We start from the raw sequence: 576,716 nt of genomic DNA on the forward strand, positions 1-576,716 counted from the left end.
CAAATTATTGGGTTTGCGGGATGACAAATCCCCTGGTCTAGATGAACTTCACCCTAAGGCCTTGAAAGAAATAGCCAATGAGATAGTTGATACATTTGTTTTTAATTTTACAAAATTCCCTAAATTTGGTGATTGGAATACGGCAAATGTAACTCCTTTACTCAAAAAGGGAGGGAGACAGAAGTGGGAAACTATAATGAAATGAAAAATGAAATGAAAATTGCTTATTGTCACAAGTAGGCTTCAAATGAAGTTACTGTGAAAAGCCCCTAGTCACCACATTCCGGCACCTGTTCGGGGAGGCTGTTACGGGAATTTAACCGTGCTGCTGGCCTGCCTTGGTCTGCTTTCAAAGCCAGCGATTTAGCCCCTGTGCTAAACAGCCCCTGTTAGCCAGTTAGCCTAAGATATGCCATAGGGAAAATGTTAGAAGCCCTTATTAAAGATGTTCTAGCAGGACACTTGGAAAAATTCAAGGCAAACAGGCAGAGTCAAGATGGTTTTGTGAAAGGGAAATCATATTTAACCAATTTTGGGAGTTCTTTGAAGGAGTCACATGTGCTGTGGAAAAGGGAAACTGATGGATGTACTGTACTTAGATTTTCAGGCGGCAAATGTGAAATTGTCCAATTTGGCATGATGAGTAAAAAGGAATCTTTTTATCTAAATGCTGATGGATTGCAGAGCTCTGAAATGCAGAGGGATCTGGATGTCCTAGTGCATGAATCACAAAAAGCTAGTATACAGGTACTGTAAATAATTTGGAAAGCGAGTTGAATTTTATCATTTATTTTGAGGGGAATTCATCACTAACGTAGGGAGGTTATGCTTCAGATGTGCAGGGCATTGTTGAAACACATCTGCAATATTGTGTACAGTATTGGTCTCCTTATTAAAGGAAAGATGTAAACGTGTTGGAAGCAGTTCAGAGAAAGTTTATTAGACAAATACCAGGAATTGACAGGTTGTCTTATGAGGAAACGTTACAGAGGTTAGGTTTATATCCACTAGAGTAAGAAGCGACTTGATTAAAATTTTAAAGATATTGACAAGGGTAAGATAAGGGTCTTGTAGGTGAAGCTAGAACTAGGAGGTCACTGTATAAAAATAAGGGATCCCTCATTTAAGACCGAGATGAGAAGAATTGTTTCTCCCAGTGTTGTGAGACTTCGGAATTCTCTTTCTCGAAAAGTGGTTGATGTAAAGTCTTTGAATATCTTTAAGGCAGCGGTAGATGGATTCTTGATACGCAGGTGATGAAAGGTTAGCAGGGGTAGGCGGGAATGTGGAGTTGAAGTTACAATAAGATCAGCAATTATCTTATTGAATGGTGGAGAAGGTTCGACAGGTCAAGTGGTTTGTTCATATGTTTATATGTAATCAACATTCCTTAATTTCCCTACATGTAAAATAAAACACCAAAGAATCCTTCCCTCCTTATAATACAATACATTAAATTTCCTGTGAGCAAAATTGTTTATGAAATGCAAGTCAGCACCAAACCTTTGTGCTTCATATTTTATTTTGTTGTAAATAAACAAATTACTTATTTTAGTGGGCAATTTGTTATGTATTTAATATCTATCAGAATTATGGCTGTTACATAAAGTGAGACTTTTGGGAAAATAGTGATGCATTCTAAATAGGAAGCTTAACTGCTGACAGTGCACATTGGAAATGTCGACAGCCACTGTCCACTATTTTCCAACACTTATTCTCATTATTATCTGCTTGCAGTTGTGAAATGTATTGTCAATGGATGGGGCTTCCTCTTGAGTAGCATTGTTTATAAGGGGATTTAAGTAAGATTATTCCAGCAAATGGGGTAACCATTAATCAATGAATCACAAAACTCTGCAAGAGAAGATGGGGTGATAATTATAGATCTTGGATTGTAAGGTATTAGATCCAGTTAGGGGCAACTGATGTGTAAAAAAAGCTAATGAGAACTAAAATTCGTAGAGTACTGCGCTCATACATAATTATTGATTGAAACAACTGTAATGATCTATTTTTAAATCAGTGCTTTTATTTTTATCTTCCAACTGCTTTCCCCGAGATTTGCAGTGTAAAGTCCTTCAAAAGGTTTTCTTGATGCAATGTGTAACATGGTTAGATAATCATAAAGGCCAGGAAATCAGAAAAAAATATTCCTCGCAACCACAGTGTTTTTGCTTTGCGGTATAATTGATTTTTTTTCTTTCACCAGTGTCTAGACGCATCGCATATTGAATTTCGTACCATCTAGTCCCGCGCTCCTGCGTTCTACTATAATGGGGTGAGGAAGGGAGGTGGCCTGCTCCAGGGTGTTCCCGGTGAGTTTGAAGAATGCAAGTGGCTCCTTAGTTCAATAATGTCCATTGTTAGTGTAATAAGTGCACGGAGGCAGATGTCCCATCACCAGAATTCCTTTTATTTACAAACCCAACAGCTGAACAACCATGACCATTCAGTCTGCAGTCTACACCGGGAGTCCAGAAGATCTGACACTCCCTGTTATATACACAGTAGGGGTTCCCTGATTGGGCCACTAATCATGGAACTTGTATTTTAATTGGCCAATCTCAAAGGCCTGGCCTGAGTCATTACACCCCTCCCCCCCTTCCCCCAAGTCCGAAGAGATCCCATGGTCCTCGTGACTCACGGGTCTCCTGCTTTGTTTTTACGCCGGGTCCGGCTCCTCCACTTCGGCCTCCGACGTAGGGGGTTATAACGGCGCCCGTCTTTTTCGATGTGAGCGCCTGAGGGGCAGTTCGCCCCTTTCCTCCAGTGGCAGGGGTACAGCTGCGGCATCATCCACAGTGTCCATATCCAAGTCCGATGTCCTCACCAGTGCTGTTGGAGGGGTGTGAATAGTTTGTCGGGGAGGACGCTTGGTATGCTGGTTTGAGTCAGCTACAGGAGAGGAAACTAATCTGAGGCCCACCCCTGATCCACATATTTATTACATATTTTCCCACACATATCTCGTACGACACAGGTCCTGTCCTGGCCTTGACTGTTCCTGCTACCCATCTGGGGCCATTCGCATAATTTCTGACCCAGACATTTTCACCCGTGTTGAACTGCCTTTCTCGGCGAGTGTTGTTGTGGCCCCTGCATTGGGCCTCTTGGTGTCGCTCTATTCTGCCACCTAAATTTGGGAATAGTAGACTCAGCCGGGTTCGGAGTCGTCTGCCCATGAGTAGCTCCGCCGGTGCTATTCCCGTTGTGGCGTGTGGGGTTGTTCTGTAGTCAAGTAGCCAGCGCGACAGTTTGGTGTCCAATGATGCTGCTGACTGTTTCTTCAACCCGACTTTTAAGGTTTGGATGGTTCTCTCCGCCAAACCATTCGATGCCGACTGGTATGGTGCCGTCCTTATGTGCCGAATGCCATTCGACGTCATAGATTTTGTGAAGTCTGGTTGGTGAAAACCGATCCATTATCCAAAACTAACACCTCTAGGATACCATGAGTTGCGAACGAGATGTAGAGTTTTTCCAGTGGTAGTTGTTGAATTGGCAGAGTTCATTTTGTAGACATCCAGCCATTTGGAATGGGCGTCTACTATTATAAAAAACATTGAACCCATAAATGGACCTGCAAAATTGACATGAAGTCACGACCATGGTCTACCTGGCCATTCCCATGGGTGCAGCGGGGCTGCCGGTGGCACCTTCTGCCCTTGTTGGCATTTTTGGCACCAACCTACTGATGCCACTATGTCTGTGTCCAGGCCCGGCCACCAGACATAGCTTCTGGCCAGCATCTTCATTTTTGAGACTCCAGGGTGCCCATGATGTAGTTCAGCCAGTATGGCTCGATGGCCTTGACTTGGAACTATTGCTCGAGCCCCCCATAGCAGGATCCCGTCTTCCATGGTAATCTCCTCTCTTCTGCTCGAGTAAGGGTGGAATTCCGCCTAGACCGGTCTTTCCACCCCCCAGTTAGCACCATGCGTTTTATTTTTGATGAAACCGGATCCCTTTGGGTCCACAAACGAATGTTTTGTGCGGCCACTGGAAGGGTGTCGAGGAAATGTAACGTCATTACCGTTTCCTCTATTTTGGGTACTAATAGCAGGGCATCCGGTAATGGCAGCATGCTTAGCGCATTGCCGTTTGCCACCCGGGTTCCTGGCCGATGCTCCAGTTGATACTGGTACGCCGCCAGTAGTAGGGCCCAGCGTTGGATTCGGGCCAAAGCTATTGGTGGTATTGCTTTGTCTTCTTTCAACAACCTCAGCAATGGCTTGTGGTCTGTAATTATAGTGAATTTCCGACCGTACAAGTACTGGTGAAATTTCTTCACCGCGATGAACACAGCCAGTCCTTTCTTTTCGATTTGGGTGTGCTTCCGTTCTGCTACTGCCAGTGTTCTGGAAGCAAACTCTATAGGTCGTTCCTGTCCGTTTTACCCTCTGTGTGCCGAAACTGCAGCAACGCCATATGGAGACGTGTCGCACGTGAGCGCCAACTCTTTTCTGGGGTCGTAGTGTGCCAAGACGTTCTCTGAGGAAAGCTGTTCTTTTGAAAGCCCTGTCTTGGCGGGCAGACCACTTCGAGGCTTGCCCCTTTTTTTGTAATTGTTGTAAGGGGTCCAAGATGGAAGCTCTGTTCTGCATGAACTTTCCGTAATATGTCACCAGTCCTAAAAAAGACCTTAACTCCTGGATTGTGGTGGTGGCCAGGATCCTCCAAAGGGTGTAGCCCTGATTTGTCAACCTTGTACCCCAGATAGGTTACTTGAGGTGCTAGGAAAACACATTTCTCCCTCTTTAGGCGCAAGCCTGCTGCTGAAAACCTCCGAAGGACTTCCTCCAGGTTTTGCTGGTGTTCTGCCTTTGTTTTTCCTGTAATGAGGACGTTGTCTTGGTAAATGGCGACTTGTGGTAGCCCTTGCAACATATTCTCCATTGTCCTCTGGAATATTGCACAAGCTGACGATACTCAAGTCTGTCAATTCCTGGAAAGTTTTCGTGTCCGGTGCCTCCGGAAAGTGAGACTGCGCATAATGGCAAAGGCTGCCAGCCCACATGTGGTCAACAGAATGACCCGTTGCTTTTCATCTGGAATTATATCGTTTGCTGTAAAGAAGTATCTTATCCGTTCTACATATTGGGCCCAGTCTTCCACTGCATAGTCAAAAGAGTACAACCTTCCACAGAAAGGCATTTTGCCTATCATTGGCTTACCCTCAATATGCGGTAGCTGCTGACGAGCAGGTTTCTTCGGGTCGTTCTGCTTTCTTCGTCGCCACTGTAATAAGTCCACGGAAGCAGAAGTCACGTCACCAGAATTCCTTTTATTTACAAACCCAACAGCTGAACAACCATGGTCATTCAGTCTGCTGTCTACACCGGAAGTGCAGACACTCCCTGTTATATACACGGAAAGGGGTTCCCTGATTTTACCACAAATCAGGGAGCTCGTATTCTAATTGACCAATCTCAAAGGCCTGGCCTAAGTCATTACAGTTAGCTCCTGAAAAAGTTCCAACATTGAGAGGTTGCAGGGCAGAGTTCGACTTTTCAGACTATCTCATTTTTGACATGTGCTTTATTGGCCTAATTTGAGAATAGAGTGGTGTATGGGTGATCGTTTCCTCAGGTCTATCAGAGCTGATACCGTTGGGCTGAGCATTTTTCCAAATGAGAGTGCAAGAACAGATAGCAGATAACTAGAGTGCTGAGATTGACTTTAATGGACTCATATCCAGCATCAGTAAAAGTGTGCCAGATTGTAAAATTAAGTGCCCATCTCCTGTGATTGCGCAGTTGACAAAAATGACAGTGAATGTCTGTATTACAAGCAGGCTGAGCATAACTGTGCTTAATGGCAGCATTATAACCTCCAAGTCAGAAGGTACAGTGATTGAACCCCACTCTACAGAGTCTTGACAAATGGAGACCAAAGTTATTGGTTCTGAATTCTGCATTAACATGCAGCAGAGAAACTTCTAATGAAGTTGGTTGGTTCCATATAGATTGTGGAAGTCCAAAAAACGTTTGCACTGTATGAGACTAAGTACCATACTGGCTGATATAATGAAGGGTATGGCAATGTAAGAAGTGATTGACCTTTGAGACAATTCATCTCTCTGTGAATCCTTCCACCACTCTCCAAGAGAAGGGTCTGAAAATAAAAAAGAACAGGCAAAGCAGTAGAAATAAGTAAAGGAATCAATTACCTCAGTAACAATATTAAAGTTCTCTTTTCCTCATCTGGAAGTCTCTACCTTTAACTTCAGAGACTGCATGTGCCAGAATTTCACCCACCTTGAAATGCGGACAAGGCTGGCAGGGCAATGGCCAGGATGTTACTGCCCCTCCAGCCTGGCGGGATATTACAGTCCTGTTGAACTGAATGGAGTTTATGACTCGCCACGTCCACTGGGCTGGGACAGAGACGCACCATGGCGGGTCCTGAGGGAATTAAGAATCACCCACATAGATTATGGGTCAACAAATTGGGCTTTTGTGAAAATCTGACAAGTTCCAGGTCACAGATCTATTCATTGAGATAATTTTCACAATTTACCACAGTGTGAAGCAGCCGACCCTCCGAGGTGCAACACCAGAGCGGCAGAGGCATCGGAACCGCATTTGAAGGAATCCAATGCACCGTTCAATGACAGCCTGGGTGGCCACATGGGCCTCGTTGTATCAGGTCTCCACATCGATCACAGCCTCCATACTGTCCGGCCAAACAGAGCATCCATGATTTCACGGATGCACTTGTGGGCTGTAGCTTGTGAGTGCCACACAGATCACCGCCCGAGCCCTGGAATGATCCTGAGGCATAGACATTCAGGGCTGTGGTACCTTGACGGCCACAGGTATCCGACTCCTCCACATGGTGCCAAGTCCGCGTGAAAATGGCACAGGTGCCGCACCATCCCTTTTTTGAAGCGGAGCCTCCTGTGGCAGGCACGGGCTGTCATCTGTTTGAAAGACTGGTGACGCCGTACAACTTGGGCTGCCGCCAGCCTCCCCCTCTGGGTCCCTCCCTGGCCTGATGAGTGGCCGAGTCCTCGGTGTGGGGTGCGGCCCTGCACATGGGGCGCTGCATCGAGTCTCTGTCAACACTGCTGTCACCGCCTTCTCCGACATCTGGCCGCGTGGCCTGCCAGCAGCACCATTAAGGCAAGTTCCGCGGGGTCTAAGATATCGTCAATACAGTGTAATATCTGTCAGGAATTGAGAGAGGGTGTGAGACTGACAGGCAGCGGTGTCCCCCACCCCAGGACCATCCAGCTAGATGTAGCACTTTGGGCGAATGGGATCAAAGGTTATGAGGAGAAAGCAGGATTAGGTTATTGAGTTGGATGATCAGCCAAGCTCATGATAAATGGTGGAGCAGGCCCAAAGGGCCAAAAGGCCTCCTCCTGCTCCTATTCTCTGTATCTATGTATCCAGCACCATTACCTCCCCCTCCTCCAACATGCACTGCCGAAGAGCCCAGGGCGCCGCGGAGGCCCCTGCTCACTGGACCCCACACCCAATACCCCAGACACTTGCTCAGAACCTAAACGGACGCTGGTCCTATCCCCGGTGCACAAACCCACCCTCTGGTTGCGGAAATGTCTCCGGTGCTCAGGCCCAGCCCCTGGTTGTTCGAATGTTGGTCACTGCATCCATAGTGTTGCTTCCTGCAGTGCTGAGGCACAGTGTCCAGGCATCATTGTCTGATTGGGATGCTAGGCAATAACCCCCACATGCTACATGGCACGCACACCCACGGGAATCCACTTGGAATATGTGAAGTGCTCACTTAACCACAATTGCCTTCAGTCATGCGGCCAGAGGCTTCCATGGTCAGTGAGAGTTAGAGATGGTCAGTCGGGCAGGGGCTGGGGTTGCCGTCAGAATGAACCACACAGCCCAGGGGCTGGCATGGCGGACTCATGTGCATTGAGACAACCATTCCCTCCCCCCTCCCCAGAGCCCAGGCCGGGCCATGGGAGGCTACCCCCCCTGCCCCACAGCAACCACCCCCCCCCCCCCCCCCCCCCCCCCACGGCAGCCCACCCAGACAGAGGCTGAACCTGTGAGTGCAGCCCACCCAGACAGAGGCTGAACCCCGTGGGGTTCCCACAGCTAGCTCCGATCACCAGGGCAGCAATCCCAGTGCGACGCTCCGGTGAGATCCTGATTTCACCAATAGGAGCGGGTTGGTTCGATGGAAACAGACTGACACCCGCCATGGTTCTCGATTCTAGACTGTCCCGCGATTTAACGGCCTAATTGTGTTCTCGCTTAAGAGCATCAAGGCCATTACATTGCGCCCTTAGTCACATTTTTGGGCCCTGAGGTGTTTCTCACTGGTTTAGCCTACACTTAGAATTATTTTTAGCTTTGGGGAGCTGAATTCAGAGATCGAATCACCAGTTTGAAAAAGTGAGCCGGTGGGTCCCCCCACAACCCTCCCACCCACAGGCAATGTCACCCCCCCCCCACACACATGGGCACTACTCCAGACGCCCCCAAGTAAGGCCATCCCACAATGGGGGTCTCTGGGGTCCCCCCTCTTCAGGCTCCCCCACACCTCCTTATAGCCCACCCCCTCCAGGACCACCACAAGTCAGCCCCCTCAACCTTCCAGAGCCCCCTGGTTACCTGCCGGGCACCTCCACCCTTCAAACACCCACTCCACCCTCCTTTCATGGACATGACTCCCTTGGGACCTGACCTTGGTGGCACTGCCATGTGGCACTGAGAAGTGGCAGGGCCTGAAAGGGTGAGCATAATGGTGCCAGTGCTTGTCGCGGGGGGGGGGGGGGGGGGGGGGACTGCAGCCCCAATACTGACACTGGTGGTGGGGGGGTGCACTAAAGCCCCGATATTGGTGATGGGTGGGGAGGGGGTGAAGCACTGTTGTGGTGGACTTCTTCGAACTAACTACAGGAACCCCAGGGACAGGTTACAATAGCTTATTCATGATTCAAGAATGGAATGAACTGCCCTGGATAAATCTCTGCATGGGCACCCTCCTCTGATACAGCTCTAATACAGCTCTCTAAGACTGCAATCATAGGAGAAATATCTAATACCATTCTCTCTATCAAGTCACAGATAGAGATGCTATGCAGTTATTCAGTGCACAGAACATTGTTTTAAAATTCCGATCTTGCCTATGTCGGTTTATTATTAACTCTTCATGCAAAGACGTGTCTATAATCTAGCTAGAAAACTGTCTGTTCTTCTAAAAAATAAACAGCCTTGTTGACAAGTTCTGCTGATGTTTGGAACTTGACACAGAGCATTTGACTAGCCTGCGACATTACTCTAATGCAAAGATGTTCAATCTATTCCCCTCTTACTCAACGTATCAATTCACTCTTACATCCCCCTTTTTGGCCCTTGGCCTAGCCCAAGGCAGTCAATTTCCTCTCCCCTGCACCTCTTCTCATAACTAATTTTGAGCTAAAATTGAAGCAGTGTAATTGCATATTCAAGCAGTGATAACATATTATTGCAGCATCATTGCACAGACTTAAAAGATTCTCAAGTTCTATCTTCACCTGCACCCATTTTGTACTTAATTCTTATTAAGTATTATATCTCCCCAGCCTTCACTTGTTCCAATCCAAAATTTCACTTTAATTTGGTCTTGAAGTCAATTTTTCTATGAGTGTGTGTTGGTTACAAGTTACAAACCACTTCTTCACTCGCATCAGTGTTCCAGTTCCTTCTTTAATCCTCTGTTGGAATCTCACATTCGTCAGCCACCTTCATACATTTCCCTATCTATTGGATGTAGTCTCTTATGTTTCTTGGAACCAGACTGTGTTCTTTTGTCATGCGTGTTGGCATTTCTCTGCCCTCTCCCGCAAATCCTTGTTTTGCATTTGTGGAAGGTTTATCAGGTCTATCGGGATTGTGCTTTTTATTTTATGAATCAATTTCATCATCCTGGATTCTACTGTCTTTAAAAGAATGCATGGTTCAATAATTCTTTCAGAAACTTCTCAAGAAATCAAGGGTCAAAGGGGGTCTCTGTCTCAAGATCTTTGCTTCTTCCCCCCTGTGTGGTTGCCAGATGATCAATTTCATTTCTCTTAAAAATTCAAAGGCAAAGACACAAATATCTCCAAGGGTCAGCTGGCTTCTCAATCACCTCATCTGTACTTTCCTTTCACTGGAATGTTTGTACAATACCCAAATTCATGCATTCCATTGAACTACACTTTCAAGAGTTCTGCGAAACCTTTACAGTCAAATAAATATTCTCACATATCTTTAAAACAAAAATCAAAAATTTCTGTCTGATTCCAGGCATTAACAAATTTGCTTATTGGTTCTTTCCCCGAACCGGCAGGTAAATTCCATTTTAAATGCTTGAAATAGCAACTCATGTCCAGATATTTAGCAATTCCAATTTCAAAATCAGGTCTGGTAGTTTTCTGACAGGTTAAGTAATGTATCCTGTGCTTTCATTCTCAAAGCTGCTGGCTTCATTCGGAGCTGAAAACCATCATCACCTGTTTAAAAAAACCCACAAACAATCCATCTGACTATGGTAACGGGCCCCAATGAGTTAATATGTCAAAACGTAGGTTACATTGAAAACAAAAGCTGCGTGGAATTTGTTTTTAAATAAACTGTTTGCTGAAAGGTTTAACTTTCTGCAGAACCTAAAGAGGCGGGGAATGGCTGGAGAAAACCTGGCATGCAATTGTGCCTCTTTACATAATTTAAGAAACTTTTCTGGTTCTATTTTCTTCAATTTTGCGTAAACTTCATGGGCGGGATTCTCGGTTGCCCGACGGCGATATCATAATTGGTAATCAGGCGGAGAATCCCTGCTTACGACTGAACCGGGGGTGGTGTCTATTTTCAGATGCTCCGTCCACTCCAGAACAGCATCATTGGAGAGTACGCCGCACACCGTGGGTCGGCCTCGCCTGAAGGCCATCCCCCGATACTCTGCCCCTGACAGGCCAAGTTCCTGATGGCGCGGGACACATGTGCTCTCAGTTTTTGGGAACCAGACTGTGTCCAGCGCCGCCACAGTTCGGGTGGGGAGGGGGGGGGTGAGCCGTGCTGCTGGCCGGAGGCCCTTCAGCGACAGCTGGGGGGACTGGTGGGGGATGGCCCGAGGGTGGGAGGGGTGTCCAGGGGGGCACTATCTGCCAGGTTGGGTTTGCGCGTGGCCGCGCTATGTTGTACAGGGTGACCCCTGCAGGTGGTCGGTGTGCACATGCCCGGCTACGGACCCAGCAATTCTCCAGGCCTTTGTAACGGGAAGGCCGTGCCTTTTGCCAGGCGCAACTGCTAGTCCCTCACCGGTCAGAGTCTAGCAGTGGTAAAACTAGACACTTCCTCCGGACATAGATTAAAAATCGGAGAATCCATACCCATTTATTTTGCCTATACTTTTTCTCCTTTTAAACCAATTAAATTTTCCCATATTTGCTACTTAATCATTGTTGCAAGAAATACGTTGTGAAATGTGCTGTTAAGCAAATGTCAACAATTTTTTTTAACTCAAATGTTTTGGAAAGTTCAAATTGGTTTGCTGCCAAACTGCAGTCTTATCTTTATGTTTTGGGAACAAACTGACCTTCACAATTCTAAATTTGTACAACTTAATTTCAAACTCAAACACAATCCTTTCAAATTCCAGCACAGTTTGAATTTATTTTGAACAGAAACTCACAGCATTTCGAATTAAGTGAATTTTAGTTCCTTTTCCAAATTAATTCTTTGAACCTATGATGCTTGCGAACAACATCCTGCTTCAACAATGGATTTCCTCAAATGTACAGTATTCCTTCAACTGGGTAAATGAACTCGGAGTAAGGATTGTGGGTCATGATGGTGCAGAAGTCATGACTAACCTCACATGCCGGAATTCCCTTATCACGCAGGAGAGGCAGAGGAGAGGGAGGAATGCTTTCAACTTTATCAACTGTCATGGTTTTGGAGACAACAACAATTGCTTACTGATGACTGATCTGTGTCTCAGGGTGTTTAATTTTAACTAAACACAGGGCTGGTCTGCTTCACGGGAGTTGACACTTTGTGGCTGAATTAAATTCCTCAAAAGGTCTCCCCTGTATCTTCTAACTCTTCACTTGGTCTGGTATTTTTTGAATGTAAATCATTATCTTGTTCCACATGTTGGTCTAACAGCAGTAGTTTTTTCTCAGCACAACGCATCCTATCAGCTGCCCCCGTTCCCAATATACCTGATTGTTCAGGACAGGTGTGCTCTCCTGCAAGTGATCCATTCTATCTGCAGTTTAACTACCAGTTCCCTAAACACTTTGCACCTTTTGCACAGCTGTAAGGCACACAGATGTGTACTGTGGGCTAATTTATTCCAGACTTTCGCCAATTTACTGTTTCCTTTCTGAACCTCTCAAAAATCTACCAAGGATATGCTTGTAATCTCCATCACATTTGTCTACAGTTCCCAGGGCATTGTTTGCTCCTGATGCTCCTGTCTCTGTTGCTAAACTGTCGATCAGTCACTTTCTAGCATATGCCAAAGCCATTGTTATTTTTTGTTTTACTACTTGACAATCTGGGGTGTTGTTCGGCTATAAACCTCGTGATGGAGCCCTCAGATCACCAATCTAAGTTCATGGTACTTTCTCTTTTCCTGATGACATTCTATCACTACCTGTCTCTGCGCAATTTGGTTTCAAATCTGCCTGGATCTTGTCAACTTGATTACATGCAGTTCCTGTTAGGCAATTGGCCTCCCTGCATGGTAGGCTACTGTCTTTTCTGATTGTAGCCCGCCAGCATGGCTCTGCCTCCTCAACTTACACCTTCTGTCCTGAGTTCTCATTTCAGATTCTTCTGATACTCGACTAGACTGTCTTCGAGGAGGTTTGCTGCACTAACTATGAGTGGTAAATACAATATACTTGCCCTCCTTGCAGAGCCTTTCTGATGATCCAATCCACATTTCCTGCCGACTACACTAAATTGTTGTGGTGGGCATCTTCCAACTGGCCACAGGAGACCCAGGGACAGATTACAATAGTTCATTCATGATTCAAGCATGGTGGGAACTACCCCAGAGAAACCTATGGAGGAGCACCCTCCTCTGATACAGCTCTAATGCAGCTCTCTAGCATAGCAATTACAGGGAGAGCATTCTAACACCACTTTCTCTCCCAAGTCACAGATATAGACTACTATACAGTTATTCAGTACAAAGAGCATTGTTTTAAAATTCTGATCTTACCTACATAGGTTTATTATTAAATGTTCACCCAAAGGCTGTTATGTAGCTAGAAAGCTGTCTGTTCTGGCAAGTTCTCCTGATGTTAGTACCTTGACACATTTGACTAGTCTGTGATTTTACTCTAATGCAGAGGTGTCAGATCTATTCCTCTTTTTACTAAACCTATTAATTCATTGTTACAGGCACTAAATCCCCCATACCAGCACTGGTGATGGCGAGCGGCCTTTACTGTCACTTTGAGATATCTGCGAAGCCAGGCTTGCTGGAGTGTTTAGGCCCCACTCTCAGTGCCAGTGCAAAACTTGCTCCCCTCCAAAAAACATTTCTAAGCCTAGGTGAATTGTGAACACTCAACCACCCAGTGGGAATCACACCTCATTTCCCACTGGAGACCACACTGAGAAATTATTTGGGAGAATTGCGCCCTCTGTCTCTTTAACTTTTGCCCAACTCTGATCTTATTTGCGAGTGCATGCTTATGTTTGTACACCTCTTGTCGTTCTCTGGTTTTTATTACCCATACCCTGTCCTGCACAATTAACCTGTCCTTTCTCTTTAACTTTACAAATCTCCCCTCTTCACCCCCACACTAATTAGTTTAAAGGCCTTTCTATAATCTAAGTTATACAATACACCAGGGCACAGTAAATTATTGGAATAAGTAGGTGAAGCTGGGGTTGTTCTCAGAGAAGACTGAGATGAAATATGATAGATGCATTCAAAACTGTGAGGAATCTAGACAGTGTAGATAGAGATAAACTGTTTCCATTCGCCGATGGGTGAAGAAAAAGAGGACACCAATTAAAGCTGATTCGCGAAAGAACATAGAACAGTACAGCCCAGTACAGGCCACGATGTTGTGCCCACCATTTATGCTAATTTAAGATTAACCTAACCTACACCCCTTCAATTTACTGCTGTCAATGTACCTGTCCAAGAGTCGCTTAAATGTTGCTAATGACTCGGTCTCCACCACCTCTGCTGGCAGTGCATTCCACACACCCACCACTCTCTGTGTAAAGAACCTACGCCTGACATCTCCCCTATACCTTCCTCCAATCACCTTAAAATTATGTCCCCTCGTGACAGCCATTTCCACCCTGAGGAAAAGTCTCTGACTATTCACTCTATCCATGCATCTCATCACCTTGTACACCTCTATCAAGTCATCTCTCTTCCTTCTTCGCTCCAGTGGGAAAAGCCCTAGCTCCCTCAACCCTTCTTCTCCAGTCCAGGCAGCATCCTGAGTAATCTCCTCTGCACCCTCTCCAAAGCATCTACATCCTTCCTATAATGAGGCGACCAGAACTGGAAACAATATTCCAAGGGTGGTCTAACCAGGGTTTTATAAAGCTGCAGCAAAACCTCGCGACACTGAAACTCAATCCCCCTGTTAATGAAAGCCAACACACCATACGCCTTCTTAACAATCCTATCAACCTAGGTGGCAACTTTGAGGGATCTATGTACGTGTTCCTCCACACTTTCAAGAATCCTGCCTTTAACCCTGTACTCAGCATTTAAATTCGTCCTTCCAAAATGAATTACTTCACCTTTATCTAGGCTGAACTCCATCTGCCACTTCTCAGCCCAGCTCTGCATCCTACCAATGTCCTGTTGTAACCTGCAACAACCCTCGACACTATCTACGACTCCACCAACCTTCATGTCATTGGCAAACTTACTAACCCACTCTTCTGCTTCCTTATCCAACTCATTTATAAAAACCACAAAGAGCAGGAGTCCCAGAACAGATCCCTGTGGGACACCACTGGTCACCGATCTCCAAAGAACAAACAAAGAACAAAGAAAAGCACAGCACAAGAACAGGCCCTTTGGCCCTACAAGCCTGCGCCGACCATGCTGCCTGTCTAAACTAAAATCTTCTACACTTCCGGGGTCCCTTTCCGTCCTATTAATGCATTTGTCAAAATGCCCCTTAAATGTCACTATCGTCCCTGCTTCCAGCACCTCCTCTGGCAGCGAGTTCCAGGCACCCACTACCGTCTGTGTAAACAACCTGCCTTGTACATCTTTAAACCTTGCCCCTTGCACCTTAAACCTATGCCCCGAGTAATTGACCTCTCTACCCTAAGAAAAAGCCTCTGACTATCCACTCTGTCTCTGCCCCCCATAATTTTGAAGACCTCTATCAAGTTGCCCCACAACCTTCTTCATTCCAGTGAGAACAAACCAAGTTTATTCAACCTCTCCAGTTGGAATACTTTCCATCCACTACCAATCGCTATCTTCTTTCGGCCAGCCAATTCTGTATTCAGACAGCCAAATTTCTTTCTGAATGAGCCTACCATGGGGAACCTTATCAAATGCCTTACTGAAATCCATATACACCACATCCACTGCACGACCTTCATTAATGTATCTCGTCACATCCTCAAAGAATTTAATGAAGCTTGTGAGGCATGACCTGCCCCTCACAAAGCCATGATGACTATCTCTAGTCAAACTATGTTTTTCTAAATAATCATAAATCCTATCTTTCAGAATCTTTTCCAGTATTTTGCTCACCACAGACGTAAGACTGACTGGTCTGTAATTCCCAGGGATTTCCCTATTCCCTTTCTTGAACAGAGAAACCACATTTGCCTCTCTCCAACCATCCGGTACTATTTCAGTGGAGAGTGAGGACGCAAAGATCACTGCCAACGTTGCAGCAATCTCCTCCCTCACTTCCCATAGAAACCTTGGGTGTATTCCGTCTGGCCCAGGGGACTTATCTATCCTGATGCTTTTCAAAATTTCCAGCACATCCTCCTTCTTAATATTAATCTGTTCAATCCGATGAACCTGGTTCATGCTGTTCTTATGAGCAACAAGATCCCTCTTGCTAGTGAATACTGATGCAAAATATTCATTTCGGGCCTCCCCTACCTCCTCAGACTCTAGGCACAAGTTCCCTCCACTATTCCTGATCGGCCCTACTCTCACTATGATCATCCTCTTATTTCTCACATAAGTGTAGAACGCCATGGGGTTTTTCCTAATCCTTCCTGCGAGGGCTTTTTCATGCCCCCTTCTAGCTATCCTAAATCCATTTTTGAGTTTCTTCCTGGCTACCTTGTAACCCTCTAGAGCCAAGTCAGATCCTTGCTTCCTCAACCTTATGTAAGCTTCCTTCTTCCTCTTGACTAGAAGCTCCACTTCTCTTGTCATCCAAGGTTCCTTCACCTTACCATTCCTTCCATGTGTCAATGGGACAAAACTACTCAGCACTCACAGCAAGTGCTCCTCAAACAACCTCACATTACTGTTGTGCATTTCCCTGAGAACATCTGTTCCCAATTTATGCTCCTCAGCTCCTGTCCAATAGTGTATAATTTCCCCTTCCCCAAATAAATACCTCCCCATACTGTCTGTTCCTATCCCTCTCCATGACTATGGTAAAGGTTAAGGAGTTGTGGTCACTGTCACCGAAATGCTCTCCCACTGAGACATCTGACACCTGGCCTGGGTCGTTCCCAAGCACCAAATCCAATATGGCCTCCCCCTAGTTGGCCTATCTACATATTGAGTCAGGAATCCTTCCTGTACGGACCTGACAAAATCTGCTCCATCCAAACCATTTGCACTCAGGAGGTTCCAGTCAATATTAGGGAAGTTGAAGTCACCCATGTCAACAACTGTTACTTCTGCACCTTTCCAAGATCTGCCACCCAATCTGTTCCTCCATCGCTCTGCTGCTTTTGTGGGGCCTATAGAAAACTACCAATAAAGTGACTGCTTCTTTCTTGTTTCTGACTTCCACCCATATGACACAGTAGATAAACCCTCCTCAACTACCTCTTTTTCTGCAGCTGTGATGTACTCTCTAATTAACGGTGTCACTCCCCCTCCTCTTTTACCTCCCTCCATATTCTTGTTAAGACATCTAAACCCCGGAATATCTAACAACCATTCCTGCCCCTGTGAAATCCATGTCTCTGTAATGGTCACAACTTTGTAGTTTCAAGTACTGATCCATGCTCTAAGTTCATCTCCCTTATTCTTGACACTCCTTGCATTGAAACAGACACACTTTAAGCCATCCCACTCTGTGCAACTTTGCTCTATCAACTGTTTATCTTTCCTCACAGACTCGCTGCATACTTTTTCTGCCCGTTCAACTGCTACCCTATCCTCTGATCCATAGCTCTAGTTCCCAGCCCCCTGCCGAACTAGTTTAGACCCTCACGAAGAGGTCCAGCAAACCTCCCACCCAGGATATTGGTGCCCATCCAGTTTAGGTGCAACCCGTCCTTCATGTACAGGTCCCACCTTCCCCAGAATGATCTACATGTCTGAAGCCTTCCCCCCGTACCAGCTATGTTGCCACATGTTCAGCCGTGCACGCTCTCTGTTCCTTGCCTCACTAGCTTACGGCACTGGTAGCAATCTTGATACTACTCTGCACGTTCTGCTCTTTAGCTTCCAACCTAACTTCCTAAAATCACTTTTTAGATCCTCATCTCTTTTCTTAGCTATATCGTTGGTGCTAGTGTGCACCACGACTTCTGGTTGCTTCCCTTAAGAATCCTGTATACTCGATTCGAGACATCCCTGACCCTGGCACCCGGGAGGCAACACACCTCTCGTGAGTCTCGTTTGCAACCACAGAATCTCCTATCCATTCCCCTAACCATTGAGTCTTCTATCACAATCGCTTTTCTATTCTCCCCCTTCCCTTCTGAGTCACAGAGCCAGGCTCAGTACCAGAGACCATAGGCAAATTGAGGAATTTTTAAAAAAAGCAAATGGTGATAATCTGCAATGGACTCACTGAAAGCGTGGTGGAGGCAAAATAAATTAAAGCTTTCAAAATGGAATTGCTTGAACGGAAAACAATCACGGCTCTGGGGAAAGGCCAGGGAAGTGTGATGAGTTGGCTTTCTCTTATTGTATGCCAGCATGAACTCAATGGACCAAAAGCCTCCTTCTCTACTGTAACCATTCTATTAAACAAAATGCACATGATAGACACTGTTGTTTCAATCACTTACACTATTAAAAAATTAGTAATAATTATTTGTTTTGATAAATTATGGGCTGGGACAGTGGGCTGGATTCGGCCCTTCCCCAGCCATGTGTTTCTTGGCAGTGCACCATTCGCTGGTGGAGGGATTCTATCCTCCCGCTGCTTATCAATGGGATTTCCCATTGAAATCAGTCCATGCCTCCGGGAAACCCGTGGGAAAAGTGAATCGCAACAACCGGAGAATTCCGGTCAGTGTTTTCTTAAGTCGGAGATAGTTACCTGTAATGGATCATAAACAATGTGAGTACAATAATTGCAAGACAAATTCCTTGTGAGCTTGCAATTGGTAGAGGTTTTCCTCCTGCTGTAAGTAGCTGCAAAACGATGGTTAGGCCCACAGTTAATTTAGTGGTCTCGAACACCGTTGTCCAAAAAGGCTGGATGGTGAAAGAGAAGAATGCGCAATTGAATGTACTATGAGCTAGACTGAGTATTGGAAGCACTTACATGTCCTGGTTCTGTAGATTTGTAGAGGATGAGGAATGTGTATTGACTTGATTCAGTCCCTTATGTGTATTGATTGTGAGAGCCAGCCACTGCACCTCCTCCTATCTATTGAGAGCAGATGTCTCATTCATATTTCCACGCTTTACGTATGATTTTTCATTTAATATATATATATTTTTTTTAACTATAATTTTTATTGGAATTTTTTACAGAAAATATAAAACATAACGACAAACAATGAAATGCAACAAAATAACCCATAATAACTGTAACACCCCCCAGACCATATCGACGCATGTATCACATCCCCCACCCCCCCCAACCCCAATGAACAACAAAAGAACTTAAAAATAAATTTAAATTAAATAAACAAACATAGTCATCGTCTGTCCCCCACCCACCTTTTCCCTCCCCCTTCCCCCCCTCCCCCCCGGGTTGCTGCTGCTACTGTCCCCGTACCCTATCGTTGAGCCAGAAAGTCGAGAAAAGGTTGCCACCGCCTAAAGAACCCTTGTACCGACCCTCTCAGGGCGAATTTGACCTTCTCTAGCTTAATGAAACCCGCCATGACATTGATCCAGGTCTCCACGCTTGGGGGCCTCGCATCCTTCCCTTGTAGCAAGATCCTTCGCCGGGCTACTAGGGACGCAAAGGCCAGCACACCGGCCTCTTTCGCCTCCTGCACTCCCGGCTCCACCCCAACCCCAAAAATCGCGAGTCCCCATCCTGGCTTGACCCTGGATCCCACCACCCTCGACACCGTCCTCGCCACCCCCTTCCAGAACTCCTCCAGTGCCGGGCATGCCCAGAACATATGGGCATGGTTCGCTGGACTCCCCGAGCACCTCACACCTGTCTTCACCCCCAAAGAACCTACTCATCCTCGTCCCAGTCATGTGGGCCCGGTGCAGCACCTTGAATTGGATGAGGCTAAGCCGCGCACACGAGGAGGAAGAATTAACCCTCTCCAGGGCATCAGCCCATGTCCCGTCTTCGATCTGTTCCCCCAGTTCCCCCTCCCACTTAGCTTTCAGCTCCTCTACTGACGCCTCCTCCACCTCCTGCATAACCTTGTAGATATCAGATATCTTCCCCTCTCCGACCCAAACCCCCGAAAGCACCCTGTCGCTCACCCCCCTCGTGGGAAGCGAAGGGAATCCCTCCACCTGCCGCCTAGCAAATGCCTTTACCTGCAGATACCTGAACATGTTCCCCGGGGGAGCCCAAATTTCTCCTCCAACTCCCCCAGGCTCGCAAACCTCCCATCAATAAACAGGTCCCTCAGCTGTCTGATTCCCGCTCTGTGCCAACCCTGAAATCCCCCATCAATGTTCCCCAGGACGAACCTATGGTTCCCCCTTAACGGAGCCTCCATCGAGCCCCCCACTTCTCCCCTATGTCGCCTCCACTGCCCCCAAATCTTGAGGGTAGCCGCCACCACCGGACTCGTGGTATACCTCGTAGGAGGGAGCGGCCACGACGCCGTTACCAGGGCCCCCAGGCTTGTATCTCCACAGGACGCCCTCTCCATCCGTTTCCATGCTGCCCCCTCCCCCTCCATTACCCACTTGCGCACCATCGACACATTGGCCGCCCAATAATACCCCGAGAGATTGGGTAACGCCAGCCCCCCCCCCCATCTCTACCCCGCTCCAAGAAGACCCTCTTCACCCTCGGGGTCCCATGCGCCCAAACAAAGCTCATGATGCTGATAGTCACCCTTCTAAAAAAGGCCCTAGGGATAAAGATGGGCAAACACTGAAAAAGGAACAAGAACCTCGAGAGAACTGTCATTTTGACGGACTGCACTCTACCCGCCAACGATAGCGGCACCATGTCCCACCTTTTAAATTCCTCCTCCATCTGCTCCACCAGCCTGGTAAAATTAAGCTTATAGAGAGTCCCCCAACTCCTGGCCACCTGCACCCCCAGGTATCTGAAACTCTTCACTGCCCTCTTAAATGGGAGTCTCCCAATTCCCTCCTCCTGATCGCCCGGGTGTACTACAAATGCCTCACTCTTGCCTAAATTTAACTTATAGCCCGAGAAGCCCCCAAATTCCGCTAACAGCTCCATCACCCCCGCCATGCCCCCTTCTGGATCCGCCACATACAACAGCAGGTCGTCCGCATACAGCGATACACGATGTTCCTCCCCACCCCGCACCAGACCCCTCCATCTCCCTGACTCCCTCAACGCCATAGCCAAAGGTTCAATCGCCAGTGCAAAGAGCAAGGGGGACAGGGGGCACCCCTGCCTGGTCCCACGGTAGAGCCTAAAGTACTCCGATCTCCTTCCATTGGTAACTACACTTGCCATCGGAGCCGCGTAGAGCAGCCTCACCCATTTGATGAATCCCTCCCCGAATCCGAACCGTTCCAGCACCTCCCACAGGTACCCCCACTCAACTCTATCAAACGCTTTCTCCACATCCAGCGCCACCACTATCTCCGCCTCCCCCTCCACTGCCGGCATCATAATAACATTTAGAAGTCTCCGCACATTCGTGTTGAGCTGCCGTCCCTTGACAAATCCTGTCTGATCCTCGTGTATCACCCCTGGCACACAGTCCTCTATCCTGGTGGCCAGGATCTTCGCCAGCAACTTAGCGTCAACATTGAGGAGCGAGATAGGCCTGCATGATCCACACTGCAAGGGGTCCTTATCCCGCTTCAGGATCAGAGAGATCAGTGCCTGCGACATTGTCGCGGGCAAAGCCCCCCCCTCCCATGCCTCATTGAAGGCTCGCACCAACAGGGGGCCCACCAGATCCGCATAATTTTTATAAAATTCCACCGGGAACCCGTCCGGCCCCGGCGCCTTACCTGACTGCATTTGTCCAATCCTTCTGACTAGCTCCTCCAACTCTATCGGCGCCCCCAGCCCCTCTACCAGCTCCTCTTGAACCCTTGGGAACCATAGCCTGTTCATGAAGCTCTCCATCCCCCCTCTCCCCATCGGAGGTTCTGACCCGTACAGTTCCTCGTAGAAGTCCCTAAAGACCCCATTTACTTCTGTCCCCTTCTGCACTACATTCCCACCCCTATCCGTCACTCCACCAATTTCCTTAGCCGCATCTCGCCTGCGGAGCTGATGCGCCAACATCCTGCTCGCCTTCTCCCCATACTCATATACCCCTGCGACCTCCTCCACTCAGTCTCCACCTTTCTGGTGGTCAACATGTCAAATTTGGCCTGCAAACTGCGCCGTTCCCCCAGCAACCCCTCCTCCGGTGCCTCCGCGTATCTCCTGTCCACATCCAGGAGCTCCCCCACCAGTCTTTCCCTCTCCTTCCTCTCCCTCCTTGCCCTATGGGCCCGGATGGAGATCAGCTCCCCCCGGATCACTGCTTTCAGAGCCTCCCAGACCATCCCCACCCGGACCTCCCCCGTGTCGTTGGTATCAAGATACCCCTCAATACTTCCCCGGACCCTCCTACACACCTCCTCATCAGCCAGCAGCCCCACATCCAGGCGCCAGAGCGGGCGCTGGTCCCGCGCCTCCCCCATCTCCAGATCAACCCAGTGCGGAGCATGGTCTGAAATCGCTATGGACGAATACTCTGCATCCTGCACCTTCGGGATCAATCTCCTGCTCAGGATGAAAAAATCTATTCGGGAATAGACCCTATGGACATGGGAGAAAAAGGAATACTCCCGTGCTCTCGGCCTCCCAAACCTCCAGGGATCCACCCCTCCCATCTGGTCCATAAACCCCCTCAGCACTTTGGCCGCCGCCGGTCTCCTACCCGTCCTTAAACTGCACCGGTCCAGTGGGGGATCCAGCACTGTGTTAAAGTCTCCTCCCATGATCAGGCCCCCTGCCTCCAGGTCCGGAATGCGGCCCAACAAGCGCCTCATGAAGCCGGCATCATCCCAATTCGGGGCATATACATTAACCAGCACCACCTTCTCTCCCTGCAGCCTACCCTTCACCATAATATATCTGCCCTCCTTGTCCGACACCACTCAGCCGCCTCGAACGCCACCCTCTTCCCCACCAGAATCGCCACCCCCCGGTTCTTCGCGTCCAATCCTGAGTGAAAAACCTGCCCCACCCACCCCTTCCTCAGACGAACCTGGTCCGCCACCTTCAAGTGGGTCTCCTGGAGCATAGCCACGTCCGCCTTCAGCCCCTTCAGATGAGAAAATACCCTAGTTCTCTTAACCGGCCCATTCAGCCCCCTCACGTTCCAGGTAATCAGCCGGATCAGAGGGCAACCTGCCCCTCTCCCCCGCCGGCTAGCCATAGCTTATCGACTGCTCGCCCCAGGCCAGCTTGCCCCGCCTGACCCGTTCCCCATGGCGATAACGCCTCTCCTCTACCCCCCCCCGGCCCACACCAGCTCCTTCCTGGCCATTCCAGCAGCAACCCGGTATCCCCCCCCCCCCCCCCCCACCTCCCCCCCCCCCCCCCCCCCCCCACCCACCCAGGCTAGGACCCCTCCTAGCCGCGACGCACCCTCCGTGGTACTTCCGTGAGTCAGCTGACTTCTGCTGACCCGGCAGCTCCTGCCAAAACCCATCTCCTCCCGGCATGGGGTCATCCCCCTCTTGCCACACCTCCTTGGCACCGCTTCAGCGCGGGAAAGAAAACCAGTAGAGGCCACGCCCCCACCTCCAACTCCGCCCCCCCCCTGCCCCGCAGCACGGACAACCAGAGGAAAGCCCGCGCTTTCACACTGCCACACCCCACCCTTCTGACGCAGCTCCTCAAAATCCAGTTTCACCCCAACCCCCAGCCCCGTACAGAAGACAACATATAAAGCACATACCCCCAACGTTCCCCACATACCCCACACCCATTCCCAACAGACAAACCCACCCGGAAACAGAGCAAAAAGAAAACCAGCATAAAAAAAACACGTGTCAAAATTGAAGAACAGCAACAGCGAAAACAGCAACAGCCATAGTGTGTCCCCAGACCCTAGTTCGAGTCCAGCTTCTCCGCCTGTACAAAGGCCCACGCCTCCTCCGGGGACTCGAAGTAGTGGTGCCGGTCCTTATATGTCACCCACAGACGCGCAGGCTGCAGCATTCCAAATCTGACCTGCTTGGCATGCAGCACCGCCTTCGTCCGGTTGAACCCGGCCCGCCGCTTTGCCACCTCCGCACTCCAGTCCTGGTAGATTCGCACTACCGAATTCTCCCACTTGCTGCTCCTCTCTTTTTTGGCCCAGCGCAGCACACACTCCCGGTCACTAAATCGATGGAACCGCACCAGCACCGCCCGCGGGGGTTCATTTGCCTTAGGCCTCCTAGCCAGCACTCTGAGCTCCCTCAAGCTCCAGGGGCAAATGGAAGGACCCCGCTCCCATCAACGAGCTCAACATCGTGGTCACGTACGACGGGAGATCCGACCCCTCCAGCCCCTCCGCCAGGCCCAGGATCCTCAAATTCTTTCACCTCGTGCGAACGTCCAGCTCCTCCAAGCGGTCTTGCCACTTTTTGTGAAGTGCCTCGTGCAACTCCACTTTCCCCACGAGGACCACGGCATCCTCCTCCCGCTCAGCGGCCTGCTGCTGCAACTCCCGAATGGACACCTCCTGGGCCGCCTGGGCCCCAAGCAGCTTGTTGGTAGTCGCATTCAGGGAGTCCAGCAACTCAGCCTTCAGCTCCGCAAAACAGCGCAGAAGAGAGGCCTGCTGCTCCTGCGCCCACTTCCACCAGTCCTTGGGTGTTCCGCTGGCTGCCATTTTGTCCTTCTTCCCCCGCTTTTAATATTTTTATTTCATGTTAGTCATATGTTATTTCATAAAGTTTGCTGCATTATAGCAATTGTCAATTTGCTGATGCATTTATTGCTGTATGGGGACAGCAATAAACATCATAAACTACTTCAGATCATGAGTACCCAAGAACACCACAAGGAATCTAGAGACTAGAGTTCTAAAATGAAAAAGAATCTTTGCAATAAGAACATAAGAACTAGAAGCAGGAATAGGCCATCTGGCCCTTCGGGCCTGCTCCGCCATTCAATGAGATCATGGCTGATCTATTGTGGACTCAGCTCCACTTGCCGGCCCGAACACCATAACCCTTTATTCCTTTCTTCTCCAAAAAATTATCTATCATTATCTTGAAAACATCTGATGAAGGAGACTCAACTGTTTCACTGGACAGGAATTCCATAGATTCACAACCCTTTGGGTGAAGAAGTTCCTCCTCAGCTCAGTCCTAAATCTACTTCCCTTTATTTTGAGGCTATGCCCCCTAGTTCTGCTTTCACCCGCCAGTGGAAACAACCTGTCCACATCTACCACATCTATTCCCTTCATAATTTTATATGTTTCTATAAGATCCCTCCGCATCCTTCTAAATTGCAATGAGTACAATCCTAGTCTATTTAACTTCTCCTTGTAATCCAACCCCTTCAGCTCTGGGATTAACCTAGTGAATCTCCTCTGCACACCCTCCAGTGCCAGTACGTCCTTTCTCAGGTAAGGAGACCAAAATTGAACACAATACTCCAGGTATGGCCTCACTAACACCTTATACAGTTGCATCATAACCTCCCTAGTCTTAAACTCCACCCCTCTAGCAATTAAGGACAAAACTCCATTCGCCTTCTTAATCACCTGTTGCACCTTTAAACAAACTTTTTGTGACTCATGCACTAGGACACCCAGGTCCCTCTTCACAGCAGCACGTTTTAATATTTTATCATTTAAACAATAATCCCTTTTGCTGTTATTCCTACCAAAATGGAGAACCAAAATGATAACCTCACGTTTGTAATGTGGTACGCAACAACATTTTCAAAATTGAGAGAATTCTAAATGTTGCATTTTTAACTCAATCGTGATGGGGTGCTTGTGAATTATGTAGCCCATGTTGCTTGGCTGTTTTCAAAATCCACCGCTTCTCAACATTTGTCCCCAAATAAATTACTGAGATGTGAAAGTGATCTCCATTCACTTCAATAGAAATTAATTAACTGCAAATCTGCTTAGCTGTATATAAATATTCAATGAAGGAGGAAATGCTGTGTATTCAAAGGAGTAAGTAGAAGGCAGGGTGAAAGGGCAAACCCCAAAAAGGAGGAATGAAATGATACTTCGTGACGTCCTGAAGAAAGGCAGATCATTTGGAGAATTGAAGCGAGAACCACAACACTTATTCGGCGGGATTCTCCGATTCTGTGGCTATGTCCGGAGGATGTATGTGGCGACCACAAAGTCGCCGCCGCCCCCACACCGATGCTCAGTCCGGTGGGGCGCTAGCAGCCATGCCACGTAAAGCCCTTTACCTGCCGAAAGGGATGCAGAATGGCCGGGTCTGTGGCCATGCATGCGTACGTCGGGGGCCTGTGGCGGCCACGTCGCACAACATGGCGCTGGCCGTGCACGGACAAGGCCTGTCAAAAACTGCCTGCCTGTAACACTCCTCACTGCCTCCACCAAAGCCGCCCCTGCCAGCAGTACGGCCCACCCCTCCTCCCCGACTGTGGTAGCACTGGACACAGTCCGCAGCCGCCTCGCCATGTTTACGAAATTTGAGAGGACACGCGACCGATGCTTTCGGGAAGTCGACCCATCAGGGGCGGAACATCAGGGGAGGGCCTCAGGTGACATCCTGAGGCTGTCCCAACAGTGTGCGGCGTATCCTCAAGTGCACCATTTTTGAGGCTGGTGTGTCATTGGAAAAACAACGCTGCCCCCCGATTTCGGCGTAAAAATGGATTCTTCAGCCGCTTGCCAAACGCGATTTCGGCGTCGGCAATTGGAGAATCCCGCCCTAAGTGTTGACGCCAACGCAGAATCCGTGGACATTCACAACAGAAAAACTGGTGCCGTACCTGGACCAAATCTGCTGCTGTAAAGGGGCTAACACCAACGCCACGTGGAACACAATCGATTCTAATGAGAAACGGTGCTGGATTCACGATTGCCACTCAGGAGGCTGACAAGCTGCAGCCACATATACACACTTCACTCCCCACACACACCATCCCAGCCAGGAGAGCGTCACCCCGTTTCACTGACGCTGAGCTGGAGACCCTCCTGGATGCAATGGAGGAGGGGAGGATGACTCTGTACCCTGGCCCAGGAAGGAGGATGCCAGTTGTTGCTGTTCGTCGTGCCTGGATATAGGTGACAGAGGAAGTCAGCGCCTGGATTGGCCAGCAATGCCGGAAAAAACTGCACCAACTCCTCAGGGCGGCCAGGGTGAGCAGGCAACGCTGTGCCCCTGGCACTAACCCTGGGCGCACAACCCAGAACCCTACTCCCCCCCTCGTCCCCCCCCTTTCCCCCCGCCCCACCCCAACTGAACGCCCACCCTGCCCGACATGCCGGTACCCAACCGACCGCCATGGACGGGTGCCCTAGCCACTGAGGCCACCAGCTACCTACCCAATGGGCTGCATGAGTCGGGCTGTCTAACACTGTCACCTTCTGAGTGTGTGTGTGTGTCTGTCCGAGGAGAAGGCTACGTACAACTGCCAGGAGCGGGAGAAGACAGGAGGGAGACAGCCCCTCACCATGGCAGAGCAGAGGGCCCTGGACATGGATGGCGGACCGAGGTTGCTGAGTTGGAGCTTGGCCACGGGCGAGGAAGTGAAATCCCGATTCATTGCGGTTCCCTATGAAACAAGTGTCAAGCCCCCTATCAACCCTCACTCGACCCAACCCTCACCCTACACTACCTGCACCCAGACACCATCCTCACCCTCCACCACCCTCAGCCTAGACCACCTACATCCCCACACCCCCACCCATACGCCCACCCCCACTCCTCCCCCAGCCTGTGATCTAATTATGCCTCTTGTCTCGTGTCTTGCAGGGCCTGCTCGGGATGGGGCAAATCCATCTGGCGGCCCCCGCCCCCAGCCAGTGCCACAGCTGGATCCCCCCGTGAGCCGAGCAGTGAGACTGAGAGCAGTTTGAACACCAGCCCTCGCCCAAGACTTGGGACCCCGGAGCTCGGGTCGGAGGATGACAGTGATTTCCCGTCACAGCAGTCCTTCCAGGGACCTGTCTGGGATCTCACAGACCTCATGCACAGGTGCATCCATGCCATTACCAATGAATAGACACTCACCTCGGTTGTGCACTTTAATGAAGAGGCTGCTGGGACACTATCTGGTGTGCAGCACACAATTGACCTGGTACAGCAGCTAGAGGTAGGAACACTCAAAGGGGCAGATGGTCGGAGGGCAGGCCGACCACATGAACTAGCCATCGTCCAGATGGGTTTCGGGCTTCTGGAATGCACCGTTCCATCGATTGTGGAGATGCAGTCGCAAAGCCAGGTACTTCATGAGGGGTTGTCGGCGAGCATCCAGCACCTGTAGGTGCAGTTGGAGGAGTCCAACCACATGCAGGAGCAGGAAGTGGTGCCGACAATGCATGCCATCCAGGCTAACACCACAGTGGAGGCATTGGCGGCAACAGTCGTGGCCATGGATCAGCATGTCCAAGACCTGGGGAAACCTGTGCTGGCGCTGGCCGAAGCCCAGGCAGGGTTCCCAGAGGGAGATGGCGCAGCCACTGGCTGACGTGACATAGACCCAGAAGGTGGTGGCACAGTCAATGAGTGATATGGTGCAGTCCCAGGCAGAGATGGTCCACTCCCTGTGTACCGATGTACAGTGAAAAGTATTTTTCTGCGGCCGAGGGAACGTACACTATACGTTCACAGTGGACGAAAGAATAATCGACAAAGTACAAGGACAAATAGTGATTGGTTACAGTGCAGACCCTGGTCGAGACCAGAGCGGGCCTCCAGGACTGGCAGTGCCAGGTGGTGGGGTGGGGCCTCTAGGGTTAGCTCTGCCCGCCCCAGGTCCGATGGAGTAGCCTGGGGACCACCGAGCACCCCAAGGGAGGATGTGGTTATGGGGCCCTTGCCGGTGACTCCCACAGAGAAGGTGCCGGAACACCACAGCATATAGCACACTCCTCACTCTCCTGTCCCTGGTGCATCGGCTAGGCAGCGGGCAGAACATGTCACCTGGAACACCCGAGCAGCAGCTGGGCCCATCCAGGCCCGGTCGCCCCAGAAGACGCTTGCCAACGGGGACCCGGGTCACAGGGCAGGGATCACAGTAGACTGCCTCCACTCATGCTGCACTGTCTGGGAAACTACCTAGGTGCGACATATCTGTCAGATGATGACACACCTGGCACCATGGGGGTATGGGGGAGGACACCCGCTCCCGGTGGCCGTCAAGGTGACGGTCGCCCTAATCATTTACGCGACGGGGTCCTTCCAGGCGCCGAGTGGAGACCTGTCTGGGATCTCACAGACCTCATGCACAGGTGCATCCGTGCCATTATCAAGGCCCTATATGCCCAGGTGGCTCAATACATCCACTTCAATGTGGACCAAGCCCACCAGGCTGCCCGGGCAGCGGGGTTCGCCACCATCGCCGGGATGCATGGCCCGCTACAAACCAAAAGGGTTTGTTCCACTCGATGAATGTGCAGCTGATATGTGACCATCAGATGCGCATCATGCAAATCTGCGCCCGAAACCCGGGCAGTGTGCATGATGCCTTCTTCCTGCCACACTCGACGATTCCTGACATGTTTGAGACATCCCTCCTGACTGTGGGGGTTGGCACCTTGGTGACAGATGTTATCCACTGTTGCTGATGACACCTATCAGGAGGCCACAGACCAATGCAGAAACACGCTACAATGAAGCCCATGCAGCAACCAGGAGTGCGATGAGCGGTGCTTCGGCCTCCTGAAGATGCGGTTCAGGTGCCCGGACCACTCTGGAGGGGCCTTCCAATATGATGCTGAGTGGGTCGCCCGCATCTTCATGGCCTGCTGCATCCTCCACAACACTGCACAGCAGAGGGGCGATGTGCTGCTGGTGGAGGAAGAATGCCAGGCCTAGTCTGATGAGGAGGATGCTGAGGAGGGTGAGGGTGGGTAGGACATGGGGCCCAGGCAGGCACGGGAGGCCGCACGACGTGTGCGCCAAGGTCAACGGACACAGAGCGCACTGATCGCCTCCAGGTTCACCAACTGGGAGGTGTGGGCGGGGGTTGTGGTAGGGGGGGGACTGGTGAGGGGTGCGGACACAGCATCCAATTCCCACACCCCCCTCACTGGCGCCCGCCCCCCCCCCACAGCCATTCCCCGCCTGGAACACCCTCCGTGATACATACCTGTCGCTCTACACGGTGGGAATCTTGGGTTGGTGGTAACAGCGGCTCTGGCCCATGGGATGGAGGATGATGACAACCCCCTCTGCGATGACTCTGGTGCTCCACATCATTTGGCAGCATCTGACCCCTACCTATGGCAGCACTTTCCAACATCCACCTGGGTGATCCCTGCATGTGAGCTGCCCATTCCAACAGCCAGTGTCATCAAATCCCTGGCGTGACAGTGGTGAGGACGGTCAGGGTGGTGGGGGGGGTGGGAATTGTGGAGCCCAGGCCCACAGGGTCTACCCATGGCCCCCACTCCCCCAATGTCTGCCCATTCCACCCCCCCCCCCCCCCCCCCCCCCGGGCCGGGCCAGCCCAGACCGGCTCATCCCTCACACCCATCTGACAGAGCACCGGGGCAGGTTGTAACAGTGAACAGGTGTTTAATGTGACAATGTATATTCAGATTTGTGCCCTAGCCCCTATAACTAAACTAAGCCCTGCCAACTCAACTAGTGTCTAACTATCTAGCCTTACGGCCCTAATGCTACACCTGTCTCCCTGCTCTGCTGGAGTATTCGATGACATGCTCAGTCTGGCATGTCCTTGAATGACAGACGGTGCCGCTGCACACGAGGCCTCATGTGGCACCTCCTTGCCACCTCCTTTCATTGGCTGTCGAGCTGCTAGCTAGGCAGCTACCCCCTGTCATTCTGCGCACGCCCAGCTGCTGCAGCTTCCTCCTGTTCCTCAAGCAGTACCCGTTCCTTGAACCGCAGGGCAACCACCAGGGCTGCGGTGACTAGCAGGAAGGCCACCATTGCTGGTTGGATTCCAATATCCATTGTCTGCAGGGGGTGAAAGGCTGACATGTTAGCATGGTGCATACCCCCCGTGCCCAACCAGGTCCAATGGGCTAAATGGTGGCCCTGGTAGGCAGTGTGGACTCTGCCCCCGCATGTTCCCCCCCCCAATTCTCGCCATCTCCAGTGGCTGGCACCGTGGAGGCCCTTGGCCCTGGCACCTGCCCCTGATGCCAAGGGTACCATTGGTTGGTACTGCCCTCGCTAGGGGTATGCACCGCAACCCCTGTAAGGGCTACTGTGCATGTTCCCCAGTGTCTGGCGCAGCAGCCCACAGTCACTCCTCTCTGTGTCCAACCTCCTCTCTCTCACTCAGCAACCACCATGCCAGTTTCACGATTTTTAAATGCACAAGTGAACCGCACCGTCGTGAACTCAGCCCATTGAAGGAGGAGGATCGCGGCGGCCTCGGAGAGTACCACTAATAATATGCAAACGGTGTGTACTGTACGTGCGTTCTGGTACGCACTGATGCCGTTGTCGTGGTGATGGAGAATCGCGATTCGGAGTCGGAACTTTTTCTCCGCCCATTTGTGTTTCGCGATTTCGGCTTCGGCAAACAGAGAATCCTGCCCAGTGATTTTGGAAAAGGGAAAAATGAGCCAGATCTTAGGCAGGACGCTGACAACGAAGAGTTTGTTATGACAGTGAAAGTAAAAAGAAAGCAGATAATAATAATAATCTTTATTAGTGTCACAAGTAGGCTTACATTAACACTGCAATGAAGTTACTGTGAAAATCGCCTAATCGCCAAATTCCGGTGCCTGTTCGGGTACACAGAGGGAGAATTCAGAATTTCCAATTCATCTAACATAGAAATGTGAAATAAAAACAGAATATTGGTGGAAATAGACAGCAGGAGAACATGTATCTGAAAATATAAATGAACATTTCTAGAATGTCTCTACTCAAGCATTTATTCCCACTTCGGTGGGTGGCATGTTCTGATATGTGGAGAGTTGTGTGTTGCCGAGGGTGCAGCTGGGGGCTAGGGGTGGGGAGGAGGGGGGGGGGGGGGGTGGTGGGGGTGGAGAAACGTGTGGTGGGGGGGGGGGAGAGGCTAAATGGTATATTTGACTTGCATTTGAAATTGACAAATGTCAACAAATCAGCTCTGCCGCCTGTTTTGACTGCTAACACGGGTGCGTTTACAGCATCAAGATGTGTACAAATTAAAGATAGCAGCTAGCTAACCAGTGTTAAAATGGAAATGTTCTGATTTTGTCAGCTACTATTACTTCACCACATTTCAGCCTATTTTGGTGTATTTTTACCATTGCAGTTTGGACCACATACTTGAGGAAGCTAAAATGACAGCAGGCATTGGCTGACTGGCAGGGGGCCTGACTCAATTACCATGAGGAAACGCAATGTCAATATTTGCCTTTCATCCCGCACTGAAGACTGTGACAATTTTTGACTGCTGTTGTCTGTTTGTTACTTAAAAAGTGATCAGCCAGAAATTGAAAATCCACGAGCAGCGCTAAATCTTCAATATGCAAATATGCACACCGTGTGTGGGCTGTATATGCATTTGCAGGCATAAACTTTACAGTATTGACATTGAGCATGCTCCACCTAATTCAACCGAACATTGAGCAATCTGACCACCAGTCCTTAAATTCATCTTTGAAAGCTACATTATAAAAGAGCTGCCCACCCATGCCCAGGATCACTTCAGACCCCTCCAGACCCAACCTGCTGGCCAACTGCGCATAGAGGTTGGCCAGTTTTCCTCCCTTGTGCTGGCAATGTGCTGCACTGAAACACCAGTATGCCATTCACAGCTTTATCTGGCACATGCAAAACCGGCCTGGACTTGAATATTGTTTGATCCTCCCATTACCGATTAAAACAGGAGACAGAGCTGATTTGCTGAAATTCGTCAATTTCAATGTCTCCGCCCCGCCCCTCGCCAATACACGGCTCTCCACATTACAGAAAGTGCCACATACCAAAGAGAAAGAAATGCTTGAGTAGAGATATTCTAGAAATGTTCATTTATATTGTTAGATATAGATTGTCCAGTTGTCTATTTACAGCAATTGCCTTTCTACAATTTCACATTTCTACAATCTGTTTTTTCTTTTTGGTACCATCTGGAAGCCCAGAAAGTACCAAGTAAATATATTTTACAGCGGAAAGCACGTCTTAATGATGGATGGACCAAGACATATTAATCAAAGTTATAGATCCCTGGATTGGTACCAATGTTTAAATTACTAGATTATGTGAAATTGTTTAACGTGCGAGCGGTCCTAATTGGCATCCAGTTTCTTGGAGAAAGAGACTCTGTTGGATCAGATGTCTGTTGCCTAAAGTGAAGTTCCATGGGAAACAGTCATTCCCTTCAGCATTCGTGGAACAAATGAAGTATTCTGCTGTGACACAGAGTGGAAGAAATTATAGTTACCAGGTTTTGAAATATTCCAGACACCAGGAGCAGGCATCAATGTAATGAACATATTAAAGATAGACAGCGTGGTGATGAAAGCATCATGGTATAACACATCAGGGTATATCAGCAGGAGTTGAAATTGGAATGTAATAATGGGTAAATGAATTCCAGAACTGCCCAAGGAAAAATTAAAAGATGCTTTCGATGTGACATTAAGAACCATTATGTGACGAATTACCCAGAGCAAAGAGGCACAGTCTTGTAAATGGTGCATGCAGAAAATAGTTTTGCGAAAGAGAATGAAGGTAATGATGAATATGAACAGATTATGCAGCTTATAAGTCTTGTGATGAATTTATTAATCATGGTCTCCATGATATTTATCCTTTAAATATATTAATCATTGACTCTCATAGTTGTGCAATGTTAGCTAGTGCTTGTACTTCAACAGTGGGTATGTTGGATTGGTTAAAACATTATTTTCATTCACTAATGGGCATCAACACAGGGTCACAAAAAAGTGCTACGTGCTTCAGGTTTGGTGATGACAACACATTGCAGCCATTCAAGACAGTGGTAATTTCATGCAAAATGGCTGACTTTAGCCATTATAAATACGGACGTCATTTCTTCTGAGATACCAATGCTGTTGAGGAAATCCGACATGAATAAGGCACAAATTGATGACGGAAGAGAGTTGGATGCTGTTTACTTGGACTTCAGACTGGTACACGAGGTGAAGTCACAAGGGATCAGAGGTGAGGTGGGAAAATGGACACAGGACTGGCTCGGTCACAAAAGGCAAAGGTTAGCAGTAGAAGGGTATTTTTCTGAATTGAAGTTGTGACTAGTGATGTTCCACAAGGATCTGTGCTGGGACCTCTGTTGTTTGTAGTATACGTAAACGATTTGGAGAAAAATGTAGCTGGTCTGATTAGTAAATTCACGGATGACACCAAGGTTGGTGGAGTGGCAGATAGTGTTGAGGATTGTCAGAGGATACAGCAAGACATAGATAGGTTGGAGACTTGGGGAAAGAAATGGCAAATGGAATTTAATCCAGACAAATGTGAGGTAATGCACTTTGGTAGGTCTAACATCGAGGGAAAATATACCGTAAGACGACAAAACTCATAGGAATATAGAAAGTCAGAGAGATCTGGGCATGCAGGTCTACAGAATTCCACCCTATCCCCGTAACCCAATAACCCCTCCTAACTTTTTTTTTGGACACTAAGGGCAATTTAGCATGACCAATCCACCGAACCTGCACATCTTTGGACTGTGGGAGGAAACCAGAGCACCCAGAGGAAACCCACGCAGACACGGGGAGAACAAGCAGACTCCGCACAGACAGTGGCCCAGTGGGGGATTGAACCTGGGACCTTGGCACTGTGAAGCCACAGTGCTATCCATTTGTGCTACCGTGCTGCCTAGGGTGACCTGATAAAGTTCTACATGATTATGAGGGGCATGGATAGAGTGGATGAACAGGCACTCTTTCCCAGGGTGGAGGGGCCAGTCAGCAGGGGGCATAGGTCCATTGGGCAAAGTGTAGAGTAGATGTACAAGGCAGGCTTTTTAGACAGAGTGTGGTGGGTGCCTGGAATGTGTTGCGAGGAAGATTGTGGAATCAGATACATTAATGGTGTTCAAAAGGCATCTTGACAAATACATGGACAGGATGGGTATAGAGGAATACAGCACTAGGAAGTGCTGAAGGTTTTGGCCAAAGGTGGTATCATGACTGGTACAGGCTTGGAGGGTTAAGGGCCTGTTCTTGTGCTGTATTGTTCTTTGTTCTTTGTTTGAAATGAAACTTGACATGGAATACAGTAAGGCAATTATGTTTGCAAAATGAGTTAGAATTATAGAAGTTACAGTGCAGAAGGAGGCCATTCGGCCCCCCGAGTCTGCACCAGCTCTTGGAAAGCGTACCCCACTTAAACCCACACCTCCACCATATCCCTGTAAACCAGCAACCCCACCTAACTAAGGGCAATTTAGCATGGCCAATCCACCTAACCTGCACATCTTTGGACTGTGGGAGGAAACCGGAGCACCCGGAGGAAACCCACACAGACACGGGGAGAACGTGCAGACTCCGCACAGGCAGTGACCCAAGCCGGGAATCGAACCTGGGACCCTGCAGCTGTAAATCAACTGTGCTAACCACTGTGCTACCGTGCTACCCCTGATATTTGCCCTTTAGTTTATCCCATCAGAACTATACTGTATCTTTTTTACAAAATCTGGGGTGGGATTTTCCGGCCTCCCCTGCGGCAAGTTTTGAAGTGCCGGAGGTTTGCACCATCGTGTAGGGATTGAAAATCCCACCCCTGATGTTTCACAACAGACTGTTAGGCAAGTATTAATGACATCAAATTATAATAAGTTAAAAAAAAACTATGTTCTTAAAGTTACACAGACAATTTACCAATCCGACTCATCAACTCAAAACTCCTGCTCAAATGTGCAGGTGTAGTTTATCAAAAGTATACAAGGCTAATAGAAGAGATTAGTGAGAAGTGTGAAATCAAGAAGCATCAAAGAACATCCCATGTCCTATTGTGAGCCTTTTATTGGCATGCGATTTCAACAATGCAGTTTCCATGGATTTAAAGATATGAGACAAAGATTTTTTTAAAATCACCTTACATTTTATTGAGCCAGTTATTAGAAAGGCCCAAATATTCCAGTATCCGTATCATCGAATATTGGACTTAAGTTGGGAGATGCACTTAAGGACCCCATAGAAGCGCTGGCGAACACACATGTGCTCAAATTTCCAGGGAAGTTTAAACTTCCGATGCGCTGATTTCCTCAACCTGGATCTTCCGCAAAACTGTCCACCATTAAGCTCAGTGCCAGAGACTTGGATCAGATAACCTGAATACCCTGGGAATGTTCCTCAGGATGATACCTAGTCTAACTCAGTAATTAGCGTAACTGAATTGAGCACCCTCATCGATCCCCCAATCAACACCCTCCCTGACCTATTACCCCCACTAGGCTAACCCCCCAAACCGAACGACTAAGCCCCTCCCATCCAGCAACCCCACTGACCCAATTATCCCCACTGGACTAGCCCCCCAACCCAACCTGACTACTGCCTCAACCTGACCTGACTGGGCCCCTCCCATTCAGCAACTCCCACACCAACCTGAGCAGACTAAATCCCCACCTGACTACATTACCGACATGGCCCATCTATCACCCCAGCCAACAACCATCAACACAACTATTGCTCCGATCTGACTATCGGAACACTCCCCCCAACATGGCCCAACTATACCCAATCACAAGACTACTCTCCAACCCGACCTGATTACCTTTCCCAACCCACTGCCCCGATTTGACCCAACTAAACCTCTACCTGACTCAACTACCTCCACAACCAACTAACCCTGACACAACCTGACCATACCCCCTCACCTGATTAATCCTACCTGACTACCCCCCAATTCACACACACCCACACTCCTATACTTTCTCACTTATCCACTCACAAACTGACTTGAGATCTTTAAAAACTTACCTAAATAAGGTAGCTAATTTTGTGGAAAGGACGCACGTCCTCTTCCCTTCCTCATGATGTCTGTGCTGACCCATCGATTCTGTAGCTGGAATTGGAAGTCCTGCCTGAAAAATCACAAAACAGCACTTTGCAAAGAATCTTCGCAGGCGGTGTCAATGCGCATAACATTGATGCTGACTGGAATATCTGGAAATTCACTGTTTGTTAGAAGAAAAATTATATTATCGATAAAATCATGGGAAAATTGATACGAACAGCAGTGAAGATTTTAGTCCAATGATGGTGGTGAATTGGCTAATGAGGAGTTCAGAGCTCTTTATGAGAATGTGATTATCGTGTCATGCAGCTGAAAGTCCTTTTAGCAATGACCTTTGTGAAATAAATCATCCTGTGATTGATGAAATGGTGCTTAAAATTTGGCTGATCAATCAGTGTAAATTGACAACTGTGCGCATGGGCAGTTTATGCAAAGAATTCTCTTCAGATGGTTGAAGAATACAGTCCTTATCAACTAGTCTATAGGCGCAATCATAAATTACTTTCTGTTTTTTGCAATTATCCTCTTACTCCAGAAGGTACCAGAATTAGTGCCATATTTTCTGAGCATTTCAATGCTCTGCATGGCCAGAGATAGGCTTTTATCTAGGCTGAAGTACCGGAAAGAATTTCTGAGTACTGAGGCACCTTTTAGACAGAGTTCAATTCAGTATATTTGGTAAAGCAGAAAGAGAGGATCATATGGAATGGAAAGGCCATGATAAAATAATAATAGATAATGATTATATGACAGTAATCAGTTCATCCCTCATAATTAATTTGGAGAAAGTTTAAAATCATTCTGAACAGTTGATAGAAGTAAATGAGGCAACTTGTGTCTCACATGGGCAGCATTGTGGAGTGGCGGTTCCTCCCTACATGTAGGTTTCATCTCCTCTTGGCCAGAACTACACAGCAGGTCACACATTCTACTTTTCTCAGAGGATATCGCACAGAAACAGGAACAGGCACAGGTGAGCAGGGGGCTTGTACAAGGTCATCTGTCTGAGTGCCTGCAGAGGTAAACAGATGTGGAGATCAGCTGATGAGCAACCTGAGAGAAAATTTGTTTAACTGGCATTTATGGGGAGACAGTAGACTAGCAATCCAGAGACCCAGAATCATGCTCTGAGCACCCGGCTCCGAATCCTGCCATGGCAGATGGTAACATTTGAATTCAATAAAAATCTGGAATTAAAAGTCTAAAGGTGATCATGAAACCATTGTCGATTATCGTAAAAAACGATCTGGTTCACTAATGTCCTTTAGGGAAGGAAATCTGGCTTCCTTACCTGGTCTTGCCTACATGTGACTCCAGACCCACAGCAATGTGGTTGACTCTTATGTGCCCTCAGGGATGGGCAACTTATGCTGGCCCAGCCAGCGAAGCCCACACACCATGAATGAATAAAAAAAATTGAGCTTTGTGCGACCTTGAATTGGAGTACAAACTGGGACTGGTTGAGAACTCGACTCTCGTAGGACGTCAACTTTCCGAACACTAAGAGATTCTCTTTGTTTTGGTTTGACTGCACCAGTAAATAGATGAACTATCAAGTTAACTATGTGGGGAAGATAATCAATGTAAAGATAACGCTCAACAAAGTACTTGTTTTTTTTGTTTTGTTTTACAGCATGGTAGCATAGTGGTTAGCACAGTTGCTTCACAGTGTCAGGGTCTCAGGTTCGATTCCTGTCTTGGGTCACTGTCTGTGCAGAGTCTGCACCTTCTCCCCGTGTCTGCGTGGGTTTCCTCCGGATGCTCTGGTTTCCTCCCATAAGTGCTGAAAGATGTGCTGTTAGGTCATTTGGACATTCTGAATTCTCCCTCTGTGTACCCGAACAGGCGCCACAATGTGGCGACTGGGGGCTTTTCACAGTAACTTCATTGCAGTGTTAATGTAAGCCTACTTGTGACAATAAAGATTATTGAACAAATGATTAATTTTCTTATTATTTGAAACAGCTCGCATTTTTGAAACAGATTTTGTGGCAATAAATATACACTCATCGTGCTGTTCTCCTGAACTCCCATATTAAAGTCTGTTTGAACTCCCTGCCTACTAGATCCCAGCACAACACCTTTGGCAGTAGCCACACACTCCGTAGCCCATGATGGATCTATGACACAAACCTATGCAGGCTAATCTCACATAGCAAGCAGCAAACCAACAACAGGCTGAAACAAACTTACAGCTGATAGAAGAGCAGCAGAAGGACAGCAAACATTGATGGCAGAACTGCAGCGGCTGTGAGCAGAGCTGGAATCGGCAAAGGAAAGCCGACCAACGACCACGTATCCCGTTGCAGCCAGACTACACATGCAGAAAATGGTTGACAGTGGCGATGTGGAGGCTTTCTTAAAAACCTTTGAAAGAGCAACTAAAAGGGAAAAGTGGCAATAAAGCAGGTGGGCTACAGTTCTAAAAAAATATTTTTATTGGCATTACTCATATTTCTAAACAATTATGTATATATACATTTTTCTTACCCGAGTTAATTTATTTTATTATACAGAGAGGTTTATTTTGTCTTTCATTTAATTGACTTTATATACATTTTGACGCCCTCTGCATGAGTCTATAGCACCCCCTCCCCCCCCCCCCCCCCCCCCCCTTTGGCTTCAGCTGTGTTTTGCTTTTATTTTCAGGGAAAGCTCCCTCCTCTTCTCTTCTTTTGTGGGCTAGAGTTCTGGCACCATTTCTCAGCGGCGAGGGCCAGACAGCATTTTCCGACCTGGAGCCGGACAATGCTGACGACTGTGAAAGACCAAAAGCTGAAATCCTCACATGTCTTTAAGACGGTGTTAAGAACGCAGTGCTTTCATGCTTGGACTTTTCAAACAGCAAGAGCAACCTGCTCACAAATGTATGATCGAATACATCTAGCCAAAAAATGGCTACAACCCAAGTTCTTTCCTCTTAAAAGTAATTGATAGAGGAGTATTGGATTATTTCATGTGAGGATTTCCCTTTAATGTAAAGAAAGCTATCAGCCAAGGCAACACAGACAATGCAGAAGACCTGGTTGATCTTGTAGAAAGATATTATGCTACAGCTGAGCTCCTGAAAATCTCCAGGCCTAAAAGGACCGTGAGAGAAAAGAAAGCCCGCCAGGAAGCTGGAAAGAAAACAGCCCCCCTGGTCTCCACAATCAGAGTGGAGGGAAGGAGCCAGTGGAGATGGGGACCTCAGCATCAGTAGGAGGCACCAGAACCCATTGGAACTACAAAGGGAATTGATCGACACAGACAGTCAAACCTGTTGTGCATGTGGAGAGCCAGGCCACATTGCATGAAACTGTCCTATCAGAGATGAGCCTATGCAGGCAGAAGCCACCCCTATGTAATGTCATAACAAAGAACAAAGGACAAAGAAAAGTATAGAACAGGAACAGGCCCTTCGGCCCTCCAAGCTTGCGCTGACCATGCTGCCCGTCTAAACTTAAATCTTCTCCACTTCCGGGGTCAATATCCCTCTCTTCCCATCCTATTCATGTATTTGTCAAGATGCCCCTCGTGTCAGTCCAGTCCGAATCCAAGACCGAGAAGTAGAAGCCGTGCTGGTCTCCAGCAGCAACGTCACACTGGTTACTCCTGGCTTACACCTCCCCACCCCCCCACCCCCACTCCACCCTCAGCAATTCCCCGCCTACAAGATCCAAGCACAACACAGCTCCTTTGGCAGTTTTACAATTGGTTAATCGAAAAGTGGTCATTGCACACTTGACTTAGCTACCACATCCACAGAATAATTATCACAGCAGGTGTATGGTGATTTATGTTCCAGAAAGGACAAATCAATGGGGAGATGTGACGACTGTGGGATGTACAGGAAAAAAATTAAATTTGGTGGAATGAAGACATAAAAAATATAGTAGTTCCAGCTTAAATAGATGGAACAATTAAATAAAAACTACAGAACAGTCAAGTAACAGAACTAGAAGTCCTCATGATCATTATGTTATGGTGAGTCAGAGCAACCAAATGAGAAACAAGGCAGAATTTAGAGTTTATTCTGAGTACCAGGTAAGGATAAACCAGCTTTGCCGCATACATGGATTTATACTGATGTATATTGTCATGTGGGAGTACCTTTAAGAAATGAGTGTTTACTACTGCAGTGATGTCAGAGAGTGGGTGGAGCTGGGCTGTCTGTCAGCTTTTTACTTTTGTTTTAGGCTGTTTGCTGCAGGGTGTGTTTTAGTTTTGTTTTCAGTGCTGGAGCTGAAGCCAGACAAAGCAGGTGTACTGTTGATCTCTCTGCCATGAAAAAACTGTCTCTTAATTATTTGGTGAATTCAGAATTATAAATGTTCTCGGTAGTGATTGTAAACCTAATGTGCTTCTGTTAAAAGGTGTTTCTTTTGTCTTTTGGATGTTGTTTGGAAAGTTATTAAGGATTACTTAGTGTTGTACACTTTGGGGGTTGTATTTGAATTGATGGTTGCTAAGATGTTCACTGTATGTTTTAAAAAGGTTAACTTGAGTTCATAGAATAAACATTGTTTTGCCCCATGTATGTCCTGCACACAAGAAATAGGAAAAATCCAACCCAGTCAATTCCTACCCTATCAGTTTATTCTTCATCATCAGCAAAGTGATGGAAGTAGTCATCAACAGTGCTATCAAACTGTTTTGGTTCCGCCCCCTTCCAAAGGACGTTGGCTGAGGCTCTCCCCATGATGCCCCGCCCCTGACCGGCCGAGTTCCCATCACCATTGGTTGCGTGTGCTATCATCCGTCGGGAACTCGGCGTGGCAGCTGCGGACTCAGTCCAGCACCACCACAGTTGGGGGAGGGCCGATGGCAGGGGGGAAACTAAGTTAGTTTCTTAGGAGCTGGGGGGGGGGCACTGTTGGGGGGGGTGGTCCGGGGCTCGCGAGCCGGCCAAAAGGGGGGCACTATTTTGCAGGCCGGGTCCGCGCACGGCTGATGCCATATTGCATGGCACGGCCGCTGCAAGCTGCGGCCATGCGCGGCCACGGACCAAACAATTCTCCAGGCCATATTGGCAGCTAGAGCCGGGTGCTCGACGCTGCCGGCAAGCTAGCCTCCAGCCAACCAGAGGATCAGTGGCTGTTTTGCACTGAATTTTCATTGCAAAATGCCACTGTTTCAACGCCGGCGTGAGGACATAGCCTCAGAATCAGAGAATCCAACCCATTATCTTTGCTGAGAGATTTGGTATGAACTTTCCAATGAAGTTGATCATACTCTTTTCACACTTTTATCAGTGGTCGAGGCTTATTTATGGTGGCTTGTATCTTCATGTCATCAGGCTCTATACCTTGACCAAATAATCTGTATCCTAAGAATGTTATTTCCTTTACGCCAAACTGACATTTGACCTTATTGAGTTATAGCCCGTTTCTTCTGATATTTTGTAATACCCTAATTAGCCTCTCATTGTGTTCCTCCTGGGTGGGACCCCAAATTATGATGTCATCGACGTATACCCGAACACCCTGAATGCCTTCAATAATATGTTCCATCGCTCTGTAGAATTGAACTGATGCTGAGATTATGCCACAGGATTTATGAAGAAGGCAATATTTGCCAAACCTTTTACATCTAGCTTGAGTTGCCAGAATCCTTGCAAAGAATCATGTTTGCTGAAATATTTAGCATCAGACATCTCACTTGTGATCTCCTTCTTTTAGATATTGGATAGTGTTCCCTTTTTAGATTCACATTTGAATCGTTGGGATCCATACATATTCGAAGATCATTGTTTCTTTTTTATACACATACCATCGAATTGACCCAATCTGTCAGCTCTTCAATCTTTTTTCTAATGCCAAGATGTGTCATCCTGATAATTTTGCCTTTAGGTGGTCAAATAATAGGGTTGCACGGTAGCATGGTGGTTAGCACAATTGCTTCACAGCTCCAGGATCCCTGGTTTGAGTCCCGGCTTGGGCACTGTCTGTGCGGTGTCTGCACGTTCTCCCCGTGTGTGCGTGGGTTTCCTCCGGGTGCTCTGGTTTCCTCCCACAGTCCAAAGATGTGCAGGTTAGGTGGATTGGCCATACTAAATTGCCCTTAGTGTCCAATATTTCCCTTGTTGGGTGGGGTTGCTGGGTTATGGGGATAGGGTGGATGCATGGGCTTGGGCAGGGTGCTCTTTCCAAGAGCCAGTGCAGACTCAATAGGCCAAATGGCCTCCTTCTGCACTATAAATTCTATGAGTAATGCTGCTGGAAATCTTCCCGGAGCATGTATCACCGGTTGAGCATCCTTTTTTAATTGAATCTTGTAAGTGAAAGGTAAAATACCAAATCCTTCTGCACTGTAAATTCTATGATTCTAAATTATATTTCTGGACAAGCCTGCACAATGGACTGCACTGATCCACCTTGTGTGCTCAGTGTACAGTCAGTGCTATACGCTCTTCTCACCAGCTCCAGTGCTTCACACGTGTCATCACCTAATAACAATTTACGACCTTCAGCAACTATTGAGAATTTTAATTTGTGCACTTTATTTTTTGCTTGTACGTCCAATTAACACATTCCCAATGTGTCAATTTTCTGACCATTATAGTCCTTCAACAAGACTGGTTTATTCAATATTCTCAGTTTTAATTGCATAGTCTTGCTATCATTGATGCTTATGGGGTTTGCTCTTGCTCCTGTATCTAACTTCACAGTAATAATCAATTGATTTATTAGCAAAGAAACTGTCCATTTGTCCTTTGTCACTATTCCAGTATTACTTCTATCACTTTTTGTTCTTCTAGGCAACATTTTGTTCCTTTTGGCTGTGTTTGCCCTGTCTTCATTCGACACTACAGCTGCACTGTAAATTCTATGATTCTATGAACAAAAAATGTGCCTTCCAAATTAATGTCATTGATTGTACTAATTGACTTCCCTGCTTGTCAAACATTGTTTCGCAAAATGTTTTTTTCCTTTGCACATTTTGCCATAAGCTGGACATTGCCTCAGATGGTGCCTGTTTCTTTTTGCATGTAATGGCTGCTTCTGCCGAGTGTTTAAAATAGTAACGGTGCTGAGACCACTTTTTATTTTTGAGTGCATCACAACATCTATGGCATCGGCATCTAACTAAGTTACGTCTTCTAACTGAAGCTCATTCTCCCATAAGAGACGCTCACGCACCTTATCATCATTTACTCCAAAGGCAATTTGATCCTGAATCATTGAGGATTTTAAATTCTCGAAGTTACACGTCTGTGCTTTTAACTTGAGGTCGGTAAGAAAGTTTTCAAAGGACGCGTCCGTCTTCTGTGTTCGCGTTCTAAATATATATTGCTCAAAGGTTTCGGGCGAAATTCTCCCCCCCCCCCCCCCCCCCCAACGACGGGTGGGAGAATAGGGGGAGGGCCTTCCCGACTTTTTTGACGCCCTCCCGCTATACTCCCCCCCCCCCCCCGAAATCCCGACAAGAATCGCTGCCGCCGTTTTTTTACGGCCGGCAGCGATTCTCAGCTGTTAGAAGGGCCGAAGTCCCAGCCCTTTACGACCTTTTTACGAACGGCAAACACACCTGGTCCTGCCGTTCGTAAAAACGTCGTGACAAACTCGCAAAAAATAACCATGGCACCGATTGGCACGGCAGTACCACGGCCGTGCCAAGGGTGCCATGGGCCCGCGATCGGTGGGCACCGATCGCAGGCAGCGGGCCCGATGCCCGCGCACTATTTGTCCTTCCGCCGCCCCGCAGTATCAATACGCGGGGCGGCTGAGGGGCAACCCGGCCCGCGCATGCGCGGGTTTCGCGCAAAAACGCGATGACGTCACCCGCGCATGCACGGGTGGAGTCTTCCCACCTGCGCATGCGCGGCTGACGTCATATGACGCGTCAGCCGGCGCTAACTCCGGCAAGCGGGCTTAACGATTTTCGTTAAGCCCGACTTGTCGGAGCCTCCGACGTCGGGCTGCTAGCCCCGACGGGGGACCAGAATCGGTCCCCCGTCGGGAAGGGGCGCGCTGCCGTAAAACCCGCCCGGGTTTTACGGCAGTTTTACGATTTCTCCCGTTTTGGGAGAATTTCGCCCGAATCATGCAATGCTCGTCAAATTTTTATATGATGGCATCAAAGCTTTTACTATCGTCCTCTTGTTCATAAACAAAGGTGTTATAAATCTCAATCACCTGCGGGCCTGCTACCATTAGCAATAATGCTATTCTTTCATCTGGCTGCGCCTGCAATCCTAGAGCTGCTACATGCAGTGTAAGCTGTTGTTTAAATGTGCACCAATTGCCATCAACAATACCGGTTCATAGAAGTTGTTCAGGAGTTTTAAACTATCCATCTTTTTTTTGCACTGGCTTTGCGTTTTCAGAGATATCCTTCGACATTCCACATTTTCCTTGCAGCACCAAATTTGAAGACTATGTCCTTCAAATCTTCACACTCCTGATCTTTTAGTTTTTGATCACCACACCTGGTACTATGTTATGTTCTTGTACAGAGACAATTACTGAGTTGGCGTACTAAAGAACATCTAGTTCAAGACTAGTTAATTTTATGACAGTATAATAAACTGTGGGTAGGAAATTAATGCTATGAAACTGGAACAAATACAAACACGACTGACCAAGATGATTTCTCCTCCAGCCTCCCTCCAGGCTACAGTGTCACGTGCTATTACTTGCCTGACACCTACTGTTCAGAGGCAATACATATTTACACATACACTTGTTTATGAATATCACAACAGCGTGTTGGTATCGGGCGAGGTTGGGGATTTGTGGTTGTTGGCTAAGGTTGATGTTTTGATATTTTATGTATGCATGTAAAAAGCATTGAATAAAAATATTTTCAAAAAATAATACAAGGTACAAGTCAGGGGTGTGATGGAATACTCTCCACTTGCCTGGATGAGTGCAGCTCCAACAATACTCAAGAAGCACAACACCAATCAGGACAAAGCAGCTGCTTGATTGTTATCCCGTCCACAAATATTAAATTCCTCCATCACCGATGAACAGTGGCAGCCGTCTGTACCATCAACAAGATGCACTGCAGGTTCTGTAGGTAGCACCTTCCAAATCCACGGCCACTGTCATCTGGTAGGACAGGAGCAGCAGATGCCTGAGAACACCACCACCTGGAGTACCCACTCGAAGTAATTCACCAAATATATCGCTGTTCCTTCACTGTCGCTGGGTCAACATCCTGGAATTTCCTCCATAACAGCCCTGTGGGTGTACCTACATCTCAGAAACTGCAGTGATTCAAGAAGGCAGCTCACCACCACCTTCTGAAGGGTGACTAGGGATGGACAATAAATGCTGGCCTAACAGTGTTGCCCACATCCTGTAAAATGAATCATAAAAAAATTAAATATATTGCTTTCCATATTGAGCAATGTGGAACTGGTATAACTTTAAATCCATAGTCCTATTTAGAGAGTGTTATTCCTATTTTAGTTAATCAGGTTAGATTATCATAGAAAAGTGATGCATCTGAAGAAGACACAAACAATTGCAAAGCTTAATTGGTCGATGGAACTGATTGTGCTCTCAGACTAGACGAGATGCTAGTTTTGATCTGTTCACATTCAGCATTTAAATGAAATCCATCAACATAGAGAATATTTTAAGGATAAATAAATCATTATGAAAATTAAATATGAATAAATACAGACTTCAGTTCCTCTCCTTCGCGAATATAAAGAACATGAAGCTAATATATTTTGGCAATGCTTCACATTTATATTCCTGGGTATTCCAGTACAGTTCACTTCAAGGTATTCTTATAGGTGAGAAAATATATATATTCTTCTCCTGCTTTGGAAGCTAAAAAAATAAAAATGATTGTTAAATATATGCTGGCTGCTGAAACGCTGGGTCCCGAGTGTGTATTTGCCTGAAGGTAGACAGGCACAGTGATATTCCTACATGTGGCCTCCTAATTGACTGACTCTTAGCTCACCACCTACAAAGGATGGCGGGTAGGAGTTACATGCTGCCAGTGCAATCAGAAGGCTGGCAGCTCTGAAATTTCAGGCAGCTCCACTGGGAGAGATGGATGCTGCTGAGGCCGTTCAGAGAACCCAAGCGTGCTTCAAAATGGAGACACCTTCAGAGGATTGGATTTGATTTATTGTCACGTGTACCGAGGCACAATGAGAAGTATTGTTCTGCGTACAGATGTTCCATACATGAAAAATTATAGGACAAACGATAAATACACTTTGTAAATACATAGACACAGATATCAGGTGAAGCATGTGGGGCGAAATTCTCCCAAAACGGGAGAAATCGTAAAACTGCCGTAAAACCCGGGCGGGTTTTACGGCAGCGCGCCCCTTCCCGACGGGGGACCGATTCTGGTCCCCCGTCGGGGCTAGCAGCCCGACGTCGGAGGCTCCGACAAGTCGGGCTTAACGAAAATCGTTAAGCCCGCTTGCCGGAGTTAGCGCCGGCTGACGCGTCATATGACGTCAGCCGCGCATGCGCAGGTGGGAAGACTCCACCCGCGCATGCGCGGGTGACGTCATCGCGTTTTTGCGCGGAACCCGCGCATGCGCGGGCCGGGTTGCCCCTCAGCCGCCCCGCGTATTGATACTGCGGGGCGGCGGAAGGACAAATAGTGCGCGGGCATCGGGCCCGCTGCCCGCGATCGGTGGGCACCGATCGCGGGCCCATGGCACCCTTGGCACGGCCGTGGTACTGCCGTGCCAATCGGTGCCATGGTTATTTTTTGCGAGTTTGTCACGACGTTTTTACGAACGGCAGGACCAGGTGTGTTTGCCGTTCGTAAAAAGGTCGTAAAGGGCTGGGACTTCGGCCCTTCTAACAGCTGAGAATCGCTGCCGGCCGTAAAAAAACGGCGGCAGCGATTCTTGTCGGGATTTCGGCGGGGGGGGGGGGAGAATAGCGGGAGGGCGTCAAAAAAGTCAGGAAGGCCCTCCCCCTATTCTCCCACCCGTCGTGGGGGAGGGAGAATTTCGCCCATGGAGTGTAGTACTACTCAGTGGACAAGATGCGTGAGAGATCAGTTCAGTCCATTTGAAGGTCATTCAGGAGTCTAGTAACAATGGGGAAGGAGCTGTTTTTGAACCTGTTAGTGCATGTTCTCAGACTTTTGTATCTCCTGCCCAATGGAAGAGGTTGGAAGAGTCACAGTCCTTAAGTTAACTACCTTGAATTTGGTAAGAAGTCTTACAACACCAGGTTAAAGTCCACCAGGTTTGTTTCAAACACTCACTTTCAAAGCACTGTTCCTTCCTCAGGTGAAATCCGTGGACCCCAAGATCCCCCTGTTCCTCCACACTTCCAAGAATCCTGCCTTTAACTTGATTAGGGAATTTAAGATGAAGGGACCCTTCAGGGGCAGTGACCACAATTGATAGAATTTACCCCGCAGTTTGAGAGGGAAAAGCTGGAGTCAGATGTAATGGTTTTACAATCGAATAAAGGTCAATACAAAGACATGAGGGAAGAGCTGGCCAGAGTTGATTGGAAAGGGAGCCTAGCAGGGAAGACAGTGGAGCAGCAATGGCAGGAATTTCGTGGGTGTTATTCGGGGGGCACAAAAGAAATTCATCCCAAGGAGGAAGAAACATGCTACAGAGAGGACAAGGGAAGTCAGGGACAGAATAACAGCACAAGAAAAAGCATACAAGGTGGCGAGGATTAGTGGGAAGCCAGAGGATTAGGTAACCTTTAAAAGCAAGAGGACAACTAAAAACGCAATAAGGGGGAGAAGATGAAATATGAGTGTAAATTAACTGAATAGTTAATTTGCAACAGTCTTCGCGGTGGAAGACACCAGTGGCATATCAAAACTTCAAGAGAGTCAGGGAACAGAGGTGAGTGTAAAGGCCATCACTAAGGAGAAAGTGCAGGTGAAGCTGAAAGATCTGAAGATAGAAATAATCACCTGGACCGGATGGACTTCATCCAGTGTTCTGAAGGAGATAGTTGAGGAGAATGTCGAGACATTGGTGGTGTTCTTTCAGGAATCACTGTCGTCAGGAAGGGTCCCAGAGAACTGGAAAATTGCTAATGTAGAACTCCTGTTTAAGAAGGCAGGGAGGCAGAAGATAAGAAATTGTAGACCAGTTAGCTGACTTTGATCGTTGATAATATTTTAGAGTCCAGTATTAAGGATGAGATTGTGGAGTACTTAGAATGCATGATAATACAGGACTGAGTCAACACAGATTCGTCAACGAGAGGTCATGCCTGACAAATCTGTTAGAATTCTTTGAGGAGGTAAGGAGGAAGTTAAATAAAAAAGAATCAGTGAACCAGTGAACCTGATCTATTTTGATTTGCGGAAGGCCTTTGACAAGGTGCCATACAGGAGGCTGCTCAATAAGATAAGAGCCTGTGGTGTTTGAGGCAAGGTGCTGGCATGGGTAGAGACTCGGCTGGCTGGCAGAAGGCAGAGAGTGATGATAAAGGGGTCTTTTTCAGGATTGCGGCCAATGATTAGTGGTGTTCTGCAGGGGCCAGTTTTGGGACCACAACTATTCACGATACAAGGAAAGTAGAAAAGAGCTCAAGCAGGGAGTTAGGAGGGCAAAAAGAGGTCACAAAATGTCCTTGGCAGACAGGATTAAGGGGAATCCCAAGGCATTTTATACATATATTAGGAACACCAGGGTAGCTCGAGAAAGAGTTGGCTCACTCAAGAACAAAGGAGGGAAATTATGTGTAAAACCAAAGGAAGTAGGTGAGATCCTTTATGAGAATTTTGCATCGGTATTCACAAAGGACAGGGACACCTTAATTGGTGGTGTCTCAGAGGGATGTGTAAACACTTTGGAACAGGTCGTTATTATGAGGGAGGACGTGTTAGGTGTGTTAAAAAGCATTAAGGTAGACAAATCCCCAGGCCAGATGGCATCTATCCCAGATTACTGAGAGAGATGAGAGATGAAATCACTGGGCCTCTAACAGAAATCTTTGTGTCCTCATTGGCCACAGGTGAGATCCCAGAGGATTGGAGGATAGCAAATTTTGTATCGTTACTTAAGAAGGGTTGCAAGGATAATCTGGGTAATTGTAGGCCAGCGAGCTTGACATCAGCGATAGTGAAATTGTTGGATAAGGTTCTCAGAGATAGGATCTATGCATATCTGGAAGTGAATGATCGTATTAGCGACAGCCAGCATGGTTTTGTACGAGGAGATCATGTCTCATTAATTTACTTGAGTTTTTTGAGAAGGTGACAAAAATGATTGACGAGGGAAGGTCTGTGGATGTTGTCTATATGGAATTTAGTAAAGCATTTGATAAGGTCCCTCATGGCAGGCTGGTGCAAAAGATTAAATCACATGGGGTCAAGGGGGAACTAACTGGATGGATTCAGAACTGGCTAGGCCACAGAAGACAGAGGGTAGCAGTGGAAGGGTGTTTTTCCGAATGGAGGTCTGTAATTACAGTTCTGGGACCTCTGCTCTTTTGAAATATATATAAATGACATGGAAGAAAGCGTTGCGGGTCTGATTAGCAAGTTTGCGGATGATACTAAGATAGCAGGAGTTGTGGATTGTGATGAAGATTGTCAGAGAATACAACAGGATATAGATCGGCTGCAAAATTGGGCGGAGAAATGGCAGATGGAATTTAACCTGGACAAATGCGAGGCGATGCATTTTGGTAGATCCAATTCAGGTGGGAGCTATAGAATATAGAACATACAGTGCAGAAGGAGGCCATTCGGCCCATCGTGTCTGCACTGACCCACTTAAGCTCTCACTTCCACCCTATTCCCGCAACCCAATAACCCCTCTTAACCTTTTTTGGACACTAAGGGCAATTCAGGATGGCCAATCCACCTAACCTGCACGTCTTTGGCGTGGGAGGAAACCGGAGCACCCGCAGGAAATCCACGGAGACACGGGGAGAACGTGCAGACAGTGCCCCAGCGGGGAATCGAACCTGGGACCCTGGCGCTGTGAAGCCACAACGCTATTCACTGTGCCACCGTGCTGCAAAAAATAAATAGCAGAACATTAGGAGCACAGAGACACAGTGAGATCTGGGCATGCAGGTTCACAGATCATTAAAAGTGGCAGCACAGGTGGAAATGGTGGGAAAGAAAGCATATGGCATGCTTTCATAGGATGGGGTATCGAGTGTAAAAGCTTGAAAATTATGTTATAGTTATATAGAATATTGGTTTGGCCACATTTGGAATGTTGTGTCCAATTCTGGTCACCGTACTACCAGAAGGACGTGGAAGCTTTGGAGAGAGTACAGAAAGATTTAACAGGGTGTTGCCTGGTATGGAGGATATTAGCTATGAGGAGAGATTGAGTAAATTGTGATTGTTCTCCGTAGAGAGACGGAGGTTGAGGGGCGACCTGATAGAAATTTATAAAGTTATTAGGGGTATAGATAGGGTAAACGGGTGGAGGCTTTTTCCCAGGACGGAATTAAAAATTGCAAGGGGGCACAAGTTCAAGGTGAGGGGGATAGGTTCAGCGGAGATGTGCGGAGGAAGATTTTTACACAGAGGGTGGTGGTGGCCTGGAATGCACTGCCAAGTGAGGTGGTTGAGGTAGATACGTTAGCGACCTTTAAGACTTATCTGGATAGGCACATAAATAGACAGGGTGTAGAAGGATACAGGTGGTTGGTCTAGATAGGACACTTGATCGGCACAGGCTTGGAGGGTCGAAGAGCCTGTTCCTGTGCTGTATTGTCCTTTGTTGTTTTGATATACATTAATGATTTGGAAGAAGGAACTGAGGGCATTGTTGCTAAGTTTTCAAATGACACAAAGCTCTGTAGAGGGACAAATCGTGTTGAGGAAGTGGGAAGGCTGCAGAAGGACTTGACAGGCTAGGAGAGCGGACACAAAAGTGGCAGATGGACTACAACGTTGAGAAGTGTGAAGTTATGCACTTTGGGACGAATAGAGGCATAGACTATTTTCTAAATGGGGAAAGGCTTCAGAAATCTGAAGCACAGAGGGATTTAGGAGTCCTAGTTCTGGATTCTCTTCAGGTTAACATGCAAGTTCACTTGGCAGTTGGGAAGGCAAATGCAATTTTAGCATTCATTTCGAGAGAGCTGGAATACAAGAGCAGGAATATACTGCTGAGGCTGTATACAGCTCTGGTCAGACTCCATTTGGAATATTGTGAGCAGTTTTGGGCCCCATATCTAAGGAAGGATATGTTGGCCTTGGAGGGGGTCCAGCGGATGTTCACAAGAATGATCCTGGGAATGAAGGGCTTGTCATATGAGGAGCATTGAAGACTCTGGGTCTGTACTCTATGGAGTTTAGAAGGATGAGGGGTAGGGCGATCTCACGGAAGCTTACAGAATACTGAGAGGCCGAGATAGAGTCAACGTAGAGAGGATGTTTCCACTATAGGAGAGACTAGAATTGAGTGCACAGCCTCAGACTGAAGGGAAGATCCTTTTAAACTGAGGTGAGGAGGAATTTCTCCAGTTGGTGAATTTGGGGAACTCATTGCCGCAGTAGCCTGTAGAGGCCAAGTCACTGAATGTCTTTAAGACAGAGATAGAGAGGTCCTTGATTAATAAGGGGATCAGAGATTATGGGGAGAAGTCAGAAGAATGGAGATGAGAAACATATCAGCCATGATCAAATGGCAGAGCAGACTCGATGGGCCGAGTGGTCTAATTTTGTTCCTATACCTTAAGGTCTTATGGGTTGCAGCTTTGCTACCAACAAAATGTCAGCAAGCCCTTTGAATCATCCCTAATGAAGAACACCTTTGTTCAGTGGGCAGCCATCAACATCTTGGTTGGGCTTCTCTAATCCCACGGCAGAGTGTCCATGCCGTCGTAAATGCATTGGCCGACCCGACGACTAATTCTGTCCCCTACAGGGGGCCAGCACGGCACTGGAGTGGTTCACATCACTCCAGCTGCTGATCCCAGCGCAAACGGGGCGCCGCGGGATCCGCGCTTGTGCAGTGGCACGGCACCAACGCGCACGTGCCCAGTGTCATCCTTCAACGCGTCGTCCCCAAAGCAACATGGCGCAGGACTACAGGGGCCGGCGCGTAGGAAAGGAGGCCCCCAGCCAGAGAGGCCGGTCCGCCGATCGATGGGCCCCGATTGCGGGCCAGGCTACATCGGAGGCCCACCACCTCAGGGTTGGCGCCAACCACGCTCTGTGGAGAATCATGTGCCAGCACAGGGCGGCGTGGCGCGATTCGTGCCGGTCGCAGGGTTTCGTCGGCCGGGCCCCGCCCATTGTTCTGCTGCTGAAAAACATCCCCAGTGGCAGGAAGTAGAAACCATCCAAAGTGGCTCCCTGCTATTTTTGAAAAGAGCCAATCAAAATGAAGGACTTCACCTCCAGGCGATTGATTGCATATGGATAAATGCCAATATTTGATTTGAATTTAAAAGCCATGGCCCAATGATTGCTGATTTGGATTGGGGGTAAAGGGATTCACAGAACAACTTGTGCTGGAGCAGTAAATGACAAACTGTAACTTCAGGATTTCTGTTTTAATCTCCCCATGCATTACAGCAGGTTGGTCATGGGTGTTTGTTGGGAGGGATTGGTCAATGCGTTCCTGCGGTGGTCCCGATTGCTGGAAAAGTGTCCAGCAGCCGCTACGACATTTAGAATGTAGCAACAGCTACTGAAGCAGCAGCAGTGAGCAGGCCACGCGCCCTGCATGTACACTTGACGCTAAATGCCCTGTACATACTTTTGGCGGGAAATCACGGAAGTGACCTTGTTCCATTTTCTATCTGCTAGCAAGCAAGGCAAGAGGATTATGAAGGTGGATTGTTTTGTTGCAAGAAAGAGATGGCCAGAGACACAAATAGGCAGTGTACCCATTGACCCTGATCTCACACATGAATGGCTGAGGAGAGATGCTCAGGAGAGTTCTCGGCAGTGCTAGTATTAGCTCTGCACAGGGCTCCAGGGTCTCTGGTGAACAGCCTACAGAAAAGAAACTTAATGCTGGAACAAAGCTATATAAAGATGATTTCCTGAAGTATTGTTTTGTCAATTGTGTCAATGCAAATCAGGATGCAAAGCTCATCTGTGTTATATGCAGGGAGGTACGGTAGCACAGTGTTTAACATTGCTTCCTCACAGTGCCAGGGACTCAGGTTCGATTCCAGCCTTGGGTAACTGTCTGTGTGGAGTTTGTACGTTTTCCGGTAAGTTGCGGAGGTTGCGGTAAGTTTCAGGTGGGTAATGATGATAAATGCTGACAGTCGGCTGTCAAAGGCCCCAGCTAAATTCTGGCCATATGTTTTAGTACAAGGATACATTGGGTCGTAGCATTGATTTTAATTTTACCTGTAATTTTTCTTTTTTTTCTAGTATCTTGGAGCTGTGCTTGTCCATTTTATCTGTGATTGGCTCAGATATTGTTATCAGATCCGCCAAGTTCTTGATTTTTTTGGAATCTCTATTTGTGGATTACAACTCTAGATTCTTCAGAATCGTCTGTTTTTATGATTTGTAGAGCAATAATATTGATTTAATTGCAACTTCAGCTGCAAGAATTTCTGCCATGGGCACCTCCCAGATTTTGTGATTTATAATTCAAATGATTAAATGCCACAATGGTTTAATCTTGATGTAATGATTCAGCAAATCTGTGTACTATCTTGCTTTATGTGCTTTACCTATGATGAAAAAGCTCAAGGAATCTTGACTGTTTTGAAATAGTGCTTTATCTGAACATTCAAAGCAGATCGCTGCCAAAATCTAGCAAAAGCATTGTAGTATTAAATACATTATTTCCATCAAAGTATATTAAAAAAGCAGTAGATGGATTTTAATCCTTGCTTCTATTTTCTTGCATTGAAAGCTGGTAAACTTGGCTTGTCTTCGTTAGTAAACTATGTTATTCTCTTCTAAATAACTCACATAGCTCTGCTATTGTCTGCCACACACCTCAATTGGCATCAATTTATTTTTTGTAAATGAGGGCCACGCTAAAATGTAGAAACCAAGCCCTTTAGCAGCAGATGCACCAACAAACTGCTCAACGTTTGAGTGAATTGTTATTAAGTATTCTGTACTGAAAGTATTTAAATCTAATGGATCAAATGTGCTTTTGTGAGGCACATTTCCCAGTTTACTTTTATTGTCTTTCTCTCAGGTACATTGCGCAGTATTTATTAGTGTATAGATTACATATGTTGCATAGAATTTACATTTTTGAACTGTCTTTCTAAGATACTAGTTATGTTCTTTGCCCTCTGTGGGTTTTATTAGTGTTTCATACTTTTGTTTAAATACATACGAACTAACTATATTATATTCTAATCTCAGTGAGTGGTTTGTTTAACCGGTCACATTCAATTTTCTGCCAAGTTAATAACAATATTTGCTAAAGCTTACTGAATTGTAGTTTATATTCTGTGGGATATAATTTTTCCTCAACATTCTCATATTCCTCATTCAAGATCTTTTGCGGCCTGTGCCCCTTGAGGTAACACATATTCTTGAATAAGTGAGCAGGAGGCTTCCTAACAGCTGCTTAGCTAAGTCTCTGTAGATCTAAATGGAATGCAAACATGCCTGGGCCCTCAGGTGGTGCAAAAAGTGTTCAACTCATAATGGACATGTTTGAAACTGCACCTAAATAATCCTGTCTATGCATAGTTAATTAACACCTCTGAACAGCAATGTCATTTAAAATTAACTTCACAGGCTGCTGGCTTCTTGTTCAAAAAACATGTCGCCTGCAGTCTGAGGAGTTAATCCCTTATGACATGACTGACGCACTATAGTTCAGCTCAGGCAAAATCCAATTCAACCCAATTGTCTTTTTCATAACTTTTTCACACCCCTTTCCCGATTCCACCACTCCTGCTTTTTCTGAAGCTTTAGGTCCCCTTGTGCTAATTATTATTATACCTCTGTGTCTTCGGAGAGAAGCTCTTTGCTTACAAGTTTGAACATATTTGGTGATATGTCAAGTCAGAATGTAACGGAAAATTTGCATTTATTCAACTTAATTGCTAGCTTTTTGAAAAAGTAATTTTGTGCACTAACAAATTGCTCACTGTACCCATGCCCATGTTTTGCCAAATATTACTGAACCATTCTTCTGCAGATTCTTACAATTAAATTTCAGAAGGCTGATTCTCCACTATAATAGTTCATTAACTATAACAATCATACCAATTAACCCTGAAATTAAAATGAAATTAGGAATCTATGGGCTGATCACTGTGCAACTGAGCTCAGCAGCTTTAACATGAAAACGTCCACAGTCTTCACATCATCACATGTGACTTCTTTCAACAAATTTATGTATTACTTGTATCATCTAGGACTCATTCCTGGCACAAAGATATACTCAAGGCATCGACTATCCTAATAGCTTTCCAGATATGAAAATATAATTGGTGACATAGACTTGCATATCTAACACTATGACCAAGGAATTCCATGGTTCTACCTCCTATTCCTCTGGTGTAACTTTGCTGGAAGTGCAGCCGAGACAAAATTTACATGCATTAACGGATTTCTGCTGCACTTCTGACAAGGCTTCTGGCAGTAAACCAGCATCAGCTCAGAGGCAAATCCATCTATATTTTCTCATTCTACAACACTTGCAAAGATCACATAGGTATTAGATTAATCATCACAAATAGTATGATACAGTTTGGAAATCCCAATGGCACAACATTAGCTGGGTCTAACTTAATATGATCTGTCTCTGTTTGCATTGTAGACTCACAGCGATTGCTTTATTCAACAAATCTAATGGACCTGTTCAGAACTTAGTTTTGAAAATGAGAATGCATATTGTCTGTAGTCTACTGAAGTTTTGTAGTGGTATAATCAACAGTGATTATTATTTGCCCTGTATTTTCATTTGAACAGGGTTTGCATTTCCTATTTTGCATGGGAAGTACAGGAAAATTAGATTAGGGTTATGGAAGAGTGAACTCGGGTGTCATAAAGGCAACAGTTTCTTTGGAAAACTTGTTAAAAAGCGATTGGGTGTGGAAATTACCTTTGCAATCACCGATAATTTTCCCCAACTAAACAGGTGAACAGGGAGTGGAGAATTAGGGTTCCAGCCTATTAATCAAATGTAAACACCTGCAAAGCATGGTTTTGCCTGGTGCTACTGGCATGGGGCATGTAGCTTGCTGCTGCTAACACAGGTGGAGGATGGGAGCATCGCAACCTGTTTGATTATTCAGCTTTGACAAAGAGTCTTCCAGACATGAAACGTTAGATCCCATCTCTCTCCCCAGATGCTGTCAGACCTGCTGAGATTGTCCAGTATTTTCTGTTTTTATTTCAGATTCCAGCATCTGCAGTAATTTGCTTTTAGCAACAGGTTTAGCGCCTGGAACTGATCCCATTTTTCAGGCAAGGCTCCATTCTCCGCCCGATTGAGAATCCTCTTCGCCCGATCGGGAATGCGATACTGGTGTCGGGCAAAGGAGAATCTGCCATCAAAATTCCATGGGCGGGATTCACCGTTCTCTGACGCCGATTTCGAAATTGGCGATCGGGCAGAGAATCCCTTCTAATGCCGAAATAGGGGGCGGCGCCTGTTTGATGCAGGCTTTGTATCCTCTGCCCCCTCCGAAATAGCATCATCGCGTCGCTCGCCGCACGCGTTACCAGAAGGCCCTCCCCTGATGCTCCGTCCACGATGGACCGAGTTCCTGATTGCACGGTTGACGTGTGGTCTCAGTAATCGGGAACCCGTCATGGCGGCTGTGGAGTGTGTCCAGCGCCGCCACAGTCGGGCGGGATCTGTGTTTTTGGCTGGGACGGGCTTCCGAGAGGGTTGGGAGGACTTGTGGGGGGTGGCCATGGGATGGATAGGGGGGCACTATCTGGCAGGTCGAGTCCGCGCACGGCTGCGCCATGTTTTACGGTGCAACCACTACAGGTTGTCACCATGCGCATGCGCAGCCATGGACCCGGCCACTCTCTGGCCATTTATATTGTGCGAGCTGGGAGATGTACTCGCCTTGGCTGCTAGCCCCTCATTGGCCGCAGGATCAGTGACGAGTTGCCGCCGATTGTTTTGATGTAAAACGCCACAGTTCCTCCGCACTTTGTCTGAAAACGGTGAATCCAGCCCCATGTTGCGAAATGTATTAGATATGCTACTATGATGGGCAACATTTTGCCTGCTGATTCTCTGTTGAGTCAATCTCACCATAATTTGCTGGACAGCAAATTTAAATATCCATTGCGATTCTCTAAAAACAGAAATACAAAACATAACCTCAGTATTTCAATATGCACACCTGCACAGCCTCTTCAAGAAAACTGATTAAAGGAGAAAGAGAAATTGTTGGGACTCTATAAGAGGAAGCTATGAAGAATATTACCCATCCCATGTTGTGGGAAGTGAGCAGAATCCTGATCCCAGGAATTGGGAACTAATCAGTGATGGGGAGGGGGTGCTGCTGATACGACGGTGTTTGCCTTGTCCCTGATACTGGGGCAAGAGGTAGTTTCACTCCCGATTGTGGGGGGTCTTTGGATAAGAATGGATTCCCTTGCCAAGTAAACTTGCGAGATGATCGGGAAACACTCCTGTTCCCTCTGGCCCACCAGCAGTGCTGTAAAAGCATTTATCATTCCAACAAAGTAGTCTTCACATCTCTTTATCTTCAGGTTTCCCAAGACCAGGATTAATCCTGAAAGGGAGGCTAAATCTGAGGCAAGTAGCCAATCAGAATGTTTAAATGGTCAGCTAGCCTCCTGGGAGTGGATTAGTCACTCACCCCCTTTCTTACCTCTGTGAAACTTAGAAGTAATGAGGTTAGAGTCAGGTTTTCAACTTTTCATTTTTTTTATTAATCATCAAAACCCCCAACCCAGCCGTTTAGGGGATTGAAATTGTCATACATCCGACTGACTATTCGTTTACAACCTTGTCTAATACTGCTTTCTATTGAAGTCAACTGAGAGTTGCAGTCAGTTTCCCACTATGTAAACTCCCCCTGGAATGTCATCCTTCTAACAAATTTATAATGCAGTTTGCTATCCTCCCCTTAATTCCATATCCCTTACTTTTCTCATTCATTGCATTTCCTTTGTTTATCATGTTTTCATTGGGCTCTCGGAGCATCAGCCCAATTTAGTCTCTAAATGTAAGAGATTAACAAACATTCCTTCACATTGTGATCCGGTTTAGAGGAGCATTAAGTTGGGATCTTTTGATCTGTATTATGATCTCTTTCAACATCAATTATTTGCATGGAGTCTGTGAAAAATCATTTCCTCTATAGAATGATACCAGCAGACCTCCTATGTTAGCTGCTTGATGCTAAATGGGGGACAACTGTCAACTGCTGATTTGCATTCACTCAATCTTGCTGCGGAGAAAACTGCACACAATGCCCATGACAGCACATCTCTTACATTAAAGAGGACTTTTATACCACTATCCTTTCTGCAGTCCCTTCCCTCCAGATACCTAGGTCCACTCTTCAGTAATCACCCAACACCCCCTCCTGTTCCTATAGCACATATCCCTGCAAGAGCAGAAGAAGCAACACCTGCCTTTTTATCTCCTCTTTTGTTACCGTTCAAGGCCCCAAACATCCTTTTCAGTCAATGAGTGATTTACTTGTACTTTCAATGCAGTACACTGTATTCGCAGCTCATGATGTGGCCTCCTCACGACCATAGTACCAAATGCAGACTGGTCGATCACTTTGAGAATCAACTCTGTTCAGTCTACAAATATGATCCCGAACTTTCAGTCACATGCCATTTTAATATTCCACCTTGCTCCTACTCTGACCCTTCTGGTCCTTGGCTTGCTACATTTCTCCAATGAAGCTCAATGCAAGCTCGTGGAACAGCACCTCGTCTTTCACCTGGCCAGTTCAGCAACTTTTGTTTGCCCATATTTGTTTTGGTGTTTCTGTAATAACTTCAGCAGAGGCCAGGCTAGGCAAAACAAAGGTTTAATTCTCAATAGAAATAAAGCTGCAACCATGGTATATATCGCTCTTGACCCAACCTGTGACCATGGGAAACTGCCGTTCCATATCTGGGTGACAGAATTGAAGCACCCGTTAGGGAGCCGAATTGGGCGGCCTTCGTCTGCACAATACAGGAACTTGTACTCCACGAACCCCACAGGGAGATCAAGCGATGATCCCCCATGGTCTTCGTGGGGGTTAGAACATCCCTAACCCCTTAGGTCGGTTTCATCTCTGTCACTCCTATGACAATGGGGCCTCTTCCACTTTTTTGTACTCAGCCTCAAGTCTGAGGCAGGTGGTGTCAGATTGGGGAGGGCAAAGCAGCCAAGGGACCTCTGCTTCTTCAAGGAACACCTGAGGATCACTGATGCAGGTTCGTCATCTGCACTGGTCACCGGGGGGGGGGGGGGGGGGGAGATCACTTTCTTCAGCCTCCATATCAGACCCTGAATCTTTGCTGTTGGGGGAGACAGCACTGCGATCCCCCGTGGCCAGTGGCCCAACATCAGAGACAGTTGCGACTGGAGTTGGAGATAAGGTTGCCCTACACCTCAGGTGGCCCAAGTGCTTTTGAATGACTTTTCTTCGAACCTTAATTTATAAGAGACAGGCCCTGTCTTCTCTAATACGAATCCAGGGACCCGTTGTTGCTCACACGTATGGCGTCCCCTGCCTTGACCGCTCTCTTGGGCCTCCTGGCGTCATCATTTCTCTTCTGACTCTCTTATTTAGACTCCACCTTCCTCACCAAATTGGGAAATAACAGGCTCAGTCGTTCCATCAATAGTTCTGCTGGAGCTACTCCCATCATGGTGCGTGGTGTGATAATTGAACAGGAATTGTGCCAACCTTGTCTGCATGAATCCAGTCGGCTGTTTCATCATTCCATTTTTGAAGGTCTTTACCCTGCCACGATGATGGGTGAAATGGGGCAGTTGAATGTGTTTGATGCCATTCAACTTCAGGAACGCCTAGAACTCCCTGCTTGTAAAGGCTATACCATTATTGGCGAAGAGGACCTCCGGTAAGCCGTGAATACTAAAGCTCTACCAGAGTTTCTCCATCATGGCATGAGAGGTTGTAGAGGCCATGCAGTGTAATTCCATCCATTTAGAATCATGATTAGGAACATATAACCTAAAAATGGACCAGGCAAGTCGACATGCACCAGTACCCATAGTCTCCCTGTCACTCCCATGGGTGTAAGGAGGCTGAAGGAGGGATTATGGGCAGCATGGTAGCACAGTGGTTAGCACCGTTGCTTTAAAGCTCCAGGGTACCAGGTTCGATTCCCGGCCGGGTCACTGTCTGTGTGGAGTCTGCATGTTCTCCCCATGTCTGTGTGGTTTTCCTCCCCGTGTGTGCGCCGGTTTTCTCCCACAGTCCAAAGATGTGCGGGTTAGGTGGATTGGCCATGCTAAATTGCCCTAAGTGTCCAAAAAGGTTACGTGGGGTTACTGGGTTACGGGAATAGGGTGGAGGTGTGGGCTTGAGTAGGGTGCTCGTTCCAAGAACCGGTGCAGACTCGATGGGCCGAATGGCCTCCTTCTGCACTGTAAGTTCTATGATTCTATGATTCAGTGATGTTCTCCTGGCCTTGGAGCATTGCTTTATTAAACCTTCAATATCTGAGTCAAACCCAGGCAGGAACTCACCAAGGTTCCTTCGGCAGCACCTTCCAAACCCAAGACCACTACCATCGAAGAGCAGCAGATACCTGGAAACCCCAACACCTAGCGGTTCCCCTCCAGGTCACTCATTACCCTGACTTGGAAATGTATCACCATTCCTTCTCTGTCACTGGATCAAATTCCTGGAATTCCATCCCTGACAGCACTGTGGGTGTACCTACACTTCAGGAACCGTAGGGGTTTAAGAAGTCAACTCACCACCACCTCCTGAAGGGCAACTAGGGTTGGGCAATAATTGCTGGCCTAACCAATGACGCCCACATCCTGTAAATTCATTTTTAAAAACCAGACAGCTCCTCACGAGAATCTTCATTTTGGAGACCCCAAGGTGACTTGTACAGCTCCATTAGGATGGGCCACTGACCTCGAGACGACGACTGATGCAATGAAGTCTGCTCTGAATGAAAACTCACACTCTGTAATGTTGAGGGATGGGAGTGGTTGTAGCAACGATAAGCCATCAAAGAGCTTTCATGGGACTTCTGTTGGCAGCCATGGTATGAGTGGTCATACACAAGGCAGCTCTTGCTCGAGGGCATATGAAAGAGCTCTTTTTACCTATTTGATCTGACCGGATGAAGTGGCTGTACCTGTTCGAGGTCCTTGAAAGGTTCAGGTTTGGGCCGAAGTTTGTGGCATGGGTGCGCCTGTTATATGTGGCACTGGTGGCGAGCATACGGACCAACGACATGAACTCACAAAGTTTCGGGTTACACAGGGGAACAAGGCAGGGTTGCCTGCTGTCGCCGCTGCTGTTCGTGCTAGCAATAGAGTCCCTGGCAATGGCCCTTAAGGGCCGGTAGTGTGGCAAGGGATTATGAGGGTGAATAGGGAGCATCAGGTGTCACTATATGCGGGCAACCTGTTACTGTAAGTACCAGACCCGCTGGAGAGCATGGGGAGATTATGGGTGTATTAGAGAGGTTTGGGGTGTTCTCAGGATACAAGTTGAATGCAGGAAAAAGTGAGGTGTTCCCGGCCAACGAATTGGACCAGAGAGCCAGCCTAGCAATCTGCCATTCAAGGTAACCAGAGACAGGTTCAGATACCTGGGTATCCAGGTAACGGGAGAGTGGGTGACGTTGATTAAATGGAATTTAACAAAGTTGCTAGAGGAGGTTAGTGAGATTTTAAGAGGTGTTTGTTGGGGCCTGTTGCCTGGTTCTTCTTTGGCATCGGTATGATAGTGGTCTTCTTGAAGCAGGTGGGAACCTCAGAACCTCTGTGGTGCTCAAGATCACAACGGCTTGGGACTTCCGGTTGCGGCTATGACCAGCTAAGTCGCACATTTGGCAGCTCCTGCGACAAAGGTGTTTAAGGGCCGATTGGAGGGCCCCGACGGTACTGTAAAGACGATTCCCGGTGGGGGAAGGCTCCCTGAGGAGAGTGAGACCAACTTTATGGTCGGTACGCGGAGAGGGGCGACAAAAAAAGCGGCAGCAGCTCCCCAAAAAAAGCGGGGGAAGAGGACCAAAATGGCGGCCGGGGGCGCACTAGAAGATTGGAGAAAATGGGCGGAGGAGCAGCAGGCCGCTCTCCTCCGGTGTTTTACGGAGCTGAAAGTGGAACTTTTAGAGTCCATGAACGCGACGACCACAAGGCTGTTGGCAAAGGTCCTGGCAACCAGAATAGAGGATTGTGTGCCAGGGGTAATCCATGAGGACCAGACGGGTTTCGTAAAGGGACGACAACTTAATACAAATGTCCGGAGGCTGTTGAATGTAATTATGATGCCAGCAGTGGAGGGGGAGGCTGAGATAGTGGTAGCACTGGATGCGGAGAAGGCATTCGATAGGGTGGAGTGGGAATACCTGTGGGAGACGCTGGAACGGTTTGGGTTTGGGGAGGGATTTATCAAGTGGGTGAAGCTGCTGTATTCGGCCCCGATGGCGAGTGTGGTTACAAACGGGAGGAGGTCGGAGTATTTTGGGCTCCATCGAGGTACCAGGCAGGGATGCCCCCTATCCCCCTTACTATTTGCATTAGCGATCGAACCGTTGGCGATGGCACTGAGGGGTTCAGGGGGTTGGAGAGGACTGACAAGGGGAGGGGAGGAGCATCGGGTATCACTCTATGCGGATGATTTGTTGTTGTATGTGGCGGATCCGGAAGGGGGAATGCCGGAGGTAATGGAAATACTAGCGGAGTTTGGGGACTTTTCGGGATATAAATTAAATGTGGGTAAAAGTGAGGTCTTTGTGATACACCCGGGAGATCAGGGGGAGGGAATTGGGCGGCTCCCCTTTAGGAGAGCAGTAAAGAGCTTCAGGTACTTGGGGGTGCAGGTGGCAAGGAGCTGGGGGACCCTCCACAAGCTGAACTTTTCAAGGCTGGTGGAGCAGATGGAGGAGGAGTTCAAGAGGTGGGACATGGTACCGCTGTCGCTAGCAGGGAGGGTGCAGTCAGTTAAAATGACGGTCCTCCCGAGGTTCTTGTTTCTGTTCCAGTGCTTGCCCATCTTCCTCCCCAGGGCCTTCTTCAAGAAGGTAACTAGCAGCATTATGGGCTATGTGTGGGCGCATGGCACCCCTAGAGTGAGAAGGATTTTCTTGGAACGGAGTAGGGACAGTGGAGGATTAGCGCTACCCAATCTTTCCGGATACTACTGGGCGGCGAACGCATCGATGGTGCGCAAGTGGGTGATGGAGGGGGAGGGGGCAGCTTGGAAACGTATGGAGAGGGCGTCCTGCGGCAATACAAGCCTGGGGGCGCTAGTAACGGCACCATGGCCGCTCCCCCCCACAAGGTATACCACGAGTCCGATAGTGGCGGCCACCCTTAAAATCTGGGGGCAGTGGAGGCGACACAGGGGGGAAGTGGGGGGTCTGATGGCGGCGCCACTGAGAGGGAACCACAGATTTGTCCCGGGGAACACTGGCGGGGGATTCCAGAGCTGGCACAGGGCGGGCATCAGGCAACTGAGGGACATGTTCATAGAGGGGAGGTTTGCGAGCCTGGGAGAGCTGGAGGAGAAATTTGAGCTCCCCCCGGGGAACACGTTTAGATACCTGCAGGTGAAGGCATTTGCCAGACGACAGGTGGAAGGATTCCCCTTGCTTCCCGATGGAGGGGCGAGTGATAGGGTGCTGTCTGGGGCCTGGGTCGGAGAAGGGAAGGTCTCGGACATCTACAAAATAATGCAGGAGGTGGAGGAGGTACCGATAGAGGAGCTGAAAGACAAGTGGGAAGCGGAGCTGGGAGAGCAGATAGAAGATGGGACATGGGCGGATGCCCTAGAGAGGGTCAATTCGTCGTCGTCGTGCGCAAGGTTGGGCCTCATCCAATTTAAGGTGCTGCACAGAGCCCATATGACGGGGACTAGGATGAGTCGGTTCTTCGGGGGTGAGGACAGGTGTGTTAGGTGTTCGGGAAGCCCTGCGAACCATGTACATATGTTCTGGATGTGTCCGGCACTGGAAGAGTTCTGGGAGGGGGTGGCGGGGACGGTATCGAGAGTGGTGGGAACCAGGGTCAAACCAGGGTGGGGGCTAGCGATTTTTGGGGTTGGGGTGGAGCCAGGAGTACAGGAGGCAAGGGAGGCCGGAATATTGGCCTTTGCGTCCTTGGTAGCTCGGAGAAGGATCTTGATTCAGTGGAGGGACACAAGGCCACCAAGTGTTAACACCTGGTTAAACGACATGGCAAGCTTCATCCAATTGGAAAGAATCAAATTCGCCCTGAGAGGGTCGGTACAGGGGTTCTTCCGGCGGTGGCAGCCCTTCCTTGACTTTCTGGATCAGAGATAGGAACTGGAGGCCGAAACAGCAGCAACCCGGGGAGAAAAGGGGGGGGGGGGGGATGGCAATGAAGGGAGCACGCCAGCGGGGGGTCGCGGGCAATGACTGCCCGAGGCCATCGGCAGAAAGGGAAAAGCGGTTTGGTTGCTAGACTGATAGCGCGGGGGGGGGGGGGGGGGGGGGGGGGGGGGGGGGGGGGGGGGGGAGGGAGGGTGGGGGGGTGCGCGCGGGGGAGGGCGTGGGGAGGTTTTTCCAGGGGGGACTTGTAGTGTTATAATTTAAAATGTAATAGGGGTAAATGTTTGTATCGAAAAATTTCAATAAAAATTATTTAAAAAAAAAAAAGATCACAACGGCTTTGAACTTCCTCACAACCAGCTTCTTTGAAAGTTCAACTGGGGACTTGTGTGGCTTCTCCCTACTGGCCACCCAAAAGTGCATTGAGGGAGTTTATGGATGAGTTTGTGCAGTTCATCATTGACATAGAGAGCCAAACTGCCTGAGTCATGGGGTTTTGTCCAATGTTTGGTTGGTTCACTTAGGTCCAAGGGGCGATTGACTGATCACATATGGTGCTCAGAGCTTCCTGGCATCATCCAGCCAGATCCATGTACAGGAAAGGATTTCACTCCTGAATGCCCAGCTTGTGTATGATCACAGGCGATAATTCCAGCAGGTGTGCGCCTGGTATTCAGAGAGCTCTCATCTGCAAATATTCTAAACAACCCCCTAGTGCCACAACCATTTGTTCCCCCACATCGTCTCCAGGGCATGGGTGATGAGGGTCACCCACATTAGACCTGGCTAATGAGCCCAGTTCAGAAACTCCAAACTGACACCAAACAGTGATACAATGTTGTCCATGCATCAACAAGGGTCGTCATTGAACAGACAATTAGACGACTGAAGATGGGTTCCATTGCCTGGATTGCTCAATGTACAATCCTCCATTTGCTGCTGAATAGCAAATCAAGCTACTTTCTAAATTACTTCTGTGCTATTTAGGCTCTGAGCAGCTGACCAATGTGCATTTAGCAACTAATAAGATTTTAAAGATCATTCTGAGCTGCATATGCACCTTAATATCAGGGTCCCTGTCAGGTTTGTGATACCCTGCAACTGTAAGATTCACTATTCTGTTGGGGCAGCGCTGAAACAGAGTGAGGACAAATTTCAGTCATAAACGGAGACAAAGATAGATACGTCAAGATTGCTTTGACAGTCGGTTTGCATGAATGGAGTTTTGAACAATTTTCAACACCTGATTAATTTTTGTATCATTTTTTAATACTCAATTCATTTCATTTTCCAATTAAATGGCAATTTAGCGTGGCCAATCCACCTAACCTGCACATCTTTTGGGTTGTGGGGGCGAAACCCACACAAACATGGGGAGAATGTACAAATTCTACACGGACAGTGACCCAGAGCCAGGATCGAACCTGGGATCTCGGCGCCGTGACGCCACTGCGCCACGTGCTGCCCTAATTTTTGTATTCAACTTGTGCTTCAACTTTGGCCTTTTGTACAGAATAAAAGTGACAAAATCTTTGGAGAATATTTTCTGGGTAAGGTGGAGACTGTCTGTTCAGCTACCTCTGTTGCCTACCTACTACCCCAACCCACTTGTTGTCCACCAACTAAATCCCAAACTGATTCTCTTTTATTTGTTCCTTCTCCAAACCCAAATAAGGCTCCTTCCATTTATGAGACTAACCTCTACGTAACATCGAGGCGCTCCTGGACACAGTGGAGCAGAGGAGGGAGGCCCTGTACGGCCGTAGGGTCGCACCACACCTCAGTCGGCGCCTGTGGCAGGAGGTGGCCGTGGCCGTAACAGCCAGGACAGGCATCCAATGCCACAAGAAGGTCAATGAGCTAGTCAGGGCAGCCAGGGTGAGTACCCTCCCCCCTCCCCACCCCGCGATGGCGGGACAGCCCTAACTGAAACCAACATGGCTGCACCCACCTATGCAGGCTGCATTGGCAGGTTGGGGTGTTAACCTATGCCAACATACACACAACCGCTGCTCCGCATGTATATGTCTGCCTAACACTGTTGCCCATTATCCCTGCCACTCTCCCCTCCATCGCAGGAGAAGCGCGCTCATAACAAGCAGGAGCGTGAGAGGACTGGAGGGTGTCCACCTGAAGTGTGCCCCCTCACCGTTCATGAAGAGAGGGCCCTGGACCTTACAGGCAGACCCGAGGATCGTGAGGTTGCGGATGCAGAGGTTGGGGGTGCACCACCAAGTGAGACACCCCACTGCCTTCCCCCTTTCCCCCTTCCCCCCTTCCCCCATCCTCCCTTTCCCCATCCTCCCTTACCCCCTTCCCCCATTCCCCCTTTTCCCATCCCCCTGCCCCATCCGCCCTTTCCCCATCCCCCCGTCCCCTTTCCCCATTCCCTCTTCCCCTTCCCCCTTTCCCCTTCCCCCATCCCCCCTTCCCCCATCCCCCATCCTCGCCTGCTTGTCTAACCATGCATGCTGTATTGTGTATTGCAGGACCAAACGTCGACCCACCCATCACTGCGGATGCCGACCGCCCCAGGACGTGCCAGGGCACCCACGAGACAGGAATAGACCCAGCTCGTCAGGCATACAACGTCTCCACCAATTGCCAGGGCGCCGACGAGACACGGATAGACCCTGCCCGTCAGGCATACGACGCCAAGGCCCAGTGCCAGGGCGCCCGTGAGCCAGGGATAGATTGGAGCGTCAGGTGTACGACGCTCCCTCCCAGTGCCAGGGTGCCCATGAACCAGGAATAGACCCGGAGCGTCAGGCGTACGCCACCCCATCTAGTGCCAGTGCAGCGACGCCGGTGGGCCACACCCAGCGATGAAGAGGGCAGCCACTGCAGCAGGCCCCCATTCCAGTCGACCCGGGACACTGACACACACGACACAAGCACCCAGGAGACCCACATGCAGGACACACTTACCAGGACACAACCACTCAGGACACTGACACGCAGGACACTGACACACAGGACACCCACACACAGGACAGTGACACACAGGACACTGACACACAGGACACTGACACACAGGACACCCACACACAGGACACTGACACACAGGACACCCACACACAGGACACTGACACACAGGACACTGACACACAGGACACTGACACACAGGACACCCACACACAGGACACTGACACACAGGACACCCACACACAGGACACTGACACACAGGACACTGACACACAGGACACCCACACACAGGACACCCACACACAGGACACTGACACACAGGACACTGACACACAGGACACCCACACACAGGACACTGACACACAGGACACCCACACACAGGACACTGGCACACAGGACACTGACACACAGGACACCCACACACAGGACACTGACACACAGGACACCCACACACAGGACACTGACACACAGGACACCCACACACAGGACACCCACACACAGGACACTGACACACAGGACACCCACACACAGGACACTGGCACACAGGACACTGACACACAGGACACTGACACACAGGACACCCACACACAGGACACTGACACACAGGACACCCACACACAGGACACTGACACACAGGACACTGACACACAGGACACCCACACACAGGACACCCACACACAGGACACTGACACACAGGACACCCACACACAGGACACTGGCACACAGGACACTGACACACAGGACACTGACACACAGGACACCCACACACAGGACACTGACACACAGGACACTGACACACAGGACACCCACACACAGGACACTGACACACAGGACACCCACACACAGGACACTGACACACAGGACACTGACACACAGGACACTGACACACAGGACACCCACACACAGGACACGGACACACAGGACACCCACACACAGGACACTGACACACAGGACACCCACACACAGGACACCCACACACAGGACACTGACACACAGGACACCCACACACAGGACACTGGCACACAGGACACTGACACACAGGACACTGACACACAGGACACCCACACACAGGACACTGACACACAGGACACCCACACACAGGACACTGACACACAGGACACTGACACACAGGACACCCACACACAGGACACTGACACACAGGACACCCACACACAGGACACTGACACACAGGACACTGACACACAGGACACTGACACACAGGACACCCACACACAGGACACTGACACACAAGACACCCACACACAGGACACCCACACACAGGACACCCACACACAGGACACTGACACACAGGACACTCACACACAGGGAACGGACAGGAAACACCACTACAGGGGAGCCCGGACTTCATTTCCGATGAAGACCTTGACATTACGCCACTGCTATCTCCTACACCCTCCACCATTGCAGAGACACTCACCTCGGTTGGACACTTTAGTGATGAGGCCTCTGCTACACTAACTGGTGCGCGCAATACAGCCGTCCCGGTACAGCAAGTGGAGGAGCAGCTGAGGGGCTGGACGGTCGGAGGGCAGCACGGCGCAAGCATCCATCTGCCGCCCAGACAGGTCCCGGGTTCCTGGAGTTGCCACACCCACCCATAGACACGATGCAGTCACGGACCCAGGGACGATCAATGGGAGTGACAGCCGGCTTGCAGCAGCTGCAGACGCAGGTGGAGGAATCCACCCGTGTCCAGGAGCAGGGAGTGGTGCCGGGCATGCGTGCCACCCAGGCTGACGTCGCACGGGTGGCGTCCGTGGTGGAGGCAATGGGGTGATGGTGTCAGACATGGGGAGCAGTATGCAAGGCCTGGGGCTTTCCATGCAGGCAGCTTCTGTGGCCCAGGACATCGCTGCCGTCTCACAGGAAGCCAGCAGCAGATCGCAGAGGCGCTCAACGCCGTGGCCCAGTCTCAGCAGGCCATGGACCAGTCCCAGCAGGCCGTGGGCCAGCCTCTGCAGGCCAGGGCACAGTCTCAGCAGGCCATCGCTGAGGGCATCGGCGCCATTGCCCAGGTGCTCGCCGGCCGCCCAGACACAGATGGCCAACTCCCTGAGGTCCGTGGATGCAAACCTGCAGACCCTTGCAGCACCAGGTGCCGGGGGTGCTTTGGATGCTGGATCTGTTCACACACCCAACCCATGGAGAGGCCCGGGGGCCATCGGGCACCCCGAGGGAGGAGGAGGTGCTGGGGCCCGTTCTGGGTCCCCCTGCAGGGGAAGTCCCAGAACACCGCAATAACTTGGACACCACCTCTTCCGTCCCGGGTGCATCTGGTGGACAACGGGCTTGACAGGCTGCCAGCTCTCCATCCCATCCAGGCCGGGCTGCCCTAGGAAACGGCCGCCAAAGGGGACGCTAGTCACAGGGCAGGAATCACAGGAGTCCACCTCCAGTTCTGCTGTACCGTCTGGGGAATCATCTAGATGTAATCATAGGGCCTGTAAGGCCAACAAATTAGACACTGAGTAAGTTGGCACGGGTGCAGGGCACAGACTAGTTATAGGGGCGAGGGCAAGTGTATGAACTGTTTCATTAAAATCACTTTCACACTTACAGAAGCTGCCTCTGTGCTCTGTCCGATGCGTGTGGGGTTGTGGTGTGAGATGTGTGTGAGGGGTGATAGAACGTCGGCCTCAGCTGAGCGTGCCCCCCCGCCCCCCGGGTCACCCTCGCCATCCCCCGGGCAGACGACAGGACCGTGCGCTGCAGTGTCACGGCCGCATGCAGGGATGGTCTGAGTGGAGGGTGGTATTGTGGCCATGAGTCAGACATTGTCTCACGATGTAGAGCCCGGAGCTCATCGCAGAGCGGGTTGTCATTATCCTCCATGGCCTGCAATAGACATGGTTCCACCGGCGGCCGTGTGAGCCCTGCCCAGTGTGCCGCAGGTGAATGTGCAATGGAGGGGTGGTGTGCATGCGGGTCATGTGGGAGGTGGGGTGAGGGTGGTTGTTGCTGGGTGGGTGGGTGAGGGTGGTATGCTGGTGCCATACTGTGCTGTCTGTGCCCATACCCGGTGATTCCCACACCCCTCTAGTCTGTGAACCGGGCGGCTATCAGCCCGTCCCGTGCCCGCTGGCCCTGCCGGTAACGGTGGGCAGCTTTCCGTCCATGTCTAGCTGGTCTTTCCTGTACATTGCCCCCATCTTCCGCGTCTTGGGAGGCCTGCCCTTCATCGTGTTGCTCCTCCCCCCTCCTTCTCCCCCTCCTCTGCCTCCAGCACATCGCCCCTCTGCTGGGCTATGTTGTGCAGGACACAGCAGACCACAATGATGCGGCCGACCCTATTCAAAGGATACTGAAAGGCCCCTCCAGAGCGGTCCAGGCACCTGAAGCGCATCTTCAGCAGCCCAAAGCACCTCCCGACCACACCTCTGGTCGCTGCATGGGTATCGTTGTAACAGTTCTCCACGTCAGTCTGTGGCCTCTGTAGAGGCGTCATCAGCCATGGCTGCAACTGGTAACCCTCGTCGCCCAGCAACCAGCCCCTCAGCCGGGAGTGGCGTCCCTCGACTATTGCGGGGATGAACGATTTCACCAATACGAATGAATCATGTACATTGCCCGGGTACCGGTCGCAGACGTGCAGGATCCTCATGCGGTGGTCGCAGACCACCTGAATGTTCATGGAGTAGGTCCCCTTCCTATTCATGAATACAGCCATGTTATCAGCTGGTGTCCGCATGGCTACATGCATCCTATCAATCGCCACCTGGACCATGGGCATCCTGGCTACGGCAGCGAAGCCCGCTTCCCGGGCATCCTGGCTGGCCCGGTCGACAGGGAACTGAATATAGCGGTCAGCGATGGCCGACAGGGCGTCCGTCACTGCACGGATGCACTGGTGCACCAATGCCTGCAAGATGCCGGACAGGTCCCCATTTGGCGCCTGGAATGACAACGTCGCATAGACGTTTAGGGCCACCATAACCTTGATGGCCACCGGGAGAGGGTATCCTCCCCCAGTGCACCTGGTGTCAGGTGTGCCATCAGGTGGCACATATGGGCGACAGTTTCCCGGCTCATCCTGAGTCGCCTCTTGCATGCCCGGTCCGTGGGGTCCTGGTACGACGTGCGGCGCCGGTTCACACGGGGCTTCATCGCCGTCTCCATCGCCGTGTCACCACCACCTCCTCCTCCTCCTTCTCATTCTCCTCCTCCTCCTCCTCCTCGTCCTGTTGGGCAGGCGGCCCTCCAGCCTGGGGGGTTGCCACCTGCCTCTCTGCGGCACGCTCCTTTGCGGCAGCCTCCGCCGCCTCCCTGGCACGCTCCTGCCCCAGGTCCCCAGGGCAATGTGTTAAAGGGTGGCTCCCACAACGGCGGCCAACATCGCTGAGTGATGCCCAAACATTACGGTCTGCAGGGGATGGGGGATAGACGACATATCATCATTGTACATTCCCTCCTCCGCAGCCAGGTGCCATAGGCTGCATGGTCACGACGGTTGCCACCTGGCACCTGGCCAGGCAACCCCTCCCCACCACTCACCCTCCCCAGCCCCCCTCTCCCCAGCCCCCTTCCCCCGCACTCACACTCCCTGCCACTCACACTAACCCCCCCGGCACTCACACTCCCCGGCACTCACCCCCCCGGCACTCACACCACCGGCACTCACCCTCCCCGGCACTCACCCTCCCCGGCACTCACCCCCCCGGCACTCACACCACCGGCACTCACCCTCCCCGGCACCCACCCTCCCCGGCACCTACCCTCCCCGGCACTCACCCCCCCCGGCACTCACACCACCGGCACTCACCTGTACACCCTCCTGGCACTCACACTCCCCGGCACTCACCCTCCGCAGCCCCCCCTCCCCGGCACTCACCCTCCCCGGCACTCACCCCCCCGGCACTCACACCACCGGCACTCACCCCACCGGCACTCACACTCCCTGGCACTCACCCTCCGCAGCCCCCCCCCCTCCCCGGCACTCACCCTCCCCGGCACTCACCCTCCACGGCACTCACCCCCCGGCACTCACACCACCGGCACTCACCCCACCGGCACTCACACTCCCTGGCACTCACCCTCCGCAGCCCCCCCTCCCCGGCACTCACCCTCCCCGGCACTCACCCTCCACGGCACTCACCAACACACCCCTCTGGCACTCATCCTCCCCGGCACTCACCCTCCCTGGCACTCACCCACACACCTCCCTGGCACTCACCCTCCCCGGCACTCACCCTCTCTGGCACTCACCCTCCCCAGCCCCCCCACCCCCCTCCCCAGCGCCCCCCCCCCTCATCCCCAGCTCACACCCTCCCCAGCAGTCACCCGCTCCGGCACCCACCCTCCCCGGCACTCACCCCCACCCCCGGCACCGACCACAATCACCAGCACGCACTCTCCACCGGCACGCACCCTCCACCTGAACCCGCACCCCCCCATCTATGACCGTGCCGTCACATCTCCGGCGGCCACCCCAAGCGACCCCTACCTCCGCGCTGGCCAGCGCAAACCAGCACGACTGGTTTACACCTTTAAAAAGGTTGTTTGATTTGCACCAGCGTGACCCATGGTCATATCGGCGGGACTTTGGCCTGTCCTGCCCGGAGAATTGGAGCAGCTCCAGGGACCATAGCGTCGCACTGGCCCTCACTATTCTGCGAGGCGCACGGCGCGATTCCCTTCGGTGGGAATTTTTGGCTGCCGGAGAATATCGCGGGCAGCGTCGGAGCGGCGGGGCAGGATTCACACCGCCCCCCCGGCTATTCTCCAACCCGGCGGGGGGGACAGAGAATACTGCCCCATATCTGTAACCTTCCAGAGTCCTACAATTCTCCCACAACCCGGCCGGGATTCACCGAAATCCCAACCCAAATGTTGACGCCGGTCTCAAAGCCTCAAAACGAGCAATACCGGTGTCAATAAGCCTCCAGGCCCAGGCATTCACCCCTTATTCAGGGGCTAGTACGGCACTGGAGTGCTGTTGCCTCGAATGGCGGAGCGCCACGGCCGACACGGAACCTTGCATGTGCGCCACGGCCGGTGCGGGTCTGCACATGTGCGCCACGGCCGGCATGGGTCCGCACATATGCCCGGGTTGCTGTCTCCGCCCCAGCCACCGGGCAATATGGCGGAGTGCTATAGGGGCCTGGCGCAGAGGAACATAGGCGCCCTCCCCGCCCCAAATTAGCCCGCCTGCAGATCGGTAGGCCCCGATCACGGGCCTGGCAACCATGGAGGCCCCCCCCGGAGTCGGACGCTGCTGCCCCCCCCCCCCCCCCCCCCCCCCCCACTAGGATGGCCCCCGCAGCCAGAACTCCGAGGTCCCGCTGGGTGGGAGCATACGTAACCCTCGCTGGTGGAACTCGGCGAGCACTCGGCCCATGAGCGCGGAGAATCGCTGAGGGGGCCACTTTCAACGGCCCCCAACCAGCGCAGCGGCGACCGGAGAATCGGCGGCCTGGCGTCGGAGCGGCGTGGCGTGGTTCTCACGCCTCCCCCTCGGTGATTCTCCGACCCAGTGCGGGATCGGAGCATCCCGGCCCCCATCTTCCAAACTCCCCATTCATCTGAATCTGATTTTTTTTTTAATCTCCCCAAACATTACTGGAGACCATTATTTCATCTGTTTGAGTTTTGTACTCTGGAATACCTCCTCCCTATCCCTTTGACTCACTTCCTCCCTCTGCTCCTTTGTTTAACCAAGCAAAACCATCCCTTTTCCTAGTGTTTACTTAGCTCAATGTCTGTTTTCTGCTCATGCCTCTGTTGAGCACTTAAGATGTCTTTCTATATTAAAGGTGTTAAATGCAATTTGTTGTTGGTTATGACAGGATTGCACTATGCACTTTGTTTGCGTTCCGTTACTTTTCAGTGCAGGTTCTGGCATTTCTTTGAGTGTTAGAAACAGAGGGAATGTTTAAGTAGAAACAGAAGTAGCTAAATATGCTCAAATCACTAGAGAGCTATCTTTAATTGAAGCATCTACAAAATTTCAGTGGAAAAGAGAAAGCATAAAAATAGAGTACCTTTAATTACACTGTTTCACTGCAGCTCAAGGAAAGAAAAGACATCTAATTACAAACTAGAGTCCCATGTCAGTTTGTAAGTCAACAGAAATTAATGATAGGACTTGTTTTTAAAAGTGTCCCAATACAGCATTTCATATTTGAACAAAAACATGAGGTTAAGATCAGCTGATTCCTCTTTGGGTTAAATTGTCCAGTGGGCAGCATCTGGTGATGATATTGGACTCTTTGCAACATCTCAGCTGAATGGTGCAAACAATGGAATTGTTGCTTTAGCCTCTTTATGGTGCATGCAACAAAAACTTTGGTGAGTGGCAGGGGCCTCATTGTATCTGCATTTTACTGCTGACTGGAGTTTCCAGTTGTGATCATCAGCCATTTCAACAAAGATAGCCATGGTCTCTCAACAGCTATCTGTTCATTGCTTCAGGACTTTTAAATAATATAACCACCATGGGCTGCTGCAGAATAATAGCACCATGGATGCCTTCTATAGTCAGCTTCTCCCATTTTACTTGGGGTTGTCCTCCATTCATCTTCAATTTGTACTACTCATCATCTCTCATCATTGATTCTTTGATCTGATCTTAGGCTATCCACTTCTTCTTCCTGGCAGTTCCAACTCCATCGCTGATCACACCACATGTTCTCACCCTCTCTGCAATAGATGACCAGTCCATTTCAATCTCTTCTCAGTTACTTTCTTTGACAAATCCACAATCTTCAATGACCTCTGAAGTACTTGTTTCTGAGCGTGTCCTTATTTTTGTCACTTTACATATCATTTCAGCATCCACGCCTGTTATGGGCCAGGGTTTAGAGAACCCCAAAGTGCATCATGGAGTTCACCTGACCCACAACTTTTAATAGATTGTGGTATGCGGAGCAAATGGCCCACTCTACAGGTGTGGTACAGCAGAAATGGAAAAGTATTTTTTAAAGCAAAACAATGTTTATTCTATGAATTCAAGTTAACCTTTTTAAAACATACAGTGAACATCTTAGCAACCATCAATTCAAATATAACCCCCAAGGAATACATAAGAACATAAGAACATAAGAACTAGGAGCAGGAGTAGGCCATCTGGCCCCTCGGGCCTGCTCCGCCATTCAATGAGATCATGGCTGATCTTTTGTGGACTCGGCTCCACTTTCCGGCCCGAACACCATAACCCTTAATCCCTTTATTCTTCAAAAAACTATCTATCTTTACCTTAAAACATGTAATGAAGGAGCCTCAACAGCTTCACTGGGCAAGGAATTCCATAGATTCACAACCCTTTGGGTGAAGAAGTTCCTCCTAAACTCAGTCCTAAATCTAGGGGGCCTCACGGTAGCATGGTGGTTAGCATCAATGCTTCACAGCTCCAGGGTCCCAGGTTCGATTCCTGGCTGGGTCACTGTCTGTGTGGAGTCTGCACGTCCTCCCCGTGTGTGCGTGGGTTTCCTCCGGGTGCTCCGGTTTCCTCCCACAGTCCAAAGATGTGCGGGTTAGGTGGATTAGCCATGCTAAATTGCCCGTAGTGTAAGGTTAATGGGGGGATTGTTGGGTTACGGGTATTCGGGTTACGTGGGTTTAAGTAGTGTGATCATTGCTCGGCACAACGCCGAAGGGCCTGTTCTGTGCTGTACTGTTCTATGTTCTATGTACTTCCCCTTATTTTGAGGCTATGTCCCCTAGTTCTGCTTTCACCCGCCAGTGGAAACAACCTGCCCGCATCTATCCTTTCTATTCCCTTCATAATTTTAAATGTTTCTATAAGATCCCCCCTCATCCTTCTAAATTCCAACGAGTACAGTCCCAGTCTACTCAACCTCTCCTCATAATCCAACCCCTTCAGCTCTGGGATTAACCTAGTGAATCTCCTCTGCACATCCTCGAGTGCCAGTACGTCCTTTCTCAAGTAAGGAGACCAAACCTGAACACAATACTCCAGGTGTGGCCTCACTAACACCTTATACAATTGCAACATAACCTCCCTAGTCTTAAACTCCATCCCTCTAGCAATGAAGGACAAAATTCCATTTGCCTTCTTAATCACCTGTTGCACCTGTAAACCAACCTTCTGTGACTCATGCACTAGCACACCCAAGTCTCTCTGCACAGCGGCATGCTTTAATATTTTATCGTTTAAATAATAATCCCGTTTGCTGTTATTCCTACCAAAATGGATAACCTCACATTTGTCAACATTGTATTCCATCTGCCAGACCCTAGCCCATTCACTTAACCTATCCAAATGCCGCTGCAGACTTCCAGTATCCTCTGCACTTTTCGCTTTACCACTCATCTTAGTGTCATCTGCAAACTTGGACACATTGCCCTTGGTCCCCAACTCCAAATCATCAATATAAATTGTGAACAATTGTGGGCCCAACACGGATCCCTGAGGGACACCACTAGCTACTGATTGCCAACCAGAGAAACACCCATTAATCCCCACTCTTTGCTTTCTATTAATTAACCAATCCTCTATCCATGCTACTACTTTACCCTTAATGCCATGCATCTTTATCTAATGCAGCAACCTTTTGTGTGGCACCTTGTCAAAGGCTTTCTGGAAATCCAGATATACCACATCCATACTCTCACTGCAGATATTTATATGCATACCCATTTCTAAACACCCATTTCTTAAAGGTACTCTCACATGACAACACCTTTAGTATTAGTTGCTGTTCACCTTAACTTTAGTCATAGGTTTCTGCAACATACAACAAGGTGGAGCTTGCAACCATCTTGTAGATCAGCTCACTTGACTGGATAGCCAAATTTGCAGATGACACTATGATAAGTGGGCCAATAAATTGCAATGTGGAAATAAGAACCCATCCAGTGGGCCAAAATGTGGCAGATGGTGTTTAAAGTGGATGAGTGTAAGGTCATCCATTTTGGTCGGAAAAATGGAAAGGCAACTTACCATCCAAATGGGGAGAGAAATGAGTGGTTAGTCTTATGAGGAGAGATTGAGTAGTTTAGTCCTATACTCTCTGGAGTTTAGAAGAATGAGGGGAGATCAAATTGAAGTATATAAGATGATAAAAGGTATGGAGTGGAATTCCCCCTCCCGGAATGCCCGTAACTTGTTCCCTGATGGGACAGAGAATTGGACGCCGGTTGAAAATTGGGATCGGCGCTGTAATGCTCCGACCCCCCGCTGGCGATGTGAACAAGGTCCACAATGCACACAGGTGGTGGGGGTGAGGTGATGTAAATAAATGCAAATAGATCTTAATGATCCATTTGCATTTATTTAGCAAGCTGGGCGCCCTGTGCTCCAGCCTCCCATGAATCTCCAGTCCTCGTGGCTGGAAATCACGTGGGCGCGGATCATTTTTGGGCGTAGCAATCATGAACTGACGTGGGGTACCTTGCAGTGGGACCAGTAGGCAATGGCTGCTCCCTTGGCCACCGTGAGGTTCAGTGCCACAGTGGTAGAGACCATCTGAGCCCATTTGAGGATCACCCCCGTCAAACAATGCACTGCCTGCTGACACCTCCTCTAGCAGACCCCCCCACCCACCCTCCCTACAGGGGCCTCTATAATAGGGGAATCCCCCAGCGACCCTTGTAATAGGGAGATTCCCTCCAGGGAACCCTGTAATAGGGCGACCCACACAGAGACCCCTGACGAAAGGAACCCCCTCCACAGACCACCCCAACACACAGAGAGACCCCCCACCCCTTCAACAGAGTACCACCCCCTCCAGTAAAGGGATCCCTGTCTGGAAGTTAGAGGGCAGTCCAGACAGGTGCAGTGGGGAGCATTATAGCTGTGATACTTACCTTGCAGATCCACGTGCCCATTCGTCTAAAGAGAGCAGCTGTTCCTGCCTCTGGTCCCCACAGATCCATTATCTGCAGGCTATTCACAGCTTTAGTCGTGGTCTGTGATTGACAGCTTGTGAAAACCATCGGCAGGACTTCAGTGACCTTTGAAACCCCAATGTTTATAAACATTGACCAGAGCAAAGAGAGGTAAGTGCATTCCAAGCAATAAGTGCATTCCAATCAATCAAGCATGAGATTTCACTGCACTTACCTCTCTTTGGTGGCATGATAGCATTGTGGCTAGCACTGTTGTTTCACAGTGCCAGGGTTTTATACCTGGCTTGGGCCGATTTCCATGCGGAGTGTACATGTTCTCCCTGTGTCTGCATGGGTTTCCTCTCGGTGCTCCGGTTTCCTCCCAGGAGTCCCGAAAGACGTGCTTGTTAGGCGATTTGGACATTCTGAATTCTCCCTCAGTGTGTGTGGGGGCGGGGAGGCTGTGTGTGAGGGGGAGTCTGTGGAGGGGTTCCCTTTAGATAGAGGGTCCCTGTGGGGGTTCCCCATTACACGGTTCCCGGGGGGGAGGGGGGGGTGGCAAGGCAGGTCACCCCATACATGGTGGTGGGGAGGGCACCCAGGCAATCTGGCGGGGATTGACTTGAGGGGGTCAGGGTCAATTTGCAGTGCTGGGGGTGGGATGGCCAGCCGCAGGACCTCGCTATTGGGCCACATGCTCAAGATCGCAACCATATAGTGGGATTCCCTGGGAATCCCTCATATTCCAGGCATACATAAATTGCATGGGGTGGAACACTGAATTGCATGCCGCTTTGCGACTGCAAGGGGTTGTAAAACTGTTGCAATTCAGTTCCGGCGGGAGAACATAGGGCTGGATTCTCCGATTTTGAGGCTATGAAAGGAGGAAGTGTCTAGTTTTACAATGAAAAAGTCAGTAGCGCTCCTGCACTGATGCTCCGCACAGTGGGGGGCTAGCAGCCGCGCCATATAAAACCCCCAGCGTTCTTGACAGAAATGGCTGGAGAATTGCCGGGTCCGTGGCCGTGCATGCGCATGGTGACGGCCTGCAGCGGTCGCGCCGTACAACATGGTGCTGGCTGCGTGCAGACCCAGCCTGCCAGATAGTGTCCCCCGTAACCCCCAGACCAGTCTCCCCCCCCCCCCCCCCCGCCGAAGCCACACCGGCCAGTGGAACAGTTTCCTCCCTCTGACTGTGGAGGCGCTGGACACAGTCCGCAACCACCACGCGAAGCTGACAAAAACTCAGACCACACGTGTCTCATGCCAGCGGGAAGTTGGCACATTGATGGCGGTGCATCAGAGGAGGGCCTTCAGGCCATGTCCTGACGCCGTTCCAATGGCGTGCGACGTACTCACCGGTGTTGCCGTTTTGGAGGAGGCAGAGCATCCGAAAACAGGCGCCGCTCCCAATTTTGGCAACAAAAGGGATTCTCCGCCCGATCGCCGAATACGATTTTGGGTCGGCAAACAGAGAATCCCGTCCAAAGTCTCCCAAATGGAGTACCCCGCCCATGGATAAAGTAGACGTGGAGCGAATGCTTCTTCTTGTGGGGCATTCTCGATTGAGAGGTCATGGTTTCAGGATAAGGGGTAGCAAAGGTGTCACTGTCTGGACGGAGTCTGCACGTCCTCCCCGTGTGTGCCTGGGTTTCCTCAGGGAGCTCCCGTTTCCTCCCGCAGTCCAAAGATGTGCGAGTTAGGTGGATTGCCCTTCGTGTCCAAAAATGCTAAGTGGGGGTTGCTGGGTTGCGGGGATAGGGTAGATACGTGGGCTTGAGTGGGTTGCTCTTTGTAAGGGCCGGTGCAGACTCGATGGGCCGAATGGCCTCCTTCTGCACTGTAAATTCTATGAAATTTAAAACAGATGAGGAGACACTACTTCTCCCAAAGGGTCGTGAGTCTGTGGAATTCGTTACCCCAGAGTGTGATGGATGCTGGGATAGTGAGTAAATTTAAGGAGAAATTTATCAGATTTTTAATTCGTAATGGGTTGAAGGGTTACAGTGAATGGACAGGATGGTGAAGTTGAGGCCATGATGAGTTCAACCATGATTGTGTTGAACAATGTAGCAGGCTCGAGAAGCTAAATCACCTACTCCTGCTCCTAATTCTTCTGTTCTGAGAAATATTGTGTCCAATTCAACCTTCCACCTCTTAGTCTGTAGCCCTGTAGTTGACAGCACCTCAAGCCCAAATCTGGTGTTCTTGATTAATAAGGAAATTTCTTGATTAATAATGGGATCAGAGGTTATGGGGAGAAGGCAGGAGAATGGGGATGAGGAACATATCAGCCAAGATCGAAAGGCAGAACAGATTAGATAGGCCGTATGGTCTAATTTTGCTCCTATATGCCATAGTTTTATGGCTGATTCATGATGCGGTGCAACACCAATAGTGTGGGTTGAATTCCCGTACCAGCTCAGGTTATTCATGAAGACCTTTTCTTCTCAACTTTGCCTGTGGTGTGGTGACCCTCAGGTTAAATCACCACCAGTCAATTCTCCAAGCGGACAGCATTTTAAGGTCCGAGCACTACACTCTGTATGCTTCACCCAATGTCTATGTCTATGTATTCACTTTGTATATTTATATGTTCTATGTTTTTCATAGAACAATTGGTCTGGACTGGACGCAGAACAATACTTTTCACTGTACTTTGGTACATGTGACAAATTCAAATCCAGTCCACTGGGACTGCGGCAGCATTTATTACATTTGTAGAGTGTTCATTTCAGTGCTTTTCTATCACACACCGTGCCACTGCACTTCTCCAATTTACATCAGCCAGAGCTAATCCATTGCTTAATTTTCATTCCCACACACAGATACTTGAATTTACTCACCAGGTCTTCCTCCATAAAAGAACCATAGTTATGGCTTGAATAATAGGTATTAATTAACTTACTGGGTCACACTTCTGCAGTCTGAAATTATCTGACCAGTGAATCTCAATAATTTCATGAATTGCACCAACAATGAGGCTGGTAGGCAACCTGCGGCCCAAGGGCCATGTGTAGAACCATCAGGAGCATAGAGACACAGAGAGATATGGGTGTGCAGGTCCACAGATCCTTAAAAGTGGCAGCACAGGTGGAAATGGTGGTGAAGAAAGCAAATGGCATGCTTGCCTTCATAGGACGGGGTATCGAAAAGCTCAAAAATGATGTTACAATTATATAAAACATTGGTTAGGCCACATTTGGAATACCATGTCCAATTCTGGTCACTGCACTACCAGAAAGACGTGGAGGCTTTGCATAGAGTACAGAAAAGGTTTACCAGGATGTTTCCTGGTATGGAGGGTATTAGCTATGTGGAGGACTGAATAAACTGGGATTGTTCTCCCTAGAGAGATGGAGGCTGAGGGGCGACCTGATAGAAGTTTATAAAATTATTAGGGTTATAGATAGGGTGAACAGTTGGAGGCTTTTCCTAGGGCAGAAATGACAATTACAAGGGGGCACAGGTTCAAGGTGAGGGGGGAAAAGGTTCAGTGGAGATGTGCGGGGAAAGTTTTTTACACAGAGCGTGGCGGTGGCCTGGAATGCACTGCCAAGTGAGGTGGTTGAGACAGATACATTAGTGACCTTTAAGACTTATTTGGATAGGCACATGAACAGTCAAGGTATAGGATACAGGTGGTTGGTCTAGATAGGATATATGATCGGGGCAGGCTTGGCGGGCCGAAGGGCCTGTTCCTGTGCTGTATTGTTCTTTGTCCTTTGTAACCCATCTGAGTTCTGAATGCGGCCCACGAGACGTTTTTCTGGCCGTTACCTGTGAACAGGGTTACCACATTCTGCTGATTTCTGTCTGCATAGTTCTTTTTCTTACTGATATGCGCGTAAAGCGAACTGAAGTGAGGTGCATGCTGATTGTACACAGCATTGAATGGGAGACCTGTGCGCTCCCTCTGTATCCAAAGTCTAAATATTCATTTTGTCTTTATCATTTGACGTTGACAGTTCTATTAATATGTGGTTGATTAAATATAACTCATTATGAAATATTCTGTTGTATGAAATGTATTTAATCTTATTCATGGGGTCATGGTTAGTAAACAAGCCTGATTTCAATCTTGCAGCTCACTGAGGTGAAGGAGGGCCACCCATGCAGTCCACTCACTCACTAGCCGAGGTTGTCCATCACTGCTTTACACTGTAAGCCAAGTTTTTATAAAATCCCCTTTTTACAGCAGGTATGAAAAAAAGAATATTTGAAAATGAAATAATCCTTTGCACCCATAAATGCAATATTCATTCCTGCTAAGGTGGCTTTCAAGTGGTCACCTGGAGATGATGGCAGCTCACAAAAATTGAAATAAACTCTGGAAAACCTCTATGAAAAGCATTTGATGTAAAAATTGCAACTGAAACTATTTTCTGAAAACCCGATTAACAGAATGGGCGATGGGAAAGAGCTGATTGTTTTACTCCAATTGTAATGGTCTCTTTTCTCATCAAAATTGGCTGATGCTCCCCTGTGTTCAAATGGCCGGTGCACATTCTCCATTTGTCTTTCCTTTCAGTACTTGAGAACTGTCTGAACACAGATCCCTCCCCAACATTATGTTTTGGCTGAAGTAGAAGCACGCGTTCATACACATATATATATATTATATATATCTATACTCACACACACATACATATACACATATATATATTTGTACATCTTTTTCTGTCGGCTTTAAATAAACCTCAGGGTTGCCAGGTTAAAAGAAACTCTGAATTCGCCCACGTGTACCATTCACTCGCTCGCCCGCCCACGTGCGCGCGCAGCGAGCAGGCATCGGAGCGCGCGCCCGGAGTGGAATGTGCGCTGCGCGTGGGGCGCGCGCCGAGCGGGATGTGCGCCGGGGGCGCGCCGAGTGGGCTGTGCGCCGGGGGCGCGCGCGGGGAGGGGGCGAGCGCGAACCAGCCAGCCCCGGGGAGACCCAGTGTGCGCGCTCTCACCTGCAGCACGAGGAAGCGGTCGGAGCCGCAGCGCTTCTCTCAGCCGCAAGCTGCCACCTGAAAGACGGCAATACCCGCACCGGGGCGGGAAGAGGTGGTGGAGGAGGAGGGCTTCACCTGCTGTGGGGATCGCAGGCGAAAATCACTACATTCAACCTTCATCGGCAAGAAGAAGACGAGCTAGCTGAGTGAGAGGGCGAAGTGGAGCCTGCAACAACATCAGCGACTGCGAATGCTTCATTTAACTTGCTTCAAGCATCAGGCACGCGGAATCTAGGCTCAAACAAAAAGAAAAGTAAGACGACAAGACAGGGCGGTAGAAATGTTAGAATCTGGGTAAACTTTTGGGGGAGATCGGAGGTGGTGTACTTATTAAAATAGAGACCTCTTCACAAGAGGAGCAGGGACGCTCCGGTCCCACTGGGCAACCTGCGGAGAGGAGGGAGGTTGGAGGACGATCGCCTGTGAAACGGGGCTTGCTGCAGATCGAGAACTAGTCGCGATGCTCTTGTGCGCATTTTCAAAGGGGCAACGAATCGGAGTTTCTTTGTTTGGCTCACCAAGCTAATTCCCTTATTTTATTTCATTTTTTTGTTGGGCAGGTAGTGGTTGGCTGGGAGCTGAACCACGCCAGGTGGAGAGGAAAGCAAGTTAAGGCTGTCAGAGTATTAATCTGGCCAGTTACCCATATTATGTCCGCACTTAGAAGAAAATTTGGTGACGATTACCAAGTAGTGACCACCTTGTCCAGTGGCTCTGGATTTACTCAGCCACCCAAGAAAAAGAGGCAGAGGTTTGTGGACAAGAACGGGCGTTGCAATGTGCAGCATGGGAACCTGAGCGGCGAAACCAGCCGTTATCTCTCGGATTTATTTACCACATTGGTTGATTTGAAATGGCGCTGGAATTTGTTCATTTTTATTCTCACCTACACGGTGGCTTGGCTTTTTATGGCGTCGATGTGGTGGCTAATCGCTTACATCCGCGGCGACCTCAACAAGGCTCACGATGAGAAGTACACCCCTTGTGTTGCCAACGTCTACAACTTTCCTTCTGCCTTCTTGTTCTTTATCGAGACGGAGGCCACCATCGGGTACGGATACAGGTACATCACTGACAAATGCCCAGAGGGGATCATTCTGTTCCTCCTTCAGTCCATCCTGGGCTCCATTGTGGACGCATTCTTGATCGGTTGCATGTTTATAAAAATGTCTCAACCCAAGAAGCGAGCAGAAACGCTGATGTTCAGCGAACATGCGGTGATTTCCATGAGAGATGGCAAACTGACTCTAATGTTCAGAGTAGGAAACCTCCGCAACAGCCATATGGTGTCGGCACAGATACGCTGCAAATTGCTCAAAGTAAGTGAGACACACTGCAAGAAAACATTTGTTTCAATAATCAATGCGTATGTTCCAGACATCAAGGCATCTTAACGTGTTTATGTGTTTTCACACATTTACCACAAGGATTTTATGCACAATTTAGGCAAGGGCTTGATTTATTGAATTGTGTGGATTTCTTAAAGGTTCTTTTGAAACCAAAGGACATAATCTTGCCAAGGGCTGTTTTAATGTGGGTGAGACTCCAGCACACATTTTGTGTAATATGCGGGGGCGGGTGTAGGGTCTTCTCGGGAATGATATGCTTCAGTTAAAAATGTCATTTAGCGGTAGTTCATTGGATCATTATTTGCCACATTTCCGCTTTACATTTATGCCACATTACTATTGGGCTAATTATTTTCTCTCCAAACCATTAATCACTTGCCTGCCAGTTCATTTGTCCTGGCTGGGGTGGAGGTGAAGGGGGAGGGTAGCGGGGGGGGGGGGGGGGGTGGAATCGGCGTCACCCACACAAAAAATCATGCCTGCACGATCAGTTAAATCCTTCAATTGAGGGTACAATGGAATTCTCTGGGACTATATGTTGCTCGGAGCAAACAAAAAGACTGGCAAATTAAAATCCACCCAAACCTGAGATTCCACCCTGAACCCCCGTTGGCTTAATTTGTGTTACATATACACACATGTTCCATGCATTTTGTACACGGATTTCAGAAACCACTTGGCTAACGGTCTGTCCCTATGGATCCAAATACCATAGTCATAATTATCCACATTGAAAATCTCGTCTTTTTACCCACCATTATTAAACAGCCTGTTTGAAACACTATCGGGATTCCAATTAAGAATTACAAATAGACCCATCACTTGAATGTGTATAATTCTGCCTGTAAGCATCGCTACTGAAACTGATGGAATAACAATTACATTGGAGACAGTTTTTGCATTTAGATTAAGTTGCGGTGTTAACACAGTCGTCATTACTTGGAATCAGATTTGGTGTGTTTAAGGGGGGGGGGGGGGGGGGCGGCGGTCAGATACTTAAATTGGACGCCTCTCCAGTGTGTAATTTCTAGCACAAATTTAATTCCACTTGTTTGAATCTTGCAAGTTCTAAAATTTATCGTTACAAGTGCTGACGGTCTTTTTTTTGATCTGGGGAGACAATTTTGACAGTATTTTTCTCCAAGATCTTCTTACTTTGCCCTACTGCCTAAAAATATGAACTAAGGAGCGATCTTTGGAAAGGAGCGCAGGTTAATGGGGTTAGAAAATGAATGGATATTTTTTGATCAGCTAACGACTTGTTCTCCGGATAGGGTGGGTGGGTAAATTTACACCTGTTCATGACACAGCAAGTGGCGACACCACAACCGTACGCATAATGGCCCTTCCCAACGCCCCCCCCCCCCCCCCCCCCCCCTAAGGAAAACACTTTCAGGAACGGGAAGGGTGCAGAGGAACTGATTTCAAATCCTGTAAGAGCTGGGCATTGCAGAACAGAGGAACCATCTGTCTCACTGTTTGGGATCTTGCTTTTGACTACAGCCATTGTAAATCAAACTTTGAAGCAGTTAATTGTTAAAGATGTGGTTGGAAACTTTTCCAAGGGACGGGATTGGGCGCTATATGCACAAGGTACACAGTTGATTAGATTGATGTTTGCATTGTCGGACCATTCTGACCCGACAGGAGACTGCCACCCTGACGCGCTTTATTCTAAACACTCGACTACAAATCCAGTAATACAATGACGAAAACAGAAAACCAGGTCATTGGATCAGCAAACGTATTCAGTAAAGAATTGAAAACTTCCACAAATTAGCCTTCGAGCGACCAGTGAATACATTTATATGCTGGCATATTAGTTAAACAAGATTTACATGGGGAGTGCCTCATGCACAAGCGAAATGCGAGTTAACATTTTCAGGACTGAATAGATGCCAAAGTAGTTCGATGGGGATTCCTCGATGGTGTTGAGGCGCGATCTTTTATGATAGGAAATGTTCCGATCCCTATTTAAATATATATAATTCATTCGTGTTATACACAGAGCCCACTCCTTAATCTGGGTCATCGAACCTGAATAGAGAATATTTTCACTCATTATTAATTGTTCAGCGGGTTGGCGGTGATGTAAAAGGGCTTTCAGGATGTCTTGACGAGTAGCTAGCCCAATGTTGATGTCTTCTCTCCACGCTTGTCTAGTCCCGGCAGACGCCTGAGGGTGAATTCTTGCCCCTCGATCAACTAGAACTGGACGTGGGATTTAGCACAGGGGCAGATCAGCTTTTCCTCGTCTCCCCACTCACTATCTGCCATGTGATTGATAGCAAGAGCCCTTTCTACGACCTCTCTCAGCGATCAATGCAAACGGAGCAATTCGAGATAGTCGTTATCCTTGAGGGAATCGTCGAAACGACTGGTGAGTAAAACGACCTGCACTTTCAGCAAAGCTTAAGTGCCAACGTGTCCCCTTGGGAATCGTACTGTGATCAAGTAACTGTTGAAGGAGATAACATTTTGTAATTGAACCTCAGAGAAATCAGTGTGGAAGCGCAGGGCGTTACATTAGTTGGAAGATGGGTGCTGCATATGTCATGAATCAGAAAGGAAAACTACAAATTCCAACTTGCTGTTCTTTTTTATAAATGCACAGTCAACCAACCTTTTATCATTGCGATTAATCAAAAATAATTGCAGTGTGTCATCAAATTCAGCCTCTTAAAAAGGAGTAACGAATTTCAATTTTAATTGAAACAGTGCCGATGGCATGGCCCTCCCTGAGTATCTTCATCAGTTATTATCTCTTAATATGTTCTTTTTTTGCCAAAGGCTGTGAAATACATTCATTCTCATTAGCGGAGGTTTCAATTAGTTACTTTTCCAGGAAAAGCAACGTAGTTCTGAATATGTTGAAGCATTTTTAGAACAAAATTAAATAAATAATGCAGTTGATGGGGATCATTGGTGTTTGTTTTTAGCACTTCCACTCACTTATTAAGTTATACCAGCGGGCATTGTTGTTTGCTCTTGGATTGTAAATGCAGATTGTTTTTGAACATAACCTCCATTATCTATTTCTTAGAAGCATTTACTGCCATTTACTGGGAAGCTACAGAAATGCAACAAAATGGACAATATGTGGGATATTGTTTCATTCGGAGAAGAGAACAAATACACTTGGGGAATTGAACTGGCAATGTGTGTTTTAAAGCTTATTAAATGTCACTTAAAGAACCTTTTAGCAGCCTCCAGGGGAAACATGTTTTATTTCTTATTCAGCAGGTCAAAAAAGTGACTTTATGGAACCTTAATTGTTACCTTTTAAAAATGGAATGGTATTAGCAGAATTAATCTTAGAAAAATACATCCAGGTGTGCTGCACAGTGTCAGTGAAAGGGACTTTCGAAAAGATCTAGTTATGGTCATGCACAAAAAAACTGATGCACAATAATGCATGGGATTTATGTGACAAATCAATTAAAAAACCATAAAGAGATATTTACTGTCGAGAGTTATTAAAGTATGACTTCTTCACATAATCTTTTCTGAAAAAAGCATCTTTTAATTATTGTCGTCAAAATATTGATCCATTTAGTTTTCAGTGGGATAATTCTTCTATTAGAATAGTGTTAGAGTGGGATGCTGGCAAATTGTATTCAACATTTGAATCCCAATAACCAATTCCTGCTCTTCTGAAAGTCAATTATTTTTATTGGAAGAAATGAAAACTATTGTGTTGCAATGATATTACATATAATTTTTGAAATCGTTTAATGTAAGAATTGTAATATCAGCAGGAAAAAACATATTTGCCTAAATATATGATAATGGCATGGCACATTTTAGGGAGCGTGGCTATCTGATTCTGTACTTTATAAGATACACCATCAGGTTACTAAAGAGAGTGCACAATGACATCAATGTTCATGCAATGTCTATCATTACTTTGATTCCTATGTTGCTAATATTGTACGTTGCTGATATCTTAAAATTTATATATAGTTTATTAAATAAAGTGTCTGCAAAAATGCACATCTGCACCATGAACTTTAGATGATACTAGCTTTCTGAGTATGAAACATAAAGTTTAGAGCTGTTTGTTCTATTGATAGATGCAGGTGAAAATGCTCCAATGCAGTAGCAATGCTCCTGATATGGTTTGATCATTTATTATTGGTCACCTTGGAATTATAGTGATAATAGCTGCTGTAAGTAGTTCATTCCATGCTAATATAATAAGTGTCTTGGAAACTAATATCTATAGTGACATGAGCATTAATTTACCTCAGGAGCTGTATAAAGAATTAGATTATGTGCCCTTCTGTATCTTTTTAATGCCTAGGTGGTTGACAGCATCTTTCTGTCCAGAATAGCGGTGAGGTTATTTTTTGATAGATATTTGGGAGTCAGTTGTTCATGTGAAGTGCCAATTTATGCATTTGATGTTACAGCTGAGCAACCAATTATGTGGTCCAGTCATCCAATTCCAAAGATATACATCGGCCATCCACATCAGCCAATACCATGTTTATGCAATGCTGCATTTATTTTCCTTGGTTTTTATTTTTGGAAGCTTATGCATCCATGTTGTATGACACCTAATTTAATTTGAGTATGAATTATGCCACAAAAAGTGAACTGATGGGCTTACTATTAGTGGTTACCATTGAATTTGTGGGGGAAGCGTGGATTTCATCTCAAAGGTTTTTTTGGGGCGTGTGAGTGAGATGTATCAAGAAACTGCAGAACAATTGATTCGCCATTTTGAAGATAAATGCTTTGTTTTTTGTTGGCTGTTTGATCCATATCTTGGTATTCCAACACGCCAGATGAATTCAAAATATTATGATTTCCAATGTGAAAAAGTCTATTACTATCCAGGATGCAAGTTGCTGCCACCGGACAAGTGATTGTCCTGGGTCTTGGAATCTCTGCAAGGAAAGATTTTGAAAAAATGCAGCTTCCGGACAATAGGGAACAGGATTTACTTCAGGATAACTGTGGAGTAAACTAAGAATGATAATTGGACAAAGAACAATCATGTACAACTTCAACTATTGCACAAGATAAATTAAAGGCATGTATATTACATGAAAAAATGCTGTCTCATGTTAAAATAGATCTCTCCAAGCCATTCTTAATTATCAGATTGAAGGAATGCCTGAGTGTTTTCTCAACTCAATTTATTCATGGACACCAATGTATCTCTATTGTACAACAATTTGGAATGCACCTTGTAGCGCACAAGCAGGTTGCACACAAGCAAGGTTCCCTTTTTGATATGCTCAAACATGGTCATATGGCAATATTAAAAGAACCACAAAATGGAACAAGTAGTCTGGACACAACATAGGTAAACAAGAGGGAACATTGACAGGCATTATGTACTGTTCTATGTCCAAATATCAGAGCAGAGCCTCAGTTCTATATATGTGGATCCTGTGAATCTGCTTGCATTTAAAGAGATGTGTAGGGCACACTTTTCTTTGGATGTACAAGTGATGCCAGTGCCATAAATCCAATTAATTTCATACTTCTCAAATTCCATAAGTTTTCTGTTATCTAAATGTCTCTCTATACCACAGAAATATATTGTCTACATTGATCTGCACCTAGGGCTGGACCAGTACCAGAAAGAGGCATCTAAGACAATGACTTTTCTTTTTATTCTCATTTTTTCCCCGTAAGTCCAAAGATGTGCACATTAGATGGATTGGCCATGGTAAATTGCCCCTTAGGTTAGGTGATGCTACAGAGTCAGGGCATGGTATGGTGCTTTTTCAGAGGGTCGATGCAGACTCGATGGGCTGAATGGCCCCCTTCTGCACTGTCTGGATTCTATGATTCTAATGCCTAGTGTGTTTTTTATGCTCTTATACGTTGTTTTGTGAAGCTTGCTTTCAGTTCAGTACTTTCCCTGCTGTAGCGTTATGTAGATTAAGAACTTGTGGTGGGAAATGTTGCAGTAAGCTTAGATAGCTCATTGTTGTAGCACGGCGTATCCTTGATTCCGTACATCACTGCATCACCAAGCCATATTCAGTTTTTAAGGTTGCACAGTATGTTCTGGTGCTGCTGTTTATATAAGTACCAGGGCATTAGAAAATTACAATGGTTATCTCATCAAATAAGTGACAGCATTATATTTGCTTCAAGCCTTTTTATAAACATTTACTATTTATGGAAACCACATGTTGATTTTTCAAAATAATTTGATGCACCTCACAGCCTTTCAAAATACTCCATTTCCAACAATTATATTCCAGTAAGATTTCTCACTGGTATTTTATAATATTGATTTGGGTTGGTGTGATAATTATTCACCTGATCTGATTTCTGTTTAATTAATCTGTCATCACTTCGCACTGGTACCAGTAATGTTCCAACCAGGTAAAACAGTTTGTTTCTTTGGTTTGATTGGTCAGCAATGGAGAACTTAATTGTCTCCCCCACCCCTCCATCAACTATGTTTTGTAGGATGCTTGGTTTGTTTGAAGAAACTGCAAAGAAAGAATATACTCTACATTATAGAGTGGTATGATAGTGCCCTTCAGTTCAAAGCCCATGTTCCCCTGTGCCATCTGGAAAATTCTGAGTGGAGATGAATAACCTCCTTGATCACTGAAGAAAGCTTCAGGATGCGTTGACATTTTACACACTCTCATCCCATGGCAATTGGTTTGTACATAGCTAGTATGTAGAGGCCTGGGAATGTATCAGCTGTCTTCTCTTTTAAAAAAAATAAATTTAGAGTACCCAATTCTTTTTTTTCCCAATTAAGGGGCAATTTAGTGTGGCCAATTGACCTACCCTGCACATCCTTTTCGGTTGTGGGGGTGAGACCCACGCAGACATGTGGAGTATGTGCAGACTCGACACGGACAGTGACCCGGGGCCTGGAAAGAACCCGGGTCCTCGGCGGCATGAGACAACAATGCATCAGTTGCCTTCTCGAACTGGAGAATAGCATGATATTGTGTGAGAGGGAGATTGAAGATTATAAAATGAGGCGGATTGTAATACATATCAAATGTGTGAATGATGTTCATTAATACAATTGGAAATTTAAATACATAATATAATACTGTTGCACTAATTTATTAGTTGAGCTGTACATCTTAGAACCTGCGACAGCTAATTAGTCCAGCGACGTGTCAATATTGCCGTATTGAATTTCTAAAATGCAGGATTCCTGAAATGAAATAATATTGTAAGCTTGCTCTTAAGTTTAAGTATCCAAATATTTCTGAAAGATTTAGTCACTATTCAATTTCTTATTGGGATTATATAAAATTTTAATAATTCATGTACAGTTTGGTGATTTTTCAACATTGCATTTTACTTATTATTTTATACTCATTATAATCAGTAACCAAATTGAAGGATTATCTGTTCCTCTTATGTGCTGTTTGGTTCAAGTTTAAAGTCAAGTACAGACCTTGACTGTGAATTATAATAAAGATAAATCTTTAAAATTAATTGCAACATTGAACAAAAAAGCTGTGAAATTCTTATTTATAAAGAAAGATTCTGATTGGATAAAATTGTTGTACAGCACAGAATAAATACATAATAGAGAGCCTGGAAACCTTTCATTACTTTATGTTCCAGCTATTGACGTCTTAGCAGCAACTCTACGATTGAGTGGTGAAAGTTTCCAAGTCTCTAAATTGTATATTCATTGTGCTTTATATTTTTCATTCAAACAGAATGAAATCCTTCAGGTTTTGGTTAATATTTTGTACCTTTGAATTTTAAATATATAGACTCTCTCTGAAGCTAAAGACATATCTAACTCCAGGATCGTTCTGGTGGATGTATAGACTCTCTCTAAAACTAAAGACATCTAACTCCAGGATCGTTCTGGTGGATGTATAGACTCGCTCGAAAGCTAAAGACATATCTAACTCCAGGATCATTCTGATGGATAAAGAAAATCTCAGTCTTACCTACTCACTACAAACTGACTTCAATCATAACACTCTCCTTCCTTCATCTTACTTTTGACACCTGATGCATGGGACTCACAGACTTGTCTCCAAGTTCAGGCAGTTCAGTTAGCTCTGTCTGCATTTGGTCCTGATTTGTTTAGCATTCCAACTCACAACTCAGTTGTTTTTACCCATCTGCTCTTCAGCACTCATTTTTTAAAATCAGATCCACTGACTTCTGTATCAATTCTTTTTCAACTCAGGTCCTCAGAGCTAAAGAGCCAGCTTTGAAAGCAGACCAAGGCAGGTCAGCAGCACGGTTCAATTCCCGTACCAGCCTCCCCGAACAGGCGCCGGAATGTGGCGACTAGGGGCTTTTCACAGTAACCTCATTTGAAGCCTACTTGTGACAATAAGTGATTTTCATTTCATTTCAACTGAAGTTCAAAGTTTGTTCACATCATCAATCTGTCCCTTTCTTAATGTACTGATTTCTCTCCTTCAAAACTGCTATCATTACCAGCACTTAAAAAACTTACCAAAAACCTCTAAAATAAAAGGAAAATATTGCGGATGCTGAAAATCTGAAATAAAAAATGAAAATACTGGAAAAAGCTCAGCAGGTCTGGCAGCATCTGTGGAGAGAGACACTGAGTGAATGTTTTGAGCCTGTATGACTCTGCTTCAGGGCTCTTGTATTGAAATACAGTCGACAACCTTCCTTTTAAGGTCGTAAATTCTACCATGACTAACGAATATCAACTTGTGGGAGACAGCCAAATTCAATTTTACTCTGATTTGATAAGTTACTATAGTCATAAATAACTAGCTATACTCTTTTTTTTAAAATTTAGATTACCCAATTATTTTTTCCAATTAAGGGGCAATTTAGCGTGGCCAATCCACCTACTCTGCACATTTTTGGGTTGTGGGGGCGAAACCCACGCAGACACGGGGAGAATGTGCAAACTCCACACAGACAGTGACCCAGAGCCGGGATCGAACCTGGGACCTCAGCGCCGTGAGGCGGTTATGCTAACCACTTGGCCACCGTGCTGCCCTTACTAGCTATACTCTTAAGGTTAATTGCTACATTACATCTGCCTTTTGTGCATTACCTACATAACGCCCAACGTGAATTAAACAAGCCATCACGGTTTTTAAATTTTTGCTGTTATCCAAAGTTGTGTTGAAAAAATAGACTTTCCAACATGTTTGTTCTTGGTTCCATTCAATTCCACAACATGTTCATAGCTAAATCAGGATGAGTAATGATGAAGAAGACATGATGTGTAAGTGCGCTTTTCTCTTTCTGGATTTCCTAATTTTCTTTTACCACGTTCTTAATCTCAGACTGCCCCTCTTACATTTGTTGTTTGATTAACTAAATTACCCTTCCGTGACATTAACCTCACTTTGCTCTTTAACATAATTGACCATTCACTCTTTTTTCATAGCTTTCCTCTGTGACACTGCCTTCTCCTCGTTTCATTAGTACCTAATCGAATGGTTGCATTTTCATTTTAATTCCAACATAAGGGTCGTCCTCTCTTTACTCCTTACATATATTTTTCCCATGGTGGCAATGCTCACAAATATAACTCATTTACATGCTGACGGTACTACCTTCCCACATATAGATTTGAGTCCAAAAATGTTAGTATACTGTTTAAATAACTGTTGGACGCCAATTGCTGGATGAGCCAGAACCTAAGCTCAATACTGGCAAGAGTGAAGGTAACCACGTTTGTCTCCTGCCAGAAATTTTAAACATTGAATCCATCTGTTTCCAGGGCTGTTCATTCAGTTTGAAATCATTGTTATGCCACTGAGATATTAGTGTTGGGATACTCAATTCCAAAATTCCATTCACCATCCAGGTAGCCTGAAAGCCTCATGCACACAGTGTTTGTTTTCTCCAAACCTTCCCAGCATTACAGTATTGATGGTAAAACGAATCCAGAACTCTACAGGCCTTATTTTCATCTGCATAAAGTACATATGGAAGTATACAGGAACATAAGAAATAGAATCAAAAGAAGGCTTTGTAGCCCATTGACCTGTCTGCCATCCAATAAGATCATGGTTGATCTGAACCTGGCCTCAATTCCACTTTCCTGCCTGTTCCCCATAATCTTTGAGTATCCTAAAATTCAATAATCTATTGATCTTAGACTTGAAGATATTCAATGACATAAATCTCTGGGATAGAGAATCCCAATGATTCACTGACAGGCCAGGAAAAGAACTTCCTCGGGCGGATTCTCCGTTAGCCGATGCCAAAATCAGGGCTTGCAATTGAGGGGAGAATAGCTCCCGACGAATCGTGATGCCCCGTCTCCTCAAAAACGACGCCAATGTGATGCACCCCATGTGCAGTTTAAATACCATTTGAAAAAATTAAAATGAAAATCGCTTATTGTCACGAGTAGGCTTCAATTAAGTTACTGTGAAAAGCCCCTAGTCGCCACATTCCGGCGCCTGTCCGGGGAGGCTGGTACGGGAATTTGCATATCATTAGTGGATCCACCCGCGATTCTCTGCTACTGATGGTCTAAGTTCCCGTTGGCGCGGTCCACATGCGCTCTCAAACATCATGAACCTGGCATGGTGGCTGCTGAGAGAGAGAGTGTGTACAGACAGTGTCCAGCTCTGCCATACTTTGCTGACAGTCATGTCGCTGGCTGGGGGGCTTCTGCCAGGGCCAGGGGAGTGGGGGGGGGGGGGGGGTGGCCAGGTGGGCTGTGGGGTCGGGGTGGATGGTACGCAGCACCATTACCGCAGCCGGCAAGACAGCCATGCAGCTGCGCATGCCGCTGACAGCCCGGTTTAAAAATGGTGCCCTGGGTCATATAGGTGACCCCCCGGGGCACTCCCTGGGTGTCCTCTGGCCCCAGCCAACTGATCAGCTGTATGGGCGCTCCAGCACAACCTGTCCCATCTTTCAGCATCAATCAGTGTATGTGTGGGTTGTATTGTTTATGCGCGGCTGCAGCTTGTCAGCCCTGCGAATGTCCATCAAGGACCCGGCGTATACTGCACTGTTTTTCATGGGATTCGATGATGTTCCATGCGGCACCGGTGCTAGCCCCTCAGCAGTAACAGAATCGGTGCAGGTGGGGTGCTGGTTTTCCTGTCATAGAAGTCCACGGATTCTCCGCTGGCGTCAACATTTAGTTGCAGAAACGGAGAATCCGGCCCCTCATCTGTGTATTGAATGAGCGACCCCTTACTCTGAAATTATGCCCCTTAACTCTAGACTTTCCACACAGAGAAACATACTTTCAGCTTTTATGCTATAAAACCCCTTATAAACAATAAGAAATAGGAGTCGGAGTAGACCATTTAGTCCCTAAAACCTGCTCTGCCATTTAATGTAATCTTCTACCTCAGCTTCAAACTCTTGCCCACTTAACTCCATGCGAAATCAAAACTCTATTGATGTTAATTGTAAAATACTCAATGAAGAAACACCCACAACTCTCTGAGATAGACTATTCCAAAGATTTACAACCCACTCAGGGAAGATAGTTCTCCTTATGTCATTTTTTTTGTTGTGCTTTTTAATAAATCTAGAGTACCCAATTCAATTTTTTTCCAATTAAGGGGCAACTTAGCATGGCCAATTCACTTACCCTGCACATCCTTGGGTTGTGGGGTGAGACCCAGGCAAACAAGGGGAGAATGTACAAACTCCACACGATTTCTCCTTATTTTAGTCCTAAATGATTGACCTCTTCTCCTGAGGCTCTGCCTCAGCGTTCTAGATTTCTCTGCCTGACAAACAACCTCTCAGTGTCTATCCAGTTGTGCAATGTTTCCTTACTTGGACTTAAAAGATGAACACTCATTAACTATTGGAGGTAAAGCAAAAAAAAAAAAGCATCTCCTTCCCCTCTGCACTTATCTTTGAATCTTAGGTTTCAATAAGATCACCTTTCATTCTTCTAAACTCCAATGAGTATAGGCCCAACTTGTTCTTCATAAGACAATCCTTCATTCCAGGAATCAACCTAGTGAACGTGCTCCATGAACTGCTTGGTACTGTACATGTCAAATTTTTTCCTCATTCACTTAACCTATCAATTTTGCTTTGATTTGATTTGATTTATTGTCACATGTACTGAAGTACAGTGAAACGTATTTTTCTGCGGCCGAGGGAACGTACACAGTGTGTACAAAGTAGACAAAAGAATAATCAACAGAGAACATTGGCAAATTGTACATCGACAAACAGATTGGTTACAGTGTGGAACAAGGGGCCAAACAAAGCAAATACATGAGCAAGAGCAGCATAGGGCATCGTGAATGTGTTCTTACAGGGAACAGATCAGTCCGAGTGGGAGTCATTGAGGAGTCTTGTAGCTGTGGGGAAGAAGCTGTTCCTATGTCTGGATGTGCGCGTCTTCAGACTCCTTGGGCAGGATTCTCCAGCCCTTCCCGCGAACAAGATCTTCCAGTCCTGCCAAAGGTGGGAGAGGGTGTAGAAAAATCCAGCCTTTGTGTCCTCACAACATACCTTCCGAACTGTCTTTGTATTGGCATAAGCATTAGCCATACACTTGGTCACTTTATCCAATTTGTTAATATAGATGGGAAATCTTTAACCCCTCAGTCCTGATCTCTGTGGCAACCTGAAAATGATTCATTTATTGCTACCCTGTTTTTTGTCAAATGGTCAATCCTCTATCCATGCTATTATATCAACACCACAAGCTCTTATCTTGTGGAGTAACCTTTTATGTGGAACTTTAATAAATGCATTTTTGAAATTCAATGATACTATATCCACTTGTTCTCCTTTATCCACTCTGTTGGTTACATCTTTAAAGACCTCTGATAAAGTTATCAAACACAATTTCCTTTTCATAAAAATATGTTGACTCTGCTTAATTGTATTATGACTTTCTAACTATCCTGCTACTACTTTCTTAACAGGGGATTCCAATATTTTCCCAAAAGACAGGTGTTTGACTAACTGGTTTATTGTTTCCTGCTTTCATGGCTTTATCCGTTCTTGTGTAGAGGTGTAACGGTTAGAGTTCCCAATCCTCTGGAACCTTTCCAAAGCTGAGAGATGTTAGAACGATTACAACCAATGCACTCGCCATGTCTGTTGTCACTTTTTATCATATCCTAGGATGCTGAGGAGTTGTGAGCCTTTACTCCTATAAGTTTGCCTAAAATGTTTTCTTTTGTGAAATTGACTATTTTAAGTTCTTCCACTTTGTGCCCTGTTTTTCTGTGATTATTGGGATGCTTTAGTGTCTTCTACTGTGAAAACAGATATAAAATATTGTTCAAAGTCTGCTCTTTCTTTGTTTTCAATTATTAATTCCCCCAATCTCACCCTGCAAGGGGCCAACATTTACTTTAGCAACACATTTGCCTTTTATATACTTGTAGAAGGTTCTATTTTCTTGCAAGTTTACTTTCACAAATTATTTTTGAAACTTTTATTATTTTTTGGTCATCCATTTTATTGGGTCTGAAACTGGCATCTTAAACCTAAATAAAGGCAGTTACAAAAGTAGGAAGAGAGAATTGGCTAAAGTAAATTGGAAAAACAGATTAAAATTTAAGACAGTAGATAAATAGTAGCAAACAGGTGTGGAAATATTTTATAATTCTCAACTAACGCATATTTCCAATCCTCTGGAAGCTTGCCAAAGCCGAGTGATGTTAGAACGATTACAACCACTGCACTCAGCATCTCTGTAGTCACTTTTTATCATATCCTAGAATGCTGAGGACTTGCAAACCTTATCATCGCAACACTTAGAGTCTTTCCTTTCACTTTGATGCCATTTTTAACTTCTTTCATTAGCCATGGATGGTTTGTCCTTCTTGTAGAGTCTTTATTTCTCAATGAAATACGCCTTAGTTGAGAATTATAAAATATTTCCACAACTGTTTGCTACTATTTATCTACTGTCCTAAATTTTAATCTGTTTTTCCAGTCTACTTTAGCCAATTCTCTCTTCCTACTTTTGTAACTGCCATTATTTAGGTTTAAGATGTTAGTTTCAGATCCAATTTTAAAACACTCAAAATAAATGTGAAATTGTACCATATTATGACCTATGCCACTTTTATTTGTCTAATCTATATGGAGATTAAAAATGGCCATGATGAGGGCAGCACAGTGGCACAGTGGTTAGCATTGCTGCCTGCGGTGCTAAGGACCTGGGTTCGAATCCCGGCCCTGAGTCACTGTCGTGTGGAGTTTGCACATTCTCCCCGTGTCTGCGTGGGTTTCACCCCCACAACCCAAAGTTGTGCAGGTTAGGTGGATTGGCCACACTAAATTGCCCCTTAATTGGAAAAAAAATAATTGGGTACAATAAATTTTTTAAAAATTGCCCATGATTATTGTTATATATTCTTACAAATCCCCAATTGTTTCTTCATTCATCCTGTGCCCCACAGTCTCGCTACTGTTAGGGGGAAGACAAGGGAGAATCACCGGTAAGTTTCCCTTCACATTGCTTACTGGATTGGGCAGTATATGCTGGCCTTGCCAGCAACACTCACATCCCATGAACAAATAATAGTAACCTATAGAATACCCTCATCATAGAATTATTTCTCCTACTACTTATTTCCACCGAAACTGATACCTTGATCTTCTGAGCAAAGGTCATTTTACACCACTGTACTGATCTCACATCTTATTAACAAAGCTATCTCACCTCTTTTTCCTGTTTGCTTATCTTTCCGAAATGTCAAGTGTTCATGAGTATTTAGTTCCCAACCTTCTTCCACCTTATAACCACCACTTTGGAATGGCTATCAGGTGATACCAATTTCTTAATCTGTGCCATCAATTTCTTCAAACGTGCATATGTTCTTCAAACATATTAATAGTAAAGATTAATGAAGGATAGAGTGGGGTTCATAAGGGACAAGCAGGGTAAGCCGTTCACTGAAGCAGAGGTCATGGCAGAGGTAATAAATGAGTACTCTGTTTCTGTCTTTACCAAAATAAAAGATGGTGACAATGGCCCAGTTGAAAATGTGGGTGTTGAGCAACTGAGTAGTAGTATAGTGATAAAGAACAGGTGCTAAAAAGACTAGCAGCACTCCAGGTAGAGAAGTCGCCAGGCCCGGATGGATTGCATCCTAGATTTCTGAGAGAGGTAAGGGAGGAAATTGAAGAGAAATTTTCCAGGCCTCTCTGAACACGGGATTAGTCTCGGGAGACTGGAGGATTGCAAATGTGATGCCGTTGTTTAAGAAAGGGGCAAATGATCACCCAAGAACCTACAGATTTGTCAGCTTGAAATCAATAGTGGGAAAACTGATGGAGGCCATAATACAGGATAAGATACATTTACACTTGGAGAAAAATAAGTTAATACTACATAGTCAACATGGCTTTGTTAAGGGCAGGCCATGGGCGGGATTCTCCGGTCCGTTAGCTGTATTTTCCAGCACAGCGTGCCCCCGCCAGCAGCAGGATTCTCCTTTCCTGCAACCGGCCAATGGAACTTCCCATTGTCGCCACCTCACGCCATCGGGAAACCCTCGGTCGTGGGTGCACTGCCGGTAGATCGGAGGATCTTGCTCACGGAGAATTCCGCTGCATGTCTGTCAAATTTAATTAAGTTCTTTGACGAGGTAACATAGGCAGGGGAGGGTAGTGCCATTGATGTTATATATTTGGACATTCAGAAAACATTCGATACGGTGCCACATGGCAGCTTGGTGAGCAAATTAGAACTGTTTGGAATTGATGGGTCCTTGGCAGCATGGATTAGAAGTTGGCTAAGAGATAGGAAACAGAGAGTAGGTGCAGCTGGCCACTTCTCAGGTTGGAGACAAGTTGAAAGTGGTGTTCCTCAGAGCTCAATAATGGGGCCCTTGCTTTTTCTGATTTATATAAATGATTTAGAGATGGATGTTGAGGGCAAAATCTCTCAATGTGCAGATGATACTAAGTTAGGGAGAATAGTGAATTCAGAGGGACATTGAAAAGTTGGCCAAGTGGGCAGATGAATTTCAATGCAGAGAAATGTGCGGTAACGCATGCTGGGAGAAGAAACATGGGGAGACAATACAGGCTCAATGGTGCAACTTTGACGGGAGTACAGGAGCAGAGGAGCCTCAGAGTTCAAATGTATAATTCTCTGAAGGTGGCCAGGCAAGTTGAAAAAGTTGTTAAGAAGGCTTATAGGATCCTTGAGTTTATAAATAGAGGCATAGAGTGTAAAAGCAAGGAAGTGATGCTGCACCTCTGCAAATCATTGATCAGACCACATTTGGAATATTGTGTTCAGTTCTGGGCACCTTGGGCGCGATTCTCCGCAAATGCGGAAAGTCGTAAAGGCTGCCGTGAAACTGGCCGTGTTTCATGGCAGCCTCCGCGCCCCCTCCCGGGACCCGATTCTCCCCCCCGGGCGGGGCTAGCAGCGCAGCCCCGCGAAGCATGGCATCGCGGGATTAGCGACCGTCGCTAAGCCCGTCGCCAAGCGTCACGGCGGCTGACGCGCACGATGACGTCAGCCGCGCATGCGCGGATTGGATGGCTCCAACCCGCGCTTGTGCGGATGACGTCATCACGAAAATGCGTCAAAGAGGCATAGAGTGTAAAAGCAAGGAAGTGATGCTGCACCTCTGCAAATCATTGATCAGACCACATTTGGAATATTGTGTTCAGTTCTGGGCACCTTGGGCGCGATTCTCCGCAAATGCGGAGAGTCGTAAAGGCTGCCGTGAAACTGGCCGTGTTTCATGGCAGCCTCCGCGCCCCCTCCCGGGACCCGATTCTCCCCCCCGGGCGGGGCTAGCAGCGCAGCCCCGCGAAGCACGGCATCGCGGGCTTAGCGACCGTCGCTAAGCCTGCGCGCCAAGCGTCACGGCGGCTGACGCGCACGATGATGTCAACCGCGCATGCGTGGATTGGATGGCTCCAACCCGCGCTTGCGCGGATGACGTCATCACGCAAATGCGTCACACCCGCGCATGCGCGGGCCGTAATGCCCCTCAGCCGCCCCGCGGACTGATCCTGCGGGGCGGCGGAGGATCAAAGAGTGCGCGGGTATCGGACCCACTGCCCGCGATCGGTGGGCACCGATCGTGGGCCCATGCCACCCTTGGCGCGGCCGTGCCAATCGGTGCCATGGTTGTCCGGAACGGTATTTTGCGGCCGTTTTCACGAATGGTGAGAGCAGGTGTGTTTGCGTTCGTGAAAACGGCCGTAAAGGCCTGGGAACTCGGCCCATCGGCCAGGGGAGAATCGCTGTTTGCCTTAAAAAACGGCGAGCAGCGATTCGTGTCGTGGGGGGGGGGGGGGGGGGGGGGGGGGAGGAGAATAGCGGGAGGTCGGGAAAAATGTCGGGAAGGCCCTCCCGTTATTCTCCGACCCGTCGTGGGCAGCGGAGAATCGCGCCCCTTATTTAAGGAAGGATGTTAAGGCCTAAGAGAGAGTGCAGATGAGATTTACTCCAATAATACCAGGAATGAGGAATTTTAGATACAAGGACTGATTGGAGAAATTGGGCTTGCTCTCCTTGGAGAAGAGAAAAGTAAGAGGTGAACTTACTGGGGTGTTCAAACTTATGAACAATTTTGACAGGGTAAAGAAGGATATTCTGTTTCCAGTAGTTGGGGATGGTCAAGATGGTCAACAAGAGTGCTAGCAGTGAGATGAGGAGAAACGTCTTCACTCAGTTGTTGGGATTTGGAATGCGCTGCTTGGGAATGGTGGAGGTAGATTTCAAAGGAAGTTTCAAAAGGATATATATTTGAAAGTGATGAATTTACAGGGCTACAGAGATAGGGCTGGGGAATGGGACTAGCTGGGTAGCTCTTCCAGGAGACGGTGCAAACAACCAGGGGCTGGTTTAGCTTGCAAGGCTAAATCGCTGGCTTTTAAAGCAGACCAAGCAGGCCAGCAGCATGGTTCAATTCCCGTACCAGCCTCCCCGGACAGGTGCCGGAATGTGGCGACTAGGGGCTTCTTACAGTAACTTCATTGAAGCCTACTTGTGACAATAAGCATTTTTCATTTCATTTTCATGATGGGCCGAATGACCTCCTTCTGTGCTGTAAAACTCTCGGATTCTAATTTATTGATCTTATTGTGAATGCTGCAAGCATTCAAATCAAATGCCTTTAATTTTAAATAACAATAGAAAATGTGGGTCAGGCAACAGCTGTGGAGAAAAATTGAATTAATGGGCTGGATTTTACAGGACGCTGTATTTGCTGTACTCGACTAAGAAGCCAGTTAGAAACCCACACACCAAAACACCGGATGCCCCGTATCCATTATGCAGTGGGAGCAATGTTGATTGTCTCAGATGGGGTCTTCTGCCCACATCTGGGGGTGTACCCCCCTCCCCACTGGAACCTGTACAATCTCACCAAAATGGCCTTTTCATGAGGCAAAAGGATGCTGGCAAAATTTGGAAGTGGCTCTTAATTGGCCTCCTATGTGGCTCATTTGGGCTCCTTCTGGGCAGCTCATCTGCCATCTTTCTCGCCACTGGCAAAAGTGCTGGGAAAGATCAAGCATGCCACAGATATTCCTGTCTCCCAAGCCATCCATAAAGAACTGGTAAAATTCAGCCCTTTTGACCATGACTTCAGTCATCTAAGGCGGAGTTTTCCTGAAAATGACAAGGTGTCATTTTGGGCGAGAAAATCGGTGCGATTTCCATTGGCACTGGCAGTGCAGTCCAGATCATGATCATGAGCCACTTATGATGTGGAGATGCCGGCGTTGGACTGGGGTGGGCACAGTAAGAAGTCTTACAACGCCAGGTTAAAGTCCAACAGGTTTGTTTCAAACACGAGCTTTCGGAGCGCAGCTCTTTCCTCAGGTGACTCAGGGTTTAAATGGTGTGTCATTATCACGAGTCACATAAAATCTTTTAAAGTTCAAAGCCTTAACACCATACTGCCTTTGACACCTCTCCCACTGGGTAAAGTCATCACCCCATTTGAACTCAGCTCTTCCCACAGGCCCTCAAAACTGAACGAATGGTAAGACTCAATAACACCCACAGTGACAGATTTCCTGGAATGACTGTGCCATCACTCAGTGAACCCTTCACGTTGCCCCTTCTCCACCTTTGGAGCTGCAGAATAAAGGAATGTGTTCCTGACTCTCACTTATACATGAGATTGGGAATCAGTGTTTGGTTTGCAGACAGACAGAAATCAGATATTTGCAGAAACTTGAGGAGCATCACAGCTTTCCTCACTGCGAGTTATCATCGCCCTCTTGCCTTGACATAAGACTTAAGAACATGGACAACCCAGGCCCAGTACCTGATCAATTTTAACTGACTCTTTGGTGGGGTGGGGGTCATGAAATGGTTTGAGACTGTGGGGGGGGGGGGGGGGGGTGCGATGTTTGTGGAGCTGCCGTTCAACAATCCTCCTATTAAGAGCATCCCTGGTCCTCCTGCCCATGCTCTCCTTGGCCGCTGCCTGTTCTCCATCCTCCAGGTTCATCTCAGGCTCTCCTTCCACTTAGACTTCTCCTAGTCCTCCTCCAGGATGTCACCCCGCTGCTGTGCCAAGTTGTGGCCTCAGGACTCCGCACTGGCATAATTAGCCTGGACCTCAGCGTGTAATGCTTCTCCCCCATGAGCCACCATGGCAGCCTAGGGTGGCCCTCAAAATCCCTGTGATCTGTGATTGTCTCAGGCCAAAACTGTTAAGCACGTTCCCAGGGAATTATCCACTGACGTGCATACAGGTCATACAGTCATTCCACATGAACTGAACATTAAGGGAGTAGAAGCCCTTCTGATTGATAAAGGGGACTCCACGATGCCAAGATGCCTTAACGTTACATGAGTTTCATTGATGGCTTCCCTGTAGGAGTCCAGCGATGGCCGCAAAGCTCGCAGCACTCTCATCCTGATGGGCCTTGTCGAGTTTGAAATTGACGTAATCTGTGGTTTGGGCACACAGAGCATCCATAACCATGCAGATGCATTTGTGGGCTGAAAACTAGGTCACCAGTTAAGCCCTGGAGTGAACTGGTGGCAAAAACGTTCAAGGCTGCCGTGACCTTAACAGCCATAAGGAGCAGGTACCCTCCTCCATGTGGCATGAGGCTTGCTAGATTGTGGCACAGGTGCCGCACTGTTTCCTTGTTGAAGCAAAGTCTCCTGCGGCATATGGTGTCCGACAGCTCCATGAAGGACTCCCGAGTCCTGTAAACTCTTGGTTTCCTTCTCCTACACCTTCGAGCCCCCTCTTTGCCCTGATGGGAGGCTGGTCCTTGAGCCTGCCCAGCAGCCCCCTGGCCTCCTGGTGTTTTATCCTCCCTGGGTTAGGCATCTTGTAATTACTGGAGACTGTCCTCTTCCAGCGCATGGAAGAGTATAATGGCCAATTCCACAGGCTACATCCCAAAATAATTCAAAACTCTGGGAGGGATGGGTGAAAGAGAGAAAGATACTCAGGTTGGTGTTCCATCCCTTTACCCTCAAACCCTCCCAGCAACCTTTGTCCTCCTGGTCCTGGAAGCTGTCAAATCTTCACCATCTCCGACGACCAGCAGTAACTCAAATGTCTGCAGCCCATCCGACATCGTCACATGACCAGCCACGGTCTCTGCCCCCGCCCCTTCAGAATCACATATGGGTTCATGTCTGATTACTATCCCTTTATGTGGTCTCTGGCAGGTGAGTTCAATGGCCACCCATGCTCAGGGTCAACTGAACATCCATTTGAGGGGACTTCCAGTGGGGATGTCCGCCGCCAGACGGCAACAAGGCATGCCAAGTCGTGTCTGGGCAAGGACAAAGAGGTGAAAGATGTGCAGCAGCAGCCCATTAAGGAAAGCCCCCTGTGCAGTGCGAAAGGGCACAGAGGGCATTTCCGTGTGGCAGGTAGGATTGTGGTGCTCCAGTGCCCGAGGGAAGATTCAGGGCTTGGGGCCAATGTGAAATTTTGTCCGAGAAGGGGTCTGCTGAGTCAGGAGTCGACCGAACACTTGTGCATCCTCAAGACCACGGGCTGGATTCTCCGATTCTGGGACTATATCCCCATGCGGCCAGGGAACAGGTGCGTTTTACGACAGATAAAATGCCGTAAAATGGCCACCGATCCTCTGTTTGGTTGGGGGCTAGCATCAAGGCAGCGTAGAGCACCGGTTCCCGCTGCCGATACGGCTCGGAGAATTGCCGGGTCTGTGGCCGTGCATGTGCACGGCGGTGGCTTGCAGCGGCCACCACTTGCAGCAGCATGGTGCCGGCCGCTTGCGGACCCAGCCTGTGAAAGAGTGCTCCCTCTTTGGCTGGCTTGTGTGCTGCGGACAGCCCCCAACAGTGCCCCTAGCTCCTATCAAAGTCGTCCCCCCAGCCCACAGAACACCCCCCCCCCCCAACGGTGGAGGCACTGCACTGAGCCCGCAGCCACCACACCGAGTTCCAGATGGATGAGACCATGAGTGACCCACGCCGTCGGGAACTGGGCCGGTTGGGGAGCTGCCTCAGGCAACATCCTGAGGCCGTCAATACATCGTGGCGAGTATGCTGCTTTGGAGGGGAGGGGGGGAGGAATGCGAAAGTGGTGCTGACCCCGATTTAGTCGGAAGCTTTGATTCTTCGGCCGATCATCAAACGCGATTTCAGCATTGGCGATCGGAGAATCCTGCCCACGAGTGTCATTGGGTCTGAGCATGACTGTTTTGAGGTCATGAATAGCAGAGGGCAGCATGTGGCACAGTGGTGAGCACTGGTACTGTGGTGCTGAAGACCCAGGTTCGAATCCCCGCTCTGGGTCACTGTTTGTGTGGAGTTTGCACTTTTTTTTCGTGTCTGCGTGGGTTTCACCCCCACAACTCAAAGATGTGTCGGTTAGGTCAATTGGCCATTCTAAATTTCCCCTTAATTGGAAAAAAATTAATTGGGTACTCCAAATTTAAAAATAATTGAATAGCATCGGCCTTGAGGTGGACACCCACTGCTGTGCGACATTTCAATTTGCCGTGTGTCATCCAGCCCACTCCTCCAGAGCTCAGCGCCTCCCCGATCCTGGTTGCCCTGGCAGCCACAGCCCTCCTCTCCGTCAGCCACTTGAAATGGTACTGGTGGAGGTGTGGCTCCCTGACGACAAACACTACTGCTGGGGGGAGGGCTGCGGCGCGAGGTGACCATGTTCCCAAACTTTAAGAAGGTCCTGGTAAAAGACTGGCAGTGCCTGCAAGGAGTAGCGAAGACCCATCAGCTCTATGAATAGGGGCTGCACGTTTTCTCCTTAACTTTGAACTCTTCTGAATTCAATCAATTAAACTAAATGAAACAAATAAATTAAAGAAGCACTATCCAAACAAAAACAAAGAGCAAATGAAACTTAAAGAACTCAAACCAAAATGTGATTGCAAGGGTCTACAAAGCACCCAAGACCCTGCAGTACCCAATGGGCATAGAAGACCATAATGGTGCCAGTGGACACTTAATGCTCCCTCTCCAGGGACACCCAGCCTCAAATGAAGCCGTGGGAGAGGGGCAGACAGTCGGGCTGGATGACCCTCTCCATCGCTCAGTGCCTGGACCTGTTAATGGCAAGTTCCCCCAGGCCCAATCGCAGGTTCATGAGGAGGTCCTCCTCTTCCGTGCCCCTCTCCGCACCAGGTGCACGTAGATCAGGAGTGTGGAACTGAAGTGCAACCAAAACGTCAATAGAAAGTTGGATAAATAACTAAAAAGCGGATGCAGCATAAAATACTTCACATGGACATGGTCCATGCATTCCACAAGGCCCCAAAAGAGGCAGGCATCAGGGAAGTCCGTGAACCGGTGCAATTGATGGTTGCATGGTACTGCTGCATGCAACACCCCCCATCCTAGGCCCCCAAGATTGAGAAGAAATGAAATGAAATGAAATGAAAATGAAATGAAATGAAATGAAAAAATGAAATGAAAATGAAAATCGCTTATTGTCACGAGTAGGCTTCAATTAAGTTACTGTGAAAAGCCCCTAGTCGCCACATTCCGGCGCCTGTCCGGGGAGGCTGGTACGGGAATCGAACCGTGCTGCTGGCCTGCTTTAAAAGCCAGCGGTTTAGCTGAGTGTGCTAAACCAGCCCCATAGAGGGACCTCCAGTGGGGATCTCCATCGCCAGATGGCAACAAGGCATCCCAAGACCTGTTCGGGTGATGGACGAGGGCAAGGAGGTAAGAGATGTGCAACAGCAGCAAATGCAGGAAACCCCTCCGTGCTGTGCAAAAGAGCACGGAGGGCATTTCCACGAGACAGCCAGGGTTGTGGGGCTCTGGCTCCTGAGGGAGGATTCAGTGCTTGTGGCCAATGGGAAATTCCGGCTGAGCAGGTGTCTGCTCAGACGGGAGTCCACTGCACAACTGTACTTCCTTGAGACAGCCATTGGGTCCGAGCACAACCGTTTTGAGGTCATGGATGGCATCGGCTGCGAGCTGGACACCCACCACTGCTCGAGGTGCCATTTCACAGGGTGTCATAAAGCCCACTCCTCCGCCACCCAGCACCCCCCCGATCCTGGTCACCCCGGCAGGCACAGCCCTCCTCTCTGTCAGCCACTTAAAATGGTATTGGTGGAGGAGTGGATTCCTGAATAGCAGCTCCCTGAAGACAGCCACTACTCCTGACAGGAGTGGCGAAGATCCCTCAGATCTATGAAGAGGGGCTACATGTAATCTCCTTAACTTTGAGACCTAGGAAGCTGACATTGGTGAGGGTTGAATTATGATGGCCAATTAGTTGATGAGCAGAACTCTCAGGAATGTTAGAGGGAACAACTATTCTCTGAGGCTGAGAAAGCAACAGTGGCAGGCACCATTCATTCTTAAGTTTGTCATTCTGTGACCCAATTGCTGTCATGCCTTAACACTTAAGACTGCTGGACAGCCACTGTATTATCTCTGGATAAATGCACAGCGGCGTTTCCCCGCCCTCTGTATGATCATTGCTGTTCTGCCTTCTCTCTTGGGCCTCATCCAGCTCGCCCCTTAGGCTGGCAACCTTCAGTCTCCTCATTCCTTTACTCCCACATATGAAATGAATGAACTGAAAATTGCTTATTGTCACGAGTAGGCTTCAATTAAGTTACTGTGAAAAGCCCCTAGTCACCACATTCTGGCGCCTGTTCGGGGAGGCTGGTACGGGAATTGAACCGTGCTGCTGGCCTGCCTTGGTCTGCTTTAAAAGCCAGCAATTTAGCCCAGTGTGCTAAACCAGCCCCAGTATATTGAGCCCGCTCCCCCAGTCACGCACCCACCAGACAATTGGCAGCTCTTATCTGTGAGCTAATTCTAACTTATTTGGCACACAGACTGGAGATCTATTAGTGGCAGTGAAAAAGGTTTTCAGATACTGAAAGCTTGTCTAGAATCTCTCAGGGCAGGCATCAGCTGTCAGCACAGAAAGCCTTTTCATTCACTCTGGGCTGTGAAGAGGTTTTAAAACAGACAAGCTGAAGAATTTCTCTGGACTATAAAGGGTTTTAAAACAGATACACAGCAGATTTCATGACAATACACACTAAGTACGACCCCCACCCTGGAGGAAACCCCCAACCTGCCACCCTCACCTCCACCCTCTCCATACCTCCAGAACCCTTGAATTCCCCTCCGCAGTTGGCCAGCGGATACTTACCCTTGTTAACCGAGATACAACGGACAGAGGGCTCCTTCCTCTCTTTTGGAGTTGCTGGTGCCTGGTCTTCGTTTTTAAAAAGCAGTAGTAATTCGTGCCCATGCGACATCACGCTTGTGGGCGAATAGATTCAACAAGGCCTGAGGATTTGACTTTAACCTCGCTAATGACATTCAAATGTATTGAAATCAGGTTCTTGTCCTTTCTGGGCGTGAACCTGATTGCCTCATCGGGGATGGCCCGCGAAATTGCAATCTGCAATCTCACCGGCACAAATCATTTGTTTTTGGCCTCTTTTGAGAGTTAGCAGCCATAACAAGATTTGCGTCCATGGCGAATGGGCCCTGGAAATTTCGCCTCTAAATTTTCTCCCCTACACATTCAATGACATTGAACACATCCGTCTTGCAAGGGACATTTCATGAAAGGTGCTGCATAAATGTAAAGTGTTTACGAGCATATATTTCAAAATAGAACATTAAAAAATTTTAGAAATACATTTGTAAAGTAATTTAAAATGTAAAGTAATTTTATTGTCACAAATAGCTTTACATTAAGACTGCAATGAAGTTACTGTGAAAAACCCCAGGTCGCCACATTCCGGCACCTGTTCAGCTACACACAGAGAGAATTCAGAATGTCCAAAATCCCTAACATTACCTTAACAGGACTTGCGGGAGGAAACCGGAGCACCCAGAGGAAACCCACGCAGACACGGGGAGAACGTGAAGACTCCACACAGACAGTGACCCAAGCCATGAATCGAACCTGGGACCCGGAGCTGTGAAGCAATTGTACTAACCACTATACTACCATGCTGCCCATTTCAGGACATCTTTAGTGAAAACTATACTTTCATATTCTCACCAGATGAGGTCACCATTTCTGAAGGAGATGGAAGATTAGACTGGCACAATGTAGTAATTCAGGGGTCTTTACTCTTGACTTATGTATGAGATTTCACATCCGTTACAATTCTTGCCACCATTTTCTAATATATAATTTCTGTCTTCGCGACAAATAGATTAAGTAAACTCACCCTACTGGACAGGGTTAACAGGCAATGTGATGAGTGCTCCCAAAATTACAGTGATGGATCTTTTACATACACAAAAGTCGTAGAAATTTTGATTCAACCATTTTGATCTTACAATTAATGTGCCTTTGACAGGTTAAAACCTGCCTTCTGCACGTGCATCTGTTATAAAAACAAGGTTTTTAATCCTTTATCATAGTGAGCAGGTAAATGTTTGTGTCAGTGTAATAAAACAAATGCAGTAGAAATGGAGAAGATACTGAGGGATAGGATCTATTCACATCTGGAAGAAAATAGACTTATCAGTGATAGGCAGCATGGTTTTGTGCAGGGAAGGTCATGTCTTACAAACCTAATAGAATTCTTTGAGGAAGTGACAAAGTTAATTGATGAGGGAAGGGCTGTAGATGTCGTATACATGGACTTTAGTAAGGTGTTTGATAAGGTTTCCCATGGCAGGTTGATGGAAAAAGTGAAGTCGTATGGGGTTCAGGGTGTACTAGCTAGATGGATAAAGAACTGGCTGGGCAACAGGAGACAGAGAGTAGTGGTGGAAGGGAGTGTCTCAAAATGGAGAAGGGTGACTAGTGGTGTTCCACAGGGATCCGTGCTCGGACCACTGTTGTTTGTAATCTACATAAATGACCTGGAGGAAGGTATAGGTGGTCTGATTAGCAAGTTTACAGATGATACTGAGATTGGTGGAGTTGCAGATAGCGAGGAGGACTGTCAGAGAATACAACAAAATATAGATAGATTGGAGAGTTAGGCAGAGAAATGGCAGATGGAGTTCAATCCAGGCAAATGCGAGGTGATGCATTTTGGAAGATCAAATTCAAGAGCGGACTATATGGTCATTGGAAGGGTCTTGGGGAAAATTGATGTGCAGAGAGATCTGGGAGTTCAGGTCCATTGTACCCTGAAGGTGGCAACGCAGGTTGATAGAGTGGTCAAGAAGGCATACAGCATGCTTGCCTTCATCGGACGGGGTATTGAGTACAAGAGTTGGCAGGTCATGTTACAGTTGTATAGGACTTTGGTTTGGCCACATTTGGAATACTGCGTGCAGTTCTGGTCGCCAAATTACCAGAAGGATGTGGATGCCTTGGAGAGGGTGCAGAGGAGGGTCACCAGGATGTTGCCTGGTATGGAGGGTGCTAGCTATAAAGAAAGGTTGAATAGATTAGGATTGTTTTCGTTGGAAAGACGGGGTTGAGGGGGGACCTGATTGAGGTCTACAAAATTATGAGAGGTATGGACAGGGTGGACAGCAACAGGCTTTTCCCAAGAGTGGGGGTGTCAGTTACAAAGGGGTCACGATTTCAAGGTGAGAGGGGGAAAGTTTAAGGGAGATGTGCGTTGGAAGTTTTTTACGCAGAGGGTGGTGGGTGCCTGGAACGCTTTACCAGCGGAGGTGGTAGAGGCAGGCACGATAGCATCATTTAAGAAGCATCTAGACAGGTATATGAATGGGCAGGAACAGAGGGAAGTAGACCTTGGAAAATAGGCAACAGGTTTAGATAAAGGGGGCGAAATTCTCCGACCCCACGCAGGGTCGGAGAATTGGCGGGAAGCGGCGTTATTTCCGCTCCCGCAGGTTTTTGAATTCTCCCGCCGGTCATAAACCGGCGTTGTGCAAATCCCGCCGGCAGCCTGTGAAAACAGCTGGCGCCGGCGGGATTTCATTTTTTTAAAACTTACCTCAAATCTCCGGCCCGGATGGGCCGAAGTCCCGCCACTGGGAGGCCTTCTCCCGCCGCCGAGGTTTAAACCACCTCTGGAACGGCGGGCTCAGCGGCGCGAGCAGGCCCCCGGGGTCCTGGGGGGGCGGGGGGCGATCGGACCCGGGGGGGTGCCCCCACGGAGGCCTGGCCCGCGATCGGAGCCCCCCGCTCACTCCGCGGGGCAGTGCCGTGGGGGCACTCTTTCTCCTTCCGCGCCGCCACGGCCTCCGCCATGGCGGACGCGGAGGAGAACCCCGCATCGCGCATGCGCCGGCAGTGACGTCAGCGGCCAGCTGCCGCTGACGTCACTGCCGGCGCATGCGCCGACCGCCGAAAGCCTTTCGGCCAGCCCCGCTTCCGACTGCGTCGGGTGTTTGCGCCAGTCTTCTGGTGCAAACTGCTCCGGCGCGGGGCTGGCCCCCAAAGGTGGGGAGAATTCCCCACCTTTGGGGAGGCGCGACCCCTGAGTGGTTGGCGCCACTCCCCTACGCCGGCACCCTCTGTCACGCCGGGCAGGGGAGAATCCAGCCCAGGATCTGGATCGGCGCAGGCTGGGAGGGCCAAAGGGCCTGTTCCTGTGCTGTAATTTTCTTTGTTCTTTGTTCTTTGTAATAAATAAATTCCTCTTGTCACAATGTAGAGCAGCACTGTAAGTGCATTTGAAAACAACATTTTACGGAATATAGTGATCAGAGTAATTTTCGTTAGCTTTTTTTGACCAGTTATTCAATTATTTCAATGCATTTATGAAGTCGACTGCTGGCAGAATTCTTCACACATTTAAAAAAAAACCTTCGCTGCTATATTTTTGCACTGGTGGGCGTATTACCAAATGGCCAGCTGATATTAAATTTAGATTGTTTTCTGATCATTAGGTGATATGTTAGCAGGTTTGGTGATTCTGAAAATATATGTTTCTAATGATGTTAAAAGCTCAAAATAGCACATTTCTCCTCTAAACTGTAGTCTCCATTTTGGCTCAGTTCTTCCTCATCCTGTCACAATTCCTCAATGTGACCATTCCTTATTGCTTACAAAATATGACTTTCTATTTCAATGCCAGGTGTTCTTCTACTAAACTTTTAAATGGACTTACTTCCAAATTTATGCTCTATTTCCCTTCTGATAAAGAGACAGAACTTATGCTCAGGTATAGTCTGTTGGGTGACAGCAGTTTTCTGGTGTTGCAATTGAGGCCAATTTCATTATCAGCTAGAAAATGCCAGCAGGCTGCGTAGCCAGAGGGAATACTGCAGCTGAACTGAATCAGTCTCCACCAGCCACACTTGCTTTCCAGCATTGGAATGGAATAAACTGCTAATGCCTTTTTTTAGTTTCCCCCCCCACTCTGTCTTGCCCTGCCCTGCCCCACCACGCCCTGCCCCGCCCCCACTGCATCTAGCTGAGGGCTAATTTAATGACTCCACTGCTATCCATTAGTTTTTCTTTCAGAATATTTAGATGTAATTAATTCTGATAGGGAAAAATAGGAAACGTGAAGGTGAAAACTAAGTTTCTCAATGTAAAATGTGGTTACAAGGAAGTTTAGATGTTTCGTAATGATTTTAATGACATTTGCTATCTGACAACCAATTAAAATATTGAATAGGGATTTTTCAAAAATAACTTATTTAATCCTTAAATAATTTTTTTGAATAATTTAGATATTTTATATGCTTTAGATGAATGTGGGAAGAGGTTTAAGGATTTGACAAGATTGATCAAGGTAAGGCAATTTTCAAATCCTTACGGCCACATTATTGCCTCAACTGCTCAATTCAATACATCCACATTACCCAGCTGCATACAATCTCTATCAATCATTATTGTGATGACCCATGTGCTTTAGGAAGTGTGTAATTTATTTTGTGTGATGTCCCTTTAAGATTAAAGTTGGTTGTGGAGTATTCTGAAAGCGGGTTAATTAGTTTCCTGATTTTGACACATTAAGTTCCAAGAAACACAGTGGACAGCATATTACGGGGGTGTGGAAAGCTTGTTACCCCACCCGCAAAATCAAAATTGGTAAGAAATTGTTTTGCTCCACGATGTTTCCCCGCTCCCCCCCCCCCCCATACCTCACAGCCATAACGCACTGTGGATGGGCTAAATAGTCTGCCTCTGGGACATTCCCCCCTCACTAGTGAGGAAGTCCCACCCTCGGGCACTGCTGGCCAATCTATTTGGTCGGCAGCTCCAGCAGTCCCACAACACCAGGAGTGAATTAGTGGGCACTACAGGGACTGCAACCAGTCATATGAAGAAGATTGAATGGTATTGGAGCAAGTTAAAACCGGGATGTTGGGGGGAGGGTTTGACCAGTTTCGGGAGGGGAGCTGGGGGATGGACATGTTTGGCTTTGGCGAGCAGATGGGGAGGAAGAAAGGGGAATACCATCTTCAGAGGGCTGCCCTCCAATGTGCAAAGGTCAATGCCTGAAGATAGTACCCCTCCTTCCTTCCCACCCTTTTAAAACACTTTTTTATAAATACGGCCTGCCACGCCACCCTTATAATGGCATAGGCAGCATATTATTGGAGTCAATTGGCTTGTGAATAAGTTCAGTTGACCCTTGATTACTTATTTAAATATGGTGGACAGACTACCAATTTCTGTGCCCATCCACCTACCGTGTTATGAGAGTGATCTAGGGATTGGAGGGTATTGGAGATTATTTTACGTGTCTGCCCCCCACAAAGCAAAAATGCCAGTGGCTCATAAAATCCAACGCAGCGTGTTATGAATTGCCGAAAAAAACCTTGGCTGGTCTAATCTCACTGAAATTTGCTTTCTGTTTGCCTTTGCTCCTTAGCTGTTCATCCCCCTAGCAATACCAGATCACATGTACATTTCTTGGGTCATTGAATCCTTAAATCTTTTCAAACATTCATCCGTATTCATGGAGCTCTGCTCCTCGCATTGACCTAATTAGTTATAATTCTTGCCGATTGCACGTAGCAATTGTTTAAAATAAAACAGGCAGCACAAATTCAACACCCAGCCTGTGGTGGTATGGATATCCCAGGTTTATCATGATCCCCAGGCCTGTTTTCCAGAGTCACCCAATATGACCTGCATGATTCTATGAAGACAATGTTCACCTACCTGAAATCATCATTGTGAATCAGCTACTGAGCATAGAGACTTATGCACCGATTCCTATGACACATCTTTAGACACGTCTACATTACACCCAACTTCTCCGGCATAGTATCTGTACTTATTTAACATATATAGGCCAGGATTCTCTGGCCGTTGGGATACTCTGTTCCCACTGGTAGTGCACCCCCGCCCAGGGGTTTTCTGGTAGCTTGGGGTGACTTCAATGGAAAATCCCATTTGCAGGCATCGGAAGTACTGAATCCTGCTGCCAGTGAACAACACGCCATTGGGAAACACGAGACTGAAGGACCTGAGGAAGATCTGTTGATGAATTCCAAACCTATTGTATACAAGAGCTACAAGTGCAATATGTGACACAACTGATCTCAACTGGTGTTTATATTTTGTCTAAGTGCCCTTCCATTCCATCTGCCTCAGCCAAGCTATTTATTTTAACCATTTTAATGGTAGCAAGTTCCACATTCTAACCACTAAACAATTAAAACAAACTGCTTTGTGTACAAAGGAATATTTCAGCATGTATATGTTGGCATGTGTGATGTATTCCAAGTGTAAAAAATCTTTGCTGCTAATATGATAAAATATAATAACGCAGAAAAGCTATCATCTAAGGGGCTGAATTCTCCGCTTCCTGATGCCAGCAGTGAGAATTGCGATCAGGCGGAGAATAGGGTGGAATGGAAAAATTTATATTAAAAAAAGAAGCCCCAATGCAGAAGAAATAGTGTATTAGCAGAGTTCACCCCAAACAAAGAAACCCTACACTGTAGCCTTTGGAACCCTCCATGGCACTCTGTCCCTCACAGGCCAGAGGACCCACTAGTGACACCCACTCCTCAGGATCATCAACTGTCTCTTCCTGGTGATCTGGCAGTGCTGACTGCCTCTGCCACCACCTCCCCTGCGCTATTCAGGAGGACGGGCTTGAGTCGGCGACACACCCTCCTCCTGACTAGTACTAAAAGGTGCCCTGGCGAAGTCTTGCAGGTATGGCCGTTAAGTACTAGGCACCGGGAGAATCTGGTGAACGTGTATTTAAATGATCCATACAGCTCATTTAAATATGCTGATCTAGGTCACACCCAGTGAGGGCAAGATCAGATCGCGATGTCTCACAAGATTTTGTTGGATCTCGTGAGATATTTCGAGTGTTGCATATCTGGCCAAGTTGGGCGCGACGAGGCCGCTGAATCGTGCCCTTAGTTTTCCAAAGCGAGAATCCAGCCCGAGGATATACTTCCTGTGATCTATCTGGCAGAAGGAGTTTTATGGGCTGAATGTGGTTAAGGCACTGCAGTAGGGAAAAAAGAGTAACGAGGAAATGGATTCTGGTATTGATTTTTTTCTTTCATGCGATGTGGTGTGACTGGCAAGGCCAGCATTTATAGCTCATCCTTAATTGCCCTTGAACTGAGTGGTTAACCAGGTCCTTTCAGAAAGCAGTTCAGATTCAACCACATTGCTGTGGGTCTGGACTCACATGTAGGCCAGGTCAGGTAAGGATGGAAGATTTCTCTCCCTAAAGGACATTCATGTACCCGATGAGATTTTACGATAAAGTATGACAGTCTCATAGTTACCATTGCCGAGACTCGCTTTGTATTTCAGAGATATCAATTGAATTTAAATTAAATGAAAAGGGTGGCAGATGGACAAGGTGTCAGGTGGACGAGGAGGTAGGTGGGTGAGTAGTTATGCGGGCGAGATGGTAGGTAGATAGTGTGGTTGGTTGGTAGGGTGGGTGATTGGGTAGGTGAGTTAGGGGGGTGATTGGGTAGATGAGTTGGGGGGGTGATTGGGTAGGTGAGTTAGGGGGGTGATTGGGTGAGGCAAGTTTGGTTGCCTGAGGGTCAGGGGACGTTGAGTGGAGGTCAGTGAGTGTGATTGAGGGATTTGTTCTGTACTTAGGGATAAGGCAGTGGTGTTGTGTTATTGTCACTGACTAATAATCCAGAGACCCAGGGAAATGCTCTGGGGACCTGGGTTCAACCGAGGATAGAGGGTGGAATTTGAATTCAATAAAAATCTGGAATTAAAAGTCTAATGATGACTATGAAACTATTGTCAATTGTCGTAAAAACCCATCTGGTTCACTAATGTCCTTCAGGGAAGGAAATCTGTCAACCTTACCTGCGATGGGCAATAAATGCTGACCCAATAATAAATGTTAAGACTGACTTGGGTACCTCGTACAAGGAACGCAAAAGGGTAACCTGTCGGTACAGCAAGCAATTAGGAAGACATGGCATATTGACCTTTATTGTAAGGGGATTGAAATACAGGAATAATTAAGTCTTACTCCAATTATCCAGGATTTTAGTGAGACCTCACCTGGAGTACTCTGCACAGTTTGGTCTCAAAGAACGGATATATTTGTCTTGGAGATGGTACAATAATGGTTCACTAGCTTGGTTCCTGGGGTCAGAGTGTTGTCCTATTTATGAGTGGCTGGGCATATTGGGCTTGTATTCTCTGGAGCTCAGAAGCATGGGAGGTGATCTTATTGAAACATATAAAATTGTGAAGGGGCTTGGCTGGGTAGATACTGAGGGGTTGTTTTCCCTCGTTGTGGAATGTAGAATATGGAGGCACAGCCACAGAATAAGGGACTATACTTAGGACTAGAATGAGGAGAAATTTCTTCACTCAAAGGGTTGTAAAACATGGGAGCTCTCTATTCCAGAGGGTTATGTTTGCTGCATTGTTTAGTTGATTTAAAGCTGAGAAAGGTAGATTTTTGATTTCTCAGGGAATCAAGGAATATGGAGATGGCAGAAAATTGGAGGTGAGATGGGAGGTCAGCCATGATTGTATTGAGGGGCCAGAAGGACTACTCCTGTTCCTATTTTTTCTATTCAGCGGGTGGCATAGAGGGTTTGAGGGGCCATGAGGGGATGGCATGGGGGCGAGAGTTGGCATGGATGGGGCCTGGGAGTATGTGGGGTGGCAGTGAGGGAATGTGAGTTAAGGACTGGAGGGCTGTTTATTTCTGTGGCATGTTTTTAACAGAACCTTCAAGGTGGGCTTTGTGCCATAAGACAAAGGAGCAGAATCAGACCACTCGGCCCATCGAATCTGCGCCACCATTCAATCATGGCTGATATTTTCTCCTGCCTTCTCCCTGATACCCAGCCCACCTTTTCACCCGGCAGCTACTTCAACTGTGGGGCCACCCGGCCTGACTCCCAGATAATTCTGCCATTTCAGAACAAAAATTCCAACTTCTGGAGTGCTTTTTCCTGGGTTGGAATGGCAGAGCCGGGAAATGTATCCAGGAGTGAAAGTCCAGGCCTATGTTTATGGCTGTGCACAGAGGATACATAATCAGGAAAAAGGTGAGCTACAGAAAATGAAATTTTTGAATGGAGTTCGTAGCATAAGTTATGATTTCTAGAGGCTGAACTAAATTCTGTTGGCTTCGTCCCGTGTGACTAATTTTCTGTGATCCATGATCAATGTCTGTTTTTAAATATTTTGGTTGATTCTCTTCAAAAATCAGCTCGCTGTATTTTTAATGTTAAATATATGATATAGGTATTGTTTAAACAGCTGCCATATAACTGATGTAGGAGTTGAAGCTCTGCTATGGAAGCATCGGTAATGCTCGTGCATTTTGCCTGACCCATTCCGCTCTGCAGCATCCAGGTAAGACTTTCGCAGGTTTTCACTATTCCTTGTCATTTCAGGGCATCTGCTGCCACCACCCCTCCAGCATGATTTTCAAACAGCTGTGTGCCTGCAGGAGTGTGCGTTACGTCAACTTTTAAAGGTGCACAGTGCTGACTTGCTGTCAAGGGGGAAATGCAATTGCATTTCCAGGGCAACATTAAATGCATTTAATTGAGGAACAGCATCATACATTGCAAATACCTAAACTGGGTTTAATACTCTGATAACATTTGTGTCATGGGACAGATCAGCTGTTTCATACCTAGGTCTGGTGGAAAACATGCACATGAAATGAAATGAAATGAAAATCGCTTATTGTCACAAGTAGGCTTCAAATTAAATTACTGTGAAAAGCCCCTAGTTGCCACATTCCAGCGCCTGTTCGGGGAGGCTGGTACGGGAATTGAACCGTGCTGCTGGCCTGCCTTGGTCTGCTTTAAAAGCCAGCAATTTAGCCCTGTGCTAAACAGCCCCGACATGGGATGGGGAATATGATTGTATTCAAAATGGACAGCTAAAGCTCTTTATTACTACTTTTAGAGTGAACAGTATTCTCAGAATTAAATATTTGCAATCTGCCTAGTAGGTTTTAGGTGTTGTAATATAATTTACATGAAAGTGATGTAAAATTTAAATGAAAAAATTCAATAACGACTTGTGATTAAAACAATCTTAACAACCCTCTCCATGAGACTACCAGGAGCCCACTCTTGAACCCTTGAAGACCGGCAGCATGTAAACATTGACCTGTCTCCTCATTTGAATGATTGCAGCCTTGTTCCGAGGAGGTTGGAGCTGGCTGAGCACTCAGCAGGAGGCCCAGCATTTTGTGCTGATAGCACGTAGGGCACATGCACAGAAGGACAGCATCCATGCTCCCATCACTGCCACTCTGCTAGTGCCTAAATTGGTGCATCTGAAGCTGCTCCCTCAAGGCTTCAGACCACGCGAGGCCGACCTCAAGATAAGTTGCAATCTTCTCCTTTGAAAGCCAGCTGCTTTCCACCATTGATACCACAGCCACTAGGGTAGCATGACACAGGCAAGAGCACCTGATGACTGACAATAAGGGAATGCACAAGGGTGAATAGCTTGTCTAATTGTTCGACAAAGATGATATGGCTAGGTTTTTGTCATTGGATTTCATTTCAGGATTTTGGCTGAGAAGGTCTTGTGATGGGACAGCAGGTGAATAGGAAGATAGGGTTTAGTGGAGCAATGGTGGTTAAGGGATGCTGGCTTCTGCCATCTTAAGGGAGTCTGAAAAGGCATTCATGGTCAGTCCATCTTGAATGAAGACATCCTCAATGCCTGCTGCTCTTTCTCCTCCTCCTCTTTCTCTTCCCTTGTGAAGTGCTTCCCCTCTCCTCAACCTTTACCCCATCCCCAGTAAGGTTACTGATCCAGAGGCACTGCAACTGCTGCCTCCCATAGCTGTTGGACAGGTGACCAAATCCTCCGCCTTGCCTACAAGGACGCCACAACACCCTTTACCAAATCCAGCTCTCCAGAAACACATAAGCTTTGAAGGGGCAGATTTCAGTCGAATTCACCTTATCTCCAAGTTGGATGCCTTTTTTTAACTAATACTAATGAGGAGTCTGATTCGCTGCTGAAATGCTGGCCGAAGTATCACCTCCTCTCTTTCCCAGCATTGCTCGCTGTTGGCAGCACAACCTCGTTTGCGGCTTTCCCGGCAGTGTCTTCAAGGGAAATCCCATTGACAAGTGGTGGAACAGAGAATCCTGCTGCCAACGAACAGTGCGCCATCGAGAAACACACGACTGGGGGACTGGAGAATCTCTCCCATTATGTTTTAAGGGGTTTTGCTTTTACTTCCCAGTAGAGACAAAGGATAACCAGGTTGCCACACTGTAGGTTACTTACCCAGTTGTCAGACTGTATTTATAGAGCTGTTGCTCGCTTACAGTCTAAAATGGAAGGGAGGGAAAATCTCTCAAGTGCCTCTGTGATGTCACCACATAATTATGTGACATGCTAGTCAGAGGGTATTGGTTGCAAGACATAACACTTGCCTTTAGTTTCTTCAATGGATATAATCATAGACACCCAGCCTCTACCAAGAAATCTCTTCTCTACTATGAAGATTTTGCACATCTAATCCTGGGCGGGATCCTCTGATCATGAGACTAAGCGTTGATGCCGTCGGAAAAGCCGTCCCGTTTCTCAGCGGCGTCAACACGGCTTCAGGATCAGCAAATCTGGCCTCTATAAGGGCCAGCACGGCAGTGGAGCGGACCACTCCGCTCCAGCTGCTGAACCCGGTGTCAACTGGGTGCCGTGTGGTCCGTGCATGCGCAGTGGCACCGGCGCCAATGCACACACGTCCCTAGTAACCTATGTCCTCTAGTAATTGACTCTTCCACCCAAAGAAAAAGGATCTGGCTATCCACTCTGTCCAATTCCCTCATAATTCTGTCGACTTCTATCTGGTTGCCCTCAACCTGTTGTTCCAGTGAGAACAAACCAAGTTTATCCAACCTCTCCTCATAGCTAAAGTATTAGAAAATACAGAAAGTACAGTATTAGAAAATAACACAAGTAACTAACACTAGGAAATATTATTTTCTATTTTCACTGCGTATATATCTTTGTAATGAAAAGTAAATTAATGTTGTCCAAATTGTATTCGATGCAATGAGCTTTTGTATCCAGCTTTTGCATTCTGAGAAACTGGCATCTATTTTTAGTGTGTTCTGAAAGAACTCACTGTTGCAATGCATTTGTCACCATTTATGTGTGATTGACACCGATAACCAGGAGTGAGTGTGTTTCTGAACCAAAGATAACTGACACAAAGTGATATGCATGCCTGCAGGCTTCAGGTCTCCAGTTCTAATAATTTGTGGTCAATGTGATTGGGGCCAGCCCAACTTGAAAAGGTTTTAGTGCAAATACATGGAAGGGCAATCCATAACAGATGTATATTTTTAAATAGTGGATAAAAATGTACCTTAAAAATGTATATGCAATCAATATATGATTTCAGTCTCAGTCTCATTGTGATTGGGTTTTCTGCAATCTGGCAGAAATAAAGTCTGAACTGCATATCTGAAGCTGACAAGCACTCATAACACATCAATTTGTATTCTCTGCGCCGGCCCCGACGCAACATGGCGCAGGGCTAAAGGGGCCGGCGCAGAAGAAAGGACGCCCCCAGCCCAAGAGGCCGGCCTGCTGATCGGTGGGCCCCGATCGCTGGCCAGGCCGCAACGGAGGCCCCCTCTCCCCCAGGGTCGATCCTCCCCTGCACCCCCCACAGGCTGCCCCCGGATCCTTCCACGCTGAGGTCACGCCGGCTGAGAACAGATTAGAATGGCTCCGGTGGGACTCGGGTTGTTTTACTGCGGCCTCTCGGCCCATCCCGGGCCGAGAATCGGCAGAGGGGCCGCGTAGAACGGCCCCCTACCGGTGCCACGCCGGCGCCAATTGCGCCATTCTCCGCTCTGTGGTGAATCGTGTCCCGGCGTCGGGGTGGCGTGGCGTGAGAGAATCCCACCCCCTGTCCTTTAGGGTAAACATAGATGAACCTTTAATTGTAATTTACTCCAAGCTTGTTTGAATTAGATTTACTTCAGAGTTGCTTATTAGTTTCTCATCAGATGCCCCCATTTCATTACAAATTCATTTAAGAAACACTGAAATGCTTAGATGAATCAACATGTCGTGCATACAGATGCTGGCACATATGTATTCGAGTATATTGTCCAAATAGACATCACAAAATTGCTAACATGCGTTTTTTTTACAGTGAACTGTGTGAAAGTGTGCATCACACAGTGTTTTGCAAAAACTGAACCAAATAGACAATTAATATGACCAGGCTGCCTAAATAGACTGAGCACTGCTGCCTTCAAAACCAAATAGGACATCATGTTTGGCACGAAGTGGATGAAAAGAAAATAGGAATTGCAGGACCTACCAGAGAATTTTGTTGCATAAATTGTGGCAGGTGACTTAAGTGTTTCCCACTATATCCACAAACAGTGGCATTAACCGGTCACTACAGTTCAGAGTGAGCAACCAAGGAGTAGAATGAATAATAATCTGATCTGGTATAAACTTTCTCATGACTAATGATAGTTAGGATTAGTTCTCTGATGTGATTTCTAATTTAGCAGAACATAAATTACAGATGACACCTGTGACTTCCCAATATGTGTTCCCAGCACACCGCATTTCCCATTACATTCATATAGAGCATTGAATACTTGTACATAATTATCCTCCTTCAAGAAATGGAAAATAAATTTGGAAGCAATTACAAAGACCAACGAACAAAGAAAAATACAGCACAGGAACAGGCCCTTTGGCATTACACGCCTGCACCGACTATGCTGCCTGTCTAACCTAAAACCTTCTACACTTCAAGGTCTGTACCCCTCTATTCCCATCCTATTCATGTATTTGTCAAGACGTCCCTTAAGCGTCAGTATGGTACCTGCTTCCACCACCCCCTGTGGCGGAGAGTTCCAGGCACCCACTACCCTCTGTGTAAACAAACTTCTCTTGCACATCTCCTCCAAATGTTGCCCCTCACACCTTGAACCTATGTCCCCTAGTAATTGACTCTTCCACCCAAAGAAAAAGGATCTGGCTATCCACTCTGTCCAATTCCCTCATAATTCTGTCGACTTCTATCTGGTTGCCCTCAACCTGTTGTTCCAGTGAGAACAAACCAAGTTTATCCAACCTCTCCTCATAGCTAAAGTATTAGAAAATTACAGAAAGTACAGTATTAGAAAATAACACAAGTAACTAACACTAGGAAATATTATTTTCTATTTTCACTGCGTATATATCTTTGTAATGAAAAGTAAATTAATGTTGTCCAAATTGTATTCGATGCAATGAGCTTTTGTATCCAGCTTTTGCATTCTGAGAAACTGGCATCTATTTTTAGTGTGTTCTGAAAGAACTCACTGTTGCAATGCATTTGTCACCATTTATGTGTGATTGACACCGATAACCAGGAGTGAGTGTGTTTCTGAACCAAAGATAACTGACACAAAGTGATATGCATGCCTGCAGGCTTCAGGTCTCCAGTTCTAATAATTTGTGGTCAATGTGATTGGGGCCAGCCCAACTTGAAAAGGTTTTAGTGCAAATACATGGAAGGGCAATCCATAACAGATGTATATTTTTAAATAGTGGATAAAAATGTACCTAAAAAATGTATATGCAATCAATATATGATTTCAGTCTCAGTCTCATTGTGATTGGGTTTTCTGCAATCTGGCAGAAATAAAGTCTGAACTGCATATCTGAAGCTGACAAGCACTCATAACACATCAATTTGTATTCTCTGCGCCGGCCCCGACGCAACATGGCGCATGGCTAAAGGGGCCGGCGCAGAAGAAAGGACGCCCCCAGCCCAAGAGGCCGGCCTGCTGATCGGTGGGCCCCGATCGCTGGCCAGGCCGCAACGGAGGCCCCCTCTCCCCCAGGGTCGATCCTCCCCTGCACCCCCCACAGGCTGCCCCCGGATCCTTCCACGCTGAGGTCACGCCGGCTGAGAACAGATTAGAATGGCTCCGGTGGGACTCGGGTTGTTTTACTGCGGCCTCTTGGCCCATCCCGGGCCGAGAATCGGCAGAGGGGCCGCGTAGAACGGCCCCCTACCGGTGCCACGCCGGCGCCAATTGAGCCATTCTCCGCTCTGTGGTGAATCGTGTCCCGGCGTCGGGGTGGCGTGGCGTGAGAGAATCCCACCCCCTGTCCTTTAGGGTAAACATAGATGAACCTTTAATTGTAATTTACTCCAAGCTTGTTTGAATTAGATTTACTTCAGAGTTGCTTATTAGTTTCTCATCAGATGCCCCCATTTCATTACAAATTCATTTAAGAAACACTGAAATGCTTAGATGAATCAACATGTCGTGCATACAGATGCTGGCACATATGTATTCGAGTATATTGTCCAAATAGACATCACAAAATTGCTAACATGCGTTTTTTTACAGTGAACTGTGTGAAAGTGTGCATCACACAGTGTTTTGCAAAAACTGAACCAAATAGACAATTAATATGACCAGGCTGCCTAAATAGACTGAGCACTGCTGCCTTCAAAACCAAATAGGACATCATGTTTGGCACGAAGTGGATGAAAAGAAAATAGGAATTGCAGGACCTACCAGAGAATTTTGTTGCATAAATTGTGGCAGGTGACTTAAGTGTTTCCCACTATATCCACAAACAGTGGCATTAACCGGTCACTACAGTTCAGAGTGAGCAACCAAGGAGTAGAATGAATAATAATCTGATCTGGTATAAACTTTCTCATGACTAATGATAGTTAGGATTAGTTCTCTGATGTGATTTCTAATTTAGCAGAACATAAATTACAGATGACACCTGTGACTTCCCAATATGTGTTCCCAGCACACCGCATTTCCCATTACATTCATATAGAGCATTGAATACTTGTACATAATTATCCTCCTTCAAGAAATGGAAAATAAATTTGGAAGCAATTACAAAGACCAACGAACAAAGAAAAATACAGCACAGGAACAGGCCCTTTGGCATTTCAAGCCTGCACCGACTATGCTGCCTGTCTAACCTAAAACCTTCTACACTTCAAGGTCTGTACCCCTCTATTCCCATCCTATTCATGTATTTGTCAAGACGTCCCTTAAGCGTCAGTATGGTACCTGCTTCCACCACCTCCTGTGGCGGAGAGTTCCAGGCACCCACTACCCTCTGTGTAAACAAACTTCTCTTGCACATCTCCTCCAAATGTTGCCCCTCACACCTTGAACCTATGTCCCCTAGTAATTGACTCTTCCACCCAAAGAAAAAGGATCTGGCTATCCACTCTGTCCAATTCCCTCATAATTCTGTCGACTTCTATCTGGTTGCCCTCAACCTGTTGTTCCAGTGAGAACAAACCAAGTTTATCCAACCTCTCCTCATAGCTAAAGTATTAGAAAATACAGAAAGTACAGTATTAGAAAATAACACAAGTAACTAACACTAGGAAATATTATTTTCTATTTTCACTGCGTATATATCTTTGTAATGAAAAGTAAATTAATGTTGTCCAAATTGTATTCGATGCAATGAGCTTTTGTATCCATCTTTTGCATTCTGAGAAACTGGCATCTATTTTTAGTGTGTTCTGAAAGAACTCACTGTTGCAATGCATTTGTCACCATTTATGTGTGATTGACACCGATAACCAGGAGTGAGTGTGTTTCTGAACCAAAGATAACTGACACAAAGTGATATGCATGCCTGCAGGCTTCAGGTCTCCAGTTCTAATAATTTGTGGTCAATGTGATTGGGGCCAGCCCAACTTGAAAAGGTTTTAGTGCAAATACATGGAAGGGCAATCCATAACAGATGTATATTTTTAAATAGTGGATAAAAATGTACCTAAAAAATGTATATGCAATCAATATATGATTTCAGTCTCAGTCTCATTGTGATTGGGTTTTCTGCAATCTGGCAGAAATAAAGTCTGAACTGCATATCTGAAGCTGACAAGCACTCATAACACATCAATTTGTATTTGCAAGTCACTGTTCACATAGGATAGGGATTCATAACTCATTAGAAGGGGCGGGGAAGTATGAGACAAGGATGGCAGGTAAGAAACTGAAAAGGTCAAAGAGGTTTCGAAGAAATTTTTGAAAAAGATAATGGTAACAGAGCAAAGCATTCAATGCTTTTGCATAGCCTCGGCATATTTTAGGCGGTGTTGATTTGCCTGGCATCGGATTCTGCCTCTCGACCTCGTAGGTCGATATCACGAGGAAATGCAAAAACAGTTGCAGGAGTTGTTCGAAGGTGCTTGCTTGAAGGAAACACCAATCGTCTGATAAGGCTCCACTCCACGTATCCTGTCAGGTTTGCACAAAAGGATCCACAAGGATCTGTTCACCATTTATATAAATGACTGGGAATCAATGAGATACAGTTAAAAATTTATCAATGGTGCCAAATTGCGAGGCTTCATTAACACAGAAGTGGAATGCAACAAAATTCAGAAATACATTAATAAACCTGTTGAATGGATATTGGCCAATGAACTTTAATTTACAAGTGCAAGCTAATACATTTTGGTAGGATAAATCAGGATGCCACATGTATCCTGGAAAATAAATGTCTAAATGGGGCGAGGGACAGAGGGATATGGGAGTATAAATACACAGACTACTGAAAGTAGTGACGAGGGTTAATAAGGCTATAAAGAAACAAACACAGTACTGGAGTTCATTTCTGGAGGGATACAACTGAAAAGCAGAGAAGTTATGTTAAACTTGTATAGAACCTTGGTTGGATCACACTTGGTATACTGTGAACAGCCATTCTCCACTTTATATGAAGTACATCGAGGCAATGATGAAGGTATAAAAAAGATGTACTAGGATGGTACCAGACCTGAAAGACCACACCTATCTTTTCACTAGAAATCTGGGCAGGGTGGTGTACTGGCACTGCTGGTCTACGTGGGTATCCTGGCCTGGCACCCTGGCAGTGGCACAGCCAAGGTACCGAGGTGGCAATGCCAGCTGGCAGGGGCAGTGCCAAGGTGCCAGGTTGGCACTGCAATGTACCAAGCTGGCATTGTTTGCGTGCGCGCGTGTTCGGGTCGGGGTTGCCTGCCGTGGGTATTTACGGGGGGATCTGGGGGACCTTCCTATCTTGCGTTCTGGCTTGGGGGGAGGTTAGGGATTCTTTTCGGGGCTGCAAATATCGGATGCCATTTAAAAATGATCTCCCGATCTCTTGCTACAATGGGGAGTTCTGGTGAGCCCTCCATTGCAAAAAACAGGGCTATGTGTAATCTTGGTCTTGCGTTCCCCATTCAGGCCCCATATTTAACACAAGTTGTGTTGAAATGCTGTGTTTCTCAGCACTGCGCTCGCTCGGGGACTTTGTTCCCTCTTGGGAATATCGCGCACGTAGTTTTTGTTCCGTTGAATCACGTGCAATTTTTTTTGAACATTTGTTTCTTGAAATTTTGAAATTTTTACACAAAATCACATAAAACAAGCAAAAGCAAAAAGACAGCTTATCATCAATGTACAATTGGTTCAACCCAAAAAAACAGTCGTTACAGATTTAGCAACAAGATCAGATGAATCAGGTACAAAATCCCCAACAGGTTCTCTCCATGGAAATGACCCATCTGCACCCAAACAGGATACAGGCAACAATGTCGACCCACATCACACACTTAAAAAACAGCATGTCAGAAGAAGAAAAACAATACCGAGAACTCCAGTACTAAGGGGAAATTGGTTCTTGCAGCACAATTTGAACCCTTCTCCTGACCCTACAGTTTTGAGATGGCAAAAGAAAAAGACAAATTCAAAGAGAGGACTGCGCACAGCCAGTCCCATGTTATCAACCTAGGGCCTCCAAAAGAAAGAGTAAAAAGAGAACAAGAACAAGATCGAGAAACTGAGCCCCACAATCCCAGCCCCAGGTACAAGGACAACAGAGATCATTGAACCACCCTACCAACACTGGCCCCAAAAGGGCAATAGGCAACTGTGGGGTCAAGACCCAAGACTCAAAAGGAATAAAGCCTGGCCCCAGTCAAAAAAACACAGACCACCAAAAAACAAAGAATTCAGCCCCCTCAAAGCCAAAAATAATCAATATCTGATTGTCTGTGTCACCCAGGACCACCTTCCAACACTATCACCACTACCGCAAGGACATCAAAATTTAAGAGGAATATAGGTAATGCCCTTAACACCTTGCCATGACCAAAGAAAAGTGAGGAAGAAAAAGAGCAAGAACTGTCAGAACTTACTGCTCGGATTCACCACATTATGGAAAAACAAAGACTGGCTAACCAACCGCCATGTGGGCCCATCCAACTCCCAGGAAGAATTAACCAAGGATGAGGACCGGGCCCTACATTCGGACCTACCACAATTCAACATCTCTCCGAATGTGGATCACCCATATTGGGAACCCCACAGCACCCCAAAGGAGTGCCACCACCCGAGGAGCAACAGGATAATGATCGCAACACCAGGAGTGGCCTAGCCCAGCATTGTCACAAGAATAATGATATGAAAGAACTGACACCTAGGTCTACAAAAAACCCCCAATCCTTACATTCTCCCAGAGCGTAGGCCCATCCAGTCCCACGCAGGACACAGCACCTAACAAAACCTTCCTGAGAGGGACAACCCCACCAGACACATCACCTACCACCAAAAATAGAGGATATTAAAACTAACATTACTCACAAAAGTTCTGACAGCAGAAGACCATTAAAGGAGGGAAACTCAATTCAGGAGAAAGTATTGACTCCCCCTACCATCCCCCCGCTCTCCCAAGGGGAGTTCGCCAAACCCCAGACCTCAATAGCATAAAACATAGTCCTCCTGGGAAGAAGAATAAGCACAGCCAAAAAGAAAAAGATGAGATCTGAATACAGGGGATTTTCCTTGAACCTAGCGAGGACCACACCAGACTCTGACTCTGTTCACCCCCTCAAGGCGGAGCTAAAGAAACTGCACAAATCCCGCAATCAATATTCAGCTTAACATGATAAAATCGTATTCATTCAGGATAATTAATGGTGCAAGATATCACCCCCAAAGAATTTGCTTCCGTGTAAGCAGATAAAATAACACCATTAACAGACAACATAATAATTATCAAGGAATAAGTCCAGGATCACAATGAGGTAGTCATCAGGGTAAAAATCACTCCACTGGGGCACAAAGAAAGTATACATCAAGGACAAAGCAGGATCTAGTATGGTGCACATTCTTCAGGGTCTTCCAAGGATTTCAACAATTGGAACATGAGCTTTATTACTCCCAACCTGCTGTTTCGACGGGGCCCAGACAGTCAACAACCTATGCTTCCGTGAGGTTGGTGGGGAGGAGAATCAGCTCAGGCGACTCCCATCACTATCGACCAACACCAGGAACTGGACCACACAGAAGCAGATGTTGGAAGGCAAGACCACAACCCCAGGCTTCAAAGACAGGATTAATGTGCACCATTGAGTTTGAGCTGCCCACCCTCCAGATTGAGATTCCCCAAACATGGCAGCCAGTTCTCAAAGCAGGCTGGGAACCTTTCCACCATCTCAACGGAGCCACCAGGTTGAGAAGGTCTCCTTACCACCTCCCCCTCATCTTCATCCGAACCTCTCAGGATGGATGCTAGGCTTTGCAACAGGACCTCAACCATGCGGATGTGCTTCCACCAAAGACATCCTGTGTCACAAGAACTTCCTCGTGCACCGTCACTGCCTTCAAAAAGAACCCCCTAAGTCCTGAAACTGGGTATTGATGTCCCGCATTGCGAAGCCAATCCATTCAGAAGGATTAACTTAATCATTAGTAGCCATTGTCCGCTGGTAAACACCTTAGCGTCTGGGTGGAATCCTCCCAAAAGTAGCTGCGCCACCTATGTTATTCTTTAAGTCTGAATAAAGATTGTAGACATCCAGTTAACAAAAATACTTTATTCAGAGGGTTCGTTCTGTTTCCAGAGCTCAACTAGATGTACTACAGTCAAGAGGTATCACCAGTGAAACTAAGGTAAGTTGCCTATGCTGAGCTGTCTCTGTGTGCTGCTGCTCACTAGCCCGGTGCTTCTAAAAGAGGTGGATCCTTCCTTGGGTCGGACCCTTTATACCCGTCTCTGATGCTACCCTCTAGTGATGCTGTGGCTGTGACATCTGTGCTGTAATCCCTGGTGTATGTGCGGATGTACAGATCACTACATCCCCCCCACCCCCTTTTATTTGACATGTTTTCTAGACTGACCTCAAGAAAACTGTATATAACAAATGATGAGAGTATGGAAATCGGCACACTGTGAAAATGATAGAAGTAATACAGAAACAATTAACTGTGTTATGAGTCCATCGTGAGAAATGTCCATATTCACCTTGTGCGTGTGTTGAAGTGTCGTTACAAATCTAGCTGGTCGGGTGCCTTACGGCTTCTGCTGGAGCATCTTAACGGTGGTGTTAGGGTTGATGGTTTGATGTCATCAAGAGTACCGTCTGGCGTTGTGTGGCGAGGAACGGACAAATGGACTCGGTCAAGTCCAGTGTGGGAAACACCGGTGTTGTAGGTCGAATCACTAACAGATCCCAGCTGTAACGGCGAAAAAGTACTCCCGCTGACGATTTGACAATGTAGGACTGTGGTGCCTCCTGCCTGATCACCGTGGCTGGCTCAGACCATCCGCCTTCTGGGTCCCTGATTCTGACGATGTCGCCTATTGTCAGTGGCTTGAGTGGGATTACATGTTGATCGTAGTATTGTTTTTGTTTGGACCGTAGTACCCACATTTTGTCGAGGACCAGAGCGTTTTCGGGGTCTCGGAATTGTATCGCCGGTAGGGTTGTCCGGATGTCTCTGCCGAAGAGCATCTGCGCTGGCGACAGTCCTGAGCTCAATGGGGTTGCTCGGTACGATACCAGCGCTTGGTTGATGTCCGAGCGTGAATCTGTTGTCTTGCTAATGATTCAATGATTCATTGAACGATGTGGACACCTTTTTCCACTTTCCCATTTGACTGTGGGTAGCACGGACTGGATGTTACATGCCAAAAGCTGTAGCTGTCTGAGAACTCTTTCCATTCCTAGCTCGCGAAGCAGGGACCATTATCCGACTTCACCACGCGCGGGATTCCATGTCGCGAGAATGTCGCCTTGATGACAGATCAAACTTGAGATCAGACTTCCGGTAGCAGCCATGTCCGGATAGGTCGCTCATACGGCAGCTCCCGCTGAGATCGGACATTTGGGCCCTTTAACGGAGTTGTAGCGGCACTTTGGCGGTGATTTCCGGTGTTGCAAAGGGCGGTGGAGAGGTTCCCCTCATCGGTACATGGAGGGGACCAGAAGTGGGGCCATGAAGAGAGCAATCGCGGTGAAGCGGGTGGAACAGGCGCGAGAGGACAAAATGGCGGCTGGCACGGACCAGGCAGCGTGGGCCCAGTGGTCGAGGGAGCATCAGAAGTTCCTGGGAAGCTGCTTCACAGAGCTGGAGACGGAGACGCTGGCCTCTATGAAGGCCTCGATGGAAAAGATGGTGGAGACTCAGAAGTTGCAGGAGAAGGCTATTAAAGAGGTGGAGAAGAAGGTCTCTGACAATAAGGATGAGATCCTGGGCCTGGCGGTCATGGTGGAGGCACATGAGGCCCTGCACAAGAGATAGCAGGAGAGACTGGATGACCTCGAAAACGGGTCTCTGAGACAAAACGTGCGAATTCTGGGCCTCCCTGAAGGTGCGGTGGGGGCGGACGCGAGCGCGTATGTGACCACAATGCTGGGGACGCTGATGGGCACGGGGGCCTTCCTGCGGCCCTTGGAACTGGACGGGGCGCACAGAGTCCTCGCAAGGAAGCCTAGGGTGAACGAACCGCTGAGGGCGATGGTGATAAGATTCCAGCGCTTCCCAGACAAGGAGCGTGTTTTGCGATGGGCAAAGAATGAGCGGAGCGGTAAGTGGGAGAACTGTGAGAGTCATATGTTCCAGGACCTGGGAGCTGAACTGGCTAAGAAGCGTGCGGGATTCAACCGGGCTAAGGCGGCCCTCTATAACAAAGGGGTGAAGTTCGGTCTGCTACATCCGGCGAGGCTTTGGGTCACGTACCAAGACCAGCTCCACTATTTTGATACGCCGGATGAGGCGTGGACATTTATTAAGCATGAAAAGCTGGACTCGAGCTAAAGGACAGCTACACAATGGCGAAACGTCCTGGTGGAGATATGTAACCGGGTGTTGGCCTGATGTAAGATTGGAAGCAGAATTTAGGCTGTGAGGGGACTGGGGTGGTGGTGGTGGGGGGGGGGGGGGGGGGGGGGGGGGGGGGAGGGTGGGGGGGGGCTATGTGATGGTGAGTCTGATCTGGCGGAGCTCAGCCACAGAGGGGGGAGTGTGGCCCGACAGTTAGGGCCGCTCTCTGAGGGGGGGGGAGAGTTGTCCTTTTTTCTAGGGGTGGGGTAACGCCCGGGGTGTTTCTTGTTTCTCGGGAATAATCTGGCTGGCTCTCTCTCTTACCTTTTCGGGGAGGGGAGTTTGGGGCCCAAATAAGGAGACGACAGTAAGGTTGGAGATAGGGGTGGGAGCGGCCGGGGTCAGCATGGGTCAGCTGACTTATAGAAGCGTAATGGGGGGAAAATCAGTGTTAAGCAGGGGCTTGACAGGGGCGATTGGGATTGGGGTCTGGGGGTCCGCATCTCCAGCATCGCCACCAATTGGAAAATCTTCAAGCAAAAGTTCCTCCTGTATATCGCGGCCTCCGACCTCGAGGCAGCATCGGATGCCAGGAAGATTGCGTTATTTCTCTAGACCGCGGGGGACTACGCCATCCATATCTACAATGGTATGCCCGATCGAAAAGGAGTGCTTGGGTCTCCTGACAGGAATAGTCAAGTTTCATGACTACGTATACGGCTGTCACGGTGGAAACAGACCACAGATCTTTAGTCCACATAATCCAGAAGGATTTAAATGACATGACACCTCGGCTGCAGCAAATTCTTCTTCGTCTCCGCCGCTATAACTTTGAACTCGTCTACAAACCGGTTAAGGAGCTGATCATCGCGGATGCCCTATCCCGATCCATCACCATGCCGTGTGAACAGGGCAACTTCATCTGCCACATAGAGGCACAGGTACAGGTGTGTGCCAGCAACCTCCCAGCCACTGATGAATGAGTGGTCCAAATATGTGAAGAAACTGCCAAGGATCCTCTACTGCAGCAGGTGATGCAACACCTCACCCATGGCTGGTAAAAGGGGCAATGTCCTCAGTTCTTTAATGTTAAGGACGAGTTAACGGTCATTGAGGGAATCCCTCTTAAACTGGATAAGGTCGTCATTCTTCAAAGCATGCGAGCTATGGTGATCGGACAAATCCATGAGGGTCACCTTGGGGTCGAAAAATGTCAACGCAGAGCTTGGAAGGCGGTTTATTGGCCGGGCATCAACCAGGACATTGCCGGCACGGTCCTCAACTGCCCAACCTGCCAGAAGTTTCAACCAGCTCAGCCCAAGGAAACACTGCAACAGCACGAGATTGTGACCTCTCCGTGGTCTAAAGTGGGGGTAGACCTCTTTCACACCAATGGGCGTGATTACGTGCTCTTGGTCACTACTTCTCCAGTTACCCGGAAGTGGTGAAATTGTCGCACCTCACGTCTAGGTCCGTCATCAAAGCCTGCAAAGAGACGTTTGTCAGGCATGGGATACCACTCACAGTAATGAGTGACAACGGTCCATGTTTCTACAGCCAGGGGTGGTCCTATTTTGCATGATCCTACAACTTCAGGCACATCACCCCATTACCCGCAATCAAACGGGAAAGCCAAGAAACGGGTCCATATTGTCAAGCGGTTGTTGTGCAAGGCTGCAGACTCAGCCTCCAATTTCCACTTAGCGCTGCTGGCTTACAGGGCAACCCCTCTGTCGACTGATTTGTTTCCGGCGTAGATGCTCATGAACTTCAACCTGAGGATGACTGTTCCAGCCATCCATATTCCAGACCTTGACCACCTCATGGTGCTGCAAAAGGTGCATCGGTCCAGGGACCAGCAGAAGATCACGTATGATGCTCATGCCATGGATCTGCCTGTGCTGGCTCCAGGAGATGTTGTTCGCGTCCAGTTGCCTGAGGGAGGTTGGTCAGCCCCAGCTGTTGTTGTCAAGGAGGCCGCCCCAAGGTCTTTCATTGTTCAAATGGCTGACGGCTCCATTCTCCGGCGCAACAGGAGGGCGCTGCTGAGAGTTCCCCGCCCACCGCCTAACCGCATTGCTCCATCGGACGTCGCCTGCCACGAGGCCACCAATCTGCCAGCAATCCCGCCTGTCCACGACACCGCTGCAATGCCAGCAACCCCGCGTGTCCAAGTGCCAGCGTCTCCTGCTCCACCTCTGCGGCGATCGACAAGAATTTGTCGCCCGCCTCAAAGACTGAATCTATAGACTTTACTCTTGTAAATTTTGTTCAGTTTGCTCTATATCTGCACGATAGACACCTTCCCATGTACATATGTTTGTTAACTCACCACTTGTACATAGTCAGGCATGTATATACCTTCACATTCCAAAACTTACTTTAAGAAAAAGGGGAGATGTCATAATATCCACTCATGTATATGATGAGATGCAGACAGGCAGTGATTGACACACAGGATAACCAATGAACACACAACACAGAACAACCAATCACCAGACAGGACACCACCAGTATAAAGCTCACAGAGCATCAAGACTCTCCCTCTCTCAGGACCCAGCTGCTGAGACAGTCAGTGATAAGTGACAGCACAAGATAGTGAGCACTATTACCATGCGGTAGCTAGTAATTCTGGTCAAGCCAGTAAGAGGTCATCAGTTGGATTAGTAGAGTGTCAACCCACAGCTGAACATGTAAAGCAGTCCATAGTTAAATAAAACAGTGTTGGATCATCTCCTGTGTCAGACGTTTGTTTCTAGCTTCCCTGCATCCAGTTGCAGTCAATGTCGAACCAACCTGCCTAATACATCATGGTACCAGAGTGTGATTAATCCTGCCGAACCTACCTCGAGTGAACCTGCAACGACCAGCAAGCGGCCATCTAGCGAAATGGAAAACATAAAGCCTCCTCCGCAGCTCCGCATCTCCGGCAACCTCGCCGCCAATTGGAAAATCTTCAAGCAAAAGTTCCTCCTGTATATCGAGGCCTCCGACCTCGAGGCAGCATCGGATGCCAGGAAGATCACGCTATTTCCCTAGACCGTGGGGGACCATGCCATCCATATCTACAACTCGCTTACGTTTGCCGATGGCGAAGACAAGACAAAGTTCAAAACGGTTCTGCTAAAATTCGACAGCCACTGCGACATTGAGGTGAATGAGAGCTTTGAATGGTACATCTTCCAACAGAGACTTCAGGGTAAGGATGAACCATTTCAGTCCTTCCTGACCCATCTCTGCATCCTGGCGCAGTCATGTAATTATGGCTCGATGGCTGATTCCATGATCCGGGATCAGATTGTTTTCGGGGTCCACTCCGATTCCCTGCGGCAGCAGCTCCTCAAAATCAAACAGCTGACCCTCTCCGTCGCTATCGAGATGGGCGTAGTCCATGAGCATGCCAAGAATCGTTACTCCCACATCAGGGCAGCAGAAACTGCAAAACTGGCCTCCCATGAGGCAGAACGGGTGCAGGCCATTGCAAAAATGTAAGGCCTGAGTATCGAGGAAAGTGGCCGTTTTGTGCGCTTTTCCCGGGTGCCTTCCCATGCGCGCCACAACTGGGTGGACGACGAGGCCGAAAACCCTAATGTGCAGGTGCGTACGTCAGCCGACCGCACTGCGCATGCGTGTTCGCGCACGGAACGCGCTGACGTCAGCGTTATGACGTGTCCGAATAGCGGCTCCGCCCATTTAAAGCGGCAATGTCCAGCCAAAGGACGGCGATGCCTGCACTGTGGGAAGCCTGGCCATTACGCGGCCCTCTGCAGGTCCGCTCCACCGATTATCAGCCAGCGATCCCAGATTGGGCGCAGAAGTGTCCGCTCGGTACAACAAGACATGCAGGATTCTGATCCCGACAGCCCAATGGATCCCGATGCTGACTGCCTCGAGTCTCCATATCGGGTGGGCATCATAACCACACGCGAGCTGGTCTCCACTGCACCTGCAACCCGTCTTTCGATCCTCAGTGTGGATCCTGACGACGAGTGATGTGCTATCCTCACAGTCAACCAAGTTCGCATCCGATTTAAACTGGACACAGCGCCTGCGAACCTCATATCACAGTCAGATCTCGACAGCATCTGTGACCAACCAAGCCAGCCTGCCAACTCCTCGACTACAATGGCAATGCCATAGCTGCCAGTGGATCGTGTCGGCTAAGGGTATCTCACAAGGCAATGAAGGCAACATTACGATTCAAGATCGTCCAGCCTGACAGGGCGTCCCTGCTCGGTGCTCGCACCTGTAAGCTCCTGAATCTGGTCCAGCGAGTCCACACCATGTCCTCGACACCGGCGACTGCCTCGCCCGATGTGAATCTCCAGGCCTAGATAGACAACATTCTCACACAATACCATAACGTGTTTGATGGAATGGGCATGCTCCCATATCACTACAAAATTTTGCTCAAGCCGAACACCACCCCAGTGATCCATGCACCATGCTGGGTGCCGGCTCCTCTCAAGGATCGTCTGAAAAAGCAGCTGCAAGACCTCCAAGACCAGGGCATCATCTCAAAGGTCACGGAACCAACAGACTGGGTCAGCTCCATGGTTTGCGTAAAAAAAACCCTCTGGTGAACTCCACATTTGCATTGATCCCAAAGACCTGAACTGCAACATCATGCGAGAGCACTACCCTATCCCTAAGCGTGAAGAGTTAACCAGTGAAATGGCTCATGCCAAATTCTTCACCAAGCTGGACACCTCCCTTTCTGGCAAATACAGCTGGACGCGTCCATTCGGAAGCTGTGCACGTTTAACACTCCTTTCGGCCACTATTGCTATAACCGCATGCCTTTCGGTATCATATCAGCTTCCGAAGTATTTAATCGCATTATGGAGCAAATGATGGAGGGCATCGAGGGGGTGCGAGTCTATGTGAACGACGTGATCATCTGGTCCACAACGCCCGAGGATCACATTGCCAGCCTCAAACAGGTCTTCCAGCAGATTCATGAAAATGGCCTCCAGGTCAACAGGGCCAAATGCTCATTTGGTCAATCCGCTGTCAAGTTTCTGGGTGACCACATTTCACAGCAAGGTGTGCAACCTTACGCCGACAAGATGCTGGCGATCAATGCCATGAGGACCCCGGAGGACAAGAAGGCGGTCCTACGCTTCCTCGGGATGGTAAATTGTCTTGGGAAATTCATTTCCAATTTGGCAGCCCACACCACGGCCCTCCGGCATCTCGTAAAGAGGTCAACAGTGTTCCAGTGGTGGTGGTGGTAGGGCGGGGGGGGGGGGGACTTTTCACTTAATGCATATTCTCTTTGTGTATAATGAAAATAGCCACCTTTTGTTCTTAATCTTTTTTTCACTGGTTATGTAAAAATTGTGTTTGAGAAAAATCTTAAGAAAAACAAATTTTAAAAAAAGAAGACGTGAGATCAGGGAGTTTCAGTACCTCCGGATAGTTTGAGTAATAGTCCATGATCAGGACATAATCACGCCCTGCAGCATGAAATAGGTCAATGCCCACTTTTGTCCACGGCGCCATTGTGAGTTCGATTGCTGCAGTGGTTCTTTGCACTGTGCGGGTTGATGTCTTTGACAGGTGTCACATGTCATGACCATTTCCATTATGTCTTGATTCATGCCGGGCCAGTACACAGCCTGTCGTGCTCGCCTTTTGCATTTCTCAATTCCTAGATGGCCTTCATGAATGGAAGACCAGTTACCAGCGGTGTACCACAGGGATCAGTGCTGGGTCCTCTGCTATTTGTGATTTCTATCAATGACTTGGAGGAGGGGGCTGAAGGGTGGGTCAGTAAATTTGCTGAACATTGATAGGATGCAGAGCTGGGCCGCAAAATGGCAGATGGAGTTTAACCCTGATAAGTGCAAGGTGATTCAATTTGGTTGGAAAAATTTGAATGCGGATTACAGGGTCAATGGCAGGGTTCTGAGGAATGTGGAGGAACAGAGAGATCTTGGGGTTCATGTCCACAGATCTCTGAAGGTTGCCACTCAAGTGGATAGAGCCGTGAAGAAAGCCGATAGTGTGTTAGCATTTATTAACTGGGGGCTTGAGTTTAAGAGCCACGGGGTTATGCTGCAACTGTACATGACCCTGGTGAGACCACATTTGGAGTATTGTGTGCAGTTCTGGTCACCTCACTATAGGAAGGATGTGGAAGCATTGGAAAGGGTGCAAAGGAGATTTACCAAGATGCTGCCTGGTTTGCAGGATAGGTCTTATGAGGAAAGGTTGAGGGAGCTAGGGATTTTCTCTTTGGAGCAGAGGAGGATGAGTGGCAACTTAATAGAGGTTTATAAGATGATGAGGGGGATAGATAGAGTGGATGTTCAGGGACTATTTCCTCGGGTGGATGTAGCTGTTACAAGGGGGCATAACTACAAGGCTCAGGGTGGGAGATATAAGAGGGATGTCGGAGGTAGGTTCTTTACTCAGAGAGTGGTTAGGGTGTGGAATGGACTGCCTGCTGTAATAGTGGAGTTGGACACTTTAGGAACTTTCAAGCAGTTATTGGTTAGGCACATGGAGCACACCAGAATGACAGGGAGTGGGATAGCTTGATCTTAGTTTCGGACAATGCTCGGCACAACATCAAGGGCTGAAGGGCCTGTTCTGTGCTGTACTGTTCTATGTTCTATGTTATGTAGCTTCTCGGTGCGGAGAGTGGCCGGAATCACAATCTGCGCATTGTGTAGCAGGAGGCCATCAATTTCAATCATTTCTGACTTGACATTCTGAAATTATAGACATTGTCCCCTCGTCTAACCATGCTGGAGTAGGTGCAGCACTCTCTGTAAAGTTGCGTCTTTCTGCATCTCCTGTCGGATTAGGCGAAGCTTCTCATCCGAAGCAGGCAAATTCTCCATGCATAACTATGTTTGGGCCTCGATTTCTCTGACGGGGGCTGGTGGTGTGCTGTCAGTGCCAGATCGGGACAGTGCGTCGGCAATGGCAAGGTCTCGTCCCGGGGTGTATACTAGGGTGAAATCATACCTTCGCAGCTTCATCATGATGCGCTGCAGACGAGGTGTCATGTCATTCAGATCCTTGTCTATGATATGGACCAATGGTCTGTTTCCACTATGAACGTGGGCAGGCCGTACACGTCGTCGTGGAACTTCAGAATCCCAGTGAGAAGTCCGAGACATTCTTTCTCGATTTGTGCATATCTGCACTCAGTTGAGGTCATGGCCCTGGACGCGTATGCCAACAGGACCCAGTCAGACTGGTCATCCTGTTGGAGGAGAACGGCGCCAATCCCGTCCTGGCTGGTGTCGGTGGAGATCTTGGTAGGTCTGGTTGCATCAAAAAAAAAGGGTCGATGCCCTCGTCAGTTGCTGTTTGAGATCCACCCATTCATTCTGGTGACGCTGTTTCCACTCAAACTCAGTGGTCTTTCGTATGAGATTGCGTAAAGTTGCTGTCCGTGTGGACAGGTTTGGGATGAACCTGCCGAGGAAATTGACGAAACCCTGAAATTGTAGCATCGTCGTCTTGTCGTGTGGCATCTTCATGGTCCATATCGCAGCGATTTTCGCGTCATCAGGGCTGACACCCTGAGATGATATGGTATCACCCAAAAAGGTTACAGACTCCTGGGCAAATGCGCATTTTGCCTGGTTCCTCTGAAACATCTTCTTCAGACGACAGAGGTGTTCTTCTTCAGTGGTGGACCTTACGATGATGCCATCCACATAGACTCTGACACCCTCGATGCCCTCGGTCATTTGCTCCATTATCCTGTGGAAGATGTCTGACGCAGAGATAATGCCGAAGGGCATGCGATTGAAGCAGAAACGTTCAAATGGCGTGTTGAACATACACAGGAATCTGCTTGAGTCATTGAGCTGTATCTGCCAAAACCCCTGCAAGGCATCAAGTTTAGTGAAGATACGAGCATTCGCCATCTCAGATGTGATCTCTGCACGCTTGGGGATGGGGTAGTGTTCCCGGCAAATGTTCTGGTTCAGGTCCTTTGGGTCTGTACATATGTGAAGATCTCCAGAAGGTTTCTTAACACAGACAATAGAGCTGACCCAATCAGTCGGCTGCGCCACTCGTGATATTACGCCTTGTGACTGCAGTCTGTCGAGTTCCGCTTTCATCTTCTGCCACAGTGGAGCTGGAACCCTCCTGGGCGGCTGAATGATGGGTTTGGCGTCTATTTTAAGCATGATTTTGTATTGGCAGGGTAGGGTGCCCATGCCTTTAAATACGGCAGGGTATTCTTGTAGCATGCTGTGGATTTTAGCTTCCAGGCATTATGAATCCTGGGTGTGCATGTAGATGCGTTGTACCAGCCGCAAGTCTTTACAGGCCTGAGCTCCTAACAATGATGATTTATTGTTGTCTACAATCTTGAATCGTAGCTGCTTGCGTATCGTCTTGTTGTCCACCCGGAGATGGCATGATCTCTTTGAGGCGATCTGATTGCCATTGTAGTCCTTCAACCGACATGCAGTGGGTTTATTTCATGGTCTCGTGGAATCGAATGGAGATCCTTGCTAGTGAGGCAATTAGCTGAGGACCCAGTGTCAAGCTTGAAGACTAATGGAAAGTTGTTGACTTGCACAGTCGCAGTCCACTCACTGCTGGAATCAATGCTGTTGACCGGGTGCGGCGTGGCGATTGTTGCGCCAGGTTCCTCAATTGTCTCGATCGTGTCCACGACAAGCGAGTTGTCGCAAGCGAGGTTGTCCTCATCAGAGGAATACTCTTCATTGGTTTTTTTGTGCTCCATTGAGTCTATGCTTTTTACGTTGAAGTTCATGTGTTTCTGGCTTGTGGTCTTCATTTGCAGTGCAGCTCTGCACTGTGAGGCAAAGTGATTGTATTTGCTATACTTGTTTGCCAGAAGCTGGACATTGCCCTTTTAAGTGGGCATGTCCGCAGCGGGGACACGTCATGGCGCTGTCCCCCCATGCTCACGCATGCGCAGTAGGCCTTTCTTCTGCTTTGAATCTTCGAGAGAACTGCGCAAGCGTGTGGCCTGCATCCAGGTTTGCGCGCGCGGGATTCCCGCTAGAGGAGCACCTTCTGGGCCACCATTTTGACGGGCTCTTCTTTACCTTTTTCATGAGTAGAGCATCTTTGCATGGCCGTTTCTAGGGTTAGGTCTTTTCATTTTAATAAAGATTTTCTAAGTCCCTCATCAGATATGCCATTGACTATCTGGTCTCTGATGAGGGAGTCATGGAGGTTTTCAAAGTTGTAGGATTGAGCTAGTAATTTTAAATCAGTTACAAAACTGCTGAAAGATTCTCCCGGTTTTTGCAAATGCCTGGTGAACTTGAATCTCTCAAATATCTCATTGACTTCAGATTGAGAGTGGGTTTCAAATTTTTTGATGATTATTTCCAGCTTGCCCTTGTCCTCCCCTTCCAGGTAGGTAAAGGAATTATATATTTCTAATGCCTGCGGCCCTGCCAAGGATAAGAGCAAGGCTATCTTCCTGGCATCAGACGCTGAGGTCAGATCCTTAGCTTCTAGATATAGATTGAACTGTTGTATAAAAAGTTTCCAATTGGAATGCATATTACCAGTGGTCTTGAGCAAGAGTGGAGCTTGGATTCGATCCATCATGCCGATTGGTATCCGAAGGGTCTGAATGCTGCAAGGCCTTCCTTGGTCAAATGTCTGGTTTAAGTTCTTTTCTCTTGCTGCTGTCTAGCTAGCTTGCTTAAATCATTCTTGGTACCATATGTTATTCTCTAATTCTGAATAAAGATTGTAGACGTCCAGTTAACACAAATACTTTACTCTGACGGTTTGGTCTGTTTCCAGAGCTCAACTAGATGTAATACAGTCAAGGGGTATGACCAGTGAAGCTAAGGTAGACTGCCTGTGCTGAGCTGTCTCTGTCTGCTGCTGCTCACTAGCCCTGTGCTTCTGAAAGAGGCGGATCCTCCCTTGGGTCAGACCCTTTATACCCGTCTCTGATGCTGCCCTCTAGTGATGCTGTGGCTGTTACATCTGTGCTGTAGTCCCTGGTGTACATACAGATGTACAGATTACTAAACCAGCAAAGATAGGGCCCCGCCCCAATATCTTCCAGCTGGCCTGAATCATCAAGGATTAAAGCCTTTCAACTCAACTCAATAAAGCTGAAACATTGACCAACAACTCTTTGTACATTGCACTAACCATGCAGACCAGGAAAAGACAAATAATGCTCAAGTTTAAAAATAGAGATTGAAAGAGGAGCAGAGCCGAATCTCGCGGAAGTACAGTGGCTCTTGCGGTCACATCACACGATCCCCTCAAATACAATGTTGAACTAGATCGTATTATGATTGGTGTTAAGATAAACATTCATGGACCATTTGATTGTTAACTAAAACTGGGTCGTTGCTTATTATTAACTCTAATATGGCCTGCCTGCTTGTTGATTCCAGAAAACTATCTGAACGTACTCAAGTAATTTATTACCTTTCTGAAATGTAATGGTCTACTTATCCCAATCTATGTAAAAGCTAAAAACCTGCAATAAAACCACTCTGCTTTTGTTATTTATTTGTCTAATCTCTGCATTTACATATTGTAGCACTTCACAGCTGCTACCAGGGGACCAAAGCACAATTTCCACTATAGCCTTGAATTCTTTCCTATTTCTGAATTCTAACTGCCTACTTACCTCTCGTTATATCCTCTCTTAGCATTGAAACAACTTACCCTTTATCATAAATACTGTTCCTACCCCGCAAATATTTTCCCTGTCTTTTTCGTGGACCTTACACCCTGGTCTACCAATCCTGATCTCGTCTTTGTGACTACATATCACACCCTCCAAGTTGAATGTGCACCTCCAATTCATTCAGTTTGTTCCTTATACTCTTTGGGCAAAATTGTCTGGTCTCCCCACGGTGTGTTTCATGGCAGCGAGAGGCGGGCTGCTGTTGACCAGCTTCTGCCAGTGTCAATGGGATTCCTCATTCAACCCATCCCGCACCGCAAAACCCTGTGGACTTCAGATCCCGCCGTCTGCAAATGGCAAGCTCTGTCTTCCACCGGAAAACAAGCCGCGTGGGGGGAGGGTCTGGAAAATCCCAGCCAAAGCCTTTTCTGCTTGCAGGTGAGATGAGAATGATCGGCCGTAAATATAAGGAGAATACTGCAGCTCTAGAAATCTGAAATAAAAACAGAAAATGCTGGAACTACTCAGCAGGTCCAAGCAACTGAGGATATCCAGAATTGTCAATTTTTACGCCATAAATATATGCCTACAATACATTGCACAGGGAAATCAGCAGAAACTGATGTACCCAGACAGTGGTTAGAATCTGAAAGTTGCTAAATATGGTATAGTTGAGACAAATCAGGGTTTTAAGTGCTGGTTGTGGCATTCCTGCAGTGGCCCGGTCACTGGAAAGTCACCAGCATTTTTATTGAGAATAGCAGCCGATTCCCCGTTTTAAATGAAAAGGAAATGAGGGTGTGTGTAGTCTTCTGGCCATAAGCGGCAGCAGTGAGCAGGTTACCTGCCCTGCACATACACTTGACATCAAGCACCCTAGTTGCTGGCAAGTAAGGCAAGAGGACTGTGAAGATTAAATCATTTTCTTACAAGTAAGAGGTGGCCCAAGACAAAAACAGGCAGTACATCTACTGGATACTATCTCACACCTGCATCTGCCAGAGAGAGCTACTCAGGATAGTCCATGGCAGGACAAAGTGGTGCTAATTTTAACTCTGTACAGAACCACAGGGCCTCTGGTTACCAACTCAAAAAGAAGAAACTTAACTCAGGAACAAAGCAGTATTAGAATGATTTGCGATGTGGTTTTGTCAATTGTACCAATGCAAATAAGGATGCAAAGCCCATGTGTGTTATATGCAGGGAAGTACTGGCAGATGAGAGGAGAAGTTTCAGATTTTGAAGGAGAAGAGAAAAATTCCTTTTGAGGTAGATGCCCAGAGTCAGTTATTAACTTATGGCTGACTCCAAATGAGACTACATTGCTGTACCTAACCTGTGAGGTTAAAAATGACAAAGGTCCATGAGGCTGTCAGCATTCTGGAGTAGCACTTTCCAGGTGTATCCAGTGCTAAGCAAAATAAGCATTTTGTTGCTATGTACTTCATGACGACCTACATGTGCGAAGTTGGATTTTCCGTTCTCACAGAGATGAAGACGGCACAAAGGAACTGGCTGAACTCTGTACCTGATATACGCATTTCCCTCTCCTCTTGTGAACCTGATTGGATTGAGACCATGAGGGCCAAGCAGGCTCTCCACTTGCATTAAAGGTAAGTGAATATGACCGGCCGACGTGGATTGTGAATGCTTGCTGGTGTGGGTGCGAAGGTTGGCTGGCGTGGGTTCCGAAGATCAGTCAGTTGGCAAAAGTGGATCCAGGAAAAAAAGTTTGAAAAGCGCTGGCATAGATGTATTTACGGCAACATGTAGACAAACACACGAGGGAGAAAAGAACAGGGGTTCAATGAAGTCAGGTGGAAGTGTACAGCAGAAACACTGGCATGGACCTGTTCTGTTTCTATTCTGTAAGTACTTTGTAATGGGGCGGCACGGTAACAAAGTGGTAGCACTGTTGCTTCACAGTTCCAGGGACCTCGGTTCGATTCCCGGCTTGGGTCACTATCTGTGCGGAGTCTGCATGTTCTCTCTGTGTCTGTGTGGGTTTCCTCCGGGTGCTCTGGTTTCCTCCCACATAAGTCCCGAAAGATGTGCTGTTAGATGAATTGGACATTCTGAATTCTCCCTCAGTGTACCCGAACAGGTGCCAGAATATGGCGATTAGGAGATTTTCACAGTAACCTCATTACAGTGTTAATGTAAGTCTACTTGTGACAATAACATAGATTAATATTATTATTATACTAGAGGTTGGTCGAGGAACTGATGAATGGAACTGCAGTTAATTACATGACTGGTAGATTAAAGGAGGAGGGAGGCAACTGGAGAAGGAAGTTGAGCTAATGGGCTGGATTCTCTCAGCTCCCGGTGCCGGAAATTCAAATTAACATTCGGGCGGAGAATTGGGCATCTGGCAAAATTGGACGTTTGTCCCAGGCGCGAATCGGGCGCCATGCTCTGGTCTGTCCCAGTAGCAGAAATAAGGTTGCGCCCTGCACCAGCAGGGGCATGCAAATCCGGCATTTGCATGCATTTTAATGTGATTAATGAGTTGGACATCTCATGCTCCTCCCTTCTGCGATGCTCCACTCTTCTCAAGAGAAGACTAGCGGGCACGAATTACTACAAGTATTTACTAAGAAAGATTGGGTGGCATGGCTGCGGGAAGCTGGAGGCTGTAAAACACAGAAAAGCACTGTCGGTCTTGCTTGGGTGTCAATGCCCGGGCTGGGGGCAGTAGTGGGGAGGGACTTAGATCCGGGGTCTGTGGGCTTGAGGAGTCCCACTGGGAATCGCATGGCCTGGCTGAGACCGCCATTATTGCAGTCTGTCTTTTAAATGCACCCCTTTGGTGCTATTTGGTTGCTCACACTGCAGAGTGCTGCCTGTGTCCTTTGAATGCTCAGAAGGCCTCTGGTCATCTGGGAGCCCACCCACACCACCCCTCTGGACACCCTCATGCCACAGCTGTTACATCAAGGGGCCAAGCTTAATCTTGTGCCCACCAGCCGTTGACATTCCTCATAAGCGCTGCCCCACTGCAGAGAAAGCAGGAGATCAGCAGAGCTCACCCCAACCAGAGGGCAACTGCACTGCGACCTTTGGAACCCTCCCTGTTTCTCTGCTCATCTCAGGGCAGAGGCCTCACCAGTGACCCCCACCCCTCCGGTTCGGCAGCTATCTCCTCCTCCTGGTGAGGGGGCAGCGCTGACTGCCTCTGCCGCCACCTCCCTGTGGCAGTGTTCAGGAGGTCAGGCTTGAGCCTACGATCCACCCTGGGGAAGAGGGTTTCCCTCTGCTCCTCACTGGCATGGAGCTGTGGGTCGCCCAACCTTGGGGGGGGGGGGGGGGGGCAGGTCTTATGTGAGCCACCTTTTGGCTGTTTAAAAACAGCTCCAGCTGTCATGCTCTTTAGTGCTAACTCTGGCTCCAGCAATTAGCAAGGACATTGGGCTTGGAATTGCTCAGAATGCGCACTGGCAGAATGCTGGCCCATTTGCTCTCTTACTGAATAGCACTCCTAATGGGAACAGGAACCACACACAATTCAGTCCCGGCGTCAACACTGTCTCCCAAATGGAGAATCCTGCCCAATATTTTTTGATTAAGTAAGACGATGCTTATATACTTGTGGATGTGCTGTTTTAACCATTGAGGATGGGGCATAAGGAAAGAAAGCAGATAAATATGAGATGGTTGGACAAAAGGAGATGGTGCGACTATAGGTCTCAAGGATGGGGAGTCACAGTACAGAAACGGAGACAGGACAACTTGGTGAGGAAGGCGACTGAAGTTCTGAAAGACAGATAATCTGTGAAAGAATTATTAAGGGTGTGATTTAATGGGAAAAAAAGGTCCCATTTTGCGAGTTTTTAGCAGAGTGTTTCTTCGCACCTGAAGCACCAAAAATGACCCCACTATTAAACGGGACTCTGTTTTTTCTTGGGCCTTCGCAAGGAAAGCCCCTCCGAGGCTGCACTTATATTCATTTTGTGTACTGACGAGCTGGCAATGGCAAGGTGCGCGGGTGGCATCGAGAGTGCCAGGTACCACCATGCCTGACCAACTGGGGGCCTCTGATCTCCAGAGAGACCCTCCTGGGTGTTGTTACGCCTGGTCCATGTTTGTGTGGACCAGCACTAAAAGGTGCACGGCGAGGTCGCCCAGGCGCCGGCATTTGATCCTGGGCCTTGGGAGACTCCAGTGCAAATATATTTAAGAGAACTAAACTGCACACTTAACTATGCAAATCTGGATCCCGCTCATTGAGGGCGAGATCCAGATCGCGACGTTTATCGAGATTTGGTTAGATCTCGTGAGGCCTCTCACAAGATTTTCCGGCCTCGCCACATACGATCGCAGCCTAAGTGTTTAGGCGGTGATATCCTGAATGAAGGGTAAAACCCTGAGAACCCAAAGAGAAAATGCTGGAAAATCTCAGCAGGTCTGGCAGCATCTGTAGGGAGAGAAAAGAGCTAATGTTTCGAGTCCACGTGACCCTTTGTCAAAGCTAAAGACAGAGAAAGTGGGAAATATTTATACTGTGGAGTGAGAATGAAAGATGAGTCATAGTCACAGAAACCCAGGAAAACGGTGTGCTAATGGCCACAGAAACCAAGGGGAAAGAGTGCTAATGGCAGTCCCCAGAGAGAACAAAAGGTGTGAAAGGCCAGAGAAATTAAAATTAGATATAGATGTGGGGGGAGGGGGGGGGGGGCGGTGAAGCAAAGGGGAGAATGGGTAAGGAAAAGTGGAAAGATGGGGCGGGAGGAGGTAAATATATATAAAGAAAGACAAGAGAGAGAGACATGGTAAAAGACAGTTAAAATGAAATGGGATGAAAAAAATTGGTCGGGGTGGGGTAGAGCTGATCATCTGAAGTTGTTGAAATCGACGTTGAGACCAGGTTTTAGCTTGCTTAACCGGAAGATGAGATGTTGTTCCTCCAGTTTGTGTTGAGCTTCACTGGAACATTGCAACAGGCCAAGGACAGACGTGTGGGCATGGGAGCAGGGTATTTTGTTAAAATGGCAAGCAACGGGAAGGTCAGGGCCCTGAATGCGCAAAGATCAAAGGTGCTCAGCAAAGCGATCACCCAGTCTGCGTTTGGTCTCTCTGATGTAGAGGAGACCACATTGGGAGCAGTGAATGCAATGGACCAATTTGGAAGTGGTGCAAGTGAAACGCTGCTTATCCTGGAATGAGTGTTTTGGGCCTGGGATGTTGAGCATGGAAGCATGGAAACCCTGAGAATATGTGGAGATAGGCCGGGACTACAAAATATGCTTCCTCTGCTTTTTAAACTAGGAATCTGGTGGAAGGTGAAACTGGATGGGGCTTTCTTGATGAGCAAACAGTGGGCATATTGCAGGGTATTGTGCAAGATGGCAGCAAGTAATTCATTAACAAAGACAAAGACACAAGACAGAATCTCAATTCAATGGACCCACAAGCAGCAAGGATGTCGGTAGTGTGTTGGGCGCCTGTTTGCAATTGGAGCAGCTTTGCTGTGGATCTTCAACTCAGCCTTGGGCCTGATGGGTTTTCTGGCCTATCAGAAGGGTAGGTGGGATGATGCACTGACGCTGTCAATGGAAGTATTTCTAGTTAAAAGAACCATGTCAAAATAGTTGAATTATATGATAGCTTCAGAAACTATAGGAATGAAAAGGAGATCCAGGAAGGCTGGTCAAGCTTTGACAAAGCATCATCCATACTCGAAATGTTAGCTCCCTTCTCTCTCCACAGATGCTGTCAGACCTGCTGAGATTGTCCAATATTATCTGTTCATTTCAGTTTCCAGCACCCGCAGTCATTTGCTTTTAAAATTTGTGCACGCTTATTTAATTATAATGCCCAATTAGTAACAAGGCATATATACATAATTTATACTATCAGTAAGTACACACGTACTGTCCTTGACTGCCTTTTATTTTATGCAGTGACTTATGGTGGTCTATCCACTTTGACAGCAAATACAAGAAGGCAGACTATTATCTGAATGGCCATAAATTAGGAGAAGGGAATATGCAATGAGGCCTGGATGTCCTCGTACACCAGTCACTGAAGGTAACCATGCAGGTACAGCAGGCGGTAAAGAAGCACCAGGGTCCCAGCTTTGATTCCCGCTTGGGTCACTGTCTGTGTGGAGTCTGCACGTTCTCCCTGTGACTGCGTGAGTTTAATCCGGGTGTTCCTGTTTCGTCCCACAAGTCCCGAAAAACGTGCTTGTTAGCTGAATTGAACATTCTGAATTCTCCCTCTGTGTACCCAAACAGGTGCCGGAATGTGGCGATTCGTGGATTTTCACAGTAACTTCTTGCAGTGTTAATGTAAGCCTACTTGTGACAATAATAAAGATTATTATTAGAAGGCAAATGGTATGGAGGCCTTCATAGTGAGAGGATTAGAGGCTTCAATTAGAGACTTGCTGCAATTATACAGATCCTTGGTGAAGCCACACCTGGAATATGGTGTGAAAGTTTGGTCTCCTTTTCTGAGGAAGGATGTTCTTGCTCGAGAGGGAGAGCAGCAAAAATTTACCAGACCGATTTCTGGGATGGCGGGACTGACATATGAGGAGCGATTGAATGGGATTGTAATCGCTGAAGTTCAGAGGAGTGAGGGGGGATCTCGTAGAAACCTATAAAATTCCAGCAGGACGATACAGGGTAGATGCAGGAAGGATGTTCCTGCTGGTGGTTGTGTCGTGATCCAGGGGTCACAGTCTGTGGATACACGATAGACCATTTAGACATTTAGGGCAGAGATGAGGAGAAATTTCATCACCCAGAGTGTGGTCAGCCTGTGGAATTTGTAACCACTGGAAGTAGTTGAGGCCAAAACATTGCATGTTTTCAAGAAGCAGTTAGGCGAAAGCTTGCACATTGGACGAAGGGAATCAAAGGATGCGGGGGGGAAAGCGGGATTAGGCTATTGAGTTGGATGATCAGCCATGATCATAATAGAAAAATAGAAAATAGAAAATCGTTTATTATCACGAGTAGGCTTCAATGAAGTTACTGTGAAAAGCCTCTAGTCACCACATTCCGGCGCCTGTCCGGGGAGGCTGGTACGGGAATCGAACCGTGCTGCTGGCCTGCTTGGTCTGCTTTAAAAGCCAGCGAATTAGCCCAGTGAGCTAAACCAGCCCCTATATAATGAATGGCAGTGCAGGCTCGAAGGGCCAAATGGCCTCCTCCTGCTCCTATTTTCTATGTTTCTATATTTCTGTGAAAACATGTCTGTCGTCCTTGACTATTATCTGGAGCAGAGTCTCAACAGTGGTGTCCCTGTAGTCTATCCAAGTCATCCGTGTCCCTTGTATCTTTGCTTCCACAGTTGTGCAGCTTTGACAGCTTTGGCCGTCTCACAGTAGATCTCTGCTGTACTGAATAATTTTAACCCCTTCACTCATTAATTGATGAACATTTCACACCCATTGTCTTGGGAGTTTTTGCCCCCAGGTGCTCGGCAGAGGTTGTCTGGCACTGTCATTACCCTTCAGCAATGATCACAGGCAAATTAAAATACTAAGTGAAACACAGTTCTAAAGTATAAAATTGTGAGTCAAGATTTTAACAGGTTGGCAGGGAGAATGCAAAGTGTAGATTCGAGTTATTTCGTTCAAATTGATTATTCTCACCATGCATGATGGTACATGGGGAAGGATTCTCCATCCCGGGACGATTGGATTGTGTTTCCCGATGAGATGGAGAATCAGCGTCGTGGCAAAATTGAATTCAACGGCAGGCGTTGACCCGAACGTTACGCTCCAATCCCAGAATTGAGGTCCTCGCCGCACACCAGTGCGAGCATGTAAGTGGACACCCATGGGACTTAATGACCCATTTGCACCCATATAGTAGGTCTGGCAATCTATGCTCTGGCCCTCTATGGTTCTCTGGTCCCCGCGGCCAGGAATCACAAAATGTGCAGGTTCCTTTTTGGTCTCTACCGGCATGGCCCTTATGTTGTGGACCTCACGGTGGGTTAAGGGAATAATCCCCAAAGGACTTGCCCTCTCGGCCCACATGAGGTCCACCATGCCAGGGCTATGCTGGTGGAGACCATCCAAGCCCAACCAAGGGCCATCCTCATCCCCACAATGCACTTCCTTCTCAACCCCCCCACTACCAAATCCTTCCCCAGCCCTCAAGGACCCCTGTAACAGGGGGACCCTCTCCAGGGACCCCTGTAATAAGGGACACCCACCAGCTACCTCTGTCATAGGGGGACACCCACAGAGACCCCTGTAATTCCTCCTGGGCCCTCTGTAATAGAACATAGAACATAGAACGGTACAGCGCAGTACAGGCCCTTCGGCCCACGATGTTGCACCGACATGGGAAGTCAAAAACTAAAGGCCATCTAACCTACACTATGCCATTATCATCCATATGCTTATCCAATAAACTTTTAAATGCCCTCAATGTTGGCGAGTTCACTACTGTTGCAGGTAGGGCATTCCACGGCCTCACCACTCTGCGTAAAAAAACCTACCTCTGACGTCTGTCCTATATCTATTACCCCTCAATTTAAGGCTATGTCCCCTCGTGCTAGCCACCTCCATCCGCGGGAGAAGGCTCTCACTGTCCACCCTATCTAACCCTCTGATCATTTTGTATGCCTCTATTAAGTCACCTCTTAACCTTCTTTTCTCTAACGAAAACAACCTCAAGTCCATCAGCCTTTCCTGATAAGATTTTCCCTCCATACCAGGCAACATCCTGGTAAATCTCCTCTGCACCCGTTCCAAAGCTTCCACGTCCTTCCTATAATGAGGCGACCAGAACTGTACGCAATACTCCAAATGCGGCCGTACCAGAGTTTTGTACAGCTGCAACATGACCTCATGGCTCCGGAACTCAATCCCTCTACCAATAAAGGCCAACACACCATAGGCCTTCTTCACACCCTATCAACCTGGGTGGCAACTTTTAGGGATCTATGTACATGGACACCGAGATCCCTCTGCTCATCCAATAGGGGATGTCCACAGCGACCCCTGCAATGGGGAGACTTCCCAGGGACCTTATGACCAAAGAATCCCCCTCCCCCCCTCCCCGACAGGGACCCTTGTAATAGGGAGACAGCCTCCTGGGACCTCTGTTATAGGGGGACGTCCACAGCGATCCCTGCAATGGGGAGACCTCCCAGGGACCTTGTGCCAAAGGGACCCCACAGGAACCCTTGTAATAGGAGGAACCCCATAGGGAGCTTCTGCCGAAAGGGCTTCCTCCCACAGAACCCCCTCACACAGAGAATTCCACTCCCCAGAAAAGAGACTCCTGACTTGAAGCTTGAGAGCAGCACAGACAGGAGCAGTGAGAAGAATTACACCTGTAACACTTCCCTTGAAGCTCTATGTGCCCATTCTTCAAAGGAGAAGAGCTGTGACCTGAGTCTGGTTCCGACAGATCAATTAGCTGCAAGCCATTCATAGCTTTCTGTCAGTGGTCTGTGATTGAAAGCTTCTACAAACCATCTGCACTTTGATTCATTTTTTGCCCTTCACGGATCAGTGGCCTAAGTGGTGAAACCCTAATGTTTACAGACATTTACTGCATCAAAGCTAGGTAAGTGCAAACACACGCTTGGGAGATTGGAATGCACTTAGTGCTTGGAATGGACTTATTTGGGGGTCTCCCTATTACAGGGGTCCTGGAGTGGGAGGTCAGGTTGGGTCACTGCCCCCCCACCTCGTACCAGAGTTGTTTGGCAGGGCTCCCAGTTAATCCACGGGTGGGGCCTGTTGTGCTCTCCATAGCGGGTGGGGGGGGGGGGGGCGGTGGAGATTGGGGCTGATTTGTGGGGGGGGGGGGCAATTGCTGGCCAGCTGTGGGACCTCGCTATTGGACTGCCCTCTTAAAATGGCGGCCCTATAACTGTATTCCCCTGTGTACCCCTTGTATTCCACCCCATGCATAAATTTGCGTGGCAAGGAATACTGAAGTGCTTGCCGATCTGCGCTCCCTGGGGGATCGTAAACCGATTGCACTTCACCACCGGTGGGAGAACATAGGGCTGAATTCTCCGCCATCGGGATTCTCTGTTTTGCCGGCAGCCCAGAGGTTTCCTGACAGCGTGGGGCTGCCCCACAATGGGAAATCCCATTGACCAGCTGGCGAAATGGAGAATCCCGACGGCGTGCCGCACCAGAATCCCGCCCCAGGGTGTCCCAAGCTAAGAATCCAGCCCATTATCTTGTTATGTTTTTGTATGTTGACCTGACTTTTGCTGTAATAACAACAGTAAGGTTATCAACTGTTCTGTGATCTGAACATGAACAGATAAATGCAGAAATTCAGACGTTGCTGTCAGAGGTAGCCTGTTCCTCCACAGTGTGTGCTATTGCAGTCCTTGCCAATAGACGTGGCACTGGAATCACTGTAGTGACATGAACTTGGAAGACTCCAAAATGAAGTTGAATCATGAACCTGACATGATCTTACTTTGACTTGGGCAGGTTTGCTGCTGAGCAAGGAACCCTTGTGCGTGGTCAGGAAAGCAATTAACATATGCAAACATAATAGCAAATTACTGCAGATGCTGGTATTTGAAACAAAAACAAAATACTGGACAATCTCAGCAGGTCTGACAGCATGTGTGGAGGGAAAAGGGAGTTAACCTTTCGAGTCTGGATGACTCTTTGTCAAAGCTGGAGAGAAGTGGAAATGGCGTCAGATTTATCCTGTAGTGGGGTGGGGCTAGATGGGGGCCAGTGATCGGTGGAGATTGACAAAGATATCGAGGTCAGAAGACAAAAGGAATATGAATGGAGGTATTTAAGGCTAAGAAGGGTGTTGATAGTGGCACAAAAAGAGATTAAAATGTGAATGGCAGACCAAAGTTTAGCAGTGTGTTAAAGGGCAACTAGGAACAGTTGGCTCAAGTGGAGGAGGGGAAATATGTTGAGGGAAATACAGCTATGGAGCATGTAAAAATATCTCCCCCCAACCTGCCTGAATACTACCCGACCAAAAGCCATGATTAACTCCTTCTGGGGATCCATTACTCCTTCTTCCCTTTTGCAGTCCCACAGTACCTACTAGTATGCTCTTGGTGCTGATGAAGCTGCAGGCCAATTACATTGACTGGCTCCTTAGGTCATGACTTCTTCCCCAGTGAGGGTTCAAAGTCTCACTTAGTCCTGGTTTAGCCCACCTGCAGCCCTGTGGAGAGAAGGCTCAGACAATATTTATGGAGGGTGACAGTCAGTGTGTGAGATGGCACAAAGACCAGGGTGAACGTGAGTGTTGGCTGTTCAGATGGGAATGTGCGGAGGTACCTGGAGAAAGAGGGATGTATGGAGCTGCAAGATGTGTGTGCAGGAGAATGCTGAGGTAGTCAGAGTGGAGAAGGACACCAGAAAATGATATATTGCTTGCTTGTTTGCTGACCTGAGGTCCTTGAACGCCTTTGCCCATTTCTCCAGATTTGAGGAATCACATTCCTGCTGTGCATTTCCTTGGTCATTCTCATGCTTTCTTGATTGGGTTGCCAACTCACTCAGCCATCATGGGCAGACCTCAGGAGCCATGCTAAGATAAATTAAAATAATGTTCTAGGTATCTATTACAAACTTCACTGTATAAAAAATTCCCATTTATAAAAACACATTCAATACATTTAAATCCCCTCAAGTATTAATCCCTTATAAAACCAACATTTGTATTCATAATCCCTCATAAAAGACAATTAATTATTTAATAACCTCTTTGTGTTATCAGTCAAAAAGAGAATTTATAGCCCAGTTGTGATAATGATAGTTGTGGGAAGCACTCAAGCAGTAATAATGCTATAATGATAGCACTTAGGGTTAGTCAACAAACAGCTCTTGAATTTTATCAACTCATGGACACAGGCAGGCTATTTCAAAGTTTAAAGGACAGGCTGTTTAAATAACCTGACACTGACAACGCCACATACCTTGTTACAAGCATTTATGTCTGCTCTAAAAATTCTTAACTCACATATTTGCATGGTGAGACCCTTGCTGCAGCACAAATTGGGTGGGTTGAACTCAGCATTGGATAGCTGAGTTCAGGGGCGGGATTCTCCGATCCCCCGCCGGGTCAGAGACTCGCCGGGAGGCGCCTGAATCCTGCCCCCGCCGGCTGCCGAATTCACGTGCACCGGTCGGCGGCTGCTGGCAGCGGCCCCCTGGCAATTATCCGGCCCACGATGGGCTGAGTGGCCGGCCATTTTCGGCGGGTCCTGCCGGCGTATGTTATGACAGGTACTTAGCAGCAGGACCTGGCTCCGGGGGCGCCCTCCGGGGTCCTCGGGGTGGCACGAGGAATCTGGCCCCAGGGGGTGCCCCCATGGTAGCCTGGCCTGCTACGCATGAGCCAACTCGCGCCGGCCGGCAGAGGCCATTCGCCGCCGGTTGGCGTGGCGCTAAACCCCTTCCGCGCTGGCCGGCACGGTGCTAAGGATTACGCACCTTCGGGGTGGCCCGACGCCAGAGTGGTTCACGCCACTCCTTCGCGCCGGAGTTGCCCGTCCCGCTGGTTCCGAAGAATTCCACCCCAGATTCCCACATGTGTGAATCACAGCCCACCTATGTTCCCCTACCGACAAAGAACCATCGGAAATGGGGGTGGGGAGACGGGACATCTGGATCTCCTTCTGCCCGCCATTTTTGAGGGTACCCGGAGTCGCCATGACTCCATGAAAATCCAGGTCTGATTGGTTAAATTAGATGAGAATTTGTATGTTTAAAACAACTGTAATATATTTTCAGATTGCTGATATTTCTCATCTTCCTGCCATGAATTATTTCATTGAAAACAGTATAGTGAGATTGAAGTATTTGTACTTTATTAATTTCTTGCATTGGCACTGATAGAGGTTTCCGTATTAAGCTCATGAATCATCAGGGATTAATTGGTGTTCAAAGTGTGTTTAACAGATAATTGGTATCTTGTTTTCAATACAACATCTTTTATCACAAATTGTAAAACATAATTAAACAAACATGTTCTAAGATTTAAACTGTACTAACATAATCCTATGTTCAGGATGCTATCAGAAATTAATATTTCAGAATTATTCGTCAGTTATGCTGTTTGCATGTGTTGTTGCTTTTAGTGCAAAACCTATACATTTGAAAATGAATACCAAATGCCTAGATCTATGCAGCCCTCCGTCAAGCCATGTGAAAAACATGATTTAAGTCCCAACACTAAACTCATGATTTCCAATTCATGAGACGCCCCTGAGGGATGCACACTGAAAATATGACCAAACAAATTCTATTACAAAGTTGTTAGTTGGACAGAAGATTGAGAGCACAATGGCCCACGGTCCAAGGGAAGTTGTCAGGCTCAAGCAAATTGCTTGGGCATGAAGGGAATAAGAGAAGAGGGAATAGATTAGTTTTGTATACAGATACATTGAGGGGTATGGAGATTTGAACATCCTGGGTAGGAGGTGCACATGAGGAACATAGAGAGATGTATGCAAGGGAGGGATAGAAAGGTACTTGAATCTTTAAATAATGAGATGCTAAATTGATCAAGCTGCAATAGAAAAAGCAAATTTAATTTTATTTTAATAGGGGTGTAGAGCATACCACTAATCCTGAATCAGAATATTGTGTCCAGTTTTGAGCATCGTACTTTAGAAATGATGTCAAGGCCTTGGAGACAGTACAGAAGATATTTGCCAAGGTAATACCAGAGATTAAATGCTTTTGGCATAGAACATAGAACATAGAACAGTACAGCACAGAACAGGCCCTTCGGCCCTCGATGTTGCGCCGAGCAATGATCACCCTACTCAAACCCACGTATCCACCCTATTCCCGTAACCCAACAACCCCCCCTTAACCTTACTTTTTAGGACACTACGGGCAATTTAGCATGGCCAATCCACCTAACCCGCACATCTTTGGACTGTGGGAGGAAACCGGAGCACCCGGAGGAAACCCACGCACACATGGGGAGGACCTGCAGACTCCACACAGACAGTGACCCAGCCGGGAACCGAACCTGGGACTCTGGAGCTGTGAAGCATTTATGCTAACCACCATGCTATCGTGCTGCCCATGAAGAGGGATAAGAGCAAATTTTCACTGGATCACCAGAATAAAGAAATTCAAAGGAAATTTGCTCAGCTGAAAATTATGTAAAGTGTTGCTCGTTCTGAGTGAGTGTGCTTAACACTCGATTTGGCTCTGTTTCATTACTTAGCTCTGGAGTCGCCAGATATCGTTAAGATACCGCCACAAGTTTCAAGGTCAAGTTCAAAGCAATAAAACCATACACCAATTAGTAAGTTCAAACAAATGAGTTTATTATAATACAATTATAATACTACCCATGCACACGCTAAGATGATTAAACTATTCCTACCACTAAATAAACCAATACTTATCTTAAAGGGAACTGCTGGATCAGGGGACAAGGCCTCTTGCTCTGCACTGGTCCGCAGACTTCAGGTTGGTACGGGTTAAAAAGGGGTCAGGAGTGTCTATCTCTGGTAGCGATCGTTGTGAGGCACCTACTTGCTGGCGGCTGTTGTCCCAAACCTCTCCTCTCTCTCGGGCAAGGTCTTCTTTGGTAAAGGCTGGTCGAGGGGCTGGTCCAGAGAGGAGGGCTGGTCAAGAAGAACGAACTAAGTTTGGGACCTGTCTTTTATAGGTCCCAGGGCTTCGCGCCCTTTTGGGCGGACCCTCTACCTGCTGGGAATCGATTGGGTCTCTTCCCAATCGATTTGTTTGAATCCCCCCAATACTAAGGCTGTCCCTTGGCTACTGGGCGGGCCTTCAGGTGCTTTGTTTTCGAACCCCGCTGGTGCCGGGGTGTCTGGTTTCCCATACACTGTTGCAATCACTTCCCTATTTGTGCCCATTGTCCCTGGGATCGTTCCATTACTATGTTAACTATCCCGGAGATTGCCTCATTAGTATGCGGAATGTTCGTTTCAGTGCTGTCTGCTCTCTTAGCAGACAGAATACACATTGGCTTGGTGCAGCCTGCTTGTGTTGCAAACTTTGTCCATTTTAACCTGCAATCTTTGCGTTCCTCCATTTTGTATTGAGGGAATGGCCAACTTTGGTGGCGAAAAAAGGTTGAATAAGGTAAATTAGGAATAAACATTTTCATTGGTCAGTGAGTTGTAGCTCAACTCCATAATGTTAAGATAAGGATGAAAGGAATTAAGGGAAAGATAAATGGAATATTATCATGCAGGCAGTTGTAATCATCAATTAAAAACAATGATAGAATTGGAACCTATAATACCATTTACGCCCCGAACAGGCGCCGGAATGTGGCGACTCGGGGCTTTTCACAGTAACTTCATTTGAAGCTTACTCGTGACAATAAGCGATTTTCATTTTCATTTTTTCATTTTTCATTTGAAATGCAATGGATAAACATCTGATAAAAAGACAGAAAAGAATGGGAATGTGTACAGCTGTTTAAGGGTCAAATGACTATTTTTCCACACTACGAACCTCCTAAATCCATGTGTGAAAGGTAAATGAACTCTGCTATTTAAGAAAACATTGATGGTCAGAGATGGAACTACATTTCCACAAAACAGCTGATATATTTTCATGTGTTAGCTTATCAGTTGAGATTTTTTCAATTTGCATGTTGGAAAAACAACATTGAACTCTGAATCATAATCAGTGTCCATGGAAAATGTTCCAGATTTGCATGGACCATGCATGCCAGCCATCACACTTGTAAGCTGGCATTCGTCCATATCTCAGTCTTTCAATGTTTGCAAGGAAATTCAACTTTGATCATTTATTTTTGAAAGTGCAATTTGAGCCCATCAGAACCAGGCTAGGCTGTTTGTAAGGCAGATTGTAAGGCAATTGGAGCAATTAGTAATTAAAGATAATTTTCTCAAGTCTGGTGTGCACAAACTTGAAACAGGATTAGACAATGTGCCCTTGGTTTCTGCGAGTTATAGTTACTGTCATTTAGTGTTTGTCGCAAAGAAGTTGCAAAAACTGCTCAAAGTTTAATCTCTAAAAATAATTTTCTTCAGGGATAATGAAAGTCTTGCCTTCAGAAGTTGTGCCTTGTGCTTCAAATGAAGTTATTTTTAATATACTGCAGCTGGTTTTTGAGCTAATGTGATGTTCCATGATGTGCATATATTAATTGGCTTTATCTGATCATTTTGGACACTTGTGCAATTGCATTTAGACACAGACCCTGCTCTGCCTCCAATGAGAGATTTCTCAGGGCAGCATTAAAGGTGGAGATTTAGCGGATTGTATTGTCATCTGTCTTTGGTTAAGTAACAGCACAGATCAAAGATTGAATCTGAAACCATATTGATCCATGTAGCTCAGTTATTTACTTGAGAAGCTTATTGTGTCATCAGGGGAACTTTTATTCCAGTATTACCAAAACCAGGAGGGAATTTAGGAAATTCCACATGGGCTGCGCACTTTTTGTACTGATTGGCATGCGTCTGTTTCATAAACAGATACGGAATTACTAGGATTTCTTTTGTGTTTAAGCTGCTATTAATCACATTATCAAATATGTGTCCATATTCTGATGACAAATTGTTTTAACCAAACCATTAGCTTCGCTCATGTGGAGTTAATAGAGGCACCATTGGTAATGTTAGTTGGTGTTTGGTTAGTAATTGCTTATCGCAAAATAAAGCCGACATTCCCCAATCTATCTGGCTTTAGATAACTAAAAAAAATGAAAGCCTGAGTGTTAATCATTTACTGTAAAATGGAAAAGAAAGACTGATTCATGCAGCACTGTTATGACCAAGCGAGGAGGGGTTGAATAGCTCCCTTTTTTCCCTCTGCTTGTTTGATTGCAACAGATTTTGCTTTGTTCAAAAGGTGACACATGCCAAATAATTGTGTACTTAACTGTTGACACACTGATTATAAAATAACCAATTGGACTGTTGTTTTTGAGAATAACAAATAAAGAGTTAATTTATCTATATCTAAAATGGATTCATGTAAAAAATAAGATCGCACTGATCTCTGCACACATACAAACACATTTGAAGCTCACACACAAATGCAGATTACAAAGCAGGGGAGGATAGATTGGCAAAATTAGAGTCTGTAGATGTTCACAGTTCGTAAATTGGGAGTCTCTACTGGCAGTATGCAGAGTCCCGTGAGTCTCACTTTCAGTGACATGACGGTTAAAGCTGTAGCTGGGTATTCTTTCCTTCTGGAGAAGCTGCTGTGGAATCGAATGGTTTCTTGTTACAACCCAGTAAGGACGTGTGCCAGGACTTTCTTTATCTCTCCCAATTCTTGATTTATCTGACATGTTTTCAAAAGATTTATGAGGACAAATGTGTCAATTAAGTGTCCATTCTTAACCATTAATGTGCTGTTTGCAAATAACTCAGTCTGGCAGGTTTTCTTGAGTTTAAGCGCAATTGGGTTAGATTTTATTGAGCTAAAAATCTACCCAAGTAAAGACATAAAAATATTTGAAAAGGTAAACATATGTCCCTTCTTTCACAACACACAAGTACAGAAACAAGCATGTAAATTGAACGTTTGGCAAAATTAAGGTTCAATGATAGAAGGCAAATGACACTGGGCTGGATTCTCCAAAAACGCGGCGATGTCCCCAAGCCGGCATAAAAACTTTGGTTGCACCCCGAGTTTCCTGGAAAATAAACAACCCGATTCACTTACCTGCAGGGGGCTAGCAGCGACCCGGGAAGCTTCATGCAGCTTTGGCTGCGAATACGGGCTCATGCACTTGGGGAAAAAAAAAGAAATGAAAATCGCTTATTGTCACAAGTAGGCTTCAAATGAAGTTACTGTGAAAAGCCCCTAGTCACCACATTCCGGCGCCTGTTCGGGGAGGCTGGTACGGGAATTGAACTGTGCTGCTGGCCTGCCTTGGTCTGCTTTAAAAGCCAGTTCTTTAACCCTGTGCTAAACCAGCCCCTTAAACCAGCCTCGGAACTTCCAAGTCCGCGCATGCGCACAGTGTGGCCTGCAGCAGAACAATCTAGACCCTCCTGATTGGCTGCGCGCCGCTGTATCGGACCAGCCCGATCGCTGCCCTGGCTGCTCATCAGGTCCCCCCCCCACCCCCGTGCCTGATCCCCCGCCCGCCACCAGGGCGGCCGCAGACTGAGTCCCGACCGGCCACATTAGTTCCACACTGTCGGGAACTCGGCCGGTCGGGATCGGAGTATCGCTAGTAGAGCCTCTGGCAATGGCCCCCCAGCCGGAAAATCACCAGAGAATCGCCGGAGCAGCGCCGGTCCGATTCGGTGGGGAACTTCAATTCTCTGCCCCCGTGCCAAAGGCGATTTTGGCACGGGGCTGTGGAGAATCCAGCCCACTGTTTCTGAACCTTTCGTTGTTGCTCGTGGTTGAAATTTTGAAGTGTTCTTCTGAACGTTTCTGCCTGCTGATGAGTTCGTTCGGAGTGAAATTCTATATCTGTTTGATGTACTCCAAAATGTAACAGACAGGGCTCCAAACCTGAGACAGCAGGGAGTCACATTTGACACAGGTTTTTGACTTGCATGGCCACTGCAACAGTCTTGACCGCAGTGTCTTCCATGTGTAGTTTGCATGCTGGAAGTTCTCTTTCATGTGGCTTGGCTTACCACACTGAAAACACACTGAGACATTCCCTACCCATTTTGCATATTTGTTCCTTCTATTAAAGGTTGGGGATTGATCTGGATTTTCTTTAATAATCCCCTTTTCTCTCGAGCCTGCCCCCAAATTTCATTCACCTCTCTCGTATCTATCCCTAACCTGTAAGAATGACCAGATCCCAATTTACTTTAAGTTGTGTCTCTGCAGGTTAACTCATAGTCATTTATCCTGATGGCTCTTTCTGAATTTTGTTTGGCCTTTTCTTTGGAGAGTTGGGATATTTTGATGCCAGTACCCACTCGCATGCACTTAAGATAGCAATTTTGATCATTTCAACATTTGATGAAATATCACCAGACAATAGGAATTAACCTCACGAGAGTTTGCAGAAACAGGATCCAGCTTTACACTGGCCGGTCTCGGTCTCTGCTGGCCACTTCCGCAGTTTTAAAAGCTTCTCACATATGTTGGCAGGTTAGCTCCATAGGGAGGCCGCGGCAAGGGAGACGGTGTGGGACAAGATGGGGGGGTGGGGTGGGGGGGGGGGGGGGGGGGGGGGGGGTGTTGGCTCCGGAACAGATTAACAAGGTGCTGGAGGAGTTTTATCGGGACTTGTATAAATCAGAGCCACCAGAGGATGAGTTGGAGGCAATGCTGTCAGCGGGGGTTGGAGAAGGGGGGCCGCCTCGCCGATATATGGGAGGAGTTTGGAGGAGGGAGGGTGGGGGAGGTATGGGGGGCTTATTGGGTTGGGTGTTTTGTGTTTGTTTAAATTGTAAAAATGTTGAAACTTTGGGAATAAATTACTTTTTAAAAATCTTACACAAACAGCAATGTGATGGTGACCAGATAATCATTTTTTGAAATGATGATTGTGGGATAAATATTGGCCAGAACATGAAGGGGTAGCACGTCTGCTCTTCTTTGAAATAATGCATGGGATTATTTACATTGACCTGGGAGAGCAGACAGGGCCGAGATGCACCACATCATTTGAAAGATCACACCTCTGGCAGTGTATTGCTCCCTCAGTGTTGCACTGGATTGCTAGACTTGATTTTTGCACTTAGGTTGTGGAGAGGGATTTTGGCTCAGAATTTTATTGGAAGCAAGAGTACAACCAACTAAGCCCCAGCTGACATAGAAATAGCACGAGAATAAGAAGGTATTTGTTTTTTTAATACATCATCTCTTTCAAACACCTTTAACATTTTTCCATCATGATTCCTTACCTTTTTACATCTTTAATTATTGTACATTATGAAATAAGTTTCCAAATGTGTATCCTTGAAATTATGAATCAGTGAAACAATTGATCCAGTTATGTTTCTAGAATTGAAGTTTGCTTTATACCTTGGCTTCAAGATGTCATTTTTGAATTGGATCCTTTGTGCATTCAGATAATGTACAAAAGCAATAGGAAATGTTTGAAAATTTTAAGTGGAATTATAAATTTTAAGCCTTAATTAAACACTGTCAAAATAGTGGCCATATCTTTTTAAGTTTAACCTGAAACAAATTTTTCCTTGAGCTTAAGCAAAAAGAAATTGTTTCACCTTCATAATTTTGGAACCAATTGGAGGTTGGCTTTTATAATAATAATAATCTTTATTAGTGTCACAAGTAGGCTTACATTAGCACTGCAATGAAGTTACTGTGAAAATCCCCTGATCACCACATTCTGGCGCCTGTTCGGGTACATTGAGGGAGAATGCAGAAAGTCCAATTTACCTGACAAGCTCGTCTTTCGCGACTTGTGGGAGGAAACGGGAGCACCCGGAGGAAACCCACGGAGACATGGGGAGAACATACAGACTCCACACTGACAGTGACCCGAGCCGGGAATCGAATCCAGGTCCCTGGCACTGTGAAGCACCAATGCTAACCACTGTGCTACTGTGCCACCCATGCTGTAGGTTTGACAACTAGTACTGGAGGTTGTTAATAGCTTCTCATATCGAGGCTCTACAATTATCAGCAATCTGTCACTTGATTCTGAAATGCACATGACGTTGCAAAAGCTGCAGCTTTTAGATCCAAGTGAATAAGTGGAACAACAGCAAACTGCCTGAGAACACCAAACACGCCTACATCCTCAGAACACTCTTCTACAGCAGTAAGACCTGAACAACACATGCTAGGCAGGATAAATGGCTGAACAATTTCCACCGTTTCAATCTCAGATGTATCCCCAGCATCTTGAGGCAAGGCAAAGTCAACAACTCAGAGGTCCTGGAGCATGCTAATTCCATCAGTACACACTAATTGCTAAGCCAAGAAAGTCTCTGTTGGTTTAGCCATGCTGATTGGATGGATGATGGCTGTACACCCAAAGACAGAGAAGTACGGTGAACAGGCCACTGGGTCATAATCTGCTGGACATTAATACCACCATATCGTGAAAACCTACAAACGAGACACGAGGAGATCCATCAAAGATGCCAAAAGACAGTACCGGACCAAGATCGAGTCCCAGGCTAGCCACACGGACCCCCGCTGATTATGGCAAGGTCTGCAAGACATAACGGACTACAAGATGAAGGCACATAAAATCACCGGATCCAATGCACCCTCCCTGAGGAGAACGCATTCTATGCATGTTTTGAGCAAGAGGTCAGCGAGAGCAAGCCCTCCACCCGAGAAGCCTCGGATGAACTTGTATCCGAGGTCACCATTGCAGATGCCAGAGCAGCCTTCTTGAAGGTCAACGCACGGAAAGCCACTGGCCCGAATGGGGTACCCGGACGGGCACTCAGGTCTTGCGCGGATCAGCTGGTGGGGGTATTCGCGGACATCTTCAACCTCTCTTTACAACAATCTGAGGTCCCTACCTGCTTCAAGAAGACGACCATCATCCTTGTACCAAATAACAGCCAAGCAGTGTGCCTTAATGACTATCATCCAGTTGCTCTGACTTCCATCATCATGAAGTGCTTTGAAAGGTTAGTCATGGCACGAATCAACTCCAGCCACCCGGATTGCCTTGACTCACTACAATTCGCCTATCGCTGCAACAGGTCCACAGCAGACGCCATCTCCATGGCCCTGCACTCTACCCTAGAACACCTAGATAACAAAGACACCTATGCCAAACTCCTATTTATCGACTACAGCTCAGCCTTCAACACCATCATTCCGACGAAACTCATCTCCAAACTCTGTGGCCTTGGCCTCGGCTCCTCCCTCTGCAACTGGATCCTGAACTTTCTAACCCACAGACCACAATCAGTATGATTAGGCAACAACACCTCCTCATTGATCATCCTCAACACCGGTGCCCCACAAGGCTGTGTCCTCAGCCCCTCCTCTACTCTTTGTACACCTATGACTGTGTGGCCAAATGCCCCTCCAACTCGATTTTCAAATTTGCTGATGACACCACAGTAGTGGGTTGGATTTCAAACAATGATGAGACAGAGTACAGAAATGAGATAGAGAATCTGGTGAACTGGTGCGATGACAATAATCTCTCCCTCAATGTCAACAAAACAAAGGAGATCGTCATCGACTTCAGGAAGCGTAGTGGAGAACATGCCCCTGTCTACATCAATGGGAACAAAGTAGAAAGGGTCGAGAGCTTCAAGGTTTTAGGTGTCCAGATCACCAACAAGCTGTCCTGGTCCCTCCATGTCGACACTATAGTTAAGAAAGCCCACCAACGACTCTACTTTCTCAGAAAACTAAGGAAATTTGGCATGTCACCTACGACACTCACCAACTTCTACAGGTGCACCATAGAAAGCATTCTTTCTGGTTGTATCATAGCTTGGTATGGATCCTGCTCTGCCCAAGACTGCAGGAAATTACAAAAGGTCGTGAATGTAGCCCAGTCCATCACGCAAACCAGCCTCCCATCCATTGACTCTATCTATAATTCCCGCTGCCTCGGTAAGACAGCCAGCAAAATTAAGGACCCCACGCACCCCGGACATACTCTCTTCCACCTTCTTCCATCAGGAAAAAGATACTAAAGTTTGAGGTCACGTACCAACCGACTCAAAAACAGCTTCTTCCCTACCGCCATCAGACTTTGTAAAGGACCTACCTCGTATTAAGTTGATCTTGTCTCTACACCTTGCTATAACTGTAACATTATATTCTGCAGTTTCTCCTTCCTTCCCTATGTATAGTATACATTGTTTGTACGGCATGCAAGAAACAATAATTTTCACTGTATACCAATAAATGTGACAATAATAAATCAGATCAAAATCAAACACGAAGATGGTGGACATTGAAACCAACTACTGGGAGTCAGTCGCCGTTGGTCATGACCTCTGGAGGCTGATTGTTTGGTGTGGCATTGGAAGAGGCAAGCAAAAATGGAAAGCTCAGCTGGCCGAGAAGGTGACCCAGAGAAAACGGAAGCCTCTGTCACAAATGTGGCAGAGGCTGCCATGCCAGAATGTACCCCTGAAACAGACTAGCGATGTTTAATACATCTATGTTTAATTCACTACTATTATGCAAACTACTGTCTCATGGATCAGAAGACTGGCAACCAAGAATATTCAATAAACATCTTAAGAAATCTGATGGGCTTCTATATTATTATATTTAGGCATTAAAGATCATGGTACACCCCTTTTCCCCACAATTTATTTCTCTGTGTTACATTTAAAATGCCTTGTAAATATTTTTAAAGGGGGATCCCAATGTTTAAAAAACCAAAACTTAGCAGGGCACTGATTTTGAATATGGGTATCATTATCCTAGAAATGAAAAATGAAATGAAATGAAAATCGCTTATTGTCACGAGTAGGCTTCAATGAAGTTACTGTGAAAAGCCCCTAGTCGCCACATTCCGGCGCCTGTCCGGGGAGGCTGGTACGGGAATCGAACCATGCTGCTGGCCTGCTTGGTCTGCTTTAAAAGCCAGCGATTTAGCCGAGTGAGCTAAACCAGCCCCTAATGGTTTCAGATGTCAACACTGTCTGTAATAATTACCTGCTCCACCACTAGGCACTGCCATATTTTGTTTTCCTAACCAGTCAGTCAAAAGTATCTTCCAAAAATCTGTCGCCATCTTTCAATAGCTAACATTTTGAACATTGGGCGTGATTGCTATCTGACCACACTTGGTCACTTTTTTGGGCCCTGGGGAGTTTTTCAATGGTTTAGGCCACACTTGAGGTGGGATTTAACGAAATGGGAATGAAGTGCCACAGCGAGTGTTTTTTAGCCATGTGTTTCCTGGCGTTCGCAGCGGCGAGAAACACAACGCTATAAAATGACAACGCAATTAGATAGGGCACCTCAGAGGCGAATGCGCAGCTGAGGCCGCACATTGCCCCGATTTGTGCACTGAGGAGCTCCACTCGCTTTAACTCCTCAGTGCAGTGCAGTGAGAGATCGGGATGCCATTTTTAAATGGCGTCCCAATCTCTGCAGCCCCCAAACCAATCCCCGCACCCTCCCCAAGGCTCCAAAATACTATGGGAGGGTCACCAGCTGCCCCTGCACTCTCCCAACATCTGCACAGTGCACCTCCGGACTGATCGACACCGTGCAAAAAATGTTAGCAGTGCCCCTGCCAGCTGGGAACTTCCACAGTTCCCCAGATAGACATAGACATAGAACAGTACAGCACAGAACAGGCCCTTCGGCCCTCGATGTTGTGCCGAGCAATGATCACCCTACTCAAACCCACGTATCCACCCTATACCCGTAACCCAACAACCCCACCCCCCCTTAACCTTACTTTTTAGGACACTACGGGTAATTTATCATGGCCAATCCACCTAACCCGCACATCTTTGGACTGTGGGAGGAAACAGGAGCACCCGGAGGAAACCCACGCACACACGGGGAGGACGTGCAGACTCCGCACAGACAGTGACCCAGCCGGGAACCGAACCTGGGACCCTGGAGCTGTGAAGCATTTATGCTAACCACCATGCTACCGTGCTGCCCGCCATGCTACTGTGCTGCCCATGGAGATGTTGAATTCTCATCTCTGCTTTGCTTTATGTGTGAGGAGCCCAGTTGAAACACGGTTCCTCCCCAGGTGAAAAGAGAAAGAACCCAAATGCTAAATATGAGCACGCCGAACATCTGTTTATGTTCCCTGCTTTGTTCAAAAACAATGCATTTTAACAAGGTTGGGAGTAATTTGAGGGAGCGTAAAATATTGGCAAAATAGGGCAGTAAAATGTATTGATTAAACATAACCATGAACAGCCGATCTTAATTATGGCAAATACACTGCTCTGATATATTTTTGGTAACTGTACTTACGAAGGATCATCTTGCCATTAATTTTATTATTTTCCGATTTTTGCACCCTTGCCAACCTTCATAGTTATCTCCCACCATGATTCTTGTTTCAACTGGGAAAGGGGAATATTCTGGGCAGTGGATTGCTTCTCAGTCACTCCAGTTTTAACATTGCTGTTGCTAAGCCAACAGGAAATTGTGTTGTGTAGTAGAAATAAATCCTGCCATTGCCATCCTAAATCCGGAGATTAAGCTTTTTATATGTTTAATAAGTTATGTTAGTTCTGCCAAGAACTCGTGGACCAATTGTTCTTGAATCTAAGTTATTGTGGTACGGCATCATCTGCTGCTTTGTTTAGAAATGTATTTTTTAAAGAGTGAGTTTTACCTTAATCCTGCCTTAAAAATCAAGTGTATATGAAAGTGATTCCCTTGATCGTAGTTTTTATCATAATATTGTCATGAGAATGTCACTTTAAGAAATGTTTGGCTGCTCAAGTTACTGCAATGATGTCAGAGTGTGGGTGGAGCTGAGCTCTGCCTCTGCTTCTCAGTTTCACTTTGAGAAAAGCTTGGGTGTGTCTTTTTTTGGTTTCCTTTTAGTGTTGGAGCTGAAGACAACCAAAGAAGGTGTGAATTCGATCTCTGCTGCACCACACCTGTAGAGTGGGCCATGTGCTCCACATACCAAAATCTATTAAAAGTTGTGAGCAAGGTGAACTCCATGATACACTTTGGGGTTCTCTAAACCCTGGCCCAAAACAAATTGGGGACTCGAGGGGCATAAAAGTCTATCCATTGGATTGGCTTAGTGAACTTAAAGACAGTGAGGGGTGAGCATATTGTAATTTCTTTTCAGGTGTGGTATTTCAGTTTAAGTCGGGAGTGTGTTGTGGACAATGGCTCTTTCAGAGGCTCTGAAGTTTTTGGGCATGGAGACAGTCACACGCAGTACCCTACAGACAGAGACTAAAAGCAGACTGTTAGATTTGATAAAACCATTGCAGTTAACATTACCTGACAAAATGCGAAAAGATGAGGTAATTATGGTGGTGGCTAAGCATTTAAAATTGCCTGAGATACAGTTTGTCTCATTGGAAATGGCAAAAATTCAGTTACAAATTAAACAATTGGAACATGAGAAGAATTAAAGCAGCTTGAATACAAAAGAGATAGAGAGGAAAAAGAAAGAGAGAGAGAGTTGAACTTCGGAACATGGCTATGAAACATGACAGTCAGTTAAAATTGGTGGATTTAAAGGGAAATGTACAGTTGGATGATAGTGATGAGAATAGTGAGAAGGAGCGTCAAAGTTGAAGGCTTGGTGGGGATCTATTTAAATATGTCCAAGCATTGCCAAGGTTTGACGAGCAGGAGGTAGAAGCCTTTTTCATTTCATTTGAGAAGGTGGCTAAACAAATGAAATGACCACAGGACATGTGGGTATTACTGATTCAAACAAAGCTGGTAGGTAGGGCGGGTGAAGTGTTTGCATCACTACCGGAGGAGGTATCTGGGAAATATGAGGAGGTGAAAAAATCCATCTTGGGTGCATGTGAACTAGTGCCTGAAGCCTACAGACAAAGGTTTAGAAATTTAAGGAAATAATTTGGTCAAACATACGTGGAGTTATAAAGGATCAGAGTAATTTTGATAGGTGTATAAGGGCGTTGAAAATAGACCAAATGTATGAAGCTCTCAGAGAAATTATACTTCTGGAGGAGTTGAAAAATTCAATTCCTGATGTAGTGAGAACTGATGTGGAAGAGCAGAGTGTTAAAACTGCGAGATTAGCAGCAAGAATGGCAGATGATTATGAATTAGTTCATAAATTAAAGCTTGGTTTCCGACATCAGTTTCAGCCTGTGAGGGATAGAAACTGGGGACATGAGAAATACTCAAGTTGTAAATGTAATGGTGATCTGATGGGAGATAATAAGGAGTATGTACCTTAGATTAAAAAAGAAATCCAGGAGGGTGGGGAAAAAAATCAAAAATGTCAACTGTTTTCAGTGCAATAAACTAGGCCATGTAAAGTCACAGTGTTGGTGTTTGAAGAAAATCACTAGGAAGGCTGATGTGGTAAAACAGGATAAGACAGTGGGGTTTGTTAAAATAGTAAAGGAAATCCCAAGTGAAGTGAAGGAGGTGTAAAAGATTGTACAGATTGATCAAGAGGTGATTGATCAGAAGGTGCCAGATCTCTTTAAATAATTTACTTGTGTGGGTAAAGTTTACTCATGTGTATCAGGAGGAGCAGGTAAAGAAGTCACAATTTTAAGAGATATGGGAGCTAGTCAATCTTTAATGGTAAGAGATGAGGAGTTATGTAGTTCGGGAAGTATGTTGCCAGAAAAGGTGGTAATATGTGGAATTCAGAGTGAGAAGAGTCGTGTTCCATTATATAAGGTAAGGTTGGAAAGTCCAGTGAAGAGTGGTGAAGTGGTAGTGGGAATAATAGAGAAACTATCTTGTCCAGGAATACAGTTTATCTTGGGTAATGATATAGCTGGATCGCAGGTAGGAGTGATGCCTACTGTGGTTGATAAGCCAGTGGAAAATCAGACAACTGAAATGTTGAAGGATGAATATCCTGGGATTTTTCTGGATTGTGTAGTAACAAGGTCGCAAAGTCACAGGTTAAGACAAGAGGAGAAATCAATGAGTGAAGATGAAGTTGAAATGCAATTATCAGAAATGATTTTTAATCAGATGGTAGAAAAAGAACAAGAACAGGTGGAGGATGAGGCAGAAATTTTTAGTTCCGGAAAATTGGCAGAGTTACAACAGAAAGATATAGAAATAAAACGGATGCATTAGAAAGCACACACAGAAGAGGAATCTGAGTGTATACCAGAGTGTTATTACCGTAAAAGTGATGTCTTGATGAGAAAATGGAAACCTTCACATATGCAGGGAGATGAAAAGTGGGCAGAAGTTCATCAAGTAGTATTACCGGTAGGGTATAGAAAGGAGGTGTTGCGAGTAGCACATGAGGTTCCAGTGGGGGGTCCTTTGGGTATAAGAAAAACTCAAGCTAAAATCCAAAGACATTTTTATTGGCCTCGACTACATAAAGATGTTGTTAAATTTTGTCAATCATGTCACACATGTCAAGTGATAGGGAAACCTCAAGCAGTGATAAAACCAGCACCCTTAATACCCATTCCAACATTTGAGGAACCTTTTACAAGAGTCTTAATTGATTATGTAGGACCGCTTCCTAAAACGAAAAGTGGGAATCAATATCTTTTGACGATTATGGATTTGTCTACTAGGTTTCCAGAGGCCAATCCAGGACGTAATATTACAGCTAAATAGATTGTGGACTACCCACAGAAATACAATCGGATTAAGGATCAAATTTTACCTCAAGGTTATTCAAAGAAGGTTCAATTCCCGTACCAGCCTCCCCAAACAGGCGCCGGAATGTGGTGACTAGGGGCTTTTCACAGTATCTTCATTGAAGCCTACTTGTGACAATAATTTTCATTTCAAGTTATGGATAGCTCAAGAATAAAACAATTTAAATCAACTGCGTACCATCCAGAATCGCAGGGAGCATCTGATAGGTGGTATCAGACATTAACGACAATGTCGAGGACTTATTGCCAAGATTATCCAGAGGATTGGGATAAAGCAATTCCATTCGTACTGTTTGCAATTAGGGATGCACCTAATGAGTCAACCAAATTCAGTCCTTTTAAACTAATTTTTGGTCATGAGGTAAGAGGACCACTTAAATTGATTGAGGAGAAATTGATGAGTGAGCAGTCGGAAATTACATTATTAGATTACGTGGCAAATTTTAGGGAATGATTAAATAGAGCAGGTGAAAAGTTGCACAAAATGTGATGAAACAGGTAGCGGACAAGAAATCCAAAGTTCGTAGTTTTAGTATTGTTACCAGTAGTACGTAAACCTTTAAAAGCAAGGTTTTGTGGACCTGATCAGATTAAAAGGAAATTAAGTGATGTGAATTATGTGGTAAGAACGCCGGAGAGAAGGAAGACTCACTGCGTGTGTCATATGAATATGCTTAAAAGGTACTTTGAAAGGGAAGGAGAGGAAAAGGAGGAGGTTTAAATGATTATAACTCAAAGTGACGAACCAAATCCAGATGACTTTGAATTTGACATACCTCAAATTAAATTGGAAAATGAGGTGCTCTTAAAAATTAGGATAGATTGTTGAGTTACCTTCCAGAGGAAAAACGGACTGACCTGAAAGAGTTGTTGATATCACATGGGCAAGTTTGTAAAGCTAAATTGGGAAATACTAAAATGTCTGTAAATTATGTAGATGTGGGAAATGCTGTTCCAATCAAACAACATCCATATAGACTTAACCTTTAAAATTGGCACAGGTTAACAAAGAGTTTGAGAGTATGCGTAAAAATGGCATAATTGAAGTGGGTTGCAGCCAATGGAGCTCACCCATAGTGATGGTTCCTAAACCAGATGGTACCCAACGGATGTGTGTGGACTATAAAAAGGTTAATGCAGTTACAAGAATGGACTCTTATCCTATCCCACGTTTGGAGGATTGCATTGAGAAAGTGGGACAATCAGCTTTTATTTCGAAATTGGATTTACTTAAAGGTTACTGACGGGTACCTTTATCCGAAAGGGCAAAGGAGATTTCAGCTTTTGTTATGCCAGATGTGCCATTTGGCATGAAAAATGCCTCAGCCACATTTCAGCGTTTATTTCAGGATTACCCAATTGTGCGGTATACATCGACGATCTGGTAATTTTCAGCCAGACATGGAAAGAACATTGAAAACATCTGATGGTGTTATTCAATCAACTTCAGGAGGCCTGTTTTGTGGTAAACCTAGCCAAAAGTGAATTTGGAAAAGCCCAAGTCACTTTCCTTGGCCATACAATCGGACAGGGTCGAATGGTCCCACGGGATGTGAAACCAAAAGCTATTGGGGAGTTTCCAATACCCTCGACACAATGGGAAATAATGCGATTTCTTGGCATGAGTGGATTTGATTGAATGTTTGTGCAAAATGTTTGTAGCGTGGTTGCTCCACTGAGGGACTTGCTGAAGAAACGTCGAAAATTTCACTGGACAGCGGAGTTTCAACAGACATTTGACTGCCTGAAAGCTGTGATAACCAATGCTCCTGTGTTGGAGAATTACAAGGGAATCTGTGATCAGATTGAACTAAAGTATCTGACTTTAAAGAGTCATGCCGAGGCGTAGAGAAATGGCTGGATTGTGCAGAGGCCTTCTTGTTCACAGAGACTGTCAATGGAGTGGGATTCCAGTTGGAGGAAGAAGAACAAAAAATGGACTATATTATTATACCTGTTTACGTGTGTTCTTTTTTAGAAATGGAAAAGTATATTTACTGTGTGCATTTCTTAAAGAATAGTGAAAAGGTGAAAAATGAAACCATCTTGAAGTTGATGGTTTATTTATTTTTTCTCGGGTGGGGGGTGTCATGAGAATGTCACTTTAAGAAATGTTTGTCTGCTCAAGTTACTGCAGTGATGTCAGAATGTGGGTGGGGCTGAACTTTGACTCTGCTTTTCAGTTTCACTTTGAGAAAAGCTTGGGTGTGTCTGTGTTTTTTGGTTTCATTTTAGTGTTGGAGCTGAAGCCAGACAAAGAAGGTGTAATTTCGATCTCTCTGCAATCTGAGGACTAACTCTTGATCAATTGGTGAATTCAGAGTGATAACTTCTCAGTCGTGAATTACAAGCTGATGTGCAAGGTTTTTGTTGTCTTCTGGATGTTAAAAGGAAAGTTCTAAGTATTACTTGGAATGTTGTATTCTTTGGGGGTTGTATTTGAATTGATGGTAGCTAAGATGTTCACTGTATGTTTTACAAAGGTTAACTGAATTCATAGAATAAACATTGTTTCGCTTGAAAAATTACTTTTAAATTTCTGTTGCACCATACCTGTGGAGTGGGTTGTGTGCTCCCCATACCACAACCTATTCAAAGTTGTGGGTCAGGTGAACTCCATGATACACTTTGGAGTTCTCTAAGCCCTGTCCCATAACAATATTTAAAAGAATATATCACTGGATATGTCCAAAAAAGAAAAATAGAAACCAATCCCTTTGTTCATCCACAGTGCATAGGAAAATCACATCAAAACAAATTTTGTTTCAGATAACACAGCCGCTGGGCCTTTTCTGTTACTTGGAGCTGGATTCTAACAATAATAATCTCTATTGTCTCAAACAGGCTTACATTAACACTGCAATGAAGTTACTGTGAAAAGCCCTTGATGCCACATTCCGGCGCCTGTTCGGGTACACAGAGGGAGAATTCAGAATGTCCAATTCACCTAACAGCCATGTCTTTCAGGACTTGTGGGAGGAAGCCGGAGCACCCAGGGCAAACGATGCAGAGACGGGGAGAACATGCAGACTTCGCACAGACAGTGACTGAAGCTGGGAATCAAACCTGAGACCCTGGTGCTGTGAAGCAACAGTACTAACCACTGTGCTACTGTGCCATCCATCTGTCCCGCTCGCCACAAGATCGCCACGGGCGGGATGCGGACCATGTAAAGGTCCATTGACCTTGGTTGGGAATTTCCGGTCACTGGGTGGGAATGGCCGGAGAATTCCACACTTGGGCTCTGTTAAAAAGTTGATAAAAGTTTTATTGAAATGAGATGAACTCCTATCATACTATCTTATCCACTTGTCTATTTTCTCTTGCATCTCAGTTTCTTTACTTTGGCAGTTTCTACGCTTGAGTGACTTTGGTTTACCTTGAACTCCCATCCATGGAGTTAGCACAGGTAGTCGGACTTGCCGAAGTCTAGGGTGTCATTGACTGCACCGTGTCACCCTTTTGGCTTCTTCACAATGTAATCCTATATACGGATGGCGAATAATCCCACTCTATCAAGATGCAGTTGTTGTTTGAAACAGGTCATCATACAGGTTGTTTTCCACTCTCCTGTCAACTTCCACAATGCTCTTATGTTTTGTTTTGTAACCATCTTCCCTCTTCCCCAAAGTTTTCCCCTGCACAGCAAACTAAAGGTATGATGATGATGAGTGTTTTCCCAGAAATTCCTGATAACTCTTTTAAAATCCTCAGTAGGCTTTGAAACTCTATTACAATCAGAACCGTGGATTGATTAGAACTCTTTACAAAGCAAGAAGTGTATCCTGTATGATTGTTGTTTGCTTTATGTGCATAATTCTTTGCTCTGCATTCGGGGTAACCTCAAGGAGCCATCACTGCAGAGTGATCTTCTGCATGTTCAAGGAGAAAAGGTTGATGACAGAGGAGGAGAAGGAAGCAGGAGTTGTCCAACCGTTGCTTGCAGCCAAAACTGTTCAGCAGCAGCTCATTAAAAAGAACTTAAGTAAACAATCTGTGCTCCTGTGCAGTCAGTCATGTGTAACAAAGCCCATTTTCTTCACCTCACAATCAACAGTATCTGCCCAAATGCCAACAGATATTCATGTCAAGGTCACCAGCTATTCCAAGAGCTTTTCTGAACACAAAGCTTTCAAACAGTACTGTGGCTTTACTGACATGCAGAAAGGCCTGCAACCATTTTCCAATCCATCTCAAATGCTTTCTTCCCTAGTCCTGTGGTTCAATGAGGTATTGCTCCAGTGGCTGAAACAGGGAAAAAGAGAAGCTGCAGTGGCTCATTACTGAGTTATGAGATACTCGGGCTAAGGAATTTCTAAGAGTTCGAGCTTTAGAAGGCTTGGTGGCAGAATGCAACAATTAGGAGCCACAAAGGCCACAAGTCTGACAGAGCTTGCTTTCTGAAACCAATGTGAATGGTCGTGTAAGGCAGCGTTTTTCAAACTTTTTCCCCGGGACCCACTTTTACCAACCAGCTGACCTTCACTACGCATGCAGGCCGACCTTCACAACCCATGCTGGCCAACGTTCACGACCCAACCTTCACGATCACACTGGCTGACCTTTGCAACTCACACCGGCCAACTTTTTGCGACACACCATTTTTGCTTACCATTAATGCAGCAGGTGAGCCTACTTGGTCCTCGTGATCTTACTTGCTTTGCCAGCCAATGTTACATTTCAGCTAAGGACTTCAGCTGATGATTTAAGTTCTCGCTGCATCATTTGAAAAAAATCACAAGGTTTGTCCTCAAAATCGCCATTCAAATGCTTTGAAGTTTTCAGACTTTTAAACTTTCATTTGCCAGCACTTCCCTGCATATAACACATGGGCTTTGCATCCTGATTTGCATTGGCACAATTAACAAAGCTATACTTAGAGAGATCATCTTTACACTACTTTGATCAGAATGTCAGTTTAAAATGATCCATCTCCAGTTCTTCACAGTCCTGTTGGTATGCTTGCTCGCAGCTAGAAAATGGAGGAATCTCTCCTCCGTGATTTCATGGCAGAAGCACGGACGTACGGTGCGTGTGATGCCAGCGTCCATGCTAGGCATGTGACCTGCTCTCTGCCACCACTTCTGGCCGCTTCTGGCAGCATCATTCTATTTAAAAGCCGGTTGCGGCTGGCATTCTCAATATAAAAGCCGATTGAAGTTGTTCGGAGCTTCTCCCGTGATCAGGAATGTCGCGACCGATTGCTCCTCAACCCTCCCGACACCCGACCATGACCCCCGCGGTTTGAAAAACCCTGGTGTAAAGAATTACAAAGGCATAGAAAGGTTGTCATCATGAGAGAAAGCACCATGTTCCATTGCTATTGCTTGATTTCTGCTGCTGGGCTGTGGCTCAGCAGTCCCAGTGATCTGTGGGAGAGCAAACTCTCCCAGATACCAATGATCGGAGAGAGGAAACTATCTGTTTGCTTTCACAGAATGTGCAAAATGGATAAGATGATGGGTGGCATGGTAGCACAGCGGTTCACACTGTGCCTCACAGCGTCAGGGACCTGGGTTCAATTTCGACCTTGGGTCATTGTCTGTGTGGAGTTTGTACGTTCTCCCCCTGACTGCGTGGATTTTCTCTGGGTTCTCCAGTTTCCTCCCACAGTCCAAATTTAAACAGGGTAGGTGGATTGGCCATGATAAATTCTCCCTTAAATTGTCCAGGGATGTGAAGGTTAGGTTATGGGATTGCAGGGATAGGGTGGTGCCGTAGTCAATATTTTCCCCGCTTCCGGACTGTGATAGAAAGATGCAAACATGATTCATTAGGTAAGCAAAACTAAGCTTTATTTACGAATTAGAACTGCTAGCAGTAGTGGCTGAGACTTGAAGTCGGAAGGCAGTCAAGTACAAACTGCTGAGTCCGTACCAAGTCTGCGATCTCACAGAAGAATAAGACGATTTTTATACATTATAGGATCAAGATAACATGAATACAGCTTGGTCAGGAATTTGATCGAAAGTAAAACATAAGTAATAATCATTACAATGGCGTCACCTTGCTGACCTTTAGGGGACTGGGGTCTCATATCATTATCTTGTCTTTGTTTTAAGAAATGGACAAATTTGTTTACGTACAGGAAGAGACAGTTTTTTAGCTTGGTATGTATTGAGACTGCTCTAGTCTCATGACGAACACGCCTTATCCTAGAGTTTCAGAGTCAGCCAGTTCTCAGGTCAAGTTGACCTTGGCCTGCTTGTATTTGTGCCTTAGGTTATGCGAAGTCAGTTTAAATTTAATTGTACCAAGAAACTTGACTAGTTTTCCCATCATACCATTATTTGCTTCACACAATACCACAGTGGGATGTTAATCGGTGCAGACCCGATGGGCCAAATGTCCTTCTGCACTGTAGGAGTTCTGTGAGTCCACTGTATGGCTGCAATATGAAGAACCTACCCAACGGCTCAGATTTCTGCATGGGCAACTGAATTGTGGCCAACCATCTATGTTGGCAGAAAAACTCTTCATGCCAGGTTACTGACTCCACACAAGTCAGTAGTGGGCTCTACCTCACGAAGTAATGTGGTTTGGCAGCTCACTTGTCAGTTGTCCAGTGGGATTGCTGCTGTATAAAATCATCCTTCTGTTAAATGCTGTGTCTCTAAAATCTGCAATGTCTGTTCTTTACAGCAGAGTCAGGTTGCGAACTAGCCCTTGGCTTTGTTTTTCACTGAGCAATCCTTGCCACTTTTACCTGCTTTGTTCACCTGTAGTCATTGAATGCTTCATTGCAGGTTTCAGTGTTGGTGGTTGACAGGGTAAGAATGAGTGCATTCTCACCATTAGGCTGGCAGCAATGAACAAGACTTCTGATTGACCTTGAAAAATGGGAGAGGGATGAGGGTTGGGAGATAATTCAGAGAATAATGAATTACAGATAAGCAGTAGTACAATCCTACACCAGGTTACTTACTGCAGATGTGATTTGCACTTGCAGCTTGCCTCAACCGTGCAGGTGAAGGATAATGCAAAAGCTGTGACAGGTTTCCCACTTGAACATCTGGATTACCATCGTGCTTACACCATCTAACTCCTATCAATTTCCAATTGAATGATCAAAATCATTCTGCCACCAAGTTTATGTATGTTTTTGAAGTTAACATAAAATGACATTTAATTACTTTTTCCTGAAAACACTTGCTTTTGAAAATCCAATATTCACTATGTAGCTGCAGTACGGATGGTTGAAAAATCACCACGCAGCAGTAGCCTTATTCCATATACATGCCTGAGATGAAGGGATTTGCCGTTCTTTCAGGCTCTGAAAAGCAAAAAACAGGATGGCACATAATCACTTTGATAAAGTACTAACAATTTGTTGTTTCTAAGTAAGGGATGGAATAATACTAAAATAATCTTCAAAATATTTGCACAAAACACTGAATAATAGTCATTTTTATTATTGCAGTAACACAAACAAGATAATGCAAATGCTCAAAAAGCATTAAGATAAGTGGCTCAGCTGTTCATTTCAAAACATGCTGAATGTATGCTTGCATTAGCACAGGCATTTCATTCTTAATGAAAAGCCTAAAAGTCTGAATTCACCAGAAATGCTAATTATGATTTGATTAGACAAGTTATTTCAATCGGTACATGCTCTTGAGGGCATACATATTTGCATCTGCAGATTGTAAGCAGATGGTTCATGCAGCACTCTGCCAACGAACAGGCTTCAGTTTGCGGCAAAGCCAGAAGGGGCAACCAAAAAATACAACTGCATTGTTGTATGTACATTGTTGGAACAAATTAATATTTTAATTCTTATTTGTTTTCAGTTAAATTAATGACTGCTTTGCTTGTAATAACGCATATATTACATGTATTTATTTGGAAACAATAGAGGCTGTTACACAGATAGTCAGTGCCATAACAAATGCACATTGGGTACTGAGGCTTGTTCAGCCCCCAGTATGCACCATTCTGTATACTGTGATTGTGAAACTAAGAGCTTGTGCATGTAGGTGCATAGGCTCATCAAAATAATGGTAATAGATACCCACTCGTGATTAGCTGGTCTCTTTGTTTGGATGTTTTTGAGTTGTTTGCTTTTCACTTGTTATAAAATTGGGCTCCACAGCACTGGTATATTCAGCACTACACATGCTAGTTTGGCAGAAAAACTCTGCTCCTGTTCAGTCTGGGATGGTGCATGGCAAACGCTATGTTGTTGAGGGTAGTGCAGGCACTGGAAGTATGCAGAATAAGCAAACCATAATGTTTGTCAGTGTTCAGTGCTGATTTAGCATGCCATTTTGGACATCACCACTCCAGCTAACACTCTCTTTTAAACATGTACAGCTGAACATGTATTCAGCTGCAGTAGAACCTCTACCACCTGGAAAAACAATGGTAGCAGAAGCTCTGGAATACCAAAACCTATCTGCAAGTTTCCTTCCAAGCCATAAACCATCTTGATTATGGTGTTCTTAGACCACCTATGAAAATCAATGGACTGAAATATTTTGTTATTTATGTGTGCTGCTAAGTTGCTGAGCACCGTAGTGTTAACACAGGTGCTATCAATTTGCACCAGCAGTTCTGGGAGCAAAGGAAAAATGCTGCTGTGCAGGAAAATGACATATGTGTTTTCCATGGAAAAGAAATGGGTTACTTGCACAATGCTTCAGTGTATGAGCGACTAACTAATTTGGTTAATATCATCAGTCGTGAAAGTGAAGTAGTGGCATAAATGTTTAAAATGCCGATGCCCTTGATTCCAAGAGGCAGGGCTGTTCCTGTGTTTGATGCTTAAAAGTCAAATTCCATTCGACAGCAAGCAAACTCACTGCTGAATCAGTGGTGAATGTAGGTCTCTTTCAACTTGCCCAAATTGTGCCTGCCTCCTATCAGAATTGTAGGTGCCTGAGGTACCAGTGAATCTGCCTTTCCTCACTTTACAGAAATTCTTCCTTATCCACCAAATTCAATCCAGTCATTGACAGGCTCAGTGGAATGCCTGCCCTATACAGCATGTTAATGTTGGGGCAGGTGGTGACAGCAAAACTGTTTCTGGTGGAGCTGAGCAACAAAGTAATACTAGGGCGTCATGTGGCACAGTGGTTAGCACTGCAGCCTACGGCGCTGAGGAACCGAGTTCAGATCCCAGCCCTGGGTCACTGTCTGTGTGGAGTTTGCACATTCTCCCCATGTCTGCGTGGGTTTCACCCCCAAAAGCTGTGTAGGTTAAGTGGATTGGCCATGCTAAAAAATTGTTGGGTTCTCTCAATTAAAAAAAACAGTGTAATACTGAGATACAGAAAACCAGCAGTAGGCCGCAGAAAAATAAAGCACCAACTATAATGTACAACCTCTCGTTTTTCACATCAAAAATTGCAGTCACACAAATATGGTAAGCTGGGTTTATCTGGTATAGTTCTTCAATCAGCAACTTGCAATTCTCTTAGCACCTGTTTTACCCAGGATTTGGGTGAATCGGGTGCTGCGCTGCAGAATGTCATGGATAATTTGTTGTGGATCACTTTGAATCGATAGAACAATTTTTAATAGCCTAATGGAAATAGTGGCATCGAAAATTAAAATTCTCCTTTTTGGAGTCCAGAGATCAACACCAGATATGTTGGGCCTTATTTTCCCCAGGTGTTCCACTGGAGAATTGGTCCAATCAATTGCTGCAAAATAATTTTCTCAATAATTCCCCAAGCATTAACTGTCCAAACAAAGAAATATGTTTTTTCTCAGAAGAAACATTGGGAAACAGCTATAAAAATTTATCATAATCTTCCTTGTTCATATTTGTCGCGATTCTTTGTTAAAATCAAAAACCAAATGCAGCCAAAATTAGACGTTAACATTTTAATTTGTTAACATATGCTCATTCAGTGCGAGTTTTCTATTGTTCTTGGTCCAGGAAAAGGCTTGCCTATGTTGTAATATGAACAAATGTAATTTATTAGGACACAAGAAAGTTGATGCCAGCAGAACTAAAGAGCTGGTCATTGACTTCAGGACGTAAAGTACTGTACACACCCCTGTCAGTATCAACGGGGCTGAGGTGGAGATGGTTGAAAGCTTCAAATTCCAAGAGGTACACAATTCCAAAAATCTGTCCTGGTCCACCCACGCTGACGCTACCATCAAGAAAGCACAACAGTGCCTATACTTCTTCAGGAAACTAAGGAAATTCGGCATGTCCACATTAACTCTTACCAACTTTTACGGATGCACCATAGAAAGCATCCTCTCTGGCTGCATTACAGCCTGGTATGGCAACTGCTTGGCCTGCAAGAAACTTCAAAGAATCGTAAACACCACCCAGTTCATCACACAAACCTGCTTCCCATCCATTGACTCCATCTACACCTCCCGCTGCCTGGGGAAAGCCGACAGCACAATCAAAGACCTGTCCCACGCAGCTTATTCACTCTTCCAATTTCTTCTATCCGGCAGGAGATACAAAAGTCTGAGAACACACAAACAGATTCAAAAATAGCTTCTTCCCAGCTGTTACCAGACTCCTAAATGACCCTCTTATGGACTGACCTGATTAACACTACGCCCCTGTATGCTTCACCCGATGCCGATGTCTATGTATTTACTTTGTGTACCTTGTGTTGCCTGGTTTAGGTCACTCGGCTAAATCACTGGCTTTTAAAGCAGGCCAGCAGCACGGTTCGATTCCCACACCAGCCTCCCCGGACAGGCGCCGGAATGTGGCGACTCGGGGCTTTTCACAGTAACTTCATTGAAGCCTACTAGTGACAATAAGCGATTTTCATTTCATTATGTGTTTTCTTTTCTTTTCATGTACTTAATGATCTGTTTGAGCTGCACGCAGAAAAATACTTTTCACTGTATCTCGGTACACAGGACAATAAACAGATCCAAATCCAAACATGCAACCTCCACCAGTGCAGAGATACCTCGGTGGGTACAACAGTAAGGGTCCCACATTCTGGTGGTCACTGCATGAACATATGTCCACAGCAGGAGGAGGCAGTAGGCGTGATTCTCCGGAAGTGTGGTAACGAGCAGGAATTACGTGCTGCGTGCTTCCTGGCGCTCGGCCCAGCAAGGTCGGCAATGCTATTCAACATTAATTGGTCCACTTAAAGAGATCTCACAGGCTTCTTGCCATAAATGAAGGCTTGCCAGCTGATTTGCCAGGACTGGGTTCACCGCCCCTCAGAGCCCCCCCCCCCCCCCCCCCCCCCCCAGTCCAGCTAACAAGGTCAAGCGGCCGTTAAGCTGCACTTGCTCACCCACCCCCAATAATGGCGCTGAGGAAACTGGCCCACGATTCGGGGAAGTTGACCTGGGGAGGCTCCTAGACGCGGTGGAAGCAAGGAGAAATGTCCTGTTTCCCCAAATGTCCAGAAGAGTCAGCCACAGGTGGTAGCAGCTGTCAGGTCAGGGACTGTGACCAGGAGGACTGGCCTTCAGTGCCGTAAGAAGGTCAACAACTGGGCAGCATGAGTGAGTAGGCAGCAACATCCCCCACTCCCCAGCCCCAAGGCAGTATCCAACCCCAAACTGCCCATGCGACCCCCAACCCTCCCTTCACACCTCTCCTCTTCAGCCCCCTCAACCTTCCCTTCACACCCCCACCACTGTGAACCACCCATGTGGTGAAAGATGCCCTCTCTATGTCTCTTCAGGATAAGCTCTACCATAATCGTTGGGCGAGTGCCCAGACTGGCGGTGGGGTGCTGGACTTCAGAACCCTCACTTCCTTCGAGGAGAGTGCTCTGGAGGTGACCAGGGTGGCCGAGGACAGATTGGTCAACCACGCGGAGGCTGGCGGACACCGCAGAGGTGAGGAACCACCGGGCTCCACCTGAAGGACCTGTAAAACGTGAGTTGTTATTGCCTTACTGACTGACCCATCCCTCCCACTGACCAAATGTCCATTCTCCCACAGGTCTTCCAGCCGATGGTGCCTGCCCATCCCAGGCAGCACCCTCTCCTGACTCCGAGGAGACCACCTTGGAGGAGATTTCCGAGGTGCAACTATAGTCACAGCACAGCTGTCATCCCTACCCTCCACCAGCGCAGATACATGCGCCTTGATTGGACATGTTAGTGGAAAGGCTTCAAGAGCACAATGTGGTGAGCATCACACTGCTGATGATGCACGCCGGGTGGAGGCAGGAACCCCCAGGTGAGACAGCAGTCAGAGGGCTGCTGGATCCCAGGACCCAGCTGGGTCCCAGTTTGATGCTGAGCCTGTGGTACAGAGTTACACGGAGCTGATGGAGATGTTAGCATGGAGCCGAGACATTCAGGGGGAGATGTCAGTGTCACTCCAGCAGATCCATAGCCAATTGGAGGAGTCCTATGGTTTACGGTACAGGAGATGGCGCCAGCAATGCGTGGTATCGAGGCCAATGCTGCTAGGGTGGTGACCACAGTAGAAAGCCTAGTGCATGACGTCGGCACCATTAGTGAAGATGTCCAGTCGGTGACGGCCATGGCAAGAGGATCTCGGCAGAATGTCCGACTCGCGGGGGATGCGGCCCAGTACCAGGCCGACCTTGATGAGGTTCTGCGGGACATGCCCCGGTCTAGATTGGCATGGCTCAGGCATTGTGGGGCTGGTCCCAGTCGCAGGTGGGCATTGCTGAGGTGCTGCCGAGCATGTCCCAGTCACTGAAGAGCATGTCCGAGGGTGTTGACACGATGGTACAGACCATGGGAAACCGCCAGGGCTGGCAGAGGCAGATGATGCAAGAGCAGCTCATACCAGCTGCCCCTCCATCCCAAGGTGAATCAGCAGGCCCTATGGCCACCGAATTGGAGGAAGGGGCGATGATGCTGACCCAGAGCAGTCCCATGGAGTGGCAACAGTGGCCACCAGCTCCTCAGAGTTCCACCTCTCTGATGAGGCTGCGTCTCGAGGTCAGTACATCGGACAGGGCCCCCAGAGGATGTCTGCCAGGGACATCAAGGGCCACAGGATGAGATAGGCAGCTGGCTGCCTCCATCTCAGACGTGCATCCTGGAGAACACCTAGACAGAGTGGTAGAACTAGGAGGACTAAGTACGTTGAGGATCACTGAGGGCACCAGGGCAGACGGGGTGGGGGGGATGATAGTAGGGGGTGGGGTTTGGGGGTGGGTTAGGGTGGGGGTGCAGCACCATCGGGAGTGGGCTATTGTACAACACATTAAACACCTTTTTGCACAACCATTATGCCTCTGTAACTTTTTTCCACCATGTGGGCTGACCTCCGGACCCTTTGCCCATCCGTCCAGGCAACCCCCCATCCTCCCATCGCGCCCATCCCTGCAGAGAGTTCCCCCACTCCCAGCCGAGAGTCCCTCACCGAGTACTGGTGCGGCAAGCCCAGCACCCCCAGACTCTTTGCTTGTGAGCAAAGGTGGCTGCTCAACTCCTCGGCTCCCCACAGAAGTCCGTCCGCCAGATTCACGTTTTTTAAACGGAGTACCAATCTGCGCCAGCGTGACCACTTACTGAGAGGTCGCTGAATGACAGGAGACCGTTGATATGGGGTGGTTCCCGTTAATTGTATGAAAATTGGACTTAAGTGGTGATAATTGGTTTCTCGCCACGCTACGGCAAGATCCTGATTTCACCTATGGGAGAGGGTAGGTTGCGTCACAAACTGTTTGGTGCTTGGTGGTACGCGTTTTTGGCCTCTCCGCTATTCACCGGCCTCATTTCGCTTGAGCTCAAGCATAATGAGGACGGAGAATCATGCCTGGTGTGAACCGAGGTTGCCTGCACTTGTAGGATTGGAGAGAAGAACTGTCTCAGGTAGAATGGGAGAAAATACTTCAGAGTGAAACAGTTGAGGGACAGTGGAGAACCTTCCAAGATATTTTTCACAGTGCTCAGCAAAAGTTCATACCATCAAAAAGGAAGGACTGTAGAAAGAAGGAAAATAGACTGTGGATATCAAAGGAAATACGGGAGAGTATCAAATTGAAGGAAAAAGCATACAAAGTGGCAAAGGTTAGTGGGAGACTAGAGGATTGGGAAATCTTTAGGAGGCAACAGAAAGCTACTAGAAAAACTATAAAGAAGAGTAAGATAGATTATGAGAGTAAACTTGCTCAGAATATAAAAACAGATAGTAAAAGTTTTTACAAATCAATGAAACAAAAAAGAGTGGCTAAGGTAAGTATTGGTCCTTTAGAGGATGAGAACATAGAACATTACAGCGCAGTACGGGCTCTTCGACCATCGATATTGCGCCGACCTGTGAAACCATCTGAAGCCGATCTGACCTACACTATTCCATTTTCATCCATATGTCTATCCAGTGACCACTTAAATGCCCTTAAAGTTGGCGAGTCTACTACTGTTGCAGGCAGGGCGTTCCACACCCCTACTACTCTCTGAGTGAAGAAACTGCCTCTGACATCTGTCCTATATCTACCACCCCTCAATTTAAAGCTATGTCACCTCATGTTGGTCATCACCATCCGAGGAAAAAGACTCTCACTGTCCACCCTATCTAACCCTCTGACTATCTTATATGTCTCTATTAAGTCACCTCTCAGCCTTCTCCTCTCTAACGAAAACAACCTCAAGTCCCTGAGCCTTTCCTCGTAAGACCTTCCCTCCATACCAGGCAACATCCTAGTAAATCTCCTCTGAACCCTTTCCAAAGCTTCCACATCCTTCCTATAATGTGGTGACCAGAACTGCACGCAGTGCTCCAGGAGCGGCCGCACCAGAGTTATGTACAGCTGCAGCATGACCTTGTGGCTCCGAAACTCAATCCCCCTACTGATAAAGGCTAGCACACCATATGCCTTCTTAACAGCCCTATTAACTTGGGTGGCAACTTTCAGGGATTTATGTACCTGGATGCTGAGATCTCTCTGTTCATCTACACTACCAAGAATCTTGCCATTAGCCCAGTACTCTGCATTCCTGTTACTCCTTCCAAAGTGAACCACCTCACACTTTTCCGCATTAAACTCCATCTGCCACCTCTCAGCCCAGCTCTGCAGCTTATCTATGTCCCTCTGTATCCTATAACATCCTTCAGCATTATCCACAACTCCACCGACCTTCGTGTCATCTGCAAATTTACTAACCCATCCTTCTACACCCTCTTCCAGGTCATTTATAAAAATGACAAACAGCAGTGGCCCCAAAACAGATCCTTGCGGTACACCACTAGTAACTGAACTCCAGAATGAACATTTGCCATCAACCACCACCCTCTGTCTTCTTTCAGCTAGCCAATTACTGATCCAAACCGCTAAATCACCTTCAATCCCATACTTCCTTATTTTCTGCAATAGCCTACCGTGGGGAACCTTATTAAACGCCTTACTGAAATCCATATACACCACATCAACTGCTTTACCCTGATCCACCTGTTTGGTCACCTTCTCAAAAAACTCAATAAGGTTTGTGAGGCATGACCTACCCTTCACAAAACCGTGTTGACTATCGCTTGTTCTTTTCAAGATTATTATAAACCCTATCTCTTATAACCTTTTCCAACATTTTACCCACAACCGAAGTAAGGCTCACAGGTCTATAATTACCAGGGTTGTCTCTACTCCCCTTCTTGAACAAGGGAACAACATTTGCTATCCTCCAGTCTTCCGGCACTATTCCTGTCGACAAAGACGACATAAAGATCAAGGACAAAGGCTCTGCAATCTCCTCCCTGGCTTCCCAGAGAATCCTAGGATAAATCCCATCTGGACCAGGGGACTTATCTATTTTGACATTTTCCAAAATTGATAACACCTCCTCCTTTTGAACCTCAATTCCATCTAGCCTGGTCGACTGATCCTGAGTATTCTCCTCTACAACATTGTCTTTCTCCAGTGTAAACACTGATGAAAAATATCCATTTAACGCTTCCCCTATCTCCTCTGATTCCACACACAACTTTCCACTACTATCCTTGATTGGCCCTAATTTTACTCTAGTCATTCTTTTGTTCCTGATTTACCTATAGAAAGCCTTAGGGTTTTCCTTGATCCTATCCGCCAACGACTTTTCGTGTCCTCTCCTCGCTCTTCTTAACTCTCCCTTTAGGTCCTTCCTGGCTAACTTGTAACTCTCAAGTGCCCTAACTGAGCCTTCATGTCTCATCCTAACATAAGCCTTCTTCTTCCTCTTGACAAGTGCTTCAACTTCCTTAGTAAACCACGGTTCCCTTACTCGACAACTTCCTCCCTGCCTGACAGGGACATACTTATCAAGGACACGCAGTAGCTGTTCCTTGAAAAAGCTCCACATTTCGATTGTACCCATCCCCTGCAGTTTCCTTCCCCATCCTATACATCCTAAATCTTGCCGAATAGCATCATAATTGCCTTTCCCCCAGCTATAATTCTTGCCTTGCAGTATATACCTATCCCTGCCCATTGCTAAAGTAAACATAACCGAGTTGTGATCACTATCACCAAAGTGCTCACCTAAGGGAGATTTAATAATGGGAGATGAAGAAATGGCTGAGGAACTGAACAGGTTTTTTGGGTCGGTCTTTACAGTGATTGGATACATATGGCTTAAAGAATACTGTGGCCCAAGGGGTTTAATTCCCTTAATATACAGCACATCTGCAATCACCGCATGAACATTATGCGTTTCTATGCATGTTCCCCTGGGAGTATGCATGACAGCTTTGTCCTGGGGCACTCACAGATCTCCAGGTATTCAAGGACCATCCCAGACTGCTGGGATGGCCCATGGAGGACCAGTGAAGTCTTGGTTGATGCGGCATTGGCCTGAGACCGGTGTGGCCCCCTTATAATGAGGCTCACAGTCCAACCATGTCAGTTATTGAGCAGTGCAATGGTGTTCTAAAGATGCGTTTCCGCTGCCTCACCCGGTCCAGTGGGCCCTCATCAGTACAGTCCCAGAGGGCCTCCCACATTGTCATGGTGTGCTGTCTCCTCCACAACTTAGCACAACAGCGGCGTGCCATACCGTCGGTGATGAGGAAGAATGGGTCACTTCCTCTGATGAGAAGGAGGGGCAAGAGGACATGGAGGGGAGCCAGAGGAGGACCCGGAGGAAGGAGGACAGGTTGTGACCAGGGTGCTCAAGGGCAGGAGGACCAGGGATGCCCTCATTGCTTCCAGGTTCTCCTTTTAGGAAATTTGTTGTCTCGTATCTCCACAACACCAACCCCCACCCCTAGACCTTTGTGACCACACAATCCCCGCCCCCGAAGAATTCATTGACATCTGATCAGGGTGATGAGCCTGGGTTGTCCATGTGCTGGAGTCGCTTGTCAAGGCAAGAAGATGAAAAATGACTCGCAGTGAGAAAAGCTGTTATGCCCCTCTTCTTCTGCTGAAGTCTGACTCATGTCCATCTGCTGACTACACAATGGCACCCAGGCTCAAGTTTGAGTGAGGGTCAGGGGCACAGTTTTCAGTTCTACAGCTCCAACGGAGGAAAAGGGGAAAGGTGAAGGGTTCAATGAGTGATGGCGCAGTCATCCCAGGATGTCTGTCACTGTGGTTCTCCTTGGGTCTCAAACGTTGGCATTGTTGAAGGGCCCGAGGGAAGAGTTGAGTTTGGATGGGGTGATTTCCCTGTGGAATATGGGTCAAAGATGGAGAGACAGTTAAGGCTTTGATCAAGAACATTTTTAAATTAGGTGAATAGTGATAGTGACACATCATTTAAACCCTAACTACCGTGTCTAACGTCACCAGCACCCACTCAGAGCCCCGAGAACATCTTAATCTTACGAGGCTTACCAGGACAAACATCAAAGGTAGGAGGCTGCCTGTTGCCTTCTGCACCCTGTAGCCTGAGATGCCTTGGTAGATATCTTCTGGAGGGCCTGGGCCTGGAGAGACTCAGCCAACTTTAGAGTGCCACTGGTACTGCCGCATCACCCTATTTTGCCCGCTGTCCCTGAGATAGGCCAGTGTCTGCAATGATGGTCTCAAAATGGCAAGAGGCTGCCAGAGTCTCCTTGGTTGAGGGCACTGGGAGGTGCTCCAACACTCACTCCTCCCTTAGGTGGTCATCGGCCCCTTGTGACTCCTTGGGATGGGGGGGCAGATCCAGAAGCATCAAGTTCCTTGATGCTGCCGGAGTCCTGGAAGCCTGCCATTGTCTGCACCATGGTGTCGAAGCCCTCAGCAATGGAACTCTGTGTCGGACCAAGCCCTGGAGCTCTTCAGCAATGGACCTCTTGTGTCTCGACCATGCTCTTGAGGCCCTCAGCCGTGGCCCTCAAAGACTGAGCCATGCCTTAGACACTGCCACGCATATCTCTGACATCTTGCTCCAGGTTTTCCGCTGCAGTCGCCACCATTGCAGTGCTGGCCTGGGTGTCACACAATGCCGGCAGCACCTCATGTGGTTGAGGCTTTTGGCCTTGCAGTTGCAGGAACATCACTCACAACCTTTATTGGTATTCCTAGCTTTGCTGCATCTCTAGCTACAAAGGTAAGAACTCTTCCAGAGGCATGGCACCTAGCTGAAGCTCAGCTAAGTCCTGGGAGCCAGTAGCCCATGACCGCTTGCTCCTTGGGATGCTCCTATCTCCACCTGACATGAATCAAAAGCAGTGTTGTGCTCACCAGATAGTGATCCAGAAGCCTGTCTGCCAAGTTCGTCCACCAAGATGCTTGTCTCTGCAATGGTGGATGGTGTAGTGATAGCTCTGACACATCATTGGTGTCCTCTTTGGCGATCTCGTCTGAAGTGCTGTACATGGGGGAGTGGATTTCTCTGCTTGTGGAATGCTGGGGGTCATCAGCTGATGTTCCTGCAAGGTAAGGAGCATAGTTCTATTACATGGAAAGATTAAGGGTTTGGGCACTTACCCGCCCTTGACACAGGTACTTCGATGAAAATGCAGTGGCTCCTGACAGCTCTGCTGCAGGCCAACGTCACTATCGCTGCAGGCCCGCTCCTGGCTCTTCCCTGGAAACTCCATTGCCCTTTCTTCAAAGGGTGTCAAAAAGCGAATCTCGGGCATGCCCCCACTCATCTTCTCCCTTTCGCGCCTGTTATGGGCTATCTTCTCCTGCAGGAAAGCAAAGGGCACACTGTGAGCCGGGTGCCTAGTGGGTCAGAGGTCGAGGACAGCTGGCATTTGTGGGCACCGTGCCTCGGCAGAAAGGGATTTTGAAGAGAATTTCCGGGGGTTTTGTGGATGATGCTGGGAGGTCAGTTGCTGAGAAACAGCAAGGTGGGGCATGTGGGTTAACAGTGACAACCTGTGGGTGACGGAAGTGTCAAATAACAAGGGGAGATAGGCAGCAATCATGCTTGCAGCTCTTAGGAGATCATTTGTCTTTTTTTTTTACATTAAACCCCTGTTCTCCTGGTCATATAGCTTGCACTAACCACTGCTGCCACCTCCTCTCAGGTGGGATTTGTCACGTTGCTCGGCGGGATTCTGCCAACACATGGGTAGATGGTTGTCCGCCTCCCCTCCACCAAACCCAACAATCTTGTCAAGTCCCCTCTTAGAATCTTGGAGCTGGTCTGCAAATATCCATCCTCTGAATTTGAATGAGAGTTAGTGCTGTGGAGCCATTTAAATGCAGCACCTCCTTGATTGCAGTGCTCAGCTGACCCCCGCGGCGGGCAATTTAGACACCTAGTGACTCGTGTTCCACGTGGGGGAAAGAAAATTGACTAAGTGGTTCAAGATTGCGATTCAGATCGCCCCGCCAGTGCCGACAGGAATTGGACCAATTTTCTCATCCAAAATGACACTTTGTAATGTTTCAGGGAAATTCCGTCCAGGGTATTTCACTAATAATAATAATAATCTCTATTGTCACAAGTAGGCTTACAGTAACACTGCAATGAAGTTACTGTGAAAATCCCCTAGTCGCCACATTTCGCCATCTGTTCAGGTACACAGAGGGAGAATTCAGAATGTCTAAATTACCTAACAGCATGTCTTTCGGGACTTGTGGGAGGAAACCGGAGCACCCGGAGAAAACCCACGCAGATACGGAGAACGTGCAGACAGTGACCCAAGTAGGGAATCGAAAATGGGACCCTGGCACTGTGAAGCAGCAGTGCTTACCACTGTGCTACCCATACTGTTGAAGTAATCAGGAATAAATGTTGAATTCATCTATTGGCCATTGATATTGCCATATTTTATAATTTACAGCACAGCTACTTTTTATTATCAGCTTAATCAAGCGCAGTTAATATTACACGGACAGTTCGCCCACATGTAGAAAAGCCATATAACATGGTTAATTAAAGTCCAAGGCAAAATTAGATTGATGCAATCCCTTTAGGTGCCTGTGCAGCAAAGGGACTTGTGGACTGGCAGGATGAAAGGTTTGAAACAAAGATCAAGGGGACATTCACATCCTGCTTTGGTTTGCTGTTTTACTTCTCCTATTATGTGAAAATGGACCTTAGTTTTGTTCTCAAACAAAAGTTCCTTGCATTAAGCGGTGAGTGCATGCACTGCCTTTTGAAGTACAATCAAAGATTTTATATAAGCTTGCATTTTTTTGAAAAAAATGGGACTGAAAGGTAATTTTCTACAAATTTGAAAATCTGTTAATTCTCCCTTGGTGTTAAATGTATACAGCACATTGGTGTAAATCTACTTCACATTGTGCATAACGCTCAGTGCCACGAGAGCAGGGAAATAGAAGAATTTCTCATGGTTTTATATTACACAGAGAGAGAGAGAGGAAACAAGCCCCAAATCTATCATTCATTTCTCAACAATGACAGTAACAGTATGTTGCTTTTGATTCGGAATATCCAAGAGCTAATTTGACTCAACAACAAAGCTGGATGCTTAAGTGGAAAATCTATTTTTAATCAGTTTTATTGTTCACCTTCTTATTAAAATTACAATTTCTCAACACTTTGGATCAGTAAATATGAACAGTTCTCTGACATAATTTGAGCTATGAATCCTCTGATGTGATGGTGCCTTTGATCCTCTCTGACTTTTTTAAATCCTGAAGTGCCTTTTATTTACATAACAATGTAGCACATTTACATAAAAGTGAGACTTCATTGATGGAAAGAAATAGAAATAAAGTAAATATCATTTTTAGTAATTTCAAAGTTCAAAAAAAGCCCTTCATAAAGACCAAAGTGACCACATCAAAGCATTAATCAACTTGAAGGGTTAATTCGAACTTAAAGTGCGTGGTGATCCTATTTTACTTTTTAATGAACATAATAAATTCATAAACATAAAAAAAGGTCTTAGGCTTTCCACTAGCAGCTCAGCATAAGCAAGGCTGCATGAAATTTGGCATGCAGTGTACAGTGCATTTATATTACGCTAAAGTTTCCTTTTAAATAATACTGCCCAGAATTATTCAAGCAAACCCATTATTTTTGGGGGGAAAAGCTGTTTTTATTAATAGTCATGAGCAAGGTATTTTTCCCACTCGGCATCAAATCGAGTAAATAATGAAGCCTGCATTTAGCTGGTCTTATTTGTGTGAGAGAAACATAAAGGGAACAATATCCTTCAGCATGCAGATACATCATTATAATTGAGGCATACCATATGATGAATGTGGCAGCTGCCCCAGGAAAGAAAAACTGTGAGGCCATATCCTTCGCAGTTGGTTTATCTACCCTGCTGGAGGTTTCTGGCTTGTTGTGAAAGACAAATCAGGTTCAAGTGAAAGACAAATTAACGGTTCAAGAAGGCGGACCACATTCACAAGGGCAATTAGAGATAGGCAATAAATGCTGACTTTGTCAGTGACACGCATATAACATGAATGAAAAAAGCAGGTGGAGTTCAGACTCAGAAAACATTATAATCTATTATAGTTGCTCAATTGGAGGAAGATTTAGAATCAGAGTTTTTGGCACAGATTTAACTGTTGCTATGAAATGGCCAGCACTTCCCTATTTATTCACCCAGTTTCTATCTAATCAGACGTAATTTAACTGGTGGAGGACGCTGTGTTAGCCAATTTGTTGTTCCCTAGTCAAACAGTACAGAAACTAGAGGCCTTGCTTTGTACTCAGGACCAGCAATCCCAAGAGTTTGACACCATTTTAGGTGTTCTGCTAACATAAAAGTTTAATCGACTGCAGATGAGGAAACCTTCTATTTCTGCCAACTGAAAATGGTTGAAGACTATACACATGTGAATAAGTGATTCTAAAGCAGAGAATGAGGAAGGTAATGGGCAGACAATGTATGACATGTAAAGGGATATGTTGAGCGAGATGGGACAACTTTGGTCTTCATATTGCAGAGATGGTATAAATTCTGAAAATAGCAGCAAAGAGTAAATGTGGAGGATAGGGGTAATAGTAATAGCAAATAAGACCTGGGAGCAGAGCTTGTGAAAAGGAGGGCGAGCTTTAATAAGGTAAAGTCAGACCTGTACAAAAAGGGCATAAAGTTCGGACTACTGTACCTGACCCGCCTAAGGTGATCTATGGGGGCTGACAGTGGTACAATGGCTTGTCGGAGGGGGCAGCGGACTTCATGAAGGAGAATAGACTGACAGGAGAAGGAGGATCGTGAACTTTGACAGTAGAACTGAACTATGTTCTGTAAAACTTTGGATCTGTGCTGTTTGGACTTATTTCAGGGGTTTTGCTTGTTTCTTGCTGGGGTTTTTTTTTCGGTTCGGTTTGGGGTTAGTCTGATATATAGTAATTTGTAAAGGGAGGAGGGGTGGGCCTTTGTGCTCAGACCTTGGGAGGGATTGTTTGGGCTGGTTTAGCACACTGGGCTAAATCACTGGCTTTTAAAGCAGACCAAGGCAGGTCAGCAACACGGTTCAATTCCCGTACCAGCCTCCCCGAACAGGCGGCGGAATGTGGCGACTAGGGGCTTTTCACAGTAACTTCATTGAAGCCTACTCGTGACAATAAGCGATTTTCATTTCATTTCATTTTCATTATTCCTACCAAAATGGATAACCTCACATTTGTCAACATTGTATTCCGTCTGCCAGACCCTAGCCCATTCACTTAAACTATCCAAATCCCTCTACAGACTTCCAGCATCCTCTGCACTTTTTGCTTTACTGTCGTCTGCAAACTTGGACACATTGCACTTGGTCCCCAACTCCAAATCATCTATATAAATTGTGAACAATTGTGGGCCTAACACTGATCCCTGAGGGACACCACTAGCTACTGATTACCAACAAGAGAAACACCCATTAATCCCCACTCTTTGCTGTCTATTAATTAACCAATCCCCTATCCATGCTACTACTTTACCCTGAATGCCATGTATCCTTATCTTATGCAGCAACCTTTTGTGTGGCACTTTGTCAAAAGCTTTCTGGAATTCCAGATATATTTGATTTGATTTGATTTGATTTATTATTGTCACATGTATTAATATACAGTGAAAAGTTTTGTTTCTTGCATGCTGCACAAACAATGCATAACGTACATAAGGAAGGAAAGAGAGACAGCAGAATATAATGTTACAGTTACAGTTATAGCAAGGTGTAGAGAAAAGATCAACTTAATACGAGGTAAGTCCATTCAAAAATCTGATGGCAGTAGGGAAGAAGCTGTTCTTACGTCGGTTGGTACGTGACCTCAAACTTTGGTATCTTTTTCCTGACTGAAGGAGGTGGAAGAGAGGACGGGGTCCTTAATTATGCTGGCTGCCTTTCTGAGGCAACTAAAATTATAGAGTCAATGGATGGGATGCTGGTTTGCGTGACGGACTGGGCTACATTCACGACCTTTTGTAGTTTCCTGTGGTCTTGGGTAGAGCAGGCTCCATACCAAGCTGTGATACAACCAGAAAGAATGCTTTCTATGGTGCATCTGTAGAAGTTGGTGAGGGTCGCAGCTGACATGCCAAATTTCCTCAGTCTTCTGAGAAAGTAGAGTCGTTGGTGGGCTTTCTTAACTGTAGTGTCGGCATGGGAAGACCAAGACGGGCTGTTGGTGATTTGTACACCTAACAACTTGAAGCTCTCGACCCTTTCTACTTTGTTTGCATTGATGTAGACAGGGGCATGTTCCCCACTACGCTTCCTGAAGTCGATGATAATCTCCTTCGTTTTGTTGACATTGAGGGAGAGATTGTTGTCGTTGCACCAGTTCACCAGATTCTCCATCTCATTCCTATACTCTGTCTCGTCATTGTTTGAAATCCAACCCACTATGGTGGTGTCATCAGCAAATTTGAAAATCAAGTTGGAGGGGAATTTGGCCACACATTCATAGGTGTATAAGGAGTATATTAGGGGGCTGAGGACACAGCCTTGTGGGGGCACCGGTGTTGAGAATGATCGTGGAGGAGGTGTTGTTGCCTATCTTTACTGATTGTGGTCTGTAGGTTAGAAAGTTCAGGAAACCAGTCGCAGAGGGAGAAGCCGAGGCCAAGGCCACGGAGTTTGGAGATGGGTTTCGTAGGAATGATGGTGTTGAAGGCTGCGCTGTAGTCGATAAATAGGAGTCTGACATAGGTGTCTTTGTTATCTAGATGTTGCAGGGTAGAGTGCAGGGCCATGGATATGGCGTCTGCTGTGGACTTGTTGCAGAGGTTGGCAGACTGTAGTGGATCAAAGCAATCTGGGAGGCTGGAGTTGATTCGTGCCATGACTAACCTTTCGAAGAACTTCATGATGATGGATGTCAGAGCACTGGACGATAGTCATTAAGGCACGCTGCTTGACTTTTTTTTGATGCAGGGATGATGATCGTCTTCTTGAAGCATATAGGGACCTCAGATTGTTGTAAAGAGAATTTGAAGATGTCTGCGAATACCCTCGCCAGCTGATCCGTGCAAGACCTGAGTGCTCGTCCGGGTACCCCATCGGGCCAGTGGCTTTCCATGGGTTGACCTTGAAGAAGGCTGCTCTGACGTCTGCAGTGGTGATCTCAGATACAAGTTCATCCGCGGCTTCTGGGATGGAGGGTTCGCTCTCACTGACCTCTTACTCAAAGCGGGCATAGAATGCGTTCAGCTCATCATGCGTTCAGCTGATCATACCGCATCCATTGGCTCCCCGTTGTCCACTGCACGGTAATATGCTCAAAAAATTCTACTAAATTAGTTCGGCATGACCTGCCCTTTATGAACCCATGCTGCATCTGTCCAATAGGACAATTTCTATCCAGATGCCTCGTTATTTCTTCCTTGATGATAGATTCCAGCCTCTTCCCACTACCGAATTAAGCTAACTGGCCTATAATTACCTGCTTTCTGCCTACCTCCTTTTTTAAACAGTGGTGTCATGTTTCCTATTTTCCAATCCGCCGGGACCACCCCAGAGTCTCGTGAATTTTGGTAAATTATCATGAGTGCATTTGCTATTTCCCTAGCCATCTATTTAGTACCCTGGGATGCATTCCATCAGGGCCAGAAGACTTGTCTACCTTTAGGCCCATTAGCTTGCCCATCACTACCTCCTTAGGGATAACAATCATTTCAAGGTCCTCACCTGTCATAGCCTCATTTCCATAAGTCACTGGCATGTTATTTGTGTCTTCCACAATGGGCCCCTTGACCTGTGGCAGTACAGCAGTGGAAGAAAATCCCGTAGCCTTCTCATCCTGATGGGCCTGGTTGAGGTCGAAGCTTATGTAATTTGAGGCCCAGGCATATAGAGCATTTATGACTGCACATATTCATCTGTGGGCTGAAGACTGAGATATTCCACTGAGATTGTCGGTTAAAACCTGGAATGAACTGGTCACACAAAAGTTCAGGGCACAGGGAGCGAAGATTGCTAAAACACAGCACAAGTGCCTCACTGCATCCCTGCAGTGGTGTCCAGCAGCTCCATGAAGGACGGCTGGGTCCTGTAAACCCTAGGTCTCCTTCTCCGATGCTTTTGAGCCTTCTTTTTGATTTGATAGGTAGTTGGCCCTTGAGTCTGCCCAGTGGCCCCCTGACCGCCAGGCTTTGGGTCTTCCCTGGGTTGGGCATGTCTGAGCTGCTGGAGTTTGTCCTCTTCCAGCACTGTAATGAGAATGATTGTAATTCCACTGGCTCCACCCTAACAGAAATCAGTAGACTGGGAGGAATGAGAGAAGGAGAGAAACACAATCAGGTATCAAACTCTCCAACACCCCTTATCCTCCTGGTTCTGGAAGCTGTCAGTCCTACACCATCTCTGGCAGCCAGTACTAACTCAAATGCCTGTTGCCCATCTCACATCATCACTTGACTGGCCACAGTCACTGCCCTCCCCCCTTCAGAGTCGCCTATGGGCTCACATCTGGTTGTTCCCTCCCTTAACATCAGCTACACTGGGCTCTCTGGCAGGTGGCTTCAATCACCTTGTGTGGCCACCCATCCATCATGTGTGGGGTCAACTGGACACCCATGTGAACCGTGAGGGCTTATGCATCCTGCAGGACATTTGGGTGATGCAGCTGTGATGCTCAACACATTCCCTCCCGATGCCCTGTACCCAGCCTTCTTCATCCCTTGTCATAACCCCTTTCCTTAACTTTGAGACTGTGGACTTCGGGTGGCGTTTGCGAGCTGGTCGGCTGCATCGAGAGGAGTCCCCGTCAGTGGCCACTATTTGCGGTGCTTTCAGGGGTTTCCCCGATTCTTCCCTCTCCCCCCCCGATTATTGTCGGCCTTTGGGGCCATCCTGGGCGTTAAGCAGGGCCAGTTTGAAAACCGGCGAGGAACCCCACTCAGGTGTCGGGCGGCTGGTGCTGAGGCGTCGGGCCCAGTGCGCGCGGAGGTCGGAGCAGCGGGGGTGCAACCAAATGGAGGTCGATGCGGCAGGCCCGAAGCCAGGGCGCGATGTTGGTGAGATGTCCCACATCGGGTGGCTCCTGCCTGGAATGTTGTAAGAAGACTGAAGTCCGGTCCCAGGGGAATTCTGAAGGAATACAAAAAAGAAGAGAAAGAAGTTTTAAAGAAACTTGGTGAAAATTTTTTTTTGAAGGAAGAATTTTTTGTTTTTCTATATAAAAAAAGATTGAAGAAAAAAAGAAGGGTGATCTGGCAAGGTGGGATTGTCTGCCTCTGTCACTGGCGGGTCGAGTACAGGCGGTTAAAATGAACGTGTTGCCGTGATTTCTGTTTATTTTACAATGCCTGCTGATTTTCCTGCCAAAGGCTTTTTTCAGAGAGATTGAGGGAAAGATTACTTCATTCATATGGGGAGGGAAGGTGGCCAGAGTTAGAAAGGTGCTGCTACAGAGGGGAAGGCAGGCAGGAGGTTTGGGTCTTCTGAACCTGATGTATTACCCCTGGGCGACGAATGTGGAGAAGGTGCGGAGCTGGGTCAGAGGGGTTTATTCCCAGTGGGTCAGAATGGAGGAGAGTTTGTGCAGGGGGTCGGGATTGAAGGCACTCGCAACAGCGCCGCTCCCGATGGCCCCGGTGAAATGCTCAGGGAGTCGGGTAGTAATAGCTTCATTGAGAATTTGGTGGCAGTTTCGCCAATGCTTCGGGTTGGGGGCAGGGTCAAGGGAAATGCCGATTCGGGGGAACCACAGATTTGAGCCAGGGAAGTGGGATGGAAATTTTAGGAAATGGGAGGAGAAGGGGATTAAGACACTAAAAGATGTGTTTCTTAGGGGACGGTTTGAAGGATTGAAGGAGCTGGAAGCGAAGTATGGGCTGGATCAGAGGGAAATATTTAGATACATTCAGGTTCGAAATTTTGCCAGAAAGGAGATACAGAGCTTCCCGGTGGAGCCGACCTCCACATTGCTGCGCCATTCATCACGATCATGGCTGATCATCCAACTTTCTCCCCATAACCTTTGATCCCATTCTCCCTAAGTGCTATATCTAGCTGCCTCTTGAATATATTCAATGTTTTAGCATCAACTACTTCCTGTGGTAATGAATTCCACAGACTCACCACTCTTTGGATGAAGAAATGTCTCCTTATATCTGTCCGAAATGGCTTACCCTGAATCCTAAGACTGTGACCCCTAATTTTGTTTTTGGCTAAAGTCATGGGGCGCGATTCTCCCGAGTTACGAAAACTCGGGAAGCTGGCGTCAAAAACGGGCGCGTTTGACGCCAGCCTCCGCCCCCCCCCGACCGGGAACCGATTCATCTCCCCGGTCGGGGCTAGTATCGCGCGGCCGTGAACTCCGGCATCGCGGGCTTAACTAATTTTGTTAAGCCCGCTAGCCAGAGTTAGCGACGGCTGACGCGTCAGATGACGTCAGCCGCGCATGCGCGGATTGGACGACTCCAACCCGCGTATGCGCAGATGACGTCATCGCGCTTGTGCGTGAAACCCGCGCATGCGCGGGCCGTTATGCCCCGCGGATGGATCCATCGGGGAGGCGGAGGGAGAAAGAGTGCACGGGGTAAGTACCCGCTGCCCGCGATCGGTGCCCACCGATTGCGGTCGGTGCCATGGTTCCCGAGAACGGGACTTTACGGCCGTTTTTACGAACGGTCAGAGCAGGTGTGTTTTACGCTTGTAAAAACGGCTGTAAAGGCCTTGGAAATCGGCCCATCGGCCAGGAGTGAATCGCTGCTCGCCGTAAAAAAACGGCGGGCAGCGATTCGTGTCGGGAGGCGGGCGTGGGGGGGGGGGGGGAGAATAGCGGGAGGGCGTCGGACCAGCGTGTCCGTAAAAATTTACGCCGCCCGCTATTCTCCGAATTTTCGTGAGAGCGGAGAATTGCGCCCAGGAGATATGAGAGATGAAGTTGTGCAATTTGAGGGGGTAAATTTGAATACTTTTAAAACTATCGAAAACATGAAACCAGATTGTTATTGAAGTCTTGACACAGATTTGCTGTAAATGATCCAAATAATACCTCAAATATTTGTTCAGACTTTACTCACTGCTTATTACATGGTTTTTGTGTTTTCTTGTCAACAAAGAAAATAAGCTTATTGAAGAAGGTACCGTAGTACATATCAGAGATAAATAACATTCAATGCTCTGAACTGGAGAAACAGTAGTTCTTGTTGACACAATGTAGACAAGTGGCAACCACACTATAAGATGTGCACTGCTGTTTACAAGGTTCAGCTGTTTAGCTTCTCAAGCCTGCTCTGCCAGTTACATCATGGATGATCTATAACTCGGCTCTGTTTAGCTGCCTGTGTTCCATATTTCTTCATGGCCTGTCCTTAACAAAATTCAGTTTAATCATCTTTGATAATGCTGTTAATCAGATTAGAACCTGAAATAATTTCATTAGTTGCCGAATTAATTACCAAGGAATTAGAGTAACTGAGGTGGAATGTAGCAATAATAAGACTTTTCACTAAGATAATATCATTTTGTGAGGTGAATTAGGCTATTGACAGAACAGTTTGTCTAATGCTGTTGACTGAGAGCATTATATAGTGTTCTCTTAAAAACAGTCTTTATCAATGGATGGAACATGTTTATTATAACACCAAAAATAGCTTTCTTAAAATATCCATGTCAGCGAACACCACAAAAGCTGGATGCTCTGGTTGACTTCATAGTGTGACACTTGGATTGATACAAGAATTCTGCACTTACCATTTAAGACAGGCATTCTGATATGTGAAACTAGCAGCGTGGCTGGTGCAAGGTCAGCATTTGATTATTGGGTCCAGTTCTAGATACTGTTGGTAATGGAAGTTCCATTTTGATATGCTGTGCTTTCTATTGAAAAATAATCTGTATGGTTACACTGTAAACAACATCTTTATCACCTGAAATATTTTGGAATATTTGAGAAGTTCACAGGTTGCATTGCAGTAAATGGGAAGCTAAATTAACACAAGAGTACAAGTATTAAGAGGAGTAGACCACTCGACCCTGCTCCGCCATTCAATCAGGTCAAGGCAGATCTGATTGTGGCCTTAACCCCATTTTTCTGTCACCCCCATAACTTCTGACTCCCTTGTCATTCAAAACTACATCTAACTCAACCTTGAATATATTCAATGACCCAGCTTCCACTGCTCTCAGGGGAAGAGAATTACGCAGACTGATGATCCTCTAAAAGAAGAAAATCTCCTAATTTCAGTCTTAAATGGGAGATGCTTTACTGTGTCCCCTAGTTCTAGACTCTCCCATAAGGGGAAATGTTCTTTCGTCATCCACCCTCTCAAGTCCCCTCAGGATTTTATACATTTCAATGAGATCATCCCTCATTCTTCTAAACTCCAATGTGAATACGCCTAAACTACTCAACCTTTCCTCATCCAAGGAATCAGTTGAATGAACCTTCTCTGAATTGTTCCTGATATAATTATATTCTTTCTTAAGTAAAGAGACTAAAACTATACACCGTACTCCAGTTGGGGTCTAAAAATACCACAGTCCAGCTGTAGCAACACTCCCCTACTTTTATACTTGATTGCCCTTGCATTATGCACCATTACTTTCCTAGTCACTTGCTGCCCTTGCATATCAACCATTTGTGATTCATGTACCAGGACATCCAGATCCCTCTGTACTGTCGAGTTCTGCCGTCTCTCTCCATTCATGTAATATATTGCCTCTCTATACTTCCCGCCAAAGTGGACAAGTTCACATTTTTCCCACATTATATTCCAGCTACTAAATCTTTGCCCAATTAACTTATCTGCATGCCTTTGTAGATCCATTGGCCAGAATTTTCCAGCCCTGCGTGCTGGCGGGATCTTCTGGTTCTGATGAAGTTGATGAACTTTTGGAAATGACCGTTTTATCCCAACTCTCTGCTTGCTATTAGTTAACCAATCCTCTATCCATGCTAATATGTTACCCCTTACACCATTACCTCATATTTTGTGTAGCAATCTTTGATGTAGCACCTTATCAAATGCCTTTTGGAAATCCATGTACCCATCTAGAGATTCCCCTTTATCTAACGTGCTTATTATTTCCACAAAGAACCCTTATTAAATTGGTCAAACAGGATTTCTCTTTCACAAAACCATGCTCACTCTGCCTGATTGTCTAATGATTTTCTCAATATCCTGCCACTACCTCCTTCATAATGGATACTAGCACTTATGGAGCCATAATATTTTTACAGCATGCAAAGAGGCTGTTCAGCCCATCATGTCTGTGTCAGCCATCAAGCACCCATCTATTCCAATTACATTTTCCAGCACTTTGCCCATGGCCTTGTATGCTATGGCATTGCAAGTGCCCATCTAAATACTTTTTAAATGTTGTGAAGAGTCCCGCTCTACCACCCTTTCAGGCAGTGAGTTGCAGATTCCAACCCCTCTAAACCCCTCTATACTCCTCTGTCCCCCTCTATACCTCCTACCTCTTAACTTAAATCTATGCCCCCTGGTTATTAACCACTTCTCTAAGGGGAAAAATCCTTCTTATCCACCCTATCTATGCCCCTCATAATTTTATACACCTCACTCAGGTCCATCCTCAACCTTCTCTTCTCCAAGGAAAAGAACCCTGGCCTATTCAGTCTCTTTTGATAGCTGAAAAGCTCCAGCCCAGGCAACATCCTGGTGAATCTCTTCTGCACCCTCTCTTTATTAGATATTATGCTAAATGGCCTATAATGTCCTGGTTTTTGTCTGCCTCAATTCTTGAGTAGAGCAGTCACATTAACAATTTTCCAATTCACTGTGTCTTTTCCAGAATATAGGGAAATTTGGAACATTAAAACCAATACATCTAATGTCTCTGAAGTCACTTCTTTTAACACCCTAGGATGAAAGCCATCCGATCCAGGGAACTTGTATTTCTATATTTGTTTAATACAAACTTATGAATCTCATTCAAGACTGGCAAACTAAAAGCAGGTTTGGTTCATTTGAAGATGTGGCACAGGATTGTTCAGCAGACAGATTTACTATAAAGATTTAACAACGATTGTTAACAGGAAAGTGCAGCTACAACTCTTCACATTACATGCTGCTTCATAGCACATGCTACTAGCCAAACTAAAAGCTACCCTGAATACTGTCTGCTGGTCACATGGTTTACATTCTGGCTACTTACTCATCAGCATATTCTCCCAAAGTAATACCACAACCCCCTTTTTCCAAGATAACATTACATGCAATGAAAGTGAAAATACATATACATCAAGATAGTTACGAAAACAATTTACACAAAAAGGAAATCTTTGTTCTCGAACTGAATAGTTTTAATAGAGTCTGTATTAAGTAAGGGTGGTTTAACAATCCTTTCAGATCTCTTAATGATGTGACCTTCCTGAGATCTGGTTTAATCTCTTAGGTGTTTGTGACTTGTAGGATCATTTGCCTTTTCCATCTAAAGTTGATTGCAGTTGTGTTGACCAAAATCCGTCAGGTCAATCTTGAGTACATCTTGTACGTCAATGTCCATGCCGTCTACTTGTAGGTCTCGCAAGACATCCAGTTTTTTTATGATCCGATAATCTGCTTAGTGTGTCATTTTGCCACCAAGTTTGTAACAGACTTCAAAGTCATAGCCCTGTATTTTTAGCAGAAGCTGTTGGATTGCACACTTGTCAGTGGCTTGCGGCAATCATTTTAAATGGTTTGTGGTCAGTTTCTGCAATGGATCGTTTACCAAATAGGTACACATGGAAGCTTGTGATGCTGAATAGAGCTGTTGGATGAAAATATTCACCAGCAGACCTTAACGTGAGCAAAAGAAGCAATTTATTGTTGTAGAGCTCTGGGTGAAAATCCTAGACCCCACAGTCTTGATGGCACACTTTCTCTCTGAGCTGGGGCTTGTACTGGATTAATATACACTTTCAAAAAGCAGAATTAGTTTTCATTCTCATTTACATACAGCCAATCAATTCTCTTACTATCGCAGTTCATTCCATATATAGTTAATCAATTCTTTACACAGTATGTCACATTTGTCCAATCAAGATGTTGCGTGCGTGATTACATAAGGTCATAAGGTTATATGTTGCCAGTCCTGGATGTCGGATCTAGGTAGGGGCCCCTGTCTCTCGCAGTGGCTAGGTGGGCTTCTTCCTCTCGAAGTTGTTTTGACAGCTAGATTAACAGCTCCTGCAGTCCTTGGAGCACTAGTCATCTTTGACCCATTGTCTTTGGGGTATACATCTGGCTATGAGTCACTCGTTTAGTCCAAAGTTCACTGTCTCAGCAGAAAACACCATTCGTGGCAACTTAAAAGCAAGCATTCTGAAGAATGAAGGGATTAAGGGTTATGGTGTTCGGGCCGGAAAGTGGAGGTGAGTCCAAAAAAGATCAGCCATGATCTCATTGAATGGCGGAGCAGGCTCGAGGGGCCAGATGGCCTACTCCTGCTCCTAATTCTTATGTTCTTATGTTCTTATTAATTCATATAGCCAAGTATCCCAGCATACACTGCCAAAGCAGAAAATATGCAGGCATTCATTCATCTAGCCCAGTATCCCATTATGCACTACCAAAGCAGAAAATTTACTCCAACAGAGCTAGTGTGTCAAGCTCTGTATTCAAAGACTTAGATTGTGCTTGTGATAGACTTTGAGAACAAAAGGTTTGCATATTGCATGATGCATGTTTCTAACCCTTTTTGAAATGCGTTACCTCGAAGATCTTTCTTGGGTCGTAGTGCTGTAGAACGCATGCCTCCATGAAAATGCCTCTTTAAGTAACTCAAACAAATGTTGATGGTCCCCCTGAAATGAAATGAAAATCGCTTATTGTCACGAGTAGGCTTCAAATGAAGTTACTGTGAAAAGCCCCTAGTCGCCACATTCCGGCGCCTGTTCGGGAAGGCTATTGCGGGAATCGAACTGTGCTGCTGGCCTGCTTGGTCTGCTTTCAAAGCCAGCGATTTAGCCCTGTGCTAAACAGCCCCTTTAAAGGACAATGTCAAGAGTGGGATACATAAGGAACATGCTTCCTTAGTAGATCTCTAAGTGCTGATGCTCTAATGGCAAAGCTGGGTATGTATGATGCTAACAAGTTGAAAAATCTGAGACATCTCTGCAAGTCCTCTTTGACCTGGCAAACAAGCATGCCCTCAAACTTTCCTGGGTCAAGACAGATTGAAAAAGTAAATCTGCCCCACATTCACCTGGTATTTCTTGTTGAAGACAGGTCCTTGATATTGAGCTGCTGCTATCACTGAGTAAATTTCGACCATGCTCTTCTTTGGTTTTGCTCATCACCGCAATATCATCAGCAATGAATAAGCATCCAGTGGTACTTTTTGTAATTCTGTCCATATGCTGCTGGAACAGATCCTGACTGATAGATCAACCAAAGGGTGATCTCGGGAAGTATTATCTTCCGAATCATGCCTTGAAAGTAGTGAATTTTGAGATCCCTCTGCCAAATAAACTGACCAATATCCATGTAAAGCATCCAACTTGGAGAAAAACAATGCTCCTTGAATTTGGGATTCAATTCCTTCAATGTTGAAATCTTGTCTGGGCACCTCTTTGGAGTGAAATTTATATATCTTGGGTACAAGCATCATTGTGCGATCATTTTTCAGTATGTACATGATGAAACTGCACCAGTCGGTGCACTGATGCACACAGCGGATAATGGTATTACGCTCAATGTCACCCAACTCACTCTTTAGCTTCTCCTGTATGTGCATACTGCACTTTCTAGGAGGGTCGATCAATGACACGGTGAAGGGCGCACGGTGGTTAGCACTGCTGCCTCACAGCTCTCGGGACCCGAGTTCAATTCCGGCCTCAGGTGACTGTCTATGTGGAGTTTGCACTTTCTCCCTGTGTCTGCGTGGGTTTCCTCCAGGTGGTCCGGTTTCTTCCCACAGTCCAAAGATATGGATTGGCCATGCTAAACTGCCCTTCGTGTCCAAAAAGATTAGGTGGTGTTACTGGGTTATGCGAATAGGATGGAGGTGTGGGCTTAAGTAGGGTGCTCTTTTGAAAGACCAATGCAGACTCGATGGGCCGAATGGCCTCCTGTACTGTAAATTCCATCATTCAATGATTCTGTGATGGAATTGCATCTTCTCGAGATGCAGTACTGCATCACCTCTGACATTCCCTCTGGCATCAAATCTGTCTGGATGCATGTGTTGTAGGTCATGGGCTAACTCAAGGTGATTATTCTTGGTTTCTGCTTCAAATAGTATCTTCGTGATCTCATGTATGGTCACAAATGTTTATTCTGTACATGCCAGTAACCCTGTTACTGCTGGTCTGCTCAAGTCCACCAGGTAGAATACTTGTGGTTTCCATGCAGATTTATGGTAGCTGCATTTCAATGTCAATTTACCTATGCAATGAATGGGTGAGCCATTGTACGCTGTTTGTCTGTCATGGGCTGTATCATTGACTTCCAATGATCCAGATGCATATCCTTCAGGATTCTGACTGGTAGGTTATCCACACTCACTAATGTGTCAGCATTGGCTTTGAGTACATGTTTGTCTCTTCTTTTTTTTTTTAAATAATTTTTATTGAAAGAGTTTTTCCATACAGACATTTACCCCTACTAATTTTTAAATTATTTACAACACAATCCCTCTAGGCAAATGTCCCTCCCTCGCCCGCCCTCTCGCGCGCACCAGTCCTCCCCCCCCCCCCCCCCCCCCCCCCCCCCCCCCCGCAACCTTAACAACCAAGGCAGCCTACAGTTTCAGACATGAGCAGCGAGCAGGCTTGCCCGCGTTACAGTCGTGCGTGTCCCCCCACGACCCTTGCTGCCCCCCCCTCCCCTCCCCTCCCCCCCCCTCCCTCCCCCCCCTCCCCCCCTCCCCCCCTCCCCCCCCCCCCCCCCCCCCCCCCCTCCCCCCCCCCCCGGGTTGCTGCTGCCACGACCCCGAACGTCTATCTCTGATCTAAAAAGTCAAGGAAAGGTTGCCACCGCCTGGCGAATCCCTGTACCGACCCTCTCAGGGCAAATTTGATCCTTTCTAGCTGAATATAGCTAGCCATATCGTTAATCCAAGTTTCAACGCTTGGAGGCCTCGCGTCCTTCCATTGAATTAATATCCTTCGTCGAGCCACTAGGGACGCAAAGGCCAGTATTCCGGCCTCCCTAGCCTCCTGTACCCCCGGTTCTACCCCGACCCCAAAGATCGCAAGCCCCCATCCTGGTTTGACCCTGGACCCCACCACCTTCGACACCGTCCTTGCCACCCCCTTCCAGAACCCTTCCAGCACCGGACATGCCCAGAACATATGCACATGGTTCGCTGGGCTTCCCAGACATCTGACACACCTGTCCTCACCCCCAAAGAACCGGCTCATCCTTGTCCCCGTCATGTGAGCTCTATGCAGCACCTTAAATTGAATGAGGCTCAGTCTCGCACACGAGGAGGAAGAGTTGACCTTCTCCAGTGCATCCGCCCACGTCCCGTCTTCTATCTGCTCTCCCAGCTCCCCTTCCCACTTGGCTTTCAGCTCCTCCCCCGATGCTGCTTCCGCCTCCTGCATTATCTTGTAGATGTCTGATATCTTCCCCCCTCCGACCCAGACCCCCGAGAGCACCCTATCACTCGCCCCCTTACTGGGGAGCAGGGGAAACCCCTCCACCTGCCGCCTAGCAAATGCCTTCACTTGTAAATATCTGAACATGTTTCCCGGGGGGAGCTCAAACTTCTCCTCCAGCCCTCCCAGGCTCGCAAACCTCCCCTCTATAAACAGGTCCTTCAGCTGCCGTATGCCCACCCTGTACCAGCTCTGAAATCCCCCGTCGATGTTCCCCGGGATGAATCTATGGTTCCCTCTTATTGGCGCCGCCAACAGACCTCCCATTTCACCCCTATGTCGCCTCCACTGCCCCCATATCTTGAGGGTGGCCGCCACCACCGGGCTCGTGGTGTACCTCGTGGGGGGGAGCGGCCATGGTGCCGTTACTAGGGCCCCCAGGCTTGTGTTGCCACAGGACGCCCTCTCCATTCGTTTCCAAGCTGCCCCCTCCCCTTCCATCATCCACTTGCGCACCATTGACACATTTGCCGCCCAGTAGTACCCCGAGAGATTGGGCAGTGCCAGCCCTCCACTGTCCCTACTCCGCTCCAAAAAGACCCTCCTCACCCTTGGGGTGCCATGCGCCCACACGTAGCTCATGATGCTACTCGTCACCTTTTTGAAGAAGGCCCTAGGGAGGAAGATGGGCAAGCACTGAAATAAAAACAAGAACCTTGGGAGGACCGTCATTTTGATTGACTGCACCCTCCCCGCCAGCGACAACGGTACCATGTCCCACCTCTTAAACTCCTCCTCCATCTGTTCCACCAGCCTGGAAAAGTTCAACTTGTGGAGGGTCCCCCAGTTCCTTGCCACCTGCACCCCTAAGTACCTAAAGCTCTTTCCTGCTCGCTTGAAGGGGAGTCTCCCAATACCCTCTCCCTGGTCCCCCGGGTGTATCACAAAAACCTCGCTTTTGCCCAAATTTAATTTGTACCCCGAAAAGTCCCCAAACTCTGCTAATAGTTCCATTATCTCCGGCATTCCCCCTTCTGGGTCTGCCACGTACAGCAGTAGATCATCCGCATACAGCGATACTCGATGTTCCTCCCCTCCCCTAGTCAGTCCTCTCCACCCCCCTGAACCCCTCAGTGCCATCGCCATCGGTTCAATCGCCAGTGCGAAAAGTAGGGGGGATAGGGGACATCCCTGCCTGGTCCCTCGGTGGAGCCCGAAATACTCCGACCTCCTCCCGTTTGTCACTACACTCGCCGTCGGGGCCGAGTAGAGCAACTTCACCCACTTAATAAACCCTTCCCCAAACCCAAACCGTTTCAACGTCTCCCACAGGTACTCCCACTCCACCCTATCGAATGCCTTCTCCGCGTCCAGCGCTACCACTATCTCAGCCTCCCCCTCCACTGCCGACATCATAATTACATTCAGCAATCTCCGCACGTTCGTGTTGAGCTGCCGCCCCTTCACGAACCCCGTCTGGTCCTCATGGATTACCCCTGGCACACAATCCTCTATTCTAGCTGCCAGGATCTTTGCCAGCAACTTGGCATCCACGTTCAAAAGCGAGATAGGCCTGTAGGACCCGCACTGCACGGGGTCTTTATCCCGCTTCAATATCAGGGAGATCAGAGCCTGCGACAGTGTCGGGGGCAGAACCCCCCCCTCTCGCGCCTCATTAAAGGCTCGTACCAGTACCGGTCCCACCAAGTCCACATTTTTCTTATAGAATTCCACCGGGAACCCATCTGGCCCCGGCGCCTTCCCCGCTTGCATCTGACCTATTCCCTTGACTAGCTCCTCTAGCCCTATTGGCGCCCCCAGCCCTTCTACCAGCCCCTCCTGGACCCTTGGGAACCTCAATTTGTTTAGGAAGTCCTCCATTCCCCCTCTCCTTGTCGGCGGCTCAGACCGATACAACTCCTTGTAAAAATCCCTGAAGACCCCGTTCACTTCTTGCCCCTTCTGCACTACCTTCCCGCCCCTCTCCTTCACTCCCCCAATCTCCCTAGCCGCATCTCGTTTGCGAAGCTGGTGTGCCAGCATCCTGCTCGCCTTTTCCCCATACTCATAGACCGCGTCCTGTGCCCTTCTCCACTGCGTCTCTGCCTTCCTGGTGGTCAGCAGGTCGAACTTGACCTGCAGGCTGCGCCGTTCTTCCAGCAGCCCCTCCTCTGGTGCCTCCGCGTATCTCCTATCCACTTCCAATAGCTCCCCCACCAGCCTCTCCCTCTCCTGCCTCTCCTTTCTTTCTCTATGCGCCCTTATGGAGATCAGCTCTCCCCTGATCACTGCCTTCAGGGCCTCCCAGACCATCCCCACCTGCACCTCACCCGTGTCATTCAAGTCCAGATAGCTCTCAATGCTCTTCCGGACCCTTTTACACACCTCGTCGTCCGCTAACAGCCCCACATCCAGCCGCCACAGCGGGCGCTGGTCCCGCGCCTCCCCCATTTCCACATCCACCCAATGCGGTGCATGATCAGAGATCGCAATGGCCGAGTACTCAGCTTCCCGTACCCTCGGGATCAGCCCCCTGCTCAACACGAAGAAATCGATTCTGGAGTACACTCTATGGACGTGGGAGAAAAAGGAATACTCCCTCGCCCTCGGCCTACCAAACCTCCATGGGTCTACTCCTCCCATCTGCTCCATGTACCCCCTCAGCACTTCTGCCGCTGCCGGCCTCCTATTGGTCCTTGCGCTCGATCTGTCTAGCCCGGGGTCCAGCACTGTATTAAAGTCCCCCCCATGATCAAGCCCCCTGCCTCCAGTCCCGGAATGAGGCCCAATAGGCGCCTCATAAAACCCGCGTCATCCCAGTTCGGGGCATATACGTTGACCATCACCACTTTCTCCCCCTGCAGCTTACCCTTCACCATCACATACCTACCCTCCTTATCCGCCACCACCTCCTCCGCCACGAACGACACCCTCTTTCCCACCAGAATCGCCACCCCCCGGTTCTTTGCGTCCAATCCAGAGTGGAACACCTGTCCCACCCACCCCCTTCTCAGGCGAACCTGGTCCACTACCTTCAAATGGGTCTCCTGTAACATTGCTACATCAGCCTTCAGTCCCTTCAGGTGTGAGAATACCCTTGATCTCTTGACCGGCCCATTCAACCCCCTCACGTTCCAAGTGATCAGCCGGGTCGCGGGACGACCCGCCCCCTTCCCCTGCCGATTAGCCATGTCCTGTTCCCTGCTCGCCCCGGGTCGACCCTCCCCTTCTGACCCGCTCCCCATGGCGATGTCCCCCTCCCCCCACCTCTCCAGTCCTCCACTTCCCGTTTCTGGTCTTTTCAGCAGCAACCCGGTGTCCCTCCCTAACCCCCCTCCCCCCCCCCCCCCAGGCTAGGACCCCTCCTAGCCGCGATGTACCCTCCATCGTACTCCCGTAAGTCAGCTGGTTCACGCTGACCCGGCTGCTCCTGCCCCACTCCGACTCCCCCCGGCTCGGGGGGGGGCCTCCCCCCCCCCTTGCCACTCCTCCCTGGCCCCGCTCCAGCGCGGGAAAGGTCGCCATTGCTAGCCACGCCCCGCACTCCTCCCCTCCCCCCTCCTCTGCCCCGCGCGCGGGAAAACAGAGGAAAGCCCGCGCTTTCGCCCTGCCACACCCCACCCCGCCATCTTTAGTTCCACCCCGTCCCCGTCCATGCCTGTAAAAGAACCCCCCCTAGGAGCCCATATCCCCGATCTGCTCTCCCCCCCGTCCCACCTCCCCAACTTAACATTATAAATAACAGATAAATAACAAATAACAATGTACGTAACAGTCGCCCTCTACCAAACAGCATAAATAACCATAAATAACCCTGAATAACCGCAATAACAATAACTAAGGGAAGTTGGCAAAGGGGGAAAAAACATCAGAAGAAAAACCACAGCAAGAGTTCAAAATCCAAACAAAGGATTCAGCTGAAAGTACCCGAGCGGCTACGGCCGCCAAGTATCCCCTGGGTCTAATTCGAGTCCAGTTTCTCTTCCTGTACAAAGGCCCACGCCTCCTCTGGGGACTCAAAATAGTGGTGTTGGTTCCTGTAGGTGACCCACAAGCGCGCTGGCTGCAGCATTCCGAACCTGATCCGTTTTGCATGTAGCACCGCCTTCGTCCGGTTGTACCGGGCCCGCCGCTTTGCCACCTCCGCACTCCAGTCCTGGTAGACCCTCACCGTCGAATTCTCCCACTTACTGCTCCTTTCCCTCTTGGCCCACTCCAGCACTCTCTCACGGTCGCTGAGTCGCTGGAACCGCACCAGCACCGCCCTCGGGGGCTCATTTGCTCTTGGCCTCCTAGCCATGACCCTGTAGGCCTCTTCCAGCTCCAGGGGCGAAGGGACGGCCCCTGCCCCCATCAGGGAGCTCAGCATTTCTGCTACATATCCCGGGAGGTCTGACCCCTCCAGGCCTTCTGCCAGGCCCAAGATCCTCAGGTTCTTCCGCCTCATTCGGGTATCCAGCTCCTCAAAACGGCTCTGCCATTTCAGGTGGAGTGCCTCGTGCACCTCTACCTTTCCCACGAGGACCGTGGCCTCCTCCTCCCTCACAGTCATCTCCTGTTGCAGCTCCCGAATCGACGCCTCTTGGGTCGCCTGGGCTCCCATCAGCCTGGTGGTCGTCGCATTCATTGACTCCAAGAGCTCCATTTTCAGCTCCGTAAAGAAGCGCAGGAGAGCGGCCTGCTGCTCCTCCGCCCATTTCCTCCATTCCTCGGGTGCTCCACCGGCCGCCATTTTGGTCTTCTTCCCCCGCTTTTTTTTGGGAGCTGCTGTTGCTTTCTTTACCACCCCACTCCGGGTACCGACCATAAAGTTGGTCTGGTTCTCTTCAGGGAGCCTTCCCCCACCGGGATTTGTCCTTACAGCGCCGTTGGGGCCCTCCAATCGGCCCGAAAACACCTTTGTAGCAGGAGCAGCCAAACGTGCGACTTAGCTGGTCATAGCCGCAACCGGAAGTCTCTGTTTGTCTCTTCTGTTGGGCATCTGTAAATAGCAGCAAAATCCTCTAATCATTTGACTTCATCCACATTTTGGGTCACATTGACAATCTGGAAACCCTTTTTGTTTTCAAGTTGAAGATCTTTCTGCTCTGCATTTTCACCCTGTCTTGACAAACAAGAACAAAGACAAATACAGCACAGGAACAGGCCCTTCGGCCCTCTAAGCCTGTGCTGACCATGCTGCCCGTCCATACTAAAATCTTCCACACTTCGTGGGTCCGTATCCCTCTATTCCCATCCTATTCATGTATTTGTCAAGATGCCCCTTAAATGTCACTATCGTCCCTGCTTCCACCACCTCCTCCGGCAGCGAGTTCCAGGCACCCACTACCCTCTGTGTAAAAAACTTGCCTCGTACATCTCCTCTAAACCTTGCCCTCGCACCTTTAACCTATGCCCCCTAGTAATTGACCCGTCTACCCTGGGAAAAAGCCTCTGACTATCCACTCTGTCTATGCCCCTCATAATTTTGTAGACCTCTATCAGGTCGCCCCTCAACCTCCATCGTTCCAAGGAGAACAAACCACTCCTCATAGCTAATGTCCTCCATACCAGGAAACATCCTGGTAAATCTGTTCTGCACCCTCTCTAAAGCCTCCACATCCTTCTGGCAGTGTGGCGACCAGAATTGAATACTATACTCCAAGTGTGGCTCAACTAAGGTTCTATACAGCTGCAACATGACTTGCCAATTCTTATACTCAATGCCCCGGCCAATGAAGGCAAGGATGCCGTATGCCTTCTTGACTACCTTCTCCACCTGTGTTGCCCCTTTCTGTGACCTGTGGACCTGTACACCTACATCTCTCTGACTTTCAATATTTTTGAGGGTTCGACCATTCACTGTATATTTCTGATCTGCATTCGACCTTCCAAAATGCATCACCTCACATTTGTCTGGATTAAACTCCTTCTGCCATCTCTTTGAGAAAGTCTCCAAACTGTCTAAATCCTGCTGTATCCTCTGACAGTCCTCATCGCTATCTGCAATTCCACCAACCTTTGTGTCGTCTGCAAATTTACTGATCAGACCAGTTACATTTTCCTCCAAATCATTTATATATCCTACGAACAGCAAAGGTCCCAGCACTGATCCCCGTGGAACACCACTGGCCACAGCCCTCCAATTAGAAAAGCACACTTCCATTGCTACTCTCTGTCTTCTATGACCTAGCCAGTTCTGTATCCATCTTGCCAGCTCACCCCTGATCCCGTGTGACTTCACCTTTTCTACCAGTCTACCATGAGGGACCTTGTCAAAGGCCTTACTGAAGTCCATGTAGACAACATCCACTGCCCTATCTGCATCAATCATCTTTGTGACCTCTTTGAAAAACTCTATCAAGTTAGTGAGACACGACCTCCCCTTCACAAAACCATGCTGCCTCTCGCTAATATGTCCATTTGCTTCCAAATGGGAGTAGATCCTGTCTCGAAGAATTCTCTCCAGTAATTTCCCTACCAGTGACATAAGGCTCACCGGCCAAAGTTCCCTGGATTATCCTTGCTACCCTTCTTAAACAAGGAACAACATTGGCTATTCTCCAGTCCTGAAGACATCACCTGAAGACAGTGGGGATCCAAAGATTTCCGTCAAGGCCTCAGCAATTTCCTCTCTAGACTCCTTCAGTATTCTGGGGTAGCTGCCATCAGGCCCTGGGGACGTATCTACCGTAATATTTTTCAAGACGCCCAACACCTCGGGCGTGATTCTTCGCTCCCCACGTGGCGTGGGAGAATCGCGGGAGGGCTCCCCGACAAAATTCACGCCCCCCCCCTCGCGCCCCCCGCGATTTTCCCCACCCCCCCGGCTCGGAAGAATCGCCGCTCGCCATTTTTCACGGCGAACGGCGATTCGCCGACCTGGATGGGCCGAGCCGCCTGCCGTTCACGGCCGTTTCACGACGGAGGCAAACACACCTGGTCGCTGCCGTCGTCAAATGGGAGTGAGAAGCCCGTTTGGGGCTTATAGGTGGCCTAGCGGGAGGGGACAGGCCCGCGATCGGTGCCCACCGATTGTCGGGCCGGCGTTCAAATCAGACGCGCTATTTCCCCTCCGCCGCCCTGCAAGATCAAGTCACCACGTCTTGCGGGGCGGCTGAGGGTAAAGACGGCCACCGCGCATGCGTGGGTTCGTGCCGTCAGCGTCATGACGTCAGCCGGGCATGCGCGGCTTGGAGCCGGCCAACCTGCACATGCGCGGCTGACGGCATTAGGCGCGCTGGCCGCGTCATTCTCGGCGCGACGCCCCCGCGGCCGAGATTTACGGAGCACCGCTCCTAGCCCCGCCGGGAGGGGAGAATAGGGGGCGAGGAGCGGCCTCCGAGGCCGTCGTGAACTTGGCCGCATTTTCCCGGGGGCGGAGAATTCCGCCCCTCGTCTTTTTGGATCTCAGTGTGACCCAGGCTATCTACACACCCTTCTCCAGACTCAACATCCACCAATTCCTTCTCTTTGGTGGATACTGATGCAAAGTATTCATTTAGTACCTCGCCCATTTCCTCTGGCTCCACACATAGATTCCCCTGCCTATCCTTCATTGGGCCAACCCTTTCCCTGGCTACCCTCTTGCTTTTTATGTACATGTAGAAAGCGTTGGGATTTTCCTTAACCCTATTTGCCAATGACTTTTCGTGACCCCTTCTAGCCCCCCTGACCCCTTGCTTAAGTTCCTTCCTACTTTCCTTATATTCCACACAGGCTTCGTCTGTTCCCAGCCTTCTCACCCTGACAAATGCCCCCTTTTTCTTTTTGACGAGGCCAACAATGTCTCTCGTTATCCAAGGTTCCCGAAATTTGCCATATTTATCCTTCTTCCTCACATGAACATGCCGGTCCTGAATTCCTTTCAACTGACATTTGAAAGCGTCCCACATGTCAGATGTTGATTTACCCTCAAACATCCGCCCCCAATCTAGGTTCTTCAGTTCCCGACTAATATTTTTATAATTAGCGTTCCCCCAATTTAGCACATTCACCTGAGGACCACTCTTATCCTTGTCCACCAGCACTTTAAAACTTACTGAATTGTGGTCACTGTTCCCGTAATGCTCCCCAACTGAAACTTCTACCACCTGGCCAGGCTCATTCCCCAATACCAGGTTCAGTGCAGCCCCTTCCTTCATTGGACTATCTACATATTGTTTTAAGAAGCCCTCCTGGATGCTCCTTACAAACTCTGCCCCATCTAAGCTCCTAGCACTAAGTGAGTCCCAGTCAATATTGGGGAAGTTGAAGTCGCCCATCACAACAACCCTGTTGTTTTTACTCATTTCCAAAATCTGTCTACCTATCTGCTCCTCTATCTCCCGCTGGCTGTTGGGAGGCCTGTAGTAAACCCCCAACATTGTGTCTGCGCCCTTCTTATTCCTGATCTCTACCCATTGAGCCTCGCTGCCTTCTGAGGTGTCTTCCCGTCGAACAGCTGTGATATTCTCCCTAACCTGTAGCGCAACTCCGCCACCCCTTTTATACCTCCTCTATCCCACCTGAAACATCTAAATCCTGCAACGTTTAGCAGTCAATCCTGTCCTTCTCTCAACCAGGTCTCTGTAATGGCAACAACATCATAGTTCCAAGTACTAATCCAAGCTCTAAGTTCATCTGCCTTACCCATAATACTTGCATTAAAACATGCACTTCAGGCCACCAGACCCACTGTTTTCAGCAACATCTCCCTGTCTGCTCTTCATCAGAGCCATACTGGCCCTATTCCCTAGTTCTCCCTCAATGCTTTCACCTTCTGACCTATTGCACAGGTACACACACCCCTGCCATACTAGTTTAAACCCTCCCGTGTGACACTAGCAAACCTTGCGGCCAGGATATTTATGCCTCTCCAGTTTAGATGCAACCCGTCCTTTTTATACAGGTCACACCTGCCCCGGAAGAGCTCCCAGTGGTCCAGATAATGGAAGCCCTCCCTCCTACACCAGCTGTTTGGCCACGTGTTTAGCTGCTCTATCTTCCTATTTCTAACCTCACTGGCACGTGGCACAGGCAGTAATCCCGAGATTACAACCCCAGAGGTCCTGTCTTTTAACTTTCTGCCTAGCTCCCTGGACTGCTGCTGCAGGATCTCATGCCCCTTCCTGCCTATGTCATTAGTCTTGCTGCTAACCTGAGTGTGTGCTTACACCTATGTGAGTCTCTGGTGCACTCCCTGCTGTTGCTTGGTTGCATCTTAGGTCTGGTCTATAGAATCTTAGCTCTGGTGCATAGACTATTTTCTAAATGGGAAAATGCTTCGAAAACAGAAGCACAAAGGGACTTGGGAGTCCTTGTTCACGATTCTCTTAAGGTTAATACTGTATGCAGCTTCAGTCGACAGTTAAGAACGCAAATGCAATGTTAGCATTCATGTCAAGACGGAGAGAATACAACCAGGGTTGTACTTCTGAAGCTGTAAAAGGCTCTGGTCAGACCCCATTTGGAGTATTGTGAGCAGTTTTGGGCCCCATATCTAAGGAAGGATGTGCTAGCCTTGGAAAGCGTCCAGAGGAGGTTCACAAGAATGATCCCTGGAATGAAGAACTTGCCGTATTAGGAACGTTTGAGGATTCTGGGTTTGTACTCGGAGTTTAGAAGGATGCGAGGGGATCTAATTGAAACGTACAAGATACTGCGAGGCCTGGATAGAGTGGACGTGGAGAGGATGTTTCCACTTGTAGGAAAAACTGGAACCAGAGGACACCATCTCATATTAAAGGGACGATCCTTTAAAACAGAGATGAGGAGGAATTTCTTCAGCCAGAGGGTGGTGAATCTGTGGAACTCTTTGCCGCAGAAGGCTGTGGAGGCCAATTCACTGAGTGTCTTTAAGACAGAGATAGATAGGTTCTTGATTAATAAGGGGATCAGGGGCTATGGGGAGAAGGCAGGAGAATGGGGATGAGAAAATATCAGCCATGATTGAATAGCGGAGCAGACTCGATGGGCCAAGTGGCCTAATTCTTCTCCTATGTCTTATGGTCTTATAGTTTAATCCCTACAGTGTAGAAGGAGGCCTTTCCGCCCATTGTGTCTGCACCGGCTCTCTGAAAGAGCACTCTACCTAGGCCCACTCCACTGCCCTATCTCTATAACGGGTAACCCCACCTAACCTGCACATCTTTGGGCACTTCTCCCACCAATGCGACATTGGCCACATCTCCAGGACCAGATTTTCTGCATAGGTGAGCCTAACGTTCTGTTACACTGCTAAGGTTGCAAAGATCTTAGGATGGAGGACAGCTTTGTGGTGGATGCAGCAGACTGCACTTCTTATATGACTTGCTTGCTTTCTGTGTTCTGACTCTGCGCAAATATTGGTAGTTGCATCTAATGCTTGTAGGTGTTGTTGTCCGGCAGTGTGTCACTATGGCGACCTTTTTTTTGCCCAAAAATACCTTTTTTGAAAGCTTCAATTGGCATTGAAGCTATAACCAGCTCCATTATTCGTTCGGACAGCTCTGCTGAGAAATTACATTCCTTACCCTTATCATGGCAGCGGTTGACAAACTGACTGATTGATTCTCGTGGTTGTTATCGGTAAGCCATCAGCACTAAATGGTGTATTCTAAGGTTTAACTTTTCACAAAGCTGATCCTCCTGCATGTCCCACATCTTGGCAGGATTCTTCTGATCCTCCTCAGATTGGTCTGAAGTGTTGACTCTTATTTTCACTACTTATTTATTGAGTTCTGTGATGGATAAATCTAAAGAGTACAGCTCTATATAGCCTTTATTTAAAAAGCTTAAATTCGGACGCGACATCTGGTCTTCCAATTCATGCTGGTGAATTTACTTGTCATCCAACTGATATTTCCTGTTTTTTAAAGATATTGCCGATGTGTAGAGGATTTGTAGTTTCTCTACTCCACAGAGAGATTCAGCAATGCAGCGGGTGCATGTTTTACTTTTTCCATGCCACCGTGCCTGGACACAGTATTTAAGAGAAAGGCACCCAGACAGTCATCCATGCATAGCGCAAGGATTCTGCAAGACAAACATGCCATCCAGGAAGCAGCAGGCACCATATACCCCTCCCTGTGAACTTTGACTCCCTTCTGCTTTCCCATGGCCCTTGCACTGTTCCCCGGTACCCCCCTGCCCGCAAGGCTCCATCTTTCACCCAGCCCCTCCAGCCTTCCGCCACCTGCATTCATCCCCCTCATTTCCCAGCACCATTGTCTTGTCTACTCACACCCTGTGTTCCAGCAGCTCTCCGCCCCCTCCCCTCCCCCACAGGTGGTTGCGCACCCTCCATTGAGAGGACTGGACCAACTTAATGGTAAGTCCTCGCCATCCTGATGGCCTTCGGCATGAATGGTGACCGCAAATTCCCGACGTAATTTAGCGCCGTTGCGAAGCCAATATTTTTCATCCTGTCATACTCTCCGTCCTCACCCACCACCAACTCTGCTCCTGGGGACTGTAGAGGGACTCTTTGTCCTGGGGTCTCCAATGGATCGGCAACCTTTGTCCAGCACAAAGTATTGTGTATGGCTGTTCCTGTGATCTTCAAATCGTTCCCATTTTGTCTGAGAGGAACTACTGTTGTTCACCATGTTGTATTTCTATGTTTGCTCAATACAAACTTAACAATCTCACCCAGGACTGGCAAATTAAATGTAGGTTTGGTTTATTTGAAGATTTAGTGCAGGATTACTGAACAGATGTTTTAAAGATTCAACAGCTATTATTAACAGGAAGATATAGCTGAAACTCCTTTACACTACATGCTGCGAGCTAAACTGAAAGCTACGCTGAACAATGTCGGCTGATCATGGGCACGATTCTCCCAGCCCCCCGCCGGGCCGGAGAATCGCCGCAACCGTGCCATGCCGCCCCGACGCCGGCACGCATTTCTCCGAGGGGCGGAGAATCACCGCCATTTGCACCGGCGCGTTTGGTGCGGCGTCGGTCGCAGGCCGCTATCCGCGGCCGGGCCGCCGAATCTCCGGCCCGGATGGGCCGAGTGGCCGCGCGGAAACAGCAGAGTCCCACCGGCGCCGTTCAACCCTGGTCGCTGCCGGCGGGAACTCTGCGCCTAGGGTCGGGGGGCGTCCTGTGGGGGGGGCCTCCGATGGGGTCTGACCCGCAATTGGGGCTCACCGATTGGCGCGCCTTCCTCTTTGCCCCCCCCCTCCCCCCGGGCCTATTTTGTTGCGCGGCTGTCCCCTGAACCCCCACACCATGTTGCGTCGGGGCCGGTCCGCTGAAGCAGTCCCCCGCGTATGTGCGGTTTGGCGTGGCCCAACTGCGCATGTGCGGGTTGCCGCGGCCCAACTGCGCATGTATGGGTTGGCGCGGCGCCCATTTGGCGCCGGGAAGTAAGGCTGGAGCAGCGTGAACCGCTCCAGCGTCGTGGGGCCAGAATCTGTAGTCCCCGCGCCCGTTTTCCGCCGTTGCGAAATGCGACGGCATTCACGCCGGTGCGAAAACTTAGTCTCCATTTCGGAGAATCGCGCTCCACGTGCCTATTTACTCATTAGCATATTCTCTCTATAGCAGCATCCCAACAGGGACTTATAAAACTTTAGTTCTAATAGCTATTCCAGCACATTTTCCCCCATGATTGTGATTGCTTTAAATTCCTCCTTTCCTTTTACTTCTTGCTTTTTAAGTATCCTTGGGATGTGTTTGGTGTGTTTTGCAGTGAATTCAGACACAAAATACATATTCGATTTTCCGCCATTTACTTATATGCTGTTATTAATTCCCCAATCTCATCGTCTAAGGGAACAACGCTCATTTTAATTACTCTTTTCCTTTTTAAATACTTGTAAAAACTCTTACTATCTTTTTATATTTCTAGCTAGCGTTCTCTCATACTCCCTTAATATTTTTTATTCATTCTTGCTGGTAACTAAAATCTGCCCAATCTTCTGAGCTATCACTAATCTTTGCAGTATCATACATTTTTTCCTACGATTTGATACTATACTTAACCCCCTTAGCTAACGGCGGTTGGCACATCCTTGTCTTTCTCATTGGAACGTATCCTTGCTAAATGTTATGAAATACCTCCTTAAATATCTGGCAATATTTCTCTACGGTTAACTCTAACTTTTGCCCTATTTCCCAGTTCACTTTCACCAACTAGGTCCTTGTTCCCTTGTAATTGGCTTTCTTCAACTTTAAGAAACTAGATTTAAAACCCCATTTCACATCTTCAAACTGAATTGTAAACTCTTATCAGGCTACGATCACTGTTGCCTACAGGCTCCTTTACTATGAGTCATTAATTAATCCTGTCTCATGGCAGAATACCTGGTCTAATATAGCCTGCTCCCTGGGTGACACTAGAATATACTATAAAACTATTGTATCGCATACGCTCTGTGAACTCATCTTTTTTGGCTGCCTTTGCTAATCTGATTTGCTTAATCTATGAAAAATTAAAATCACCCAGGTTTATTGCAGTTCAAGCTTTCTTACTTCCTACAGTACAGCAACTATAAACTACTACTACCAGTAATTTATATTTCTATTTCTTATCACTAGCTTGATTTCACATCTTGATCATCTTAACTAAGGCCATCTTACACCACTGTACTGATACCATCCTTAATTATCAAAGCTACCCCACCACCTTTTCCTCACTTCTGCCCTTCAAATGATCAAATACCCTGAATATTTAGGTACCAGTCTTGATCACCTTGCAGCTACATGTCTGAAATGAGTATTAGGTCATATGTATTCATTTCTATTTATGCGATTAATTCATCTATTTTGTTATGAATTTTATTTATTTATTTATAATCTTTATGTCACAAGTAGGCATACATTAACAATGCAATGATGTTACTGTGAAAATCCCTTAGTCGCCACATTCCGGCGCCTGTTCGGGTACACTGATGGAGCATTCAGAATGCCCAAATTACCTAACAGCCCGTCGTTCGGGACTTGTGGGAGGAAACAGGAGCACGCAGAGGAAACCCACGCAGACACAGGGAGAACGTGCAGACTCCGCACAGACAGTGGCCCAAGCCAGGAATCGAACCTGGGACCCTGGAGCTGTGAAGCAACAGTGCTACCCACTGTGCTACTGTGGCCACCCATGATGCTGAGCACATTCAGTCTTTTTGCAATTCTTACAAACTCTGACCTTTTTTACTGGTGCACTCTTAAGTATAATGATCCCAGCTAATGTTATTACTGGACAGTCAGATCCTAGAGTGGAACACGGCTCCGTTATTTTTGTTCAGAGACATGGATGAACAAAGTCATAGAACTGCCAATTAACTTTTTACAAAAGAAGAAAACATTAATCGAACAAGAAAAAATTAACTACAAGCACGGTAGCATAGTGGGGCAGCACGGTAGCATAGTGGGGCAGCACGGTTGCATAGTTGGGGCAGCACGGTAGTGTAGTGGTTAGCACAACTGCTTCACAGCTCCAGGGTCCCAGGTTCGATTCACGGCTTGGGTCACTATCTGCATGTTCTCCCTGTGTGTGCGTGGGTTTTCACCGGGTGCTCCGGTTTCCTCCCACAGTCCAAAGACGTGCAGGTTAGGTGGATTGGCCATACTAAATTGCCCTCAGTGTCCAAAATTGCCCTTAGTGTTGGGTAGGGTTACAGGGTTATGGGGATAGGGTGGAGGTGTGGGCTTGGATAGGGTGCTCTTTCAAAGAGCCAGTGCAGACTCAATGGGCCGAATGGCCTCCTTCTGCACTGTACATTCTATGAAATCTATGAAATGCACTACTCCTTCACCCGAGCTAAATCTTTACAGTATATTCAAATTTGTAAGGGCAACACAAGTTACAAAATACATCTGTACTCTAATGTTTTCAGTAAGTACACAGTCCATATAAACCCATAGGTGAAATATGGTCAGACACACCACACTCTGAAACCATGTGACGGATGTGGCCCAGTATGATTTCTGTGGATTTCTCATCAAATCTCCCAGATGTTTGTCACACTGTGAGCCACCTGGTCTCACTGGAACTTTGGCTTTCACACAAGGGTTTACAAACTCCACTCTCGAAGAACACATTTGAAATATTTTCCCAAGCAATATTCTCTCAGATACCTCCACCAAGGACACACATCGAGGATTTCAACATCTCCTTTCTGTATTGCCTTGTCCTGGATCGGCACACATATTCAAGCTGCCACACAACCTCTGAGCTACCCAGCCACAGCAATGAGCAGCACTGCTTTACAGGCTGCATTAAGGTTTCACCAACCTTATGATTTGGGTGTCTCGCTTTTCGTTAGCCAACTTCTCCAGGTCTTGAATGTGGTGCTCTGTCTTTAACTGGGAGCTTCTCTCTGCCCTTTTCTTCATCTTCAGTGAACAGTACCTTGTTCAAATTTTGGTTCTTTGTCCCATTGACTTTACTCTTCCTGGACTCCTCTTTTCTGGGACTTGTTTTAGAATTTTAGAATTTACAGAATTTACAGTGCAGAAGGAGGCCATTCAGCCCATCGAGTCTACACCGGCTCTTGGAAAGAGCACCCTACCCAAGGTCAACAACTCCACCCTACCCCCATAACCCCATAACCCCACCCAACACTAAGGGCAATTTTGGACTCTAAGGGCAATTTATCATGGCCAATCCACCTAACCTGCACATCTTTGGACTGTGGGAGGAAACCGGAGCACCCGGAGGAAACCCACGCACACACGGGGAGGATGTGCAGACTCCGCACAGACATTGACCCAAGCCGGAATCGAACCTGGGACCCTGGAGCTCTGAAGCGATTGTGCTATCCACAATGCTACCGTGCTGTCCCTTATTTCATTGTCTTGCCTGTTCTGGCAACATCTTTGAAAACCTTTTGCTTCTGGCTTACCTGGTTCCAGACAGAGCTCAAAATTTTTGTTTTTAAGTGTGGACCTCGGCTGCTAAACAACATCTTTAGTTTTTTCAAAATTGCTTTTACGTTGTAAATCCTTAATTACAGTGCAGACACAGTTTAAAATGAAACTAAAGGCCATAGACTTGCCGGCACCTGTGTTTAAAACATGAAGCTAACTAAAGTTTTAACCCCTTTCACAGCAATAAGTACAGAAACACAAAGTACCCTACACCATTTACTCATGGTTCAAGCGCTAATCTGAAGAACCTTTGCGGTTCTGTTTTTTAGTCCACAGAACATTTGTGGTTCTGTTTTTTAAATTTGCTCTTGCTATTCACAATCCCTAAACGTAACCACTTCCCTTGTCCCATCTATGTCGTTGGTACACACGTGCACCAGGACAACTGGATCTACCCCCTCCCACTGCAGGTTCCCCTCCAGCTCAAAGCAGGTGCTCCGAACCCTGGCATTGGGTAGGCAACACAGCCTTCTGGATTCGCACTGTGTCTATCCTCCGAACTATACTGTGGTCTATTACCACTACATCCTTTTTAAGTCCTCCCATATGAATGGCTATCTGCGATAGAGTTAATTCTGTCATCCACCCTGCAGCTCCCACTCATGACTACCCGTCATGAGCCCGTACCAGCCTCCCCGGACAGGCGCCGGAATGTGGCGACTAGGGGCTTTTCACAGTAACTTCATTGAAGCCTACTCGTGACAATAAGCGATTTTCATTTCATTTTTTCATTTCATGACTATACAAGCTACAAGAACCTTAAACCTGTTGGACAGTTGCAAGATTGGGGCTACTCCATTTATATCTTCTTAATCCCCATATTTGTCTCACTCAATCACATCCTCCTGTCTCTGACCGTGCACCAAATCGGAAGATCCCAGCAAAGCATGTAACTGCCTTCTGAAAGAAAGTGCGTAGGTAACTTTCCCCTCCAATGATCCATTGGGTGAGATTCTCCATTCCAGCAGCTAAGTGTTTGCGCCAACGGAGAATCCGCGGGTGGGTCATGACAGGAAAATCGGTGTGAACCCCCACCGATTCCGGTACCGGTGAGGGGCTAGCACTGGCGTTGCGTGAACCACCCGTGGATCGTGCGGAAAATGGCCGGAGAATGGTTGGGTCCTGGGCCGCGCATACGCAGGGCTGACAGCCTGCACCGGTCGTGCCACAAAACATGGCACCGGCCATGCTGGAACCTTAACCCGCCCACTGTGACCCCACAGCCCACTACCCGGGTCACCCCCATCAGTACCCTCAGCCCTAGCAGAAGCCCCGGGACAGTGACACAGTCCGTAACCGGCACACCGGGCTCCCGATCTCTGGGACCGCGCACAGCCCGCGCCGTCGGGAACGCGGCCCATCAGGAGCAGACTACCGCGGGAGGGCTGGACGATGATGCTCAAACGGCTATGCGACTAAGAACGGCGGGCATCTCAAAGATGCCGGTTTGGAAGAGGCAGAGCATCACAAACAAGTGCCTGGCCCGTATCTGGCATCGGAATCCATTCTCTGCCCGATCGCCGATCCCAATTTCGGCGACGGGCGAAGGAGAATTCAGCCTATTATGTCTGATGCTCAGGCTGCAGATCATTAAATTTGACCCTAAGTTCCTCGAGCCACATACACTTACTGCAAATGCAGTTGCCCTTGATCACAATGGTGTCCACCAGAGCCCACATACTACAACTGCAAGACATTAACTGTATCCTTATTGTATTTTAATTAACAAATTACTTTTTTCATTAGTTTTAATTAATGCTTCCAGTCCAGCTTGTGTTGTTGTATAAATTAATGTTATATTTACCCTGATTAAAATTCTCTAGTGAGATAAGAGAAAAAGATAACATGTTCACGAACCAATGACTTACCTTCTTTCTTGTTCTGTTACACTATGATATTCTTTAGAATGCTCTGACTGCAATACTCACCTGCCCAGCTCTTCAAACTCTGTCGGAATCTCTAGGTTACCACTTATATCTGGTCTTCAACTTATGCTTTCTGCGGTTACTGGAGGCTTATAAAAAGTAGAAAAAGGAGCGCCTCTTTTCCCCATCTGCACTGCATTCCCTCCTGAACCAAATTCCCACCTTTATGTTCAATCTGCATCTCACTCAGACATATTCTCATCACCGTGTGTCCCCTTATCCCAAGGTTTGGAAACCTGTCTGCTTTTATAGAATCACTGGCGACTCACTTCTAGCTCAGCTTCCTGCAACAATAATGATCACCTATTCGAGTAAAACACTTTCAGTTAATTGACAGATAACTGCAACTGCCAGGTAGCTCCCGGTTTAACTAGGCTACTTAACTGATTTTGTAGTTTGAATATTCTGTGTCAGAGCCTGATCCTTAATCTAACTTTAAATCTGAGCAGAACTTACCAGAACCAGACAATTCCTCTCCGTGCATCCATCCCTCTACTCCCTGCACAATTTATTGCTTCAAAGTTCCTTGGTTGGGGATGGCATACATCGATAATTGTCTCTTTTTGGGGGTGGGGGGAGGGCAAAAATGTTTGGATAGGTCAAAATAGGTCAGGAGAAGAGACATTCAAGAAAAACTGTAGTTGAATTGTCAATGTGTCCTGAAGAAACATGTAACTACCCAAAGTCGATCAAGCCCAAATTATAACGAGGACAGGATACCGCCAACCATCCTAAACTCTTACTTCCAACTTCCTACATTTCCATGAGAATGTGCGGGAACAGGAGTAAAACCATCCACCCCCCTAACCTGTTTTTCCATTCAGTTGGCTCTTATCTTAACTCCATTTGTCCCCATTTCATCCATATCACTTGCTACATTTAACAAGCAAAAATTAGGTTACACATCTGAACGTGCAGCACTCCCTAAATATTGCATTGATAAATCAGCCTGGATTATGTACTTGAGACCTGGAGTTGGCTTAACCCCACGGTATAGTTCAGTTGCAAGTAATAAATAGTACAGAGCCAAAGCAGACTTGATTGTCAAGAGTTACTGGCACTTGTTTAAATGGACAGGGCTGAGAGCCTGAGGTTTCTGAAAATTCAGCATGTGAAAAGCAGGAAGAATTGCTGCTTGACAGATGAGAGATTGGCCCATTCGGCACACCTTTGGAAATGAATGGAGTACAATTGTTTAAAAATAACAGTCCGTCAAAGATTTAACTTATCTTACCAATTTCTGTTTCTGCTCACAGATGGTCATCAGAATCTGATCTTGAGTCTTCACACCATGAGAACATTTATACGGTTGATATCAGAGAAAGGTTACACCCATCAGGAAAGATTGAACAGGCTGATACCCTTTTCTCTTCAGAATAAAATTGTAGAATGATTACAACACAGGAGGAGGCCATTCAGCCTGTCCTGTCTTAGCTAGCTCTCCAAATAAACAATTCACTTTGTGCCATTCCCTCGCCTTCTCCCTGTAGGCCTACATATCTTATCTTTTCAGATAATAATCTGTTTTCTCTTAAATGCCTTGACTGTACCTACCTCCACCAGGTTCGCTGGCAGTACATTCCTAATCGTAACCACTGGCTGCGTAGAACAAAATCCTCATGTTGCCATTGCTTTTTTGCCAATTACCTTAAATCCCTGGCCCCTGGTTATTAATCCAACCAACAATGGGAATAATTTCTCCCTAATTACTCATCCCATACCCGTAATGATGGTCATAATATAATCATCTTTATTGTCATAAGTAAGCTTACAATGAAGTTACTGTGAAAGGCCCCTAGTCGCCACACTACGGCACCTGTTCGGGTACGCTGAGGAGAATTCAGAATGTCCAATTCACCAACAGCACACCTTTCGGGACATGTGGGAGGAAACCAGAGCACCTGGAGGACAACAGGATTCTCCATTCCTGCAGCCGGTCAATGCGGTTTCCCATTATGGCCACCCCACGGCGTCAGAAGACCCGCGGACATGTGTGCACTGCCACCGGAACCCACCTACGGAGAATTCCGCTGATTAGTTGTGAAGCACTTTGGGATGTCCTGAAGTCATGAAATGCTCCATTAAAAACACAAGCTGTTTCTTTCTTGTGTTTTGACTTTTGTAGCAAATAATAGAATCACAGAATTATTACAGAGCAGAAGGGGCTATTCAGTTCATCGTGCCTGCTCCAGTTCTCCGAATAAGCAATTTACCTATCATTACCCCGCTTATCCCTGTAGCCCTTTGCATTCTTCCTTTTCACATAATGGTCTAATTCCCTTTTGAATGCGACGAGTGAACCTGCTTCCACCACTCGAACATAACCATTCGCTGCATAAAGTGTCTTTCCTCATGTTACTTTTGCTTCTTTTGCCAATTACTTTCAAACTGGGCCCTCTCAATTTCGATCGCTTCATGAGTGGCAACATTTTCTCCCTAACTGCTCAATCCCTACCCCTCATGAGTACCTTTATAAAATCTTCATTGAACCTTCCTTTCGTTGAGGAAAACTGTCCCAACTTAGAATAGAATCATGGACTTCCTACAATGCAGAAGGATGCCATTCAGCCCATCGTGTCTGCACCAACCCTATGAAAGAACACGCTACTAAGCCCCCCCCCCCCCCCCCCCCCCACCCCGCCCTATCCCTGTAACCCCATAACCTCAGCTAACCTGCACATCTTTGGACAATAAGAGGCAATTCCAGTCCACCTACCCTGCACATCTTTGGACTTCTTCAGTCTGTCTTAATAACTGAAGTTCTTCATCTCTAAAACCATTCTGGTGAATCTTTTCTGAACTCTCTCCATTGGCTTCACAGCTTTCATGAAGTGCATTGCCCAGAACTGGACACAATGCTCCATCTGATGCTGAACACGTGCCTTATACAAGTTCAACATAATCGCCTTGTTCTTGTACTCTATGCTCCTATTAATAAAGCCGAAGATACTGTATGCTTTAGTAATTGCTCTCTCAACTTTTCCTGCCGCTTCAGCAACTTGTGTATACATATACCCAGGTCCCGTTCCTCCTGTGCCCCCTTTCGAGTTGTGTCCTAAATGCAAGGCTGCTTTCAGATGAATAAAAAATGGGAACTAGCTGTATCATGGAAACCCATGGATATTCCTCAGCACAATAGACATGCAATATCCCTTTGGAAGCATGATGTGGCACCATGTTTGTTGTTCCAGAAGCAGGAGGAATACATAATGTCCATTGGCTGTTAATGTTTCCAGATTCTGCTGTCAGAAGCTGTCTAGATTTGTGCACTGGATGGCTCTCGTGTTGGGGTAAGGCAAGAAGAATCTGGGATTTGTTACTTCAGTGTGTTAGCAAACATTACAGGACGTGAGAAAATTGATACGAGAACTGTCAAGTTACTTCACTTCTGGGACAAGGAACATAAGTGTCATATGATCCCTCCAAAAAGTGTTGCATGTCTGTTGTGCTAAGCCAGGATATTTTAAACTGTGGGTCACGACTTGTGGGTGGGTTGCAGGGCGGTGTCTGGAGGGTCAAGGAGCAATCGATCATGGCATTCCCGATCGAGGGAGAAGTACCCAATGGCCGTGACCGGCTTTTAAATGAAACAATGCAGTCTTCTGGCTCGAAGCGGTGGCAAAGAGCAGGGCACGTGCCCAGCACATACACTGTCTTGTTGGAGATTCCTCCATTCCCTAGCTGCAATCAGGCAAGGGGGAGGCTGGTAGCATAGTTATATTGTCGCTGGGCTAGTAATCTTGAAACCCAGGGTAATGCTCTGGGGACCTGGATTTGAATTTCACCACGGCACATGGTAGAATTTCACTTCGATAAAAATCTGGAATTAAAAGTCTAATCATGAGCATGAAACAGTGTTAATTATCATAAAAAAAAGCCCATCTGGATTACTGATGATCTTTAGGGAAGGAAATCTGTTGTCTTTACCTGGTCGGGCCTACATGTGACTCCAGACCCACAACAATGTGGTTGATCTCTAAATGCCCTCAGGGTTGGCAACAAATGTTGGCCTAGCCAGAGCTGACCACATCCTGGGAACGAATAAAAGGAACAGGACTGTGAAGAACTGGAAATGGATATTTTTGTTGTCAGGAAAAGAGGGACAGAGACATAAAGAGGCCAGGATCTCACAATTGTGTGTGCTGGAGACCGTCCACGGCAGAATAAAGCAGTGCTAGTGTTAGCTGTGTGCAGATCTCCAGGGCCTCTAATGAACAGCCAACAAACAAAAAAACTAAAATCGGGAACAATGCAGTATGAAGATGATTTTTTGAGGTTTGGCTTTGTTAATTGTGCCTATGCAAATCAGGATGCAAAGCCCATGTGTGTAATATGCGGGTAATTAAAGGTGAGAGAGGTTAACTTTGTTAGTAGGGAAGATGCTGGAATCTATCATCAAGGAAGAAATAGCGAGGCATCTGGATGGAAATTGTCCCATTAGACAGATGCAGCATGGGTTCATAAAGGGCAGGTCATGCCTAACTAATTTAGTGGAATTTTTTGAGGACATTACCAGTGCAGTAGACAATGGGGAGCCAATGGATGTGGTATATCTGGATTTCCAGAAAGCTTTTGACAAGGTGCCACACAAAAGGTTACTGCATACGATAAAGATGCATGGTGTTAAGGGTAAAGTAATAGCATGGATAGAGGATTGGTTAATTAATAGAAAGCAAAGAGTGGGGATTAATGGGTGTTTCTCTGGTTGGCAATCAGTAGCTAGTGGTGTACCTCAGGGATCAGTGTTGGCCCACAATTGTTCACAATTTATATAGATAATTTTGAGTTGGGGACCAAGTGCAATGTGTCCATGTTTGCAGACGACATTAAGATGAGGCCTCACGGTAGCATGGTGGTTAGCATCAATGCTTCACAGCTACAGGGTCCCAGGTTCGATTCCCGGCTGGGTCACTGTCTGTGTGGAGTCTGCACGTCCTCCCCGTGTGTGCGTGGGTTTCCTCTGGGTGCTCCGGTTTCCTCCCACAGTCCAAAGATGTGCGGGTTAGGTGGATTGGCCATGCTAAATTGCCCGTAGTGTAAGGTTAATGGGGGGATTGTTGGGTTACGGGTATACGGGTTACGTGGGTTTAAGTGGGGTGATCATTGCTCGGCACAACATCGAGGGCCGAAGGGCCTGTTCTGTGCTGTACTGTTCTATGTTCTATGAGTGGTAAAGCAAAAAGAGGATACTGGAAGTTTGCAAAGGGATTTGGATAGTTTAAGTTAATGGGTTAGGGTCTGACAGATGGAATACAATGTTGACAAATGTGAGGTTATCCATTTTGGTAGGAATAACAGCAAAAGGGATTCCTATTTAAATGATAAAATATTAAAACTTTCTGCTGTGCAGAGGGACCTGGCTTTCCGAGTGCATGAGTCGTAAAAAGTTGGTTTACATGTGCAACAGGTGATTAAGAAGATGAATGGAGTTTTGTCCTTTATTGCTAGAGGGATGGAGTTTAATCTAGGGAGGCTATGCTGCAACTGTATAAGGTGTTAGTGAGGCCACACTTGGAGTATTGTGTTCAGTTTTGGTCTCCTTACCTGAGAAAGGACGTACTGGCGCTGGAGGGAGAGGAGATTCACTAGGTTAATCCCAGAGTTGAGGGGGTTGGATTACGAGGAGAGGTTAAATAGACTAGGATTGTACTCATTGGAATTTAGAAGGATGCAGGGGAATCTTACAGAAACATATAAAATTATGAAGGGAATAGATAGGATAGATGCGGGGAGGTTGTTTCCACTGGTGGGTGAAAGCAGAACTGGGGGGGCATAGCCTCTAAATAAATGGAAGTAGATTTAGGACTGAGTTTAGGAGGAACATCTTCACCCAAAGGGTTGTGAATCTATGAAATTCCCTGCCCAGTGAAGCAGTTGAGACTCCTTCATTAAATGTTTTCAAGATAAAGATAGATAGTTTTTTGAAGAATAAAGTAATAAAGAGTATGGGGTTACGGGCGGGAAAGTGGAACTGAGTCCACAAAAGATCAGCCATGATCTCATTGAATGTCGGAGCAGACTTGAAGGACCAGATGGCCTACTCCTGCTCCTAGTTCTTATGTTCTTATGTTAAGTATTGGAAAATTAGAGTTTAAAGCTCTCAAAATGTCAATAGCATTGGAAGTCTAAGCATAGCAAGTTCAAGGAGAGAGCTCTTGATTTTGTTTCAAAAGATACAGCAAGAACATAAATCATCAGTTGAAGTCCTTAGTAGAAATGTAACATTGAATGAGAAAGCAAGCGGGATTGTGACGTCCAAGCAGGCTCACCTGTCGCATTAGAGGTAACCAAAAATTGTTTGTTGTGAAGGTCAGCTGGCGTGGGTCACGATGATCGGCTGGTTGCTAAAAGTGTGTCCCGAAAAAAATGTTTTAACATAAGAACATAAAAACTAAGAGCAGGAGTAGTCCATCTGGCTCCACGAGCCTGCTCCGCCATTCAGTAAGATAATGGCTGATCTTTTGGTGCACTCATCTCGACTTACCCGTCCGCTCACCGTAACCTTTTTTCCCTTTGCTGTTCAAAAATCTAACTACCTTTGCCTTAAAAGCATTCAACAAGGTAGCCTCAACTGCTTCACTGGGCAGGGAATTCCACAGATGCATGACCCTTTGGGCAAAGAAGTTCCTCCTCAATTCAGTCCTAAATCAGCTCTCCCTTATTTTGATGCTATGCCCCCTAGTTTCACCCGCCTGTGGAAACAACCTCCCTGCTTCTATCCTGTTTATTCCCTTCATAATTTTCTACACGATTCTTCTAAATTCCAATGAGCACAGCCCCAGTCTACTTAGTCTACCCTCATAAACTAATCTTCTCAACACCGGAATCAACCGTGTGAATCTCCTCTGCACACCCTCCAGTGCCAGTACATCCTTTCTCAAGTAAGGAGAACAAAACTGTACACAGTACTCCAGGTGTGGCCTCACCAGCATCCTATACAGCTGCAACATAACCTTCCTGTTTTTAAACTCCACCCCTCCTGCAATGAAGGACAACATTCCATTTGCCTTCTTAATTACTTGCTACACCTACAAACCAACATTTTGGGATTCATGCACAAGGACACCCAGGTCCTTCTGCACAGCAGCATGCTGCAAGTTTTTACCATTTAAATAATAGCCAATTTTGCTGTTATTACTACCAAAATGGATGACCTCACATTTATCAACATTTAACTCCAACTGCCAGACCCTTGCCCACTCACTTAAACTATCTCTATCCCTCTGCAGACTTTCAGTGTGATTTGCACTGTGCCAAGGAATACCCATGTTGGGTTTGTGAAAGCTCCACCCACAGGAGCACCGCACCTTTTTTGCAGGTTATGTGATTTTACATTGGGCAGCTTATTTCTTGAAACTCCTAGTTCGCGACAGTAAGATCCTACAATAACCACAGAGAAGTTAGAACTCAATTTTACAGCTTATTAGCACCAGCCATTTCAGATCCTCTTCCAAGAGGCTGCCCAGAATATAGCATCATATCCCATCATATAACAAAATTGTGTGCTTGGCCCACCTGCTTCCCTTGCCCAGAATGTATCTGGGCTGTTGCTGGAATGACCCTCATCTTACTCTCACACAGTGCTATTGAAATTAGCTGACTCTGGTATTTTTGGGGGTAATTTTGCAGAGTATAAATCTTGCCCTCTATACTTATTCTGGCTTATCAGGAATGAGGGGCGGGTTCCAAGAGCAGTGTGAACCACTCCGGCGTCGGGCCGCCCGGTAGTTGCGGAACCGCCACCCCACCCCCTGCGATTCTCCAACCCGGCGGGGGGTCGGAGAATCCCGACCGAGGAATTTCCATACTAGCTTGCTGCTGGTTGAATTTTATCCTTAATAGTCCACTTGTATGGGTGCCAAAAGCACCATGCCATACAGTGTCTCAAGATGCTAATTTTGTTTTGCTCAATTGGTAATCCACAGCCTTGCTTCCTGATACAGGGTTATATTGTTGTGAGTGCTGACATACACAACACAATGGTCTAGGGGCCATTAACGGGGTGGGTGTGGCTAAGCTGCGCTTTCTTGGAATATCTGTCTGGATTATTTAGGGCAGCACGGTAGCATGGTGGTTAGCATAAATGCTTCACAGCTCCAGGGTCCCAGGTTCAGTTCCCGGCTGGGTCACTGTCTGTGTGGAGTCTGCACGTCCTCCCCGTGTGTGCGTGGGTTTCCTCCGGGTGCTCCGGTTTCCTCCCACAGTCTAAAGATGTGCGGGTTCGGTGATTGGCCATGCTAAATTGCCCGTAGTGTCCTAAAAAGTAAGGTTAAGGGGGGGGTGGGGTTGTTGGGTTACGGGTATAGGGTGGATACGTGGGTTTGAGTCGGGTGATCATTGCTCGGCACAACATCGAGGGCCAAAGGGCCTGTTCTGTGCTGTACTGTTCTATCTATACTGTTCCAGGTTTACATAGAGATATCCAAGGCTATTTCTTCGCCAATTCCAGCGTGAATTGGATATCTGGTCTCGAGAAACATTGTACAACTGTTAGGTTACATTTTCTGGCAAGCAAAAAATATAACTTAAAAAAAATATATATGTATATTTAAAAATAAAACTTAAATGTCTCATCCTAGTCAAGTTGTGGTGTTCCTGTATTTTCGTAAAATATATTAGAGGAGTAGAATTCTATTGAGTGGAGTCGTCTTGAGAGGTGCTCTGCCTTAAACTAGTTAAACTAGTTATTATAGACTTTACTTCATTTAATCCTCTGGACACATGACAAAAAAACTGCATTGTAGGAAATGGAGAGGCCGAAAACCTAAATATTCATGCTACAAAATGATTCATGATTGCATCAAGTTCTGTGATCTGGGGCGGAATTCTCCGACCCCCCGCAGGGTCGGGGAATCGCCCGGGCGGGCATAAATCCCGCCCCCGCCGTGGCTGGAATTCTCCGCCACCCGTGAATCGGCAGGAGCGGGAATCACGACCCGCCGATCGCCGTGTCCCCCGCAGCGATTCTCCGGCCCGCGATGGGCCGAAGTCCCACCGCTGACAGGCACAATCCTGCTGACGTGGTTTAAACCACCTCTGTGCCGGGGGGATTGGCGGCGGGAGCGGGCCCCCGGGGTCCTGGGGGGGGCCGCGGGCCGATCGGACCCTGGGGGGTGCCCCACGGTGGCCTGGTCCGCGATCGGGGCCCACCGATCAGCAGGCGGGCCAGTGCCGTGGGGGCACTCTTTTTCTTCCGCCGCCGCCACGGCCTCCACCATGGCGGAGGCGGAAGAGACCCCCTCCACCGCGCATGCGCCGGTGGTGACGTCAGCGGCTGCTGAAGCTCTGGCGCATGCGCGGACCGGCGAAAGCATTTCGGCCAGCCTCGACGCCGGATGGCGTAGTGCCAAAGGCCGTTGGCGCCAGTTTTGGCACCATCGGTGGAGCAGGAGCCACTCCGGCTCGGGCCTAGCCCCTAAAGGTGCGAAGAATTCCGCACCTTTCGGGAGGCCCGATGCCGGAGTTGTTGGCGCCACTCTGCTACGCCGGGACCCCCCTCCCCGCCGGGTAGGGGAGAACTTCGCCCCTGTTGATTGGTTCTCTATTACTGTCTACTGCAAGCCCATCTTCACTAGTCAATAAACGTATTGAGATTCCATGTGCTTGGCTTTATTGGCCTCCTCATAATTAGGGCCTGGGCCATTTTCTCATCGTGCAAGTGTGATGTCGAATTGGGGTATATTAATGCTGTCCTGTGGGATAATGGTGACACTGGTTTGATCATTGCCGTCAATCCAAAAAACGTTCCACCGACCACACAAATAAGTAAGCTGGTATATGAATTTCAGCACGTGTGTCATGCCAGGTATGTGGGCCATACGCCTCAACAACTGGTGGATCTTATCAAACAGCACATCCCTTTGGTAGTCTGCGAGAGGCAAATTTCTGACCGTACTCAACCAGCCCATACTTACAGAACTCAAAACACAGTGTCCAACATTAGATGTGATTCGCTATTTGATAGCACTTACTAAACAATCCTGATTATGCTAAGAATTACACTGACAATCAATTTAAATTATCAGGTAGGCACGCAGTGTGACTCATTTATGCATGCCAGCAGCTACCTATGTTCATGCACAGGGCCCTGTCCTTTATGAACTGAAAGAACATGTCTGTGCATTGTGCCTGTTCAACTAAATAAAAGCTTGGGAGACAATCATTCCCTTGTTCATTCCTCCTGGGAAAGCCTTGACCAGAGTTTGGATTGAAACAATGGGCGCGATTCTCCGCAAATGCGGCGAGTCGTAAAGGCTGCCGTGTAACTGGGCGTGTTTCACGGCAGCCTCCGCGCCCCCTCCCAGGACCCGATTCTCCCCCCGGTGCGGGGCTAGCAGCGCAGTCCCGTGAAGCACGGCATCGCGGGCTTAGCGACCGTCGCTAAGTCCGCGCGCCAATCGACACGCCGGCTGACGTGCACGATAACGTCAGCCACGCATGCGCGGGTTGGACGGCTCCAACCCGCGCATGCGCGGATGACGTCATCACGCAGACGCGTCAAACCCGCGCATGCGCGGGCCGTCATGCCCCTCAGCCGCCCCGCAGTCTGATCCTGCGGGGCGGCGGAGGAACAAATAGTGCGCGGGTATTGGACCCGCACCGATCGCAGGCCCATGCCACCCTTGGTATGGCCGTGGTGCGGCCGTGCCAATCGGTGCCATGGTTGTCCGGGTTGGCACTTTGCGGCCGTTTTCACGAACGGTGAGAGCAGGTGTGATTGCGTTCGTGAAAACGGCCGTAAAAGCCTGGGAACTCGGCCCATCGGCCTGGGGAGAATCGCTGTTCACCATAAAAAACGGCGAGCAGCGATTCGTGTCGTGGGACGGCCGTGGGGGGGGGGGGGCGGGGGGGAATAGCGGGAGGGCGGGAAAAATGTCGGGAAGGCCCTCCCGCTATTCTCCGACCCGTCGTGGGCAGCGGAGAATCGCGCCCAATATCTTTACAGTTCTCTTTCCCCTGGTGCATTCTCCATAAGAATGTCTTTACCAATCAGAGTTCATTTGCCAACCAATCAGCATCCTCTTCTCAAACAATACAAACAGTTGTTTCCTTTGGTTATCTTACAAATCTGTCCTGATGAATGCAAGATGAAAAGCTTCGACAGCATGTCTCCCTTTCAGCAATAATCAAACTCTGCCGTCCAAGTGATGATTAAAATAAAATGTTTCTTCTTTAATATTTTATGTACGCTTTACACAATTAATCTATAGTCATTGAGCTATCTATAACATATCTAAAATGTTTAGAATAAAATAAAAAATAATATCCTGCACTCTATCTCTAGTATTTATAATGAAATGCCAATTATTAATGTAATAAATTACCAGTGGATTTTCTGCTCGTACGATTTTTAAAGTTTTCCAGAATGTCTACACTACTGGTTCTTTTGAGTTTGATTAATTCAAAGTGCTGAATCGGAGAAGTATCTTCTGTGCATTTACATTCATTGGAATCGGCAGTTAGAAAATCTCAAGTTATGTATTTTTGATCCCTTAACAACCATAATTTATTTTTCATCTTTCAGGTTCTGTGCCAGACCTGAAAGGCCAGTATCCTAATTAAATGTTCTCTAATTTACTAAATTTGTCGAGGCACTCAATAAGGAAGTACAGAAGTTGTTGTGTATATTTAACTGTGACAAAACAATTGGATACTTTTGTGAATATCTTTGATGTGATTAGGCCAACCAGTGATAATAACTTGCTTCAGCTGTTGTAGCTGTGGGTCTTCTTGGGAGGCTTATTGTATCATTTCGGCTTGACATTGCCGAAATCGACCAAGGCGACATGCAGATTGTCTTCCACCATGTATTAGGTATTGTCCACTTGGAGGTCTAGAAGCACATTTTTTGTTGTTGCCTGCATTGGGTAACTGGCTCAGTGTGTCACAGGTCATTTCTTATGGGGTCAAGTCTTCCTTTGCTGCTGTATTGGCGGCACAGTAGCACAGTGGTTAGCACACTTTCTTCAAAGCGCCAGGATCCCAGGTTCGATTCCCGGCTTGGGCCACTGTCTGTGCGGAAGTCTGCATGTTCTGTTCTCCCCGTGTCTGTGTGGATTTACTCCGGGTGCTCTAGTTTCCTCCCACAGGTCCCAAAAGACGTGCTGTTAGGTAATTTGGACATTCTGAATTCTCTCTCCGTGTACTTAAACAGGTGCCGGAATGTGGCGACTAGGGGCTTTTTACAGTAACTTCATTGCAGTGTTAATGTAAGCCTACTTATGACAATAAAAATTATTTTAAAATGAGTATGGCATATTCCAAAGGGTCATGGAGAACAGACTCCGAAGGTTACCTATAGTGGCGGGGTAACTATACCTGAGGAAGAGGACGAGGGGGCCAGTCCTGGAGGGGTTAGAGGACAAGCCCAGGGAGGACCCATGGGATTAGCTGGGGGAAGGAGGACAGGTGGTGGCGGCTAGAGTCCGGCATTCCCAGAGGGCGGGCGAAGCCCTCATCCGTCATCTCCCCCCTTCCCCTTGCACCCCATCCCCCCGATCAACCTCCTTCCCCCATTATCCCCCCCTCATCCTCCCACTGCTTCCCCACCCCAATTACCCTGTTCCACCTTACCAGGGTCTCTGTAACATCACACCAGGGTGATGGGCCTGTGATGGCACTGTCAGCAGGTCATTATACAAGGCAAGAATGTGATGATAACCGTCTGTGAAGTAAGCTCTGGTGCTCTTCAATCTATGCCGTAGTCCTGTCTTTCTGCTGACAATGCGCGCACACCCATCACCTGCACGTGGTATGCATTGGAGGCTCCCGATCCAGAACCACTATGCCCAGGCGGACAGGGCGTGAGGGGGGCAGAGGGCAACTGGGGTTGGGGGTGCAGGCCGTCTCACTATGTGGAATAACGTGAAAGAGGCTTCACATGTATCAGGTGTAGAACATTTTAATTGTGCACTTATGAAACCTTAATTGTCCCAAGCCAACGATTTTTCCCCCCAGTGAATGATCCATAATCTTCTTAAGCCTCTGTGATCTGTTGTTTTGTCTCGGTGTCCCCCCAAGATGTGCCTCAGAGGTGCAGGCAGCCTGCTGCTTTTCGCACCATTTGGCCTTTGATGCCCCGGCGAGCGTCCCTTGGAGGGCCTGGGGCTGGAAGGTATTGGCCACCTCACCCCTGGCACTGGCATCGCCGTGCTACGTTGTTCTGCCTGCGAACCTTCAGATATGCCAGGGTAAGGATGGGGGACCCGAGAGAGCTGGAGACCGCCACTGTCTTCCTGGTGGGAGGCTCCGGTTTGGCCTCCAGTGCTCCCTCCTCCTGGCCGGCGTCACCTAACCCTTCCAGTCCTGGTGCCTCACTATTAACTACACAATCGTGTCGGCACCTTCAGCGATGCCCCTCAGTGACTGGGACATGCTCCGCAGTGCATCGGCAGTGTACACCAGTGATTGGGACATGCTGTCGAGGCCCTCAGCCATGGCCATCACAGACTAAACTGTGCCTTGGACATCACTACTCATGCTGCTGACATTGTGCTCCAGGCTCTCCACTATGGTCGCCACCCTAGCAGTGTTGGCCTCGGTGCCGCACATTGCCGGCGCCATCTCCTGTGCCTACAGCCTTTGGAACTCCTCCGATCGGCCATGTACTCAACAGATTGTCGCTGACACCGCTATCGTATCCCTTGGCCATGCCCTATTGTCCACATCAACTCCCCGATAACCTTGTCCAGAGGATCAGCATCTGACCTGGACCCAGTTACATCCTGGGATCCAGCAGACCTCCAACTGCTGACTCCCTCGAATGTTCTGCCTCCACCTGATGTGCATCAACATCTGTGTGATGCTCACCACATTGTGCCTAGTAGCCTGTCCACTAATGTTACCCATCGAGGTGTGTGTCTCTGAGCTGGTGGAGGGTAGGGTTTCACAGCTGTGACCCATCAATGGTGGCATTGTCGGAGCTCTCCAAGGTGTTTTCTAGGCTGGTAGCGGTGGGGGAGGCACCCAGGATGGCATGGCCCCATCCGATAGAGATCCTGCGAGAGAAAGGGCATGTTGTCAGTGAGGAGAAAGAATCATTTTGTCTGACATGCCCAACTCACTGGAGACAGGTCATCTGGACGAAGAGGCAGTGGATCCTCATCACTGTGGCACATGCCAACCTCACTGTCGGTGACTGCTCTATTCTCAGTCAGTCCTGCAATCAGGACCCGTTCCTCATAGTGGTTGAGGACTCTGATGACTCGCACCCCGCTGCCCTTCTGGGCCCTTTCCCACCTGTTATGTGCCAGCTTCTCCTGCGAGGCCAAAGAAAAGGCATCATGAGCCTTACGCATTATGCATCAGGGAGGGGTCTGTGGCAGGCAATGTGTGTGGGCACTGATGCTGGGCATGGGTGGGTTGTGCAGGTGGGTGCTGGGGTGTGCTGGAGCACAGGTGTGGTGTCATGCTTGGGGGGGGGGGGGTTGTGATGTGAGGTGCCAGCAGACAACCTGTGGGGTGGGGGGGGGGGGGGGGGGGGGGGCAGAGTCCAAAGAATGGCTGGAAGGATCGATGGAAAGGGGATGGTGTCAACTTACCTGTGCGATCATGTGGTGGTCGTTGGTCTATGAGATGGTTGGTAGGAAACAAAGAAATGGCAGAGGAACTGAATAGTTACTTTGCATCAGTCTGTGCGGTGGAAGACAGCAGTTGGATGCCAGAGCTCCAGGAGAATCAGGGGGCAGAGGTGAGTGCAGTGACCATTACTAAGGAGAAGGTTCTGGGGAAACTGAAAGGTCTGAAGGTGGATAAATCACCTGAACTGGATGGACTACACATCAGGGTTCTGAACGAGATAGCTCAGGAGATTGTGGAGGCATTGGTGATAATCTTTCAGAAATCACTGGAGGCAGGAAGGGACCCAGAGGACTGGAAAGTGGCTAATGTAACACCCCTGTTTAAGAAGGGAGGGAGGACGAAGACGGGAAATTATAGGTTGGCTAACCTGACTTCGGTCATTGGTAAGATTTTAAAGTCCATTATTAAAGATGAGATCGCGGAGTACTTGGAAGTGCATGATAAAATAGGACTGAGTCAGCAAAGCTTTGTCAGGGGAGGTCATGGCTGACAAATCTGTTCGAGTTCTTTGAGGAGGTAACAAGGAAGTTAGACAAAGGAGAACAAGTGGACATGATTTATTTAGATTTCCAGAAAGCCTTTGACAAGGTGCTGCATAGGAGACTGTTAAATAGGTTAAGAGTCGATGGTGTTAAGGGTAAGATCCTGACATGGATAGAGGATTGACTGACTGGCAGAGGGCAGAGAGTGGGGACAAAGGGGTCTTTTTCAGGATCATAGAATTTACAGTGCAGATGGAGGCCATTTTAGCCCTTCGAATCTGCACCGGCCCTTGGAAAGAGCACCCCATTTAAGGCCACGCCTCTACCCTATCCCCGTAACTCCGTAACCCAGTAACCTCACCCAACCTTTTTTTTGGACATTGAGGGCAATTTTTCATAGCCAATCCACCTAACCTGGACTTCTTTGGACTGTGGGAAGAAACCGAAGCACCTGGAAAAAACCCACGCAGACATAGGGAGAAAGTGCAGACTCCGCACAGACAGTGACCCAAGCCGGGAATTGAACCTGGGACCCTGGAGTTGTGAAGCAACTGTGCTCCCCTCTGTGCTACCATGCTGCCCTAATGCCCATAGGGGTGGCAGCTGTTGACTAGTGGTGTACCTCAGGGGTCGGTGCTGGGACCACAGCTTTTCACAATATACATTAATGATCTGGAAAAAGAACTGAAGGCACTGCTGCTAAATTTGCAGATGATACAAAGATCTATAGAGGGGTAGGTAGCATTGAGGAAGCAGGTTAGGAGAGTAGGCAAAGTAGTAGCAGATGGAATACAATGTGGAAAAGTGTGAGCTAATGCACTTTGGAAGGAGAAATGGAGGCAGAGACTATTTTCTAAATGGGAAGATGCTCAGGAAATCCAAAGCATAAAGGGACTTGGGAGCCCTTGTTCACGATTCTTTTAAGGTTAATGTGCAGGTTCAGTCGGCCGGCAGTTAAGAAGGCAAATGCAATGTTTGTATTCATGTCGAGAGGGCTAGAATACAAGACCAGGGATGTACTTCTGAGGCTATATGAGGCTCTGGTCAGACTCCATTTGGAGTATTGTGAGCAGTTTTGAGCTTCGTATCTGAGGAAGGATGTGCTGGCCTTGGAAAGGATCCAGAGTATGTTCATAACAATGATCCCTGGAATTAAGAGCTTGTCGTATGAGGAACAGTTGAGGATTCTGGGTCTGTACTCGTTGGAGTTTAGAAGGATGAGGGGGGATCTTATTGAAACTTACAGGATACTGGCTTGGATAGAGTGGACATGGGGAGGATGTTTCCACTTGTAGGAAAAACTAGAAGCAGAGGACACAATCTCAGCCTAAAGGGATGATCCTTTAAAACAGAGATGAGGAGGAATTTCTTTAGCCAGAGGGTGGTGAATCGGTGGAGCTCTTTGCTGCAGAAGGCTGTGGAGGCCAAATCACTGAGTGTCTTTCAGACAGAGATAGATAGGTTTTTCATTAATAAGCGGATCAGGGGTTATTAGGAGAAGGCAGGAATATGGGGATGAGAAAAATATCAGCCATGATTGAATGGCGGAGCAGACTCGATGGGCCGAGTGGCCTAATTCTCTCCTATGTCTTCTGGCCTTATAGTCTTGTGGTCTGCTTCCTGCACAGGACTGAGGTCCAATGGTCATATTTATAAAAACAAATTACTGCGGGTGCTAGAATCTGAAACAAAAACAGAAAATACAGGACAATCACTGCAGGTCTGACAGCGTCTGTGGCTTTGACAAAGTCATCCAGCTTCTAAATGTTAGATCCTTCTTCTTTCCACAGATGCTGTCAGACCTGCTATGATTGTCCGGTATTTTCTGCTTTTGTTCCTCCTGGTCATGCTACCCGAACTGACGGTCGCTGCCAGTGCCTCCCAGGCGATCCTGCGGCTGATTCTCCAACCTTCCTTGGAGCACCAGGGTGTCCCGTCTCACCTCCATGGCATCCAGCAGCCTAGCCAGGTCATCATCTCCGAAGTGTGGCGCAGATCTCTTTGGTGGCATGTCTGTGTGCTATCTGGAGAGTGTTTAGGGGCGAGGTTTATGTGCTGCTCCTCCTTGTTAGCGAGCAGCCACTGGGCACGGTCCAGGCGAATCAGCTGGTGGGACGTTCATTTTCGTCATGAAACCCGTGGGGGATCATTTCAAGTCCTAATTGACATTAGGTCCCTGCTGTGGTTTCACCAGGTCGGATATTAGGAAGCACCCAGAAAGTTGCGCCTGCTGACGCACTGAGTGCTGCTCCCGTTCAATCGTGTCCCTGATCTGACCAAGAAAGGCAAACTCAGTGTTGAAGACGGTATCATTTTTGGGAGGTTCTGGGTAGTTGATCCTCTCCCTGGACGGTGCACAATTCTATTGGAACTACATATTGGCCACCCGGAGGTCTCTAAAATGAAAATGTTCACCAGGAGCTACATCTGGTGGCCAGGTCTCGTCTCTGATATCATGGACTTAGAGAAGCAGCGTGATTCATGCCAGGAAAATCAGCAACTCCCTCCTTACACCTATGGGAGTGGCCAGGCAGGCCATGGGTGTGAGTGCAGGTGGACTTTGCCAGGCCTTGATTAATAAGGGGATCAAGGGTTATCGGGAGAAGGCAGGAGAATGGGGTTGAGAAAATATCAGCCATGATTGAATAGCGGAGCAGACTCGATGGGCCAAGTGGCCTAATTCTGCTCCTATGTCTTATGGTCTTATGGCCTTTTATGGGCTCCATGTTTTTCATCCTGGTGCATACACACTCCAAATGTTTGTGCAAATAATTATGACCCTGGGAGTTCCAAAAGAATATTCAAGATATGTGATCTTGCCTATATGAGGAACTTTGGAGAAGACTCTTACTGGGACCCTGGAGTCATATTAGAGAAAATGGGACCAGTGTACTACTTAATAAAGGTCCAGGATAAGGTCTTGAGGAAACACCTGGATCACCTCAGAAGTATGTCCCCGTACAAGCCTCACTAACAGCCATAGAGGTGGCTCTATATAGTTTCTCTAGTATTGGGCAACATCCCAACCCTGTGTCCGTCTCCCCTCATAATGACGACTCAGGTTCTGAGATGGAAGTAGAGGAAGCCAGTGTTCTGACTGTAGCAGCCACCGAGGAAGGAACGATGTTGGTATCTCTTCGGGGCTCAATCCGGAATTGAAGGTCTCTGATTTGGTTCACACCTCCTAATTGCATTCCACCCTCCATGGACCTCAGAGTGATTGTGAATGAATGAAATGAATGAATGAAAATCGCTTATTGTCACAAGTAGCCTTCAATGGAGTTACTGTGAAAAGCGCCTAGTCGCCACATTCCGGCGCCTGTTCGGGGAGGCTGGTACGGGAATTGAACCATGCTGCTGGCCTGCCTTGGTCTGCTTAGAGACTTCCTTGCCGCGGGAGTACTAAGAGAGGAATGGACTTTAGTGCAGACGAATGTTATAGTGGCCACGAAGGACACGGGGTATCGGCAGTAGATCTCCCTGTGGGCTTTGTGGAATATTATTAAGCTTGTGGTTAACGAAATGTATGGCGGAAGCTTAAAGCTCGCTGTTCCAATATGGACCGGCATATCCGTAAGTCCCCAGACTTCGGCAACTATGTTGTATGCAGTGGCTGCGGCCTTTTTGGATACTGCAATAAAGGAAGACTGGCTTTGGCGAAGTTATTACAACAGGAAAGTAGCTTATAGTAGCTTATAGTGAGTCAGCAGGGAGAATTTTTCTTGCAGGCGGAGATTGGAATTGGAATTAATAATGTGTAGTCAGTTCTCGATGTGAAGATATCAGTTTTATAATGTTTAATAGTAATAACACCAGTGCAGTTTTCAGTGATCTATTTATTCTTCTGTTATGATATTGTTTTAAGAGTCTGAATGTGTTTATAAAATTAAAGTTAGAGCATAAGAGGTCATCCTGTAAAATTACATTTTGATTTTATGGCATGTATAAATTTAGATGGTAATGCTTTATATTTGCTCGCAAGTGCCAATTTCTCCAAGTTGTTAGACCACAGTATATATAAAACAAAATTCAAGATAATAACAGTTTTCAGTCCTGAATTATGTGGAGGAATCTGTTTCATTGTGGATGTTACATGGGGCTGAATTTTATCTCCCCTCACACAGATCCTCCGGAGGCGGGTTGGCAGATGTGGACCATAATATTACAAATAGGTGGTGAAATGGCATGAGCGCTGTACCCGTGGCCAATCCACCTGCCTGTGGTGCAAATTAATTAGTGGTGGTTGAGCCATCAGGCCATTTAGTCATAGGCCAACTGGCGTCACTGGAATTTAACCAGTGGTAAGAGAGGCCAACACCAAGCATCGAGCTGGCAGCTTTCACTAAGTACACTGGTCATGGCCAAAGGTTGTCCTTCTTAACAGGTCCCCAGATCCCACTGGAAGCCATACCCAAAGTCTTCCTCAGAATCCTGGCCTGGTTACCCTGGTCACCCAGATCTGGCCCTGGCTAGACCCCCAGACTTAATTCTGACCCGGCTTCAGTGCAACATGTGTTCCTGCAGGCCTCACTTCAATAGCTGCGATGGCTGTTGCTCCTAGTGCTGCTGCTGGGACTAAGTTGCCAACCTCTCTTTGGCCAGCAGTCTGAGGTGGGATTTCCCATTGCCGAGGGACAGAAGTCCCACCTCAACTCAATAAATGGCCTGTCGGCCACTTTATGGATGTCGGGCAAGGCTGTTAGCCCAGTCCATGGATTCTAACATTGGTACCTTATTAGAAGAACATTTATATTTCAATGACAATATAGCAAGTGTGAAGGATCCAGAAACAATAAGTACTCCAAGTGCTTCAGGCTTCTAATGGCCTATACACACGTGAAAGAACCCACCAGTTAATTGCTGAAACTATAATATCCTATAGTATACAGTCCTATACATTTATATCTTTTTTGAGAACATCAAGTTATGTCAGTTATTGCGTGGTAATGAATTATAATTGACCATTTTTCAAAAAAGTAATGCAATCTGTTATATTTTTATTGATAATTGTTTTCCACAAATAAATGTTTTAGACTACAGGATGTGATGTCCTCTTGGAGAAATATAAAGTTATGCTTGTGATCAGATGTTTGAACCGAAATCAGCTATAAAAATAGTAGACTCACTCCATCTTCTGTTAATGAAGACCATAATTTCTTCCCAAATATTTGAATGTAAATGTTGTAAAGTAAAAAAAACGCTATAATTATCTACAGTCTCTAGGTTAGGATCAGAGAAAATAACTCACCAATGTTTTCGATGAGATGTTTTAGCACAGTGGGCTAAACAGCTTGCTTGCTATGCAGAACAATACCAGCAGCACGGTTCAATTCCCGTACTGGCCTCCCTGAACAGGCGCCGGAGGCTTTTCGCAGTAACTCCATTGAAGCCTACTTGTGACAATAAGTGATTATTATAGCATGGGTTCATAAAGGGTAGGTCATGCCTAACTAATTTAGTGGAATTTTTTGAGGACATTACCAGTGCAGTAAATAATGGGGAGCCAATGGATGTGGTATATCTGGATTTCCAGAAAGCCTTTGACAAGGTGCCACACAAAAGGTTGCTGCATAAGATAAAGATGCTCAACATTAAGGGTAAAGTAGTAGCATGGATAGAGGATTGGTTAATTAATTGAAAACAAAGGGTGGGGATTAATGGGTGTTTCTCTGGTTGGTAATCAGTAGCTAGTGGTGTCCCTCAGGATCAGTGTTGGGCCCACAATTGTTCACAATTTACATAGATGATTTGGAGTTGGGGACCAAGGGCAATGTGTCCAAGTTTGCAGACGACACTAAGATGAGTGGTAAAGCAAAAAGTGCAGAGGATACCGGAAGTCTGCAGAGGGATTTGGATAGGTTAAGTGAATGGGCTAGGGTCTGGCAGATGGAATACAATGTTGACAAATGTGAGGTTATCCATTTTGGTAGGAATAACAGCAAAAGGGATTATTATTTAAAAGATAAAATATTAAAACATGCTACTGTGCAGAGAGACCTGGGTGTGCTCGTGCATGAGTCGCAAAAAGTTGGTTGACAGGTGCAACAGGTGATTAAGAAGGCGAATGGAATTTTGTCCTTCATTGCTAGAGGGATGGAGTTTAAGACTAGGGAGGTTATGCTGCAATTGTATAAAGTGTTAGTGAGGCCACACCTGGAGTATTGTGTTCAGTTTTGGTCTCCTTACCTGAGAAAGGACATACTGCCACTGGAGGGTGTGCAGAAGAGATTCACTAGGTTAATCCCAGAGCTGAAGGTGTTGGATTACGAGGAGAGGTTGAGTAGACTGGGACTGTACTCGTTGGAATTTAGAAGAATGAGGGGGGATCTTATAGAAACATATAAAATTATGAAGGGAATAGATAGGATAGATGCGGGCAGGTTGTTTCCACTGGTGGATGAAAGCAGAACTAGAGGGCATAGCCTCAAAATAAGTGGAAGTAGATTTAGGACAGAGTTTAGGCGGAACTTCTTCACCCAAAAGGTTGTGAATCTATGGAATTCCTTGCCCAGTGAAGCAGTTGAGGTTCCTTCATTAAATGTTTTTAAGACAAAGATAAGTAGTTTTTTGAAGAATAAAGGGATTAAGGGTTATGGTGTTCGGGCCAGAAAGTGGAGCTGAGTCTACAAAAAATCAGCCATGATCTCATTGAATGGCGGAGCAGGCTCGAGGGGCCAGATGGCCTACTCCTGCTCCTAGTTTTTATGTTCTTATGTTTTATTCACTGTCCCGATACTTGCAATGAATACCACGTGAACATGGACATCAGGGTAATGTTTTGGCTATGGTATTCCGGTGATGCTCTCTGTCCATTTTCACATGTGAAGAATGGGTGAAATACTGATGGGCATTGAGTGGCTCTAGAGGTTTACTTCAGCAAAAGGTGGCATCTTCAGGAAAAGACGTGAGAAAATTGAAAGAAAAGCGTAATAGTTTAATATTAGGCAGGATAAATGATTTAATTTATCTTAACATCGCAAACAAAGCGCTGTAAATTTCTACAGGCTGCGTATACAGCACAATTTGCCTTGCAGGTCTGTCAGCTTTGCATGACAGATCATGGAGGCAGTAGAAAAATAAGTCTCTTTGAGAGGCAACAAATCACCAAATCTACTAATTCAATGAACAAACATGATTTCACTTCTGAGTGAAGTTGCACTCCAATTTTAAGATTATGCCCCCTTATTGGATTCCCTTTTGTACTGATGTGCTAGTTTTAATATTATGTACTTGGACATCCAAATCTCTTTGCTCCTCATGGTTTATTGCCATTAAGAAAATATTCTGATTTGCTTTTCATGGATCCAAAGTGTCCTGACATTTGAATTTTATCTGTAACAATTTTGCCCACTTACTTAATGGACACAATTTTCCAAAAAGATTCCTTAAGTGTGGTCTCCAGCAGGAAAGGAGGTGAGATTCCCACCTGGTGGATCTGCGTGATCCAGATCACGATCAATCCACATTCATTTTGGAGCTGGGGTGATTTGCGCCCTGGGACTCAAAGAAGCTGGCAACTCTGGCTCCCTTAAAAAGGGTGCCCCAACCTCAGAATAACAATATTTCACACACCCCCCTTCCAAATCGTTGGCAAGGCACCCACAATCACTGGGTCGTTGCCGAATGTCCCCCTTCAGGCCCCTCCCCACATCCAACCCCTCTCAGGCCCCCTTCATGCCCTGCCCCAGCCCCCTGACAGTGGAAACCTAATCTCTCCTAACACTCTGGCAGCAGCAACCTTGCCAGTTTGACACTGCCAGGATGTGAGAGGTCAGCACTCAGACCGAGCAAAGGTTTGAAGTCTACAGGGGGAAGACTTTTACCTTAATCTGACAGATCAATGAAATTGACATTCTGGAGAAAGTTCATGGCTTTTTGAGACTACAGAGAGAAGACGTTTGCCTTCATCTGACAGATATTGAAATTGACATGCTGGAAGAGAGTTTAAAGGTTTTCAAGACTACAGAGGGAAGACTTGCCACACAACCCCCAAGTCAGGAAAGACCCCTGAGCTGAGCTCCTCCAGACCAGCCCCCCCCCCACCCGACCCCCACCTCCTCTGAAAGATTTTCTTTGGCACCCTGGAGGTAATTGCAGAGAAGCTATTCACCGCTTTGCTCCCCCTCAGTGTCCCTAGTGCCTGGTCCCCTTTTTGAGAGACCAGTAATGATTTGTGCCCAAGGGACTTCCAGCTAGGGGAGGGGATGGGAGATGGGAGCATCCCGGGAGATGGCAGCCACTTTAATCTCATTGATGAGATTGAAATGAATGCTAATGAGTTCTGATCAGATTCTCTCCAACAATCTGATCTTTCCGGGGGAAAGGCTGGTGGACTCCCGTCGGGTTTGACGCTCAACAAGAATCCTGTTTTGGACCTCACACCCGATTCAGTGGACTAGCAAGAATCCCGGGTCGGGCGAACAGCCCCGCTGAATCGCCCCCATTATATTTTTATACTTTTTTAAATTTCTGCTCCACCACAATTTACTGTACCATTTAAATTAGTGTATAACTCTTTAATCCTTCATCCAAGTCACTGATATTTATCTTAAAAATCAAAGGCTCAAGTTGCTGGGGATCACACTTGTCATATCTCGTCGATCAGAGTGCATTCCTTTATACTTCTCATTTACTAACTTCTCTAACTTTGTCTCAACCTTTGTTTCTTTATACCTCAATTGACTGTGGTTCGACTGAATTTTCAAAAAATGCCAGTTTTGCGTTTAGCATGGATCCTTTATTCTAATGATATCAACCCTCAGGGGAAAGCTTAACTCAAAGGAAAAAACAATTTACAATGGATATTCACGGCTGATGCTCCAGATCCACCAAGACACTAGCAATACCTCATCAGCTGGATAGTAGAGTGCAATTGACGGAGCTCCTTTTGCAACTTCCCCAGACACGTTAACCCGATTATCTAATCCCTTAGACAAAACGGGGGACTTCCCCCTTGTCGTCTCAACCCCAGGTATGTTGTCCAGATGGTCCACCTGAGTCTCCATCAGCTGTTCGCCCACTCCGCTATTACTTCCCGGCTCTCCAGCCGCCCTCAGAGGCCTCAGTTTTCCCTATTCAAGGCCTCAGTTTCTCAATGCAGTGACTCACCAGCCCTGAACTGTTGTTCCAGCTCTCTCACTCTGTCTCTTTCCATGAGAGTTCTAGTCTCACTTTCTCCTCTAGCCCGTGCTCCTGGTCAGGCTCCTCCTTCAACTTGCCAAGGATTTTGGCTTTTATCCTGAGGGGAACCCCAAGGGCTGACTGTATCCCTGCCTGCCGTCCTCTCTGGTCGACAACCTCTGCTGGTGGGGACTTGGTGTCCCACAGGGAATGCATCTCAGTGGGCAGGATCATGCCTCCTGCCCCACCTCCTAAACCGGAATTCGGGGTGCTGAAGGTCTGCTCACCATCCCAACTACTTTAGTATATCTTGAGGTGAGTGTATGGAATACAAGCTTGTAGCCTAGTGATCAACGATTCCATGGGCGAGATTTTCCGACTGTTCATGCCAGTGGGATCTTCTGGTGCTGGCTACGGTATGCCCTCCCCAATGGTGTGGGGTGGATTCAATAGGAAATCCCACTGACCAGTAGATCACACTGCCGGTTATTGGTGGGCCACCTCCCACCACCGAGAAATATGTCGTGAGGAGGCCCGAGACTCACGTCCATGACTGCATAAATTAATGTCTCCCACTTTTGTCATTGGTTTTCTTTGAACCAGTGGCTGATGTACTAGAAATAACGGGGAGGTAGTGGTGTTGTGGTTATGTCTCTGGACCAGAGACCCAGAGTGCTCTGGGGTCCCAGGTCCAAATCATGCCACTGAAATTTGAATTCACTAAACATCTGGAATAAAAACTCTAATGATGGTTAGGTGGATTGGCCATGCTAAATTGCCCGTAGTGTCGTAATAAAAGTAAGGTTATGGGGGGGCTGTTGGGTTACGGGTATAGGGTGGATACGTGGGTTTAAGTAGGGTGATCATGGCTCGGCACAACATTGAGGGCTGAAGGGCCTGTTCTGTGCTGTACTGTTCTATGTTCTATGTTCTATGATGACCATGAAACCATTGTCGATTGTCGTAAAAACTCATCTGGTTCACTAATGTACTTTAGGGAAGGAAATCTGTCATCCTTACCTGGTCTGGCCTACATGTGACTCCAGACCCGCAGCAATGTGTTTGACTTTTAACTGCCTCTCAAGGTCAATTAGGGATGGGTAATAAATGCTGGCACAGCCTGCGATGCCCATGTCCCTTGAATGAATTTTTAAAAATTAACGTCCAGTGTTTGATTCCAAATGAAGGCACAGATGACCTACAATTTCTGTGTCCACATACATTTCCTATGTTGCACATTTTAGAGAGAGCGATAGGTTGGAGATTATCTCGATGCAAATCAATGGGGCTGGAAGACAGATGTCACTTGGCACACTTCAAATTCAGAATAGCACGTATCTACTACTTAACACTATAGTGCCACTTATACTTAGATCTTTCAGTTGGCTACGTAAAAGGTCAGGCAAGACAGCTGACTGTTAAGTGGAAGATATTACAATGAACACACGCAAATTCTGAGGGTAAGCACAGTAAACTTCTTTTATGCACTGGGTCTGATTTTAGTTCTGGATGTGCATCAGGAGATTAGCAGACAAATGAGCCTGTTAGTCACCCATCGTTATCACCTTCAGGCTTGGGCTTTAGTGCATGTTGCCGGCAAGCTGCCATCGTCAAAACAAGCCTTCCAAGGCATCTTTTTGGTTAGGGAGATTGGGAAGTGGGCAGACTTCAATGTGAATCTGGCTGACATCTTGTTCCTCCTGGCTGTACAGAAATAAAAGTTTTTAAAAAATCTTTGGCTGCATTCTGAGTAACCCCCAACAATCCGGTTGAACCATCGGTACAAATGTAGAGAGCATGCATGATGTATGTTTTCCAGATGTTTTTCTCACAATTATGATATATGTCTTACATAGAGTTTCGAACATAGAAACAGGTCTACTGGGCCCAACTGGCCTTTGCTGGTTTTATCCATCATCTGATCCTCTCTTGCTTCACATCGAACCCGATCAGCATATCTTTCTGTTCCTTCCTCTTTCATACACTTTCTGTTAAATGCATCTGTGCTATTCCCCTTAGCTACTTCATGTGGTAGCAAGTAAATATTCCTAGGACCATTTTTTTTGTTGCATTTTACAAGTGGTCCCCATCTGCATGAGGCATCTGTTTTCCCATCTTAAGATCCTTTCTGTTAAGTGGTATGTGATTCAATGTTGGTACAGCCTCATTTAATTACATCTAGCCACAAAACAAAAAAATGCAGCACTATTTTTCTGCCGAATTGTGTCGGGCACAATGTTATGTATCTAGAAAGGTAGTAATGGTCGGTATATCAAAATAGTTTGAAATGTTGTTGCCTGCATTATGTAACCGATAAATAAATATTTTTCAGCAACAGGATTTTGAAATATTTATTCAGCAAATTTCTCTAAATGCTGTTTAATGCATACAAACATTTCTCGGTAAGGATAAAGTGACAGATTGCCACGAGAAAATATCTCAGTTACTGGAAATCTGTAATAAAAAAAAATCATAAAATGATGGAAACTCATAGTAGTCCAGTTTCTGTGGGGAGATGAAGATAGACCATTTGTCTAAACAGGTTTATTGTATCTGTAAAATCTCTTGATACTGCAACCAGTATATTTTAATCAAAGTTTTACCCTGATGTCTTTATTAGCCAGGAGAAAAATGGGCAACACAAGTACAAAGCCAAACCTATTTTATTCAACAACAACAGTATTTACCCTTAAATTAACCCAAAACCTTTTGGGATGGGTTGGATTTCCCTTGGGTGGAGGAGGACCTGGTGGAGGGATTGGGAGTCCCCATTGGGCTGGTAAAGGTGTTGGAGGGTATGGGGGCGATGCAGGCAGGAAAGGTCCTGGGCCCGGGCGGGTTCCTGGTGGAATTTTATAAAACATTTTCCGGGGACTTGGGGCCCCTGCTGGGCAGGACGTTCAATGAGGCAAGGGAGCAGGGAGTGCTCCCCCTTACTTTATCGCAGGCGTCAATCTCCTTAATTTTAAAGAGGGAAAGGAATCCAGAGCAGTGTGTGCCCTACAGGCCAATTTCATTATTAAATGTGGACGCTAAGTTGCTGGCCAAGATCTTAGCCTCAAGGATCGAAGGTTGTAGGCTGGGTCGATAGGGGAGGACCAGACACGATTTGTTAAGGTGAGGCATCTGTCGGCTAACATCAGGCGGTTATTAAATGTTATAATGATGACCCCGGAGGAATGAAGTGTGGAGCTGATGGTCGCCATGGATGCGGAGAAGGCCGTTGACCGGGTGGAGTGGGACTATTTGTGGGAGGTGCTGGGGCGGTTTGGGCTGGGGCAGGGTTTTGTGGATTGGGTCCGGTCGAGTGTGCGAACGAACCGGATCGCACCGAGGGACGAGGCAGAGATGCCCACTCTCCCCATTGCTCTTTGCCTTGGCTAGAGAACCATTGGCAATGGCGCTGAGAGCGTCAAGGGATTGGTCGGGGATAGTGCAGGGGAGTGGAGCAAAGGGTCTTGTACATGGACAATCTACTGCTCTATATTTCAAACCCTTTGGAAGTTACTAACGGGATTATGGGCATATTGGAGGAAACGGCCGGCTCTCGGGGTACAAATTGAATATGGGGAAGAGCGAGTTTTTTCCGATCTAAGCAAGGGGGCAGGAGAAGAGGCTGGGGGAGATACCGTTTAGGGTAGTGGGGCGAGCTTTAGGTATTTGGGCATTCAGGTGGCGCCAGAGTGGGAGCAGCTGCACAAGCTGAATTTGGCTTGGTTGGTGGAACATCTGAAGAGGGATTTTGGGAAGTGGGATGTGCTCCCGCTGTCACTGGTGGGACAGGTGCAATCAGTGAAGGTGACAGTTCTCCCGAAGTGCTTGTTTCTGTTCCAAAATCTCCCAATCTTCATTCCAAAAGCTTTTTTTAGGAGGGTGAATGCACTGATTTTGGGTTTTGTTTGAGCGGGTAAAGCCCTGTTGGTGAAGAAGGTGCTGCTTGAGTGGGGTCGGTGGGGGGGGGAGGTGGGGAGGGGAGCGGATTAGCTCTTCCAAGTTTGTTGAATTGCTATTGGGCGACAAATATAGCCATGGTCAGGAAGTAGGTAGTGGGGGAAGGGTCGGTATCTCGTCAGCATCTCGATTGCTTCTGCATGGAGTCCAGGTGTTTGATTCTAATACCACTCCCCGTGCCATTCCAATGAGGCCTCGGGAGGAGGTCCCAACACACCAATGGATTATGATAGGCGATGACCACTCAACAGGACATTGGAACCTACCCACAGGTATCCATCTCTGGTAGTGGTGCTTGCATATAAGGTAATGTTGCCATATAAGGTAACGGCAGGAACTCTGGGTGTTAGAAAGTCTGGCTTGATCTAGGCAACCCAAAACAAATTGGTGCATACCAATGGAATTGATAATCTCCTGATGGGTAGGGGCAGCACGGTGGTGCAGTGGTTAGCACTGCTGCCTCACGACGCCGAGATCCCATGTTCGATCCTGACTCTGGGTTACTGTCCATGTGGAGTTTGCACATTCTCCCCGTGTTTGCCTGGGTTTCACCCCCCACAACCCAAAGATGTGCAGAGTAGGTGGATTGTCCACGCTAAATTGGCCCTTAATTGGAAAAAATTAATTGGATTCTCTAAAAGAAATTTTTAACAAAAAACAAAAAAAAATCTCCTGATGGGTGATTGACAGGGCATGTCCAGATAGTCCCCGGCAGCTTGTCTGAGTTTCAGTGTTTTCGAACTTGGCCAAATTCGAATTCCCATCAGGTTGTTTGCTGGAACTGACTGTGGTTTGATTTAAAATGTCCAATATTTTAATTTAAAGTGTCCTGTCATGATATGCAAACATTCAGCTAATGAACACATAGAATAGGACACGACCAATGATCAGTCAGGACACTCAGGGGTAGTATCTCACTATAAAAGGGATGAGGCACTCACACCTCGCCTCTTTCCACAGACCAACATCTACAGAGTGAGACAGGGTGTATCCTCAGCATCACGCGCCAGCACATGGCTTAGAGCAAGGCTGGTTCAGTTAGACTGAGTTACTACATTTGGATTAGCAGAGAGTCAAACTCATTGAGAACTGTGCTAATAGTTCAATAAAACACATTGAACTCACTTCAAAGTCTTGAGCATCTTTTACTCAAAACTGCATCAAGTGGCAGCTTGTGTTATTCCAAATTACATAACACAACATGTCCGATTTTATCGGGCCTAAAATCCAGGCTGTTCCAGATTACCACAGGTTTGTAAGCCTGTAACTCTACTTTCTTCCCTCAAGAGATGTTGCCTGACCTGTGTGTTCCCTGCATTTTCTTGATGTAATGAGGTTTAGGCAGTGCAAAATCGCCTAATTTTCATAGATGGAAGCTAGAAACCTCCAAATATTACATGAGGTTGTGTGAATTTACATTCTACATCTGACTCAACTGGAAATTAACCTAAAATGCATCAAGTTGGCAGCAGGTGTTCAGAGCCAGAGAAATTATTCCTTTTCACATAAACCCATCAGACAAGTTTGATTTCAATAAACTACTGTAGTGACCAAGGTGGATAATGTTCATTGAAAGATTTATGATTCTTTCAGGCATAGTTAAGAAAAAAGAATGAACCCTGTGAACACACTGATTTATTCGACAAGCGAGAGAGAGGGTGATATTTTGTAGCTCTTTCCAATGATGGAACTATATTTATGAAACAATACTTACTGATTTAAAAAATAGTTGGTATTCTGCAGAAACCTTTCTAAAATATCTCACAGAATCCAAGGGAACAAGACGAAAATGAATCAAGACGCTTTTGTTTAACTGCATGACAAAATTATTTATGAACATATTGAAATAGAACTAAAAAATCTTGAGTTGACATTGATAAAATGTAGCAGCTTATTAAGGTAGCAGATAACAATTTGAAAAAGTAGGGAAAACCATAGCAAAGGGTAAACGTTTAGAACAAAATGCATTCCCATGATAATGTGTGATAAAAGTAATAGGTTCCCAGGATATCCCATCTCTTTCTCTCCCTAAAGAAGTAAAGCACCATCATTTTCATGGAAATGGGCATTTCTAAGCAGTGCACAAGAAAGAAAAATCAATTACTTACGTTTGAGAGGGATGATGTTTTTCAGAGCATGTTGAAAAGTAAAGAAAGCTGTGTATAGTAAAATTGTTCCTTACCAAAGTTGCAAAAAGGTATAAGTTAGAATCAAGCAGATGTGTTGCCAGTAGCTAATTTGCAATATAAATAAAAAGAAAGGAAGCCTCTGCACTGGTCAAAAACACCTCCATGGGCTAGGTTTTACAGTCTCCCGCCAGCATGTTTAAAGGCGGGGGGGGGAGGCTTGAAAAACGCTGCATATTGTCAGCCATAGAACTATAGGATCCCTACAATGCAGAAGGAGATCATTTGTCTCATCGATTTACACCTAATCTCTGAAAGAGCACCCTACCCAAACCTACTCCCCCACTCTATCCCTGTAACCCCATCTAATCATCACATCCTTGGACACGAAGGGCAATTTTGCATGGCCAATCCATCTGAACTGCACATCTTTGGACTGTGTTAGGAAACCAGGGCATTCAATCTGATAGAATTTCAAGAATTTCATAGAATTTACAGTGCAGAAGGAGGCCATTTGGCCCATCGAGTCTGCACTGGCTCTTGGAAAGAGCACCCTACCCAAGCCCACACCTCCACCCTATCCCCATAACCCAGTAAACCCACCCAACACTAAGGGCAATTTCAGACACTAAGGGCTATTTAGCATGACCAATCCACCTAACCTGCATGTCTTTGGACTGTGGGAGGAAACCGGAGCACCCGGAGGAATCCCATACACACACGGGGAGAATGTGCAGACTCCGCACAGACAGTGACCCAAGCCGGGAATTGAACCTGGGACCCTGGAGCTGTTAAGCAATTGTGCTAACCACTATGGTACCGTGCTGCCCTCTGTAATGCCCATAGGCATTACAGAGACATGCTGTAGAATGACATTAATTGATTGGGACCTGAATACGGAAAGGTACGTGATATTTAGAAAGACATGAAGCTAGGAAAAGGTGGAGGGCGGCTTGTGAATTAATGATGGTATCAGCCCAATAAAGAGGGGTGACCGAAGTTCATGAAACTAGGATGTTGAAGCGGTTTGTGGAATTAGGTTTACAGTCAGGTTAGCCATGTTCTTAAAGGGCAAGCAAGCTCAAGGGGCCAGGTAGCCTACTCCTGATCCTGATTTATATGTTCATGTGCTTGTACATACGTATACCTTCCCCCACTGATCTCTCAAACTGAGCTCTCCACTACCTTTGCTGGGCTCTGCCAACCGGGCCCTGCCAATACCCAGGACTTACCTGATCTTTAGGCTCCATAACCTCTTCTTCGATGTGGACTGCTTGCAGTCCCATCAATGGCTACAGTTGATCCTGGAGCAAGCAAATTGGTTAGCAGCTTGCTAAGACTGGACTTCCTCCACAGATTGGGGTGGTAGACACTCCTGATACTATGTTCCCAGACCAGATCCCAACAGTGTTAGGATACTGGGAAGAAACCCTAATATTTTATTTTAATTTTGTATGCATGTGCAGTCCCAGCATCATCCAGAACAGAACTCAACTGAAAATTTTTTCTCAAAAAGCCTTAGCTCCACCCAGCAATGACACCATTATCACCAAACTGAAAACTAATTAACTCCATGGGGAATCCCCTTAATAAAAACAAAATTACATTAGCCCAAGCTTTTTAAGATGGTCAATTGCTCCTCTGGCTCCTGAAAGCTCTGTTATCTTTCAAATCAAGGTTCTTTTAAAGTCAAACATACACTACCCCAAGCTTTTGTCCCTTACTTCACCAAATACTTGTAATACCTAGCTGAAATTCCCACATTCATCACACTGAGCAAATGAAACTGTGCAAAAACCTGTGGGGCAGGGCTTTTTGATGGGCAGGCTCCTGACTGACTTTTCAGTTGGTGGGGGCTGTGGGGAGTACAGTGTTCCATAAAATCCAACCCCATATTCCTTCTGTAATTCCAAAGATGTGCGAAATGGGTCTGAGTAATTCCATCTTCTGAGAAAAAAAAGTTGCAGCAAGAAATATATTTTTAATGAAGCCCCATGCATGAACTACTAGAATTTTACATTATTTAATCTCCTGGCTTGATATCGTGACCAGAAGCCGTTAGGAGAGAAGACATTAGCATCCTGGCAAAGATAAATACACATTGAATAAAATTTACCATGCAAGTCAAAGCATTTTGACTATGACAATCAGCTGTCATTGGTAAAAAAGTGCCTCAAGGAGGTGAAATCTGTCAGATAATTATGCATTTATAGAATATCTATGTGCCGACCGTTTCATTGGAATCTGCACCGCTTGATCTGATGAAGGCGAAATGGGAGGAGGAGTTGGGACACATTCTAAATGTGGATGTGTGGAATGGCCCCTTTATAGGGTAAATTCCACTTCATTCTGCGTATGGCTCATTCTGATCCACCTCAAGGGGGTTTTCAGAACACATCTGACCAAAAAAGGATGAGCGGGTTCTTTAATAGAGTGGAGGGGAGGTGTTAGCGGTCGTGGTCGGCTATATTAGGGGTATCGCGGTACCTAGGTGGGATGTACCTTATACTGTAGTATGAGTTGTAGAACCTGCCTGCTGGTTCCACCCAGCAGGTGGAGCATAAGAGTCTGTGTTTCACCCACAGCAGTCATTCTGTACCGGAGCTGCTGGGGTAACTACTTGTTCATTAAAGCCTTCAATTGGACTACAGTCTCGCTTCAGTAGTGATTGCTCGTGCATCAGTGGTGTTCTCATGGGCCCGCCAACCGTACCCACATGTTCAAGTCCCATCCGAAGTTTGTGAGATTTTGGGTCTCCTTCTTTAACACCATGTCAGCGGTTCTTAACATTGAACTTGGTGGTTGTCCTTTGGTAGCCATTTTCAGGGTGTCCGACTTGACGGGGTTGCGGACATGGGTGAAGGCAGATGCTCTCGCCTTTGCCTTGCTGTGTGCCTGAAGGCGAATTTTGCTGGGATGGAGAGTGGCCACTCCGCTTAGTGTCTTGGCCTGGTTGGGTGTCCATATGGACTCTTTATACCTGGAAAAGGTCAGGGGATCGGTAGAGGGGTTCTACCTGGGGTGCAGCAATTTATCTCACAACTGAAATAGTTAATTACCATCAGCTGTTAAAAGGGGAGGTAGGGTTTATTTGTGGGATTAGAGGGATATGGAGGGGGGTTTGGATGTAGCCTTTTCTGTGTGTTTTTCTATATCCCTGATTCCTTGTGTTGCGACAATTGTACCATGTTTGAACAAATTTCAGTGTTTTGTAGTTTAGTTTGTATTCGTTAATCATGATTTTTTTTTGATTTTTTTCAATAATGTAGAGTACCCAATTATTTTTTTCCAATGCAGGGGCAATTTAGTGTGGCCAATCCACTTAACGTGCACATCTTTGGTTTGTGTGGGTGAAACCAACGCAGACACGGGGACAATGTGCACACTCCACACGGACAGTGACCCAGGGCCGGGATCAAACTCGGGTCCACAGCACTGTAGGCAGCCATGCTGGGCGACACTGGACCACCGTGTCGCCCTAATTATGAAATCTTTAATAAAATATTATTTTAAAAAACATTTTTTTTGAAAGATCACTTGGGATTAGGGGTAATTTATTAGCTTTGATAGAAATCTGGCTAAATGACAGAAGGCAGAGAGTTGGGATAAATGAGTCTTTTTCTGTTTTGCATGATGTAGCTAGTGGGGTGCCTCCAAGTTCGGTCATTGCGCCCCAACTATTTACAATATATATTACTGACTTGCATGTAGGGATAGAAGGTTTTATAGCCAAATTTGCAGATGACACTAAAATAGGTGGGATAGTAAGTTGCAATAAAGAAATAAGAAATTTACAAATGGATATAGATAGATTAGGTGAGTGGGCCAACATCTGGCAGATGGAGTTTAATCTGGATAAGTGTTCGGTTATCTATTTTGGTTGGAAAAATGGAAAGGCAACTTATTATCTAAATGGAGTGAAACTTCAGAGTACTTTAGTGCGGAGGGATCTGGGTGTCCTCGGCATGAATCACAGAAAAATAGTATGCAGGTACAGCAGCTAATAAGGAAGGCAAATGGAATTTTGGCCTTTCGAGCTGAAGGTATATCGTATAAAAGTAGGGAAGTGTGGCTTCAACATTACAAGGCATTTGTGAGACTGCACCTGGAGTATTGTGTACAGTTTTCATCCCCTTCTTTGAGGAGGGATGTAGTTGCTTTAGAGGCAGTTCAGACGAGGTTCGCTAGATTGATTCCGAAGCTGAGGGGGTGAATGCTCCGCTGGCGGGATTCTATGTTCCACTGGCAGCGAATCCCCTGCCTACAGATTCGCTGGTGGAATGGGGTGACTCCAGTGGGAAATTCCAATTGCTGGCGGTGGGGACAGAGAATTCCATTGCCAGCAACAACGTGCCGGCGAGGGATACACGCTGCAGAGGCAGAAAATTAACCCCGAGGGGTTTGTTTTATGAAGAGAGATTGAGCAGTCTCGGACTATATTCTTTTGAGTTTAGATAACTGTGAGGAGATCTAACTGAGGTACATAATATGATAAAAGAAGGTATTGACAGAGTAGATTTAGAGCGGATGCTTCTCCTAATGGGGCAATCTAGAATGAGAGGTCATAGTTTTAGAATAAGGGGTAGGAGATTTAAAACAGAGATGAGGCAAAATCACTTTTCTCAAAGGGTCGTGAATCTGTGGAATTCACCACCCCAAAGTGCGGTGAATGCCAGGACATTGAGTAAATTTGAGGAGGAGATAGAAAGATTTGAAATTAGTAATGAGTTGAAGGGTTATGGAGAGCGGACAGGAAAGTGGAGCTGAGGCATAAAGGAGATCAGCCATAATCGTATTGAATGGTGGAGCAGACTCGAAGGGCTGCTCTTAGTTTTTATGTTCTTATGTTCATGTTGCTCAATCAACCAAAACTACACCATACGGTGGTGACATGTATGAAACTCAAACTTGCCTATCTGTAATACTGGAAAATGTAATCATCTCGGCCACACTTGGATTATATTGTTCAGTTCTGGTCGCCACACTACCAGAAGCATGTGGAAGCTTTAGAGAGGGTGCAGAAGAGATTTACCAGGATGTTGCCTGGTATTGTTGTTGAAAACTCACCACTATTCTTAGAAGTCCCCCTATACCAAAAAGGGCCGACATTCTAAATGGTGAACAGGGATTCTCACTCCCTGACTCCTATGCAGGCTTCGGTGGGTGCTACTGCTCGTTCTGGGTGAGTGTGCTTAACACTCAATTTGGCTCTGTTTCTTGTTCTAAGCTCTGGAGTCGCCAGGTGCTGTTAAGACACCGCCACAAGCTTCAAGGTGAAGTTCAAAGCAATAAAACCGTACACCAATTAGTAAGTCCAAACAACTAGAGTTTATTATAATACAATTATAATAACTACCCATGCACATGCTAAAGGATTAAACTTACTCCTACCGCTAAACAACTAATACTTATCTCGAAGGAACTGCTGGGTCAGGGAACAAGGCCTCTTGCTCTGCTCTGGTCTACAGACTTCAGATTGTTATCAATTGAAAAGGGGGTCAGGAGTGCCTATTTCTGGTAGCGGTCGTCGTTAGGCACTTACTTGTTGGTGGCTGCTGCTCGACGGCTGGAGTAGGAGACAGGAGCCAGGAGACAGGAGACTGAACCATGTATGGGACCTTTCTTTTAAAGGTCCCAGGGGGTCCGCGCCCCTTTGGGCGGACTCCCTTACCTGCTTGGAATCGATTGGGTCTCTTCCCAATCGATATCTTTGAACCCCCCAATCATAGGGCAGTTCCTCGGTCACTGGGGCGGTTCTTGGGACATATTGTTTTGGGCTTCTCTGGCGCCACAGGGTCTGGCCTTCCATAGAATGTATCGATTTATGCTTAACTTGTGTCCATTGTATCTGGGACTCGCCCGGTATTGCCTCATTAGTATATTAACTGGTTTCTTTTCACAGTGCTGTCTGGTTTCTGCAACAGTCAAAACTGGTTTCTGTAGTCATCCCAAAATACAATCACCTTGCAAGCTGCTTGCTTTCCAACATGTCCATTTTCCCTGCATTCCTTGCAATCTTCCATTTTGTGTTGGGCAGTGGCCACCCCAGGTGGCTACACTCTCACTCCCTGACTCCTATGCAAGCTTCGGTGGGTGCTATTCAGGTCAAACTATATTTTCAAGTTATCCCCCGTATAAACCATACCTTTACAGAAGATTTCATCTACTTACCACTTAGTAGCACCGATCCTGGGTCCCGCATTGCTAAGTATGTAAAGTAGACTTTGGAATATCCACTGTTTCAGGTTGAAACTTTTAAGTTATTTTATTATTTTATATTTTTTTCTTTGAAAGATGCAATCACTGTCTTTACAGAAAAGTAAAAAGATCTTGCTTCTGGATCCTTCTGGTTGGTTGAAGGGGCCTTCAGGCCCACCTTGACAATCAATCTTCTTTAAAGTCTGGTCTTCTTTAGATGTATTCACTGGTTAGCTCAGTTACTATGTCCTATCTTTCCCATGTACTGAGCTGTGAGAGCTGGCTCTGCTGGTTGTCTCTGAGCTGGCTCTGAGCTGACTCTGCCTCCTCTTTAAATTCTGGTCTTCCTTAAATGTATTAGCTGTTTTAGGTTGGCTCCTTTGCTCTGTCCCATGACCGAGCTGACTGTAAACTGACGCTGCTTGCTTCTCTTGTTCCTTCTCTGCTTCTCTGCCCCTTTCTCAGGGTTTATATATCTTTCTAACAGTTATTAAGTTTTTATGACTTTATTGTAAAATAACTTTATTTCACTTGGATTATAAAAAATATCTATGATCTAAACATTCTAATAAAACTAAGTATTCATTTTGAGTTGACCTCACCTCTCAGGTCTCTGATTACATTGTTTCCTTTGTGATGTTCAAAATGCTTTGATTTCAAAGTGGTGTTACTTTTAATTCCTATCATTTCTATAGTTTTATTATCGAATTGTGTCCCCAGGTCATAATTTTGACTTTGATTTGGGTCTAATTTGTGTTCTTGTAGACATGTTGTCTCCAGTTTTCTTTAATTTACCTGATGTTTGCAGAATTTCACACCTATATATTTGCCCCCCTAGTCATTCTTTTCCATCTGCTGATTTAACTTCAATGAAGGTATGAGTCATTACTTTTAGCATAATACTAAAAATCCACTTGGTTATAACTTGAAAGGTTTACATTTATCACCTAACTCAACTAAAACACTCATCCATGCTTTTCCAGATGCTTACTAAGATGGTTAATTTCAATGAAGGTGTGAGCCATTGTTTTTAGCTTCATACAAAAATCCTGTTTGTTTGCTAAGCCTGTTTGGGAGAAGGAATCTGCATTTTATAATCCTGCTCTTTGCAGCTGCTGTTAACCCTTTGTGGGATCTTTCCCTGTATCCTCTCATGTTTCTCTCAGACCAGATATTGCCAGACTTCCATGTTTCAAATGACACATCTTGCCATATTTTCAATTACAGTATGGAGGGCATTAGCTATGAGGAGCGGTTGAATAAACTTGGTTTGTTCTCAGTGGAATGGCGGAGGTTGAGGGGCGACCTGATAGAGGTCTACAAAATTAGGTGGGGCATAGACAGGATGGTAGTCAGAGGCTTTTTCCCAGGGTAGAGGAGTCAATTACTAGGGGGCATAGGTTTAAGGTGCGAGGGACAAGGTTGAGAGGAGATGTACGAGGCTAGTTTTTTACACAGAGGGCAGTGGGTGCCTGGAACTCGCTGCCGGAGGAGGTGGTGGAAGCAGGGACGATAGTGATATTTAAGGGGCATCTTGACAAATACATGAATAGGATGGGAATAGAGGGATATGGACCCAGGAAATGTAGAGGATTTTAGTTTAGATGGACAGCATGGTCGGCACAGGCTTGGAGGGCTGAATGGCCTGTTCTTGTGCTGTACTTTTCTTTGTTCTTTGTTTGTATGTTGTGTAATCGTAGTATCTTAGAATGGTTACATTACAGAAATAGTCCATTAATCCTGTCATGTCTGTGTTGGTCCTTTGAAGGACTAATTCAACTAGTGCCACTTCCCCACCTTTTCCCTGTACCACTGTAATTTTTTCCATGTCAGATGATGATCCAATTCCCTCTTGAAATACTCAATTGAACCTTCCTCCACCATGCTCTGAAGCAGTGCATTCCCGATCCTAACCACTCGCTGCACAAAGAAGTTTTTCCTCATGTCACCATTGCCTCTTTTGCCTATTACCTTTAATCGGTGCCCTTTGGTTCTTAGTCCATTCCCCAATGGGAACAGTTTATCCCTATCTACTCTGTACAGAGTCTTTGTGCTTTTAAAAATCTCTATCAGATCTCCTCTCAACCTTCTCTTCTCCAAGACAAAAAGCCCCAACTTCTCCAGTCTAATAGCAAATTCTAGAGTGAAAATGTTTGGAAGCTCCACAAGGCTCTTCTTGCCAGAACTTTCTGGCTGTTCGTGCCAGCGGGATATTTCATTTTGGAGCTCAGTGGTCCAGCTAATGCATGTCTTCACCCTGCACGGCTGACTATGTGTTCAGCAGCCAAAACGACAATCCCCCTCATCATTCTCTTCTTAATGTTTCTCCACTTTTCTTGACCAGTTCTTGCACAAGGGAAGCAGAGCGCACATTCAAAAATTAAAAAAAAAGAAAAGTTCAGAAAAATGGCTTACCACAAGGTAGAGATCTCGCACCCTTGTTGTCCAATATTTATACCTATGACCAGCCCATTCATCCACATATCAGAAATTTCCTCTATTCTGATAGTCTATGCATAACATGTCAGGACCAATCCTTCAATATAGCAGAGAAATCCCTTGGCGATACACTAGCTGAGCTAATCAAGTACTGTGTGATTAATCATCTGTGGGTCAAACTTGAAAAAACACAGCTCAATTCTTTTCATATTAGGAATAGAGGTACAAAGTGTGAATTTAACTTCTGTTTGTATTGGAGAACTCTGACATGGTACCAACGTATCTTAGAGTAATGTTAAATCACACCCAAAGCTTCAAAGATGGACGGCGGAGGGGTTGGTGCCGTGGCAGCCGGCGCCGAAGGGACTGCATGAGTTAGCACATGTGACAAAGGGCCGACGTGATCACGCGCATGTGCGGAACCGTTGGCATGGTTCCGCGTGTGCGCAGACTGGCCGCCGTATTCTGCCACATGCGGAGGGGGTTGTCTTGTCTGCGCCGGCCATGGCGGAGCCCTCCAGGGGCCGGCACGGAAGGAAGGAGTGCCCCCACGGCACAGGCACGCCCGCAAATCGGTGGGCCGCGATCGCGGGCCTGGCCACCATGGGGGAACCCCACCGGTGTCGGATTCCCCTGTGCCCCCCCCCCCCCCCCCCCCCCCCCCCCCCGAGGACCGCCCCAGCCAACTTACCTGCCAGGTCCCGCCGTGTAGGACCATGTCTAATCCACGCCAGCGGGACTGGCCAAAAACGGACGGCCGCTCGGCCCATCGGAGCCCAGAGAATTGCCAGGGTGGGGGTGCCACCAACGGCCCCTGACCGGCGTTGCATGAGCCCCGTCCTCCGCCCGAAAACTGGCGCCGGAGAATACAGCAGCTGGCATCGGGGCGGGATTCGTGCCGCCCCCCCCCAGGGATTCTCTGGCCCGGCGGGGGTGTCGGAGAATCCCGCTGTGTATCATCAATAGAAAGCCAATGGTGGCAGTCAGAAACAACATCTTAAAGAAGCTGGTCAACTCTAATTGGGGAACTAATCTGGGAACATTTTGAACAACTGCCCTTGTCATCCACTGCTAAATATGCCTGCCTTGTGTGGGGACTCTTATTTTTCTCTTCAAAGATGAATCGGTTGTTCGCTTGGTGGAGGTGTCAAAAATACGATGTTATTCTTAGTTACTACTGGTGTACACTTGAATAAGAACTGAATAAAACTTTGAAAAGAAATATCAAACAATACAGAAAAAAGCCATCACATGGCGAATGCATAAGCACAAAAGAAATCACAAAACACAACCAAACAGATAGATGATTCAAGAATTCAGGAACAAAGAACCTCAACCTCGAGGTCCTATTTTTAAGGGCATTCTCATCTCTGGTTTAACCCCTCACTTGTGATCATTGACTTCTCATTCTTCGCAGAGACCTCCTGGTTTGTTCAAATTAATGTCTGTTACTTAGAGGATAACTTGTTAATCAAACATTGGACATTACTTGAGATTGATTGGTGCCTATCAAAGCTAGCTTAGCGATTGCGTGCGCAGTCTTAGGAAAAATACTGGATATGTTTTTGCATGCTTTGCCATGTTTCATTGCTTGGCGGAGGCGTAACTAAAATTGATTAGTTGATTACACAGGACTGTTCTCAGGACTGAATACATTAGAATACAATGGTTAATTCATTATATGAGAAAATGACTGGGTTTCCACAGTCAAGACACTTTTAATATTTTGCTTACTAGTTATATGCATTCAACTAAAATGAAATGAAAAAATGAAAATCGCTTATTGTCACGAGTAGGCTTCAATGAAGTTACTGTGAAAAGCCCCTAGTCGCCACATTCCGGCGCCTGTCTGGGGAGGCTGGTACGGGAACTAGCCCCTATATGAATAAAACCAGAAATAAAACTAAACTATCACCTAGACTGGAAACCCTCTCCCAATGCAAAGAAGTTGGATCCTGCCCTCAGTGCAACTTGTAGAGCTATTTCTTGCTGGATGAAACTACTGAAGTGAATGAACTGTACTTGTTTGCTGGTATTGTTCTCCCACCATAAGGAGCCAAGTTACATCAAAAATTGAACAGAGAAAGTATGGCAGTGTCCCTTACCAGTCTCTCTACCAGAAAAAACTAGCAACAAAGAGGCTCAATTTGAGGTGCAGCTTCTTACATATTCTCCACTAGGCTGTAACCTGCACAGCTGCTGCCTTGCTGATTGGTTAACTCATCTGCGCACAAGAGCACACGGGTTTTCTATTGACCAAGAAAAATCCTGCTATCAGGAGCCAGCAAAACATGGCCGACTTGGCTCTGTCTCAGTCTCCTCAGTATTGGTGTCAGATGCTGCAAGGGTGTGGATACCACCAAGTGCCTTAATGGGTGAAAACAGACATATTGGCTTCACATTGGGATGCAGAATGATGTGGTATACTGCCTTCAGCTTTCTTCGTCCAGTGAACAACTGCGGAAATTCAGCTCTGAAGTGTTAGACAGATCGTTTCAGCTTTCTAATTCATCTTCTCCACAAATCAGATGTAAGGTGTTTACGAGTGAACAGTTCTGGTTCAGGATCACATAGAAGATTTTGGTGTTTTTTCTCTTTGGGGTTGTGTTCATTGGCCCAAGACCTTGTGTTGTATATCTCCTGGTTCATGTTGTTTTTGGTATGATAGCTGAAGATAACTTTTCTCCAAACATGCTTTAGCATCAAAAAGTACAAAAACTGCTGCACCAGTGTCTTAACTTAAAGGATGTCTTGTTTCCCTCCACTGGTTTGGGCAGCACGGTAGCACAGTGGGTAGCACTGTTGCCTCACAGCGCCAGGGTCTCAGGTTCGATTCCTGGCTTGGGTCACTGTCTGTGTGAAGTGTGCACATTCCTCCCCTGTCTGTGTGGGTTACCTCCGGGTGCTCCGGTTTCCTCCCACAAGTCCTGAATGACGTGCTGTTACGTCATTTGGACATTCTGAATTCTCCCTCAGTGTACCTGAATAGGCGCCGGAATGTGGCGACTAGAGGCTTTTCACAGTAACTTCATTGCAGTGTTAATGTAAGCCTATTTGTGACATTAAACATTATTATTATATCAGCACTCCAGTAGCTTCTGCTTGGTTCCTGGACCTCTTCAAGAAAAGACATCTTGATATTATTGATATCTTCTACTTCCTGGATCTTGTTGCCTTTTAAAGGCTTTTTTTGTTGCCTCGTCTGTGCAGGTTCTTTCTGTGGCACTCAGACTGCAAGTGACCGTTATTGCAAAAATGTTAGTTGGCCTTCTTTGCCGTTTTTATTTTCATGCCTTTTTTTCTTGCTGTACTGATTACAGTTACCCTCCCTTGTCCGACATCAGGGCAGCCATGGTAAGCCAGGGTTCCCGAGGTCTCATGTCACAGAGGACAACAGGCAAGGTCACCAATGCAGCAGGGCAAAGTGGTCAGCAGGCTGCCTCCACCCCTGCTGTGAATATCGGGGGAGTAGTTAGAAGTGGCAGGGAACGAAAGATGCAGAAGTCATGACTTCGCAAGTGGTTGCAGGGGTGTACTATGATTGTTAAACTGAGAAGATCCATGTAATTGATGCTCCACCCATCCACTGTTGCACATAGTGTTCCAGGGTCTGGTTGCTGTCTTCCATCTTAACAACCAATCTCTGTGAGTTGCCCCAGGCCGTCCTGCAGTAGGTTCGACATTTGCCAGCCACATTGGTCAAGGTGTGTTCTGGATCGGTGTGATATCTGCCGGCAGCACAGGAATGGTGACCTGCAATGGCAAGCATTCCTGCCAACATTTTACATCGGTGAGAAACCAATCTTTTATCTCTGGCTGCATTTATCCACTCACAGTCTGCTGTTAAATCTGTTAAACTTCCATCCCAGATCTCTGCAAGGACTCTAAGAGTGAGGGAAGTGTGTTTGTGAGTGTGACGCAATGAACTTCATTAATGTGATTGCAAAGGTTGAGTAACTCGCAGCCTGTGCAAATTTTGAAATGTGGATGTGAGGCTTGGAGTAGTGTGGAGTTTATGAGGATGTGGTGAAGCATATGAATGTATGAGTTCTGACCAATAGAGGCTGGTTGTAGATGAATGATGGGGGCGTAATGCATCGGGCAGTGTCTGCAGTGAATAATGCAGTTGGTAGGATGCGGCATTTGCTGATGCATTCATTGACCTTGACTACTTGTGCGAGGTCATTGAATTTCTTGTGGTAATGTGTACAGGTCCTGAGAGCTCATCTTCTGGAATTGACCTCCACAGCTATCAGCTGCCTCTGACTTTTGAGCCTGCCTCTGCAGGGGCTACTGGCCCCCTGTGGCTACAGAACACCTCATTTACACCCCCACCACCAAGGTATAGGACTGCATTCTCTGATCGGCGACACTGAAATCGCGTTCAGTGATCGACCGGAGAACCCCTATGTACGCCGGAATCATGCGTGGTGCCGTTTTTGCGATGCTCGGCCCCCTCAAAAACAGCATACTCAGGGAGTATGCTGCATGCCATATGGACGGCCTCAGGGCGTCACCTGAGGCCCTCTCCCGATGCTCCGCCCCCTGATGGGCCGAGTCCCCGACAGCGTGGGACACGTGTGCTCACACTCTTCGGGGACCTCATGTGGCGACTGTGGACTGAGTCCAGTGCTGCCACTGTCGGGGGGTGCGGGGAGGTCGGCGGGGTTGGGGGGGGTTCCCGCTGGCACGGAGACTTTGGCTGGGGCTGGACGGACTGGTGGGGAGTGGTCTGGTGTTGGCGAGGCTGGTTAAAGGGGAGCTGTTTTTGGCAGGCCAGGTCTGCGCCCGGCCGGCACTGTGCGCATGCACGGCCACGGACCTGACCATACTCCGACCGTGTCCGTAGGTAAAGCCGGGGGTGTTACGCTGCGCGGCTGCTAGCCCCCCACCGGACGGAGGATCGGTGCGGGGGCGGCGCAGACTTTCTGGTCATAAGACCATACGTATCCTGCGGACATAGCCGCAGGATCGGAGAATCCAGCCCTTATTATCTGAAAACTTTGGAAGTCTGCTTTCTCCCATGCTGTGCAATTCTTCAATATTTCCAAGGTCAGAATAGCTACCTGCACAACTGCCAGCACTTCCTCCGGTCATAATGCATCTCCCCTTGATAAGGTGCAAGCTAGCTTAAGGCCACAATGTGATCGAGTAACGCAAATGCTCTTTTCAGAGTCACCGTCAGGAACTGTGGAAGAGCTTCTTATTGACAGGCAGGAGTCAGAAATAGAGTTATTGTAACGGTAGAATGATCTGTTTCTGATTTATTCATTTGTATTTTTAGTTCTCTCTCAGTTGCATTCTGCTTCTCTTTGGTCATGTGAGGGGCTGAGCCACAGGGTGTCAGAATCAACAATTTTTAATTCCTTTGATTTCATAAATACCGAGTCTTTCACAGTGCATTAGTGATAACTATATTAAGAATTTCACAACTGATGGATTAAACTAATAACAAAATTGTTTTGGTCTTAAAATGGCTAGCTTTAAGCAGTGCATGCAAGCTTTAAGTGGTGCTTGAAAGTGATGATCCTGTGCCCCCGGCTGATGTGTGCAGCCAACGAACAAAACAGTTAACACAGACTGCATGCAGCAAGCTTTCAAATAAGCAGACAGCACAAAGTCAGCATGCTGCCTCCATTACAATAATGGGAACAAGTTATTCAGGCATTGTGATCCCCATTCACGTTCTCAGGGGGTATCCAATTTAGCTCCAACACTATTTTAAATGTTTAGTCTATTGAGACTGACATTTTCCCATATTATGGGGAATATTCCATAGCAATCCATGGATGGAACCTTTTGCCCTTTCAGTGGCATGTTTGGAGTGGGGTGGGCATTTAATTTGATGGGAGGGTAGCAAGTGAGCTTTCCTCTACTTCCACCCCGGTTATGTCCGGTGCAGGGAGAGCCTTGGTCATACATCCTGACTGTTATATTACAGGAGTGTAATATATATGCTATTTATTTGTCTTGCTGAGTTATACTTAACTTGATGATAAACAGTCAAAGTCTTCCAGTTGATGATAAATCATTTATTGAGTGACAAAATTATATACTTTTGAGTTTTTTACTTTAATACTTTGACTAGTAGTAGAATTAACTAAGATTGAATTAAATTAACAATGAATATAATACACTCCACTCTGAGCTGGTTCCACTTCTATTCTCTAGCTACAGAATACACAAAGAGAAGGAGAGAAGAGAGCCAGAAACTACTTAAGCTTGCTTATATAGTCCCTGTTAGTGTTGCCATCTAGTGATCACCTGACTGTACTGACTGCACATTAATTAATCATGTATTTACATACACAGAGATCACTACACTGACTTCCTGCCTATTGAGTCCCACGAGTGGACAATTAATTGCTACTTAAGAGCCTCATCCCACTGCTACTTATATTAAAATAGGTGGGGACAGGTCTGTTGCCACAAGGGAGCAGAACAGGCTGCTCTTCATCTCCCGATGGGGGTGTGGGAAGATGGGAGGGGGGGGGGTCAGGGTCCCTCCTTCAAAATCACTTAGTGCCTGTTCAAGGGACGCAGCATTGGGAAGGGGGAGCCTGCTGTCAGCTACCTCGCCTACCTTACTGCTGACCCCCGCTACACTGAAACCACCACCAGCTAAAATTATATACTTTTAGAAGTATAACCAGCTCAGAGTGTAGTGTATTATATTCATCGTATACTTGCCTGTGGCCTTGGTCGATACGTGATCCTGGATCTCCGATGGCTGTTACTTTTGCAGCAGCCACCACTTCCCCAGTAACATTGCTGAGCAAAAGAACTACTAAGTAGTTCTGCCTCCTGGATCCTGATCCCAAGGAAAGGTCCACTAATAATAATAATAATTTAATGGTCTTTTATCTACATGGCTGGTTGATGGTTCGGTGGGCGTTCTTCAAAGTCGGTGATGCTGGGAGGTCACCAGCCCTTCAGCTAGCAGGTGGGACCGCTGTCACTTGACAAGATCCCACTCCATATTTCCATTCTACACAACTTGATACCAATTCCAGCAATTGACTTTGAGATGTTGCAAAATATTCCTGAATCAAATCAATTTGTCCTATCTGTATGATGATGGTGGTGTAAGGAAGCTCTGTTCCATTTGACAAATCTGGGTAAGCCACAGTCTATTGCATCAATCTTCACATAACACATAACCACTGTTGCCCCTCCCTGCCAGGGCTACACCATACACTCATTGTTTGGTCTAGAAAGAATTTGATTTATTTTCCCACCATAACTTTCTATGTTTATTGGGTCGGTGAGCTCTGAGATGTGTGTATAATATGAGAACACCTTTTTATAATATGTGTGTATAATATGAGAACATGCATTTTTTTTTTTTAAATTTAGATTACCCAATTATTTTTTCTATTAAGGGGCAATTTAGCGTGGCCAATCCACCTACTCTGCACATTTTTGGGTTGTGGGGGCGAAACCCACGCAGACACGGGGAGAATGTGCAAACTCCACACAGACAGTGACCCAGAGCCGGGATCGAACCTGGGACCTCAGCGCCGTGAGGCGGTTGTGCTAACCACTAGGCCACCGTGCTGCCCGAACATGCATTTTTTAAAAGAATAATGGAAAATATTGCAAAGATCTCAAATAGATGTCTTCAAAAAGAAATACATTAACAAACGACTTAGGCGGGATTCTCTGAGCCTGAGGCTGCGCCGGAGGATCCCCGGGACCGTCGCGAATTGTGCCACGCCGCCCTGACGTCGGCACACGATTCTCCACAGAGAGGAGAATCAGCGCCAGTCGGGGGCCGCTCTACGCGGCTGCCCCGCCGATTATCGGCCCCGTATGAGCCGAGTGGCCATCGTAAAAACGCCAAGTCCCGCCGTCGCTGTCCACACCTGCTCTCAGCCAGTGGGTACTCGGCGTGGAAGGGTCGGGGGACAGCCTGTGGGGGAGGTCTGACCCCAGGGGGGCCCTCTGATGTGACCTGGCCCACGATCGGGGCCCACCGATCGGCGGGCCGGCCTCTCTGGCTGGCGGCCTCCTTTTATCCGTGCCGGCCTCTGTAGTCCTGCGCCATGTTGCGTTGGGGCCGGCGAGTTGAAGGAAGCCACTGGGCATGCGCGGATCCTGCGGCGGCCAGTTCCCGACAGGATCAGCCGCTGGAGCGGTGTGAACTACTCTAGTGCCATGCTGGCCCCCTGTAGGGGCCAGAATTGCTGATCGTGATGCTGTGTTGACACCGTTGAGAGACGCAACAGCGTTTCCAACGGCGTCAACACTTAGCCTCAGGATCACAGAATCGCGCCCCCTGTACTTCAACACACCATTATTTGGCAATCTTTTTTATTGATGTCCTGTACACTTCTTAAAAAGAACTGAAAACTGGAATTAAAACTGCAATATTTAAATATTTTATTGAAATATTCCTCCAGAAAATAGAGTGGAAAGAAAATATGAATTGCTTTTATTATGTTATGTATTTAAAGCAAAGGTTGGAGGAACTGTTTCACTGTAGAGTGTGTACGAGGTTTGTTTAGTTCGAGATCACATGCTACTCGTTCAATTCTATTGGTTCACTCAATGTGAAAAATTTGTGCTTGCTACAAAGTATGTTTCGCAAGAATACCATAAATGGATTGGTACCATGGAAACCGGTTTGTTGCTGTGCTGGCTACTGGTGCTAAATGCTCATAAGTGTTTAACAAGTGGATGCCTATTCTGTTTTAATTATAGTCAAACAAATGCTACTACAATTGTTACGAAGCCCTGGTCTAGTGCACGGTCAATTCCAGCCCCACTTGAACCGGAGTCACAACACAAATAAAATAACCAATAATTCTTTGAAAAATACTCAAAGGGCGCGATTCTCCGCTCCCACGCCGGGTGGGAGAATCGCGGGAGGGCCGCTCTGGCACCCCCCACGATTCTCCCACCCCCCCCCCCAAAATGGCGTGTTGCGTTTTGCGACACGCCACTCGGAGAATCGCGGGTTTACGGCGGCCCGCGATTCTCTGACCCGGATGGGCCGAGCGGCCGGCCGTTCCCGACCGGTATGGTTGCCCCCGGCGTGAACATGGCACCAGCATCTGTTTTGCGGCTTGTGGGGGGCGGAGAGGGGAGTGGGCACCACGACCGTGCTCGGGAGGGGACTGGCCCGTGATCGGTGCCCACCGATCATCGGGCCGGCGTCTCAACGGGGCGCACTCTTTCCCCTCCGCCGCCCCGCAAAATCAAGCCACCACGTCTTGCGGGGCAGCGGAGAGGAAGACGGAACCGCGCATGCGTGGGTTTGAGCTGTCATCCGTCGTGACATCAGTCGCGCATGCGCGGGTTGGAGCCGGCCAACCTGCGCATGCACGCTGAAGTAATTAGGTGCGCCGGCCGTGTCATTCTCGGCGCGCCGGGCCTTGACGCCAGCGACAAGGCCCCGCGGCCGAGATTCACGGTACGACCCTCCTAGCTCCCCACGGGGGGAGAATAGGGGGCCAGGAGCGGCCTCCGACGCCGTCGTGAACCTCTCCGGGTTTCACGATGGCGTCGGGCCTTGCGGAGAATTCCGCCCAAAGTCTTTGACCCTTGGCTGCCTAATAATTACAGTCACCAGGGACTGAATGTTCCGACCCCCCGCAGTGTCGAGGAATCACCCGGGGTCGGCGTAAATCCTGCCCCCGCCGTGGCCGGAATTCTCCGCCACCCAGGAATCGGCGGGAGCGGGAATCACGCCCAGCCGATCGGCGTCCCCCCCACGGCAATTCTCCGGCCCGCCGCTGACAGGCCAATCCCGCCGACGTGGTTTAAATCACCTCTAGTACCGCCGGGATTGGCAGCGCAAGCAGGCCCCCGGGGTCCTGGGGGGGGGGGTGCGGGGCGATCGGACCCCGGTGGGTGCCCCCACGGTGGCCTGGCCCGCGATTGGGGCCCACCGATCGGCGGGCGGGCCTGTGCCGTGGGGGGCACTCTTTTTCTTCCACCGCCGCCACGGCCTCCACCATGGCGGAGGCGGAAGAGACCCCCCTACTGCGCGTGCGCTGGTGGTGACGTCAGCGGCCACTGACGCACCGGCGCATGCGCGGATCGGCAAAAGCCTTTTGGCCAGCCCCGACGCCAGGCGGCATAGCGCCAAAGGCCGTTGGCACCAATTGTGCCGCCATCGGCGGAGCGTAAACCACTCCGGCGCGGGCCTAGCCCCTAAAGGTGCGGAGAATTCCGCACCTTTGGAGAGGCCCGACACTGGAGTGGTTGGCACCACTCCGCTACGCCGGGACCCCCCGCCCCGCTGGGTAGGGGAGTATCCCGGCCCAGGTTTGTAAATGTAAACACAATTACTTTTTATTATAACAAGAACTGTAATGAAATATGCAGCAATACAACTGGTTAACTATTATCGGATTCCTGATTCCCCACTTTAACTGCACCCCCTCCACCCTCTACTCACACGCACACACACACACACACAAGACAGACAAACACACAGGGGGAGAAAGGGCTAAAAAGAACTAAAGGAGAAGGGAAAAAGAGTTTTTGTTTCAGAAGGGTGTTTCCAGCATCTTACTCCTTCAAACATTTCTTTCAGTTTGAGGTTTTACTGTACATTCCTTCATGTCTGTATTTTCATGAATATAGCACTCTCAGACTTTCTGGAGAGAGGGAGAGGGCCTCGGTCTTTTGTTTGCAGCCTGTGATGGTTTTCCTGTAGATTCATTTACTCAGGTTATCTGCAGTTTCAGGAATGCAGCACCCACAGTATTTCTCGAAAAGGAGAGAAAGCATGTCCTTGTCTTTCTCTGTCTAGGAGTTAACTGCTCCCTCAGGTCTCTGAGAACTATCCCACTGTGATAGGCTCCAATAACCACCTGTTACTGGACAGAGTATGGCCTTTTGGTCAATGCATTGGCCACCAGCCAATCAATCAATCCGGGTCCAACCTCATCTCTCTCTCTGGTGCTGAAAAGTCTGGGGCTCTTGTTTAAACTAGCAGAAACCAGCAGAGTGCCCTCACCTGTAACATCTGAATTCCTCATTCTCCGTCTGCTTGATTTAAAGATTCATGCCCATTTGGAATCCATGAATCAAAAATGATAATGGCAAAATAAAAGAAAGGGAAAGTAAGGGAATAAATACTAAGGACCCTTACACAATATATAGGTTTATTGCATAAATTTCTCATGGTTGTACGTAATTCGACAAAAATATATTTGCAATAGCAATAAAGATGGTTGTTTCATAAAACGTTTGCTCAGAACAAGTAAATATAGCTTTCCAGTTGGGTGTCAAAAGGATGAGTCTAATTATATTGCAAAGAATCAACTATCATAATCGTAATAACATAGGACATGCATGTTGCAGATGCTACTGTGGGGGGAAAGTAGGTTGCCATAGAAACAAGTGCATAAGTGGTGCCTCTACACCAATTTTAGCATGCGATGAATCCAATTGCTAAAATGTATACTACTGTGCAAAAACAGAATCAGGAACATATCTTTCAGTTAATTCTTTGCCATTTCAGTTCGTGTTTAGAAAAATGGATTGGTGCACCATATTGACTTCACAGAGACAGCTGTGATATAGGAAGCAAGAGTATTTTTTAAAAATACAGTAGGGGTTTTGATAATTTAAAAAAAGTCACAATGGTATAAAATATACTGAAAATATAAAAAATCTCTAGTAGTAGAGATTGGATGCTATTTTTCTTTATTGTTTACATGATTGAGCATTTATATAACTAGCCTTCAGAAAGCTTATTTTAGTAGGTATTCTCTGTATCCTCTATTACGATTTAATCATGAACATTACAGCATTTGGTCATTTTGTACACTACATTTTTACATTCTTCTATTATTTTGTGTCTTTGATCTTTTCAAGCTTTAACATTTGTTTTTATGAAGTTGAGTAGGAATTGGTGACCTATCTGTAATTTCATTGCTACATTTGTATCATTGTTAATCTGCATTGTAGATTTATTTCCTTTTAAACAGTGACAAGTTCATTATTACTGCTACCTGGATTGAAATATCGGAATAGCCTCTCTGACTGTTCAAATAAAATCCTCAAAAACACAACAGCCTTAAAAAAAAGAGAACCTTTTATAATAAATGTTACGAAAGAATTGCAGTGCTGCAATGAAGTAATCATTGCAGATGCAGTACAGCTATGAGCCAGAGAGGCCATTAGTAAGCTACAGAGTTGATCTGAATCAATGATTAAGAGGCGCTCAACGTAATTTAGAGGAGTTGTTCTGCTTTATTGAGGCATATAATATTGCTTCAAAAATCAATGTATACTGTTGTGAAACTATACTGTAGATCTAAAAATTATTTTTGAATTTAATGGATGGAAACCATTTTTTTAACATCCGAAAGCCAAATCCTTGTGACTTGGGCTTACAGTCAATGATGGTGGCATATTCGCATCAGTATACCTTATCATTCTGGATTAATATGGGGATCAAGGGTTATGGGGAGAAGGCAGGAGATGAGGATGAGAAAAATGTCAGCCATGATTGAATGGTGGAGCAGACTTGATGGGCTGAATAGCCTAATTCTGCTCCTATGTCTTATGGTCTTATGACAAAATCATTGAAATGGAGACAGCCTTTCCACAAAGCTGCAGCAGGAACAATTGCCTTAAAAGAGGATGAATGATGAATGGCAGTAATCTCCTTTCACATTGTCCCGACAATCATCTGGGTGCTCAACTGGGTATAGGCAGGCTATTAGGAATAATCAATGGAATTAGTCAATGGAACCCTGGCGAAGAGAGGAATTCACAGCTATAATCTAATCAAAATAACTAGAATAGTTACGACCATTTTGGGGTTTCTGGGCAGTTTTTTTTAAAAATTCATCCATGGGATGTGGTGTTATTGCTTATCCCTGAGCAATTAAGAGTCAGCCACATTGCTGTGGGGCTGGAGTCATATGTAGGCCAGACCAGGTGAGGACAACAGATTTCCTCCCCGAAAGGACCGGAGTGAACCAGGTGGGTTTTTTACGACAATCGACAAGGTTTAATGGTCACTTTTAAGCTTTTAATTCTAGATTAAAAGCACGATTCTGGGTCTTTGGATTACTATCCAGCGACAATACCACTACGCCACTGCCTCCCTTGGAGGGATAGGGTCATGTTTTATGCATCTGTTTGCAGAACATGATAGGTAACTGAGATGCTAAAGGAACAAGACCCTAAATGGGTTCCTTACATCTCTTTGTATTTGCCTGCCTTTCTTTCTCGCTCCATCCAACTTGCAAGTTTTGAACCATTCCAACAGACAGGTATTTTTTAAAAGAACTCGACCCAGAAGAACAGATAAATCATGGGCTGGATTCTCCTATTCTGGGGCTCTGTCCCCACGCCGGCGTAGGAACGGTGGCAGAAAAAAAGGCGTAAAACGGCCACCGATTCCCCATTTTGCTGCGGGCTAGCATGCTGGCAGCGTAGAGCACCCGGCTCTAGCTGCCGATATGGCGTGGCGAATTGCCAGATCCATGGCTGCACATGCACACGGTCGCGGCCGCGCTATGCTACATGGAGAAGGCCACTCACGGACCCGGCCCGCGAAACAGTGGCCAGCCTGCGTGCCCCGGTCCACCCTCCGCAGTACCCCCAGCCTCTGATAAAGTCCCCCCCTTCCCACGGACCGGTCCTCCCCTGACTGTGGTGGCGCTGGACTGAGTGCGCAGCCGCCAAGCCGAGTTCCCGACGGATGAAACCACATGCGACTGACGGTGTAGGGAACGTGGCTGGTTGGGGGCGGAGCAGTCGGGGAGGGGGGCCTCAGGCAATGCACTGAGACGGCCGATACATGGCGCGGCGTACTCGGAGAATACGCCACTTCGAGGGGGAGGAGCCCCACGAAAGAGGCGCCCCCCGCCCCCCCCCAATTTGGTCAGGAATTGTGTTTCTCTGGCCGATCGCTGAACACGATTCTGGCGACCGGAGAATCCGGCCCTACATGTCTCCAACTTTAAACCGTCTCAGCACTAAAAGTAGCAGCAACGCCTTGTGAAAGCAAAAGGACCATATAATTCAGTCTTAAACCAGCCAGATTATCAGTCTTCAAGAACTATGACCCCCTTCAATTTTAACAGACTCTAACTTACTTAATTTATGCTCCCCAGTCAGTAATCTGCTTCGGTCTGTGAATTTTGAGAGTTTGTATGAGATAAAGTCAGAGTACTTCTATTATTTTACCAAGGCCAGGTAAAGTACCATAAAAACTCTCCTCTCAAGAAAACCTGTTTGATCATGTATTTTATGGTCATAGCACATAAATAGTTAAACACTCTTGGATTGGCAATACCTGCTGTGGTCAAACAGGAGACAAAAATGTGGGGGGCTATTTGACCCCTTCATTCTGGCTGCAACAAAACACACATCAATTCTTTAAATACCTGGGGCTTTTTTGTTGTAAAAGACACAAGGGACCAATCGCGACTTCTGATGACGGCCATGGAGAGAGCGGTCGCACATTTGGTAGCTCCCAATCCAGGTGGAATTTTTAGATCCTTTCCCTGTGTGTGGAGTGTAATTTTGGATGGAAAGAGGTGTAGGAGAGCCAGGAGAAGGTCTTACTCCACTGGTGTGGCTGGTGGATGGATCCACAAACTCGGAGTGTATCGAGAAGAAGGGAGCTGTTGGAGCAGGACAGTTTTCGAGGTGCGGCAGAGGTTAAGATGGTGGAGGGCAAAGGGCCTGTTCTGCTCATCCAGTGGTCAACAGAGCAGCTGGTAGTCTTTATAAATGATAAGTGCAGCTAGCAGCAGAGGGAGGCCCTGGAGGACATGGCCAAGGTGGTGGTGCCGCTCAAAGCAATGATTGACTGAGTGGAGCAGAGGCTGGAGTACCAGGGCTGCTGACAAGGGTGTGGTTGATGTGGCGCAGTTGGAAAAGGAGTGATGGCGGTTGACGTGTGTGGGTGGGCCTGGAGGGTCGCGTAACATGGGCCGGGGGAAGTGCCAAAAAGGAATATGGTTGATTGCAGGGGCGGGGGGGCGGGGAGCCCTCCAACCAGGCTGGTCATGTGGAACATAAGGGGGCTCAATGGGCCTGTCAAACGGTCATATGTGTTCCCGCACCTGAGGAGTCTGAAGGCAGACGTGGCTTTTTTACAAAAGACGCATTTAAAGATTGGTGACCAGACAAGGTTGAGAAAAGGATTGGTTGGACAGGTGTTCCATTCGGGACTGCACATGAAGATGAGGGGGGTGGAGGTACTGGTGAATAAGCGGGTCACGTTCGAGGGGGGAACATTATGGCAGATTCGGGAGGCAGGTTCGTGATGGTGAGTGGGAAGCTGGAGGGGATGCCAGTGGTCCTAACAAACGTTTATGCCCCTAATTCCTCAGTGTTTCCCACCCTATCCCCTCCTCGAACCAAAAAAAAACAACCGTGGTTGACGGGAAGGTAAATTTATCTCTTAAAAAACTTACCTTGAAGAGTGACATTACAGCAAAGCAGTGACCTGATTGGCTGTCAAGAAAAGTGCTCCAATTAACAGTTGCTGGGAGAAATTTAACTCTTCGTGTGTTGGTGAGTATTGTGATTGGTAAGTAAAATCTTTATTCCTTTCACTTATTAATTATTTGATACTATATTTGTAATCAGTTAAGGTAAAGGGTAAAAATGGCAGGAGATCCCAGACCCGTGTTATGCTCCTCGTGCGCAATGTGGGAGTTCAGGGACGCGGCCGATGCCCCTGACTTCTTCATGTGCGGGAAGTGTGTCCAGCTGCAGCTCCTGTTAGACCACATGACAGCTCTGGAGCTGCGGATGGACTCACTTTGGAGCATCCGCGATGCTGAGGAGGTCGTGGATAGCACGTTCAGTGAGTTGGTCACACCGCAGATTAGGATTGGTGACGGAGACAGGAAGGCAGTGCAGGTGTCCCCTGCGGTCATCTCCCTCCAAAACAGGTATACCGTTTTGGATATTGTTGGGGGAGATGACTCACCAGGGGAAGGCAGTTGTAGCCAGGCTCATGGCACCGTGGCTAGCTCTGCTACACAGAAGAGCGGGAAAAAGACTGGCAGGGCTATAGTCATAGGGGATTCAATTGTAAGGGGAGTAGACAGGCGTTTCTGTGGTCGAAAACGAGACTCCCGAATGGTATGTTGCCTCCCGGGTGCTCGGGTCAGAGATGTCTCCGATCGGCTGCAGGACATACTGGAGGGGGAGGGTGAACAGCCAGTTATCGTGGTGCATATAGGCACCAACGATATAGGTAAAAAAAGGGATGAGGTCCTACAATCAGAATTTCGGGAGTTAGGAGATAAGTTAAAAAGTAGGACCTCAAAGGTAGTAATCTCAGGATTGCTACCAGTGCCACGGGACAGTCAGAGTAGAAATTCAAGAATAGTCAGAATGAATACGTGGCTTGAGAGATGGTGCAGGAGGGAGGGGTTCAGATTTTTGGGACATTGGAACCGGTTCTGGGGGCGGTGGGACCATTACAAACCGGATGGTCTACACCTGGGCAGGACTGGAACCAATGTCCTAGGGGGTGCTTTTGCTAACACTGTTGGGGAGGCTTTAAACTAATGTGGCAGGGGGATGGGAACCAGATTAGGAAGTTAGAGGTCAGTAAAGAAGCAGCAACTAAAGCCAGTAAGGTACGAGACAATAAACTCAATGTGACTAAGGGGAAGAGTAGACAGGGAAGAGATGATGAACGCAAAGGTGGTCTGAGGTGCATTTGTTTTAATGCGAGAAGTGTAGCAGGTAAGGCAGATGAACTTAGGGCTTGGATCAGTACTTGGGAATATGATGCTATTGGTATTACTGAGACTTGGTTGAGGGAAGGGCAGGACTGGCAACTGAATATCCCAGGGTATAGATGCTTCAGGAGGGATAGAGAGGGAGGTAGAAGGGCTGGAGGAGTTGCATTACTCGTCAGAGATGATATCACAGCTGTGATTAAGGAGGGCATGATGGAGGATTCGAGCACTGAGGCAATATGGGTGGAGCTGAGAAATAGGAAGGGTGCAGTAACATTGTTGGGACTTTACTACAGGCCTCCCAAAAGCGAGCATGAAGCAGAGGTACAAATATGCAGACAGATTATAGAAAAATGTAGGAGCAATAGGGTGGTTGTGATGGGAGATTTTAACTTCCCCAACATTGAATGGGATTCGTGTAGTGTTGGAGGCGTAGATGGAGCAAAGTTTGTAAGGTGCATCCAGGAGAGTTTTTTAGAGCAGTCTGTAAATAGTCCAACTCGAGAAGGGGCCATACTGGACCTGGTATTGGGGAATGATCCCGGCCAGGTGGTTGATGTTTCAGTCGGTGATTACTTTGGGAATAGCGATCACAATTCTGTAAGTTTTAGAATACTCATGGACAAGGACTAGAGGGGTCCGAAAGGAAGAGTACTAAATTGGGGAAAGGCAGAGTGTAACAAAATTCGGCAGGAGCTAGGGAATGTGGATTGGGAGCAGCTGTTTAAGGGTAAATCCACATTTGAAATGTGGAAGTCTTTTAAGGAAAGGTTGATTAGAGTGCAGGACAGACATGTTCCTGTGAAAATGAAAGATAGAAATGGCAAGATTAGGGAACCATGGATGACGGGTGAAATTGTGAGACTAGCTAAGATGAAAAAGGAAGCATACATAGGATCGAGGCAACTCAAAACTGATGAAGCTTTGGAGGAATATCGGAAAAGTAGGACGAATCTCAAACGCGCAATAAAGAGGGCTAAAAGGGGTCATGAAATATCTTTGGCTAACAGGGTTAAGGAAAATCCCAAAGCATTTTATTCGTATGTAAGGAGCAAGAGGGTAACTAGAGAAAGGATTGGCCCACTTAAAGACAAAAGAGGGAATTTATGCGTGGACTCAGAGGAAATGGGTGAGATTCTTAATGAGTACTTTGCATCGGTATTCACAAAGGAGAGGGACAAGACGGATGTTGATGCTAGGGATGGATGTTTAAATACTCTCGGTCAAGTTGTCATACGGAAGGGGGAAGTTTTGGGTATTCTAAAAGACATTAAGGTGGACAAGTCCCCAGGACCGGATGGGACCTATCCCAGATTCACATTCAGTGGGGGAAGCGGCTCATTCGGCAGCTATGAACTGAACTTCTGTCACAATCCGACCGCCAGTCCGGCAGAGGAATCCTCTCTGGTTTCCTTGAAACATAGAAACTGAGCAGGAGGAGGCCATTTGGCCTTTCAAAAAAAAATAATAATAAATGACCTTTTTTAAAAAAAATTTAGATTACCCAATTATTTTTTCCAATTAAGGGGCAATTTAGTGTGGCCAATCCACCTATTCTGCACATTTTTGGGTTGTGGGGGCGAAACCCACGCAGACACGGGGAGAATGTGCAAACTCCACACGGACAGTGACCCAGAGTTGGGATTCGAACCTGGGACCTCAGCGCCGTGAGGCAGCTGTGCTAACCACTAGGCCACCGTGCTGCCCTATAAATGACCTTTATTGTCACAAGTAGGCTTACGTGAACACTGCAACAAAGCTACTGTGAAAAGCCCCTAGTCGTCACAAATTTGGCATCTGTTCAGGCTCACAGAGGGAGAATTCAGAATTCTCAGCTGGAACGGGAATTGAACTCACACTGCTGGCCTTGTTCTGCATCACAAACCAGCTGTCTAGCCCACAGAGCTAAACCAAGGCTGATCATTCAACTCAAAAGCCTGATCCAGCATTCCTCCCCCCCCCCCCCCCCCCCCCCCCCCCCACTATAGTCTTTGATCCCCTTTGTCCAAGTGCTATATCTAATTGCTTCTTGAAAATATACAGGGCGGGATTCTCAGCCATGGGACGCCCGGATTGCGATGGGACAGAGAATCAGGTGTCGGGGCAAAAGACCCAAACGCGATGCTCCGACCCCCAGAATCAAGGCACATGCCCTGTGCCAGAAGGAGCATGTAAATGGGTCTTAATGACCCACTTAGCGGACCCGGCATCCTATGCTCCGGTCCTCCATAATTTTCCGGTCTCCATGGCCGTGAATTGCCGAGGCGCAGGTCACTTGTGCACAAGGAGTTACCCCCTTGGCCCATCGCAAGGTCCACTATGCCTGGGCATGTGGGTGGACACCATCCAAACTCAATTGAAGGCCATTCCATCCCCTCAATGCACTACCTGCGCCCCCCCCCCCCTATCAGATCCCCCTCCTCTGCTCCCACGCCCCCGGACCCCTGTAATAGTGGGACCCTCCCACAGGAATCCCTCACGCCATGCATAAATTTGCATAGCAAGGAGTATGGAATTGCTTGCCAGATTACGCTCCCAGAGGGATCTGAAATTGGTTGTAATTCGCCTCAGTGGGGGAACAGTGTCCAAAATGAAGAATCCAGCCCATAGTGTTTTGGCCTCAGCTGATTTCAGTGGTAGCTAATTGAATGAGGTAACGAGTCCTGGAACCGCTTGTCCAGGTTGTTAAAGTCCCAATGTGTGACCCAGTCTGAGAGTAAAACAGAAAGAATTTCACCCACATCAAACGAAAGTACCTCTGAGAGTATTGGGTCACCAGGTGGCTCGGGGTTATGCCCCACTCTCGGCGCCAGATAGTCCGGCATCTCAGGAAATAATTACTGTTGTAGCAGTGGCACAAAAGTAGCGAATGGGGTAAGAGAATGGGGTAAGATGATGATGGGCCTCCCCATCATCATCACCGCTCACCAACCAAGTGAACAGGGAGCCGCCATAACCATGGAAGGGTTAGTGGACACCTCTGGATTGCAGCACGAAACAATAGGGGATGCACCTTCAGGAGTAACATCTGTGCACCTACCAGGGCACCCTACTCAGATGACTTTGGAGGCATGTGCCTGCTCTTAGACACCACTTGAGGGAAGGAAGAGGATTTTTGGGGAGAAAATGCCACACCCTTTTCATCAGGGGAGCCTGCGTCTTTACAACCCCCTTGTCCTGCCCAGTTTTATGGATCATAGAATATCTACAGTGCAGAAGGAGGCTATTTGGCCATTGAGTCTGCATTGACCTTCTGAACGAGCACCCTATCTAGGCCCACTCCCCTGCCCTATCCCTGTAACTCCACCAAACATGCACATCTTTGGACACTAAAGGGAAATTTTAGCATGACCAATCCACCTAACTTGCACATCTTTGGACTGTGGGAGGGAACTAGGGAACCGGGAAGAAATGAGTGCAGACATGGGGAGAACGTGCAAACTCCACACAGACAGCCACCCATAGTCAGAAATGAACCTGGACCCCTGCACTGTGAAGCAGCAGTGCTAACCTCTGTGCCACCTGGCACCCATCTCCTTGCAGAGTTGAGAGATGTCCATGCCCTGGTGACATGTCTTCAACTGCAATATATCCGGCTAAAACTAAAACTTAAAAGCTTTTCTACCTTTAAAAGGCCCTCCCGTTGCTAAGCAATGCTAATGTACGTCTGTTACAATCTGACCCCCAGAGTCGCTGGCTTATTCTTCATGCTACAGCCCTTCCTAAGCACAATAGAATTACAGTTTGAATTCAAACCAACCCTCACACAGACAAACACCTTTGTCCAGCATGAATCTAACTATAGATTTTACACTTCCAGGCATTGAAACATTACATTTAAAATTGTACCTTATTTCTAATTTTTACCAATACAAATATAAATCCCTTAAAACTGCCTTTGTTCTCATAACACATCTTGTCTTGGCCCACAGTTTGGGAATGCTTGTTGTGGATGGTGCACACTAGATCCAGGATGTGCTCTTGTGGAGGGAGTAGATGTTTCTGGTGATGGTGTGGTGCCAATCAAATGAGCTGCTTTGTAATGTGTGTTCATGAACCTCCTCAGTGTTTTTGGAGTTCCACAGCGGGAGTGTTACATCACAGTCTTGGCTTGTGCCTTTTAGATGGTGGACAGGCTTGTGGAGTCAGATGGTGAGACATTGAGATATACTTTTTGTAGTTATTGTATTTATGTGGCTGGTCTAATTCAGTTTCTATTCATTGGTGACCGCCAAGATGTTGACGGTGAGGAATTCTTAAAAGATAATACTGTTGAATATCAAAAGGATATGGTTTTATCCTCTCTTGTTGGAGCTGGTCATTGCTTGGCACTTATGTGGCATAAATATTACTATTAATCTATCAGCCCAAGGCTGAATGTTGTCTAGGTCTTGCTGCTTGCAGCCACGGACTGCTTCATTTTCCAAGGAGTTGCGAATGTAACTGAACATTGCAACATCAGTGAAGTTCAGAAGGCTGTTAAAAAGCACAAGAGAGGGCAGCACAGTGGCACAGTGGTTAGCACTGATGCCTCATGGCGCTGAGGTCCCATGTTTGATCCTGGCTCTGGGTCACTGCCTGTGTGGAGTTTTCACATTCTCCCCGTGTTTGCGTGGGTTTTGCCCCCACAACCCAAAGATGTGCAGGGTAGGTGGATTGGCCATGCTAAATTGCCCCTTAATTGGAAAAAATGAATTGGGTACTCTAAATTTATAAAAAAGAAAAAAAAAGCACAAGATATCCTTGGCTTTCTAGATGGATGCAATAATGAAGGAAGTTATGCTAAACTTTTAGAAAACACTGGTTAGTTCTCGGTTGTACTATTATGTTCAGTTCTGGCAACATACTGGGAAAGACAACATGGTATTGGAAAGGGTGCAAGAGGGACGACTAGAGTAATAAACTAAACATAAAATCCTACAGGCGCTGGAGATCTGTAAAAGTGCAGCAGGCTGGGTGTCTATGGAAAGAGAAACAGAGTTAATGTTTCAAGTCCAATATGAATTTTCTTCCACTTCCCACTTCTTTCTGTCCACTTTCCTGCTTGCTGCCCATAACCCTTGTCTTCCTTGTAGATCATGAAAGGTTTTGATAGAGTTTCCACTAGCAGATGGTTAGTAATCAGAGGACACACATTTAAGGTAACTGGTTAAGGAACCATTGGTGAGATTTATAAACAATTGTTTTGACACAGTGTGGTGTTGTGATCTTGAATACATTGCTTGAGGATTTGAAGGGAAAACACTGCAGAGCTACAGGGAAAGAGCAGGGGCATGGAACTAATTGGATATCTCCACAGTAGAGCCAGAGTGCGGGCTCCTGTCACACTGCTGCAAGTAACAAGCATCCACAACTGCAATATCTCGTTGTCAGCAAATTATTGTCTATGTCCTGCAGCAACATTGGGAAGAATTCCTCTGCCCATACTTAATTTCGTGTTCAAAAACACACGCATAAATGAAGAGGAAATTAGCCTTCAGATGATGATGCTGGTTCAGTTAAAATATTTAAAGTGTTTCTGTAAAGAAATTCTACATTTAGAGGAACCAATACTAGCAATTACTGAAAGCTGTTATGATACAAGCTATTGAGCTCTTCCAACTGGACTGTCTTCATGGAAAGCATGAATCATTTACCTTTGCTTTGATGTGTATACCAATAGTGACTGAACTGATTATTTGTTAACTACACTTGGTAAACGTTATCCATTGGATCTGAAATCCACCACATAATAGAATTGTTATGTACAGAAGTGCAACTTACAAGATGCAGTTTTACACATATGTAAATCAAAGAAGATAATTGAAGAGCCCAGTGTATGACAATGAAGACTGCTAGACCGCCGTAATGGCAATGCTGAAGTTTAATCCTTTGGCACATAGTAATGAGCATAAAATTATTTCAATCATGTGCACCAGTTAAATTTCACATGAAGTATAATTTGGCCATAGATTTCTGTTTCATACTTAAGACTTGAGGCTTGCAGGTGGCGATGTAATGTGAAGAAAATAGAATTTAAAGGGACATTATCATCAGTTTAGGGAGTTTATAGCAAGTAGGTTCAGTTCCTGAAACCAGCAGGAACAACCAGTGTTGCAAATGCTGCTATAGTTGCCATGGCTACTGCTGGGTAACATCTGCTGAAGAGCAAACTTTCTCCCAGTGGGTTTTGTTCAAATGCTTCAAATTTTTATGATAGTACGTTAGTGTTGCCTATCTATCATAGCTTTCTGACTATGATGCGTTTGTAATAGATTCCAGTATTATCCCAGCTCCAGTTATGATCTTCCCAGCTTTGCTTCTGCTGCCCTGATTTAATAGCCTCTATTTTGCATCTGCTGTTTTGTCTCAATTCACCATTCATCATCTACATTGGCATGGTTCTGGTCTGTTGACTATCTCCACTTGGTCTGTGCTGCCGTTGTCTTAGCTACTGGTCCTCAAAGTTACCTGGCTAACACATATGCAGAAATTACTAAAAAGCCACGTCAGTTTCTGCATCAACATGGGGGGTGGGGGTGGGATGACCAAAAGCTCCGCTAAAGAATTGGTTTTAAGGAGTGTCTTAAAGTTAGAAAGTAAGGTAGAGAGTCAGAGGGGTTTAGGCAGAGAATTACAGAACTATGAACAGCTGAATGCATGGCCATCAATGGCAGAACAATTAAAATTGGAGATGCTCAAGAAGCCAGATTAAATGGGCCTAGTGTTAGGTTACCTGTCTTTTAGCTATCAGTTTTCAGAAGAGGATTCTGTTAGGTATTGCTAACTACTTTAAAACCATTTGATGGATGATAGTTGCCTGAAATGCTTAGCTTGGTGAAACTTATAAGGCCTACGGATAAAAGCAAATTACTGCAGATGCTGGAATCTGAAACCAAAGAGAAAATGCTGAAAAATCTCAGCAGGTCTGGTAGCATCTGTAGGCAGGGCCGGCTCAAGGTACCGGCAACTCGGGCAGTCGCCCGGGGCGCCATGTGCTAGGGGGCGCCATCAGTACTGAGGTTGTAAGATTCTAAGGACGATCTGCGCATTTACAACATGTTGCGTCTGCTTGATGACAGCTACGCATGCTCAGTAGCTGCCCACGCGCAGCCTGGAGTCACGTGGGGTGCTCCTTCAGCCCCGGCCCCGCCCCCTGTGCGGCCGCCATGTTGATTGGCCTCGGCCGCCTGCCGGTCTGGTTCAGCCGCTGGCGGCTGCTCAGTGTCTGTGTGAGGCAGTAGCTGCACGGAAGGTCCTCGGCGGGAGGAGGGCCGCCGAGGGGAGCAGGAAAAGTCTATCCGCAGCTGGCAAAGGTGATGGAGCGCAGCGCTGGAGGCCTTTTAAATTGGCACTTGTAAGGGCTGTTATGTAGGATCACTACAAGGGCGTCGAAGTTCAGCTTGCCCGGGGCGCCAGCAACCCTAGGGCCGCTACTGTCTGTAGGGAGAGAAAAGAGCGAACGTTTTGCGTCCAGATGACTCTTTGTCAAAGCTGAGCGTTGACAAAGCTGGGCTTTTGATTTTCCAGCATTTTCTCTTTGGTTACAAGGCCTACAACTTGTCATATGTTGAGCAAACAATGTTTTGCACCAGTTAATCTATCTTACCATTCAAGTTTAGGACTTAAAGTGCTAAAAATTGGGTTACTCTCCTCTTTTGGAAACAGGGGACGGGATTCTCCCCTACCCAGCGTGACGGGGGGTCACGGCGTAGGGGAGTGGTGCCAACCACTCCGGGGTCGGGCCTCCCCAAAGGTGGGGGATTCTCCGCACCTTTGGGGGCTAACCCCACGCCGGAGCGGTTGGCACCAGAAGACTGGCGCAGAAAACCGGCGCCCCTGGCAGCGGGGCTGGCCGAAAGGCTTTCGCCGGTCGGCGCATGCGCCGGCCGTGACATCAGCAGCCAGCTGCCACTGACGTCACCACCGGCGCATGCACGATGTGGGTTTCTCTTCCTCTTCCGCAGATGATTGTGCAGGAATTGATGCAAGGAGAAACACCCCAAATGGAGCAGTAGCTGAGAGAAAATGTTCCAATTTTTCTGAAACAGATGCATTAGTGCACAAAGTAGAAAAGAGGACAGAGAAGCAATATTTCTGCTGGGGCCCATGAGGCCCTCAGGGGAAACCCTCAGAGGAGGAGCACAGTAAGAAGTCTTACAACACCAGGTTAAAGTCCAACAGGTTTGTTTCAAACACGAGCTTTCGGAGCACAGCTCCTTCCTCAGCTGAATGGAGAGGTATAGAACATATGTTCCAGAAACATTTATATAGACAAAGTCAGAGATGCCAGACAATGCTTGGAATGCGAGCATTTGCAGGTAATCAAATCATTACAGATCCAGGGAGAGGCATAATCATAGGTTGAAGAGGTGTGAATTGTCTCAAGCCAGGACAGTTGGTGGGATTTTGCAAGTCCAGGCCAGATGGTGGGGGGTGGATGTAATGCGACATGAATCCAAGATCCCGGTTGAGGCCGCACTCATGCGTGTGGAACTTAGCTATAAGTTTTTGCTCGGCAATTCTGCGTTGTCGCGTGTCCTGAAGGCTGCCTTGGAGAACGCTTACCCGGAGATCAGAGGATGAATGCCCTTGACTGCTGAAGTGTTCCCCGACTGAAAGGGAACATTCCTGCCTGGTGATTGTCGCACGATGCCCGTTCATTCGTTGTCGCAGTGTCTGCATGGTCTCGCCAATGTACCAGGCTTCGGGACATCCTTTCCTGCAGCTTAAGAGGTAGACTACATTGGTTGAGTCGCACGAGTATGCGCGCGTACTGGTGGGTGGTGTTACCACGTGTAATGGTGGTATCCAAGTCGATGATCTGGCATGTCTTGCAGAGATTGCCCTGGCAGAGTTGTGTGGTGTCGTGGTCGCTGTTCTGAAGGCTGGGTAATTTGCTCGTGGGAGGTTCCTCATGTAACTGAACATATGTTCAGCTGGAATTGTCGAGGGCATTGCATTCATTGGACTTGCTTTGTCAAGATTGGCAGCAAGGTAGCATTGTGAATAGCACAAATGCTTCACAGCTCCAGGGTCCCAGGTTCGAATCACGGCTTGGGTCACTGTCTGTGTGGAGTCTGCACGTTCTCCCCGTGTGTGTGTGGGTTTCCTCCGGGTGCTCCGGTTTCCTCCCACAGTCCAAAGATGTGCAGGTTAGGTGGATTGGCCATGATAAATTGCCCTTAGAGTCCAAATTTCCCTTAGTGTTAGGTGTGGTTACTGCGTTATGGGGATAGGGTGGAGGTATGGGCTTGGGTAGGGTGCTCTTTCCAAGAGCCGGTGCAGACTCGACGGGCTGAATGGCCTCCTTCTGCACTGTAAATTCTATGTAAACAAGCTGAAAATTCCCAATGTTGCAGGGAGCCAACGACTACACACATGTGGGTCTCTTTCATAAGCAAAAAGATGTACAGGAACTACATGGGCTACCACTCTGTCAACATTAAAGGTTCTGGCATTCACGTGGCTCACCCATGCTAGTGCTTTTATCAGCGTGCGGCAGAAACAGTGTACAAACCACCTTTGGCAACACTGGCTTCTGTAGTGCCAGCTCCATCCACAATTATCAATTTGGATCAATGTTACTTAATTGAACTGTCCATTGTGAGTTACTTTGAGCAACCACTACCATTTCTCCTATTATTTTCTGAAAATTAAATTAAATTTATTTTCAGCACACAGATTCCATTTCACCATTAAGACCTGACATAGATCATTGAAAGGTAGTGTTTGTGCTCACCACATTGACCGAGGCTCTGCTGCTCGATCATAGAATCCATAGAATCCCTATAGTGCAGAAGGAGGCCATTCGGCCCATCGAGTCTACATCGGGCCTCTGAAAGAGCACCCGACCAAGGCCTACTCCTCCGCCCTGTGCCCATAACTCCGCCCTAACCTGCACAACTTTGGGCAGAAAGGGGCAATTTTGCATGGACAATCCATGTAACCTGCACATCTTTGGACTGTGGGAGGAAACTGGAGCCCCCGGGGGAAACACAGGCAGACAAGAGGAGAACGAGAAAACCAAACAGTCACCCAAGGTGAGAATTGAACCCGGGTCCCTGGTGCTGCGAACCAGCAGTGCTAACCACTAATGCCATTTTGTGAACACAAACTCACAAGATGTCCAGAATTCATTCAATCAATCTTTATTTAACAAGGTCAAATAACTATTACTTGATCATTACAGCAAGATAAGGTCTAATTCTCAAATAAGCGATACTTATCTTCCCAAATAACGTCAGTGAGTCAAATCTGAGTCATGCTGGCAAGGCTCTAACAGGGTTCGACTACCGGTGCTGTGGTCTCTGGGCTCTAGCAGGGGCTTCACGCTCAGGGTTCTTCTTTCTGCGTCTTGTGATGGTTGTACCCGGGTTGCCGCTGCCAATGTTTCGTTCACCAGTATATTTGTGCCTTATATCTCAAGGAGGTGTCTGTCTCAGTACCTGCATTCCTGCATGCAGCAAGCCACAGAATCCTATCATTTCAGCAGAAACTATTTCATTGCTCCAGTTAATCAGGTTCTTGCCTCCTGTTTGTCTTCTCATCAGACAAGACCTTGTTACTTCAGTTATTTGGCTATCTTCTGATACAGCTGCAATCATCTGTGATGACATATTGTTTGTGGAGCGCATAGACTGTATGCCCATGTTTTGTCACATCCCCTCGACTCCTCAGAGTTGGCCACATTTTACCAGCATGCAATTCGGTCTGGTCACAGTCCCCCCTTTGATCCATTGTTTGTAAAAAAAACATTGGATCACAAATTAATACCAACATGACTCAGTGATCTAAAAATAAAGGTAACAATGATTGTAACATTAGAATATCATTATGGTGTGTGTATAACAATGATTTCAATTTACAATTAGTCCATTACAATAATCGATCAATCTCCGTCTTCCAGTTATTATTTCTATCTGACATCTCCATTGTCACAATGCAACGTTACAACCACTTGGAACAGTGTTGTTAACATCATTATAACATTTGTGATGGACCAGCATTGAGAGAACCTCAAAGTGTATCATGGAGTTCACCTGACCCACAACTTTTAATAGATTGTGGTATGGGGAGCACACGGCCCACTGTACAGGTGTGGTACGGCAGCAATGGAAAAGTGTTTTTTAAAGCAAAACAATGTTTATTCTATGAACTCAAGTTAACTTTTTTAAAACATACAGTGAACATCTTAGCAACCATCAATTCAAATACAACCCCCAAAGAATACAACACTAAGTATTCCTTAATAACTTCCCAAACAACATCCAGAAGACAAAAGAAACACCTTTTAACAGAAGCACATTAGGTTTACATTCACTACTGAGAACGTTTATAATTCTGAATTCACCAAATGATCAGAGATTGTTTGATTTGATTTGATTTATTATTGTCACATGTATTAGTATACAGTGAAAAGTATTGTTTCTTGCATGCTGTACAAACAATGCATACCGTACACAGGGAAGGAAGGAGAGACTGCAGAATATAATGTTACAGTTATAGCAAGGTGTAGGGAAAAGATCAATTTAGTACAAGGTAGGTCCATTCAAAAGTCTGATGGCAGTAGGGAAGAAGTTGTTCTTGCGTCGGTTGGTACGTGACCTCAAACTTTGGTATCTTTTTCCTGACAGAAGGAGGTGGAAGAGAGCATGTCCGGGGTACGTGGGGTCCTTAATTATGCTGGCTGCCTTTCTGAGCCAACGGGAATTATAGATAGAGTGAAAGGATGGGAGGCTGGTTTGCGTGATGGACTGGGCTACATTCACGACCTTTTGTAGTTTCCTGCGGTCTTGGGGTAGAGCAGGCTCCATACTAAGCTGTTATACAACCAGAAAGAATGCTTTCTATGGTGCATCTGTAGAAGTTGGCGAGGCTCTTAGCTGACATGCCAAATTTCCTCAGTCTTCTGAGAAAATAGAGTCGTTGGTGGGCTTTCCTAACTATAGTGTCGGCATGGGGGGACCAAGACAGGCTGTTGGTGATCTGTACACCTAAAACCTTGAAGCTCTCAACCCTTTCTACTTCGTTCCCATTGATGTAGACAGGGGAATGTTCTCCACTACGCTTCCTAAAGTCGATGGTAATCTCGTTTGTTTTGTTGACATTGAGGGAGAGATTATTGTCGTCGCACCAGTTCACCAGATTCTCTATCTCATTCCTATACTCTGTCTCGTAATTGTTTGAAATCCGACCCACTACGGTGGTGTCATCAGCAAATTTGAAAATCGTGTTGGAGGGGAATTTGGCCACACATTCATAGGTGTATAAGGAGTATAGTAGGGGGCTGAGGACACAGCCTTGTGGGGCACCAGTGTTGAGGATGATCGTGGAGGAGGAGTTGTTGCCTATCTTTACTGATTGTGGTCTGTGGGTTTGAAAGTTCAGGATCCAGTTGCAGAGGGAGGAGCCGAGGCCAAGGCCACGGAGTTTGGAGATGAGTTTCGTAGGAATGATGGTGTTGAAGGCTGAGCTGTAGTCAATAAATAGGAGTCTGACATAGGTGTCTTGTTATATAGGTGTTCCAGGGTAGAGTGCAGGGCCATGGAGATGGCGTCTGCTGTGGACCTGTTGCAGCGGTAGATAAACTGTAATTGATCAAGGCAATCTGTGAGGCTGGAGTTGATTCCTGCCATGACTAATCTTTGGAAGCACTTCATGATGATGGATGTCAGAGCCACTGGACGATAGTCATTAAGGCATATAGTCATAACATGCCCTAAAATGAAAGTAAAAATCTGACAGACAGCCCAGCTCCACCCACACTCTTGCATCACTGATAAACATTCATTTCTTAAAGGTACATTTCTTAAACACACATTTCTGAAAGGTACTCTCACATGACACAATGACAAATGATGACTTTTAAAACTGGGACAAATGCCTGTCCGCCAGCGGGATTTGCACAGCGCCGGTTTTTGGCCGGTGGGAGATTTCAAAACCCTGCGGGAGCGGAAACAACGCCGCTGCCCGCCGATTCTCCGACCCTGCGTGGGGTCGGAGAATCCCGCCCCAGATTTCAAACAGGCCAAAAACGCTTCAATTGATTGAAACTGCCAATGTCGAAAACATATGAAGAATTTAAAGAATGCGTGGATTTTTTTACCTGTAATACACCTAATTTAAAGAGAATATAATTCAGTAAAGGTTTTTCAATCAAATATTAAATCTTGCATGTTAGTATGCAGCAATTTCCTTTCTGTATTCGACAATTTGTTACAAAAGTCTTGTTTTTTTAATTTCTGTTTATTTATTACCAAGGCATTGCAAAAACACATTTGGAGCGCAACCATGTGTTCAAAAGAAGACAGAGGTAACGATTCCTCTTTAGAGAACCCGTGGACGGCGCGGCAACACAGTGGTTAGCACAGTTGATTCATTGCGCCAGGGTACCAGGTTCGATTCCCGTCTTGGGTCCCTGTCTGTGTGGAGCCTGCACATTCTCTCCGTGTCTGCGTGGGTTTCCTCTGGGTGCTCTGGTTTCCTTCCGCAGTCTGAAGATGTGCAGGTTTGGTGGATTGGCCATGTTAAATTGCTCTTTGTGTCGAAAAAAAGGTTAGGTGGCCTTACCGTGTTATGGGGTAGGGTGGAGGTGTGGGCTTAATTTGGGTGCCCTTTCCAGGGGCTGGTAAAGACGTGATGGGCCGAATGGCCTCCTTCTGCACTGTAAATTCTATAATGACCACATAAGAGGACAAACCTATCCATGGATGAATTTGCACATTATTTTTTCAATTCAGGATACTTCCCCACCATGTGATCTCCTTAACCTTCTAGATCCCTCTAGTTACTTTATCTGTCTTTTGATTATCCTCTCTCTACATTGGCCATAAATGCTTTTCCAAAATTTTGTTGTAATACCTTTAGATTTTCATCCAATTTTGATATATTAGCCAAATAATTCTCATGGTAAAGCTCTTTAATTCTTCAGTTATATATTTTTTTCAGGATATTTTTTTCCAAACTCATTCAACAACATAACACAAGTTTAACATCCAATCAAAGTATACAGTTTGTACATTTTTAACTTTTTAATTTCCCGTCCTCCCCCTGCGACAAGCAGCTCCTCAAGTATCGGCATGAATGGCTTCCACTATATCTCGACACATCCTCTGACCTCCTTAAGGCAAATTTGATTTTCTCCAACCTGAGAAATTTATACTGATCCCCCGGCCAAGCTGTGAACCCCGGTGGTGTAACTGACGACTAATTCACAAGTATCTGTCGGCGGTTAATCAAAGAGGCGAAGGCCACGACCCTGGCCGCCTTTCCCTCCAGCAGCTCTGGCATCTCCGATGCCTCAAAGATTGAGACCATAGGGTCCCACTTCGCTTCAACCCCGACAATTCTCGATGGAGTCCAGAACGCCACCTTCCCAAAGGTTCCCCAACTCCTCACACCCCCAGAATATATGACCATGATTTGCTGTCCCCCCTCCCATACTTCACACACCTGTCTGCTAACCCCGGAAAAAAAACACTCATCCGAGCACTCGTCATGTGGACCCTGTGTACCACCTTAAATAATATTCTTGCGCAAGAGGAGGTTGAGTTGACTTGCCATATTACCTCACACCAACGTCTCCATGTTATCTCCCACCCCAACTGCCCCTCCCACTTCTGCTTGATTCTTTTCACTAATGTCTTGTCCTGCTCTCCCAACCACCCATATATATTCCCAATCCTACCATCCCCCACCTCATTCGGAAGTAGCATTTTCTCCAGAAGCATGTACTCCGGCACCTGAGGGAACAAAGGTAGCTCCTTACGCGCAAAGTCCCACTTCTGCAAGTACCTAAACGCACCCCCTTGGTAACTCAAACCTCTCTTACAGCTCCTCTAGCCCAACAAATTTCCCCTCTGCAAACATGTCCCTGACTCGCACTAATCCCTCCTCCCTCCGCTGCCTATATATTCCAATTCCATCCACCCCCCCCGGGTATGAACCCAAGGTTCCCACACAGTGATGCAAAACACCGACATGTGACCCAGTTAAATGTGCTGCCTCAGCTGGTTCCAGATTTTTACAGACAATTTCACCACCGGACTCCCTGAATATTTCCTCAGAGCGTGCGGCAATGGGGCAGGCACGCTTACAAGACTCCTTCTTTAACCTGACCCAGTCCGCCACCTCTCCCTCCCACCATCGTCTCACCTTCTCCACGATACTGTTCAATAATAATGGAATACGTTCAGGAGTACCAACCCTCCTTCCCGCCTCTGCCTTTGCAACCAATCCCTCTCCACTTTCTGTTATACTTATGGCAAACGGTTCTTTTTGATGGATGTCTATAAATCCTACTTGTCTGACCCTAGCTGGGATTTCTGGTTTGACACAATTGCTGAATAGGCTATGTGGCACACTCATAGCCACAATTAATTTTATCCTCATTAGTGCCTACACTCATTCAATTTCCCATATACACTGCCTTGGTGATGATTCTGTCAGTCTTTTCCATTCTCCGGGTGCAACTTAAGGTCCTTTCTGATTGATACTCGCATTCTGCCTTGTCTGTGCCATTTTTGGGATAGAGGCACACTGATGCACTGTTAGTCCTATGGCATTGATCCAGAATAGAACCCATCAATTGTCCATTCTTCTCTGCTCTATTTGGTAAAACACTCTCCAACATCATATGTACTTGAGGCTGCCATTTACTGGGTATTCTTATATTATTTACAGTAAATACCTTCATCCCTTTCTGATCCTTCGATATAATCGGTATCCCCAGTATCATACCTATAGTTCCACTAGTGGGTCCCGTACGGCCCTTATTGAACCACACTTGTATAAGTCCTTGGTACCGGCATGACAATATATTTGGACGCTCTGTTATGAAATGAAATGAAAATCGCTTATTGTCACGAGTAGGCTTCAATGAAGTTACTGTGAAAAGCTCCTAGTCGCCACATTCCGGCGCTTGTCCGGGGAGGTTGGTACGGGAATCGAACCGTGCTGCTGGCCTGCCTTGGTCTGCTTTAGAAGCCAGCGATTTAGCTGAGTGAGCTAAACCAGCCCCTGGTTATAATAATAATCTTTATTGTCACAATTCGGCTTACATTAACACTGCAATGAAGTTACTGTGAAAAGCCCCTAGTCGCTTTTCGGGTATACAGAGGGAGAATTCAGAATGTCCAAATTACCTAAAAGCACATCTGTCGGGACTTGTAGGAGGAAACCGGAGCACCCGGAGGAAACCCACGAAGACACGGGAAGAACGTGCAGACTCCGCACAGTCACCCAAGCTGGCATTCGAACCTGGGACCCTGGCACCGTGAAGCAACAATGCTAACCACTGTGCTACCGTGCTTAAGTTAATTGGTAACTCATTCAGGGACTATTCCTTTCTCTACCTCTCTTAGGTTTTCTCATAATTGCTCTATCATCCAATTTCCATATATAGCACACATAGTCAGATCTTGATCTTTATCCTTTATCATCTTGACTTGATCTATGATTCTATTAATAGACTTAGCACGACTATATCACCTTCGTGGCTTCTTGCTCAACTTGTATTTGTTGTTTTCCTCCTTTTGTGCTGATTCATACTCATCAAACCCCTTTTATCTGTCGGGTTAGTGTTTTCAGTTTGTAATCCAGATCCTGCAAATCTTAAGTATTCACTGTTGACATTCCAGCTCCATAAACTCCTTTGGATCCTTCTACAATTCCTCTCCTTTTCCTGTATTCCATTTGCTCTTTGTTTTCGTCAGTTTTTTTGTGTGAAAGGTACTTTAGTCAAGTCATAATATAGTTGTTTTAATCCTATAGAATAAGATCACGCTATTTCAGCTATTAGGTTATCTTCTGATGTAGCTGCAATCATCTCTAATCCGTATAGATTGTTGAGCCTGTGGCTTGTTATGTCTGTATTTGGATAGAGCCCTTGTATCCTCAGAGTTGGCCATAATTTGCCAGCATGCAATTTGATCTGGTTGCAACCATTACTTTATTAGTCTTACCAATAACAAATTGCTAATTAGCTTTACCAGTACATATATCATGAAAAACAAAAACAAAAGGCTACATTTATTTTATTGCTTTTGTGCATTATTGAACACAGAGTTGATTTAAATATCTCAATTCATATGTTGATGTATATAGATTCTTTTGTGCTGATGAAGTGATGTTATTAATATATTTTGATGTGTTAGGATTTTTATTGTACAATATCCAGTTTTGGAATACTACCCATAAAAATATAAAACAGTCAGAAGAACAATTCAGTACTGCAAGCTGCCATAAGGTTCAATGTGTACTCAGCCTAGATGTACACATTTTTAGATACAGGGGGATCATGTGTGTGATAATCGATGAAAACACCGAGTTTTTGGCAATATGGTTTTTAAACCAGCTCAGATAACTGGGACGGAAACCATCTATCACACAACGCCCTAACTGAAATGATTCAGCCAGTCTCAACTCTGCATCTGGATATACAAGAGTAATACTGCACTAATTGTGAATGAATTTCTACCTTTTACCAAGTGTGCAGGGTGCCACTTAACAATACCAATTACCTTTCAGACTAGTCTGCATTAATGACAATCTTAGCAGTGTTATGAATAATTGATCAAAAATGTACAATAAGTTGATACAAACCTTTGTAAATATTGTCATATCAGAGTTAAATAATATTCTAGCATCCTGTAGTTCAGACACCTCCCAGTGTTCTCCCAGTGGATTTCAGACAGATTCTAAAATTGAGGTAACAAGATTCCTTAATTGTAAATCATCAATTATCCATAATACCATGAAACAAATCTAATATTATTTTTATATTTTGCAAGTCAAATATCTGCACCATTTGAATCATAGAGCATTATGACACAGAAGGAGACTGTTGCACCATGAATCGGTTCTCTTGAAGCATCATCCGCTTTCAACCCTCTGTCCTTTCTTCAGACACTTCTTATTAACTTCTTCATTTTTTTTGTCTACTTCCTTTTTAAAAGTAATTGTAGGTCTTGCCCTTCCATTGATATTTTTCATGGGGTATTTCATTTTCTGACAACCTCTGGTGTACTAAAAATAAACTTGTCCTCACCTTTCCCTTCATTGTTTCAATTACGATCTGAAATGTATTCTCTCTAGTTATTGACTAACTGTAAATGGAAATATTTTACTCCGTCTACTCGGTCAAAATCATGGGTCCTGCTTATGGCTGTCTTTTTGTGGGTTATGTGGAACATTCCTGCTCAGGTTGCCTTCCCCCAGCGCTTTTCTTGTACATTGATGACTGGGCCGTGCCGCTTCCTGCACTCACCTGGAACTGGAAAACCTTTACATTCAGTTTCCACCCATCTTTCACCTTCACTTGGTCGATCTTCGGCACCTCCTTTCCCCCTGCTTAAATTCTCTGACTCCCTTTCTGCGGATAGGCTGGCTACTGATATTCATTATAAACCCACCGACTCCCACAGCTACCTCAACTATTCTTCTTCACACCCTACTTTCTGTACGACTCCACTCCATTCTCCCAGTTTCTCCATCTATGTCACACCTGTTCTCATGTTGCAACTATTCATGGCTATGTTTCTCACATGTCTTTTCCCTCAACCGAAGATTCAGTCTCTCCTCCCCATACCCTCCCCCCCACCCCCAGTGTGTATGACAGAGCCCTCAGCTGTGTCTGACGCATTTCTTGCACAGCTGCCTTACCCCTTCCCTTCCATCCAGAACCAGGATCCTCTTATCGTTATTTTCCTCCCCACCAGCCACCAACGCATCATTCTCTGATATTTCTACCAGCTCCAATGTGATGCCACCAGCAACCACTTCTTTCCCTCCCATGCCAGCATTCCAAAGGACCGTTCCCTCCATGACACCCTGGCCCATCCTCTCTCATTCCCTACACCACATTCCTTTCCACGGCACCTTCCCATGCAATCGCAGGATGTGCAACACTTGCCCTTTTAGAACCTCTGTGCTCACTGACCAAGGTCACAAACATTCCTTCCTGGTGAAAGAGTGCTTTATTTGTACTTACTTCAATTTGGTGCACTGTATGCGCTGCTCACAGTGTGGTTGCATCTACCTTGGGGAGATAAAACGCAGACTGGTTGACCGCTTTGTAGAACACCTCCACTCAGTCCGCAGGCATGACCCTGACCATCCAGCTGATTGCCACTTTAATTCATAACCTAGCTCTCATTTCAGTACCCAACTTGCAGCAATGATCCAGTAAAGCAAATGCACATATGAGGAACAGCACTTCATCTTCTGATGAGGCACTCCACAGCCTTCTGGACTCAGCATTGAGTTCAACAATGTCAAACTATAAATTTGGTCCTCCATCTTGATTTTCTCTTACCAAGTGTGAGTCTTTGTCTTGTTTTCATATTTTGGCTTTCACGTACGGTTGTCCTTTATTCTTACATTAAGACTTGCTTGGGACCAATGCTTTTCTCTTCATTGCAAACATTACCGCTCACTTTTGTTTCATGACATCTTCGTCATTTAATCTCTCCTGCCTTCTAACTTATTCCTTCCTTTTCATTCTACTTACCCCTCTCGATTTTTTGATAGCATAAAACCCATCACATTTCTACCTCTTGTCAGTTCTGATGAAGGGTCATATTGGACTCAGAAGTTTAATCCTGTTTCTCTCACCACTGATACTGTCTGACTTATTGAGTTTTTCCAACACTTTCTGTTTTTATTTCTGAAATGGGTTTTTTAATGACATACAAACTTCAGAATGATTGTTAAACTCCCAATGATTAGCCAAGTAGAATGTCACATTTTCCCTCAACAATAAAAAAAAATCACATTAAAAAAAAAAAGTTTGTCCAACTTTATTTTAGTTTCTATATTAATCCAATCATAATTTATTTTGCTATTTAAAATTTTTAATTAAACGTAAAGGGTTTTAAGTGCTTTTAATGTTCTAGCTTTTAGTATGACTTGGATGAGGAACCAAATGAAAGGCCAATACAAAAGATGTTATGTACTTCCCATGGCATTATGAAATACTATCGCTTAAGTTGTATTTGTGTTTACTGAAGTTAGTGATGACAACACTATGATTTGAAAAGGTAACTGACCATTTACCACCTGTGGTTCGCAGGTTACTATTTCTGGCAACTGGCTAGTTGTAAAGAGACAGAACAATATTGTGAGAAGATTAAGTATTCAGAGGCATTAGAGCAGATTATACCCTCGATAAAGTGTTCGTCTGCATCATACAATTTTGAAAGGCTAGCCCAATTTGAAATCCAGAGCTGATTCTGTGAAATGTCAGCATTGCTTTCGTTTTTTTCCTTGAAGTTTGGTAAGTGGTCATCTGCTTCGTCTATTTAAAATCTATTCAAATTTCAAAACAAATTTCAAAATCAAATTTCAAAACAGTTTTTTGAAATTGTGCTGAATATTTAAAGAACTCAGCCATCTGTTTATCTGTTTCAGATGCTAAACAGATGTCTGAGCTTTTGGCTGTCATCAGAGGCTCTAATGGATTCTGCATACAGGATTTATTGATACGATTGTTCAAGGTGTAGCCACCTCAGATGGCCACCTGCAAAAGACCATGGGAATTATGGCCAACCCAGGACTCAGACACACTAAGAGCTTGTGTGTGTATTTGCAACCCAGATAGCTAGACGTGATCGAAACCCCCTGCTCGTTTGCATTCTAATGGCCCATTTCCACAGAACAAAAGGACTGTACTCAGGTAATCGATACAGATGCAGACTAACCAGCGCCACTCCCTTTGCTAAGAAAGCCCAAACAGCCAAGGTTAATGACCGCTCAGGACATGCCCAGCCATCAAGGCACCCGCCCCTTTATTGGCCAAAATCGAAGGCAGTGATCAAAGCCTGTTGAATTATTGGGTCCAAAGTTAGGACCGCCCCAAAGACCGCGAAATCCCGAGGGATGAAAAGGGATGAAAAGAGACACAGCCATGTGTTCGGTCTCTCTTGGCCCCGGCCTACGCCTAAAGCCAAGTGTAGCATTACGACCAGAAGAGAAGTTCAAGACCAATAATCGCTACCAGACAGATGAGCCCAGCAGAAACGAAGCCACTTCTCCTACCCAGCCATGCAAAATCCGAACAAAGGCCTTGTTCATCTGCAAAGAGCCGGATGCCCTGAAGTTAAGTATAGGTTATTATAGATGTTAGATGTAGTTTAACTTGTAGTGTTTTATGTTGAATGTCGAAGTAATCCTTTTGTATAAATAAACTATCTTTGAACTGGAACTGACTAACTGGTTGTTTGGTCTTTGATCAATATCCGGTAAAGCCTTGTGGTGGTACCTGGCAACTCTGAAAAGCAATGTCATCATTAATAACTGCCATATATAGTTAATTTGGCAACAAAGGAAATCTGGGGCGGCATTCTCCCCTACCCGGCGTGACGAAGGGTGCCGGCGTAGGGGAGTAGCGCCAACCACTCAGGGGTCGGGCCTCCCCAAAGGTGGGGAATTCTCCCCACCTTTGGGGGCCAGCCCCGCGCCGGAGCGGTTTGCACCAGAAGACTGGCGCAAAAAACCGGCGCCCCTGGCAGCGGGGCTGGCCGAAAGGCTTTCGGCGGCCGCTGACGTCACTGCTGGCGCATGCGCGATGTGGGGTTCTCTTCCGCTTCCGCCTTGGCGGAGGCCGTGGCGGACGCGGAGGAAAATAGTGCACCCAGGGCACTGGCCCGGAGTCTGAGCGGGGGGCCCCCGATCGCGGGCCAGGCCACCGTGGGGGTATCCCCCGGGGTTCGATCGCCCCCCGCCCCACCCCCCCCCCCCCCCCCGGATCCCGGGACCCGCTCGCGCCGCTGATCCCGCCGTTCCAGAGGTGGTTTAAACCTCGGCGGCGGGAGAGGCCTCCCAGCGGCGGGACTTCGGCCCATCCGGGCCGGAGAATCGCCGCAGGGGCCTCTTCGATCGGAGTGGCGAGATTCCCGCCGCCGCCACTTCCCGGGTGGCAGAGAATCTCTGCCACGGCGGGGGTGGGATTTTCGGCAGCCCCAGGCGATTCTCCGACCCTGCCGGGGGTCGGAGAATTTCGCCCCTGAACTTGAATGCCTCACTGCTTCCAAACCAACAATGGATTTTCCTCCGCAGGATTTGTTTACACAACTGTCCAGGGGCACATGATCTTGTTCATTTTCATATGATTATGAGTTACAGAAGAGGACAATTTTATTAGGTAGATACCAAGTCATGTCTGTTTATTTTGACAAATTAATGGGTTTTTCAGTGCTTCCAAATGTTATCGTGGGGCTTGCAAGTTCTGTTTATCATGGTTACTATATGAGGAGGTTTTGGGGAAGGGATTAGGGGTAAAAGAGGATTGATGGGGTAGAGGATGAGTGTTAGGGGGCTTCACACTGATGTGCAAAAGAAAGCCAGTGCCTCTGTGAATAAAGAGGGATTCACATAATCTGGTCATCTTGGCATTAGCCTGCATCTGTCTCTACCTTCCAGTAACAAGCCTAACTTCACTGGATGAATATCTTACAGTGTGATTGCGACGTCAGGAAAATTATCAACTGCCTATTGCCACCTCAATGATGGACAGCTGGTTCATAGAATCACTACAGCACAGAAGAAATCATTCATCCCATCAAATCTAGACCAGCTCTCTAGAGCAATACAGCCAGTACTGTAACCCTGGTCTATCCCCATAACCCTGGACATGTATTTCCCTCAAGTGGCCATCTATTCTTTATGATATTTACAAAATCTAGGACCACAGATATCTTTTTGTGCATCCTTACTAACTTGTTTATCCACTCTTAAAGATTGACTTAGACTTGGAACATACAGTGCAGAAAGAGGCCATTCGGCCCATCGAGTCTGCACCGACCCATTTAAGCCCTCACTTCCACCTTATCCCCATAACCCAATAACCCCTCCTAACATTTTTGGTCACTAAGGACAATTTATCATGGCCAATCCACCTAACCTGTACGTCTTTGGACTGTGTGAGGAAACCGGAGCACCCGGAGGAAACCCAACGCAGACACGGGGAGGACGTGCAGACTCCGCACAGACAGTGACCCAGTAGGGAATCAAACCTGGGACCCTGGCGCTGTGAAGCCACAGTGCTATCCAGTTGTGCTACCGTGCTGCCCGTGTAGCTGGTGTAGCTGGCCTCAATTCTTCTGAACTCTCCAGTGGGTTGTTGAATATCTCACTTGTATTGCGATGTGGACAGATTGACAGAGCATACAGTTTCAAATGTAAGCATGGAATGGGATTTGTTTGCTGGCCAGTAATTTATTCTACTGATTCAAAGTCTCAATAAAGCCTATGTTGATGAAGGAGACTGCCTGCATTCAGAAAAATCATATTGTGTGCTTTGTGGCAGCTACAAGAATAAAGCAAAATTGATGTAAAACAACCTCTTGAAAATAGATTTGCCCATGTTGCTACTTTTATCATTGAATTTGCATTGTACTGCACTTTCCATGGTAGAAATGTTACTATGGCAACAGTGCAAAAGTGCTGTAGAATAGCATTACCCATTATCTACAAGATGTGTTTTTGAAGTTATTGTGAAATATGAGGAATCTCAGCTATGTTCAAAGTGCATAGAGACCACACATAAGGCCTTTGTATGGGAGGCTGCTTAATTCAGTTTGGTTGCTTACTTTGATATTTAATTGCAATCCCACTGCATGCATTGAGATTTTGTTCCCTGCTGAAAATAGAGATTGTTTCAGCTGTTTCTACCAGTTTGATCTCCAGCTTCAAATCCCAACGAAGCAAAGTTGTGGTTTTCAAATTGAATCACGATGCAGTAAATAATTTCACACTATTTGTACTTAATCACAAGAGTGCATTCAGCTGCGAATAGATAATCTGTGGAAATTATTCCGTAATTCTACAGCTGTGTCATCAGCTGTGTAATAATATTTTATTAAATTGTATACTTCCATTCTGGAATTTCTGTTCAGTTTCTAAGGACATGATGGGTTAACCAGAGATTTCCTTAATGTTGTAATGTTCAAAATGTTACATAAACTAGATTTATTGTCTGCAGATTGTTTCTTTAATTGAATATGATTAAAGTAACTTGATATTTTGTCAGATTGGCATCAGGGTTCAATATCTTGGGAATGCTTAAAGTGCATGATGGTACATTGCATCATATGGTAATTTACCATAACAACATGATATCAAAGATATTCTTGCTGAAATAATTTTAAGAAAACTAAACATTTGCAGAGATGTCTTGTGGCAAAGTGAGTAGCGTCCCTGTAGTGATCTGTACATCTGTACATACATCTGCACATACACCAAGGACTGCAGCACAGATGTAACAGCCACAGCATCACTAGAGGGCAGCATCAGAGACGGGTATAAAGAGTCCAGCCCAAGGGAGGATCCGCCTCTTTCAGAAGCACAGGGCTAGTGAGCAGCAGCAGACAGAGACAGCTCAGCACAGGCAGTTTACCTCAGCTTCACTGGTCATACATTTTGACTGTATTATATCTAGTTATGCTTTGGAAACAGAACAAACCCACTGAATAAAGTATTTGTGTTAATTGGAAGTCTACAATTTTTATTCAGACTTGGAGAATAACAAAGTCCCTGCCTCTGAGGCAGAAGCTCTGGGTTTGAGTCCCACTCTTGGTCTCGATGGCCATAGAAGAGGCATTCATAATGTGGCCAAACAGCTTGAATATCAACCTGTAAACCCCAGCGATATGCCTGTGGCAGGCAGTATGAATAGGAGAGTCTCCTGGTCTGCCATGCTTGATGCTGACTGCCTCCCCTCATGTTATAGCTTCTGGCGATAGGCTGGTGACCTTTTACAGGCAAACTAGATATGCAACAGACATAAGTAAATACTTTGCCTGCCTCATGGGCCACTAGGCACAGGAAAGGATTAACTTTTTAAAAATTCATTTCCGGGATTTTTCTGGTTAGGCCAGGAAGGGGCTGGTTTAGCTCACTGAGCTAAATCGCTGGCTTTTAAAGCAGACCAAGCAGGCTAGCAGCACGGTTCGATTCCCGTACCAGCCTCCCTGGACAGGTGCCGGAATGTGGCGACTAGGGGCTTTTCACAGTAACTTCATTGAAGCCTACTCGTGACAATAAGCGATTTTCATTTTTCATTTCATTATTGCCAATCCCTAGTTGCCCTTCAGAAGGTGGTGATGAGTTGCTTTCTTGAACTGCTGCAGTCCTTCAGGTGTAGTTGCACCCACTTTGCTGCTAGGGAGGGAGTTCCAGCATTTTGCCCCAGCAACAGTGAAGGAATGGCGATATACTTGCAAGTTAGGATGGTGAGTGACTTCGAGGGGCACCTCCTGGTGGTGGGATTCCCAGGCATCTGTTGCTCTTGTCGTTCTAGATGGTAGTGGTCGTGAGTTTGGAAGGTGCTGTCTAAGGAACCTTGGTGAGTTACCGCAGTGGATTTTGTAGATGGAACACAAGGCTGCCACTGTTCATCAGTGGTGGAGGGTTTGAATATTTGTGGATGGAGGAGTAATCAAGCAGTCTGCTTTGTCCTGGATGGTGTCAAGCTTCTTGAGTGTTGTTGGAGCTGTACTCATCCAGGCAAGTGGAGAATATTCCATTACATTCCTGACTTGTGGGAATGACTTGGGGGGGGGGGGGGGGGGGGGCAGTAGGTAAGTTACTCGCCATAGGTTTCCTAGCCTTTGACCTGCCCTAATCCATCTATGTACAGTATTAAAAGTTTTGCATCTACCTAGTTTCTATGAGGCAGAAAATGTTCATATGTCATGAGAGAGCCTGTCGGGATGAAGCATGCCCATTGGATCAAATGTCCATCAACTGAAAACAGAACAAAATAGGTTTTTCATGCTGTTAGCTCAAGAAATGAATCAAAAACCACAATCTGTAAAATGAGACAACGAATATATCTTTAACATTTTTTTCCAAGCACTGAAGAGCAACCAATAATGAGTTCTTAGACTCCATAAAAACAATCAGACAAATTACTGGAAATAAGTAAAACCCTGAGATGATGGTCGGAATAATGGCCTATTTCCCAGCGCATGGCGTGGCTTTAATGTAGGGTGGGGTTCTCTGTTGGCTTGATGACAAAATCATGAAACGCGATTGGGCAGAGAATCAGTTCCGGGCCAAAATTGCAGTGGTCGCCGATTTGATGCAAAATTGTAATTCTCCATCACCTCGATAGTAGGTTTGCTAATGTCACATGGAGGGTTTAAACTAGTATGGCAGGGGGGTGGATACCAAGCAATAGGTCGGAAAGTGAAAAAATTCTATCTCCACAGACTTGCCTTATTCACTAAGAACTAGTTTATTATGGATTCCATTCTAACTTATTTACTTCGTTTCTCCAGGATATTATGGATTTCATACTAACTCATGCCCCTTGCTAGGAAATAGTGTATCATGGATTCCACAGTAGCGAACGGGTTTAGCCGTGAGCTTCCCGGACGTGAACCTGATTGCATCATCAGGTAGGGCACAGGTAGATCATGTTCCAAAGTATTACCGCCACAAATCCTATTTTTGACATCTCGCAACATTTTGCAGCCATTATGGGATTTGCGCCCACAGCTAAGGGACCCACAAAATTGCGTCCCATATTGTGCTATTTTTGCATCTTTTCCAGATCAAACTTCCTACTAGAATGGCTTCTAGTACCTGCCCAGCCTAAATGGCACGGTAACACAGTGGTTAGCACTGTTGCTTCATTGCTCCAGGACCCGGATTCTATTCCTGGCTTGGGCCACTGCCTGTCTAGAGTCTGCACGCACTCACCGTGTCTGCGTCGGTTACCTCTGGGTGCTCCATTTTCCTTCCAAAAGTCTCAAACGACGTGCTGTTAGGTGAATTGGACATGCTGTATTCTCTCCCAGTGTACCCGAACAGGCGCCGTAGTGTGGTGGCTCGGGATTTTCACAGTAACTTCATTGCAGTGTTAACATGAGCCTATTTGTGACACGAATAAAGATTATTATTATTAAACGAACAAAGAACAAAGAAGTGTACAGCACAAGAACAGGCCCTTCGGCCCTCAAAGCTTGCGCCGACCATGCTGCCCATCTAAACTAAAATCTTCTACACTTCTGGGGTCCGTATCCCTCTATCCCCATCCTATTCATGTATTTGTCAAGATGCCCCTTAAATGTCACTATCGTAGATGGAATCTATTATTATTAGATGCAGTTTGGCTTTATGTAGTGCAGATTAATTTGAACATGTGCTAGCCCTTCATGGTTTTGCACCTCTGCTGAGGCCACTCGACATGCCCCTCTCGGTGGTTCCGTGCAGCTATCAATCAAATCAGTTTAACCCAATGCTCTGAAATCGCTTTAAAAGACACAGTATGGAGACTGTTGTGCCCTGCCCACATCGGATGCAGCAGGCGCAGGTTAATTGCGTGCAATGTCCATACCCATCTTCAGGGGTTATCATATTTCACAGCTGAGGTTTCCTTGCTGAACAGATTTCAAAATCTATCTTCCTATTTTCTTGTGGTACTTTAATAGGTGAGTTAATCACACAGTGTAATTCACAACAACCAAAGTTAATGAAGATTGCAGTTTGCATCAGGAGCTGTGATATTTTCACATGTTATGAGGTTGGGTTTAACAGATGTGAAAGAACAGTTGAGCAGCAACTGTGAAAAAAACAAATCAATTAACATTGGTGCCATGTTTCTTCATGGAACATTAAGAAAAGATTTTGAAGGTTGACGTGGGTTTTTACAAACATTCGAATGCAAGCAAAAATTCCAGCTGTCCAGGTCGGGTATCCTTTATCCGAAACCCTTGGGACCAATTGCATTTTGGATTTCAGATAATTTTAGTTCTCGGGTGCCGCATAAATATTTACATTGCAATAGTCTGAGCCTATGCCAGCTGTATGGTGGGAATGAGCCTATGCCAGCTGTCCAGTGAGAATTGCGTTGCCCAGTTCTTGCGTGACTTTCCATCAGTGCCGCCGATTCTACGCACGGCTAGTGCTGGCTAAAAATTGGCTGTACTGTCTAAATTAAATAAAATGGTTAGAAAAGTAAGATGTCTCACTGAATAATAAATACAGGTTACCTGAAAAAGTTTCTTCTTGATGTGTTCACCACAAAAGCACAAGCTCAACAGCACAGGAAAACAACTAGATTTCCCGTGCTAAAGTTCGAAGAGGTTCCGAAAAGTGCAGTATTTGGGATGCAGTTCATTTTCAGATTTATGGATAAAGGATACTCGTGCTATAATATCATAGTAGTGTGTCACTGTAAGTATTTAATTATCCTAATTTCCCAATGATTTTTATTTTCTGGGAAAATTGAAGAATAAACAAATGTCATACCTCTGAATAGCATTGGAATTTGTTCAAATGCTTTATTGTGAACCCCAAAACTTATTTCAATAATATGGTATAATGTGCTGCCTAACCCTTAGTGGGCTGACTCTGTTTGACTTTGTGTCATCCGTTTCATTTGCAGCCTGTGTGCATGTTCTCAGCCCCATGCTGAGTTTGGTGTTGGAAACTTGCCAGAGGGAATAGAATGGGCAATGATGAGTAAGCAGCCATCAAGTGCCAATGGGTTCATTTTAAAGTAAGAAGGATAACAACAATACCCAAAATACTGCAGATGCTGGAATCCGAAACAAGAACAGAGGATGCTTGAAAAACTCAGCAGGTCTGGCAGCACCTGTAGGGAGAGAAAACAGGGTTAGCTTTATGAGTACGCTTGACTTCTCAACAGAATTAAAGAGAGGGATAATTGTGTTTGATATTAAAGTGTAGCTGTGAGAGATTGCAACAAAAAGTAGCAACAAAAGACAGAAGGCCTGATGTGGAAGTGGCGGGGAAGGGTGAAGGGGAGCATTGTATTGGGACAATAAATGTATGGGATCTTTTTTAAAAAACAGGGGTTTACGATGTCGGAGAAAGGTCACAAAGTTTTTTTTTAGTTCAAAGTCAATACTATTTATTTACACACACAGTAAGGTCTACTCATGCACAAAGTACTACAAACTAAACTATCTCTTACGCTAACGCCTATACTTAACTTTGGGTGCCCACTCAGTCAGAGGAACAATGGCCGTTGTTCGGATCTGAGGTTGTTGGGTTCAAAGAGGTAACAGGAGAACAGCTAAGGTCGTCTGTCTGGTAGCGAGCGTTGACCTTGAACTTACTTGCTTCTGGTGATGCTGGTGGAAGGGTCTCTCCGCTTTGAGAGCCAATTCCAAGAGAGCGATTCTCTCGTTGGGGTTCCTTTTTATACCTGGAGGGGCTTTGCGTGCTTTTAGGTGGGCCTTAAACTTGGCCACAATTAATTGGGCCGCTTCTCAATCACTTATTGATCTTGACGAATAAAAGGGTGGGTGCCCTGATGGCTGGACGTGTCTTAGGTGGCTATTGGCCTTGCTTTGTTTGTGTCTTCGGTTGGGGAACTGGCGCCGGGATGTCTGAAACAGTATCGGTTGCTTGAGTGTGTTTCCTTTGATCCCGCAGATGGGCCATCAGTATGCTAATTGACCTATAGTTTCAATTCCGTCTGGGAGCTGTCTCTCCAATATGCATGCAGGCTCTGTGCCTGCTTGTTTTCCTAACATTGTCCACAGTTCCCTACATTCTTTGCGAGAGGTCACAGTCTAAAGTTGTTGAACTCAATGTTGAGTTGAAGGATCACAATGTTAGTAGACTTTACAAAAGCTGCTAATTATATACTTCAACCTTTGCAAAATGTAATGTAAAAATCAAGTGATGTGGTTTGAATGTGGAAACAGGAAGCCAAACCTACGGATACATGTTGTATATTAATGCAGAACAACAATCCAATGATGCCCGCTGAAATGAGGTTGGTCTAAAATGACAGCAAGAAAAGTGAATGTGCTCAGCCCTGCACTACTACACTTTCCTCACAGAATAGCAGTGCATCATGCCTGCAAGAATGTAGGGGGGGAATTTTCTGGCCATTCATGCCAGTGGGATCTTCTGGTCCCGCTGACGGCGAACTTGGCCAAAGGTTTCCCAGCGGCAGGGGATGGGTTGATTGAATCCCATTGACAGTGGCGGGACCCAAATATCCTGCCACAAGCCGACAACAGGCCACCTCCCGTGGGGGGGGGGGGGGGGGGGGGGGAGGTGATATCCATCCCATAATATCTAACCATTGCTTCCATTAAATGAGCCTGATGTATGTTATATATTTGGATTTGGATTTGTTTATTGTCACGTGTACCGAGGTACAGTGAAAAGTATTGTTTAGAATTTAGAACAGTACAGCACAGAACAGGCCCTTCGGCCCTCGATGTTGTGCCGAGCAATGATCACCCTACTCAAGCCCACGTATCCACCCTATACCAGTAACCCAACAACCCCCATTAACCTTAATTTTTTTGGATACTAAGGGCAATTTAGCCTGGCCAATCCACCTAACCCGCACATCTTTGGACTGTGGGAGGAAACCGGAGCACCCGGAGGAAACCCACGCACACACGGGGAGGACGTGCAGACTCCGCACAGACAGTGACCCAGCCGGGAATCGAACCTGGGACCCTGGAGCTGTGAAGCATTTATGCTAACCACCATGCTAATGTGCTGCCCAGCTCAGCGTGCTGGATGCAGCTCAGACAGATCATTCCGTACATGAAAAGAAAACACAGAAGGCAAACATAAAATACAAAATGTAAATACATAGACACAGGCACCTGGTGAAGCATACAGGATTCTAGTACTACTCAGTAGAGAGGATGTGTGAAGAGATCAGATCAGTCCATAAGTTGGTCGTTTAGGAGCTTGGTAACAGCGGGGCAGAAGCTGTTTTTGAGTCTGATAGTGCGTGTGCTCAGGCGTTTGTATCTCCTGCCCGATGGAAGAAGTTGGAAGAGTGAGTAAGTCGGGTGGGAGGGGTCTTCCAGTTCGGGTCGTTGTAAGAGTCCTGCCGAATCGGGTCGGGTTGGGTCATCTGATCCAATCCACGGACCTCTGAGGATCTTCAAACCTACAAGAGAACATAAAAGAGAGAGGTTGGTGATAACGTCAGTGATAGCATTAAGTTTTAAGAGATTAGTACGGTTATAGGCGATGTAAGAAGAGGATCTGTGTGAGAGAGCTCGCAGAGTCGCCAAGCTCCTGTGCCATCTTGAGTGCAGAAAATGAAAATAGTGCAGGAATCTAAAGTGGTTTTAAAGACCCTAATGTTGGGGCAAAAGGTGGGGGTCCCAAGTCTACACTTGCCAAGAACCAAACTGGGAGGAGCTTTTTTCCAGGAGGTGGCCTCCTAATTGGCTATTTTTGCACTCACTGTCCTTTAAGGATGCAGATGGATTCTCGATGTTGCTGACTCCATCACAACCGAGCAGCTCGAGAGCTGTGCCAGCCCTTCAAAACAGTGGTGCCTTTGGAGCCATAAACTGAAACTCTAAATTCAGAGGGGCCAAGTAGGCAGGCCCTGCGGAACAGATCAGAACCCACTTCCTAACCCTTGCAGTCACGTTTTGCCTTTTCTGCTGGCAGCACACTCTTTAGGGGGTGAAGTCACCAGCTCCAATGGTTCCACAACCGGCCACAGGGAAGCTGCCTCCATTAATGTCATGACCTTCCCCTGTAAGGGCTTTGCGCGGTGCCCACTATGCCACTGCGAAAATTACCCAGTGGGCACTACTGACCACTGTTAGTTGGGGAAATAAATTCACGACCCATCACCATTCAGTAAGCAGCTAATCCACATCCTGGACCACTTCTGAGGAAGCTGTCCCAAGACTGCTGCGCAATATATTCCTGGCCTCTCCTCCTCAAAACCTGCCACCCTGGAGCCCTGAAAACTCTGCCCAGTCTCAAATGGGACTACAAATCTTAATAAATGAATTTAAATGGACTTTCATAACCACTGTGCCCAAAATACTCATTTTATTTGAACAGATGAATCTCTAAGTGCTGTAATAATGTATACTCTGATAAACTGTGCAGTCAAATAAATTAATAATAATCTGTATTAGTGTCAGAAGCAGTCTTACAAGCACTGCAATTAAGTTACTGTGAAAATCCACTAGTCCCCACACTACGGCGCCTATTTGGGTACACTGAGGGAGAATTCAGACTATCCAATTCACCTAACAAGCACGTTGTTAGAGACTTGTGTGGAGGAAACTCACGCAGACACGAGGAGAACGTCCAGACTCCGCAAAGACAGTGACCCAAGCTGGGAATCTAACCCGGGTCCCTGGCGCTGTGAAGCAACAGTGCTAACCACTTTGCCACTGTGCTGCCCACTTTGCTGCCGTGCTGCCCATAACTGAGTAAAAGGTGGTTGATGCCACTGGCACAGTTGCAAAATCCAAACAAAGAAATAGATGGATGCTAAACGAATGAAAATCTGGTGTAACATCTTTGCCTACTTTTCAATTGATTATTTGCAAGTCTTGGATGCAACTGATAGGAATATCCAATCTGGCAGCTCCTAAATTAGAAATTATTGTTGGCCATTTATTGTGCTGAAACAAAATGGGTATGTGTTAGCATGTAAATTCTTGCTGTCACTGAAATAAATCAATATCTAAAATACAGTTTTTTAATTTGTTAGTGTCATCCATGAAGCAGATATGACCATTGCTCTGTTGTTTGACCAGTGTCTGTACAATGACCAATACGTTCTGACTATTCTATAATTTGTGATTCATACTATTTTATAATTAATGTAAGTTTAAAGAAATATCTTCATGCAGTTCCTCTTCAATTCTTCTGTTAGCATTGTTACCCTTATAATGCTGTAGGATATATGGAAAATGAATCAGTATTTGGCAAGAATGGGAAGAATTCCTTCAGACGAGCATTCACACTCTGAGGGAGAATTCAGAATATCCAATTTATCTAATAAGCACATCTTTCGGGACTTGTGGAAAGAAACCGGAGCACCCGGAGGAAACCCACGCAGACAGGGGGAGAACGTGCATTTGTGAATTTGTGGAAGTTGTGGAATATATTTTCTGTGCAGATAAATAATATTGTGTACTTGTTTTTGAAAAGTCAGATTATGTTTGTAGATTGCGTTACATTTATCATTCATTTCATGAGCATGGAAGCTCACTTTTTCTTATAATATTTACATCTTTATATTATGGAGTGCCTTAACATAAAATTAACATGCTATACGCAATAACTCAAGATTAGAAGACTTTTTCTCTAAGATAGGAAATTAACATGAATGCTGCATGTTAATAAAAGGAGAAAATTCTGGAAATACTCAAGAGGGCAAGGTAACATCAGTGCAGAGAAACAAGAGGGTAATTTATGTGAAATGTTGATTCTGTTTCTCTGTCCACAGATGTTGCCTGACCTGCTGAGTATTTCCAGCATTTTCACTTTTTATTTCAGATTTCCAGCATCTGCTGTATTTTTCTTCTGTATTAGTGCTGCATGTTAATGTTGTTATTTGATGTATGGTATTAGTGTATATTCACTGTCGGCAGTGGTATGGTAGCACAATGGTTAGCACTGTTGCTTCACAGTGCCAGGGTCCCAGGTTCAATTACTGGCTTGGGACACTGTCTGTGTGGAGTCTGCATGCTCTCCCCGTGTCTGCGTGGGTTTCCTCCGGGTGCTCGGGTTTATTCCCACAAGGCCTGAAAGACGTGCTTATTAGGTAAATTGGATATTCTGAATTCTCCCTCAGAGTACCCGAACAGGTGCCTGAGTGTGGCGACTAGGGGATTTTTACAGTGACTTCATTGCAGTGTTAATGTAAGCCGACTTGTGACACTAATAAAGATTATTTTTAAAAAGATTGACCTGAATCTCTGATTCTAAATGAGATTGAACATTATAAGCATAAATTTAGCCAATGATCTTTAGTGTGATATTGCTGCCAACTTGTAAGAATGGTGCCAAGGAAGGCAGCTGGTTATCAATCAATAATGTAGGACATTAGTCCAGATAGTAAATTCCCGAGTTTTACTTAATTTATCTTTAGGGTAAGGAAGTGGTATAACGTTTACAGCACCTTCCCTCAGGAGATTAAATTAATTGTGAAGTCTGTGATAGAACGATTTGAACATGCGTTGTGTAAAAATGAGAACTTACTAGTTTAAGATGCCTTTTCTAATTCTATCCTTAAAATATTACGAGGTAACAGAGGAGTTTTTACTTCCCTTGAAGTTCTATCTTAGCAGCAGGATAGTTAAGTGAAATAAGTTCTGTGCAAGAAAGATGTGAAAATAATGATATACTATTAATTGGATAGCTTTGTCATGATATGCTGGGTAATGTCCATTTTATTTTACATGATCACTTTGCTTTGTCAATTTTCTTCTTTATTTTCTTCTCCTGAAGATATTGGATCCGTGCCAGGGCGTTGTTCCACAGGCATATGCTTCCCTCAGAACATAGCTCAGAATTTGGTATTCTTGTGATTAAGGGAGTACATTATAGGTGAACATGGTCTTATCATAAGCACATTCTTCAGAGGTAACTGCTGAATAGTGATCTGGAGCTCAAAACTCTGAATAACTGTTTTCTTCCTTCTCCATTCCCTTTGATAGAGGCCCTTAGCTAAAATGTAAAGTCACATTAGTTGCCCTGGCTAACAGCAACCATTCTGTGTTTCTGACAAGGCATTACACAGGTGGGCATAGTAGACTCCATTATACTTTTTTCAATAGGAGCAGCTGAATTCTCCTTCAGGTCCTGGCCAATATTCATCCTTCAGTCAAAACTACTAAACAGATTATCTGGTCATTATCACATTGATGTTTGTGGCACCTTGCTGCAAGCAAATTGGCTGTCGTGTTTCCGACATTACAACAGTGTGACATTTCAAAAGTACTTCATTGGTTGAATTGTGGCTTAGGATGTTTTGAGGTTGTGAAAGATGCTATATAGAAACAAAGAAAAAATAGGGGCAAGAGGAGGCTATTCGTCCCTTCAAGCCCGCTCCGCCATTCATTATGATTATGGCTGATCATCCAACTCAGTAGCCTAATCTCGCTTCCCCCCATACCCTTTGATCCCTTCGCCCGAAGTGCTATATCTAACTGCTTCTTGAAAACATACAGTGTTTTGGACTCAACTATTTCCTGTGGTAACAAATTCCACAGGCTCACCACTCTCTGCATGAAGAAATCTCTTCGCATCTCAGTCCTAAATGGTCTACCTCATATCCTCAGACTGTGCCCCCTTCCTGCATCTACCCAGTCCAGTCCAATTAGAACTTATAGGTTTCTGTGAGATCCCAATCATTCTTCTGAACTTCAATGAACACATTAATGGACCAGATAGGCTTTTCTGACATTCAACAATGGACAATGGTTTCATGGTCATTAGACTTTTTAATTCCAGATATTAAATTCCAGCACCTGGTGGGATTTGAACCCAGGTCCCCAAATCATTACCCTGGGTCCCTGGATTACTAGTTCAGCGACAATACCACTATGCCATCACCTCCCCTCTGCTATAAAATCTTTGATAATGGATTCTAGAATTTTCCCCACTACTGACGCCAGGCTTACTGGTCCATAATTCCCTGCTTTCTCTCAACTTCCCTTTTTAAATAGTGGAGTTACATTAGCCACCCTCCACTCTGCAGGAACTGTGCTGCAGTCCATAGAATCCTGGAAGATGACCACCAATGCATCCACCATTTCTAGAGTCACCTCCTTGAGTACCCTGGGATGTGGGCCATCAGGCCCTAGGGATTTATCAGCCTTCAATTTCCTCAACACCACTTCTCTACTGATATCGATCACTCCAGTTCCTCATTCTCACTAAACCCTGCATTCCCCAACATTTCTGGTATCTTATTTTTGTCCACATTTGTGAAGTCAGAAGCAAAGTATGTATTTAGTTGCTCAGCCATCTTTCTGTCCCCTATAATACATTGCCCTGTTTCTGACTGTAAGGGACCTACATTTGTCCTCACCAATCTTTTTCTCTTCACGTACCAATATAAACTTTTACAGTCAGTTTTTATTTTCCTGCAAGCTTACTTTCGTACTCTATTTTCCCCGTCTTAATCAATCTCTTGCCCCTTTTTACTGAATTAAACAGCTCCCAATCCTCCGACCTGTGTTTTTCTTGACCAATTTATATGCGACTTCCTTGGATTGGATACTAGCCCTAATTTCCCTTGTAAACCATGGATTGACCATCTTTTCCATTTTACTTTTGTGCCAGACAGGAATAAACAATTGTTGCAGTTCCTCCATGCGCTCTTTGAATGTTTGACATTGCCTGTCCACTGTCATCTCTTTAAGTAATATTCCCCAATCGATCATACTCAACTCATCCCTCATTTTACTGTAGTTTCCTTTGTTAAGATTCAGGACCCTAGTCTCAGAATCAACTACTTCACTCTCCATTTTGATGAAAAATTCTATCATATTATGGTCACTCATTCCCAAGTAGATTGCCAATGGTTTCATTCTCATTACACAGTACCCAATCTAGATGATCCATTCTCTAGTTGGCACCTCAACATATTGATCCAGAAAACCAACCCCGCATACACTCCAGGAATTTCTCCTCTATGGCATTGTGGCTAATTTGATTTTCCCAATCTATATGCAGACTAAAATCACCCATAATTACAGTTGTTCCTTTACCACATGCGTCTCTAATTTCCTGTTTAATTCCATTCCCAAAAATATCACTGTAGTTCGGGTGTCTATTTATGACACCAACTAATGTTTTTTGCCCCTTGCTGTTTTTCCGCTCTACCACACAGATTCTGCATTGTCGGAGCTAATATAATAATAATCTTTATTATTATCACAAGTAAGCTTACATTAGCACTGCGATGAAGTTACTGTGAAAATCCCCTAGCTGCCATACTCCGGCACTAATCGGGTACACTGAGGGAGAACTCAGATTGTCCAATTCACCTAACAGCACGTCTTTCGGGACTTGTGGGAGGAAACCGGAGCAACTGGAAAAACCCACGCAGACAGGGGGAGAATATGCGGACTCCACACAGACAATGACCCAAGCCAGGAATCGAACCTGGGACCCTGGTGCTGTGAAGCAATGCTAACCACTATGTTACTGTGCAATTGTTCTTTTACATTCTAATTTCGCACTAACTGGGGATCAAACGACATGGTGGCACAGTGGTTAGCACTGCTGCCTTACAGTGTCAGGCAGACACGCAGACATGGGGAGTAGGTGCAAACTCCACAAGGACAGTGACCCAGGGTCACGATTCGAACCTGAGTTCTCAGTGTCCTAGTCCCTGTGCTAACCACTGCGCCACCGTTGTGCCTTTAGTTGCCAGAATTTAGCAGTGTCCTTCATTGCCATTGAGGACCTGATGATTTCTGGTCACTTTCTAGGGTCGTGGATTCAAATCCCTTGACATTCCCATTTTCACCACCTACTCCCTTTTAAAGGGTGGTATGGTGGCACAGTTGTTAGCCTCACAGCTCCAGGGACCGGGTTCAATTCCAGCCTCGGATGACCATCTATGTGGAGTTTGCACTTTCTCCCTGTGTCTGCGTGGGTTTCCTCCGGGTGCTCCGGGTTCCTCCCACAGTCCAAAGATGTGCACGTTAAGTGGATTGGCCATCATAAATTGCCTCTTATTGTCCAAATGTTAGGTGGGGTTACTGGGTTATGAGGATCGGGTGAAGATGTGGGCTTAGGTAGGGTGCTCTTTCAAGGGCCGGTGCAGACTGAATGGGCTGAATGGACTCCTGCTGCACTGTCAGGTTTCTATGAAACCCAGGGCTTCTTGTTTATAGGGTTCAATTGCCTAGTGTCTATGTTGAGTCCCTTGTGATAACATAATAAAATTTCTAAGCTTAGTTTCTACCAACTGAAACAATAGATTTAACATGGTTTCTTGTAAATTTTTAAACGTGGAAGCACAAAATAATTTATTATTTTAATTTTCTGTGGAAACACCAGGCAATTTCATATGAAATGTGCAAATTTGTAGAGATCAAGCTAAATAGAATATCATATGACATTTCCTGTGAAGTTGGGCTTGGAACATTGGGTAAAACTGATTAAAAGAATTTAAATCACCTTGTCAGAGATAATGCTGTTTAAAAATAATACACTGCTATATCTAGAAAGTAATCTTTGCAGTCAGCTTTGACAGTCATCTGTGGAGAATAAGTAATAGAATTCTCTCCCGACATAAAAGCAAAATATATTTGATATATCGTGGAATATTTTAATAAATTATCGGTAATGATTCTTGGGTGATACTTTGAAATCTTCTCATCATTAAACTGACTTGCACCAGATGTTACCTGATGTTTAAATATTTTTTGAACTATATTGTACCACCCACTCATAGTCAATGATCAGAAAAACGCATTTACACTTTTTAAACAAGCTTCCAATGATTTCTAATTATAAACAGTACCCCTTGATTTGTATTTCTGAACATGCAACAAAGCTTTTTTCGACTATCTTCAATAATGTTATTTAATCCATTTTTGAGGGAATAGAAATTCTCTGAAAAGTCCTAATTATGGACAAGCAATCTCTTCATGCATTTCACTACCTTTATGCATATGCAGTTTCTCCAATACGTTTATAAAATGGAGAAATCTTGTACCCATATATTTGGACCCAACCGTTAATTTTGTTTTTCAATTTGCTTCCTGCTTGAAAAGTATGCAGATATTTCTAGACTAAGCATGAGGGTTGCAAGTTGAACCTCTTGAGGCAGGCAACATTCTCATAGCTACGTTGAGTTACACATATTGGCCAGGATTCTAAGGCCCCGCCATGACATGTCTCCTCCCCCCCCCCCCCCCCCCCCCCTCCCCCCCCAGCGGATGAGGCAGGCCATTTAAATTGGTGTTTACTTCGGCGAGGCCATAATATACCACCAGGAGGGAGGTATGTAAAATCCTGCCCAATTTAAGGAAGCTGCTGTCGACTCTCTGTGCAGGAATGGGTTGCAAATAGAAACACCTCAAACAGAACAACAGACATGAGTAAGGCCTCCCAGGTTTTCCGGTGCGGCCCAGTGTCATCAGTGCACATGATCAAAAGAGGGGGGAAGCAATGTTTAAACATTAGGCCAAGAGATGCTCAAGGCAGACCCTAATAAGGCAATGAGAGCATGTTGATTCTTGGAGTCTTGCTCTGAGGAACTAGTACCATGGCCAAAAGAAGTTCAGTCACTTTATGCAAGTGGCCAAGGGTAACTGCGTGCATCTTCAAAGACAATTTCATAAACACTACACCAACAACTCTCACACTGCTCAATGTACTTTCATCAATTTCATCGTTTACTATCAACCATTTCTAATAACCAGGATTCAAGCCGAGCATTATAATACTTAACATAGAACATAGAACAGTACAGCACAGAACAGGCCCTTCGGCCCTCAATGTTGTGCCGAGCCATGATCACCCTACTCAAACCCACGTATCCACCCTATACCCGTAACCCAACAACCTTAACCTTACTTTTATTAAGACACTACGGGCAATTTAGCATGGCCAATCCACCTAACCCGCACATCTTTGGACTGTGGGAGGAAACCGGAGCACCCGGAGGAAACCCACGCACACAGGGGGAGGACGTGCAGACTCCACACAGACAGTGACCCAGCCGGGAATCGAACCTGGGACCCTGGAGCTGTGAAGCATTTATGCTAACCACCATGCTACCCTGCTGCCCCTAACTTAACTTCAACTTCACATATGTTCCAATGCTACCAGGCTCACGCGTACTTCTTGCTCCTTCCACATTTCTCCAACCATTCAGTCCAAACACCGACATGTTTTATTCTCTCTTGCAGGACAATGTGGCCATAACAACCATGATGCAGCCTGGTAGCCACTATCTCAACTTGCACTGCAAGAAGCCATGCAATGTTGCAGTGCTGCAGTAGAAACTAGGTTGGAGCTGTTTAGAAATAGAGGTCATGAGAATGATGCTTTTTGCTAGGCAGGCATAGATTGCTGCCATCATGAATGTGTGTCTCAGTACTCAAAGAGCGCTCTCAGCAGTCCAGAAATCTGTCCTTCAGCTGATCAGGAGGAATGCTTATCGATCAGTGCCCTTGCTGATGTCTCTCAGCCAGCCCGTCCAGACTATTGCCATAAATGCAGCAGTGGTAGTCTGAAGGCAAGCTCAAAGGTCCAGAGATGCTCGGTGGTTAGCCTGGAAGACCATCTGCAGTTTCCCCTAGCTCACCCATGCTGCAGCCACTGGGATAGCATCTCTAATAGTGTTCAACACGGCAAAGGCACCCACAAGCCAGACACTACGTTGATGCACAAGGCTAGTTGGGAAATCCACGGGCGTGAGTGCACTGCCGGCGAAGCGAAGGATTCCGCCAAAGGAGAATCCAGCCCCCTATGCTTCCTAGGTGGGAAAAATTCCATTGTGACTTTACATTTGGACCTCTTGTTTCAATCTAGAACTTAATCTGGCCTCCAAAAAGCAATTCAAATTGATTTACTTGAACTTATTCAAGTGAATTCACATAAACTGATTTGGTTTAAATTCAGTTCAGCAATCAGCAAGAATATAGTGCAGCATTAGTTAATGTACAATTTATCTCCATCCCCCTCAATGATATGAAAGAGTGATCAGGATTGAATCTGCTGCATTTTCAAAAGCGGTTTTTTTCACTGCACCTAAACATATGGATGCAAATGTAATTGTCACAAACAGCACATGTTTTGATTTCAGAATTAAAGCAATATCATATTGGTTGAGGTCATTCCAACACAACTTTTCAAAATTATAGTACTTCAGCCTTAAATGTGATAATTATAGTATGTTTAGTAAAATGAGTCTTTAGCATTATATGTATCAGGTTAACAATCATACAGTTACTGTTTGAGTCCCTGAGTGATTTTAGAATAAAGACATACAGCTATTTTGATCTGGTATCTGTTTAGCTAGGTTATAATTTTGATGAGTCATTAGTTATTTCTGGACTGTTTTCGATCTTCTTTCCCATTTTATTGCTGACATTTTAGCCCCGATTTTAACTTGGGGAAAGAATCAATGTGGTCAGACAGAGGCAGACAGTAAACTGTCTGGGCCTTGGCAATGTGATCCCCAGGAGGCTCTCACCCAAAAACACAGGATGTGGCAGTTGGCCAGTGCACAGAAGTGAATTGATAGCTGCCAGGAGGTTGCAACTAGAGATCTGAAGGAAAAGTGCCGAATAATTGGGTAAGTAGTTGAGGGGAGGTTTGAGAGGAACCCACAATTAGGGGAAGGGAAGGGAAACCAAGTCTTTTCGTGTGGTGCCCAGAAGAGTGCTTCAGGACTTAGTCCCAGATTCTATAATAACAGACAAGAGAGAATAAGTGCCCTAGTTGATATTGTTTGATAATAAAAGGATTAATTTGGCTCAAAGGGGTAAGACATGGCAGGAGAGCTCCAAGTCATGGTTTGCTCTCCTCGCTCCATGCGGGAGACCAGGAATGCTTCCAGTTCCCAGTACCAGCATGTGTGCAGGAAGTGCTTCCAGCTGCAACTCCTGGAAGCCTGGGTTTCTGAGCTGCAGCAGTGCCTGGGGACACTGTGGAGCATCCGCCAGGCGGAGAGTATCATAGATGGCACATATAGGGAGGTGGTCACACCGCAGATTCAGATTCCACAGGCAGGCAGGGAATCGGTGACCACCAGGCAGAGCAAGAGGAAGAGGCAGGCAGTGCAGAAATCTTCTGTGGCTATTCCACTGCAAAACAGATAAACCATTTTGAATACTGTTGAGGGGAATCATCCCTCAGGGGATAACAGGAGCAGCACAATTCGTAGCACCACAGTTAGCTCTGCTTCACAGGGGAGGAGTAAAAGGCGTAGAAATGCAATAGTCATAGGGGATTTAATTGTGAGGGGGGTAGATAGATGTTTCTGTGGCAACAATAGAGATTCAATGATGGTATGTTGCCTCCCTGTGCTAGGGTCAAGGATTACACAGAGCGGTTGCAGGATATTCTGAAGGGGAGTGAACATCCATTTGTTGTGGTACACATTGGTACAAATCCAACAGGTTTGTTTCAAACACGAGCTTTCGGAGCACAGCTCCTTCCTCAGCTGAATGGAGAGGTATGTTCCAGAAACATTTATATAGACAAAGTCAGAGATGCCATACAATGCTTGGAATGCGAGCATTTGCGGGTAATCAGATCATTACAGATCCAGAGATAGGGGGTGATCACAGGTTAAAGAGGTGTGAATTGTCTCAAGCCAGAACAGTTGGTGGGATTTTGCAAGTCCAGGCCAGATGGTGGGGGGTGAATGTAATGCGACATGAATCCAAGATCCCTGTTGAGGCCGCACTCATGCATGCGGAACTTAGCTATGAGTTTTTGCTCGGCAATTCTGCGTTGTCGCGTGTCCTAAAGACCGCCTTGGAGAACGCTTACCCGGAGATCAGAGGCTGAATGCCCTTGACTGCTGAAGTGTTCCCCGACTGGAAGGGAACATTCCTGCCTGGTGATTGTTGCACGATTGGATTGGATTGGATTTGTTTATTGTCACGTGTACCGAGGTACAGTGAAAAGTATTTTTCTGCAAGCAGCTCAACAGATCATTCAGTACATGGAAGAAAAGGGAATTAAACAATTCAAGAAAATACATGAGAGTACATAATAGGGCAACACAAGGTGTGGAGTCTGCACGTCCTCCCCCTGTGTGCGTGGGTTTCCTCCGGGTGCTCCGGTTTCCTCCCACAGTCCAAAGATGTGCGGGTTAGGTGGATTGGCCATGCTAAATTGCCCATAGTGTCCTAATAAAAGTAAGGTTAAGGGGGGGGTTGTTGGGTTATGGGTATAGGGTGGATACGTGGGTTTGAGTGGGGTGATCATGGCTCGGCACAACATTGAGGGCCGAAGGGCCTGTTCTGTGCTGTACTGTTCTATGTTCTATGTTCTAAGATATGCAATGTAACTACATAAGCATTGGCATCGGTTGAAGCATACAGGATGTAGTGTTAATGAGGTCAGTTAATAAGAGGGTCATTTAGGAGTCTGGTGACAGTGGGGAAGAAGCTGTTTTTGAGTCTGCTCGTGCGTGTTCTCAGACTTCTGAATCTCCTACCCGATGGAAGAAGTTGGAAAAGTGAGTAAGCCGGGTGGGAGGGATCCTTGATTATGCTGCCCGCTTTCCCCCGGCAGCGGGAGGTGTAGATGGAATCAATCGATGCCCGTTCATTCGTTGTTGCAGTGTCTGCATGGTCTCGTCAATGTACCATGCTTCGGGACATCCTTTCCTGCAGCGTATCAGGTAGGCTACATTGGTCGAGTCGCACGAGTATGTGCACGAGATGCCCTCGTACGAACGGGATATGGCGCTCGGCTCATCGATCGACAGCTCCAACGCGCCACAGCAAAAAACCGCACCGACCTCCTCAGAAGACAAACTCGGGACACAACTGACAGAGTATCCTTCGTCGTCCAGTACTTTCCTGGGGCGGAGAAACTAAGACATCTTCTTCGCAGCCTTCAACATATCATCATGAAGGTGAACATCTTGCCAAGGTCATCCCCACACCCCCACTACTTGCCTTCAAACAACCGCGCAACCTCAATCAAACCATTGTTTGCTGCAAATTACCCAGCCTTCAGAACAGCGACCACGATACCACACAACCCTGCCAGGGCAATCTCTGCAAGACATGCCAGATCATCGACATGGATACCACCATTACACGTGGAAACACCACCCACCAGGAACGCGGCACAGTCCCAGTACTGATGGTGGAGTGTAATTGGCCATCCTGCCCTTTGATTAATATTATTAATTTGCTTCAATTTTCCAGTGCTGCTGGAGGTGGTGTGGCCATGGTGAGGAGAGAGGCTTTCAGTGAGCTATTCCATTTGTTACTGGTGATAAAGAGAGAGAGACTTTTAGGCAAATACTGCATGTGGGGAAACCTGCTGAAGTTTGAGAGTTCCACCACAGGATCATAGTGAGGTTTAATTTTACTTAAAAATCAAGTCTCATCCAAAATATTCATGAGGGTGGCATGTCTGCAAGATGTATTGTCTCATCTAAAAACTCAAGCTATTCTGCTTTACACTGATATCTGTTGAGAAAAGAATTGTCTCTAAAATCCTTCATTATCAGTCATTCATTTAGATCTAACAGATCAGGAGGCTCGCATTAGCTAACAACGTTATGTAGGGGTTTCGTCCTGTTCAGATTTACCATGTGCCCTTTTACATTAACATATACACAAAAGTTTGATAGATATAAAAACACCAGTGTAAATGACCTAATACGGATTGAAACCTGGCATATCAACATTCATCACAAAGGCCATGGGCTGATTTATTCCGCTCCTCCCTCCACAAGATTGCCACATGCAGGATGCAGACCATGAAAAGGTCCATTGACATTAGGCGGGAATATCCAGTCACCGGGGTGGGCGTGGCCAGAAAATCCCACCCCATAAGTGTGAAAGAACAGCTCACTAACCTGGTTGCAATCGTAAACTGGTGGGGGAATGGGTTGGGGTGAGGGTGACGGGAGGGGGTGCTGTGGGTGGATTTTATGGAGTCTGCCAGCATATGGGAAGCGTGGAGTGCGGGCTGACTGATTATGCAGGAACTGAAATTTCAATTTCCCGACAGTGGGTTGAGATGCAGGGTTTAGGTTAGTGGCATGCTTGTGGCATGTTGGACATCACGCCATCCTGTGGCAACTTCCCGCTTAAAATACACTTACATTCCGTTAATATTCATTTGTGTAAAATTTGTTAAAAATACATCCTACCTTCAAGATAATCTCAGCAGCGCTAGAGAGTCTTGTGGCACTTGGTTCATGTTTGTTTAAAGGTGCCATGGTACAGTCAGCTTTGTGCAGTTTTTGTGCAGTCAGCGTTTTTCTTTGTTGAACTCTGTGGCACAAGGGAGGGGAACAGGAGAATGGCAGTTTATATGGAGATTCGGGATGGGCAAGGCTGAGTCAATGGTGGTGCTAAGTGGCGTCGGGGAAATGGGGGAGTTGTTATGCTATGCTGTTTGATTAACATAAATTGCTACTGACCACAGACGACGTTGAAAGACACTCCAGTCGTTTTAGTAAGTTGAAAGGATTTATTCAATAACAACAACTAGGTAAATGAGTTCAACACTCTGCTGATCTAACTGTAGTAACTCAGTGATAATGACTAACTGTATAACTGGGATCTAGGCCACATGTGGTGACCCAGCCTGAGATCTAAACTATTCTGGTGCTAATCCTACAGACCCTGCCAGGAGTGAGAGGCAGGGTCTGGTGTGTATCTGGTTGTATAATGAGTTGTGTAGTGCCATCTAGTGGCCGTGCCACAGCCGGGTGTTCTGATTAACCCCTTAGTTTGATGTCAGTCTACATATCTCTGATTTTTGTTCACATTACAGGTGTGGTACAAGGAAAATTGTGTGACAAAGCTAGATATAATGATATGATATGTACAATTTTGTTATATACAGAGCAAACAGGGAAGAGAAAATGCTCACAGATTCAGTCTTTGAGGCTTCCGCCTGGTCCTTGATGACCTCCTGAGAGGTGGTGGCGGCGACGTCGGTGGCTTGATCATTGTGTGTGTCTCACGACCAGTGGAAACGTCGGTCAGGATGTCTTGAGGGATTGCCTCAAAGACGGCAGTGAAGGGGTGATCAGTGGCGGCCGTATTTTCTGAAGTGCCCTTCGATTTCTGCGGACGATGGTACCATCAGCCGTTTGTATTACGTAGGATCTGGGTGGAGCTTGTCGAATAACAACAGCTGGAGCAGATCAGCCACCAAGAGGTATTCTGATTCTGACGGTGTCTGCTGGAGATTCCATATCAGTTGCATGTTTGCCATAGCGATGCTTCTGACCATCACAAAGCCATCACATCTTGTGCATCACCGGTAGGAGATCAGGATTAGGCAGTTGGAGGGCGGAAGCATTGTTCACAGGTCCCTGTTCATCAGCAGTTGAGCCGGTGACATGCCAGATGCTAAGGAAGCAGCACGATACGAGAGTAGTGCTGGATGAATGTCTGATGCAGAATCCAAGGCTTTGTTGATCAGCTGTTTGACTGTGTGCACCCACTTTTCCACCTTGCCGTTGGATTGTGGGCAGTGCGGACTAGTGGTGACGTGCTTGAAATTGTAGTACTTTACAAATGCGGTCCATTCTCGACTGTGAAAGCATGGTCCATTGTCAGTCATGACAGAGTTTGGATGCCATGATGAGAGAAGGTCTCTTTGCACGCATTGATCTTGATTTGTGAGGTGAGATCAGACAGTTTCAGTACTTCAGGGAAGTTCGAGTAGTAGTCTATGAGTAGTACGTAGTCATGACCATTGGAGTGGAAGAGGTCAATGCCTACCTTGGACCACAGAGAGGTTTCCACGTTGTGTGGCCTTACACTGCGCTGGTTGGAACTTCTGGCAAGTCTCACAGCTCAAGACCATGGCCGTGATGTCCTGATTGATGCCAGACCAGTACACGGCTTGCCAAGCCCTTCGTCTGTATTTTTCTATGCCCAGGTCGCCCTCGTAGCTCTGATGAAGTACTATGGGCCTGAGGCGCAGCAGAATCACTATTCCGTCCATTCTCAGCAGTATACCGTTGACTACTGTCAGGGCATCGTTGATGTTGTAGAATTGCGGGTATTGCCCTTTCGGTCACCCATGGTTTAGATTGTGAATTACTCATTGCAGCAAGGGATCTGCGCCCGTGTCTGCTCTAATGAGAATTATCTTTTTGCCCGTTTAAGGAAGGTTATCTGCGTACATTTGTAACCGTGCTTCAATTTGTTGCATCATCACTAGTGGTTCACTTGGTGAAGGGACTGAGCGAGACAAGGCATCGGCAATGATGAGATCCTTGCCAGGCGTGTATGTAAGATTGAAGTCATACCTTCCAAGTTGAAGAAGAATTCTCTGTAGCCAAGGTGTCATGTCATTGAGATTCTTCTGTATGATGTGTACCAGAGGTTTGCAGTCTGTTTCAACGGTGAATGTTGGTAGCCCGTAGACGTAATCATGAAATTTCAAAATGCTTATGAGAAAGCCGAGACACTCCTTTTCAATTTGAGCGAACCGGGTCTCTGTCGGTGTCATTGCACGTGATGCATATGCTATAGGGACCCATGACAGGGTGTCACCTTTCTGCAGCAACACTGCTCCAATACGATCCTGACTGGCGTCAGTCCAAATCTTGGTTTCACAATCAAGGACATAACACGCTAAAACGGGTGCGGTGGTGAGCTTTGCCTTCAACTCCAACCACTCGTTCTGATGATCTGTCTTCCATTCGAAAGAGGTGGATTTCTTAATCAGTTGTCGTAGAGACGTGGTGTGTGTGTGTGGCCAAATTTGGGATAAATTTGCCTGAAGAAATCACCATTCCAAGGAAGCGAAGTACCGCTTTCTTGTCTTCGGGGGCCTTCATCGCGTCAATGGCCTTTATCTTGTCTGTGTCGGGGCATACACCGTGTTCCGATATCTGGTCGCCAAGGAACTTGAGTGTGGACATTCCAAAGCTGCATTTGGATCTGTTTAATTTGAGGCCGTGCTCATGTATGCATCTGATTTCCTCTTCTGTCGCGACACATGTTCCTCCGGAGTCGAGGCCCAGATGATAACATCATCCACGTAAACACAAATTCCGTCTACCCCTTCCATCATCTGTTCCATGATGCGGTGGAAGATTTCAGATGCTGAGATGATCCCAAATGGCATTCAATGGCAGCAGAATCTGCCGAAAGGCGTTGTCATATGAGACTACCTTTAAGAAATGGGTGTTTATAAATGGGTGTGTATATAAGTATTTGGAGTGAGAGTACCTTTAAGAAATGGGTGTTTATTACTGCAGTGATGTCAGAGAGTGGGTGGAGCTGAGCTGTCTGTCAGCTTTTTAATTTTGTTTTAGGCTGTTTGCTCCAGGGTGTATTTTAGTTTCGTTTTCAGAGCTGGATAGCTGCAGTCACAGCCAGAATGTGTATAAGAGTCTCTCTTTGTAATCTAAAGACTGTAAATAGATCCTGGTGATTTAAAACTAATAACAGTAGTGACTTTAACCTGATGTGCTTCTGGTAAAAGGTGTTTTAAGTCTTATGGATGTTAAAAGGAAAGCTTAAAGGATTACTTGGTGTTGTATTCTTTGGAGGTTGTATTTGAATTAATGGTTGCTAAGATGTTCACTGTATGTTTTAAAAAGGTTAACTTGAGTTCATAGAATAAACATTGTTTTGCTTTAAAAAATACTTTTCCATTTCTGCTCTACCACACCTGTAGAGTGGGCCGTGTGCTCCCCATACCACAATCTAGTAAAAGTTGTGGGTCATGTGAACTCCATGATACATTTTGGGGTTCTCTAAACCCTGGCCCATAACAGCGTATTGAAGGTGCAGAGCTTTCTGCTGGATTCTTCCAGTTGGATTTGCTAGAATCCTTGGGATACATCCAGCTTGGTAAAGAAGCGCACATGTGCCATTTCGCTTGTGATCTCTTCTCTTTTTCGGATTAGGTAGTGTTCCCTCATGATGCTTTTGTTGAGATCCTTGGGATCGATGCAGATTCTTATGTCCCCCGAGGGCTTTTGACGCACACCATCAAACTGACCCAGTCAGTTGTTTCAGTGACTTTGGAGATGATGCCTTTCTTCTGAAGACTCGCATGTTCTGATTTTAGCCGTTCCCTCAGGGGAGCGGGCACTCTCCTGGGTGGGTGAACCACTGGTTTCGCATCAGCACGCAGCAAAATCTGATATTGATATGGAAGTATGCTAATGCCGCTGAAGACATCTGGGTATTGTTCCATTATTCCGACAATGCTGGCCTGGAGAGCGTGATGAGAAGACGTCATGGTGTGGACTCTTCGAATGACGTTCAGTTGCTTGCAGGCTTGCACACCTAACAGCGATGACTTGTCAGGTTGAACAATCTCAAACCTCAGGCTCGCCTCCCTGTCTTTGTTGGATACAGCTAAATGACATGAACCCAGTGAGGAGATCGCGTTGCCATTGTAGTCCTGGAGTTGGCAGGCAGCTAGTAGGATTTTGGAAGCGTTCTTGATCTTCGTAAAGTTGAGCTTCGAGATCAGGTTAGCGGAGGCACCTGTGTCCAGTTTGAACTAAATGGGGCCGTTCTTTACAGTTAACACTGTGTTCCATTCAGCTTCAGCGTCAATGGCATGGATTGACTTCACTTTCAAAGTGTTCTGTGTGGAGGTTTCAAACTTGGTGATGATTCCCACTTCGAATGGTTTATCCAGGTATTCCTTGTGTGGATCCGTGTGATCACACTCATCCGTTTGAAATTGCACACTTCTGCTGCGACTCTGCCTTAAGAGTGGTCTTTGATTTCTGAATTGATGTGTAGATCTGCACTGGGCAGCATAATGATTTAGGTTCCCGCAGTTGAGACAGTGTTTGCCGGTTGCAGGGCATTTTTTTCTAAAGTGGGCAGTTCCACAATTTGTGCATGTCATCGTGTCACTGTCATGATGTTACGTGCGTCTTCGCGCGTGCACGATGCGGTTTTCGGCCGTTTCGCACCTTTGCCTGTGGTGCGCCTATGCTGAGCGGTTCGCGGGCATTTCATACTTCTTGCCTGAATTCCCGTGTGCAAGATGGCTGCCGTCAGAAACATGGGGGCGCTGCAATCGGGAGATGGCTTGGACACACTCGACCTCGAGGGGGGCTTTTTCACCATGTTCAGCGCTCAGCGCATCAGATTTTTTGAGTGTTCATGCACCGTGCACGTTTCTAATGCGATTTCTAAAGTTATGTGTTTGACCTTTAGTAGTTGTTCTCTGAGAGGATCAGAGTGGATTCCAAAAACTATCTGGTCTCTGATCATTAAGTCAGCCAGTGCACCAATGTTACAAGCTTGAGCTAGCAGTCTGAGGTTAATAAGAAAACTATTGAAGGATTCATCTGTTCCTTGCATCCTTTTCTTAAAATGTAGTGCTCAAAGATTTCATTTTCCTGGACCTCCCAATGGCTATCAATTTTTTTAAGGATGGTTTCATACTTAGTTTTGTCCTGTCCATCTGCTTAGTTATACGAGTTGTAGATCTCTAATGCATGATCAATAAGAGAGCTATTTTCCGAGCATCGGTCGCGTTTGTTAAATCAGACGCCTCTACATACAGTTGGAATTTTTGTTTAAACAAGTGCCAGTTAACACTAAGGTTACCGTTGGTCCTGAGATGATGAGGAGCGTGGTTTGTCCACTGTGCCTGGATTCAACAGGGTCGTTCCGGATGCTTCTGTTGTCAAATAGCTGTCTTGTTTGTTTCCCTAAACCTACTGAATTTACCTAGGTAGATGCAGCAGCCACTACTGGTACCATGTTATGCTATGCTGTTTGATTACCATAAGTTGCTACTGACGTTGAAAGACACTCCAGTTCTTGAAGTAAGTTGAAAGGATTTACTGAGTAACAACAACTAGATAAATGAGTTCGACACTCTGCTGATTTAATTCTGGTAACTCAGTGATAATGAATAACTGTACAACTGGGATCTAGGCCACATGTGGTGACCCAGCCTGAGATCTAAACTATTCTGGTGCTAATCCTACAGTCCCTGCCTACAGTTGTGTAGCGCCCTCTTGTGATCATGCCACAGCCGGATGTTCTGATTAACCCCTTAGTTTCATGTCAGTCTACATATCATTACAGGAGTGATAAGGGGAAGGTCCCGGAATCCTGTGTGTGTGTTTTTGGTGGTGGTTGGGGAGGGGGGGGGGGGGGTGATGCTGTTGGGAGACTGATAGGAACAATCAGTCAAGGTGAAAAAATGAGGGCCCATAGGACAGTGCCAAAACTGTCCTAATGTGTGTCCAACTCAGGATGTTGATTGGCAGAGACCTTACAGGGTTTTGAGTTCACCCACAATTCAATTATCCCTGCTGAGATTGTTCTTTACAATGCATTGAAGGTATGGTCAGCTAAGCCCTCAGATTTGTTCCACAGAGTGACAGGTACAATACTGGACATTAACATGAACATTCAACAAAGAATGAATGCAAAAAAATTGATTTTTTTTCGCAAGGAAACAAATGTCCCTAACTTCCCTGTAACCATCAGTGCATGCAAAATCTGAGCCCTCCCAGTATACTTACCTGTCTGACTAAACTAGTGTCAAGAAATAATGATGGTGCACAAAAGAATAAAGGGAGATCAATGTCATGCTTAATATTTACAAGTGAAATTAAAAATTGAAAAATACCCATGCCACCTTCGTGCATATATTAACAATGTCAATACGTCTTATGTTAATGGCAATGTAATTAGGCTGGACAGTTGTGGTAGTGATGAAGATTCTCCCTGCTTCCCATTCTACCTGATCGTACATGTCTCCCATGCATGCCCCTGACACTTTAAATTTTGATTCTAATCGTGTGGGAAACAGGAAAAAGCGAGAGAGCAGGCATGGCCCTCACTTCCTGTTCTGCCATCGGGAGTGTCATGCCTTGTCTAAAATTGTGCCCCATGTTTGAGTGTAAGTGCACACAAGGCAGGCAGCTAAAATAAGGTGTAACTTGCCATTATAATGAGTCACTACACACCAGGGAAACAGGAAGATGAAGATTAAATTGTTTTTTTAATTGTGGTACAATATACAGAAAATACAAGGTGAAATTTGGTATTGATCGCCAAATTTAATTTTCCTCTTGTTTACCCTAATGCATGACAAGCTCCTAGAAACAGCAATGTTATAATGACCATGTAAACTGTTTTTATTAATGCTGAATGAGGGTCAAATATTGGCCAGCATACTGGGAGAGTTTTACTGCTCTCCTTTGAAATAGTGTTCTGGGATGTTTTATGTCCACTAAAGTGAACAGACATGGCTTTGATTTAACAACTCACCCGAAAGACTAGACTTCCAACAGTACAGTATTTCCGCAGTACAGCAATGGGGTCAACTCATATTTCTGAGCATGCCTGCACATAATCACATTTGGGATGTCTTGTGGCCGAATGCGTAGCGCCCCTGCCGCTGAGCCAGAACCTCTGGGTTTGAATTCCACCCCAGGACTTGATAGCCAAGGAATGTCCGTTCATAACACGGTCAAGTGGGTTGAGTGTACCAACCTGCAAATCCTTCCAAACACGCCAGTGGCAGGCAGCAAGAGTGGGAGGGACTCCTTGTCAGCTACGCTTGATGTGAAGTGAGTTCCCTCAAGCTATAAGCCCCTAGCGACAGACTAGTGACCTGTTCTGGTAATTACTGGCTGTGGAAACAGACAAAAATCTGCCTCAGTGCACCACTAGGTCTGGGAGAGAATTGGAAATAATCATATTCTGTTTCGATAATTGGCCGGAATTCTCTGGCCGGTGGGATTTTCTGTTCCCACCAGCAGCGCACCCTGCCCACGGGTTTCCCGGTTGCGTGCGTTGGCTTCAATGGGAATTCTCATTGACAAGTGGCAGGAGTAGAGAATCCCCCTGATAACAAAGAGCGTGAGGCTGAGAAACACACAGCAGGGGAACCAGAGAATCCAGCCCATTATTTTTAACTTTCCCTTTAGTTCTTTTTTATGATCATAAAATTTTGTTTTTCTCTTACCATCTCTCTATACAGGAGGAAAGGTTTATTAATAGTTACTGCACCGCAATGTGAGAAACGTAAATAAGATCATCCTTTAACCTTCTGAGTCGGAGATTCTCACGTTCCAATTCAAAAATGTAACGCACCCCGCCATTATCTTTGGCATCATCTTAATGATTCTACTTCGGTCCCCTTTGTGTTTATTTTATATCCTTCCTTTCAATGGATATTCAAAACTCTTCACCCTTTGTCTAGTTGCAGCCGAACTAATACCTTGTGCAAGTTCAACATTGCTTCTTTGATTTTGCATTCTATCCCTCCAGGCAAAGCAAAGGATATATTTTCCTCTGTGGCATACAGATCAGCAGTTATTTATGTTCTTCTGGTTACATGGGTAGGTGGTTACGTAAGACATAATGCATCTTAAACACAAGGCGACAGCCAAAGACCTCTTGCTATCTGCACTCATTCATTTGAAATGTGTGACTCACATTAGAGAAGCATCTGCCAAGTGATTATGAATTTAAGTGGATTAAGGTGTTTCAATTACAAATTACAACTAGAGTTAGTTTATTTTACGAACTGCATAGATCCTGTAAAATATCTTGTATTAACAGAAACTTTCACAAAACAAACATCAGGTACGACTATAATTGCAGTTGGATAAAGAGCTGTAGGCGTCAAGTGAGTGTTCAATGCAGCTTGTTGGTTGTGGGAGGGTGAGCAAATAGTTTTCTCCCATGCTGAACCAGACACAACCAGAGATGGGAGGGGCATTGGATGGGCCGGCAACAGACCAGAGCTCATTTTAAGCCCAAGAGGAGCATTCCTTATCCTGACTTTCCTGGCCTTACCAAAACTAATTTCCTGATTCCTTTAAGAATAAACGGCTAAGCTATTTATTATTTGACATAAATCAGGCATGTCCAACCTATGACCCATTGGCAACTATCCAGCCCGCCATGTCTCTATCCGGCCCGTCATGTCTCTATCCAGCCCGATAATATCTCCATTCGGCCCGCCATGTCTCTATCCGACCCGCCATGTCTCTATCCGACCCGCCATGTCTCTACCCGGCCCGCCATGTCTCTATCCGACCCGCCATGTCTCTATCCGACCCGCCATGTCTCTATCTGGCCCGCCATGTCTCTATCCAGCCCGCCATGTCTCTATTTGGCCCGCCATGTCTCTACCGTCTCACTATGTCTATATCTGGCAGGCCATGTCTCCATTCGGCCCGCCATGTCTCTATCCGACCCGCCATGTCTCTATCCGGCCCGCCATGTCTCTATCCGGCCCGCCATTTCTCTATCCAGCCTGTCATGTCTCCATCCGGCCCGCCATGTCTCTACCGTCTCACTATGTCTATATCTGGCAGGCCATGTCTCCATCCAGCCCGCCATGTCTCTATCCGGCCCGCCATGTCTCTATCCGGCCCGCCATGTCTCTATCCGGCCCGTCATGTCTCTATCCAGCCCGCCATGTCTCTATCCGGCTCGCCATGTCTCTATCCGGCTCGCCATGTCTCTATCCGGCCCGTCATGTCTCTATCCGGCCCGCCATGTCTCTACCCGGCCCGCCATGTCTCTATCCGGCTCGCCATGTCTCTATCTGGCCCGCCATGTCTCTACCCGGCTCGCCATGTCTCTATCCGGCTCGCCATGTCTCTACCCGGCCCGCCATGTCTCTACCCGGCCCACCATGTCTCTACCCGGCCCGCCATGTCTCTACCTGGCTCGCCATGTGTCTATCCGGCTCGACATGTGTCTATCCGGCTCGCCATGTCTCTATCCGGCCCGCCATGTCTCTACCCGGCCCGCCATGTCTCTATCCGGCCCGCCATGTCTCTATCCAGCCCGCCATGTCTCTATCTGGCTCGCCATGTGTCTATCCGGCTCGACATGTGTCTATCCGGCTCGACATGTGTCTATCCAGCCCGCCATGTCTCTCTCCGGCCCACCAAGTCTCTATCTGGCCCGCCACGTCTCTATCCGGACCGCCATGTCTCTACCGTCTCACGATGTCTCTATCCGGCCCGCCATGTCTCTATCCGGCCCGCCATGTGTCTACCCGGCCCGCCATGTCTCTACCGTCTCACGATGTCTTTATCCGGCCAGCCATGTCTCTACCCGGCACGCCAAGTCTCTATCCGGCCCGCCATGTCTCTATCCAGCCCGCCATGTCTCTATCTGGCTCGCCATGTGTCTATCCGGCTCGACATGTGTCTATCCGGCTCGCCATGTCTCTATCCGGCCCGCCATGTCTCTACCCAGCCCGCTACGTCTCTACCCGGCCCACCATGTCTCTATCCGGCCCACCAAGTCTCTATCCGGCACGCCAAGTCTCTATCCACCCGCCATGTCTCTATCCGGCCCATCATGTCTCTATCCAGCCCGCCACGTCTCTATCCGGCCCGCCATGTTTCTACCGTCTCGCTATGTCTCTACCCGGCCCGCCATGTCTCTATCCGGCCCGTCATGTCTCTATCCGGCCCGCCATGTCTCTACCCGGCCCGTCATGTCTCTATCCGGCCCGCCATGTCTCTACCCGGCTCGCCATGTCTCTATCCGGCCCGCCATGTCTCTACCCGGCCCGCCATGTCTCTATCCGGCCCGCCATTTCTCTATCCGGCTCTCCATGTCTCTATCCGGCCCGTCATGTCTCTATCCGGCCCGCCATGTCTCTATCCGGCTCGCCATGTCTCTATCCGGCTCGCCATGTCTCTATCCGGCCCGCCATGTCTCTATCCGGGTCGCCATGTCTCTACCCGGCCCGCCATGTCTCTACCCGGCCCACCATGTCTCTATCCGGCCCGCCATGTCTCTACCCGGCCCGCCATGTCTCTATCCGGCCCGCCATGTCTCTATCCGGCTCGCCATGTCTCTATCCGGCTCGCCATGTCTCTATCCGGCTCGCCATGTCTCTATCCGGCTCGCCATGTCTCTATCCGGCTCGCCATGTCTCTATCCGGCCCGCCATGTCTCTATCCGGCTCGCCATGTCTCTACCCGGCCCGCCATGTCTCTAACCGGCTCGCCATGTCTCTACCCGGCCCGCCACTTCTCTATCCGACCCGCCATGTCTCTATCCGGCCCGCCATGTCTCCATCCGGCCCGCCATGTGTCTACCCGGCCCGCCATGTCTCTATCCGGCCCGCCATGTCTCTACCCGGCCCGCCATGTCTCTATCTGGCTCGCCATGTGTCTATCCGGCTCGACATGTGTCTATCCGGCTCGCCATGTCTCTATCCGGCCCGCCATGCCTCTACCCGGCCGACCATGTCTCTACCCGGCCCGCCATGTCTCTATCTGGCTCGCCATGTGTCTATCCGGCTCGACATGTGTCTATCCGGCTCGCCATGTGTCTATCCAGCCCGCCATGTCTCTCTCCGGCCTACCAAGTCTCTATCTGGCCCGCCACGTCTCTATCCGGACCGCCATGTCTCTACCGTCTCACGATGTCTCTATCCGGCCCGCCATGTCTCTATCCGGCCCGCCATGTCTCTACCCGGCCCGTCAGGTCTCTATCCGGCTCGCCATGTCTCTATCCGGCCCGCCATGTCTCTATCTGGCTCGCCATGTGTCTATCCGGCCCGCCATGTCTCTATCTGGCTCGACATGTGTCTATCCGGCTCGCCATGTCTCTATCCGGCCCGCCATGTCTCTATCCGGCCCGCCATGTCTCTATCCGGCCCACCAAGTCTCTATCCGGCTCGCCATGTCTCTATCTGGCCCGCCATGTCTCTATCTGGCTCGCCATGTCTCTATCTGGCCCGCCATGTCTCTATCCGGCCCGCCATGTCTCTATCCGGCCCGCCATGTCTCTATCCGGCCCACCAAGTCTCTATCCGGCTCGCCATGTCTCTATCTGGCCCGCCATGTCTCTATCTGGCTCGCCATGTCTCTATCTGGCCCGCCATGTCTCTATCCTGCCCGCCAAGTCTCTATCCTGCCCGCCAAGTCTCTATCCGGCCCGTCATGTCTCTATCCTGCCCGCCAAGTCTCTATCCGGCCCGTCATGTCTACCGTCTCACTATGTCTGTATCCGGCCCGTCATGTTTCTATCCGGCTCGCCATGTGTCTATCCGGCCCACCATGTCTCTATCTGGATCGCCATGTCTCTATCCGGCCCGCCATGTCTCTATCCGGCTTGCCATGTCTCTATCTGGCTCGCCAATAATCCATCTGAAGCATCGGAGCGACTCCATTATTTAATGGCACTCTTATTTTTCTCGAGCCTCAGTGGGGAACGTCTCGCCGAGGCCGCGCTCAATTACATTTCCTACATTGAGGAGCTTTGTTTGCCTGTGCAGGAAGGGAAATGCTGCCCCGATCTCTTGACCTCCCAATGCACCAACTCACCTGTTGGGGGTGGGGGGGGGGGTCATTGAGACCACACACTCAACCTCATACAGGCAAGACACCCCCGGGCCCGATCCTAGATGGGCAGAATGGCACCATGGCACTACTAGCCTGGCACCCTGACAGTGCCAGGGTGGTATCTACGTGGCACTGTCAGAGTGCCAGGCTGGCACTGCCAAGGTGCCCTAGTGGCATCAACAGTACAGGGTGCCACCCTGCCAAGATGCCAGCCACCCAGGACCTCCAAATGCCTGGGAGACTCCCCCAGTGCCTGATTCCTGTTTATGGGACCAATGATAAACAGCGCCTGGTTGAGGTCTCCTCGGCAAGGCTGGTAGATCATCGGAGCCTGTTAGATCTGGCATCGGCAGAGTTAAGTTAACTTTTTAAAAAATATTTGTATTAAGATATTTGAAAATGTTTATAAAAATAACATTAACACTGACATCAACATGTTATAATAAACATTTCCCCCCTCCATCCCAATCTTCACACACCCCAACCATAAAACAACAATCCCCCCCCCCCCCTCCCCACCTTGCTCCTTGGAATACTGCAACTGCTGATATTTCAATTTTCGCCGAGAAAGTCGACGAGCGGCTGCCACTTCCGGGTGAACCCGACCCTTGACCCTCCAAAGGCAAAATTTATCTTCTCGAGACTGAGAAACCCAGCCATGTCACTAACCCAGGTCTCTACACTCGGGGACTTTGAGTCCTTCCACATTAACAAGACCTGTCTCCGGGCTACCAGGGAGGCAAAGGCCAAGACGTGAGCCTCTTTCGCCCCCTGAACTCGCAGCTCTTCCCACACTCCAAAGATCGCTACCTCCGAACTCGGCACCACTTATGTATTTAGCACCATGGACATTACCTTAGCAAAACCCTACCAAGGCCATCTAAGCTTCGGGCATGCCCAAAACATGTGGACATGATTTTCTGGGCTTCCCTCTACCCCGGAAAACTTACTCATCCTAGCCGCTGTCATGTGTGCCCAGTGGCCTACCTTAAATTGTATCAGGCTAAGCCTGGCACATGATAGAACATAGAACTCACAGTTTAGAAGGAGGCCATTCGGCCCATCGAGTCTGCACCAAACCAGTTAAGCCCTCACTTCCACCCCAACCCCGCAACCCTACTACCCCCCCCCCCCCACGTTTTTTGGTCACTAAGAGTAATTTAGCATGACCAGTCTACCTAACCTGCATGGCTTTGGACTGTGGGAGGAAACCGGAGCACCCGGAGGAAACCCACGCAGACAGGGGGAGAACATGCAGACTCCGCACAGGTAGTGACACAGCAGGGAATCGAACCTGGGACCCTGGCACTGTGAAGCCACAGGGCTAATCACTTGTGCTACCGTGCTGCCCTTAATGATGAGGAGGTGTTAACCCTGCTTATGGCATCCGAACGTAGACCCGCCTCTATCTCTCCTCCTAGCTCACCCTCCCACTTGCCTTAAGCTCCTCCACCGGAGTTTCCTCCGCCTCCGAAAGCTCCTGGTAAATATCTGAAACCTTCCCCTTTCCCACCCAGGTATTGGAGACTACTCTAGCCTGTATCCCCCATGGCGGCAGCAGCGGAAAGGCCGGCACCTATTTTCTCAGCAAGTCTCGCACCTGCAAATACCTAAACCCGCTTCCTGCTGGAAATTCAAATTTGTCCTCTAAGGCTTTCAAGCTGGGAAAGCTCCCATCTAGAAATAGATCCCTCATCCTTCTAATTCCTGCCTTTTGCCATCTCCGGAACCCATCATCTAGCCTACCCGGTACAAACTGATGATTATTATAAATCTGGGTCCAAACCGATGCTCCCTCCACTCTCTTATATCTCCTCCATTGCCCCCAGATTCTCAGAGCCGCCACCACCACCGGACTTGTGGAGTATCGGACCGGCGAGAACGGAAGAGGTGCCATTATCAGTGCCCCCAAACTGGTGTCTTTGCATGAAGCCACCTCCATCCGCTCTCATGGTGATCCCTCCCCCACTAACTGTTAAGTAATGGGTTAAGAGACATTCCAATTAGTTGTCTCATTTATGTTAAGTATCCAATAATTGACACTGATATGGAAAGGGGCTTCAAGTGGCCTTTGTATCAAGTGATGTGATGTTAGAGTTTTGTGCAGAGTCTGTGAAAGTGAAATATAGTGTTGGTGAAAAGGAGCAGAACTTTTGACTCTTTATGCAACAGCCTCTAAACATCTAACACTACCCACTTCTTAATCATGGCTACGTAACCCGCCCAGTGGTAATTGCAGACGTTCGGCAGCGCCAACCCACCCTCCCCCCGACTGCACTCCAGCAACACTTTCTTCACTTGCGGGGTTTTACTTGTCCACACATAGCCCAAATTAACCTCATTCACCCGCTTGATAAAGGCCTTTGGGATGCACAAAGAACAAAGAAAAGTACAGCACAGGAACAGCCCTTCGGCCCCCCAAGCCCATGCCGACCATGCTGCCAGTCTAAACTAAAATCTTCTACACTTCCTGGATCCGTATCTCTCTATTCCCATCCTATTCATATATTTGTCAAGATGCCCCTTAAATGTCACTATTGTCCAGGCACCCAATACCCTCTGTATAAAAAATGTGCCTTGTATATCTCCTCTAAACCTTGCCCTTCGGACCTTAAACCTATGCCCCCTAGTAATTGACCCCTCTACCCTGGGGCAAAGCCTCTGACTATCCATTCTGTCTATGCCCCTCATAATTTTGTATACCTCTATCAGATCGCCCCTCAACCTACATCGTTCCAGTGAGAACAAACCGAGTTTATTCAACCGCTCCTCATAACTGATGCCCTCCATATGAGGCAACATCCTGGTAAATCTCTTCTGCACCCTCTCTAAAGCCGCCACATCCTTCTGGTAGTGTGGCGACCAGATTTGAACACTATACTCCAAATCAAGCCTAAATAAGGTTCTATACAGCTGCAACATGACTTGCCAATTCTTGTGCTCAATGCCCCGGCCAATGAGGGCAAGCATGCCGTATGCCTTCTTGACTACCTTCTCCACCTGTGTTGCCCCTTTCAGTGACCTGTGGACCTGTACACCTAGATCTCTCTGACTGTCAATACTCTTGAGGGTTCTACCATTCACTGTATATTCCCTACCTGTATTAGACCTTCCAAAATGCATTACCCTACATTTGTCCGGATTAAACTTCATCTGCCATCTCTCCACCCAAGTCTCCAAACGATCTAAATACTGCTGTATCCTCTGACAGTCCTCATCGCTATCTGCAATTCCACCAATCTTTGTTTCATCCGCCAACTTACTAATCAGACCAGTTACATTTTCCTCCAAATCATTTATATATACTACAAACAGCAAAGGTCCCAGCACTGATCCCTGCGGAACACCACTATTCATAGCCCTCCAATTAGAAAAGCACCCTTCCATTGCTACTCTCTGCCTTCTATGACCTAGCCAGTTCTGTATCCACCTTGCCAGCTCACCCCTGATTGTGTGTAACTTCACCTTTTGTACCAGTCCACCATGTGGGACCTTGTCAAAGGCCTTACTGAAGTCCACATAGACAACATCCACTGCCCTACCTGCATCAATCATCTTTGTGGCCTCTTCGAAAAACTCTATCAAGTTAGAGACACGACCTCCCCCTCACAAAACTATGCTGCCTCTCACTAATACGTCCATTTGCTTACAAATGGGAGTAGATCCTGTCTTGAAGAATTCTCTCCAGTAATTTCCCTAACACTGACGTAAGGCTCACTGGCCTGTAGTTCCCTGGATTATCCTTGCTACCCTTCTTAAATAAAGGAACAACATTGGCTATTCTCCAGTCCTCCGGGACATCCTCTGAAGACAGTGAGGATCCAAAGATTTCTGGCAAGGCCTCAGCAATTTCCTCTCTAGCCTCCTTCAGTATTCTGGGATAGATCCCATCCGGCCCTGGGGACTTATCCACCTTAATATTTTTCAAGACGCCCAACACCTCGTCTTTTTGGATCTCAATGTGACCCAGGCTATCTACACACCTTTCTCCAGAAGATGAAGGTGGAGAGGCACTGAAAGACAAACAGAAATCTGGGGAGGACCGTCATTTTCACGGTGTGTACCCTCCCCGCCAGTGATAACGGGAGCATGTCCCATCTCTTAAAGTCCCCTTCCATTTGTTCTACCAGCCGGGATAGGTTTAACTTGCGCAGTACCTCGCATTCCCGGGTCACCTGGATTCCCAGATACCGAAAGCTCTTCCCTACCTTTCTAAGCGGCAGCTCTCCCAGTCTTTTCTCCTGTCCTCTTGCCTGGATCACGAACATCTCGCTTTTCCCCATGTTCAATTTATGCACCAAAAAATTGCCAAATTCCCCCAGGATTCGCATTACTCCCTCCATCCCCTTCAATGGGTCTGAAATATACAAGAGTAGGTCATCTGCGTAAAGCGAGACACGGTGTGCCACCCCCCCCCCCCCCCCCCCCCCCCCCCCCAACCAGCCCTTTCCAGTTCCTAGAGTCTCTTAACACCATGGCCAATGGCTCTATGGTCAGAACAAACAGTAACGGGGAGTTTAAAGTGTAGTTTAAAGTACTTCGACCTCAACAGGTTCGTATGCACACTCGCTACTGGTGCCTGATAGAGCAACCGCACCCAGTCAATAAAGCCCTCACCAAACCCAAACCTTCCCAGCACCTCCCACAGGTAATTCCACTCCGCCCAATCAAAAGCTTTCTTTGCATCCATCGCAACCACCACCTCCACCTGTCCTCCTTCTGAGGGCATCATAATAACATTCAAAAGCCTTCGAACATTGGCCTTGAGTTGCCTGCCCTTTACAAATCCCGTCAGGTCTTCCCCTATCACCCCCGGGACACAGGATATGGTCAGTATCTTAGCCAGAAGTTTGGCGTCCACATTCAGTCGGGAAATTGGCCTGTATGACCTGCATTGCTCCGGATGCTTCTCCCATTTCAGGATCAATGAAATCGAGACATGCGACATTGTTGGGGGGAGGACCTTCTCTCTTGCTTCATTAAATGTCCTCACCAGCAGTGGGCTCAATATATTTGAAAACTTCTTATAGAATTTCACCGGGTAGCTGTCAGGCCCCAGGGCCTTGCCCAACTGTATTCCCTCCAGCCCGTTGATTATTTACTGAATCTCAATTGGGGCTCCCAGCCCTTCCACCAGATCCTCATCTACCCTCGGAAACCTCAACTGATCCAAAAACTGCCTCATCCCCTCCGCCACAGCCGGGGGTTCCGACTCATATAATTTACTATAGAAGTCCTTAAACACCTCGTTCACCACCGCTGGGTTCAGGACAGTATTCCTGCCTCTACTCTTTACTTTACCTATCTCTCTGGCCGCGCCAGCTGGCGCGTCGCCAACCCATCCAGCGTCCACCTAGCCCCGGAAGTGCGGAGGATTCTGCGAGTTCCGGTCGGCCCGACACCGGAGTGGATTGCGCTGTTTTTGATGCCGGCACCGGGCCATCGCGCCGATTCTGGAGAATCCCACCTGTAAAATTTACAGTACAGAAGGAGGGCATTTGGCCCACCAAGTCTGCACCGGCCCTTGGAAAGAACACCCGACTCAAGCCCATGCCTCCACCCTATCCCCGTAACCCATGAACACCATCTAACCTTTTGGACAATAAGGGGCAATTTTGCATGTCCAATCCACCTAGCCTGCACTTCTTTTGACAGTGGGAGGAAAGCCACCCAGACACGAGAAGAAAGTATAAACTACGTACAGTCAGTCATCCAAGGCCGGAATTTGTGTTATCTATTTAAATAATTTTGACATATTTAGTCTGGTTTTGCATTCTGATTTGATAATGGCAAGTCTGTTGTTTTGAATAATTTAAGATGATGATTGCTTATGGACTATTGATTAGCAGATGTTTAGCAGCATGCCTTGTTTTTTCAGAAATTTACACCATGGTCAACATTGAAGCATTGTAAGATTTATTCTTTGAAACTATTTTTAGATAATTGAAAGCACCTGTTTAATTAGTGGCATTGTAATTGCCAACATGGATTTGAAGGTTGAAACCATATGGACTCTGAATTCAGATGGTGAATAAGAATTTCAAAGTTTCTTTTTTTTCACCATTAATAGGTTTTGGTTTCAATGGGGATAAAAAATATCTGGTTCAGTTTGATGTGTTTTGTTAAGTATTGTCTTCCCATCTCTTTTACTGTTCCCCTTATATATTTAATAATTATTGATCATTATGCCAGCTCGTTGAATGGTTCTTGAAGATGGCAATGATAATAATAATAATAATAATCCCTTATTGTCACAAGTAGGCTTCAATGAAGTTACTGTGAAAAGCCCCTAGTCGGCACATTCTTGCGCCTGTTCGGGGAGGCCGGTGGGGGAATGGAACCCGCGCTGCTGGCCTTGTTCTGTAATGACAAGCCAGCTGTTTAGCCCACTGTGTTAAACCAGCCCCAAGTTCTGATCTGTTCCCTCTTAATCATTTCTCCTCCCTTTTGCTATCTCATAGGCAAGCCAGAGAACGTCTTTCTCTGGGGGAGCGAGAACATCAGGTGCTTTGTTTTGCAAGATGAAATTAGATGTCACACAGCATGCGTAAACAAATCCATGAAGCTTCTTGGGCTATATTGCAGGATGCAGCCAGTTCTTAGTCATGTAGCCGAACCATTGCTTCAATATGCCAGTGATACGATGATTACTCAGATGAATGCCGATACTTCATTGTACCTATGTTCAGGTGATGCCCTGCGATACTGAATGTGTGTAATGAACTGTGGCTTGAGTGTAACTTTTGACTTCCTGGGAGTCACCCTGAGACTTGCCTTCTACATCAAACAGTGAAGGAACAGTGGACTGTCATGAAATGAAGGCACAGGGCTGGATTCTCCACCCCGCCATGCCACATTTCTGCCTTAACCTGCCGGTAGGATTCTCCGTTAGGCCGACCGGTCAATGGGATTTCCCACTGTGGGGCAGCCCCATTCTGCCGGGAAAGCCCCCGGGCTGCCAGCAAACCGGAGCAGCCCGCCGGCGGAGAATCCTGCCAATTGTGTCAGCGGTTTGCAAAATGAATGTGCAGAATCTGGTTAGAAATCACAGAGTCAAATTTTGACCTATTTATGAAGTCATTAATATTATGTAACTAAGTTCAGAGAGCAATAGAGTCACAGATTACAATGCTGTTGATGGTTCTCACTCGAGAAGATGATATAACAGCTTGCCTGAGCAAATATCAGTCGTTCACTTAATATACCTGAAGACAGCTGATTGACTTATATTACTCATGCTCCCAGTCATAACCTAAAATTATTCTGAAGCATAAAAACTCCTGGAGATGGTGACGTTAACTGGCAGAACGTTTTTGAGGTTGGCAATCATTGTGGCAAACAGCATAACTCAGTCATGGAATCCTTTGTCAATTCACAGCTTCCTCATTTCATGCAGTATTGTGTTTCCATGTCTGTGTATTCTGATTTGGGAACAGTGAGTGGATGCAGACCCCCTCTGGTGTAGTCTGACCTGCCTGCCATCTTCTTCCTTCATAAGATAGACATGTGCTGAAATTTCCACAAGGATACCCATTGTGACACAGAAGAAGGTATGAGGAAAGAAAGGCAGCAACACAGTTGTCACAAGGGCTCCTGTAAATCTAAAGACAACAGTGGTGTGGGGAACTGGGGAAATGCAAAACAGTTGATAAATGTCCGAACAGTCTGGCAATCTTCTTATTGATTCATAAACTTACTTCTGTCTACAATTCATTGCACAATGCACATTGCACAGGGGCTGGTTTAACACACTGGGCTAAATAGCTGGCTTTTAAAGCAGACCAAGGCAGGTCAGCAGCATTTTTTTCATTTCACAAAACTCTGAAGCCCAGTTCAACTCTGCAGTAAAAATGAAAACATCCTTACCCGCTTCACATAGGTCATGGCTTCATCAGTCATCTCAACCCCTCCCCTCCATGCCCTGTCTCTCACCCCTCCCAACACTTCTCCCCATCCCTTCCCCTTGCCTCCTCACCCCGCTACCCTCCTAGCCCCTTGGTGCCCTTTCTGTAATCCTCGACCTGCTGAGTCTTCTGTGCTCTACCGCTGTGTCTAGGCGTGTCCCCAAGATGCACTTCAGAGGTGGAGGCAGCCAGCTACTAATTGCGTCCTATGGTCTTCGATGCCTCTGACAGGCATCTTCCCAGGGCCCTGGGGCCGGAAGACCCTGGCCCTCATGCCGACGATACATGCCTTGCCATGCCACCCTGTTCCAGGGGCTGGCACGGAGACCTGCCATTGTCCAGGGATGGGGGTACTCGGGGACTGGTGGCCACCGTTGCCACTCCACAGAGTGGCTCCAGATTGGCACCCAGCACCCCCTCCTCCCAGACAGTGCCCGGAGGACCCTGGGAGTGACCTCAGTACGTGAGGGAGGGGGGGGGGGGGGCAGCTGGATTGAGCCACGGCTGCCCCTGCACCATCTGGCTCTGCTAGCCCTGGCAGCTCCACAATGTCTGCACCACAGTGTTGTCGCCCTCGGTGATGCTTTGCAGTGACTGGGACATGCTCGGGAGCACCCCTGCAAGGTCCACCTGTGATTGGGACTCGTCCCCCAGCAACTGGGACATGTTCTGTAGTGCCTCGACAATGCCCACCTGAGACTGGTCATACTGAGCAGCACCTCAGAAAATTCCACATGGGACTGGGACACATCCCCCTCAGCGATCGGGGCACCAATCACAAATTGAGAGTGCAGGCCCCTCAATCCCCCCCCACCGCCCCCACCACAAATATCGCTACTCTATGCCCTGTTAATTGTAAGATGGATTAAGAGGTGGATGTTTCTTTTCTTGTCATTTGATTTGATTTGATTTATTATTGTCACATGTATTAGTATACAGTGAAAAGTGTTGTTTCTTTCATGCTACAAAGGCAACGCATACCATACATAGGGAAGGAAGGATAGATTACAGAATGTAATGTTGCAGTCATGGCTAGGGTGTAGAGAAAAGATCAACTTAATACGAGGTAGGTCCATTCAAAACTCTGATGACAGTGGGGAATAAGCTGTTCCTGAGTCGGTTGGTACATGGCCTCAAACTTTGGTATCTTTTTCCTGACGGAAGAAGGTGGAAGAGAGTATGTCCAGGGTTCTTGGGGTCCTTAATTATGCTGGTTACCTTTCCGAGGCAGCGGGAATTACAGATAGAGTCAATGGATGGAAGCTGGTTTGCGTGATGGACTGGGCTACATTCATGATCTTTTGTAGTTTTCTGCGGAGCAGGAACCATACCAAGCTGTGATACAACCAGAAAGAATGCTTCCAATGGTGCATCTGTAAAAGTTAGTGAGAGTCGGAGCTGACATGCCAAATTTCCTAAGTCTTTTGAGAAAGTAGAGTCGTTGGTAGGTTTTCTTAACTATGTTGTCGGTATGGGGAGATCAGGATAAGTTGTTGGTAATCTGGACACCTAAAAACCTGAAGCTCTCGCCCCCTTCTACTTGGTTCCCACTGATGTAGACAGAGGCCTGTTGTCCTCTACGCTTCCTCAAGTCAATGACAATCTCCTTCATTTTGTTGACATTGAGGGAGAGATTATTTATCATCGCGCCAGTTCACCAGATTCTCTATCTCATTCCTATACTCTGTCTCGTCATTGTTTGAAATCCGACCCACTACGGTGGTGTCATCAGCAAATTTGAGAATCGAGTTGGAGGGGAGTTTAGCCACACAGTCATACATGTATAAGGGGTATAGTAGGGGGCTGAGGACACAGCCTTATGGGGCACCGGTGTTTAGGGTGATCGTGGAGGAGGTGTTGTTGCCTAACCTTACTGATTGTGGCCTGTGGGCCAGGAAGTTCAGGATCCAGTCACAGTGGGAGGAGCCGAGGTCCAGGCCACAGAGTTTGGAGATGTGTTTAGTCGGAATAATAGCGTTGAAGGCTGTGCTGTAGTCAATAAATAGGAATCTGACATAGGTGTCTTTGTTGTCTAGGTGTTTCAGTGTTGAGTGCAGGGCCAGGGAGATGGCGTCTGCTGTGGACCTGTTGCAACTGTAGTGGATCAAAGCAATCCAGGAGGCTGGAGTTGATTCATGCCATGACTAACCATTCAAAGCACTTCAAAGTGATGGATGTCAGAGCCACTGGACGATAGTCATTAAGGCACACTGCTTGGATATTCTTTGGTACAGGGATGATGGTCATCTCCTTGAAGCAGATAGAGACCTCAGATTGTTGTAAAGAGAGGTTGAAGATGTCTGCGATTACCCCACCAGCTGATCCGCGCAAGACGTGAGTGCTCGTCTAGGTACCCCATCCGGGCCAGTGGCTTTCCGTGGGTTGACCTTCGAGAAGGCTGCTCTGACATCTGCAATGGTGACCTCGGATACAAGTTCATCCGAGGCTTCCAGGATGGAGAGCGTGCTCTTGCTGACCTCTTGTGCATAGAATGCGTTGAGCTCATCAGGGAGGGGTGCATTGGAGCCGGTAATTTTACATACCTTCATCTTGTAGCCCGTTATGTAGGTGATTTGGAGTTGGGGACCAAAGGCAATGTGTCCAAGTTTGCAGATGACACTAAGATGAGTGGTAAAGCGAAAAGTGCAGAGGATATTGGAAGTCTGCGGAGGGATTTGGATACGTTAAGTGAAGTGAGGTTATCCATTTTGGTAGGAATAACAGCAAACGGGATTATTATTTAAACAATAAAATATTAAAGCATGCTGCTGTGCAGAGAGACCTGGGTGTGCTAGTGCATGAGTCACAGAATGTTGGTTTACAGGTGCAACAGGTGATTAAGAAGGCAAATGGAATTTTGTCCATCATTGCTAGAGGGATGGAGTTTAAGACCAGGGAGGTTATGCTGCAATTGTATAAGGTGTTAGTGAGGCCACACCTGGAGCATTGTGTCCTGTTTTGGTCTCCTTACTTGAGATAGGACGTACTGGCACGGGAGGGTGTGCAGAGGAGATTCACGAGGTTAATCCCAGAGCTGAAGGGGTTGGATTACGAGGAGAGGTTGAGTAGACTGGGACTGTACTCGTTGGAATTCAGAAGGATGAGGGGGGATCTTATCGAAACATTTACAATTATGCAGGGAATAGATAGGATAGATGCGGGCAGGTTGTTTCCACTGGCGGGTGAAAGCAGAACTAGGGGGCATAGCCTCAAAATAAGGGGAAGTAGATTTAGGACTGAGTTTAGGAGGAACTTCTTCACCCAAAGGGTTGTGAATCTATGGAATTCCTTGCCCAGTGAAGCAGTTGAGGCTCCTTCATTAAATATTTTTAAGGTAAAGAGAGATAGTTTTTTGAAGAAAAAGGGGATTAAGGGTTATGGTGTTCGGGCCGGAAAGTGGAGCTGAGTCCACAAAAGATCAGCCATGATCTCATTGAATGGCGGAGCAGGCTCGAGGGGCCAGATGGCCTACTCCTGCTCCTAATTCTTATGTCTTGCAAACCTTGCCATAGTCAGCGGGGGTCCGTGTGGCTAGCCTGGGACTTGAGCTTGGTCCGGTATTGTCTTTTGGCATCTTTGATGGATTTTCTTAGATCATCTCTGCCTTTCTTCTATAGGTCAGTGTCGTCTGACTTCAACGCCTCAGACATAGACTTCAGCAAGCAGTGGATATGCCTGTTCATCTAGGGTTTCCGGTTGGGGAACAAGCAGATTTGCTTCTTTGGCACACAGTCTTCTAGACACTTACTAATGAAGTCAGTTACTGTAGTGTCGTACTTGTTCACGCTGGTCGCGGAGTTTTTAAATACTGACCAGTCCACTGACTCCAAGCAGTCCCGTAGGAGATCATCCAATTCTTCAGAACAGCATTGCACGACTTTCTTTGACGGATTCTCCCGCTTCAGTTTTTGCTTATAAGCCGAGATCAGGATCACAACCTTGTGGTCAGATTTGCCAAAGTGTGGCCGGGCGATGGAGCGGGAGGCAAGTTTGATATTTGTGTAGCAGTGGTCCAGGATGTTTGGGCCTCTAGTGCAACAGGTGACATGTTGGTGGTAACTTGGTTGTACGCTCTTGAGCCTGGCCTGATTTGAAGTCCCCATCCACGATGATCAAGGCCTCAGGATGTTTCGCTTCAAGGCTATTTGTGGTGGTGTACATTGGTTTGCGCGATTTTCACGTTGGCATAGGGTGAGATGTAAGCTGCTGTCAGGATAACGGAGCTGAACTCCCGTGGAAGGTAGTAGGGGCGGCATTTTAGCGTCAGGCATTCTAGGTCTGGGGAGCAGAAACTCGCCAGTGTTGCCAGTAATGGGAAATTGTACAGTTGTGTTAAGGGGTAATTGTCAGCTATTCTTTTCGGATGTCAAGTTAAAAGTTTAACATTGTATTCACAATAAAGTTTTGTTTTAAAAATACCAAAGCCCTTTTTGATGCAAGGGGTGGGGTGGGATGGGGGCAGTGGCCATGAGCGAATCATTCTTTTGGTGCAGTCTTAAAATAAACTAAAATAGTGGGGTTTTGGTCCAGTATCCTAGCCACTGTTAGGGCTGGTCTGGGATCGTAATAATTGGGACAATAATTCAATTTGCAATGCAGTGAGAATCTTAAACTGCTCCATAACTTGGATGTGCATTAACATGTAACAAAAAATGCTTGATTTAACTTGAGACCTTTCCAAATTTAAAGTGCAAATTTGTGTTGTAAAAGTTACGCATTGCCATGTATAAACTGAGCCCATCAGCATCATAATTAACAATTTAATTAATAGCAGTGACCAAAGTAGCATTCATTCAGCAAAATCAGGATCCCTATTGATTTTAGTAGTGCTGGAGGTAATTATAATTAATGGTGCACTGTCCCAGGGAGGGAAATTACAGAGTAGTGTAAATGATCCAGGGACTTTTAGTGTGACAAGAATAATTAATAAGAATTATACCCTATTTTCTGTGACTTTTATGTTGCAAGTCAATCTCTTTAATGGTAAATGACTCTAGAAATTTTTGAGCCTTTGTGACTATTTCACCAGTGTGAGTTAAAGAAATTGCATTTATACTGTTACTTTCACGAACTCAGGATGTCCCAAAGCACTTCACAGCCAATGAAGTACTTCCGAAGTGCAGTCACTGTTGTAATGTTGGAAATGTCTATCATAGAATCTCTACAGTGCAGAAGGAGGCTATTTGGCCCATCGAGTCTGCACCCACCCTCCAAAAGAGCACTCTTCCGAGGCCCACTCCCCCACACTATCCCCATGCATTGTTCACGGCTAATCCACCTTACCTGCACATCTTTGCACTGTGCGCGGAAATCGGAGTACCCAGGGAAACCCACAGACACAAAGAGAATGTGCAAACTCCGCACAAACATTGACCGGAATTGAAACCGGGTCTCTGGCTCTGTGAAGCAGCAGTGCTAACCACTGTGCTAACCCATGTGATAACAAATCTGTGCACCACAAAGCCTACAGATAGCAGTGAGGTAAATGGGATCATTTGTTTCAGGTGTTGGTTGAGAGAACTCTCCTGAAGTCCTTTGAAAGAGCAACATGGGATCTTTTAAATCAAATTCGACATATAAATGGAATCTTAATTTTTATTTTATCCACAAGGCCACATCTCTGATAATGTAGTGTCCCCTCGGTATTGCACTGAAATGACCACATTCATAATGTGCTGATGTCCTGGAACAATGCTTTAATATACAACCCAGTTGTACAGCACGGTAGCACAGTGGAAGCACTGTTGCTTCACAGCTCCAGTGTCCCAGGTTCGATTCCCGGCTTGGGTCACTGTCTCTGCGGAGTCTGCACGTGGGTTTCCTCCAGGGTTACCTCCGGATGCTCCGGTTTCCTCCCACAAGTCCCGAAACTTGTTAGGTGAATTGGACATTGTGAATTCTCTCTCAGTGTACCCGACAGGTGCCGGAATGTGGTGACTAGGGGCTTTTCACAGTAACTTCATTGCAGTGTTACTGTAAACCTACTTGTGACTATAAAAGATTATTATTATAAAAAGTGTTACCATTGAGTCAAGGCTAAAATTCAGGCGGTTGAATGTCTGAATAGAAATTTTAGCTTGATATGCATTTGTCCCAAAGTTCACAGTATGTTTCCATGAATAAGGCCTGAACTTTCACAGAGTCGGAAAGGCTCCCCATCTGTGCAAAAATGCTGGCAGCGTCCCAAATCTGGAAGCCCCAGCCCTGAACCTAACCGTTGACAGGGGGGAGGTTCAAAATTGCACACCCATGATTCATGGAGACAGCTGCCCAAATAACTCAGCAGTAGCCTCCATCCATGTGGATTTTGATAAGGTAGGTGGCAGGAACCTGAAGGGTAAATATACCAGGTAGGACCAGGTCTGGACCTTTTGAATTCAGTTTGATAGCCAGTGTGTCCTTTTAGAGAGGTAAGATACCCCTTTGGATATGGTCCTGGGATACCTTTCAGTGAAGTGACCTCTGGGAGAGGTAAGGTACCCTTTGGTTCCTTGGGGGGAGCAAAAAGACAAGTGGTAGTTTAGATGATTCTATAATTAGGGGAACTGATAGCATCCTTTGTAAGCAGGACCAAAAATCCCGCAGGGAAAGCTGCCTGCCCGGTGCCAGGGTGAGGGACATCTCAAACTGGCTTGCAAGGATATTGGAGAGGGAGGGCGAGGGTTCAGTTATTGTGGTCCACGTTGGAACAAACAACATACGCACGATTTGGAAAGGGGAACTGTTTGGGGAATATCAGGAACTAGGAACAAAATTAAAGCACAGGTCCTCAAGAGTTAGAATCTCTAAATTAATATCCGAGCTACTGTCAAATTGGCATAGGGATGAGAAAATTAGGTAAGTAAAAAAAGTGGTTAAAGGAGTGGTGCGGGAAAGAGGGGTTCCATTTGATGGGGCACTGACATCAGTATTGGAACAGGAGTGATCTGTGCCATTGGGATGGTCTACCCTGAACCGATCTGGGACCAGTGTTCTCGTGAAATGGATAAATAGGCTGGTCATAATGACTAAACTAACAAATGGGAGGGAAGGGAAGGGTAAAACTACAAGAATGGGAATCAAAGCACCAGGTCAGCATGTGAGGAGAAGGTCGAGGTTATTAGGATGACCAGACAGGCCAGTTTAACGGCTATCGAGAGGAAGGGAAACGTAAAAAATCTAAATGTAAGGTGACTATGGGAGTAAAAGTTGGGAATGAGGCTGAGCGTTATCAGAGATTAATAAAGGAGGTCAGAATGTGTGAAAAGAGTAGTGCACAAGAAAATCCTGCAAGGGAAGGATAAATCAGTCGGACATATTTAAAAACCTTGCACCTAAATGCATACAGTGTTTGGAATAAGGTAAATGAGCTGACGGCACAAATAGAGACAAATAGGTATGATTTGGTGTGGATTACTGAAACATGGATGCAGGAGGACAAGGACTGGGAGTTGAATGTTCAAGGGTACTCAATTTTCCGAAAGGATAGACAGGATGGAACAGGAGGTGGAGTTGCTTTATTGGTTAAAGATGACATCAAGGCTGCATTAAGAAATTATATTGGCACTGAGGGCCAAAATGTTGAATCAATCTAGGTGAAAATAAAAAACAAGGGAAAAAACTCCTTGGTAGGAGTAATTTACAGGCCCCCAAGCAATACTTCCAAAGTGGGGCATAGTATAAACCAAGAAATATGAGGGCTTGTGAGAAGGGCACAACGGTAATCATGGGTGATTTTCATATGCATATTGACTGGATTAATCAAATTGGTAAAGGTAGCCTCGAGGGAGATTTCAAAGAGTGTATGAGGGATTGTTTCTTGGAGAAATATGTTATGGAGCCAACCAGGGAGCAGGCTATTTTAGATTTATTGTTATGAAATGAAGAAAGGTTGATAGATAGTCTTGCCGTTAAGGATCCTCTTGGAAGGAGTGATCATAGCATACTAGAAATTCAATTTAGATTGAGCGAGAGAAGACAGAGTGCCATACTAGAGTTTTAGCGTGAGGCAGAGGTAATTATACAGGCCGGAGGAAAGAGTAAGCCCAAGTAGACAGGGCATAAATAATTGAGGGTAGGACAGTTGAGGAACATTGGCAGATCTTCAGGGAGATATTAAATATATCTCAATTGAAATATATTCCTGAGAGGAAGGGAAATTGTGAAAGTGAGAAAAAGGTTCCATGGCTGAACAAGTAAGTCAAAGAGGACATAAAGGCAAAAACTAGGGCATACCATGCAGCAAATGTTAGTGGTAAGCTGGAGGATTGGGAGAACATTAAGGTTCAGCAAAAGAGCTGGGATGAACAACAAAAGGAAAGTAGCAGAAAACATAAACACTGATACCAAAAGCTTCTGTAAGTATATAAAGAGGAAGAGAATAGCTAAAAAACTGCAGCAGTTCAAGAAGGCAACTCAACCACCACCTTCTGAAGCACAACGAGGGATGGGCAATAAATGCTGTCCTAACCAGCGACGCCCGCATCTTGTAAATTAATTTTTTTTAAAGTTGGCCATTTAGAGGCTAATACTGGTGAGGTAATAATGGGGAACATCGAGATGGCGGGGGCACTGAACCAATATTTTGCGTCTGTCTTCACAATAGAGGAGAATAAAAATGTACCAAAAACTGCAGTTAATGCTGTGGAACTTGATGTAATAACCATCACCAGTAGGACAGTGTTGAATAAACTAATGAGATTAAAGGCAGATAAGTCTCTGGGAGATGATGGCCTACTCCCTGGGGTATTAAAGATGGTGGCAGCAGAGATAGTGGATGCATGGTTATGATATTTCAAAATTCCCTGTATTCTGGAAAGGTCGCAGTGGATTGGTAACATGCTAATGTGGTGCCTCTATTCAAAGTGGAGAGAGGCAAAAAGTAGGAAATTATAGACCAGTTAGCTTGACCTCTGTGGTGGGGTGGTTGCTGGAATAAATCATTAATGAGGAGATTACTGAACATTTGGAAAGACAAAGCTCAATCTTCCATTATCAGAATGGTTTTGTGAAGGGTAAGTCATGCTTGAAAAACTTGCTTAAGTTATTTGAGGATATAACCAGCAAGGTTGATAATGGGGAATCTGTGGGTGTGATATATCTAGAATTCCAGAAGGTGTTTAACAAGGTGCTAAATAAAAGACTGATCCAGAAGGTGAGATCACAGGGGATTGGGGGGTAGAATACTCGATTTGATTGAGGGTTGGCTGACTGACAGAAAGCAGAGGGTCAGGATAAATGGGTCCTTCTCTGGCTGGCGAAATGTAACTAGCGAGGTGCCACCAGGGTGAATCCCTGGACCTCAACTATTTACAATCTATATAAATGATCTGCAGGCAGGGACAGAGTGTAACATAGCAAAATTTGCGGATGATACTAAAATAGGTGGGAATGCAGGCAGTGAAGAGACGATAAAGAGTTTGCAGGCGGATAAAGACAGATGCTTGGAGAATGGGCCAAATTTTGGCAGATAGAGTTTACTGTGGATATCCATTTTGGTCAAAGAAAGAGAAAGGCAAATTATTATCTGAATGGAAACAAAATGCGCCTGGGCAGAGGGATTTGTGTGTCTATTCATGAGTCGCAGAAAGTCGATATGCAGGTACAGCATGTAATAAAAAAGGCAATGGAATTTTACTGTTTATTGCAAAAGGACTGGAGTATAAAAGTGGTGAAGTGTTGTTGCAATTGTATAGGATGTTGGTGAGACCGTATCTGGAGTATTGTGTCCAGTTTTGGTCTCATTATTTGAGGAAGGATGTGGTGGCATTGGAGGAAGCTCAGAGAAGGTTGACTAGATTGATTCCGGGGATGAAAGGGTTGACGTATGAGGAGAAATTAAACAGTTTGGGTTTATACTTGCTGGAGTTTAGAAGGATGAGAGGGAATCTGATTGAGGCATATAAAATACTAAAACGGGTTGATAAAGTAAACGTAGACCAAATGTTCTTCCTTGTCGTGCAATATAGGACGAGAGGTCACAGGTATAGGTTGAGAGACAGTAGATTTAAAACTGAGATGAGGAGGAACTACTCACAGAGGGTGGTGAATTTGTGGAACCTGCTGCCCCATAGTGCGATAGAATCGGAGTCATTAAGTGGTTTCAAAAAGGCGATAGATACATTTCTGATTTTTAAAAATGCGTTAAAGGGATATGTAGGGAGGTGGATTTGCGACCACAAAGAGATCAGCCATTGAATGGCGGAGCAGGCTCGAAGGGTTGAATTGCCTATGTCTGCTCATAATTCCTATTTTCCTATGTTGTGACTGCTCAGGTGCCCATCCTTTGGGATTGTTAAAAGCAAACATGAATATATGCAAGAAGTGCTGAAACTCACTGGAACTGTCCAGTTGTCAAAGAACTGTTGAAATGTCAAAGACCTGTCACAGCTCATTGGAAATGTCAAAGTTGTCAAGGAAATTAACTGTGCTGGCCTTAATTTTGTTTTCATATGTGAAATTTAAAAAAGATGAATGCTTACTAAGTAGAGGGTCGTAGGACGACCTAGGTGGGAATGAGGCACGCTAGGGTGGATATAATCCTTTACTCATTGCAGGTGCACAGGGACAAGTCTTCCAGCCAGCCTACCTCTGCATCCAGCAGCACCTGTACCCATTCTGGGGGTGCTGGGCCTGAATTCTAATTCACCCCCCCCCCCAACCTGGAATTCAAATCCCGTCTTCAGGACCTTTTTTTCCTGGTTTGGGTTCTCAGAGCTGATAAATGTCCTGATTCTAAGTACCTGGACTGGGGCCGAACATCTGGACCCAGGGTTATAAAATAATGATATGTTTCTTCTTTTTTTCTCCTGAATTAATGGATATGTTAAATTGTTTAAAATAGAGAGTTCAGACAAAATGACGGATAAAAGAATTGCAAATAAATGTACTTAGTGTTTGTAATAATACTTCACCAATGTGGTTTAAAGTATTTTAGATTGAAAAAGTGATTAGGTAAAGAGGATATTTTCCCCTCTTTGTTTCCAGGAATTCTTTCCCATGTGAAAAACAGGAAAAGATGCAGAGGCCCATGATCCTGTGTCTGTGTTCTCTGTGCATTGTGTGGAAATTTCCTATGGAACTGCGAATAAGGTGGAACACTTGTTATGCAAATAATCAAAGCATGGAAGTCCTATACAAATGAGCCTCGAAAAAGTACAATGACTTGCATTTGTGCAACTTCTTTAACATAATGAATCATCCTGAGGTGTTTCACAAAGTACTTGGATTTACCTGGATACCCAGTCTAGGAGAATATAACCAAATATATATACTAACAATGTATAATGATGCAGAGAAGGCTGACGGTCAACATGATATTGATTTATGTACAAGGGTCTGCATATCTCAGCATTTCATTCCCAGTGCATTCCGAATTGTCAGGATTTACCAGGCCCTCATCTGGGCCTGCTTTAACCTTTGCTCATAACAAGCTTCAAGTGGTAGGCATCCATCCCCTACCTGGAGAGCTCAATGAATGCTTCCCTGAAATGAAATGAAAATCGCTTATTGTCACAAGTAGGCTTCAAATGAAGTTACTGTGAAAAGCCCCTCGTCGCCACATTCCGGCACCTGTTCGGGAGGCTGGTACGGGAATTGAACCGTGCTGCTGGCCTGCCTTGGTCTGCTTTCAAAGCCAGTGATTTGGTCCTCATTGGGGTTATGATACAATGTTTTAGAAGGCTATGAAGGTAATTGGGGATTTATGTGAACAGCTGTCGAAGACTATCAGTCCACATTAATGAGGAGCTTGACCATGTCAATGACATGAAAAATCACTACAACCTTCAATTTATATGCAACTGGTTCCTTCCAGTCTGCCTCCGGTGATTTCAGTCACATCAATCAGTCAGCTGTGTATTAAGAAGATTATGGATGCCCTGTTAATGCAGACATCCAAATCAATCACGTTCTCAATGGACCCAGAAAAACAAAAGAATCAAGCAGTCAACCTCTGTAGATTTTCAGGACTCCCTCAGGTACAAAGTGCTATTGATTGTACTGTGGCAATAATTGCCGTGATAATCCACTTAGTTTTAATCCAGAAGAGATTCCAGTCAATTAGTATGCAAGTGTTGTGCAATGCCAATCACGTAATTTTGTACATCAGTGCCTCATACTCAGGAAGCTGCACATGCTTATTTCTACTGTCAATTAACCAGTGATCAGCAAGACTGTAAGGTCGATTTTGGCTTGGTCTGTAGGGTTGGAAAAGCTGTTGGTGGCCCTGGGACCAAATGCTGCATTTACTGCTCTGTTCCCGTTCCTCCCCTCCCCACCATTTCACCCTCAGCAAGTATGTGGATGCCAAGGCGCCTGGCTGAATCTGGCAGGAGTCTCATTAAATTGTAAAAATTGGAGTCCTATTATCCTGAATGCATTTTGAGTTAAAAATGGGACCGCACAAGCATAGAACAGAAGAACTTAAGAACTAGGTGCAGGAGTAATCAATTCAACCCTCGAGCCTGCTCCACCATTCAACACAATCATGGCTGATCTCATCTCGGCCTCAACTCCACTTTCCTACCTATTCTCCATAACCCTTCAACCCAATATTAATTAAAAATCTGTCTGTCTCCTCCTCAAATTTACTCAATGACCCAGAATCCATCGCAGTCCACGATCCTTTCAGATAATTATTTTCTCCTCATCTCTGTTTTAAGTCTGCTACCCCTTATCCTAAAACTATGACCTCTTGTTCTAGAATGGCCCAGTATGTATATATTTTGATAGGACCTACACTGGCACATTCAAGACACCTCAGGATGACCTTTGCTATTGTCTCCTTCGAGATTTCTAGACTCCAGTTGTCAGCAGCTAAGTGGAGAGTTCGCTAATTCACTGCCCTTCCAAATTGGGGAGCTGCAAGGTGGTGATATTTTGGTGCCTTAGGTTTGTGGGCAGAATGGAAGTGTATTGCAGACTTTTGAGTGCCCAGGCCTTCAGCTGAAGGGAATGGGTCGATGGTAGGATTACCTCCTGCCTGAATTTCTGTACTTGTATTTAACTAGTCTCTACTGTATCAGTACTGGGAAATGGAGACCGGGGAAACGTCCTCCTGCATTGGTTAATCGTGTTTTGAAAAATATATTGAGCTGACAATTGAGATGTCTGAGAGACCTATCCTGTAAAGTCTAATGATCTACATATTGCAACAAATTGATAAATCTTTGTAGTTGTGGTAAATGTAAAAGAGAACAAGAACTTTTTTGACATGTTTAGCAATGCTGGTCTTTGTGAAACTTGGCATTTCTGATATTTCCTCTGGCTAAACTGGCTTAGGGGCTGGTTTAGCTCACTCGGCTAAATTGCTGGCTTTTAAAGCAGACCAAGCAGGCCAGCAGCACGGTTCGATTCCCGTACCAGCCTCCCCGGACAGGCGCCGGAATGTGGCGACTAGGGGCTTTTCACAGTAACTTCATTGAAGCCTACTCGTGACAATAAGCAATTTTCATCTTCATTTTCATTTCAGATGATAATAGCATGAGTCAAACAACCTTCCAGTGATCTCTCTGGCAGATTTTAATTGACAACTTGATTCTAGCTGCTGACTGTGGAAGTTGATTTTTCAGTTTCCATGTCCTGAATTTACCTTACTAATTTGCCTTCATAGACTGCATCATCACTGGGAGATCGGTTAGCCCAGTTGGCTGGTTGGCTGGTTTGTGATGCAGAGTTACGCCAACGGCATGGGTTCGACTCCCAGACCCGCTGAGGTTCCCATAAAGGCTCCTGCCTTCTCAATCGTATCTCTTGTCTGATGTGTGGTGACTCTTAGGTTAAATCACTACCAGTCAGCTCCCCCTGTCAAAGGGAGAGCAGCTTCTGGGCTATGGCGAATTTTATTTCATTTCACTCACTTGATCAACTCAACTATTTAGATTGTGTATCAATTATATATTATGTGGGTGGTTGGTTTGTTTAAATTGCCATGGGTAGTGAAACTTTTATTGTTGATTAATGTGCTTTCTGCCTTCACCCCTGTAGTAATTAATCAGGGTTTAATGGCTTATTTGATAGAGCCTGCCTTTGAGAGTGCCTGTGGGAAAAAATAACGATTGGCAGAAATTACCGTAGTTAAGAATACTAACTGGAATACTTCTATTGATTAATTGCAAATAAATCAAAAATTACTTCTGTATACAAAGCAGGTAGGAAAGATACCAGTTGGCACTGAGCAAGTATCCCAAAGATATAGGGCGCGATTCTCCCAAAACGGGAGAAATCGTAAGGCTGGCGTCAAACCCGGGCGGGTTTGACGCCAGCGCGCCCCTTCCCGACCGGGAACCGATTCTGGTCCCCGGTCGGGGCTAGCAGCCCGACGCCGCAAGCTCCGGCATCACGGACTTAACGAATTTCGTTAAGCCCGCTTGCCGGAGTTAGCGCCGGCTGATGCGTCATATGATGTCAGCCGCACATGCGCGGATTGGAAGACTCCAACCCGCGCATGCGCGGATGACATCATCGCGTATTTGCGCGAAACTCGCGCATGCGCGGGCCGGGATACCCCTCAGCCGCCCCGCGAATGGATACTGCGGGGCAGCGGAAGGACAAATAGTGCACGGGCATCGGGCCCGCTGCCCGCGATCGGTGGGCACCGATCGCGGGCCCATGGCACCCTTGGCACGGCAGTAATCGGTGCCATGGTTATAAAAAGCGAGTTGTTCCCGCCGTTTTTACGAACGGCCAGACCAGGTGTGTTTGCCGTTTGTAAAAACAGCGTAAAGGGCTGGGACTTCGGCCCATCGAACAGCTGTGAATCGCTGCCGGCCGTAAAAAAACGGCGGCAGCGATTCGTGTCGGGAGTTGGGCGGGGGGGGGGGGGGGGGAGAATAGCGGGAGGGCGGGAAAAATGTCGGGAAGGCCCTCCCGCTATTCTCCGACCCGTCGTGGGGGTCGGAGAAATTCGCCCATAATTTTCTTTAAAAAGGAATCTGGAAACAACTAGCTAAAAACCTACTCAGCCAAGAAGGTGGCTACTAAAAGACCAGCTCCAAGGTTGCGGGAGTCGGAGGTGGATACCATTGAGGAGAGGAGGTATATCCTATTCCCTCGAGTGGGGCAGAGACTCAAGCCCGCCATTCTGAACCGAGCCTGGGATGAGGTGGCAGAGACTGTCAGTGCTACCAGCCTCACTTGGAGGACTGGTTTTCGCATCTTTCCTCACATTGTATACCAAGTTGCAAAATACAGTTGAGAGCAGATTTTCCAAACTTGCCTTCTGGGATTTGGAATACCCTGGCCTTTAACACCAGCTATGCTCTAAACAATAAAAGGGTTTTGGACGCCAGTGGGGTTTCTGATTGATAAGGGAGGGAGATTTGGCAATGGTAAGTTTAGAGTTCTGTGAACATCTGAACATCATGGCCATGAATACCACAGATGAAAGTGGTTAACAGCTTATAAAGGAGAAAATTAACTCGGGAACAGTGCAGTGTACAGATGATTTATTGAGGTATGGTTTTGCAATTGTGCCAATGCAAATAAGGATGCAAAGCCCAATTGTGTTATTTGCAGGGCCATACTGCCAAATGAGAGAAGTTTCAGATTTTGAAAGAGAAGTCGTGGGTGAAAAATTCCTTTTGATGTTGAAACACCAGAATCAGTTAACTTAGAGCTGACTCCAAATGAAAAGACCATGCTGCTGTAGCTGACCTATAATACCACATTAAAAACACACCAAAAGCCCATGAGGCTGTCAGCATTCTGGAGTAGGATCTCTCAAGAGTTTCCAATGCTGAGCAGAACAAGCATTTTGTTGCTATTGCCCTTCACGACGACCTACATGTGCGAGGTTGGATTTTCTGTTTTCATAAAGATGAAGTCTGCACCTGATATACGCATTACCCTCTCCTCCTTTGAACCTGATTCAAGTGTGATCGAGAGGACCAAGCAGGCTCCTCTTTGCTTTAAAGGCAAGTGAATGTGGCATGGCTCCCGAAGGTCAGTCAACGTGGGTCATGAAGGCCAGCCAGCATGGGTTGTGAAGGATTGCTGACATGGGTCTCAAAGGTCAGCCAGCATGAGTTGTGAAGGATTGCCAACATGAGTCTCAAAGGTCAGCCAGCGTGAGTTGCGAAGGTCAGCCGGCATGAAGTGCAAAGGTAAGCCGGCGTGGGTCTCAAAGGTCAGCCGGCGTGGGTCTCGAAGGTCAGCCAGCGTGAGTTGTGAAGGTCAGCCGGCATGAGTTGCAAAGGTCAGCCAGTGTGGGTCTCGAAGGTCAGCCAGCGTGAGTTGCGAAGGATAGCCAGCGTGGGTCCCGAGGTTCGGATGGTGTGGGTCCCGAAGGCCGGCCTGATGGCAAAAGTGGGTCACGGGAAAAAACGTTTGAAAAACACTGAAAAAATCCCAAATTGTCTTCTCTGGTGTGTGATAGACCTGCTCTATCAAGTGTTACAATTGGTTCAGTTTTTTATGCATATTTGAACGTTTTGCATACAATAAGGCTGAGGTCTCCGTGAAATCTCAGAGAACACTTAGACATGCCACACTATTTGAGACAGAGTTCAATTCAGGAGATTTATATTGTATGAAAGGGGCACAATGAATGTAAAGGCCCTAATAAAGTAAAAGGCTTTGATGGTCAGACACTACCTATCAAATGTGGCAATCAAGCTGTTACGATTAATGGGAATTAATTACAGAATCTCAGACTCTGAGCAGTTGGTATAAGTAAGCAGTTGCTAGAAGTAAACAAGATACCTTATACTTCAAATATTTATGTGTTTTATGGAGAAGGTCTTGCCTGCGGAACAGAATGTTGTAGATCAAGGGTTAATGGTGGCAAAATGAGTGATTGTGATATACATGAAAGGGCTATCAGATCCACAGGCCAATTACCAAGAATGGGTAATTGGGTGCTATATATCTCAGATGGGTCCTGTGAATGGAGGGATTTGAAAATTATGGGATGGACAGGAGAAGCTATGGAACAAGGTTAAATATGGATTGAATGTTTAGAATGATGGCCAATAAATAAGGGTCTTTTTCTGGCACAATAGGATAAATGAGTGGAGAGTATGAAAGCCCTGTGCAAGTCCTGACCATGAGTCTGGAAGCCACTTGTGCATTAGAAGATAATTACATCTTGGAGAAAGAGCCTTTGATTGTGCGAGAGGGCGACCTGACAGTAATGGTTCTAACGGACATAAAAGTGGCTGTAGCTTGAATGGATGAACAATGAAATCAAGGCCATAGAATAGCCTTGCAACATAACTAGTACTTTTTCTCTATATGAGATCTGTTTTCTTGAAAATAAGTTGTGTTCAAATAAAAATGGATCCCGCAATGTTTCATAGGTATCTTGTGGCAAAGCAGCTGCTGTCTCATGAGACAATGGTTTGCACCAAGATTGTCAACTCTATGTTAAACTTCAGCTGGTACTCTGGCATGGCAGTCTTCACTGCATTTGTGATTTTATTAGTAAGTTATCCTTGGACAGACCCCAAGTTGTTGGTGAGACCCGGTTCGGTATGAATGACGTTTTGTTCAAAGTAGACAAAGTTTGAGATCCAAAAGTGAACAAAGCGACAGGATTCCATGAATTTGGAAGAAACCAACATAAACATGACCAAAAAGAACAATTAACAATATTTATCATATATCCTGGCATTTGAGGTAAGTTTGAGGTACATGTGACATAGCAGGCAAACTGTGGTCAAACACACCACCCTGCCCAAATGCAACCAAAACTGATTCCATGGATTTATCAATAACCCACCCAAATGTCAGTAGCACTTTGAGCCAAATAATTTCACTGAAACTTTGTCTTTTTCATGAGAATTTCCAATCTCCACATTCAAAGATCACGCCTTGGAATTCACTCCAAATGTCGTTTCAACTCGGATGGCTTCAACGACGGCACACATCTCAGGGTTTTAATCAGGTCTTCCGAGATTCCATTTACCTGGATTTCTGAGTACACTAAAGCATCAACCTACAACCACAATTTCAGCTCTTTGACCATGCAAGGGAGAGCACCATTGCTCAAGAGGGGTATCTTTGCCCCATAGCCCACAGTGCATAGTCACCAACCTTTGACAGCCTTCCGGAAGCATAGTGGTTAGTACTATGGCTTCAGAGTGCCAGGGTCCCAGGTTCAATCTTGGGTCACTGCCTGTACGGAGTCTGCACGTTAATAATAATAATAATAATAATAATAATAATACTCTTTATTGTCACAAGTAGGCTCACATTAACACTGCAATGAAGTTAGTGTGAAAAATCCTAAGTCGCCACATCCCGGCACCTCTTCAGGTACGCAGAAGGAGAATTCAGAATGTCCAAATTACCTAACAGCACGTCTTTCGGAGCATGTGGGAGGAAACCAGAGCACCCGGAGGAAACCCACGCAGACACGTGGAGAACGTGCAGACTCCACGCAGGTGGTGACCCAAGCTGGAAAACGAACCTGGGACCCTCGAGATGTGAAGCAACAATGTTACCCACTGTGCTACCGTGTTGCTCCATGTCTGCATGGGTTTGCTCTGGGTGCTCCGGTTTCCTCCTAAACGTCCCGAAAGACGTGCTGTTAGGAAATTTGGACATTCTGAATTCTCCTTCCATGTACACGATAAGGTGCCAAAATGTGCCGATATGGGGCTTTTCACAGTAACTTAATTGTAGTGTTAATGTAAGCCTACTTGTGACAGTAAAGATCATTATTATTATTATTGGATCTCCAGGGCTTTTCATGAACCATCTTTGGCCACCTGGGTTTCTCCTGAGCCAATTCACTCAGTGTCTGTGCAGTTCTTTCTTTAATTAGAGGTTGTCTTAATCTGAACTGAACTGGGATCTGTTCCAGTCTCCTGCTCTTTTCCCTGCCTCTGGGACACCTGTTGGTATCTTTGCCTGCCTCCCCTTTGTTTCGCTGGGACACTTACTTGACTGGAAAGCCTCAGCTGTTTTGTTACCTGTTTGCAGGCATGTAGAGCCTGTTCTGGGCCTTTCCCAGCCTGGACATGGCACTGGAACTTCAAAGACTGTTGGGGCTTGAAGGTCCCGACTTCTGCCCTGACAAACAGGTAGTTTTGGGTTTGTTAACAAGTATCATAAAGGGAAACTTTAAGATGCCTTCATGATGTATGTTGATGATTTCTTATGGGGTGGTACTGCAGATTTGAGAAATGCTTTATTAATAAGATTCTAGGAGAATTTAAAATGAAGGATTAAGCTTGTGGAGCTTCTAAATATATTGCTTTATATTGGTCTCAAGGGGCAATAAGGCATGGGCAGTAAATCCTGGCTCTGCCAGCGATGCTCACTTCTCAGGAATAAAAAAGAAGTATTAAACAAAGTAGGTCTTAATAACATTGGGTCAGAATTCCTATTTTGAGAATGTTACTCCCATCCCAGTTAATTGTACAAGCTCATCACAGAAGGATGGTGTTATATTTAAAGGAAAGGCAAAGCAACTGCAAAGCTTCTTTGGTAAGTTGAACAAGTTGTGTATTCACAATAGACCAGATGCTAGTTTTGATCTGTTAGGGTTAAGTACTATGATGAAACACGTTAAGGCAAAGAAAGTTTTAAGGGCAAATAAAACATTAAGAAAGTGTAATCTCGACAATGCTTTTTGACTTGTTCATGGATGTGGACATTGCTGCTAAGTCCATCATTTATTGCCCATAAATAATTTCCTTTGAGAAGCTGGCAATGAGCTGACTTCTTGAACCATTGCAATTTATGTGGTATAGGTACACCTACAGTACTATTATGGATAAAGTGCCAAGATTTTGACCCAGCAACAATGAAGAAATAGCAACATTGGATGGTGATGTTACCATGCGCTTACTGCTCTTGTTCTTCCAGGTGGTCATGGATCTAGAAAGCACTGCTGAAGGAGCCTTGGCAAGTTGCTAAAGTGCACGTTATAGGTGGTACACATTACTGTCATGATGCATTGATGGGGTGGGGGGGGGGGGGGGGGGCGGCGCTATTTTTTTGTGGTGGATGGGTTCCAATCAATTGTACTTAAATATATGTGTACTTAAGTTCCCAACCTCAGGTGACCCAGAGAATTTAAAGTTTGTCTGTTTTGGCATGCTAATTATCCTAATGGATATTATAGTGCAGCTGGTTTGATAATATTTCTGATGGAGAGATTGGGAAATGTTGTCCTTTAACTTGGGAAGCTAAGAAAATAAAAAGGGTTGTGAAATGTTCTTTGGCCATCAAAACACTGGCTGTTGTGTAGGCAGTAGTTATAGGATTATACTTATCCACTCAGACTGTAACTGTGGTTTCCAGATGAGGAGGTTCACGTTTGCAATGTTTAAATCTGTATGTAGATGATATAAAACTGTGCAAAGTTTGGCTCATGTTGTATCTTTCACCACCTGCCTTTCTGGATTTTAACTCCCATGGATTAACATTGAAATCTGCTGGCCAAGAAGGTAGAGAAATGTTTCAGGTCACAGCCGACCATTGCTGTCATTATATGTGTCAGGCCTATGTTGTATGGCAGCTGCGGGTGTCATTGTAGTAGATGCTACAGCAGGGAATCTTTCAATCAGCTGACCTAGATCCTGAGAACGCAGTAACCCATACTTGATGACCTATGTATAATTTGCCTCTGTTTCTACTGCAGTGCCTCTATTGCTAGAAAGGGGGTTAAAGACAAAGACAAGATTTTATAGCGATGTTCTGCAAAAATGTGTGCTATTTGAGATCTTCATTTCGAAGAAGCTGTTTTTCAGCCACAACTGATATTTCAACAACAGGAGGCAGCTGTTGGGTTGGGAGATATGATGGTGAGGTTGAGCTAGATGTCGTCCACATGTATGTGGAAGCTGATGTATGTGGATGATACTGAAAGGGAAGTCACAGAAAACCCAGAGTAACACAAAGGAGTGGAGACTTGGATATTGGCCGCTCCACCTTTTTCCCATTCGTCGCATCTGGGAAATAAACGTGCCCCAAGGGAAAAGTTCAGGGAAACCAGCCACATCATGCCTGAGAACAAAGAACAAAGAAAATTACAGCACAGGAACAGGCCCTTTGGCCCTCCCAGCCTGCGCCGATCCAGATCCTTTATCTAAACCTGTTGCCTATTTTCCAAGGTCTACTTCTCTCTGTTCCCCACCCATTCACATATCTGTCCAGATGCATCTTAAATGATGCTATCGTGCCCGCCTCTACCACCTCCGCTGGCAAAGCATTCCAGGCACCCACCACCCTCTGCGTAAAAAACTTTCCACGCACATCACCCTTAAACTTTCCCCCTCTCACCTTGAAATCGTGACCCTTTGTAATTGACACCCCCACTCTTGGAAAAACCTTGTTGCTATCCACCCTGTCCATACCTCTCATAATTTTGTAGACCTCAATCAGGTCTCCCCTCAACCTCCGTCTTTCCAATGAAAACAATCCTAATCCACTCAACCTTTCTTCATAGCTAGCACGCTCCATACCAGGCAACATCCTGGTGAACCTCCTCTGCACCCTCTCTAAAGCATCCACATCCTTCTGGTAATGTGGTGACCAGAACTGCACGCAGTATTCCAAATGTAGCCTAACCAAAGTCCGATACAACTGTAACATGACCTGCCTACTCTTGTACTCAATACCCCGTCCAATGAAGACAAGTATGCTGTATGCCTTCTTGACTACTCTATCGACCTGCGTTGCCACCTTCAAGGTACAATGGACCTGAACTCCCAGATCTCTCTGTACATCAATTTTCCCCAGGACTCTTCCATTGACCATATAGTCTGCACTTGAGTTAGATCTTCCAAAATGCATCACCTCGCATTTGCCTGGATTGAACTCCATCTGCCATTTCTCTGCCCAACTCTCCAATCTATCTATATTTTGCTGTAAATATTTTGCTGTCAGCAGAGGCCCGACATTTTTCAGTGACTGTAGGTGGTGTAATATATTTAACTTAAGTCTGTATTTTTTGAGTCAAGACAATGTGGCAATGTTTTAAAAATGGTGAGTGGGACCCAGTTCTGGGATTTCTGCCCCCATTCCTGCTTCTGGCAATTTTGGGATAAGGATCCGTTTCGCCCACCCACACATAGCGCACACACATTGCTGGCTTCATTGTGGGGATGGTTAGTTTAAACACCCCAGCAATTTTAATGTACCTCGGTCTTTTCTGTAAGTAGACATGGTTCACAGCCTCTCACAGAAAGCTTTAGCCACAGGGGAACCCTAGTCCAAAGTTGATAACCACAAAAAAGTCACCTGGTCCTGAACTCTTTCATTCACAGGCTTTGAAATACACACACACACACACACACAAATCAGTTTCAATACTTAGATGCCAAGTTAGAAGTGTTTTTACTGTCATGATGGATTATATGGTTCTGTTCTACAAAGTACGTTACTGAACTAGGGATCCTAAGCAACATTTTCTTCAGTTGTGAATGCATATTAGCACTTTTCCCATTTCCTATGCATTCAAAGTTGAAAAAGCACTGCTTGTGATTTCCACTGAATTGAACTGATTTAAATGTCCAGAATCCTTGAAGGGAAAACCTTCAGTGGCTGTTGCCTGAGATTTAAAAAAAACACCTGCTCTTGGACAACTTTGATTGGCAGGCCATTTAGTGCAGCTCAGGAAGGCTATCTGTTCTTATCAATTTCAATGGATCCCATTGTTTACAATTCCCAAATTTCTTAACAATTCTACTTGAGCTTATTATGAATATTTGGCTGAATTTCAAAAAGCTTCAGAACAACTTATCTAAGTAGGGTGCTGTGTAGACATTTTGGATGATGGTTGTAAGAGGTTATTAAAGGGTTAGATGCTTTTGATGTGTCTTTGACTAGTGCAATTGTTTGTTTTTACAATAGATAGGCCACTTGAGGGCTTTAAATTTTTTTTGGCACGGCTTTTTTTGAAGGGACGTTTTCAGTATGCTGAAGATTAGATTTTTAGAAGTCTTTTTATGCCTTTTTCAAGTACATCCTGAGGTTGTGCATGATAAGTGGCTGTGGCATATACATGGAGGAATCAGGGAGCTTGGAAATGACATGGGAGGAGTGGTATGAGGGGACATTGGGGTATGAAAGGGCACAGGGGGATAGTTGGGGGTGAGAAGTGAGGGTTTGAGGACCTGGCACTCATCATTGAAATTGAGCTGATGTCCCAGTAAACGGAAGTGAGCGTTCTAGCCTGCCAGCCTAGCCATCTGCCCATCTTTGTTGCCACCCCATGCCTACCTCCAGAGAAGAGATGGTGGGCCTGAGTCCATTTTACCTCTGCCTCTCTGGGACGAAAATATGGTGGGGGTGGTGGGTGGTGGCTCTTTCAAAGGATAGACATGACTGCCACGTTGGGAAGTTTTCTGATTCGACCTTCCCACTTTCTCCACGGATTTCTGGCCCATTGTGTCACGTCAGTAAATTCTCTCTCCACATTCCAAAGTACCTGTGAACAATGCCGCCGGGGATTTGCTACTAAATTTAAAAAGAATTTGCTGATTTTCTTTATGATTATGCTGCTGCAATGGTTTTGCACGTGGATTGGTTTAAGTTTGCGGTGATTTGTTTTCCTAATATTTACAATTCTAATCGGGATTGTTACTTACAACTGACTAGCTAATAATTCTGTCTCTTACAGATCAAAAAGGCAAAAATTAAAGCCCCTTATTGTTAAAAAGTGAATAAACAAAGAGCATTGATTGGAATAGAAACAAAGATTATGTTCATAATTTATTCAATAGAAAATGTACGTTGTCATTTGATTGTAGAAGATTGTATTAAATCCTCACAGAAGCCCCATGATATGAACTCTACCTCTGTGGTGTCCACCATTTCTCCAGTATTCGGAAAGCTGTAATCAGGATGTCATTAAGCAGCCTTGTTAGCAATACTCCATAATTATTAAAGCCACATATGCAGCATTTTACAGGAATCTTTTAATAATGAATGCATTTTCAAATTGTCTGCTTAGTATGCTTCACAAAGCAATTGAGACTCATATTAAAACGCGTTCAGTTCTTTACATCAATGACGTGCAACATCTTTAATTGATGATATTTATGAAGAAATTCTATAGAAAGGGAATAAAAATGAAAATGGCTTATATATTTTATATGCTCTGAAGATTTTCAGCAGCAGTAACCAGAAATAACGCGAGGAACGTCTAATGGACAGACTGTATAGGATACCACTGAAAGAAGCCACAGAAATTGGTCAATTCTGCAAATGCCCACATTTGGCATGGTTCAGTTGCTTCTTAAAACATTTTATATTGAAAAAGCACATGCAGAAGCCGAACTGGCCCTTTTGCATGAAGTCACTTTTAGTTCTACAATTGTTTTTCAACATTAGTCTGTTTGGTGAGGTGAAGACTACAGGCACAACATTCGCCTTCAATTTGTAGTCAGCAGCAAAACAAGGGCACTCACTCCTGACTGCAAAGTAAGTCTTGAGAGATCGAGCAATCTCCCGGGTAAGAATTTCACATCTATCACTCTGCAATAGTACTGCAACAGATTGCAAAATTCTTTACTGTGGAATTTTCGGTACAAAGCTGGTGATGTCATCAAGCTGTCCAAGCAGCCAATCATATTGAAGGATTTCCACAGTCATCCAACCAGGGGACAAAATAAATCAGTTAAATAAAATCACATTTTGTCTGCAGAGACAAATTGGGACATACACATGGGGTTGAAGGTAGAAATCAAGTTTTAAAACATTATTTTAAAAATCCAATTTAAAATACTATTAATTAAACATTTAACAGTATTTCACAATTATGGCATTATTGTTTTCATGGTCAGTTCTATTGTTCGTAAAATTTTATTAATCACATCACTGTTAAAAACTCAGTTACACTTGATTGAACAAGGTCAAATGTTTTTGCAAGAGTTTCAAATGACAATCTGGGGATAGGAAAGTTGAATTTCTCACTAAATCAATGATTACCAGCTTTGTGGGAAGCCCATACCACTGCCTCTGGTAGGACTCTGAGTGATAGACCACACTTTCAGGATCTTTGCATGTCCAACATCCCAAATTTGTGGTTAGTTTCAGGTGGTTAATGACTTCAAATGGCAGCCCAATTTTTTAGTGTGCCAGTAGATCCCATGGTGTTGCTCATATTACATTTGATGATAAACTATGTCAAACACAATATGTGTTTTTAGATAATTAAAGTGCAATTGTGTTTAACTAATGTGTTCCTGGGCGGCACTGTGGCGCAGTGGTTAGCACTGCTGTCTACAGCACTGAGGACCTGGGTTCGATCCCGGCTCTGGGTCACTGTCCATGAGAAGTTTGCACATTTTCTCCGTGTCTGCCTGGGTTTTACTCCCACAATCAAAAGATGTGCAGGTGAGGTGGATTGGCCACACTAAATTGCCCCTTAATTGGAAAAAAATAATTGGGTACTCTAAATTTATTTTAAACAACTAATGTGTTCCTTTAAGTTCACAAAGTCTATTTGTGTAAGACATTTCAAGGTCAATTAGAAGTTAACACGATTGATGTTTGAAGTCTGCAGATTAAAAGGAAAGACATAAAAAGATTTATATTTTTATGGTCCCTTTCACGTTATCCCAAAGCACCATACCAATGAGGTACTTTTAAATGTAGTCACTGTTGCAGTGCATGAAACATGTCAGCTAATTTGTACACAGCAAGCTCCCACAGTGATGTCACAATGACCAGCCTCTTTGAAAAAGTCTCACAGAATCCTTTTTGTCCGCTTGAGTTGGCATCCAGGCTGCAAATTCTTCTTTCCCAGATGAGTTTGGCATTGGAGAGCTTTTTTGCTTCCCTGATTTGTTGGTCTTTCATTTCGGTCAGAAGATTGGCGAATCAAGGATTCCAGGAATATGCTCAGTTTAAATGCACCCTTAGTGCGCACAGCAGTTTGGAGTGTGCTGTCTAGAAAAATTCACTTGATTAAAAAAAAAATCACCTTTCACCCATCACCTCTCTCTCATTTTCGCTCTCTCTCTCTCACTCTCTCCCTCTCTCACTCTATCTCAATCTCCCCCTTTTCCCGCTCTGCCTCTCTTTTTTTTCTACTGTCAGTCTCACAAGGTGAGGTTATGAGGATAGGGCTTGGGTGTGGGGCACTCTTTCAGAGGGTTGGTGGTGCAGACTCAATGGTCCAACTGGCCTTCTTCTGCACTGTAGGGATTCTATCGTTTAGCAAACTGTCTGGAAATAATTCTGGGTAAAAATTGGCCACTTTCATTTGAACACAAAATGTTTGCAAAAGAATTGGGGGAAATGGTGGTGGTGATGGAAATAATTGGTGGCCAAGTATGGAACTTTCATAGGTGTTAAACGAGTTTGAATGAGAGATAGAAAGTGGGAAAGGAGACAGAGAAACAGAGTGGGATGAGTGGAGTGGGAGAGACGGTAGAAAGGTGGGAGAGAGAGGCAAAGTGGGAAAAGAGGGGGAGTGAGATAGAGTGGTGAAATGAGTGAGAGAGGTGACGTGGTAATGTTAGGGGACAGGATGAATTGATGGGATTTAACTCATAACTTTCTCAAAGAGTTGTATGTGCAAGCAAAACTGTGGGTGGAATCTTGTTGTGGCATTGGGGGCCTTGCCTGTTAACTGGAGAAGCAGTGAGACTCTGATGCTGCCTTATTTCGGGAAGATCCTCTGAACCAATCAGGCAATGGCAAGGCCAGTGGTTGGCTTTCCATTGGAATCAAGACACAAGTCTCAGCTACTGAGAGCTTCTGGCCAATCAGCGGCCAGCAGCCCTTATATTCAACAGCTCTCCTGGCAAGCATGTGGCTGGTTCTGTAAGGACTGGCACTGGAGCCACAGGACTGCAGAGTGACCCAGACCACAGGTAACTATTGGGAGGGGTTGCTGGGTGATGGGTGCATGAGGGTCCACAGCAAGGGCAGGCAGTGACCCTCACCAGCCCCCCAGAACTTCCCAGTATTAAGTCTCTCAATCAGGTACTGAGTGCTTTTAATCAAGGGCCCCCCTACGTTAGACTATCCATTCACATCGGCGTGACAGCACGCAGAAGTGAATCACAATGTTAAAAGAACCCACCGGAGGTGCATAGGCGAGGACAGCCCCCCAGGTAAGAGAGGATCATGCCCTGTCTGTTGCAACAGAACTCATCAGAGACATCACCCTGCAGCGAGCTGGCACATTAGTTCTCCTTTCCTGTTGGCCTGACTACAGGTCACTCAGGCTAGATGACCTATCGCATGTTGGTCCCCCCCTTCAAGATCTGTGAAGTGCCAGTATAATGGTCAGATCATGTGACAGTATTTATTCATCAGAGGTCTTGTGTTACTTTGGCCTTCAACCTGAGCCAGCAGTGGTTGGCTACGTGGCAAATATTGGGTATGTGACAGCAGAAATGAATGAGTGGAGGGGTGAGGGAAGTGGGGGGGGGGGGGGGGGGGTGGACAATAACACGTCTTTTGTCACACTTGATCTGCAGCTTGCACTTCATCCTAGATAACAGGATGAGGGTGAAGGGGCTGGTTTAGCTCACTGGGCTAAATCACTGGCTTTTAAAGTAGACCAAGCAGGCCAGCAGCACGGTTCGATTCCTGTACCAGCCTCCCTGGACAGGCGCCGGAATGTGGCGACTAGGGGCTTTTCACAGTAACTTCATTGAAGCCTACTCGTGACAATAAGCGATTTTCATTTTCATTTTCAAGTGGGATATGAGAAGATGCAGAAGGCAGGAATGTACTGTCTTCTTCCATGTTCTCGACAATGCTGGATGCAAGGCCTCGGTAATAACCAGCCCTATTATATAGAGAACCGACTCTTCCAAGCAACTCAGGAGATGCAGGTGTATCTTTTCCTGCAGACCTATTGAAATTCAGCCTCTAAAGTACATCCCTATGCTATACTAAGACGCCTTCATTCTTTCAGTAGTTTTTCAAAATATTCTGCACTTAATATCATGCCGCCCCATGACATTTTCTTTTATTGTCTCTTATCCAGCTCATAACCTGTTGCTGCTTGCCACCTCTCACACAAACCTATCCCTGAAAACCTTTGCCATTTCTCCTCCCACCATTATTTCCATCAACCACTTGTCACTCGAACATTCCTGCTCTGAGAACACATATTTTTCTGCCTGCTACTCTTCTACTGGCCCTTGTGGTGACATCATGGTTGTGTTGTAATTCACCGACTGAGCACTTAGAGTTTCATTAGCATATAAGTGAATGTTAGATTCAGGTGACCTCAGACTGACTGGAGAGCTGGAAGAAAGAGGTTGCTTGTGCATGTTCATACTGTTATTCGTCTGTTGTTTTGTGTATAGTTGACCCACAGTTAATGTTAATAACTCATTTATAGCTTTAGCTGCACGTGTTCTTGTAACATAAATCAGGCCATCCAACAAGGACATTACAGCCCTTAGGCTTCTTAATCATAAAAGCTGAGACCATTCGTTCAGCTGCATCTGTTGCATCTTCCCACTTTCTGTTGCCCAGCAACCTCCCCAAAGGATCACCCAACATTGTATTTTTGTTTAGTTCCTCTGCTAACTTCCCACATGCCCTCTCCAGGCTTTGTCTATGTGACCTACCTCCAGGCCTTTCGAATCTATTCACACTAAATGACTGATCAAATGACTTCCCTTCCCAGCCTCATTTTAGCTGACTTTGTAAATTGTTTCATCACCTCAAGTCCTATTAAATTTAAAAAATGCCACCCCTGAACCCATTGTCCTTGCGCACTAACCAAATCACGAACCTCCCTTTCTACTTTTAAGTCTGTAGATTTGCTGCCACCTCACTATTCCATGCCATCTTTCCCACAACTTCATGTTTCAATGATCAGCCAGCAAGTTTCCACCCTTGTCACAACATCGAACATCAAAGTCACAAATGACATACTCTGGGACTGTAACCATGATGCTCTTTCCCTCATTCTCTTTTGTGAATCTGCTGCCTTTTAAGCAGTCCACCACACCATGCTGTTCCAATGCCTTTTCTGTAAACCAGCTGATTGGAACTACCCTCTCACCACTTCATTCTTCCATACCCAGTCACAGCAAGGAAATCTTCTGGAATTGCTTCTGTTCCCACCTCTTCATGATTCCATCTGAAGTCCCCCAAGGATATATTCTTTGCCTCCCCCTATTCCTTTCCTACATTCTGTCCCTTACTCACATAATCAGAAGCCATGGCTTTCAGTTCCACATATGCACCGACAATACCCAATACTACCTATGCATCTGTTCTTTCAATCGTTAGACTGCCTCTGCGTTATCAGACTGTTTGTCTGGCATTCAGTCCTGGATGAGCTTCAGTTTACTTCAGTTAAACATGGGAAAGATTACTGAAAATATTGTCTGAGTTCATATGCTTCCTGAACACTGCCTCACACTGAACCAGACTGTTTGCAACCTCGCCCCTACCTTAGCCCATTACTCAAACCATAATTAATGCTTTTATCACCTCCAGGCTTAGTTATTTCAATGCATTTGTGAGGGCATTCACATTTCAATTATCCATAAATCTGGGCTGAGTCCAATTTCTGTTGCCATTATCCTAACCAATGTGGAACACCTTTCACTCATCACCCCTAAGGTCATTGATCTAGTTCTCAGATGCCTGCAATTAAAATTATAATCTTTCTGTTTAAATTCTTTCCCCCTGCCACTTTCCTATTACCTTCTCCTACCCTACAATAAGGAAATTACTTGAAGCTGCAGTGTGCAAGAAGCAAATTGGGAAGAAACATTTCCGAAGTCTTCCTCAGAAAAGATCTGGTTAAAAGTCCCGAAATACCATTGCTGGGCTGTTTTAATGTTGTGAATCTATAAATAGAACGTCCACTTCCTGACATTCTGCGTGTTTCTTTCACAGTCAAATATATGGATTTCAGAATGCAAGCATGAGCTGTGTTCATTATACTCAGAAGGCAAATATCCGTATTAAATTTGGAGCTTGCTGTAATTGATGCACCATGAACTGATTGGGAAGAATTAGAATGTTTACAGGAAAACCCAACTCAATACTTCAAGTTCACCCTCTACTAGGGTTCAGAATCATTTGTAAACAAACTGTGAAATAAAGAGGTAATTTTGACTCTCCACTGGAAAAATTTGACATTTGTTAATAAACAGTGCTAAATGTAATTTTTGTCGATGTTTTTAACTTCTATTCTTTATTATTAGAACCAGCATGGTAGGTATTTGCTCCTGAGAATTCGCAAAAGACTTCTCAAAGGAAATCAGTTCAGATCAGTTCCAGATGGCTGCTGTATTCTTCACAAGTGGGAATAGACAAGGCTGAGGACAATAGTAAATTCATGGTATTCAATAGTTGAAGCATCACATGTCAAGCATCTTTGCTATTTTCAGTTAATGCGTACACTCAATGTGGATGAATTGTTAATTATTCACTAGAAATTATAAGAGGTACAGCTGTCTCCTGGTTTGGTTTCAGCCACATGGGTATTCAAACCTACCTGAATACAGATCAAAGGCCCCAGCCGGGAGCAGTGACTTTGATTGACAGTTGTTTGAGACTTTCTTTCAGAGTAGAATCATTGATTGTCTAGAGAATCTGGGATGGACAACATGGGCTGTCATGAGTTCTCTTGCTGGAATTATATTTGCAGTCTACCACCAGTTGCAGTAAGTCTACGTTTCACAGCCAAGAGCCGTAAAGCTGAGTGCCTCTTTATAAGACATCCCAGCCAGTTCTGCAAGAAAAATAATGAATTTGCACTTATGTAGCACCTTTCATATCAACAGTATTTCCCAAAGCACTTCACAACCAATTACTGGCTTCTGAAGTATTAGCATAGAAATACAAACAAAAATGAGGAAAATAATCAGTTAATCTGTTTTGGTAGCTTTAATTAAGGCCTGAGCTCCACACCTAAATCAGTGGTGAACTCAGTCCAACGCATTGCACAAACTTGCCACCCCCACATTGATTCTGTATACACCTCTCACTGCCTCAGGAAGCATTATCAGAGACCCCTCCCACCCAGACAGCACTGTGGCTTCACAGCGCCAGGGTCCCAGGTTCAATTCCCCACTGGATCACTGTCTGTGCGGAGTATGCATTTTCTCCCCGTGTCTGCGTTGGTTTCCTTCGGGTGCTCCGGTTTCCTCCCACAATCCAAAGACGTGCAGGTTAGGTGGATTGGCCATGATAAATTGCCCTTAGTGACCAAAAAGGTTAGGAGGGGTTATTGGGTTACAGGGATAGGGTGGAATTGAGGGCTTAAGTGGTTCGGTGCAGACTCGATGGGCCGAATGGCCTCCTTCTGCACTGTATGTTCTATGGGCGGCAGCTCTCAGGTGGGGGACTTCATTCTACTGAGTCGAAGAAGTCCCACTCTTTGCATGTTAAGCTGGCTGGCAATCTGTTATTGCTGAAGGAGATCTTTTTTCAAGTCCGTCAGTTTGCACCAAGTTTTAGACCAGAAGGCCATAAGACATAGGAGCAGAATTAGGCCACTTGGCCCATCGCGTCTGCTCCGCCATTCAACCATTGCTGATATTTTCTCATCCCCATTTTCCTGCCTTCTTCCCATAACCCCTGATCTCCTTATTAAGTAGAACCTATCTATCTCTGTCTTAAAGACACTCAGTGATTTAGCCTCCACAGCCTTCTGCGATAGAGTTCCACAGATTCACCACCCTCTGGCTGAAGAAATTCCTCCTCATCTCAGTTTTAAAGGATCATCCCTTTAGTCTGAGATGGTGTCCTCTGGTTCTAGTTTTTCCTACTAGTGGAAACATCCTCTCCATGTCCACTCTATCCAGGCCTCGCAGTATCCTGTAAGTTTCAACAAGATCCCCCCTCATCCTTCTAAACTCCAACGAGTACAGACCCAGAGTCCTCAACCATTCCTCATATGACAAGTTCTTTATTCCAGGGATAATTCTTGTGAACCTCCTCTGAACCCTATCCAAGGCCAGCGCATTCTTCCTTAGATACGAGGCCCAAAACTGCTCACAATACTCCAAATGGGGTCTGACCAGAGCATTATACAGCCTCAGAAGTACATCTCTGGTCTTGCATTCTAGCCCTCTTGACATGAATGCTAACATTGCATTTGCCTTCTTAACTGCCGACTGAACCTGCACATTAACCTTAAGAGAATCATGAACAAGGACTCCCAAGTCCTTTTGTGCATATGATTTCCTAAGCCTTTCCTCATTTAGAAAATAGTCTATGCCTAAATTCCTCCTTCCAAAGTGCATAACCTCACACTTTTCAACATTGTATTTCATTTGCCACTTCATTGCCCACTCTCCTAGCTTGTCCAAATCCTTCTGCAGCCCTCTTGTTTCCTCAAAACTACCTGTCCCTCTACAGATCTGCAAACTTAGCAAAAGTGCCTTCAGTTCCTTTTTCCAGATCATTTATGTATATTGTGAAATGTTGTGGTCCCAGCACAGACCCCTGAGGCACACCACTGGTCACCGGCTGCCATCCTGAAAAAGACTCCTTTATCCCCACTCTCTGCATTCTGCCTGTCAGCCAATCCTCTATCCATGCCAGGATCTTATGCTTTGTAACAGAGTGGGTGAGCAGGAGACCCCCTTGCAAAATTCAAGCCAACATTTTATCTTGAAAACCCATTTGGGGAATGGTTTGTTGTTGGCCAATCAGCGGGGAGTCATTTCCTAGAACTTAGGCTGCCAAAATGTGATTTCCAAAATGTGACTGACGGCAGGGTGTAACTTTTTTATCATGTACTAGCAGATCTCCAATGGTGTTAGTCACACTGAGTCAGAGGATATGCTGTTTTATAACAATCCGGATATTATCAAGCGCAATGGGAAAAATGGGAGTGAAAGTGTCTCAAGTGTGATTTTTTCAGAATGCTTGTAGTATAATACTAGTTGATTTGCCAAATTGCAAAGAATGAGTTAGATTTTGGCTTTGTGCAGCACTGCAAAATGGGTGCTGGCCAGTCTTAATTTTTAATTTCCATTGACTTCAAAGATTTTTCTCAGAGCCGAAAATGTAGGGATTCATTTTTGAAACTGAATAAGCATATATCAGTACAGTATCTGGATATTGGATACAGAGGATAAAGATGAGGAAATTATGCTGAATTTGTACAAGTCAGTAATTAGGTTACAGTTCGTTTACATATGCTTGACTCTCAATGTTTGTGGATGTAAATAGCATGAGGAAAGCAACTGAAGGGTCACTATGAAACAAACAAAACTTTTGAAATAAAAGAGCCAAAATGAGGTGCGTATGGGCCACGACGGGTAAGAAGTGGATGGAATCCCCGGGTAGGACGGGATGTGCTCTACCCGAGCTTAGCTGACCAGAGGGGGGTCCTCAGGCAGGGCGGGGATAAGTGCCGTTTCTCCACTGCCTGAGTAACCGGCAAGAACGGGCAAGAATTTAGTGGTCGTGGTAGGTTGCAGTAATGCATCTTCTACCTTCAAATTAGAAGAGCAGTTACAAAGTGGTGTCTGGCCAAATTCTCAGAGGTTTCTGCGGACAAACTAGGCGGCTATCCGTGGACAAACTTGTTCCATTAACTGCCAGGGGGCGTTAAAGGAGTGGTGGCGTGGGGCTGTGAAAAGCTGGTTAAATTCTAAACACTGAACACTTAACAAACACATACAAACAAACATGCATCAAACATCGTCAGGTTCCATCAGAAAGGACACCGTATCTCTCTAGCAGTTCCTTTTTAAACCATCATGTGGACACTTCAGTTTTCAGTTGCGAACAGGGTCGCAAAGGGATTCGCGTGGTGGGAGTCAGACTCAATGTCATCATCTTCTCCCGGCTGCCATACTCTTGACTGTAGAAGTCTTGCCAAAGCTGCGTGGGGTGACTTGGGGTCCATCTCATTGTTCCTGATGAGTCTAAACGAATTGTCTCGGTGCCAGATTCGCGTGTCTAGGTTGGAGCTACTGAGTTCAGTCCGTAATCGTCGGAGGTTGGGTCTGGGTCAGAGGCTTTAATGAATGTGATCTCAATGGGATCACTTGAATTGTACTAGTAGTCCCTGGGAGTGGGGCCTGGTGCAGGGGGATAGTAACATGGTGTGCTGTGGCTGTCGTCAGTGCTTTTGCAGTCACTGTCGCTGTCACTGCTGTCAGGGGGCAGGGAGAGGCGGAGTCGTGTGTCTGGGGGCGGAGTCAAAGTTCAGTCCGAGGACGGGCTGGACTGGCTGGGGGAGGGTGGAAATGCGTTTTCTGTGGGCGGGGCGTGGTTGTCTGCTGCTGCGAGCAGGATGTGGTGTGTGTGGTTGTTCTGCGAGCCATAAGCTGGTTTATGTGAAACCACACAGATTTCCCATTAGGGTATTTTATTTTGTAGACAGAGGGGCTTACTTTGTCCGAAATGGAGTACGGACCTGAGTGTTTTGGTGAAAGGAATGTGCTGGGGCTGTATTGGGAAAGCCTCACTTGCTGCCCTACTTCAAACTCAGTGGCATGCACTGTTTTGTCGAAAAAAGCCTTGCTCTGTTCCTTCCTTGTTCCCAGTCTCACAGCGGCTGCGCGTTGGGCCGCTTTCACATTTGCTATTAACTGCTGTACAGCGTTTTCGTGTGTGAGGGCTGTCACTGTGGGGCTGGTCAGATCTAAACCTAATAAATATTCCATTCCTTTCATGGGGCGTCCGGTCATGAGGGTGTGGGGGGTGTATCCTGTGGACGTGGATACCGTGTTTCGTAAAAACATTAGGGCAAATGGGAGAACCGAATCCCAGGTGCTATTATTCTGCTGTACCATTTTCCTAAGGGTGGCTTTTAGTGTCCTATTCATACGTTCAACGATACCACTTGACTGGGGGGTGGTATGCGATATGAAACTTTTGAGTAATTCCGAAGATTGTGAGGACGTTTTTCATAACTCGTTCTGTAAAATGGGAGCATTGGTCGGACTCTATACTGCGGGGGAGTCCCCATCTTGTAAAGATGGGGTGGGTTAGTATTTTGGCTGTGGTCTTTGCCATATTAGTATGCGATGGAAAAGCTTCCACCCACTTTGTGAAGGTGTCGATGACCACCAACACATACTTGTAACTGTTCCTGCAAGGGGGTAGGGGTCCTATGAAGTCTAGTTGGAGATTGGTCCAAGGGCCATTAACGGGGTGGGTGTGGCTAAGTTGAGCCTTCTTCGCATACCTGTCCGGTTTGTTCTGGGCACAGATTAAGCAATTCTCAACGTAGTGTGTCACATCGGCTTTTAATTTTGGCCACCAACAGAGCGGTCTGAGGTGGGCTAAAGTGGATTCAATTCCCTGATGTCCGTGATTGTCGTGGAACAAACAAATGAGCTGGCTCCTATCCTGCTCTGGAACTACATAAAGGCTGTCCTTTAGAATCACACAGTCACGTGTGGTCATGGAATTATTAAATTTGTCATAAGGGGCTGGGAAGGTTCCCTTTAAAACTTCCCTGAGTTTCTCGTCCTGCTTCTGTGACTGGGCTAAATCCTGGATGTTGGTCTGTGAGAACTGCGTGTACTGGGGCGCTTTCGGTGGGGTTCCAAAAATATCCATATCTAGAACCTGCCTTTGCTAGGGCGTCTGCTTTAACATTTCCAGGTGGGGAAGAACGGTGGTGACTGCGAACTTTTACAATGCCATATTTCCTGTCCTTTGCCTGCTTTAAAATATGGCGGAGTAATGGGGCTGATGGTCGGGGTTTTCCGTCTGCGGAAACAAACCCTCTTGTTTCCCACAGGGGTAGGAATTCAGTTAAACTATTACAGACATACAGGCTGTCTGAATAGATGTCTGCTGGAGTGGGGAACGAGTCAGGGTGGTCTGCTATATACGCTATTGCTGCCAGCTCTGCTGCCTGTGAGCCTACGTGTCCTGGCAACTTCAGGGAAATCTCTTCTAGGGCGCGTCCTTGCGCGTCCTCTACATAAATACCGCATCCTGTTATGTTTTTGCCGTCTAACACTGTGGAGGAGCCATCCACATAGATTTTTAGGGGTGCGCACGTGTCTGTGGGCTGGGGTCCGTGGGGTGAAGTACCTATCTTCCTGGGAGGTGTCTTTGGAATGAATGGGCATGTGTTGTGCTGTGTGGAGATAATCTCACATTCATGAGGGGTGCCTGGGTATTGTAAATTGTCTGCAAGGAAAGTGTGTGTCTTTGTGCGTTTTACTGTGATGTCTCATCCCTGCAAAAGAAGGGTCCAATGGGCTGCTCGGATTTGGCTGACTGTGCCATCTTTAAATCGGCCGTCTAACAAAAGCTGTATAGGGGTGTGTTCTGTGAGGATGGTGATGGGGTTGAGTCCTGTGATGTATGAAAAGTACTGTACTGCCCAAAAAACTGCGAGCAGGTGCCTTTTGCAGGCAGAAAATCCTTGCTCGACAGGGTCTAACACTCGTGAGGCATATGCCATGGGTCTTAACTGGTCATGCCGTTCCTGGAGGAGCACAGCCGAAAGGGTTCGGTCGGTGCTTGCTACTTCAATAGCGTACGGGGAAAGGGGGTCTGGGGCCTGTAGTGCGTGGGCTGTGCTGAGTGCTCTTTTTAAAGCATCCACGGCACCTGTATGCTGCGGAAGCCATTCCCAAGGTGCCTTTTTCTTAAGAAGGCCGGATAGGGGCGCTTCTTTAGTGGCGAAACAGTGAATATGGTTTCGGCAGTAGCCAACCAGTCCTAAAAATGACCGGAGGGCTGCGACATTGTGGGGAAGGGACAATTTGACAATCGAGTCAATCCATTTCTGCTCGCTCTCGCGCTTACCATGTGTGATAACTGTTCCCAAGTATATCACTTTTTCTTCTAAAATCTGGGCCTTTTTGGGGTTAACCTTACATCCAATTTCTTTTAGGAGTCCTAGGAGTTCTGCTAGAAGCGAAATGTGCTCTGCCTTTGTGTCTGTCTGTAGTAGCAGGTCGTTTACATACTGGACCAGACATTCGGGGCGGGAACATTTTGCTAATACATTTGCCAGCTGTTGGTGGAAAATGGAGGGGGAGTTGTGGAAGCCTTGTGGAAGGCACATCCACGTATACTGCTGTCCTTTAAAAGTGAAGGCAAATTTGTACTCGCAGTTGGCCAATGGAATGGACCAGAAGCCGTTACTAATGTCCAAAACTGTAAAGAATCGTGACTGGAGTCCCTGCTTGCGCTTGGTCTTGGGACTTGTGGCTATGGTGGGGGCTGCTGCTGGGGTTACTTTGTTCAGTTCCCGGTTATCAATTGTCAGTCGCCATGATCCATTGGGTTTCCTGACGGGCCAAATCGGGGCATTGTTAGTGGAGGCTACTGATCTCAGTACACCCTGGTCTAACAAGCTATCTATCACTTTTGAGCTTTCTCCCTCTGTTTCCTGGGGAAATCTGTACTGCTTCTGGGCTCTGGGGTCAGGACCTGAGATCTGCACAGAGCTAGCCATTTTGCCACAGTCGTGCTTGTGCTGTGCAAATGCTGCTTTGTGTTCTTGCAGGACTGACCTAACCAGTTTGTCTGCACTAATGGTTCGCGGGTCGAACCAGTGATCTCCTACTGAGCTGATCCTATTTACATATTCTCCTACTGTGAGCGTGGCGGGAGCTCGTGATGCTTTTGCCATTTTCCAGACAAATTTGTTGACTGGATCAAATGAAAGATTGTGGGAGCTCATAAAGTCGATCCCTAAAATATGTTCTGCTGTGTGGGGCAGATCAACTAACACTGTGGGGTGCTTGGTTGTTATGTTGCCGATTTGTATGGATACAGGGGCTGTGATGTGTCCCTGCTGTAAGTGGCCTGTAAAGCCGCTGAGGGTGATGGTGTCTGTTGTGGGCCACATGTCCTTCTGAAACATCGTGGAGGAATTGAGTGTGGTGCGGGATCCTCCTGTGTCCCAAAGAAATTCAACAGGCTGACCCTGGACTCTGCCTGCTACGACCAGTCGGCTTATCCCAAAGGGTGTCACAGACCCAAGTTGGGGAGCCCGAACACCGTCAGTCTGTGCCATTCATGTCTCCATGTTCTGAACGGGCGCTAACACTATGTATCGGCTTTGCCCTATTCCTATTTATGGTGCCTGTCTGTTGGGCTCTCTGTTTCTGTGGTGCGTTGCACTCTCGTGCAAAGTGTCCTAACTGACCAGAGTTGTAACACTCCTGTGATTTGGGCTGGGGTGGGCTGTTAATACTCTCATTTATCCATGCGGGGTTCTGGTGCGCTTTAATTGTATGCATATCTGCATCTGCCTGCTCTTCCTCTGCTTTCTTAAATGTGGTCTTGTTCCGAACAGATTGCTCCCAAGCGCGGGATAACCGTTTCAAAACCCATTTCTCATTGTGGGCCTCATCTGAGGGGTCATAATTCGCGCAAGCTCTCCGTCCTGCCTCTGTTGCATGAGAGATCAAGATTCAAGTCCATTTTGCCGTGTTATCTGGGGACAAATGGGCGCGGGCTAATTCACCAAAAACTGCAGTGAAATGAATCCACAAGCGTCCAGCAAACGCTGTGGGGTGCTCCGTCGTCTTTTGCCTGGATCTATTTAGGTCTTTTTTTAAATAAATTTAGAATATCCAATTCATTTTTTCCAATTAAGGGGCAATTTAACGTGGCCAATCCACCTAACCTGCACATCTTTGGGCTGTGGGGGTGAAACCCACGCAGACACGGGGAGAATGTGCAAACTCCTCACAGACAGTGACCCAGGGCCGGGATTCGCACCCGGCTCCTCAGCGCCGTAGGCAGCAATGCTAACCACAGAGCCACCGTGCCGCCCTTATTTAGGCCTTCTACCGGGTCTCCTCTGTTATAGCCGATCGCATCAAGGATCACTGTGTGCATCTGTGTTAGGGTGCCTCCTCCTACATTCTGTGGGTCGGGAAGGGCCGCCACGACTGAAGGGTCGAGGCTCAAAACTGTGAGCTTTATCTGCTCTCTCTCGTCCAGGCCGTACATGGTGGCCTGCTGCTTTACCCTAGCGCAGAATTGGTGGGGGTCTGAAGTGGGGAGGAACGGTGTGATTTTCTCACATGCGTCCCGTAATTGGGTCACGGTTAAGGGGGTCGTGTAGAGGAAATCTGTGTCTCCTACTGCTGCGGCCCTGTGGTGTGTGGTTACTGGATTCATAGGGGTGTGTGCTGCTTGTTCAGTGGGGGGGGGTTGGGGTGCTCTCCTTTTCTGGGGCTTCTCCTGGGCACAAGCTCCATGTACGTATCTATGGGCTGTTTCTTTTAATTCCTGCCAATCTGGGCCGTTTTCCTGATCTAGTTGGGGTCCGAATGTGCTCTGAAAGCCATTTTGAGCTGAAAGCAGGGATTGCAAGTCTGCAATTTGCTTCCGGCACTTTGCGTGGTCTACCAAGCTCTGCCTTTGTTCCGTTGTGGAAGCATGCAGGACTCGTAGGGCTGCTTTTAAGTCATTGCACTGTTTCTGCAATGCCTCTACCTGCTGTTCTGTTTCCTGTCTTACCAAGACCGCACATTGTGTGTCCTGGTAGGCCTTGACAGACTGGGTCTGGAAGCTGCTTAAGTATGCCAGACAAGACTGATGTGCCCTCTTGGCATCATCCACCTCTCTGTCTTTTGCTGCTAGCTTCTCTCTTAACTCGCTGTTCTCTCTCTCTATCTCGCTCACATTTACCTTACTCGTTCTATCTCTCTCCTCTATCTCTCTACGGAGCGTCCTAACGACCTCCTCTGTGCCTCGCAATTGTGCCAGACAGGACACGATTGCCATTGGCTTGCAAGCTTTTCCCAAGCTCTTCTTGTGAATCTCTGTCAGGTTCTCCCACCAAGTATGTCCTAAACTCCCGGGACCTGTTTCTTCATTTGCGCGAAATTCACTCCAAAGGGGCCATCCTTTCCCTTTGAGGTACTTCCTAATTTCCGCTTCCCAAACAGGACACTGCCCTACTCAGCTGGTCGCTGCAAACTCGAATTCCTGTGGGTTCATAAGGTGTTCCATTGCCTTCATTGCCATTTTTCCTATTTCTGGGTTCTCTATTAAATTTGGAACAGGGGGTGATAAAGCGGTGATGTAAACTCTGGTATGGCTTACGCTAATTTCCGGCCTACAAAACTATCGACAGTTTTACGCAACAAAATCTCTCAGGTTTACCTTACATCCCTGTTAGTACGCATGCGTTAACATGCTTCCGAATTCTGGAGGATTGATTAGTACTGTTTAAACACTTGTGGTTCTTTTGTTTCCAATTGGATTTCTAATTCAAATTTTGGGTTCTCTCGGAGTGAGGGGGGGGGGGGGGGGGGGGCCACTTCTAAGTCGAATCCCGTCAGATGTCGCCAGTAAATGTTGCTCGTTATGCTTTCCCTTAATTTGCTCTGTTTTAATTACCTTTGCTCAAGAGTCGCCAAGTATCTTTTTGATACCACCACAAGGTTCAAAACCGAAAACTGATCAATGTCTCGATACACCAGTTAGTAAGTTTGAAATCAATGCACATTTATTTACACACACAATCAATTATTACTCATGCACAAACTCTACTCACTAAATTACAACTACCACTAAAAGCCTATACTTAGCTTCGGGTGCCCACTCAGTCAGAGGAACAATGGTCGTTGTCCGGTTCTGATACTGCTGGCTTCGAACTGGTATAGAATAGTAGCTAGGAGCGTCTATCTCGTAGCGTGTGTTGACCTTAGACTTACTTGGCTGGTGCTTGGCGGCCTCTCGTCGCTGAGAGCCAAAGGCAAAGGTGAAGTTCAAGAGTTCTTAAGAGTTCTTCTGAGAGACCGTTCTGACCTTGGGGACTCTGCTTTATAGTCCAAAGGGTTTCGCGCCCTTCTGGGCGGACCCTGGACTTGGTCCCAATTAATTGGACCATGTCCCAATCGTTTGTATTGATTCTCTCCAATAACGGGGTCATTCCCCGATCGCTGGGCTAGGTAACCGTTGGCCTGCCTTTGTTTTAGTCTCCACTGGCACCGGGGATTCTGTCCTGGTACCGATTGTTTCAATGTTTCTCTTTTGTCCCCGGAGATAGGTCATTACTATGCTAATGGCTTGTAGTTTCAGTTCTGTCTGAGCTCTGCAGGTTCCAATCTACAGGAAACCTTGTACCTGCTTGTTTTTCTAGTGCTGTCCATTTTTCCCTGCACTCTTTGCGAGTGTCCATTTTGGAATCGGGACGTGGCCACCCCAGGTGGCTACACCAATTTATATTTTTATTTGTATTTGTGGGTGTTAGAAATATGGTACAGCTTTAAGTTGTGTGCTGAGAGAGGGTTAAAACTTCAGTTTGCTCATGTTAAACAAAGGTGCCTGTATGTATGTGAATTTTTATTCCATTTGAAACCATGCCTGTGTTGTAATTAAAGGTTCACAACGTAAAATTAATAGAGGTTAAAAAAAACTAAGCTGTTATTTAGCAACTTGAGGCCCGCACTGAATAGCATAAGCACTTGTGGTTCAGTTGAACTCAATACCTGAAAGGAAGGCAGCTCTCACAGAAACCGCCCGCAGACAGGCAGGGCAATGGAATAAGGGGCAGAAAGCAAGTCCCTACAATAATGGGTTTGCTTCAAAGATGTGGGGCATTTTCGAGGTATCAGCTGAACTTGAGGAAAAGTGAGTACTTTGTGGTTTCTACTCCAGGGATGGGGGTTGGGGCAGGGGGGTTGCCATTCCGTGTGGCAGCGTCTTATTTTAGGTATCTGGGGGTGCAGGTGGCTCAGGACTGGGCAGATCTTCGGAAGTGGAAGATTTAAAATTTGGCAGGGAGGGTGAAGGCAGATTTGGTGAGTTGGAATAATCTTCCCCTGTCATTGGCGGGCCGGGCGCAAGCGGTGAAGGTAATCATTTTACGTTGGTTTTTGTTTTTATTTCAGTGCCTGCCAGTCTTTTTGCCAAAGGCGTTTTTCATGGTACAAGCCAACCTCGCTTTCGGTGACTGCTCTCTCCTTAGTCTACCCCGTGATTTTCAGGGCCAGTTCCACATAAGGGTGTGGACTTGGATCTCTGGGACTCCGCCCCTCCGTCTTGGCCCCTCATTTCCCACTTAATGTGGGCTATCTTCTCCTGCAGGGACAAAGAGGGCATTGTAAGCTGCACACTTGATGGGTCAGGATGGGTCTATAGAAGATGGCATGTGTGGGTACCTCACCTGCACATCAAGTGGTTGTGCTGGTGAGTGCCAGGAGGTTCTGAGGAAGAAGCATGAAGGTCAGATATGGGGAGGATGCGAGGTGTCAAACAGTGATTTGTGGAGGATGGGTATGGAAATTTAAGGGGTGGCAGGCGGAACTGATGCCAGGAGAGGGGTGTTAACTTACCCTTGCAGCTCAGTGGATGTCTTTCGTCTTCTTCCAACACTGTACAACGGTTCTCCTTGTCATGCTGCCTGCAATGACTGCCACCTACACTGCCTCCCAGGTGGCATTGCTGACCCTGCTGCTGGTCCTCTGACCCCCTCGGGGGAACAGGATGTCACCGCCTCTCATTCACAGCATCAAGAAGCCTGGCCAGGTTGGCAACCTCAAAGTGGGGAGTAGGTCTCCACGCTGCCATGCTTGTGTGTTGACTGTGAATGAGTGGTGAGGGACCATTTAAAAGTAATTCCCCCTTGTTAGTGGTGAGAAGCTGATACGCAAGTCCGGCAAATTAGACAATAAGTCAGGCAATAATGGGGAGAAGCATGTGGGTGCTCATTTTAAGGACTAAGTGCCGTTGAATATGGGCTGCAACTTGCCAAAACGGCTGTTGAGGAACACCCTACCAAATGCACCTAAAGTGACACTTAGGGCTGGATCCTTCCGCCTCGCCCACCGCAAGGTCGCCAGGGGCAAGACACAAACAACGGAAAAGTCCATTGACCACGGCGGGATTCCCCAGTTGCCAGGCGGGCGCAGCCGGAGAATCCCACCGTTAGAAATTTTTCCATTGAATCGCTCCCATGGTCAATTGAGCCAGTGTTACAATCTGGGACCTAACTGTCCAGCAGTAACATTAGCTTTGATCATAACGATTTCAACTCATTCAGTAGAAGAAGTGCAAGCCATATTGAATAAAGATTATTTACATATCCTGGTACATATCCTGGTATTATTATTTGTTCATCAAATGTGGGGTTGCCTGGCAAGGCCAGCATTCATTATGTATCCCTGAGTCCCCTTGAGTAGGTTGTGGTGAATTGCCTTCTTGGGACATGGCAGTCTCTGCGGTATAGGCACTCTCATGGTGCTATTAGGTAGGGAGTTCCAGGACTTTGACTTAGCAACGATGGAAGAATGGCAAAATATTTCCAATTCAATACGCTATGTAACTTGGATTGGAAGTTGTAATTGTTGGTATTCCCATTTGTCTTTTTCCCTTCTCTCAGGAGTTTAGAAGGTGCCTTGGCAAATTGTTGCGGTACATTTTGCAGATGGTATACATTGCAGCCATTATGTGTCAATAATGGACGAGTGAATATTGTGCAGAAAGTATAATTTGAAAATCTATTCATGACACCAAATTAGGGGGGGGGGGGCTGGGGCGTGGGAAGAATATAACAAAATGCAGGATGACATTAATAAACATGATATCATCAGGGGCTGGTTTAGCTCACTCAGCTAAATCGCTGGCTTTTAAAGCAGACCAAGCAGGCCAGCAGCACGGTTCGATTCCCGTACCAGCCTCCCCAAACAGGTGCCGAAATGTGGCGACTAGGGGCTTTTCACAGTAACTTCATTGAAGCCTACTCGTGACAATAAGCTATTTTCATTTTCATTTCATTTTTCATGTAATTGATAAATTAACTTCTATGTACATTAGTATGAAGTGGTGCATTTTGATAGGGAGGAAAATGGTAAATGTCTAAAGGGGATAGATGACCAGAAGGATCTGGGCATTTAGAAACACAAGTCACTATTATTAAGACCATTAAAAAACAAAGCACTTGATTTAATTTCTGGAGATGGAATAAAAAGAGTGAAGTCATGTTAAACTTAGAGATTTGGTTTGGCTGCACTTGGAGTATTATGAACAATTCAATATCTTGAGGCACCAGAGAAGTTTCAACAAGGGCTTAAGAGAATTGTATAAAAGGTGTGAGGTTATACCTTTCAAGAAAAAATGATCAGACTGGACCTCTTTTCTTAGAACTGAGAGGCCTTTAAGCTTGTGAGGGGTTTGGTCCGATCAACATGGAGAAAATATTTTGTAAGAGATCTTCCTGTTTATTTCCTTTGGTCCCATTTACTTTATGTTATTTATATTATTTTTGGTCTATGGGCCCATAATCAGAATGGGCCTTTAAGCAGAAGAGTGCTTGCCAGGAAAATGTGTTCCTAGGTTTTGTATTTTGGTGAGGAGGAACCAGACTTCTCGGTGCCGAATGAAACTTAGGAACCAGCTTTAGAGGAAGTTGGTTTGATTGGTTGGCTGGCAACCTGGGGATTGGCCAGGGACAGTGTTCTGCCTGACAACAGTCAGTGATTGGTTTCTGCCAGAAGTCTTGAGGCCATCGGAGGAAGAGGAGTTGTGTTTCTCCCTCTCTCTGCTGCCGGTTCCCTGCTGTCTCCATGAGTCTGCAATGAAGAATCCCTACCATGCAGAAGAAGGCCATTCAGCCCATTGAGTTTGCACCAACCCTTCGATTAAGCACTCAAACCATGTCCACTCCCCTGTCCAACCCATCCCATTACCGTAACCTAACCTGCATATCCCTGGACACTGAGGGGCAATTTGATATTGCCAGTCCACATAATCTGCACATTGTTGGACTGTGGAAACCAGAACATCCGGAGGAAACCCGTGCAGACACAGGGATAATGTGAAAACTCCACACAGATAGTGACCGAACGCTAGAATTGAACCCAGGTCCTTGGTGCTGTGAGGCAGCAGTGCTAACCACTGTGCCACCGTGCTTTCCCCCTCAAGCTGAAGGAAAAGAAAGTATCCAACTAATGGCCCAACCCTGAGAAAGAAACTAACTGGAAGACATCCATCTGAATCAAAGATCCTCTATCCTTTTAATTTATTAAGATTTTCTTTACCTTTCAACCACCCTTCCTCCTCTGAGTTGTTTGTCTGTGTGTATAGAGATCTGGGGTTGTTAGAAAGGGGGGATGGGAAATATGTATTGAATAGTCAGTTACATCTTTCTGGCTGTTTAATTGTAATTACAGCTAATAATAAAAGTTTATTTGTGTTTAAATTTTACACCAGCTGGTAACTGTAATCAATTTAACTTAACTGAAGCTACGGATATTAATATCCAATCTAATTTCACTCTGGATCAAGTGGGCTGGAATTGACCATACACTAGCCCAGAATGTCGTAACAATTTCCACTTGTGAGCTGGACCATAGATGCCAGAAATATAAGACAGGAATTAATAGCTCCAGCAGGAAAATCAGGAGAATATTCTGTACCCAGAATTGGTCAGAATGTGGAACTTGCTACAACAGGGGCTAGGTACAGTCAATAGCCTGGTTTCATTGATCTGGAAGTTAAAGGAACACATGAAAGGGAAAAGAATAGACGAATTTGGAGCTTTCAAACAGAAGGGAATAGTCAATCAAAACATGACAAGTGCTTGAAGGAGAAGGGGTACAATGATAGATTTAGATGAGAAAAGATGGGAAGAGGTTTGAGTGGACCATAAAGGCTGGCATGGACTAGTTAGGCCCAATGGCCCATTTCTGTGCTGCATATTCTATGTAATCTGATTTAACATCTTGAAATGGTTAGTTAAAGAAGGGTTGGTGAAAACTAACGTGAAACATTATCACCAGCGTGGAGCTGTAGTGCTGAATATTCCTTCCCTGTGTTATAAATACTATGCAATGTTACATAATTACCTATTTCTCATTGCCATGTGATTGAACAAAATATTAAGTACTCATTACAGCAAACATTCCAGTGATTTATTCTAACAATTTAGGAAAACATTATTTGGTTTTGTCACTATGTGTGTTCCCTATGACCAAGTGAGCTTATCTTCACCCTATTCCAAAATTTGTTCTACATGTTTTCTGCACTGTAAATGCTATATAATATATCTAATGTAAAATTGCTATGTAGTGGTATGTGATGTAACTTCACTGACCATCCCATTCACCCCATTACTTATTTCTATGTAAGGCAGCGTTGACTTTTCCTCCTTTATTCTACACTCTTTCATAGCCATGTTCAAGTATTTTTTAGCCAGATGTTGAACCTATCCATTGGCTTCCTTCACACTACAGTTTCTGTCTTCAAACATTCTTTCCATCCGAAAGCTGGATGATTTTCAATCAATTGGTTCCATTGTGTGGAGGTTGGTGGTGTGACCCTTCTGTTCACCAATGGAATTGATAAAAATCTTGACCAATTCTCATGGTTCGGCCTTATTTCCAAAATTCCATTGAGTTAGAAGAACAAAGAACAAAGAAAAGTACAGCACAGGAACAGGCCCTTTGGCCTTCCAAGCCCGTGCCGGCCATGTTGTGTGCACTGAAGCAGCATTCATCAGGAGATCATTGGTGAGGTTACAGGAAACCTTTTGGGAGGGCAAGGTAGGGAGTAAGAACTTTGTTAGAGACGGGGCCTGCCCCCTCATTCTACCCATCAGAAAAATTCACAGCATTTTTCTGTGGCTTCTGAATAATTTCCAAGGGCCTTGGGCAAAGAACTCAAAAAGAAAAATAAGGAGAAGTTAGTAAAATATTCCAGAACATGTCACAGGAATGTCATCAAACAGAACCTGATATTGAACCTCATAAAGAGATATTAGAGCAGGTGATATGGCAGGTTTAAAGGAAAAGTGATCGGTGGAAGGATTTATAGAAGGAAATCCAAAATGTAACTGTGAAGCAACTGAAGACTCAGCGAGCATTGGATGAACAACAGGATAGCGAGATGGAGAGAAGTCAGTAGTCAGAGAGTTGGAGGATTTAGGGGACATTTTAGAACTGCAGAAGAAATCGGAGCTCAGGAGAAGTGAGGCCAGTAAGAGACTTCAACATGAAGCATTGGGGAATCAGAGCCAGTGTAAGTGTACTTAGAGGCTAGAGGTGATGGGCAATTAGGACTTGGTGCCTGATAAGATACAGTGAATAGATTTTTGGATGAGCTGAAGTTTAAAGAGGATAATGATGGGGAGGTTTGCAAAAGAATAGCCCAGTATTGGAATATAGTATATAATATAGTATTGGAATAGCCAAGATGGAAAGTGACAAACACATAGATAGAATCATAGAACGGTTACAGCACGAGAGCGGGGCATTCCGTCCAACCTCTTGCCAGGGCAGCTCAGCTCAGCTGGTGCTAGCCGCTGAATTTACCCCCAAAGCCTTGCAAATATTTTCTCTTCCGGTAGTTATCCAATTTCCCTTTGAAAGCCACAGATTAATCTGTCTGCACCACATTCTCAGGCATTACCCAACCATGCGGAACTTGGATGTGGTTGCTGTAACGGAGATTTGGTTAAAAAAGGGACAGGACTGGCAGCTAAATATTCCAGGAAGCAGGTGTTTTAGGCGAGACAGGGAGGAAGGTAAAGAGGTGGGGGAGTTGCAATACTGGTTAGGGAACATATTACAGCTGTACAGAGGGAGGACACCATGGAAAAATCAAGTAACGAGGCACTGTGGGTAGAGCTCAGAAACAGGAATGGGGCAATCACTATGATGGAGGTGTACTACAGGCCTCCCAACAGCCCACGGGAAGTTGAGGAATAGATATGTAAGCAGATTCTGGATAGATGTAGAAATAATAGGGCTGTTGTAGTGGGAGATTTTAATTTTCCTCATATTGACTGGAAATCCCTTCGGGCTAGGGGTCTGGATGGTGAGGAATTTGTTAAGTGTATCCAAGAAGGTTTTTGGAACAACATGTGGATAGCCCGACCGACTAGAGAGGGGGCTATATTGGGCCTAGTATTAGGGAACAAGCCCAACCAGGTCATCAACGTTGTAGTTGGAGAACATGTGGCGAACAGTGACCAAAATTCAGTAAGCTTTCGGATACTATTGGAAAAGGACGAGTGTTATGGGTTAAGGTGCTAAACTGGGGGAAGGCTGACTACAACCAGATTAGGCAGGATTTGGAGGCTGTTGTTTAGGAGAGGTTATTTGAGGGTAAATCCAGCTCAGTGGACTAGACAGCTGGTTTGTAATGTAGAACAAGGGAATTGAACCCAGCAGCGCGGGTTCAATTCCCTTTCTGGCTTACCCGAACAGGCTCCGGAATGTGGTGACTAGGGGCTGTTCACAGTAACTTCCAACTTGTGACAATAAAAGATTATTATAATATTATTTGGCATGTGGGAGTCTTTTAAGGAGCAGCTGGGAGTGCAAGACAGGTATGTGCCAGTAAAAAGGAAGAGGAAGTACAGGAAAGGCAGGATTCAGGAACCATGGATGACCAGGGAAATTGAGAATATTGTCAAAAAGAAAAAAGATGCCTATGTGAGGTACAGGCAACTGAAAACAGATAAAGAACTTGAGGAATACAAGGAAAGTAGAAAAGAGCACAAGCAGGGAGTTAGGAGGGCAAAAAGGAGTCACAAAATGTCTTTGACAGACATGATTAAGGAGAATTCCAAGGCATTTTATACGTATATTAGAAACAAGAGTGCAGCTAGAGAAAAAGTTGGCCCACTCAGGAACAAAGTCGGGAAGTTATGTATACCAGAGGAAGTAGGTGAGGTCCTTATGAGTATTTTGCATCGGTATTCACAAAGGAGAGGGACATGTTGATATGTGGTGTCTCAGAAGGATGTGTAAACACTTTAGAACAGGTTGTTATTGTGAGGGAGCAAGTGTTAGGTGTGTTAAAAAGCATGAAGGTAGACAAATCCCCAGGGCCAGGTGGCATCTATCCCAGATTACTAAGTGAGACGAGAGATGAAATTGTTGGGCCTCTGACAGAAATCTTTGTGTCCTCATTGGCCATAGGTGAGATCCCAGAGGATCAGAGGATAGCCAGTGTTGTACCGTTATTTAGGAAAGGTTGTAAGGATAATCCGGGTAATTATAGACCAGTGAGCTTGACGTCAGTGATAGTAAAATTGTTGGAAACTTTTAACAGAGATCAGGGCCGCGATTCTCCGCTCCGGCGACAGAGTGCGGGCGCCGGCGGGAAAATGGGCGCGTTTTACCTCACTGTGGGCGCCCATGCCAAGACGGCATTCTCCGGCTGACAAGGGGGCTAGTAGGGGCATGACGGGAAGTGCGGGGGCGCGGCTTCGGTGCGGCGTTGGAGATCCGGCGCCACGTAAACGATGTGGCGCCGCGGCATCCGCGCATGTGCAGTTGACCAGCACCAACTAGTGCATGTGCACTGGCCGGCATCCCCACGCCTGCCCCTTCGCCAAATGGTGCAAGGATCCAGGGGCCCACGCAGAAGGAAAGAGGTCCGCAGCCAGAGAGGCCAGCTCGCCGATCGGTGGGCCCCGATTGCGGAGGGCCTCACCGGGGTTGGACCCCTCCTCCTCCCCCCCTCCCTCCCCCCCAGAGGTTGCCCCCGGACCCTTGAACCCTGAGGTCCCGACAGCCTAGAGCATGTTAGAACAGCACTGGCGGGACTCAGATTTTTTTTGGATGGCAGCTCGGCCCATCTGGGCCGGAGAATTGCGGCGCCACCGGAGAATCACCACGACGGCCTTTTGTGCCGATTCTCGATGCGGTCCGGTGCCATTTGCGCACGGCCGTTTTCACATGGGTGGGGAGAATGGCGTTGGGGCGGTGTGGCGTGATTCGTGCGGCACTTCGGCGATTCTCCCACCCGGGGGTAGGGGGGTCAGAGAATCCCGCCCAGGATCTATGCACATTTGGAAGTGAATGGTCTTATTAGTGACAGACAGCATGGTTTTGTAAGACGGAGTTCATGTCTCACTAATTTTATTGAATTTTATGAGGAGGTGAAAAAAAAGATTGACGAGGGAAGGGCTGTGGATGTTGTCTACATGGACTTTAGTAAAGCATTTGATAAGGTCCTTCATGGCAGGCTGATGCAAAAGATTAGATCACATTTGGTCAGAGGTAAACAAGCTGAATGGATCCAGAACTGACTTGGCCATAGAAGGCAGAGGGTAGCAGTGTAAGCAGAGGGTGTTTTTCTGAATGGAGGTCTGCAACTAGTGGTGTTCCACAGGGATAAGTTCTAGGACGTCTGCCCTTTGTAATATATATAAACTTGGAAAACTTACTTGGAAAAAAATGTAGTGGGTCTGATTAGCAAGTTTGCGGATGATACTAAGATTGCTGGAGTTGCAGATAGTGATGAAGATTGTCAGAGAATACAACAGGCTGCACAATTGGGCAGAGAAATGGCAGATGGAATTTAACCCGGACAAATGCGAGGTGGTGCATTTTGGTAGATCCAATTCAGATGGGTGCTATAAAATAAATGGCAGAACCATCAGGAGCATAGAGACACAGAGATCTGGGGTGCAGGTCCACAGATCCTTAAAAGTTGCAGCACAGGTGGAAATGGTGGTGAAGAAAGCATATAGCATGCTTGCCTTCATTGGATGGGGTATCGAGTATAAAAGCTCGAAAATGATATTACAATTATATGGAACGTTGATGAGGCCACATTTGAAATATGGGGCGGGATTCTCCCCTGCCCGATGGGGCGGGAGGTCCCGGCACCGAGGAGTGGCATGAACCACTCCAGCGTTGGGTCGCACAAAGGTGCGGAATCCTCCGCACCTTCAGGGGCTAGGCCAGCCCCGGAGTGTTTTGCGCCATGCCGGCCGGTGGGGAAGGGACTTGATGCCATGCCAACCGGCGCCGAAGGGCCTCCGCCTTCCGGCACGACTTGGCGCATGTGCGGGAGCACCAGCGTGTGCTGGCGTCATCCCAGCACATGCACGGGGATGTTCATCTCTGCGTCAGCCATTGCAGAGGAATAGCGGCCGCCGACCTTGGCAGCGCGATTCCTACCCCCGATAAATCTCCGGCGCCGGAGAATATGGCATCCGGCGGGTGCAGGATTCACGCCAGCCCCTGGCAATTCTCCGATCCGGTAGGTGGTTGGGAAATCCCGCCCACTGTGTCCAATTCTGGTCACCGCACTACCAGAAGGACATGGAGGCTTTGGAGAGAGTACAGAAAAGATTTACCAGGATGTTGCCTGGTATGGAGGGTATTAGTTATGAGGAAAGATTGAATAAACTAGGATTATTCTCCCTACAAAGACGGAGGCTGAGGGAGGACCTGATAGAAGTTTATAAAATTGTTAAGGGTATAGATAGGGTGATGAGTTGGAGGCTTTTTCCCAGAGTGGAAATGACAATTACAAGGGGGCACAGGTTCAAGGTAAGGAAGGGGGGAAGGTTCAGTGGAGATGTGCGGGGGGGGAAGTTTTTTACACAGAGGGTGGTGGTGGCCTGGAAGCACTGCCAAGTGAGGTGGTTGAGTCAGATACGTTTGCGACTTTTAAGACTTATGTGGATATAGAACGGGGATATATTACGGGGTATAGAAGGATACAGGCGGTTGGTCTAGATAGGACACGTGATCGGCGCAGGCTTGGAGGGCTGAAGGGCCTGTTCCTGTGCTGTATTGTTCTTTGTTCCAAGGCAACTCTAATATTGTGCTTCATTTAAATGATACCAGTAGCTAAAAACACAGGTTTAGTATCCCCAACTGGCTCACTGCTGAAGAATTTCCTGAATTCACCAGCTCTTAGGTAGGACATTGTAGGAGAAGAGTTACAAATGGAAGGGGGTAATCAGGAGAGACTGTGCAGGACTTCAGAACAAAGAGTGCTTGATATATTGGGATAGGAAGAAGATTGGAAGAGAGGTCGATTGGGAGAGTGTTAATCAGGACTTCAGAACAAAGTGCAATCAGTAAACAGAACTGGGAGTGGGATAATGGAAAGTGATCTAGGAGAGGATAATTCAGATCAGATGAAAGCAATCGAGATATCGGGACAGTGAGGACTGGCAGTGGCTTCAATTTTAATGTGGGGTTTTGGAGGAACACTTTAACAAATTTAATTTTGCGATGTGGTTAGGCCACATGATAACCCAGTTTTGCACAGGCAGCCTCAAACGGACGTTAGACCCCTTATTTGCAATCACAAAAGGACTGATACTCATTTTAGACATGGGCACTGGATGCCTTTGTTTTGTCTATCCCGATAGAGTAGCCTTTTGCTTACTATTGCGCGTGCACATCCTGACCCCTCTCCCTTCATATTGGAGATTTAGGTGACTGTTTAATGAGAGCGGCATATTAGGTTTCAGTGTGATTCCTCCATTTCATGCCATTTTTCTTTTCTGCCTCAGCTATTCATTCATTAATGCCTTTAATTTCACTCTGTATCTGATCTGATTAATCCACAGATGCTGACAAACATGCTGATTGTTTACAGCATTTCATGTTCTTAAACTTACCTGTTTGTCATTTCTAGTTCAATTTAAGTAGCACAGTTTCAACTGTTTTATAAAAGAACAGATAAATTGTAAAAATGTTTTAGTTGTGTAGAATTTCTCCCTACAGTTTTTCTTGACTCAACCTCTGTCCAGATATTTTGAGATTAATTTGATGTTATTGAGAAGCTTGGTCATAGCCAAGATGATTATAAGCCAGGATAACAATTTGTACAATAAGGCGACTGGTTGACTTACTGTTTATTGTGGACTGTTTGAAGGCCAAGGTTATGTAATACATGTTTTCTTCAAATCTTCCATTCAATACATAAACCTATATTTGATTTTTATTGAAGGCAATGACAACGGAAAAACAAGCGTGTGCCATGCTCTGTATCATTAGCAATAAAATTGAACAATTTCAGCTTCTGTTGACTGGCTCATTCGCACATTGTGCTGAGTCTCCAAAGCAAATTGTAAAACCTTGGGATTGCAGCAAACCTCATCAAATCTTCCTCTCAGCTTGGAAAATGGAACAAGGTGTAATTGTGCTGAGCGTACTGAAGAAAATCTAATTCTAAGCTTTCAGTAGGAATTTAGTAAGTGGGGTGGAAGGTTGCAGGTTATCAACATACGGCCAAACATTGACAATGTTCCGAATAATATACATAGTCATGTGTCTGTAATGAACACTTTAGCCAGTATTCATTAATTAATTTAATAAAACATGGTTATACCACAGCAAAGTAGTGTGATGGCAGTTTGATAATGTACTTTTTCATCCTTGTCGCTTGTCCCCCTCACGCAATGATTATGCAAGCCAAGTTTACCCCTGTCATATCCCACTCTATGTTGTTTTAATTCATTTATGGGATGTGGGCGTCACTGGCTAGGCCAGCATACATTGCTCATCCCTAATTGTCCTTGAGAAGGTGGTGGTGAGCTGCCTTCTTGGCTGCAGTCCCTGAAGTGCTGGCACCCTACAGTGCTGTTAGGGAGGGAATTCCAGCAACAGTAAAGGAACCGCAATATTGTTCCAAATCATAATAGTGAGTGGCTTGGAGGGAAAGCTGCAGATGGCGGGTGGTGTTCCCCTGTATCTACTGTCCTTGTCCTTCATTGGTCATTAGTGGTGGAGGGAGTAAATGTTTGTGGCATGGGTGTTAATCAAACGGGTTGCTATGTTCTGGATAGCATGAAACTTCTTGAATGTTGAAGCTGCACTCACCCAAGCAAAAGGAAAGTATTCCATCACACTCCTGACTTGTGTTTTGTAGATGGTGGACAGGCTTTAGGGAGTCAGAAGGTGAGTTACTTGCTGCAAGATTGATAGTCTCTATCGGTTCTTGTAACCAGAGTATTTATATGGCTAGTCCAGTTAAGTTTCTGGTTAATGGTAATCTCCAGGATAGTGAGGGAGATTCAGCAATGGTAATGGCATTGAAGGTCAAGGATTAGATTTTCTCTGGTTGGAGATTTTCATTGCCTGGCACTTGTGTGGCATGAATGTTATTGCCACTTGTCAGCTCAGACCTGTATATGCCCAAATCCGCATTTAACATGGACTGCTTCAGCATCTGAGGAGTCACGCGTGGTGCTGAAAATTGTGCAGTTGTCAGCATAAATCCCCACATCTGACATTATGATGGAGAGAAGGTCATTAATGAAGCTGCTGGAGGTGGTTGTGCCTGGGACACTACCCTGAGGAACTCCTGGAGTGATGTCCTGGAACTGAAATGATTGACCTCGAACAACCATTACCATTTTCCTTTGTGCTAGGTATATTTAGATTGTTTTATTCATTTCTGAGAAATGCTGGTTAGGCCAGCATTTATTGCCCATCCCTAGTTGCCCTTCAGAAGGGGATGGTAAGTTGCCTCCTTCAACCGCTGCATTCCTTCAGGTGTAGGTACACCCACTGGACTGTTGGGGAGGGAGTTCCAGAATTTTGCCCCAGTGACAGTGAAGGAACAGGACATATTTCCACGTCAGGGTGGTGAGTGACTTGGACGGGAATCTAAAGGTGGTGGGGTTCCCAGGTGTCTGCTGCTCTTGTCCTTCTAGATGGCAGTGGTCATGGGTTTGGAAGTTGTTGTCTAAGGAACCTTGGTGAGTTACCGCAGTGCCTCTTGTAGATGGTGCACATGGCTGCCACTATTCATCGGTGGTGAAGGGTTTGAGTGTTTGTGGATGGGGGAGCAATCAAGTGTGCTGCTTTGTCCTGGATGGTGTTGAGCTTCTTGAATGCTGTTGGAGCTGCATTCATCCAGGCAAGTGGAGAGTATTCCATTACACTCCTGACATTTGCCTTGTAGAGAGTGGACAGGATTTGGGGGGGTCAGGAGGTGAGTTACTTGCCATAGGATTCCTAGTCTTTGACCTGCCCTGGTAGCCACAGTATTAATGTGACTAATCCAGATAAGTTTCTGATCAATGGTAACCCCCAGGATTACCTTGTGGGGGATTCAGCGATGATAATGTCATTGCATGTCAAGCAGTGGTGGTTAGATCCTCTTTTGTAGGAGATGGTCATTGCTTGGCACTTGTTTGGTGCAAATGTAACTTGCCACTTGTCTGCCCAAGCCTGGATATTGTTCAGGTCTTGCTGCATTTGTACATGGACTGCTTCATTATCTGAGCAGTTGCGAATGGCGCTGAACATTGTATAGTCATCCACAAACATTCCCGCTTCTGACATTATGATGGAAGGGAGGTCATTGATGAAGCAGCTTAAGATGGTTGGGCCTAGTAAACTACCCTGAGGAATTCCTGCAGTGATATCGTAGATCTGACATGATTGACCTCCAACCTTTTTCCTTTGTGTCAGGTATGACCCCAACCAACGGAGATTTCCCCCCCTGATTCCCATTGACTCCAGTTTAGCTAGGGCTCCTTGATGCCATACTCGATCAAACGCTGCCTTGATGTCAAGGGCAGTCAATCTTACCTGACCTCTGGCTTTCAGCTCTTTTGTCCATGTTTGAACCAAGGCTCTAATGAGGTCAGGAGCTGAGTGACACTGGCAGAACCCAGACTGAGCATCCATGAGCAGGTATTACTGAGTAAGTGCTGCTTGATAGCACTGTTGATGACTCCTTCCATCACTTTGCTGATGATGGAGATTATCCTGATAGGGCGGCAATTGGCTGGGTTGGATTTGTCCTATTTCTTGTGTACAGGACACATCTGGGCAATTTTCCACATTGCCGGGCAGATGCCCATGGTGTAGCTGTACTGGAACAGTTTGGCTTAGGGTGCAGCATGTTCTGGAGCACAAGTCTTCAGTATTACTGCTCCAGCCAGCAGAGAGTTATGCTCCTGATTCCTATTGACTTCAGTTTTGCTCAGGTTTATTGATGCCACATTTGGTCAAATGCCATCTTGATGCCAAGGGCATCTCTGGAATTCAACTCTTTTTTCCATGTTTGAGCCAAGACTATAATGTGGTCAGAAGTTGAGTTCAAGTCATTAACCTCAGATGAGAAGGTACATTGATACATGGAAGATAGGAGCAGGAGGAGGCCTTTTGGCCCTTTGAGCCTGCTCCGCCATTTATCACGATCATGGCTGATCATCCAACTCAATACCCTAATCCTGCTTTCTCCCCATAACATTTGATCCCATTCGCCCCAAGTGCTATATCTAGCCGCCTCTTGAATATATTCAATGTTTTAGCATCAACTACTTCCTGTTGTAATTAATTCCACAGTCTCACCACTCTTTGGGTGAAGAAATGTCTCCTCATCTCTGTCTGAAATGGTTTACCCTGAAAGTTAGTGGAACTTGGATTTATTTAATGTCATCAAAACATAGTAAATGGTCCAAATAGTTTTTGCAAGAACATTACCAACAAAGTTTGACACTGATTATAGTGTCTCCTTGGTTGTATAGACTGACGATAAAATTAAGTCCAGATTTCATGGTTTTCACTATTAAACGGCACACAAAATTGTTGCCCAATTGACTCATGAAAGGCTGCTCGTTGGTCTCAGTTTCAGAGGGACAATGGAATTGCTTCATTGATGATAAATACTCAAAGTGAACACCTTTACCTTAAGATCAATGGCATTGTAATTGTTGTAAATGTTGAAAACATATTTGGAAAGCTTGTTAAACAAGATTAGAAAAGGGAGTGCCTGGCTGATCATGTGACATCAACTCAAAAAAGGTGATATTCAGGAATTAGAGTTGGTTATTAAATCTTAAATAACATTTTGACGGCACAATTTCAAATAAATTATGCCAGGTTGTACATTATGTTGTTCAGTATGATCATAAGACCATAAGACATAGGAGCAGAATTTGGCCAATTGGCCTGTAGCCACCTGGGGTGGCCACGTCCCGATTCCAAAATGGATGCCCGCAAAGAATACAGGGAAAATTGGCCAGCCACAGGAAAACAAGCAGGTGCAAGGTTTCCTGTGTATTAAGATTTGCAGAACCCAGACAGAACCGAAACCAATAGCCATCTACTTACTAATGAGCGATCCCCAGGAACAATTAGAAACATTGAATCAATCGGGACAAAGACAGACTCCCTGGCGCCAGCGGGAGCCAGGACAAAGGCAGGCCAACAGACACATAGGGCCCGCCCAACGATCAGGGAACAGCTCCAGTATTGGAGAAATCGATAAAAACGATTGGGACATGGTCCAATTAATTGGGACCAGGTCCGGGGTCCGCCCACAAGGGCGTGAAACCCCTGGGGACTATAAAGTAGAGTCCCCAAGTTCAGTTCGCTATCTTGGCAGCTCTCAAAGAACTCTTGACCGTGACTCTCAGCAAGGAGAGACCTGCCTAGCAGCTGCACCAACCACGTAAGTCTCCAGTCAACGCACGCTACGTGATAGGCGCTCCTAGCTACTATTCCATACCAGCTTGAAGCCAGGAGATTCAGAACCGGACAAAGGCCATTGTTCCTCTGACCTGGTGGGCCATTCGAAAGCTAAGTGTAGGCCTTTAGTAGCAGTGATAGTTTAGTAAGTAGAATTTATGCATGAGTAGTGATTGACTGTGTGTATAATAAATGTGTATTGATTTGAAACTTACTAACTGGTGTATTGAGTTATTGATCAGCACTTGGCCTTGAACCTCGTGGTGGTATCAGAAAGATACCTGGCGACTCTAGAGCAAAGGTTATTAAAACAGAGCAATTAAAGAGAAAGCATAACGAGCAACAGGCCCATTGAGTCTGCTCTGCCATTTAATCATGGCTGATATTATCTCATCCTCATTCTCCTGCCTTCTCCCCATAACCCCTGATCCCCTTATTAACCAAGAACCTATCTATCACTGTCTTAAAGACACTCAGTGAATTGGCCTCCACAGCCTTCTGCGGCAAAGGGTTCCACAGATTCACCACCCTCTGGCTGAAGAAATTCCTCCTCATCTCAGTTTTAAAGGATCGTCCCTTTAGTCTGAGATGGTGTCCTCTGGCTCTAGGTTTTCCTACAAGTGGAAACATCCTCTCTACGTTCACTCTATCCAGGCCTCGCAGTATCTTCTAAGTTTCAATAAGATCCCCCCTCATCCTTCTAAACTCCAACGAGTACAGAGCCAGAGTCCTCAACCGTTCCTCATATGACAAGTTCTTCATTCCAGAGATCATTCTTGTGAACCTCCTCTGGACCTTTTCCAAGGCCAGCACATCCTTCCCTAGATATGGGGCCCAAAACTGCTCTCAATACTCCAAATGGGTCTGACCATAGCCTTACAGCCTCAGAAGTACATCCCTGGTCTTGTATTCTAGCCCTCTTGACATGAATGTGAACATTGCATTTTCCTTCTTAACTGCCGACTGAACCTGCACATTAACCTTCAGAGAATCATGAACAAGGACTCCCAAGTCCCTTTGTACTTCTGCTTTCCAAAGCATTTCCCCACTTAGAAAATAGTCTATGCCTAGATTCCTCCTCCCAAAGTGCATAACCTCACACTTTTCTACATTGCATTTCATTTGCCACTTCTTTGCCCACTCTCCTAGCTTGTCCAAGTCCTTCTGCAGCCCTCTTGCTTCCTCAATACTACTAGTATGATCTCTTCTCCAATTTTGTATGACATCTGGAAAATAATTTTGATTTAATTTTACATGTACATTTTTAGATGTGCTGAGCTGAGGGGAATTATATGCAGCATGTCATGCCTGACATCAAAATAGGACTATAATTTCTATGGAGAACATTTTTGCACCTGCAGATATTGCAATCTAAGTAATAGGCAAAACAATTTTTAAAAGTAAACAGATTTTCAAGTGTAGTGCCTTTCGGTGAATTTTGTGCCTGTTCATTTTCCTGTGTTTCATTTTTGATGCTTGAATTTGGGCTGAGCTTGAGAAGTTATATCAGGGATAAACCTCAAAATGCCCAGCGGGCTGCTGAAAGATCTATCGCGTGCCACACAGAAAGTACAATGGGTAGGGCATGTCTCCTCCCACCAGACTTCCGTAGCACCGTACTGACGCTAAATGCTAAGGATAGGCCATTAGCAGAAATACGGTGGACACCATCATATAGGCATTCTTTTTCTCAAAGGAAATGAAGATGAGACTATCAGGAGTTCCAGCTCTCCTTCTGACATAAGCATAGGAGATGGCAGAAGAAAGAATCTGCACCTACCAGCCCCATTCCTGTCGGAATTTGGACAGGAATTTGAGCATCTTTTCTTCAGAAGCCAAAAATGTCTAAATTGGTGAATTTAACAGTGCCAAGTTTATTAAAAAAATATTCCAGATTTACCCATAATCAATATTCTAACTTACAAATCTTTCAATTATGAGATTTAGAAGTCTCTATTATAAGCGAATGCCAAATCTGAGTATTTATATTCATTATGATAAATGTAGCTTAAAGAGAGAAATATTATTTATAATTACATTTCTTATCATGTATTGAATTATTCTTCATTACTTTGGTCTGTTATTAGAATTCCTACATCAATAGGATCCTGTAAAACTTGCATGGTAGCTCATTTTGAATTGCTAGTTATGTCTGAGCTGAACACATGGGCATATACACATCAACCTGGTCTCTCTCTCCCTGGGTTTCCACAAAAACTTTGTCAAATAAGTCATCACTTTAAAAGTAAATCACTGTGGTTAGTTATCACCAGATAAGCACACAAAATCATTCCTTGAATTGAAATATGATGTAGTCTAGATTACAGTGCATAATCCATTCTGCGCTTCAGTCTTTAAAAAAAATATTTTTATTGTAATATTTGTAAAATTTTATAACAAAAACAGAAAAAGAACAATAGGTGTTAAACATTAACGTAGTGCAAAAATAGATATTTCCCTGAACGGCTCTGTCTTCACAGACCATCAAATAGCAAAAAAAACCAACACTAACCCCCCCTGCCTCGGACAGCTGCTACTGCCCACATTTTAAATTAAATTTCCCCAAGAAAGTCGACTAACGACTGCCACCTCCGGGAGAACCCTAACATTGATCCTCTTGAGGTAAACTTAATTTTCTCAAGGCTGAGAAACCCAGCCATGTCACTGACTCTGCACTTCAGTCTTTACGTCATCTACTTTCTTACAAATAGAACATAGAAAAATACAGCACAGAACAGGCACTGCGGCCCACGATGTTGTGCCGAACTTTTGTCCTAGATTAAGAACAAATTAATCTACACCCAGCATTCTACCGTAATCCATGCACCTATCCAATAGCCGCTTGAAGGTCCCGAATGTTTCCGACTCAACTACTTCCACAGGCAGTGCATTCCATGCCCCCACTACTCTCTGGGTAAAGAACCTACCTCTGACATCTCCCCTATATTTTCCACTATTCACCTTACATTTATGTCCCCTTGTAATGGTTTATTCCACCCGGGGAAAAAGTCTCTGACTGTCTACTCTATCTATTCCCCTGATCATCTTATAAACCTCTATCAAGTCGCCCCTCATCCTTCTCCTTTCGAATGAAAAAAGGCCATAGGCCTTCTTCACAGCTCTATCCACTTGAGTGGCAACTTTCAAAGATCTATGAATATAGACCCCAAGATCTCTCTGCTCCTCCACATTGCCAAGAACCCTACCATTAACCCTGTATTCCGCATTCATATTTGTCCTTCCAAAACGGACAATCTCACACTTTTCAGGGTTAAACTCCATCTGCCACTTCTCAGCCCAGCTCTACATCCTATCTATGTCTCTTTGTAGCCGCCAACAGCCCTCCTCACTATCCACAACTCCACCAATCTTCGTATCATCTGCAAATTTACTGACCCACCCTTCAACTCCCTCATCCATGTCATTAATGAAAATCACAAACAGCAGAGCACCCAGAACTGATCCCTGCAGTACGCCACTGGTAACTGGGCTCCAGGCTGAATATTTGCCATCCACCACCACTCTCTGACTTCTATCGATTAGCCAGTTCGTTATCCAACTGGCCACATTTTCCACTATCCCATGCCTCCTTAATTTCTGCATAAGCCTTCCATGGGGAACCTTGTCAAATGCCTTACTAAAGTCCATGTACACTGCATCCACTGCTTTACCTTCATCCACATGTTTTGTCACCTCCTCAAAGAATTCAGAAAGACTTGTGAGGCAAAACCTACCACTCACAAATCCGTGCTGACTATCTCTAATCAAGCAGTGTCTTTCCAGATGCTCAGAAATCCTATCCCTCAGTACCCTTTCCATTATTTTGCCTACCACCAAAGTAAGACTAACTGGCCTGTAATTCCCTGGGTTATTCCTATTCCCTTTTTTGACAGGGGCACGACATTCGCCGCTCTCCAATCCCCTGGTACCACCCCTGTTGACAGTGAGGATGAAAAGATCATTGCCAACGGCTCTGCAATTTCATCTCTTGCTTCCCATAGAATCCTTGGATATATCCTGTCAGGCCCGGGGGACTTGTCTATCCTCAAGTTTTTCAAAATGTCCATCACATCTTCCTTCCTAACAAGTATCTCCTCGAGCTTACCAGTCTATTTCACACTGTCCTCCCCAACAATATGGCCCCTCTCATTCGTAAATACTGAAGAAAAGTACTCGTTCAAGATCTCTCCTATCTCTTCAGACTCAATACACAATCTCCTGCTACTGTCCTTGATCAGACCCACCCTCGCTCTAGTCATTCTCATATTTCTCATATATATGTAAAAGGCCTTTGGGTTTTCCTTGATCCTACCTGCCAAAGATTTTTCATGCCCTCTCTTAGCTCTCCTAATCCCTTTCTTCAGTTTCCTCCTGGCTATCTTGCATCACTCCAGCACCCTGTCTGAACCTCGTTTCCTCAGCCTTACAAAGGTATCCTTCTTCCTCTTAACAAGACATTCAAACTCTCTTGTCAACCATGGTTCCCTCACTTTTGATTTGATTTGATTTATTATTGTCACATGTATTAGTATACAGTGAAAGGTATTGTTTCTTGCATGCTGTACAAACAATGCATACCGTACATAAGGAAGGAAGGGCACTTGACCATCTCTTCCCTGCCTGACAGGGACATACATATTAAGGACACGTAGTATCTGTTCCTTGAACAAGTTCCACATTTCAATTGTGTCCTTCCCTGACAGCCTATGTTCCCAACTTATGCACTTCAGTTCTTGTCTGACAGCATCGTATTTACCCTTCCCCCAATTGTAAATCTTGCCCTGTTGCACGTACCTGTCCCTTTCCATTACTAAAGTGAAAGTCACAGAATTGTGGTCAATATCTCCAAAATGTTCCCCCACTAACAAATCTATCACTTGCCCTGGTTCATTACCAAGTACCAAATCCAATATGGCCTCCCCTCTGGTCGTACAATCTACATACTGTGTTAGAAAAGCTTCCAGGACACACTGCACAAACACTACCCCATCCAAACTATATGATCTAAAGAGTTTCCACTCGATATTTGTGTCTTCAGCATTACACTAAAAATTACATTAAAATGTGATGCACAAAGATTAAAAATATAATTGAAAGGCTTATAATTCAACATATAAATTTTAATGTTTGATGTATGTCATGCCTTTTGTCAATCAAATAATGATTATGCAAATAGCATTTATTTAAAGGAAAGGTGGGGATTTTGCCAAGATATGAATGAGTAATTGGCAATCTAGTGAAAAAACAACAACTCTATTTTCATAAACAACTGGGAACGCCATCAAAATAAAAAGTCCGTCAAAGGGCAGACTGATTGCACCTAAATGAGAAGGGAACACAGAAACCTGTAAGGAGCTTCCAGACAGGAATCAACCACCATTTATGTTAGACAGGGAGAAGAAGAGCAGGAAGGAAATTTGGGGTAAGATTCTCCGGCTCCCCCAGCCGCGTGTTTCTTAGCGGTGCACCGGTCACTGGCGACGGGATTCTCTCCTCCCGCTGCTTGTTAATGGGATTTTCCATTGAAGCCACCCCATGCCACTACTAAACGGGGATGCATTGCCAATGAGAAAAGAGAATTCTGGCCCTGATTTCAGCTGAGGTTGATTGCAGGGTAGTTAGCAGGTGGAAATGGATATAAAGACAACATGGGCAGAATTTTTTAATGAATCCCATGTGCATGTCATGCAGCCACCGGCAGTGGCTCATGAACTATTTTATGCAGTGGTGGGCTTTGGCATGGCTGTTTAACTCAGTCATCGCATTAGCATCCTGCTTCTGAGTTTCTCTACCAATCACAGAGTACAAGCATGATGATGACCCATACCCACCCGTCAACTGAAAGATTTTTATTCAAAGGGACCGTGGCAGAAATCACAATGTCTGAATTCTACATTCATTCTTGAGTTTCACCTTCCACTGGAGTTGCAGTGAAATGTGGCAAGGCTGCCTGCTGGTTCTCTGACCCTTCTCTGAACTTAGCTGCTGTGAGGACTGCAGTTCCTGCAGACAGAAGGAAGGGACCAGCCTTTCAAACTAAACAGGCATGGACAGACGTGGCTGCGGAAATGAGGGACAGGAGTAGGGATCCTCAATCCTGGATACAGTGCACCAGGAGATTCAATGAACTCATATCGGCAGGCAAGATGATTGACATTCAGGCTGCCAAACCCCACACTCTTACATCTCAAGCATTCTCCTGTTGAGCACTCCTCAGATCACCACGTCTTGCAAACCCAGTCATTCCCCTCTCGAGGCACTTCCTCACATCATCATCTGAACAGCTAACATTGATACTCCAACATATCTTTTTGCCATGTCACAGCCATGTCTCATGGTCAGCCTCCACAACTGGTCATTCCTTTCTCTCCACACAATCAATTTCTCAAACTCACTACTTTCCGATTTCATTCCTTGCAGGAGAAGCTTGCACACTACTTCAGGGAGATACAACAAACTTGGGGTAGTTCTCCAGTGAGAGGGGCAGCACGATGGTACAGTGGTTAGCACTGCTGCCGCATAGTGCCAGGGACCCTGGTTTAATTCCAACCTTGGGTGGCTGATTGTGTGGAGTCTGCACATTCTGCCCTTGTTGGCGTTGATTTCCTCCGAGTGCTCTGGTTTCCTCCCACATCCTAAAGATGTACAGGTTAGGTGGATTGGCCATGCTAAATTGCCCCTTAGTGCCCAATGGTTGGGTGGGCTTACAAAGATGGGGCAGGGTGTGGGCCGAAGTAGGGTACTCTTTCAGATGGTTGGTGCAGACTCGATGGGTCAAATGGCTCCTTCTGCATGATTCTATGAGAGCAACCCCGATTGCTGCTGCTGCTGCTGCAGAGAAGGTCTCGGAGAACGGTGGGGGTGCATAAACCCCGGTGAGGGAAAGATAGAAGTCTCCCAGATATTTGATGACAGAATTAGAAATCACGGGCTGGATTCTCCGATCCCCGATGCCAAAATCGCGTTCGGCGATAGGGCGGAGAATCCCCGATGACAACGGAATCAGGGGCGGCGCTGCTTTCGCAACGCTCTGCCCCCTGAAATGTGGCTTACTCCAGAAGTACGCCGCATGCCGCATCCATGGCCTCCGAACGTTGGCTGAGGCCCGCCCCGCGATGCTCCATCCCCAACCAGCCGAGTTCCCGAGGGCATGGGTCTCCCATGGTCTCTCCTGTCGGGTACTCAGCGTGGTGGCTGCGGACTCAGTCCAGCACTGCCACAGTCTGGGGAGGGCCGATCCGCAGGCAGGGGTGCATTATTCGGGGCTGTGCTGAGGCAGTCCGGGGTGCTTAAGGCGGCCGAAGGCTGGGACTATTTTGTGGGCCGGGTTCGCAGGCTGCATCCGCTATGAAGCTCGACGCGGCCACTGCAGGCCGCAGCCTTGCACATGCGCGGCCATTGATCCGGCAATTCTCCAGGCCATATCGGCAGCTAGAGCTGGGAACTCTATGCTGCCTGGCTGCTAGCCCCCCCAAACAGGGAATTGGTGGCTATTTTGCGCCAGTTGTCCTGTCGTAAAACGTCACCGTTTTCACGCTGGCGTGGGGACTTAGTCTCCAGAATGGAGAATCCAGCCCTAGATTTTGCACGGAACACTAATTCAAATGTGAGCATCGACACGATTGTGACATCTTTTCCCCACATCAGTTCTAATTTCTGACTTCCATCTCCACAGGTCTATCAAACATGATACAGGACCTGGAACACGAGGAGGTTGGGGAGTCCTGAAAGGAGATCACGGACTCTGAGAAAACACATGCATATGATCCATGCGCACCTTCCACCAGTTCAGATATACATAGCTCATTGGGGACTACAAGTGAGACAGATAAGTTGTCGCATGGTGAGGTGCACATGACAAGTGCGCAGGGGCAGGTGTTGGAGTCAGTGTCAGCAATGGAGAATCCCTGTCAGAGGGTGTCAGAGTGTCCAAGCTGTGCTGAGCTGGATGTAGATGTTGAGACCCAGGTCATCTATGAAGAGGACTGTTCCGGAGCAGCTGAAAAAAACATCAGGATTTCTAGAGGCACTGAATACCGTTCAGAGAGATTGACAGAGTCCATCTCAAATGTGAGTGTCACATCCACTTCCATGAAAAAAGTGCCCTACTGCATGGGAAATCAGATGCAGGCAAGCAAGTGTATACGTGTCCAGTACAATAGTTTGCAAACTCAGTGTGCCACTTTCAAAGGTGTGAAGAAAAGTCTCGCCCTTGGCGATGTCTCACTGGAATGCTCCCAGCTTTTATTGATCGAAGAAGGGTTGGTGGGCCATGAGAGTGAAGATGGAGAAAGCGATCATGACATTGGGGATTCTGCTTAAAGGCATACCCACTTCTCATCCCTTGTTCCCTGCCTCTTAATCAGAGCACCAGATGCTGACTCCTGCACCAGTGAGTGAGTCTGCCCCTGCACAGGGGCAGGTGGGCAGGTAGAACATATTATCTAACTCAGAGGACCCAAACCCAAAAGATGGACATCTCAGCTGACAGAGCAGAAGAGTGAACAGCCTGTCGCTAGCTTTACCAAAGCTACAGCGATAGCCCCACACACAAATAATCAGAAAACAAAAGGAAAGATTTTTTTATATTGCACAAGGGATTCACTTGGGTGATCATAAAATATCAATGTCTTTATTGTAAATGTAAATGAAGAATACACTTTTTTTCAAGTTTCCATTGTCCATTTATCTCCACGATACCCTTCAGTCTGAATGGACAATAGCCTTCAGGAGACTGGATTACCAGAGTGGAAAATGAGCAAAGGTTTGGAGACAGATGTAGAAATTTCAGACCTTGGAATTGATTTGTGTTCGGGGGTGAGTGGAACACAACATTGTTGTGGCATGTCTTCACAAAGTCAGCTTATCTGAGATGTGCCTGGATCAGTCCTTCATGGGCTTCTCTGTGGTGTATGTGTTGCACTTAATAATAAACTTTATTGTCACAAACCTTGCGCGGGATTCTGCGGGAACCGGCGGGGCGGGCAACTCCAGTACCGAGGAGTGACGTGAACCACTCCGGCGTCGGGCCGCCCCGAAGGTGTGGAATCCTCCGCACCTTCAGGGGCTCAGCCGGCGCCGGAGGGGTTTGCACCTCGCCAGCCGGCGTGGAAGGGGCTTGGCGCCAAAGGGGAGTTGGCGCATGCGCGGGAGTGCCAGCATGTGCTGGTGTCATCCTAGCGCATGCACAGGGGGGTCCATCTCCACGTCGGCCATCGCGGAGGTCCTCAGCAGCCGACGCGGAGGAATAGAGTGCCCCCACGGTACAGGCCCGCCCGCGGATCCAGGTGGGCCCCGATTGCAAGCCAGGCCACCGTGGCCCCCCGCCCCCCACAGGGCCAGATCTCCCCCGCGCCCCTCTGAGGACCCCGGAGGCCGCCCATGGAGCCAGGTCCCGCCGGTAAGTACCTGTTGTAATTTATGCCGGCGGGACCGGCCGTAAACGGGCAGCCACTCGGCTCATCACGGGCCGGAGAATCGCCGAGTGGGCAGGTGCCAGCGGCCGCTGACTGGCGCGGTGTGATTCCTGCCCCTGCCAAATACCCGGCGCCAGAGAATTCGGCAGCCGGTGGGGGCAGGATTCACGCCGTCCCCCCGCAATTCTCCGACCCGGCGGGGGGTCGGAGAATCCTGCCCAATAACACTGCAATGAAGTTACTGTGAAAAACCCCCAGTCGCCACATTCTGGCACCTATTCAGGGCAAAGAGGGAGAATTCAGAATGTCCAAATTGCCTAATAGCACATCTTTCGTGTCTTGTGCGAGGAAACCAGAGCACCCGGAGAAAACACACGCAGACACGGGGAGAACATGCAGACTCCGCACAGACAGTGACCAAGCCTGGAATTGATTCTGGGACCCTGGTGCTGTGAAGCCACTGCATCAGTCCTAGGGGTCTTCATTGGTGTTATCAACCACAAGTGCAATCTATGACTCTGTGGGTGGCATTCCCCGTCCCGGGACGCCTGGAATCTCCTGATGGGATAGAGAATTGGAAGTCGGGGGAAAATCGTGATTGGCGCCGGGCATCAACATGAATGCGATGCTTCGACCCCCCCCCCCCCCCCCCCCTCTATCTGAATGAGGTCAGCGATGCGCACCGGTGTTGGGATGTAAATGAATGCAAATGGGTCTTAATGAGTATGGTTCACTTGTTGTCTCAGCAATTCTGAACCTGAAGTGGTGGACTTTGCATTGGGCCAAGAGCCCCCTTGGCCCAGTGCTAAGTCCACCGTGCCAGGACCATGCTATAGAGACCATCCGAGGGCCACCTCCACGACAATGCACTGCCTGCCCACGCCTCTGGCATTCCCCTACCCACCCCAAGATCCTCCCCCTCGGGACCCTATAACATGCAGACCCCCCCCCCCCCCCGAGGGACCCCTGGAATGGGGAGACCCCCACAGGGTCCACTATATCAGGAACCACTACAGGGACCCCTGTAATAAGGGCACTACCTACAGGGACCCATGCAATAGGGAACCCCTCACATGGAACCCTGTATACCCCCCCCCCCCCACAGGGAATCCTGAAATAAGGACCCCCCACTGGGACACCTGTAAAGGCCTCCCAACCAGGACCCTTGGAATAGGTGATTCCCCCATAGGGACCCCTCATGGGGGCCCCCTACCCCCCTACAAGGGCCCCTGTAAAAGCAGGACCTATACAGGGACTTCCTGCCTAAAGGAATCCACTCCACAGATCCCCACCACAAACAGAACACCCTCCCCAGAAAAAAGGCTAGAGGGCAGTCCAGACCGGAGCAGTGGGAAGCTTTATAGCCTTGGACACATGAACCTTGCAGCTCCATGTGTCCATTCCTCAAAGGAGAGCAGCTGTACCTGTGTCTGGTTCCCACAGATCCACTATCTGCAAACCATTCATAGCTTGCAAGTAGTGATCTGTGATTGACAGCTTATAAAAACCAGTTGCAGATTAGATGTATTCATATCCTTTCTCGCTTCAGTGGTCGAAGTGGTGAAACCCCAATGTCTGTGAACATCGACCACATTAAAGACATGCAAGTGCATTCCAAGCACGAATTACTTTCCAATCACTCAAACGTGTGATCTCACTGTGATTTTGACCAGGACAATCACATCAGCCAAACGGATTGCTCAACACTCACTGACACAGTTCCTCCTCTCTTGAAGGCAAGGTGACACACAAGCACAGGCAGCAGGAGCTAACTGGTGGAGGATAGGCATGACTTCAGGTCCTTACCCACAGCGAGGAAAATTGATTGCCATCATTGGAAAGCCATCATTGGGTCAGCATTGAGACTAAAACCACAGAAGATGACAGGGTTGTTCCTCCCTTATCCCACAATTGCCGGGATTCTCCGTTTGGGTTTGGATGGCTATGTTCGTCCGCCGTTGGTGAATTGGAACTGATTTGCGCTCCCATGAACAATTCACTATCCCTCACCATGCAGAAATTTGTATCCTGAGGGAATCCCATCGGGTTGCCAATTTTGGCGTGCGGCCTGTTAGCAAGGTCCCGTGACTGACCACCCCACCCCCCCCCACCCCCTAACCCCCCCCCACCATTGCAAAGCAGCCCCCTGCCAAATGTCTGAATTCTGCATTTGAAGTTTGTGGCTGCGAGGACTGCAGTTCCTGCAGACAGCAATTTTTCATTACTTACATAGAACACTGACTGAGGTGAGAAATCTGGCGTGCAGGTCGCAGGCTGCACAGACGGCTTTTCTTGTCACGTTTTGCAGCACAAATCTCCAAGTGTAACCAGGCTGAAATATAAATGTGGCAAAATGGACGACCGAACAGCGACTGAAAAAATACACTCCTTCATAAGACATGCCCACCAGTCCAGGCAGCATCCTGGTAAATCTCCTCTGCACCCTCTCCACAACATCCATATCCTTCCTATAATGAGGTGACCAGAACTAGACACAATATTCCAAGGGCGCGATTCCCCGATGCCGCGTGGCATCGGGAAAGCCGTCGTGAACTCGGCTGAGTTTCACGACGGCGTCAGAGGCTGCTCCTCGCACCCTATTCTCCCCCCCCCCCAAGGGGGCTAGGAGCGGTGTTGCGAGAAACTCGGCCGCCGTGCCTTTGACGCTTGCGTCAAAGCGGCGCGCTGAGAATGACGCGACGGCGCCGCCTAAGCGACGTCAGCCGCGCATGCGCAGGTTGGCCGGCTCCAACCCGCGCATGCGCGGTTGCCGTCTTCCCCTCCGCTGCCCCGCAAGACATGGCGGCTTGATCTTGCGGGGCGGCGGAGGGGAAAGAGTGTGTCTCTTAGAGACGCCAGCCCGACGATCGGTGGGCACCGATCGCGGGCCAGTCACCTCCTGAGCACGCCCGTGGTGCTGAATCCTCCCTCCGCCCCCCACAGACCCCACACTTACCTGTCGCGCGATGTTCACGCCGGCAATGACCAGGTGTGGTTGGCGCCAGCGTGAACTGGTCGGGTTCGTCAGGCCGCTTGGCCCATCCGGCAGGCCCTCCCGCGATTCTCCCACCCGGCATGGGGAGCGGAGAATCGCTCCCCAAGTGTGGTCTAACCAGGGTTTTATAAAGCTGTAGCAAAACCTCGCGGCTCTTAAACTCAATCCCCCTGTTAATGAAAACCAACACACCATACGCCTTCTTCAAAACCCCTATCTGACCTGGGTGGCAACTTTGAGGGATCTATGTATGTGGATCCCAAGATCCCTCTGTTCCTCCACACTTCCAAGAATCCTGCCTTTAACCCTGTATTCAGCATTCAAATTTGATCTTCCAAAATTAATCACTTCACATTTATTAAATTGCTGGGTATTTTTTCGAACATATTTTATTGAGGCATTTATAATTTTAACAATTTTACACATCAAACTTTCAACAAAAATAAAAATACAACAATATAACCAACAAACCCTCCTCCCCCCCCCCCCCCCCCCCCCCCCCCAGCACAAAACCCCAGCCAACATGTTGGTTCTCCTGCCCATACTCGTCTCTCTCATGCTGCCCCTTCCCACCCCACCCCTGCTTCCAGTTTAATTCTTCTCTTCTCAAAGAAGTCGATGAACGTCTGCCACCTCCGAGCAAACCCCTGCAATGACCCCCTCAGTTTAATTTTCTTGAGTCTGAGAAACCCCGCCATGTCGAAAACCCACACCCCTGACTTCGGGGGATCCGAGTATTTCCACCTCAGTAAGATTTGTCTCCGGGCCACCAGGGAGGCAAAGGCAAGGACATTGGCCTCTCTCACTCCCTGGGCCCCGGGTCTTCCGACACACCAAAGATCGGTGCCTCTGGACTCGGCACCACCCTCATTTGTAAGACCTCTTACATGGCGTCAGCAAATCCCTGCCAGAAACCCCTCAGCCTCATCCAAAACATTTGGACAAGTTTATCAGGACGCCCTGCACAGTGCCCACGCCTATCCTCCACCTCCTCAAAGAACCTGCTCATCCGGACCACAGTCATGTACGCCCTGTGGACCACTTTAAACTGTATAAAGCTGACCTGGAGCATGATGAGGTTGCATTAACTCTTCTCAGGGCCTCCTCCCCCAACCTCCCAGCCCCCAACTCCCCACCAAGCTCTTCTTTCCACTTTCTCTTCACCTCCCCTATCGGGGCCCCCTCCCACTCCATCAGCTCCTTATAGATTTCTGAGACCTTCCCCTCCTACTCCTGTTCTCAACACCACCTTATCCTATAGCCCCTGGGGAGGCAGGTAAAATTGCTGTTTAAACACTTGCCAGTTGCTGTCCACATTACCATGAAATCTGAGACTCATTGGTGGCTTAAACAACTCCCAAGTTTACGACTTCCGGGCGGCGAGCAAGGAGGTCGCAGGGAGAGGGGCTCCCGCAAGCGCCAAACAAGGAGAACACCCCCCCCCCCCCCCCCGACAGGCCGGACGGCGGAAGAGGAGCCGGAGCGCGGCAGCGGAGGAGCCGGAGGGCGGCAGCGGAGGAGCCGGAGGAGCCGGAGCGCGGCAGCGGAGGAGCCGGAGGAGCCGGAGCGCGGCAGCGGAGGAGCCGGAGGAGCCGGAGCGCGGCAGCGGAGGAGCCGGAGGAGCCGGAGCGCGGCAGCGGAGGAGCCGGAGGAGCCGGAGCGCGGCAGCGGAGGAGCCGGAGCGCGGCAGCGGAGGAGCCGGAGGAGCCGGAGCGCAGGAGCCGGAGCGCAGCGGAGGAGCCGGAGCGGAGGAGCCGCAGCGGAGCGGCGACGGCAGGGGGGCCGAACAGCAGCAGGTCCAACCCCTCTCCCTCCCCCCCCCCCTCCACGCGGGCCAGGAGCGGTGCGGTGGCGGCGGCGGCCCCTCTTCTCTTCCCCCCCCCCCCCACGCGACCCAGGAGCGGTGCGGCGGCGGCGGCCCCTCTTCTCTCCCTCCCCCCCCACGCGGGCCAGGAGCGGTGCGGCGGCGGCGGCGGCGGCGGCGGCCCCCCTTCTCTTCCCCCCCCCCCCCCCGCGGGCCAGGAGCGGTGCGGCGGCGGCGGCCCCTCTTCTCTCTCCCCCCCCCCAACCAGCAGCGGGACCCCCCTCCCAACCAGCAGCGGGACCCCCCCCCCCTCCCAACCAGCAGCGGGACCCCCCCCCCTCCCAACCAGCAGCGGGACCGCCCCCCTCCCAACCAGCAGCGGGGACAACCCCCCCCCCCCCCCAGCCAGCAGCGGGGACACCCCCCCCCAGCCAGCAGCGGGGACACCCCCCCCCCCCAGCCAGCAGCGGGGACCCCCCCCCCCCCCAGCCAGCAGCGGGGACACCCCCCCCCCCCCCAGCCAGCAGCGGGGACACCCCCCCCCAGCCAGCAGCGGGGCACCCCCCCCCCACAAGCAGAGGGGACACCCCCCCCCCCACAAGCAGCGGGGACACCCCCCCCCCCCCAGCCAGCAGCGGGGACACCCCCCCCCCAACCGGCAGCGACCACCGGCCCACTCGCCCCCCCCCCCCCCCAACTGCAGTGACCACCACGTGGCAAGGACAAAGAGACAAAGGGACTCTCTCTCTCTCTCTCCTGGTTGAGTGGGGAGAGAAGACAAAAGAAAAAAAAAAAGACTTGTATTTCTGTTCTTTTTTTTTAAAAAAAAAACCCAAAAGAAAACTGGTAAAGAGAAAAGGGGTAGGGGAAATAAATTTAAAAAAAAAATAAATAAATAAAAAAAAAAAATATAAATATATATATATATATATAGATATATAATAATAAATAAAATAAAAATAGGGTGCGGAAAAGGGGGAAAAGAAGAACAAGGAGAGAAGAAAAGATGAAGGGGAAGGGGGAGAAAAAAATGCCAGAAGGGAACCAAGAGAAAGGGGGCACCGGAAGTAGACGGGGCAAAGGGCAAGCCAACTCGGGCGAACGAGTCAACACGCGAAGCGGCGGGAAGAATGTTTCGCCGCATCCAGAAGAGCTGGACGGGCGGGCAACCTCTCCCCTGGGGTTATAGGGGGGCGTGAATTGGAAGGAAGCCTTTGCCGAGGTGGTGAGGGAGCAGCTGCAGGCAATCAAGGCAGAGTTAAAAGCAGACGCAGAGGCCGCAGCACAGGCAGCAGTGACCAGGGCCATGTCAGGGGTGCAGCAGGTTTTGACCAGATTGGAGAAGAAAGTGGATGCCCAAGGGAAGATACTGGAAGCCCAGGGGGCAACCATTAAAGAGCTGGAGAAGGCAGCGACTGACGCGAGCGACCGGGGCATATCCCTGGAGAGGGGAATGGTGAAACTGAGTGCAACACAGGGGAGCCTGAAGGGCAGGGTAGACGACCAGGAGATCAGCTCGAGAAGGCAAAATATTAAGATAGTGGGCCTGCCAGAGGGGATAGAGGGTAGAAATCCCACAACATTCGTGGCTGCGATGCTGGGCTCCTTAGTGGGGCGGGAAACTTTTCCCACCCCACCGGAAATGGACAGAGCTCATCGGTCACTGCGCCCGAAGCCCAAGGAAGGGGAAAAACCGAGAGCAGTTATAGCCAGACTGCACCGGTACCGGGATAGGGAGACAATCCTGCGCTGGGCCAAGGAGAATAGAGCCTGCAATTGGGACGGGCACGCCATCCGAATCTACGAGGATTTTGGAGCGGACATAGCTAAGAGACGGGCGGAGTTCAACAGAGCGAAAGCAGCTCTCTATAAGAACAAAGTACGTTTTGGTATGCTGTACCCAGCAAAACTCTGGGTCACATACCAACACAAGGAATATTTCTTTACAGCCCCTGCCGAGGCGAATAGATTCGTCGAGGAGCACGGGCTGGAAAAAATAAATGGGAAGTAGGGACGAGGGGCCCATGGCAAGGAGATACGTCATGCCGACGGGGGGGTGGGGAGGGGCGAGGCAAAGCCAGCCCCCTCCCCCCTGGCAGGAACACCCAGAACGAAAAACAACCCAATGCCCAAGGGCCCGCTCCAGGTGGGAGGCCAGGCCCCGGCACGAGGGAACGGGAGTACTGGAGAGGGGAGAGGGGAAGCGGGACAGCAACCTCCGAGAGGGGAGCCACCGTGCTAGCAGGAAAGCTAGCGAAGGGGGCGCGCAACAGAGCAGGGCCGCAGCGCACCCCCAACAGGGGGGAAGGCGCCAGGCAGGGGAGGGGGGGGATCACCCATCAAAGGTGGGAGAGCAAATGGGGACAGGAATGGGGGAGAGAGGGGCAATGGAGGGGTATACAGGGGTATCCCCGAAAGGGATAGAGCGGGGGGGGGGGGGCACTCGGGGGGCGAAAGACCAGGGAGGGGAAATGCAGGGACGAAGGGACAAAAGAGGCCAGTAAGGGAATAGGGCCACAAAGTGCCACAGACAAGGGCTCGAAACAGGGAACTGCTGCAAGCACCCACCCAGTACGGTCTGTGGGTGAAGGGGCCCCCCGGAGTGCAGGGGACTACCCGCGTGGCGGACACACAGTGGACGGCCATGGCGGGTGTCCCCGGGACAAGGGGGAACCCCGGAGCGCAGGGACCCGACCGCATGGGGAGAGCAGTGATAGTGGACATCCTGGACGGCCCCCTAACAAAGGGAAACCCCAGAGGGCAGGGGCGCGTCCACCGGACAAATATGGTTAACCCCACAGAAGCAAGGGGGCAGAAGCCCCCCACCAGAATAGTCACCTGGAACGTAAGGGGACTTAACGGCCCAGTGAAGAGATCTAGAGTCCTCACCCACCTTAGAAACATGAGGGCCGACATAGTCTTCCTCCAAGAGACGCACTTGAGGGAGCAGGACCAACTGCGGGTAAGAAAGGGCTGGGTGGGACAAACCTATCATTCCTGTTATGGGGCAAGGGCCAGGGGGGTGGCGATCCTGATTGGCAAGAGGACAATGTTTAGGGCGACAAAGACGGTTACGGACCCAGGGGGACGGTATGTCATGGTCAGCGGGGCCCTGGATGGGGCGCCGGTAGTTCTAGTTAACGTGTACGCGCCCAACTGGGACGACACGAGCTTCATCCAAAAGACCATGGCAGAAATCCCGGACATAGCGACGCACCGACTAATCATGGGGGGGGACTTCAACTGTGTACAGGACCCAACGACGGACAGATCAAACCCCAGAATGGGGAGAACCTCAAACATGGTAAGGGAACTCAGCCACTATATGGAGCAGATGGGAGCAGTAGACCCCTGGAGATTCGCCCACCCGGGGGAGAAAGAATTCTCTTTCTTCTCCCCAGTACACAACGTGTACACCAGAATTAACTTCTTTGTGGTGGGGAAAACGGTGCTTCCAGAGATAGACAAGGTGGAATACTCCGCAATTGTGATATCAGACCACGCTCCACACTACATGGATGTGCGGCTAGAGACGGGAAGGGCCCAGCGCCCCAAATGGAGGTTGGACGGTGCCTTACTAGCTGACAAGGCCTTCAGCGAAAGGATAGCGCAGGCCATAGCGGAGTACACTGAGATCAACCAAAACGGGGAGGTCTCACCCTCCACGTTCTGGGAAGCGCTTAAGGCCGTACTAAGAGGGGAAATCATAGCCTACAAAGCGCAAAGAGATAGGGAGGAAAGGGTGGCTAGGCAGAAGCTGGTCGACTCCATACTGGAGGTAGACCATAAATACTCCGAGGCCCCGACTGTAGAACTCCTGGCGGAGAGAAAAAAATTACAAAGGAACTTTGACCTGCTCTCCACCAGGAAAGCAGTACACCAACTCCGCCAGGCACGCGGGGCCCTATACGAACACGGAGACAAAGCCAGCCGCCGGGCCCACCAGCTGAGAAAGCAGGCAGCCAGCAGAGAAATTGCGCAAATCAGAGATACCAGAGGCACGTTGGAAACAGAACCAGAGAGGATTAACAAAACCTTCAAGGCCTTCTACCAAGAGCTGTACACCTCAGAGCCCCCAACGGGGAAGGCTGGGATGAACCGGTTTCTTGACGGACTGAACATACCAGTTGTGGGAGAGGGCAGAAAACGGGATCTGGAAGCACCACTAGCACTGGGAGAGATCATGGAGAGCATTAGCTCCATGCAGGCGGGGAAGGCGCCGGGACCGGACGGATTCCCGGCGGACTTCTACAAAAAATTTGCGACAGCGCTGGCCCCGCACCTGCGGGAGATGTTCACAGACTCGCTAGCTAGGGGCACGTTGCCACCCACGTTAGCACAGGCCTCAATCTCGCTGATACCTAAGAAAGACAAAGACCCAACGGAATGTGGGTCATACAGACCCATATCTCTGCTGAATGCAGACGCCAAAATACTGGCCAAAATCCTAGCCAAAAGGCTAGAAGACTGTGTACCTGAGGTGGTCACAGAGGACCAGACGGGCTTTGTCAAAGGTAGACAGCTGACCGCGAACATCAGGCGCCTGCTGAACGTGATAATGACCCCCTCCGGGGAGAGAACACAAGAGGTGATTGTCTCCCTGGACGCAGAAAAGGCCTTCGACAGAGTCGAGTGGAAATACCTCATAGAGGTACTGGAGCGGTTCGGGCTTGGAACAGGGTTCACCGCTTGGGTAAAGCTCCTGTACAACGCTCCCATGGCGAGTGTACAGACCAACAATACCAACTCCCAATACTTCCAGCTGCACAGGGGCACCAGACAAGGATGCCCACTGTCCCCGCTGCTGTTCGCACTAGCAATTGAACCGCTAGCAATCGCGCTCAGGGCAGCAAAAAATTGGAGGGGGATCCGAAGGGGAGGTAGAGAGCACAGAGTCTCACTCTATGCGGATGATCTGCTCCTCTATATCTCGGACCCACAAAGCAGCATGGACGGAATCATCGCGCTCCTGAAAGAGTTTGGAGCCTTCTCGGGCTACAAACTCAACATGAGCAAAAGTGAGATCTTCCCAGTACACCCGCAAGGGGGGGGGGGGGGGGGCAGCACTAAAGGGGCGGCCGTTCAAACAAGCCCGAAATAAATTCCGCTACCTGGGGATCCAAATAGCCCATGACTGGAAAGGGATCCACAAATGGAACCTCACCAGCCTGACGGAGGAAGTTAAAAAGGACCTGCAAAGATGGAACACACTCCCGCTCTCCCTCGCGGGGAGAGTTCAGACGATCAAAATGAACGTACTGCCCAGGTTCCTCTTCCTGTTTAGATCCATTCCGATCTACATCCCCAAGGCCTTTTTCAAAGCGCTGGACAAACTCATCATGGCGTTCGTATGGGGGGGTAAAAATGCTAGGATCCCAAAGAAGGTCTTACAAAAAACAAAAACCAGGGGAGGGTTAGCCCTCCCGAATCTACAATTCTACCACTGGGCAGCAACAGCCGAGCGAGTAAGAGGATGGATCCAGGAGCCAGAAGCTGAGTGGGTGCGTGCGGAGGAGGCCTCCTGCATGGGAACCTCCCTCCGGGCCCTCGCCACGGCAGCACTCCCATCCCCACCCAAAAAACACTCCAGCAGCCCAGTGGTGACAGCCACCCTCCAATCCTGGAACCAACTGCGGCAGCAACTTGGCCTGACCAAAATGTCGAACAGGGCTCCCATCTGCAACAACCATAGGTTCAAACCAGCACTGACCGACGCCACCTTCAAAAGGTGGAGGCAGGACGGGGGGACACTGACAGTCAGACACCTATACACGGACGACAGGATCGCAACACTGGACGAACTGACAGAGAAATTTCAGCTAGCTGGGGGGAACGAGCTACGGTACCTGCAGCTCAAAAACTTCCTACGAAAGGAGACAAGGACGTACCCACAACCGCCACGACAGACACTACTGGAAGACCTACTGGACGCAAGTATCCTAGAGAAAGGGAACTGTAGTGACATGTATGACCGACTGGTAGATAGGGACGACACCGTACTGGACGCAACAAGGAGGAAATGGGAGGACGACCTGGGGATGGAGATCGGGTGGGGACTCTGGAGCGAAGCACTGCATAGGGTCAACTCCACCTCCACGTGCGCAAGGCTCAGCCTGACGCAACTAAAAGTGGTACATAGAGCCCACTTAACAAGAACCCGTATGAGTAGGTTCTTCCCGGAGGTGGAAGACAGATGTGAACGGTGCCAAAGAGGCCCGGCCAACCACGCCCACATGTTCTGGTCTTGCCCCAGACTCGTGGAGTACTGGACAGCCTTCTTCGAGGTAATGTCCAAAGTGGTGGGAGTGAGGGTGGAGCCATGCCCGATAGTGGCGGTCTTCGGGGTTTCAGAACAGCCAGATCTATTCCTGGGGAGGAGGGCGGATGCCCTTGCCTTTGCCTCCCTGATCGCCCGCCGTAGAATCCTGTTTGGCTGGCGGTCAGCGGCACCGCCCAGAGCTGCGGACTGGCTGTCCGACCTCTCGGAATCTCTCCAAATGGAGAAAATCAAATTTGCCATCCGAGTGTCGGACGACGGCTTCCACAGAACGTGGGAGCCATTCATGCAACTGTTCCGGGACCTATTTGTGGCCAATGTACAAGAGGAAGAATAGTCGGGGGAAGGTAGCGGGAGGGGGGGGGGCTACAGGTTCGTTACGGGGGTTCGATGGCTAGCTAAGGCCCAAAACCAAACTAAATAAACATGTTGAGGGGGGGGGGGGGGGCGCAGTTACTACTACGAAGATGCTTACCTGTAAATATGTATGTTAATTTTTGCGTGTTTGTCTTTTTTTTTGTTTTTTTTTGTTTTTTTTTTCTTTCTCCTAACAATTTGTAATTTGTTCAATATAAAATATGAAAACTGAATAAAAACATTTATAAAAAAAAAACAACTCCCATGTTGTTAATTCTGGAAGTCTGCAAAATATTCAAATCTCTGTGGACCACATGGCAGGCTGATAGTTTTTAATACCATCCAGACCTGGTACCATATAATTTTCTTGTTGAATGGCCTGATTTATATTACAAGAACACTTGTCGCTAAAACTATAAACAATTTATTAACATTAACTGTGAGTCAACTATATACAAAACAACAGATAAATAACAGTATTTACATACACAGGCAACCTCTCTCTTCCATCTCTCCAGTCAATCTGAGGTCACCTGACTCTAACATTCACTTATATACTAATGAGACTCCTAGTGGTCAGCCGGTGAATTACAACACAACCATGATATCACCACGCTCATGTATTCAAAACAGGCTGATACTTCCAAGCAAAAATATTTACTGAAGGTATTAAAAGACACAAAGGGCATTAAATTGACAATGTTAATCGTATAATTATGTAATAAGTAATTTTTGGATTTAATTTTATTAATATAATTTTTGGGGCCAATACATAGTTTAATTAGTGAGAATCGCACAGGAGTTGAAGATAAACTGCAGAAAACATTTTAGGCAAGGGGCTAGAGTTTGCTTCCTCGCAGGACCGCAGTAGTAAAAAAGTCAGTTGAAACCAGCATTTTAAAAAAGGCTGTCCCACAGCAATGATACGCTGCGGGTGGTCCCCTGAACCAGGTGAATGCGGGACTTCCACCCTTCAGGGATAGAAAGTCCTGCCCTGGAGAGCTGCTGGTCAGCCTGTTTGGCTGGCGGCCAAGTTGTCCCCAGGAAGAATTTTCTGGATGCCAGACTGAGAGGAGTTGGGCCTTTTCAGGCAGGATGGGATTGCGGACCCAGGGAGGGGGGGGGGGGGGGGGGAAGGTGGGTTGTTAAGGTGCAGTGGGGGTTGGGATGTCACAGTTTCGAGGCCATGTGATTAGGCACGGTGGGGGGGGGGCGGCAACATCTTGGGGGTGCCCCAATGACACAGGACATCCCCATAATCGGTGAAAAACAGCCTTCCCACTCTCCTCCATCGTCCACCACCCATCGTATTGTGGCAGCAGAGTCAGAAATAGGCCCTTAATTGACTTTTAATTTGCAAGTTAAGCATCTCATTAGGTCTAAGGGCGGGTTGGCTAACAGGTCACTTACCTGCACATCATATTATGGGGTTCAGCTCAGGGTGGAGGGTTAAACAGTAAGCTAGCCACCAACCCCGTTTTTGCATGCCCCTGTTTCAAACCTGCTTGACAGATGTGGAAGCCGTAAAATTCAGCTCAGTGTGTGGGCACCAGGTTTCCATGTTGTGCTTTCACAATGTCAAGTTTACATAGGCAAAATCCATTACAAATCAAGGTACAGGATTCTAATGGGAAAACGGAGGACAAAAAGTTGTGAAATTGAGCACTTGCAGACAGCAAGTGCACAAACATCATTTTTTCAAACCATAAATTCAGTACAGTGAATGTGAAATGCAGCATGGTGGCAGTTAGCACTTATGCCTCGCAGTGCAAAGGACCCGGGCTCAGTTCCGGCCTTGGGTCTGTGTGGAGTTTATACATTCTCGCCGTGCCTGTGTGGGTTTCCTCTGGGTGCACTGGTTTCCTCCCACAGTCCAAAGATGTGCAGATTAGGCGTATTGGCCATGATCCATGTACTGTATCAAAAAGCCAAATGTTAAAGCTTTAATCACCTTACCCATGTTTTGTTGACATGTAGAAAAGATGAATTATACTGCAGTAATAATTAGGTTGGGTTGCTGCTGTGAACTTAAATTACATATTGACATGACCTTAAAATGTAATAATATTTAATTTCTAGATTAATGCTGCTCAGAGTAAAGTAAAATCATAAATCTAACCATGAAGAGGAATACACAAGGTCATTTATCATCGGGCTAAATGTTATGCACCCCGCCATGCATTTGAGGCAATGGAGGGGGGCATATAAATTAGGACACGTGGCTAGTCCATCGCCGCCTTCCCACCCCTGAGCGTTCCTCCATAATATAGCGGGCAGGTAAGATATCATCCAGCCCATCCATACTTAGGCATGTTAAGACTGTTAAGTGACCAATTAAAGTCCAACCTTCAGCTCCGTTGCCACAATATGAGGGGGCAGAGGAACGTGGGACTGCATTTTCTCCAACTCTGGTGAAAAGGCAGGAAGAAAGGGTGGATAGCTCCTTTGGGTTGTGCCCCATGCCCATCAGGGCTCCACCCCAAGATGTTACCTTTACCCTTTGTGCTTTCTTCCACTGGCCTCTAAAACCTGCCTCCCACCCCAGCCCCTCTCCTTAAGGTTCCCAACCTCTCCTCACCAGAAAATGCCCAACTACCGTTAGACTGGCATCCATGACACTTCTTCCTGGGAGCCCCCTTGTATTCCCAAGAGCACCAGAACCAATCAGATTAGTCTGCAGCTTTTGAGGGCAGGTCTTCCTGTTTCTGAAGGGCAGAGTCCAGCACTAACCTCGTGAAAGCTGTTTGGCTCATGCCTGACTTTAATGCCTTGACATCCGCCCTAGAGTTTGGTGCGCTGAATTGAACACAATGGCCGGGATTCTCCGATCCGAGTTCACCCCACCACCACTGCCAGCGAGAGCAGAGAATTTGCCGCTCAGCCAAAACTCCATTCACTGCAGCGGGACCAGAGATTTCCGCTGCCGTGAACCGATGGAGAATTCTGGTCAACACTTCAGCAAAGGTCAAGCCAATGTTTTATAACTGTTTCGCACAACCTTCTTGCTTTTGTACTCAATGCCTCTATTAATAAAGTCAATGTGAAAATACATATTCACAATATCACCTACTCTACCCTCATCAAACCTCTCCATTTACTTCATCAAATAACTCAATCCACTTAGTCAAAACATATTTGAATTTATCTGTGTTGACTTTCATTCATTAGCCCATATTTTTCCAAATGTTAGTTAGGTTTGTCCAGGATCTGGAGTACTGTGTATGGTTTTGGCCTCCTTACTTAAGAAAGAATATAATTACAGTGGAAGCAATTCAGACAAGGTTCACTCAATTTATTCCTGGGATGAATGGATTATCTTTTGAGGAAAGGTTGAGCAGGTTGGTCATATACCCATTGGGGTTTAGAAGAGTGAGAGGTGATCTCACTGAAGAATTGAGGCCAGGATTTCACGGCCCCATCACAACGTTTCTCCACCCTGGAGAATGTGGTGGACATTTAAATTTCTGTTTATTTCAGCAGGACCGTAATATCCCACTGGGCGGGATGGGCCATAAAATGCTGGCCTAATACCCTGAGGGGACTTGACAGGGTGGATGCTGAGAGGACGGTACGGCTTATAGAGAGGTCTAGAACTAGGACACACAGTTTAAATTTAGGGGTCTCCCATTTAAGACTGAGATTAGGAGATTATTTTTCTTTCAAGAGGGTCGTCAGTCTGAGGAGTTCTCTTCTACTAGAGAAGTGGAGGCTGCGTCATTGAATATATTCAAGGCTGAGTTAGATAGAGTTTTGGTCGACAAGGGAGTCGAGGATCATGGGGGCAGACAGGAAAGTGAACTTGGGGCCTCAATCAGATCAACCATGATTTTATTCGATTATGAGCAGGCTTGAGGGGCTTGATGGCATACACCTGCTCCAAACCCTTGTGTTCTTGAGGATTATTGCCTCAAAATGTTTCCACCAGTGACACTAGATGAACTGACCTGTATTTGTCGGATTTATCCTGGCACCATTCCCATAGTTGAGGAGGATTGGAGAATTGTGACAAGTTCCTCTGAAATTTCCACCCATGCTTCCTGCATAACCTAGAATGCATCTATCTGGTACTGGTTACTTTTCCAACTTGAGCAGAGATATATCAATTATAGATCACACTGCTTCCATTGATACAAGCACTGGGCTTTGTTTAATGATGACTGTCAGCAGGTTTACAGCAGGGATTATTTAATAGGGTATGAAGGTATCAACTGGGGACCCCACTATATTCCCAACTGCAAGTCTATGGCAGGAAGTATGTTGGACGGACTTCCTCTCCGGATGGTAATAGAGGCTCTTATGTGGGCAATGACTACCAACTTAAGGGGCTCATCTCCATATCATTGGTATGCAAGCAACACCAGGCAAGGGATTCACCATGTGTCTTCTTGTCACCTTTGCTTCTGGGCTCCCAGGGCGGGTTCGTTCATTCAAAGGCACAATGCCTGAGTAAGGGACTTGGCATTGTGAAGTGGGGTTGGGGAAGCAGACTGACATCAACCCCTTCCTTGCTTTGGACACACTTCAACCTTCCTCCCTGCTTTCCTGTAACTCCAATCTGGCAACCCCCATCTTGCCCTCACCTTTAGGCTTGGGTCCCTCATTGATCCTGGGCCTCTGGTGGATGCATTGCCAGCAGCTACCTTTGTGGCACTGACTGCAATAGCGACCTGCTAACCTCTGATTAGCTGGAGCTCAGGGGGTGGGATTTCCTCAACCAGTTCCCTAACTCCAGGGAAGATCTGACAGTGGCCACTTACGCCCCTGCTAGACACTTAATATTCGCCAATGTAGGATTTGCTGGGCTCTGACCAGCCCTTCAGCCAGCAGGTAAGACAAATTCTGTCCAATGTGTCAGTTCTTTAGATCTGTATGGAACAGATTTAAATGCAGTGTTCAGCAGTGTTTAATTTTTGAGATTGAGGGTTCTTTACAAGTGTGTAAGAGCCCAAAGTTCTGTTTCCAATTGATTGACATTGGAATGTTAATTAAGTGCCTGATTTTTGACTTTATGTAGTGGTTATCAATTATCCCCGATGAAATAATCAGATCAATATGGCATGTCAAGTTTAAATTCTGGCATAATCATTTATTTACATTTGTCTTTTCCCTCTAGGTATGACATGCCAAGCAAGGACCTCATACACAGAAGATGAAGTTCTTTGGGGTAACCGTTTTTTCCCAGTTATTTCTCTGGAAGAAGGATTCTTCAAAGTAGACTACTCACAATTTCATGCAACTTTCGAAATTCCGACACCACCATACAGTGTAAAAGAACAAGAGGAAATGTTGTTCATGACCTCTCCTTTGATGGCCCCAGCGGTTAATAACAGCAGGGGCACTATGCCAGATAGAAATGATTCTATGGACTGCTTCGATAGTCTTGATGATATAAGTACCAGGATACCACTGAAACTGCAGAAGATTACAGGGAGGGAAAACCTACCAAAAAAATTACTAAGAATGAGTTCTACCACCTCAGAAAAAATGTACAGTATGGGAGATCTGCCAATGAAGCTTCAACGAATCAGCTCAGTTCCTGGAAATTCTGAGGAAAAACTGGTGCCAAAGACCAGTAAGGTGAACTGTGACCTAATGAGTAAATCTGTGGCAGAGCTGCCACCAAAGCTACAGAGATTAGCAGGTGGTTCAAGGATTGAGGGAAACCTTCCTCCCAAACTGAGGAAAATGAATTCCGAGCGTTTTACGTAACTTCAGGAACTTTTTGATGGACACTAAAATCTAATTTTTGATCAAACACAATTCTACTGTAATTTTCAAAGATTAATGGGACAAATATACTGCATTTAATATCTACAAAATAGGGCAAAGTTTCATTAGCACTACATGCATTCTGAGATGTTAATTTACCAGCTGTAGTGAAATGTAATGTTTATTGCTTTGATACAAGACCTCAGCCATTTTAAAATCATTGTAATATTACCATCGACTAGCATGTAGTATCACAAATAGCATGCAATAATGATGTGCAGCTCTTGCATATAGTTTTATAGCATGATTCACATTAAATTTTTATTTATTCAGTAGTAGCAAAAAATATATATAAAGAGGTTTTGCTCTGCCTCATAAAATGTATTACAGAATAGGATCTTAAAGTCCAGCAGAATGTGTTCCTAAAGGAGAGTAGATATTTTTTGAGGATTGATTTCACGCTTTAAATTACAATTAAGATGATTATTATCTTCAATACTTATGTATGTCAAATTATAATATGTTCTCTTTAAACTAGTCCTTTTCAATGCATGTTTTGCTTACAAAATTAGAGAAGGCTATAGGCAATACAGAGCATACAGAGCTCTTATCAGAAAGTTTTAGCCTTAAATAATCTGATATCTTCCTGTTTTGTGTTTTATTGGCCTCACTTTTTTTTTGCTTTGTTTTAAAATATTGCTTTTTGGAGTGTACGCAGACAGTGAAGGTGGTGGTGCTGGCAGCAGTAAGGATGAGGGAATGGAAAAGATGTATTATGGTAACAAGACTGCACAGCAGGTCTGTGTTTAATCATCTCGAATAACACTTTTACTTCAGCCTGCGTCATATTATGAACTGTATAAAGTCAAACATGTTACCAATCTAGGAGCATCTTCAGGCATGCAGACTTTATGTGTATAAACATTAGTTTATTTGAATTACTAAAGGAATATGGAATACTTGTATTTATTCCTACTGCAGCCTCAGTTTTTAGCTGAAACTATATTAAATTTTTCAACTGTTTATGCTGTTTCATTTTTACAGACTCCAGTGTCCTTTGTCAATAATGTATGATAGCTTTTGCATCAGACTTTTGTTAAAATATATTTTAAAGTCTTTAGCTACTATGCAAAATAGTGAAACTAGTTTCAATAACACTAATGTATATGAATGTTGTTATCTAAGTACTCTTCTTTTGCTTCCATCAAAGATGGATTGTCTTTTGTCCAGAACAGGGAAGACATTTTGTTTTAATCACCTGTGTCTTTTTTTCCCTCCTCCAATATTAACTATTCCCATAATACCCCTTTTACTTTCCAGTTTCCCAAAATTGTTGTAATCCATTACAGTTGCACAATGATAATAGATTATTTACTGAGATTGTAATTTTAGATTTAAGGTAGATCAATGACATGAGGCCTAAAGAACTGTTTTTCATTATCAAACGAGGCCTCCAGAATGACAGTGATCACATTTTGTGATGTATTATGTTCAATCCCTGTAGCAAGGTAAGTGATGTGTGGATTTCAAATAATTTTACTTAGGTGGAACCCCTTTTGTGAGTTAAGAAATTGGGTTGCCACTGAAAACTATTTTAGTGTTAATATGAACACAAAAGGTCAATCTACCTGGGGAATGGTACATTTTACAAAGTAAGTTTCTAAATGGAAGTTTATACAATGATGTGCTTATAGGTAAATTTATACTTCTCTAACAAATGCTTGAAGTTGCACTAAGAATCGCTGCTTATTGAGTTATTTTGTTTTACAAGTAAAGGTGGTTGCTGCAAAAATATCTGTCCAGGAATAGGCAGTGTAAAAGCAAGTGGAGCAGATACTTTAGAGAGACAGATAAGTTAAAATAGAGCTTAGTCTGCTCACAAAACCTGAAATATTCAGTAGGAGATGAGAAAAAAAGGTTTTGAGGGTCCTGGCAGTCAAATTCTAGGTTAAATCTTCAACCTGCCAGGAAGGATGAACGCATACATATTGGCTTTCATTTGTAGGAATAAAGCTACTTGTTTTCTGTCACTGTCATGTTCAACTATTAACCATCATGATCACATAACAGCATTGCTTACTATTTCCAATACAATTCTGTCATTTGTTTCCTTCCCTAAAGAGTCAGTCACCATTATGAAAAATGAAAATCGCTTATTGTCACGAGTCGGCTTCAAATGAAGTTACTGTGAAAAGTCCCTAGTCGCCACATTCCGGCGTCTGTTCAGGGAGGCTGTTATGGGAATTGAACCGTGCTGCTGGCTTGTCTTGGTCTGCCTTCAAAGCCAGCGATTAGCCCAGTGAGCTAAACAGCCCCATTAGCACCACTTACTAAAACATATCTCTTGGTACAAATAACTGATCCATTTTGCCATTTTGGATGCTACGATAACCATGCTTTGGGGGTAATTTTGACTTTGGATGAAGTATAAAACAAGTGATAATAGCTCAGTCTCAAATTAAACATGTCTCCTAATAGTAGTTTCCATTTAAGCCAATGGAAATCGGGAAAAGTGATTAACTGGTATAGGCAATATCACTTGTTTGAAACTATCATCCATTGTCAAAATTGCTTCCTTTGTGTTTGAGCCTGGATGGTGAGTGTTGGCAGGATTTCCAACCAGGATGTCCACACATACACTTTCTGGGAGAGGTCATTGTATAGGTACAATAGCCTTGATTCATGTCCCCGTCCAATGCTGCCTTGACTAAAATCAAATTGTAGGATCACCCTAATTTATGTTCTGCCTTCATTCAATGAGAAAGGTAATTCTGTTTCTCTTTGTGGTAATTTAGTTAAAGTACAAAAAAATCACTGACAGAACTCATCTGGATTAATCATTGAGTCAAATAATGAAAATAATCAAATTAACAACACATTTGAAGCTAGTTATTCACTGGACATTGTTTTACATCTGGCGTGAATGCTGTCCTTTTAGGATATCAGCTGAACTGAACAACTCTAATTGAACAAAATATTTTGTCCAGGTGCACTCTTGCACTCATATAACTTTGAAATCTGTTGTTAGGCAATTTGGACATTCTGAATTCTCCCTCTGTGTACCCGAACAGGCGCCGGAATGTGGTGACTAGGGGCTTTTCACAGTAACTTCATTGCAGTGTGAATGCAAGCCTACTTTTGACAATAAAGATTATATATCCCAGAATTTCTGCCGGTGTTCTTCTAATTTCCTGCTGAAGTTCCAACGGGAGACCAGCAAAGACCCGATGAAACATGGAAATGCCTATTTGAAATTGTTTCCGCAACTTCCTTAGGGCTCCACAAGTCATAACTGAAAAATGTCAGGGACTTTCCTTCAGTGCTCTCTCTAGCTCCTCATCATTTGTGCTGTACATTTCTGGGTCATGGTTCCTTGCCTATCCTCATTTAATTATCAGTCATGGAACCCTACCCAATATTCCCTAACTCTTGAGTCTCAAAATTTTGTTCCATGTTTTCCTGTTCTGAGTTTGGTCTCCTACTGGTATTCTCCAGATACAGAATTAAGTTCACACCTGGTCCTTGCTTCCTGCCTTGCATTCTCCATCTCCATGCCTTTTCGGTTTCATGCCCGTAACAGTTGCACCTCTGGAAAATACCAACCATTAAAAGATGAACGAAAAAGAGCTACCGTCCTTGATTGCTTCAAATGGATATCATAACAATCAGACAAATCAGACTTTCACAAATCATCTAAGCAGATTAGACTATATTTATACTATTTTAATTCAACTCACACAAATAGTTGGGTTAATTAACACATCCTAGGCTAATGCCCAGGTACATCAATGGAACTGACTGTTCAAACAAAAATATTCAAAAATCAACATATTAAATATATTTAATGTGATACACCTTTGTGTATTAAAAATCTATTTCTTGCAAAATGTTTTATCAGCAATGAATTTCATCAAAGATATTGCACAAAAACTTTTTTTTTTCAGTTGTTGCTCCATTCAGTTTTAAATATACACCTGTGTCTAATCCTGTGACTATGCTATCAGATATTCTGTGAATAAAGTGTACATTTATAACATTTGCTATTTATATACTGTTCTTATTTCTTGAATCTTCTTTGTTGGAATTTAATTTTCATTGGTGTAAACCTCTAACCAGGATAACTGACAAACAGTAAACTTGACTTAACGACAGAGGTGGCACAGTGGCTAGCACTGCTGCCTCACAGCACCAGGGACCCAGGTTTGACAAAGAGGCATCCAGACTCGATACGTCAGCTCCCTTCTTTCTCCACAGATGCTGTCAGACTTGCTGTGTTTGTCCAATATTTTCTGTTTTCGTTTCAGATTCCAGCATTTGCAGTAATTTGCTTTTACCAAGGTTCAATGCTGGCCCCGGGTGACTGACTGTGTAGAGCTTGCACTTTCTCCCTCCTCTGTGTGGATTTCCTCCGGGTGCCCTGTTTCCTTCCACAGTCCAAAGATGTGCAGGCTAGGTGGATTGGCCATGCTAAATTTCCTCTTAGTGTCCAGTTATGAGCCATGATGTGGGGATGCGGGCATTGGGCTGGGGTGAGCACAGTAAGAAGTCTTACAACACCAGGTTAAAGTCCAACATGTTTGCTTCAAACAATAGCTTTCGGAGCATTGCTTCTTCCTCAGGTGAATGTTATGAGCAGGTTAGGTACGGCTGCGGGCAAAGGGTGTGGGAGTGGGCATAGGTAGGGTGCTCGTTTAGAGGGTCAGTGTAGACTTGATGAGCCGAATGGTCTCCTTCTAAACTGTAGGAATTCTATGAAATTAAAAATATTTATACTTTCTCAATGGGATGTTAATTTATGCTGACTGATACTTTTTGATGGGTTAAGATATTGTAAACACATTGGGCTGGATTCTCCGATTTTGCGGCTAAGTGCCGAAGCCGGCATAGGAACCATGGCGTTTTATGACGCCAAAATCAGCGCCGAACCCTCACCGATCTTGGGACCGATGAGAGGCGAGCAGCAGCGGCGGGTAAACACCCAGCTCCCGCGTCAGAAACGGCTGGGTCGGTGGGCACGCATGCGCACGGCAACAACCTGCAGTGGTCACGCCATACAACATGGCATTGGCTGTGCGCAGACCCGAACTGCCAAGTATTTCCCCTTGGCCACCCCCCACCAATCCCCCAGCCCTTGCGGAAGCCCCCTCCAGCCAGAACCACGACTCCCGGCCGACTGTGGCGGCGCTGTACTCAGTCCGCGGCTGCCATGCTGGGTTCCCGACCACTGAGACCACACATCAACCACGGTCGGGAACTCAGCCCCTCGGGAGGATGGGCTTCCAATGATGCGCCAACGCCTCTCCAACGGCATGCGACGTGCAATGCGATGATGCCATTTTGGAGGGGGTGGAGAATAGGAAACTAGGGTCAAACCGGCGCCACCCCCGATTTGAATGTCAGAAGGGATGCTCCACCCAATCGGCGATTATGATATCGAGGTCGGGCAACGGAGAATACTGCCCATTGGTTTCACACATGTTGGGCAGATTTGCAGATCAATAAGATGTGAACTGTGGCCTTAGAGGTGCGAGAATGCTTACAAATGTTTGCTTTCTCAAGTCAGAAATAAAAATGTATTACTTCCCATTCAGTACTTCTGAAGTGAATTGAAGATGCAAGGTTTCAAAGAACCCAACTAAGCCAATTTATTACAAACTAAATTAATTTAATAACCTTTTGTCTAATTCAAATAAGGCATAATGCCTGGACCTTTTGCCTGCTCTCTGCTTATGAGTATTTAGTTGATAATTGCCAAAGCTGTAAAATGCAACTCTTATTATGTTGAGTATTAACGTTGGCAGCAGCTTGCACATTGAAGCAGGAACACTGCAGCATTTCGGATTCCCCACTCCCTGTCCTGTCCCCAGTGGTGGGCAGCAGGCAGAACAGGGCCATGCCAGCTGGGACACCTGAGCAGCAGCCGGACCCATCCAGGCCTGATCGCACCTGAAGACGACTGCCAATGGGTGATAGCTTCCGTCTGCTGTTGAGTAAAGATTCAAGAGTTCTGCTCCTTTTCACAAACACCCTTTATTTTTCCTTGAACACACTCTGTACAAAACTCTATCACCACATTACATGCTCACAATGACCAGCTGCAGCCTCTTTACATATCAGCATCAATTATTGGATACTTAACATCAATGAAACATCTAATTGGAATATCTCTTAACCCATTCCTTAATAGTCTCACCATCCTTGGAGAAAAAAAATAATTTGGTGAAAACAAAATTACAAGAAATTCAAAAACACACGCAAATTCCACCCCCTTTTTTATTTTTGTTTTTGGAAGGAAACAAAAAACCCAAAACAGTCACAGAAACAGGCACCGTTCATTAACAATATTCAAAAGTTTCTGTGAACTACCTCCTTTTCATAAAACAATTGGACAATTAATAGCTACTGTTGACCCATTTAATTTTTGCTATCTCCCCTCTGTCCAACATCTGTTTCAAACCTGCGATGTCTATCCTTAACCTTATCTCATTCACACTTTTTGTAGAGTGCACATTTTCCCACAGGGATTTATTGTCAACGTGACACTCGATGGGTATGTTACCCAAATCCCCTAATCCCAAAATGTCTGTCAGTATCTCAGATATATAAAAGGCCATATCGACCGCCTCTACAAGGCTTAACATCTCAGCAGCCAAAGTGCTTTTGACCACTCTCCTAATTTTCTTTGTTTCCCACACAAGAGGGCAACATTTTCCATTGTTCCCCAAAAGGAAAATTATAAAACTTGTGCTTGAAACTCCATCACATAAATTTTTTTTTTAATAAACAATTTTATTGAGGTAGTTTTTGGCTTTGTAAACAGTTACAGACATCAACAGAAAGAAAGCAAAAAAGGCAAAAATGTGCAAATATCCACGTACATTCAATACTTAAATCGTAGCATACTGCACAAGCCACTCCTCTCCCACCGGTACTACCCACCATTTTATCCCTCCTACTCTACTCTACTATACCCCCCCCCCCTCATGTACCCATGTACAGATCCCCTCAAGGCGAACTTAATTTTTTCCATACCCAGGAAACTCGACATGTCCGCTAGCCACAACTCAGTCTTTGGGGGCTTTGGGTCCCTCCACGCCAATAGTATTCGTCGGTGGGCTATCAGGGAAGCAAAGGCCAAAACATCAGCCTCTTTCTCCCACTGGACTCCCGGGTCTTCCGAAACCCCAAAAATTGCCATCCCTGGACCAACCGCCACCCTTGTTTTTAGCACCCGGGATATGACACCCGCAAATCCCTCCCAGTACCCCCTGAGCTTAGGGCATGCCCAAAACATGTGAACGTGGTTCGCTGGTCCTCCCGCGCACCTAGTGCATTTGTCCTCTATCCCAAAGAATTTGCTCATCCGAGCCACCGTCTTGTGGGCCCGGTGAACGACCTGAAATTGAATCAGCCCGAGCCTGGCTCCGTCACATAAATTTATGAGTTTCAAGTGCTTAAGACCACCTAAAACTTGGAACCTCAAAACACACTCCTACATTTTTAATTTGACCAACACTTTATTTGCTCTCATTAGGTCTTCCACTTTAAGAACATTCATTTTTATACTCAACTCTATGACATCTAAACTAACGTCCGGTCTCATCGGTTTACCTAACCAATTCAGTTGCTCATTTAAACTACGCAGTTGCTCTTTTCCCATTTTGAAACCACTGCGTCTTTTTGTGAAAACCAACCACCGTTAATTGCTATTGGGCTGATGATTTCCAAATAAGATTGCTGATGTAAAGTTGGACCTAACTTAGTCTGTCCGATTTCCAGTCCAATATATTTAAATGCACCGGAAGCCTGACTTCCAACCCTGAATTCTTTCATCAACCCAGAGATTACAATAGCTTCGAAATCACTAGTCCCATCCCAAAAAAATCATCGACACGCATCATAAAGATGCCGGAAAGGTTTCCTTTATGCTGCCAGTAAAACATTGCCGGATCCGCTTTCAACTGGCAACAGCCTAACTTTAACAAAACTGACCTTACTGAAAAATACCAGACTCTAGACTCATCATTTAATCCATATACACATTTTCTCAACTTCCAGAGTACCCCTTCTGTGTTAGCTGCCTCTTTAGGAGGACGGAGAATAATGTCTCTCTGAAGCTGATGCCCCTGCAAAAAGGCAGCTTTTATATTTATAGATTTACATTTCCATGCCTTTGTGGCTAATAGAGCCAAGAAGATCTTTAAAATAACCTCTCTTGCCGTAGGTGAATCTACCCTTAAATCGTGATCTTCTAAGTTTTCTTCAAATCCCCTTGCCACAAGCCTGGCATTTGCCTTATAAGTTCCATCCGGAAGAACCTTTTCCGTGCAAATCCATTTGTGGAATAGAACTCTTTGTCCCCTATCCGGTACTTCCGTGTATACCCCAAATTCACTCCAACTACGCAGTTCTTGCTGTTTGGCATTTTTGATAACTTTTTCCTCTAATTTATTGGAAGCCACCAAAATCTCATGTGCATGTGGGCTTCTACTCCTAGTAATACTCGTAGTCTTACCCATGTTCCGAGACCTTGACAAATTATGTATCTCGTTCTGTACTGCTACTGCTTGATCTTTCCATTCTGCTGTGGGATGTCCTTTCAATAGTTCTAGACCTCTTCCTGCGCACCTCTTCATTATCCGATGTACTATCTGCACTGGCACTGCATTTCTGTGCCCTCCATTTTTGAACTACTTGTTCCCAATCCATTGTCTTGACATGCTCCCCTGAATGCTGTACATCCAACCAGTATTTATACTTTCCAGTGGCCTTCTCTGCTCTATTAATAACAGTTGCATCCTTCCATTGACTAGACCCTTCAGGCAAGTATCTCACTTTTGTTCTAACTTTTGGCAGTTGTCCTTTTGGAAAAGTGGCCTGTTCTAATTCATCAGAAGTATTGTGTTCCTCTACAGAAACCCTGTCTTTATCAGTTAACTGATCCTCATAATTCTGTAACATGTGCGTACCAAATTACCCTGGTTCCTCATCCCGTGACAGCCTCACCGAACAGGCGCCGGAATGTGGTGACTAGGGGCTTTTCACAGTAACTTCATTTGAAGCCTACTCGTGACAATAAGCGATTTTCAATTTTTTCATTTCATCATGTCTGCTCTGTCTAAATTGGAAAATTTGTAATCTGCACCCATTATCCTTGATGAATATACCCTAATAGTCTGATTGCCATGTTGCAAAACAATTGTTTTGTCATCTATGCCTATGATCTTCCCTGGGCCTTTCCATTCATTACAATTGTCTCTCTTATAGTATACTATGTTTCCTTGCTGAAAAACGGTATTCAATGGCTGCATATTATGCCTTAAAGCTCTGTGAATTCTGTCAGAGATTTCTGCTTCCAAAAAGGCTTTTCTACTGCTATGTAATGCATTTAAATGCTCAGCAAAGGCAGAGCTAATTGTGGTCCCTTCCCAAGCTGGAGGGCTGGTCATCCAAAATGAACGGAATTTTTGGATTTCTACCAAATACTAATTGATAGGGACTATAGCCCCCAACCATCTGTGATGAATTCTTTGCATATACCACCCATGTTAAAGCTGAATTAACTTGCAATTAGGTCTATCTGCCAAACTTTTCCGGAGCATGTCATATATAACAGCATGGCTTCTTTCATACACACCATTACTAAATGGACTTTCTGCAGCCGTATTCATAACTGTGATATTCACATATCCCTAAACTCAACATTAGCAAATTAGCCCCCGTTGTCTGTAAGCAATTTTGCCGATGGGACTATTCCTGTCCCAATCCATTTTTTCCACAATTTGATCCAAAATTACTCTCTTTTCTTTACTTTGTACAGTAGTTCATTGACTAAATCTGGTTGCTAAATCTATAAAATGCAAAATAAATATATTGTTGGCTTTATCCCAGATCTTAAGGCCCATGGTCACAATGCCGTTAAAATCCCTGGCCAAAGGTAGGGTTACTATCGGTCATGACGGTGTCCTTCTCTACATCCTACAAACCTCACAGCGAGCACTAACCTGTTCTATCAGCTTAGTATAGTCTTCATCCCTTATCCCAGCATCCTTTAATAAATTTTTCAGCCTCCATGGAGATGGATGTGCAAATTGCCTGTGCAGTTTTAATACAACAAGCTTATTATCAGCTAAAGTCCCATTTCCAGTTGCCAATAACACATCCTTAACAACTGCACCTGAAATATTATTTGCCAGTGATGGAATACAATTGTGTCCCAATTGTGTAAATTGTAAGTCCACCTTGATTCCAAAAACTGTTCCTTATCCTGTTCCACATCCAGTTTCATGTATGCTTTCTTCATCGATGGTCTGCTCGGAAGCAAAGGTATCTTACTTGATACAACATCTGTGCTAATGGAATGATTCACTCCGGCAATATTGCAAGGGATCAACATTCTTTTCAGTAACTTCAGAGTATTATCCTTCCCAAAACTAAAACTTGTGGAACTTCCAAATTCCTTCATCTTGTTACGATTTTCAGCATTCAAATATTCCAGTTAACATTTTAACCAGTCAATTCCACACACAGTAGATGTGCAGCCACTGTGCAATACAGCACAATTGAAGGATTCTGCAACCAACACTCTCATTACTGGAATAAAACTGCTCATTAATAGGACAATGCCTTCTTTCTGGGCACTATTTGTTTCCTCTTCCAACTCTTCCATGTCATGTGTAGCTTCAAACACTCCATTATAATGTGCTGGACAGTTGAAAGCATAATGGTATGGAGAGTCACACCGAAAACATCGATTTATCATACCCCGGCATTTCTGGGGTTCATTTTCCTATTCCCATTCTCCATGTCCCTCCTCCTGTTATAGGTTTTATATGGGTTTCTGTCCTCATAATTTCCAAGTCCCGATTTCCTTCCATACTCTCGTAACATGTTTGTAGCTGCATAATCTCACCATCATGTCAGTAATGCATCTTCCATAGTCTGCTTTATTTACAACTGACACATTTTTGTCGCAAGACCTATAGGAATTGAATGTTTCCCCAGAAACTTCTTTAAGGCTTCTATCATCTGATCGAATAGTATCATTGTCTGCAAACTTAACTCCTGTCAAAACTAGGAGCCTATCCCTATTGGTCCCTCTCGCACAGTCCAGTAACTTTAACGCTTATACGGACTGTGGAAATTCCAAGCGGTGTTTGTGCAGCCTTTTATATAGTCTGCTAAATTCAATTATATAGACCTCAATAGAGATATCCACTGTTGTTCGGAATCTATCAAATTCTGACCAGGCTTCATATGCACTTAACAAATCATCCTTTTGCTAAATCTTATCCATAAAACACAATAGAATCTCCAGACCTTCTTCTGGGTCTAACTCTTCCAATTCCAGCTCAGAAAACACTTTGTCCCGGATTTTACTCTCATAAGGTAGAGAAGGAGCCAATGCCATACCTTGTTTCCTCTTTCCCAAAGCAGTTACTTTCATCCACATAACAACTGCACTTCTCCATTGGTCGTACAATACCATTTCAGAAAATAATGGTGGTTAGTTATATCTTTATTCTAGGTTCAGCCACATATTTTTTTTTCTTTCCTTCACACTCGCTCCTTGGTTGATGCAGAATATTCTTTTTCTTCTGGAAAAGTATATTTCAACCCTTTACATTTGCACCACAACAATCCTCTGCTACCACTGTTAGCTTCCATCTACTGTTGAGTAAAGATTCAAGAGTTCTGCTTCTTTTCACAAACACCCTTTATTTTTCCTTGAACACACTCTGCACAAAACTCTATCACCATATCACATGCTCACAATGACCACCTGCAGCCTCTTTACATATCAGTGTCAATTATTGGATACTTAACATCAATGAGACATCTAATTGGAATGTCTCTGAACCCATTCCTTAACAACGGTGACCCAGGTCACAGGGTGGGAATCACAGCCGGCCACCTCCACTCCTGAAGTACTGTCTGGGGATCCACCTAGACGTGGCAAAAGGGCCTGTCAGGCCAGAAAAGTAGACACCAGCTAAGTTGGCACCATTGCAGGGCACAGTTTAGCGAAAGGGGCGAGGGTGTAAACCTGTACATATGTTGTCACATTAAACATGATGTGGAGATGCCGGCGTTGGACTGGGGTGAGCACGGTAAGAAGTCTTACAACACCAGGTTAAAGTCCAACAAGTTTGTTTCAAACATGAGCTTTCGGAGCACTGCTCCTTCCTCAGATTCACCTGAGGAAGGAGCAGTGCTCTGATAGCTCGTGTTTGAAACAAACCTGTTGGACTTTAACCTGGTGTTGTAAGACGTCACATTAAACACCTGCGCACAATGTTGCAACATGCCTCAGTGCTCTGTCAGAAGGGTGTTAGGGGTGGGCTGGTATGGGCTGGCCGCAGAGGGGGCGTGGAGAGTAGGGGGAATGGACGAACATTGGGGTTTTTCTTAGCTCAGGGACTGCAGTTCAGCCAGCGTACACCAATCCTGTGTTCCACTCCCATCCACAACCCACCCCCCCCCCCCCTCCCCCCGCTGTCCCCACTTCCGCCACCCTAGGGGACTCAATGGGACCGTGTGATGGAATGGACAGCTTGCAGGCAGGAATAACCAAATGAATGGTGGAAAGTGCTCCTGCGGGCAGGTGGCAGAAGTTGGCAAAGAACGAGGAGCACCAGAGCTGATCGCAGAGTGGGTTGTCATCATCCTCCATCCCATGGTCCAGACCCTCTGTTGCTGCCAACACAGGGCTTGCAGCCCATATTGCGGTAGGTATGCTTCCCAGAGTGGGTTGCAGGTGGGAGGCAGGAGGTGGGTGGGGTGGGATGCAATGTCCGTGCCCCTGGCCAGACCCCCTAGTCTGGGGCACATGTGTAGCCTCATCCTTGGCCTCCCCTGGCATCCTCATTGGAAGAAGCTTGCCATTCATCCTCCTCCTCTAGCACACCACCCCTCTGCTGCGCGATGCAGACATCCCTTCCAGCGCCATACTGGAAGGCCCCTCCAAAGCAGTGCAGGCTCTTGAACCTAATTTACAGGATGCCTGAGCACCGCTCAATCATTTCTCTGGTCTCTGCATGGGCGTCATTGTAGCGGGTCTCGGCGTCGTACTGTGGCCTCCGGATAGGTACGATCAGCAGCGATCACAGCAGATAACCTTGTCACCCGCCATCCTGGGGTGCGCCTCAAAGAGGCCAGTAGCCATCGAGTGTGCCACGATGAAGGTGTCACGCACACTTCCTGGGCATCGGGTGCAAACATGCATGATGCACTGTTCCACTGGTTGAGAGGGGGGTGGGGGAGTGGTAGGGTGGAGGGTGGGGTGCAGGGGTGTTAGTGGTTGTGTGGGGGCATCCGTAGGGCCAGTGCACTCTGCACAACCAGGGACCAAGGTGGGTGGTCAGTTAGGTGCACAACAAGATGGCTGCCTGGCAGGCCGTGGCAATGGTGATTCGTACCTCGACATCGTCCCAGTCCTGTGGGGGATCACCCCAGGCTCATGGCACGTCCATCCTTCACCTTCTCCCACACCTCACATCTCAACCAGACCGGCTAGTGTCTGGACCGACAGCCCATGGTGCCGCCACTCCTTGTTCGACCTCCTCTCTCTCACTCATCAGCCACGGCGCCTGTTTCTTGATTTTTAAAAACACAAGTGTATCGGGAATTTCGCCCAGAGGAGGCGGAGAATCGCGCAGGCCTCGGAGAATACCGGGGTGGGCCCACTAATGATATGCAAATGCCGTTTACAGTCCGCGCAGAGTGGAATGCATTGACGCCGCTGTCGAGGCACCGGAGAATTGTGATTTGGCATGAATTGCGATTTGTCCCCGCCATGATTTCGGCATCAAAACCAATTCTCTGTCCAATCATGTTTTGCGTTTCCAACGTCAGCCGACCGGAGAATCCTGCCTGCTTTGTTACAAAAACACAAGTTTCCCTTCAGCAAACTGGACGTCTCCATTCTCAAAAACTTAATTTGTTCATTTTCTAATAATGCCAGCCTTGATTACAAATTTGTATCTGCTGTCGATGCATCTTCAATCATTCAGATAACAAGCACTGAGTAGCTTAATTTCATGCAGTTTAAGATCATAAGAAAAAAGAGCTAGAGCCCTTTGAACCTGCTCCGCATTCAACAAAATATTGACTGATCTTCTACCTTGTCTCACAATCCCACACTATCCCATATCCCTTAATTCCCTCAGTACCCAAATAATTATTTACCTCAGTATTGCATATTGTCAATGACTGAACAAGACGGGATTCTCTCTGGACCGAGGCCAAAATTGGGAAAGGCGATTGAGCGGTAAAATCGGTTATGAAGCCAAGATTCCGGCGCCCGCCAATTTTTATTCCCGGCGCCGCAAAAGCGCCGCAATGCATTCTACACTGGGGGAGAGGGGGCATGCTGGGACAGGGGCTACAGTGCAGACCAGGTCTACCGTGTAGCCTGGTGGGCCAGTTGGGTATGGGGGTATGCATCATGCTAACATGTCTGCTTTTCACCCCTTGCAGACAATGGACTTTGGAATTCAACCAGGAATAGCGGCCTTCTTCCTAATCGCCGCAGTCCTGGCGGTGCACTGAGGCTGTATGAGCTGGAGCTGCTCAAGGAGGACACTGTAGCAGTGAAGCCTGCCCTAGAGGAACAGGAGGCAGCCGGTGAGGATCGGGAGTTGACCACCCAACAGACGAGGTGGAGGTGGGAAGGAGGTGCCACATGAGGCCGTCTGTGTACCGGCAGTGCCTATCATTTGAGGACCTGCTGGACTGGCCGAAGACTCCGGCTGAGCAGGGGGACCGTGCGCAATATCTGCCAGATCATGGAACAGCTGGCACCACGGGGGAATGGGGACGACACCTGCTCCCGATGGCCGTCAATGGACGGTCGCCCTGAATGTTCACGCAACGGGGGGACACCATGCCACCTATATTACCCAAACAGCTGCCGGGTCCATCCAAGCTCAGCTGCCTGTAGAAGACACCTGCTAAAGAGGACCCAGGTCACAGTGCGGAAATCGCAGCAGCCCACCTCCACTCCTGATGTACTGCCTGGGTGTCCACCGAAGCATAGTGTTAGGGCCTGTGAGGTCAGAAAAGTAGACACTAATAGGCGCCGAGTGGATACCTGTCCGGAATCTCACAGAGCTCATTGCACAGGTGCATCTGCGCCATCACAGAGGCCCTAAATGCCCGGTCACCACAATACATCAAATTCCAGGATTTAAATGTTTCAGGCAGGATAGAGGGGGATGTAAAAGGGGTGGCGGAGTTGCGCTATTGGTTAGGGAGAATATCACAGCTGTACTGCGGGAGGACACCTCAGAGGGCAGCGAGGCAAGATGGGTAGAGATCAGGAATAAGAAGGGTGCAGTCACAATGTTGGGGGTTTACTACAGGCCACCCAACAGCCAGTGGGAGATAGACGAGCAGATAGGTAGACAGATTTTGGAAAGGAGTAAAAGCAACAGGGCTGTTGCAATGGGAGACTTTAACTTCCCCAATATTGACTGGGACTCACTTAGTGTGAGGGGCTTGGATGGGGCAGAGTTTGTAAGGAGCATCCAGGAGGGCTTCTTAAAGATATTATGTAGATAGTCCAACTAGGGAAGGGGCTATACTGGACCTGGTATTGGGGAATGAGCCCGGCCAGGTGGTAGAAGTTTCAGTAGGGGAGCATTTCAGAAACAGTGACCATAATTCAGTAAGTTTTAAAGTTCTGGTGGACAAGGATAAGAGTGGTCCTCGGATGAATGTGCTAAATTGGCAGAAGGCTAATTATAACAAAATGAGGCAGGAACTGAAGAACCTAGATTGGGGGCGGATGTTTGAGGGAAAATCAACTTCTGACATGTGGGAGGCTTTCAAATGTCAGTTGAAAGGAATTCAGGACCGGCATGTTCCTGTGCAGAAGAAGGATAAATACGGCAAATTTCGGGAACCTTGGATAACAAGAGATATTCTGGGCCTCGTCAAAAATAAAAGGGAGGCATTTGTCAGGGCTAGAAGGCTGGGAACAGACGAAGCCTGTGTGGAGTATAAAGAAAGTAGGAAGGAACTTAAGCAAGAAGTCAGGAGGGCTAAAAGGGGTCACGAAAAGTCATTGGAATATAGGCTTAAGGAAAATCCCAAGGCTTTTTCCATAAAAAGGAAGAGCGTAGCCAGGGAAAGTGTTGGCCCACTGAAGGATAGGCAAGGGAATCTATGTGTGGAGCCAGAGGAAATGGGCGAGGTACTAAATGAATACTTTGCATCAGTATTCACCAAAGAAAAGGAATTGGTGATGTTGAGTCTGGAGAAGGGTGTGCAGATAGCCTGGGTCACATTGAGATCCAAAACGACGAGGTGTTGGGCGTCTTGAAAAATATGAGGTAGATAAGTCCCCAAGGCCTGATGGCATCTACCCCAGAATACTGAAGGAGGCTAGAGAGGAAATTGCTGAGGCCTTGACAGAAGTCTTTGGACCCTCACTGTCTTCAGGTGATGTCCCGGAAGACTGGAGAATAGGATAATCCAGGGAACTACAGGTCATTGAGCCTTATGTCAGTGGTAGGGAAATTACTGGAGAGAATTCTTCGAGACAGGATCTACTCCAAATTGGAAGCAAATGGACGTATTAGCGAGTAGCAACATGGTTTTGTGAAGGGGAGATTGTGTCTCACTAACTTGAGGAGGTCACAAAGATGATTGATGCAGGTAGGGCAGTGGATGTTGTCTATATGGCCTTCAGTAAGGCCTTTGACAAGGTCCCTCATGGTAGACTGGTACAAAAGGTGAAGTCACACGGGATCAGGGGTGAGCTGGCAAGATGGATACAGAACTGGCTAGGTTATAGAAGGCAGAGAGGAGCATTGGAAGGGTGCTTTTCTGATTGGAAGGCTATGACTAGTGGTGTTCCGCAGGGATCAGTGCTGGGACCTTTGCTGTTTGTAGTATATATAAATGATTTGGAGGAAAATGTAACTGGTCTGATTAGTAAGTTGGCAGAAGACACAAAGATTGGTGGAATTGCAGATAGCGATGAGGACTGTCAGAGGATACAGCAGTATTTTGATTGTTTAGAGACTTGGGCGGAGAGATGGCAGATGAAGTTTAATCCGGACAAATGTAAGATAATGCATTTTGGAAGGTCTAATACAGGTAGTGAATATACAGTGAATTGTAGAACCCTCAAGAGTATTGACAGTCAGAGAGATCTAGGTGTACAGGTCCACAGGTCACTGAAAGTGGCAACACAGGTGGAGAAGGTAGTCAAGAAGGCATATGGCATCCTTGCCTTCATTGGCTGGGGCATTGAGTATAAAAATTGGCAAGTCATGTTGCAGCTGTATAGAATCTTAGTTCGGCCACCCTTTGAGTATAGTGTTCAATTCTGGTCGCCACACTACCAGAAGGATGTGGAGGCTTTAGAGAGGGTGCAGAAGAGATTTACCAGGATGTTGGCTGGTATGGAGGGCATTGGCTATGAGAAGCGGTTGAATAAACTCGGTTTGTTCTCACTGGAACGACGGAGGTTGAGGGGCGACCTGATAGAAGTCTACAAAATGAAATGAAAATGAAAACCGCTTATTGTCACAAGTAAGCTTCAAATGAAGTTACTGAGAAAAGCCCCTAGTCTCCACATTCCGGCGCCTGTTCAGGGAGGCTGGTATGGGAATTGAACCGTGCTGCTGGCCTGCCTTGGTCTGTTTTCAAAGCCAGCGATTTAGCTCCGTGCTAAACCAGCCCCCTATGAATGGCATAGACAGAGTGGGTAGTCAGTAAATCCTGTCTCGAAGAATTCTCTCCAGTAATTTCCCTACCACTGACATAAGAAGCTTTTTCCCAGGGTAGAGGGATCAATTACTAGGGGGCATAGGTTTAAGGTGCAAGGGGCAAGGTTTTGAGGAGATGTACAAGGCAAGTGTTTTACACAGAGGGTAGTGGGTGCCTGGAACTCGCTGCCGGAGGAGGTGGCGGAAGCAGGGACGATAGTGATGTTTAAGGGGCACCTTGAAAAATACATGAATAGGATGGGAATAGAGGGATATGGACCCCGGAAGTGCAGAAGATTTTAGTTTCAACGGGCAGCTTGGTCGGCACAGGCTTGGAGGGCCGAAGGGCCTGTTCCTGTGCTGTACCTTTCTTTGTTCTTTGTTTGTTCTTTTGTTCAATGTAGACTGTGTCCACCAGGATGCCGGGGCAGTGGGGTTCGCCGTCATCGCTGATATGCCCCAGGTGCAGGGGATGATCGACAGGATGCAGGTTGCCCTACGAGCACCAGCAGTTAACAAGCCGCTCAACACCGCTCAACACCAACCAAAAGGGCTTCCACTCAATGAAGGTGGTGACAGCTGATATGTGACCATGAGCTATGCATCATATACCTCTGTGCCCGATGCCCGATAACCAGGCAGCATGCACGACACCTTAATCCTGGCACACTCGATGGCCCCTGACCTGTTAGAGGCCCCCCCCCCCCCCCACCCGTGGCTGAGAGGCTGGCTCCTGGGTGACAAGGGTTTTCCACTGCTGATAGTGCTTATCCAGGGCTGATAGTGCCTATCCAGAGAACACAAACCGAAGTGGAGTCCCGCTGCAACGATGGCCATGCAGCGATCTGTTCATGATCAAGTGGTGCTTCGCAATCCCAAAGGTGCTGTTCCAGTGCCTGAAATGCTTTGGAGGTGCCCTCCAGTATAGCACTAGGAGGATCTCCCACATCGTGTTGGCCTGCTGTACCCTCCACTACATTGCATAGCAGAGGGGCGACGTGCTAGAGGAGGGAGTAAAACGCCAGTTCACGTCTGATGAGGAGGATGTGGGGAGAGTGAGGATGGGCAAGACATGGGGCACGGGAGGCTGCATAATATGTGAGCCACGGCCGACGTCCATGGGACGCTCTAATCGTCTCCAGGTTCACCGACTAGGGGGACTGGCCAGCAGCAAGGACACCACATCCCACTCCCACACCCCTTCCTGGCAGGCAACCCCCTCCCATGAACAATCTCCTTGTGTCTGAACTGGGATCCCTGGCCAAGCTCACCCCAACGTGCGCCCACCCTCCAACCCCCCTCCCCCCACCCTGCGTCCCCTCTTTGGCCAGCGCAGACCAGCCTATCCCACACACCCAGAGCACTGAGGCAGATTGTCCTCAGGTATCCACAGGTGCTTAATGTGAACAAATACATACAGTTTTGTGCTCTAACATTATACTGTGCCCATGCCAACATAACTACTGTCAACTTTTCAGGCCTTACAGGCCCTAAGGCTATGTTTGGGCGGATACCCAGGCAGTACATCAGGAGCAGAGGTGGCCTGCTGCGATTTCTGCCCTGTGACCTGGGTCCCCTTTGGCAGGTGTCTTCTGCAGGCGACTGGGCTTGACTGGACCCGGCTGCTGCTCACCAGATATGCCAAGAATAGGAGGGAGTGGGAGGGGAGTCCGAGTCACTGTGATGTTCCGGCACCTCCTCTGCGAATTCACTGGATTGGGCCCATCTCTCCTCCGCCTTCAGGTGCCAGGTGGACCCCTGGCTACCCCATGGGATGGTGGTGCGAACTGATCTAATCCCTGAGGCACTCCTGCCACCTGCCACTGCCAGTCCTGGAGGCCCGCTAGAAGGCCGAAACCCATCCAGATGGCAACTAGTCCTCTGCTCCTCCACCCCTCGGGGGTTTCTAACTCCACCTGCTGTACCGCAGCATATGTGTGGTGCGCACCATAAAGTGCTCCATGAGCCTCTTCACTAAACCGAGATGAGTGTCTCTGGGATGGTGGAGGGTGTTGGAGACAGCTGTGATGGAAAGTCAGTGTAGACCCTGGACAGTGCTCTGGGGTGTCGCCAGCTGTGGGTCGAGGGCTCCTGTCCGTGTCCTTCTCCTTTCTGCTCTCCTCCTGGGGTTGAGGTTGGGTGGCACCATGGTGGGGTGGGTGGGGGGGGAGGGTGTGAGGCGGGTTCAAGGGGCAACAAAAATGTTTGGGGGTGAAAGAAGAGGTTGTGAAAGTGGTGTGGGGCGTGTGTAGAGATCAGGTCTACCATTAAAAATGGCGTCTCCATCTATGAGTAGACAGTCCAGGCCAGTGCAGGAAAAAAGCCCAAGTGTGGCATCGACGGAGAGAAACTCCCTGAGGCCCAAAAAAATGGCCAAGTGCCTGTGAATAGCGCGGTCTTTCTCGGCGCTGCTGGCACCAAGAAACACCCTGTTGAATGCGCCATTCAACGGGCTTTAACTTAAGTGGGAGGTGACCTGCCGTTGGCTGGTGGTGAGATCTCCTGGTCCCAGCGTTGTCAATGAGATTTCGAATTGAATCCACCCCCCATTCTGGGGAACCCACGGTGGAGATTCACCATCGGCTGCACCCTGAAATCCTGCTGCCGGGAACGACCAGGAAATTCCACCTCCACTCCCCCGTTGCATTGTAACCTAAATATTGCCAAGGTCACAGCGCGGAGGCATCATGGCAACAGATTACAAATATATTGTTCCCAATCCAAAATCATGGAGTCTTTTTTCCCATTGAAAAGCTGAGAAGAGAGTTAAATTGCCACCTCTGCACCTGAAACATGTGAGCACACGCGCCCCACGCCGTCGGGAAGTCGGCCCATCGGGGCCGGAGCATGGGAGAAAGGCCTCACGTGATGTCCTGAGGCCATACCAATATCGCATGGCATACTCAGCAATGATGCCATTTTTGAGGGGGGGGGGGGGGGCAGCAGGGTAGCATAGTGGTTAACACAGTTGCTTCACAGCTCCAGTGTCCCAGGTTCGATTCTCGGCTGGGTCACTGTGCGGAGTCTGCCCGTTCTCCCCATGTCTGCGTGGGTCTCCTCCGGGTGCTCCGGTTTCCTCCCACAGTCCAAAGATGTGCAAGTTAGGTGGATTGGCCATGCTAAATTGCCCTTAGTGTCCAAAAAATGTTAAGTGGGGGTTACAGGGTTACGGGGATAGGGTAGATACGTGGGCTTCAGTAAGATGCTCTTTGTAAGGGCCGGTGCAGACTCGATGGGCCGAATGGCCTCCTTCTGCACTGTGAATTCTATGATCCTTTGAAAAACAGCGCTGTCCCCGATTTTGGTGTAAAAACAGATTCTCCGGCCAATAGCCGGTTTTGCCGTCGGCAATCGGAGAATCCAGCCCATTAACTATGTTTCTCTGTCCACAGGTACTGCCAAACCTGTTGAGTTTATCCAGCATTTTCTGTTTTGATTTCAGATTTCTGGCATCTGCAGTATTTTATTTTTTATTTTAATTTTTTTTATAAATTTGGATTACCCAAATATTTTTTCCAATTAAGGGGCAATTTAGCGTGGCCCATCCACCTACTCTGCACATTTTTGGGTTGTGGGGGCGAAACCCACACAGACACGGGGAGAATGTGCAAACTCCACACGGACAGTGACCCAGAGCCGGGATCGAACCTGGGACCTCTAGGCCACCGTGCTGCCCTGCAGTATTTTACTTTTATTGATGAGATTTGAGCTGACTGGTACAAATTCATCGACCAGTGTGTAAAATAGGTGTAGCGAGGGCAGAGGGTGGTAAACATGCCACTTTTCCAGAGGGATGTGTTTGTGTAAATTTCTGGAATCTTCTTAAACTGCCAACATATCAGTAATAAGCTGAAGTAATTAGTCTTTAATATAGCCAATAGATTTATTATCTAATGTTATTAACTTTTCAGCTTTGAAGGAATATAATCACAAATTAATCTCAGCAATTTGTATCAATCTCAGGCACTGAGCTGAACCATCGGTTTGTAATCAGCAAATCAGATAATGCTGATTCAGATAATGCTAAATTACTGTGAGATAGCTGAACGACTTTGGAACTTCAATTATTCATTCCAATGGTTAACCATACCTATTAAATAATTTATGCAATTAATATTAAATGCTGATAATTTGGACAGTAAGATACTCATTGATAAATTCTGGGCACGATTCAATGGAAAAATGTCAAAGTCCGGTTTTGGATACATTTGTTGGGGTGTTCCATGACGGCCATTTGGGTGAGATCGCGGCCCGTATTGATTCATTTGATTCTTGGCATTACAGGCTCCCGTGCCGTCTGATTTGCGCACTTGAGCCTCAGGATCTCACCGTTAAAACGAGGGGGACCTCCTTTAAAATACTCACCCACCACTCACTCCCAGTCAACACACAGGCATGGTAGCACGCAGACCTGCTCCTCGTTTTGGGAATGCCGACCTGGCTGGGTTTCTCAATGTGTGGATGAGAAGCAGGCCACTCAGTTCCCCTGAGGAGGTCAGAGGACCAGCAGCTGGGTCAGAAATGCTGCCTACGAGGCAGTAGCAACGACTGTCACTGGGGAAGGATGACCAGGAGGACCGCTGTCCAATGTCAGAAGAGAAACGACCTCCACTGAGCTGCAGGAGTAATTTACCACTTCTCTGCTGGCATCAGTTTAGCCTGCCACCCCTTAAAATCCCAACCCCCACTTCTCTTTGCCCCTGGAGGAGAAGATAACACATAATAAACAGTAAAGGGTAAAGATGTGGAGCAGACTTCCAGAGGTTTGAGTCCTCACCCCCTGTGGGCCGTCAAGATTGCGGGGTTGATGAAGGAGACAGCAGTCACCGACAGCGAGGTTGGCCTGCACCAGAGAGGTGAGGATCCACTGCTCCTTCATAAGGTGACCTGTCTCAAGTGAGTAGTTCATGTCAGACAAAACAATCCTTCCCTCCCACTGACCTTGGGCGGCATTCTCCCCTACCCGGCGTGACGGAGGGTCCCGGAGTAGGGGAGTGGCGCCAATCACTAAGGGGTCGCGCCTCCCCAAAGGTGGGGAATTCTCCCCACCTTTGGGGGCCAGCCCCGCGCCGGAGCTGTTGCCACCAGAAGACCGGCGCAAAAAACCGGCTCCCCCGTCAGCGGGCTGGCCGAAAGGCTTTCACCGGTCCGCGCATGCGCCGGCAGTGACGTCAGCGGCAGCTGGCCGCTGACGTCACTGCCGGCGCATACGCGATGTGGGATTCTCTTCCGCTTCCGCCATGGCGAAGGCCGTGGCAGACGCGGAAGAACATAGTGCAGCCAGGGCACTGGCCCGGACTCTGAGGGGGGGGCCCCGATCGCGGGCCAGGCCACCGTGGGAGCACCCCCCGGGGTTCGATCGCCCCCCGCCCCCCCAGGAACCCGGGGGCCTGATCGCGCCGCTGAGCCCGCCGTTCCAGAGGTGGTTTAAACCTCGGCGGCGGGAGAGGCCTCCCAGCGGCGGGACCTCGGCCCATCCGGGCTGGAGAATCACCGCAGGGGCCTCTCCGATCGGAGTGGCGAGATCCCTGCCCCCGCCACTTCCCGGGTGGCGGAGAATCTCTGCCATGGCGGGGGCGGGATTTTAGGCACCCCCAGGCGATTCTCCGACCCTGCCGGGGGTCAGAGAATTTCGCCCCTTATGGCCATTGACTCGCAAGATCTCCATCTGATGGGGCTGGGCCATCGGGAGTCATTCTCCCCCTACCACCCAGAGACCATCTCTGAGGAGAGGTCTGAGGAGACCACCATCAAGGCATCACAGCTATCACCCCCATCTTCCATCAGCGCAGAGACACACATCTTGCTGGCAACATTAGTGGACAGGCTTCTGAATCACAATCTGGTGAGCACCACATAATTGCTGATGCACACCAGGTGGAGGTAGGAATATCCAAGAGAAACAGCAGTCAGAGGTCTGCTGGATCTCAGGACTCAGCTAGGTCACACTAGATGCAGGGCACCACCAGAGTGGTTCAGGTATTGAAACCACATTTTCAGCATGGACAACAGTGTAGGCCTCATTATAACAGGTCTCTGCCTTGGTCTCAGGCCTCCGCACTGACATCATTAGCCATGACCTTAGTGGGTAACCCTTGACCCCCATGAACCAAACCCTCATCCTGGCAGGTCCTTGAAGACACCGGGGATCTCTGAGTGCCCCAGGATGTAGCTCTCATGCATTCTCCCAGGGTTTCAGGTACACACATGCGTGATTCGGATGTGGTCTTCGCACATCATCTGAACATTCAGGGAGTGGATCCCCTTCATGTTAGTAATGGGCACTCCCTGATAACTCTGGTGCTCACAGGATGACATGCATTCCATCAATGGTCCCCGAGACCTGGTGCATCCCTGCAATGGCAGCAAATTCTGCAAACTGGGTATCTCGGTGGGCCTGAATCATCTGGGAGATGATATAGTCTGATGCCTGGCCATACAGAGCATCCATAACCTCTGCACCTGTGGGCAGAAGATTGGGACATGCCACACAGGTCACCGCCTGAGCTCTGGAGTGACCTGGTGTCATAAACTTTCAGGGCTGTAATGGCCCTCACGGCTCTGGGATTGAATGTCCTCCTCCTCTTCGGGTGCCAGTTCCTTGAAGACATGGCACAGGTGCTGCACCACGGGCGGGATTCTCCGACCCTCGCCCAGGGCCGGCGTCAATCCCGCCCCCGCCGTGTCCCAAATTCTCTGCCCACCAAGATTCGGTGGGGGCAGGAATCGCGCCGCACCGGTCGGCGGGCCCCCCGCGGCAATTCTCCGGCCCGCAATGGGCTGAAGTCCCGTCGCTGACAGGCCTCTCCTGCCGGCGTGGTTTAAACCACCTACCTGACCGGCGGGATTGGCGGCGCGGGCGGGCTCCGGGGTCCTGGGCGGGGCGCGGGGCGGTCTGACCCCAGAGGGGTGCCCCCACGGTGGCCCGGCCCGCGAACGGGGCCCACCGATCCGCGGGCGGGCCTGTGCCATGGGGGCACTCTTTTTCTTCTGCATCCGCCATGGCCTTCACCATTACGGAGGCGGAAGAGACCCCCTCCCCTGCGCATGCGCCGGTATGATGTCAGCAGCCGCTGACACTCCGAGAGCGCATGTGCCGTTCAGGCCAGCCGGCGGAGTGGGAACCACTTCGGCGCGGGCCTAGCCCCTCAATGTGAGGGCTTGGCCCCTAAAGGTGCGGAGAATTCCGCACCTCTGGGGCGGCCCGACGCCGGAGTGGTTCACGCCACTCCAACACGCCGGGACCCCCCGCCCCGCCGGTTTGGGGAGAATCCCGGCCTATGTCTCTATGTTAGTGGCCGGCCGGTCGATTGGTGGGCCCCGATCGCGGGCCAGACACAATCGGAGCCCCACCCCCGGGAAGGAGCCCCCACTCCCTCACCCACAGGCCGCCCCCCGACCCTTCGCGCAGAGTTCCCGTCGGCAGCAACCAGGGTTGAACGGTGCCGGCGGGACTCTGCCGTTTCCCGCGCGGCCATTTGGCCCATCCGGGCCGGAGAATTGACGGTCCAGCCACAGACAGCAGCCCGTGACTGGCACCGCGGCAAACGCACCGGAGCAAATGGCGCCAATTCACCGCACCTCGGAGAATTGCACACCAGCGTCGGGGCGGTGTGGCGCGGTTGCGGTGATTCTCCGTCCCGGCACGGGGCTCGGAGAATCGCGCCCGGTATCTTTCCATCAGTTCTGGTAAAAAAAATTCACCTAAAAAGCAGCAAAGATAGAAAAAAACTGTGCCCTCATAATAAAGTAAAGTGATAAGTGATTCTAATAAGTAATACAAGGATAGGTAGGCCAAAGTAAAATTAAACAAGGAGACAAAGTTAATGTAAGAGGAGTATCTTTTAAGATATGTAATTTGAAAAGTTAGCAAGTAAGACAAAATACATTTAATTTTAAGACATGGCAAGTGGGGTCAGCCGAGTGGAATATGTGACCTATCATATGTGGGAAGTTATGGACCCTACCGGCATCCTAAATGACCACATGTGCGGTAAGTGCTCCCAAGTGCAGAAATTTGACCTTCAGATATCGACTGGAGACACTGTTATGCATCCACAGCGTTTAGATTAATTCAGCAGGGGGAGCATGTTTGGAGAGATGGTCACACTACTGCACAAGGAAATGGAAGAAAGAAGGCAGTCCAAGAGAACCGGTCAGGTAGTGCAGGAGGAATCCCACTCTCAAATTAATTTTCTATTTTGGAAGCTGATGAAGGCGCTGACTCCTCAAGAGAGCTCAGTCAGATCCAAGCTCCTGGCTCCACAAACGGCCTGGCTGTACAGAAATGGAAGAAGACGAAAGGAAGAGTGATAGTGATAGGGAAATGATTAGTTAGGGGAACAGACAGGCGTTTCTGTAGCTGCAGATGTGACTCCAGGCTGGTGTGTTGCCTCCCTGGGTCCAGGGGCATGGATGTCACTGAACGTCTGCAGGGAATCCTAAAAGGGGAGGGTGATAAGCCAGAGGACCTGCTACATACTGGTACCAAAGATATAAGTTGAATGAAGGATGAGGTCTTGCATCAAGAATTTAGGGAGCGAAGCAGCAGATTAAAAAGCAGGACCATAAAAATTGTAATCTCTGGATTACACCCAGTGCTACGTGCTAGCGAGTACAGAAATAGGAGACTAGGGCAGATGAATGTGTGGCTCAAGAGTCGGTGCAGGAAGGAGGGTTTTAGATTCCTGGATCATTGGGAATGTTTCTGGGGAAGGTGGGATATGTAGAAGTGGGATGGTTTGCCCTGAACCAGAATGGTACCAACATCCTTTGAGTGGGTTTTCTAGTGCTGTTGGGAGGTGTCTAAACTAGTTTGGTAGGGGGAGGGAACACAGAGCGTTAGTACACTAGGGATACAGCATACTATAGCAAAGGAACCAAGACAGGGGGAGTTCAGCCATGTTGAGTTCCAAGGGAGTAAAGCGAGGCTGAATGGCCTCTACTTTAATGCTAGACGTATCATAGGTAAGAGTAAAGTATGTGGATTGACACGTGGAGCTGTGATGTTGCCATCACAGAGACGTGGTTGAGGAAAGGCAATTTAACATTCCAGGGTGAAGGAATGTCAGGTGAGACAGAGGAAGGTGTAAAAGAGGAGGTGGTTTTGCATTATTAATTAAGGAGTCAGTTAGTGCAGTAAGGAGGGGCGATACCATGGAAAGGTCTTCAAATAAGGCTTTGTGGGTAGAGTTTAGGAATAAAAAGGGGCAGTCAAATTGCTGCTAGTGTATAATAGGTCTGCAAATAGTCAGTGCGCAATAGAGGTGCATATATGAAGTCAATTCATGAGGTGTGTAAAATAATAATAGAGTTATTATATTGGGGATTTCAACTTCCCCAACATTAATTGGGATAGTCATAATGTAAAGTGTTTTGAGGGGGCAGATTTCTTCAAATTTATTCAGGATAGCTTTTTATATCAATATGTAGAAGGCCCAACAAGGGATGGTGCAGTGATGCATTTAATTCTGGGGAATGAAGCCGGACAGGTGTTCGAGGTGGCAGTGCGGACCACTTTAGTGATAATGACCATAACACATTACGACTTAGGTTTGTTAAGGGAAAGGAAAAAGCTGGTCTGCAAAAAGTGTTTTTGATTTGGGGAAGGCTTATTTTTTTTAAGAATGAGGCAGGATCTGGCCAAAGTAGACTGCAAATAGCTTCTTGAGGGAATATCTACAGCAGAGCAATTGTGGGGTGGGGGCCAGATAAAAGGAAATGGCTCAACATGCTCCCTTTAGGGTGAAATTTAGGAGCAACAAGCCCAGACAACGCTTGATGTCTAGGAATATTCAGGACTGATAAGAAAGAAAAGAGGCTTTGAGCAGGTACAAAGAGAGCAAATTAGTGGAGGCCTTCGTGGAGTATAGAAAGTGCAGGCAGTGTTTAAGAAAGGAATCGGAGAGCAAAATGTGGCAGATATTTGATTTATTGTTTTACTAAATTAGATTTTCTGTAACAAATTACATTATGTTCCAGTATACATTATTTTACAATTATATTTACATTAAAAATTAATGTAAATATCTTGTAAATATTTAATATAAAATTCCAATGCCAAACTATTTCAAGAAATACCTGCAAAAATGAAAACATTTTCCTGAAAGCATGTAATTTTTATACTACCCAAATGGTTTTAATCCAATAAGTTTGCAGAGACCAGTACTGGCACTAGTACAGGGTAGGGTGCACCCCTTCCATCTAGGGGTGAAAGTAACTTAAATTCCTCACTGATACGGTCGTAAGCATGGGAGCCTTTCTGGCGTCAGGATATGATATATATTTCATTCAACGAAACTCAGTGGAAAGAATAAATGTGCCAGACAATTATTCAATTGATTTTCTATTTGTCTTCTGCGAAATTCAGAGTTCCGTTTTGAACATTGAATCAGTGACAACTTATCAAAATTATTTGGCTGTAGGATGTTTTTGGATGTTCTTTTGTCCAGGAAGACCGCATAGAAATGCAATTTGTATTGTTCTCTCCTACTGCATCTTACTGATAAAAAGCAATACATTTTTAACAAGCTTTGAGAGATTGGAGTTGAGATTGTGACTTTCTATATGAAGGAAAGAGATTACATTTTTTTATTACCATAATACTGAACTCAAGATATGCAAACAATCCTTAAAATATACAGTTATGAGTGGGTTCCTGTCCACTCAAAATCTGAAGACATATATTCACAGAAGAAATAAAGATTATACCCAAGTTTCAGTCAACGTATGCAAGAAAGCAAAGCTGTCATTAAGTTTTGCTGATGTGTTTGTCAGCAGGTATAAAGTTGCCCGTCATGTGTATGCTTGCAATTCAGTTCTGTGGAGTGGACGTTGGTATGCTCTAACATAGCCACAGTCTGTGTCTTATCTCAATGGCACAAGTGATTGCAACCACGAATGTGCTGCAGTACCTGACAAAATGCCCCCGTGATGCAGAAATCACATTCCTACCCATATTAATGAAGCAAAGCTGATGAATGTATGAAGATCTGACAATTTAGCTGCTCCAAATATCACTTAGATCATCACTTAGAAAACCAATACTCAGCTCCAGAAAACCTCTTTGGTTACGCCGCTATTAAATCTAGTCTGAATGCTTTGCCCACTTTCTTACTGGTACGCTGTACCGGACAGTACCGGCTTACTTTAACTTTTGACTATGGGCTGGATTCTCCACTGCGACTCTGGAAACCCAAATCGCGATCAGGCTGAGAATTGGGCGCCATGCAAAAATCGATGTTTGTGCCCAAGGCTAATCCTGGCACCATGCTGTGATCCCTCCCTGGCAGCGAAAACAAGGTTTGTGCCCCCGCCCCGACGGGGAATGTAAAACCGATACTTGCATGCATTTAAATCTAATTAGTGGGTTGGACACAGTATACTTCGCTCTTCCAGGATGCTCTGCCCCTCTCAGGTGGAAGTCACATGGGTGCGAATTACTACAAGTATTTACAAATGAAGACTGGGTGCCATGGCTGCGGAGCAGACCGGGAGGCCTAATAAACACTGAAAAACCATTTAAAACTGTTAGGCTGGCTGGGCAGTGGCTGCCCAGGTCGGGGCAGAGCAGGGACTGACTTAGTACCAAGTCCATGGACTCGGGGTGCCCTTTTTGGGATTCGGGTGGCCTGGCTCAGACCTCCATTGCTGCAATCTGTCTTTTAAACACACCCCTTTAGTGCTAGTTACAGGCTCCTGTCTGTTCACACTGCTGAGAGCTGCCTGTGTCCTTTGAATGTTCAGAAGGCCTCTGATCATCTGAGAGCCCACCCAGGCCGCCCCTCTGGACACCCTCATACCCCAGCTGTTTCATCCAAGGGGATAGGCATGGCCAAGCTAACTTAGGTGGACCACCAGGTGTTGGCACGCTCCTGAAGCACTACCCCACTGCAGAGGAAACAGAGGATCAGCAGTGCTCACCACAACCAGAGGGCACCTGCACAGTGGCATTTGGAGTCCTTCCTGGTTCTCTGCTCCTCTCAGGGCAAAGCCCCTACCAGTGACCCCCACCCCCCCCCCCCCCCCCCCCCCCATCCAGATCAGCAGCTGTCTCCTACTGGTGAGGCAGGCAGCGTGGACTGCCTCTGCCACCACCTCCCAGGCAGCATCAGTCTGCGGCCCAGCCTGAGCAAGAGGGGGTATCTATGCTCCTCAGTTGCCTGGAGCTGTGGTCCACCTTGGACTTCCAACCTTGGGGCAGGTCTTTAGAGAGCCATCTTTGTGGCTGCAGTGAGTGTGTGGTAAGTAGAGTGCTTATGGACAGTCCAGCTTTCAAGCTATTTAGCGCTATCTCCAGACCCATTGGTTAGGACACCCACTGGGCAAGGAATTGGTCTGATTTCACGTTGGCAGAGTGCTGGTCCATTTCCATGTCCTGACTTGCTTACCGAATCGCACCCGCAATGGGAATGTGAACCACACGCAATTCAGTCCTGGCGTCAACATTTGGGGCGTGATTCTCCAGCCTTCATGTGCAGCAAGGCCCGTGAATAGCAGGAGAGGCCAAAAACGAGAACTGCGCCAGGCGCCAAACAGTTTGCGAGGCAACTGTCCCATTCCCGTAGGCGAAATCGGGATCTCGCCATAGCGTGGCGAGAAGCCAATTATCACAACTTTAGTCCTATTTCCATACAATTAAAGGGAAACACCCAATATCCAAAAGCCTCCCATGATTCAGCGGCCTCCCCAGAAAGTGGTCACGCTGGCGCTTATTCATACTCCTTTTTAAAAACATGAACCTGGCAGAAGGGCTTCTGTGGGGAGCCGAGGAGGTGAGTAGCCATCTTTGCTCAAAGGCAAAGAGGTCAGGGACAATAGGCTTACTGCCCCAGTGCCCTGGGGGACGGCGGGGGCATACTCTGATGGGGGGAGGGGCACCTTGGTGGGGAGGGGGCACCCTCGGCTGGGCTGCCATGGGTGGGGGGGGTGGGCCCTGGTGGGGGGCAACCGCACCCAGCTCCACCACGTCACCCCTGGATTGTGTGTACCTATTCTGGGGGCAACCCTACTCCCTGCCCGTCGTCATGCAAAACCACTTTTAGCCCCCACCAATTGCTGAGGCCTGTGGCTCTGCGGCTGAAGGCTATTGCTGAATTGGCAATCGTAGTTAAGTGAGCACTTCACACAACCCTAGTAGATTTCTGTGGGTGGGCGGGCTATGTAGCATGTGTGAGTCATTGTCTCGCATGCCAATCAGACCACGATGCTTAGACATTGTGCTTGAACTCATCGGGGGCCAACACTATGGCCGCAGCAGCTAACATCCAAACACCAGGGGTTGGACACAGCTCCAGGGACATGTCGTTGACCAGAGGGTGGGGGAGCGCTAAGAGAGGGGCCCAGCCCCTGGTCCAGGTGAAGGTATGTGTGGGTATTTGGGGTCCAGGCTCTGGAGTCCATTGAGGGGGTCCTGCTGCAGCCGGGAGTTCATGGGCAGAGTGTTCTGTGTGTGGGAGAGGTGGAGCTCAATGGAGGAATGGAGGGACCCAGGGTGGGAGCCATTGGTGTTTATCAGTCTAACACCCTCAGATATTGAACGTTATGGATTTCATTTAGGACTCCGCAGAACAGACTCTAGTGGTGCTGCTGGTAGGACGGGTGGCTAGACGCCGGTGATGGCTTCAGCAGCAGTGTCTGCAGAGGCTCGAGGTGGCGGTCAATGTGTCAGACCCCACCCCACACCCTGTGGACCCGGCTGCCCATTAAGCCATGGTGAGACCCACAGAGGAAGGCTCACGATGACCCAGAATGTTCAGGTATCACTGCTCCTTTGTACAAATGACAGACACCACATGCAGCAGGAGGCTGTGCCTCAACAAGGAGATGGTGTGGCACCTATGCCGTCCTTGCGGACTTGACACCACATGGAGGAGAGGGACACCCGCGCTCTGTGGCCATCAAGGTCAACGCAGCTCTGAATCTTTATGCCTCAGGACAATTCCAGGGCTCGAGCGGGGATTTGTGTGGCATCTCACAGGTCACGGATGCCCTGTTTGCCTGGGCAGAGAACGACATCAACTTTGACATGGGCCAAGCCCAATAAGATGCTTTGGCAGCAGGATTCTCCGCCATCGCCGGGATGCCCCAGGTCCAGGGGCTGATAGACTGCATACCTGTCGCCTTAGACTCACTGTGCCTTCCGGGAGAACCCTTCGTTAACAGGAAGGGTTTCCACCCACTGAGCATACAGCTTGTGTGTGACCACCACATGATAATCATGCACGTGGTGTAAACGCTTCCCAGGGAGTGCACACAACATTTACATACTGGCGCAGTCGGTCATCCCCGGCTGGCTGTTGGGGGATAAGGGGTCTCCGCGGAAGACCTGGTGATGATGCAGAACGGAGGCTGGAGACTGAAGCAGAGACCTACTACAACGAGGCCCATGTGGCCACTTGTGCTGTGATTGAGCGGTGCATCGGATTGCGCAAAATGCGGTTCCGATGCCTCGACTGCTCCGGTGGTGCACTGTAGTACATCTCCCCGGAGGAACGCCCGCTTTGTGGTCGTCTGCTGTGCCCTCCACAACCTGGCACAGCAGCGGTGTGACATTGTGGAATTGGGGGAATGAGGAACATGTGCCCATCTCTGAGGAGGAGGAGGGCAATGATGAGGCTGTTGAGGAGGTGCAGGACCAGCAGGGGGAGATGCATGCCTGGAGACATGGGCCAAGAGTTCGGATGTCGGCCAGCATTGCGGAAGACAGTGACAGAGGCATCATACTGGTTGGGTGAAGTATTTTTAATGTTTCAGAGGTGCCCAACAATGCCCCACTCTCCCACCAACCCCCCATCCCCTACTTACTTCCCTCCCTCCCCATGCCCTCAGTGACCCACAATGTGCTTAGCCTTCCTTGCTCTCCCGTTACGTCTAGATGTGGCAGATGCACAGCCGTCAGATGGAGGATCTGCGGGAGAAGGAACACAAGGTCAGTTAAAGGGAGTCTGTACAGCATTAACAACTCACATGTGACAGGTCCTTGGGTGGGGCCCGGTGGATCCGCAATGCGCTGACCTCCGCATTGGTGACCGCCCTGTCCTCGGCCACCCCTGTCACCACCAGGGCTCATTCCTTGAGGGTCATGAGTATTCTTATGTCCGGCATGCCTCTGACAGTCTGGGCCCTCTCCCAGCGATTGTGGGGGAGCATCTCCCGCGAAGACACAGAGAGGGCATCGTTGGGGCAGCACGGTGGTGCAGTAAGTAGCACTGCTTGGCGACGAGGTCCCAGGTTCGATCCCAGCTCTGGGTCACTGTCCATGTGGAGTTTGCACATTCTCCCCGTGTTTGCATGGGTTTCACCTCCACTATCCAAAGATGTCCAAGGTAGGTTGACTGACCACGCGAAATTGCCCCGTAATTGGAAAAAATAAATTGGGTACTCTAAATTTATTTTAAAAAAGAGAGCCATACCGGTGGGGATGGTGGCGAAGAAAGGGTTGGGGTCTGCATAGTGAGTTGGGGGTGAATGTTGGGGGTGGGGTGTGTGGTCCTTTGCTATCAACTCACCCGTGCGGCCTTGTGTAGGCTGTGACCGTCTTGCAGCACTGGTGGCCAATTCACCTGGTCCCCCTTTCTGAGCTGATGTCCGCTGCCAGTTCATCCGAGGCAGCACTGGCAGCACTGGTTCCCCGTGACCCTCAGGGGAACAGGACATCCCTCCTGGCCTCAACCGCATCTAGGAGCCCTCCCAGGTCCACGTCCCCACATCCTGGGGAAGATCATCGCGGTGCCATAGCTTCGAACTGAGTGGAGTTGGCTGTGCAAGTGCTGTTTAAGTGCTGCTCAACCTTGTTAGCAGGGGTCTGGGATCACGGTCCCAGATGGAGAATTTCACTCAAGAAATCACTCATTTAAGATGGAAGTTAGGACCTTTTCCTCAGAGGGTGGTTGGTATTTTCAACGAGCAACGGAGGCTTTATCATTGTGTTGTCCATAAAATTTCAGACCGACCAGTTTATTATTGAAATATTTTACCCAGGTGCCCTTATTTGCAAAATGAACAAAGAACAGACCCAGGTTCAACACAAGTTTATTTTCAAACACCATAAAATAGTTATTCCCAACTTATCCCAACTATAATATGCCAAGGGCAGCACAGTGGCCTAGTGGTTAGCACAACCGCCTCACGGCGCTGAGGGCCCAGGTTCGATCCCGGCTCTGGGTCATGTAGCCACCTAAGATGGACACTGGGCTACCAAAATGGAGAACTGCTAAGGCTGCAGGGAGAAAACAGTCTTAGTAAGGACAAGCAGTTTGCAGAAGGCTAATTAGCATTCTGCACGTATCGAAACCAGTTTATGGCCAGGTGCAGGATCTCAGCTTAAGGCGTAAATGGCAACAACGATTTGCATAGTAATGAGGTGATCCAGATCTAGGCCCACACAATAGAAACATTTGGGTTTGAATGGATACTTTGAGTGGACGCCCAGACGAAACGGCACCAGAAGTATCCATCACAAAGAACCCTAGAGACCACCCCACCCATCGAGAAGAGACCCTCAGATTGGGGGGTTTGGAAAATATCGATTGGGAGAAGACCCAATCGATATACAGCAGGTAGAGACCGCCCCGAAGAGGCACGGACTTTGGGGGGGACCTATAAAAGTAGACCCCGCACATGGTCCGTTCTGTTTTGCTCCGGCTCTGTTGTTTGGCTCCGACTCTCTGCTGTCTTCATCGCTTTGCTGATACATCGCATCCTGACTCCAGTTCCATCACTAGCCGTTGAGCACCAGCCATCGTTCAATAAGTGCCAAAACAACGCTCGCTACGTGACCCAGGCATTGCTTATACTCTAGCCGACTATTAGTGAACAGAAGGTGCAGTCCAGAAAGGAACAAAGGCCTTGTCCCCTGACCTTGCTGGTTCCTACTTAGATAAGTATTTAGTCGTTTAATAGTAGAAATAAGTATTAGTCTTTAGCGTATGCATGTGTATTTATTATATTTGTTATAATAAATATCAATCGTTTGAACTTACTAATCGGTGTACAGATTTATTACTTTGAACCTGACCTTGATATACTTGTGAGGTGTCTAAATACGGCACCTGGCGACTCCGAGCAGAATTACATACACAGAGCTGTAGTAGTGTTAAGCACACGGCCTTTAAACGGAGGCGTGTTAATACACTCCAATAAACGCGTAATACACTCAAGTAAAACGTGCAACAGTCACTGTCTGTGTGGAGTTTGCACATTCTCCCCGTGTCTGCGTGGGTTTCGCCCCCACAACCCAAAAATGTGCAGAGTAGGTAGATTGGCCACGCTAAATTGCCCCTTAATTAGAAAAAATAATTGGGTAATCTAAATTTATTAAAAAAAATTTTAAAAAAAAAACTATAATATGCCAAGATTCTAATGCTACCCGTGCTGATGAACTGGATCGAGCTGCGGATCCAATCTTAAGGCTCTTGTGTGCAAAGGTGCGTCTCGCACACTGCTTCCGTCTTTCCTCTGGGGCCACCGTTAAGTCTTCTCCACTGCCTGTGTCGAGTCTTTGCTGGGGAGGGTCTCTGTGTGTCCTGTTCTTATCTCGCTCTTCACACCCTCCCAGAAGTTTCTCTGGCCCTCAGCCAAGGAGGTCATGAGGCATGGGTCGCAACACTCAACAATTTTAAAGTCAGGCAACAGCAGGAAAACATCAGAAAATATTATTTTTGTCGGTGCTGTTCTGTCGTGATAAACTGTGCAATTGGTCGAAAATCTATGTAAGATTATTCGGGTGATTTAGTTTGTCCATCGCTTATGCAATAATAATTGATAATGCTGATAATTCTGCATTATTACCTGAAGAAAAGAGGATTGCCAAGTCTTGATATACTCAGAGACACTGCAAAAATAATTTTAGGCTTAATTGCGTTGTCCAACCATAAAATGTTTTCCAAATATATTCAAACTTACCGTTTGTAAAATGCTAGACAAAAAGATTGTAACCTTGCAATCTTTGAATTGTTGAATGCAACTCTGCAGGACACCAGGAACGTCCTTCCAGGGGATCATCTTCAAGTGCATTGTCTGAACGTAACCTTATTCCATACAGGGTAATGGCAGGAAATCTAGGTGCCCGAAAGCCTGTCTTCATCTGGGCAATCCACAACAATCAATCCATTTGAATGGGAACGATTATCTTCCGATGTCTTGTTCACAGGGCAGGCCCAATCTTGCCCTGGCATCTGTCTCTGCCCAGTGTATTTGAGTTTTACTTTCTGTTGCAGACAGCGGCAGAGGCTCCACAAGAGGCTAGGCTGACGGGATATAACTCTCTTTATTCTCACACTAGATACAGCAACCAGCCCTCTCCACTTCCCGCAGGGTCACCTTCCCAACCTGCTCCCAGGTTGGGGTTTATATCCTTTGGGGAGTTCCTCCAACAGGTAGAATGCTCTGCCCACTGGTCACCTGGGTAGCTCATACTCTGAGGCATAGGTGGGGTATCGGACGGAGTACAAGCCCTGTCCCTGCAGGGGATTGTAAAACTTACCATCAAGCCCTTCTGTGGTTTTAATTTAAGTGTCCAATTCTTAATTTAAAGTATCCCAATTCTTCGTTTACAGTGTTAAATCCTGCATTGGGCACAATTGACTGTATTCAAAGCTGAGTTGAGTAGACTTGATTGACGAGGGAGTCAAGGTCTATGGGAGACAGGCACTAAAATGGAATTAAGGCCATGATCAGATCAGCCATGATCTTATTGAATGGCGGATCAGGTTCGAGGGGCTGAATAACCTACCCCTGCTCATATTTCTTATGAAGCACAACCAGAATCAAGACACTTGAGGGTGAGATTCCAAATAAAAATAGGAGAATGCCTCTATTTTTGTGATTAGCGACCCACTGGGAAAAAGGCATTTTCAGAAACTGTATATTGCAAAGCTCAACACTTGCATGATTTCATTAACAGACCATTAATTGCAGAGAAAAATATGCAGTACCACATTTTTCCTGAATTGGATTTTGTTCCCTTAGTGTTGGTATGTGAGATGACTGAACGTATTAAACCTGTTCAAAGCATTTTAATTCCAAAGGTTAGTGGTATTTCCTGGAGTTGCAAAATCAATTAAAAAAATAAATGGTGCTACACTCAGTGGATGTGAAGCAACGTTTGTTAGATTTTACCATTGTCGATGCAATTAGCAGTAGCATGATGAAGTTTGCTCAGTAACAATATCTAATTGCACTGGCCATGTACAACAGCACTGTCCTTGTGCACATCCAGCAGACATCCTTTTTGACAGATATTCTCTAAAGTCAGAGAAGATACAAAGTAGTGGACAGCCAAAAGTCTTGAGCCTCTGTCAAGCTAATTACCCAATACCTTTGAATGCTATATCAGAGATAAAAGTCATGGACGCCTGGAAGCTTATGGCTTGTATGAGGCAGTCTTGTCACTCTAACTGAACACCAGTGTCTGTCAAGAAGCCATTGAAACAAATTAGCTGTCACAATAATAGTCCTATGTTTTTTTATATACTAGGGAATAATATGTCAGCTGCAAGGTTACAATCTTTTGGTCTAGCATTTTACAAATGGTAAGTTTGAAAATATTTGGATAACATTTTATGGTTGGACAACGCAATTAAGTCTAAAATTATTTTTGCAGTGTCTCTGAGTATATCAAGACTTGGCAATCCTCTTTTCTTCAGGTAATAATGCATTATTGCAGCATTATCAATTATTATTGCATAAGCGATGGACAAACTAAATAACCCGAATAATCTTACATAGATTTTCGACCAATTGCACAGTTTATCACGACAGAACAGCACCGACAAAAATAATATTTTCTGATGTTTTCCTGCTGTTGCTTGACTTTAAAATACAGTCTGAGAAAACAACCAACGTGATTTCGGCATCGGCAATTGGAGAACTTAGCCAAATGGCGTTTTGGGAAGGAAGGGGCATATGGCATTCCCAAAATGACCAGGGAATATTGGATTACATTCCTCTCTACCCTCAGACTTCCCAGACACTTAACCAGTCAGTGTAAATTGCTTTTTCTTAAAATTTAACCAGGACATAATTTTTAACGTGTTGTGCCATAAAACCAGAAGGAAGTCATTTAAATACAAATTTTGTTTGATGCAATAGAAACCTTGTAGTTACCAAGGCAACAGATGTCAGAAGTCTCAGAACGATTCATGAAATAAGCCTACAATGTCAGAACAAGCCACATCTATAAAGGATTTTAATGGAAATGAGTTCAGAAACCACTAAGTTGTTATTCAAAGATAAATTTTATGGATTTTTTTCTCCAAATCTGTTATTATTATGATTGTTAACCTGACTGGAGGGCAAACGAACAAGTTTGGATAATGTATAATGTCCAGCTTTTAGTTTGGTCTCTGTAATGTCAACAACATTATATCTTTTAAGTGGTAGGGATCAGCCGGGGGAGCTAAGTTTTTTTGGGAGGTCTCTCGAAAGGATCTCTTATTAATTACAGCTCATGTAGGCTTGATTTTCCTGAATGCTAATGGAGGCTGCCTCTGGGAAAACCAATTTTGCAGTGGGAGACTTCAAACAGGTTTTAGGCCCTTTATTTGCAATATGAAGAGGGATAAATGTCTGCTACACGCATGAACCATAGTTGCCGATGCCTTGGCCTTTACCGCCATGGTGCACTTTTGGTTAGTAATCAACATGTATTTCCTCCCTGCCATATTGGAGACTGTTGCATGTCCAAATTTCTCGGCCAATAATTTCAATGCGGACCTGTGAGAAAACAAGAAAATCAACAAAAGAAAAAAAATTAAAGTGAACCAAACTAAATGCAAACAAGGAACCAAAACACCTAGTTTGCATGTGCTTATCAATGGTCTATGTGTACTCCAAAAGGCCACCAAGGACGTTTGCAAACTCAGCTGGCACATTTGAGGCACTCCTTATAATATACTGTGTAAATATATACAGATTTAATTTACATCATTATTGAATACTTGATGAGACTTTCACACATGGCCATCACTGTCTGTGCAACCCTTTGGACACCTTCACTCCTGGTGCCGACGTCGTGCGCCAGGCTCTCCACTGTGGTCACCACCCTAGGAGTGTTTTCCTCAGTGTCATGCATTAACGACAACATCTCCTGCGCCTGTAGCCTCTGGGACTCCTCCAAGCGGCTATGGATCTGCTGGAGTGATGCTGATATCTCCCTTTGAATGACCCGGCTGCTCCCTATCGTTTACATCAGCTCCGGGTACCTCTGTACCACAGGCTCAACATCAAGCTGGGACCCAGCTCGGTCCTGGGATCCGGCAGTCCACCAACTGCTGTCAGGTTTAGGGGTTCCTGCCTCCGTCTGATGTGCATCAGCAGCAGTGTGGTGCTAACCAGACTGTATCCTTGAAACCTGTCCACGAACATGTCCCACAGAGGTGTGTGTATCTGCGCTGGTGGAGGATGGGGATGGCAGCCGTGCCACGACTATGGTGGCATCCTCGGACCTCCCCTCTGGGGTGGTCTTTTAGAAGGCAGGAGAGGGTGCTGCCCGGGATTGGCCGGCACCATCGGCTGGAGGACCGGCGGTAGAATGGACAGGTGGTCAATGGGAAGGATGGGTCAGTCAGTCAGTAAGGCAATGACCACTCACATTTGACACGTCCCCCAGATGGAGCCTGGTGGTTCCTCACCTCTGCGGCATCCATCAGCCTGCATGTGGGTGACCGCACTGTCCTTGATGACCCCAGTGACCTCCAGGGCATGTTCCTCGAAGGAGGGGAGGATTTTTAAGTCCAGCATCCCACCGCCAGTCTGGGCCCTTTCCTGACAATTATGGGAGAGCTTTTCCTGAGGGGACAGAGAGCATCATTAGTCACACGTCTGGTACACAGTGGTGGAGGGGGGGGGGGGAGGGGCTGTATGCTACCTTGTTGTGGGGGGGGGGGTGCGTGTTGGTGTCTATTCAGTCGTGCTGCCTGGTGTAGGTCATTGACCTTTTTCCGGCACTGGAGACTAGTCCTCCTGGTCACACCCCAAGCTCACAGCTGCTGCCACCTCAACCCAGGTTCACCCTCATGGACCCTCGTGGGAACTGGACATCCTTCTGTCCTTCACCACATCTAGGAGTCTCCCCAGGTTCACATTGCTGAATCTTGGGACCGGTTTCCTGGGCGCCATGGCTGTGCGCCGGCTGGGATTGGCTGAGCAAGTGCAGCTTAAGTGCTGTTCAACCTTGTTAGTGGGGGGCTGGCGAGTGGGGTCCCGACGAATCAGCTGGCGAGCTTTCATGTGCAGCAAGAAGCCCGTGAGGCTTTGTTAAGTGGACCAATTAATGTTGAATTGCATTGCCGGCCTCGCTGGGCCAAGCGGTGGGAATGTCGTGCCAATTTCCGCTCGCTACCACACTTTGAATTTTTTCCGGAGCATTGCACCCTTAGAGTCAAGAAAGAAAAGTGTAAAATTTATAAGTCTTCTTACCTGGGTCATATTATTGACAAAGATGGTTCACATAAAGAACCAAAGAAGAAGGCTGCGATCCTAGAACCTCCATGTCCACTGAACATGGCACAGTCGAGGTTGTTTTTAGAATTGCTCAATTATTTTAGCAAATTCGTTCCTAACTTATCAGCAATTTTGAAGTCATTACACACTTTGCTTTGTGGCAAACAAGCTTGACACTGCACCAAAGTATGTGAAAATGCTTATCAAAATGGCAATGAAGTTTTAAACAAGTCAGAGTTATTGGTCCATTACAATCCAAAGCTGAGGTTACAGCTTGCTTGCGACACATCACCCTATGGGGTTGGTGCAGTTGTCTCACACATAATGCCCTCAGGAAAGGAACAACCAATAGCATTTGCCTCTAGAACATGAATGAGTGCTGAGTTTGACAATGCTCAGCTAGAAAAAGAAGCTTGGAGCATGACTTTCAGCGTAAAAGGTTCCACCATTACCTTTATGGATATCATTTTAGACTTTTAACTGACCATTGACCCTTAACTACAATCTTTGGGCCATACAAGGGTTTCCTTCTTTAGCAGCTAGTCGATTGCAAAGATGGCATGGTAGCATGGTGGTTAGCATCAATGCTTCACAGCTCCAGGGTCCCAGGTTCGATTCCCGGCTGGGTCACTGTCTGTGTGGAGTCTGCACGTCCTCCCCGTGTGTGCGTGGGTTTCCTCCGGGTGCTCCGGTTTCCTCCCACAGTCCAAAGATGTGCGGGTTAGGTGGATTGGCCATGCTAAATTGCCCGTAGTGTAAGGTTAATGGGGGGGATTGTTGGGTTACGGGGTTACGTGGGTTTAAGTGGGGTGATCATGGCTCGGCACAACATTGAGGGCCGAAGGGCCTGTTCTGTGCTGTACTGTTCTATGTTCTATGGTCTTTGATTCTGTCTGCACATGCAATCCAGTATCGTAAGTCAGAGCAGCATACAAATGCTGACGCTTTATCCAAACTGCCTCCAAAAGTCCATCAAGATCAGGAAATTAAACAAGAATCTGATGAAAATTTCATAAACATCTTATATTTCTCTCCAGTTGAAAACGGACTGGTAACCTCATTTCAAGTACAAAGGTATACAGTGATCCAGTGATTGGAGGATTATGATATGGTCCAAAAAGGCACTTTAACAGTTGTGTACCAAAAGAATCCAGGCCTCAAGCCTTGCATCACTGGGCATCTTGAGATATTAATAATATATATCTTATTTTATAACAATAAGTTGGTCATTCTGCTGCATCTACAAAACAGAATCCTTGAACAGCTACATGAAGGACATCCTGGTGTAGGATGAAGCAGCTGACAAGCAGCTACTTCTGGTGGTTAGGATGAAATGCCCACATTGAGGAGAAGGTGGTGTCAATCCTGTGCTACATTAAGGAATACACCACTCCTGAAACATTGGCATTCTTGGGAATGATCTACACAGCCATGGAAGAGAATTCATGTGGACTATCCTGGCCCAATTGAAGGGCATATGTTCTTGGGGATGGTTGACGCACACTCAAAGTGGCCAGAAGTCACAATCATGCAGTCCACAATAACCAAACAGACAATTGAGAGATTAGATGAGGTAGTTGCAGGGTTCGGACTCAATTTACATAAAGAGCATTCAAAGATTATTTGGAAAGGGATTGCTATCTGCCAAATTAAATCTGCTCCTTTATCACCCAGCAACCAACGGGTTGGACGAACAATTTCTGGTATCGCTCAAACATGCAGTAAAGGCATTAAGAGATCAAGGTTCTTTATCCAGATGTGTTAACATCTTTCTAAAGTTGTACAGAAATTCCTCGCTTTCAACAACGCAAAGGTCACTGGCTATGCTACGATTCAAAAGTAAATTGAGAATGCAATTCTATCTCTTAACACTACTTACAAATCTGGAAATTACCAGGCAATAGAGATGGTTAGAAGAGAGCAGAATTCGAAGAGTATTAACTGTTAAGAACCTGTTCTAACTAGATATTATACACAAGTGAAAAATCGACTCCAGCCATCATTCGAGCCAACAGTTCAAAAAGACAACAAACGAGTTTGCCGTTGCCACGCTGACCAGTTATTAGCTTCACAAAATGAATGTACAGAATCTTTGTGCATGGACAGTGATACGACAGAACTGAGATCCACGGCTGATTGAATCTGTCAGCCACAAGTGAACAGGAAGACACTTCCATGATGTTAAAGAGCTAAAGTCTCTGTACATCAGTGATTACCTAAATGAGACAGATGTCCGCCGACTGTCTTCCTGATGATGAGGTCATGTAATGAATATTGTGTTGGATCTGTAGTTTAAGTGTTTAAAACAAAATCATTAGCACTAAAGGAGGAAAGGGGTATCATGTTCTCAAGTAACACTGATGGCTGGTGAAATGACATGTGTTATACAGTGACATCACCAGAACCTTTCACAGGTTTTGGGGAGTTCGCCATCTTAGCTGTGGAAGCAAAATTTCTTAACCCTGTAGAAACAACATCTCTTAATAAACCCTTCACCATGTTTTATGAACTTAAAGTGAGGCATCTCTAATTATCTTTGTCGCCAACAACACATATATAAGTGTTAAACTTGGGAGATTTCTTTGACGAGACAACCAATGTGGCTGTGGAAAATTCAGTAGCTGTGGTGTGTATAGACTTTCACATAGTTTTCAACAAAGTCCAATATCGGAGATCACTAAACAGCATTGAGTGAGGGTAGCAATTTAGATTGAAAAACTCGGTAGAAGGAAGAAAACAGTAGAAGTTAAGGACAATTTTGTAAAATGTTTGAAAATTCATAATGCTTTCTCTCAGAAGGTGATTATATTTATTATATTCAGTCATATTATGTGCATCAATTATTTGAATATAGAACAGGAATGAGCCAAATTTACAGATGATGTTAAAATAGGAGATATGGTAAATAATTCTGAGGCCCAAAGGAAGCTGTAAGGCAACATTGAGAAGTTGATAGAATGGACCAAAACAGTGGCAAATAAAATGTGTGGTGGGATATTATTCAGCTGCATCTTCCCAGCGTCTGGAGAATCCCGCCCGAGATCCATGGACTTCTCCATTGTCCGCCTCTCACCTGTGGCATTCTTGCAGTGGGCGGGGCTGAAGAATCCATCCCGTAATGTTGGGCAGATTCTCCGTTGCCCGACGGTGAAAGCGTGATCGGCGATCAAGTGGAGAATCGGTTCCGACGCCGGAATTGGGACCGCCGCCGGTTTGCGATTCTCCAAAGCCCCCAAACCAGTGTCATCGTGATGCACGCCGCGCACAGTCACAAGGCCTTTGGTGCCTCATCGGCCGGTCCATCCATGATGCTCCACCCCCGATAGGCCGAGTTCCCGATGGCGCGGGACATGTGTGGTCTGAGCCAGCGTGCCGGCTGCGGGCTGTGTCCTGTGCTGCCTCACTCGGCCGGGATTCGTGCCGCTGGCCAGGGGGTGGGCTGTGAGCTTGCGGTTGCAGGTTAGGTTTCACGCACGGCCGGCGCCATGTTGTATAGTGCAACCGGTACAGGTCATCAGCCATGCACATTCGCAGCCAAGGACCCGGCCATTCTCGGCATGTTCGGCGGGTATTTCACGTGGCGCCGGTGCTAGCCCCTCACTGGTAGCGGAATCGGTGAGGGGTTCACGCTGATTTTCCCGTCGTGAACTACCATGGATCCCACGCAGGCGTTGGCATTTAGCCGCAGAAACGGAGAATCCAGCCCTATGAGTTGGTACCCACTGATTAAAAAAAGGTAATAATACATTGAATAGAGCAATGTGGAATGAGAGAGGGATTTGGGAATTTAAGCTGACAAGACTTTAACCCAGTGATACTGAGGGAATGGCAACTTAATTCTAATCAGTGTGTTATGTGACTTGGAGGAACTTGCAGCTGGTGTCATTCTGATGCGTCTGGGTGTTGGAAATTGTGGGTTTGAATGGTGATACCAAAGGAAATTGGCAAGGTGCTGCAGTTCACCGTGTACATGGTACACACGGATAAGACTTTGAGCCAGTGACAAAGGGAATGATATTTAAGGTGGTGGATGCCGTGGTGATCCAGCAGGCTGCTTTGTCCTCCATGATGTTGAGTTTCTTGAGTGTTGTTGGAGCTGTACTCAGCCAGACAAGTGGAGAGTATTCCATCATTCCCCTGCCTTGTAGATAGTGAACAGCCTTTGGGGAGATAGGACGTGAGTTATTGACTGTAGAATTCACAGTCTCCGACCTGTGTTTGTAGCAACAGTATTTATCTGGCTGGTCAAGTTCAGTTTCTAATCAAATGTATCCCAAGATGTGATGGGGAATTTACTGATGGTAATGCCATTGAACATCAGGAGGAGATGGTTATATTCTCTCTTATTGGAGACAGTCCAAAGATGTGCAGGTTAGGTGGATTGGCCATGCTAAATTGCCCGTAGTGTCCTAATGAAAGTAAGGTTAAGGGGGGTGTTGTTGGGTTACGGGTATAGGGTGGATACATGGGTTTGAGTAGGGTGATCATGGCTCGGCACAACATTGAGGGCCGAAGGGCCTGTTCTGTGCTGTACTGTTCTATGTTCTATGTTCTATAAGTCATTGTTTAGCAGTTGTGTGGTGCAAATGTTACTTTCCACTTATCAGCCCAAGCCTGAATGTTGTCAAGGACCTGCTGCATGCGGGTAACGACTGCTGCAATATCTGAGGTATTATGAATGGTGCTGAAAATGATGCAAATACCAGTGAATATCCCCACTTCTGACCTTATGATGAAGTTGCTGAAGAGAGTTGGATCGAGGACACTGTCCTGAGGAACTCCTGCAGTTATATCCTGGAACTGAGATGATTGACCTCCAACAACCAGAGTCATCTTCCACACAATGGAGAGTCTCCCTCCCCACACGCCTCCCCTCCCTCCAATTTCTATTGACTTCAGTTTTGCTGGGCTCCTTTGATGCCACACTTGGTCAAATGCTGCATTGAAGTCAAGGGCAGATTCTCTTACCTCTTTACTTGGAAAGGTACAGAAGTAACAGAGTTGTTGTCATGGGTGACTTCAACTTCCCTAATATTGACTGGGACCTCCTGAGTGCAAATAGTTTGGATGGAGCAGATTTTGTCAGGTGCGTACAGGAAGGATTCCTGACTCAATATGTAGATAGGCCGACTAGGGGGAGGCCATATTGAACTTGGTGCTCGGCAACGAACCAGGCCAGGTGTCAACTGTCTTGGTGGGAGAGCATTTCGGTGACAGTGACTACAACTCCTTGACCTTTACCATAGTCATGGAGAGGGATAGGAACACACAGTATGGGAAGGTATTTAATTGGGGGAGGGCTATTAGACAGGAGCTGAGGAGCATAAAGTGGGAACAATTGTTCTTGGGGAAATGCACAACAGCAATGTGGGGATTGTTTAAGGAGCACTTGCTGCGAGTGCTGAATTGTTTTGTCCCACTGAGACGAGGAAGGAATGGTAAGGTGAAGGAGCCTTGGATAAGTGGAGCTTCTAGTCAAGAGGAAGAAGGAAGCTTACATAAGGTTGAGGAAGCAAGGATCTGACTTGGCTCTAGAGGGTTACAAGGTAGCCAGGAAGGAACTCAAAAAAGGACTGAGGAGAGCTAGAAGGGGCATGAAAAGCCCTGGCGTTCTACACTTATGTGAGAAATAAGAGGATGATCAGAGTGAGAGTAGGGCCGATCAGGGATAGTGGAGGGAACTTATGCCTAGAGTCTGAGGAGATGGGGAGGCCCTAAATGAATATTTTGCTTCAGAATTCACGAGAGAGAGGGACCTTCTTGCTCATAGGATCAGTGTGAACCAGATTAATAGACTCGAACAGGTTGATATTAAGAAGGAGGATGTGCTGGAAATGTGTATCAGGATAGATAGGTGCCCTGGACCTGACGGGATATTCCCAAGGTTACTATGGGAAGCGAGGGAGGAGATTGCTGTGCCGTTGACGATGATCTTTGCGTCTTCACTCTCCACTGGAGTAGTACCGGATGATTGGAAGGAGGCAAATGGTGTTCCCCTATTCAAGAAAGGGAATTGGGAAATCCCTGGGAATTACAGTCCCATCAGTCTTACGTCTGTGGTGAGAAAAATATTGGAAAGGATTCTGAGAGATAGGGGGCGGGATTCTCCGACCCCACGCCGGGTCGGAGAATCGCCGGCGGGCCACGCGAATCGGGCCACGCTGCCCCGATGCCAGCACGCGATTCTCCACAGAGCGGAGAATCGGCGCCATTGGCGCCGGCGTGGTGCCTGTCGCAGGCTGCTCTACATGGCAGGCCCACTGATTCTCCGCTTGCGCCGTTCTAACCTGCTCTGGGCCGGAGCACCTCGGCGTGTAAGGTTTGGGTAGCGGCCTTTGTTGGGGGAGGGGTGTCCGACCCTGGGGGGGCCTCTGATGTAGCCTGGCCCGCGATCGGGGCCCACCGATCGGCCGGCTGGCCGCTGTGGCTGGGGCCTCCTTTTCTATGCACCGGCCCCTGTAGTCCTGCACCATGTTGCGGCAGGGCCAGCGCGTTGAAGAAGGCCACTGCGAATGCGCTCGTTGGCGCCGGTGCAATTGCGCATGTGCGGGTCCCACGGCGCACAGTTCGCTCCGGGATCTGCAGCTGGAGCAGTGCAAACCACTCCAGCGCCATGCTGGCCCCCCGGAGGGGACAGAATTAGTCGTGGGAGCCACCCGTTCACGCCGTCGTAGAACGTGACGGTGTTTATGACGGCGTGGACACTCTGCAGCGGGATTGGAGAATCCCGCCAAGGATTTATGATTATTTAGAAAAACATAGTTTGATTAAAGATAGTCAGCGTGGCTTTGTGAGGGGCAGGTCATGCCTCAAAAGCCTCATTGAATTCTTTGAGGATGTGACGAGACACATTGATGAAGATCGGGCAATGGATGTGATGTATACGGATTTCAGTAAGGCATTTGATAAGGTTCCCCATGGTAGGCTAATTCAGAAAGTTCGGGGGCATGGGATACAGGGAAATTTGGCTGTCTGGATACAGAATTGGCTGGCCGAAAGAAGCGAGTGGTAGTGGATGGAAATGGCTGTCATGAGGGGACATAATTTTAAGGTGATTGGAGGAAAGTATAGGGGAGATGTCAGAGGTAGGTTCTTTACACAGAGAGTGGTGGGTGTGTGGTATGCACTGCCAGCAGAGGTGGTGGAGTCAGAGTCATTAGGGATTTTTCAGCGACTCTTAGACAGGCACATGGACAACAGTAAATTGAAGGGGTGTAGGTTAGGTTGATTTTAGATTAGGATAAATGGTCGGCACAACATCGTGGGCTGAAGGGCCTGTACTGTTCTATGTTTTCTTAAAATTCAGCTCATTTGTCCATGTTTGGACTAAGGCTGTAGTGAGGGTTGGAGCCAATTAGCCCTGGTGGAACCCAAACTGAGCTTGGTGAATAGTTTACTGCTGATTGCAGTTGATCACACTATTGATTACATCTTCCATCACTTTTCCATCCTGCATTTTGTGGACATACCTGGACAATTTTCCAGTCAGTAGATGCTAGTTGTACTGGAACAGTCTGGCAAAGATGTGGCCAGTTCTGGAACACAAGCCTTCATTACCACATCCAGGATGTTGTCAGGGCCCAGGTATGTCCTGTACCCAGTGTGTTCAGCTGCTCCTTGTTTTCATGTACAGTGGATTGAATTTTATGAAGACTGACATCTCTGATACTGGGGATGTCAGGAGGAGGCTGAGATGGATCATCCACTCAACACTTCTGGCTGAAGATGGTTACACATGCTTCAGCCTGACCTTTCTCTCTCTGCCTCTCATGCACACTCATTTCTCTCTCTGCCTCTCACTTCTCTCTCACGGAGACTAACTGTGTCGGGCTCATATATGTAACCAGTTGATGATGTAAACTGGCAGCCTTTTTTGCTGTACGCTTAGAGCAGAGTATCCCAAGGGAAAAGTGGGGGGGGGGAACAGGAGGCATGGTAACGTTAAATAAGGAAAGGGAACTCAGTACATGGGTAATTGAGGACAAGGCGGGAGAAGTGGGGAACGTGGTTTATTGTTTGTTGTTCGTTTAAGGGGTATTTTGTGCGTCGACCCGCGTGGTTGTTTAGAAATGTCAACATGTTAAATTGTGAAAATTACAAATGCTTCAATAAAATATGTTCTAAATAAAGAGCAGAGTATCCCAAACTATTGACCTCCCAAGAGTACGGACAGAACCCCTGGGAAACATTCTTATTATGTTGAACTAAACCACAAAACAATTTATTGCAATAGGTACAAGTATAAAAAACATAATTTATAGAAGTATTTTCCATTTCTGATATATATATATTTATTTATTATAATTATAAAGTTATTTTATTAAATAAAGTGCTTAGGTCTTACGTTTTGCAATTTTTAATGGGGAGTGATGCTGCTTCTTTGGTTCAATTGGTTAATGGGAAGAATGCTGCTGGAATGCTGGATTATCATATCACACTCACATACACACACACATAAACTTACCTCCTTCGCGCACACACACCTCTCTTTTTCTCACACACACACCTCTCTCCTTTTCTATCTCACACACAATCAGTTCTCTCACACACATGCACACTCCACACCTCTCTGTCGGTCTCATGCACACACACACTTCTCTCTCTGCCTCTCATGCACACTCATTTCTCTCTCTGCCTCTCATGCACACTCATTTCTCTCTCTGCCTCTCATGCACACTCATTTCTCTCTCTGCCTCTCATGCACACTCATTTCTCTCTCTGCCTCTCATGCACACTCATTTCTCTCTCTGCCTCTCACTTCTCTCTCACGGAGACTAACTTCCCCCTCTCTTCCTCTCACTCACCTCTCTCCCTCACCCACAATAATAATAATCTTTATTGGTATCACAAGTCGGCTTACATTAACAATGCAATGAAGTTACTGTGAAAATCCCCTGGTCGGATACACTGAGGGGGAAATTCAAGTACGTCTTTCAGGACTTGAGAGGAAACCCACGCAGACACGGGGAGAAGTTGCAGACTCTGCACAGACAGTGACCCAAGCCGGGAATCGAACCTGGGCCACTGGTGCTGTGAAGCAACAGTGCTAACCACTGTGTGGCCATGTGATCCAAACACACCCCTCTCTCAAAGATACACATACGTCTCTCTCAAAGACACACTCACCCCTCTCACTCTCTGACTGCCCTTGACATCAAGGCAGCATTGGACCAATTATGGCACCAAGGAGCCATGGCAAAGCTGAAGTGAATGGGAATCGGGAGAATACCTGCTGTTCATTGGAGTCATACCTGGGCAAAGGAAGATGGGTCTGGGGGTTGGAGGTCAATTATCTCAGCTCCAAGGAATCACTGCAAGTGTTCCTCAGGGTAGTGTAACATTTCAGAAGTATTTACATGTGCACTTACTTTGCCAAGGCATAAAAGGCTATGGGTCAAGTGCTGGAAAATGGGATTAGAATACTTCCCATAGTGGGACTGCATGGTGGCGCAGTGTTTCGCAGAGCTGCCTCACAGCGCTGAGGACCCGGGTTCGGTCCAGGCCCATTGTCCGTGTGGAGTTTGCACATTCCCCCCGGGTCTGCACGGGTCTTGTCCCCACCACTCAAAGATGCAAAGGGTAGGTGGATTGGCCTCACTAAATTGACCCTTTGTTGGGAAAAAAGAATTGGGTACTTTGAAATAATAGAACATAGAACACTACAGCGCAGTACGGGCCCTTCGGCCCTCGATGTTGCGCCGACCTGTGAAACCATCTGAAGCCTATCTGACCTACACTATTCCATTTTCATCCATATGTCTATCCAGTGACCACTTAAATGCCCTTAAAGTTGGCGAGTCCACTACTGTTGCAGGCAGGGCGTTCCACACCCCAACTACTCTCTGAGTAAAGAAACTGCCTCTGACATCTGTCCTATATCTATCACCCCACAATTTAAAGCAATGTCCCCTCGTGTTGGTCATCACCATCCGAGGAAAAAGACTCTCACTGTCCACCCTATCTAACCCTCTGACTATCTTATATGTCTCTATTAAGTCACCTCTCAGCCTTCTCCTCTCTAACGAAAACAACCTCAAGTCCCTGAGCCTTTCCTCGTAAGACCTTCCCTCCATACCAGGCAACATCCTAGCAAATCTCCTCTGAACCCTTTCCAAAGCTTCCACATCCTTCCTATAATGTGGTGACCAGAACTGCACGCAGTACTCCAGGTGCGGCCGCACCAGAGTTATGTACAGCTGCAGCATGACCTTGTGGCTCCGAAACTCAATCCCCCTGCTGATAAAGGCTAGCACACCATATGCCTTCTTAACAGCCCTATTAACCTGGGTGGCAACTTTCAGGGATTTATGTACCTGGATGCCGAGATCTCTCTGTTCATCTACACTACCAAGAATCTTGACATTAGCCCAGTACTCTGCATTCCTGTTACTCCTTCCAAAGTGAACCACCTCACACTTTTCCGCATTAAACTCCATCTGCCACCTCTCAGCCCAGCTCTGCAGCTTATCTATGTCCCTCTGTATCCTATAACATCCTTCAGCACTATCCACAACTCCACCGACCTTCGTGTCATCTGCAAATTTACTAACCCATCCTTCTACACCCTCTTCCAGGTCATTTATAAAAATGACAAACAGCAGTGGCCCCAAAACAGATCCTTGCGGTACACCACTAGTAACTGAACTCCAGGATGAACATTTGCCATCAACCACCACCCTCTGTCTTCTTTCAGCTAGCCAATTACTGATCCAAACCGCTAAATCACCTTCAATCCCATACTTCCTTATTTTCTGCAATAGCCTACCGTGGGGAACCTTATCAAACGCCTTACTGAAATCCATATACACCACATCAACCGCTTTACCCTGATCCACCTGTTTGGTCACCTTCTCAAAAAACTCAATAAGGTTTGTGAGGCATGACCTACCCTTCACAAAACCGTGTTGACTATCGCTAATCAACTTGTTCTTTTCAAGATGATTATAAACCCTATCTCTTATAAATTTTAAACAAAATACTTCTCATAGAATCCCTATGGTGCATAAGGAGGATATTCAGCCCATCGAGTCTGCACTGACCCTCTGAAAGAGCACCCCACCAGGACCAATTACCCACCGAAATCCCGTAACCTCACCTAAGCTTTGGGCATTCAGTGGCAATTTAGCATGGCTAATCCAGCCAACCTGCACTTCTTTTGACTGGGAGGAAACCAGAGCACCCAGAGGAATTCCAGGCAGACATGGGGAAAAAGTGCAAACTCCAGGGGTCGAAATCAAACCCTGGTCCCTGGCACCATGAGGCAGTAGTGCTAATCACTGTGCCGCTTGGTGGTTGCTTTTGACTGGCCAACATGCGATGGGCCGATGGGCTTTTAATGTGACGTACATAGAACATACAGTGCAGAAGGAGGCTATTCGGTCCATTGAGTCTGCACCGACCCACTTAAGCCCTCACTTCCACCCTACTCCCCATAACCCAATAACCCATCCTAGACCTCTATGACTCCACAACTTCTGTTCTGAGGCCCACATCTCCTCGTTCTCCCAATGATTCAGCTCTCCACCCTCACCGTTGCTCCAATTCCCTGTCGCTCTGTTGATTGCTGTCCTCATTGCTCCTCTGTCCATTCTCACCATCGCACTTCTGTCTGCTCTCCCCATCACTCTGCTCCCCATCGCTTTGAACTACCCATCACTTCACTGTGCACGCTCTCCGTTGTTCTGCTCTCTGTCGTCCACTCTCACCATCACTCTGCACTCCGCTCTCCCCGCCACTCCGCTGTCCACCCTGTATATCAGTCTTCTTTGTTCATCACTCTGCTCTGTCACTCCCTCCGCAGTCTGCTCCGTCGGTCCCTCCCTCCGCAGTCTGCTCCGCCAGTCCCTCCGCAGCCTACTCCTCCGGTCCCTCCGCAGCCCGCTCTTCCGGTCCCTCCGCAGCCTACTCCTCCGGTCCCTCCGCAGTCTGCTCCTCCTGTCTCTCCGCAGCCCGCTCTTCCGGTCCCTCCGCAGTCTGCTCCTCCGGTCCCTCCGCAGTCTGCTCCGCCGGTCCCTCCGCAGTCTGCTCCGCCGGTCCCTCCGCAGCCCGCACTTCCGGGCCCTCCGCAGTCTGCTCCGCCGGTCCCTCCGCAGCCCGCACTTCCGGTCCCTCCGCAGTCTGCTCCATCGGTCCCTCCGCAGCCTGCTCCGTCGGTCCCTCCGCAGTCTGCTCCGTCGGTCCCTCCGCAGTCTGCTCCGCCGGTCCCTCCGCAGCCCGCTCCGTCGGTCCCTCCGCAGTCTGCTCCGTCGGTCCCTCCGCAGTCTGCTCCTCCGGTCCCTCCGCAGTCTGCTCCGTCAGTCCCTGCGCAGTCTGCTCTTCCGGTGCCTCCGCAGTCTGCTCTTCCGGTCCCTCCGCAGCCTGCGCCGTCGGTCCCTCCGCAGTCCGCTCCGTCGGTCCCTCCGCAGTCTGCTCTTCCGTTCCCTCCGCAGTCTGCTCCGTCGGTCCCTCCGCAGTCTGCTCTTCCGGTCCCTCCGCAGTCTGCTCTTCCGGTCCCTCCGCAGCCCGCTCCGTCTGTCCCTGCGCAGTCCGCTCCGTCGGTCCCTCCGCAGTCTGCTCCGGCGGTCCCTCCGCAGCCTGCTCTGCCGGTCCCTCCGCAGTCTGCTCCGTCGGTCCCTCTGCAGTCTGCTCTGTCGGTCACTCCGCAGCCTGCTCTTCCGGTCCCTCCGCAGTCCGCTCCGTCGGTCCCTCCGCAGTCTGCTCCGTCGGTCCCTCCGCAGTCTGCTCTTCCGGTCCCTCCGCAGTCTGCTCCGTCGGTCCCTCCTCAGTCTGCTCCGTCGGTCCCTCCGCAGTCTGCTCTTCCGGTCCCTCCGCAGTCTGCTCTTCCGGTCCCTCCGCAGTCTGCTCCGCCGGTCCCTCCGCAGTCTGCTCTTCCGGTCCCTCCACAGCCTACACTTCCGGTCCCCCCGCAGTCTGCTCCGTCGGTCCCTCCGCAGTCTGCTCCGTCGGTCACTCCGCAGTCTGCACTTCCGGTCCCTCCGCAGTCTGCACTTCCGGTCCCTCCGCAGTCTGCTCCGTCAGTCCCTCAGCAGTCTGCTCTTCCGGTCCCTCCGCAGTCTGCTCTTCCGGTCCCTCCGCAGCCTGCTCTTCCGGTCCCTCCGCAGTCTGCTCCGGCGGTCCCTCCGCAGCCTGCTCTTCCGGTCCCTCCGCAGTCTGCTCTTCCGGTCCCTCCGCAGTCTGCTCCTCCGGTCCCTCCGCAGTCTGCTCTTCCGGTCCCTCCGCAGTCTGCTCCTCCGGTCCCTCCGCAGTCTGCTCCGTCGGTCCCTCCGCAGTCTGCTCTTCCGGTCCCTCCGCAGTCTGCTCCTCCGGTCCCTCCACAGTCTGCTCCGTCGGTCCCTCCGCAGTCTGCTCCGTCGGTCCCTCCGCAGTCTGCTCTTCCGGTCCCTCCGCAGTCTGCTCCTCCGGTCCCTCCACAGTCTGCTCCGTCGGTCCCTCCGCAGTCTGCTCTTCCGGTCCCTCCGCAGTCTGCTCCGTCGGTCCCTCCTCAGTCTGCTCCGTCGGTCCCTCCGCAGTCTGCTCTTCCGGTCCCTCCGCAGTCTGCTCTTCCGGTCCCTCCGCAGTCTGCTCCTCCGGTCCCTCCGCAGTCTGCTCCGTCGGTCCCTCCGCAGTCTGCTCTTCCGGTCCCTCCGCAGTCTGCTCCTCCGGTCCCTCCACAGTCTGCTCCGTCGGTCCCTCCGCAGTCTGCTCCGTCGGTCCCTCCGCAGTCTGCTCTTCCGGTCCCTCCGCAGTCTGCTCCGCCGGTCCCTCCGCAGTCCGCTTCGTCGGTCCCTCCGCAGTCTGCTCCTCCGGTCCCTCCGCAGTCTGCTCCGTCGGTCCCTCCGCAGTCTGCTCCGTCGGTCCCTCCGCAGCCCGCTCCGCCGGTCCCTCCGCAGCCTGCTCCGTCTTGACAAATACATGAATAGGATGGGAATAGAGGGATACGGACCCCGGAAGTGTAGAAGATTTTAGTTTAGACGGGCATCGTGGTCGGCAGGGCCGAAGGGCCTGGTCTTATGCTGTACTTTTCTTTGTTCTTAAGACTGAGTTAAGCAGGGACAAAAATTCCAACAAGTTCCCTCCATGGGTAAATGACCCATCTGCACCCAAACGGGTTACAGGCAACAACTTCGAGCCACATCACACCCACAGCTTAAAAATAGAATGACAGACAACAAAAACAATGCCCGAGAAACCAGTGCCAAGGGGAAATCGGCTAACTCCGACAACGGTATTTGAAATCTCCTCAAGACGCAGGCCTGAACAGGCATGTATCCTCACATTCGTAATGGCAAAAGTCAAAGACAAATTCAAGGAAAGGACCGGTACAACCAGACTCATGTGAACATTCCATGGTTTCCCACAGAGAGAGAAAAAAAGAGAACACCAAAACCAACAAGAATAGATATCTGTTTCTCCATGCCACCAAGGTTCACCTTTCAACACTTCCACAGCTGCTGGCAAGGACTTCAAAACTGGGAAGGACACTGTTAATACCTCGCCGGGATCGAAGAAAAATGAGGAGGAAGAAGAGTAAGAATTGTTAGAACCACCCCTCAGATCGACAAAACAAAGACCGACCTACCAATCACCACGTGAACCTCTCCACCCAACCCCAAGGTTAGCCCTGTCCAGTACCGTGCGATCCATAGCACCTAATGAAACCCTCCCAAGAGGGATCACTCCATTAGATGCACACTGAGATAATAATAATCACTTATTGTCACAAGTAGGCTTCAGTGAAGTTACTGTGAAAAGCCCCGAGTCACCGCATTCCGGCACCTGCTCGGGGAGGCTGGTACGGGAATTGAATCCACGCTGCTGGCCTTGTTCCCGATTACAAACCAGCTGTTTAGCCCACTGTGCTAAACCAAACCACACTCACCACAAAGGTTCTGACAGTAACAGTCTAAGAGGGAGACGAATTCAGGATAATTGACTGACTCCCGCCGAAAGGGGAGTTCGGCAAACTCCCATCCGCAACAGAATACAACACAGTCCACGTGGGGCAAAAGCCACTTTGAACATACCAAGCTCACACAAAGAACAATTTGACAATGACCAGAAAATCTGTTTCAGCGACGTTGGTCGAAGGATAATTATTGGTCAATGTCACCCAGGGATTACTCCCCTGCTCCGAAGAGCAATGAGATCAGATGTGTCTATTTGAGAATGTAGACATGGTCTCAATTTAACGCATCTTGGGAGAGATTACACCTCTGACAGTACAGGATTTCCTTAGTAATGCTGAGTAAAGCCTTTCGGGAATGGGACTTAAACCCTGCAACCTTCCGACTCTGGGCAGCACGGTAGCATAGTGCTTAGCACAAATGCTTCACAACTCCAGGGTCCCAGGTTCGATTCCCGGCTTGGGCCACTGTCTGTGTAGAGTCTGCACGTTCTACCCGTGTCTGTTTGGGTTTCCTCCGGGTGCTCCGGTTTCCTCCCACAGTCCAAAGATGTGCAGGTTAGGTGGATTGGCCATGCTAAATTGCCCTTAGTGTCCAAAATTGCCCTTTGTGTTGGGTGGGGTTACTGGGTTATGGGGATAGGGCGGAGGTGTGGACTTGGATAGGGTGCTCTTTCCAAGAGCCGGTGCTGTCGATTACAAGAGTCGATGGGCCGAATGGCCTCCTTCTGCACTGTAAATTCTATGAAATCTATGATTCAGAGGCAGGAGTGAAGCACTGAGCCATAGCTGACACCAATTTAATCAGAAAGGCCAAGTGAGCCTACCTTTCAACTTCAGAAAGTGATCCCATCAATGATTACCAGATAACCCCATTCCTCTAGGTTATATCAAAGGTAGAAGTCAACCCCATTGCTCTAACTTAGCATCCATTCAATCGAAGATCATTTTCAAACATTGGTCAGAACACAGTTGACTTCAATGGAATAAAAAACAGGCAGATTATATAATTTATGGTACAAGAATATCACCTAAATGATATAATTGCTCCCAAAGTGTTTGCAGTAATAAAAGGCGAATTGGTATGAATTGAAAATTAGAACTTTGGCTATTTGTTTTAAATAATGCAAGCAATGCATCAGAAGTTTCGGTAATTCATCATGAGGCAGCTATAAGCATCGTAAGTCAAGTGTTGTAACCAAAGTCCACAGGCAATTTGAAGCCAAGATTCTGCAGCTATCACTGAAAAATAAATAGTTAATCTTTGCGGATGTTTAACCTCCTGCTATTTGAGAGAGTTGAGACTGTGAGGCTCTGAAGGAGATTGATATCAAATCATTATGCCCCAGTGTGGTCTCAGAACCCCTGGGATAAACAATACATAGTGATGCATGCAGACATTATTCCCACAGGCAAAGCACACTTGATCCAGAAAAGATTGTTATGCTACAGTTCTTTCATTTCTAAAATATTTTCTAATTATAACAAAAACACTTATTTCTGATGGGCAGAACACTATGCTGAGTGACATAAATGTGTTGACCTCAAATGCAGTCATCGGAATTTAAATTAGTTTAATCTGCAACCTCCTCAGGCCTGCAGGAATGTTTTTACTAATTAATGTGGTGATAATTGATAAGTCAATCCAGGAAACCTTTTAATTATTTTGACTGAACTTCCATTTTTCTGATTGAAGAATGCAAATGGAATATTCTCAATAAATTAAAATTAAATTCTGATTGAAACAGTAGAATATATCCCATTCATCTTTGAATTGGGCCATGAATTGTTTTACGCTCATTGGAAAGCATAGATAGGATCTAACTGTAATGTACCATTGGAAAGGCAGTGGGCAGAATTTAATTCCCATCTCATGGCAGGTTTGATGACAGGGAGTCAAATCAGGCTGGAGGGGATGGGTTGGGTCATTCCCTTCCAAACGCTGTCTGCCTCCCCTATTCCCCGTGACCTGCATCCTCCCTCCCGCCCTTGCTTACCTGTTGCCTGGGATCCAATGGGCGATCCTAGATCTCAACTGGATGTCATACTGGCAGTCGCCACTGCCTCCCCAGTGATGATGCTGTTCCATAAAGCTGCCGGAATCTGATTGGTTGGCATCTCACCTCAGTAGGAGAGATTTCAGCTCCTGGGGTCCTTGAACTCTTTTGAGGTCAATCAACTAATTGTACTAAAAGAAACACACTCAGGGACAAATTAAAAGTGGGCACTCCTGATAGGGGAAACTGCCCAAGCAAAACAAAGATCAATGGAAAGTTAACAAACATCAAATCAAAGTGTGCCTGAGGTCCTTGATCCCAGGGACAGCTCACTGCTGTCCAGTTAAGTGCCGGATGAGCAACTAATTTGTCTGATCTTCCCTAAAAGAGACAGGCATTCTCACCTGCTAACAGAAAATTCTAGCATCAATTATCAAGGACAGGATAGGAGAGTACCTCGAGAATTAATTCTTAATTGGTCGCATTCAGGGAAAGGGAAGCCATGTCAAAGAAATGCATTGTAGCTCCAGGATGCCAGTTGAATCACATGTGCAGCTGAAAATCCTCCACTGACATTTCTGCAACAAGCCCAGAAAATCTGGGCCAAAGAGATAAAACGATAAGCAAAATCCTCTCATAAGAATTAGTTGCCAAGTTGGCTTCACCTGAAAGTTAACCTGGAGTTCTGGCCTGAGTTTTTTTGGGCCAGGAGTTGTGTTACTGAATAGGATGGAGAATGAAGGAGAGGAGTTGGTATACAAGCCCTGAGCTTTACTAACCAGTTTATGTCCCTCATTCTTACCATCTCATCCAGATTCCATAAACAGTGATCTTGCTCCTCAAAGGGATGCAAGATTTTAAGGGCTCCTCTTGTGGATATCTCCTTCAGTCATTGCACTTCCTTCTCCGAGAAAAGTAAAAACAAACAATACTTAGCTGCTGGTTACAGCATGGATTCTACTTACACCTGTGTATTGGGATGCTTTCTGTATTATTGTAAAGATAGAAAGGTACAGGACTTGGCAATGGGCTGCTCTGTTCAGTCTTCTACTATGGAAAGTGGTTTGAGAAGCTGAGAAGTTTGCAATGGTATGCATGAAAATGTGATGGGACAATGAAGCAATGAGTGAGATTTTCTGGACACTCCTGCCAGTGGGATCTACCGGTCCTTCCGACAGTGACCCCCCTACCCCTCCTCCTCCACTGTGGGATCCCTAGCGGTGGAGGGTTGAACAGCAGGAAACACTGTTGACAGCAGTGGGAACTGAAGATCCTGTCGCCGTTCAATGACAGGTCCTTCCACCACCGCAAAACAGGCCGCAATGGGGTACAGAAGTCCCCGGGTAGGGATCTCCTCTCCTCTGTGTTTTGTATGTAGAGGGTGGGGACAAGTTAAAGTGGGAAATTAGGAATTAGATAATAGTTAACCAGTTGTATTTACTGCATATTTCATTATAGTTCTTTTTATAATAAACAGTAATTGTGTTTACATTTACAAACCTGTTGACTGTAATTATTGGGCAGCAAAGGGCCAAAGACTTTGGGTATTTTTCTAAGAATTATTGGTTAATTCACTTGTGCTTTGACTCTGGGTCCAGTTGGGCTAGAATTGACCGTGCACTAGCCCAGGGTGTTGTAATACAGTCTGTAATGGTTTTCACTGTAGATTCATTCAGGTATCTGCAGTTTCAGAAATATAGCAACTCATAGTCTTGCTGGAGAGAGAGAGAAGAGAGAGAGAGAAGATCTTTCCTCTGACTGTCCATGACGCTAACTGAGTTCCTTGGGTCTCTGGAAATTATCCACTCTGGAAGGATCCAGTTACCACCTGTTACCGAGCAGTACATGGCCTTTTGGCCAATTAATTGACTACCAGCCAATCAATCGAACTGTGTCTCACAAGTCCCAAAAAGTCTGTAGGCGCGATTCTCCGCTGCCTACGACGGGTCAGAGAATAGCGGGAGGGCGTCCCCGACATTTTTCACGCCCTCCCGCTATTCTCCCCCCACGGCCGCCCCACGACACAAATCACTGCTCGCCGTTTTTTACGGCAAACAGCGATTCTCCCCAGGTCGATGTGCCGAGTTCCCAGGCCTTTATGGCCGTTTTTACGGCAGCAAACACACCTGCTTGCTGCCGTCGTAAAAACGGCCGCAACATGCCCGTTCTGGGCATCCAGGGCCCCGATTGGCACGGCAGTACCACGGCCGTGCCATCGGGGGCATGGGCCCCCGATCGGTGCCCACCGATCGCGGGCAGTGCGTCCGTAATGGACGCACTCTTTCTCCCTCCGCCGCCCCGCAGGATCAGTCCGCGGGGCGGCCGAGGGAGATGACAGCCCTGCGCATGCACGGGTTGGAGCCGTCCAACCCGCGCATGCACGGCTGACGTCATTGTGCGCATCAGCCGGCGTGACGCTTGGCGCGCGGACTTAGCGACGGTCGCTAAGGCCACGATGCCGTGCTTCACGGGCCCCCGCTGCTAGCCCCGCCAGGGGGGGAGAATCGGGACGCGGAAGGGGGCGCGGAGGCTGCCGTGAAACACGGCCAGTTTCACGGCAGCCTTTACGATTCGCCGCATTTGCGGAGAATCGCGCCCTGTGTCTTTCTGTACAATGCTAGCAGCACCATATACTATGTTGCAATGTCTTGAATCCCCCTTTCTCTCTGCTGCTTACATCATCCATGGATCAAAAACGATAACAGCAAAAATAAAAAATAAGAAGGAGGGGAATCAGCAGGAAGGACCCTTACACTGTAGAATCTCCTATCACTGTTGCTTTTCCCATCATGTCCCTACCACCATGAATATATGAGTCAACTGCGGTGTCACGAACTTGGCTCTGGCTACACTCCCCAGATGCACCATCACTTTCATCCACACTGGTTGGAGCATGAAATGCACTCAGGGGATTTCTGCACGACCTGCCTATTTCTGCTTGACTGAATGATGGTCACCCAATTTCTCCCTCCCTAAATATTCTTAAGCTGTGGGGTGACCACACCTATAAAAGGTGCTATCCCCAAAGATCATACCCTTGCAGATGCACAAAAGTGACGCTATTTGCTGCTCAAACTCTGAGAGCCAGAGCTCAAGCTGCTGCAGCTGATGACACTTCATGTGCATAAGGGTATCCAGGCCACAGAAAATATGCTAGAGTTTTCGAATGGAACAGGGGGGGGGGGGGGGGGGGGGGGGGGGGGGCGATTCTCCAATATGGAGACCAAGTGTTCACGTCGTCGTGAACGCCGTCGCGTTTCACGACAGAGCGAACCAGGCCCGGGTACGACCGATTCTGGCCCTACATGCGCGGGGGACTTCTTTAGCCTGCCGGCCCCAACTCAACATGGCGTCAGTGTTCAGATGCCGACCGCGCCAAAAATTAGGCCCTGGGGGGAGAGGCTAGCCCGCCGATCAGTGGGCCCTGATTGCGGGCCAGACTCCATCGGAGGCCACCACCCCCCCACCCCTGGTGAAGGACCCCCCTCCCACAGGCCGTCCCCAACCGTTTGCGCAGAGTTCCCACTGGCAGCGACCAGGGGTGAACGGCACCAGCGGGACTCTGTCGGATCCGCGCGGCCGCTCGGCCCATCCGGCCGGAGAATCGGCGGCCCCGCCGATTCCAACGGCCCGCGGCCAGCGCCGCACCTCAGACAATCGCGTGCCGGCATCGGGGCATCGTGGCGCTGTTGCGGCGATTCTCCGGCACGGGGCTGATAGAATCACCCCGAGGATATGCACTCCAGGGGTTGGAACTGTCTAGCCATTTCTCTATCTATTTTATTCACCGGCTACTCGTTTCTCTGCTTCTGTTGTGACTTAAATGTAAGGAGATAACCTGACCTTTGGGAATAATTTTTGCCCACTGCAATAAAACATTGGCTATTCAAACATAATAAAATTCAAATTAATAATAATGATCATTAGTTTCTACTCAATTCTTTTTTATTTCTGCTTCATGGAAGCAAGCAAATCAGTGCTGTGTCCTGACAACTGGTTTGAATTAATTGTGCATTTACCTAAGGTATAGCCTTCAACACTAACAGTTGCATTTAACATCATGTTTTCAGCTGCTTGTTGATTATGATTGAGGTATTATACAATTGTTATCAGCACTACACTCCTGTCCCCATCAGTGAGAGACACCTAGCCTGTGATGTGGGGATGATCTATCCTAACCACAAGTCCGTGTCAACAGGGGTAATGGTGGGTGCTGCAACATGTGGCTCCTGTTTCTGCCAAGTAGGGCATCCTGTGGGTCTTCTCACTGTGTGGGCCTTGTGTCATGCATCCAGCAGGTTGGCAACTGGTTGGGCAGTGGAGAGGATCACTGAGTGCCACCAATTGTCTCCATGCTTAGAGGCTTTTGTGTGTGGGCAGCTACTACCGATGGGGTGAGTCGGGAAGTGTGTGTCTGCTGGGAGTGCAGCTGCAGTGTGATGTGGGACTGGGGTATAACACATTGGTTATGACAGAGAGCTGGTCAGGTTTCCTGGCTGGGAGCATGGTGCACAGGCAGGGCTTGGCGACAGCTTGTGGTCCTGAGGGATGGGCTAGCTGATAGTGTCACTGCTGAGGCTTCCACTCTGAGAGGGGCTGTGTGCGAGGGCAGGTGCAAAAGGCCATGGTGCATGGCATGTGTCCATTGTTTTTTGGAATGAGCTCTGCTGTTTCCCTGCTTCTTGTGCAGTGGGGCTGACCTTCTAATGAGTGTACTGAGGAGTGCCAGCACCTGGTGCACTGGAGATTGAGCATGACCACGCCTGTCCCATTGATGATACTGCTGGGGTATGAGTTTCCAGAGGGGCAGCCTTGGTGGGTTCACACATAACCAGAGGCTCTCTGAACCTTTACAGGAGACAGTGAGCAGTCAGCAGTATGAATGCCAGAGGCCTAGAAGTAGCAGCAAAGGGGAGCATTTAAATCACGTACTGCAGCAATAGCAGTCTGAGCCAGGTCACCCCGATCCTGAGGAGGACACCCCGATTCCCTGCTATTCGCGTGGCCCAGTCAGCCATCTCACTACAAAATCAGTGGCAGGCACAAATCGATTTTTCCATTGCGTACTGTTCTCCACCCAATGGTAATTGCTGCCGCTGGCTGCGGGAAGCGGAGAATTAAACCCCGATATATTAATGACTTGGACGAGGAAGTGAATCTTTATTGTCAAGTTTGCAGGTGACACAAAAATAGGTGGCAAGGCAAATGGTGAGGATGACATGAAGGGCGGCATTCTCCATTCTTGAGACTAGCTGTCGATGCCGGGGCACGATTCGTGGACTTCTACAATAGCACTCCAAACAGTAATCGCATTCCAAATACACAACCATGTGATTGCATTGCACTTACCTCCCTTTGATGTGGTCAATGTTTGTAAATATTGGGATTTCACCACTTAGGCCACTAAACCATGAAGGGAGATGAACGGATCAAAGCTGCAGATGGTTTGTAGAAGCTGTCCGTCACAGCTAGAAAGCAATGAATGACTTGCAGGTAATGGATCTGTGGGAACCAGACTTAGGGTGAATTCCAGTATCCATTGTCTGCAGGTGGTGAAAGACTGACATGTTAGCATGGTGCATATCTCATCGGTGATATGGCGCAGTCCCATGCGGAGGTGGTCCAATCCATATGCTCCATGACCAGATCAACAGGCTACACAATGGCCCCAGTTGGCACTGCAGGCCCTGCCCCTCATATCCCCACCCCCTCCTCCCCATCCTTGTACCCCTAGCCACATTGGTGCCCGACACTGTGGGGGCTTCTGGCCCTGGCACCTGTCCCCACTGCCAGGGGTACCGTCGGCTGGCACTGGCCATGCCAGGGGTACCCTCCATGGCCCGCCTGCGGTGGGTCCCAGTAGGAGCTATTGTGGGTGTTGCCCTTGGGTGGGCCGCATGTTGTCCCACTGGCGGGTGGTGGCCAGTTGGGAGTGGTGGTATGGTGGAGGTGGGGTGCTGGGATGGTGGGGTGTGAGAGTGGAGGTTGCGGTGCAGGGATGGGAGTGACCCATACGGCCGGTGTCACTCTGCAGAATCAAGGCCAATGTGGGCTGGTCAGTGGGGTTTGAAACAAGATGGCTGCCTGGCAGGCCACGGCAATGGCGGTCCATGCCTGGATATGCCCCAGTCCCGTGGGGGCTCACCCCTGGCAGCACCCCTGCCCGTCCCACAGTGTGCCCGGCCAGTATCCAGCCTGGCAGCACACTTTTGTGCCTCTCCATGTCCCACCTCAATTTCTCTCCCTCATCAGCCACGGTGCCTGTTTCACGATTGTCGGCGGGCGGCACCAGAGTAGCGGGTCAGTCCCGCTAATGATATGCCAATGACATTTACTGCACGTGTGGATTGGAACGCATTGGCGCTGCTGTTGATGCTCCGGAGAATTGCGATTTGGCGTCAGAGCTGATTTTCCGCCATATCCCTGTTTTGTTATGCTCTTGACGTAGCATAAGCTGCTTCCTTGATGTGCACGCTGACAAAGAAAGGTTCAGACTTGGAGATAGCTTTAACACATTTATTGAACTGTTAATGATTCTCCTACTTGGATTCGACTCTCCTGTTAATCCTACTATAGCTACTCAGACTGACAAACCAGTCTGCTACAATCCATCGTAGAATCAACCCTGTGTACTCACTGAGAGTCTCCACTGGAAAGAGGAAGATCATGTGTGCTGTGTCCTTTTATATGGGTTGGTGTAATGCCCCCTGTCACCTCTGTGTGTATCGTGAATGCCCATTGGTCGTGACCTATCTCACTGACCTGTTGGTTGAATGTCTGTGTCTGTGTATCATGTCTCTGGTGCTCCCTCTAGTGTATAGCTAGTCTAAGTGTATTTACATTAACCCCTTGTGTATTTACAGTGATGCATATCACCACAATCGCATTTCCCGATTCTGGCTTCAGCCGATGGAGAATCTGCCCAACGAATCTACAGAGGGATATAGAAGGGTTAAGTGAATGGGAACAAATTGGCAGATGGAATTTAATGTTGTAAAATGTGAAGTTATTCACTTTGGTCGGAAGAATAGGGGAGCCGAATATTATTTAAATGGGGAAAGAGAGCAGAAAGCTACAAGGAATGTGGAGTTCTTGTGCATAAATCACAAAAATCTAGCATGCAAGTTCAGCAGGTAATAGGGAAAGCAAGTGGAATGTTGGCCTTCACTACACAAGGCACTAGTTAGATGACACCTGGAATGCTGTGAACAGTTTTAGTCCCCTTATATAAGCAAAGATATAATTCCATTGGAGCCAGTCAGGAACCTAGGTTTGATTCAGACCTTGGCTGACTGTGTGGAGTTTGCATTTTGTCCCCATGTGGGTTCGTCCCGGTGCTCCTGTTTCCTCCCACGGTCCAAAGATGTGCAGGTTAGATGAATTGGCTATTGCCCCTTTGTGTCCAGGGATGTGCAGGTTAAGTGGGGCTCTGGGAGTGGGGTTAGGTAGGGTGCTCTTTCAGAGGGCTGGTGCAGACTCAATGGGCCAAATGGCCTCCTTCTGCACCATAGGGATTCTACGAGAAGTTGAGTAGGTTGCACCTGTACTCACTGGAGTTTAGAAGAATGAGAAGTGACCTTTTTGGGACGTATAGGATTCACAGGGGGCTTGAGGTCCAGTCTGGCAGCATGTCCTTTAGGACTTGGCCAGCTCAGTATTGGTGCTGCTGAGACACTCTTGATGATGGATATGGAAGTCCCCCACCAAGAATATATTCTGAACCTCAAGTGATTCCTCCAAGTGGTGTCAAGTGGTGTTTTACATGGAGGAGTAATAATTCATCAGCTGACGGAGAACAGTAGGTAGTAATCAGTAGGAGGATTTTCCTTGCCCATGTTTGACCTGGTGTTATGAGAATTCATGTTGTCTGGAAACAATGTTAAGGACTCCCTCCTGACTATATCCCACTGTACCATTGCGCCTGCTAAGTCTGTCCCGGCACTTACCTATGGATGGTCATGGTGGCGTTCATGACATTGGCTGATGATTAATCAAAATACGTTCTGTGACTGTTGTGTATTCATGTATGTTCTTAGTTGGAACAAGGTCACTCTAGGAGTCTGATCACATGATGTATTGATGACATCATCAGTCATTTGCTCAGGTAACGGGCAGTCTGTCCGAACAGCCTGTAGAATAAATGCCTTTCCAATATAGCTCTTGGGCGCAAATCTCCCAACAGGAGTCTAAGTGCCGACTAAATGAAAACCGGCGTGTTTCACTCCAGCGTCGGAGCCCGCTCCCAGCCCCTATTCTCCTGCCCCCGGGGGTCTAGGAGCGACGTCGCGTCATTTACGTGCGCTGGGCCTTGGTGCCACGTAAAAAGTAGCGCCGCGTAAATGACGCGGCCGGCGCCGTGTAAATGACGCCAGCCGCACATGCACAGTTGCCACCCTCCCCGAGTCCACCCTGCAAGAAGATGGCGGATGGATCTTGCGGGGTGGCGGAGGAAAGGAGATCCTCCCTCAGAGAGGCCGGCCCGCCGATCGGTGGGCACCGATCGCGGCCAGACGCCATCGGAGGACCCCCCCGGTGCAGAAACCCCCCTCCCCCCCCCCCCCCACAGCCCCCCCCCCTCCCCACAGCCTCCCCATGCAGTACCCGCCGGCAGCGACCAGGTGTGGACGGCGCCAGCGGGAAACTGTCACGTTCGGCCGGCCGCTCGGCTCATCCGGGCCGAAGAATCGCCGCTCGCCTTTTGCAAACGGGCGACTAGCCGTGGTGGCTAGCCATGATTCTCGCTGCACTGGTTTGGGGGGGGGGGGTGGGAGAATCGCGTGCGGGTGCCGGGTCGGCGTGGCGGGACTCGCGCGGCACCCCAGTGATTTTCCCACCTGGCGTGGGGGGGGGGGGGGGAATTCCACCCCTTGTTTGTACCTTCATGGTAAAAATATCACAGTGGCAATATTGTTTTACATCTAGTATTATATTCGCTTTTTAAGTTGGTTTTTAAATTCATTTATTTGTTGTTGTTCAATAATGTAATTGCCTGTTAGTGTATTGTTTATTTGTCCATTTCTCTTCAGCCAACTGTTGTGCTCAAGACTCTTGCTATTTTTAGATTCCCTTCTTTATTCATGAGGAACATGTTTGACTAATGGATTTCATTTTGTTTATTGTTGTTCTCCTGAGATGTTTTTGCACAGGTTTTATATTTGCTGCTCTTTGTAGTGTACTTGCTGATTCAATATTGTGCTATTGTAACATTCTTGCAGGAAACTACCATCATTAATTTTGGAATACATTTTACATTGTGTTTTGTAGTGGAACGATTGGAAAAGCAAGTTAATGATGTGTTTTCAGATGGTCATTGTGTTGTATCATGGTTTCCTGTTAGGATTATTATTGGTTAGGATCATGGTGCTATGGTTGTCATAACAACAAATGTTATTTGGGAGTTGAAACTTGTATCAGGCCTTTACTAGTATTATTAAGCAACAGAAAATCCATCGGCCATCCATCCAGACATAATTGGCAGAATTAACCTTGTGCTGGCTTCCAGTGTTTATCAAAATCAAATGTGTAAGGTTACAGGGAGGTCACTTTGTTTAATTATATTGTGTTATGTGCCTGGATCACTGGAAGCGTATCTCAGCACTTACCAGACACAGGAGGCTGCAAAGCCTTCTGGAGTGTCACTACTGTGAGCAGAAGGTTACAATAATGCCCTGGAATAATTACAGAAGTGAGCTTGTCCGGTGACGTTCTTCCAAGCTGCGGGCGAAGAAACTGTGAATCTCCTGCAGCCAAACTCATCCTGACACCAATGTCCTTGTCTGGGTTTAAAAACAAATCCGCAACAAATACTTCCCCATGGAATCTTGCAAGAATGGTTCAGAACAGACAAGACTGGATCCTTGCCTAAATTCTAGCCCTTTTTCCACACTCCTGCAAGCATTTTTAATTTAAGACTGGGTTCATACTGCAGGCCTATAGAAGATCCAGCTAAAAATAATTCAAATTCACATGTGCAATGCTGTTAAACTTTTCAATACTTCTAATAGCTAAAATTAAAATTCAGCGTTTATGTATTATTCCTTTTTCTGTACAACCCACATTTAAATGGGACTGAACTCAATTGGTGAATAAGAAAAGCAAGAATTGCGCACATACAAACTGATACTTATCTTTTTCGGCCCTGTAGTGTAGATGCATCCAAGCATGTTTCCCAGTGACAGCTGTGCTGTCTCATTAGTTTTAAATTCATCAAAGGTTTTGAAAGAATGAAGGTAATTAGTCAAACTTGGGTGCAAATCTGTGGTGGATCTGCAAAGCCAGCACAATGCAGATTTCCTGCCTTCCAATGAAAATGGCATTGCTTTCTCCTCATTTTGGCCACTTCCCTAATGTGAATAGGGCAAGAAAACCTATGCCTAAATGTATGGACATGCATTGTAAAATAACAAAGTTCATCCATTGCACTTCAGTATAATTTTCTGTAAATTCTCAGTCTGAACCTTGAGAAATGCCAAGTGAATTAATTGAGTCTATCTATTCGATCCATGTTTCCGTTTTTGGGCGCTAGGGCTAGTGATTGATGATCTGCCCATTCTTGTCAAGGCAGAAGCGAGGCCGGCAACTCAATGCTACATTAATTGGTCCACTTAACGAGGCCCCATGGGTTTCACGCTGCAAATGAAGGCTTGCCAGCTCTGCGCCCCATCCTCCCAGCTGGTGCCCATAGGGCCTTAGGGTTCACCTCAGGATGGAGGGGCAGCTGGATCGATCCATTGCTGCCCCAGACTCTGGCAGTCCTGGTGGCTCCCCAATGTCTGCACCAAGGTGTTGATGTCCTCGACGATGCTCCTCAGTGATTGGGCCATGTTCTGCAGTGCCTCAGCAATGTCCACCTGCAATTAGGACAAGCTCTGCAGCGCCTCGCCCATGTCCCGCAGCACCTCAAGGTCCACCTGTACTGGTTCACATCCCCCAGCAAGTCGGAAGTTCTGCTGAGGTCCTCAGCCATGGCCTTCACCGCTTGCGCCAGTTAAGTTGGCACGGGTGCAGGGCACTGTTTAGTGATGGGGTAAGGGCACAAATCTGTAGGGGCTGATTTAGCACAGTGGGCTTACTAGCTGACTTGTAATGTAGAACAAGGCCAGCAGCGCAGGTTGAATTCCTGTAGCGGCCTCGCCGAACAGGTGCTGGAATGTGGCTACTGGGGGCTTTTCACCGTAACTTCACTGAAGCCTACTTGTGACAATAAGCGATTTTTATTACTGTACGTATGTTGTCACATTAAACTCCTGTTCACACTGTTAAAACCTGCCACAGTGCTTTGTCAGGTGGGTGTGAACTGGCTACAGAGGAGGTGTGGGCTGGGGTGGTGGGTGAGAAAGGACGGACGTTGTAGGTGGCATGGGCTCCCCATCTCACTCCCCCAACCGATTGGCCGGCGATATTGTGGAGGGTGCCGATTTGATGCCAAATCGCAATTCCTCGACAGCGGCGTCAATGCAGCCCGGAATGCAAGTTCCTCCTCCTCCCCCAAGGTGGCACCAGAATACCTGGTGGCAATAGCTGTGGCTTCATATTGTAGAAGTTGTGGAGGTTGCAGCAGACCAGCAGGAGCTTGGAGGCATACGTCAGCGAATATTTTAGAGCTTTGCCTCAATTACTCCGAGAAGTCCAGGCAGTGGAGCCTTTGCTTCAGCATATTGACGGTCTGCTCCAGGATGTTTTGGGTCGCTGCTTAGCTTTCATTAAACGTCGGCTGCCGTCTGTGGTCATATGGTGGAGATGTGGTCATTAGCCAAGTGAAAGGGGTTTGCCCATTGCTCTGAGTTGCCACCCTCTGGTTCTCTTGGAGACTTAAAGATGGGAATCGTACATTTTCTCATGATGTGGGCATTGCGGTTGTGCCAGGATGGTGGGCATTCACCGACATGATGGTTTGGGTATGGTTGCACACCAATTGCACATTGATGGGATGTAATACTTAACTATTCTGATACAGTTTTCTGTTGATATGTGGGGCCTGCAATCATGTGCCCTCTGTACCATTGGGACTGCCACTGCTCGCTCATCTGTGTTTCTTTCTGCGTAGAGAGAGCATGATGAAATTACAATGCTTCACAAATAGGGCGTTTGTCACCTGTCAGATGTATCAAGAGGCAACACACTGTAAGAATTTTAATGCAATTGTGATCTTTACAATCACTGGCAGCAGCATCTTCACTATGCTATGAGATTACATGTCCTCTTGGGGTTCTGTGATTATCTCCTTTTTGAATTTGAATTGCCTCATGCATTGGTCCTGGATGAGTAGGATGTATTAGAAAAGCTCTGCAACCTCTTTTCCATGTTGTAGATCCGAAATCACTGCAACTGGAGCCTCAATAACTTGTGCAGACATGCTGGGTACACGTGTTATGGTTCTCTGCCTTCTCTATGACCAGCACACCTAACCCACGAAAAGATCAACTCACCAGAAAGTACTTGCACAGACTTTGCCACAGCGGAAGCAATTCAAAAGCATTTCCTCTCTAAGTTATTTTGCCTGTCTCTGTAAGTAGTGTCAATGGGGCATTTTCAGCTGAGAGTGGCATTGAACTAACACAGTTTAAGTTTCGGAAATATGTGCCAAATCACCTGGAATGGCAATTGATGATTCGAGTGTATTCATGACCTGCTCATGACCCCACTCTTCCAAGCATGCATTGCCATGTGGGCCACATCAGAAGCGGCACCGCTACGAAACCCAATTTCATGGCTTCTGTTCCTCTAGGGACACACCCTATTTACTTAAATCTGGTGGGTTGTTTGGCAAGAGCTGGAGACCCCAAGCAACATGCACAAACACAACTAGTGAATATAAAACAGCAATAATAATCTTCTTATCACCTATTCTGCCAGGATCATTCCAACATTAATGCACTGGTTTGCAGAATTATCTGGAGCCGAGTGAAAAGAGTATCAGTTCATAGTGGGAGATTGGCCACTGTAGGCATCATTAATAAGCTTTTCTGCTTGATCAGTCACTACAGTGCTTTGGTGTACTGATAGCCTATCTGCCTCAGGCAGAGGATCATTGAATCTGATCCAGGAGCTGACTCATTTAAAATAATCCATCCCCAGATGTGTTAGCTGACTTACCCACAGCACAGCTTCATTATCACTGAGAGGAATAGTTACCAGTTGTTCATCAGAGAACTGACAAGCAGAGGTCTGAGCCCTCACCAGGCAAACAGCAGCAACCAGGCACTCTTTTTGAGAGGCGTAATAGCAGCTGCTATTTATCTTCCCAATTGTTCATCTATATCCCCCTGTAGTTTTCCACATCTTTCTCACGATACATTAGCAAGAAATTTCAATATTATTCTCTCAGTTCTTAAAACCGTCTGTGTTTATTTTGAAAAAGGAACAGGCCTAAAACAGAGCCCTGTGGAACACCATCCAGTGAATCTTTCTGGCAGGAAAAGCTAACTCTTAACCCTTTCTGTCTGCTCTCCAGTCAGTTCGAGAGGTGGCTTCACTGTTTTCAATTCATTGTGCCAATAATATCTTTGCCACAGTGTTTATCCTGTGCCTTTTATAAAATCCATAAAAAATCACATCCATTGCAATTCCTTATCTAATCCATTTTTCTTTAAAATACTGTACACTTGCTCAAGCATTACCTGACTTTTGAGAATTCACACCAGCTGGCTCTGAATAGGTCATAGTTCTCCAAGTGCTTAGTAAATTACACACTGTTCGAAACTTAGGACAGCACGGTAACATAGTGGTTAGCACAATTGCGTCACAGCTCGAGGGGCCCAGGTTCGATTCCCGGCTTGGGTCACTGCCTGTGCGGAGTCTGCACGTTCTCCCCGTGTGTGCGTGGATTTCCTCCGGGTGCTCCGATTTCCTCCCACAGTCCAAAGATGTGCAGGTTAGCTGGATTGGCCATGCTAAATTGCCTTTAGTGTTCAAAATTGCCCTTCGTGTTGGGTTATGGGGATAGGGTGGAGGTGTGGGCTTGGGTAGTGTGCTCTTTCTGAGAGCTGGTGCAGAATTTTGAACAAAATATTGTCAGATTTTCCTTCCTTTTTTCCTTAGCTTTCATTGACATTGTGGAACTATCAGGCCCCTGTGTTTTTCCAGGATTGCAGGTTACCAATGACAATCAGAGCATGGATCAACATCGAAAATCCACTAGCTCAGTTATTCCTGGCTTGTCAAATTTGATTTCTCTGGATAAATGTAACTTAATTTGGTTTGATTGAAATAATCCGCTATAATCTCTCCAGTGAAAGGCGTTTCCAGCACTAATAGTGGGTTAGGCATTTTATCTAATATTATATTTAACATTATACTTAAGTACGAAGCTTAAGTGAAGGCAAAACACAGCAAAAACTACTGTTTAAAATTTGTATTAAAGTCTTTGTCCAATGTTACATTAAAAATATATTGGAAAAGCATGAAAAAGACCAGGCAGATATCAAACGCCTATTAGTAACCTTTAAAACTACTTAAGCTATTGATCATACTGAGAACAAATTAAAATTGATTTTCCCTTCCATAAATCCTTCCCCATCTCTGCATCGTCTATATGTTTCTGTTCTCAGAAGCTGGCTTGATACATTATTAATCAGAACCCATTTTGGATGTCGTACAGACAGCATACTACATCCAACCCTCCAGCTATATGAGAAAGTTCAAAACAGCTGGACTAATAAGTGTTGCTATGGTGGTTAGATAATACTTCAGCCCTGTTCTTTTTCAGGTTTTATCAGCTTGCTTTAGTTTCTGTTGCAAGAGCGAATAAGTGAATTGGTGTAGGTTTAGTAGGGGGCAAGTTGCTTGTTGAAGAGGGGTATTCAATTTACTTTCGAGCACCAGACATTTTAGACAAATCAAGATACAAGTACAATAAGTACTAAGTTCCAAATAAGGAGAAAAAGCATCAGTACAGGAGATTAGCAATCAAAATGGAACATGTAGCAGATCAATCATCAGTTGGAAAAAATGTAGGTTGGGACTAGACTGATTGAAAGAAGTTGAGACATAAAGGGGGACTGCATAGACAGGGAAGGTGTGAGAGACAAGGGCTGGATTCTCTGATTTTGAGTGCTGACGGCGGCGTGGGAACAGTGGTGTTTTACGACCGGAAAAACGGTGCAACAGATGCACCAGTTCAGCAACTCTAAATGGAGTAGCACGTGGAAAGCAGCCGGATGGGCCGTGTGATGACCCACCAGTGGCTGGCAACTGGTTGGGTGGAGGTGGTGTGGGAGGTCTAGAGTGCGGGGGTTGGGGGGGGGGGGCGGGTTTGGGGGCGGGGGAAGGGGGGGTGGTGGTGGGGGCGGGGGAGAATTGCATATGGCATCCATATGGCCGATAGCACTCTGAATGATCATGGGCCACGGTGGGTGGTCAGTTGGGTGCACAGAAAGAGGACTTGGAGGCTGCGGAAAGGGCGGTCTGTGCCCGGATGCCTCGGTCCCATGGGGGGGGGGGGCTCACACGGCCCATCTCCAGGTCACCCCCGCGTGACGCCCCATCCCTCTCCCCATTCCCACCCCCAGCCAGTGCAGCCAATGTCAGGACCAGCAGTCCACAGTCGCACCTCTCCACGCCCTACCTCCTCTCTCTCCCTCATCAGCCATGGCGCCTGCTTCCTGATTTTTAAAAGGACAAGTTCACCTCACTGTCGGGAATTCCCCCGGGTGGAGGCGGAGTATCGTGGAGGCCCCGGGAGAATAACTGGTCAGGCCGGCTAATGATATGCCAACGCCATTAAATGCATTCGCACTGCTCTCGAGGCACCGGAGAATTGCGATTTGGCGTGAACCCGGGGCCCGCCATTATTTTGGGGTCAAGACCTATTCTCCAACCAATCACGTTTCATGATTCCGGCGTCGGCCAATGTCCCCAAATGTCTCCATTCATACATGAACAGGAAAACACCCATCTCTGGTCTGGCCCTCCTTTACTGGGAAGGAGTGGGGTGGGGATCCTATGTCTAGACTGGGGCCAATTTGCCTGCTGGCTTTTAGATGGAGGGATACCTGTAAAGGACATGCTCACTAAATGTATCACTTCAATTCATTCAGATATCCATGAGGCATCAATGGCATAAGCTACAGGCAGCCCTGCCTTTGCACTGGCTTTCATCCATATCAGAATGGGGGCCTGTCACTGTTTGGCATTGGGCCAAGAGTAGCAAGGGCCTGAGCAGCAAGAGGTAGTGGTTTAGAGCCTGCTGAACATAAATCACTGCAATGGCAAGCACTTCCCCGACCATGGGTGTATCGTCGGCAGCAGTCTTACTGAGGAATGAGCAAAATGCAATGCTGGTCATTCCTTCATAGGTCCTGGGATGTGGTTGCTCAAATCTGAGAGCTTCTCCAGTACGAGCTGTGGCTGCACATATTCTGGTGGAGCAGTGTGGAGGTCCTGGTCTACAATGAATAAAAGTGAATCCTGATGCTCTCTGTTTGGGTTTTCGAAATGTAATGTTGTACTCATTAACTGGCTTGTCATAATCATGTGATTTTGCCACTGGGGACAGACATCTTATGATCAGCTCAATAAAAACCTTACACAGATACACGAATGAAGACTACGGTCCTTATACTTGCAACATGTTGTCCGAGAGTGGCAAAAAATAGATTCTTGAAATCTCCAAAAGGAGCAGTGAAGCCACTGAGAACCTAGGAACACAGAAAGGTTCAAAATTACCAAATAGATGTGAAAAAGAACAAAGGAAGACAGGCAAAGGATGCAAGGCTGTAAGAGACAACAGAAAAGCGCACACAGCCTGTAAGTGAAATTACTGGCTGCAGAGACACAGGCTTCAAGTAAAAATTGAATAAAAATGGTTGCAATAATTTTCCCATCTCATCTCTTCTCCAGTTGAAAAACGACACATGGCAAAACTGGCAGTTTTTCCAGTTACAATGGTAAAGCTATGTGATTGCAACAGACTTACTGGAGATTGTGACTCCTGGAGGACTATGGAAGGGCACAGAAATGCTCCGCTTCAGTCTGTTGACATGCCTCTGGGGTCATCAACAAGGCAGCAGCTTCCGGAGCTGTAATGTAAGGTGCATGAACATAATAATAATAATCTTTATTAGTGTCACAAGTAGGCTTACATCAACACTGCAATGAAGTTACTGTGAAAATCGCCTGGTCACCACACTCCGGCGCCTATTCGGGTACACAGAGGGAGAATTCAGAATGTCCAATTCACCTAACAAGCAGGTCTTCTGGAACTTGTGGGAGGAAACCGGAGCACCCGGAGGAAGCCCAACAGACACAGAGAGAACGTGCAGACTCCGCACAGACAGTGACCCAAGCAGGAATCGAACGTGGGACCCAGGCGCTGTGAAGCAACAGTGCTAACCACTGTGCTGCTGTGCGACCCACTGTGATACCGTGCCGCCTACCTAACTTCCTAAACTACTGCTGCATGACCTTGTCACTCTTTCTGCCAATGTCGTTAATACCAATATGTACCCTGACCTCTGCCTGTTCACTCTTCCCCTTCAGAATGCCCCCTGATCATTCAGAGACATCCTGGACCCTGGCACCAAGGAGGCAACATGCCACCCTGGAGTTTCTTTCACGTCCATAGAAGCGCCTATCTGTACCCCTGACTATAGAGTCTCCTGAACTATTGCTCTTCTGTGCTTTGTCCCCCCCCTGCTTAACAACAGAGCCAGCCATGGTGCCATTGCTCTGTCTGCAGCTGCTGCTGTTTACCCCTGATAGGCTAACCCCCCAACAGTATCCAAAATGGTATACTTGTTAGAGAGGGGGACAGTCATTGGGGTTCCTGCACTGACTGCCTCCCCCTTCTATCTACCTGCACCTTGGGTGTAACCACGTTTCTAAAACTCCTATCTATGATGCTTTCCGCCACCTACATGCTTCTAAGTGTATTCAACTGCTGCCCCAACTAATCCATGCGGTCTGTGAGGAGCTGAAATTGGGTGCACCTCCTGCAGTTAATAAGAATAATAATAATCGCCTATTATCACAAGTAGGCTTCAATGAAGTTACTGTGAAAAACCCTTAGTCGCCACATTCCGGCTCCTGTTCAGGAAGGCTGGTACGGGAATTGAACCCATGCTGCTGACATTACAAGCCAGCTGTTTAGCCCACTGTGCTGAACCAGCCCCATGTAGTTGTCCGAAATGCTGGAAACTTCACGGACCTCCCACATCACACAAGTGAAGCATTTTGCCCCCTAACTGCCATTTCTAGAACTAATTAATAAATTAATTTAAAAATAAATTCTTATTAAATTAAAATAAGTTACAGTTAACTATATAATAATAATATTTATAAGTGTCATAAGTAGGTATACATACTTAGGCCAATAGAGGTGGCAGAAGAGGATTGTGGGAGAAGTCAACTTGACTGTACTGTGGGTAGTCGAAGAACCCCTCCAGTGACAAAAGGAGAACGGCGGGACACAGGATAAAAGAGTGCGAGGAGAGCGGTGGGGGCACAGTGAAAGAATGCAAGGAAAGCAATGGGGACACAGTGAAAGAGCGCGAGGAGAGTGGCGGGGGTACAGTGAAAGAGAGCGAGGATAGTGGCGGGGCACAGTGAAAGTGTGAGAGTGTCGCTCGGGAACTTGCCTTTACAGGAAGCCCAGGAGCAGTCGGGAATCACGGGAGCAGTGTCCGGGGGGTGGAGCCTAGTGACTGGTTCACAGGGCTGTATCTCAGCTACATCCTGTTAAGCAGGGAGAAAATCAGGGAGCATCCTGGGAAGGTAGGTGATATCAAAACCTACCTTGACATTTGTGGTGAAAGTGAAGGTAAGTGGTACGTGAAGGTAAGAATTTAAAGTTTAGAAATTAAAGTTTAAAAACTAAATCGGTATAATAAGGAGAGATATAAAAACAAGTTTTTAAAAATAGTAACAATAATATACAAGTTAATTTAAGGGTTAAGACATGTTAGGAGAACTCAGACCCGTGCCATGACCGCATGTGCGATGTGAGAGTTCAGGGACCCTGACTCCTTCACTTGCAGGAAGTGCATCCAGCTGCAACTCACGTTAGACCGCTTGACAGCTCTGGAGCTGCGGATGGACTCACTTTGGAGCATCCGCGATGCTGAAGGCGTTGTGGATAGCACGTTCGCTGAGTTGGTCACGCTGCAGATGAAAATTACTGAGGGAGATAGAAAATGGGTGACCAAAAGGCAGAGCAAGAGTAGGAAAGCAGTGCACGTGTCCCCTGAGGTCATCTCCCTGCAATACAGATATACCGCTTTGGATACTGTTGAGCGAGATGGCTCACCAGTGGAAGGCAGCAGCAGCCAGGTTCATGGCACCGTGGCTGGCTCTGCTGCACAGCAGGGCAGGAAGAAGAATGGCAGGGCTATAGTGATAGGGGACTCAATTGTAAGGGGAATAGACAGGTGGTTCTGCGGACGCAATCGAGATTCCTGCAGGACATTGGGGGGGGGGGGTGAAAAAAACAGCTGTCATGGTGCATATAGGCACCGCTGACATAGGTAAAAAACGGGATGAGGTCCTACAAGCTGAATTCAGGGAGTTAGGAATTAAACTAAAATGTAGGACCTTAAAGGTAGTAATCTCAGGATTGCTACCAGTGCCACGAGTTAGTTAGAGTAGGAATGTCAGGATAGATAGGATGAATAATTAGCATGGCTCGAGAGATGGTGCAAGAGGGAGGGTTTCAAATTCCTGGGGTATTAGAATTGGTTCTGGGGGAGGTGGGACCAGTATAAGCAGGATGGCCTGCACTTGGGCAGGACTGGAACCGATGTCCTGGGGGGGGGGGGGGGGTATTTTCTAGTGCTGTTGGGGAAGGTTTAAACTAATGTGGCAGGGGGATGGGAACCGATGCAGGAAGTCAGAGGGAAGAAAAACGGGGACAGAAACAAAAGGCACGAAGGGGGAAAGTGTAAGGCAGAGACGCCATCGTCAAAACTCAAAAAGGGCCAAACTACAGGGTACAATTACTGAGGAGAGCTCAGTGAATAGGTCCAGTAATATTAAAAAGGACTAAAATGGAAAGTAAAAACACAAATGGAAAGCGAAGCAGCAGGTTATTACATGAAGATACGGGTTCAACGATAAGGAAAATTAAGAGAAAGGGTAAAAGGAAAAATAACTTAGGAGAGGTTACTGATAGAGGTGTTAAGATTCAAAACGGAGGTATAAAAGCCAACATAAGGGTACTTCACCTGAACGCTCGTAGTATTCGGAATAAGGTAAATGAGTTGATGGCGCAAATCATCGTGAATAACTATGATTTAATGGCCATTACTGAAACATGGTTGAAGTCTGGTCACGATTGGGAGTTAAATATTCAAGGGTGTCACACTATTCGGAAGGACAGAATGGATGGTAAGGGAGGTGGTGTAGCTCTGTTATTTAAGGATGACATCCAGGCAGTAGAGAGGAATGACATCAGTGCTATGGAGGATAAGGTTGAATCCATTGGGTGGATATCAGGAATAGTAAGGCAAAAAAGTTACTGATAGGAGTAGTCTATAGGCCACTAAATAGAAACATTATGGTGGGGCGGGAATAAACAAAGAAATAACTGATGCATGTAGAAATGGTACGTCAGTTACCATGGGGGATTTTAATCTACATGTCGATTAGTTTAACCAGGTTGGTCAATGAAATGAAATGAAATGAAAATCGCTTATTGTCCCAAGTAGGCTTCAAATGAAGTTACTGTGAAAAGCCCCTTGTCACCACATTCCGGTGCCTGGTCGGTGTGTTGGGGCGGGGGGGGGGGGGGGGGGGGCTGGTACAGGAAAAGGCAGCCTTGAGGAGGAGTTTATAGAATGTATCCGCGATGGTTTCCGAGAACAGTATGTATTGGAATCTACGAGGGAACAAGCGATCCTAGATCTGGTCCTGTGTAATGAGACAGGATTGATAAATGATCTCATAGTTAGGGATCCTCTCCAGGGAAGGAGCGATCACAATATGGTGGAATTTAAAATACAGATGGAGGGTGAGAAGGTAAAATCAAATACTAGTGTTTTGTGCTTAAACAAAGGGGATTACAATTGGATGAGAGAGTAGCTGGTTAAGGTAGACTGGGAGCAAAGACTTTATTGTGAAACAGTTGAGGAACAGTGGAGAACCTTCCAAGCGATTATTCACAGTGCTCAGCAAAGGTTCATACCAACAAAAAGGAAGGATGGTAGAAAGAGGGAAAATTGACCGTGGATTCTAAGGCAATAAGGGAGAGTATCAAATTGAAGGAAAAAGCATACAAAGTGGCAAAGAGTAGTGGGAGACTAGAGGATTGGGAAATCTTTAGAGAGCAACAGAAAGCTATTAAAAAAGCTATAAAGAAGAGTAAGATAGATTATGAGAGTAAACTTGCTCAGAATATAAAAACAGATAGTAAAAGTTTCTACAAATATGTAAAACAAAAAAAGAGTGGCTAAGGTGAATATTGATCTTTTCGAGGATGAGAAGGGAAATTTGATAATGGGAGATGAGGTAATGGCTGAGGAACTGAACAAGGTTTTTGGGTCGGTCGTCACAGTGGAAGACACAAATAACATGCCAGTGACTGATGGAAATGAGGCCATGACAGGTGAGGACCTTGAGATAATTGTTATCACTAAGGAGGTAGTGATGGGCAAGCTAATGGGGCTAAAGGTACACAAGTCTCCTGGCCCTGATAGAATGCATCCCAGGGTGCTAAAAGAGATGGCTAGGGAAATTACAAATGCACTAGTGATAATTTACCAAAATTCACAAGGTGGTCCCGCTGGTTTGTAAATGAGCAAAACATTACACCACGTTTATAAAAGGAGGGAGGCAAAAAGCGGGTAATTATAGGCCAGTTAGCTTAACTTCAGTAGTTGGGAAGATGCTGGAATATGTCATCAAGGAAGTGATAGCAAGGCATCTGGATGGAAATTGTCCCATGGGTTCATAAATGGCAGTTCATGCCTAACTAATTTATTGGAATTTTTTGAGGACATTACCAGTGCAGTAGATAACGGGGAGCCAATGGATGTGGTATATCTGGATTTCCAGAAAGCCTTTGATAAGGTGCCACACAAAGAGTCGCTGCATTAGGTAATTATGCATGGCATTAAGGGTAAAGTAGTAGCATGGATGGAAGATTGGTTAATTAATAGAAAGCAAAGAGTGGGGATTAATGGATGTTTCTCTGGTTCCCAATCAGTAGCTAGTGGTGTCCCTCAGGGATAAGCATTGGGCCGACAATTGTTCACAATTTACATAGATGATTTGGAGTTGGGGACCAAGGGCGATGTGTCAAAGTTTGCAGACGACACTAAGATGAGTGGTAAAGCAAAAAGTGCAGAGGATACTGGAAGTCTGCAGAGGGATTTGGATAGTTTAAGCGAATGGGCTAGGGTCTGGCAGATGGAATACAAAGTTGACAACTGTGAGGTTATCCATTTTGGTAGGAATAACAGCAAAATGATAAAATATTAAAACATGTTGTTGTGCAGAGGAACCTGGGTGTCCTAGTGCATGAGTCGCAAAAAGTTGGTTTACAGGTGCAACAGGTGATTAAGAAGCCGAATGGAGGGCGGCAAATGGCGCAGTAGTTAGCACTGCAACTGCAGTGCTGAGGACTCGGGTTTGAATCCCGGCTCTGGGTCACTGTCCGTGTGGAGTTTGCACATTCTCCCCATGTCTGCGTGGTTTCACCCCCACAACCCAAAGATGTGCAGGTTAAGTGGATTGGTCCCACTAAATTGCCCCTGTATTGGAAAAAAAAAAATTAGGTACTCTAAACTTATATTGAAAAAAAGAAAGCAAATGGAGTTTTGTCCTTCATTGCTGGTGGGATGGAGTTTAAGACAAGGGAGATTATGCTGCAACTGTATAAGATGTTAGTGAGGCCACACTTAGAGTATTGTGTTCAGTTTTGGTCTCCGTAACAGAGAAAGACGGACTGGCGCTGGAGGGTGTGCAAAGGAGATTCACTAGGTTAATCCCAGAGTTCAGGGGGTTAGACTACGTGAGAGGTTGAGTAGACTGGGTCTGTACTTGTTGGAATTTTGAAGGATGCAGGGGGATCTTACAGAAACATATAAAATAATGAAAGGAATTGATAGGATAGATACAGGAGGTTGTTTCCATTGGCAGGTGAAAGCAGAACGAGGGGCCATAGTTTGGCAGCACGGTAGCATTGTGGATAGCACAATTGCTTCATAGCTCCAGGGTCCCAGGTTTGATTCCGGTTTGGGTCACTGTCTGTGCGGAGTCTGCATATCCTCCCCGTGTGTGCGTGGGTTTCCTCAGGGTGCTCCGGTTTCCTCCCACAGTCCAAAGATGTGCAGGTTAGGTGGATTGGCCATGATCAATTGCCCTTATTGTCCAAAATTGCCCTTAGTGTTGGGTGGGGTTACTGGGTTATGGGGATAGGGTGGAGGTGTTGACCTTGGGTAGGGTGCTCTTTCCAGGACCTGGTGCAGACTCGATGGGCCGAATGGCCTCCTTCTGCACTGTAAAATTCCATAGCCTCAAAGTAAGGGTGTAGCCACCTGGGGTGGCCACTGCCCAACACAAAATGGAAGATTGCAAAGAATGCAGGGAAAATGGGCATGTTGGAAAGCATGCAGCTTGCAAGGCGATTGTGTATTGGGATGACTGCAGAAACCGGTTTTGAATGCTGCAGAGACCAGACAACACTGTGAAAGAAAACACGTTAACATACTAATGAGGCAATACCGGGCGAGTCCCAGATACAATGCACACAAGTTAAGCACAAATCGATACATTCTATGGAAGGCCAGACCCAGTGGCGCGAGAGAAGCCCAAAACAAAAGGTCACAAGAACCGCCCCAGCAACCAAGGAACTGCCCTAGGATTGGGGGGTTCAAACATATCGATTGGGAAGAGACCCAATCGATTCCAAGCAGGTAAGGGAGTCCGCCCAAAGGGGCGCGGACCCCCTGGGACCTATAAAAGAAAGGTCCCACACATGGTTCAGTCTCCTGTCTCCGGGCTCCTGTCTTCTACTGCAGCCGTTGAGCAGCAGCCACCAACAAGTAAGTGCCTAACGACGACGACTGCTACCAGACATAGGCACTCCTGACACCCTTGGCAATTGATAGCAAATCCGAAGTCTGCAGACCAGAGCAGAGCAAGAGGCCTTGTTCCCTGACCTCGCAGTTCCTTCGAGATAAGTATTAGTTGTTTAGCGGTAGGAGTAAGTTTGATCCTTTAGCGTGTGCATGGGTAGTTATTATAATTGTATTATAATAAACTCTAGTTGTTTGGACTTACTAATTGGTGTACGGTTTTATTGCTTTGAACTTCACCTTGAAGCATGTGGCAGTGTCTTAATGGCACCTGGCGACTCCAGAGCTTAGAACGAGAAACAGAGCCAAGTGAGTGTTAAGCACACTCACCCAGAACAACCAACAAGGGGAAGTAGATTTAGGACTGAGTTTAGGATGAACTTCTTCACCCAAAGGGTTGTGAATCCATGGAATTCCCTGCTCAGTGAAGTAGTTGAGGTTCCTTCATTAAATGTTTTCAAGATAAACCTTTTTGAAGAATAAAGGAATAAAGGATTATGGTGTTCATGCGGGAAAGTGGAGCTGAGTCCACAAAAGATCAGCCATGGTGGTCTACTGCTGCTCCTAGTTCTTATGTTCATATTAACACCGCAAAAAAGTTATTGTTTCAAAGCATTAGATTTCTACTTCAAATGTAAAATGCAAAAATACAGTCATCTCCTGCCTCTGATACCACTCTGGTCATGATTAAACAATTAATTAGGTTTAATTAGTTTAACAATGTTTTAGTTTCAAAGTGAATGCAGTTTCCCTACCAACTAATCAGATAACAGCTTTCCTGTGATGTCATGTTTTCATTTTTCTCACCTGAGGTCAGTTACTCTGTTTTTCAAAAATGTTTTTATTGAGGATTTTTCAAATTGTACAATACAAAGGTCAGCATGACTGCACATCGAGAACAAAAAAAATGAAATATATACACATCTGTCGCCTTTTATTGTTTACATCAGTTCACATTTGTTATTTACAGTGGTTACGGCATCTTCCTTTACTTTCTCCAGTAGGTGTTCATTTTATCTGGGCCCCCTGCCTTCCTCCCCCCCTTTCCTCCTGACCCCCTCCTCCCTTTCTGATCTTCTGGCGTGCCCTCTCCCCTCCTCAGTTTTTATGTCCTGTTTCAGTTTGGTTGGCATGACGTGTGTATTATGCCATTTGTGGGCATGGTTGTGCTCCATGCCTCTTTATTCCCCCCCTTTCCCCGCCCCCTTTTGTTTCATTTGTTATTGTACCATTGCTTCCCTCTTGCTTTCTCTTTATTGGCTGTTGGCTACAAACAGGTCTTGGAACAACTGGGTGAATGGCTCCCATATTTTGTGGAAGCCCTCTTCTGACCCCCGGATGACGAATTTAATTTTCTGCACCTGGAGAAATTTCGATAGGTCGGCAGCCAGTCTGCAGATTTAGGTCGTGCTGCTAATCGCCAGTTGAGCAGGATCCTCCGGCAAGTGATTGGGGAGGCAAAGGCAAGGAGGTTGACCCTCCTCCTCATGAAGAGATCCATCTGGGCTGTTCTGAGACCCTGAAGACTGCCACTCTCGATATGGCTTCAACCATATCCCCAGCACCTTGGACATTGCCGCGGAGAAGGTTGTCCAGAACCCGACAAGTTTGGGGCAAGAACAGAACATGTGCATGTCGTTGGCCAGGCCTCCTTGGCACCGTTCACATTTGTCCTCCACCACCATGAAGAAACTGATCATTTGGGTTCTGGTTAAGTTGTGGCCTTATTTAAATGATAAAATATTAAAATATGCTGCTGTGCAGAGGGACCTGGGTGTCTGAGTGCATTAGTCGCAAAAGGTTGGTTTACAGGTGCAACAGGTAATTAAGAAGGCAAATGGAGTTTTGTCCTTCATTGCTAGAGGGATGGAATTTAAGACTAGGGGGTTATGGTGCAACTGTATGAGGTGTTAGTGAGGCCACACCTGGAGTGTGTTCAGTTTTGTTCTCCTTGCCTGAGAAAGGACGTACTGGCGCTGGAGGGTGTGCAGAGGAGATTCACTAGGTTAATCCCAGAGTTGAGGGGGTTGGATTACGAGGAGAGGTTGAGTAGACTGGGACTGTACTCGTTGGAATTTAGAAGGATGCTGGGGTGGGGGGGGGGGGGGGGGGGGATATCTGAAAGAAACATAAAATTTTGAAGGGAATAGATTGGATAGATGTGGGGATGTTGTTTCCACTGGCGGGTGAAAGCAGAACTAGGGGGCATAGTCTTAAAATAAGGGGAAGTAGATTTAGGACTGAGTTTAGGAGGAACTTCTTCACCCAAAGGGTTGTGAATCTATGGAATTCCTTGCCCAGTGAAGCAGTTGAGGCTCCTTCATTAAATGTTTTCAAGATAAATATAGATAATTTTTTTAAAGGATAAAGGAATAAAGGTTTTGGTGTTTGGGCGGGAAAGTGGAGCTAAGTCCACAAAAGATCAGCCATGATCTCACTGAATGGCGGAGCAGGCTCGAAAGGCCAAATGGCCTACTCATGCTCCTAGGTCTTAAGTTCTTATGTAAGTGTGCTCTGTGTACCACTTTCAGCTGCATTAGGCTTAGCCTTGTGAAGGTGGCAGTGGAGTTGACCCTAAACATTGCTTCACTCCAGAGATCCCACTCTATTTCAAACCCTCGGTCTTCCCCCCATTTTCCCTTGTCTCGTCTGGTTGTGTGCCTGCCCTACATTTTAGTCGCCCATGCAGTTCCCGCTCCCAAGTATATTCACGTCCAGTAGGACCTCTAAGAGCGTTTATTGTGGCGGTTATGGGTATGCTCTTTTTTCCTAAATAGGAGGTTTTTGACTTGCATCTATCTTAGCACGTCCCGTCTGTTGTCTGTGTAGAGGTCCCTAGCTGTCAACGTCTCCCCGACCTGGTCCTCATCTTTTGAAGGTGACGTCAATTACGGCTGGTGGGAAGCTGTGGTTGTTGCAGATGGGGGCTTGAAGGAACATTTTTGTTAATATGAAGTGCTGTCGTAGTTGGTTCCATGACCGGAGTGTTGCAATCACCACTGGGCTCATTGAGTGTTTGTTCGGTGGGGATGGGAGCACAGCCGTGGCCAGGGCTCAGCGGTAGGTCCCCATCCAGGAGCCCTCCTCCATTCGCACCCTCTAGGCTTCCAGCTCCTTTATCCACACCTTTACTCTTTCCGCAGTTGCAGCCCAGTGGTAATACTGCAGGATTGGGATGGCTAGGCTCCCCCCCCCCCCCATGGTTCTTGTCCTCTTTTTGGGGATCCTAGAGTTCGCTTTCTCCCTCCCCCCCCTCTTATACTGTCTGACTTTAGCCTCTGAAAACCGGCTTAATCCAATTATCTAATTGACAAGTTGCAGCTGCAAGCAGAGCCTGAGTGAACTCTGTAAAGCTGGTTTAAAACTTACCTTCTTTCAACCCACATCATGACAATCACAAAATCCTTCTGGGGCATTTTGAACAGTTCCACAAGATCTATTAAGGTATCTGAACTGCATTTTCTAAGCCCTGTTCCTAGCTCAATAGTCACTCAAGTCATCCAATGGCTACCATTGTACCTCTCATCTGCACCTATGCTGGGGTTCTGCATCAGCGTAAGGATCCATTCTTCAATGAATAGTCATTAGAACCCAGGATTGGTTTGTCCTGGGACTACCTGAGTATGTCGGCATCATGGTTGCTTCACAGGAATCATGAACACACCTGAATGATCTGGTTGTAGTGGCCATAGACACACTGAGTAAGTGTTGATGAAGACTATTGACTGGTTCGTGGGAGCCTTGTTGTCTACATGCATACAGTCAATTGCATGCTGTGACTGGGGAATACAGTTCTCTCTCTCTGTGATATTTTTCTCACTCGAGCCCCATTGAAAATTAATGGACTTACTTCCCAGGGCCTCACAACCCACTTAATCTGCACAGATGAGTGTCAATTCAGAGGCAACAGTCAATCTGAGTGCCTCCACTGTGCTTAACCAACCTTGGGTACCTTCATACTGCTCCTTCCACTATTTACGTTCCCTACAATGATATGTTATCCCCCGCAATGACTGACCTTTCACCGAGTTTTGCCTCCTTATAGTTGGCAATGCTCTGAAGCTGCATTGTTCTCATGCACTCTTTGCAAAATTCTAAAAGGCTGGTAAAATCGTGGTTAACCGACTGTTCAACAGGCTTAATTACCTTCCCACTGCCTTCAAGCACAGCCGCCACACCTTCCATCCATCAGCCCGACTGCCTTCAAGACATCCATTAGCAGTGCAAACAGGCTTCCCTCCTGCTCCATCCGCTGCTATTTTCTCCACGCCTCCTTCCTCCCAGACCATCTCCACAGTGCTGACAAAATTCCACCCATAACTTATCCTTTTGAGCATGTCCATTCATTCAAAACATTAACCCATCTTTCTTTCCAGACTTGTTCTGCAGTTCCAACATTTTCTGTTCCTGTTGCAAACTGCAGTATGAACCTGCGCAAGTATAAAATTAAACAGATCAGGAAATGGACTAGTGATTTCACCTGTCATGTGACAAATGCTTTACCTCACAAGACAAATATAACTAGCGCATCCTACTGTCCTACTGGAAGATTCAGCATACTAATTACATTAGCGACTTCACAGAAAATATAAGTCATGACAGCACATAATAAATATTCACATCATAATTACCAAACATTAGACAAAATTACATATTCAGACATTGCTATAAAACCAGACTGCCAACCAAAGTGCCAATTGTGATTTAGATGATGAATTTAATGTCAAATATAATAATTGCCTTAAATTAATTTCTTAATCTAATGTCCAGCAATATTAGAAATCTAACTATTTATATTATTTCCTCGTGACCTCCAAAGGCCTTAGCCAAGCTGGAAGCCTGTTATTGCTCATGTAGGGACCATTGAGTTGCTAACAATGGTGAATTATGAAGCTGAAGCCAGTGAGGATCTGAGTGCTGCACCTTGGCCATGGGCAAGGCATTCTAGTCCAGCTTGCTTCCTGGAACGTGCCCCCACCCCCACTCCACGGGGCTCGTTTAGCACACTGGGCTAAATCGCTGGCTTTTAAAGCAAACCTAGGCAGGCCAGCAGCACGGTTCAATTCCCGTACCAGCCTCCCCAAACAGGTGCCGGAATGTGGCGACTAGGGGCTTTTCACAGTAACTTCATTGAAGCCTACTCGTGACAATAAGCAATTTTCATTTCACTCCCTCCCCCCTGCACAGTGCCACTGCCATTCTTGCCACACTTACAATGACCTGCAGGAGAACAGGCTGAAGGTGGTGAGCGGATGCTCAAAACTCTTGATGACAGGGTGGCGCGGTGATGCTGTGGTTAGCACTACTGCCTCACGGCGCGAGGACCCGGGTTTGATCTCAGCCCGGGTCGCTGTCTGTGTGGAGTTTGCACATTCTCCCCATGTCTACGTGGGTCGCACCCCAAAGAATACAGGATGTACATGTGGATTGGCCATGCTAAATTGCCTCTTAATTTGATAAATTAAAAAGAAAAGAAAACTCTTGATGCCATGTTTACTATATCCATGCTGGAGTCCAAAGCTTCTAGGACCACTGTTTGTGCTTCGACTAAGGTCTCAACTGCATGCTGAAGAATATGATGGAGGGGAGGGATTCACTGAGGCTGGTGGTGAAAAAGTTGTGTGCGATGTTGTGTTAGCAATATTCCAAAGCAAGGAATACAACCTTGCTGTAAGACGTACACTCTCATATCAACATAACAACAACATTTACACAGTGTCTTTAATGTAGTAAGACACAATGCTATGCAGAAAGCATCCTCAAACAAAATTCAACATCAGATCCCATAAAGAGATATTCAGGAGCATTTTAAAGTGATAAAAAAACAGAGACGAAGAGGGAATTCCAGAGTTTAGCATTTGTGTAGCAAAAGACACAATCGCTAAAGAGGAAACAAATAAAATAGGGATATGGAATAGGCCAGAATTCGAGGAGTACATAGAGACCTTGTCTGCCAGGATCTGTGTAAAGAAATTGACTTCATACTGCCATCAGGCCCGTCATTACAGGTACACTCGCTCCAGCATTAAAATTGGGGCTACAGTATTATGTAATTGAATATTCTCCACTTCAATGATGTCAACATTAAAATATCCAATCATGATCCTGATCTTCCATGGAATCTAAGGGCATTGTTAGAATAGAAGCATTTGTTTTGAATTTGTAGATTTGAGTTGCACTCTGGGTCTCATATTACTTAACGCCCAAGGGCAATGGACCTTTCTGCATGTTCACCAGCTTCCAAATGCCAGTACAATTTTAATGCTCAGAGAAAACCTTCTGTTAACTGTAAAACATTAAAAATTAACTTGAAAATTCCCATGTGGCCCATTGAACACAGACTGTGTGGTATGCCGAGTCTGAAAAATCTCAGGTTCTGCTATATGAAATGACTGATGTGCCTTTTCTATTTCATTTTGGTATCAATCTTCTTGGAAGGGAACTCAGGAGCCGGAGCCTAAAATTTCACACATTGTGTTCATTTTGTAGTTGGTGGAGAATTAGAACCTGTGCCCATGTACTAGATAAACTGCAAATCACTAGAAAACTTTTGTTTCAACTGCATCAAAACTGGTGCGAACATCTTTCTCTGAGAGTTTCATTAAAAAACATGATTGAACAGTAAATTGGTTGAGTTGGGTAAGTATGTTTAGTTAGAGCATTGTGGTATTGAAGTTGTACTTGGGAGGAATACAATATCCTTGATGCATTTGGGAGACGATTAAAAATTTTAACACGCATCTTCCTGTTTAGATTTATTCACTTAGATCACCTTCTCCAGTGGGCCTTTTATTCTTTGAGGATGAATTTTCTCTTTGCTGAAGTGAAACAAATTAAATCAAGTACGAGTCATAACTAAAGAGAAGTCAACAAGACCACGAAGCATGGGTAATATGGCTGGTGGGCTGCAGGTGTAGATAGCCACCTGGGGATGTGATGGTGTTGTGATAATGGAGATCTGACTTGAAAAAAGACAGAACTAGGAAACAAATATTCCTGGACACAAGGAGCTTAAGAAAGATAGGGAAGGATAGAAAGATAAGGATTATTGATTAAGGACAATATTAGAGTCCTGGAATTGTCAAGGACCTATTTGGTTGGAGTTAAGAAAAAAGCAGGAGGGAGATTCTCCATTAGCTGGCGGCAAAATCGGGAAAGGCGATTGGCAGCCCAACCCGGTATTCTGTGGGGCCTCCGCGATTCTCCGCCCCCGATAGGCTGAGTTCCAGACGGTGTGGTTCGCTTGCGCTTTTAAAAATCATGAAACTGGTGTGGCGGCTGCTGAGAGAGTGAGTAGTGCCAAAGTAAAGAGCTAGCTGATATTTTCGATGGGATGAAAATTGATAGACTAGAGGTACCAACTATACTTAAAGTCACTATACTAAAAGTCACCAGGACTGATGGGATAAATCCAAGGATGCTGAAGAAAGTAATGGTGGAAATTACAAATGTGTTGTCCACAATCTTCCAATCTGCACTCCAAGCAGTAATTGCATTCCAAATGCACAACCATTTGATTGCACTGCACTTACCTCCCTTTGATGTGGTCAATGTTTGTAAATATTGGGGTTTCACCACTTAGGCCACTTAGCCATGAAGGGAGATGAAAGGATGAAGCTGAAGATGGTTTGTAGAAGCTGTCCATCAATGACCATGACTAGAAAGCAATTAATGCCTTGCAGGTAATGGATCTGTGGGAACCAGACTCAGGTCACAGCTGCTCTCATTCCAGGAATGAACACATGCCGCTTCAAGGTAAGTGTTACAGTTGTAATTCTTCTCACTGCCCCTGACTGGACTGCTCTCAAGCTTCCAAACATGGTTCTCTTTTCTGGAGAGGTGTCTTTGGGGGTCACATTGGGCAGGGTGTCCCTTTCTGGGGTTCTGCTATTGCGGGGTCCTGGTGGGGGTCCCTTTGGTCAGGGGGTTCCTGTGGGGGAATCCCCATTTTACAGGGTTCCCTGTGGGGGGGTCCCCTATTATAGGAGTCCCTGTAGGGGGTCACCCTATTTTAGGGGTCCATGTGGAGGGGGTGTCCCACTATTACAGGGATCCCTGGGGGTCTGCCGTATACAGGTGTCCCTGGGGTTGGGAGGGGGTGGTCCTGGAGTTGGGGTTGTCCCCTATTACAGAGGTCCCTGTGGTTGGGGGTTCCCTCTATTACAGAGGTCCCTGTGGTTCGGGGGTTCTCTCTATTACAGAGGTCCCTGTGGTTGGGGAGGGGGCAATGACAGGGGTCCCCCTATTATAGGGATCCCTGATGTTGGGGGGGCCTATTACAGGGGTACCTGGGGTTGGGGGTCCCCCTATTACAGGTGTCCCTGCGGTTGGGGGGTCCCCTTATTAGAGGGGTCCCTGGGGTTGGTGGTCCCCCTATTACTGGGGTTCCTGGGGTTGGGGTGTTTCTCTATTACCTGTGGTTGGGAGGTTCCCTTATTTCCTGGGATTGGGGGGGGCCTACAATATACCCCATATTGGGGAGGGTGGGGATCTGGCTGCGTGGGTGTGGGCAGGCAGTGCAATGTGGAGGGGGATAGCCCTCATTGGGTACGGATTCCAATGGTCTCTACCACCATTGTCCTGGCATGGTGGACATCGTGGTGGGCCAAAGGGGCTAACTCCTTGGGCGTTTACCGCTTTGATCCACCGCGGGGTCCACCATCCCAGAGCCGTGCTGGTAGAGACCACAAATGATCCGCACCCATGTGATGCCCGGCCACGGGACCAGAGACTCAAGTTGTGCTGGAGCATAGGGCGCCGGGCCCACAAAATGGATGAAAATGGGTTATTAAGACTCAATTGCATCCATTTACATGTTTCCTCTGGCATGGATCTCGATTCCGGTAGTCAGAGCATTGTGTTCGTTTTGGCACTTGGCATCAATCCCAATTTTTACCCACGCCCGATTTTCCAACCCACACAATCTGGGCGTCCCAGGATGGGGAATCTAGTCCATACCCCACGAGATGGTGAATCCAGCCCAGGATATTCAGCTTTATAAATAGAAGTATAAAGTACAAAAGCATGGATGTTGTGATAAACATTTATGAAATACTGGTTCAGTGTCCACAATAGTATTGTTATTGATTGTGGACATCGCACTTCAGGAAAGTGAAGGCTTCAGAGAAGGTGCAGAAAAGATTTACTTGAATGGTTCCCGGGTTGATGGACTTCCGTTTAAATTGAGCAGTTTGGGTTATTCTCCTTGTGGAAGTTTGATAGCGGTGTTCAAAATCATGAGGTATCTGAGCAGAATAGATAAGGAGAAACTAAGTGGCAAAATTGTCAGGAACTACAGGACACAGAATTAAAGTGACTGGCAAAAGAACCAAAAAGAATGCGAGGAGTACTGTATTTAGTGCAGTAAGTGGTTATGACCTAGTCTGCACTCCCTAAATTCAATTATGGATTTCAAAAGAGAATTGGATAAGCACTTGAAAAGAAAGAAATTGCAAGGCTAAGGAGAAAGGGCATTGGAGTGCGTATTAGAACATTGGAACATAGAACATAGAACGATACAGCGCAGTACAGGCCCTTCGGCCCTCGATGTTGCACCGACATGGAAAAAAAAACTAAAGGCCATCTAACCTACACTATCCCATTATCATCCATATGCTTATCCAATAAACTTTTAAATGCCCTCAATGTTGGCGAGTTCACTACTGTTGCAGGTAGGGCATTCCACGGCCTCACCACTCTTTGGGTAAAAAACCCACCTCTGACCTCTGTCCTATATCTATTACCCCTCAATTTAAGGCTATGTCCCCTCGTGCTAGCCACCTCCATCCGCGGGAGAAGGTTCTCACTGTCCACCCTATCTAACCCTCTGATCATTTTGTATGCCTCTATTAAGTCACCTCTTAACCTTCTTCTCTCTAACAAAAACAACCTCACGTCCATCAGCCTTTCCTCATAAGATTTTCCCTCCATACCAGGCAACATCCTGGTAAACCTCCTCTGCACCCGCTCCAAAGCTTCCACATCCTTCCTATAATGAGGTGACCAGAACTGTACGCAATACTCCAAATGCGGCTGTACAAGAGTTTTGTACAACTGCAACATGACCTCATGGCTCCGGAACTCAATCCCTCTACCAATAAAGGCCAACACACCATAGGCCTTCTTCACAACCCTTTCAACCTGGGTGGCAACATTCAGGGATCTATGTACATGGACACCGAGATCCCTCTGCTCATCCACACTACCAAGAATTTTACCATTAGCCAAATATTCCGCATTCCTATTATTCTTTCCAAAATTAATCACCTCACACTTCTCCACATTAAACTCCATTTGCCACCTCTCAGCCCAGCTCTGCAGCTTATCTATGTCCCTCTGTAACCTGCAACATCCTTCCGCACTGTCTATAACTCCACCGACTTTAGTGTCGTCTGCAAATTTACTCACCCATCCTTCTGCGCCCTCCTCTAGGTCATTTATAAAAATGACAAACAGCAACGGCCCCAGAACAGATCCTTGTGGTACGCCACTCGTAACTGAACTCCATTCTGAACATTTCCCATCAACCACCACTCTCTGTCTTCTTTCAACTAGCCAATTTCTGATCCACATCTCTAAATCACCCTCAATCCCCAGCCTCCGTATTTTCTGCAATAGCCGACCATGGGGAACCTTATCAAACGCTTTACTGAAATCCTTATACACCACATCAACTGCTCTACCCTCGTCTACCTGTTCAGTCACCTTCTCAAAGAACTCGATAAGGTTTGTGAGGCATGACCTACCCTTCACAAAACCATGCTGACTATCCCTAATCATATTATTCCTATCTAGATGATTATAAATCGTATCTTTTATAATCCTCTCTAAGACTTTACCCACAACAGACGTTAGGCTCACCGGCCTATTGTTACCGGGGTTATCTCTACTCCCCTTCTTGAACAAAGGGACCACATTTGCTGTCCTCCAGTCCTCTGGCACTAATCCTGTAGCCAATGATGACATAAAAATCAAAGCCAAAGGCTCAGCAATCTCTTCCCTGGCTTCCCAGAGAATCCTCGGATAAATCGCATCAGGCCCCGGGGACTTATCTATTTTCACCTTGTCCAGAATTGCCAACACTTCTTCCCTACGCACCTCAATGCCATCTATTCTAATAGCCTGGGTCTCAGCATTCTCCTCCACAACATTATCTTTTTCCTGAGTGAATACTGACGAAAAGTATTCATTTAGTATCTCGCTTATCTCCTCCGCCTCCACACACAACTTCTCACCACTGTCCTTGACTGGCCCTACTCTTACCCTAGTCATTCTTTTATTCCTGACATACCTATAGAAAGCTTTTGGGTTTTCCTTGATCCTACCTGCCAAAGACTTCTCATGTCCCCTCCTTGCTCGTCTTAGCTCTCTCTTTAGATCCTTCCTCGCTTCCCTGTAACTATCAAGCGCCCCAACTGAAACTTCACGCTTCATCTTCAGATAGGCCTCCTTTTTCCTGTTAACAAGAGATTCCACTTCTTTGGTAAACCACGGTTCCCTCGCTCGACCCCTTCCTCCCTGCCTGACTGGTACGTACTGATCAAGAACACGCAATAGCTGTTCCTTGAACAAGCTCCACATATCTAGTGTGCCCAACCCTTGCAGCCTACTTCTCCAACCTACACATCCTAAGTCATGTCTAATGGCATCATAATTGCCCTTCCCTCAGCTATAACTCTTGCCCTGCGGGGTATACTTATCCCTTTCTATCACTAATGTAAAGGTCACCGAATTGTGGTCACTGTCTCCAAAGTGTTCACCTACCTCCAGATCTAACACCTGGCCTGGGTGTAACATTACCCAAAACCAAATCCAATGTGGCCTCACCTCTTTTTGGCCTGTCAACATATTGTGTCAGGAAACCCTCCTGCACACATTGTACAAAGAACGACCCATCTAATGTACTCAAACTATATCTTTTCCAGTCAATATTTGGAAAGTTAAAGTCTCCCATAACAACTACCCTGTTACTTTCGCTCTTTTCCAGAATCATCTTCGCCATCCTTTCCTCTACATCTCTAGAACTATTTGGTGGCCTATAGAAAACTCCCAGCAGGGTGACCTCGCCTTTCCTGTTTCTAACCTCAGCCCATACTACCTCGGAAGAAGAGTCCCCATCTTGCATCCTTTCTGCCACCGTAATACTGTCCTTGACTAGCAGCGCCACACCTCCCCTCTTTTGCCCCTTCTCTGAGCTTACTAAAACACCTGAACCCCAGAACCTGCAACAACCATTCCTGTCCCTGCTCTATCCATGTCTCTGAAATGGCCACAACATCGAAGTCCCAGGTACCAACCCATGCTGCCAGTTCCCCTACCTTATTTCGTATACTCCTGGCATTGAAGTAGACACACTTCAAACCACCTACCTGAACACTGGCACCCTCCTGCGAAGTCAAATCTGTGCTCCTGACCTCTATACTCTCAATCTCCCGTACCCCAAAACTACAATCCAGGTTCCCATGCCCCTGCTGAATTAGTTTAAACCCCCCCAAAGAGCACTAACAAATCTCCCCCCCAGGATATTGGTGCCCCTCAGGTTCAGATGTAGACCATCCTGTCTATAGAGGTCCCACCTTCCCCAGAAAGAGCCCCAGTTATCCAGAAATCTGAATCCCTCCCGCCTGCACCATCCCTGTAGCCACGTGTTTACTTGCTCTCTCTCCCTATTCCTCATCTCACTATCACGTGGCACGGGCAACAACCCAGAGATAACAACTCTGTTTGTTCTCACTCCGAGCTTCCATCCTAGCTCCCTAAAGGCCTGCCTGACATCGTTTTCCCCTTTCCTATCTATGTCGTTAGTGCCAATGTGGACGACGACTTGGGGCTGCTCCCCTTCCCCCTTAAGGACCCGAAAAACACGATCAGAGACATCACGTACCCTTGCACCTGGGAGGCAACATACCAAACGTGAGTCTCTCTCGCTCCCATAAAATCTCCTATCTGTGCCCCTGACTATTGAGTCCCCAATTACTAATGCAATGTAATGCAATACTAATGTATTGTAGAGTTCTAGCGCAGAATCAAGAGGCCAAATGGCTTGCTTCTGTACTGCAACAATTAGATAATTCTATGGGTGGGACATTCCCATTTTTTGGTAGGGTGGTGCAGCAGGCAGGAAAAATGCCATTAAAGCTGCTGGCCCCGATGATTGCTTTCTCCGCTGTATCATTCGGCTCACAGCCAAAGTAAAATGGAAAGGGCAGGCCGCTCAATGTAACGCTGGTGGGGTGGGCTCAGTCAGCAACTCTGGACTTTAAAGGGCGCCCCCATACAAACAATTATAGATAGAACCCCCCTCTCCCAAACAACCTCCCCTCCCCCACGTAACTCGCTCCCACGGAACACCCCGCCATGGCTCACACACTCAGCATTGCCCCCTGGCACTTGCAGGAAGTGCCAGAGGCAGTGCCAAGGGTAAGTGCCTGGGCAGTGCTGGGGCAGTACTGAGGGGAGTTCCTGTGCAGGACCCCATCCCGATCTGAGGGATGTAGTCCCTGAACACCTCTGGTGGGTTCTGCTCGCCAGGTGCATGCTGTGGGACACTTCCTATTGACATGAATGGATAATCTGATGGGAGAAGGTTTTTCAGGCGGAGAGGCCTGATAATAAAATGTAATTTTATTCTAATGGGGATTGTGATGTTGAACGTCGGGGTTTTTGGTGGGGTTAGGGGGGTGGGGGTTGAGCTGCATGGGGCAATTGTGAGAGAAATCTTACCAGTGTGAATCGCGATTTGGGCCTCCAGCGGGATTTTCTGCTCCTGCTGCCGATACTGCTCACTGAAAACTGGAGTGGCAAATCCGTCCCATGATTCTATTGCATTCGTTTTAGACCCCAGGCATTTCTCACATCAATTACATGCATATACATTGTGCAGAAATATTTCCTATGTTTTTGTTTAATAAGCTATTAAGAAGCTAGATTTCTATTTGTTTTACATTACTTCAGAAAGAACATGCACAATTGTCTTGCATCTGAACAATTACACTCAGCAAATTGCATGATAGCCCAGAGGAGTTGAAGGCAGTTCCAGCATTTAAATTAATCTACTCAAACATTTTTCCAACCAATTAGTTACTTGTCTCAACTTGATCATGATCAAAGTACAACTTAAAATGAAACCTAGTTTATTTGATTCATCCGACTGCTGATAGTTATTTGTTTTTTTCTTGCTTAGTTTTATAATTCAAAAAAAACACTTGGTCTCCTTGAAGTGTGGTCAGGGGGATTTGAAATGAAGTACAAACTCTCAAATTTCATTTGTTCCATTGAGCAAACATTGCAGATTTTTAATGCAGATTTAGAATAATGCAGATTTTCTTCCTTTCATCTATACTTCTTCAAGGCTGTATGGATAGAAATATTTCAACTCCTGTTCACTAAGCTTTCCTGATGCTATTAAAATAATTAAGTCAATGGTACTTTAGCAAACAAGGCCACTTCTGTCATTCATCGGGTTTGGTTGAGATAATCTTAAATTAAATTGAATTGACCTGCATGTCTATTTAACACCAACTGAAGTGCATTACATTGACAATTATTCAGTGAAGAATTCTGATAATCAATACACATCTGTTTTAAAAATTGGATTGCCAATCATAACGGCAGACCTCTATCTGGAAGTCTGAATCAAATTTTCATCTGTCTCTTAAATGTTGAAGCTCAAGTAAGCAAATTTAAAAGGATCGGCTGGATCAAGTAGTGGAGTGCTCGATAGTTTAACCTTAATAGCGCACTTGTGAATTCTGACAAAAATATTTTTCTTTAATATTTGCTAATAGGATACAGATGACTGGCGAGCCAGCATTTATTACCACTGAGAATGGTGGAAAGTTGCCTTCTTGAACTGAAGTCTCTGTGGTGTAAGTATGCCAATAGTGCTGTTCGGAAGGGAGCTTCAGGATCTTGACTCAGTGACAGTGTGGGAATGGGTGATGTATCTCCAAGTCAGATTGGTATATCTCTTGCAGGTGGTGGTGTTCACATGTGCCTGCAGCTATTGTCCTTCGAGGTTGTAGAAGACATGGATTTGGAGATGCTGCCAAAGACAGCAAGTTGTTGCAGTGCATCTTGTAGATGGCACCAATGCTTCATTTGTGTGCTGGCGGGGGGAATCGGTATTTAAGGTAGTGGATGGGGTGGCAACTAAAGGGAGTGCTTTATCCTGGCTGGTGTTCTTGAATGTTGTTAGAGCTGCACTCTTCCAGGCAAGTGGGAAATATTTCATCACACTCCTGACTTATGCCTTGTAAATGGCATTGACGATCGAGTCAGGAGATGAGTCGATCACGACAGAATTCCAAGCATCTGACCTGCTCTTGTAGCCATAGTATTTATATTATAGAATCATAGAATGCCTACAGTGCAGAAGAAGGCCATTCAGCCCATTGTGTATGCACCAACCCTGTGGGAGGCACGGTAGCACAGTGGTTAGTACAATTGCTTCACAGCTAGTGACAATACTCGTGACAATAAGCGATTTTCATTTCATTTCATTTCAGTTCCAGGGTCCCAGGCTTGGGTCACTGTCTATGCGAAGTCTGCACGTTCGCCCCGTGTCACGGTGGGTTTCCTCCGGGTGCTCCGCTTTCCTCCCAGAGTCCAAAGATGTACACATTGGGTGGATTGGCCATGTTAAACTGCCTTTAGTGTCCAAAAAGATTAGGTTGGGTTACTAGGTAACTGGGATAGGGTGGAGATGTGGGCTTGGGTGGGGTGCTCTTTCCAAGGGCTGGTGCAGGCTTGATGGGTCAAATGGCCTCCTTCTGCACTGTAAATTCTATGATTCTATAACCCTTCTTTTTTAGATTTAGAGTACCCAATTTTGTTTTCCAATTAAGGGCAATTTAGCATGGCCAATCCACCTAACCTGCACATCTTTGGGTTGTGGGGATGAAACCCATGCAGACATGAGGAGAATGTGATTCTATAACCCTTCTAAAGAGCACTCTAGCCAAGTCCACTCACCCATCCACCCAGTCCTAACCCCATAACCTAACCCGCACATTCCAGGACATGAAGGGGCAATTCTATCATGGCCATTCCACCTAACCCGTACTTCTTTGGCCAGTGGGAGGAAACCGGAGCCAACTGGCGGAAACCCACGCAGACAAGGGGAGAAAGTACAAACGCCACTCAGCCAGTGACCCAAGGGCGGAATTGAGCTCGGGTCCCTGGCACTGTGAAACAGCAGTGCTAACCACTGTGCCATGGTGCCATCCAATGTATGGTTGATCCAGTTACATTTCTGGTCAATGACATCCCCCAAGGATGCTTATGGTGGCTGATTCAGCGATGGTAATGCAATTTAATATGAAGGGGAGATGGTTAGATACTCTCTTGTTCGAGATGGTCATTACCTGGCAATTCTATGGCACTTCCATTACTTGCCACTTTAGAGCCCATATCTGAATGTTGTCCAGGTATTGCTGCATGCAGACATGAACCTCGTCATTGTTTGTGGAGTTATGAATGTACGGAACACTAATCATCCAAGAACAAATCCTGTTCTGACTTTATGTCGGATAAAAAGCCATTGATAAAGCATATGAAGATGTTTGGTTCGAGGACATTCTTGTAGTAATGTTCTCATGTTGCAACCACAACCATCATCTTTTGTGCTGTATATGACTCTAGCCAGTGGAGAGCCTTCCCCCAATTGTATTTCACATCATTTTCATGAGGAATCCTGTGATATTAAGATTGCAGGAGTTGGGGATAATGATGAAGATTGCCAGAGAATACCGTGGGCAGCACGGTAGCACAAGTGGATAGCACTGTTGCTTCACAGTGCCAGGATCCCAGGTTCGATTCCCCGCTGGGTCACTGTCTGTGCGGAGTCTGCACGTTCTCCCGTGTCTGCGTGGGTTTCCTCCGGGTGCTCTGGTTTCGTCCCACAGTCCAAAGCTGTGTAGGTTAAGTGGATTGGCCATGATAAATTGCCCTTAGTGACCAAAAAGGTTAGGAGGGGTTATTGGGTTACGGGGATAGGGTGGAAGTGAGGGCTCAATTGGGTCGGTGCAGACTCGATGGGCCGAATGGCCTCCTTCTGCATTGTCTGTTCTATGTTCTATATCGATAGGCTGCAATATTGGGTGGAGAAATGGCAGATGGGATTAAACCGGACAAATGTGAGGTGAAACATTTTGGTAGATCCAATTCAAATGGGACCTATAAAATAAATTGCAGAGCGATCAGGAGCATAGACACACACAGCGATCTGGACGTGTAGGTCCACAGTTCCTTAAACGTGGCAGCACAGGTGGAAATGGTGGTCAGAAAGGCATTTGGCATTCTTGTTTACATTGGACGGGGTCTCGGGAAAATTATGTTACAATTGTATAGAACGTTGGTTAGGCCACATCTGGAATACTGTGACCAGTTCTGCTCACCCCACTACCAGAAGGACGTGGAGGCTTCGGAGAGAGTACAGAAAAGGTTTACCAGGCTGTTGCCTGGCATGGAGGGCATTAGCTTTGAAGAGAGATTAAATAAATTGGGATTGTTCTCCCTAGAGAAACTGAGGCTGCGGGGCGACCTGATAGATGTTTCTGAACTTAATTAGGGGTATAGATAGGGTGAACAGCTGGAGGCTTTTTCCCAGGGCGTAAATGACAATTACAAGGGGGCACAAGTTCAAGGTGAGGGGGGATAGGTTCAGTGGAGATGTGTGAGGGACGTTTTTTACACAGAGGGTGGTGGTGGCCAGGAATGCACTGCCAAGGGAAGTGGTTGAGGCAGTGGCGTTAGTGACCTTTAAGGCCCATCTGGATAGACACATGAACAGATGGGGTATAAGACCATATGACCATAAGACCATAAGACATAGGAGTACTCGGCCCATCGAATCTGCTACGCCATTCAATCATGGCTGATATTTTTCAGGGCAGCACGGTGGCACAGTTGTTAGTGCTGCTGCCGAGGTCCCAGATTTGATCCCGACTCTGGGTCACTGAGCGTGTGGAGTTTGCACATTCTCCCCATGTTTACGTGGGTTTCGCTCCCATAACCCTAAGATGTGCAGGGTAGGTGAATTGGCCACGTTGAATTGCCCCTTAATTGGAAAAAATTAATTGGGTACTCTAAATTTATATTTTAAAAAATGGCTGATATTTTTCTCATCCCCATTCTTCTGCCTTCTCCCCATAACCCCTGATCTTTTTATTGATCAAGAACCTATCCAAATCTGTCTTAAAGAGTTCCACGGATTCACTACCCTCTGGCTGAAGAAATTCCTCCTCATCTCTGTTTTAAAGGAACGTCCCTTTATGGGCTGGTTTAGCACAGTGGGCTAAACAGCTGGCTTGTAATGCAGAACAATGCCAGCAGCGCAAATTCCCATACTGGTCTACAACTATCCTGATCCGTATGTAAACTAGATTTTGTGTATAAGCTTCATAAGTAATGCTGGAAAACCTCAGCTGGTCAGACAGCCTCTGTGAGAAGAAAAAGAATTAATGTTTCAAGTCGATGACCTTTCGTCAAAACAGTTCTGATGAAGTCATCAATGTGAAATGTTAACTTCTTGCTTTCAGATGACCTGCTGAGTTTATCAGCATTTTTATTCCGTTTCTAACCTCCCATTTTTTTCCGGCTAACTTGGTCGACTGAACATTTCCAGCATTTTCCATTTTTACTTCAGATTTACAGCATTTGATGCACTTATGCTAAATCGCTGGCTTTTAAAGCAGACCAAGGCAGGCCAGCAGCACGGTTCAATTCCCGTACCAACCTCCCCGAACAGGCGCCAGAATGTGGCGACTAGGAGTTTGTCACAGTAACTTAATTGAAGTCTACTTGTGACAATAAACTATTATTATTATAGTCTGAGATTGTGTCCTCTGCTTCTAATTTTTCCTACAAGTGGAAACATCCTCTCCACCTCCACTCTATGCAGGCCTCGCAGTATTTTGTAATTTTCAATAAGATGCCCCCTCATTCTTCTAAACTCCAATGAGTACAGACCTAGAATCCTCAACCGTTTCTCATACGACAAACTCTTCATTCCAGGGATCATTCTTGTGACCTCCTCTGAACCCTTTCCAAGGCCAGCATGTCCTTCCTTAGATACAGGGCCCAAAACTGTTCACAATATTCCAAATGGGATCTGACCAGAGCTTTATACACCCTTAGAAGTATATCCCTGGTTTGGTATTCTAGCTCACTCGACATGAATGCTGATATTGTATTTGCCTTCCTAACGGCTAACTGAACCTGCAAGTTAACCTTAAGAATATCGTGAACAAGGACTCCCAAGTCCCTTTGTGCCTCTGATTTCCTAAGCATCTCCCCATTTAGAAAATAGTCAATGCCTCCATTCATCCTTCCATGTACATAACCTCACACTTTTCCACATTATATTCCATCTGCCACTTCTTTGCCCACTCGCCTCGCCTGACCAAGTCCTTCTGCAGCCCGCCTGCTTTCTCAATACTACCTGTCCCTTTACAGACCTTTGTATCAACTGCAAATGTAGCAATAATGCCTTCAGTTCCTTCTTCCAGATCATGAATGTATATTGTGAAAAGTTGTGGTCCCAGCACCGACCCCTGAGGTACACCACTAGTCACCGACTGCCATCCTGAACAAGACCCCTTTATCCCCACTCTCTGCCTTCTGCTGCCAGTCAGCCAATCCTCGATCCATGCCAGGATCTTACCCTTAACACCATGGGCTCTTAACTTATTTAACAGTATCCTATGTGGCACCTTGTCAAAGACCTTAGAATATAGAACATACCGTGCAGAAGGTGGCCATTCGGCCCATCGAGTCTGCACCGACCCACTTAAGCCCTCACTTCCACCCTATCCCCGTAACCCAATAACCCTTCCTAACTGTATTGGACACTAAGGGCAATTTATCATGGCCAATCCACCTAACCTGCACGTCTTTGGATTGTGGGAGGAAACCGGAGCAACCGGAGGAAACCCACGCAGACACAGGGAGAACGTGTAGACTCCGCACAGACAGTGACCCAGCAGGGAATTGAACCTGGGACCCTGGTGCTGTGAAGCCATAGTGCTATCCACTTGTGCTACCGTGTTGCCCAACTTTCTGGAAATTTAAATAAATCACGTCCACTTGTTCACCTTTGTCTAACTTCCTTGTTACTCCCCCAAAGACCTCCAACAGATTTGTGAGATATGACCTCTCCTTGACGAAGTGTTGCTGGCTCAGTCCTATTTTATCATGCACTTCCAAGTACTCTGCAATCTCATCTTTTTTTTAAAAAATAATTTTTATTGAAAGAGTTTTTCCATACAGACATTTACCCCTACTAATTTTTAAATTATTTACAACACAATCCCTCTAGGCAAAAATCCCTCCCTCGCCCGCCCTCTCGCGCGCACCCGTCCTCCCCCCCCCCCAATCAACAACTTAACAAACAAGGCAGCCTACAGTTTCAGACATGAGCAGCGAGCAGACTTGCCCGCGTTACAGTCGTGCATGTCCCCTCACAACCCTTGCTGCCCCCCCTCCCCTCCCCCCCTCCCTCCCCCCACCCCCGCCCCCCCCCCTCCCTCCCCTTCCCCCCCCCCTGGGTTGCTGCTGCCACGACCCCGAACGTCTATCTCTGATCTAAAAAGTCAAGGAAAGGTTGCCACCGCCTAGAGAATCCCTGTACCGACCCTCTCAGGGCAAATTTGATCCTTTCTAGCTGAATATAGCTAGCCATATCGTTAATCCAAGTTTCAACGCTTGGAGGCCTCGCGTCCTTCCATTGAATTAATATCCTTCGTCGAGCCACTAGGGACGCAAAGGCCAGTATTCCGGCCTCCCTAGCCTCCTGTACCCCCGGTTCTACCCCGACCCCAAAGATCGCAAGCCCCCATCCTGGTTTGACCCTGGACCCCACCACCTTCGACACCGTCCTTGCCACCCCCTTCCAGAACCCTTCCAGCACCGGACATGCCCAGAACATATGCACATGGTTCGCTGGGCTTCCCAGACATCTGACACACCTGTCCTCACCCCCAAAGAACCGGCTCATTCTTGTCCCCGTCATGTGAGCTCTATGCAGCACCTTAAATTGAATGAGGCTCAGCCTCGCACACGAGGAGGAAGAATTGACCTTCTCCAGTGCATCCGCCCACGTCCCGTCTTCTATCTGCTCTCCCAGCTCCCCTTCCCACTTGGCTTTCAGCTCCTCCCCTGATGCTTCTTCCGCCTCCTGCATTATCTTGTAGATGTCTGATATCTTCCCCCCTCCGACCCAGACCCCCGAGAGCACCCTATCACTCGCCCCCTTACTGGGGAGCAGGGGGAACCCCTCCACCTGCCGCCTAGCAAATGCCTTCACTTGTAAATATCTGAACATGTTTCCCGGGGGGAGCTCAAACTTCTCCTCCAGCCCTCCCAGGCTCGCAAACCTCCCCTCTATAAACAGGTCCTTCAGCTGCCGTATGCCCACCCTGTACCAGCTCTGAAATCCCCCGTCGATGTTCCCCGGGATGAATCTATGGTTCCCTCTTATTGGTGCCGCCAACAGACCTCCCATTTCCCCCCTGTGTCGCCTCCACTGCCCCCATATCTTGAGGGTGGCCGCCACCACCGGGCTCGTGGTGTACCTCGTGGGGGGGAGCGGCCATGGTGCCGTTACTAGGGCCCCCAGGCTTGTGTTGCCACAGGACGCCCTCTCCATTCGTTTCCAAGCTGCCCCCTCCCCTTCCATCATCCACTTGCGCACCATTGACACATTTGCCGCCCAGTAATACCCCGAGAGATTGGGTAGTGCCAGCCCTCCACTGTCCCTACTCCGCTCCAAAAAGACCCTCCTCACCCTTGGGGTGCCGTGCGCCCACACGTAGCTCATGATGCTACTCGTCACCTTTTTGAAGAAGGCCCTAGGGAGGAAGATGGGCAAGCACTGAAATAAAAACAGGAACCTTGGGAGGACCGTCATTTTGATTGACTGCACCCTCCCCGCCAGCGACAGCGGTACCATGTCCCACCTCTTAAATTCCTCCTCCATCTGTTCCACCAGCCTGGAAAAGTTCAACTTGTGGAGGGTCCCCCAGTTCCTTGCCACCTGCACCCCTAAGTACCTAAAGCTCTTTCCTGCTCGCTTGAAGGGGAGTCTCCCAATACCCTCTCCCTGGTCCCCCGGGTGTATCACAAAAACCTCGCTTTTGCCCAAATTTAGTTTGTACCCCGAAAAGTCCCCAAACTCTGCTAATAGTTCCATTATCTCCGGCATTCCCCCTTCTGGGTCTGCCACGTACAGCAGTAGATCATCCGCATACAGCGATACCCTATGTTCCTGCCCTCCCCTAGTCAGCCCTCTCCACCCCCCTGAACCCCTCAGTGCCATCGCCAACGGTTCAATCGCCAGTGCGAAACGTAAGGGGGATAGGGGACATCCCTGCCTGGTCCCTCGGTGGAGCCCGAAATACTCCGACCTCCTCCCGTTTGTCACTACACTCGCCATTGGGGCCGAGTAGAGCAACTTCACCCACTTAATAAACCCTTCCCCAAACCCAAACCGTTCCAACGTCTCCCACAGGTACTCCCACTCCACCCTATCGAATGCCTTCTCCGCGTCCAGCGCTACCACTATCTCAGCCTCCCCCTCCACTGCCGGCATCATAATTACATTCAGCAATCTCCGCACGTTCGTGTTGAGCTGCCGCCCCTTCACGAACCCCGTCTGGTCCTCATGGATTACCCCTGGCACACAATCCTCTATTCTAGCTGCCAGGATCTTTGCCAGCAACTTGGCATCCACGTTCAGAAGCGAGATAGGCCTGTAGGACCCGCACTGCACGGGGTCTTTATCCCGCTTCAATATCAGGGAGATCAGAGCCTGCGACATTGTCGGGGGCAGAACCCCCCCCTCTCGCGCCTCATTAAAGGCTCGTACCAGTACCGGTCCCACCAAGTCCACATTTTTCTTGTAGAATTCCACCGGGAACCCATCTGGCCCCGGCGCCTTCCCCGCTTGCATCTGACCTATTCCCTTGACTAGCTCCTCTAGCCCTATTGGCGCCCCCAGCCCTTCTACCAGCCCCTCCTGGACCCTTGGGAACCTCAATTTGTTTAGGAAGTCCTCCATTCCCCCTCTCCTCGTCGGCGGCTCAGACCGATACAACTCCTTGTAAAAATCCCTGAAGACCCCATTCACTTCTTGCCCCTTCTGCACTACCTTCCCGCCCCTCTCCTTCACTCCCCCAATCTCCCTAGCCGCATCTCGTTTGCGAAGCTGGTGTGCCAGCATCCTGTTCGCCTTTTCCCCATACTCGTAGACCGCGCCCTGTGCCCTTCTCCACTGCGTCTCTGCCTTCCTGGTGGTCAGCAGGTCAAACTTGACCTGCAGGCTGCGCCGTTCTCCCAGCAGCCCCTCCTCTGGTGCCTCCGCATATCTCCTATCCACTTCCAATAGCTCCCCCACCAGCCTCTCCCTCTCCTGCCTCTCCTTTCTTTCTCTGTGTGCCCTTATGGAGATCAGCTCTCCCCTGATCACTGCCTTCAGGGCCTCCCAGACCATCCCCACCTGCACCTCACCCGTGTCATTCAAGTCCAGATAGCTCTCAATGCTCTTCCGGACCCTTTTACATACCTCGTCGTCCGCTAACAGCCCCACATCCAGCCGCCACAGCGGGCGCTGGTCCCGCGCCTCCCCCATTTCCACATCCACCCAATGTGGTGCATGATCAGAGATCGCAATGGCCGAGTACTCAGCTTCCCGTACCCTCGGGATCAGCCCCCTGCTCAACACGAAGAAATCGATTCTGGAGTACACTCTATGGACGTGGGAGAAAAAGGAATACTCCCTCGCCCTCGGCCTACCAAACCTCCATGGTCTACTCCTCCCATCTGCTCCATGTACCCCCTCAGCACTTCTGCCGCTGCCGGCCTCCTATTGGTCCTTGAGCTCGATCTGTCTAGCCCGGGGTCCAGCACTGTGTTAAAGTCCCCCCCCATGATCAAGCCCCCTGCCTCCAGTCCCGGAATGAGGCCCAATAGGCGCCTCATAAAACCCGCGTCATCCCAGTTCGGGGCATATACGTTGACCATCACCACTTTCTCCCCCTGCAGCTTACCCTTCACCATCACATACCTACCCTCCTTATCCGCCACCACCTCCTCCGCCACGAACGACACCCTCTTTCCCACCAGAATCGCCACCCCCCGGTTCTTTGCGTCCAATCCAGAGTGGAACACCTGTCCCACCCACCCCCTTCTCAGGCGAACCTGGTCCACTACCTTCAAATGGGTCTCCTGTAACATTGCTACATCAGCCTTCAGTCCCTTCAGGTGTGAGAATACCCTTGATCTCTTGACCGGCCCATTCAGCCCCCTCACGTTCCAAGTGATCAGCCGGGTCGCGGGGCGACCCGCCCCCTTCCCCTGCCGATTAGCCATGTCCTGTTCCCTGCCCGCCCCGGGTCGACCCTCCCCTTCTGACCCACTCCCCATGACGATGGCCCCCTCCCCCCACCTCTCCAGTCCTCCACTTCCCGTTTCTGGTCTTTCCAGCAGCAACCCGGTGTCCCTCCCTAACCCCCCCCCCCCCCCCCCCCCCCCCCCCCCCCCCCAGGCTAGGACCCCTCCTAGCCGCGATGTACCCTCCATCGTACTCCCGTAAGTCAGCTGGTTTACGCTGACCCGGCTGCTCCTGCCACACTCCGACTCCCCCCGGCTCGGGGGGGGGGGGCCTCCCCCCCCTTTCCACTCCTCCCTGGCCCCGCTCCAACGCGGGAAAGGTCGCCATTGCTAGCCACGCCCCGCACTCCTCCCCTCCCCCCCTCCTCTGCCCCGCGCGCGGGAAAACAGAGGAAAGCCCGCGCTTTCGCCCTGCCACACCCCACCCCGCCATCTTCAGTTCCACCCCTGTCCCCGTCCATGCCTGTAAAGAACCCCCCCTAGGAGCCCATATCCCCGATCTGCTCTCCCCCCCGTCCCGCCTCCCCAACTTAACATTATAAATAACAGATAGATAACAAATAACAATGTACTTAACAGTCGCCCTCTACCAAACAGTATAAATAACCATAAATAACCATGAATAACCACAATAACAATAACTAAGGGAAGTTGGCAAAGTGGGGAAAAAACATCAGAAGAAAAACCCAAAGCAAGAGTTCAAGATCCAAACAAGGAAAGAAGAAAAAGAAAAAAGGAAACCGTTCCAATAAGAGTTGTCCAGTTCCGACCCAGCCGAAAAAAAAACGCTTGTTCAGCTGAAAGTACCCGAGCGGCTTCGGCCGCCAAGTATCCCCTGGGTCTAATTCGAGTCCAGTTTCTCTTCCTGTACAAAGGCCCACGCCTCCTCTGGGGACTCAAAATAGTGGTGTTGGTTCCTGTAGGTGACCCACAAGCGCGCTGGCTGCAGCATTCCGAACCTGATCCGTTTTGCATGTAGCACCGCCTTCGTTCGGTTGTACCGGGCCCGCCGCTTTGCCACCTCCGCACTCCAGTCCTGGTAGACCCTCACCGTCGAATTCTCCCACTTGCTGCTCCTTTCCCTCTTGGCCCACTCCAGCACTCTCTCGCGATCGCTGAGTCGCTGGAACCGCACCAGCACCGCCCTCGGGGGCTCATTTGCTCTTGGCTTCCTAGCCATGACCCTGTAGGCCTCTTCCAGCTCCAGGGGCGAAGGGACGGCCCCTGCCCCCATCAGGGAGCTCAGCATTTCTGCTATGTATCCCGGGAGGTCTGACCCCTCCAGGCCTTCTGCCAGGCCCAAGATCCTCAGGTTCTTCCGCCTCATTCGGGTATCCAGCTCCTCAAAACGGCTCTGCCATTTCAGGTGGAGTGCCTCGTGCACCTCTACCTTTCCCACGAGGACCGTGGCCTCCTCCTCCCTCACAGTCATCTCCTGCTGCAGCTCCCGAATCGACGCCTCTTGGGTCGCCTGGGCTCCCATCAGCCTGGTGGTCGCCGCATTCATTGACTCCAAGAGCTCCATTTTCAGCTCCGTAAAGAAGCGCAGGAGAGTGGCCTGCTGCTCCTCCGCCCATTTCCTCCATTCCTCGGGTGCGCCACTGGCCGCCATTTTGGTCTTCTTCCCCCGCTTTTTTTGGGGAGCTGCTGTTGCTTTCTTTACCACCCCACTCCGGGTACCGACCATAAAGTTGGTCTGGTTCTCCTCAGGGAGCCTTCCCCCACCGGGATTTGTCCTTACAGCGCCGTTGGGGCCCTCCAATCGGCCCGAAAACACCTTTGTAGCAGGAGCCGCCAAACGTGCGACTTAGCTGGTCATAGCCGCAACCGGAAGTCTGCAATCTCATCTTTAATAACGGATTCTAAAACCTTACCAATGACCGAAGTCAGGCTAACCAGCCTGTAATATCCCGCCTTCTGCCTCCCTCCCTTCTTAAACAATGATGTTACAATCACCACTTTCTAGTCCTCTGGGATCCTTCCTGTCTCCAGTGATTCCTGAAAGCTCATCACCAATGCCTCCACAATCTCCTCAGCTATCTCTTTTGGAAACCCTAGGGTGTAGCCCATCCGGTCCAGGTGATTTTTCCACCTGCAGAACTTTCAGTTTCCCCAGAACCTTCTCCTTAGTGATGGCCACTGCACTCACCTCTGTCCCCTGATTCTCCTGGAGCTCTGGCATCCCACTGGTGTCTTCCACCGTAAAGACTGATGTGAAGTAACTATTCAGTTTGTCTGCCATTTCTTTGATTCCTTTAATACTTCTCCAGCCACATTTTCTAGTGGTCCAATGTCATTTTCTGCCTCTCTCTTACGTTTTATATATTGACAAAAAAACTCTTCCTCTCTTCCTTTATGTTACTAGCTACCTTGCACTCATATTTCATCTTCTCCCCCTTTATTGCTTTTTTAATTGTCCTCTGCTTGTTTTTAAAGCCTTCCCGATCCTCTGGCTTCCCACTAACCCTCGCCACTTTGTATGCTTTTTCTTTTGCTTTTATACTGTCCTTGACTTCCCTCGTCAGCTATGGATGCCTTGTCCTCCCCTTAGCATGTCTCTTTCTCCTTGGGATGAATTTCTGTTGTGCCTCCCAAATAACCTCCAAAGCTCCTGCCATTGCTGTTCCACTGTCTTCCCTGCTAGCTTTGTTTTCCAATCAACTCTGGCCAACTCCTCCCTCACATCTTTGTAGTTACCCTTATTTAATTGTAATACCATTACATCTGATTGCAGTTTCTCCCTCTCGAACTGCAGGGTAAATTCCAGCATATTATGATCACTGCTTCCTAAAGGTTCCTTCACCTCAAGTTCCCAAATCAAGTCTACCTCATTACACATCACCAAATCAAAAATTGTCTGTTCCCTAGTAGGCTCTGTCAAAAGCTGCTCCAAAAAAAATCTTAGACATTCCATAAATTCCTTTTCTTGGGATCCACGACCAACCTGATTTTCCCAGTCCATCTGATATTGAAGTCCCCCATGATTATTGTAACATTGCCTTTTTTACATGACTTTTCTATCTCCTGAATTATTTTCTACCCCACATCCTGATTACTGCGAGGGGCCTGTATACAACTCCCATCAGGGTCTTTTTACCTTTGCGATTCCTCAACTCTACCCACAGAGATTCTATGCCTTCTGATCCTACATCACTCCTTGCTGTCGATTTAACTTCATTCCTTACTAACAGTGAAACCCCGCCCCCTTTGCCCATCTGCCTGTCCTTTCGATAGGACAAAAAATCCTTGGATACATAGATCCCAGCCCTGATATCCTTGCAGCCATGTCTCTGTGATGCCCACAACATTGTACCGGCCAATTTCAATGTGCGCAACAAGCTCATTTACCTTGTTCCGTATACTGCGCGCATTTAGGTACAACACCCTCAATCCTGCATTGACCATCTCCTTTGTATACAGTGAATGGTAGAACCCTCAAGAGTGTACAGGTCCACAGGTCACTGAAAGGGGAAACACAGGCGGAGAAGGTAGTCAAGAAGGCATACGGCATGCTTGCCTTCATTTGCCGGGCCATTGAGTATAAAAAGTGGTAAGTCATGTTGCAGCTGTATAGAACTTTAGTTAGGCCACACTTGGAGTATAGTCTTCAATTCTGGCCGCCACACTACCAGAAGGATGTGGAGGCTTTGGAGAGGGTGCAGAAGAGGTTTACCAGGATGTTGCCTGGTATGGAGGCCATTAGCTATGAGGAAAGGTTGAATAAACTTGGTTTGTTCTCACTGGAACGAAGGAGGTTGAGGGGCGACCTGATAGAGGTCTACAAAATCATGAGGGGCATAGACAGAGTGGATAATCAGAGACTTTTTCTCAGGGTAGAGAGGTCAATTATGAGGGGGCATAGGTTTAAGGTGCGAGGAGCAAGGTTTAGAGGAGATGTACGAGGCACGTTCTTTTACCCAGAAGGTAGTAGGTGTCTGGAACTCGCTGCTGGAAGAAGTGGTGGAAGCAGGGACGATAGTGACGTTTAAGGGGAATCTTGACAAATACATGAATAGGATGGGAATAGAGGGATACAGACCCCAGAAATGTGGAAGACTTTAGTTTGGACAGGCAGCATGGTCGGCGCAGACTTGGAGGGCTGAAGGACCTGTTCCTGTGCTGTATTTCTCTTTGTTCTTTGTTCTCCCACTTGTCACCTTTATCGCCCTTCCTGAAGGTGATGTTGTTCTCTTATTTTGGTTCACTGTTTCCCCTTCAGTTATTACACTTCTCAGATAACATTCTGGTTCCCAATCCCCTACCATATTAGTTTAAATCCTCCCGAGTGACTCTAGCAAACCTCCCAGCCAGGATATCGGTGCCCCTCCAGTTTAGATGCAACTCATCCTTCTTGTATAGGTCTCATCTGCCCTGGAAGAGATCCCAGTGGTCCAGAAATCTGAAACCCTCCCTCCTACACCACCAGTTTAGCCACATGTTTAGCTGCACTATCCTCCTATTTCTAGCCTCACTGGCATGTGACACAGGGAGTAATCCTTAGATTACAACCCAAGAGGACCTGCTTTTTAGTGTACTGCCTAACTACCTGAATTCCTTCTGCAGGACCTCATCACTCTTCCTGTCTATGTCATTAGAAGTGATGTGTACTACGATCTCTGGCTGTTCACCCTCCCTCTTCAGGATGTCCTATGTTTGTTAGGAGACATCCTTGACCCTGGCACCAGGGAGGCAACATACCATCCTGGAGTCTCTTTCTCATCCACAGAAGTGCCTATCTGTGCCCCTTACGAAAGAGCACCCTATAACTATCGCTCTCCTGCACTTTGCCCTCCCCTGCTGAGCAACAGAGCCAGTTGTGGTTCCACTGTTCTGGCTGCTGTTGTTTTCCCCTGATAGGCTATCCCCCTCAACAGTATCCAAAATGGTATACCTGTTTGAGAGGGGGACAGCCACAGGGGATTCTTGCACATCCTGCCTGCCCTTTCTCACGGTCACCCAGCTGTCTGCTTGCACCTTGGGTGTGACCACGTCTCTGTAATTCCTATCTATGACGCTTTCTGCTACCTGCAAGCTCCTTAGTGCATCTAACTGCTGCTCCAACCGAACCATGCAGTCTGTGAGGAGCTGCCCTTGGTTACACTTTCTGCAGACGTAGTCAACCGGAACGCTGGAAGCGTCACAGATCTGCCACATCTGACAATTAGAGCACTGCATCCAGCTGAGTGACATTCAAGCACTAGTAAGCTAATTTAAAATAAAAACTTAAATTATTGTTTGATTAAGTTCCAATTAACTATTTGGCCCTGGTGCTAAATTTTTACTGTAAAATTAAATGCTAAATACTAATCTCTGCTCTCAGGTTTAGTTACTCCTCTACCTAGTTAATTAATAAGTTTTAATTAGTTTTGTTCAACGTTTTCTTTCTCAAATTTAACAGATTCCCTCCCAGCCAATCAGGTCACACCTTTACTGTGATGTCACTTTAGTTTCCTCCCCCCCCCCACCCCCCACCACCACAATTTGAAAAGGTATTTGTATCACTTACCTTCCCAGGATGCTCTCTGGATCTCTCCCTGCAGATCACCAGTTAGAAAGCCAGAAGAAAGAAAACAAAACAAAAAGGGAAAAAGCACCTTGTCCCACACTAGTAAGAAGGGTCTAGGCAGTTGGTGTAGATCGGATACGTGATCAATGCAGGCTTGGATGGTCAAAGGGCCTGTTCCTGTGCTGTACTTTTCTTTGTTCTTTGTTGTGCCATGCATAGTGAAATGCTGACTTGATATCAAGGACAGTCACTCTTACCTCATCTCTGAAATCCAGTTCTTTTGTTCATCTTTGAACCAAGCCTGTGATGAGATCAGTCGCTGAGGAGGCTTGGCAGAACCCCAATTGTGCAGCTGTGAGCAGATTATTGCTGAACAAGTGCCACTTCACAATCAATGAGACCTTCCATCACTTTTCTGCTGATTGAGACGAGACTGATGGGCTGGTAATTGTCTCGATTGGATTTGTCCTCTTTTTTTCCATGCTGTTGGGTAAATGCCAATGTAGCAGTTTTGGAATAGTTTGGCTAGGGCCCCAGCTGGCTTTAGAATACAAGTGTAATAAGAAAATAATAGAAGATTAGAAGAAGGAACACAATGGTCCCAGGAATCTGTTGCCCTTCCGGCATCCACCCATCTTAATTTATTGGTACAATAGCCTCCTTGCAAACTTGGCAACATCGGTACTTGTAACATCTTTTTGGAAGGTGATTGCTGAACTCTCCCCAATCTGGTTAATCCAATTCCTTCCCAGACTTTTCTGTATGTTACCTATGCTGGGCAACCCAGATGGTCCCATTTTGGCAATGGTGACTGTCATCCTCTCTGGAATATCCATCAGGGCAATGGCAGGAGTTCATAGGAACATAGAAATTAGGAGCAGAAGTAGGCAATTCAGCCCTTCAAGCCTGCTCCGCTATTCAATCATATCATGGTTGATCTCTTCCTGGTCTCAAATCCACCTCCCCACCTGTTGCCCCTATCCCTTTAGCCACTTTTTGAAAGCAGAAATATATCTATCTCCCTCTTGAAATCATTTTATGACTCAGATTCCACCGCACTATGGAGCAGCGAGTTCTACAAATTCACCACCCTTTGCGAGGAGTTCCTGGCCATTAGATCACAACAGTTATGTCAGAATATGTTCCTTCACCAAGTTCATTTTGTTTCTGATTGCATAAAAAATTATGAATGTGATCAGACCACAAAACCTTCAAATGATTTGTAATTGCCCATGTTAGACATCAACATCATAATAATAATCTTGATTGTCACAAGTAGGCTCACACTAACACTGCAATGAAGTTACTATGAAAATCATCAAGTGGATGTCTGTGGCTGTGCAGGTTCCATATGTAAAAGAGGAGAGGTACAGGATTTGTGGTCTATCAATTTGCAGCTGATGTGTGACCAGAACCAGAACATTCTGCCTGTGAAAAACCACTGTCCTTGCAGCAGCCATGACACCTTAATCTTGAATCTTTGGCCCACCACCGTGAGGTTGGCTGTTTAATGACCAGGGACACCCTCTGTACACGTGACTTGTAACTCTCCACGACCAGTTGGCCACTTGAGGATAAAGCAGCCAAAAGAAACATCAAGCATTTGAAAGCAATGGTTCCATTGCCTGAGCTGCTGGGGGTGGGAGTGGTCGGCATCCTCTAGCAGTGACTAGACATTGTCAAGGGCATGGTCTCTGCCGCCAGGTGTCTGAAGGCCACCACAGAAAGAAGAGTCGGAGGCGAACTATGACAATGAAAGGGCCGAGGGTGTAAGAAGCATTCTGGATCTTTTCTCCTGAAACAAGCCATTTCCCCGAAGATCTCATTTCTCCATCAGCATTGCCCCACAATTAATCACCTTTAACTCCATCACACCATTGTCTTGACCAAAATCCTGAAATAAATGCCAACAGCAAAAAGCTTTCCATCATGACATTATCCAACAATATTTACAATAATACATACAAAATTCCCTGATCACCCTAGTGTACCACTTTGTGCCTGTATTTTCCTTTGCCTATCCCAGTCCTCCCGGGCAGAGCTATCCCAGCATGGCTGGTGGAAAGCTGCTGACATTCACTGGAGGATTTTGCAGATGGCTTTGCAGAAAACTCTCGAGCAACTCTAAGCTTCAGACCTCAGCATGGACAGAGTCTAGGATGGCTGGTTGACAGGTACCAGCAAGGTTACTGGTGGAATGGCAGTAATGGGAAGACAAAGGGTGTTTTCCTGAAAGGGGACATCTGGTTTGTGCACCACTCAGTCACTGCCACTCCCACAGTTTGTCACCTGTGCTATTCCATCTGCTGGAGAACAGTGTTGGAGCCTGTGAGAGTCTGCATTTCCCTTTGAGCACTGAGAGCTACAGCCTTGTTAGCAGCTTGCATAGGCAGCAGCCATAGAAGGAATGAAGGACGAGTATTTAATATCTCATCTGAAAGATGGCACCTCACAGTGAAACATTCCTGAAGTACTGCACTGCAGTGTCAACCTAGATTTTTGTGCTCAAGTCTCTGGAGTGGGATTTGAACCCATCTCTGACTCAGAGATGACAATGCTACTAACTGAACGCAGTTGACACACAGATTTTATAATCTCTGTTTGAACTTCTAAGGCAGCCGTGTGACATTGGATGGCTTCTGCCTGTGCTGCAGTGGAAGCTGAGACAGTGGCCACCAACCACTGCATCACATGTTGGTCAACAAGGCCTGTATGAAACTAAACACCACTTCCAAAGGAAAGCCTCCAAGCTGTCTGTGCACAATCTGTTCCAAGTTGGAGTTGGGCTACCCCATACTCCTTGACAGCAATCATAATAATCTTTATTATTGTCAAAGTAGGCTTACATTAACACTGCAGTGAAGTTACTGTGGCTTGGAGGTTCAAGCCTGTCTTTTATAGGTCCCAGGGCTTCGCGCCCTTTTGGGCGGACCCTCTATCTGCTGGGGATCGATTGGGTCTCTTCCCAATCGATTTGTTTGAATCTCCCCAATACTGAGGCTGTCCCTCGGCTACAGGGCCGAGGTTCCATTCCTGGCTTGGATCACTGTCTGTGCGGAGTCTGCACATTCTCCCCATGTCTGCATGGGTTTCCTCCGGGTGCTCCCATTTCCTCCCACAAGTCCTGAAAGATGTGTTTGTTAGGTGAATTGTACATTCTGGATCCTCCCTCTGTGTACCCGAACAGGCGCCGGACTGTGGCGACCAGAAGGCTCTTGGCAGGGCTTCCAGAGTACCAAGCATATGGGTATTGATGCTTGATAGCATTCTGCTGTATACCGTGGCATCAATATTCTCATCTGAGTATCCTGGACCAGAATCCATCTGTGACCTCCCCCTCTGGGGAGATGATGCTTGTACTGTCCTTTCAGCCCTGCTTGGCTATATTCCATACATGATCAGTGACTCATCGCATGCAGATCCTGACTTTATATAACCCTCAAAGGTACTTCAATTGCCAATATCTGAGCTGGTGGCTGCAAGTGTCAGATGTAGCCACCGAAGTTGGCCATTCCCTAAATACAAAATGGAGGAACGCAAAGCTTGCAGGGTAAAATGGACAATGTTTGCAGCACAAGCAGGCTGCAACAAGCCACTGTGTATTCTGTCTGCTAAGAGAGCAGACAGCACCGAAACGAACATTCCACATACTAATGAGGCAATCTCCGGGACAGTTAGCATAGTAATGGAACAATCCCAGGGACATAGGACACAAATAGGGAAGCGGTTGCAACATTGTATGGGAAGCCAGACACCCCGGCACCAGCGGGGTTCGATGACAAAGCACTTGAAGGCCCGCCCTGTAGCCGAGGGACAGCCTCAGTATTGGGGGGATTCAAACAAATCGATTGGGAAGAGACCCAATCGATCCCCAGCAGATCGAGGGTCCACCCAAAAGGGCGCGAAGCCCTGGGACCTATAAAAGACAGGTCCCAAACTTAGTTTGTTCTTCTTGACCAGCCCTCCTCTCTTGACCAGCCCTCTCGACCAGCTTTTACCGAAGAAGACCTTGACCGAGAGAGAGGAGAGGTTCGGACAGCAGCCGCCAGCAAGTAAGTGTCTCACAACGATCGCTACCAGAGATAGACACCCCTGACCCCTTTTAACCCGTACCAACCTGAAGTCTGTGGACCCAGTGCAGAGCAAGAGGCCGTTGTCTCCCTGATCCGGCAGTTCCTTATTCAGATAAGTATTTGTCCATTTAGTGGCAGGAATAGTTTAGTCATCTTAGCGTGTGCATGAGTAGTTTATAATTGTATTATAATAAACTCATTTGTTTGAACTTACTAATTGGTGTATGGTTTTATTGCTTTGAACTTGACCTTGAAACTTGTGGCGGTATCTTAACGATACCTGGCGACTCCAAAGCTAAGTAACGAAACAGAGCCAAATCGAGTGTTAAGCACACTCACCCAGAACGAGCAACACAGATAAAATAACAATGTTTCTTCATCAGAAGTCAGGTGCGTCTCTCACACTTCCTTGTGAGACTGCAGTGGCTGGTCAGGTGGTAGTGCTTGGGTATCTGGAAGCATAAATGCAGAACAGAAGTTTGAGATGAGGAAAGGTCTGTGTTGGTTGGAAACAGAAGATTCATCTTCACTCTATCTGCCACTTTTACTTCATCCCAGATTGCAGGCTGCAGGGTGGGATGGGATTTGAGAAGGATGATAAGACTGGAAAGCACCATGATCCTGAATGTTCTCAGTGACACTGGATCCAATGGACTTTGAAACTATTATCCTATGATATTATCTCTACAGGGTTCATGCATTGCAGGTGTGACTTTCCCATTTGCTTTTGGTCTGCTTCTTCCTGTTATGGATCTTCCTGTTATTTTCTCCAAGATCAAAAGAATATCAGTGATCATGTTTGCGTGATGTGTTTGCCATGCTGATCGGTGAATTTGTATGTAAGTAACTAGAGTGGATGGCTGACAGCAATGAAAAATGTCCTGAGGGTGAGCCAAAGTACCTGAATGTTTGTCCTAAGTTCTGGTTGCTGGAGATTGCTAATTGGTGAATGAATAAAGGTGTGGTGCATTGAGCAACATGAGAGACTGGTGATGCAGTGGGTAGGAAATGTTTGGAGATGCATTCACTCACCTTGACCACTCTTGTGAGGTCATTGAACTTCTTGTGACACTACTACCAGTTTCTTTGGGCCAGATTCAGGGAATTAAATTTCTTGACCACCTGCTCCCATTTTCTTCGCAGGGTATGCCTTGAATACTTCCCTGGCCCACTGCACAAAATTGCTTATTTTCTCTTTTCCACCTCCTGTACTAATACCTCCAACAGCGCATCAGAAAACCAGGAAGCCTTCTCTGATGCTGCTGCTACACCTGGGGTGTTCCAATAAATGTAGTTCCATTTTTGGGTGCCTCTCCTTGAAAACAATTCATGCAGTCAGTTAACAGTTCCACCTTTTAATGAGTGTAGCTTCTCCTCAAGAGAGGTGCGTTCTCTTTAAAATGAGCAGCATAACTGAACCATGTGTTAATCATGTACATTGCTGGGTCCTTTGCTGAGAGTCAAGCCAGCCAACAGTGTGTTTGGTTCAGGGCTACATGTTGGAATCACTGAAATGAGGAGTCAGCATGAAGATGCATCAAACAAGCAGATGCATTAATATTGGTTAAATGGAGTTATCAGCGTTTTCGCAGATAGTGACTATATTCTGAAAATATCACTTGCCTTTTAGTTTATTCATGTTTTTAAACTGTTTATAGCAGGGCAGCACGGGTGCACAGTGGTTAGCTCAGTTGCTTCACTGCTCCAGGGTCCCAGGTTTGATTCAAGGTTGGATCACTGCCTGTGCGGAGTCTGCACGTTCTCTCCGTATCTGCGTGGGCTTCCTCCGGGTGTTCCGGTTTCCTCCCACAGTCCACAGATCTGCAGGTTAGATGGATTGGCCATGCTAAATTGGCCTGAGTGTCTAAAAAGGTTAGGTGGGGTTACTGGGTTACAGGGATAGGGTGTAGACGTGGACTTAAGTGGGGTGGTCTTTCCAAGGGCCGGTGCAGACTTGATGGGCCGTATATTGGAAGAATAATGGGAAGAATAACGGAAACGTTTGGTGGGCTGTTTCTCAACGGGCAGTTTGGTGAGATCACAGCCCTTACACAACTGCACTTCGTGCCAAAAATGAGCCCCCACGAGATTCTTGCCATTATTGGCTGCCTCGCCATCTGATGCGTCGGACCCGTGCCTCAGGTACTCGCAGCTAACAAAGGGGGAGCTGCTTTTAAACGCTCCCTGATCACTTGCTCCATTCAACGCACAAGCATGACAGTCGCAAATCTGCTCCTCGCTTTGGGGCTGCCGACGTGGCCAGGCTTCTCGCTGCCGTTGATGAGATAGGCCACCCTGTTCTCCCGTGGGGGTTGGAAGACCAGCAGCAGGGTCAGCAATGCTGCCCGGGGAAGAGCGGGAGATAGCTTTCAGTGTGGGTAGCATGACCAGGAGGACCAACGTCCAATGTAGGAAGAAGACCAGTGACCTCCAGTGATCTGCAAGTGTAAGTTACCACCACTCTCCTGGCATCAGTTTTGCCTGCCACCCCACAAATTCCCAAACTGTCCCCCCCACAAATCACTGACTGACACCTCGCACCGTCCCCACATCCGATCCTCATGCTTGTTCTTCAGCACCTCCTGCCATCCATCAGCACAACCCCTTCATGTCCAATTGTGGTGCCCACACATGCCATCTGCTATAGACCCCCGACCCATTAAGTGTATGGCTAATAATGATGTATCTTTGTCCCCACAGGGCAAGATAAGAAAGGGCCACTACGGGGGGAGGGATGTCAGAGATCTGAGTCCTCACCCCTATGAGGAATGGGCCCGGTAAATTGCGGGGTTGTTCAAGGAGAGATCAGTCATCGACAATGAGGTTGGCTTGTGCCATAGACACGAGGATCCACTGCCCCTTCCTCCAGATTACCTGTCTCAAGTGAGCTGTTCATGTCAGACAAGGTGATCCTTCCCTCTCATTGACCACATGTCAGGATCTCCATCTGAGGAGGCCGGGCCATCTCGAGTTGTTCACACCCCCAGCCTCCCAAGAGACCACCTCAGAAGAGAGCTCCGAGGGGATCACATCACAGCTATCACCCCACCATCCACCAGCGCAGAGAAACACCATGGTGGGTGACATTAGCGGACAGGCTTCTGGGGCACAATCTGGTGAACACCACACAGCTGCTGATGCACATCAGGTGGCTGCAGGAACATCCAAGGGAGGCAGCAGTTGGAGGTCTGGGTCCCACTCAGATAAAAAGCCTCCGGACAAGGTTCTCCCAGAGATGATGCAGATGATAGGCCACAGCCATGACATTCAGGAGGGGGTGTCAGTGACTTCATAGCCGATTGGAGGAGTCCCAAAATCTTTGGGTGCAAGAGATGCTGCCGATAAGGCATGACAACAAGGCCAAAAACGCTAGCATGGTGACCGCAGTGAAAAGGCTGGAGCTTGACATCCACATCTTAAGTGGTGTGCCCAAGGCATGGCTCAGTCTGTGATATCCATAGCTGAGGGCCGCGACACTATGTTCCAGTCACTGAGGGGCATGCTCCACATGTAGCTGGATATTCTTAAGGCACTCCAGAGCATAGCCCCTTCACTGAGGACCGTCACTGAGGGCATCAACACCATGGTGCATACAATGGGGAGCCGTCAGGACTGGCTGAGTCAGATGGCTCAGAGGCCTCTAGACCTCACTTCAGTTGTCCCTTGGAGTTCCCCCAGGACCCTATGGGCACTGTGAGGGAGACGGAAGCACTGGAGACTAAACTAGGGCCTGCCACCAAGGAGATGCTAGCGGTCTCCAGTTCTTCCAAATCTTCCGCTGTGCATGTCACACAGTGCATGTCAAGGGCAGTAGGCAGGCCAGGGCGGCAGGGTGACACCTGTGACACTGATAAGCCGGCCAGTACCCTCTGGCTTCAGGCCCTCCAGAGGACGCCAACGAAGGACATCATAGGCCACAGGGCATGGAAAGAAGCAGGCTGCCTCCACATTTGATGTGCATCCTGGGGAACAACTAGACGTAGAACTGGACCACAAAAGATCAAGAAGAGTTAGGAACATTGAGCGTGTCATGGGGTTGACTATTTGTAGCTAGAATGAATGGATATGTAAAATGGTCACTATTAAAACTTGTAGTTTCCCCTGTTATGGGTCTCCACCAAATTGAAAGAGGGCTTGAAAGCCTCACAGGCGCAAAGCCCCTCACCCCCAGACTAGAGGCGGCCCCCGACACAGAACACTTGTGCCCCCTGACCAAGCCATGAGGGGTCCCCTCCCCCGCCCCACAAGCACTGGGGAAGCAGCTCTGGTATCCTTGAACTGCATGCCTGAAAAGGGAAATTGCTACTCACCTCCTCACTTCCCCTCAGTATCCATTGTACCAGCTTCACATTTTAAAAAATGAATGGTAAACAACACCCGCGTGGTTTCTCTTCTCGGAGTTGGGTTATTCCCAGGAGGCTGCTGCATCCGACTTCAATGTCGCCAGTGAGATTGAAATGAATGCAAATGAAGGTTAATGATACTCTCGCCATCTTTGAGCGAGATCCGGAACTTGCCATCAGGAGCGGGCGGAGTGAATTGCAACTCGATTTTGCCTTTCCCGCTATTTACCTGGTGAGCCTAGATCTGCGCTGGGCAAAATGTGGTGGTTAAATCGTGCTCAATGTGTCAAAACCATGAGGCTATAGTAATAATTATGGATGTGAAATTCCATTTTGGTGGGGGCACAAAATAGATGGCAGCAGATTGGTTGATCGCTATACACACCAGTTAATTCTCCTTTCCACTCAATTCAATGGAAATTGTATAAAGGATGTTCTTACAATGTTCTTGCAGGGAAATTAAACTCATATGTATCTCTGGACACCTCTTATACTCTCTGGATGATTTACAAGTCAGGAGATTGCATGGATATCTGAATTATGTCCTGGCGGAAACAGCATTAAATTGATGAAGGTTTCAACTGTTCCAGTTAGTGTGAAAGAATTTCTGACATCAATCCATTTGCCCTCCAGAATTATGTATGCTGCATGAAATGGACAGAAAATCAACATGATGATTTTCACTCCATTGTCCAATTATCAATGCGCATTCCTAAAAAAATAGGGTTAACAGGAGGAGCAGACAGTGGCAGATTCGTACTGTCACTGGACAATAATCCAGAGACTCCGAGTCATGCTCTGGGGACCTGGGTTTGAATCCCGCCATGGCAGTTGGTGAGAAACTGCAATTAAAAGTCTAACGGTGACCATTGTTGATTGGCGTAAAAAACCCATCTGGTTCACTAATGTGTGGTATGATAGCACAGTTGCTTCACAGCGCCAGGGTTTTCTTCTCCTGGGTTTGATTCCCACTTGGTTCACTGTCTGTGCGCAGTCTACCCGTGTCAGCGTGGGTTTCCTCTAGGTGCTCCGGTTTCCTCCCACAAGTCCCAAAAGACATGCTGTTAGGTAATTTGGACATTCTGAATTCTCCCTTTGCACCGGAAAAAGAGTGTGGCAACTAGGGGCTTTTCACAGTAACTTCATTGCAGTGTTTATGTAGGCCTACTTGTGACAATAATAAAAAGATTATTATTATTAATGTCCTTTAGGGAAGAAAATCTGTCATCCTTAACTGGTCCAGCCTACATGTGACTCCAGCAATGTGGTTGACTCTTTTAAAAAAAATTTTTAGAGAATCCAATTTTTTTTTTCAATTAAGGGATACTTTAACGTGGCAATTTAGCATAGACAATCCATCAAATTAACACCTTTGGGCTGTGGGGGTGAAACCCACGCAGACACGGGGAGAATGTGCAAACTGGTTGACTCAAATGTCCTCAGGAATGGGCAGTCAGTGAAGCCCACACCCCATGAATGAAGGCGCACCCCTGCCCGTGGGCTTCTCTGTGCCTGAGGTGGTTACGATGGGAAATCCCATTGACAAGTGGCGGGAAGATAGATTTGCACTGCCAATGGCTTGGGGACTGGAGAATCCAGCACTGTATTTGAGATAGTAGGCTGGATTCTCCGATTTTGAGGCTATGTCCCCACGCCGGTGTGGGAAAATTGGCGTTTTATGACAGACAAATGGCTTAAAACAGGCACCGATCCTCCGTTTGGCTGGGGGCTAGCATAAAGGCAGCATCAAGCCGCCTATATGGCGTGGAGAATGACCGTGTCCGTGGCCTGCAGCGGCCGCGCCGTGCAACATGGCGGCGGCCGCTCGTGGACCAGGCCTGCGAAATATTGCCCTCCCCTTTGGCCGGCTCACACATCCTGGACTACCCCCCAACAGTGCTCCCAGCCCCTGGCAAAGTGCCCCCTGCCCACAGATCGGCCCTCCCCCAACTGTGGCGGCGCTGGACTGAGTCTGCAGCCACCACGCCGAGTTACCGACGGATGAGACCGCAAGTGACCAATGGCATCGGAAACTCTGTCGATCGGGGGCGGAGCATCGGGGGGGTGGGCCTCAGGCAATGTCCTGAGGCCAATGAAATGGCATGCGGCGTATTCTCTGAGTGCACCGCTTTGGAGGAGACGGAGCATCGCAAAAGTGGCGCCGCCCCTGATTCAGTTGTGATAGGGGATTCGCCAGCTGATTGCCGAATGCGATTTTGGCGTCGGCGATCGGGGAATCCCGCCCAGTAACTCCAGTTGAGAATATCGAACACTTTATTCTGGCAATATCCTAAATCATTTGTTGGTACAGATGAACTTAAAAAATTATGGAAAGTCTGAAGACATTAATCTAAGCACATTAGGGGGCTACAAATTAATGGATTAAATGTTTAGATGTGGGCATTTATATTGTGGGAATTAGCCAGGTTTGGATTTATATGCTGTTATTTCACATTTTAAAAAATCTGTTGCCAAAATGAATGAATATTACATTTCTATGAGATAATGTGAATCATGGTACCATGGTAACCATTTCCAGCAGTTGAAAGCAAACAGAAACATTATTCTGGAAAAATACTTGGTGTACATTTTCTAATCCCATTCTTTTGTTATTGGAATAAGAGGCACATTGAGAGATTCTCCAAATTAATATCCTGTCATGTGTCAGATACTTGCCAACTGCATCTTCCATTAGTTTTAAGTGAGTGAGGCAAGAATTGAATTAAAGTTTCAACAAGAAGAATTGGATTGTGATTCACTGATTAGAGCGAAGGGGCGTGATTTAATCGGAAAAATCTATGTCTGGATTGGAAGCATTTAGTGGGGTGTTTCTCGATGGCCGCAGTGCTGAGAAACATCTAGCTATTTAACGGCACTTTGCTGTTTCATTTGGCCTCGGGGAGTTTCTCTCTGCCAACACTGCACTTAGAATCAGAATTTGGATTCATTTTGTCTGCCTCCCTCAACCCCGCCCCTCATCCCCAGTTTTTGACCCTTCCTCATCCTGAAACATAGAACATAGAACATAGAACAATACAGCACAGAACAGGCCCGTCGGCCCTCAATGTTGTGCCGAGCAATGATCACCCTACTTAAACCCACGTAACCCGTATACCCGTAACCCAACAATCCCCCCATTAACCTTACACTACGGGAAATTTGGCATGGCCAATCCACCTAACCCGCACATCTTTGGACTGTGGGAGGAAACCGGAGCACCCGGAGGAAACCCACGCACACACGGGGAGGACGTGCAGACTCCACACAGACAGTGACCCAGCCGGGAATTGAACCTGGGACCCTGGAGCTGTGAAGCATTGATGCTAACCACCATGCTACCGTGAGGCCCCAAAGGTTTGAAGAAACCTTGGGCAACCCCCAGGAACACCCCCTCACTTGCCCTCCACCTGGTAAGGTCCCCTAGGCTCGATCTCTCACAGTGTGATGGACCATCGATTGCACGCGAGGCGAGTGATTTACCAAAGTCTGGCTTTAATTAACTAGAACACAGCTCTGCGATCGTCTACAGTGGAAAGGGACGATCATCAGGCGTTTGAGCATTTATACCTCGTTAATAGAGGCGTGGTTAACTCAGCCTCTCGGCCAATCGGTCGAGAGGCACATGACCGACCAGGGCCAATGGTAAGCCGACGTTCTGGCCCAATGGCAGACGAGTATGCAGATCATATCATCACACAGTGCCAATCTGGCATCTGGGCACCCTGGCACCTTGGCAGTGCCCCTGCCAGTCTGCTGATGCTACCTGGGAACCCTGGCAGTGGTACTCTGGGAACCCTGGCCGAGTGCCTGGATGGCTGCCAGGGTGCCAATTTGACAGTGCCAAGGCACCAGAGTGCAAGAGGGAGTACCAGGGCGCCATCCTAACCTGCCCAGACCACCCAGGTGTCTCTAATGGCCTGGGAGGGGAGGCCCCCCGCCCCGGTACCATTACAACTCGTCCACGTTTGAAGAAACTAGTACTGAACAGTGAATGTCAATCATTGCCAATCCACATAACTTGCACATCTTTGGACTGTGGGAAGAAACCCACGCAGACTCAAGGAGAATGTGCAAACTCCACACATACAGTCAACCAAGGCCGGAATCGACCCTCAGTCACTGGCGCTGTGAGGAAGCAATACTGACCACTGTATAAACTCACATAAGCTGAGCTCTCTACACTACTTACACATTATACATGTGATGAGTTGCAGTCTACATTAGCACCATATAATCTGGCGAGCTTTCCCAGGCACAGCTGTTAGGACCCGGACCCTGGGTAATTCCCTCGAATGCATATTTAAATAAGCCTAATGGCTCATTTAAGATTTCTGCTCTGGATCTCACCCTTACTGGGCGAGATCCAGATTGCAAAGTCTCACGATAACTTGGTGAGGCGTTTCGAGCATCACAAACCTTGCCTGAAGCCAGTAGCGAGATTCAACAGCTTTTTCCCGATACCAAGTTGGGCGCAACAAGGCGGTTAAATTGTGCCCAGGACTCTGAAATGCAATGCCAAATGGATTGTGAGCTTTCCTATTTAAAAATGTACTTAAAGGGTTTGCTACTGGCTATCTGAATATAATGCAGGTGAGAAAATATTCACTATTAACTTTTGGAGGACTTCAAGGGCATACACAAAGCACAATTTAATACCAATAACTACCTGACTCAACACACCAACAATAAGCACATTCTGAGGCTTAAAACTTTGATTGGGTGCAATATTGAACAAATCTCCCTTTGTCTATTTTTAACTCTTGTCATAAATCGATAAGCCACATTTTGATAAGGTCCTGTATTGGATCTTCTAGTTTCTAGTTATCTCTGGCCTTCTGAAAAACAAATCCCCTATATTTCATTGAACAAAATATATACTGTATGTGAAAATAAATATACGTTGTGAAAGAAAAATGAGAGCCAAATCATTTTGCAGAGGAGTGGGGTTGAGGAAAAATCTGTTGCATTATTAAACTGGAAACTCAATAATGCTTAGTGCTTTCCCCGATTATTTATGTATGACCATAACAATATTTTTTTCCATTGCTATATTTAGGAAATTACTATCACCATTTATGAAGCAGATTATGTAGTGCTAATGTAGATTGCAACTCATCACATGTATAATGTGTAAGTAGTGTAGAGAGCTGACCTTATGTGAGCTTATACAGTGGCCAGCATTGCTGCCTCACAGCACCAGCGACTCATGGTCGATTCCGACCTTGGTTGACTGTGTGTCTGCTTGGGTTTCCTCCCACAGTCCAAAGATGTGCAAGTTATGTGGATTGGCAATGGTAAATTTCCCCTTAGTGTCCAAACATATGCAGGTCAGGTGAGTTGGCTGTGCTAAATTGTCTGTTAGTGTCTAGGGGTGTGTAGGTTTGGCTATGGGTTACGGGCATTGGGCAGGGTGGGTGGAGGAGTGGGTCTAGGTAGAGTGCTCGTTCAGAGGGCTAGTGGTGATTCAATGGGCTGAATGGCTTCCTTCTGAATTGTAGGGATCCTATAAACTGTAAGGATCCTCCTGTTAATCCCTATCTGTCCCTTGTTTTTTTCTCTTTTAATTTCTTTCGCACTGAAATTTCAATTTTTGTACCTGCCATGTTAATGGGACTTATGCCTTTAAGATGGACTTCATCTTTAATTTTTTTAAAAAGAACCTCCAGCAGGATGTGTTGTTTGGTCTGCTATCAATGATGACACATCTTGATGGACTTGGTTGTTGGCCAATGAAATGTTTCTGATTGCCAGCTTTATCAATGGATTGTGCTGATTCACAGGTTTTTCCCTGCAACGTACCTTCCTCTGTGAGATTGTGTCTTCAGCTTTTGTTTCATTTTGAACTCAGAGCTGAGGGAGGCCCTTTTGAGTTTCTCTCTCCCTGAAATGGTAAACACCCGGTTGGAGACTCTGTTTTCTCCTCAGTAAAGCTGCAGACATTCTGGTGAGTCTCGAAACCAAGTAAGAGTAACACCCAGGCTAAGAACTGGGTTTGAGGGGCGATAAGCCACCAGCTGAAAGCAGGGGCAGTAGTTTAAAAGCCTTTTAAAATCTCATGTGGGGATTTGTTCTTATCTGTTCTTATCTCAGAAAGGCTGTTGGTCATTCTGGTGGAGTTGGAAACTAATAAGAATTGCACAGGCCTGAGCCTGTGAGGGAATCCTACAGATGGGAGTTCTGACAGAATGCTGCTGCCTGAAGATCCTCGTTAGCGATCCAACCGGTGGTTCCAACCACTCGGCTTCCTTGGAGGACAGCCTGCTGCAATGAGTTCAACATCCGAAAGCCGGAACACTCATCTTCCATTTCATATTAATCCTCTTATTATTTTTCCCCCTTCCCCCTCTCTCAGTGTGTGTCTGTCTTGTGTGTGTTTGGGTAGAGGGTAGGGCGGTGAAATGGGGAGTAGTAGATTAGCTGGCTGTTATTCTCATGTAAGCATTACTTGCCACCTCTATTTTTATTACATATAAACAGTTGTTGTGCTTCACCTATAAATCTGGTGCCTATAAGTCATTGGAGCAGTGAAGGACCAAAGATCTCAGAAATACCATACAAATTATTGGCTAATTCACTTGTGTTGGGACTCCAGGGTCTGTGGGCCTGGAATGGATTGTGCACTAGTCCAGGGTGTCATAATAAAACACACTGTTGATTGGCTGTGTGAATGAGTAGGGGTTCAAATTCAATACTTGCCAGCACCACTTAAATCTTGTCTGTCTCTTTTAAAGTGGAGGTGCTGGTGTCTATTGAACCTTTGGGAAAGTTGAGTCTGACTTGGAGAAGACAGAAGATGGCTGAACAAGCGAGAGAGCAGGTTTTCCAATGTTACACTGGAAGTCTTGGGGATTAAGCCCTGAACACAGTGATAGGACATTGGGAGCACATTGCCATGGAGAGCAATGCCAGGAGTTTATTCCCAATGATCTGCGTGCTGAAAGAAGCTTAATGATTTCACTCGGGGCCAAGGTCAATCACGATCACGGACTTCGACTGCCATATTCTGCCAGCTACACCACTAACCTCAGCCAGGGCAACACAAGAAAATAAAAAGTAGCAGCAGGAGCAGGAGCAGGCCATGGGCTCCTTGAGTGTGCTCCCCCAGTCAATTAGATCATGGCTGATTTGAATGTCTTTAACTCCACTTTTTTGTCTGCTCCCCTAATCGTTGACTCTGTTTCAATCAAAAATCTAGATGACCCACACTTCATTGCTTACAGTGGAGAGTGAATTCCATACACTAATTACCTTCTGAAAGAAAGAAATCTCTTAATCTCTACTGTAATAAGTCCACGGAGGCCAAAGTCCCTTTTATTAACAAAACCAACAGCAGTACAACCACATGCATTCAGCTTGCTGTCTGCACTGGGAGTGCAGAGGATATGACACTACCTGTCATATACAAATAAGTTGTTCCCTGATTGGCCCACTAATAAGGGAACTCATATTCCAATTGGCCAATCTCAAAGGCCTGGTCTAAGTCATTACATCTATCACAGTTGGGAGAACATTTACTTCGAATCAGCGTCCACCCCTCCCATCTTGGTTCTGGACGCCCCTCTCAGCATCTACCCTGTCAAGCCCCTAAGAATCTTCGGTGGGATTGTCCATTTCTGAGACTGATGATGCCGCGCAGGATTCGTGGAATTCCACGAATAGTAAGCACTGGGCCCTGGCACCAATACCCATAACGAGGCAGCCCTCAACCCGAGACTCAGGACACCCAGGAGCTCAAGTCTGATGTTGGCACAGATCTCCCGTCACAATTGTGTTCAACACTATCCATCACCCCAGAGACATTCACCTCGGTTGGGCACTTTAGTGAAGAGGCTCCTGGGCCACTCTCTGGTTTGCACCACACAGCTGATCCGGTACATCAGGTGGAGGTAGGAACTTCCGAGGGGGCAGATGGTCAGAGGGCGGGCTGACCCCAGGAACTAGCTGCCATCCAGTTGGTTTTCGGGCTTCTGGAATGCACCGTTCCATCGATTGTGGAGATGCAGTCGCAAAGCCAGGTATTACATGAGGGGTTGTCGGGGAGCATCCAGCACCTGCAGGTGCAGTTGGAGGAGTCCAACTGCGTGCAGGAGCAGGAGGTGGTGCCGACCATATGTGCCACCTATGCCAACACCGTATGTGTGTCGTCCGCAGTGGAGGTATTAGGGGCGAGGGTTGCTGCCTCACAGACAGCCATGTGCCAGAGACGCCTGGAAATCACAGCGGCGCTTCTGAGCGTGGCTCAGTTACAGCAGGCCATGGTTGAGAACATCAGTGGCATTGCCCAGGCACTGGCCGATATGGTGCAGGAGGTGGCCCCTTCCCAGAGGGAGATGGCGCAGTCACTGGCTGATGTGACACAGACCAGAAGGTGGTGGCATAGTCAATGGGTGATGGTCCACTCCCTGTGCTCCATGGACGTGAGCATGCAGACCCTGGTCAAGACCAGAGCGGGCCTCCAGGACTGGCAGCGCCAGGTAGCAGGGAAACATCAGGAATTGCTCTACTTGCACCCCAATCCCATGGAATAGCACAGGGGCCCTCGGGCACCCCGAGAGAGGAGGAGGTTGGGGGGCCCATGCTGGTGGCTCCCACAGGAGAGGTGCCGGAATACCACAGCACCTCAGACTTCCCCCCCCCACCTGCTGTCCCTAGTGTGTCTGGTGGGCAGCAGGCTGAACACGGCGGCACAAGGCTACCTGAACACCTGAGCAGCAGCCAGGCCCATCCAGACCCAGATGCCCCAGAACACATCTGCCAATGGGGACCCAGGAAGCATGGCAGCAATCACAGCAGGTCACCTCCACTCCTGATGTACCATCTGGAGCGCCACCAAGATGTAGCCATAAGGCCAGAATGTTTGACACCGGATAAGTTGGCACGGGTGATCTGTCAGATGGAGGTGAGGGATGGGCTGGTCTGGGTTGGCCACAGATGGGTGCGGGGGGTTGTAATATGCGGATGTTGTGGGTGGCCTGGGCTCTGGCTCCCCCCACCCCCAACCGTCCCCACCACCGTTACCCCAAGGGTTCGGTGGGACCATGTGTTGAATGGCCAGCTCGCATGCAGGGATCACCCAGGTGGATGGTGGAACGTGCTACCATGGCAGAGTCAGACGTTGTCGTATGATGTGGAGCACCAGAACTCACGGCAGAGCGGGCTGTCAGCATCCTCCATCCCATGGCCCAGACCTGGTGTTACTGCCAACCCAGGGCACACACCCTGAAGTGTGGCAGGTCTGTATTATGGAGGGTGCCTGTGCCCCTGCCTCTGGCCAGTTGTCCCCCTGCCCCCCACCGCAAGTCGGAGCCAGCGGAGCATGTGTGGTCTTTTCTGACCAAAAACTTTGCGTGAAACCTTCACCGATTCCAGGACCGCTGAGGAGCTAGCACCGGCAACGGGTGAAACTCCCGCCTCCCGCACCGAAAGTGGCCGGAGGATGGCCGGGGCTGACAACCTGCAGTGGTGCGCCGTACAACATGGCGCCGGCTGTGCACGGACCCAACCCACCGTCCGCGACCCCACAGTCCATCCCCAGGCCAAACACGATTTTGCCATCGGGCAACGGAGAATCCCGCCCTTAGACTCAGAAAAGGAGAATCCGGCCCATGTATCAGAGCAGGGGAATGCGTCACTTCCTCAATCCAGCTCAGCTGGAAGCACAGAGTTGCTGCCCCTGTCAGTGTCACTGCTGGCTGCATTGAGCTGTATTTCTATTCAGAGCTCCAAGCTAATGCCACATGCTGCTTAAAAACCCATGGGCAAGAGGTTGCGATTCAGCACAATAGACTCAAAGGCACTTGAAAGTGAATTGATTAGGGTGAAATCCCCGAGGAAAGTCACAGATTCGTGCTGAAAGTACTGCTCCTGTCAGTCCTAGCCTTTCACTGTCACCGGCTCCGAGTTTGCCATTATATATGCCATCTGAATTCGCATTTATACTGTGGCTCGCAGTTTCAGTCAACAGTGACTTCTTGCTGTGCACTCGCAGTCTCTAACTTGAAGAGATGTGAAGCAGCTTGAAAACCATGCCGTGGCAGGAAAAGACAGAATGCAGGATTAAAGAAGGATTTCATATATTTTTTAATTGTCTTAAGTACTTTCCTGACAGACCCAAGTGGGTTTCCCACTGTACACAGAACCCCCCCCCCCCCCCCCCCCCCCCAGTGAAATCCTGAACAGGGCGGTATTGCATCAGGACCCGACCCAATGTCATTTTAGGAGTTTGAAACCTCCGCACCCACTCAACTATGCCACTCGTTGCCTGGGAAAATTCCACCCAATTAATCCAATATCTAGCATCGGAACACATACCTTACAGAAAAACATAAGTGAATGAAATGAAAATCGCTTATTGTCACAAGTAGGTTTCAATGAAGTTACTGTGAAAAGCCCCTAGTCGCCACATTCCGGTGCCTGTTCGGGGAGGCTGGTACGGGAATTGAACCGTGCTGCTGGCCTGCCTTGGTCTGCTTTAAAAGCCAGCGATTTAGCATAAGTGCATCAAATGCTGTAAATCTGAAGTAAAAATGGAAAATGCTGGAAATGTTCAGTCGACCAAGTTAGCCGGAAAAAAATGGGAGGTTAGAAACGGAATAAAAATGCTGATAAAACTCAGCAGGTCATCTGAAAGCAAGAAGTTAACATTTCACATTGATGACTTCATCAGAACTGTTTTGACGAAAGGTCATCGACTTGAAACATTAATTCTTTTTCTTTTCACAGAGGCTGTCTGACCAGCTGAGGTTTTCCAGCATTACTTATGAAGTTTATACACAAAATCCAGTTTACATCCGGATCAGGAGCAGGGGTAGGCCACTCGGCCCTCGAGCCTGCTCCACCATTAATTACGATCATGGCTGATCTGATTGTAACATTAACCCCACATTTCGGCACCCCCTTATAACTTTTTACCCCCTTGTTAATTAAGAATCTATTGAGCCCTTAAACATTGTTGCTCGTTATGCTCTCCTTAATTTGCTCTGTTTTAATTATGCTTGCTCAAGAGTCGCCAGGTATCTTTTCGATACCGCCACACGGTTCAAAACCGAATACAGATCAAAGACTCAATACACCAGTTCATAAGTTTGAAATCAATGCACATTTATTTACACACACAGTCAATTATACTCATGCACAAACTCTACTCACTGAACTACAACTGCTACTAAAAGCCTATACTTAGCTTCGGGTGCCCACTCAGTCAGAGGAACAATGGCCGTTGTCCGGTTATGAGGCTGCTGGCATCGAACTTGTATAGAATCGTAGCTAGGAACGCCTATCTCGTAGCGTGCGTTGACTTTAGACTTACTTGTCTGATGCTTGGCGGGTTTCTCATCGCTGAGAGCCAAGGCCAAGATGATGAAGATGAAGAAGAGGGCGATCTGTCTTGGGGGCTCCTTTTTATACCCCAAAGGGGCTTCACGCCCATTTGGGCATTCCTTGAACTTGGCCCCAATTAATTGGACCATGTCCTAATCATCTGTATTGATTTTCGCCAATAAAGAGGTGGTTGCTTGATCTCTGGTGACCGTTGGCCTGCCTTTGTTTTAGTCTCCACTGGCGCCGGGGAGTCTGCTCTGGTATCGTTTGCTTAAATGTTTCTCTTTTGTCCCCGGAGATAACTCATTACTATGCTAATGGCTTGTAGTATCGGTTTTGTCTGGGAGTTGCAAACTCTAATCCACAGACAAACCTTGCACCTGCTTGTTTTCTTAGCATTGTCCAATTTTCCCTTTACTCTCTGCAAGTGTCCATTTTGAAATCGGGACGTGGCCACCCCAGGTGGCTACAACATGTTCAAAGACTTTGCTTCCACTGCCTTTTGAGGCAGAGAATTCTAAAGGTTCACAACCATCTGAATGAAGAAATTTCTTCTCATCACTGTCTTAAATGAGTGCCCTTATTTTTGAACAGTGGCTCCTTCGTACAGATTCACCTATCAGAGGAAACATGCTCTCCACACCCGCCCTATCAAGAACCCTCAGGATCTTAAACATTTCAATCAAGTCACTTCTTACTCTTCCAAATTCCAGTGGATATGAGCCTTAACTATCCAGCCTTTTCTCATAAGACAACCCGCCCATTATTGGTATTAGTCTAGTAAATTTTCTCTGAACTTCTTCTCATGCATCAACATCTGTCCTTAAATAAGGAGACCAATACTTTACACAGTGTTTCAGATATCCTCTGTTTGGGAGACTATGGGCAGGAGTTTCCGTACCAGGATGCCTGGAATGCGTTCCCTAATGGGCCGGAGAATCAGGCACTAGGGTAAAATCAGAATTGGTGCCTGCAATGCTCCGACCCCCGCTGCCGGCGTGAACAAGGTCCACAATATGCACCGGCAGGGGGATGCATATAAATGCAAATGGGTCTTTACAAACATTTGGGTTTTGCCATATAGACAACTTGGGCTGGATTCTCCGATTGCCGATGCCAAAATCGCATTCGACAATCGAAGAACCTGTTTTTATGGCGAGATGGGGGCCGCCGCCGTTTTTCGGATGTCAGCTGAGGCCGTCCCCCGATGCTCCGGCAAGAAGGGCTGACTTCCCAATGGTGTCGGTTGCGTGTCCTCTCAATTTTCGGGGACTCGCGTGGCGGCTCTGGACTGTATCTTCCCCCCACAGTCGGCTGGGGGTGGGGGGGGATCGAGCGTCGGACCTCGGCGCTGTGAGGCAGCAGGGCTAACCCACTGCACCACCAAGTTGCCTGACATTTATTAAAATGAGGTTCACATCCTTTGTGGACGTGAATTTCATGATGTTGCCGGTGAGGGGAAGGAAAAATCCACCCTCGCCGTCGATCTTGTGGGTAGCAAGTGGGGACTCAAGATTCTGCCCTTTGACTTGGTGAGTGAAATGGCTGCACCATTGATTTTTGTAGTCTGAAATTCAGGGGAAGAAACAGTAAGGTTGATCGAACTGCTGCGCATGCTGTTAAAACATGGATTTCTTTATTCCCCTCTGGACTCCTGCTGGTGTATGTCTATGGTAGCCTTAAGTGGACAGAATGCACAATGCAATTTTCAATACACAACAGATGGGGAATGGGAAGGTAGCAACATGTGGCATAACCCAGGTTTATTGGGTTTACGTTCAGCTGAAAATCCTGACACTTCCGACATTGACTATTACTTTGATTTATTGGCCTATGTTCTACTGGTTGTCAGACTAATAATTGAGACTATCAATATGCATTTCAAATGTTATCACAATACTGAATACCAGCCGTACGTAAACAGGAAGAATATGTTCTGCTAAGCAATAACAAGGGATTTTATTGTGGGTGGATTTAATTTCATCTAATTGCCATGTTGTGACTGATGCATTTTTCTTGATTTTCAAACTCGGTGAATGCATTTTAAACACATATTTATGAATTGGGAAGAATGGTAATGATGTTACAATGCCATTTAGCAATTGTTTTGTGACAATTAGATTTTTGCTTTTCTTTCTCCTTTCCTTGCTATTTTTTTCCCATCTGGCCAAAAGCTGTCAGCAATGCTATGTTAAAACTGACACAGAGGGGATCTGTCAGAACCATTAATGATGAATCTGCCTTTAGTTTTTCATTTCTGTGGCACGTCTTGGTTTCTTCTCCACCTCTGCCTCAGTATGGCTGACAAACTCAGCTTTGCAGAAGATCACTGGAACGAGCCAGTGGGTGAGACTTCCAAAGCCTCAATTCTGCCCTGTTTATCTTCTTTACTTCTCATGTAAAAAATGAAATGAAATGGAAATGAAAATGAAAATCGCTTATTGTCACAAGTAGGCTTCAAATGAAGTTACTGTGAAAAGCCCCAGATTGCCACATTCCGGCGCCTGATCGGGGAGGCTGGTACGGGAACCCTGTATTCTGCACCTGTACCTGCATCTATTCTTATACTGATGGTGCTGCTTCCTTTATCTTTGGAGGTTCCATTCTCTTTATTCATGCATGAGACTTGGATATGTATTTGTTTTCATATGCGGTTAGGGCAGAGTAGAGAGGGAGAGAGCTTTACTTGATATCTGGCTGTCTTGTACCTGACTTGGGAGAAAAACATTTCATGCTCCAACAGTTACATCCCTCGCCTTGATGAGCATGAAAAATAAATCACTATGGATAGGATAATCTAAAATGAATATGTCATTGCAAATGAAACAGACATGTTGCCGGTATTACCAACACGACCTAAACTAAATGTCTGATTGACATATTTTACAGTAATTCCTTTGCCAGATATCTGAATTATTCCTCTAATACCCAAACACTGCAATAGCTCCTTTCTCCCAAACATTAAAATCATTCACTTCAAATTGTTTTCTCAGGAAACACCTGACAGATGTGTAAAGTTATTTTTGCCCAATCTGTGTTGAAATTCGAGCAGCTGGTCAGGAGAACACATTTCCACATGGCTGGGGATAGAGAGGAATCACGGCTCTGTAATATGCAGCTCTGAGGCCCACTATCTTGTGGGCCATGTTCAGACCTCAATTACAAGAGGCCATCAAGCTATTGGGTTATCTCAGATCACTTATCGCCAAGATTTCCATTTTATGCCTCAATGTTTGACCTGGGGAAGATAGGTAATAGGAGAGGGGAAAGTGATCAAGAGGGAGGTGGCCAATCAGGTTGGATGCAAAGGGAGTTGTTGTGGTAACCTTCTTTGACACTGTTTTGGCACCCTTCTTATACCTGAAAAACTGGTTGGCACCATTGAGTTCCATTTCCAATTCTCTTCCTGCACCTAGTGGTGCACTCAGGCAGACTTTAATCTATTTCCATAGCTAGTAATTCCCGGAACAGGTCGCCAAGCTGTTGCCAGGGGCCTATAGTTTAAGGGGGTGCCACTCCACATCAAATGTGGCTGACCAGGAGATCTTCCATTCTTACCGTCAGCCTTTGGCATGTTTGGAAGGATATGCAGTTTGACACACTCAACCTGTTTGACCATGTTATGAATGCAGCTTGAGATTCCAAGTCCATGTGTATTATTAGCATACTGTGAAACATTTATGTTCCCTCAATGATACAGCTCATGTGTAGCATTAACGTGGCAAAGACCAGTTGTACCAAATGGTCTATTGACACAATTTCCTGGATTTTAAATTTGAGATTGAGGGTTGGTGGCAGACAACAAACTGAGAAATAATTGCAGCTTGCTTGTTAGTGACTGTTTTACCCAGTCACTATATTGTAACATTATTTTCAGATTTCATGACCAATTAGCTTAAGTGTGGATGGTGACGATCTTCAATGAGTTGATTTCAACACCAGTAGTGAGAGGAACACTGCAAACTTGAAATTTGATAGGTTCTGGAGTAGTAGCAGTGTACAATGAATTATGGCAAAATAGAATGTGATCATTTTATTAACACCTCCCTAAATGTGATGATGGGGCTTTAAGAGCCCACAGGGCGATGCTAATCTCAACTGACTGAATTGAAACAAATAAGTCATGTTTGGAGGTTATTGATCAGGTCAGTAGCAGTAGTGTAGTGCCACACTCATGATGTAACATTGAAAATGGTTTCATGACATCAGTTGGGCTGGGAAATTGAGTAAAGCAGCATATTCACCTCCATCCTGACGTGTGTATTATCCCAATCACCTCACTGTGTATTTTCAAGCCTACTCCAGCACTTTAGAACAAGCAACAAAGAACATTACAGGTCACCCCTCAGCTTCTGTCTTTCCAACTAAAACAATCCATGTTTATTCAACCTCTCCTCATAGCTAACGCCCTCCAGACCAGGCAACATCCTGGTAAACCTTCTTTGAACTCTCTCCAAAGCATCCATGCCCTTCTGGTATTGTGGCGACCAGAACTGCACGCAATATTCCAAATGTGGCCTAATTAAAGTTTTATAGAATTGTATCATGACCTACCAACTCTTGTACTCAATGCGCCAGCTGATGAAGGCAAGCATGCTGTATGTCTTCTTGACCACATTATCCACCTGCGTTGCTATTTTCATGGAACTATGGACCTGAACGCCAGATCCCTCTGTGTGTCAATGCTCCTAAGGGTTCTGCCATTTACTGTATAATTTACACATGAATTTGATCTTCTAAAATGCATCACCTCGTATTTGTCTGGATTGAACTCCATCTACCATTTCTCTGCCCAACTCTCCAATCTATCTGTATTCTGCTGTATTTTCTGTCAATCGCCTTTACTATCTGCAACTCCACCTAACTTAGTGTCAAACTTTCTAATCGGACCATCTACATTTTCCTCCAAGCCATTTATATATTTTCCAAACAACAGTGATCCAAGCACTGATCCCTGTGGAACACCACTAGTTACAGATCTCCATTCTGAAAAACTCCCTTCCACTGCTACTCTCTGTCTCCTGTTGCCAGACCAGTTCTTTATCCATCTAGTTAGCACACCCCGAATCCCATGCGACTGTACGTTCTGTACTTGAGGGACCTTGTCAAACGCCATGTAGACGACATCCACAGCCTTTCCCTCATCAATTAATTTTGTCACCTCCTCAAAAAACTCAAGTTGGTAAGAAAACCCCGTAGAAAACCATGTTGCCTATCACGAACAAGTCCATTCACTTCCAAACGTGAACAAATCCTCTCCCTCAGAATCTTCTCCAACAGGTTCCCCACCACTGAGGTCAGCCTCCACCAGCCTATAATTACCTGTATTATCCCTGGTTCCTTTCTTAAACAAAGAGAAAACATTGGCTATTCTCCAGTCCTCTGGAACCGCCTGTGGTCAAAGGTGATTAAAATCACCCACCACAACAACCTGGCTATTTTCGCATGTTTCCAGAATCTGACTACATATTTGTTCCTTTCCATCCCCTTGGCTGTTGGGAGGGGGGGGGGGGGGGGGGGGGGGGGAAGGGGGGGGGGGGGGGTTACATACTAATGGCTCATGCGGGTAATTATTCCTTCTCTGTTCATGCACTCCTCACATCTCCATCTGTCGATTCACCGTTAACATTCACCCTTTTCTTTGTGCTACATCATGCCTCACCCTCATTTTCACCTACAAAAATAATCACCATCCATTCAATGCACAAAATTACTCTCACACATCTGGGGCGAAATTCTCCAACCCTCAGCAGGGTCGGAGAATCGCCTGGGGCCACCTAAAATCCCGCCCCCGCCGTGGCAGAGATTCTCCGCCACCCGGGAAGTGGCGGTGGCGGGAATCTCGCCACCCTGATCAGCGAGGCCCATGCGGTGATTCTCCGGCCCGGATGGGCCGAAGTCCCGCCGCTGGGAGGCCTCTCCCGCCGCCGAGGTTTGAACCACCTCTGTAACGGCGGGATCAGTGGTGCGAGCGGGCCCCGGGGTCCTGGGGGGGGGGGGGCAGGGGGCGATCGAACCCCGGGGGGTGCCCCCACGGTGGCCTGGCCCGCGATCGGGGCCCCCCGTTCAGACTCCGGGCCAGTGCCCTGGGTGCACTCTTTCTCCTTCCGCGGCCGCCACGGCCTCCGCCATGGCGGAAGCGGAAGAGAAACCCACATCGCGCATGCGCCGGTGGTGACGTCAGCGGCAGCTGGCCACTGACGTCACTGCCGGCGCATGCGCCAACCGGCGAAAGCCTTTCGGCCAGCCTCGCTGCTGGGGGCGCCGGTATTTTGCGCCAGTCTTCTGGTGCCAACCGCTCCGGCATGGGGCTGGCCCCCAAAGGTGGGGAGAATTCCCCACCTTTGGGGAGGCCCGACCCCTGAGTGGTTGGCGCCACTCCCCTACGCCGGGACCCTCCGTCACGCCGGGTAGGGGAGAATCCAGCCCCATGTCCTCCTTGCAGGAAGAGAGCACAGAACTGGAGGTGCTGCCCTCCCTCCACCCCAATAATCATTTCACAACTGATAGCTATAGAGGAGGAGCCACTGGATATGTATAGAGTCTTGACATGCCTGACGATGATTGAAGATGGATAGATGGGGGCCTCCAGTTATGTGGTGATGGAACTGAACTTCAGGGTATACAATACTCACTCATGTTGATATAATGTCAGCAGGTGAAATTTGATTTTACATTCTAACCTTGACGCAAAACCAGAAAATGCTGGAAAATCTCAGCAGGTCTGACGGCATCTGTGGAGAGAGAAGAGAGCCAACATTTTGTGTCTGGATGACTCTTCGTTAGAGCCTTGACAATTCTATTTCATGTCCATAATCTCCCACAGAGCCTTCAAATGTCCCCCAGGATGTGATTCGGGGGACAATAACAATTTCTCAGGAAGGTAATTCACTCTGAGGGTGCACTGTCACAGGACTCATGCAGACCAGCCACCAACTCAGATACTTGCACCTTGGTTGGGCGTATAGTTGAGTTTTCACATGGCGACTCAAACATTACAATTGAGCAAAAACATAGCAGTGGAGTGTTCATATCATAGACCAGAGAGTACTACAAGTTCTTTCTTAGATGGATGCAGTTGCAGAACCTTGGGGCCTGAACTGGGCACAGTATTCCAAGTGTGGCCTTGCTAATGTCTTGTACAACTTCAACAAGATGTCTCAACTCCTGTATTCAATGTTCTGACCAATGAAACCAAGCATGCCGAATACCTTCTTCACCACCCTTTCCATCTGTGACTCCACTTTTAAGGAGCTATGAACCTGTCCTCCTTGATCTCTTTGTTCTTTAGTGCAATGGCACTCTATACACTTGCAGAGAGATTAAAAGTGTGCATATCAAATATGAGCGCCATGATGTTGCAGGCATTAGTGTTGATGATTTTGTCCATGGAAAGATGGCCACCTGCATGAAGCATCAAATGTGGTAATGCAATGAGCACGTGCAGGACCTCACCAATGGTTTGCACACCGCAAATACCAGCTGAAATATAGATCATGAACCCTTCCATGTTGTTGTTTTCAGTGTTCTCCAGCTTGCCTGCAGGGAAGTGCAGTGGGACATGGGAGGGATAAAGGTAAATAAGGTGTGGAAACTGGTACTCTGTTCAGAGCAATTCCACTTCTCACCCAATCAGCTACACATCTCCAGCATTAAACTGGCAATGAGGTGCTACAGTTTGAGCAATCTAACACTGAAAGGACACAATGAAATCTGATGCCGGAATCGAACTGTATGAAATAGGAAGTATGGAATAAAGGTGAGCAAGTATTGAGAATAGTCTCAAGGTAGTATGTTTCTGAGCTAGTAATCCAGAGATCTGAAATAATGATCTGGAGATAAACTCCACCATAGCAGCGACAGAAATTAAATTCAGTTAATTCAATAAATCTGGAATAAAAATCTAACACCAGTAATAGTGACCATGTAATGAACAGATTGTTGTACAAATCCAACCGGTTCACTAATGCCTTTAGGGAGAGCCATTTGCCAGCCTTACCCAGTCTGACTTGTGTACTGATCTTGCATCGGCACTCACTTACTGTGAATTATTTTTTTTCTCAAAGTTCAGTATGGAGGTGAACATGGAGGTTGATTTTAGTTGCTGTTGTATAAGGTCTAAAAATCTAGTTTAATAATGTCCTTACTATAAAGGGTGGCCTGAACCGGGCACAGTATTCCAAGTGTGGCCTTGCTAATGTCTTGTACAACTTCAACAAGACATCCCAACTCCTGTATTCAATGTTCTGCCCAATGAAACCAAGCATGCCAAATACCTTCTTCACCACCCTTTCCATCTGTGACTCCACTTTTAAGGAGCTATGAACCTGTCCTCCTTGATCTCTTTGTTCTTTAACTCTCCCCAACATCCTACCATTAACTGAGTAGGTCCTTCCCCGATTCAATCTACCAAAATGCATCACCTCACATTTATCTCAATTAAACTCGAAATGGACAGATTAACCCATAAAATGTTAATGTTGCTCCATCTGCAAATATCAGCCACTTTATCTGCAAATATCAGCTATTAAACTTTTAAAGTATGTAGATACGTTGGTCACAATTGTATAGGTAGGCATTTTAGTCCAATTTTCCTCTATGCACTTTGCTTAGCTGCTCGGCAGCACTCCCAAAGTGCTTGAGAGGACAACAACAATAGCAAAGGCTGTCTTGGTTCGAGCATTCTGATTACTATTCAATGCCATCACTCAGAATGCCTCTGGAACCAATCCCCTTTCTCAATTTTGCTGTTGGTTCTTTTTAATTTTGATTGCACTTCTGTAGCCATCCAATCAGAATGAGTAGAGGAAAGGTCCTAAAACTCACTCCTTCATGGTGCCCCCCTAAGTAGTTGTCCACCAGCGACCATCCTATCCAACCTCACAAAACATAGCTGCTCTTGCCTGTGCTTACTCAAGGTGTAGGCAGTATGTATTTCTCTATGAGAAACCCTCAAAATCTCAAGACATCTTAGCACATTAGATATCTGTAATGACTGTTCACTCTCGACCCCAACATTTGTGCCCAGTAACAGGTGTTCACAACAGTTTTACAGAGTGAAATCTTTTTTTAAACTTGCCGAATATTTCTGGTTCTGTGATTAAAGAAAAATGCCAAGAGGCAAATTTGATCCTGAAAATGGTCTGAGGTATACTAAATGTGGACACGTCAGCTCTGAAGTAGAGTCATACAGACTCAAAATTTTAACTTTGTTCCTTCCTCCACAGATGCTGTCAGACCTGCTGAGTTCTTGCCAGCATGTTCTGCTTTTATTTTGTGCTAATGGTGGATCCTTGAAAATAGTATCAAAGTTCACAGTAACTTCCTTGCAGTGTTAATGTAAGCCTCCTTGTGACAATAAAAAGCTTATTATTATTATTATTAAAGTGTACAATCTCACTTACCATAGATATTGCTTGTTTACACTAAACCGAACTCTGACCATATCTGACCGAGGGAGGATTCTAGGCACAAAAAAAGGAAACTATCTCTATGGTTACTGTGCACTCCCTTTAAATTAGAACAAAAATTGCTGCAGATGAATGCCAGTAAGTTAACTATATTTAGAAATGAGCTGATCACAGACCATGAACAGGAACGATAAAATAATGCAAGCTGTTCATGATGATGATGTGCAAGGTGAAGTACTATCCACAATTACATTAGCATGAAATTGAAGAGAATCCATTTAGTAGAATGATATTGTAATACATATATTTGTCATTGTGGTGGTGAGCTTATTACAAATATTAATACCAATGTGACTGGAATACTCTTGCCAAAAATCACTGGCTAAGATGTTCATTCTTCTCTGAAATGGTGTTAATCACAAAGGTGAAATCAGTTAATAAAAGTTGGAGAAAAGTATGTGAAGGGCCAACTGACTCCAAACTGTCAAGCCACTGCAATCACTGGAAGCTGCTACAAGAGGTATGTGAGAAAATGAGGGAAGGTTGAAATGAATTTTCCCCAAGAAGTGACGTTGACGTGTGTGGAAATTGGTCAGAATCCTTTTAATGAGACCTTGCAAATGGCAGCTGACAGACTCAGGGTAGGCAGCTTAACCTGACGTGTCAGTGGACTGGTGGTGTGCTGGCGGGTTGATACAAGATTGTACTAGTTTTGACACTGATTCTTGTATGTGAAAGTATCTTGGGGTTTTCCCGAGAGATTTAAAAATAGAATCTAAACCAAAGTTTTTCCATTGTTCTGGGAAATGCATTGATTTTCTCAAATGCCCTGACCATCATTGATTACCTCCCAGTGGAGTCATTTTCTGCAGCTTGACTAACAACTGGAAAATATAAATCTGAGCAATACCTCCTGACAGCCTGTAGACCTTCAGGGAATTGTGCACAGTCATGACTGTTCTTCTAATCACTTCATATTTAATAAAAGTAGCTCACTGTATTCACTCACCATTAAAGAAATGGCACAATCATGGCTCAGAAAATGCTTTGGCAGAAATTAGAATTGGGAGCTGTTACATATTGCTAAACAGAACCTGTTCTCTGATTTCAAGCAGAGTGCTTATGGAATTATGATGAGATTCTTATACTAGGCATGGAGTTAATTCAATTATTTTGGAAATAAATGCGTGAGGATATTTCTAAGAATATGACACATAGAGCACCAATATATTAGCTTGTTTTCTGCGACAAGAAAAGAGAAACTATTACTCATATTACACACCTTTATGAAATCAAGCCCTAGTCAATTTTGTTGATTTAATTCCGACAAAATTAGTTTTCAGTAGTGCTGTGAGTTGTCAAGTAAATATTCATCAGTTCATGTTTGTCAAGAAAATTTGAACCACAACCTTGCTATTTGGCTAACATAGAGTCGGAAGAACTTCATTAAGTAAATGGATGTGGTCACAATAAACATAACAAATTAAAATCCATCTGCCACTTTTTTGCTCATTCCAACATATCAATATCACCCTGGAGCTTCCTTTTGTCCTCAGAATTAGTTATTCTATCTCCTACTTGAGTACCATCTCAAATTTAGGCATAAATTCTTCTAGTGCAACTATCAAAATCGTTGATGTAGACAGTGAAATTAAGCTGTTGTAGAACAGCACATTGTCACACACTGACAATGAAACTGCCATTAACTTTGTTTCCCCCCTGCCAACAAGTTTTTAATCCAACTTGCTATCCATCCCCGATACTATGTCCTAGAATCTTCTCCAGTGCTCTTCCGTGTATTATTCTGCCAAATATTTTTTGAAACTCCATACACAACACTCGCTGCATTTCCATCATCCACTAAATCTACCATCTCCACAAAAATTCAATCAGGACCACCCGTACACCCTCCCCAAACACCCAACGTCCCTCCCTGACCACCGATGCATCCCAAGACCCATCCTACCCACTTACTTACACTTACCTTCTCTCCTGTGGAAGGATAGAATCATAGAATACCTATAGTGCAGAAGGAGACCATTCATTCATCACATCGACTCTGCACCGACCCGCTGAAAGAATCCCCTTCCCAGACCAAGATCCACTCCCCTGTCCCATCCCTGTAACCACACCTAACCTTTGGACATTAAGGGGCAATTTGGCATGGCTAATCCACTTAACCTACACATCTTTGGACTGTGGGAGGATACCAGAGCAGCCGGAGGAAACCCACGCAGACACAGGACGAATGTGCAGAATCCACACAGACAGTCAAAGAAGATAAAGAACATTACAACACAGGAATAGGTAATTCAGCCCACCAAGTCAAATTCCGCATTTAGACTTACTACTTATTGCCCAAATGATCTGTATCCCTACATTCCCCGCCCGTTCATGTGTCTATCAAGATGCATCTTAAACGTTGCTATCGTGCCTGCCTCCATACGTCCATCAGCAATGGGTTTCAGGCATCCTCCACACTCTGCATGAAACACATTCCTCGCACACCTCCCCAAAAACATTCCCCCTCTCACCTTGAACCCGTGTCCTCTTGGTAATTGAGTCTTTCACCCTGGGAAAAAGCTTCAGACTATTCACCTTGTCTATACCTCTCGTAATTGTGACCCAAGATCAGAATCAAACCTGGGTCCCTGGTGCAGTGATGCAGCAGTGCTAACCACTGTGCCACCGTGTCTCCCTCGCCATGTTGGGACCATGCTGGGACCTTTAAACTTACCAGTTTTGGGAACCAAAATCCTGCAAAAAGGGGGCTTGGTTTCACTTTCCCGAACGGTCCTACACTGTACCAAAGGAACTGCAGGAGCAGTTAACACCGGATATTCCTTAACAGGTCTGGGTCGGTGAACTGGCCGAGAGACATGTATCTCCAGTCTAGGGTAAGTCAAGAGGAATGGAGTGGTAATCCGATGGTGGCTGCCACTCACAGATGATTTGGCCCAAGGAGAATGATTCATTGCTAGAAACTCAAATGGAGTAAGGACAATATTCTTTTGAAAACTATTTTTTTAAATTAAATTGTATTTAAATTGATCCTCTTGAATTTATGAAAATAAAATGACTAAATCATCATTCAGCAAATGCTTTTAATAGTCTATTTACTAGTTTTGTGGATAATTTATCACGATAGCTTGCTTGACACATAACATTTTCTCCAGAAGATTTACACTGAGCACACAGTGCATTTCAGGTGCTGTGTCGAGTGGACAATGGAGTAAATCGTGACTTATCGTGTGAGAAGAATACATGTACACAAGGGAGCCTGCTATAATTATAAAACTAAATGAAGGAGTATTTTCAATTTATTAAGTTGAATCATTTTACTTGTCAACAGACAAGTATTCCAGCCAAACTAATTAAACTAAATTTCAAGATAGAGTGTAGGTGATTAACTTCCATAATGGGTGAAATTGGTTTGATTTGCACATTCATCAATTTAGTATTTGTCATCCATTAAAGCACTTGAGATGTGCAGTGAATTGAAGTACTCTCTTTTAACCTTTGAAACCAGAATGACTACAGCCCAGAATGATTTGATGAACAGCTTTCTTTATCCATTCTTAAAGATATATGGGGCTGGACTTTACAGGGGGTCATGCTGCTCACCTACACCCCATCCCAGAACTGTCCCATTGCACTTTAGCAAAGAACAATACAGCACAGGAACAGGCCCTTCGGCTCTCCAAGCCTGTACCAGTCACGATACCACCCTTGGCTAAAACCCTCAGCACTTCCTTGTGTCGTACCCCACGAAACCCATCCTATCCATGTGTCTGGCAAGATGCCTTTTGAACGCCATTAATGTATCTGCTTTCACAACCTCCCCTGGCAATGTGTTCCAGGCACTCACCACCCTCTGCATAAAAAATCTGCCTCTTACATCTCCTTTAAACTTTGCCCCACGGACCCTGGGTGGAATTCTCCGATCACCTGCCTGGTCGGAAAATCGGCGGGGGCCGCGTCAATCCCGCCCCCGCCGTATCCCGAATTCTCCAGCACCGGAGAGTCGGCGGGAGCGGAAATCGCTTCCCGCCGGTCGGAGTGCCCCCCTCGGCGATTCTCTGGCCCACGATGGGCGAAGTCCCGTCGCTGTCATGCTTCTCCCGCCGGCGTGGATCAAACCACCTACCTTACCGGTGGGAGCAGGCGGCGTGGGTGGGAGCAGGCGGCGTGGGTGGGCTCCAGGGTCCAGGGGGGGGGGGGGGGCGTGGGGCGATCTGGCCCCGGGGGGTGCCCGGCGGGCACAGGCGGCGGGCGGGCCTGTAATGTGGGGGCACTCTTTTCCTTACACCTTCGTCATAGTCTTCACCATGGCGGAGGCGGAAGTGACCACCTCCCCTGCGCATGCGCGGGGCTGATGTCAGCAGCCGCTGACGTTCCCACGCATGCGCGGACTTCTGCCAGGCGGCGAAGTCCCTTCAGCCCCGGCTGGCATGGCGCCAAAGGCCTTCCATGCCAGCTGGCGGAGCACCAACCACTTTGGCGTGGGCCTAGCCCCTCAATGTTAGGGCTTGGCCCCTAAAGGTGCGGAAGTCTCCGCACCTTTTGGGGCAGCCTGACGCCAGAGTGGTCCACGCCATCCATCACGCCGGGACCCCCGCCCCGCTGGGTAGGGGAGAATCCCGGCCCTTAAACCTATGGCCCCTGGTGACTGGCCCCTCCACCCTGGGAAAGAGTGGCTGCCCATTCACTCTATCCATGCCCCTCATAATCATGTAGACCTCTATCAGGTCACCACTCAACCTCCGTCTTTCTAATGAAAATAGTCCGAGTCTATTCAGCCTCTATGCATAGCTAGCACCCTGCGGACAAAGCATTATCCTGGTAAACCTCCTCTGCACTCTCTAAAAGCCTCCACATCCTTCTGGTAGTGCGGCGATCAGAATTGTGTGCAATCATCCAAGTATGGCCTTACCAAGGTTCTATACAACTGTAGCATCACTTGCCAGTTTTTATACTCGATGCCTCGTCCAATGAAGGCAAGCATTCCATATGCTTTCTTAACTATGTTATCCACTTGTGTTGCCACCTTTAAAGATCTGTGTACCTGTATGCCCAAATCTCTCTGACGTTTGAGCAGAAAAGTTGATTTCAAACCGACCGACTTTAAAGCCCCTCAACCAGTGATAATGCAGACCAGGAGGCCTAAGTGAGCTGGAGGTCGGTCAGACTTCCGATCTGACTAGCCTGCAGCGTTAGCGATCCCAGCAGCATCAAAACTCAGTAGTGGGTATTGTTGTGTAAAGGAAATAACACTTTTAATGAAGCAATTGAGCTGTTCAGTGAACGAATAAGCAAATAATAACACAGCGCGGTATTTGAATCATTGTCAAAAAAACAGTCATTACAGAAATCGCAGGAACCTATATGTCCTTGGATTGCTTTTATTTTTGGGGGGCAGTCAACTAGCCAGCCATCTTATAAGAACAAATTTAGCATTCCTGGACTCCCAACATTGAATTTCACTCAAAGGGAATGTGGGCCAGAGTGCTGTACTTATGATTTGCATCCTGTTCATGTTCACGTTCTTGGCTCAGAACTGAATTGTGTACTGGGTTCCTGAATTTACCTAATATTACCAGATATATTGCAGAAGACTTCTGAACGCATGACATTAGTTTTGGTCATGGCCAATAATTGCACCAATGGATAATGTTCTATTCTCCAGCATTCCCTTGAACACAGAATATGCAAATACCATATAATTTTTCTCTTTGATAAGCAAGTCCACAGTCAAAACTCTTATGAAGAAATCCTTCTTGATTTAAACGTAAGAGTTCAGAACTGTCCATGTGCAAAGTCCTAAAACAGTCCTTCAAAAATGACCAACTCCTGATTGAGGACGATTCTGAGCATAAACCAAAGGGTGGATTTCTACCTTGTTGTTTAGCTTGTAAAATTGGTGCAGAGGTTTTAATGCTGCTGGAAGTCAGTACAAGTGGCTGAGACAGAAATGCAGCAATCATAATAAAAATGTACATTGAAGTGTTACCCTTTTCTATTTTGTCTTTGAAAGCTTTCATCAAAAAATTGACAGTAAAGATTTACATTACCACCTCTTCTAATTCTCTATGCAATTCTTTTTAAACTTTTTAAACAGTTTCTCCCCTTTGTCCTTGCAAACTTCCTCTAAATGTGTTCCTTCACTCTGTCATAAGCAGGTTAGGGACCAATAACTTTTTGTTTGAAGTGGACACAGTTTGAAATCCCAGTTACTCACTCAGAGAATAAAGCGGCAACATTTCACGGTTTAAATTAAACATATACTAAATTAAACATATGCTATACTATGCAAAGTCGGAAAAGCAAAATAAGTTACGATATCTACCTTATATGCTAACATTCAGAATTATTGTGAGTTAAATATGGATTAACAGTTGAATACATTTTCTTTTCCCAATTAAGAGGCAATTTAGTATGGCCAATCTATTTAAGCTGCACATCTTTGGTTTTGGGCGTGAGAACCACGCAGACATGGGGAGAATGTGCAAGCTCCACACAGACAGTGACCCGTGGTCAGGATCGAAGCCGGGTCCTCGGCGCCGTAGGCAGCAGTGCTAATCATTGTGCCACCGTGCCGCCAATCACACAGCACATTAAATGGCAGATGCGACCAAGACAAATCCCATGGGCCTCTCAACATCTTATCCAGAAGTCAGTGACAACTGGTAAGTCACAAAATCTAATTAAAACTCACTCACAAAATATTTCAGCTCTTCACTTTCAAAGATCTAGCGCCTGAATTCTTCGAAAGGCTACTCCAACTTAGACTTCTTCAATGACTGATTACTTCTCAATGGTCCACTCTCTCCTTCTGAGACTATGTTCCATGAGATTCACAAAGCTTCACTCCCACCTCTATTTTCTGGCATACTTCCAACTCTTCCACAGATTGCTAGCTTGACTAAGATGGCACTGCCCTAGCGTTCCTCTGAACTCCAGTCTTCCTGTTGCACTCACTAATAAATAGCTCCCAGGGCTTCTTTTGAGCCCTAACCCTTTTCAGAATGGAACCAACGACCTTTCAACACTTTCTCTTCTCCCCAGGACTTTGCCGGGGCCCTAACTATACAAATGGCTGCTGGGGCTTCTCTGCAAACCACATGAGGTCCAAACTGCAACTCTCAGGTACATCAGCGGGCTGCCAGAGCTTTTCTGAGCCGTAACTGTCTCGAGTTTGCTAACAGTTGCATTGCTTCTGTATATCATCTTCTCATGCATAACACTCAGATAAATTGAAACCAGGGAAATGACAATTTCAGCAGTGCTGATCTATCCTCAAACTGACCTCAAAGACAATTGTCTCTCCTTTACAATTTCTCCAGCTTACATAATAATAATAATCTTTATTAGTGTCATAAATAGGCTTACATTAACAGTGCAACAAAATTACTGTGAAAACCACACTCCGGCGCCTGTTCGTGTACACTGAGGGAGAATTCAGAATATCCAATTCACCCAACAAGCACGTCTTTTGGGATATGTGGGAGGAAACCGGAGCACCCAGAGGAAATGCACACAGACATGGGGGGGAACGTGCCGACT

At 47.0% G+C, this 576,716-nt stretch overlaps 1 protein-coding gene and 2 long non-coding RNA genes across 6 annotated transcripts; 1 reads left to right on the forward strand and 2 right to left on the reverse strand.

Moving 5' to 3' along the window:
• Nucleotides 1-32,665: 32,665 nt before the first annotated feature.
• LOC119961948 lies at nt 32,666-37,592 on the reverse strand. Its single transcript, XR_005459767.1, has 3 exons — nt 37,447-37,592; nt 36,567-36,670; nt 32,666-33,011 (listed from the first exon to the last, which is right to left on the reverse strand). It is a non-coding gene; the product is annotated as an uncharacterized LOC119961948 (long non-coding RNA).
• Nucleotides 37,593-84,268: 46,676 nt separating this feature from the next.
• Nucleotides 84,269-433,108, forward strand: kcnj3a (potassium inwardly rectifying channel subfamily J member 3a). Of its 4 annotated transcripts, none has more exons than XM_038789567.1 (4): nt 84,269-84,964; nt 87,158-87,374; nt 113,928-113,971; nt 428,474-428,592. In XM_038789567.1, the coding sequence occupies exons 1-4, from the start codon at nt 84,296-84,298 to the stop codon at nt 428,477-428,479; spliced, it is 936 nt and encodes a 311-aa protein (XP_038645495.1). In that variant the 5' UTR covers nt 84,269-84,295; the 3' UTR covers nt 428,480-428,592. The 4 variants fall into 4 exon arrangements, with proteins under 4 accessions (XP_038645495.1, XP_038645492.1, XP_038645491.1 ...); XM_038789564.1 differs by lacking the exon at nt 428,474-428,592 and adding an exon at nt 118,576-118,707; XM_038789563.1 differs by lacking the exon at nt 113,928-113,971 and having other exon boundaries at nt 428,474-433,108.
• A 68,301-nt stretch (nt 433,109-501,409) lies between these two features.
• On the reverse strand, nt 501,410-514,505 carry LOC119962445. The gene is made up of 3 exons (XR_005459874.1): nt 514,262-514,505; nt 503,023-503,125; nt 501,410-502,744 (listed from the first exon to the last, which is right to left on the reverse strand). It is a non-coding gene; the product is annotated as an uncharacterized LOC119962445 (long non-coding RNA).
• Between the last annotated feature and the right edge of the window lie 62,211 nt (nt 514,506-576,716).

The sequence above is a fragment of the Scyliorhinus canicula genome, chromosome 2 (genome assembly GCF_902713615.1).
Source record: "Scyliorhinus canicula chromosome 2, sScyCan1.1, whole genome shotgun sequence".
Lineage (NCBI taxonomy): Eukaryota > Metazoa > Chordata > Chondrichthyes > Carcharhiniformes > Scyliorhinidae > Scyliorhinus > Scyliorhinus canicula.

What these genes read in the sequence shown, in the direction of transcription:
- kcnj3a (XM_038789563.1), top strand. Translation starts at nt 84,296, where the DNA reads ATGTCCGCACTTAGAAGAAAATTTGGTGACGATTACCAAGTAGTGACC. An exon ending in TACGCTGCAAATTGCTCAAA is followed by an intron (nt 84,965 to 87,157) that starts GTAAGTGAGACA and finishes ACGCTTGTCTAG; the next exon opens with TCCCGGCAGACGCCTGAGGG. An exon ending in GGGAATCGTCGAAACGACTG is followed by an intron (nt 87,375 to 428,473) that starts GTGAGTAAAACG and finishes TTTTCCCTCTAG; the next exon opens with GTATGACATGCCAAGCAAGG.